General features: G+C 38.3%; 14 protein-coding genes and 1 long non-coding RNA gene across 27 annotated transcripts; 10 read left to right on the top strand and 5 right to left on the bottom strand.

The window, feature by feature from the left end:
* The first annotated feature begins 1,114 nt into the window (after positions 1-1,114).
* On the top strand, positions 1,115-9,820 carry LOC114881595. 3 transcript variants are annotated; one of them, XM_046289863.1, is made up of 5 exons: positions 1,115-1,458; positions 8,886-8,981; positions 9,066-9,356; positions 9,458-9,635; positions 9,708-9,820. In XM_046289863.1, exons 1-3 carry the CDS (start codon positions 1,242-1,244, stop codon positions 9,314-9,316), a joined length of 564 nt encoding a protein of 187 aa, XP_046145819.1. In that variant the 5' UTR covers positions 1,115-1,241; the 3' UTR covers positions 9,317-9,356; positions 9,458-9,635; positions 9,708-9,820. The 3 variants fall into 3 exon arrangements, 2 of the variants coding, with proteins under 2 accessions (XP_046145819.1, XP_046145820.1); XM_046289864.1 differs by having other exon boundaries at positions 9,066-9,242; XR_003790302.2 differs by lacking the exons at positions 9,458-9,635; positions 9,708-9,820 and adding exons at positions 1,540-1,741; positions 8,772-8,795 and having other exon boundaries at positions 1,368-1,458; positions 8,886-9,145.
* Positions 9,821-24,970: 15,150 nt separating this feature from the next.
* LOC114881957 lies at positions 24,971-29,804 on the top strand. Its single transcript, XM_046289984.1, has 4 exons — positions 24,971-25,033; positions 25,172-26,426; positions 28,443-28,467; positions 29,759-29,804. Exons 1-4 carry the CDS (start codon positions 24,971-24,973, stop codon positions 29,802-29,804), a joined length of 1,389 nt encoding a protein of 462 aa, XP_046145940.1.
* A 37,123-nt stretch (positions 29,805-66,927) lies between these two features.
* LOC114881224 lies at positions 66,928-74,499 on the top strand. 2 transcript variants are annotated; one of them, XM_029197931.2, is made up of 3 exons: positions 66,928-67,145; positions 74,215-74,375; positions 74,461-74,499. In XM_029197931.2, the coding sequence occupies exons 1-3, from the start codon at positions 67,016-67,018 to the stop codon at positions 74,473-74,475; spliced, it is 306 nt and encodes a 101-aa protein (XP_029053764.1). In that variant the 5' UTR covers positions 66,928-67,015; the 3' UTR covers positions 74,476-74,499. The 2 variants fall into 2 exon arrangements, with proteins under 2 accessions (XP_029053764.1, XP_029053766.1); XM_029197933.2 differs by lacking the exon at positions 66,928-67,145 and adding an exon at positions 73,562-74,141.
* A 7,221-nt stretch (positions 74,500-81,720) lies between these two features.
* On the top strand, positions 81,721-82,258 carry LOC123989185. Of its 2 annotated transcripts, none has more exons than XM_046289870.1 (3): positions 81,721-81,798; positions 81,872-82,043; positions 82,119-82,258. In XM_046289870.1, exons 1-3 carry the CDS (start codon positions 81,729-81,731, stop codon positions 82,222-82,224), a joined length of 348 nt encoding a protein of 115 aa, XP_046145826.1. In that variant the 5' UTR covers positions 81,721-81,728; the 3' UTR covers positions 82,225-82,258. The 2 variants fall into 2 exon arrangements, with proteins under 2 accessions (XP_046145826.1, XP_046145827.1); XM_046289871.1 differs by having other exon boundaries at positions 81,872-82,032.
* Positions 82,259-104,281: 22,023 nt separating this feature from the next.
* LOC114881257 (NK-tumor recognition protein) lies at positions 104,282-115,100 on the top strand. Its single transcript, XM_029197984.2, has 14 exons — positions 104,282-104,552; positions 104,633-104,876; positions 105,539-105,654; positions 105,715-105,829; positions 105,898-106,111; positions 106,208-106,435; positions 106,521-106,768; positions 106,853-106,981; positions 107,118-108,217; positions 112,028-112,393; positions 112,474-112,611; positions 112,789-112,980; positions 113,089-113,234; positions 113,861-115,100. The coding sequence occupies exons 2-14, from the start codon at positions 104,808-104,810 to the stop codon at positions 113,968-113,970; spliced, it is 3,171 nt and encodes a 1,056-aa protein (XP_029053817.2). The 5' UTR covers positions 104,282-104,552; positions 104,633-104,807; the 3' UTR covers positions 113,971-115,100.
* A 9,412-nt stretch (positions 115,101-124,512) lies between these two features.
* Positions 124,513-126,860, top strand: LOC123989181. 2 transcript variants are annotated; one of them, XM_046289858.1, is made up of 3 exons: positions 124,513-125,296; positions 125,400-125,755; positions 125,842-126,860. In XM_046289858.1, the coding sequence occupies exons 1-2, from the start codon at positions 124,729-124,731 to the stop codon at positions 125,414-125,416; spliced, it is 585 nt and encodes a 194-aa protein (XP_046145814.1). In that variant the 5' UTR covers positions 124,513-124,728; the 3' UTR covers positions 125,417-125,755; positions 125,842-126,860. The 2 variants fall into 2 exon arrangements, with proteins under 2 accessions (XP_046145814.1, XP_046145813.1); XM_046289857.1 differs by having other exon boundaries at positions 125,911-126,860.
* A 5,673-nt stretch (positions 126,861-132,533) lies between these two features.
* On the bottom strand, positions 132,534-133,907 carry LOC123989263. Its single transcript, XM_046289985.1, has 3 exons — positions 133,531-133,907; positions 133,081-133,178; positions 132,534-133,000 (listed from the first exon to the last, which is right to left on the bottom strand). The coding sequence occupies exons 1-3, from the start codon at positions 133,905-133,907 to the stop codon at positions 132,627-132,629; spliced, it is 849 nt and encodes a 282-aa protein (XP_046145941.1). The 3' UTR covers positions 132,534-132,626.
* Positions 133,908-134,938: 1,031 nt separating this feature from the next.
* Positions 134,939-475,107, top strand: LOC114882122. 8 transcript variants are annotated; one of them, XR_006830495.1, is made up of 6 exons: positions 134,939-135,470; positions 165,084-165,178; positions 257,071-257,261; positions 334,233-334,424; positions 340,376-340,562; positions 340,648-340,851. XR_006830495.1 is itself a non-coding variant. In XM_046289969.1 (5 exons), exons 1-5 carry the CDS (start codon positions 135,445-135,447, stop codon positions 474,623-474,625), a joined length of 963 nt encoding a protein of 320 aa, XP_046145925.1. In that variant the 5' UTR covers positions 134,939-135,444; the 3' UTR covers positions 474,626-475,107. The 8 variants fall into 8 exon arrangements, 3 of the variants coding, with proteins under 3 accessions (XP_046145925.1, XP_046145927.1, XP_046145926.1); XR_006830497.1 differs by lacking the exons at positions 257,071-257,261; positions 334,233-334,424; positions 340,376-340,562; positions 340,648-340,851 and adding exons at positions 152,101-152,230; positions 165,245-165,410; positions 165,476-165,699; XM_046289969.1 differs by lacking the exons at positions 340,376-340,562; positions 340,648-340,851 and adding an exon at positions 474,167-475,107.
* Positions 227,328-228,019, bottom strand: LOC123989251. Its single transcript, XM_046289972.1, has 2 exons — positions 227,673-228,019; positions 227,328-227,497 (listed from the first exon to the last, which is right to left on the bottom strand). Exons 1-2 carry the CDS (start codon positions 227,941-227,943, stop codon positions 227,442-227,444), a joined length of 327 nt encoding a protein of 108 aa, XP_046145928.1. The 5' UTR covers positions 227,944-228,019; the 3' UTR covers positions 227,328-227,441.
* On the top strand, positions 303,253-303,971 carry LOC114881480. The gene has a single exon (XM_029198287.2). The coding sequence runs from the start codon at positions 303,355-303,357 to the stop codon at positions 303,943-303,945; it is 591 nt and encodes a 196-aa protein (XP_029054120.2). The 5' UTR covers positions 303,253-303,354; the 3' UTR covers positions 303,946-303,971.
* LOC114882360 lies at positions 416,599-417,063 on the bottom strand. The gene has a single exon (XM_029199252.1). The coding sequence runs from the start codon at positions 417,061-417,063 to the stop codon at positions 416,599-416,601; it is 465 nt and encodes a 154-aa protein (XP_029055085.1).
* Positions 475,108-488,426: 13,319 nt separating the features above from the next.
* LOC123989264 (piggyBac transposable element-derived protein 4-like) lies at positions 488,427-489,398 on the top strand. Its single transcript, XM_046289986.1, has one exon. The coding sequence runs from the start codon at positions 488,427-488,429 to the stop codon at positions 489,396-489,398; it is 972 nt and encodes a 323-aa protein (XP_046145942.1).
* Positions 489,399-496,326: 6,928 nt separating this feature from the next.
* LOC114881915 lies at positions 496,327-497,720 on the bottom strand. The gene is made up of 3 exons (XM_029198795.2): positions 497,679-497,720; positions 496,867-497,467; positions 496,327-496,663 (listed from the first exon to the last, which is right to left on the bottom strand). Exons 2-3 carry the CDS (start codon positions 497,388-497,390, stop codon positions 496,441-496,443), a joined length of 747 nt encoding a protein of 248 aa, XP_029054628.1. The 5' UTR covers positions 497,391-497,467; positions 497,679-497,720; the 3' UTR covers positions 496,327-496,440.
* Positions 497,721-511,270: 13,550 nt separating this feature from the next.
* Positions 511,271-514,727, top strand: LOC123989252. The gene is made up of 3 exons (XR_006830500.1): positions 511,271-511,440; positions 514,376-514,569; positions 514,693-514,727. It is a non-coding gene; the product is annotated as an uncharacterized LOC123989252 (long non-coding RNA).
* An 11,500-nt stretch (positions 514,728-526,227) lies between these two features.
* LOC123989265 lies at positions 526,228-529,571 on the bottom strand. Its single transcript, XM_046289987.1, has 8 exons — positions 529,466-529,571; positions 529,116-529,363; positions 528,981-529,049; positions 528,801-528,887; positions 528,641-528,703; positions 528,495-528,551; positions 527,465-527,739; positions 526,228-527,026 (listed from the first exon to the last, which is right to left on the bottom strand). Exons 1-8 carry the CDS (start codon positions 529,495-529,497, stop codon positions 526,514-526,516), a joined length of 1,344 nt encoding a protein of 447 aa, XP_046145943.1. The 5' UTR covers positions 529,498-529,571; the 3' UTR covers positions 526,228-526,513.
* Between the last annotated feature and the right edge of the window lie 39,579 nt (positions 529,572-569,150).

Consider the following 569,150-nt stretch of genomic DNA (forward strand, 5'->3'; position numbering starts at 1 on the left):
ACCATTAAGTCAGATAGTTAATCGATTATGCGAATTAAGATCTGGAAACCATTTAAAACTAAAAAAAAATCGTATTTTTTCGAATTGTATAATAGACGATCGCACTGGACTATTTGCTTACAATGGATTTGAATATAAACTGATAGTGTCAATTAAAATAAATAATTATACTTTAAAATCAGTTCATCCTGACAACGTCATGTTATTAAAAAATTTTCAGGTTTTTGTTATTAAACAAATTATGAAGAGATATAATAGCAACGAAAGTGGGATGATCATAACTGAAGATTTTTTTATCCTCGGACATGAAATGGATAATCAACGTGAGGCTTTCAATTATCCGCTTTCATCAAAAGAACTCGGTGTTTTTTGCGGAAATGGATTTAGTGCAGTGGATAAATTGATATCAATTCAAACGATTAAACAAAAATGTGTTTTATTAAACATAGAAACTGAATTAAATGCTGTTGCTTTGCTGCATTTTTAATCAATCATAAAGTGTTAATTAAGTGTAAATAAGTGACTTAACGCAAAGTAACTTAACGCTATTTAACAGAAAAGACTATATGCTATTGAACTTTTTATACGAAAACTATATGTTATCTAATTAATGTGTTATATATAATTAATGCTGTTCCGCGCTGTCGTCAACTGAACTTTTGTTTCTTTACTCCGATTCTGACGCGTCCTGGACCCCTCGCGACCCCCCTACCGTTGGCCATGCATTTCGAGAATATTCGGGAACGTTGACCGATCGGCTATTATTTCCTACAATATATAATAAATAAGTGTAAATATTTATAAGCATATAAAAGTAAAAGTGAGAAAATAGACTGTGACGCGACCGACGATTGTCATTTCGCCGGAGAATCGGCTGTGGAGCGATCGACAATTATCATTTCGACGGAGACCGGTGGTGATGAGTGACGCCTATTGTGCAGTTTATAACGTGGAAGATTATTATTAGTGGTTTGAAGTCAAGGTAAGGATACAAAAACTATTCCGTTATGCATTTACAGTCAGTCAATAAAAATCGTATACCGCATTTATTGTTTTAATTTGTGTTAAAATTGGACTGTGCGAAAGTGATACTTTTGCAAAAAACATGAAGATATTCCTTCCATGTTGTAGAGAATCGGTTGTACAAAATTGTAAATGCGGTGTACAATTTTTACTGTGACTGACAATACATGAACTACGTATACTAAATAATTGTATTTTCAATTAAAGCTGATAAAAACATGGAACAATATGCGATCGTTCGTTTCAAAGAACAGGAAGAGAATAGTAAAATTCTTGATTTGGTCCCAATTTCGTGGGTGCGTGGAGATGAGAACAGCAGATACACATTATACCCGGAGCCATGCGATTACCACCACATTGAAAAGTGGTTATCATGTTCGAAAGAGCCGGAGGAAAACTGGAAATCTTTTGCAATAGAAGTCATTGCATATGCAGGTATGTAACGATGTATAGCAACAGTTCTTTTTTTTTTTACAAATTTGTGGTTGCTGCAATTCTTTTATTTTAATTAATTAGGTAATTTAAAACAAGGAAAATTTTCGTCTCAAGCGAGCCTTGAAAATGGAAAATTTTACGTTTACTGATGATGGTTGTAATGAGGAATTTCAACCTATCAGAATGTCTATAGATTCTGTCTCAAAAAAATTAAATGCAGTGAGGTCTTTCCAACATCACGACAAATGCTCTTCACCCTCAGTAAATTCCATGACCACTGTAGGTGTTGGAGTTTATATTGAAGGGATTTGGAGAGATTTATTGGTTCCTCTTGACCATGTTGTTGCCATCTGATTATCAGTCTTTGGGTGGCGCACATGGAGTTTTTCACTCACCGGAAATAGACGGTCTTAGACGTCATAAATTCTCTTTTAGGGTTGCAAGTGGCCGTTCTGCTTGCCACTTGAACTGTTTACGATGAGGACCCAAGTTCAGGTCAATTCTCAGAATTTTCTTGAGGCCTAACTTTCGCCCACCTAGACGATGCTCGTGTTCCCCTTCTATATTGGAAATTAACTGAGGGCGGTTGGAAGGGAGGGCACGAGCTCGGAGCAAATTTTAGAGAACACTCCACACTTCGGTTTCGTACCTTGTACAAGACGAATATCAGTTAGACACTCACGACAGATTGTATTTAATTCAAACACACACACACAGTTACACGTACACACATATAGACACTGCAATAGAAATAAACATTAATAGTGCATAAATGTGTGCAATCATTTTTCTCCCAACCTTCTTGATTGGGTGATCCTTCTCAAAATCAGACGGCACTTGGTGCAATATATCGAGGATTGTTCAGCAGTCCCTAACATTGGTCCTTCGAGCCGGATAGTGCAGCCCGAATATTGGTGACAGTCAGTGATCCATCAACTTGGGACTATTCGTCAAGACGAGAAAGTAGACACAGTGGAAATTGCTGTGGTGTGTTCGAACGATACATGTGATGTGTGTTAAGGGGTGCTAAGAAGTGTCGAGAACTCAGTCACGTAATAAGACGTGTTACGTTGTGGAGAATTTCACGACGCCAGTAGCAGCATTCAGGTTGCCGATACTCATCGTTGAAGATTCAGTCAAGGCTCAACGAGAACAGAAGCTGAGGATAGTTCTGGACGATCAGATCAGAATTCTGGACAATTAGGTGCAGCAGGCGTCGTCCAATTACAGTCCTCAAGTAGTAAGCTCATAAACTTTCCTTATTCTATCTGCGTCATTTACTATTAGAATGGAGTCAGAAATGAAAGCTTTGATTTCTGAACGTGGCCAAATAAAGTCGGCTTTAACGCGGTTTAAGAATTTCTTTAAAGAATCTGGGTCGTCTACACCTGTTAGAGCGCTCCAAAAAAGATTAGAGGCGAATACGGGTTTGCATGAGAAATTTAATACTATCCAATCAAAGATAGAGTTATTAGTAATGGGAACAGATTCAGAAGCAATACATATTGCAGAAAGAGAGAATTTTGAGAATTCATATTTTACTTTGATCGCACGAGTCGAGGAATATATTGAGGGAGCCTCCGGTGTACGACCTCGACCATTGGAGGCCGTTGCAGGCGGTTCAGTTACGCCATGTACAGTATCTGATATACAACCTGCTGTGAAGCTACCTACTATTCAGTTGCCGTCATTTGACGGAGATTATAATGATTGGGTCAGGTTTCGGGATACATTTATGTCTTTGATTGATTCAAATGATTCATTGACGAAGGTGCAGAAATTTTATTATTTAAATTCTGCTCTCAAGGGTTCAGCAGCTCGTGTGATTAGATCATTGGGAGTATCAGAAGCTAATTATAAATTGGCATGGGATGTACTTAAAGCGAGGTATGAGAACACGAGTGCTTTAAAGCGGCATCATGTTAATGCGTTGTTGGATTTACCAACGCCACAAAAGAATTCTCAGGCATCTGTGCGCGAATTTATTAATGATGCAACAAATCATTTGATAGCTTTGCGTGCATTGAAGGTTAGTGTAGATGCTTGGGACCCCCTGATTGTTCCGATCTTGTCCAGGAAATTGGACATAGCTTCTTCAAGGGAATGGGAAAAACGTGTAGCCTCAGTTTCGGGTGATACTACGTTTAAAATGTTCGCGGAATTTTTAGAGGAGAGATCAACTTATTTAGAAAGTGTTGCGGTCAATAATCAGGTAACGGGAAGTCGGGTAGAAACACAGCTACAAGGTTCGACCGTTCGTAAATCGCCGCGATTAACGTCGCATATAGTTAGTAAAACACCAAATTGTTCATGTTGTCAATCAGAGCACGCATTGGCTAATTGTGACAAATTCAAAAAGATGAGTGTTAGAGAAAGAACGAAGCATGTACAGGAATCGCAACATTGTTTTAATTGTTTGCAGCCAGGGCACAGAGTTCAAGGTTGCACGCGCAATCACTGCAAAATTTGTAAAAGGAAACATCATCCCTTATTGCATCGCGATGATCTCCATTCAGTACAGTTAGGTACAAGTAAAAAATCAGATGTAACAAAATTAGACGTGGCGACTTCAGAAGTGACGAAATCGGAAGTCACAAACCCGGAAGTAGTGTTATCATGCATATCAGATCAGAACGGGTCTTCACAGAATACAATTCTCGCCACGGCTGTAGTATCCGTTCAAGACAATAATGGGTACAACCATGAATGTCGGATACTTTTGGATTCGGGATCACAGGCTAATTTCATTACGGATGCATTCTGTAAGAGGTTAGGATTAAAACTATGTCCATTCGAAGCAGAGATAGCACTGTTAGGATCATTTGTCAAGTTGATTAAGGGAAGGTCCGAAATAAAGATACGTTCAAGGCACAATAATTTTCAAATTAGCGTTCCGTGTTATTCAGTTAAGAAAATTACAGATGACATGCCTAATTTTCCGATTCAGAGGGGCGCGATTTTGATACCCTCAAATATAACTTTAGCTGATTCAAAATTTGAGGAAAGTCGACAGATAGATATGCTTGTGGGTTCAGGAATATTTTGGAAATTACTATGTGTAGGACAACAAAGAGCGGGTCCCAGCTTAACATGGCAAAAGACTCATTTCGGATGGGTTCTCGGAGGAATTTTGACCTGGCCAACCAATAATACCCACACGACCAACAGATGTCATTTAGTGACGAACTGTGATTTACACGCGCAATTAGAGAGGTTCTGGAAGGTCGAAGAGCTAGATTCCTAGTTTAAGAATACAATGAATGAATGTGAGATACATTTTAAAGAAAGTACGCGTAGAGATTCTACCGGACGATATATAGTTAAGATACCATTTTTAGAAACTATAAACAATTTAGGAGATTCTCGTGAACAGGCGGAAAAGCGTTTGCGCGCATTGGAGAGACGGTTTGTGAAACAGCCAGAATTACGCGATCATTATATCAGCTTCTTGAGAGAATACGAAGAGTTAGAACATATGACTCAAATCAATGAGTCAAACGATGATAGGCCTGCATATTTCTTGCCGCACCATGCAGTCTCTAAGGAGACTAGCACAACTACAAAAATACGTGTTGTGTTCGATGGCTCGACAAAATCTACCACAGGTCTGTCATTGAATGATGTACAGAGGATAGGGCCAGTTGTCCAAAACGATTTAGTGACCATCCTTATTAGGTTCAGAACACATCGGTGTGTGTTGTCTGCTGACATCACTAAGATGTATAGGCAGATTTTAGTCGATTCAACGCACCGGAGATATCAGCGCATTCTATGGCGAGAAAACCCCGATCAGCCGATTAATGTATATGAGTTAAATACTGTTACTTACGGAACTGCATCTGCTCCGTTTTTATCAACGCGTGTTTTGCGTCAGGTCGGGTTAGATAACTTACAAAGGTACCCGAATGCAAGTAGGGTTATCATGGACGACTTCTATGTCGATGATTTATTGACAGGCGCGGAAACACCATCAGAAATACGACAATTAAAAAATGAATTGTCTAAGATACTAGGTCAGTCAGGTTTTCCATTGCGGAAGTGGGCCACAAATTGTCAATTTATTCTGGAAGAAGATTCAAATTTGGAAGTAAATAAGGAACTCGCGGCTGAAAAGGACCCAAAAACTCTTGGGTTAATATGGGCAACAAAGGCAGACACCTTACAGTGGTCGGTCTCACAGTCAGATACGAAACGCGTCACGAAACGTATTATATTGTCGGAAATTGCAAAGATCTTTGACCCATTAGGCTTAGTAGGACCTGTTATTATACAGGCAAAGATATTAATGCAACGATTATGGCAACTTCAGACAGGATGGGATGAATCAGTGTCCCAAGAGTTGTACTTAGAATGGTTACGATATCGTTTAGAATTAGAGCAATTAGTCAATATCAGAGTTCCACGATGCACTATAGTAAGTAAATACAATAGAATAGAATTACACGGGTTTTCAGATGCCTCTCAGGAGGCATACGGGGCATGTGTTTACCTGCGATCAGAAATAAACCCAGGCACGTGGGAGGTTCGACTATTATGTGCAAAATCCAGAGTTGCACCTCTGCGATCAGTGTCGATACCTAGATTAGAATTGTGCGGAGCATTGATTTTAGTCCGATTAATTAAGAAAGTGAAGGAATCACTTCCACTGACGATATTGGTTGAAAGGTATTGGACAGATTCAACCATTGTAATAGCTTGGATAAGTAGTCCACCTAATAAATGGAAGACCTTCGTTGCAAATAGAGTTGCAGAAATTCAGAGTATCACGTTAATTGATAATTGGAGTCATATTAGCTCATTAGACAATCCAGCAGATATTATATCTAGAGGAATGACTCCTAGTGCATTGGTGACGAGCACCCTTTGGTGGTCAGGGCCCACCTGGCTGTCTCGGGATGCACGTCACTGGCCGGTCTCAGGTAGCGGCACAACAGAGGTACCTGAGGCTCGAGTTGTAAAGGTTTCACTTGCTGTTTCAGACCTAAGTAAGTATTCCATTTTTGGAAAATATTCAGAGTATTCCAAGCTATTGCGGGTGGTTGCATTCTGTCTGAGATTTATTGATAGGATACGGAATAAGGCATCATTGACTGGAGAAGCAACTCAAAACAGATTATCATGTTTAGAGATAAATCGTGCAAGAGTAACGATAATCAAATTAGTTCAGAAGGGTGAAATGGTCTCAAAAAGGAGTTGTCTTTACTCACTTAGTCCATTCCTGGATGAGGGGGGATTAATCAGGGTGGGCGGCAGACTTGTGAACGCACCCGTTAAGTATGATAAGAGGCATCCAATTGTTTTGCCTGCTAAACACTCGTTCTCAGACCTCGTAATTAGATACGAACATATTAGATTATTACATGCCGGTTGTCAGCAGGTGTTGGCATCACTGCGAGAATCAGTCTGGCTCATAAATGCGCGAAATAATGTCAGACGGATAGTAAGATCGTGCGTCAGGTGCTTTCGGGTTAAGCCAAGCACTATAGAAACCTCAATGGGTCAGTTACCTGCTTCCAGGGTGACTCCGGCGCGACCGTTCATGACCTGCGGAGTTGATTATGCGGGTCCCTTTTTGACAAAGGAACGAACTAGAAGTAAGATATCTGTGAAGGCCTATGTATGTATTTTTGTATGCTTCGCTACAAAGGCAGCGCATATAGAGCTGGCAACAGATCTGAGCACCGAGGCATTCCTCAATTGTTTCCGTCGGTTTATAGCTCGACGCGGTAGATGTAAATGTATAGTTTCCGATAATGGTACTAACTTTGTTGGAGCAATAAATGAATTAAGGGAGTTGAAGATCCTACTTAAGAATAAGGATCACAATTCATACATTTCACGGTTTTTGTTAAATGAAGGGATAGAATGGAAATTAATTCCTCCACATGCACCTCACTTTGGTGGGCTTTGGGAGAGTGCCGTAAAGTCCGCAAAATATCATATCAAAAGAGTAATAGGTGATCAAAGGTTAACCTTTGAGGAGCTTTATACATTTTTGACGCAGGTAGAATCTTGTTTAAATTCCCGTCCAATTAGTCCTTTATCTATGGATCCACACGACACAAATCCGTTGACTCCAGGTCATTTTTTGATCGGCGACGCCCTGTGTGCATTGCCAGACACTGATTTGAGGGACGTTGCTGTGAATCGCCTGAATCGCTACCAGTTAATTCAGCAGATGTTTCAGCATTTCTGGCAGCGATGGCATAAGGAATACCTCCATCAAATGCAACAAAAATGGAAATGGCGTACTACCTCGCAGCAGCAACCAGCTGAAGGGACATTGGTCATCATCAAGGAAGACAATTCTCCCCCCTTACGATGGTGTCTTGGCCGAGTTGTGCAGACACTTAAAGGAAGGGATGGAGTGATACGCGTGGTCACTGTCAGGACCGCGGATGCTACATATAAACGACCAATAACGAAAATATGTGTATTGCCTATAGAGGACAATTTAAAACACAACCATGGACCAACTTAGAGGATAATTAAATCTAACGAACAAATTAGTTAGTTCATATTTGTACGCAGTAGCTTAGCATATTTCATGTGTTCTATGTATTATTTTGATATATTAGTTGTAATGTTAACCAATGCATATTTGATTTTGTGAATTTTTAATTTTAACTTAGTTTTTTGTGAAACAGATTAATTAGAACACGTTTATAGATTCATAAGAAATAGGTTGAACGAATACCCGTTCAAGGTGGGCGGAATGTTGGAGTTTATATTGAAGGGATTTGGAGAGATTTATTGGTTCCTCTTGACCATGTTGTTGCCATCTGATTATCAGTCTTTGGGTGGCGCACATGGAGTTTTTCACTCACCGGAAATAGACGGTCTTAGACGTCATAAATTCTCTTTTAGGGTTGCAAGTGGCCGTTCTGCTTGCCACTTGAACTGTTTACGATGAGGACCCAAGTTCAGGTCAATTCTCAGAATTTTCTTGAGGCCTAACTTTCGCCCACCTAGACGATGCTCGTGTTCCCCTTCTATATTGGAAATTAACTGAGGGCGGTTGGAAGGGAGGGCACGAGCTCGGAGCAAATTTTAGAGAACACTCCACACTTCGGTTTCGTACCTTGTACAAGACGAATATCAGTTAGACACTCACGACAGATTGTATTTAATTCAAACACACACACACAGTTACACGTACACACATATAGACACTGCAATAGAAATAAACATTAATAGTGCATAAATGTGTGCAATCATTTTTCTCCCAACCTTCTTGATTGGGTGATCCTTCTCAAAATCAGACGGCACTTGGTGCAATATATCGAGGATTGTTCAGCAGTCCCTAACAGTAGGACCAAAAACCAAAAACAATTCACGTATACTAATTAATTCCACCTTTATTCAACTGCCTGTTTTCTTTTATCCTGATATAAAGTACTTTGTGCATAATTATTTCGGTATTTTAGAAATGTGCTTGGGGAATGAAGAAAGGAATCTGGAGATAGCAGATATTCCTTTTTTAGAAGAAACTGCCGCTATAGAGATATCAAATCTATCACCGAGTAAATACGTGAAATTCTATTAAATATATATTGCTTTTAAAATCCAATTTTCATCTTAGCTCCAAATAATTCTTTTAATCTCAGATAATGATCCCGTTACGAAAGAATATATAAACCACAAGTTCAACGAATTACAAGAAGCAATATCGAGCCAAATAGCTTCTGCTAAAAGAAGCATTTTGTACGATTTGGAAAAAAATATAAATGATATTAAACATACACTTTTATTCAACAGTGCGACAGGGTCATCTACCTTACAAGGTAGTACAGAAAAAATAAAAAATGATTTAAACGTAATTTTCCATGGTAACCTTGGAAGATTTTTTACAATTTGAAGATGCATTAATGGATTCCCAAATCAAAAGAGAATCATTGGTAACTAATTTTAAATAAATAAATGTACAATAGGAAACCTTAAAGTAATATATCTTAACGTTATTTCTGAACATATTGTATAATTTTTAATTTTGTTTCAGACAGCATTATTCAGAATTTTAATAGCTGGCGATACAACCGTAAAAGACAGTATCGCTAAATGTCTAGGGTCAGTGATAGTTAAAGCAATTGAACTGGAATATTCGGGAACCGGAAAAGTGATTAACGGTCGAGGAAAAAGAAATTTTAGTGCAACAAATACATATGTGTGTTTAAGAGGTAAAATAAATTTCTTTTCATATCAATTTCGGTCCTATATAACTTGTTCTTATTATGTAATACTTTTTTTAGAAGCTTTGATCGAAAAACATAACACCCTCGACATAAAAAGATTACCAGGCCAGGTGGGCATGTGGCTGTCTCGAGCTGGTGATAGAGAAGGCGGCCGAAAAAAGCGATACAAAGCAAATATTATAGAATAAATACACTAAAAACTTAAATTTTAAACTAAAAACAACTTTGTATTTTTCTTTTTTGAATATTAATTGCATAATAAGAATGGCAATATAACTTTCCTATTGCCCCAAGCTTAATAGAATTTTCATTTTATTGCTCTGTTATATAAATACATTATTATAAATATATATTTATATAATAAAGCAACAAAAAAGTAATTAAGAACGCCATTATTGGCTGAATATTGGCATAATAGATCAGCCATTAATGGTTTAATATTGGCAAAATAAATTAACCGTTAATGGCCCATTCTTGGTTACCACTGTTGGCTGTAAACTGGTACCCTTTACTGGACCGAAGTTATCATTCCAGAGAAGTTCCACTGTTGGGCCAGTCATGGGCACCATTATTGCGCCAATATTAGTAATTTGGCAACCAGTTTTGGGCCACAATTGGGCCGTTAGTAAACTCCTATATGAGATTGCAGGAAGTTGCTCTATAGCTTCAGCAGGCGATAAATCCTTCGCCGATTCAGGACATTTTACTTCGACGATGGTATTATCGTCTACATTGCCGTTAGGTGTTGCACCTAAGTAAGGCACAACGGCATCGATGAAGAGGCCACATGGTCGAATATGAATTCTTAATTCGTCTTCTAATTGCCTCAAGGCGTTTGCCTCGTTCTCCCTTCCGTATTCGAGGGAACGTAAATTCGGTATTTGCGAATACATTATACTCTTTAAAGTATTTGCCCGCGGTGTATCTTTTCGTAATCTGCATATCTTGCCGAAATTTGATGCGGTTAATAATTTTCTCCTGTAAGCTATCCACTTTTCGCTTTTCGCTTGATCGCGAGTTTCTGCTTCAATGTTATGTCGCATCGTTTGCCACTGAAGGAGTGTAAGCATGTGCCTCTCACACTCAGAAGAGAATACTGCTTCTTCCATATCTGGTTTTTCTGCCGTGGGGCCGTAATCTTTGTCGCACGATTGCTTTTCGTATCGAGATGCTTTGGCTTTATCCTTATATTTCGCTGCCATTTGCGATGCATGCTTACGTCGTTGTTCCATATTTTGTACGATGGCTGTCGGTTCCTTGTTCATAGCAGTACTCAATCGGCTGAACGACTCTCCTGAATTGAAATGAAGAACAGCAGCAGAGACTCTACCCTGATACGAGCCCTTGCGTCCAAAGTTTATTCTTTTGCCACCGATAAATTTCGCAATTATGTTATTGAAACTTTCCACTGCATTATTATTTAATTCATATAACAAGCTTTCAGCTTGAGGAAAGAGCGGTTGCATCGCTTCTTCAATGCTTTGATAAATACCGCATTCTTTCAATTGTGGAACATAGTTCACTCTGTTCGCGTCAGAGTATTTGTTGCAGAAGTATGCTAGTCATTGACACTCCTGATGTTCACCGAAAACATGGCTCGCTACATTTTTCATATCTGTTTTTAAATTTTTTATTTGAGCAGCGTGTGTTACTTTCTCTTTGAATCGGTATTCTGCAGCTTTCTTCACACCAGTGCGCAAGCGAAGGGCATTCTCTTTTACAATAGCTCATAGTTCCTTGAAGCGGCCTTTTGTGGCGATCTCATTTATTTTTCTACTAAAGTTGCGTAGCAGGTGATTGGTACATTCAATTTTTCGTACATGCACCATATACTCTTTGTATGGATCATTGTCCAATATCTTTTTGTACACACTGCTATTTCCATCGGCAACTAATATTGAATATATCAGGCCGTGCATTTCTATGCTGCATTTAAATCCGTCTACAATAGCAGCACTTTCCATACCAGTTGAATTCTGGTTACGACCCCAATTTTTGAAGCAACGATGCTGCCGTGCCTCTTCCTTCTTCTTGGCAGCTGTTTGGCAAATTATACAAAATTTATTTTTTATATTGATGTTGTTAGAATACTTATATGTTAGGAATTAAATTAGCCAATTATATATTTATACTTATTTATTAATTAATTAAAGATAAAGAAAAGGTTTATATTAATGAATAAAAGGAAAACTATAATAAAGAACTAAATATGAAAATGAACAGAACACGTGCGTGGTGATCCATTGTTAGAACGTAACGGTCACTTATTCTTATACATTCAAAAGTACAAAAGAAGCCAAGGACACAAGAATCAGTCTGGCCACGCTCTGGCCCTTATTACCAACTATGCCATAATTAAATATCAAAATCACGTTTTACGAACAGATGTAAAGCACCTTTTTGGTATGGTATCCCACGATGGCTCCTACACCAGACAGAGAGTTGTAATCACCTCCACGGTATGATCTCTTCATCCAGCTGCCATCTGCGACAACTGGAATGCATGGTATATTACAGCCTGGAAGTATATCGCCTCTTGTTATGGCTAGCTCTTTTTCTAATTTCCCTGCGTCTTCTATTTCTCGTTGCGCAGCCAATTCGAACGCATCGATTATTTCATCTTGGCATTTTTCGTAAATTCTCTTGCTCATGCACGACACGTTCATGCCAGAAAGTATTTCTTCTAGTTGATTGTATCCGCCGCCTGTCATCATTGTACCGGAAACAGCGCTGCGGTTGATGTCCATTGTGTTATCACTGTTATGAAGGCACGATACGCACTCAACGTGATTACACATTTGGCATTTTACTTTATACTTTTTTCCAGTCCGTTTTGTTCACATCCAATTATTTGGAAGTGTTCGACGCCACAGCCGATACTTGACTGTTTTCTAAGCTGTATTATTTGCTTGAAAACATGTTGGAAATCGACGAAATCTATCCCGTTAGAAACTGGTTTTTCTTCTAACTGCGGTGGTTCTGCTGTTTCTATCAATGCGTAATCTTCTAAATCAGATTCAATTTCTTCCACGTTTTCTTGATACGCTTCAATTTCTTCCACGTTTTCTTCATACGCTTCAATTTCTTCCACATTTTCTTCATACGCTTCAATTTCTTCCACGTTTTCTTCATACGTTTCAATTTCTTCCACGTTTTCTTCATACGCTTCCACGGTAGAAAAATCATTCGCAGCAGGCAAGTGTGGCAGCATCTCATAAGAGGTGGAAGGTTCTTCAATCACAGAAAAATCGTCCGCAGTAGGCGAGTGTGGCAGCATTTCGGAAGAGCTGGTACCTGCATCGTCTACGGTACAGGTGCTCTGACCTACCGCGAGGTACGCTGCCTTCTTCAAACGTCGCCTAAGTAGAAATAACACACACACACATGCAGGTACCAAATACAAACAATTATCGAGTCATACAGGATTGCCTCGAAATAAGCAAGTGGCTCGGGACAGAACAGTTGCTTATTTCGAAGCAGGTATGCTATTCGACTTGACTTTGTTCTCGAAACGGGACGATAGAAAACGCGAGAAACTAGTGAGAGATCCGAGGTAGCGGCAAATCATAAAGTGATCGGCCGAGCAGCGATGTTATTTTTTGAACAAGGATAGAATATAGCATGCCCTCTCATTCTCGCACTATGCTTTATTTCGAAGCAAATATACCAGAGTAATGCTTCGAAATAAGCAAGTGGTCTCTGCTTCGAAATAAGTAACTCGCTATCCCCTCTTCTTTGTTTGAAGTCGCCCGCAAAGTGAGAGGTACGAGAAATGAGTGAAAGGTCCATGAAAGCGCGAAGCCGATGTTTAGGGTAATAAATTTCATGCTCGACTGAGCTGTGACATCGGTTAGTAGAAGAAGGATGGAATATATGTATATAATGCTTTCTATCCTTGTTCAAAAAATAACATCGCTGCTCGGCCGATCACTTTATGATTTGCCGCTACCTCGCGTTCTCTATCGTCCCGTTTCGAGAACAAAGTCAAGCCGAATAGCTACCTCCCTCGAAATAAGCAACGGTTCGGTCCCGAGCCACTTGCTTATTTCGTGGCAATACTACATGCCTTCGCAAACGCAGAGTGCGAGAACGAGAGGGCATGCTACATTCTATCCTTGTTCAAAAAATAACATCGCTGCTCGGCCGATCACTTTATGATTTGCCGCTACCTCGGATCTCTCACTCGTTTCTCGTGTTCTCTATCGTCCCGTTTCGAGAACAAAGTCAAGCCGAATAGCATACCTGCTTCGAAATAAGCAACGGTTCGGTCCCGAGCCACTTGCTTATTTCGAAGCATTACTGTATATATATTCCATCCTTCTTCTACTAACCGATGTCACTGCTCAGTCGAGCGTGAAATTTATTACCCTAAACATCGGCTTCGCGCTTTCATGGACCTCTCACTCATTTCTCGTACCTCTCACTTTGCGGGCGACTTCAAACAAAGAAGAGGGGATAGCGAGTTGCTTATTTCGAAGCAATACTTTATATCTTTCCCTTTCAAAACTTTATATATTTTCTTTCAAATTAATCACAATCCATCTACCATCGGCGAACCTTTAGATTACTTTATTATTATATTACTTGAAATCAACGTCGCTAAATCCGCCATAAAACGTTCGACAGATTTTTAAATTAGTTTAGTAATCATAAATCGCTCGCCCAAAATTAACGGTACCATTCCGGTACCAACGCCACCCTACATACCTGGAACATGGAAAAACAGCTACGTAGGCTTCGTACCTTCGCCCTTTCCACGCGACATTTTTCGCACACCCATCAACTTCCACCGTGTACCCTTACAGCCAATTAAACTCCACGATATTTTTCCTTTCCTACATTTTTACCCCCAGTTCTTTAACTCCTCCCTATTCTCGCATAATATAAGAAATTCCGTCATAGCAGCAACAGAACAACTGCAATCATTAAACAGAGTCATCGAACAGATTGATATATCTGACGAGCTCAACGTATACTTATATTTAAAATTAAAAATTCTATCTTCCGAGTCACATGTGTATCAGAATTAAAGACAACATATATACAACTCTTATAATTTGTTAATCGTTTGGGAGTTAATACCAATACCATTAAGCTACCCAACTTCGCGTTAAACTAAACGTGATGAATTAACAATAATATAAATAGTCATTAACGATTTATTACATTAATATATAAGCATCGACAAAACTCTAGGTCAGGAAATGAAGAATGTCAGCAATCCGAATATTTGATATATACAGATGGAAGTAAAAGCGCTAAATCTCCGTCAGTTGGTACAGCTTGCGTCTGTCCAAAGTTAGATGTTTCTATCAAAAGAAGCTTAGACAAAAACACTTCTATATACACCGCCGACTGTATTGCGATAAAAGACGTAGTTGATATTGCTCTTAACAATACCAGCTCTTGTAACTATATTTTCTCCGACTCTTTCAGCGCTCTTGAGTCTGTCATAATATTAAAACCAATCCTCATATACTCGATATTAAACAGAAATATCTCGAATATTTACGTAAAAAATCAGAGGCAGGCTGCATTAAATTTTACTGGATTCCGTCTCACCATGGAATTCATGGGAACGAACTTGCCGATTCTGTAGCTAAGACAGCGAGCAACTCTAACTCAAATACAATTAACTCGAACGAAATTCCATTCACAGATGCACGCGAATCATTCAAAAAGACCATGGTTTCGAACACAAGGAATTGCATAGCCGAGCTAGGAACAAGGAAGGGTATAAAATTCTTTCAAAACTTCCACAATGTAAGCTCGAGGTAAATATTTAGAATAAGGGAGTCACGGTGTTAATCACGATGGGATTGCGCTGGAAATAATTGGACACTTGCAGGTTCAATTTTCGACAATTAATTTATTTGGATCACGCATGAAATAAAACCATACAAATTAAGTCACACTATAAAAATGAACAAATGACACGAACAAATGAACCATACAATCATACAATTACAATGAACCACCTGAACTGTCACGAATTTACAATGACTAGCGTTGAATACTTGCAGTTTGGTGAGCAAGCGCCGTTAACTATATGAATTCGGCCCGCTATAGATGATCCGGTAGAGAGAGCGTGCGTGAGACGCGCGTGGTTGGCGGCTCACGTGCACGTTGAATTGACAATGTAAGGGAGCTGTACCTGTAGATCCTGTAGCATGCACGGTTGCTAGAGATCTTGAGCGGTGAGCTGGATGAATAAACTTTGATCTGATGCACTTAAACAAACTGTTTGGGTGAGCACGTGTGAACTAGTCGATTCGTCGTACGATAATGGCGTCGCCGAGGGCCTTGCGCCCGAACCGGCAAGAAGATCCCTGCTTACGCATTGATCTAGATGGTCGACTCCCGAGCGATAAATCGATCGATCGTGAGCGCCATCATGGCTGAGCGGATTTTCAAACAACACATAATATATATATCAGGATTGGGTCATCCGAATGTTTTCTAGGGTTTTTTACATTTTACAGTATTTTACGGTAAGATACGTTAAAAACGTATAAAACGTATAATACTAGATTTGCGCCGTTTGCGGTTAAACTCAAAATAAAGAAATAATCACACGATAGCCTTAATTTATCTAAAAAGATGTATTTATGTTACAGAATACAGAATATAGTCCCCAAAAAATGAACTCCTCTACTAATAAAAATACTTATGTACGTAATCGTTGTTCATTATTGGAAAAATGATTTTTTGAGAATATTTACTGACAGTATGTTAAATAAAATATACTTACAATTAGATTATATTTAGATATAATGAAATTTGTTAATAATAAGAGAAAATATGAAATATATTTTATTATTATTATTAATTTTGAATCAAGACATATTCGCAAAAACAACAATACGCAACTGTTTTCCCTTCCTCCTGTATTGGTAGAGAATTTTCAGTTTCCCAACATTTATGGCTAGGCCTGCCGCCAAAACTTCGTTTCATGGCTTTATTTTAACTAGAGGGTGAGATATAACTGCGAAACTCCCTGATTTTAATAATAAATATCGTAAATAAAGATCTATGGGTAACTACGTCTGTTTGGTATCTATAGTACATAACGTTATGTAGAGATGGCGCCACTTGGAGTATAAATGTGGCGGCACTCTCCCATCTATATAGAGTTGTAAGGTTGGCAGCAGCTCAGAACGCTATACACGCGGTTGCTGATCTCAGTGACATATATTCCAAGAAAGAATAGAAAAACGTACTAACGGCTACACAAAAAGTGTGTGCTAGCCAGTCACAGTACAAATAAAATATATTCGTTATACTACATGCAAAGACTAGTTTTCTTACCAGAACCATAAAGACTAACGGATCCGCTACATAATACATATAAAACTAAGTAGCGTAATATACTGTAGAATACCATGTATAATACATTGTATAATATCTCACGTATAATACGTGCCCAACCCTGATATATATATATTGTTGGGAATGGGTGGAAATCACTCAACACATGTCTATTCTGTACGAGCCTTTATTCCCGACACGCTTCGTGTCGCAACGTTCTTCTGTTTCTCTCGCCAAACTTTCCGCTAACCCTAGGCCCGCTGCCCGCGCCCTCTAGGGTAGTGCCATCGTGCAGAGACGATTTGTCCCTAGAGGAACTTTGTCCCCTACAATATTGTTGCGTGCGCCATCACAGCCGACTTTAGTACTAGCCGTGCTGAAGTAAAAATGGCAACACCGCGGGAGTCCGGTCTGAATATATCAACATCTAACCCTACTCTATCTGCCTCCCGGACTCCCAGACTCCCAGCCAATCAACGTCGTCGGATTCTCGGCTACTCTCTGGACTTCACATAACCTCTTTGGTTTCGTTCCAATAATTTCGCTTGTTTCAAGGTTTTTATTCACTTATATACACGTTTATCAATTCTTAAATGTTTCAATTTGATCCAAAGATGGTTTCATTTTGCTTCATACCTAAATTTTCTTGAAACCACTATAAATATTTCAAATGTCATGCTTCACAACACCAAACTACTTCGAGAGTACACAAAATTTATATCACATTTATAACAATTTTATACTACCACATCACTTCTACTTGCCATAGTTGCAACGTTTATGTATTGTTTATACATAATTAATACAAAATAGCGTATATTACTACAGCTTTTAATTAAAAAAGACGGTAATTACAATTCCGAGCACAGGACTCTGTTTTTGAAAATAGGACTCCCGATTGTCACGTGAGCGGTGTTGCCACGTTGTTCAGCATGGCTAGTACTAGAGTCGGCTGTGTGCGCGCCATTCCAGATTATGGGGATTTTGGGACGTGAGTAAGGTGCCCGTGGAGCGCTGAAGCGCTCTGCTCGCGGCGCGGCTTTTAATAAAACAAAACACTTTTGCGTAACAAATAAAAATTATAAGACTTCATTTTCTGATTATATCTTGACAAGAATGTATGCAGGCGGTTTGAAATTTGGAATCGATCTGAGCTTGGCGGTGAAGATCTTCGATCGATGTTGGTTGTCATCCCCTCCTCGCAGGATCCTGAATCCTCCCTCAGGATCATCCGTGGTCCAATGGTGGAGGAGCCCATCTATGTCCGGAGGCGGTCCCTCTCCCTGACTTCGGTCCACCCTTGAGCAAGTGAAAGATGGTGGTGCTCCGCCAAGTCTCGAGAACGATTCTGTGCACACGTGCTAAGAGAAAGCGTGGGATCCAGAGAAAACGGAAAATAAAAGGTCTCGCGCTAGCGAGCCGAGACAACCCTTGAGAGAGTCGAAGAGACTTCGACAGTTTCAAGAACCAAACATGATTTTCGTTAAGAGTATTGAATTAGATACAGCCCGCAATAAATTAGTCTCTTAGAAATTTCAAGTGGGGCAGTTCTATTTCTCTGAATTTCCAACTCTCTCTCCCAGCACGATCATCCGCGTTGAAAGTTTTACAATGTCTTATCTATTGCTTGTTTATTCTTTTGAAGTTTGGCTCCTAATTTATGAGCATTGATATAACATAACGCAGACATGCTGCAGTCATACTCTTATGGCATCGTCGCCATATTACATTTCATTCAACACTTGCGATTACAAGCTTGCAGCTAAATACACACGATATTGCACACATACATACAGGCGAGGTTTTTTTGTAAGTAGTAAATATTAAAACATAATGAAAGAGGGAAAAGTAGTACTGTTTTTTATACGCAACAAAATGACATATTCATTTTTGTTGTATTCATACTATTTTGATAGAAACGAAGGTGACCTCCAATTTTTTAAATGGAATGCTAATATTTTTTTATATCGTATGAAAGCGTGTGCCAAGACGAATATATCCATATACTACACAATGACCTTGAAGGTCATGCAAGGTCAGAAATGGAAGAAACAATTTGAATATTGCATATCAATGTATTTAAATGTATCCCTTATTGATACGAATCAGATGATGTCAATCACAGTCAGAGTGTTTACTTCTAATTTCCACTATAACGAGACAATTTCAGTATTACTTCCTAAACCGATCAGTAATATCGTATAGCAATGTATCGTTATTCGGTAGACGAGAAGACGGACATGCTACGCATTTATTATCAGTGCAATAGGAATAAAAGATAAAGTAAATTGAAATACCTAGAAGAATATCCGGAAAGAGTGTTACCAAATGAAAATCAGATTGTTTTGCTTGCAAACGTCTTTAGAAATTGTCTTATTATAGTGGAAATTAGAAGTAAACACTCTGATAGTGATTGATAACATCATCTGATTCGTATCAATAAGGAATACTTGTAAACACATTGCTACGCAATATTCAAATTGTTTCTTCTGTACACAAATTTTGTATTTGCCCCGCTTTAGATCGAGCCCGCGACACAGGTGGCGATGTGTGTACGGTAACCATCACCTATAGGATAAATAACGAGGACGATCGGTTCGAGACAGAGTATTGCGAGCGAGGCGCAAACACGAAGATTAAACGAAGTAAACACAGAGTGCTAAGACTTTTTCTATAACCACGCCTTGCAACCCGTCTTTTCCTATTCCTTTCGTATGAGTTTTATCCTTACGCTTTGATTTCTGCCCTTGTATTTGTGTAGTATATGGATGAATTTGTCTTGGCACACGCTTTCATATGTGTTTGAGAATCCGCTCAGCCATGATGGCGCTCACGATCGATCGATTTATCGAGCGGGAGTCGACCATCTAGGTTAACGCGTGAGCAGGGGTTTTCTCGCCGGTTCGCGCGCAACGCCGTCAATGACGCCATTACCGTTCATCGACTCATGCGACCCAGACGTGTTCAAAAAGTTTGATCAAGTGTCGAATCAAGTGCATCTCCTCATATCACTCATCAACTCAACACACTGCTCACGACCCCCCGCACCAGTGCAAGCGAAAGGATAACCAGGTATTATTCATTTACAAGCAAATTCAAAGTACACGTGCGCTGCCGACCATGTGTTGATCAAGCACACGTTCACGGGCACCATCAAAGCAGCGGGCTGATTTTATATAATTAACGGCGCTTTTGCTCGCTGCTAGCACTCGTGTAAAGTATTGTTCACTCGCGAGGGATCAAGATGAATATGATATTAAAAAATATTAGCATTCCATTTAAAAAATTGGAAGTCACCTCCGTTTCTATCAAAATAATATGAATATAACAAAAATGCATATGTCATTTTGTTGCGTATAAAAAATGTTCGGAAGTGTCACTCCTGTCAGAATCGAGCTGATTTTTTTTGTGTGATTTCTTATAGTTAAAAAATATCATATTTCAACAAAACAATGTCAATAAATATTTTTTTAAAGATTTTTATTCGTCGATCTTTCGAACTTTTTTTCAAGATTTCTAAAAGAAATATTCTGTTCTTTCAAAATACAATAAACATACAAACTATTTTGACAATTCTTTATTATATTATAAAATTGCTGAATAGCGTCGAAGATGGCATGTACGCGTTCACTGTGCGCGGTGAAAACTCGACGAAATAAAAAATCGGCAATATAACCAGCCATGTGGTAATCACGTCGTCCAAATTTTGGGATATTACCACGACAATTCCAGATGTAAACAAAAAACAAAACATTCCCCACGAGTTGAACAGTAACATATTAAATTCGTTTTGCTAACTGGGGGGCTGCGCCCCTCAGACCCTCCCTAATGGCTACGCTAACTAATACCGATAAATATGTTACTTTGTAAATTGTATTTATTATTTCCTTACATTAAAAATGGGTATCGGTATTAGTTAGTGTAGTGTTTAGGAGGGGTCTGGGGGGCTCAGCCCCCCAGTCAGCAAAACGAATTAAATATGTTACTGTTCAACTCGTGGAGGCTAAAAAAAATCTTTAAAAAAATATTTATTGACATTGTTTCTGTTGATGCGCTGCCATAATAATATTAAATATGATGTTTTTTAACTGTAAGAAACCACACAAAAAAAAATCAGCTCGATTTTGACAGGGGTGACACTTCCGAACATTTACCCTTTTCCCTCTGTGGCGACGGGCGCACCACATACGCCGCTGTCTTTTTCTTTTCCTTTTCCTTTTCCTTTTCCTTTTCCTTTTCCTTTTCCTTTTCCTTTTCCTTTTCCTTTTCCTTTTCCTTTTCCTTTTCCTTTTCCTTTTCCTTTTCCTTTTTCTTTTCCTTTTCCTTTTCCTTTTCCTTTTCCTTTTCCTTTTCCTTTTCCTTTTCTTTTTCTTTTTCTTTTTCTTTTTCTTTTTCTTTTTCTTTTTCTTTTTCGTTGTGCACGTCGGGCCTGATTAATTACGCATTTGGCGATGAGACCCGAGCGAGTCAAGATTTCTATTATCTCCTTTCATTGGGAAAGGGGGCGTTTACAGGTGATGGGACTCGCGGCTCGACTGTGGTCTGCCGTCACACGTTTCGTGGGGGAGAACGCACGGATGGGATACTTTAAGGTTGGGAATCTCTAGGCGGAAGGTTCGGAGGAAGTTCTTTACGTTAGGCGGTCGAGGATGGGACGAAATAAGAGAAATCTTGTCAGGTAAGAGAACGGGGGTACACGATCGCGGATTTACAATACACGGACGAGAAGGTGACCGTTGCCAGGAAATCAGACGTACAATTATAATACATGGACATATTGAAAATGCTTTATAATGATGGCTCGTTCGCATTGTAGATTTACAATAATTAGGCGACGGATAACGCTTACAGAGTTTTTGTGGATGCGTCGAAGGGCAACTTCTTCGGACAGTCAGTAGATATTCCTGTTCTGTTTGTCTTAACCATGCCATTGCGCTGGCTCGGTCTCTTCCTGGTGGATTCGTCCAATAATGGTAATACAATAAATTTAATGGTTATGATTTATTCTTCGACGTGCGTTATTCCGCGTCTCAGGCAGCTCTCTTGTTCTCACGCACATCACGCGAGGCCCCACACTCTAGGGACGGACGCGACATCTAGAAACGCTCGTTACAAAGTAAGGGACTCACCGGCGCGTCGATACACCACCCACACACAAACTCTTACGTGCTCGCTTCTACGCAAAATCTTTTTACTCAATAAATCGCTTTCGCTTTGACTCGCTAGTCGCTCTCTATAAGGCGTCAAGACGCTAATTGTTAATTAACGGCTCGTCGGCGCAGCAGCGTAGGGAGTTTTGGAGAGTGGATGAAGTACGGGAATTGGGTCATCTTTTGGGTTCGGGTGCTAATTGGGTATGGGATTGATCTATGATCGATTGGCAGGTAATCGGAATCGATGGGGGTGACGGAGGCTCGATGGTGGTGGGTGCGGGCTGATGGTCCTCGGGCTCGACGGTAGGTGGTTCCACGGTGACTCTTTTGGGTCGTATTCTCATCAATCCTTTCCTGACAGAGCGCTCCTTTCGTGAAGGGATGCCTCTTTCGTGGAGGGCTGGTGCTGTCGTCGGCCTCGGGACGGGTTTCCCACGTAGACGGGGTGGCAGCATTGTTGGGTGGCCTTCCACCGCCTCCATCGGCCCGATACCGGCGGGTGGGAAAAGGGGATAGGGTTAGGAAGGAGGGGATATTACGGGGACGGATGGGGGGGAGCGAGAGGTCGGTGAGCTCAGCGATTGTAACGGGGGGGCACATGTGGCACCACGTTACAATATATATATATTTATTTATTTATTTGTAAGTACAATAAATAAAAAAGATATATTTGTTAAGTACTTTTATAAATTATTAATTTATTTGTTTTATATTATAATATATAACATATGTAATTTTACAATTGACAAAATTTAAGTTGCATCCAATTATGTGAAAGAGAAGAAGAACATAATTCTACAATTACATACATTTAAAAAAAACTTACATTAACTTACATTATAACTTACATTCATTTAATCAATATCTTCTTCTAGATAAATAACATAATATTATAAGTATAAGACAGATAAATAAAATAATTTTTAACAAAAAAAAAATCCGACTTCGAAATGTACTAAAAAGTGTAAAATAATTTCTATTTGATTTATTCCAGTATTCCACAGCTATTAATAAAATCTACTTAATCGTTAAATAGGATACTAAATACGTTTCAACTTTTTCGGAGGCGGCGCAAAATTAAAAATATCCAAATATACGATGCTGCCAATAACGATTTGATTGCGGTATTGCAAACTTGGTAATTAATAAATCGTAAGAAAGAGAATTCGAAACGTTATAGATACGGCAGAAAACATTTGTAATTGTAACGATTGTATCAGAAGACGGTAGCAGTTCTGATGCGATTCCCCTCTACAGCTTGCTTCTTACTTTGCGATCATATAAATGGTGGACAGAAATATATGACGTACAATAACTGATAACCGATGATAGTATGGTAAAGATACAATGAAATTCCTATTATTTTTCAAAGAAAAAATTAGATGATCGCAAAATAAGAAGCAAGCTGTAGAGGGGAATCACACACGTTATTAAAAATGTCCCTAGACCTAGTGAGCTGCGTGAGTTAACTCCCACATAGCACAGAGACATCGTTAAAACATCTTAAAGATATCAGTTCCAGATATTGAGGATATCTTACGAATATCTGCAAAGTCCTGCGAATGCCTGAAATACGTCCTGTAAATATCCTATGTTAGAAAACAGGATGTCTTAAGGTGATGCGAGCGTCGAAAACTTTACCGACAGACACTAGAAAAATCCCTACACGCGAGTTTTCAAAATACGTCCTCATTTCTAAACAGAATACAACAAAATTGCAGGGACATGTCCAGGGGGCCCTAAAGAATGGTAGTCTGGTCCTTATATTATCCAAATCGTCAAAAAATTATAAAATATTGAAATTTATGTATGTCAACCGTCAAGAAAATGGCGGATCGGACTCACCTGCATCAGTTTATTCGTAATATTGACATTTCTGCCAATAGTTTCTCCAAATGGGTACCAGACTACCATTCTTTGGGTCGGATAGAACAAAACTAGCACCCAAGGGATGATGTACAAGTCTCCAGGAAGAAGTAATTTGAAAACTACGATTTCGTTGACTGTTCATTCGCGAAAGAATGAATTTTTATTATTATTATTTTGTTTTATATTTTTTAATTACATTTTGTTATATATATATATTTTTCTGTTACAATTATATAATATTTTCCGCTACTTATGTTGTAGTCATTTATTCCCCTATTCCTTATCCTGTGTACTGACGAAGTACATGGGTAGATTCACGATTTTCTTTAGATGGATAAACTAACCGGCATTCGATTTGTAGGAATTCGGAGTACAATATCGGGACATTATTTAAAAAAAAAAACTAACCTTAGGCATTCGATTTCTAGGAATTCAGAGTACAATTCTCATATTCCTTATCCTGTGTACTGCCGTCAATCAAATAAAATATTTTAATTTTTATTATATATTTTGTTTATAGTTATTTTACTACCCGTTCCTTTCCTATATCCCCCAAAAAAGGAAAAGTGTGAATTATGTATACATATATGTGTATATAGTGGAATTCACCAGAGTCTGTAACCGGAAACAGACGAGTTTTCGTTCATTCTTGCGCATGTTGGCTCTGATTGGCGAAATTTTCACTTCCATGCGCTTGCGCACAGCGTCGCTGTGGCGCCTCCACGCGGTGCATCAACGCGAAAGTGGAACATTTGGAGTGTATACCGGGTAGTGAAGAGGTGTTTTGTTCAAGTGTGTTGTATTATTTTTTTGGAGTGTATTTCTTTCTGTACTGTATTATTTTTGTGGATTGTATTTGTTTCTGTATTGTATTATTTTTGTGTAAGCATTTCTTTTATATTGTATATTTAATTTTATATTTTCTTTTATATTTCATATTTTTTATTTTTTATGTTATTGTATTTATTTTTTGTTTAAAAAGTGTGTGAAATGAAGGAAGGAGTACCGGGACCGTTTGGCGAATCTCCAAGAAAGAGAAATCCATCGGGAAAGGTAAGCTGGCGTTATGAAGATATATAATTTAAACAAATTTTTTAAATTTTCGCCATTTCAATATCATAACTGCGAAACATTTCTTTTTTCTGTACATAAAATATGTGTATTTGAAATCATACGTAATTGTTTTTGTAGTTCGTTGGATCTTCGCAAAGGATGATGATCGTAAACCTGTACGAAAATCTGAAGGTGGACCATCCGGAAATGAGATACAGACCTATGTTACAAATGATATCTAGACAGACTGGAACCGGTCAAGTAACAATTTCCAAGACTCTGTCTGAATATAAGGCTACAGGAAGCGTGACGTCCCCATATAAAAAGAGACCGCGGAAGAACATTTTGGAGAAGACGTCCGACGAAGATATACTGGCCATAAGGAGGAAGGTTCGTGAGTTTTGGTTGCGACGGGAAATTCCAAACGGTAAGAAAATATTGGAAGCTGTGAACCTGGATCCAGCGCTTCCAAATTTTAGCCGAACATCGCTATACCGCCTTTTAAAGCGAATGGATTTCAAATATATGGTTAGCGCGCGCAATAACGCGCTCATAGAGAACGAAAACATCATCGCCTGGAGGCAGGAATACATAGAAAATATCCAACAATATCGTGCTGAAGGACGGCCAATTTATTACCTCGACGAATCGTGGATAAACGCAGGAGATGTCCGAAAAAAACTTTGGGTGGACACTTCTGTTACCTGCCCCGCAAACGCAGAAGAAAGGGGCCTGTTCACGGGCATACGACCCCCCGCAAATAGAGGCAAACGCCTAATAATAGGACATGTCGGGTCAGCAGATGGGTTCGTACCCGGAACCCTCCTTTGTTTCCAATCGAAAAGAAATTGTGAAGACTACCACGGAGAAATGAATGGTGTTGTATTTTTCGAATGGTTTCGTACATTTTTGCCCATGCTACGGGATGGAGCTGTAATAGTGATGGACAATGCTCCATACCACAGCACCAAACTCGAAAAATTTCCCACCATGGGGTGGAAGAAAAATGATATTATCGAGTGGCTAATTAGGAAGGGGGAAATCGTTCAACCACAGTATGTCAAAACACGGCTGCTGCAATTGTCGTACAAGTACAGGCGCTATGAATACGTTATCGACGAATACGCCAAGCAGCACGGGCATACTGTGGTACGCCTACCCCCTTATCATTGCGAGTTAAACCCTATCGAGCTAGCCTGGGCTCAAATTAAAAATTACATAAAGACTCGAAATACCACGTACAAACTGGATGATGTACAGAGATTACTGTACGAAGACGTAGAAGATGTGACCGCTGAGTCGTGGCAAAATTTTATTCGCCATACTAGAGACGAAGAAAACAGATTCCTAGAAATAGACCACATAACAGACAATATGCTGGACCAAGAAAGTGGTGAGTGGGTGGATCAATCGGAGGACTCCGACGATGACGACGATACATAAATATTTTTTTTCTGTATTCACATTCTTTACATACTACATTTTCTTGTAAATATGTAAATAGCGCATGATCAATGTATATATGGATTTTTTTTTATAAATATTAAACGGACTCAACGTGTGGAGACGCGCACGGCTTTTTACTCACGTGTATCATTCTGTACTTTCCCTATTGCACCCTACTATTCTTTCACCCTGTATATTAAACTCGCGATTGAAGCGCCTACCGCAGTAGGAGTTCGATGCTCACTAACAATTCCCCCACTATATTCCAACCTGCGCGTTTCCAGTTACAGACTCTGGTGAACTCCACTGTACATTCATTTTTCACAATCAGATCATGACGAAGATTGTATATAAATGTACAGACTCTGGAGAACTCCACTGTACATTCATTTTTCACAATCAGATCATGACGAAGATTGTATATAAATGTACATATACTGGATACATGACAAATCTTTATGGTATCTTTTATTTTTTTTATTGAATAAAGTAAATGCATTATCAATTAATTGCAATTTATTAATTATCAACAATTTTATTTTATAATTTATCATTTTCTTTTTATTTCGTTCATAGTATTACAATTTATATCACATTTATCTATCACATTTCTATCACGTTCCTATCACATTTATATAGTTCTTATTCCTAAATATTCGTACTTCGGAAAAAGATTTGATACCACTTATATATATAGGAGTACCATATCGGGACATATTATTTAAAAAAAAAAACTAACCTTAGGCATTCGATTTGTAGGAATATTCTTCCCTTGGTTATGTTATATCACAAGAAATGTATATATAATATTTGGGTGAAGGAGTTATGTCATTCATACATTTCCTAGGTGATATATGGAGTATCGTATTTTATACTTTGGCGGTGGCAGACATAATATAGCTATCGTAGCATCCGTGTGTCATTTAGATGTATGCGAAAAGTGATGTAGAATAGCACGCCGTTAGTTGGATGCAATAACTGAGGTGGCGCTGAAATCAGTTTCTGTTCGGTCTAATTTTCGATGCAACGTTGACTGTTTTACCGACGCGGAATTCGAAGTTCGGCCTCGACGCTCGCATCACCTTAAAGATGTCGTACCGATATCCGACAGATGCTTTACCGGGTAATAGTAGCGCGTTGACATTACCGGCAAAAATGGGCATAAAGATGGGTTTACGCACTTCCGTTATTCGTCCCTGTATGAGAACATGTAGGGCTGGGTGAAAAATTAAAATACAATGCATACCGCTCAACTCATGTGTCAGTGGGATTATGTTGATGTTTAGTAATATAAGCGTCCAAAATAGAGGTAAATCGACAAAATGCATTCGCGGAATCGAAGCATTTTTAGGCCACTAAAAGAGTGCTGTGATTGAAATCATGAGTTGAGCGGTCTAGTCACAACCCTTACCTGTAAATTAAGATCTATTTTGTCTTCATTTGTTGCGAAATAAGGACGAATAACGGATGCCCGTAAAAGCATTCTCACAGACCAGTTCCGCCATTTTGTGGATAATACAGAGCAAGTCACGCGACAAATTTAGTTCTGCTAGTGGTTAGAAGGTGGCGTATAAGGAGAACGTCTGCTAACGTGTAATCATGGCAAAAGACAATATCTTTACAGTAAATTTGTAAAAAGTCAATAGCAAATAGATGAACAAACTTAGTTAATATGCACAAATATAATTAAATATAAATATTGTTCTTCTGTAAAAAAACGCGATAATATACTTCTTGCCAATTGAAAAAAAAGATTTGAATATGTATTTATTTTATTTATTTTACTTTATGTTTTTTATTAAATACACCTATATATTAAAAAATTATGTACTAATAATATTATATTTACTTATATTATAATTAGGGTATGGGTAGAATGAACAACAAAGAAACCATAGTATTTTTTTTCTTTTTTATTTAAAAATAATGGTTGGATTATTTTTTCCATAATTTTTCCATTTTCCTCCGCCTCTTCCTCTACCTCCTCCTCTAGCCCCTCGACTATATTTCAGTCGCTTCAGCTCTTTCTTTAGTTTGGTTTTATTTTAATCAGACGAACCTTACAATTACATTGGTAAAAGTTTCATTCAGCAAAAATGAAAAATAAAAATATTATTGTTGAATTAATATTGTATCACTCAAATGTTTTTTCTCAGGCCCTTTAATTCTCAGACCTCTTTCTCTTTCGCTATTTGTCCTTTTCTACGTTCGCCAGCATTGAAGAACTCGCTCCAGCCGTGTTGTTCTTCCAACATCACATTTTCGTTACCTATTCATCTAATATTTGGGCGTAACGCAAAATCAGGAGAGTCCAGCATAATATCACATTCTATGCTGAAAAAACATACTAACTTATCTGTCTAAAAAAATTTTAATAACTCTGGCAACAGATTTATTTTCGGGGTGCTTTTCATAAGTAATCAGTATTTCACCAAATTGTTCAGAATATCAATTTTTATAACATATCAAAAAATCATTAAAATCGGGAAAAACGTATTTGTTCTTCAGTTTCACTAAAGAAAAGAATAATAATAGCAACAAAAAATAATGGTAGTACGTCTTGTGACACATGGGTTGAAAATCGCTATCCTAGTCGATAGAACGATGCGTGAAAAAAAATTTACGCGTCGGAGTTCATCGCCTCTTCGAGACTCGAACTTCCCATTCTCCACGATACATTGTACCGTCGTCGACGGTCCGGTCGACGCACACATATTCACATATACGAGCTGCGAATAAGCGCGCGGTCGAGCGCAGAAAATGAACGAACTGCGCCCTACCGAAAAAACGAGGAACTAAATTTGTGGTCTGTTTTACCTTCTTGACGTCTTTCGCGAGTGAAAAATCAACGAAATCGTAGTTTTCTGTTTTTGTCTAAACGAAAGGTTGTACACCATCCCCTGAGTGCTCGTTTTGCTCTGTCCGACCCAAAGAATGGCGCTCTAGTCTCTATTTGGACATTCGTTTCGCAAAAATGTTTATATTACAAATAAATTAATGCAGGTGAGTCCGATCCGCCATTTTCTTGATTGTGGACAGACACAAATTTCAATATTTTATAACTTTTTGACGATTTGGGTAAAATAAGGACCAGAGCGCCATTCTGTAGGGCCTCCTGGACACGTCCCTCAAATTTTTTTGCATTCTGTTTGGAAATGACGACGAAAACCAAATACTCGCGTCTAGGGATTTTTCTAAGGACTATCGGTAAAGTTTTCGACGCTCGCATCGCCTTAAAGGTGTCTTATGAATGCCCTAAAGATATCTTACAAACGCCCTAAACATATCTTACATATACCCTACATATGTCATAATTGCTGTTTAATTTTTTTTATTTTTAAGGGCTGTTTAATTAAAATACAATCGTGTTTAGTATAATAATATTTTATTCAAAATACACAAAGTATTCATTCAAAATTTTTTCGCAATTATATTTTTTCTATCGAAAGCTCTTCTTAACCAATTTTGGATTGACACCTCCGTTGTTCTTTTACTATCGGCAAGGTTTGCCGTTTCAGCAGCAGCTAAAATAAGAATTTATACATGTTCAATTATACAGAAATCAATATTGGAAACATTATAAACAGAAACGGAATCTAAATTATTAAAAGAATCAATATTCTATGAAAGATTTTCAGAAGGTAATGAAAATATATTAAAAAATAATAACGAAATAATAATCACTTTATTTACTTACGCTCTTTTTGAATAATCAAAATCCAACAAACAGCTAATACTGCATGACACACAAAGCGAAATACAAACTTCAACGACTCGCAGGAAACTGACCTGACTTGTTCTGACCGTCTTCTTTATAACACCCCGACTTGGAGGACCTTTCCTTAAGAAGGGGAAACGTGCTGACAGAACGCATATGACCTGCCTCAAAACATTGTCCAAAAGAGTCTAGCCGGATAAGCATAGCGAATCCTGCTTTTCTCTATCTTAAGAGGCCAAGGCAATTGGTTAAACATTGTATATTTCTTCAGCTACACTCCCAAATGATTGAAAATTGTATTAAGAATCGTAATGGTATTAAGAAAAAAACGCGTTTACACATTACAATATTACCCTTCTTATGAAACTATGTTACATTCATATAAAAATTCTTCAGGGCTACCTGAACAACACGTACTGACCAGTCACAGTTATAAATAAATTAAGCATTCGTTCCATTGAAATTTGTTCCATTTAACAATGCGTTCGAATAATTAATACGTTCGTTTCGTACGTTATAAAGATGCCTTAAAGACATGAATTTCAGATGTCTTAACGACGTTCGGGACAAAATATCGTAAAGATGTCCAGATAAGGCCTTAAGACGTTCAGACCTAAAATGGTCGTAAAATGGATGTCTTTAAGACATCGTGCGCTATCTGGGTATGGTCTCCCGTGACCTGCAGTATAGTTAATCCGCAATGGGTATGTTGATTCCCGTTGAATATTGTTTACTTGAAATTATCAAATGGGTCATTTGTCATAGGTTGCCGGCGCCTGCATTAGGATCTTCCTAGTAGAAGAAAAGTTTTCAATTTTGCGCCGCCTCCGAAAACTTTGAAATGTATTTGGTATCGTATTTAACAATTAAGTAGATATTATTAATAGCCATGGAATATTGGTATAAATGAAATAGAAATTATTTGACACTTTTTAGTACATTTCGAAGTCGGATTTTTTTTGTTGTTAAAAATTATTTTATTTCACACTTTTTAGTGGAACGAGTAGTATCTGTAGGATGCCGTAAGGTGGTTTACCGTTCTTATTGGATAATTACAACAACAATAGTTATTAACAATAACGAATTCCATAAATGTTTGCAAGTGGGATCATCGTAGAAATATCTCCTATTAGATGTGAAAGGTGTTACGGGCAATGTGTTCAACGTGGGCATTTAGTAAAATGACCGGACATTGTGTAGATTGCACATTTTTTTGGACAATGTATATAATGGGCAGGTATTTCACAAATGGCCCGGACATTTTATATAATACCCACGGTTCGTTGACATTAAACTTATTATTATTATTATTATTATTAAAACCATACATAGATGTAGGAAAAAATGGAAAAAAGAGAAAAAAAAATATAAAGGGATATATACACAAGAAAAGAAAGTTTATTTAAATGAGATAATAATAATAAGAATGAATATTAGTTGTACGTGGGAAAAGATGCGCGTTATATTATCGTCTTTCGTCTTGGATCGCCAGAGTTCAACTGCTTCGTGACGCGTCGCAAGTCGCAACCGTCGCAACGACGATTTCTTTTGTTTTTGCCAATGGGCCCACCTTGACCAATCACGCGAAATTCGAACACCACATAGATGTGATAGGTTAGGATGGGCCACACACTTAAATCCGGCCGCCGTAAAGCGGCCGGTATCGCTTTTGTTATTATTTAAACAACGCTATTGTCTTAGGAAAGTGTTGCCGGCCGCCTTACGGTGCGCCGCGGCCGCGGCGGCCGGATTTACATAAACATGTAGCCTAATCAAACCTATCACATCTATGTAACAAGAGCGTTTTGATACATTAACCACCACCTTCTAGGTATTCTGTACAACTATCGGACATTTTATAGATTGACCGAAACTTGTTACGGACATTTTGCACAATGTCTTTTCTACACAATGCCAGTCATTTTTTACAAAATGCCCACGTTAAACACATTGCCGTTACAAACGGTTTCATCGCGATTGGTTCATTCCTTGCAAAGTAACACCAAGAAATAAGCTTTTTGCGATAACAATAGTTATTAACAATAATAAATTCCATACATTTTTGGAAGCGAGCTCATCACGAAAATATCTCCAATTAAATTGGAAAGCTTTCATCGCGAACGGCACATTCCTTGCAGAGTAACACCAGCGAATAAGTTTCTTGCTATAACAATAGTGATTAACAATAGTGATTAACAATAACAAATTCCACAAATTTTGACAATTGGGATCATCGCGAAAATATCTCCAATTAGATGTGAAAGGTTCCATAGCGATGGGTACATTCCTTGCAGAGTAGCGCTAAAGAATAGAAGTTTGCAATAACAATGGTTATTATATATGTACAGGTAGGTCTCGATTAGCGCGAGTAACAATTCCCAGAAATTGTTCGTATTATTTGAATTCGTACTATTCGAATATTTGGAATATAGGAATTGGTCCTTATCATACGTATATTATTCAATTATAATAGCATAAACATGTTTAGTATTTTAACAGTGTTGATTGCACTTTCTTCTGCTTTTTGATATCTCCGTATATGTGATGATAAACCCGCAGTATTTTATCCAAGTCTCTGTTAACTTGCATGCTTCGATCCATGTCTGGATCGAAAAAAGCCTCGCAAACCTCGCATTAACTGAATTTTTGTTCGCATTAAATGCGACCTGGTATCATTTTTAAATTTGCACTAAACCGAATATCGCACTATGTGAACTAGTATTAATCGAGACTTACCTGTATACTGGTTTTTAGTCGATGCGATATATGTATAGAAACAGTAGAGACAGGCGATTGCATTCTGATCCATACACCGCCAGAGTAGGCGGTGGAATACCCGTAGGCATGCGTAGAATTCATTATATGTAGTAGTAACAATAGTTTTTCGCCAATATCTCGAAAACTAAAACTTTCCGTTAATTGTGCATAATGAAAAAGATTTCAGAATCATGCCCCCGACAATATATTAAAGGATCATTGAAATCATTCTATGTTGAGATTAGAAACTTCCCGTTTTTTTACAATAAAAACCGTTCGGAATGAAAAAATGCAAAATGTTTTTTTAATGGGACCAATCGGAAGACATACTCTACAAGATGCAAAAGGTTTCGTTCCGATTGGTTCATTCATCTCGGAGTAATAGGCGAACAAAGCCAGAAAAAAAATATATGTATATATACTCGTATATATACTGATCGAATTGAGTATCCTCCTCCTTTTCGAAGTCGGATAAAAAATGATTATCGCTATCGTTAAATTACAATCACTGCAGAAGGGATCGGCAAGTTGATATCGACATATTGACTATTTAACTATGGGATTTAGTTTTGAAAATCTCTCGCGGGATATGTAATTAAAATCAAGCAATGACGAATATACACGTCGAATGCAGTTAACTGGTTATTAATAATCGTATCTGGTACTGCGTATCTGGTACATTATCGTGTGAGGTGGCCAAGTTGGGTGTAATTTAATTCAATCGCCATTTTCTTGAATAAGCGCACCCAATTTTTTCTGATTCTGATAGAGGAAGGTTCACTCTTTCCTGTAGTAATAATTAAACCCGTCGTAAATGGTTGCAACTTTTAAAAATCCTACACAAATTCAAGATTTTAGTTAAATGTACTTTATTTCAATCAGGTCTTATTGTTTAAAAAGTTGTTAACATTTTAACTTACTTAATGCACTGAATAGAATCTATACTAATCTAGTAAACTTCATAATTCATTTCATTTCAGTAAAGTTCTTTACAATGATACATTGAAGTTACGGATAATATCATCAGCGTTTTGTTCTGACGAATTTCTATTGACTTTGAGTGCGGACCACAGCAAAACAGAAACAAATATGAAAAAATGGATTACACTACGTTAAACAACAGTTTGTTGTCTATCGATGTACGCAAATAGTTTTTCAATTTTCGAATTCACGAAAATCGACTTTTGATCACCGAAAACCGTTTTGTCCCACTGTGCGCCGGTGTCTAGCAGGAGCTTTCCTCTTCTTTGCATTCCGGCCACTTGGCAGAGATGTGTCGTAGTCCTCCGAATATGCTTGATACTCGGGGTTCTCGTTTTTCTGGATCGTCTCGTCCTCCTCGTTGATGCTATTCACTGGTGGTAAGATTTTCGCTGACTGGGAAAATTTTTTCAGAAACACTGATTTTGAGTATGTCCTTTAGCACCACACTTTTAGCGCGTTAACTGCAATCTCTGTTATAATGGTACGGCGTGATTCGGTACCGTACTTTATTTTTCGTTCGATGATCGAATTTGTAGCGGAAATGATGTGAACGGCCGTCGGACAGGCGCTCAGATTTAAGGCGGCGGGATTTAAATATGTAACCTAAACTAACCTATCACATCTATACATGGTTTTAATAATAATAATAGTAATTTTCAAAAAGGTGCTAATTAAAACCGTCGCCACGCGGACCGCAGCCACATTAGAAGCCGGTCATCTCTACCAATCAACGCGCTTGACGTCATCACGAAGCGACGCCAACGGCTCATGCAGCCGAGAAGACAAATTCTCGGCCATTACTGTTCGACGATACGCAGCGAAAACATGTGTATAACGAATTGCTTAATTTCCTTGTATTATTGAATCTCGATCGCAAACTCGACGCTGTAAACGCGGAATTCGCGCCGACGGTCGATACTATTGCGTAAACGCAAGTGTTGATTCAACACGTGGTTTCAACACATCTCAATCTTAATCTCGACCACCGCGACGCGTCTGAGACTCCTTGACTCGTCTCGAACTCTTTTGTCACACTTGAATTGTAAATAGTGTATATAATTTTCAGTGTCTTGTAAATATACTGTGTTTGTTCACTCAACGAGTGTTAATTCGTCTCACCGCCATTCCTTGAAACCGAACCGGTATACTCGACTGAAAATCGCGGACAATTCCGAACTCGAACAAATAAGTTTAATATTTTATCTCCTACTCAACCCGAGGCGATTGGAGGTGGGTACATTAATCTAAATATTTACCAACGATAATAATTACTATAACATTTATTCATTTATATTTTCTGTTAAAGGATATATAATAGCCATTATTGCGAAAAATGCATCTAATCGATCATGAAAATCGTATGCTTTTTTAACATAAATTACGCTGAATAATGATTAAAATAGTACTGTTTACGAGTCGTAAAGCCCAAAAACCCCAAAAACTTCGGAAAAATGGCGATTTTGTATGGAAGAAGTCGCGGATCAGGATTCATGTTTTTTTTATAAGTGTGTATTATCAATACTATTATTCTCAATTTTTTTGAGAATTTTTGGTCAGGTGCGCCATAGTTAAAAAAATTAGAAACCGAGTTTTTCGCTGTTTTTTGTATGTCAGAGTTACTCTTGTACGGCGAATTTTCGTCTGTTCTTTTTCAAGTAGCTGTGTTATACAATGTTCAATGTTTCTACGTACAGTGAAACGGAATAAGAATTTAAAAAATTAAATAATTCAGAATTATTGAAAGTACTTTACGTGAGTTATATCTCAAAATATCGAAGGGTTTTGCAACGGTGTCGGTGGTCCAGCGGTTAAAGCGCCTTGATTTTTTTTCTGTAAAATACATATTTTTCAATTTCGTTCAGTGCAGAAACATTAAAAATCACATAAAGGTTCTTTTAAAAATTGAAAGTGTTTCTCATGTTATCGCACGAAATATGTTGAAAATATTGGCTTTTGATTTTTTTAAACACTGCGCACGAGACTGAAAAATCTGAAAAAAATTGAGGACACCGGTCATGCTAATATCTAACTACTCTAAAAGTAAAAATCTAGTATCTCGAAAGCTTCTACCCGAAATCTCAATTTTTCGACTTTTTCTTGCGCTTTTGATTTTCCACGCCTAGGATTTGTAATCGAAAAATCTGAAAGAATACTGAAATATTCTAGATATGTTTTTTTATGATTGTGAATTTTTTCAGATTTTTCGGTTGCAAATCCTAGGCGTGGAAAGTAAAAAACGCAAGAAAAAGTCGAAAAATTGAGATTTCGGGTAGAAGCTTTCGAGATACTAGATTTTTACTTTTACAGTAGTTAGATATTAGCATAACTGGTGTCCTCAATTTTCCTCAGATTTTTCAGTCTGGTGTTTAAAAAAATCAAAAACTGATATTTTCGATATATTTCGTGCGATATACATAGTAATTTCTCCGAGATTGCGACTATGGTCCCATTCCCACATTGCGACTGCGTCTGGTCCCGCGCCTATGCGTGCGTTATTCTTGTGCTTATGCTTTTCTCGCTCGAGCCAGTCAAGCAGTGTAACCCGATGCCCGCCGTGGTTCTTTTGATGCGAGTTGGCACCTTAGTAATTCGTAATATTGCAATATAATTTTCTAATTTCAACAATTTTTTGTCTGAAACTTTTTTTAACATACTTTTAAGATTCTTCCGATTAAAATGAGACCAAACACGATATAATTTGGAGCATGTTTGCTTTATTTTATGTACAAGGGAATACAGTATAGACTCGTTATAAGCTAAAAACACTGATATGTATACTATGGATTGGAGATGCTTGAAGCGATTTGAAGGTGGTCTCGTCTTTCGACAGCCTCTCGTCGGTGGCGGTGCTCAAAATCTTACCGCTGATTCGCTATTTCCTTTAATTCATCGGTCGTTGGTGGCGGCTTTGGCGAGTAAAGTCTCCTTCAATTCGCTTCAACCGCTGCTCTGTACTGTGCGTTGCAGCTAAGTTGCCGAGCACCTACAAACTGAACCGACAGAGGGGCAAGGGGACTGTGCGTTCGCTCCACCTAATCCCTTCCAGGAGCCCGTAACTTGAGAAGTGAGCGGCCAGATTGCATAGGCGTAATATTTCCATATTTGCGGAAGATACATTTAACTATATAAACATGCGATTTTTTCGGGATATTAATGGATTTTTTATAATACTTGTTCTTGACAACGGTTGTTATTATGCAAAATTTATGGAAATTACATTATGGAAAGTGTAAAAACTCTCCTGTTTTCTTAATAATGCAAACCCCGAATCTACCTCTACGCCAATGCATTCAACTTGCCGCTCGCTATCGCTTCATCTCATTCTGTTTCAATGTCTGTCCTTGGCGACGTTCGTCACGCGATAGATTTGTGGATGTAAGGGCCTCAGCCAATAAACATAATACGTGTGACTGGAGGCAGGTCAACGAATTTGATTGGACGGCAACTTAGCTGCAACACACAGTACTTATGGGCTTATGGGAATCTCGTATCCATAGTATACATATCAGTGGCTAAAAAGATCTCTACGCTATTTGCAAAGAAACCATCCCCACCACTGGGGGGTATACCCCTCGAGACGCCGTGAAGCTCGCTCGCCGAGTAACGTAATGCCGGGTCTACACTGCTGTTCGCGAATAGTTTGCGTACAGCTCGAGAACTGTTCGCGAACATTTCTATCCAGTGTAGACCCGGCATAACATGATCTGGGATCAGATATCGGTGAGGCAACACTAATGCAACAACCTAACTTTGTTATTTTTCATTTTTTTTTTTATAAAACTTTTTCCATCATATTTCTGACATTTTTCTCATTGAAATGGTACCAAACACGATATAATTCGGACCATATTTAGTTGAAACAACTTATTATGTATCATTATCATTTCTATTAAATTAGAAAAAAGTTTTATCTCAAGTATCTGTTCAATCAGCTACCGTATCACAATAACCAGTTTTTATTAGATTATATAAATATTTGCATTTCATTATAAAGTGATAGTTTCATTTTATTGGTAGTCTTATTAAGGGGGTAGACACGGGTAATGCAGCGAGGTGACATTACCGGCAAAAATGGGCCTAGAAAGGGGTTCGGGGTTTTCGCTCTTCGTCCTTATATGAGAATATTTGAGGCTGGGTGAGGGCTCATTCGAAAGAGGAAGGTTCAATGCAGCGCGCTCTGGTCATGATTGAACGAGATTTTGTTAATATCTAATAATATGAGTGTCCAAAGTACAGGAAAAATCGAGAAAATACATCCGCAGAATCCAAGGTATTTTTAGGTCACTAAAAGAGTTTTCTCTTTCGAATGAGCCCTCACCCAGCCTCAAATATTCTCATATAAGGACGAAAAGCGAAAAATCGCGATTGCATTCTCACAGACGAGTTCCGCCATTATCGGGATACTACAGAGCAAGTCACGTGACAAATTTAGTTCAGCTAGTAGTTATAAGGTTGCGTCTAAGTAGAAAGGCTGCCGATTTGGAATCGTAGTCAAAATCAAGCGTTAGCCTGATTACGTCACTCGAACTGTGCTGCGAAGGCAAGCGAAAAAGGCAACAACGCCCGAACGCTGAGTGAGACGCATTACAGTCATGCTATCTTTCTCTCATTCTGAATGTTGAGATTGTCCCTTTTCGCTAGGTTTTGACTATTGCCCGCCTGGATTTTTCACAGCTCCCCATAACAAACCTCGCTCAAAGAAAAAGTATAACAAGAGAAGAATATACCTCCTCTTTGCAATAATTCTGCAAATGTTTACATACATAAGTTGCATATGAGATATTTATTTATTTAAATTATTTGCATTCACTCAGAATATTGACTCCTTTGTATTTTTTATTAGTTTCGAAAAACAAAATTACTATAGGTTTCTAGAAATACTATACAAGCGTCACGCAATTGGGACGAAGTATATCTTTTTGGTAAGAGATAGGAAAAAGCTATTGATGTAAAAGTTGAATGGTATGGCTTATGAAAAATATAAAATATCCCACGAAATATTAGTTTTTTAAACATTGTATTGTTAGATATAGGTGATAGGTAATAGTGAGAGGGAATAGTAGCGAGGGGAGAGAAGGAGAGAAGGAGCCAAGGTCCCTCCATTTATCAGTTTTAATACTACTTTTTTATCCAGAATTTTCCAAGGAGTTGATACGAGTAAAGAAAGAAATGGAGTCATAGAAAAATAAACATTATCATACCACTGAACTTTTACATGAACAGTTTTTTCCTATCTCTTACCAAATTCAAGATATAAACCGTCTCAATTGCGTGACGCACGCTGTATGCTTTCATGAATTAAAAAACATTTATTTAAAGAAGCTAATAACTTTTTCTAAAAAAATTCTCAGATTGCACGTTCCTTCGGTTCTTCAGAGTAGGCATATATGTATATATTTTTCAGCAACGAGGCGTGCTACGGTGCGCTATATAAAATCCACGCGTTCAGTCAGTCAGAATTTACCGGAGCGGGACAATTCTATCATTTAGGTTCAAAGAAAGATAGCATGATCACCGTACATCTCACTCTAAACACGCGTCAATGTTTCCATTTTGTTCTTCAGCCGTATTGTGGCGATGCCTCTGGCGAGATGAGCGTTTGAATGTGTTCGTAAAAATACTTGAGGCGCTGTTGTCTTCCTAGATCGTTTTGCGCGCACGCTAGCTGAGAATTAAACCTTTCAAAATCGTAACAGACCACGCAAGTGGCTCCACCAGGCCGAACGAAAAAACTGCTGTAATACCGACGTCTCGAATCGGAGAGATCACGTGCCGTGTCTACCCCGTTAATACGCTGATAAATGTCCACTGGCGCACAGTGGGACAAAATCTGTAACTTCGGTTCTATTGGAAATATTTTAATCAAATTTTGGGAAATTTTTGTCTACATTATGGTACTTAAGTTGTATCAATATAAATCATATTGAACTACAGGTTGTCAAAATATTCACGTATAAAGTGTAGCGCGGTCAATATCCTTCACTTGTTAGACATATTTTATGTTATTTAACAAAAATTTGACTCAAAACTGTTAATAACTGTAAAAGAAACGGATTTAATAATTAAAAAATGATTATTGCGATCGTTAAATTACAATCACTGCAGAAGGGATCAGCAAATTAATATCGACATATTGACTATTTGACTATGGGATTTAGTTTTGAAAATCTCTCCCGGAATATCTAATTAAAATCAAGCAATGACGAATATACACGGCGAATGCAGTTAACTGATTAATAATCGTATCTGGTACTGCTTTTTCATCATTGTGCGCAACGGCCAAGATGGGTGTAATTTAATTCAATCGCCATTTTCTTGAATAAGTGCACCCAATTTTTTCTGATTCTGATAGAGGAAGGTTCACTCTTTCCTGTAGTAATAACTAAACCCGTCGTAAACGGTTGCAACTTTTTAAAATCTTACACAAATTCAAGATTTTAGTTAAATGTACTTTGTTTCAATCAGATCTTATTATTTAAAAAGTTGTTAACATTTTAACTTACTTTATGCACTGAATAGAATCTATACTAATCTAGTAAACTTTATAATTCATTTGAATTTTATCTTTCCGAGTAAAGTTCTTTAAAATCGTACATTGAAGTTACGGGTAATATCATCAGCGTTTCGTTCTGACGAATTCCTACTGACTTTGAGTGCGGACCACAGCAAAATGGAAGCAAATATGAAAAAACGGATTACACTACGTTAAACTACAGTTTATTCTCTATCTATGTACGCAAATAATTTTGCAATTTTCGAATTCACGAAAACCGACTTTTGTGGCGGTGGGGAAAGCATGATAATGTCTTTCACGCAACCAACAACCTCTACGTCTAACGTGATTAACACTGCATCGACTTTCATAGCCTCCGTAGTTATTCGCACATTGCGCAAAGAAGCCTCGACTTGTGCGAACTACACGGCGGGATAGGTCCGGAAGAAATCCAGAATCCACGCGTTGCGGCACGGCATTTGGATTCTGCAAATTCGCTAACTGTTGCTGCATCGCTCTCAATTGAGCTTCCAGCTCGCTAACCGCACTGTCAGTCTTGTTTTATTGAGCGGCTATGATGGTTGTGCATAGGGGGAACACGCAAAAAGCTAACACCTTACGCACAATACGTTTCACAGGCTGCCCTATCTCACACACGCAGGTGTGTTATAAATATTTGCGCTAAACGTTGAATCGAGTGAAGAAAATTCAGCACTTGTGAAAAAAAAAGGAATTGCAACGCTGTCACTTGTGATTGTTACGTCCCACCTTATGGGTGGTTCTTCTGCTAATATTATGATATACGGGTTCTGCCGATTAAAGCGCTAAAGCGCCCTTGACCTACCTTGCGGGTGATGTAGGGTATATGATGGGAGTGCAATGATTTGAGTATACGTGTATAGATATTCGAACATATGTATATTCTGGTTTTCTTATTACACACCCTTCGTTTTCTTCGGGTGTTGCTCGTACATCCTCATATCACACTCGTCGATCACTCACAGTTAAAGTCTCGCTTTTCGCTTACTGTCGCGGATCGCTACGGCACTAGACTCGCGGCGCGTGGCTACGACTCGACCTTGGAAGATACAAGCGGGTGGTGGTGGTCCTGCACAGCACATGGGTACACTCCTGGAGCTTGTGCAATTGTGGGTTTGGTATCTCAGACCACGGCGATACACTCGTGTTGAACCGTCGGCCGAGCACGTCGTTGATGATCTTCCTGGTTTCGAGTAGCCTAAGGCGCGGGTCTACTGCGATTCGCGAAGGGACAGCACTTCGTCTCTGCTTTACGCTATCACGGAACTGGCTATTTGCATTGCGCCGATAACTTATATTCCCAAAAGGGGCGTAGGTCACGCTCCTTGCTTGCAAAAACCTGCAAACAAGGGTTTTTCTCCATCGCGTTCCGCGAGTTCCCCGATTTCGTATCGGGGGCGTTGCCAAGCGAGAAAACACTGATATTTCACGGATTCCAGAGCGAGACCTCATTGGAATAGCGAAAGACGAAAATGGATTATAACTAGGGACGTAACACCCCCCACGCTAGACACAAAATACTCTCGAGAGGGCATTTTGTGCAAGATGTTTTCGTCGTTCGCTACCCCCATGCGCTCAATCATACATGCATTCACAGAGTATATATAATGGTGAAAAATGTGTACAATAAAAGTTGCTGTTGAAAATATAAAGGTAAAAAGGTGCCGAAGAGTATACAATGGTGCGCCACTGTTGAAAATATAAAGAAAAGAAATATATGTATAAGGTGTCGAAGATATGTACAGTTTTGTGTCGCAGTTTAACACATAAGGGGAAAATTTCTTTCGAGAAGTGGCCACAGCCCCCCCCCCCCCCCCCGCTAAACATTCGATAATTTTAAAATGGATGCCGAGAAAAAAAAAATATGTGAACAGAAAAAGCCTGGATTTGAAGCGCGGTGTCTACGGATACGCTGCATTAGACATTCCACGGTAGTTATTTGAAAATTGTCGATGTGGTTCTATTCGTTGCCATGCCCCTGGGGATTTTGCGGTATATATGTATACCGCTCGACCGACTGGTGCTGTCACTTTTAGAAAAGTATAATTTTTGAAATGAAGAAGTAGTACCAGCTGAAGATGTACAATTGTGTCGATCTGTTTCCTTCTATGCGCGAGTCATTCCTTGCCTTGGTAAGTGGTTTTGTAGTTTTTTTTTTTTTTTTTTTAGATATTCTAATATATATGGTGTGTTTTGTCATAGCGGACGGACAGGACTTATGAAATTTATCCCGGGCATATTAACGTCCGGTACCGAGAAGCAGTCTGGCAATGACGAAGGGAGTATCGCCAGTATCTGGACGACCTTTGGGACTGGGATGAGAACCACATGCTGGACATAGGTCCCCTTTTCCGATGATTTGTGTAATGAGCAGAAATAAATGTGATTGATTTGTTGGAATCCGTCTCTATTTTCTTTTTATTGTATTTCCTTATTTGTTTTAATCTTAATTCTTAGTAATAAAGGATTTCTTTGGGTTGGTAGCCGTGATTCGTTGTTCCGTTTTGTTGCTATGTTGTTGGAGTGATGATCGGACGGATCTGTAGCTCGATGTCTTCTGCCGTGAATTTGCGGCGTTGGGGCTGGTCATCGTTCCTGGTTCGTTTCCTGCAGTATCGATATCCTACTGCTGCTATTATCGCCATAATGACTATGGTTTTGGCTCATAGCGAACCGTAGGTGATGTAGGCGGTGTGCGTTTGGGCGCGGTAATACTGCGCTATGTCCTGCGCTTGGTCGTCTATTTCTTACAAGATTAATAGATTGGTTAGGTCCATTTTAATGGGTGTAAATTTTGGCTGGTTTTCTTGATGTTTTGTCAGGATTTGGATGTGATATGGGGTTAAATCTGGAATAAGGTTTGTTATATTGAGGCCGAAACTGCGTTTGAAGGTGTAGTTGAATTTTTGGGTTTTTATTCCGGAGGCCATTATTCTGGTGTGGTCGATTGTCGCTTCGCAGCTATAGTATTCCTGTGCCTTGGAGTTGTTCGTAGCCGGCTGACTTCTTGTTGCACCTGATTTGAAGCGTTTCCTTGTGTTGTATCGAAAATAGCCAGGTGTTGGGGGCTTCCAGCCTGGTGATTTGGATGTTGTTCGCTGGAGCTGCTTTGACGTTGGATTGTTTCCACTGTAGGTATTCCGGACGCAGGATGAGGTTGATTTCACAGACATGACTTTGCTCGTAGTTTTGAAGTGGGAGCGTGATTTCGCAGAGGAGTCTTTCGTTAGGGTTTTTACAGGTTGTGAGATAGGTTTTGTCAGGAGAGAAGAAGGTAGTAGTTGTTTGATCTATTGCAAGGAAGTCTGTTTGGGGTTGAATGATCAGAGGGGTGGAAGTGTTTGCAGTGAACTGCTGGAAGGAGGGGCAAAGGTACAGATGGAATAGTTCATATGAATTAGGTTCTAGGAGAGAAAAGTCTATTGTGATGATCACTCTTCCTTTTGCGTACATGGCACTCATAGTTGTCCTTCCCTGGAGTTGCTCCGATCTCAACTCTTCCATTGAGAGCGGGAATTCCGGATTTGTAGAAGTTTGGATGGTGTGACAAGCTGTGATTAGCTGGTCCGGTGATAGGATCATTGGATATAGGATTCTCAATTTTGCTAACATTATTGCATCGGTCAGGATGGTTAGCATTAATACATATTCATCTGTCTGACGAATCAAGCGGGCTCCCTAGGAGAACATGGCTAGTTCTAATTCTAATTGATCTTCTCGCCTATTAGTTTTTGATATTTTAGAGAGCATGTACTCGATCCTAGCGTTCATTGTGGTTGCCGATTGAGATAGAATGTTTAGCGTATCGTAGGTTTTTCGGAATTCGGACCTAATTACGTGAGTTTGGTTTTGAATTAAAGAAGTTATTTGTTTTTGATCGCTGTAAATTTTATCGATTTCGCGGTTGTAATATTCCGCGTCGCTTTTGTTGAAAACAGAGTTTTGCTGATTGAGCCGATGAATTCGAGCGGAGCTCGTCTTACTTTGACTGCATTCTTCCCAAGTGCATGCGCTAGCAGGTTTTCGTATCGCAATGCCTCCGCTAGCTTCTTATCCAATTCGTCTTTCAGGGGGTTCGCAGGGCAAGATGTTAAGTCTTGAGATGAGCACATGGTCTTTATACGATTTACAACGAAGGAGGTCTTTGGGCGGTTGGTTAGGATTTCCGTTACATCCAGAGCCGTGACTAGTCTCCACGTTGTCCGCAACGTGCGGATTAGGGGCTATTCTCTCGGGATACAGGCCGGGGTTGTTTCTCAGTCGTGTAACGGAATAGTCCGAGATTAAAGATTTTTCAAGCATCTTACTCATTTAGTTTAACTGGTGTTGATTGGTATTCAGTCTTTTAAACTTGTTTTATGAGCAGAAAATTCAAGAGCTTACATATTAGGACGGCAAATAATTCAGGAGACGTTTTGATGTCACGAAAAGACTAAAAATGGATAAGAGCACCATCCAAACTATAAGAGCAAGGTGCTTTAAAAAATTATTTACTTGTACATTATCATGTCAAAATGTTCCCTGAATTATTTGCTATTAAAATATTCGAGTTCTAAATTTTTTGTTTGCGAAATAAATTAAATATAGTCTAAAAAATTATCTAACCTTTTGTAACTTTGTAACAGTTGGAGCAAAAGAAATACTTTTCAATGTAAAATATAGCAAAAAAATAGCAAAAAATGTATGTGTTATTGATTTTTTGTTTTATTTTACTATATGCTATATTTTACAATGGCTAGATGGCTTAATATTAAGCTATCTAGCCTTTTGTAACTTTTTAATGGCTGGAGCAAAAAAATTACTTTTTACGGCAAAAAATAGCAAATAATTAGCAAAAAATTTTCATATACAGGGTGTCCGCGCTAAAGTGTGACAGACGTTTTATTTCGTTACTATTGATGGTATGAAAAATTGTTTATATGGAAATTGCACGGTACAAGGGGGCCCATGTTTTGGCGTGAACGAAAATTTATTTACATTATTAGTTTAAAAGATATGGTGGTCAAGTTTCGTTTTTTAAATGGAACTACATATATTTTTTCAGATCATGTGATAGTGCTTTTGAAGACGAATTCATTAAGCTTTAATGTATACACCCGATTTTAATTAGTTTTCAAGATATAACGTTTACAAATTTCCCGATTTTCAGTAGATACGTTTCGGTTTGAGTGGCAAGTCGTAAAAGTGGCCCTATTGTAGCGGTCAGTGCCTCAGCGGGGGTCTACGCTAGGAACGGCAGACCCAAAGAATAAGAAACCGCAACAACAGGGCCGCTTTTACGACTTGCCACTCAAACCGAAACGTATCTACTGAAAATCGGGAAATTTGTAAACGTTATATCTTGAAAACTAATTAAAATCGGGTGTATACATTAAAGCTTAATGAATTCGTCTTCAAAAGCACTATCACATGATCTGAAAAAATATATATAGTTCCGTTTAAAAAACGAAACTTGACCATCATATCTTTTAAACTAATAATGTAAATAAATTTTCGTTCACGCCAAAACATGGGCCCCCTTGTACCGTGCAATTTCCATATAAACAATTTTTCATACCATCAATAGTAACGAAATAAAACGTCTGTCACACTTTAGCGCGGACACCCTGTATGTTTTTTTATATTCTGATGATTTGGCTCAGATAGCTTAATAGATTTTTAACGGACGCCTTCCGCGACGCAAAAAGTCTCACAAGCTACTCCGCTAAAGATCCTGAAGAAGAAATGCTGCGGTGATGCTGAATCCGCAGCGGGATGTCCCCAGAAAAAGGCACCGGTATCGTTGGCTTCAAGCAAATACCCTCGCAGGGAAAAGCACCGGTGACGCTGAACAGCCTGTGGAAACGGACGGCTGAAGACTATCAGGCGGAGGAATCCGGGCTGCACCAGCGGCTGCGTAGACGAACGTGGGTAACCAACGACAAGAACCACGTGGTCACCGTGAAAAGTCTCGTTGTAACGAACAAAGACGAACGCCACATAGGAAAAACGCGTTCGTCACTGATCCACGCACTATTGTGCAGATCCGTCCAAAATACTGGAACGTAATAAAAATGTTTCCAAGGCAACGCGTAACACGGTTTCTCACTACTGCGTAAGTCCACCAATACTAAATTCAACGTCGGGGTCACCACTGTGAGGGCCAAGGGGGGTGAGATTGAACGCAGTAAAATTCGGTCTTCACTAATGAACGAACGGAAACGCACTACTACGTAGTTGCGGCCATGCTACGTCGATCTGCCTACTCAACCAACTGCGAACAGTAGGAGACGACTCCCTGCAACGTGTAGCGGATCGAGTCCCCAGGTTCGTAACCCGGATAGGGCACCACATTTACCTCACGATGAGGTAATAAACGAACGTGTCAAAGTGTTTAGTTTTTAATCTTTCCTTCCTTCTTCCTCTTCTTCAGGTTCGGCCTTACTGTCGCTGCGCTACTGTGTCCGACCTCGGGTATCCGTCGGGATCTCTCGAATTCCTCCTTGGTTCTAAGGGATTTGGCGATAAAGGTCTTCACCAGAGAACGTTGTCGAGGGTTCTTAAGGAGAACCATGAAATTCTCCATGGTGAAGGGAAGCCCGGTAGCATAGCTCAGGAACTCTCTGTCGGCAGCCCAGCGGTCGCGATAGAACAAAAAATGCGCTGGGTCGTCGGCCACACCGGGCAGAACCAGCATGTGTCGTCGTCCAGCTTCCGGATACGGCGAAGAAGAGTGAAAAAACATCCATGGCCCGTCAGAACCTGGGTAAGGTGAAAATCTAAAATGTTAGGACCCAAGCTGATCCAGCTTACGAAATGGACCTCTCCCATTCTTGTTGCCACCGAGCATGGATTTCCCTGCGTGCCTCTACCCTAATCGCCCTGTAGTTTGAGTTTTCTTTCCTTTCCTCGTTTTCTTTTAGGAGTATCTTTTCCCTTTCTTGTGCGATCATGTCAATTAGGGGGTGTCCAGTCAGAACACACAATGAGTCGAAGGACACACTACTATACGCCCTTGCAACCCTTAGGAGGGCAGTCTTCTGTGTGCTTTGCAGCAACTTGACGTTATGTTGATACATTAGTGCTCTGGCCCAGACAAGAGCAGCATATAAGAGCAGCATATAAGACTCCGCCACGCTGTAGTAGAGGCTATTTGCTTGTTGGCCGTCGCCGTAGCTGTTTGGCATTAGACGCGCAAGTATGTTCGTATATTTTAAAGCTTTCTTAAGTTGTCTCTTAAAAGGACAGCGTGATATAAAGTTTAAACACCATATTTGTTTCAAAGGTATTTGACCGACCTAGAGCTGGTTACAAGGGAGTCATCGAACTTGAAACTGAGGCCAGGTGAGAGTTTTCGGCCAGTTAATAGTATAGCCTCGGTCTTCTAATGAGCCAGGATCAACCTACACTCTTTCATTTTAAAATCACACCTTGTGATTTTCAGAATCATAATAGGATTGACAGATTTAAAGATATTCCCTCTTAAAGTTTCTTAAATTCGACCAATCAAAACACAATTACAAATGGAATACAGGAACGTACGCTCAACGATACATTTGTGTGTATCGATGGATATTTGAAATCGAATAAAAGATTGCGACATTCAGTTACTGATTTATTAGAAGCCACTTTTTACAAATCATGTTATTCCTTTACATACTCAATATTACCAAATCTCCTGACTACGAGTAACCAAAGCTCAAAGTGTGAAAAAGAAAATACAGTTATAAACCCAAAACTATTTAAAACAACACAGGGTGCTACGCAATGATCGACAGTGGACCATCAATGTATACCGAGGTATACATCAGCATCAGTTACATAGCTGTAGTCTCCGTAATCCAGCGCGACCAGGCCCGATACGCGCGGTTTTCCCAGAGGAGGAGGGGGATGCGACGACCGCCGCGTGTCATACTGCGTAGCGGGCCCTCACCGGGCCGGCATCCCCACCACCCCGCGCGCGGTTGTGACCTGACATTTTAATTTATTAATAAAGCGTATTCTTTATTTGAAAAGTACGATTGTTTCTATTTTAATATAAGGTACAAACATGAAGGTTATGAGCGGAACGCAATATCCGATAAATGGCCACTTTGTCCCTGTTTGCAAACGTTCATTCTTTTGTCGAAATTTTTAATAATATTTTGGCATAATTGAAGACTAATTTCGTTAATGATGCGTCCAAACCCCTCCTTTGAGCTCTGGAATGGTCTGTGAATCATTGGCATACACTTTCCCTTTCAAAAAACCCCAAAGAAAGAAGTTCAATGGCGTCAAATCGTACGATCTTGGTGACCAATTAACATCGCCGTGGCGCGAGATAACACGACCATGAAACTTATTCCTTCCATAAAATGTCGGTTATCGTGTTACGATAACGAACGCCATTGACGGTAACCGCATTTCCAGCAACATTCTCAAAAAAGTACGGCCCAATCACTCCTTCAACCCAAAATCCGCACCAAACAGTGACTCGTGGCGGATATATAGGTAGCTGTTGAATCACTTGTGGATTTTCGGACCCCTAATTCGATGGTTTTCGCCTCATCGCTGAAGATGATTTTCTTCGAAAAATCACCATCGCACAGTGGGGTATTTGGCCCAAAACACTGGACATAACTATTGTAAAATTGGCTCAATCTTTAAAGTTCCATAACTTCATCAATGTTTATCCAAAATTAATGAAACAACTACTATTTTAAAGTGAAACCTTCTACATTTTCATGCTGCAGGTGATTTTTATAAAATTATTGCTAAAGAGGCAAAATTTAATTCGAAAGTGCGGTGTGTAAACTGTAGAAATTTCTTAAGATTTGTCATGTTCTCTGAAGTGTAAATAGTATTTATTGCTATTTTTATGTATATAACTTAAATATAAACTGCACTAATTCACTTAAGCAAATACTGAATAAATAAATATATATACGTAATACTAGATATATAACTTACACTAAACTATACACAACACAAAACAAAACTTAAAGAAACAAAACAAAAGATAAAATAGTAAATAATATTTAAATATATAAAAGTTTCTTTGAAAAAAATGTTTCGAATATCTCTTGCTACACTGTCTACTCTGCAATGGAACTGTTTCAAATGAATGCAGTCAGAAGACAGAAAATTTAGTTGAAGGCTTATCTGCAGCATAACATAAACATTTCAAATGGCTATAATCTAAACATTTCTTTCAAAGGGGTTCCTAGCATTCAAGAGAAGGCCCATCAAAAACGAACGTGCACGGAGCACGAGCGCTGCATTTCTCAACAACCATTTCCAACTAAATTAACTATAAAACGTCAATCCGGACAAATCCGGAACCAATTCCTTTTAAATCGTAAGCACAAACTTTTGCCAAGTGTAATGATATCAAAACGAGCATTCTGACTCAACCTGTTATATACCAAAATCGTTAATGAAATCGGTAATTATGCAGATGATTGACGACCTCACCGATTTTGATGACCTTGAAATATGTTGTCAAGGTCACTATTCTGAACAACTTTTCCCTATACATGTTACCGCCGCTCGGCCTTCGTTTTCCAGATATTCGCAAAAATAATTTTATTGCCGTTATTCACCGACTGTCGGTTCAAAGCCATAACGTCAGACATTTTTTTTCCTGCAACAAAAAACAAGAATATGGAACTTCGTTCCATGAGCCTTGCGGAGCAAAAAATAAAACATCCCCCACGACTTGAACAGTAACATATTAAATTCGGTTTGCTGACTGAGGGGGGGGGGGGCTGCCCCCCCAGACCCTCCTTAGCGACTACACTAATTAATGCCGATACCCATTTTTAATATAATATAATTTAATATAATCGTTTAGCATGGAAAGTGTATGCGTGGAGATAATTATTTTTAAATAATTATCTTTGTACTTTAAGGGGGTAGACACGGCACGTGACCTCTCCGATTCGGGACGTCGCACAGTGGCGAATTTGCCCGAAATCGTGGCCAAAATTAATATTTTGGTATCTGAGGCAAGTTAATGAAATAATTTACAGTATTATGGTTCTAGAAGGACAACAATGTACTTTTTTAATAAAAAATATTGATTTCTTATACAGTATGACTTTAAAATCATGTTTAAATTATTAAATTGGATGGCATATCTTTTTTTTTACATAGATTGATGTTTTAGAACATTCTACATGAAAAAGTGTTAAATTTGAATATTAGAAAGAAAAAAAAATGTACAATATAATACATATGTACATTAATATACATGAAACAAATAATATTTACAGATAAACATATATATAAATTATTCTAAATTTAATTCTTGTTCTTCTTCTACTTCTTCTTCAAATTCATGATTATCAGGAATGTCGAAAAATTGAATAACATCCCGGGGATATCTTTGTCCTTTTTTAGGCCACATTTTCCTCATACTGGTTATGTATGGATCCGATGACACTAGTAAATTATTGTAGATATCTTCCATAGTTTTTACTCTTGAAAATTTTCTGGAATGATGTTCTCGAAATTTTTTGATATCTTTGTTGCGAGCCTCTTGAACCTCTTCACCCAATTGTCCTATTGGTAGGATTGCGTGTTTTTGTTATATCTGCCGAATGAAATAATACTTTATGGACTGTTATGGGCATGTTGTACCATGGATAATGCATTACAAATTTCTGTCCAGTGGCAATACAATAAGCTTTAAACGTTTCCACTTTAATTGGGTATGTACTGGAAATAGTGACTAGAATAACGTGAAAACGTTGTATAATTTCTTCTTCTAGTCCTGTAATCCTTGCAGACAATGTGAAATTTGCAAAAAATCGACGAGCGGTATTACCATCGTTGCTGGTACCAAATCCCGGTTTCGGTTTGTCCACAATCAAACCCATTTCAGTTTTGACACGCTCCTGAATTCGTTTCTTATTTTCTAATACCATTTTTTTATTTTCGTCCCCACGAGCTTGCCACTGACGAATAATTGACTTATACGATAGGTGCAGTAAACATTCAAAGAATCGAATCCATGCGTGCAATGGAGATATACCAAATTGAAGTGCTGATTCGTCCTTAACAGTTTGCTGCATGACTAAGTCTATATTATTAAAATCCTTGCTGGTTAATCCGCAGAGAAAACATCTTTGTGTCGCAGAATTTTCACACACTGCATTACACACTTTTCCGTCTATCATAGTAAATAATAATTTATATTGCACTGATACATTAATATTTTTCACTGCAATTATTGTGGGGTGTAATGTCTGTATCTCACTTTCAATTTTTTTTACTTCTTCCACTATAACATTTGTGGTTTCATGTATATAAGATAGACGAATTGGCCTGCAAAATCTCGGGGAGGAAGGTTGGTAATTTTGCCATAATATAATTTTTTCCTTCGAATTTACATCGCCGGAAACCAATTGAAGTGGAACAAACGATGATGCGAATATACTGCAGTCGGAAACAGTACTATCTTCAAATCTTTGTTTGTATTCAGTAATTCCCGATGTCCCATCACAGCCCCATTTTGCTATTAAATAAATATTAGTTAAATCACTAAGATTAATACTGTTTATAACGTCTTCTTGTAATAGAAACAATCTTTGAACTGTGTGGTCCAATAAATTTTGTAACGGTGCTTCTACATGAGATTCGCTAATTTTTATATTTTGTGGATAACACCTTTTTCTAGCTGCAGTTATTGCTTCTGTAACGACCCAGAGATAGGTACGTCACTGCACCGACTTATAGGGAGAGCGGTTCCCTTAGAAGGCGACTCGTATTAAGTATTAGGAATTATGGATTCGCGTGGTATGCGGTTGAGGAGTAAAATCCAAACATTAATGTGCTAGAATAATAGTTTATTCTAATGAGTAAGCACTTGATAATTGAATATGCTTTTTCTCAATATAATATAAAATAATAATGTTAACGTTGATAGTACAATAAGTGCGGGCTAGAATAGGAATACAATGAGAAATAGACAGCTTCTTAAAAAATCAACAAGTTTACTTTTACTAACAAGGGACATTACCCAATAGACACACGCCGATTTTGATGTCCTTTGAGTATGGTATAGAACGGAAAAAAATATTTGACACGTATTTTTTTTATCGGCAATCGTCCATGCTGAAGGGGTGAAAAAAATGACAAAAATAGATTATTTTTCAATATATTTTTTAAATAAATAAATTTATCAAAAAGGTGGCTACATAGAAAAATTTGCTGTTCAAAAACACACAAATTCTATTTTGAATTTTTCGCCTACACCTAATAGTTCCTGAGATATTCAAGACAATATGTTTTGCAACCCCAACTTTGAGGGCTATTTTCATCCCTTCAGCATGGACGATTGCCGATAAAAAAAAAATACGTGTGAAATATTTTTTTGTGTTCTATATTATACTCAAAGGGCATCAAAATCGGCGTGTGTCGATTGGGTAATGTCCCTTGTAAGTAAAACATATATTGATTGTGATGCTCCTGGTATCGGTTCCATGTTAATGTGAAATTTCACTTAAACAACGTACTCAAATAAGGACCGAATGATGTACTTATCAAAACTGTACTCTCAAGCTTGATGTGAATTCTACTGAATTTTAAAGATATCTGTCACTTCAGTTACCTTTGTCTATGTATTACAGTAACTTTGACTTTTTTCTATTGGTTGAATTAATGCTGTGAAGGTGGTGTACTAACGTTCTAATTGACTTATGGGGGTGTGTCTAATTTTCCTAACCCGAAAATTGCAGTGGAAGGAGAAAAAAGGGACTTTCTGTAAACAGGTACAAAAAGAAATGCTAAATGTGAAAAAGAACTCCAATGCCATAAATGTACCCTTCGTCATATTGCCAGAACTATGTAACCATAGGATTGAAGATAGAAACCAGGTAAAAGACTGTATCCGTCAGCCTGTGCTATAAACATACTACTCATCAAATTGCTAGGACCTTTTAACCGTAGGAATAAGAATATCGAGCAGGTAAAGCAGCGTACTGGCCATCCTATCCTATAAACGACCCGCTCCATGAACCGTGCGGCCGGTAAACAAATGATAATAACTCATTAGGTCGCAAAAAGTCGCAGGTAAATGAAGCAGATACTTGTTCAATAATCTTCAGAGTTTCATGTAAAAAAGAAATGACCGCTCGATCTCGATCGATGGACAACTATTTCATTAATCAAATAGAAAAACTGTATAGGTCTCGTATTTTTATCTATCATACCTTTAATAATTAAGAAAACGTAATAACACTGAAATGTATATTAACTAAGAACATGTTAGATTACACCAATACTGATAAACTAGCATCATAGCCCGATAATAAATCATAAAGCTACTTTTAATTATGGTCGAAAAAACTGATGTTACAAAAGTGCCAACTTTGAACTCGTATATCTCTAACAGAATTACATATAAAAGATTGTTAACAAATAAATTTGAAGAGAAAATTTTCTTTGAGCAATTGTGTTCTCCAAATTCATAGTTTGTGGTTTTATGAGTTAGATGAGTTTTACAATTTTAAGGTGAGTGTAATTACAATAATTTGTTAGTTGGTGTGAATTTGTTGCGCTGGGTAATTTTTTTGCTAGTACTTCTTTGCGTTTGCGAATCGGTGTATTACAAAGCGTAAATGGTTTTCGGGTGACCATTTACTTCCCTCCCCGCTGAGATTGAGGCGGTAGGGGTGCGTATGGGACTATAGTGCGTGTACTGAGTAATATTGTAGACCGACACTTCTGGGCTTCTTTATTAACTTTTAAATTCCGGGTTTGTAGAATGAAATTGGTAATTCTTAGATTCTCTATTGTGGCGGGTGTGCGCTGAGGCAGCGATGTCTTGCATGTGCTGGTTCCGAGTATTATTGAGTGCTTCATCGGTTTAATGTCCTGTATTTACTTGGAAATTTTGTGCACCTGGTGGGGTATTTGATATATATATCCGTTGATCGGGTAGTATCGTCACTTTGAAAAAAAAAATTGCTTCTGTTTGCACCACTAAGACGTTCATTAAATACACAAAGATGTACGCAAGGTACTTACGAGGTGATACCATGATGAACTTATCACGGCCGCGCAAGGGTCTGTTTGTTGCCTGGGTGAGTGGTGTTCTGTTTTGATTATTATTATTATTATTATTATTTGCTTTGTCTGTTTCCTTAGCGTACTGATGGCCGGTTCCTTGATTGTACGAGGGTGGTGGATATTGCCTATAGGAAGGCTGTCCGGCGGTTCCGCCAGGAGTTTCGAGAGTATCTGGAGGCCCTATTGTTGTGGGATGAGGACAGGATCCTCGATATTGCCCCCCTGTTCGAGCAGGAGTGAGCTGCCTAACTTTTTGCTTTTATTGTTGAATGAAGGTTCAATATAGTAATGAAGGTATTACTATTATTATTATTTTTTTGAATAAATCCTTTTATTATAACTTGTTGTTTACTGTGTCCTCCACTTCCTTTCCCTTTCCAATCGTATTTTGAGTTAATATTTATTGTAAGATTTTTATTGTATATTATTACTTTGTAAATCTTGCTACTTTTAATTTTTATTTTTGAATAAATTTTTATTTTATTTTAAGTTTGCGTGTGTTTATTTAGTTTCATGCTTCTAGCGTAAAGACTTGTATTCTTTCTTGCTTTATTGGTTGTGATGGTTTGATTGTAGGTGATCTGAGTGCAGGTGGTCGTTGTGGGATAGGCGGTGATATCCCCCATCTTGGGTTGTTTGGTTCTACCTTGATTTCGTTCAATTCGATATTTTCGTTTGCGGTTTGTCGTCTACCTCTTGGAAGTTTCTTGATGTTTTTATTGTTTTTTAACGTCACTAATAAGTATGTAATTGAACTAAAAATGGCCGCCAATAGGTGTAGGGACCAGCCACATAATGTATGTAGTGTGTATCCTCTTATGATTGTGTCGATTATTAGCTTGCAGGTGTGGATGATTATAAGGATCATTATTACTGCAGAGCTAATAGAGCCAAACTTGATGAGCTTTTCTATGAATTTATTCCATGTGTTTTCTGCAATATGAGATAGCGTATTTTCTGTGAAAAGATTATTTATCAGCCCTCCTTGTACGCTTTCCTCTCCTAGCATGCCCCTCGCTATTGTGTTCAGCAGGGCTGATTTTTCTAGGGGGAACATGATGTGTTGTTGCAATTCCTGGAGATCTTCCTCGGAGTAGATTCCGCTTGATGCTAGTGAATTTATTTCTTTGTATTCCCAGGAAATATTTGTGTTAGGTTTTAGAATTCCTGGGTTTTGCGCTTGTCTTGGTGTTGGTGTTAGTGCTATCCAATTGTTGTTTAATTTGTAATATTGTGGAATGATTGTGTTACATTCTATCTGGGTTCCTGACTTCATTAATATATGTGTTTTCGGTGTCAAGAATCGTGTTTGGTTTCCGGAGGTTACTGGTAACTGCGTATAGCATTTGTCTATGTGGAGTAATTGCACCTCTTTTGGCGTGCATTTTATGATGTGTACCACCTCCCCTGCAATCCTAGCAATGTATCCCGGTTTTTCCATTAAATTATACGCAAATTCGTCTGGTGAAATAGAGGCTATGGATAGAGAATTGTAGATTGTTTTTCTTTCTAGTTTGCATTTTTCACTTAAAATATGTATCTAGATATAAATGTATTTGAGCCCTGAAGTGTTTTTTCTACGTATACGAATTTTGAATTAGTGTAAGTGAGAATGTCTAAGTTTAATATTTCTTTTGATGGTTGCACGTCGTTATCGAATAGTATGTTGTTTTGTGATCTTTCGTATATAATTAATTTTGGGTGTTCGGTTTTTGTTAATATTCTATTACAAGTTTTGATGTCTCCTTTCGCTGCTAGCGCGAATGAGATGTCGGTTGTTTCTATTGTGTATAATGTTTCGCGATTTTTAGCTGTTAGTTTTGTTACCGGACCTCGGTATAATACGTCATACTTAGTTTTAAGGCAGTCTTCTCTCGGTAGCGCTGACCAGAAGGTATGTCCGCCTTTCATGTCGATACAATGTTCATCCGAAAATTTACAAATTGTTCCTGATGCTAAGCGTAATTTATCATTATTAAGGCAAACTTGCGCGGTGTATTCTATTAGTGTAATTTTTATAAGGCCCTGTACATATACTTTATTCCATGTTCCGTAGCTATCGGAATAGGACGCTCCTGTACACGAGCTCTCTATTGCATTTCCTGCAAGACTTATTCCTACGGATTTCGTAGAGTTTACTTTTAAATTCGCGATTGTATGAAAGTTGTCGTATCTAAATATTCCGGTATTGTGTATGGATTTACAATTTTCATGGCTTATATCTAGGAGGTATTCTTGCATCGCGTTTTCTACTGGTACTAAATGGCTGAACATCCCGCATCGAAAGATTATGCGTTGGATCTCTATTTTGCATTGTATGATTGGGGCCGTTCTGAATTCTGCTAATTGTAGGAGTCTTATTGTTGTGTTGGTTATGCAGACGTTAGCGTCTGCATGGTGGAAGTCGCATTCTCCGGTGTCCAGTAAGGAGTATGTCGATACGATCGGGTTCGTTGCGCCGCAATCAAACCCGATTATTGCTTGGCTAATTTTGAATGTGCTGATATAAATTAATAGAATTAACTTCATTGTCGGCTCTTTTCCTAGAAAGAAGGCTTATGTTATTTCCTGTGCTGCTAAATGCTTAATTTGTTCGCGTGAACTGTTTTTGGCTTTCCTTTGTAATTGATTGTTATGTTATTGTTATCACCTATTTTTAGTATTTCGTATGGCCCTAAATACCAATCTTTTTCTAATTTTCCCGGTTTAGGTTCTTTGAGTAACCATACTTTGTCTCCGATTTTAAATTCTACCGGTTTAATAAATCTATCGTAATATTCTTTTGATTTTATTTTTGAGTCTATTAGATTTTCGCGTGCCATACTAGCTATATCTCTCATGTTTTTTATTAGATTTTCCAAATAATCGTTATGTGTAGGTAGTTATTCTGATTTCATTAGAGGTTCGGTCGAAGGTAGCCTAGCTGGGTAAGCGAAAACCAGTTCATGCGGTGTGAATTTGTGACTGGAATGAATGCTTGTGTTGTGGTTGAATTGTGCTAGCTCTAGAAGTTCATCCCATTCACATTTTTTTGTTGAAAAATTTTTCTTCTGCGTTATGGCCTTCTTCGTTACAGATTGCACACATAATTAATTGAAAACCGCTGTTTTTCATTATTGGACAGTGTTTTATTGTGTGGCCCAATTTATTGCATAGTTGGCACATAGGTGTTGGACAATTTTTAGCTGTATGATACCTACTATTACAGAGTTCGCAAAGTTCTGTAATTTTTGCGAATGTTGTACAGATATTTGAGTCGTGACCACTTTCTTTGCATTTCCAACATATTACATATTTAATTATAAATGGGCATTGGCTAACTGTATGACCCATTACTTGGCAATATTGGCAATGATTTCCTTTTGATCTGTTCATTTTACATGCATCGATGGAATGTCCTTGGGTGTTACAATATTTGCAGATAAGTTCTATTTTATTTTTGACGAGTTTGCAGTTAAACGATACGTGGTCTTTGTTTTTGCAATATACACATGCCGCGTCGTTGCAAAATAAAGCTTCGTGATTTGGGTCTCGGCATATTTGACACATATACATTGCTGGGTTTGCACCGTATTTCCCGAGACTGCATAGTATGCTTTGCTTCTTTAACCTTGATTCTATGTCAATTACTTCCAGTATAAGGGCGTTTAAATCGTCTTTTTGTTTTAATTCTATTCTGATTTCTTGCTTTAGTCCGTTTCTAAAGCTTTTTACTGCATCGTTTTTAATTATCTTATCAAAATCCTGCATGGTTTGTTGATTTATACCTGTTTCCATTTCTTTTAGTTCTTTAATTTGAATTACTAGTTCTTGTAATCTGTTCCCATAGCTGAGTACTGTCTCGTCTGGTTTTTGCGTCAGTTCTGTTAATTTTGCATATAGGGTGTGTATATTTTCGGTAGATGGAAATAATAACCTTATTGCTTTAATAAAATCATTTATGTTATTTATTGGTGAGTTTATTAGTGCTTTATATACTTCTCCTTTTAGTTTTATTTTTAAAATGGAAATTAAGCTTGGTTCGTCTACTGGTGCTATGATATTTTTGACATGTTTTAGTTTTTCTATGTATTCTGTAACTGAAATATTTTTTCCATTGAACTCTGGTACTAAATTTACTACATATTTTAAAGGTAATCGAAGAGGTTGCATTTGATTTTGTTGATCCATCATTTTATTTCCCGGACTTCCCCAATCGAGTTTTAAACTTCCTTCGTTATTTTCTCCGTCCGGATTTCCTATTAGGCTTGGCTGTTCTGTAATCCCCTCGATTTCTAATAGAGATATGTCGTGTTCGAAACTACTGTTTATTGTTTCGTTTGGTGTGTCGGTTTTATTTCTGTTATTTTGGGGACTAACGCGGAGTGGTGATGATGCGAAAATTATTATCCGGTTATTATTACCGGCTGAATTACTCGGATTAATTGTAAATCCTATATTTTTATTCTGCCAACTGGCACTTCCGTTATCAGTTTGATTACTGTTCATTGTTAAATCTTTTATGTTCTTTATTCTGGGTATTGCACCTAACTCTGTATTCGCGTTTGATACCTCGGTTGTAACTTCTGGTGTGAAGTCGAATGCTCTCTGTTCTGTTGGTGAACGAGGTGTTTTACGACTTTGTGAGAAGACTGATGAATAATTACGATTTTCTACAATACTTTTAAGTTCAGGATTTTTTTGTGCCCTGCTGTTTGTTAATCTGTTTTCGTCCGTACTATTTTTGTTATCCGTTGGTTAAGATTTTTTATCATTCATTTGAAAGTTTCATTATTTGTAATTATGTAGGGAGTAAGTGAGTTCGTTTTATATTTAAGTGATTTTTATGTAAGCTTTGTAGCAGTATTTCAATTAATTGCTTATGTTATATGTATATAAAATTGGCTCGAAAGTAAATGACATGGATATTAAAGTTGCAGACAAAGATTTATATTCTGCAGCTAGATTTCTTTATGAATCTACCCTATATTGCAGGTTGTTAGTAACACCTATGTTTCTTAGCATTCGATTCGTATCGGAACCACTGTAACGTCGCGAGGGGTTTCTCTCTCACTGATCCTCGGCGTCGCTTATGTATTTTAGAATTGTTAGTTAGATAGAGGTTCTCACTTACCTTCCACTTGGCGAGTAGAACTTATCTGCGAATAGAACCTGTTGGGGTGAGTCGTCCAGGTATTGGAACGGTAGGGTAGATGGTTCGAGTGAAGATCACGCACTTCCAATCACAAGAATGTTTATTCACTACTGGTACAGTCTTTCGATTCGCTAGCGTTTTTACAATTGAAGTTTACGGAACCTTGCTCTGTCGAAGCACTGAGCTTTCGTAGCAGAGTCGTGTAGATTCTTGAGGATCAAACTCGGAACGGTACTTAGCAGATTATATTCGCGGAGTTTAGTACTTGTACCTAAATTGAATTTCGAACAGCGCGTGGCGTGAATTATTACTTTGAACTGCTAACTACGAACTAACGAACTAACAGCGCTCTCGGATATTATTGTTACTGCACGTTACGAACTAACTGCGAGCGTGTTCGATCGCGTTATTTTATATTGATGAAAAGAGGTTGCAACGTTTCATTTGTCAATTCGGGTGAACCACCTTCGTTCGGGTTGTCAGCATTCTCACAGTACGCCGACCCGAATGAACTGCTCACTCAGAATTGTGAAACGATGAATTTGGATGATGAAAAAGGAATTTAAAGAATGCGTCACAGGGCGTGACACCTGGCCGCCTAGATTGTTGCATATCGGTACGATATCAACGAATAAAGTAAGGATTTTATAGTGCAATTGTGTTATCCAAATTTATAGTTTATGCTAGTTAAAAATTTTACAATTTTTGAGATGAGTGTGATTACAATAATTTTTTGTTAGTTTATGTGATTTGTTGCGCTGAGTATTTTTTTTTTGTACTTTTGCTAATCGGTGTGTTATAAAGAGTAAATGGTTTTTTGGGTGACCATTTAACTTCCCTCCCCGCTGAGATTAAAGCGGTAGGGATGCGTGACGGAGTTATAGTGCGTGTATTGAGTAACTTTGTAGACTGACACTTCTGGGCTTCTTTTATTAAAGGGAAATTTTTAATTCAAAGATTTTAGAGTGGAAGACTGGTCTTGTTAGATCCTTTATTGCGGGAGGTATGCGCTGAGGTAGCGAGTACTTCGTGGGAGCCTTGGGTGTGCTGACTCCGAGTATTGTCAGGTGCTCCGTGGTTCGTGGTTACTTGAACCTTTTGTGCACCTGGTGGGGTGTTTGGTATGTATTCTTGTCTGGCGAGTGTTTTTTTTTTGTTTTTTATTTATTTCTTTATTCTTATGGTGTGTTTTGTTGTAGCGCACGAACGGGACGTATACAATCTATCCCGGTCACATCAACATACTGTATCGGTTGACCGTGCAACAGTGGCAGAAGGAGTTTCGCCAATACCTCCAGGACTTATGGGACTGAGACGAAGACCGTATTTTAAATATTGCACCACTCTTCATTCATTAGAAATTTTTTTTGAATAAATCCTCTTTTATTGTTATTTTCAATCTGTATGTTGTTATTTAATAAAATTTCCTTCCTATTTTGAATTTGTGTATTGTAATTGAATAAATTTTCCTTTTTGTTTTTGAATAAATTTTACTTTTTATTTTGAACTTGTGTGTGTTTATTTGTGCGTATTCCCTTGCGTTCCTTCCTGAATTGCGTATATTTAGTTTAATTTTTCTAGCGTGAAGACTGATATTTGTCTCTGCGTTGTTGGTTCTGGTTCGGGTGGTTTGATTGCAGGTGGTTGTACTGGAATAGTTGGTGATATCCTCCATTTTTGGCTGTTTGGTTGCTCTATTTTGATTTCATTTAGTTCGATGTCCTCGTTTGTAGTTGGACGTCTTCTTCTAGGAAGCTTTTTGATGTTTTTGTTGTTCCTTAACGTCATCAATAAATATGTAATTGAACTGAAAATGGCTCCCAGTAGGTGTAGGGACCATCCGTATAATGTATGTAATGTGTATCCTCGTATGATTGTGTCGATTATTAGTTTGCAGATGTGAATGATTACGAGGATCATTATTACTGCTGAACTAATTGAATCAAATTTGATGAATTTTTCCACAAACTTATTCCATGTATTTTCTACGATGTGGGATAGCGTGTTTTCCGTAAAAAGATTGTTTATTAGTCCTCCTTGTACCTTTACTTCTCCTAGCATGCCCCTCGCTATTGTGTTCAGCAGGGCTGATTTTTCCAGGGGGAACATGATATGCTGTTGGAGTTCTTGGAGGTCTTCCTGTGAATAAATTTCGCTCGATGCTAATGATTTTATTCCTTTGTACTCCCAGAAAATATTCGTGTTTGGTTTTAGGATTCCCGGGTTCTATGCTTTTCTCGGTGTTGATGTTTGCTACTTTCTAAGCTTGCGAATCTTTCCTATTTCATGGAGGCGCCTTGAAACAATTGCTTGATCGACTTCTAACTGTTCTGCAAGCTGTTCTTGCGTTTGTGATGGATCTTCTGTCAATAACGTTTCCAACTTATCAGTTTCCAACTTTTGGGGCGTGCCAGATCGTGGTTAGTCACTCATATCAAAATTATCGTCTTTAAAACGGCGAAACTAATATTTACACGTATTGTGAGATGTAGTACCTTCCTCAAGTAATGTACAAATTGATCGGCATGCTTCAGTGGCGTTTTTTCCTTGTTGGAACTCATATCGAATGCAGTGTCGAATATATAGCTTTTCGTCTATCATCGTGATCATTGTTGTTTTGTGAGGTTATAATTAACGATCGACTATGAAGTTGGCAATTCAGATAGATCAATACCAATACAACAAATACACAGAAAAGAGGGAAATTCTATTGATCACAAGTGATTATACGTGGACGCTTGAAAAAAAAACTACAACTTTTGCATACACCTAATAGTTGTAGCTTCAGTTTGTGGCCAAGGCAGTACAAATTGTAAGGCAATCCAATGCCTAGTGGATTATTCGAAGAGAAATGCCTTTCAGCAATCTGATGTATTGCAGCGTGATATTATTGTAATAGATGATAATTAAATCGTGCCGCTATTTGATCCTCCGCACTTATTAAAGTGTATGCGGAACAACCTATTGACTAAAGATTTGCAATTCAATTTAACGGATAATCTTTCACTCGTGGCTAAATGATCGCACGTGGAAAATTTATATTTTATTGATAACCTATTTTCAGTACGTCACATGTGAACTGACAATAATGACGCAATGTGATTTCTGCCCAACAGTGCTCTCAATGTCAACGTGAAGAAATTAAAAAAACTGCGGGTAAACGGCAGGAGTTATTCGTTATGTTCAACCCGCAAAGAAAGAAAACTACATCCATTGAACTAATTCTGTTTCCTCAAGAGCCATTAGCCAAGCTGACTCCAGCAGTTACTGGTGAGTTAGGAATTGCCGGTGTGGTCGCTCTCCCACCGCCTTCTCTTGAAAACAATAATTACCGTCCCTCAAGTTCAGCAGAGTCAAAAGGTCCAGAATTTCCTCGTCCGATATTCGGAATCCAGCCTAGGCCCAGGACTAGCTGGGTTGAAGAGATGGAAAGAGGAATAACCCGATCCCCATCACCGATACCACAATTCCTTCTTTCTCCTGACAAATTTTGTCCTATTAGAATTTCCTCAGAATCTCCTCCCAGCACCGCAAGCCGCTCTCCTGGAACACCAGACCAAAGGCGTTCTAATTAAAAGATTGGACAAGGATGGAGCACTTGGGATTTCTGCGAGTATCGGTCGGTAAATACATTAATTCAGCAAAATACTTCTTAAATCGAGACTTAAATATTCTACAATCCTCCATTGGGCCTCCAACCTGCTACTGAATCCTAGTCTGGAAACCCGAAATAAAGCAGCCAGAGCTATCCAAAATATTCCGGAAAGACTCTTTCATTGCTATAGTTTAACAGCTGACTCAGAATCATCTACCGACGATGACACTATGTCAAGTAAACTCACGAATAAGAAAAAAAAACAAACAGTTGCTCAAGCCGTCAAGGTATCTAGGCGCATAAAAATTGCGAACCAACAGCTTCGGCACCAAAATAGCACTGAAAAATAGCACTAGGCATATGTCTACATATCAAGGCAGCAAGAATAAAGAGACACGACGAAATAGTGAAAATTATTGCAGACAAAGTGTCAAAGAAGTCCGCGGTGTTCACCGAACCAACTGTTAATGTGATAGGAGAACTGAAAAAGCCAGCACAGGGAATCCTCCAACTACAATCATCCTATGCTCGCCACTGTAGCTCTTTAAGTTGAAGAGAAGAAGATGTTTAAAAGGGATGTTGCAATTCTTGATCTTTTTTTCTGCTTTTCTGCTAACTCTCTTTAGAATTAGTAGTAACTGATGTATTAATCTCTTCCAGACGGAAAAAAGCATCTGTCACAATGTTTCCATTACCTGATACATAAGTAATGTCTGTAGAAAATTATGAAATGAAATTTAATTGACGCTGCTAGCGAGGACAAATCTTTTCTGCGCGTTTGCTGAAAGCATAAATCAATGGCTTCTAATCAAATTAACGACCTTGCAGCATATGTCGGAAATGTCTGACTGAATTATAAATTGCTATAATGAACTGAAATTCTTCAAGTGGATACCAGTGATTGTTATCAAACTGTTCGACGACGGAGCGTCAGTTCTCAACTGCAGTAAAGCACAAGAAAAGGAATGAACAAGTCTGGTTGCTGAAGCTAAACTGCTTTTGCATTCTTCAAAAGCACGTTCCGCTTCAGGAGTCTATTGAATGAGAATCTTGTCTCCTTTTTTACTTTTTGTAAGAAATGAATACAGAGGAGCTTGAATGTATGCTGCATCTTTAACCAAACGACAATAGAAATTGATCAATGCAAGAAAACGACGGGGTTCCGCTACTGTAGATGGCTTTGAATAATTCTGAATAATCTTCACTTTGCCAGGTATTGATGGAGTTCATTTTGTATCGAAGATAAATAACTTCTTCCTTGCTGAAAACACTTTTTGCAACATTAATAGTTATGCCACTGAATTCTTTCAGTTGAAGTAAGATGCGAAGATGTATCCCATGTTCTTCCCAATTCCTAGAGGCTATAAGGATATCATCTAAATAACAATGAACAAAACCTAGTCCTCGAAGAGCAAAATCCATAAATCTTTCAAAAGTTTGAGCTGTGTTTCTTAATCCAAAAGGCACGGCAACGAATTCAAATGCAGCCTTCGGAATGACTTCTTCTGCAACAGGTATCTGATAATAAGCTTTAATTAAATCGATAGTAGTAAATATCTTTCGACCATGAAGACTTGACGAAAAATGTTGAATATGAGGCAAAGGGTAGTTATCACCCTTTTGGAGGAATAGTAATGTCATTGAGTCGACGATAATCTCCGCAAGGTCTCTAGTCGCCAGTTTTCTTCGGGAGCATGTGTAAAGAATTTACCAATGTTTGAAGCTCAGTTTTTAAGAAAAGGCTGACGGGGTGAATGCAGTTTCCAGTATCGGTATAACATGTAGTTGTATTTAATAGATAATAATACATTCCAGTTCGTTCTGTTGTACAGTAGGTAGAAGCCAAAGTTTATCGTTAAAAGCGTTCTTAAGCGTCTCCGGCAACGTGGTCTTAATTGACGCAATCGATCTTTACTCTCTCGTCTATTTCTCGGAATTTCTCTACTGTTCAATCATCGAATTCTGCTTTAGCAACATGGTATCTTTCAGGTGTCGGACGACGTGGACGTTTCACAGTAGGAGGGCCTTTAGTAACAATACGATGACTAACTTGATGTGCTGCTTGCGCAGTAACACGCCTCGGTGCAATTGCCTCAGGCAATTGTGAGAAGAGTTTGCCGAATGAATTGTTTTTCTCCACTGTAGATAAATTCGCTGCAATAAGAATAGGAATACCTGGTGAAGTAAGTTGAGTCAAAGGATCAAAGGAGTCACTATAGTCAACCATTACAATTTCAATGTACTTTTTCATGCCATTTACGAATATCATAATCATTTTTGCTGAAAATGAACGCTTCTCAAAGTATCGACTTTTTCGAAAAATTTTTACATTGAAGTCCATGGGAGACGCAAAGTTCAAATTTTTGCCTAAAGTCTATCTGCGCTTTTTCTAAAATAGTCAAATACCTAATCTAACCTAACCTAACCAACCAAACTTTCTTTTAACCGAAGGTTGGTTTGATTTAAGGGTCAAACTTCGTTTTATGGGACCAAAAATGAGTGGTTCCAAAATATCAAATCTTGTAGTTTTCGACCTAAAATATCCAAAAATGCAAACGAAAAGTTCAGGAAACCAATGATTTAAAAAGCACAATTGTGTAAAAATGTATGTATTTAGTAGCGTTTGACGCATACATTGATTCGCTGAAATGACTGTAATTTCCGTTTACCATATTTAAAAACATATTGTTCCTTGTTTGCTGTGATCAAAGAATCCATAAGATGTATTTGGTTAGTTTAACAAAACCTACGTCACAGAAATTCACACAGACGATCGGCAAAGTCTTCGTCGTGGAAGTGGCTCCTTCCACGCACCCAATCTTTTGCCAGTCGCCAGTTAGCTTCGATTTTCTGCGTATGAGTTCCATCGTGAGCTATAATTAAGGGATGTACAAAACATTTATTTAATATCACATTAACGTAACCGGCCGCCCTTCGGCGCGGCAGCCGGAAATTTTGTTGTGGCCTGACCAAACCGAGATATTTACCAACAAAGACGCTGTGATTAACCATCTTATGGATGTATCCTTTAGCAGCGAGAACCATGTAACTTTTAAATTAGACGGTATGGATCCTGCTGCGAGCTGCAACATTTTCTTTTATTAGAGGGATCAATGTTGCCGCCTCCCCATCTTGAACGACAACCATTCCGCAATCGTTGGTCGATGTGTCGACCATATCAAGCACCCAGTGGCCGAACTTGGCTACATCGATCTGAAATAATATTTAAAGTACAGTAGTAAAAGACAGGAATAATAACAAAATTAATTAAAAACCGTATAAAAATTACTTGTACAACGCCTGCATTTTGCAAGCGTGGTCCACTATCATCTGCGAACAATAGCAGTCTGTTCGTCGACAAAATATCCTCGTCTTCTCCCACGTCGGATACCTCATTTGCGGTATCCTCGTAGGAGAAGTCACGAGTGAAACAATACATTAGTCTTAAAAAAAAAACATATGCTAAAAAAACGATAAAAAATTTAATTGAAATTAATAATCATTTAAAATAAAAATTTACTTTATTGCCTTATGGCAGGCCTGTTCAAGTAGGGGAATCCACTCCTGGAACACATGTTTTTTTTCCCTTTCCACCGCTGCTCCTTCAAGTAAGATGGGACGGTTCCGACTACCGTCTCTCCGTCTTTCCTAGCGGCGGTATTGTCTCCTCGGAGAGATGGCAGTCGGCACCGTCCCACCTTACTTGAAGGAGCAACGTTGGAAGGGGACCAAAAACATGTATTCCAGGAGTAATTTTCCCTACTTGGACAGGCCTGCCTTATGCAATGGCAGACGGACTTCCTGGAAGTAGGAATCGACTGTTTCCACGTACTGTTTGCAGTTTCCGCGGCCAGCAGAACATCGGAAACGGCCAAGTCCGTGTTCCCCGCCTGCAAGAAGTTTCATGGGCCTTCGGTGTGTACTACAATTTTTCGTAGTTCTTAATAATCCTTTTTCCTTGTCCAATGAAACAGCCGATTCCTTCGAAGCGGGCAAGCTGCATAAATCATATTAAATAAAATTCGTAAATACACACAAAATATACAGAAAATTGTGTGAGGTTGGTTTTATTGATGAGTGTTAGGATGGTATGACTGACGTGAGTGAATGCTAGGAATAATGTGTATGAGTGGACTGGTAGGATGTATGCAACGGTTAAAAGTTTTGAATGTTCGTGTGCGTTGTAAGGGAATGAGTCTACTGAGATCGATGTACGTATTATTAAACGTAATATTATGAATAAATTCTTAAGCAAGAATAAGGTGTAGCTAATCATTACTGGAAAGTTTCCACAAATATGGTAGCAGAGCGTGGTTGGTAAGAGTTGAAGATAAAACATTGATAAAAAGAGTGTGTGCCACGTGTGGATAAAAAAAAAAGAGGAAAGGGGCATAATGGCAGACGGGTGGAATTTAGCGGGAATTGAACCGCATAATGACTGTAACTACTTCTTATGAAAAGAAAAAATAGAGGCAATACTAAGAGGAAAGAAATTGTGGAAAAAAGTGATTGGTGTTAAGGAACCGAAACAACCCGTCAACGGAAAAGGCAGGTACAAAGAAAGGATGAAAATGTGGAACGAGTGGGACGACGACAATCACACAGCAAGGGCGATTATAATAAATACGATGAGTAAGGTACAGTTACTGAGATATAACAATGAGAAAAATGCCGATAAATTGTGGAACTTGATTAAAAATAATATGGCAGCTGAATCAAACCAGACAAAAGCAAGATTATTGAGTGATTTGACAAATTTAAATGAGTTTATTAACAGAGTAGAAGCTCTTAGAAACCAGTGCATACAACTTGGAAAAAAAGTGGAACCATATGAGTTAAAAATGTACATATTAAGAGGATTAAAAGCTGAGTTTGATCAGAGACATAACTATAAATGATATAAGATATGCGTTGAAACAAGAAGAATCACGACAAGAAAGGAGAAAAGGTACAAGGATGTCGAATCAAGAAAGCGTTAGAAAGGCAAAGGAAAAAATGAGAGGCGAAATAAGCTGTTATAACTGTGGCAAGAAAGGCCATGTATCTAGTGAATGCTATAGTAAGAAAAAATGATTTAACTGCAATGGATTTGGGCATATTTCAACAGAGTGTAAAGATTCAAAAGGTTATAAGCCTTCAAGAGGAAGAGGTTACAGAGGCAGAGGATAATGGAATCATACAGAAAATGAAAGTGTACGTGAAAGAGGTAGAGGCGAGACTATGATGAGAATGGAAGACGAAGCTGTGATGAGTGTGTAAGATCGAATGAGTATTTATAGAATAAAGAAGAATAAGGAGGAGGATAATAATGGTTCAAATATCAAAGGTACAATGTGATTACTCGATTCGGGGTCTACTAGCCATATGACCTCAGACATGAGAATACTTAATATAATAAACGAAGAGGAAAGAGAGAGATCACTTTAGCTAACAAGGAGGGTAGATAAAATAATTTTTAACAAAAAAAAAATCCGACTTCGAAATGCACTAAAAAGTATAAAATAATTTCCATTTCATTTATATCTGTATTCCACAGCTATTCATACAATCTACTTAATCATTAAATAGGATACTAAATATATTTCAAAGTTTTCGGAGGCGGCGCAAAATTAAAAACTTTTCCTCTACTAGGAAGATCCTAGTTCAGGTGTCGGCAACCAGTGACAAATGACCCATTTGATAATTTCAAGTAAACAATATTCAATGGGAATCAATATACCCATTACGAATTAACTATACTGCAGTTCACGAGTGACCGCACTTAACTCGCGCAGCTAGTGACCTACAGAGGTCTAGGGAGATTTTTAATAGTGCGTGAGATTCCCCTTTACAGCTTGCTTCTTACTTTGCGTTCACATCATTTTTTTCCGGAAAATAATAGAATTTTCATTGCATCGTAAAACTTTACAATATCATCACCGGTTTTCAGTTATCGTACGTCATATATTTCTGCCCACCATTTATATGATCGCAAAGTATAATAAGAAGCAAGCTGGAGAGGGGAATAACACACGTCATTAAAAATCTCTCTAGACCTAGTGAGCGGCGCAAGTTAAGTATGGTCTCTTGTGAACTGCAGTATAGTGCATGTACATCAGGAGTGCTGCCAATTTCTCATACAATCGTTACAATTACAAATGTTTTCAGCCAGACCTATAATTTTTCTCTTACGACTTATTAATTACCAAGTTTGCCATACCGCAATCAAATCGTTATTGGCAGCATCGTTTGTTCGGGTATTTTTAATTTTGCGCCGCCTCCGAAAACTTTGAAATGTATTTGGTATCCTATTTAACGATTAAGTAGATATTATTAATAGCTATGGAATACAGATGTAAATGAAATAGAAATTATTTTATACTTTTTAGTGCATTTCGAAGTCGGATTCTTTTTTTTGTTAAAAATTATTTTATTTCACACTTTTTAGTGGAACGAGCAGTATTTGAAGGATAGCGTATTAGCAACCAATTGGTAAAGAAACTGACGAAGTTTACTTGCAGGGACAACTTTTAAAAATCGCGGTCGGTATATTCCTTGGAGGGTAACCCTAAAGAATAGGCTTTTTATTATAATAACAATAGTTATTAACAATAAGAAGTTACATAAATTTTGGGAAATGGAATCATCGTGGAATGATCTACGAAATGTGAAAACTTTTATCACAATCGGTGCATTCCTTGAACCAGAATGTATTTTGCAATAATGAATATCGTTAGGAATAAAAAAATCCAAAATATTTTTTTTACGGCACCAATGGGGAATTGTACTGTACAAGATGCAAAAGGTTTCATTCCGATTGGTCCATCCGTCTCAGAATAATCGGTGAACATACACCGCACGTACATGAAATAGTACGTTTTTTTGCAATAAAAACCGTTCGGAATAAAAAAATGCGAAATATTTTTATAACGGGACCAATCGGGAGACATACTTTAGAAGATGCAAACGGTTTCGTTCCAATTGGTCCATCCGTCTCGGAATAATCGGCGAACAAAGGCAGAAAAAATAATAATAGTTTTTCACGAATATCTCGAAAACTAAAGGTTTCCGTTAATTATGCATAATGAAAGAGATGTTCAGAATCATGCCCCCAACAATATATTAAAGGATCATTGAAGTCATTCTTTGTTGAGATTAGAAACTTCCCGTTTTTTTGCAATAAAAACCGTTCGAAATAAAAAAATGCGAAATGTTTTTATAACGGGACCAATCGGAAGACATATCCTACAAGACGCAGAAGATTTCATTCCGATTGGTCCATTCATCTCGGAGTAATCGGTGAACAAAGCCAGGAAAAAAAAAAATATACTGATCGAATTGAGTATCCTCCTCCTTTTCGAAGTCGGATAAAAATGATTATGATATTCGTAAATGGCATGCAAAACTGCGTCGAAATGATATATGGATGTACAGTTTTGCGACTTCCGCTATAAGGAACTGGATCCCAAAATTACCATTGGAAAACTCTACCATGTCTGAGGTCAACTATTTTAGTAATTACACTGTAAGTATCGATAACTGCATTGTTAGCTGCGTACAGTTTGTGATATGTTGGATGAATAGTTCTGCATTCTGTTTTAGGTAAGATACATCAGCACCTGTGTCCACTAGATATCATGTTCCAGAAGTGCGAACTATGATGAAAAGACGGCTTTTTATTACGGACCATTGCTTACCGTCTCTACAGGCGATGATCGTCGGAGTTTTCCAATCGTTGAATGAAATTACATGGTTGTTGACAATTACGATCCGCTTTACGAAATCTCTTAATTGAAAAGTATGAAAAGAATTTAACGTATTCGTATGAGTCCTTAACGCGGAAAACGAGAATTGCAATCTCCCGGCACTCTGCCTTTTACAAGGTCTTTACCGGGCAGCTAATCGCTACAATTTTTCACGCGAAAACTATTGCTCGACGCGAACACGGGCTCCCCGCCACGTACCTCACGATTTTTCGACGGAGTGATTTACCTCAGTCGAGCGATCGACGTCTCAGGGTTCGACCCGCGATCGGTACCCCAAAATGGGAACATCATTTGGCAAATCAGGGTACGTGTCGGAGGGGAAATCCCGTGCGTATTGGGTTAGCTAGCCGTGCGTCTTCGTTTCTCATCCCTTCTTGACCTTTAATGCTGCCTTTCTCTAACATTGTCTATTTTAACGCTACATGAATTTCGTGCGTCGCAATTCTAATACTTCTGGAATGTTCGAAATATATTACGACTTGGTTTTATTTAAATTCATTAGTCGAAGGGCTTCTATAAATAATGTTTCCAGTATCAAAGAAGGTTTAATCATGATAGATGTTTAATTTGTTGTATTGAATGATTATTAATTAAGTGACTATTAATTATTCCGTTCTTTATTCGCGTTTCGGCGGTTTACGTGATAAAAGACAATCGATGTTTTATCGTTATCGTTAAATCGCGGATATATGCGCATGTGTTTGGTGCATCTATTTAATACTAGACCCGCGTATATTAATTATTAACGATATACGTATATTCGAAACATTTTTACGTTAATGTTTACCAGATGTTCGTTGCTGATGTTTATTGCCCTGGTTGACCTTTGTCTCGAACGTTCTTAAACGTCGGTCGACGATTTCAAACTACAGTGGTTGTCACGCAAACCCTCGCATTTCATAATCATTCAAACAGTTTTATTCATTCTTCGCTGGAAGGACCGGCTCACGCATACCTTGCAGGTAGGAGAGGTATTTCGTTTGCAAGATAAAACAAAAATCGTATTTCCCTTGTTCTGCGCGGTTAAGCTGGGAAACTTCCAAGTGCGTCGCACTGCTTAACCGTACGGCGAAAGATGTTGATAATACCTCTCCTTAACCTTAGCGGTTTCGAATTTCTATGTCTTTATTGCTACGCCGTTTCGACGAGGCAATCGTCCTAAGGAAGGTTGACTTCTTATTATTTGAAAAGAACTAATTATAACCTCCTTTGTGTGCCTCGCCTGGGATTATCTCCAAGTGCTGCGCACTGACGAGGTACACAAATTCAGTATATTAAACGGTTAAACTATTCAAAACTATCAGAAAGAAAATGGAAATAGATCTTAGCCACGGTCGGACTATTGAAAATAATCCGGACGTAACACGGCGAACATTAAATGAAAGGGCTTCAACCATGCGACTCAATTCTTCAACTTTTCAGCTAATGAATCATTATTCGAATAAGAATTTGAAGAAACTGCTGTTGGATTAATTGCTGATATGCTATTTGAGTTAGTCATTTCGAAGATTTGATCTGCTTGAAGAGCTAATTTTAAAGGATCAACCATTTCGCTATTTATCGACTGTTAGTCCCAGGGGGTTGCTGGGGTGATTCTGAACAACTTTTTCCTTTACCATAAAATAATTTTTAACAAAAAATACAACTGACTTCAAAATGTGCTAAAAAGTGTAAAATAATTTATATTTTGTTTATACAACTACGTGACAATTATTAATAATCCCTCTTGCTGCATTAATAAAATGCGCTAAAAAGTATAAAATTTCATTTCAAAAGTATAATATTTCATTTATTTATACTAATACTCCACAGCTATTTATAAAACCTATTTAGTCGTAAAATAGTATACTAAATACATTTTAACCTTTTGTTTTTTTTAACGGGAAAAAACGCTTTTATGGGGACCAATCGGGAAACATACTCTACAAGATGCAAAAAATTTCGTTCCGATTGGTCCATCCGTCTCTGAGTAATCGACGAACATACATTAAAAAAAAAAATATTATACACTGATCGAAAAGAGTAACTTCCTTCTTTTTCGAAGTCGATTAGAAATGTTGGTTGAAATTTCGTTTTTGAATTATTAACGAAAACACTAGCCAATGAGAGCGCGCGCTCAATCACGAAAGCGTTAGATTTCAACCGCGCTCGGCCTTGATCGTGAACAAACACATTGGCACAGCGTGAGTATCGAGGGAATCATGCAACGAATGTTACATGGACTTAAATTAAGAACAATGTATGTAAAATTATTCGTTTCTAAGGAAAACGAATACGTGTGTGCCAATGCGTCTATTCACGACCACGATCGAGCGCAGTTGAAAGCCAGCGCTCTCTTCGTGGCTCTCATTGGCCATTGTTTTTCGTTAATAATCCAAAAACGAAGCTTCAACCTACATTTTGGTAAACGAAAAAGTTGTTCAGAATCACACCAACAACCTCCCATTTCCGGGTGTTGCGCAAGTTATGAGACACCCTGTATAAAAACTCGAATCAGATGATACAACGTTTATAGTATATCGCGGGTAAATAAAAAATAACCTCTACTAATGAAGGATGAAAATAATGGATGTATAATGACTGAGTTTGTCGGACTTTGATCGAAAATGTATGCTTTACGCGTAGAGGGCAAACGGGACACGAAAGAAACTACATACATTACTTGCACGATTGTTTAAAAGTGTATCGCGAACAAAGAAGTATTCGTTCAGAATTACACAATGTATATTCTGTATGCGAAGAGAAGAAGGTGCTTAGTTCCTACGACGATAAACGTTTAACAATTCCACGATCCACAAAATCATGCCCTGGGGGCATTATAAAATAATTATTTGTAAAAAAATGATTCAATATAATTTATTTTTTGCCCCACCAGTAAAATATTACTAATTTCCAAGTATCTTTATAAGCCTGTAGGATTCGAGTTTTTGTAAACCTTGCAATTTTATGTGATACACTCGGTGGATCTGGTTCCGAGTTCTTGCAGATCCTGCAGTTTCATAAGATGCTAGAAGTCGAGTGTCGGGTGAATTAGGGCTGGAGGGGGATTTTTTCTTGGTGCTTTATAAACGCGTTACCAATATGCTTTCATTATTTACAATGATGCCATCTAGACAAGTTCAAAGTTTGCAAGTGCTTGCCCTTAAAGCTTTTATTGACCACGAACGTGAGCAGTCGTCGATAATTACTCTCGGTATGTTAATTTTATTTATTTTTAACTAGTTGTGTTTTGTTAAAAGCCGCAGTCCTAACTTCGCTAGGCCTCGTATGGAAGCGGGATGTACCTAACGTGCGCCGGGAGCGGGTTGAGCGGCGCCGTGAACTGGCGCGTCTATGGGAGGGCGGTTCGACTGGTGTAGATATTTTTGATCTACGCTACCTGTTTGGAAAGGAAATTGATGTGAGTTGCCTGTCCGTTTTTATTTTTTAATTTACTACATTTTGCCTAATGTGTATTTATGTGAATTTTTTTGTGTGTGTTGCAGCCTGATTGCTGGTAGTTGTTTTTTTCTTTTCTTCTTTTGGAGGTTTTCTGGTTTTCAAATAAAAAAATATACAAAAGGTATCAATGTAATTTATTTTTTGCCCTACCCTTCCCCTTACTCCTTTCATTTACAAAATTATATCTAATTAAAAAAATCACATCTTATGCCTTCACGCGGCCGTTTCATCACTTTAATTTTCACCTAACAGTTTGCGTGGCATTTTCTTGTAATTGACATAGTAAAATAAACACAATATAAAACTGAAAAGTTATTTATTCATATAATTTTACAAACATTTTAAAATACAAATTATTATATTATAGAACATTGTTCGGTCCTATCTATAAATTGTGAGGAGAATTAAATCATAATCACTCAATGAAAACTGTATTTCCCTTTCGTTGTAGAAATTTCTGTGCTAAATAAACATCATGATTTTCTACTTTTTGCAGCTCGTACTCTTAAAATTCGCCGAGCAACGGTTATTTTTGCATATCTTGCAAAAGATATATTACAGGATGTTGAATTTTAATAATTGTGAAAATTTCAGTTGTTCAATTCGGTGTATAACCTTTTTTTTTACTTATTTATTGTTCAAATTGAGTTACATGTACATGTTTTGAGATCATTGAAAACTGTATTTCCCTTGGTCTGTAATATACTTATAGGATAGAAATGGTTTATTTTACACAGTTATATTGTTTTTCAGTTTTAACGTCCTATTTCAACGTTCTACATTACGCTGTGCATAGAGTAATGATTTATATCGTATTTTTTCATAACATTTCGAAATTCCGTATTACAAAATTCCTTTCTCTTATCTGTCTTCGGTTTTGTTCCATCATCCAAAACGTTTAAAAATGCATTAATAACTTTTTTCCATTTTTCGTTTTCACTGCTACGGCCCAAGCGTATTTAGATAAGACATCGATGACGGTGAGTATGTAATTGAGGGCCCGGATTCTACAATGAGATACGCGCGAATTTCGGCGCATAAGTATTGCAAAATGATTATGATATTCGTAAACAGCATGCAAAACTACGTCGAAATGATTCATGGATTTACGATTTTGTGGCTTCCGCTGAAAGGAACTGGATCCCAAAATTGCAATTGGAAAACTCTATCAAGTCCGAGGTCAACTATTTTAGTAATTACACCGTAAGTATCGATAACTGCATTGTTAGCAGCATACAGTTTGTGATATACTGGATGAAGAGTTCCTTTGCATTCTGGTTTAGGTAAGGTACATCAGCACCTGTGTCCACTAGATAACGAAAAAACGGCTTTTTGATTACACCGTCTAACAAATTTTAACTTTTTTCGTGTGTTCCGATCCCCACTAAGTAATTCTTATAGTGTTTTATACACTGATTACAAATCTGCAAACCGTTTTGCTCCTATACGTACAGTTTTTGAGAAATTTGATTTTGATAAAAAAACATATTTTTCAGATTTGAACAAATTTTCTGACGTAATTATAAAAGATATTGAAATTCTATTTATACTAAAAGATTCTGTAGGCTTTCCTGAATACAACGATACTTATCTTTAATACATTATAAATGTTTAAGTATGTTTAAACGATCATTAAACGCGGAGGGACCCTGATTTGGCACCAATTTTTTAGGATATTTTTCAATTTATCTGAAAATTTTATCTGAAAAATACCACGCGATAGAGCAAATCTGTATCTTGAAAAACCACCCGCAGAAAGTTGCAACATCGAATTTTTTATCAAGCCAAAAACCGAGATAGCTTTGCGGGAGACGAAGTACCGACAGTGGTGCTCCGCGTCCCGCCTATATTACCGCGATACAGTTGCTTTAAGCGCGCAATTATGTCAGCTTACTTCAATATGAAATTTATTATTATTATTATTATTATTATTATTTATTTCTATACTACTAGCATATTTGTTATTTATCCATAATTTTACAATATAAATGGATATTTATAAGTTAAAAAACATACCTAGAATTTTTTTCGTCCCGACTGACGTTTATGTGGTATATTTATATTCACGATTGATGTCCAACAATAGTCTGCAGGTATCGTGGCACTATCTTTTCCTAAATACCGATCCTCCATAACTGAAATGTCCTGATGAAATCTTTCACCGTGTTCGTTACTCACATCATCAAGATTGCACGGGAGAAAGTCTAAGTGGCAATTATAGAAAATGCATTTTGAGTGACATATTGCACCCTAGTTTAAAAAACGCATCTGTTAATTCTTTCACTACCTCAGTATAATTCGGTGAGCGATGTTTTCCTAGAAAATTCTGACATATATTTTCGAAAACTATCCAGGCTCTCTTTTCCGATGAAGTCATTATATTGAAAAATTCTTTATTTCCAATTAAAATTGTAATTTGTGGTCCTACAAAAATTCCTTCCTTTATTTTGGCTTCTGATAAACCAGGAAATTTCGTTCTTAAATATTCAAATGCTGGTTTATTTTGGTTTAAAACTTTAACAAATGCTTTTATCAATCCTAATTTTATGTGAAGCGGAGATAAATATATTTTATTTCAGTTTGCTAGTGGTTCAGATTTTATATTTTTCTGTCCTGGAATAAAATGTTGTCTTGTCGGCCATGTTTTGATTCTGTAATGTTCGGTTTTTGCTCTACTGTCCTACTCACATAAAAAACAGCAGTATTTTGTGTAACTACCTTGTAAACCCATCAGAATTGCAATTGCTTTTAAATCTGCGCATACATGCCGATTGTATTTATTATAATTTATTTTCTAGAGCAACAGTTTAAAAATATCATAGGTTTCCTTTAATTTGATACCATATGCAATGGGGATCGAAGGATAAATATTTCTAATATGAAGCAATAATGCTTTCAAACTTTTTTTCAACGAATTGATGAATAACCTCCATTCTTCAGGCCGATGTTAAAATTTTAATTCAGTATATAATGAATCTACGTCAGAGCATTAACACAGATCTCCACTCACTGAAAAATTTTTTTTTAATTTTTCACTTCGTTTCCGAAAATGTGATGTGGTCGTGGCTTGTTGAAGTAAATTCCATTGTTGGAACCTGAAGCCTCAAATTTCCGCCTTCTCCTTTGTTAAATTTAAATCTCTAACTAGATCATTCAATTATCCTTGAGTGATTAAGTGGATCTCTTCGTTTTTAAGAGATTCCGGAGCTTCATCATCAGATATACTTGCATTGGTATTCAAAACATCAAGTGTAGAAGTCACAGGTGGTGCGTGCATTTCACCTTCTCGAACAGGCCTTATGGCGGATGAAACATTCGGATAGTAAATTTTGCTTCTATCTTTTTTCCTGCATCCACTGATATTAGATAAACAAAAATAGCAATCTGTTGTGTGGTCAGATGGCTCTGACCAAATCATTGGTACAGTAAAAGGCATCCTTCTTTTTCGATTTTTTACAAATAAAAGTAGCGTTGTAGCACATCTTCGAGAACACACATGAAGAGTCCAATACTTGTCCTGGTCACCAAGTTTGATTCCAAAATATTGTTCGTAAGCAATCTTAATTGACGTCGTTGTATTTCGTCGCGCATTTTTTAGTACCATTTCACCAGACACATAACAAAACGAATTTGCATTATTTGTACAGTCACGCGACATTATAACTTAAAAGGATTAAATTAACTATAGCAAATTAAAAATATTTTTAAATTATAGAATATGATTAAAATATTTACACTAAAACACACACCAATTAGAAGAAACTAATTAAAATAATAGTAATTAAACAAAACAATTATGTAAAAGATAATAACACTAATTTTTGTAAAATTCTGCTGCAATGCTTCTTTTCTGTTTCAATGCTCTAACGACATTGAACGAAAACTGAAGTAACATGAGTTACATTGTTTAAACGTACAATGTCTGGTATTGGTTATTTGACATTTCATTTGTAAAAAATAAGAAGAAAAGGATACCTTTTACTGCGCCAAAATAAACCAACATTTGAATACTTAAGAACGAAATTTCCTGGTCTATCAGAAACCAAAATAAAGGAAGGAATCTTTGTAGGACCGCAAATTAGAACTTTAATTAGAAATAAAGAATATTTCAATACAATGACTTCACCGGAAAAGAGAGCCTGGATAGTTTTCGAAAATATATGTCAGAATTTTCTAGGAAAGCATCGCTCACCGAATTATACTGAGGTAGTAAAAGAACTAATAGATGCGTTTTATAAACTAGAGTGCAATATGTCATTCAAAATGCATTTTCTACATTGCCACTTAGACTTTTTTCCGTGCAATCTTGATGATGTGAGTGACGAACACGGTGAAAGATTTTATCAGAACATTTCAGTTATGGAGGATCGGTATTTAGGAAAAGATAGTGCCACGATCGTAGATATAAATACACCACATAAACGTCAGTCGAGACAAAAAAAATTCTAGGTATGTTTTTTAACTTATAATTTTCCATTTATATTGTAAAATTATGGATAAATAACAAATATGCTAGTAGTATAGCAATAAATAATAATAATAATAATAAATTTCATATTGAAGTAAGCTGACATAATTGCGCGCTTAAAGCAACTGCATCGCGGTAATATAGGCGGGACGCGGAGCACCACTGTCGGTACTTCGTCTCCCGCAAAGCTATTTCGCTTTCTGGCTTGACAAAAAATTCGATATTGCAACTTTCTCTGGGTGGTTTTTCAAGATAAAAATCTGCTCTATCGCGTGATATAATTCGATTTTACGCTGGACCTCTACTTTTTCAGATAAATTGAAAAAAATCCTAAAAAAAATTGGTGCCAAATCGGGGTCCCTCCGCGTTCAATGATCATTTAAACATACTTAAACATTTATAATGTATTAAAGATAGATATCGTTGCATTCAGGAAAGTGTACAGAATCTTTTAGTCTAAATAGAATTTCAATATCTTTTATAATTACGTCAGAAAATTTGTTCATATCTGAAAAATATGTTTTTTTTTCAAAATCAAATTTCTCATAAATGTACGTATAGGAACAACACTATAAGAATCACCTAGTTGGGATCGGAACACAAATTCACTGTTGGACAGTGTTACGGACCATTCTCTACCGTTTCTACAAGCGATGATCGTCGGAGTTTTCCTATCGTTGAATGAAATTACATGTTTACTGACATATGTGCCCATAATTATGAAAGTGGTCTAAGTCAAAATTAAAAAAAAAATGAATTTATCACTTATTTCACACGACATGATTTTAAACTAAATTTATTCAATGTAATTTTTAAAACAAGAAATATATGACTTAGATCACTTTCATAATTATGGGCACATATACGAGCTGCTTTACCAAATCTCTTATCAAAGTAACATATTTGATTACAATTCTGATTTCTGTTTGCAGAGAAACGCTTCCTTGAATTTGATCGATCTCGGCGATACTTAATAAATGGCATACCTCAAAATTTATTGCGGCGAACATTAAATGAAAGGGCTTCAACCATGCGACTCAATTCTTCGAATTTGTTCAGCTATTGAATCATTATTCGAATAAGAATTTGAAGAAGCTGGTGTTGGATTAATTCCTGTTATGCTATTTGAGTTAGTCATTTCGAGGATTTGATCTGCTTGAAGAGCTAGTTTTAAAGGATCAACCATTTCGCTAATGGCTAAGATAGAGCCATTATTTATCGACTGTTAGTACCTCGTCGGTATCGGTGCTGAACTGTATTGAATGATTATCATGAGATACGAGAAAATAACTCCTGCAACTCCCGGAAATGGGGGATTGCTGGGGTGATTCTGAACAACTTTTTCCTTTACCATAAAATAATTTTTAACAAAAAATACAACTGACTTCAGAATGTGCTAAAACGTGTAAAATAATTTATATTTCGTTTATACAACTACGTGACAATTATTAATAAACCCTCTTGCTGCATTAACAAAATACGCTAAAAAGTATAAAATTCCATTTCAAAAGTTTTCCAATACTCCACAGCTATTTATAAAACCTATTTAGTCGTAAAATAGTATACTAAATACATTTTAACCTTTTGTTTTTTTTAACGGGAAAAAATGCTTTTTATGGGGACCAATCGGGAAACATACTCTACAAGATGCAAAAAATTTCGTTCCGATTGGTCCATCCGTCTCGGAGTAATCGACGAACATACATTAAAAAAAATAATATTTTATTACTGATCGAATTGAGTAACTTCCTTCTTTTTCGAAGTCGATTAGAAATGTTGGTTGAAATTTCGTTTTTGAATTATTAACGAAAAACACTAGCCAATGAGAGCGCGCGCTCAATCACGAAAGCGTTGGCTCTCAACCGCACTCGGTCTTGGTCGAGAACAAACACATTGGCACAGCGTGAGTATCGAGGGAATCGTGCAATGAATGTTACACAATCTTAAATTAAGAACAATATGGAATTATTCGTTATTCATGTATAACGAATACGTTTGTGCCAATACGTTTGTTCACGACCACGATCGAGCGCGGTTAAAAGCCAACGCTCTACGCGCCCTCTCATTGGCCATTGCTTTTCGTTAATAATCCAAAAACGAAGCTTCAACCTACATTTTGGTAAACGAAAAAGTTGTTCAGAGTCACACCAACAACCCCCCATTTCCGGATGTTACTCAAGTTATGAGACACCCTGAATACAAACTCGAATGTGATGATATATACGGTGTGAACAACGTTTACAGTATATCGCGGGTAAATAAAAAATAACCTCTACTAATGTAGGATGGAAATAATGGATGTGTAATGACTGAGTTTGTCGGACTTCGATCTAAAATGTATGCTTCACGCGTAGAGGGTAAACGGGACAAAAGTGAAGGGTGTCAAAAATAACGTAGTTAGGACAACTATTTGCTTCGATGATTATATACGTTGCTTGCATGATCGTTTAGAAGTGCATCGCGAACAAGGATGTATTCGTTCAAAATTACACAATGTATATTCCATATGCGAAGGAAAGAAGGTGCTTAGTTCCTACGACTAACAATCCACAAAAACATTGCCCTGGGGGCATTATAAAATAATTATTTGTAAAAGAATTATTCAATATAATTTATTCTTTGCCCCACGAGTAAAATATTACTAACTTCCAAGTATCTTTATAAGCCTTCTTGTAAACCTTGCAATTTCATGTGATAGGACTTCAGTGGATCTGGTTCCGAGTTCTTGCAGATCCTGCAGTTTTATGAGATGTTGAAAGTCGAGTGCCGGATGTATTAGGGCTGGAGGGGGATGTTTTCTTGATGCTATATAAACGCGTTACCGATATACTTTCGTTATTTACAATGGATCTATCGAGACAACTTAAAAATTCGCGAGTCCTTAAGGCCCTTAAGGTTTTTATTGACAAAGAACGTGAGCAGTCTTCAATAATTAATCTTGGTGTGTTAATTTTATTTATTTCTAACTAGTTGTGTTTTGTTAAAAGCCGCAGTCCTAACTTCGCTAGGCCTCATGCGGAAGCAGGATATACCTAACGTGCGCCGAGAGCGGGTGGAGCGGCGCCGAGAACTGGTGCGTCTATGGGATGACGGCTCGACTGATGTAGATATTTTTGATCTACGCTACTTGTTTGCAGAGGAAATTGATGTGAGTTGCCTGTACGTTTTTGTTTTTTTAATTTACTACATTTTGCCTAATGTGTATTAATGTGAATTTTATTTTGTGTGTTGCAGCCTGATTGCTAGTAGCTGTTTTTTTCTTTTCTTTTTGGGGATTTTTTTTGGTATCTTATTAAATAATTTTCATCTAACAGTTTGCGTGACATTCTTTTGTAATTAGCGTAGTAAAATAAACACAATATAAAACTGAAAAATTATTTATTCATATAATCTTTATAATTTTACAAACATTTTAAAATACAAATTGTATTATAAAACATTGTTCGCTCCTATTCATGAATTGTGAGAAGAATCAAAGCGCAAGAAGAATCACTCTGCCATGATATTTACTACTTCGTACTGGCAGAAACATGTATACCGTTGTAGTTTCTAAGCTCCGTAGCAATTTGTTCGGCACTTATACGCAGATTTTGTTTAACTATCCGAATAATTATTCTTCGATCGTAGTCGTTTATTTTCCACGGACGTCCAGACCTTTTACTGTTTTAAACCGTTTTTCGTGATCCGACTCTGTCAATAATACTTTGAATAGGAGATCTTAGTCTATTCGCTATGCGAGCAATTTCACTAAGCGATTTGTACTGATTATGTAACCAGATAATAATTTTCTGTTGTTTCGGAGCCTTTACGACCCATGTTGAACAATAATTGAAATTTCTGTCTTAATTCTACAAGGGCTCTATACAAACTGACAAGTTTTATTGTTATTCGTTATATTCTGAAAGTCACATAGTGTTTACATTTCAACCAAACGGAAGAAACAAAAGATGTACGAATTTATTTGTTTTTGTTTATATTCTGATCACCGTTAAAGGGAATAAAATTTTATTTACACAAAATCTATTCTATAAACATTTAAGAATGTTTATTATTCATTTTCTCCCGATAAAATTCATAACTAACATGAATATACAAAGTTTTATTTCAAACTTGTCGCTGTACGAATACTTTCCATACCGACTGTATTCGCCGCGGCGATAACGACGTGCGTTAGCGAAACGCAGAAGGATCCGATGTTCCATAATGTAATACTTTCTTATTGTTTATTATAACCATTATTTAGGGAAACTTCCGAAAGGCCCTTCCACCCTAGATGCATGAGAGTCTATATGTATACAGTGGTACCTCGGTATACGTCTGCTTTTGAATACGTCCAATTCGGAATACATCCTGTTTGGACGTGACAAATTTTGCTCAGTATACGACATAAATTTTTTGTGTGAATTTTGCGTCATTTTAAAATAATTATCTCAGAGGAACAATTAAATTAATAATCAATTATATTCGGAGTTGATGTATTGTTAACTGACTGATCATACAAGAAGGATATTATATAACAAACTATAACCGCAAAATAGGAGGCAATAAAATTTATTCCATTTGGTTTGTTAATTTAGAATCTATCATTAGATTATATTTATATTTTACAAATTAATTATGTTAAATAAACTAGTAAATATTTTTTGTAAACTTCTAGGAAATCGTTTAAATGCTGTTCATGATATAAACAGTGTTTAAATTATTTTACAACCCCATTAATGTAGATATAATATCAATAAGAGTTTTTTTTTGCATGAGAACGGATTAATCATTTTTACATGACTTTTTATGGTATAGGTTGATTTGGTATACGTCCTATTCGGTGTAACTCCAAACATCAGGAACGGACCGAGGTACCACTGTATTTCATATATTTCAAGAACGGTTTATTTGCCGGACTTGAAAGTGGTCTCAATCGATTTCTCGTCCTTCAATTACTATAAATCCGAAGTTTGGCTGCCCTAGGGTGGAGGGGCCTTTCAGAAGTACACCCCTTTATTTATGTACTTTTCCACTAAATTTTATGAATATGGTATTTTCTAGAATTTTAACGGTTTCGTGACAATCAAAATATTTTTAAATGATGTTTTTATTCATGATATTGTACAAGAATAATTAGCAAATAATAAATAGCACAAGAATAAACTAGAAAGCGAATAGTTTATTTATTTACTATACATCATATTATACATATATACACATAAATATTTACAAATATATTGAATCATATTATACATTTAAAAATTCTTCGGATGAAACGGTAGGAGCTCGAAATATTTAGCTTGTTACGTTATATTTCCCCAAGAGCACAAGAAATGTGTAGGTACTAAATATTTCGAACTCCTAATGCATGAAAACGAAATTCATGATATTAGAATAATATTATATAGAATTAATTTTAAACGTATATGTAAATATTTATGTGTATATAAGTGCAGTTTAGTAAATAAATAAACTATTTGCTAACTTATTTGCTATTTATTCTTGTATCATGTATAAAAACACTTTTTAAACTTTTTTATTTCATGTACAAAAGAACCAAATTTAGTTATATATGTAGTCCAAATTTTTTTCGTCCATATAGTCCAAATTATGTCATATTTGGTCTCATTTTAATCAGAAAAATTGTACCAATATGTTAAAATAATTTGCATGCAGAAAAATCTAAAAATAAAAAAGTGAAACTGTTGTTAATTTCTTGTCGCCGGAGATCAAAGCAGTCGCCTTGGCTCCAGAAATAGTATCTGCTCTACCCGTATTGCTTCCTTTTCGCTTCCCAGCTTCCGAACAACGTGAGAGGCATCTGCATTCAATAACCTTGAAGATAAAGAAGAATCGATAAATATCGATAATTATCATTGCTATGATCGACGCTCTTATCGTTTATCGACGCTCCAACATAAACGTACCCTTAGCCGTCATTTTAAACAACTTTTCTCTATCCTGTCTTCGGCAAAGGGCAAAATCACACCAACAGTCATTCCGTTTGCTCCCTATCTCCTATATCTTCCATAATCAGTCATCCACATACTCATCCTGCTTTGCTTTCTACAATTAGTCACCTATAACCTTTGTCCTTTCCTTTCTTTGACCCTTCCACGCCGCCCTTTCCTTAAAGTATAAATACACGTAGAACTTAGTCCAAAAGCGTCATTTTTGCCTTTTTCGGGTAACACGTTAACCACCGTCTGAACTAATAAATAGTTTGCATAAAAGTATCCTTGTTGTACCGTGATTTCTACAATCCCGCCGTCTATCCTTAATTTCTGAGATATTTATAAAAAATTGTTGGCAATGCAGTAAATGTTGCCTACAAGTGTGTGTTCGTAACAGCGTCTATATCAGTAAGGTACTTACATATCACCGCTTATCGCCTCTTTCTGTGAACTTAACGCGATAATCGAGAACTAACAAGCATTACGGGTGAACTTAAAAATCAAACTTAACTAATTTCATTGATATTTCATATTACTTACTAACGTACAGCGTTAATTTAATATATTTCCGAAAGGCATTTAAAATTGGACCAAATTACGTGAGTGTACGATCGAAACTCTTCAACACGAACAGTTCCAATACTATTCTTTGTGATTACTACTTTGGGAAATTACGTATAAGATCTTACTTCGTCCGAGGTTCGAACAAGAGTGCCCGTCCTCTCAAAGTCAGTTCTCTTCGACCCGTTTCCCCCCTTTGATTTTAGATCTTTAGAGCGCTAACGAATTGAGAGCGATAAGGGCGAAGTTCTAGGAACGGACCGTGACTATCGAACGTTTCGAAAGGATGTTTGGGATTTGTCGACGCTGGTGTGGCAAATAATTATTCGGCATTAATAAATGGTAAAATAATAATTTATTCATGGATGCAAGGGAAAAAGCCCGAAGGCGTAAAAAACCCTTGAAGATGTTTGAGTAAAATAAGGGAAAAAGCCCGAAGGCGTAAAAAAACCCTTGAAGATTGAGTTGTGTGTGTGAATGTGTCGCGTGTAATATGATTGTTATGTGTGAATGATATGAACGTTCGACGTTCGTGTTTGCCGGCGGGACCTCAGGTTTGTGTTCAGGGACCAGTAAGGTCCCGGGCAATGTGTTTCAATTGTTGCCGCCGCGAGGTCTCGGGTTTACGAACCGGGTAAGGCCTCGGGCAGATGATTCGATTGTTGCCGACGGGACCCTGGGTTTGTAATCAGTGGACCCGGTAGGGCCCCGGGCGTTACGTGAGTTCTCTGTTGGCGCAACGAGGTCTCGGGTTTACGAACCGGGTAAGGCCTCGTGCACATTGTGTTTTTTAGTAAAAAACTGTATAATTGAATAAAAACACTCGATAGTAATAGAAACCGGTCGCGGCAAGACGCTATTGAATTCTGAACTGCGCATTTAAAAAAAAAAGAAAAAAGAAGAAACAAAACTGTTCGAACGTTCGCGACCGTTGTCCGTTGGTGACTGTTTTATGGCGGCAGGACGACGCCCCTTATTCTCAAGTGCTTCGACGCTATCTATTTCTTCGAACGAAATTTCGATCAACCCATATCGGGCACGTTTTCTAAATATTTAATAATTGACGCGCCAACAGTGAGGTTTCTCGAGAAACTATACAAATTAATTTACTAACGATAAGATACGTGCGTCTATCGTTTTAAAAAATTAAAATTTGTCGAAATCGGGAAAGAACTAGTAAAAGGCAATTTTTTAACTTTTTTGTCTGAGCCTGTAATGAAAATTTAAAATATGACATTTGTAAATTTAAGAATGTTATGTGTATGCTGAAAATTTCATCGAGATCGGTCAATGCACTTAGAAGTTACAAGTAATTAAAATTTCCGAAAATCACGACTTTTCATCTAACAACGTGACTAGTTATGTTCTTGATCGATCTTGATGAAATTTTCAGCATACACATAACTTATTTGAACCTACGAACGACATATTTTAAATTTTCATTATGGGCTCATATAAAAAAGATGAAAAATTACCCTTCAGTATGTTCTTTTACGATTTCAACAAATTATAATCTTTTAAAACGATAGAAGCACATATCTTACGTTAGTAAATTAATTTGTATATCTTCTCAAAAAAGTCCAATTTTAAATGAGGTATTCTGTTTTAAACGGTGTCCAAACACTTTTTACTCTCACGGTATATAAAAATTATTTTGTTTTCATTATCACCCTGCTTCCCAAAATCAACAACGATACATTAAAGTCTGTCTACTCAGACGTAAAAGCACATACGTGTTTACGAGTAAATGTTCGTCATTTTGAAAATTTAATCAAATGAATTTTAAGTCTGCCTTAATTCCTCTTTGACACTTGTATGTATTCGCTTCTTAAGAATTCCCTTTACTATATACATATGTAATTCGAAGACGTCGGTTTACTTTGGCTCCATAATAGCCACTTTAGACCAATTTTTTTTATACCGCATAATCAGATACTTCGTACCATTTAATTAAAAAAAAAAAGGTAAATCGATATCTGCTATAGTTTCCGAGATAATAGTTTGTAACACTTTATCTGACTCACCAGACATACATCATTTAAAATTTTTTGAAAATTCGAATAACCAGTATATGTATAAAGGTAACAGCAAAATTATAATACAAATTAATTAATAGATATTTAATAAGTAATGATATTTGTATTCAAGAGATGGTATCTATTTAACTCTTTGACTGTTGAGTACTCTAGGCCATGGGCGTAGTCAGGGGGTGGCAGGGACATGCGCTTGCCCCCCCCCTGCTCTAGAAGAAGAAAAATAGCATTTGCCCTACCGTAGAGGAAAATATTTGGATTTTGCTTCCCTCTCAAAAGAAACACATTAAATTACTTAATCTCGAATAAGAATCTAGTTTAATTCAATTTTGCGTTGTGATCAGCATAGAATGATTTGATCTGTATACGCCTGATTGTTGTGAGCGATGCTATCGATTATGTGATTATCTTTCAAATTTGGCGTGGAATGGCCCGTACATAAATGTGATGGCATTAAAATAAATTTTGATGACTGATAACCTGACTACGAAATAAGTACGAAATAAGAATCAAGTCAATACCTAACACTTATCACTTTTATTTGCATTTTATTTCATTTCTTGGTTTATTTTTTTCATTTTTCTTTTCTTTGTAGTGAGAGAAAGGATGTTTGAATGAGAATGAGATGCGCGCCGAATGAGTGAGAGCGAATGAGATCGAACGACAGGTGTAGGGTATGAATGATTGATTGAATGATGTGCGAAAGAGAAGCGGTAATAGTGTGAGCAAGATAGAGGTGTATATGTACTTCTACAGAGAGTGCGAGAAATAGAAGTGTGTGGTCCGAGAGTACGAAAGCGAATACGGAGAATTGTGTTAATAAAGACGTGGTTGTCTAATACAAAAGCTTGTTAGCTTTCCTTTTACCGCCCTAAGCACAATTTACATATTGCGACATCTTTTTCAGTGTTTTATCACATCATTATAATCTGATAACGTATGGTATGTTGATAATTTTTATTTGATTATGATTAGGATATACAAGAAACAAACTATGGATGCATATCTGCGTCCATAATCGGCACCGATAGCTTTCAATTAACGCATGCATGTCCATACCAGTCAAAGAGTTAACACGGTTCATTTAGCTTGAATAAATCTATTCTTATCAAAGAGAAGACGATATTTGATCCTCCGAGAGGAGATATGGACTTGCAACGCCAGATCAGAGCTGCATAAGCAAACGTTTCCTAGAATGAAAACAGATTACAGTGTGTGAACCTGAACGTTGTATCCTGATGATTTAATTTATGAGTTCTTATCTTGACCGAGTTGCAATTATTATCCTGGGTTCGAACGCGTTAACTATATTATTGTTTAACGCCGAAATTATCAAAGTGTTCATTACCTGCAATGAATTAGATCATCGAAAACTTCGAAAAAGGTGGTGGTTACACAATTCGATCAGTATATTTTTTTATGTATGTACACCGATTACTCCGAGACGGATGGACCAATCGGAACGAAACATTTTGCATCTTATAGAGCATGTTTCCCGGTTGGTCCTGTTAAAAAAACATTTTGCATTTTTTCATTCCTAACGACTTTTATTGCAAAAAACGTACTGCTTCATTTATATTTTTCGGCGTTTACTCTGCAAGGAATGTACCGACCGCGATGAAACCTTTCACATTTAGTAGGAGATGTATCCGCGATGATCCCACCTGCAAGAATGTATGGAATTTGATATTGTTAATAACTATTGCTATAGCAAAACACCAGTTCCTTGGTGTTACTCTGCAAGGAATGTACCGTTCGCTATGATACCTTTCATATTTAGTATGAGATATATTCGCGATGATCCCACATGCAAAAATTTATGGAATTTGTTGTTTATTAACTATCTGAATTCGGTCACGAAATTTTGTTCGATTTATGGTTATTAGCTGAGCAATAAAAACGCAAAATCACCTTATGGTATCCTACAAATACTGTACGTTCCACTAAAAAGTGTGAAATAAAATAATTTTTAACAAAAAGTACAACCGACTTCAAAATGCGCTAAAAAGTATAAAATAATTTCTATTTCAATTATACCAATGCTCCACAGCTAATAATAAAACCCATTTAATCGTTAAATAGTATACTAAATACATTTCAACCTTTTCGGAGACGGCGCAAAATTAAAAGTACCCGTATAAACGATGCTGCCAATAACAATTTGATTGCGGTATGGCGAACTTGGTAATTAATATGTAAGAAAAAATACGGAACTTTATAGATATGGCGGAAAATATTTGTAATTGTAATGATTGTATCAGAAGTTGGCAGCACTTCTGATTACACTACCGCTCATAAATGTTTAGGCACTCCTCTTTTCATGTATTATTGATACAGAATTATGTTTACTAAAAAACATTACAATACAATGAAATACTTATCTAAAACGCAGTTCAATTATATAGACACTCATTATACCCATATACAGAGTGATTCTCTCGGGACGCAACACAATAGCCGCCCCGCACAATGGAACCCTGCTGTGTTTGCGGGTAAAAAGACCCAGGGGCCATATCGCCGGACCCGAAACTGCTTTGTGTGTGTTTATGGCTGAGACGAAGACAAGAAACGGAACAGCAGTGATTCCATTATGCGGCACGGCTTTTGTGTTGCGTCCCGAGAGAATCACTCTGTAGTATTAGTTTTACTACCCTCTACGTCAGCTTGGCCGGGTTGTCATAAACTGTTTATTACGGTAGAGTTACAATAGTAATCTGTAGAAATTCCTGGGAATATTTTTCAGTCGGGTAGATTGTAGGTAATAATGTTTAAACTGACTTGTGAAAAGATTGTAGTAAAATGTGTAAGCTATGGTCAGTTGTAGATTGATATTCACATTGTTAACATCTTATGATTTCATCTTAACATTTTATGACTGTTCAGAAATTACTGAAGTTCAAATTCTTGACTGATAATAATGACGAAATCGTCGTGTATTGTAACGCTTAACTATAATTTTATAATTAATATTATTATTTGTTGCTATACTACTAGTATATTTGTCATTTATCAATAATTTTACAATATAAATGGAAAAAGCAGGATCGCAAACTGCGACTGTGAAAATATTTTAATTTAGCTCGACGAACACAAGATCTTCGTGTTAAGAATAAATTTTGTTATACAGGGTAAGTCATCAGAAGCGAACCACCTAAATAATTCTCTTAATTTTTTAGATAGAGAAGAATGTTTGAAACAAAAATTGTTTTGTTCAGAGCGGACTATTATGCGATGAAAACAATTTTTCATTCGGTAGACATATTTACAAGTTTTGAAGGTCACCTACATTTTTTAAAATGAAACCATGTATTTCTGAACACCTACGATTGTAGCCCTTCTCAAGCCGAATTCAAATTATTACGGTCACTTAGGGTTGCTCAAGGTTACGATTGTAACAATGCCTTCATAATGAAAATTCGTTGTGAATGTTCCTGGAAAAATATTTTTTCAGCTTTAGTGATGAAAGAAATCTTACAAATTTCTCGTAGTATAAACAGTAATGAGTACCTAATAAATAAATACCACAACAAATGTTCAAAATGCTGACCAGCCACGGAAATACAATCTCTGAAACATTTACCCACTGATTGTGTTACGCATTCAAGCGTTTCTTGCGTTACTGCAGCACGAGCACTCTGTATGCGTTCCTGCATGTTTTCTTTGGTAGTAGGTACTTCACGATAGATTTCTTCTTTTATTGTTCCCTATAAAAAAAAATCTAAGGGTGTAAGGTCCGGTGATCTTGGTGACCATTTGTATTGACCCGATCGTCCAATCCACCGATTCCGAAATTTTCTCTTTAAAATGTCTGTCACTGTCCGTGCAGAATGTGCCGGGCATCCATCACGTTGATACCATAAATTTTGCAGCACATTTAGCGAAACGTTTGTTAATAAATGAGGTAGTTCTTCCGTCAAAAATCTATTTGGTCTAACGTCCCATCAATGAAATATGGACCAATAATTTGATTATCCACGATGCCAGACCAGACACTAATTGACCAAGGTCTTCGTCTTTCAATTTCTCTTAAGGGGGGAACCTCATGTAAATGGTCTATTTTTCAAGAATTTTTTTTGGAAAATGTAATGCGCAGATTGATTTAAAATTTGAAGTGTCATTTATTAACGTTATAATGTAAACAGAAATATTTTTTATAAATTTTAATTCTTAATAACGATGGTGCAATGACGGCTTGAAAATGGCATCCTGTAAATTCGCCGTGCAGCGTACAATGCACAAAAATGATCTGGAACAAAAAAATCAAAATGGAATAGCTACTTTATGCAAAAACGCTCAGCATGACATTTTTCTTTTATTAAAATTTTCAAAATTGCGGAAATGGCAAAGTTTTGAAAAAAAAACCGGAGTTTCGGTTATGAAAAATTGTTAATAACAGTATTTTAAATAAAAAATAAAGAAATCGGAGCTCGTCATGCTAAGGCCAATTGTTTATAGAATATATATGCCAAGTTTCATAAAGATCGAGTAATTAGTTTTTGAGCTACGTTGCACGGCATGCGAAGTTTTGCGTTTCGAGAAAAATGCGTTTAAAACTTGAGTAACAGAAAATTCGCCCAATACAACCGTTCACTTGTTTTTGAAAATAACATACAAGAACATCTCTGATCACTTTCTAACTTTTTTTATCGCATTCCCGAGGAAATTTCCTATCGATTTAAGCGAAAAAAAAAATGCGAAAAAATTTCATTTTACATGAGGTTCCTCCCTTAAGAGAGTTATTGAGGTGGATCGCTTCTGCTGACTCACCCTGTATATGTGACATTACATGAATTTTTTTTAATAATCTGTAATTCTTTTACACAAAATGAAGTTTATCTATATCAGACAAATATTTCAAAGATATGTAAAATAGGTCACAAATAACAAATATACTAGTAATCTAGCAACAAATAATATAATAATAATAATAAAGTTCATATTGAAGTAAGCTGAAAATCGCGGTAATATGTATAACCGAGACACGGAGCACCACTGTCGGTACTTCGTCTCCCGCGAAACTATTTTGCTTTTTTGCTGGATAAAAAACTTTCTCTGAGTGTTTTTTCAAGATAAAAGTCTGCTCTATCGCGTAGTATGATTCGAATTTACGCTGGACATCTACTTTTTCAGATAAATTGAGAAATATCCTAAAAAATTGGTGCCAAATCGGGGTCCCTCCGCTTTCAATGACGTTTAAATATACTTAAACACATATAATGTATTAAAAATAGGTAGCGTTGTATTTAGAAAAAGTCTAACGAATCTTTTAGTGTAAATAGAATTTCAATATCTTTTATAATTACATCAGAAAATTTGTTTAAATCTGAAAGATATGTTACTTTTTTCAAAATCAAATTTCTCAAAAATTGTACGTATAGGAGCAAAACGGTTTACAGATTCGTAATCAGCGTACAAAAGACTATAAGAATCACCAATTGGGGATCGGAACGTCAAGAAGAAGTTAAAATTTGTTGAACAATGTAATCGGAAAAACTGGCAGAAGAAAAATTTTGACATTGGAGACAAACCCTGCAATAGCGAAGCAATTCTGAAATGGAGAAAAATATCAATTTTAGCTAACAAATACAACATGAACGAATCCAACATAAGGAGGATTAAATTAAATGCAGAAAAAGTTAAAAGTAAAGTTGTTTGTTCCACGCCATTATTATGTTAAATATTATTTGTTGAATAAAGACTTTGTTCTTTAATTTTTTTGCAATTTTTCTGATATCTGGAATCTAACCCTATAATTTTATGAAAAGTAGAGTTCACACTGCGCGGTTTCGGTTAGCGCGCTGTTTTTATAGAATGTATCTACAGTGCAGATGTTACTCTATAAGGTATTGAAAATTATATAAAGAACAGCATATGTGAACGCGACACTGTGCTTCATTAACAATAAACAATTGTTTAAGTATGAGTTTCGGTATTTTTTAAATAATTTTTCAGAATAACCTTGTATGAAAAAATGTTTCCAACATTTTCTATTCGTATTGAAATTATCTATAAAGTAAGATCTGGTAGATCATGATCGAAAGAAAAATAAAAGTTAAAGAATTGAAAATTGAAAATTAAAAATAAAATGTTTTTTGAATAATAAACAAGTAATATATTAAACTTAGAAGTTTATGACGGATATGCAAAATAACCCTTGTACTATGTGTAATAAATAGCCGGAGTTCGAATTTCATCGGTACTATATACCCCCCTTAAAACAGAAAATATTACTGTTTAGCACTTATGAAAAACATTAAATACATATTTCATGATTTGTGTATTGAATGCAAATATTTTTTGAGCAATATCTAATATACCAATTTGAACGATCTCAATGATTTTTTCCGTATGTTGTTATATGGAAATAGGGGTATGATTCTGAACAACTTTTTTCTTACACATTATTAGTCACAATTTTCGCTAATTTCAATTGCTTATAACTTTTAGACACGTTGACCGATCTCGATAAACTTTTCAACTGTTACGAGCCGGAGGGGGCGGCTGCGTAGCCGGGGCTTAATTTAGGTAAATGGTAATTGTTAATGGCTTGACCAGTGTTGTTATTAACACTGGGAGCCTAAGGAAGTAGACGTGGAGACGAACCTATGTATGGCTAACGTAGGGAGCTCCAGGAGGTTGGCTATGGTGGACGAACCTACGTATGGCTAACGTAGGGAGCCACAGGAAAGGTGTATAGTGGAGGACGAACCTACGTATGGCTAACGTAGGGAGCCTCAGGAGAGTGATATGCGGACGAACCTACGTATGGCTAACGTAGGGAGCCGCAGGAAGCGTTAGTATTAGGTCTCGTAACTTGATTGATGTACCTCGAGCGGTAAAGGTACACCTTAGTGGGTTTTTGGACAGTAAATATAATTGTACAATAGTATGTAAATTAAACTAGTATGAGTTTATTCTCTATTCCGGACCTTACAATTGTTGTGTGTAATTGTCGCGGTATTCAATGAATTGAACTCTAGGTTGCACGTTTGAAATGAGTTGAATAAATAAAGTTTAGTTTCGATTCCGCGAAGCAAGAATCTAATCCTTCTCGGTTTTCACGAACACGAGCAAACGGGGGCGGATTACAACGATTATAATAATGCTTAACAGCCGACAACGTACTGTATAGTTACTGTGAGTGCTTGAAAGGGACTTGAATACCCGATCTCGCAGAGTTTCCTCGTTGCAGAGATTATCCGAAAAAGAACGTACTGACGTGTATCGAACTGATTCTAGACTTCAACTAGACCCGAGGTGCCCTTGTCGCCACCCTTTTTATATTCAAAAACTAGAGTAAAAAGGGTGGTGGGGACTGACTCTACGTGACCCGTAGGACCGTGCCCTTGCTTTGCGTTGGTCTCGAATTTTCTAGAAGACGGTTGGTGTCGGGTGCACACATCCGATTCCATATAAGGAAATTTCTTGAGAAGGGTTTGTAACACCATATAAGGAAATTTCCGAGACGGATACGTAACACAGCATACGTACAGCTTACTTAATCGGGGACTGATACACTCCGATTTTGATGAAACTTTGCATAAATATTTATTAGACCTGTTTATGAAGATAGCTGTAATTCGTTGCTGCCTGTTTTTCACTTTGAGGGAGATATCAACCCTTTTATCCGAACCGCCCTTTCTATACAGGGTGTTCCGTAACTTGTGTAACTCTCGGAAACGGGGGGTTGCTCGGGTGATTCTGAACAACATTTTCCTTTACCAAAATGTTGTTTGAAGCTTCGTTTTTGAGTTATTAAAGAAAAACACTGGCCAATCAGAGCGCGCGCCGGGCGCGCGCTGAGCCGCGGGAGCGTTAGCTTTCAACGGCGCTCGGTCGTGGTCGTGAACAAATGTATTGGCACAGCGTAGGTATCAAGGGAAGAGTGCGATAAATGTTACATCGTCTTTGTTGTTCATGAATAACGAATGATTTCACATTGTTATTGATTTAAGACGATGTAACATTTGTCGCACTCTTCCCTTGATACCTACGCTGTGCCAATGCATTTGTTCACGACCACGACCGAGCGCCGTTAAAATCCAACGCTCCCGTGGCTCAGCGCGCGCTCTGATTGGCCAGTGTTTTTCTTTAATAACTCAAAAACGAAGCTTCAAACGACATTTTGGTAAAGGAAAATGTTGTTCAGAATCACCCGAGCAACCCCCTGTTTCCGAGAGTTACACAAGTTACGGAACACCCTGTATACGTGATTATAAATCGTAACCAACAAAAGATATCAAAAAATAGTTGAAATAAAAGTTATACCGTTTCTTGAGCTCTATAAAGCTGCGTGTACACTTTTTTTTAAATCATCCTTTTTGCAAAATTAAATTCCCCCTCCCCCTCCGTTTTGAAAAACTTTACTTTTTTTCAATCAATAAAAGCACCTATTTATTATGAATTCAACGATGTATTATAGTGTATAGTTGTTTTAATTATTCCGATGAAATTTTTGATTTAAGTTTTTTGATCTATCTGTATTGACCGCTAACTCGACTTATACTTGCGACGTTGATAAGATCTTTGATAAGAACCATTTTACCATCCGCTTTACATGTCATTTACATAATTGCAAGATTAATTTCATCATATTATGAAGTACATTTATTTTGTAGACTTTCTACAATATACAGAGTACTTCCGATGTAGTAGTACAATTGAAAAGACGGTTAATCTACATATAAGAATAAGCTGAAAATGTAGAGTAAGAGTTTTTGATACAGTAACACTCTCATTCATCCATACTGTGTTCGTTAAATCCGCTCCTATACATACTTCGCTTATTCCAACTTTAATTTTTATTATAATATAATATTATTGTACATGTATATAACAACCAATATTATTCGACATAGCTTTTACAGTAGTGAAATTTTTCAAAACAGTGTTTGAAACATATATTTTTTACACCATACACAACGAAGTATAACTAACTCTCCGTATATGTATATCGCACCGATGAGTTTTATGATATTGTTTCGTTGATGTAAAATAACGTCATGATTCAATAAAATGATCTGATCGGGAAAAGTTTTTACGAAATTTTTCCATATTCGAAAACCAAGAACATCAAGAGGCTGCAGTCTTCCTATCGTCTTTTTCGGTATCGTCAGAAATAGTACTCCTTTTCCTCCAGGAACAAGGTCTTGTAAAACATTTGGACAGTGTCCACTCCATGAATCTAGTAGGAGAACTCTTCGGGATCCCACGTTTGTTAAAAATATTTCAGTAAATCAAGTTTTAAAGTGCTCTGAAGTTAATTTGCCAGAGTTTGAAGCAGAAACATGAACATTTGGAGCATTGAATAAACTTTCTTTTACTCTTGGTCCGAACTGTCCGCTTGATTCCTTTAAGACTATGTAAAGCGGTGAAAGCAATTTTCCATTTGTAGATACAGTAGGTTGTATGGTATAACTATGAGTGGTTGATGATATGGGCTGTACGTCAGCTTCAATGGTTTTTGATCCCTTTGCAGCTAGCGTTCGAAAAACCACTTTCGTCCGAATTAAATACATTTTCAACAGCATAACTATTAATATTCGGTTTCACAACTTGAATAACTGTATCTATTTCTTCAGAATTTTCACGTTCCCGGTAAGTTACAAATTTTGTTATTTTACGCGAAACTATTCCATGCAGCTTTTAAATTTAAATATCCACCACTTTCCTGCTTTAAATGTTGGCAATTCAATGTTTTCTTTTGCTTCTAATACCCATTTTCGAATATCAATATCATGGACTATGGATCCTCTTTCAAGAGCATCACGAAACATTGAAAGAGTAAAATCCGAAATATACAATAACTAATCTCTTCGCGTTCCACCTGCTTCGACGTATTTTTTCCATCTGTACAACTGTTCATGTGTTCGAACCTTTCGAAAATTATGTTGTACTACTTTAACAGGTTTCCGTTTACCTGGTGTACTTTTCCAAAATTCTACCGCATTCTTCTTATATTCCAAGTCGACGTCATCTTTTTGTTCCTCTGGAATGCAGACTTCTTCTTCCTCTACAACTAAATCGATGAAGCAAAGACTGGCTATTTAAAGGATAAAGTTTACGCGAAAGATTCAACTACAGTAATTGATATAAAGCAGCGTATTATCGACGAATGTGGCAAAATATCAGTCGTTACATTAAATAACGTAGGCCAGTCCTTACTTCATCGATTTCAAAAATGTTGTAATGCAAATGGTCGTTATGTTGAACCATACCTGTAAATAAACGCTAATGTCAGTACGAATTTTAGAATTATTTAAATTGAAATATCTCCTAAACTACCAGCTTTTCGACATACATAGGTCAATACTTTTTTATAAACAATGTCTAGCTGTATCGTTTGATGCATAAAAAAGTTGACCTTCATATATCCTTGACGCGTCTACGTACGAAAAAACTAATAACACCAGAACATGCCCCACTCGATACATTTATCACTACGTGCCACAATACCAAGGAAATCAAGATGTCAAAATCGGCTGAGACACCCTGTATGTATAATATGTACGGTGTAAGTACGTATGTCAGTGCAGGGTATTATACCATTATAAGAAACTATTGTGAAGTACGCACGTCATTGCATGTTTTGAACGTGTTTTGGAAATAACATGTTTACCCTTTTAAAAAATATCATACCCCTACAATAAATGGCTTATTATTGCGATTTTATATAAACGTAAATATCTTGTAAAACTTACATAGAAATTGTTCTATCAACGTCGCAAGTTAAGTCGAGTTAGCAGTCAATACAGACAGATCGAAAATTTCATCGGAATAATTAAAACAACTATATACTATAATACATCGTTGAATTCATAATAAATAGGCGCTTTTATTGATTTAAAAAAAAAATTTACACGCAGCTTTATAGATCTCAAGAAACGGTATAACTTTTATTTCAACTATTTTTTGATATCTTTTGTTGTTTACGATTTATAAGCACGTATATAGAAAGGGCGGTTCGGATAAAAGGGTTGGTATCTCCCTCAAAGTAAAAAACGGGCACCAACGAATTACAGCTATCTTCATAAAATCGTTTAATAAATATTTATGCAAAGTTTCATCAAAATCGGAGTGTTTCAGTCCCCGATGTTCCCACAAAATGTATCTTTTGATTTTCATTACAGGCCCGAAAGAAACAATTATAAAAAGTGCCTTTCAGTATTTTTGTTGCGACTGCGACAAATTGTAACTTTATTAAAACAGCAAAAGCACATCATCTAGTACAGCTATTCTCAACCATCGGTCCGCGGAGAATTTTTACCTGTCCGCATTAAAAAATTTTCTTATTCAAAAAAAAAATAATAAAATTTTAGTTTATAAAATTACGAAAGAAAAATATTTTTAACTAATTTCAAATTTACGTAATTTATAATCAGCACGACACTGAAAACAAATTCCTGTAATGCAGTTATTCTCAACCGCCGCGGTCCGCGGGCCAAAGAAGATTGAGTATATTAATTTTTATAGCTCCTGAAAAAATCCCAAATCATTTGGACCAATTTTAAAAAAGTAATCTGTTTTAGAGAGTGTCCATATACTTTTGAGCGGCAGTGTATGTAAGATAACTTGAGTTCTGAAACGTTTAAAGAATTGGAATTCACCGGTCGTCAAGTGTAAAAAGTACAGGGTTGGTTTTACTATGTGTCTCTTTTTCCTTCTGCTTCTAGGACAGTTTTCACATCTTTTATAAAATCGCCCTATATGTATGTTAGAAAATTCGAAATAGACGAACGGTTGAGGTAGGTCATATGCGTTCTGTCAACGCGTTTCCCCTTCTGAAAGTCCTCCAACTTGGGGGTGCCATAAACAAAAGGACATACTGTCGAAGGCGTTCTCACAACCGAGGGTTTTTGGGACGGCAGAGTATTCTTGTTCTGACCGTCGACGTGTACGAGTGTTTGAATAAAGTATATTTTCTGTTGAAATACGTCCACAGTTTATTGAACAAACGATACTTTTTAATCACTAGCTCCGTATATCCTTTATATACGGTAGCCCAATTAGTGGGGATGACCGTATTTAATCTTAAGTTCGCAGCATGAAGCATCATAACGCTCGCAGTAGCCTCGGTAGGCACGTGTCCCTGATTTTGCACATTCTTTGACCGAGAGAATGTCGTCACTCTGCTGATCTTACGGTGTAACACTAAGTGCTTATAAGCTTGTAGGGTTTCGAGTTCTTCGAAGAGAGAGATACCAGAGAGATAAGCAAATCTAATTTCGTGGCTGTCATCCGGTACTGTCCCGTGGATTAATCTCAGAACGTACAGCGAGACCCTGGAAGTTGACTGTTGGGTATATTAAAGCTGGAGGAGATGTTTTCTCCGTGCTTTATAGACCCATTACCGATGGGTTTTCACTGTTTACGATGGACCAGTTCATACAACCCGTCAAAGAATTACAAATGTTGGCTTTATTGAACTTTCTTGAATCCGAACGTAAGTAGCCATTCAATAATTACTTTTTGATTGTTAAGTTCATTTAGTTGTTTTTAACTAGTTATTTGTTTGTTAGGTTTAGTACGCTTGAATGACATTATACGCGTACGTCGACGTCGCGTCGCCGGGAATCGCTTTAGCGGAATCATGGCAGGAGGGATGGCCGGTAAAATAAAGATAAATAAGATTAAAACAGAACAATAAAAAATTCTGAGACCAATAGGAATGGCTCCATGGATCGTCAACAATGAAGATGTAAGAAGAATTAAATATAACTACAATTAAAAAAGAAGTAAAATCGCTTATTGTTAGCATAAAGCATAAAAATAGAACAGATACACGCGTGAATAAAACTCTTGATACCTGTCATAGTAATACTGGCCGGCGACCAATACCGATCTGTTTTACCTCAAAACTCATTTCACCAATGGCGAGAAGAGCTAGTTGGTCTGCCTACTTGTCTTTTATTTTATTTAATTGAAATTAATGTGTATTTTATTTTATCTTTTTGTATAAAAGAAAAAATGTTAACCCACCCACGCCAGAAAAGAAAATGTATTAAGTAAAAATGAAATAAATAGTGAAACCATAGTGGAAGGAAGAAGGATTTTATTATTTGTAGTGTTTAATACCTATCTCCTATTCTGTGTCTCCGTGTCGTTTTATCTGTCTGTAGAATATTCGTCACAATTGTTATAACAAAGAAACTAAACAGTAGAAATTTACTAATAACCTAATATGTATTGTACTAAAATTGTCGCTTCTCCCCCGCGGTCGCACGGTTCGCTGTAGATTAGTATCACGACGGTCATTGTTAATTTTCATACAGTTGAAGTGAATTTTTGCAATATCTTTTCTATTAGGTAAGTATATTATTTGCTTAGTATCAACTATAACGTCTTTAAAAAAGTTTAGAGTTTTATCTATAATAACTTATTCTGATGATTTTTTTGTGTTTTTCGAACTTCGTAATAAATGAGTGGATAGTTTAAATTATTTAACGATGCGGGTCAAGTTGTCACAGCACATTTGGGGTTATTTGTCACATGTGACAACTAATTAACAAAATTCTTACTTTTTCAATTGAATCGATTTTTTCTTAATAAATTTGGTTATTTAAATGTGTGACAACCAACCCAAGCTCGTGGTACAATATTGTTTCCACATCAAAAAATACTATACATTAAGACGAACAACTTTTGCTTATGAACTTTTTTGATATCTCTAACGGTTACGAAGAAACAAAAAAGAAACGTAAAACGGTGGAAATTTTAAGGGCGATTTTCACCCCCTTTGACTATAAACGAGCCGCAAACGAAAATTGCATTTTATTCAGGAGGACATCCCCTACATTCCTTACCAGAAACTAATAAACACTGAAAGCTGAAATTCTGTATGTAAGAACCTCTCCTTTCCATTTACACCATCATCAAATTTTGTGTCGTTTCGCAACCGGTACCTTTCGAAACTACAGTTAATAATTGTGTAAACTTTCCTGAATAAAATGATACAAATAGATAGGTATTACTGTAGTAAACAAATTTTAATGTATTTAAAGGACAATTCATAAACTTTTACGGATATTTGTTTAAAACAAATTAAAAAACATTTCAAGTATCATTTTCATTTTGATTATTATTCAAATATACCGTTTTATTTGAGAGTTAATAGAATGAATTTATATTAAGAAGAATTAAACATCTTCAAAGTTGGAGATTTACATTTTTTTCAAAATCAAATTTCTCAAAAACTTGAATTTGCAGTTTAAAAAATGTGTGTTATATTTTTTCTATTTTTTTGTTTATTTCCAACAACGTTATGTGAGATTTTTGAAAATATTTGGTATTTATTTTTAAAAAAGTTTTTAATTTTTTAGTATGCATTAGTTTTACCCCCCCTCCTCAGTTGTACTACTGAACTAACGATAAGTCACTACATACTTAACATAAAATTAGAAACCGAAACAAAATCGTAGATTAGAGCAGAGATTTTTAACTGCTTGCTCATGAGCAATACTGTCCTTCTGATTGTGTGTTAACCCGTCAGTATGGAGCTCATTAATATCCGATACACTCTTTCTCTTTCTCCCTTTTTCTCTCCCTGTTTCCTGCTGTCACCCAACTAAACAAAATGCTCACGAGCAAACAGTTATGTAGCTCTGGATCAAAGTATAAATATGGATAGAAATTGCGAACGGTAAAATTCGCCAAACTAATTTTTTGTAATGCTAAATGAAATTCAAGAAAATAAAACTTTATGATTCTGATTACACAGTAACGAAAACATAACTGAAATGATGATGTATGCGGACTAAAAAAGGGAAAATGTGCGTTGGTTCAACATGGCAGTCAACCAAAAATTTAACAACCCATTCCTTATCAAATTAATTTTCAATAATTTTATTATACACTTAAATAATACTATTCTATAGTCATAGATTGTACTACATATACAGAGTGTCCCAGTTTGAACCGATCAAACTGAACCAGTATGTTCTATAAGTAAAAATAGGAAAAGAATGTTATATAAACATAGGTCTGTAAACGCTTTATAAAAAAGTTATAGCCTAAGCTTAATAGCGAGAATTGTTGCTACATCGGAATGTAACAGTAAGTCGAAGGCATTATGATTACTTTTATTTATGTTTATTATTGGAAATAGTTGAAGGTGATAATGCAGAGATCGAATTGGGTAAATATCTATACTGTTATGATGATTTATAGGCTAATTAAGCTTAGGCTATAACTTTTTTATAAAGCGTTTCATACCTATGTTTGTATAACATTCTTTTCCTATTTTTACTCATAGAACATACTGGTTCAGTTTGATCGGTTAAAACTGAGACACCCTGTATAAAAAAATTGACAACAGCTCAAAAGTAGATTTTATTACGTAGAAATGATAAAATTGCGTGTTAAGTTTGTAAACTCTACATCTTTTTGTAGCGAGCGATACCTACTGTGATTGTGAAGCTATAAATTTCAATTTAACCATATTTCTTATCTATTGTAGTGTACATATATACAGTGGGATCTGGTTATTATAACCGCGGACAATGTTATCAATCAGCTATTATTATCATAATCCATTGGTCCTAAAACATTGTGCACAAAATATTAGTTAAAAATAATTCGTCTATTGTTATCAATTGTGATAATAAGTACACTTGTGGATAAACGATACTTTTAAGCTTACTTTTAACCGAATTTTATCTTTACATGAGTGCACGATCAAAATTTTTTAAAAATATGTAAATAAATCTTTCCCTGAAACGTATCCATCATTTGTGAATAAATTGAGCTCAATAATAACAATTGCTTTTTCCTTTATTTAATGTTATCAAAAATTGCAAGTTTCAAAGTGATCATAATAAATGGATTACATTGTACGTACAAATTTTAATGAAAAAGATTTAACGTTTTATTAAAAAGATTTGCAAAGATATGCTAATTTTTTATGTATTTTTTAAACAAATAAAATTTTTGAAAGTCTACTTGCACGATAAAGTTTAATTAAATTATTGAGAAATTCAATAAACTGTATTTTACAACCCTAATTTAGAGAGTTGTTTTTACCCGTTCATGTACCACGAGCAGTTACCGATAAAAAATGTATGTGTGAAATATATCACCGAATTTCAAATCATATCAAAATTGCATAAAAATGAGCATGTATCAATTCAGTGATGTCCTTTGTAAATAGCTAAGTGAAATATATAAATTGATTAATTAATTTATTCAATTTGTCTAATAAAAAATGTAATTATATAAAGACTACATAAAAAAGCACATGTAGCATTCAAAGAAATTAGAAATAATCTTGAAATCTCAGAAAACAATAATCAAAACGAATTTATTTTTCCGTTACATTTGTCCCTGTGAATTAAATAATTTGTATATAAATTTTGAATTTGTCTAACAAATAATAAAATATAATCGTTTAAAACGAGTGTTGGATAAGAATATTAAAAATATTCATAGAAGATACCTACAAATCGTATTCCCATTTCGCATAGGCTAGGAAACGTAAGTATGTATGTACTTACATATGTACATATGTATGTTATGTACGTGTAATATTGAACACGTGCAACGTGTACACAATATAACAATTTTTCCTTTTATGTAAGTACATATATAATATTTGCATTATAACTGTATTTTATAGTATCTTATGTACAATTACATAAATTTATGTTACTTTCATTAATATATATGGATAATTATTAATTGATTAATATTATAACTGGCATATGGTCATACGGTTCTTATGTTGTGAACCGATAAAATTCTTAAAATAAATGCTTGATGATTTAGATCACGGTTTAAAGTAATCGAAGCATTTTTAACTGTTTTTTGATATTGTACAGAATTTCAAATTGTTTTGCAATAATAATTATTGGCATTTTTAGAGGCGTGGTATTCCCTTCATGCACTATGTGAATGGGATACTTTATACGCGCACCTAATACACGTGCACTTCTGAACGGTGTTATAATTCCACGCGTGAACAAACGTGAATCGTAACCTGAAACCTAAGCTTATAACATACAATTAAAGTTAAATCATAATCTAATATCAGAAGTGGTTTATAAAATTTTATTAAACTTATATTTCATTGGTATTATTACATTATTGAAGTGTGCCGACCGCTCTTCGTGTTTGTCGACTTGTTAACATTCTTATGTTTGTAAAGGGTAATGAACATTGATTTTATATTTTATATAATGTATAAGTGTATAAACATGTAATGTTTTGACACAAAATCAAATTTTAGGTTGTGTATTGACCAATATACATGCACAAAAATTCATGTGTAAAACATAACCTCAAATGAACGCGTGGTTGTTTGGACCAAATGTGTTGAGCATTTTGTTTATGCTATTTTTTAATATTTTAATTACAGGCTGGTGCTATAGAAAAAGTTTAAACATAGTATTTAAAATTGTGTCATGGAAACAGAATTCTTAAATTTTCATGATGAAGGACACTTTTCAGATTTTTCATTATCTTTGGAACAGGTAACAAACCTTTCATTTTTTATTATAGTTATTCAATTTTATGTTTTATTGTTAATGTTATTTTGAAGATAAAATATTTGTCTCTGTTGTATTTTTACAAAATTAAGGGCAATATTTAGTAGCAATATGTGCTATCGTAACCTATCCAATTATTTTCATAAAATTATTATTTCAGTAGCATCTACATCTGTATAAGTATGTTACAAATACTTGTTTATAATAATTTAATTAAATTATACATTTCTGGTTGTTTATGTCATATCCAGTTGATTTTAATAATTTTATTTTACTTTCTAATATTATCGTTGTCATATTGATAAATTTGATTGTAACAAATTAAATCTTGTTGAATGTATGTACGCTGGCTTCAAAAGAGGCATGTAGAATTAAAATTTTTGTTATTCTTGGTTCTTTAAAAGGAGTGAAATAGTTTATCTTTTATAATTTTATAATTTATTCAAAGGTGATAATAAGTAATAATAAGAATAACAATAATAATTCTTAAAAGATATATTTGAAAATATGTTTGTGTATGTTTTATCTTCAAAATAAATTGTAATAAGTGAGAAGTAAATTGACAAAGTAAAAAGTATAAAAATATAATATTTGTTTCTCAATTGTCTTGTATATTTAGTAGATTTTAATATATTGCTTTTCAATAGACTGTAGTAGAAAAACCTCAGGATTTGCTAATGCACATGGTTGAAAATGATTTCGATTATATGGAAACACATTACGATATTACAAATTCTGATGGCTTATGGAATAATCAACACGAGTAAGTATCAACGTTTTCCTATAATTTGAGATGGAAATCTCATATGTTATATGATTTTAGATGTGATGATGGTGTGGGTGAGACATCCATTTTGGAAAACTCTAAACTTGATAGCATTAAAGAAGATTTTGCCAAAGTTCTTACCGATTGGCAGGAACATATTGGTTACTTACAGGTTTTTATTAATCTTTATCTCAACTATTTATTATTTCTATTATTTAATTATTAATATTTTTTTCTTAGTCTTCAGATATGGATGAATACATGGATATTATAGGATTCAATATCAACACTATAGATAAAAAAAGTTTCTGTACTTCAGAAAATGTACTTCAAGATGAGTTAATACATACTGTAGAATCTGATTTTCTTGTGGCAAACAAAGAGGATTTAGAAAAGGAATCACATCAAATTTCTCACAATATATTGGATTTAGAAATCAGTGAAAATAAAACAGGTTTATTTAATTTAATCTAATCTTAATATTTTATTGTTTCATAAAGTCTGTAACAAAAAAAAAAAAACATATACAATAAAGTAGATGTTTTTACAGAAAATGATAATAAGCAAAAAGAGGTAGAAAGTGTGTCGCTATTAAAGGAACCGAAATGTGCAAAAGGTCAGAGTAAAATGAAGAAGAATGTATCTAAATATAAAAATATAGGAATTGACATTAATGCAACACAAAAGAAGAAAAGAAAAGAGAAACAGTTGCAATATAATAAAGATACACACAATAGTGATGACAACAATGATAAGTCTTCTATAAATCAATTACCAGGTATATTTAGCGTAATTATAAAACTTTTGTTTGATAAAACATAAACATCTATGAAACGATCATTCTTACTTCTTTTTCACTTCAGTTTTACAAGCTGGCGATGTTAAAAGTTTACTCGAACAATTTGAAGCTTCTGAAAATACGATGTCATTTTATTCATCGTCTAACATAAATACAGAACGTGATCAAGAGGTATGTGTGAAATCTAAGGAAACTCAACAGCACATGAAACAATCGCATAATTTTACTCCAAAGAAATCATTATCGCGAATTTCGAATTTGCATAAAAATATTAGAAGCGCTCTACCTAAAGAAATGGTTGAAAAAATAAAGGTAATTATTTCAATATTAAATTTAACAAAATATCACTATCAAGAATATAATTAAAGTGAAATTGATAATATTGTGTGATATTAGACATCTGCACATAAGAAAGGAATTTCAATAATATCAACAATACCTAATGCACAAAGTAATGGTCGCAGCAATGGAACACGTATGCAAGATGCTGCTGTGACACTTTTTCGAAACAAACTTTTAAAAGTAGTTGAGTATATGAATTAGAATAATATTTACATGTTTTTTTTTTTATTTAGTACTCAAATAAACAACTTTAAACTATTTGAAGTAAGAGAACTGGGTCTTGAGGTATATAAATTATACAATAATTATATTTTTCTAGGTGACAAATGATAATAAAAATAAATCTATTAATGGTGGACTAATCCAACTGGATCATGATTATTGCAGTACAAATTCCTCCATTAGTAGTTCAGATAGTAACAGTGAGTATGAAAGTCAATGTAGTGATAGTGAAAACGTGGTTTCGATAAAAGGTGATAGTCAGCAGTTATTTTATTGTTACACAGAGTACGAGAAACAATCATTTTCTTCGCATTTTAATAAAAATGTTAGAAAAAGTAAAGAGTGTTTAACTGAAAACAGTTTGAAGAAAGATAGTGGTTTGGAATCAGGTGAAGTAAGTGACAATAGTGAAGAACAATCAGTAATTACAATAGTTAATGGTGTTCAAACGAACGAGTCTGTAAAACAGATACAAAATAGAATAAAAGAGTGTCAGAAGGAAACATCATCGAAACAAGGAAATTATCAACACAGTGATACTTCAACTAATATATCAAACTTTGTTGTTAATAAAGTTCAGAGTAAATCTACAAATGTTCCAAAACATGAAATGAAAATTCAATCAGCTTTGGCAACAAGTATTTTGCAGTTAAATCAAGGTGTTTTAAGTAAAACAGAATCTGTAACAACAGGTAATCAAAGAATGAAACAGATGGTTTCTGTATTAAAGAAACCACCTAATGTCCAACAGTCACCAGTTTTAATAACTACTTCTAATGAAAGTGTAGTGACTACCACTAATAGTTTAAATGATCAAGTACAAAATATTATTGTTCAAACTGAGGAAAAGACATTTGTACAGCAGAATAACAAAAAACCTCCCCGTAAAAAATTAAATTTGGCAGAGTACAGAAGTAGAAGAGAACAGAATCGTAGTGATAATAGTAGAACAAATTCACCAGTGTCGCCTATGACATTAGTATATATTCATCATGCGTCTACCACAACGGAACCTATTAAAGATGATCCTCAAAATCCTGTTTGGTCAGAAAGAGAAATCGTATCGCTTTTAAAACCAAAGGCGGAAATAGATGAGAAAAAAGTGCTTCCAAAACCATCCACTTGTGATGTAGGAATTCAAACTTACGAAACAGTATTTGAATTTCCTCAGAACGCCTTAATTGGTATTGATGAAAGGTGAGAGAAATAGAGGTAAAAGTATAAAGAAATACACCTTCTAGAAGTGCTTAATTGTCACACAAAACACAGGGTGTATTTAAAGCAATAATATTTTATAGTTAATTTATAAAATAGATTAACTAGTATTTATTAAATTGTTCTTACTACTCTTTGTCTTAAGTAGGAGTTAATCATTGCATAATTATTTTGTGCAAAATGTGGTTTATGTTAAGAAGTCCTGTAAATTTTTATATTGTCGTTTCTAAAGATACAAAAAAATATCTTAAGAACTATTTCAAGACGTCTTTTAAGCTTACAAAATCATTAATATTTTTCTTGGTATGATGTTGTAGTTGACATTAAATAAATTTATAAATAACGATTTACAACTAATTGAATTTGTAATCAAATTATAGTATTCTCTCAGAACAAATTTGACTAAAATAGTTACATTTACAGAATCACATTATATTCAGACATAAATTAAAGTTATTTGAATACAGTTAGCTTTGTAATCATTTTCGTAGTAAGAATATCAATAATTATAGCGAATTAATTTTTTAACGCTTTAGATTTTCTTACTTTAATGACTCATTGATTCATTTATTGGTAGTTCATTGTAAATAATGAATGAAAATAGTGAACATGACAAAGCACATAACACTATTTAAGCGATATTTCATTTCGCTTTGTTAGAGACTACTGTAGTTTGAAAGTTTAAAAAAATATATATTTCCAAATATTAACTAAATCATTGAAAGTGTTTTATGTATTTTAAAATTTACCAATATGATGCTTGTAGTTATTTACTATTGCATTTAAAATAGCAATTTATATTAATGCGCTCCTTCTATATTAATTTTGTGCTCTCATTTTTTCACAGTATTAATTTTTCGAAGCTGCTAAATAAAACTAATCCGTTATTCTTATCAAAATGAATCAAGGAGCTATCAATATTTAAATTGTGAACATTACAATCAGAAGTATGTTTATTTATGATTAAAAAGAAAAACAATTTCAATGATTGAATCTACTACCACATTAAAGGAAACGTCAAATTAATTTGAACATAAATGCTATAGGATTATTGAAAGGTTACTTTTAATTGAATTTGCTTTGATGCTAGTTATAACATCGTATCAAGAGAACTACAGTGCCGTTTAACAAAACATTGCTGATTTTGAAAACTTTAGATTTATTTTCATGAAATTAACGAAATATTTGTTCACAAAATTCGAACACCTAAATATTCATCTTCTTCCATACAAAGCTATGAAAGTATGTTTCAGTGTACAGAAAATTCATTTTTATTTTTATTTTTTTTATTTTCAGAAAATTTTTAACTAAAAAATTATACAAGAAAAATAAAAGCCTTATTATTTGATTTAATCAAAATAATAGAAATAATGAATTTGTAAAACATTATTTTAATAAATAATTCATTTTCTATTAAATTATTAAAAAAGAAAAACTTACTAGAATGAAAGAATTCATTCTAGCTTACAGTTAAACAGTGTACTAATATTGAAAGCGATCATTTTAAACATCTGTTGTAATTTAATGGAATGCTAACTGTTTTCATGATTAAGAGATTTAAAAATGCATTACAGTTGGTCCCCGTATCCTTGGGATTACGTTTTAAAACTTACTACAGTTTTGTTATAACCGTAGGTAACACTGAACGCTAAGGTGCATAATGACATTCAAGTTTAGTTGATAAATTCAACTTTAATGTTGTACATTTATATTTTGTTCCTCTTTCTCTGCTGTTGTACAACCCTAAGAGAATATCACAGAAGTTCAGAGATACTGAATATCTCTGCGTCAGCGGATATAGGAGGCTGACCGTATTTTAATTACAATGTCTAGTAAGACTAAGGCTTCTATTTTCCCTCTGGAAACATGATTATTTGGATCAAAGTTTCCTTGAAGGTTAACATGTTTACATTGCGGAATTAATTTTTTTTTAATAACATTATGATAGCATAAATACGTTTACTCATTAAAGAAAACGTCAATGACTTTGATATCCAAAAATGATTAAAAAAAGGAATTTTCTGTCAATACATTTTGCTCATCAAATATGCAATGCGTTACTTGCCAAAACATACCTTTATAACTGTATATTTAGGAAGCTAAGTACTCAGATATTAACATTTTCGTAGACTACCCAATATACAGGATGATATATGAAACTGTTATATCGTAGTCCTTAAAAATGAATAATACTTTTGATATCAGTTCCTCAAACTGATCTTACAGAGCGTGTTTTAGGCTGAAGTAAAAAACCAATTTGTTTATTGATTCATGATAACAGTTATCCACTTATACCAGTAATACGTATGCAAAATGTTAGCTCAATCGGATAATATCTTCTGTTCTGAACTTGAATGTAAATTTCTTATATCTGAATCCAGCACATCAAAATGTTAGTTATGGTAAAAATACTTACAATTTCGTTTCTGTTGCGTTTTTAGCCATATGCCATTGTTCAGGAGCATTGTTGTATTTTTCAAATTAATTACCCAACTATATAGAACACATTGTAGGATGAATCTGAAGCATTGTCCTTTTTAATTGGGTTCTAGTTAATTAGATTTTGTTTCTAAATACTAGAAAGTTTCCTCTGATTCTAACGTTGATCATTGTGTATCACGATTCTCAGTTATATTTTGCAATTGATGCTTTCATTACCTGCTTAATTATATGTTCTACACCCAAGGCATGGTTACTTACAAAACTACAATTCTGTCACATCTTAATTTGATAGCATTTTTAAAAGCTTATCATTGAGTATCTTCTTCAAAATTGGAATATCAGACAGCTGCTGATCTTCAAATCAGTTTTATGTGGTTGGGTAGGATTTGAAAGGAACCTGAAGTGTAGTCATCTTCGTGTAGCAGATTCTGGATTACTTTGCATCAGACATAAAGTAAGCAGAAAGCTATATAATTACAGAAAGACTAGATCTATACGTGTCTCTTGTTATAATCAACATTATTAATGTTCATATTCAGAACAGAAGGTATAAAGATCAAGTTGAAATTTTATACACATACTTCTGGTACGAGTAGGTAAACTTTCCATACATACAGTAAACAAACATCAGTATTAGTATTTCTTGATAATTGGGGAGGTATAATCCAGAGCCTCGATCAATTAATAGGACAACATGTATTTATTTGGAAATACTTTATCACTATATAATGTACATTTGAATTGCACAAAATTAATTTGACCTCCTGACAAAGACTAAAAGAGCATCCGTATACCCATCGTGTATGGATTATTGATGAAAAGAAATACTTAATTAAAAATTAAACAGTATTTTTGTTATAAATGCATTTAACTGATTACTATTATGATGTATTTTTCGCATATTTTCCTTTTTTAACTTTAATTTGAATATGTTTTGTCTGATTTATTAGTTGTTTACTTTGTTAACAACTAAAAATATTAATGTTATTTTTACATTACGTTTAATTGATCGCAAATCAGGCTTTAAAGGGACAAATATGAGTGCATTTAAAAATTGTTTCAAAGATATTTAAAGTCTTATCTCGAAAACCGTGTAAGAATGTCTAATGAAGAAAGGGTGGCTTCCGTTTAAAAGTGTAAATAAATACTATTTTCAGAAGGCTTTTTTAAAATTATCGTTACGTCAAACAAATGGCAATACGATTTGTTCTGATTGATACCCTACAGCTTTAATTTAAAATATTTTTCATATTTTCCGAAATATTCAACTATTTTCCTCAAATTGTTGTATAGCAATAAAAATTTATTTAATTATGTTAAGAAAATATATTAACGTTTGATGATTTTCAGGGAAAGGTCGATACGAGAGAAAAGTCAACAACCTTGTAAGAAGCAGAGAATTAGTTCTAGCTCAAGCCGATCTAGATCGAGAAGTAATAGTAAAAGCAAAAGTAGAAGTAGGAGCAGAAGTAGCAGTAATCGAAGTAGATCATATAAACGTAATAATACACGTCATCGAAGAATAAGTCATCGCCGTAGCTCAGTTAGTTCAAGCAGTAGTTGGTCATCGCGTTCACGTTCACGTTCACGATCACGTTCACGTTCACGCTCAAACACAAGATCTTCTCTCAGCTCAGAGTCAAGCTACTCTCGGTCACGTTCTAGATTGTCTAGATCAAGATCTCGATCATCTTCCCGATATTCTAGTTGTTCTAGGTATATATTTATTAAATAGGTATTGTATATTATAAACCCACTTATTTAGATACATATTTACGCAAACAACGCATTTACAGGTCTTCATCTCACTCAAACTTTGGGAGAAATAGATGGTCAAGAAGGAAAAGAAGGCAAGGTAAAAAGTATCATAGAAGCTACGATAGGGATAGCCAACATTCAACAAACAGCTATCGTGATTATGGAGATTGGAGAAGGTGACTACATAAGAGAAAAATTACAACTAATTGAGATAACTTTCGGAAGCAGAGTGTACTCAAATTTTAAATATTTTTATTATTAAGTAGCTGATCTAGCGTGGTTAATCGATCCTTATAATTGAGTATAATTCTATTTATCAACTGTAGATTGATGTTTCCTGGTTTTTATTTCAGTAGATCGTCGTCGAGTTCCTATCGACGACCATACGATCATTGGTATGATCGAGAAAAACAAAGACAAGTGGAAGAGAGAAGAGTAATTTATGTTGGACGTTTAGAGGAAGGAATCACTAAAGCTGATCTGCGTAGAAGATTCGAAGTTTTCGGTCCTGTAGTAGATATCAGTGTGCATTTTCGTGAACATGGGTAAATTATCTGATATTCTATTGTACAATCTGAAATACCTCTTAAAATGTTAAATGTAAATTTAACTATAAAAAGTAAAATATCTGAACCTTTTATTTCATCTTTCAGTGATAATTATGGTTTTGTAACATTTGCTTACAAAAATGATGCATATGAAGCTGTAGAACATGGTAACGATAATCCCACTTTACCAAGATACGATTTATGTTTCGGTGGTCGCAGAGCATTTTGTAAAGTGAAATACGCAGATCTAGGTAAGGATATATTCATAACCTTATTACGTAACAAATATAATAAAGTCAAATAATTTTACATAACACTATTCAAAAAATTTTAACATTTTATTAGGCCACCCATATTCAGTAGCCATTTTTGATCAATTTTCGCGTGTTACAAACGAATCTGAAAACCGTTCCTCCTCAGTATTTCCAATTTTTTAAAATTCGTATTTAATACATAAAACAACGCCTATTGAATATTAGTGGCCCTAATATTTACGTGTTAATGTTTGTAGTTATAATGAATTTCTGCTCACTCTTTACCCTAATAATTAGATCAAAGTGTTAGGAGTATTGGGATGAGAAATGTTTAATTAAATAATAAAGTTTAACAATTTCATTATACAGTTTTATAAAGTATAAGAAATCAGGAAAGTTTTGAAAATCATTTATTGTGAAATTCCTGTAACAGTGGATAATATTGAAATGACATTTAAAATAATCGGGGGGGTAGTTATGTTTTTATTACTTTCAGCAGCAATAGAAATAATTCTGATGTTCAGCTTAAATGCAACACTTATTTTAACACTTAAACACAAGTTAATGTATTTCAAGAAGAATTGTACTGATTTTTTAAATAGACATGACATTATTTTTTACAGATGGCATACCCAGCGATTCATTTGGCAGTGAGCTTCAAAGTAATGAAGACAACACATTCGATCTATTACTAAAAGAAGCAAAAGCGAAATTACGTAAAAGGAAAGTTTGACATATGTACTACTTATTAGTTATAAAGGTAATTTAAATAATTAGTGTACATGTCGCAGTCGATAATATTCAAAGGAAAAGCTGGTGGAGTGGTACATACCAGTATAGAAGGTGTTTTAGAAAGATTGTACACTGTGAAAATTGTAGATTTTTCATATCAAAATAAATTGCATGGTTCTTTACCATTTTTGTAATCTGCTGCTCTATATTTCTGGTGTATCTTGTTTAAATCATAGTAGAAAACTTTAGTTTATTTTAACACGGCAAATCTACAGTGATCATGGTGTATAACTTTTAACAGACATCTTGTATGTACTAAAAACATACTGCATAGTACTTTCCACAAATAGAAATATAGTAAAAGTTACATAATTGTTATACAATATAATACTAAAATTTTACAATATACCATTCGAAAGATAGGTATGATTTGATAGATATATATTTTCCAAATTATCTAGAAATATCAATGCTGTAAAAAATATTTTGTTTCAATTTATTATATTATCTTCAGTTATAGTGAAAGTATTAAAGTTTAATTTATACAAAAGTCTGGTTAGTTAAGGATATATCATACGATTAATAGTTTATTTTGAAGATTTTCTTCCTTTTTATAAATAATTTATTAAAACCAATAATGCACTATTAATTACAAACTGATGAACATGCGAGAATTTGATTGAGTTAAGGAAACAGTATAATTTCAATGTGTTTTAACCTGGAAGATATGAATTACCATTACAATATGTATTACCTAAAGCTTGCATATAAAAGTAAATGTATTTTTGTCACTTTTAAAAATGCTAAAAACTAATTATAATATAATGTATTGCAAATAATATTTAAGAGCATACGTATTATACATAGTTCATTCATATGTATGCATGCAAAATTATATAATAACCCAAATGAAGTAATAATATATCTATTCTAAGCCCATGTTAACAAATTATTTACTATATTTTTTTTGAAGGGTTTATTTGTATCTGATCCTGAATACGTCTATTATCTTCTATTCAGCACATCTATTTTGCATTGGAACTCATTATTTAATTATGTATGGTATGTCATATAAATTCTTAAATGTATTACCATTTTTTATTTTTAAATAAAAATCACAAATTAATAATACTTTTTACTAATTCTGATTTGTTTAATCATGATTTTGCTAAATTAGGAGAATTTTTATTTTAAAGCATAGATTAACATGAAATTTAAAAGTGTATATTTTAATAATGTGTTTTATAAAATTAATGTTTAAGTCATATAATTTGTTTTTACAGTTCATTGAATATCAAGCTTCAAACATATTTTTAGGTAGTTACATCCAAGGGAAAAATATTTTATGAATTTTAAAAGTGATAAATAAAAGTGTATTTATTGTATTATTTTAATTAAATTTATACCATATTTTACAAATAAATTAAGATTCTAAGTAATAAATTTATAATTTTATAAGTAAGCTAATAATATGAACAGTGAATAATTAACAAAACGAAGTTAGAAATTCATAAGAATGAGATTGAGAATTCAGAGTTCCTATCATATAAAAAAGTAATACATATTTGCTTTTCCTTTTTACCCAGTGAAAAACATTATAACTTTCCTTTAATAAAAAATGTCGATTATTATTTTCAATTATGTATTTTGTACTGATTCCAATTAAATGTTTGATTTGCTCATGTTGACAAATACATATAATTATGTCAATTAATTCTAATGATGTAATTGTTTCTCTGTTATTTAATCTCACCACAAATCATTTGGAATTACCCCCTTTTTTATAATGTAATGTATAAAGCAGGTTTTGGTAATGTAGTTATTTAAGTAATATCATTATTATATTACACTACCCAATAACCAATTTGTGTTCCAATATACATTAAGTATTTCTTAAGAGTTTAACCGCGATACACAGTCATTAAAAGGTGAGAAAGTTGTAAAAATGAAATCAGAACAAATTTATTGGATATTTTTACTATTAATGTTATAACTATAATTATCGATTTTTAAAAATAATAGATTCTAACGTAAACATATGGTCAGCTTTCTTTTAATAAATTCAGAAGACGAGTATTACTTATTAGCGCGTGTTTTAAAAGTATTAACTAATTTTTAATATAGAAGTTATTGCAAGAAATATGTAATTTACTGTTACATAATTGTATTACAATAAAGTAGATAATAGAGAAGTTATTACTGAAATATTTCAATTATTTCAAAATATCCCAAGATCAAGTGCAATAAAGTATATTTATATGCATGCAAAGAACATTGGGTCCTTAATATACCTTCTCTGGAGAATGAAGGATCGAAAGTTTACAATCTTTTTAATTTCTTTTCATTATAAAAATTAATTGTTAAACATCGGTTTAGTTATAGAAATGATTTATATGTATACATGAAACATTGATGGTAATAAAGGGTACAGTAGGATAAGATGGTTAAAAGGGCCCTTGAGCCGATTTTATTGAGCTATGCACCATTTTATAGCGTACCAAAAAACGAAATGTCACGGACCACGTGGGGTGATTCTACACCTCTGGATCGGTGGAGATCTGTAAAAAAAAAGTGACCGCAAAATTGATCTTGACGCCTAATTTCAAAGTCAAATTTTTTTATTGGCTTATCGTATAGTGCTCGTCGAGGGGACAAAAAGTCTGAAAGCAACCATGTGCCGGAAATCAACCGTTCCTCTAGAAAAAAGCCGTCAAAGTTTCCTCATACGTTCCCCCTCTTTCCAGTGACCTCGGCGCGTCTGTCTCGCGTATCGCTCGAATTTGATGTTATAAGACAATTCTTAAATTTCAATCACAATGCCAGCATATAGGAAAGGTAAATTCTAAGAGAGCATATTTAAAAACACAAAATAGCTACTGCGTTCAAAAGAAAATGAAAATGAATTTAATTCACTGAAGTTTTGCACTTCGAATATAAACGCAAAATAAACATTTAGTTTTATCATTTCACAGTTCGTTAACACACCGCAGTTGCGCAGTTAATAAGGACTGCATCCAACATTCGAATCTCGTGAAATATATCGTTATTGTAGGAGAAAAAGGATAATATTCTTCGGTTGTAATAGGAATTGGGCGTCTTAAATAAACTCGTCTCTTCTTTGTCAGGATGCAAAAGTTTAATTATGTATCGAACACCGTAAGTCGTTAAATCGCGGATCGCGGAACCGGATCGTGCTGTTACAATATGTCGTTGACTCGGAATCTCTCTCTTATCTGCTTCAGACGCGTCACATATATGTATACATATGTATATATGTACATATATGTATGCTTAGTGGTGGGGAGACAAGGGAACTTCGAGAATATTCCCGTACGCTTACGCAGTTATACGCTTACATTATATTGATTATGGTTGCAATTTGCAAAAGACAACATAAATGAATTTTGTTCGCAGAAGTTTTGCATTTAGAATATAGATGCAAAGATTGTTAATCAAGGAACGAAAAATCGAATTACTCGTTGCACCATTTGTCAGGTCTCGAAAATGAGGTTTTAAGGGAACCGGATATTACAATTCAACTCGTTCTCTCCGAGAATGATGATAAAATTCTATTAGTTCTGGAAATTATTTTATTTATTAACGTGCGTATATTTTTTTGCAGTCGAATACAAGGTTGAAAGCATCGGCTCTATTTAGTAACAGGTCGTCACCCCAGCTTCCTCACTAAGCATTTTATTTTCTCGTTTTTCCACTTTTTCTTGCTGTCTGCTTGTTTCCTTTTTCCTTTCTTTCCGTTAATCTTCTCCTCGTTCTTGCTTTCTTTCTTTCCTACTTCCTTCTTTCTTACTTCCTTCATTCCTTCCTTCGTTTTTCCTCTCTGCCGCTCTTTATTTCTTTCCTTCTTTCTTTATGTTTGGAGGTCGAGCGACATAAAAAGTTTATCGGGGGGAAACTTCCGAAAGGCCCCATTACCCCAGGACAACCAAACTTCGGATTTATAGTAATTGAGGGATGAGAAATCGAATGAGACTATTTTCAGAACTGGCAAATAAACCGTTCTCGAGATATACAGGGTATTCTAAAAGTGCGGAAACCCCCTATTACCTCGATAAGAACGCATTTCCACGCAAAATGACTAACCCTAACCCTAACCCTAACCCTAACCTAGGTTACATTCTTTTACAGATTTTCACCGATCCAGAAGTGTAAAACCATCAAGTTTCAACCCTGTATCTCAACCGTGAGGGTAGTTAGAGTGTAAAGTGTAGAGGTCGAGAGGGTAAGAGGGTAGAAAAACTGGTTTTTGCCATATTTTCTCTATTTAGTGGTATTCAAAAAATCTGAAAAAATTCCCGAATATTCTAGACATGTTCGCGTCCAAGTGTAAATTTTTTCAGATTTTTTGGTGGCTAATGCTAGACGTGAAAATTTGAGAAATCAAGATTTCGGATACAACACTAGATTTTTACTTTTACAATAGTCAGATATTAGCATGATTGGTGTCAAGAGAGATTGATGTTAAGAGAATAAAAAACCGATATTTTCGACATATGTATTTCGTGCGATAACATGGGAAATACTTCCAATTTTTACATTTCCTTTACACACTTAAAGTATTATGTGATTTCTAACCTTTTTGCACTGGATGAAGCAAGATCTGAATGGAGAGAGCGAAGTTATTGTAAATAATTGAAAATTACGCATCTTATCTTTCAAAGGATTAGACACTTTTTTAACGTTGTCGGTACGGAGCTGCTGGAAACTTTTTTCTCATCCAATTTTTTTTTCATAAAATCATCTTTTTTTTAAATTATTAATTACATAAGAATACACAGTGGAAGGGTTTTTAGGTGTCCACATTCGAGTATTTTTATTTTTGGATATGTTTTAAAGGACCGGAAAATAAGGTATACGTATTTTTTTATTTTTGCCCATTTTCATATTAAGGGGGTGAAACGACCCCTTAAAGTTTCAGCTACAATAGGCTATCTGGGAAACTATAATAGATAGAAGAAAACTTTCGAAGGAAAAGTTTCATGGTTTTTTATGGACATATAACAGCTGGTCATAAATTTTATAAAAAATAATTTTCTTATAACAAAAAATTTGTTTATAACGTTATTGTAAAAATAAATAACAAGGTAAAAGATTATCACAGTGCATTCGCTCGGGCTCAATTGAATCGGCAAATTCTCTGCTTTAAAATGATCTGAAGACCATGATACTACGACTATCTTTTGCCGAGATTCAGCGAGTTAAAGATAAAATGGTAATTGATCGGTTTTGAAGCATGACGCTAAAAAGACCTGGTACATCAAAATATTCATCAAAATGAAAAAGCAAGAGACTCATCTTAAAGAGAAAAATGTGCTCTTTCTATTGCTTCTTTACCGACTGATGTACGATGATTTGATTGGTTTCTAGGAGCGGTTAAAGTCAGAAGGACGACTTTTACTTCAAAATTAAATAACTCAGCCAAAAAAAAATCGTACAACAACCAACAAATACTGATTTTACATAGGAAGGTAGTCGCTTTCGAATGGTACAAATGCAACTTACTAAAAAAATTTGTTAGTGCCATGCAATGTTACAAAGTTGAACAAAAATTTTAAGAAGTTTCGAAGTGCTACTTATATCACTATAACTTTTATAAAATTCAACATAGCTAAAATCTTAAAAGAGGATCTGAAAATAGAGATTTCACAGCTTCAAATGATCTTTCGGTGATATCGATTCGACCATTTTTCTCAAAGTTATAATCATCTGAATCTCGTCCTAGTTTTCGGGTTCGTAGAGGTGATCCCTTAATTGTTTTGCGGAGTGTAGGTCTTCAAACCATCATTCATGCACTTTGCACTTTCTTGAGAAGTTCTGCCACTCATGTACTCGAGTCACTTGATATTTTTGTACGCTTAACAATAGCAGTTTATCAAGTCATATTTTGCGAAGCTTCGCTACTTATACCCCGACAGTTGGTTAGTTCTTTAGTCAAATTAAAAACTTTTCTTCTACTAGGAAGATCCTAGTTCAGGCGTCGGCAACCTATCAAATCGTTATTGGCAGCATCGTATATTCGGGTATTTTTAATTTTGCGCCGCCTCCGAAAAGGTTGAAATGTATATATTTAGTATGTATACTATTTAACGAGTAAATAGGTTTTATTAATAGCTGTTGGGTATTTGTATAAATGAAATAGAAATTATTTCGTTAGGAAATAGCAATTATTTCATACTTTTTAGTGCATTTCGAAGTCGGTTGTATTTTTTGTTAAAAATTATTTTATTTCACACTTTTTAGTGGAACGAGCAGTATTTGTAGGATATCGTAAGGTGGTTTACCGTTCTTATTGGTTAATTGCAATAACGATAATTTCTAACGATAATAAGTTCCATACATTTTTGCAAGTGGGATCATCGCGGAAAAATGTATCTCTTATTAAATGCGAAAGGTTTCATCGCGATCGGTACATTCCGTGCAAAGTAACACCAAGGAATAGGGTTTTTGTTATAACAATAGTTATTAACAATAACAAATTGCCTAAATTTTTGCAAGTGAGATATCGCAGAAATATCTCCTATTAGATGTGAAAGGTTTCATCGCAATCGGTACATGCCTTGCAGGGTATATGTTACCGTCCTCCAGTAAATGTCAACATTCACCAAGTCGATTTATGTATGTCCGAAATATTTGCCAAATATCATTATTTTTCACTTACACCGATGAATGTCGACAATCAGTATGCACTGATGGCGAATGTCGGTTTTAATTCAAACAAAATAAAAATTTGTATGTTAGTGTCAGCACGCATGCAAGGGTCGACACGTGGCAGAGTCAATGCATTTGGGGCTTTGACCTGCTTTTCAAGGACTCTAACCGACTTCTCAGGGTTCTTTGGAATATCGATACCCCGAGCCATATATCTGTCATCGGACTTGGGCCGGCGGTAGTTGATACTTGAGGTGCGACGAGTCCGGATGTTTTGTAAATGGAACGGCGATAGAGAGTTCGATCGCCGAGCTTCCAAGAAACGCGCATGTGGCCGATGACACAAAGTCATGGTGCTGCATGGCGCGTGCAGAGAGATAAGAATTCGAAATAAAGGATCCCGCCACGGAGTGGGGAGGGTCCGGGGACCCTCTGGCAAGAGGACTGTGTCAAAAGACACGGCACTTACCCGAGAACCTCTGATCGATCGTGATCTCTGACATGTATATCATAATTTATTATAAAAAAAAAATAATAAGAGAAGGTTAGGGTAGGTTAGTGAAACTGACGAACATCAACAACACAACACACCTCGTGTTGCACTAGATGATGTCGCGACGCACAGTGGTCCAGGAACCGATTTTTCGTGGCCAAAATTCAATTTTTCAAGTTTAATGTTTTGCAAAAATTTTTTTATCTACAAAGGAAGAACACTTTGAAACTATGAAATCCAAAATAATTTTCATTTTGGACGATTGTGTAACCGTGTACAACATGCTGAAGTCAAAATTCCGAAATTCGAAATGAAACTAATTTTTGTAAGTATTCATTATAGATCATCAAATAATAGTGTTTGAGAACAACTTTATGCATATTAGTAGATCTATTTTGATTATTCAATTGCGTCGGAAGTGTTCTTTAACTTATGTATAAATAGTGCAATGTTTACAACAATTAAAACTTTGCGGATGGTTTTAAAAAAATGCTTAAAAGTGCTAGCTACCAGATTTGTTTTATAAGAAAGCTTAAACATTTCTTTAAATGTATATAAATTTTAAGTTCAACCTTCCTCAACTTTTAAATTTATACGAATTTCAATAAATGAACGCTCTAGATTCTACATATTCTAACGTTGCGGCCATCGCGGCAGCATATATACTATACGTATCGCTCGGGCCGAAGTGACTTCTGTCTATAGTCTATAGTAATACGAAACGTTTTCTTTGCGAGACTCTTATCTCTTGTTAGTATTAATTCTTATAAACACGAGATAATAATCATTTGGAGACGTATTTCAGCTTCACCGCCGTAGTCATCTTTTAGTCAACGTGCTAGGCGAAACATGAGTAATAAAAAGTGTAAATTTAATATAATTTTATTATAGTTATGCATATTAAACGTATTTTTTATTTTTAGTTTTTTGTTTATATATCAAAGTGTAATATAGTGTAGCGTGTAGTTTCCATTTATTATAATTTGTTATAAGTATTTGATCTAATTTATCACAAGATATAACGGTAATTATTGAGATTAGGTTACACCTCACCGATTTTGATGAAATTTAAATATATTGTAAAACTCAACATTTTGAACAACTTTTTCCTATACATATAACCGCCGCTCGGCCTTAGTTTTCGAGATATTTTCGAAAAACTGTTGAAACTAACACATTGAATTCTGGCCATCCGTGTGTGTCCGTAACAACGTACGCATTAGTATGTGATCGCCGCTTTTCTACTGTTTCTGCAGGCAACAGCACGGCGACCAATGACCAATATATACCTTGTGTACTTCTGCATTCATGATTTCAATGTATCGTAGCTATGATGGCACCTGGGGATTTAATATAGCCTAACCTAACCCAATCTACTCTTCCTAATCAGTGAATTAAGTTAGGTTAGGATAAAGTGATATTCTGGTCGCCTGACGGCGACCAGACACACATGCTGATTGTGAGATTCAAAATCATAAAAATTAGTTAAATTTAATTTTTAAGCCCACCCGTAATATATGTATATATATATGTATTGATGTCGGTCGCCGTGCTGCTGCCTGCAAAAACAGTAGAAAAGCGGCGATCCCATACTAATGCGTACGTTGTCACGGACACACACGGATGGCCAGAATTCAATGTATTAGTTTCGACAGTTTTTCGAAAATATCTCGAAAACTAAGGCCGAGCGGCGGTTATATGTATAGGAAAAAGTTGTTCAAAATGTCTAATTTTACAACATATTTAAATTTCATCAAAATCGGTGAGGTGTAACCTAATCTCAATAATAACCGATATAACTAGCGAAGAGGATTCAGATCAAGAACAGGACGAATCAATTTTACGTACATATTTAGATATTTAGATATTTAGATAATACGGTGAACTTGTAGAAAAGCTACTCCTCCTCCGATTTCGTTCATTTTGAAATATGTTGTAAAAGTCGATGTTTTAAGCAACTTTTTTCCTCTAAGCTATATGTCGAACTCAATTAATTTACGAGATATTCGTGAAAAACTATTAGTAATATTCCATTGAATTTCGCCTGCACGTATACGTCCACGGCAGTGTGTGCGTCGGCAAGCGACGGTCGCTTGGCTACTGTTTATGTCAACAGCACCACATGGCCCGGCTACCGCTCATATAAAGGGTGAGCTTAAAATTACATTTAACTAATATCAATGATTTTGACATTGGACTTGTGTGGCCTGCCGCCTAAAGGCGGTCGGAATATTATTATGGCCTAACCTAACCTAATCTGGACATGTAAACAACAGAAATCATTATATTCCATCCATACACACATACACACACATATACACACCTACATGTACACATACACTTGATGTGCAAAATCCGCCCAACAACCTCTTCGTGGTGCACATTGATTAAAAATAATGTTGGTGGTATTTTATTTTTCAGTTACTTGTACGTCTAGGTTAGGTTAGGTTAGACTATAACAAAATTCCGGCCGCCTCTCGGCGGCCGGCCACAGAAGCAAATGTTATAATTTGATTTCTCAGCTCACCCGTTGTATGAATAGGAACGGGACTACACGTTGTTGCCTATAGCAACGGTAGACAAGAGAGCCGGCACACACAATGCGACGGATGCATACGTATAGGCAGAATTCGCTATAGTAGTAACAATATTCTTTTCCGAATATCTCGTAAACTAATTGAGTCCGACATATAGCTTAGAGGAAAAAAGTTGCTTACAATATCGACTTTTACAACATATTTCAAAATGAACGAAATCAGAGGGGGAGTAGCTTTTCTACAAGTTCACCGACAATACTGAATTAGAATAAAAAAATTAAAAACAATTATATTTTTGCACTTGCTTAGTTATATTTTGGTTCTATTAATTATATTTAGTATATTTATATTCATTATATTTGGTCAAAAGTCGATTTAGAGGCGTTTTTAATTTTGACCACGAAAAGCGGGTTCCTGGACCACTGTGCGACGGGATAATCCTGTTCAGACGTGTCGTCCGACATTCACCAGAGCTCATCTATTGTATATTTGTCGACACCTGCCGGCGAAGGTCCGAATGTATAATAATATTGTGAAATATTCAGTCTTTCGCCGACGTATTTGGTATGTGTCGACATTCGCCGGAAAATGTTGACATTTACAAATTTCAATGTTTCACAGTAACATATGTATACTTACATGAAACAGTAGAGAATCGGCGACTGCATGCTGATTCATACACCGATAGAGACACGTAGGCATATGTACGTAGAATTCAATGTAGTAGTAACAATAGTTTTTCACGAATATCTCAGAAACTAAAGCATTCCGTTAATTATGCATAATGAAAAAGTTGTTCAGAATCATGCCCCCGACAACATATTAAAAGGTCATTGAAATCGTCCAATCTTGAGATTAAAAACTTCCTGTATTTTCCAATAACAATGAAAAAATGAACATTTTTTTTAATGGGACCAATCAGAAGACATACCTTACAAGATGCAAAAGGTTTCGTTCCGATTGGTCCATCCATCTCGGAGTAATCGGTGAACACACACAAAAAAAAAACATATATTATACTGATCGAATTAAGTAACCTACTCCTTTTCGAAGTCGGTTAAAAATGATTATGAATCCGATGAATGTGATTAATTTGTTATTAGCAACATTTCAAACGATGTACCTAATGGATACTCCTTTAACAAGAGAGGAAGTACAATTGAAAGAAGCCATTCAACAAATGTTGCTCGATAACATATTTGCATTTAATGAAATTGAAGTTTCTGAAGAATCGTCATTGGACTTTTTGGATCAATTTAAAGAATGTGAGGTTGAGTCTGTTGAAGAAGATGATGCAGACGAGAATTGGTCTGGGGAGACATATATTGGAGTTTGTTCACAGCGTGATGAAGACGTTGATGTTGATTACAAGCGGAAAGCAGTTGCGTTTTGGACAGAGGGAGAAAAAAGACGTAAACTTGCTACCGTTCAACATAATTTTAGACTTGTGTTTTCTGAACGGCAGTTACGAAGATGGGTTCATCAAATTGAAACAAGTGGAACTAAAAAAGAAAGATTAGCTCAAATTTCCGAGTTCGTGATAACAAATATGAAAAAAGCTATTGAATCCGGTTATATTTTGCATGATAGAGATATTCGACGATGGGCTTTGCAAGCATATAAAGAACAAGGTAACGATTATATGACATTTAAAGCTTTCAAAACATGGCTGTATAATTTACAAAAAACTCATCGTATTGTTTCGCGAAAAATAACAAAATTTGTAATACGAAGGCAATAGAAGACGATGAAGTATTTAAAGTTAAAGCTACGGACTTTGTCAATGAAGTAAACCCTTTGATTACGAGATACGGAGATGAAAATATGTACAATTCAACTAGAAATACATTCTGGACGAACTTTAGCGGTGAAAAGCCAAAAGAAAGTAGAGCGTGTTGTACAATCTGTATATTCAATAACGCATAGTTACACAATACAACCAACAATAACTGCTGATGGAAGATTATTGTCGCCCCTTTTTGTGGTTTTGCAAGAAGCAAATGGACAATTTGGACCAATAGTTCAAAAAACATTATTCAAACCGACTAATGTGTACGTGACTGCATCAAAATCTGGGAAACCCATTTCTGGTAACCAATACCTTCAAATTATTTTTGATTGATAACTACCAATACACATGTGTATAATTATTAAAGATTTCAATTTAATATTGTAGCTCATTTCAAAATCTGATTGGAAGAGGTCTTTTTTCCTAATACTAAAACAACGTCTGTGTTGTTATTAGACCCTTGGAGTGGACACTGTGAACAAGATATACATAATGCGAAACCAACGGGTAAAGAGATTATAATTAAGATGATACCAAAAGCTACCACTGGCCAAATCCAACCTCTAGATGTTTTTATTAGGCATTTCTCCGATGATGTGCTGTTACATGATTACGATGTTAATCTTCATTTAAGAAATAATATAATTAAGTTACAATCACTTGTACACAATGAACTGTCTTCACCAAGATATAAAAATCTATTCCAGTATGGTTGGTACAAAAGTGGATACACAGAAAAAAAATCAGGAGATTTTGTGAATCTTGTAGATTATGCTTTCGAACAGAACACAAAAATGAAATGTGCACTCTGTGATGAAATACCGATAATTAGATGCTCTTAGTGTAAAAAAGCATTTTGTTTAAAACATTTTTTTCATGAATATCACTTCTGCGACAAATGTGAATGTTAAGTGAACCATTTTGTAAACTGCATGTATCTTATAAAAGCTTCAGATTATAAATTTATATCACTTATGCATACCTAACATACACGTGAAATATAATTGCACCAATCATGTTACTAGTACCGGAAATTAATTTACATATCGCTTATTAATACGTAGATATGTACTAATATAATTTTTATTAATATTGTAAGCTTTAAATAACTGTATTAATGCCTAGTATACATGGTAAACGCTAGATATCGTAATGGATATTAACCGTACATCCATATCTGGTATGACCGCGACCCGGCGTATGTGAGCGATGCATATTTAATTTTAAAATATGCAAAAATGTAAAAGGCAAACATAGCATATAATATAGTACATCAATGGATTCAGAAACAAATTTATGTTTTTTTTTTTGTTATTATGTAAGTTGTGATTACTTTTAAAATAATGTTATAAACAAATTATTTTTTACAACATTTATGACTAGCAGTTATATGTTCATAAAAAACCATGAAAGTTTTTTTCTATCTATGATTGTTTCCAAGATAGCCTATTGTAGTCGAAACTTCAGGGGGTCATTTCACCCCCTAAATATGAAAACGGGCAAAAATAAAAAAATACGTATACCTTATTTTTCGGTCTTTTAAAACATATCCAAAAATCAAAACACTCGAATGTGGATACCTAAAAACCCTTCCTTGCTAGTATCGGACATTAGCTATATCTAAAAGAACTGAAACGTGACAAAATTGTTTCAACCGTCAAAACAAAGGAGAGGATAAAACAAACAACGTGCAACATTTACTCGCTTCTATCGCGTCTCTATAGGCAGTAAAATCAGTTAATCATTGACATTCAAATTCAAAGCAGTGCATTGTTTGAAATAAAGAGTGTTATATTTACCACAATTTTGTGAGTGAAAGATATCTGAGTAGTGTTATTGTAAATTCTTGTAAGTACTTTTTCATTTACTTTTTGTTTTTTGTATACGGTGGACTGGTTTTCAATGGGTTCATTGTCCCCTAGTATCGGACAGTAAGAATCTCTATATATATATCTAAATAAAAATATGGATATTACAAAGCAAAGTTTTTGGAATGAAGAAGATTTGAAAACTGCAATTAACAAAGTTATTGCAAGAAAAATGAGTTTGAGAGAAGCATCTTTAAAATACAGTATCCCAAAAAGCACATTATCTGATAAGATAACGGCTTTAAAGACTGGGAGAGAAATAATATTAAAACCTAAGCTAGGTGCATTTACCACAACTTTTCCAGTAGAATATGAAAATCAATTGGTAAATCATATAAAAGACGTAGGTAATCGGTGTTTGCCACTGACGAAAAGAGAATTTTTAAAGCTGGCATATGACTTAAAGAAAACCAAAGCAGTGAAACCGGAAGATATAAACGAAAAAACTCTTCCTGTGGTTTGTTTAGAGACGAATGACGAGAACTGGATACAATGCTTAAAGTGCCAAGAATGGGCTCACGAAGCTTGTACCGATATACATACCAGAATGTTCTGATGATTATACATGTGATCGTCGTAAATTATTTTAGTATTACCGTGCAATAATTTAAACATGTTTGATATATCCGATATTAGGTGCCACTCTCCATTTCATTCAAATCAGTAACCTAAATTAATGTTAATTTATTTTAAGTGTTATTATGACAATGTTACTTGTTTTGTTACTATATTTTAATATCTATTAATGTTAACTTGTACTTAATGCAAAAAAAAGTAAAAATATATCAATATTCGTTTTACTTATTTGATCCGGTACTAGGGGAACTCCCCCTATACATAAAAATAAATAAGTCTGCATAGTACCTACACATGATGTCGTACATGAGTTTGCAAACAAGTGACAGCACGTTGTGTACGGCCAGGAAAGCGCGTGTGACATTCACGCACGCACAGGGAATACTCATTTTCGAAAAGGTAAATGGATTTTTCATTTGATTTCGTACGAGGAATTTTCGGAAGAAGTTCCAAATACGACTGGTCGCCGATCAAGATGAAATTTTGAAGGGGAAGGGGGAGGGAGGAGGAAACCCCAAATACAAAAATATACGTATGTACATCAAAAATCATCAAATTTAAACAAGCGCCCAAAACCGCTTATGAAGGCACTGGTAGCCTTTCTCTTCAAAATATTCCACTGTGTGTGATGAACAAACACATCCTGTATATGTTTATGAATCTCGTGGCAGCAACGAAAAGAAACCGGACGCCACGCCGCGCCGGCTTGTTCAGCGTCGATGTTTAGGTTTTAGATAAGATGAAATACTTTCAGGGATCGCTACTTTAGCTACCGATACCAGAACTGCGGAACGCGGGACGTGGGACAAATTTTTACCCCTTCCACGACGCCCTACCAGCTCTCTCTAATATGCAGAGATTGTAAGTTGCCGTCGAATCAAATTCGTTGTTCTGCCTCCAGTCACACGTATTATGTATATTTATTGGCCAAGGTCGTCATATCCGCAAATCTATTGCGTGTTGAAACAGAACGAGATGAAGCGATAGCCAGCGACGATTTAAGTGCATTGACGTAGACGTACATTCGAGGTTTACATTATTACGATAAAATAATTTTTAACAAAAAAAAATTTGACTTCAACATGCACTAAAAAGTGTAAAATAATTTCTATATCATTTATACCAGTATTCCACAGCTATTAATAAAATCTACTTAATCGTTAACTAGGATACTAAATACATTTCAACCTTTTCGGAGGCGGCTCAAAATTAAAAACTTTTCTTCTACTAAGAAGATTCTAGTTCAGGGATTGGCAACCGATGTCACGCCGATTACCGAATGACCCATTTGATAATTTCAAGTTAACAATATTCAACGGGAATCAACATATCCATTCCGGATTAACTACATTTATATCAAAAGTGCTGCCAATTTCTAATACAATCGCTACAATTACAAATGTTTTCAGCCGTACCTATAACCTTTCCTCATTTTTTCTTGCGACTTATTAATTACCAAGTTTGCCATACCGCAATCAAATCGTAATTGGCAGCATCGTATATTCGGGTATTTTTAACTTTGCGTCGCCTCCGAAAACTTTGAAATGTATTTAGTATACTATTTAACGATTAAATAGATTTTATTAATAGCTGTGGAATATTGGTATAAATGAAATAGAAATTATTTCATACTTTTTAGCGCATTTTGAAGTCACCATTGACCACCACCCTCTAGGTATACTGTATAATGACCGGACATTTTATAGATTGACCGAAACTTGTTACGGACATTTTGCACAATGTCTTTTCGAACGGGCATTCTATACAATGTCCGGTCATTTTACAAAATGCTCACGTTAAACACATTGCCCGTAACAAAAGGTTACATCGCGATTGGTTCATTCCTTGCAGAGTAACACCAGCGAATACGTTTCTTGCTATAACAATAGTTATTATACATATGTACATATTTACATATATGCATACTGATTTTCGGTCGACGCGATTGTGTATAGAAACAGTAGAAAATCGGCGACTGCATATTGACCCATGCACTGCCAGAGTAGGCGGTAGAATACACGTAGGCATACGTTTAAAAATTCAATGTAGCAGTAACAATAGTTTTTCACAAATATCTCGGAAACTAAAGCTTTCCATCAATTATGCATAATGAAAAAGTTGTTCAAAATCATGCCCCAGACAACATATTAAAGGGTCATTGAAATTATCGAGGAAACTTCCAAAAGGCCCCCCCACCCCAGGACAATCAAACTTCGGATTTATAGTAATTGAGGGACGAGAAATCGAATGAGACCAATTACAGAGCTGGATCTCTAACTTTTTCAGAGATACAGGTACCTAATAGTTAGCCTGTAAACTAGTCGTAACTAGAGATAATTATCACAAATGACGTCATAAATTGATTCTCAGAGGCTACTCCACCTAATCTAACCAGTCCTAACCTCATCATTGTTTACTTGAGCCTTGGTGGGTTAGCAACTCGCTTTTGCGTTAAAGGGCGCAATTGCTCTAAATAAATCCACTCCCCACTAGCCGGCCACCCTCCAAGTGGCGCCGGGTATGGATAAACTATCCAGACACGGGTGTGCTAATTATCGTTTTCAAGTAAGGAAAACCCAACACCTGACCCGTTGTCGGCGTAAGGAATGTTGAATTAGGGACGAAAAAACTACCCTGAGTGGGTTAGCGACTGCACCCACCAGGCGCCTTACGCCTATCCTAACCCTAACCCTAACCTGCAAGGTTAAGTTCAAGGTCACTACAAGATAATACTTTACAACTCCTACAATTTTAGTTTTTGTCATTTTCCGCGGAAATGCGTTCTTATCAAGATAATAGGGGGGTCCCACACTTTTATAATACCCTGTATATCTCGGGAACGGTTTATTTGCCAGTTCTGAAAATGGTCTCATTCGATTTCTCGTCCCTCAATTACTATAAATCCGAAGTTTTGTTGTCCTAGGGTGGGGGGGCCTTTCGGAAGTATACCCAAATTATCCTATGTTGAGATTAGAAACTTCCTGTTTTTTGCAATAATAATTCTTAGCAATGAAAAAATGCAAAATGTATTTTTAACGGAATCAATCGGGAGACATACTCTACAAGATGCAAAAGGTTTCGTTCCGATTGGTCCATCCGTCTCAGAGTAATCGGCGAACATACATAAAAAAAAAGTCGTTATGAATGAAAAAATTCAAAATATTTTTTATACGGGACCAATGGGGAGTTATACTCTACAGAATGCAAAAAGTTTCGTTCCGATTGGTTTATCTGTCTCAGAGTAATCGATGAACATACGCCGAACGTACATGAAATAGTACGTTTGTTTGCAATAAAAATTGTTCGGAATGAAAAATTGAAAAATTTTTTTTTAACGGGACCAATCGAGGGACATACTCTACAAGATACAAAAGGTTTCGTTCCGATTGGACCATCCATCTCGGAGTATTCGGTGAACAAACACAGAAAAAAGAAAAAAAATATACTGATCGAATTGAGTAACCTCCTCCTTTTTCAAAGTCGGTTGAAAAGATACGTTCTCTCAGCACTCAAAAAGTGCGTCTTCGTTGGGATTGCCCAGTATCGAGGCAACGCTTCTATGAGTCGATCCGCCGCGCCGTAGCGAAAGGGATAATGTAATTTTCATACATTTTGTACAACAATTGTTGTCAAGAACTAGTACTATAAAAAATCCATTAACGTTCAGAAAAAATGGCATGTTTATATAGTCAAATATCCGCGGATATGGAAATTGTACATACGTTTATATGTACAGTGTGATCGCTGACACCTCAAGATGAGGGATCTTGGAAGGGATTAGATGGAGCGAACGGCCCAGTCTCTTTGCCCATGTGCTGTTCAATATTAACCCTTTGAGTGCTGAATACTTTCTGCCTATACGCTCCGTATGGCCGGCGCACGCCTAGCGCTGGCGATCGCTGTGGCCGGAATACTTTTTCACTAACATGAACTCTGATGATTCACTATTCAAGGCGTAACTAAGTCAAATAATAACAATAATAAGTTATTATTGTAATTTTTCTGCATGAAATTATTAATGGAAGAATGTTATTTTCGAGCATTAATTATTTATTAGAAACAGTAAAATTTACAATAACTTGAAAATAAGAAATAAAAACTAAACTCAATAAATACAACAAAAATAGGAAAAGCTTCAAACTTATATTTTAAACAATAAAATATTTACTTTTAAATCCTTAAGTTTATTTTGCTAAAAATAATACAATACTTTAAATTCACTAAAATTAATAGTTTATTTGTGTGTGATAAATTTCAAAACAATTATCAATACATAAACCGACATCACATTTTCTGCATTCATATCGCGTATCACTCCTTCTTTTATGTTCGTACAAACAACGCATTTTCTCCTTGATAATTCTGCTTTACTCTCTTGATAAGGACATTTTGATGGAAAATGTCTGTCAGTTAAACGAAACGGTAAATCTTCGGACTTTCTTTTTCCTTCTACTTTCTTGGTATTTGATTTACTTCTACTTTCTTGGTATTTTCGTAAAATATCTCTTATCAGTGCCAGTTGAAATTCATTAAATTTTTGTTTCGAACCAGTAGAATGTTGGTATAGAATATATGCATTATATATGGCTAAATCTAATAAGTGGAAAAAAAAACTTTTTATACCATTTTATAGTTTTTCTTACAGAATTAAGTGTACTTAAAATCATATCAACTCTATCTATAACGCCCATGTTAGAATTATAATCTACGATACACGATGGTTTTATCTTATTTAACCCTGTACGATAATCTTTTTTTCGGAGTTTCAATCAACCTTGCTGCGTGTACAGAAGACAATATCCAGACGTCCTTTTTGTCACGCCATTTCATTGCCAATAAAATATTGGTTGACCGGTAGCAAATTTCTCCTCTCTTCAGGTTTTCTTCCATATGGGGCATTTCACTTCTATTTTTACGAACAGTTCCAAATGCGTTGGTTTTGTGTTGATGTAATAAAGTAAATAAACGTGGGCTCTTATACCAATTATCCGTAATTAGTGTATGGCCCTTTTCCAGATCTGGTTGAAGAAGTGTCATTACAACATTTCCGGAAATCCCAATGGCTGTATTATTTTCATTAATATCTGTTTTTCTTCCAGTATAAATTATAAAATCCAATATATAATTAGTTTTACAGTCACAAAGGAGAAATGTCTTGATACCGAACCTACTTCTCTTAGAAGGTATAAACTGTTTAAAATAACATCTACCTTTGTATAGCAAAAGACTTTCGTCAATGCACAGATTTTCGTATGGCGTGAACGATTGTGAAAAGGATATCTTTAGTTTATCAACTACTGGTCGTATTTTTGTTAATGGATCGTCATTTGTTATATTATTGTCATTGAAGTGCAACATTTGTAATAATAACATGTATCTGTCTCGTGCCATTATTTGGCGAAAAATATTGGTTTTCAACATTTCATCGGTAGACCAATATTCTCTCAAAGACAGTTTCTTCATACGCGGCATTAGCATTGTAACACATAAAAATTGGAACATTTCAGAGATTGAAGCATCCCTCCACTTCTTACCACGGGAATTCATTTTATATGTTGTATGTTCTTGTACATATTTGCAATAATTGTTTGTCTGCGTGGTAATTTGTGAAACTAATTCCTCCGAAAAGAACATTTGAAAGGCATCTAAGGGTGTTGACTGTGCATTCAAATATCCTTTTACTCCTGAATTGTGTTCATCAAAAATATGTAGTGTAGGCGACAAATTATTTTTGGACCACAATAATCTTCCAGTCTGGTCACAGTTCTCGATATTTGGAGATAAATTTGAATCTTCTTCTTCTGAAGAGGTACTCAATAATCTGGGCCGTTTTCTATTTATACTTTTCCGTCCAGCTAATCGATTATTTATAATGTTGTCTGTATCTTCATCAGAATCCGACGATAAAGGAGCAAATTGGTACACATTATTCATTGATGCGCTTGAATCATAATCGTTTCCTATTTCACTGTCGTCCCTTGTAATATATTCTTCAGGATTACTCGACATTTTCGGGGATGTCATAAATCAAATGTAATATAATAAATTATACACTGCACTACTGTACCGCGTTTGCAACTGCTACAACCACAGCTTTCGTGACTGACAACAATTACGACTCTTCGCGAAAGAAACAGATAATTGTTATAACGCACCATAATTTGTTTCTGTTTATTGCCGTTACTAAGGAACATACACATGTTCATCTCACATAAAGCTAATTGTAATATTACTACGCGGAAGATCGAAAAAAATGACAAACGCATATATGCGCCCTTAGTCCATGCTGATAACTTTTACCAAGCGTATATATGCGCCCATAGTCCACACAAATAGCTTTCGCCGGACGCATATATGCGCCCATAGCACTCAAAGGGTTAAGAAAGAAAACACTTCATCTCTGTTTTTTTTAATTGCTTTGCAAATTGAGGTGTTTCAACGTTCTATTTCATTGAGAAGTTATAAGTTAAAATTAGAAAACAATTAAAAATAAAAATTGAAATCGTGGAACAGGATTCGAGATGAATCTCCTGACTTCTGAATGTTCCAAATAGATGAGATTATAAGGATATTACATATATGTATTATTTCGTCGACTTGTAGCGACTAACGTTGCAGGGCATTGACGCGCCATCTATAGGTTAAGATTAGTTTTAATTTCCTAGTCGTTTGGTTTAGTTTAGTATCTTTTAGTTTAAATAGTTGGTAAGCCTAATTTTAAGATGCGCACCCCCGATTTTTGTAAGAGTACGTTAGGAAGCATTGTGACACCAAAGAACACAGAAGGAAAAAATAAAGTGCAATAGTTCTGCGCAAAAAGTAATTTACAGACATTTAATTACCAAACTACATTTCCCGCGGCTCTTCTTGAACCGCTTCACTACAGACTCATCGATGCTGCTGCCATGAGCTTAGGTGGCTTCAGCGTTGAGTCCTGGAAATAGACGAAGGGAGTAGCGTTAGTTGCGCTAGTCGCGCCCATTTTCTCCCTAGAAACAAAAATAAAGGTGGCAGCCTTGCCTTACCGTGACGAGGGAAAAGAAGTGAAGAAGAAACGCTATTGTTGTTCAGACTACCGAAAGCGTCGGTTGATGCGTTCGAACCTCAGATAATAAAAAGAAGTTTATTTTGACAATACGTGTATGTACCTCATTCGCGACGTGGACGGTTCAAGGGTTTAGGCAGACAACCGTCTAACCACTTTCTTACAAAGGCACAGTGCACAGAACCACATGGAAGAAACATGCTTAATCATGTTAAATCTCAACTGAAATTGGAGGACCGGTAGGACGTCGTGCAGAGGGTAAAAATTTGTTTCCCACGTCCCACGGTTCTTTTATCACTGACTCCATACAGCAGTCAATCAAGTGCCATCGAATTGTGAACGATGTAAAGTGTAAAAACTAACTATGATGAGCTTAGTGAAATTGTGTTTGTACTGTGCTGTGATTTTAAACGACAAATTTGAAAAACAATGCATTAGCTCAACTTTCGAAAATGTCAACAGAATTAAAATGAAACTTGTTCGCTGATCGTTGATGCAGAAATGGCGGAATCGTTGCATCAATTCAGGTAAGGATTATTTCGAAATATTAAAATTTAAAACATTCCTAGGAAATGGACCGTTCACCGATTTTGACGTGTTATACATCGTTAAATTCGTCTTTTTGAGTACATTATTAAGGTGTTTGTCTTTTTTTGCGGAAATTCGTGTGTTTTTGTGATTTTTATACATTTATGAACAGAAACAAATGACTGTCGGTACATTCAGTCCACATACGCAGAGATTCTAACCAGTGCATAACCGGCACCGTAACCCAGGTTAATAAGTTACGATTACTGTAACCCGTGGTCACCACAAGAGAACGGGTTACAAATTACTAGATACAAACTGAAAAGGGACCGGCGAGAAATTTGATACTGTAAGCTGTAAGTACTCAACATGATTGTATGACGGTTAACGCGGTTAAAGTAAGTAGGTTACATATGTGTTTACTGATTTTGACGAAATATATGTCATTAAATTCGTTTTGTTGAGTACATTACGAATATGTACATCATTACTTGTGGAAATGCATTTTTTTTCATGTAAAATTGACCGTAAAGTTTCAATAAAAAAGTGAGGTTAAGTACAGTTCGACACATCTATGAGTATATAGAAATATTATCTTATTACATTAAAAGTATTTATTCTGAGTCTTCCAAATTTGGCATATATTCATTTTCTTTTGAATCAAATGAAATTTTCGCAATTTCTGACAAAATTTCATTGAATAAATCTAAATGTTTTTTTTTTTACATTTTTGGTGAATATATAATGACTCAAATATCCAATGAAGTTATCCTACTTGCTAGAATTAGAAAATACCAATAGTATTATATCTTATAAAAAGGATAACGAGTAAAAGGAAAAAATGAGTTAGGTTATAAATATTAACCGACAGTATTGAAATAAGAAACGTTTGGTGTGCCGCCAAGTACCTTCTATAGTATTGGTATGAGCAGCTGTTACAGGATCTTTAAAATTTACACTATGATTGACTTTTAGATGTTTACATACTTTACCATTCTCTCTCTCTATTCCCCCAAATACCCATTGCCCTTCAACAAAATGTCCTTTTTGATACTTTATTCTGCCAAATTTGGACTCGTTGATTTTAATAATTTTTTCTTTACCACCTATTATTTTGCAGGAGTGACATAGCCACTCTGTCATCACTTGCCGTACAAAATATGAGCATTGTGATACTGTATTTTTATTTAATTCTAATTCTCTAATAATATAATGTTGTTTGTAATTTACACAAACATATACGTTAATTTTAGTACCATTACATAATTCATTTTTGTTTTCGAAAACCACGTTTCTTTTTTTATTGATATTTTAACATTACAAATATTTTTTCTTTTAATGGGATTAGCAGTGGCTGGGATAGTCAGTCTGCAGCGCGAATATTTATCTACTAATTTCATTAAATTTCCACATTGTGGACAGTTCATTTCTTTTTTAATTAGCTCTTTATCCTGCAGGAATTTTAATCACAAATCTTGCTCGTTGCAAAATTTATGAATATTGATCAAATTCCTGCAGAATAAGATATTAATAAAGTAAGAAATGAATTGTGTACAATATACATAGCAGAGCTACAAAAATGAAAAATGAACACAGAATCTCTTGTACTTGTTGAAAGTAGAGATACTAATATTGCTATCATCAAAGTACTAATAATTTTAAATGAAATATTAATGTCAGCCAGCTGGCCATTACTATAACCTAACCTAACTTCACTTTTTATTGAAAGTTTATAATAAATTTCACAGGAAAAACAAATTTCCGCAAGTAATGATGTATACAATATTCATAATGTACTCAATAAGATGAATCCAACGATATATATTATGTCAAAATCGGTGAACGGTCCGTTTGCTAGAAATATACTGACAATTGCACTTAACATGATAAATATAATCAAGTAACATAACATTAAAGAAAACGTTCTTAATAGAATTATGAAATATATTATTACATATACATAGGGATACATACACATATACAACAAAATTATTAGATTATTAAATAGTAAACATAAATATTACCATAAATATTATAATCTTCCAAAACTGAAGTTCATTTCTTCATATAATTATGATATCATCTATCATATCATGATTTAAGCGAGATCGTTGGTCATTTAATATAAATTTCAGTTCTGAAAACAAGCGTTCTACTGACACTTAAGTAACTGGCACAGCGTATACAATTTGCGAAAGAATAAATAAATCGGGATAGGTATATTTTTCATGTTCCCAGTATTGCAAGAGATTTGTGCTTCTTTCTATTCTTGGGATTTTCGAAAAAGTATTTAGAGAATGCGTAATAAGAACTGAATGAATTACATCCTCTTTTAATTCTTCGTCTGCTTCAAAGAGCAGTTTGTCCATGTAATCAATATCTTGATTTTCAACAGAAACACTGACACCAGACGTTGAAGTAGAAGTGTCTAATGTTTTTAACTGATATGTTGTTTTATAATATTCCCATATGTTTACTAAATGTATTGCGACAATTTTTTTCTGTGCTTTTGACAGTTAATTTTTATATCTTGGATCAAGAAAAACCGATGCTAATAAAGGACCATTCTCGAGAAGTATTTTCCCTCGCGAATTAATTGGATTTATTAGCATCGTTGCATAATCATTTTTAATTTTTTTTATGTTCAATTTTAATTTGATCCATAATGCGTAAATGTAATCTCTTTGTAGCAATTTTTGCGGGTTTTAAAGTACATACTAATTCTTGTACGCTGGTCCATTCTTTATCTTCTAAACCGATTTCATTAATTTCGTTGAACAATTCTTTTAATTCCAAAAATTGTTTCAACATATTAAATGTTGAATTCCACCTTGTAACATAATCTAAAACTGGTTTGTTTAATTTCATTGTTCTTCAAGCGATTAACATTGAAGATATTCGATACTTTTTTACTAAGAGACGAATTTTTTGCAAAATACTGTCTACTGCACTCTCTTTAAGAACATCATTAATGGCCAATTGTAATGTATTTTGAAGTTATTGTGTTCTATTGCAAATAAATATTCTTCAGTTTCGATCCGCGTGCATTTCTCGTTGTGTTGGTGCTTTTACCACGTTTCTTTCTCGTTCTCTTCTCCATTTTCTTCCTGTTTCTTACACTCTTCACTTTCTTCCTCGTAGGGAGTCAAGGTTTCCCCCTTCTCGGCTTCTACATTACCGCACAAAATGAGCTATGTGAACCTGGCACCTGACTTTCAAAAAATTAACTTTTTTTTTTCATAAAACGGTAGTATATCGTTTGTAGTTGATTGTGGTAAAAATATTTTCGTTTGTAGTTGCATCAATTAATAAATAAACAAAATTGAAAAATTGACCAGCACCCGACATTGAGATATTTCAAATCGGTTTTTTGCATATGATAGAGAATCGTTTGTAGTTGATTGTAGTGAAAAAAGTTTCGTTTGTAGTTGAATAGTTTAAAAGTTATGAGCAATTGTTTATCCGCACAAGAGGTAACTTTCTCAATTTTTAATATTTTTCAAATCTGTTTTTTCCATCTGATAGGGAATCGTTTGTAGTTGTTTGTAGTGAAAAGAGTTTCGTTTGTAGTTGAATAGTTTAAAAGTTATAGGTGATTGTTTATACCCATCAGCCAACCCCGTCAATTTGTAATATTTTTCAAATCCGTTTTTTCCATGTGATAGGGAATCGTTTGTAGTTGTTTGTAGTGAATAGAGTTTCGTTTGTAGTTGAATAGTTTAAAAGTTACAGCCGATTGTTTATACTCCGAAGAGGTAACTTTCTCAATTTTTAATATTTTTCAAATCTGTTTTTTCCATCTGATAGGGAATCGTTTGTAGTTGTTTGTAGTGAAAAAAGTTTCGTGGGTACCCCATAGGTGTGGGTACTGGAATAATATATAAACTGACATAAAATAATTTGTAATGAAAATACAACCTAGTTCTAAATGCACTGAATAATATGAAATACTTTCTATTTTCTTATTGTAATAATTTCTATTACATTTATACCAACATTCCAGAACTGTTAATAATAAAAGCTATTTAATCGTTAAATAGTATACTAAATACATTTCAATCTTTTCGGAGGCGGTGCAAAATTAAACATAGTCGAATAAATGATGCTGCCAATAACGATTTGATCGCGGTATGGCGAACTTGGCAATTAATAATTATTTTATACTTTATTTTATTTTGTACTTTTTAGTGCATTTTGTTAATGTAGAACGAGGTTTTATTAGTAATTGTCACGTAATTGTGGAAACGAAATAGAAGTTATTTTATACTTTTTAGTGTATCTCGAAGTTGGTTGTAGTTTGTTGATAGAAATTATTTTATTTCACACTTTTTAGAGGAATGAACGGAATTGGTCGGATATCGCAAGGTGGTTTATTGTTATTATTGGTTAATTGATAAAAGAGAACAATGTGAATAATATTGTTTTTAATATTTTTATTTTTTGTTTAAGTTTGATAAGATGCAGGGTTGAAATAAAATGTGGATTATTTATGTACAGTGCACTGCCAAAGTATTCGTCCACCTTTGAAAACAGAATATGTACCTCGCTTAAAAGTGTAGCAAATGACTGAAGGTTTCTGAATAAGGTATAAAAATTAATTTACTAAGATATGTGTGTCTTTTCACTACAAACAACTACAACCGATTCCCTATCACATGGAAAAAACGGATTTGAAAAATATTACAAATTGACGGGGTTGGCTGATGGGTATAAACAATCACGTATAACTTTTAAACTATTTAACTACAAACGAATCTTTTTTCACTACAAACAACTACAAACGATTCCCTGTCAGATGGAAAAAATAGATTTCAAAAATATTAAAAATCACTTACAACTTATAAACTATTCAACTACAAACGAAACTTTTTTCACTACAATCAACTACAAACGATTCTCTATCATATGCAAAAAACCGATTTGAAATATCTCAATGTCGGGTGCTGGTCAATTTTTCAATTTTGTTTATTTATTAATTGATTCAACTACAAACGAAAATATTTTTACTACAATCAACTACAAACGATATACTACCGTTTTATGAAAAAAAAAGTTAATTTTTTGAAAGTCGGGTGCCAGGTTCACATAGCCTCCCCGAACGCCTGTTAGTCCTGGAAATGGTGGGTAGCTGCTGTGATTCTGAACAACATTTTCCTGTGCGAACATTTTTATTTTTTACTTTGAATTTATTGTTGCACGTTGTGGAAAACCTAAAAAGATATTTAAGAATGATTAGCATAACAAATTAATCGAGGGAAGTTCTGAGAATTGTTTCTATGAAGTGTGAGAACATGTTAATTATAGATTACACCAAAGATTACCTTTTCACCTAAGTTTTTATTAATATTATATATACATATATGAATTGGACGCATTTTCGTTAAGGTAGATTTAATGATTTAATATTCTCTTTCTTACTGAAACTCACACACATCTTGCGCATGCGCATTTTGTATCACACGAATCATAACGGTCTTTCAACATATTTTTTACATTTCTTATTTATAAATTTTTTAATAAAAATCACTAGAGTCTATTAATAATAAAAATAGAATAAATTTAACGAAACACAAGTTCTATTAATAATTAACTTACCATTGATAACACCAGATTTAGCATCTGCGGAAATATAGTGGTTTTTAAATTGAAATCCACATTTTATGTGCGTGGCTTCCCAAAATTTATTTGTTATCAAGTCTTGCCAATTGCCAGGTTGTAAAACTTTGCGCAAGCGATAATACGTCTTTCCTCTATTATTTATTCTACGTTTATAGATTTTTTCCGTCAAGAGGATTATAAATTCCTCTCTTAGTATGGAAATGACATAAAGATTCTCCATAGGGCCTTTATCTGATGAAATATTTATAGAACTTTCATTCCAATTTGTGTTACTTGTTACACTTTCATTTACAGGAGCATCCCCCTCATTGCACACTTTATTAAAAATAATATCCTTAACATTGTAACGATTGCACATGGTAAATACATATAAATTGTTTGTTGTCACTTTATGTTCTAGATCTTGCGCTATAACACTCCACACATTATGTGTTTTTGAAACAATATTAGTATCGTTTTTGACAATATCCTTATACTTTAATATTGTATTCTTTATTTTTTCGGGATTAACTTTTCCCGGTCTACCACGTATTGAAGCCATGATACAAACGATGTATTTCACTGCTAACTCTTAATAAATATTGATGAAGACTAAAGATCGAAATACGTCGATCTGTAACAGTTAAACAACGTGACGAAAAGTAACAGTTGAACAACGCGACCATTCCGACGAACTTCGGTTACAGATTAGCGCGAATATTCTTTCCTTTAATATTGTTTAGGCCTGCAATAGATTTTTCTCTGTACATACATATTGTATATTCATCTTATTCTCTATTTATCAATAACACCTTCGCCTGTCGTTTGATTTATTCATTTTTATTAATTTTAATATTTTCGGCCTCTAGCTTAACGTTAAACTCGCATCGTCCCGATTTCCTTGATAATGGTACTAGGTACAAAATTTCTTTTAGTGGTACAAATTAGTACAAATTCAGTACTAAACGTATCTGCTTTGATTTATTCATTGTTATTAATTTTAATATTTTCGGCCTCTACCTTAACGTTAAACTCGCATCGTCCCGATTTCCTTGATAATGGTACTAGGTACAAAATTTATTTTGGTGATACAAATTAGTACAAATTCAATACTAAATGTATCTGCTTTGATTTATTCATTTTTATTAATTTTGACGTTTGGTCCTGCTAGCTCAATATTAAGCTAGCAGCGCCACGATTTTTTTGAAAATGGTACGAGGTACAAAATTATTGTTTGTGGTACAAATTAGTACAAAATAAGTACTAAATATTCCACTAATTGCGATTTGATTCTGCTGGTTTGGTCCTGCCAGCTTAAGGGGGCCACCTCATGTAAATGGCCTGTTTTTCAAGAATTTTTTGTGGAAAATGTAATGCGCTGATTGATTTAAAATTTGGAGTGTCATTTATTCACGTTATGATCTAAACAGAAATATTTTTTATAAATGTTGATTGTTAATAAGGATGGTGCAATGACGGCTTGAAAATGGCATCTTGGAAAATCGCCGTGCAGTGTACAGTGCACAAAAATGATCTGAAGCAAAAAAATCAAAATGGAATAGCTACTTTATGCAAAAATGCTCAGCATGACATTTTTCTTTTTTTAAAATTTTCAAAATTGCGAAAATGGCAAGGTTTTGAAGAAAACACTGGAATTTCGGCTATGAAAAATTCTTAATAACAGTATTTTAAATAAAAAAAAAAAATCGGAGAATGTCATGCTGAGGCCAATTGTTTATAGAATATATATGCCAAGTTTCATAAAGATCGAGTAATTAGTTTTTGAGCTACGTTGCACAGCGCGAAAAATTTTGCGTTTCGAGAAAAACGCGTTTGAAAGTTGAGTATGTAACAGATACATCGCCCAATACAACCGTTCACTTGATTTTGAAAATAACATAGAAGGATATCTCGGATCACTTTCTAACTTTTTTTATCGCATTCCCGAGAAAATTTCCTATCGATTTCAGCAAAAAAAAAAAAAAAAAAAAAAATTCATTTTACATGAGGTGGCCTCCTTAAGAGGTGTATTTATCAGGATTTTTTGATGCCAGAATTTTATCTTCTTGTAATGCTTTTCTTGCTAATTCAGCATCTTGCAAGTGAACATCATGTCTTTGTACAAGAATCGTTTTTTCTTCGTCATCAGTTGTTGTCTTAATTTTCATGTTTAAGAAATCGCATTTCGCACAGGTATCTTTACGTGGCAAATGGAAGTGTAACTTGAAATCTCGTTTAAAGACTTTCCTGTACGTCCATTCATTAACTGAGCTCAAGTTATTTTCCTTGCATTTTTCTAAGTATAAATTATACATTTTTCTTATGTTTAATTCAGGATTTAAAAACATCCGTTCTAGATTTTGGGATCGAGTATAGTGACTTTCAAATGCGGGAAAGCTTTTTATGTGTTCTATGTATCACTGTATTCGTCACTAGCTCACTAGTTCTTCTGCAAGAGCCATCCATTTTTCCACGCATGTCTCTCGGAATATTTTCATGCGCTTTTAGGATACGATCAATTCGTCCAGTAGATATTTGGAAAGTATCAATGAAAAACTTCTTACATACTAAAATGTTTCCACCAGAAGTGACCAGGTAAAATTTATAAGCATATGCCCTCATAGTGCTCGAATTATTTCTAGGCCTTCTTCTATTGACAGTTTCATGTTGAACATTACAATAGAGAAATACATTTTGCTTATTAAAATCACCTATATTTCAGAACTTGTGTTTCATTAATACGTTCTATACATTTCTTCGAGCAATTACAATTTTTGGATTCAAATTTTTTTGCTGGAATGAATTTTCCTCTTTTTGTATAGTACTTTTATCCAGTATTTCGCTTAATTTTGTTTATTTGTTGCATATATTTTCCTTTATTTTGTTCTGTAGAATCTAAGTTCTCAGTAACAATATCCTCATCTGATGAAGATTCTACCTCTATTATTCTTCTTCTCTTTTTACGCTTCGTTAATTTGTTGTTCATAGCGGAATTATCTTCATCCTCTGAATCTAAGATTATTCTTCTGTTTACATATATTCATGGGCTTTATTTCTGTGTGAATTTATTTAAAATTAAATAAAATAAATATTTTCAATTGTCATAAAATAATATTGTTGACCATTTGTTCTTACCTATATCACTATCTGATGTTAATATGAAGTTATCCATTTTAGGAAAAAAATAGAATAAGTAACCTAAACTAGTAACTCTTGACACGTAGTATGACACGTAATATAAAACAAATGTAAAATAGGCTACTGATCGGCAACCATCTGCTACGCCACCTACCTCTGTCAATTAGACTTACACCACTTTCATAATCGATGATTATACAATTTCATTTACCGATCAATTTTAAATTGTACAAAACATGGGAATTTTTTAAGAAATTAAACACGGACTAGTTATACACAAAAATTTACATTAAATTAAGCAGGAATTACGTGATATTTCATTTTTTTCAAAAATGGACTTACATCACATTTAAAATAAACGGTCCATATATAGTTACATATTCAGCCGAAAGTGGTGTTACCTCTTCAGGTTGAAAACAACGCAGGGAAAATCTCTTGTAGCAGACAAAAAAAAAAGCTTCAAATATCGACAATAAGTTGGTCACAATTAATGCTGCAAGTTATGACATTGTTTACAAATGTGTAACGTCCCAGAAATAGGTACGTCACTGCACCGACGTATAGGGAGAGCGGTTCCCTCAGAAGGCGACTCGTATTGAGTATTAGGGATTATAGGTTCGTGTGGTGTGCGGTTGAGGAGTAAAATCCAAACATTAATGTGCTAAACTAAAGATTTATTCAAGTAAGTGAATATCTGATAACTGAATATGCTTGTTCTCAATATAATATAAAATAATAATGCTAGTATAACAATATGTGCGGGCTAGAATATGAAATACAATAAGAAATTATAATAAGTACGCCCTAGATGAGAAAATACAGTGGAAAATATATGATTAGTATATAAATTAGTATCGCGGCTTAAGGGGGTAGACTAGGGTAATGCAGCGAGGTGACATTACCGGCAAAAATGGGCCTAAAAAGGGGTTTACGGGAATACACTTTTCGTTAAAATTGTGTTGATATCTAATAATATGAGTGTCCAAAGTAGAGGAAAAATCGACAAAATACATCCGCAGATTCCAAGTATTTTTTAGGTCACTAAAACAGTTCTGTGACTCAAACCGTGACCAGACCGCGCTGCATTGAACCTTCCTCTTTCGAATGAACCCTTATTTAGATCAAAATCTTCTCATATAAGGACGAAAAGTGTATTCCCGTAAAAGCATTCCCAAAGACGAGTTCCGCCATTATCTGGATACTACAGAGCAAGTTACGTGACAAATTTAGTTCAGCTAGTAGTTATAAGGTGGCGTCTAAGTAGAAAGGCTGCCGATCTGGAATCGTAGCCAGAATCAAGCGTCAGCTTGATTACGTCACTTGAACTGTGCTGCGAAGGCAAGCGAAAAAGGCAACATCGCCCGAACGCTGAGTGAGACGCACTACAGTCATGCTGTCCTTCTCTCATTCTGCATGTTGAGATTGTCCCTTTTCTCTAAGATTTGACTGCCGTCCGCCTGGATTTGTCACAGCGCCCCATAACAAACCTCGCCTCATTCAAACTATATCGTGTTTGGTATCATTTTAATCAGAAAAATTTCACCAATGCGCTCGTAAAAATTTCATTTAAAAAAAGTCAAAAATAAAAAAGTTTTATAATTGAATTAATATTAGTCACATCGATATGTTTCGGCTCTTTCCTTTGATCATTGGACCTCTCGCTCTCTCCTCCACTGTCTGTCCCTTTCTACGTTCACGCTTGGCTGGCCATCGCATATAATCCGAGATTCGACACCTCGGCTGAATACATATATGAATTGTTGCACATATTCAACTTTTACTGTATAGACGCGAGGTCCCTCCATTTATTAGTTCTAATAGTACCATAGTACTTTTTTATGCAGAATATTTCAAGGAGTTGACACAAGTAAAAAAAAAAATGCAATCCATTTAAATAAAAAGTGGATTTGCATTTTTTGAGTGCATCGTTGCATTCACGAAGAAAATGAAATCACAGAAAAATATACATTATCATACCATGACGTATCCTGTATACTTTTATTAATTAAAAAACATTTATTTAAAAAAGTTAATAACTTCTTCTAAAAATAATTCTCAGATTGCCCGTTCCTTCGGAGCAGGCGTATACAGGGTGTCCCAGAACTGGGGTAGGAGCCAAAGAGGAATGATTGCTGAGATCATTCTAAACAACTTTTTCCTTTGTCAAAATGTTGTTTAAGGCTTCGTTTTCGAGTTATTAACGAAAAACACTGGCCAATCAGAGCGCGCCCTTAGCGCGGGCCGAACCACGAGAGTGTTGGGTATGCTCTGCGTTCAAACCGTGGTCGTGATCAAGTGCATCGGCACTACATCGGTGTAATAGGATTCGTTGTTCATGAGCAATCAATAATTCGATATTATTATTCCTTTCTTTTTTAATTCATTATTCGATACAACTTTTGCCCAACGAATCCTATTATATCGACGTAGTGCCGATGTACTTGTTCACGACCGCGCGGAGCATACCCAACACTCTCGTGATTCGGCCCGCACTAACGGCGCGCTCTGATTGGCCAGTGTTTTTCGTTAATAACTCGAAAACGAAGCCTTTACCAACATTTTGGCAAAGGAAAAGGTTGTTCAGAATGACCTTACCAATCATCCCTCTTCGGCTCCTACCCCAGTTCTGGGACACCCTGTATTTTTCAGCAGCGAGGAGTGCTACGGTGTGCTATGTAAAATCCACGCGTTTGGTCAGTCAGAATTTATCGGAGCGTGACAATTCTATCATTTGGGTTGAAAGAAAGATAGCATGATCACCGTACATCTCACTCTAAACGCGCGCCAATGTTTCGCTTTCGTTCTTCAGGCGTATCGTGGCGATGCCTCTGGCGAGATGAGCGTTTGAATGTGTTTGTAAAAATACTTGAGGCGCTGTTGCCTTCCTAGATCGTGTTGCGCGCACGCTAGCTGAGAATTAAACCTTTCAAGTTCGTAACAAAACACGCAAGTGGCTCCACCAGGCCCAACGAAAAAACTACTGTAATACCGACGTCCCGAATCGGTGACGTCACGTACTGTGTCTACCCCTTTAATCTATGGATACAGCCAACACTCTGTATAATCACCAACTACGCTAAGTATTGGAAACTACACTTCAATGGCTTGTACAGTACCCTCAGACACGAGTGGACTCTGGCCTACAGGTTGCAATCGGTTTCTGGTCTAGCCAGAGCTATGCTAGTCAAGGAGCTCCGCTCCTCGCTAGCTCTTTACACTTGAGTATTTGACTCACAAGGGGAGGCCACAACCTCCGTCCCCCCGATTTTGATCGCCTTCAACATATAGGTTGGGGGTCACCCAAAAGTCACTTGTGTGAAAGGGTTGAGGTCACTACGCCTTAGTTTTTTTTTAAATCGAGGTCAAAGGTCATAACGCTGGATCAGTTTTAGACCTAGAGGGATCGGTAGATTGTTCAAAAGCAAGCAAATTTTATTAATGTATACCCAGTCCGCAAATTAATAGTTTTCAAGTAATCGATGAATTAGTGATTTCAACGCGCGACTTACATATATGTATACCTAAAGGTATAACATTTGTTTCAACCGATGCGGTGGCGTAGTGGTTGAGGCTGTTTCATGCGGAACCTAATGTTGCGTGTTCGAGTCTCTCTTTACGTACTATTTTTTTTTATTCAAACGAATAAACTAAAATACTTTTAACAATAAAACTTCAAGAAAAATAAAATAATATTTGTATTTTTGATACTTACCACGTTTAGCACAACCACTCTTCAATTAATGTTCGATCTCTTCCCTTCTCTCTCTCTCTCGCTTTATTTCACTCACTTTCACTCACTGATTGTTGTAATTCGCCTTCACAATGCATCGGGTGATAATTGTCATAAAAACACTGAAAACAGATGAACTTCCTGCACCAAGCACATTGGATAAACGCCACCTTGGCGCATAAGCACTTCTCCCGCATAATAATATTAGGAAAACAAATTTGATTGACGTTCATGAATACACGTCTCGACGTAATCAGTTTTGATGCATACCATGCGTAGGATAGCATCGCCTGGAATATTGGTGCCGACAACTGATTATGTATTAAACTGTGAATTTTTATGGAATCAGTTCGGTTGTGAAGTTCTCGCTGTGTTTCGAGGAGTGTACTGCAATTTTGAAGTTTTGAAATAAAGTTCTTTACTTGACGGAAAAAATAAACGTCACACGGTTGGCACAAGGGTGTGCATTTCGGCGGTATAATTTTTACCGTGCAAGTCGGTTGGTTCTGGTCGTCTGTGAACATGGAGTCATAAATGGTCATGTCAGTCTGTCCGCCCCACGAATCAAATATTAAGCAGAATTTATTATTTTCTACATAAGGTTTCAAAACATGTTGAAGATACAATTTGTAAATGCCAGTTGTTAATTTCCCGGATTTCGAACACGTAACATACAAGTTTTTATACATATTTGTTAGCTGATTTACTTCTTCCGCCACTCTAGGACCGAATTTATTGGTGACTTCCTGTAAACATAAAAATACTTTCGGCAACAATTTGCCAGAAGCCGTTATTGAATATTGGGCCGTGTATGAATGTGTCACTTTATTAACACTACCGACCGCAACAAGCGTCTTTTTTTCTCCCTTGTAGGACAAGGTACGTCGAATGTTCATTCGATATTCACAACTTGTTTGATCCGTGTTGATCACATAATTAGGGTTAAATGCGCTGATAAGCGATGCCGTTTGTTTCTGGAAGAGATCAGCTGCTTCCAGCGTACCTTCCAATGTCGTTATATCTTTGAACGAGACGTATTTGGTGACGTGACGTTGCCGAATCCCATGTTTATGCTTAAAATTTTTCACCCACGACAACGATGCATTGAATTTAAAGTTAGTATCAGTTGTATACTGAAGTGCTGCACTTGCAGCCCACTGTTGTAGTACTCTCGTTGTCACGTGCTCATTACGTCGTCTAGCTTCAACGAATCGGTCGAATGTCCATTTATCTATGGTAGCGTACTTATCCCAATTTGTTCCTCCTTTTTCGATATCTTTCTCCCACTGTACCAAGTCTTTTTTGCGTTTCAGGGCACACGTGGCTCCTTTTTTTTGAAGTGTTCGAACATTCCATTTTGGATGTTCTGTCGCCAAAGTTACTGTAGGCGTTTAGTGGAGGGGAGAGAGTTTCGTCTCCCCGGACGCCTTGAGTTCGGGCCGGGGAGCACTAGGTGGCGACGAGATCGCGGGTGTTCTCTCGCAAGTGCTCTCCCGGCATGCCGTTCGGATATATAGAAGTTCCGAATAGCGGTACGATAGGTGTCTGGGGCAGGGATCGTCTGTTGTCAGCCCCACTGACGAGTCTGACAGACGATCCCGAGACGAAACGCCTTTCTCTCTCCTACATTACCGCCTTTATTTTGATATCAAGAGGTGTACCTGCGCAAGCTAATTTTTTTTTCCGGCTCATAATTGTCGTCAGAGAGCATTTCCATCTCCGAAACAGATACATCTATATCGGCGTCTTTTTCTTCTTCTTCTGCTTCATCTTCATGTTCTTCTCCGTGCAACAAATGTGGTACATCAGCAAACATCATTTCATGTTGCATTTCCCAAAACCGTTGCAAGATGCACTCGCCCATCAATTTCGAACGTATGGAAATACAATTGCTTGCTTCCGAATTTATAACACCCCCTTCTTTCAATGCGTTGACAAAAAAATGTACAGCATCGGTCACTTCTCTTTTTGTATCTTCTGTGAAAAACTCATTAAAATCTGCACACGCACCTGTTGAGGGGTGTTTCTCATCCGTGCTCACCGTGTCAATATTCATACTTTTAACACAAATATTACTCACTGAAGCTCACTATGGTAGCTGATAGCAAAACGTGTAGTATTCTACTAATGCCAAAGTATGCATATGTGAACAGAAGAATGCAGGAAGTTCATCTGTTTTCATTGTCAGTGTTTCTATGACAATTATTACCCGATGCATTGTGAAGGCGAATTACAACAATCAGTGAGTGAGAGTGAGTGAAATAAAGCGAGAGAGAGAGAGAGATAAGGGAAGAGATCGAACATTAATTGAAGAGTGGTTGTGCTAAACGTGGTAAGTATCAAAAATACAAATATTATTTTATTTTTCTTGAAGTTTTATTGTTAAAAGTATTTTAATTTATTCGTTTGAATAAAAAAAAATAGTACGTAAAGGGAGACTCGAACGGGCAACATTAGGTTCCGCATGAAACCGCCTCAACCACTACGCCACCGCATCGGTTGAAACAAATGTCATACCTTTAGGTATATAAGTCGCGCGTTGAAATCACTAATTCATCGATTACTTGAAAACTATTAATTTGCAGACTGGGTATACATTAATAAATTTGCTTGCTTTTGAACAATCTACCGATCCCTCTAGGTCTAAAACTGATCCAGCGTTATGACCTTTAACCTCGATTAAAAAAAAAACTAAGACGTAGTGACCTCAACCCTTTCACACAAGTGACTTTTGGGTGACCCCCAACCTATACGTTGACGGCGATCAAAATCGGTGGTACGGAGGTTGTGGCCTCCCCTTGTCAGTACTAGCACGTGTTCAACACGTTGCGCACCACGAGTAGGGTGTCCACAGATCCGAAGTCTCGCACGTCACCACTAAAAGAGAGGGATAAAGCTTACTCTTGCGCTCTATCGTTGCCTAAGCAAGTCAGCGCAGAACTTTCCTCTACTATCAGAGTGTTGTCTGCATTCGACCGAAGTCGGAGACGATCTGCTCTTACACTACGTGGAACGCCTCTATTTGTAGTCAGATTTTGCTGACTTAGCGTGTTTTTTCTGTATAGAATTCCTTTCGACTTCTGGAATTCCCCAGCACGTGTCTGCCGAGCACCCCTACTCCCTCATCTACGCGGTCTCCCTACTCTAGAATATCACTCCACCGCGAGATCATCGGGGTTGCGCTGGCGCATATGTATTTGCATGTCGATCATTTATCGATAATTTGAGTTACCGACCGACTTACCGACAATTCGTTTACCGACCCATTGACTAGACTGAATTATCCATTAATGAAAACTATTTTATTATTACAAATATATAATACAAATTAAACTAAACATTTTAACTGAGATTATAATAATTAAAATTAAATTAAACATTTTATACAAACTTAAACTAAAAAATTGATTATAATAATAAAAAGTAAAGCAAAAAGATGCTGGGTCATCTTAGCGGGACGTTACAAATGAGAGGAAAACCGTTCACCCGACTCCCTTTCCCGTTCAGGGGCACACGCGGTTGACGAAACTTCGTAGTCAGTTTACCTGAGAGTGCAGTCAAGAATGAGCGATTGTCATTCCACACTTCTCACTCACTTCTGCACAAAAAATCGTCTCCGTCCTGCTCGTATCCTGATTTTCATGACATTTTACATACATACATTGCATTCATCACACACACTGTATACATTACAAAATTCTGTATACATTCCACTCATTACACACACTGTATATAGAAGAAAATACTGTATACATTACATACATTCCATACATTGCACACATTACAATAAAATTACATTACTTACTTCCTGCTTATATGAAGAGCTCGTGTTATAAGTGGATCCGAAGACGCAGGCTCCTCGGATCCATTTATAACACGATTTACTCTTCCTATATAATTCTTGACAACATATATGATACATTGATGTATCACATGTGTTGTCAAAGATTTGCCATGTACGGAGCATGTCAATTTAAAATTCACATGTTCCGAAATGCATAATTTTAGAGTCGCAATGAGGTTCGGAGTGTGCGCTGTGTGTGGCATATTAGCGAGGCAAATAGATACATACTACCTGCGTTATTAATGATCTACACGCAGCATGCATGGATGAACCTTCAGAAACATTGCTTTCAAATACTAATGCCAAACAAAATTTGCAGGTGGTGTTCTTCTTCAGAACACCCCGTGAAACATACTGAACCACTGTTAATACAGTGGATTCAGCAGCTGGCGAAACATTGTAATTTAGAAAAATGGAAGAATTGTCGATCATCGATGTAGCTGGAGCAGGTGACAAATATTTTTTCAGACTAATTAAAAAGTTTGCGGATTTTTCAGATTCGCAGTTAGTATCCGCACTTACCAACTGCGAATAGGAATTTAAAAGCAATGTCCTATAATACCCGTGAAAGGCAGTACAGGTTGGATTAGTATTTCGCGTACCATGCTGTCTAATCTGACCGAAAAAATTTGAAATTGCGACTAATAAAGTGAGAAAATCCAAGATTGCCTAGAAGTGTTGTCAAAAATTTAAAATTTTGTAGCGTTCTAATCCAATTGTGTACTACCAGTGGACGTTCTTTATCCGCAAACTTTCTTTTGATAAATTTCATGCTTCGAAAAACATTAATGCCTACATCCCAGATATTGGGTTTTTCGCAGTTCATATCTACTACCGGAAGAGGACGACTGCTGTTGACACTGTCGAAAATATCATTCATAAAATGAATGAATCGATCAGTGTCAATACCTTCTAAAGGCATTTAATGCGTACCGCACACACTCTTAACTTGCGACTCATGAGTGTCATTACGGACCCAACCGATTGACTAAAAACCTGCGCGCAATACTTAACCTTCATTTTCCTAATTTTATCAACTACTACATGCTTTGCAGTAAGCTTCTTCAGAACTCGGTCCTGAGAAGAAGCATTACTGCTATCAATAAAATATAAATCTTCCACGTGTGACTATTTAGCCACACGTGGAAGATTAACCGCTGAACTGAATTGCAAATCTTTAGTCAAAAGGTTGTTCCGCATGCATTTTAATAGGTGCTGAGGATCGAAGAGCGGCACGATTTCATTTTCATCAATTACAATTATATCATGCGGCAATGGATTCGACTGCTGAAAGGCATTTCTTTTCGAATAATCTATTACGCATTGTATTGCTTTACAGTTCGTGCTGCCTTGGTCACAAACTGAGGCTACAACTACAATGCCGGCCTAACATGCACGGCGAACTAATTCTTTAATCATCCTAACGATGCTCTCCGCGGAAGAAGTACCCCTACAAAAAGTATATGCGACAGGTTGCTTCCACGGTTGCACTCCGTCTATGCCTTTCAACATCCACACTATGGCATGATCCGCGATATCTAAAGAACGCGAAAAACCGGAGTCTACAAATCCTTCAACTATGCCCATTGAAGGATTTTAGACCAGTGACGGCGATAACTTAATTTCGTTGAAAAGCAGAATAGCGTATTTGCTTTTCTCGTTTGTAAAGGACTCGGACCGTTCTTCGAGTTCATGGAATACGTTGTCGTAAATTTCAGCTCTTAGTGGAATGTGCGACAATAATTTCCGAAGCGTTTCGATACTTGGCAAAAGAAATAATTTTGACAAATATCGAAACGCTTTTGGATTTTGCTTATAAATACTTAAAGCTAGTACCTTTTCCTCTTCCGTGAAGCGTCTTCCGTGGATGGGTTTTCCCTCGTTGCGCATTTGGGCGGAAATCATCGCGTGCAGGGATGTAGGCAAGTTTTCCAAAACTTGGCATACACCCACCTGCACGAGATGCTCTATCTTCTTGATGCGGTCCTTCGTTGCCATCTGCCGCCGCTTGCACTGCCGCGCTGCCTTCAATACCGCTGCCACGGCGCTGTAGACTTGTTGCTGCAGGGGCTTCTTCACGATGTTGTCCTTCAGCATCTTCAGTATATTATCTACAGAAGGAAACATACAATATAATTACTCTGTAAAGGATATATCAAGTTATATAAAGTAGTATATAGTGGTATATACTTTACATGTGTATTACTGCCATACCGTATACACAGTGTAATTTACACATGCAAACGCATAATATCGACTGAAGGTGGCGCACTGAGCGCGACCTTAAATGGAGGATGTATAACTCTGATGCCGGCAGTACACGCTCGCCGAGGCGGTTCGAACGCGAGATCTCCCGAGGCGAGAGTCCCGAGACCTGAGATCCGAGAGCATCGTGTAGACTCTCGCGAGGGCTACCCGTGTACACCTAGTGTCGGCTTCGCTTCCTTTGACTCGTCCTGAAAGCTCGCGTCTAGGCCGAGCGCTCCGAGCACGAGGCGAGAGGACACGAGGCGAGGCGAGACCATCAAGTACATGCTCGTGCTCGCCTGGTCTCGGGTCGCCTCGGCGAGCGTGTACTGCAGGTATGAGAGTACCTCCAGTTACGAGGAAGTGGATCCGATTTGGAGTACATCAATCCGGGGTATATTATTTCCTTGTACTCGCTAGGAAAAAATACGTTAAATAATGCAGGTAAGAAATACATAAAGTAAAAATTTCAGTTGTATATGTTAGCAGCATTGTATGAAAATCAAGTATTGTATAGTATGCCTGGCGTTTTTGAGCAAAGGGTTACGTTGTGCGTGCGACGGCGCAACGTAAAAAGGAAGAGATGAAAATAAAGATGATTAGTTAGTTAATAAGAGGAATGAATTTCAATTAGATAGTTGGAATACAATCCCCTATTTCTTTCTCCCCTATTCTGGCGCGATGGTCGGTACATATTCGCTGCCACCAGTCTTGAGCGGGTTAGCGTTCTCGACAAATTAAAAGACGAAAGACGAAAGTTAACGAGATGTTAGATTGGGAAGTTTAGATTATTAGCCTTTCGTTGGGTTCGATCAGCGCTCTGGGTCCCGTACGGGTCCCTCCTGGAATCTGTATACGTTGGTAAGCGTGGTTTTAAACTGAAAAGTGTTGGATGTGTTCGAAATGAATTATAAACTGTTTTAGAAAATGAAACTGGTTTAATTTTGAAAAGCAATGAATAATTTATTTTATTTATTTTATTTATTTAATAGAACTTCGAACCTACATTCGGTTCATAAGTTTTGCATACAATGATTAGCTTAAAACTACATAAACTTAAACTAATATACATCAAGTAAATAATTACATGCCTTGCGATAACAAATTCCTATATGCTGGACAAAATATTACATAACTAAAATGTAAGTTGTGATTGTCTGACAGAATAATGCCTTATCTGTAAAATAGCAAGTGTTTGAGTTACGGTTAAATCTGAATCTTACTTTCACGCAAAAAAGTTGATATAATTTTTATTGCAGATAAATTCGGCCCTTGTAGGAAAGGTTCGATTGTCAGAGTTGGTTTCCACCCATATCTAGCTAGATCTTGAAGCATTTTGTTCCGTGCGTTCGATAGTAGAGGGCATTCCCATAGGATATGGTTAAGGTCTTGACAGGAACCCCACATTCACAGTTGCTGTCTGTAACTATTCAAACTCTTAAATTATAGTGGTTTACCCTATACCTGGTAACCCATGAAGTGATGAATCTGGGTAGGTGATAATTGTGGAACCAAGGCTTCTGCTTGGGTTCAAAATAAGAATCAAAATATTTGGAGCCTTTTCTGTGGGCTTCCGAAAGCCATGCCTCCTCGCTTTTTCTCCACATTTCTTGCTTAAACACATTCACTATGTCTGGATATGGTAGCTTTTCATCAGGATCCGGAAAGCATTCAGTTGCTTCCTTTGATGTAGTATCAGCCATTTCGTTGCCTGTTATTCCCCGGTGTGAGGGAACCCACACAAAAGTTATGGACAAATGTGGATGTTGGTGGAATGCTTGTGCTAGTTTGGATTTAATATTTCTAATGTATTGGTTGGTATTCCTATCAAAAATCTTCCCATCGATGGCTTGCAGGGCTGACAATGAATCTGTGCAGATGACGTAACTGTGATTGGAATTAAGCACAACCTGTTCCACTGCCATGGAGCGAGCTGCGCACTCTGCTGTAAATATAGATGCTTGGCTGCTTAAAAGCAATGAATAACAAAATAAGAAAATACCAAAATTTGAGTTAGATCTGAATTAATTTGGTAAATACGTTAATTTTGAAAGAAAACACCAGTTCATGCAAAATTATAACAAGGGTAAAGATGCTTACTATTAGTTAACAAAATATATTATATCGGTATATTATATCACCCTGAGATCACACTTGAAACGAGTTCGAATATTGTACCGTCGCGTAACGTGACTGCTATTTCGTTTCCCTTTTTAATTCAAGATTAGATTTAACGAGAAATAGGCGGTTCTCGACCGCGAGGGTGCACCCCAGCCAGAGGTACTCTCGTAACCCCGAAGGGACTAAGGTGCCCCTTTTTGAAACAGACAAAGAAATTGGTAAACGGAATAGTAACACCAAAAATAAATACAATCAATCGATACCTCGTGTGATGGAACGATCTGACCTGAGATACTCTCGTAACCCCCGGTAGGGTTGGACCAGATCGCCCGTTTTGCCAGTTGAAAAACGTCGTGTTCGAAAAATGTAATGGAATCGACTTACCGATACGCTGTTCTATACAATACAAGATTTATAAATTTCGCTTGTTAATTCTCTGTATGTTCGCTCGATGATCTGGAACACCAAAGATCGGTAAGATTTCTGATCACGCACTTGTCGCGGCGAAACCAAATTGTCGGACGAGGACGTCGACGAGAGACAGACACAACGAATTACAAGAATCGAACAATTAATTATTTCGCGGAATGAGTTTAATACGGAATTACGCGAACAACGATTTAAAAACAGAAAGAAAGGACAGAATAATAGGTAGGAGGAAAGTTTAACGTGCGCGTCTGAGTCCTTGCTTAGAATCGGATTATTTCAACTCCCACGGCACTCTGCCTCGCTACGCGGAGGTCTTTACCGCAGAGGAAAACTATCACGTCTGTCGAGCTAGCCCCCCCCACCTTGCAAAAATAAAAAAACACATACATGGCAGTTATGAGCTATTTATGAGCTCTCATATTTCGCAAATTAAAAATTTTGAGCTTCTCAAACTAAACAGGAATTTAAACATTTCGGGGGGGGGGCTGACGGGCTGACTCGACGTCGACGTCGACTCAGCCCCCCCCCCCCCCATTCCTTAATAATAAATATATTGAATCGTTTTTTGCGGCAAAATTAGGAGCTATTTATGAGCTTTTAAAATAATATAATTTCGATTTTTGAGCTCATCGTTTTAACCCTTTGCGGTCCGAACGCTTTTCACCGTTTCGTTTCAGCAGGTCGAGCCACACTCGACATCGGACGTGCTGAAACGAAAGGTGATGTCGAGTCACACTCGACATCGGACCGCAAAGGGTTAACCCTAAAACAATCCCTGAAATAATTTAACTCGAGAGAGAAATACACCTAAAATGAAAAAATGATTACATAAGTATTTATATATAAAATATTAATTTTAAATACTATATATTCATGCATACTTATATCCATACTTACATAGACACAGACACACACACGCGCGCGCGTTCTTAATTATAATACATAGAATTAAATAGTATACAACAGTAATTGTACATTTCCGTTGAAATTTGATGATACAGCAATTTCTGTCTTTTTTAAATCATCATATTGAATCCAGGAACCATCCCTCCTTTGATAAATAGCAGTGAAGTGTCCTATTGATTTTAGATCAGAACTGCGTGTTCCAGAAGATCTCAAATTAACCACTCCTCTTAATCGATACAATTGAGACGTAAAAGTAAATTTTAAAGTAGTTGGTATGTCAGAAAGTTTTACAGTTTTATTAATATTTTCTGTATCATAAGTAATGTACATATAATGAAATATAATGTATCAAAATATATGAAAGAAATTATTTAACAAAAAATGATGTTAATCTTTCTAATACTCAAACAATTGTTAATGTTTCTTACTATTCTTATACAAACATTTGTTTCCAAGCGTGTATACATGTTTATTTAACCTTACATTATTGTATTACGTACTTATCTGTTCGAATTTTTCTTTATTCAGAGGATCATGTACTGCAATATATAAATAGTAATAAAATAAATGATAATTATATTCATTATACCTGCTTCAGGTGGTGCAGTTGTTTCAATACCAATACAATTTGTTCTGCAACATTTACTTGCGCAGCTCAAAAGAAAATGTTGTTCAATTATGTTGCTAAATTGTTCTTCTATAAGAAATCCATGTTGGATTTGCAATGTTGGAAAACATTTTTTTCGTGGCGGACAGCCTTCGTCACATGAAGATGTTTCAGTCAATTTTGGCACGACTATAATAAGCATTTTTTTAAATTCCTTTTATTGATGTATCTAGTACCATTTGAAAAAATAAATTTTCTTGCGCCATTAATAATTGGAATATGCTGTCAAAAGCGCAAGTACAGTTTGTAACAAGAGCGTGGACGCGATATTTCTGGGAAAAAGATTTCTTTTTATGAAAAACTTTATATAGATGAAAAGTATATCTAAAAAACTATCCATTTGCGGTTATAGCTTCGCAACGTCTTGGCATGCTTTCGACTAATTTTTCTGCATACGAGACAGGCAGCGACCTCCATATTTTTCTAATTCGGTTTATTAGCGCTCTAAGTGTTGCACTGCGTCTTCCTTGAAGCTTCTGCTTCATAATAGCCCAAACATTTTCGATCGGGTTTGCGTCAGAGGACTGAGATGGCCAAGGCAGTACCATGATGCCGTTTCTCGCCTTCCATTCGGTACACACGCGGCTCCGATGTTTCGGATCATTGTCTTCTTGAATAAGCCATTTATCACCAGGTTGATTAAACCACCGTTTTGTTGATGTCAATAGCCCCCTCTGGTATAATTTGATCATTCTTTGGGCGTTTAAATTGCCTGTAAAAACGCACAAAGTCCCGAATCCGCGTGCATTAAAATATCCCCACACATGCACCTTTAATGGATGTTTTACAGTCCTTTGAATTACTGGATTGTCACGAATTGACCAGGCATGTTTGATGGGAGACCAGGCCCAAAAAGAAGCTTCATCGCTAAAAACAATATCACTCCAATTGCGATCAATATTTGAATGAGCCCACGCCAACGCATTTTCGACATGCGTCTCTGTTTCTCAGCGATACAAACGGAACTAAAAGACTTGTAGCAAGAGCGTACTAGGGAGGACCATATATGTTTAGATTATAACGGTCGCCACTTTACTACGCATCAACATTCGGAGATATAGCGTCCACGCTCTTGTGTTACAGACTGTATTTGGCAATGTCAATTTTCTTCCTTTGATATTTACAGCTTTTAATGTTAAGCAATTACCATTGTTTAGAATAGGAAGTTTCGAAAGTTTTTCGTGTAATATAAATTCATTTTGTTGAAAATTTTTGCGTAAATATCGCGATTTTGATTTTGACATCTTACTTGTGACACGAGGTGACATACGTTGACAAGATTTACAAATACGTTTTTGTCCAAATCCTTCATCTTCTTCTTCAATAGCTTTTGAACAGGAATCCAATGCATGAACATTTTGTTTGCATATGTGACATTTGTGAGCATCAGAGGGAAGATCATTATTTTTGCAAGCGGGACATTCTTTAATTTGTAGATTGTCATTTGTGATTATTGTGTTAGATTGTATATCAGAATCTTCTATGCCATCATTGTCGGTGTTTTGCGATACATTAGTTGGGATTTGCAACTCATTGTCAGTAATTTTTCCTGTCATAACGCTGTTTGCTAAATTAAGACGCCCTTTGAGATATTCGACATGCTTTATAATAAATAAATCTGCTCTCTAATTGCGCTTTTATTATATTAAATTCAGTTTCAACAGCTGCACTAGATGCAGGTACTCTTCCATATCCGAATTTATCTCGATACACAGCTGACCAGAGGGGAAACCATTTCATATCTTTTAATAACTTTAATTCTAATTGAGGAAGATAATGAGCGTTTTCTCTATCACCGTTGTTATTCAGATTTTTGTGGATACGCTTACTAATATTATTAGCCCATTTTTGCCAACGATTTACTGTATTATCTGAATTATTATTTATATTTATATTTAACTCTTCATCATTAAGCTCTTCATCATTGGTTGCATAACTTTCTGCATCGTTTAATATTTCGCTTGTCAATAAACATTTTAATTTCTGTTTTTTAATTTCGCAGCATTCTGTTTCATTAACAGCAATAGTTAAAATAGCAAATAATATATTTTCCGCTTCTTCTATATCACGCGCTAATATTAATTGACTGATACTTGCTAAGTAAAATGTTTTTACGCGTAAACGTGCAATTTTTAAAAAGTTTGCGTATTTTTTTATATAATGGGCAACATCTATACGGATGTAACAAAGAGGGAATTCTTTATCTTCGCATATATTATCAGCATAATCGTCAACGTTATTGTAATTGGTAAATGCTTTCACAGCAGCATTAAGCAAGGCTGTTGATGCATCGCAAGTTACCTCCCGCGGAAAAGGAGCACCGCTTTGAATCCATTGCATTAGCCACATCCAAATTGCTATTGTTGTATGTGATTCACTTATCATTTGCGTAACAGGGTACTTAATTTTGTGTGAATTTATTACGCAAGTATATAGAAATATATGTTTGGATTGTGATTTATCATGATAAGTTATTTTTTTTACAATACTGCCGGTAGCATCAATGGCTATAGAAGCCGGTTCTGTAAATGTGTATTGCTTGTAACTATCAAATTGATATTGTTACGTTGCGCGTGCGACGGCGCAACGTAAAAGGATATTATATATAAAGAAAAAGAGAGAGTGCTGTTTAAATTAGATGGTCGAAAGGCAATTCCCTATTCTTTCTACCCTATTCTGAGCGCGATGGTTGGTATGTATCGCTGCCACCAGTCTCGAGCGGGTTAACGCTCTCGACAAATTTATTAAGATGTTAGAATTTAGAATTTAACTTTTTAATCCTTCGTTTGGGTTCGTTCAACGCTTTAGGTCCCGTACGGGTCCCTCCTTGAATCTGTATATGATGGTAGGCGTGTATGACTGAAAAGTATGAGGTGTGTTTGAAATAAAATTTTGAAACTGTTTAACTGGTGAAACTGGTTTAATTATGAATAAGAATCAAGAAATTAACAAAATTTGAAATGCCAAAAATTGAGATATAATTAATTTTGAAAACTCGTTATTGAAAATACCAGTTCATGCGTATTGGTTAACAAGGGTAAAGCTGCTTAATGTAATTTAACAAAATATATATATATATATATTGTGACCCTTTCGGGGGTTCACTCTATACTATTCTATAATTCTCTATTACAAACGTTGGGCGCCAGCCACTCGCGGTGGCAATCAAAATTTGGACAAAGGGACAGAATGGGGGTCGTTACAGGGGATGGGACTCGTGGCACTTACGTCCTTACAATCTCGCGGGGGAGTACGCAAGGAGGATTTTCGGGGGTTAGGGAAGATCTCAGGGTGAGGGAGGTTTCTGGAAGTTCGTATACGTTACGCGTAGGAGAATGTTGTGGACGGGAGTAACAGGGGCTGGATAAAAGGGTTCGCAGAATAGTATAACGACGGATAACCGGCGCGATACGCGGGCACACAAGTTCGCAGTCGAAGATCGCCGTTGCCGAACTCACAAACTTCTACAATAGTAATACGAAATGGACTTACTCCAGACTCCTCACACGCACTTCTCGCAAACTCTCTCTCTATATATCGCTTTTCCAAAATCTCTATAACTCGCTCGCTTAGCTAGCCAAGGGCTCAATGACGGCTCGTCGTCGCTGCCGCGACGACGGGTCCGTCGCGGGATGATTTTTGGGGAGGGGATGGGGAATAGGAAGGGGGCCTTTTCTGGCAACGGAATAGATTGGTTATCGATTGTCGATCTGCCGGTGTTCGGGTTCGATGGGGCTGGCGGATCTCCGGCCGTGGCGGGTGGACTGAGGTCTTCGGGCTCGGCGACAGATGGCTCCAGGTGGACGTTTGTCTCAGCTGCTGGGCCGCTTCGTCTCTTTTTCCGACGTCCCGCGTTGCTTTTCCTCTCCTGGAGGGTGGGAGGTCTGTCGCCGGCCTCGTAGCTCCTTTTTGCGGGTGATCCCTGTTGTCTCTTTTCCGTCGCCTCCATCGGCCCGACACCGGCGGGCGGGGAAAAGGGGTGAGGTGTTAGAAGGGTTGAGGGTCATTTCTAGGTGGGATTTGAGGTGGGAGAAGCGCAGCGATTGTAACGGGGGGCACCGGTGTCACCACGTTACAATATATATATATATATATATATATATACAAACGCTCTGATATTACACTTGAAACTTCACGAATTATATGACGATCGCGGGAAATGATTGTTACTATTTCGCTCTCCTTTGAATTAACTAAAAATCGGCGTATTTCCGCCGCAAGGGTACACCCCAGCCTGAGATACTCTCGGCACCCTCAAAAGGGGTGGACTAAGGTGTCCCTTTTATATGATAGAAAAATAGAAAACGAAATCGTAATACGATAATAGTTGAAAGTATTACTCGATACCTCGTATGATGGAACGATCTGACCGGAGAAATTCTCGGCACCCCGAAAGGCTGAACCAGATCGCCCGTTTTGTCAATAGATAGTCGTCGTGTTCAAAAATGGTAATAGGATCGACTTACCGAAACGCTGTTTAGTATAAAACAAGATAATATGTTCGCTTGTTGTACGCAATGTATTCGCTTGATGATCTGGAACACCAAAGAACGGTAAGATATCGATCACTGCACTTGTCGCGGCGGGAAACGAATTATTACGGACGAGTACGTCGACGAGAGACAAACGAATACGAAAAATGAAAAAGGTATAAATATTAAATTACGCGGAATGAAGTTAATACGATGACTACGCGAGCAAACGATTTAAAATGAGAAAGAAAAGATAGAAAATTAGGTAGGAAGAAGGTTTAACGTGCGCGTCTATGAGTCCTTATTCAGAATTCCGATTACTTTAACCCGCACGGCACTCTGCCTCGCTACGCGGTGGTCCTTACCGCAGAGGAAAACTATCGCGATTTCCGAACAACTCTGTCTCTCGGACACACGGGCTCCCGATCACGTACCTCGACGATTGATCGATCAAGAGTGACGAATTTTGCGCGAGATCGACGGTCGAAGGGCCCGTCGCGCGATCATCGTCCTTGGAGGGGACGGTTTGACGAATCGCGGTACGTTTTCGGTAGTGTCTCGTGCCCGATGATTGGTTAAGACGCGCGAGCTAGACGAAGATCCTTCATCCCCTTTCTTTGGTGTTCCTTTTTCTTTCTATTTCGTTGCCATGATAGTTTTTCAACGGTTTTCTAGAAACTACGCAGTATTTCCTTTATATGTATAACTTCAAAATGTGGCTATTGATCTAGTTGATTATTAAATGATGAACTATTATTATTAAATGATACTATTAATTTGATTGAAATACGAATGATCTTGAAATTGAGATATATAATTTAACAAACGAAGCCGTCTTCCGTATAATTTTCCTTAACAGGATCAGAATTATTTACTTTCCTGATTTATAACAAGATTTTATCAGCGTGAAAGCGGACGATGCATTTACAATAATCGCAGTGCCGATTATGCGTTCATTTATAAGCAATTCGCATAATTATTTCGGTGGATTCGGCATTTGTTTTCTATGAATTTAAACATTCCTTCGAGAACGTTCCTTTGTTCAAAATTTGCCGTTGTCGCTAGGCAGTTAGTTTATTGCTTTACACGACCCTTGATTTTCGAACGGCGGTCGAACGTTCGCGACGTTAGACTTTATAAGGGTTCTCATTCATCTTAGTTTCATCGTTTAAATTCATATTCATCCATCCATCCTTTTCACACTATCATTCGATCAGGTAATAATGATCCTGGTCGGGCCGGCTGACGCTTTGTGCAAATGAGAGGGAGAGAGTTTCCTTAACAAAGAAGTTATTACGGTTTTCCCGTTTCTACGCAGTTACCAAGGGAAATTCCCGGAATGCGAAGCACTGGATAACTGCGTAGCGCTGGTGTTATACTAACGGCTCTCTCTCTCTCTTACGAGCTAACGCGAGTTTTTGTGCGCTACCCGATATTAAACTGTATTGTATTACTATGGTTGGCGACGATAGTTTCAAGGAGGGTCACGTAAACTATTGTAAAGAAGGAAACAGAAATAACCTTTCCTCGTGTACCTCGCATGAGAAATTCTCGGAACCCAAGGGCTTGACAAGATACACGATTCCAGGGTAGAGTAGAATAAAGAAGAGAAAGCAATAGGAGAAGTCAAAAATAGAAAAGAATTAAACTCAAACTCTTCCTTGTACACCCCTGCATGAGAAATCCTCGGAACCTCGAAAGGCTTGACAAGTATGTACAAGGTAGAGGAGGAATGAAAAGATTGGCGGAAAAGTGAAACACCCACCTCACGCCTCTTACATGAGATACTCTCGTAACCCAAAAGGGCTTGATAAGGGACGCAAGGCGGATAAATTTCAAATTTTCCGCCGGGGCGTAACAAAAGTATAAAATATCCCAATTATGTTAATATTATATCAACTTTGGATTGATATTACCTAGGCATTCTGTACAGTGTTTGCTTTTCATACATGGCCAGTAACATGTACAAATGATTAAAAAAAAATGAGTAGAATGTCAACAATTTCTTTTCAGTAAGAAAAAAAATTGTATACATTTCTCTCATTTTATGATATGAATGCGACAAGGAATGTTTAATGGAATTAATTGAATTGCACCGGTTTTAATTAATAACCTACTTTTTTTTTTTTAATTCAATATTCTTTGCAGTGTTATCCTGCACTTATCATTACTTAACCTAATACTTCTTTCGTACCTTTCTGGCCTTTCTGGGCTTGTGATCGCTGATGCTCTCTTCCAGGGACAGCATAATCTGTAATTGTAAAGAAGACTTAATAAAAGTTCCCTTTCAATGACTCATGCATATTTCATACTAATATCCAGTAATGTATAAACTCATACCTGCATTATGCAATGGCTTGTCTTTTTCTAGACTTAGTCTGTCTAAGTCGTTCCATGCCATACCAGTCTATAACTAAGAAAGATAGTAAAATCAAAAGTAATATTTTTTTATGGTAACAGACTATCCTCCGGATGGTCAAGGAAGTGCTGTGAAGTCCACGTGTCCCACGATGCCACTCTTACTGTCTATTCCCCTAGTGCAGTCAGGTTTGCCTGTAAGAACAAAATTAAATAACATTATAGATACATTTCATGCTAGAAGTATTATTATGTATTTTCAGTATACAGACATAACAGAAAACTTACATTCTTCTTCTTCTTCTTGTATTTCCATCCGGGTGTCTTGCTGCTCTATTTTAATAGAGGCAGCCCCTGACACTGTGTAATAAATATTTTCATTAACAATTATCTGCAAACGCAACACAAATTATGTAAGAGTATTACCTGGTAAGTTCAGTGTTGGAACTGCTGACGTTGTCAGCTTCTTCATCATTATATATTTTTGTTCGAAGTGGCTGCTGCAGATCACTCGGGATTTCAGCTGTTCAGGTGAAAGCAGTGACAAATTAGGGTTGTCACGTGCTTCCACCCACTGCACCATCCTCTTCATGTCTACAGAGGGAAAGTTGAATGTCTTCAGAAGTTCACTTCTGCATCCTCGAACACTGCATTTTTTCTTCTTCCTTCTTTAAAGATACATTTTAATAATTACAATCTTATCTTAGAAGGTGCTTAAATTAATTATTATAACACCAATGTAAACAGTTATTGTTTTCAATAACAATTTTAAAAAATTCTGTACTTAGTTAATTTCTATCTTCTTGTGCTGTTGCTGCATCTCATTGTCAGCAGAAATATTGAAAAAATCTGAAATAAACTAGAAGAAACCCGAAAAAAACCTAAAAATCTCTTTTTAATTAATAATAATAGTAATAATAATAACAATCAAAGTAACAATAATAATAACAATAATAACAGTATCAATAACAATAATAAATCGTATCAGTATGACTTGGTATCACTGTCCACGCTGTCGCTTTAGTGACCGTTTTCGTGGTTAATCGCCATATTTTTTTAGTCTCTTTAAATTTTGAAACAATTGAAAAACGCGGCGTTAAATTTCGCGGGAACATGACGTCACGATATCTTTAGTTGTGTATATTAGAATCAGTGATACAAGGCATGCATGTAGAGAAGCGACATCAGCGCCGCCTGGATTTTCTGCGCCGAGTTAAAATTTGCATCAAGTTCAGAACAGTGGAGCTTGGAGGACCTGATCAGGCCTCCGTCGTCGCTACATAACCACCACTACCCGTCTGTTGATTCTCTCCCTACTAACCACACGGTGTTCGGTTACCATGCTTTACCGCGTACGCCTCACGCCGCTGCAGAGTGGGCCGGAGTGGAGAAGTATGGGACATTTGTATATAACTCTTGGACTACATAAAATAATTTTTAACAAAAAATACAACCGACTTCGAAATGCACTAAAAAGTATGAAATAATTTCTACTGTAGGAGGAAGAAAGGCGTTTCGTCTCGGGATCGTCTGTCAGACTCGTCAGTGGGGCTGACAACAGACGATCCCTGCCCCAGACACCTATCGTACCTCCGTTCGGAACTTATATATATCCGAACGGCATGCCGGGAGAGCACTTGCGAGAGAACACCGATCTCGTCGCCACCTAGTGCTCCCCGGCCCGAACTCAGGGCGTCCGGGGAGACGAAACTCTCTCCCCTCCACTAAACGCCTACACTACTTCATTTATACAAATACCCAACAGCTATTAATAAAACCTATTTACTCGTTAAATAGTATACTAAATACATTTCAACCTTTTCGGAGGCGGCGCAAAATTTTAAACAGAGGAAACGGATCCAACAGTGCAGAGTAGACAAACCAAATTTATAATTGTCTTCATTACATTTCAATTGTTTTAACTTTTCTAAATCATTCATTTGTTTAGGGGTAGCTCCACAAATGTTGCATGACGTCGAAGATTTTTGATTTGTCAGAACGTTGCAAACTTTTCCGTCAATCATGGTGCACTGCAAATTGTGAGTGACTTTTATTGTTTTCTGATCTTGGATTACGATTGTAGATTTCAAATTATCAATTTCAGTTGTATAAAAATTGTACTCGCACAAAATATTGGATGACATCTCTTTAAAAAATTCAAATTTTATTGGTCTACAGTAGCGGACAGATGATGGTCGATCGTTTTTCCATAAGATATCATTATTAGATGACAAGACAAGAGGTACATACGATATTACAGTATCAATATCATCATTACGTTCATCATTTATAGACCATTGCTGTTTGAAATTTTGTTTCCCCACTTACCACACAGCACAAAATCATTATAATCTATTTTTTGAAAATCTTTTATTTCCGTAATTAATGAGATAATACGAGACACTGTATGATCAAGCAATGCTTGTAACTTTATTTCAGCTCCCTTTTCAGTTATTCTTTTATTACGCGGATAACAATCAATTTTAGCAGCTTGTATTTTTGCATAGGGAGGGCATTGCTTATTACCAAAATACCGTGCATTATATTTTCGAAGATGTTCATATTTTTCTCTTGTCATACTCATATCCATATCCAAGGCCAAAGTACCATTTATAAGATCTTTTGAAAATTTATTTCTCGATTTATTAAGATGTTGTTTTGTTTTCGGAAAGACAATAGCAGTAGTTAATTCTGCTTGACTATACTTTTTTTGAAGCTCCTTAGAACATCTTTTTTGGGTTTGGCGAGAACAATTTTCTAAGTTTTTCCGGGGACGACCACGTCCAGATGGGTTAGAATCTGACTGTAAATTGTTAGAAGCTATATCGTCGAAGCATAATGAATTTACTTTCTTAAATTCTATTGCGAAGTTACTTTTCATAAAAAGTTTTTTTTTTTTCTTCAAATTTGGATTGTGTTACGTGCGGCGCGCGCGCGTGTGATCGTGACGTTACTGTGTGGAAGTGTCAGCTGATATATGAATGTAAACGTATGAAATGTGGTAGTGTGTTAGTCGAGCAATGCAACTATCGATAACGTAACGCGCGTGTGACGCCGTAAAGCCGGAAAATTTATTAAATATTTTGTGAGTTCGGAGATACGCTAGTCCCATACGGTCCCTTTCATCAGATCGCTAATATAATAGGATTTATGAAGGAGGCTAATAGAAGGTTATGTCAAAGAAAATTAGATTTGATTAAAATGAATCAAATGGTATATTATGAAAATAAAAATGTTAAAGTATAATGGAATACATAAAATATTGAAATATATAAAATATTGGAATGTGAAGAGTATATATAATGTTGAAATATTATGTAGTATATAAAATATTGAAATATAATAATAATAGGTGTAAAATATTAAAATATAATGAAATATAATAATGCGAGTAAATATGAGAAAATGCAGATTTAACTCATGAACAATTTAGTTTTGAGACACACGATTATTGGCCGGAAATAGACAAATACATGCGATCAATTACAATTTAGAATAAGGAATTTCCAATTGGAGAGACTCTCAGAATCAAAATTGACTACGTCAATTTTGACTACTGGAAATTCCTTGACAAAATATTCATGTAACGACCGGAAGAGTAATGGAAACGACTCACCGGATTATGGGGAAAACTCCGTATAGTAATCCAAATTCTCTGCTGTTTCTCTGTTGGCTGGTTTCTGAAGGAAGGAGAGTAGAACGCACACACCTTCAACTATCGCACCGTTACACAATTTTGACGCGTGAACTACTGCAAAGTCTATTAAACTAAAACTGCATAAATATAAGTATTTATAAAGAAATAAAATTAAATTGAAGAATAAAAATAATGTGAAGAGATTTGCGTTTCCCGCCATGACGGGGACGCTGGTCCGCGCCTCGTTCGTAGCAGTTTGCTGCTACTTTCACTACGTATGATTATCCGCGCAAGATGCATATACACGCAGTTCTCTTTTCATACTCTAAACGTATAATACTTTCTACCGTTATATTATATATTAGTGTGTAAGGTTCATTTATATTATATTAGTGTGTAATTAAACTTATTCCTTTTATTTTACTTTACATAATGAATAAAATAATAATCGGAATAAATGAAAAAGTAAAATGAATACACGAAGATAGAGTCTTTTGCCCTATTCGCTACTTTCGAACAACTTAGAACAAAACTTGTCTCTGAATCACTTCGCGGACCCGCCGACACGCTGCTCGCGATTGTACGTCGAAGAGTGTCGCAATCTGCACCTCTCGGAGAAGACCAGAGTGGGCCTCGTCCGAAATTGTTTACATTGCGTTGTTGTGCGCCTAACGAATTAGGCGGCGGTGTCGATGCGTAAGGAGGCGGGATTTGCTTATCGGTGGTGCAGCAGGGATATGTGCGTTCCTTTCTCTGTTTCAATCTTTCTCTTTCTAATTCGCGAATATTCCTTTACTCTTCCTGTCATACTAAAGATTTCGCTATTCATTAAAATATAATAGGCTTTACAAAATTGTTTTGACCTTAATGTTATAGGAAGGAAACATGCTTCCCAAAATTATTACAGATTACTGAATTTGAACGAATGCTAAATAAAAATTTAAATTCGCAACTTGGACTGACCGGCGTGGTGGAAATACAATATTACAGTGTTTAGTGAATTAGTAGAAAATTCGAATTATTATAATGTATGTATAAGGAATTTCGATCATCTTCTCGGAACCGATAAGGAACGTTCTAGAGTGGTCAAGATTATCGGACCACACGAATGATGTTTCGGGTTTACATCCGGCGATACTCAGTACCAAGGACAACACGTGATTTTGAGTCGTGGGACCACGCTGATTTTGAGTCGTGGGACCACGCTGATTTCGAGGAAGGAATTTGTTACGCTAACAATCGGAATTATGTCTAGAAAAGATAGACTATCTCGAAATATCAAAGATCGTTTTGCGTTCAATCAGGGGAGGTCCAGAATGTAAAACAAGCTATCGATGTTCATAGTTTCCGTTCGCACCTCCAATCAAGGTCAAGGATATGATGGATCAGGATGATTGGAGCAGGCCCATCAAAAAGGAGGGGGGGGGGGGGACATGGCTTTTGCCTCGGACAGGACTGGAACTGACAGGATCCCAGTAAATACTGAGGACAATTCTATGATGGTAACATTAACGATACCGCCAGTTAGTACGGAGGACAATTCAATGGTGGTGGTGGCGGTTGGTTGGTTGGTTTGGGGGGGGGGGCACAAGGTGAATGTGTAAAAGTTTCTGTTCGGGACGTAACACTTGAAACAAATACGTTATCGTCATTTATTAAATTGGACTCTGTGTGGAGTATTTGCTTATATCTCTATTGTCCTGAGCTTCCATTACATCCTCACTTGCAAGTAAGAATTAATTCTGAATTATCCTCTAATCCAGTGGTTCCCAAACTTTTCCGAGTCGCGGCGCCTTTTCTCAATTGAAATTCTTCCATGGCGCCCTACCCTAAGTAAAATTATGACTAATCGTAAGTAAGAGATAGAAATAAATAAAACTCGTTTATCTTTATTAACACTTTTTATTTTATTAACATTAGATTAATAATTAATGTGATTGGTGAGCCTGCAAATCACTGCACATTTTCTCGAATCGTGGAATTAAACTTTATACGGCCACCCTCATCTCACTTTCCACGTTGATTTTTGCTCTATACTTGCTTTTTATTACAGCGACGGCCGAAAACCCAGCTTCGCACAAATACGACGTCGAAAATGGAATTAAAATCCGCTGAGCCTTATCACTTAAAAGGGGATATTCATCTTTTATTGAAATCCAAAATTCTGTCAATTCCATAATGCCAAATTTTGTTTTTAAACTGGTGTCGCAAGTAAACTCGATAAGATTCTCTTCTTCCGCATAAGTAAATTCAGACGGAGCACTAGCGTTAACTGGATTTTGAATCCATGCAAACCTATCGAAATTTTCATTTTGAAAGTATTTCTCAAATTGGATAATTAGCTGTGATAAGTGCGCTCCAAACATGGTTTTTATATCTTGAGAAAGATTAAGTTCGTTTGACGTCAAAAATTGCTGCAATATTAAAAAACAATCTTTGCCTGCATCTTCATTCAATTTTCTTCTCCATAGTTTGAGTTTTTTTATGAAAGCTGATATTTTGTCCGTTGACTTCAAAAGGTGCATGTTTTTTCCCTGCAGAGAAAGATTAAGGGAATTCAGCTTTTCAAAAATGTTTTATTAAAAAATCGGCATCGGCAAAATTTTCTGCATCTTTGTATCCTTCCTTTTTAAGGAAAATAAAAATTTCTTGCCGCAATTCAAAGATACGTGATAAAACATTACCACGAGAGAGCGATCGTGCACTGCTATAGTACAACAAAGACGAGTGTTTGGCTCCCATATCCTCACACAGTTTTTTAAAAAACCTTGCTTTCAATGGACGAAATTTTATCAAATTTACAACATTCACCATACATTCTAACACCTGATTCAGTGCAGGACTCAGATGCTTTGACGCAAGCGCTTCTCTATGAATAATGCAATGGGTCCACAGTGCATTTGGTGATTTGCTTCGAATAAGTGCCTGTAATCCTCCATAGCAGCCAGACATGGAGCGAGCTCCATCAGTACAGACACCAACGCACTTAGACCAATTCAAATTATTTTCAGATATGAATGTATCAAGTGTTCAGGAATGATGGAAATCCTGGATGGATTGCGCTGGGAAAGAATTTACACTTACTGGTTCGGGTTTCACAAATTGATTTATTTGAGTCAATGATAAAATTGCGTGAACACGATGAATTGACAAATAATGATTGAGCTTACAATGATCAGCTGTGAATCTTTGTGTACAAGAAAATGAATCGTCTGAATAATTTTAATTACAATTACAGTGATTCGTCGATGAAGAATGATCTTACTTGAGATGAGACATATAAATTATTGATTCGATCTGTCACCTGATCCGTTGAATTGACAATTGAATTGATCGGCAGTCGTGAACAATAAGCCCCGTTAATTATATTAATTCGGTCCGCTATGGTGATGGTGCCCGTGAGCGCGTGCGAGATTGACACGTGGTTGGCGGCTCACGTTTCAATGAATTATTTGTAAGTGAACATTACCTGGTGATCCTGGTCGCTAGCACTGTTGCGAGGGATCGTGAGCTGAAGATTTGACTCGTGAACTGGGGTGAATCGCACTTGAACACTTTTTTGAGACGCACGTGGTGATCGGTGTGAATCAGTGATCGATAATGGCGGCGTAGCGCGCGAGCCGGCGAGAAGACCCCTGCTCACGCGTTACCTAGATGGTCGACTCCCGATCGATAAATCGATCGACCGTGAGCGCCATCATGGCTGAGCGGATTCTCAAACATTTCCGCCCGCCATCAGCAACTCGTTGATGATGTTTCTGCAGAGGTGAGCTCAGCTTGATGGTGAACAGGCAGGATGACAAGCTTGGTGATCGGTCTGACGAGAGTCGTGGTTGCAGTCTTCACGGTTGCAACCCTGGTGAGGCATCCTTGCCGGGGTGAACTTCGGTCACTCTTGCGAGTGGCCACTTGCTCGGTGGAAGATGCTCGTTCGTGAGCAGCACCAACGAGCCTGTCTTGATGTCGTTCGATGGATGATGCCACTTTGAGATTGATTGAAGTCTCTGCAGGTAGTGTCGAGACCACTGAGACCAGAACTGTTGAACCCTCTGCTGGATCAGTTGCCATTTCGACAATCTACCTGGTGAGACGTCGAGCAGTGATGGTTCTGGTATCGTGTTGAGCGCTGAACCGATGAGGAAGTGTCCTGGGGTGAGCGCAGAGATGTCGTCGGGATCGTCACTGAGCGGCTCCAATGGTCTTGAGTTGAGCACCGCCTCGATCTGTGTGAGGAGAGTGGAAAACTCTTCGAATGTTAGTAAGAGCTCACCAATTGTTCTCCTGAGATGGTACTTGATTGATTTCACCACAGCTTCCCATTTTCCTCCCATGTGAGGAGCAGCTGGTGGGTTGAACATCCATTGAGTGCTGTCAGCTGACAGAATCGATGCGATCTGTCGGTGCTCCTGTGAACTTGACGTGAACAGGCGTTTGAGCTCTGCCTGTGCTCCAATGAAATTTGTACCACAGTCAGAGTACAAGTTGTGAGCGATCCCTCTTCGTGATGAGAATCTTCTGTAGGCTGCCAGAAATCCCTCGGTTGAGTAATCGCTGACAACCTCGAGGTGAACAGCTGATGAGGAGAAACATACGAACACGCAGATCCATCCTTTGATTGTTTTCGAGCCTCTTCCCTTTGGATTTTTCATTGTGATCGGTCCTGCATAATCGACACCGGTGTGAGCGAATGGTCGTGATGGTGTGACTCGACAGAGAGGTAGTTGACCCATCATCTGACGAGCACGAATCCCCCTCTGACGAGCACACACGACACATCGCAAAATGTGAGATTTTACAGCAGCTCTGCCACCGATGATCCAGTACCGTTGTCGAATGTATGCGAGCGTGAGCTGCGTTCCTCCGTGAAATGTTCGCTTGTGAGCATCTTCAATGATGATCTTCGACAGGTGAGCGTCCCGTGGGAGGATCGCTGGATGTTTTTCATCCCTGCTGAGCGCTGTGTTTGTGAGTCTTCCTCCTACTCGTATTGTTCCCTGCGAATCGATGAAGGTGGTGAGGCGACTGAAGGGGTGAGTTGCAGGCAGGGTTGAGCCTGAGTTGAGCGTCTTGATTTCGCTGGTGAAATACAAGTGTTGAGTCGCGTGAATCCAAAAGAGCTGCGCCTTCTCCATGTCGCAGGATGGTATGATGATCACAGGAGGAGTTTCGAGCTTTCTCTTAAGCCGTGAGGCAAACCTGAAACAAAGTGCAGTCAGTCTATACAGCTTAATGAGAGATGAATATTTGTAAATGAGATCCCAATGATAACTTAGCTTTTGAGCTGAAGCAAAGAGTGAGACATTGGGTCTCACTTCGAGCTCGCTGTTTAAAGTTGAGAATTCCTTTTGCTCTGGCCAATGATCTTGATTTCGAGCCATCCATGGAGGACCTTTCCACCAAAGCTCGAATCGTTGAAGTTGATCTGTCGAAATGCCTCGGGAAGCACAGTCGGCTGGATTAGAAGTACCAGGAACATGCCTCCAATGCGCATTTGGAGTGAGTTCTTGGATCTGAATGACTCTGTTCCGAACATAATCCTTCCAACGTGATGCTTGCGATTTGATCCATATGAGCGAAACTTGAGAGTCCGTCCACAGGTGCGTTGCATTGATCTTTACCTTGAGCGTTGATTGAACATATTTTGTGAGTTTTGCCAATAGGAGTGCTGCAGATAACTCCAATCTTGGTATTGTGAGCCTCTTCAGTGGTGCAACTTTTGTCTTGGAGCAGACAAGTGACGTCATTGAGTCGTTGGACGGAGAGCTAACGGTGATGTAAATCACCGCTGCCATGGCAAGTTGAGAAGCATCAGAGAATCCATGAATTTCTACAATTGAATTGCTCCATGTGTTGAACCATCTTGGGATCGATAGCTTGGCCAAGCTGTTGAGATATTCTCTGATGATGAACCATCGTGATACAATTTGAGACGGTAATGGATCGTCCCAATTGATTTTGTGTAGCCAGAGTTCTTGCAATAGTATCTTTGCTCGTACTATTACCGGTGAGACGAAACCTAATGGATCAAATATCCGAGCCACTTCGGACAATACGAGGCGTTTTGAGCACTTACTTGGTTGATCTATGATCGTGGATGTAAAGCCAAAATTGTCGGTTTGAGGCATCCATTGAATTCCGAGTAATTTGGTAGTGCAGTCGTCAAATGATATGGGAGCTGACGATTGTGTGGATGACGAAACAGCCCGTAGAAGATCTGGGTGAGTCGCATGCCATTTTGTGAGTGGAAATCCGCCCGCGTTGCACAATGCAATCAGCTGTTGAGCGACCTCCACAAGTTTCGAGATTGAGTCTGCTCCTCCAAAGATATTGTCCACATATCTGCCATGTGTGAGCGAGGGCGTTGCCAGAGGGAATCGATGACCCTCATCGTGAACAAGTTGCATGAGTGCTCGTGTCGCCAGGAAGGGAGCCGCCTTTGTACCATACGTGACAGTTGTGAGCTGGTAAGGGATGACATTGCGGTCTTCATCGATCCAAAGGATTCGCTGGAGATCCCAATCATCCTTGTGAACTGCTACCTGGCGATACATTTTTGTGATGTCTGTGGCAAAAATGTGGTAATAATGGCGAAGCCAAATTAGAACATCTGTAACATTCAAGAGCAAATTAGCACCAGTATGCATTAAATCGTTGACTGATTTGCCTGATGTCGTAGCTTTTGATCCGTTGAATACAACCCTGAGCTTCGTTGTTGAACTATCGAGACGTAGAACTCCATGGTGAGGCAAATAATATGGTTGAAGATGAGCAGAGGTCTGAGGTGTTGAACCGTCAGAAGAGACCCTCAACCCTCCTGATGCCGAAGCATCATGTGCCAAGGTCATCTCCCCATCAGGCCCAACGTTCTCAGCCTCTCTTGATGAAATTCTTTGGTGATCTGGAGCCTTTACCATGTGTCCTAATTCTTCGTACTCTTTCATGAACTCGACGTAGAGCTGGTTGTATGTTGAATCCTTGGAGAGTCGTCGCAACGTGCTTTGTAGACATCTTTGAGCAATTTTGTGTGAATTGCCTAAGAGCGATGCTGGTGCCTTGAGTGGAATGCGAACGATGTACCTTCCAGTGTGATCACGAGCGTGAGTCGCACAGAAATGTGATTCGCATTCTTCTTCCTCCGGAGTGAGCGTGCTTGGAATATCCATTGGTGATTCCTCTTGAACCCAGAATTTGGTGAGCAGCTCTTGCAGATTGCTCTGGTCGTCTTGAGCAACTGCAAAATGTGAATAATGAGTATTTGAATGTGATTCGTTGACTGGGCCAATGACGAGCCATCCAAAAATGGAAAGTTGAGCAATTGGTGTTGTTGGTGAGCCCTTGATGATATTTGGCTTGATGATCCTTCCGTAGAAATCCGCTCCAATGATTAAATTGACTGGTCGTGGTGTCAAGAAATCATTGTCCGCCAACCTCAATTTTCTAATGTGAGGCCAATCCGGAGTTCTCATTGAGAACGATGGCAGGATTGTCGATACGGCTGTGAGCACGTGAGTCTGGATGCAGACAGTCTGTGGTGAATGCATTGATTGGAGTGTGACAGTGACCACACCCTTTGTTTCAGTTGATTTTGTTTCACCAACACCAATTATTGTGATGGATGATCGGTGTCTCCGAAGGTTGAGCTGGCTGGTTAATTCTTCGGAGATGAAAGAGAGTTCTGATCCGGAGTCGATGAGCAGACGAACGTTGTGGAGTGTTGAGTCGGTCTTGAGGCGAGCCTGAGCCGTTGCGAGGAGCGTGAAATGAGCGGTTTTGGTGACGACTGCACCTGCATCTTATTCTGAGGCTTGAGCAGATGAGGAGGCCGATCTTGATGAGCCGGCTTGAGCTTGCGCTGCTTTCGGCTCGCCTTCGTGAATCATCGTATGATGTTTCTCCCCGCAGTGCTTACACTTTTGAGCTAACTTGCACGCTCGCACGCTGTGCCTGCCCAAGCAATTGTAACACAGGCGCTTGTCCTCAATGGTTTGAGCTCGCACTTTGGGCGTCATGCTCCTGAAGAGCGCGCATGCCACAATGTAGTGTTGCCCTCCGCAACAGTCGCAACACTCGAAGGGCGATGGCCGTTCTAGGTGGGGCCTTTCGGTGGTGCGAGGAGCTGACGGGCGAGCTTGAGCTGCAGGCCTTGCTGCGACTGCTGCGTGAGCTGGCTTGCTTGTGATCGTCTGCTGAGCCTTCGGTTGAGCGGGCTTACTTTGAGCGGTCTTGCTGGCCGACGCTCTCGCCTTATCATCGGCCAACTGCTCCAGTGTTCTGATGCGTGAGGTGATAAACTCCATTGCCTCCTGGAAAGATGGGTACTCGGTGGTGACTCCGAGGGTGGTCTCCCATCGCTCCTTTGTGGCGTGGTCCATCTTCCGGCACACCTGATGGACGAGCAGGCAATCACCGAGCTTACCTGGCTCGATCAGGTTCTGCACTGCGTGCCGAGTTCCATGGCGGTCGACATGAGCTGACTTAATGCCTTAGCGTGATCTTGATCCATCGGCAGTGAGACCAATTGATCAAGGTGAGCCTGGACGAGACGCCGCTTATTCTCATAGCGCTGCTTGAGCATTTCGAGAGCTGCGGAGAGTGATGAGCCGATGAGCGGTAGGCTGGCCACGATTTGAGCCGGTTCTCCTCGCAGGCAACCCTTTAAGTAGTAGAATTTCTCTACTTGATCGAGCTCAGGTTTTCCGCACACTACGGAAGTGAACAACTCCAGGAAGGACGGCCACTCCGTGTAGTTGCCCGTGAACCTTGGCAACGCGATGTCGGGCAGCTTCGACTTGGAATACGTCACCTTTCCAGATTGAGCGGACGGTTGAGCTGGCAGTTCCGCTGATCTCTTCGCTATGATCTTCTTTGCCTGAGTGCCGATCTGTTGCATTTGATAATGGCAGTCCTCCGTGAAGTACGGGTGATCCGCCTGGGACTTTGGCCACACCACCTCAAAGTGTGCATGTTCCTTGTTGAACACCTTGATGGCCTCGTCGAGCTGAGCCTTGGCGTCGTCCAGCTCCTCCTTGGAGAGACGCTCTGCTTCTTCCTTGAGGGAAGTCAGGATGTCGTGAGCATTGCGGAGCCGTCCCTTTTGAGTCCGCACTTTGAGCTGCAGCTCGATCGGCAATTGATCCGTGGCCGTTGAGCGCGTTGCATGTGAGTGCGGCGACGGTGTGCGGCGAGGTGGTTCCGTTGCCACCAGAGCGGGCGATGAGCGGCCTGATGCGCTCTTTTCTGGCACCTCCAGCGACTCCTTTGAGCTGTCCATTTCGCTCCATTTCTCTGAGCTTTTCCCTTGGTGAGCCATTGATGATCAGTGATGAGCGGGTTGATCAGACTTGGTGAGCGTTCGTTGAATCGATCCTCCTTATCGACTGCGGGTGATTCGTCTGAGCGCCACCTGGTGAGTGGCGAGAGTGTCAGTGAATTTGAATGGAAGAGAGATGCCAAGATGGCCGACCACCGAAACCGTTACGAACACGAGACAAAGACTTGAGACGAACAATGATCAATGAGCAATTTTTGTGAAAACCGAGTCCAGCAAGGGCGCAATCCGGCTCGAAGGACCAAATGTTCAGGAATGATGGAAATCCTGGATGGATTGCGCTGGGAAAGAATTTTACACTTACTGGTTCGGGTTTCACAAATTGATTTATTTGAGTCAATGATAAAATTGCGTGAACACGATGAATTGACAAATAATGATTGAGCTTACAATGATCAGCTGTGAATCTTTGTGTACAAGAAAATGAATCGTCTGAATAATTTTAATTACAATTACAGTGATTCGTCGATGAAGAATGATCTTACTTGAGATGAGACATATAAATTATTGATTCGATCTGTCACCTGATCCGTTGAATTGACAATTGAATTGATCGGCAGTCGTGAACAATAAGCCCCGTTAATTATATTAATTCGGTCCGCTATGGTGATGGTGCCCGTGAGCGCGTGCGAGATTGACACGTGGTTGGCGGCTCACGTTTCAATGAATTATTTGTAAGTGAACATTACCTGGTGATCCTGGTCGCTAGCACTGTTGCGAGGGATCGTGAGCTGAAGATTTGACTCGTGAACTGGGGCGAATCGCACTTGAACACTTTTTTGAGACGCACGTGGTGATCGGTGTGAATCAGTGATCGATAATGGCGGCGTAGCGCGCGAGCCGGCGAGAAGACCCCTGCTCACGCGTTACCTAGATGGTCGACTCCCGATCGATAAATCGATCGACCGTGAGCGCCATCATGGCTGAGCGGATTCTCAAACAATCAAGAATCTCGAACAGGTCCTGAGCCTTCGCTCCTGCAGTGATACTTTTACGAAACAGAAGGTCTTCTGTAATATTATTACAATCTATAAACCGTACATAGCATATCAAATGAGCATCCTTATTATTATCCGTAGCCTCATCTAGGTGCAATCCAAATTCCACTCCTTTAATTTTTTCAATTAATTGATAGTTGATATCCTCCGCCATATGCTGTATTCTTCGACTAATTGTGTTATTGGACAAAGGCACTTTTAAAAGCAGTTTCCCAGCAGACTCACCAACCATGATGGTCACCATGTCTACAACAGCCGGTAGAATAAGTTCTTCTGCGATAGTATGAGACTTCTTACATTTCGCGATTCTGTAAGCCACCTTGTAAGATGCTAGCAAAGCGTTGTTTGCTATTGATGCAGTCTTAAAAAATGTATTTTGGTGTTGTTTCAGTTCTTTTAACTTCCTGGCAAAAAAATCCCGAGGTTTGCCAACCATGCTGTGGTGATTAGATTCTAAATGACGCTTCAATTTACTTGGAAGCATACACTCCGCTGCAAAAACTTTCATACACAATACACATTGTGGTGTCTCTTCACCATTAATTTCTGTTGATGTAAAACCAAACTTTAAATAACCGTCATCGTATTTGCGATATTTTCGTTTCTTCACAGTCGTGTCACTGGTTGAAGCCATACTTTCTTTATCTGCACTATTACGTTTATTTCATTTGACTTAGCTTATAAACCGACTGACTGAATCTAGCCTGCAACGCTTGCTTATATGTGTTCCGCAAGATCTTCTAGAACAGTCCAAATCTGTCATTAAGGAATTCGCCGAAGAATATGTACAATATTGCCCCGAAATAAGCAACACTTTCGTGTCTTGAAATAAGCAAATCGCTATCGCCTCCTTTTTGTTTGAAGTCGCCCACCGAGTGGGAGATCCGAGAAGGAGTGAGAGCAACATGAAAGCCAGAGGCCATACATTGTCACGCTCGAGCGAACAGTTTATCATGCTTCTTTCATGCGGTTTTATGATATGTGCCACCTATTCGAGTTCGAGCTTAAGATCAAAGTCAAGCCGAATAGTATCCTTCCCTCGTAATAAGCAACTCGCCGGTCCCGAGCGAGTAAAAAATCTAGATATTTTTAATTTCTCACTTTGTTTTTTGTTTAGCTAAGCTAAATGTCTTGGTTCAATGAATTATGAAGCGTTTAAAATATTTCGCGGCGCCCCTGCGAAGAGGTCGCGGCGCCCCGGGGCCGGACAGTAGCAGTATTCGTGCTACTTTCTGAGAGAGACCTTTTGCGCTTTTCTAAGCTTGCTGTCTCCTCTGTTATAAATTGAGGCTCCCGAATGGGTACAGTAATGCTTCGAAATAAGCAAGTGGTCTCTGCTTCGAAATAAGCAACTCGCTATCCCCTCTTCTTTGTTTGAAGTCGCCCGCAAAGTGAGAGGTACGAGAAATGAGTGAGAGGTCCATGAAGGCGAGAAGCCGATGTTTAGGGTAATAAATTTCACGCTTGACTGAGCAGTGACATCGGTTAGTAGAAGAAGGATGGAATATATGTATATAATGCTTTCTATCCTTGTTCAAAAAATAACATCGCTGCTCGGCCGGTCACTTTATGATTTACCGCAACCTCGGATCTCTCATTCGTTTCTCGCGTTCTCTATTGCCCCGTTTCGAGAACAAAGTCAAGCCGAATAGCAACCTGCTTCGAAATAAGCAACTGTTCGGTCCCGAGCCACTTGCTTATTTCGAAGCATTACTGTATTCCTCTATTGTACCGGCTATATATGAATTCCGGTAACATGCACAATAAATAAAATTGAATTAATTTTGGCTCCATATTGTTTTGCCAAAAGTTATCGTCTCTATCGACTCTAATGTACTTTAACCCTTTTCGGGTCCAGATACAAAATAAGCAATATTTTCTACCTGTAACATGTAATTGTCCTTGTACCTGGTAGTAATAATAGTGGTTCTTGTTCAATGCATTTCCTTCTGCATCTGCAAATATGCGTCGAATAATTGCAACACTTCTGATTGCCTCCTCCGGCAATAAATTCGGACATTTGATTTCCACAATGCCCTCTTCGTCTATAAGTCCATCTGGCGAAGCTCCTAAGAAGGGGATGGCCCTATCAATAAATAAGCCACATTCTTTAATTTCAACACCAATGCACGCACTTAGTTCTTCACGTACGAATTCTTGTCCATATTGTACTGCAGGTGCACTAATTGGTCGTGGATACACAAACGACCTCACTGAATTTGCACAGAACGTGCCAATTCGACGACGGCATATTCTTCCAAAATTAGAGGCCGTCTATAATTTAGATTTGTAATTCAACCATCTCGGATTTTTCGCCTGACCGATGGTTTCTTCTTCAATGGCATCTCTTCTATTTTGCCAATTCTGTAACATTTCCATATGTTTTGTTTGCTCTAATTCATAAATATTGTTAGCCATATCCGGCTTTTCAGCGTTTGGTCCGTAATTGGAATCCTTTTCAGAACGGAATTGTTTCCGCACATGCTTTGTAATTTTTTTTTCCTTTCTCTTTTCACTGTATTTCTCATTTTCTTTCTTCCTTCTATTTTCTATTTTGCATAAAATAACGGGCGGTTTCTTGTTCATCGCCGTATTCAGACGCGACAACGCTTGTTTTGTGTTATATTGTAGGACAGCAGCAGCACATCTTCCCGTGTAAGATCCCCTCTCGCCGAAATTCAATCTTTTTCCTCCTGTGTATTTGGCGATGATTCCGTTGAAACTTTCGACGGCATTATTATTGCTGTTATATAGTAAACTCTCAGCATGCGCCAACAGAGGTCGAAGTATTTCTTTGATGTGTTCGTACACTCCCATCTTCATCAATTCGGGAACAATGTTCTTTTCATCTTTTTTACTCGTTCCATCGCAGAAGTATTGCAGTTTTGAACAATCTGCGTGTTCACCAAAAACGTGGCTAGGAACATTGTGTATGTCGGCATACAAATTCTTAATTTTCTCAGCGGTTGTTAGTTGCTGACTGTATCTGTACTCTGCGGCTTTTACTATGTCCGCACGCATTCGCCGAATGCTGCTTTCAACGATTCTTCTGAATGGACCAGGTGTTGTCATCTTTACAACTTCTTTCATTTTTCTGCAAAAGTTTCGCAACAAATGATTCGTGCATTCAATTTTTTTTACACGAATCTGTGCTTTATATGGATCTGCATCTATAATTTTTGTTATAAACGCTGCTGTCCCCATCAGCAATCAGTATTGAATAAATCAGCCCACGTTTTTCTACGCTGATCTTAAAGCCTTCGACTATAGCGTCACTTTCCATAGCCGTTGATGCTTGGCTTGCGCGCCAATTTTTGAAACAGGTGTGCTTTCGTGGCTTTTCATTCTTTTTCGCAGCACATCGACAAATCCTGCACACCTTGTTTCTCACACCGATAAATAAAACTTTTTTCGTGTGATATCCAATTATAACGTACGTTCCAGTCTGATATGATCGTTTCATCCAGCTTCCATCGGCCACAACGGGGATGTGAGGGATTCCACATCCGGAAACAATATCGCCTCTTTCAATGGCCAAGCGTTTTTCTTCCTCTGCCGCTGCTACCATCTCTTCTTCTGCAGCAACAATTAATGTTTTCACTATTTTATCGTGATGTTTTCTAAATTCTTTCTTTGACATGGAGGGTATGTTCATCGTTGCAAGGAACTCCTCCATGTGGGCATAACTGCCTCCATTCACAATTGTTCCAGCATCGGCACACTGGTTTGTTTCCATTTTATTGCTTTCGTCAGATTCACTGTGGATTTCACCTGTATATTTGCACATATCGCATATTACACTGAGGGTGGTCCTCAAGCTCGACCGTTTCATGCCGGTTATTTTCAGGTGTCTAATTCCACAGTCTTCCCTGTTTTTTAGCATGGTCACCTATTTTTTGAAATTCGGCAAAGATGTGCTGCATGTCCACGATACTCAAGCCACTTAGTAGACAGAATTGTTCTTCAAGCTCTTTCGTTACAGTTATCTCTAAGATCAATTCTTCATTTTCGGAAGTTGTACCTTCTATATTTAACCCATCTTCTGTATTGTCCGTTTCTTCAATTTGAAACAATTCTTCCGTCGTTTCTTCAAACATTTCTGTAGAATTTGCCGTTTCTGTTTCTTCATCCAATGGCAAGTAAATTTTCTCGGTAGTGTATTTTTGTCCATTGGATGTTGACGACTCGGAAATATTCTGAAGGGCTAAACGCCGACTTCTTTCGCGACATTCTCGTTTTTTTGACTATCTTTTCGTACTAATTGGTAATTTTGGCCGACGACTTTTATTTTTTATTAAACTCTGATCTTCATACTGATTTCTTATATTTTCAACCATGACAATATTTTCACTATCACTCATTGTCACTATCCCACAACAATATTCACCTCTCACTTCACTTCACACTTTCAAAGCTTTGAAATAAATTCAATGATGCAATCTATTCCTTGCTTCGAATGCAACTATCGTGAAAACTGTCGCGAAGACGTAAAACACAGTACCGAGAAACAGAGGGTACCGTGGCGGGGAGTGTTTCTAAGGACTACGAAAAATAAAGAATGACGTCGATATTCATTATAAAAAAAAAATCAGGAGCTTCAGAATATACTTTCATGTATATGTATATATATGTATATGTATATGTATATATACATATACAGTCAACCCTCCTATAACGCGGTGAGTGCGTACCACGTTATATGGAAACCGCGCTATAGGAAACTCGGATTTAACCGTACAAACCAGGCTAATTCGTACCGCGTTATATGGAGACCAATAAATACAAAAGACAAGATAAATTATAAATTATTTTTATTGAATTGAAGAGTTCATATAAGGAAATGATAAAAAAAAAATGAAACAAAAACTAAACTAAAAAACTGTTTTCCAACAAAAACAAGAAAGACTTTTGTAAAATTATGTAATCTTTCAGCACTCATCCTCGCTGTCAGATATGAGTCGCCTAACTCGCCTTCTTTTAATGGGCAAAATGTCTTCCTCACTTGGTTCATCTTCACATTGGTTTTCGATTGTAGCTTTTTTTTCTAACTCCACTAAAACCTCTCTATAGGGAGCTAAGCAATTTCTTAACTCTCTTTTAAACTTTGCGCTGCGCACCGTTGAATGATCAGTTTGAATGAAATGAAGTTCTAACTCTTTAGCCAAAATTAGCCCTTTTTTCACATCTTGTAAATCGAGATTTGGCACCCATTCGTTTTCCTTATTTTCGTTTACCAATGCATTTGAGGTGGGTGCATCAATTAATTCCATCAGTTCTTCCTCATCTAAAGTTTCTTCCCCGAGTACTAGTTCTCTTACATCCTGATGGTTTACTGCAAATTCTTCATCGCTTAAACGAGAAGCAATGTTTACTATTTCTGTAACTGGGAGTGAAATTGTAGAATCATCTTGTATTGCTTGAACCATTTGAGGTAAAAGAGGTTTCCAACACGCATTAAGCGTTGATGGTTTAATTTCCGCGCAAGCCGATGACACGGTTCTAATACAATCTAAAATAGAAAATTCCATCCACACTTGAGTAAGAGTTTTATTTTCACTATTTTCTAATCTGTCGAAAATGGTTTGGAAAAGTTGGCGTGTGTAGTACATTTTTAAAGTTTGAATGACTCCTTGGTCCAAAGGTTGTATTAATGACGTGCAGTTAGGAGGAAGGAAGACTAGTTGTGGCAACCAGCGTTATCAAGAACCAATAAAACTTTGAAATACAAATTTTTTTCCATTGTATAGGTTTCCACTGCCGGGATAAAACAATTATAAAACCAATCCTTAAATAAATCTTGAGTCATCCAAGCTTTCTTATTAGATCGCCAGAATACAGGCAATTAGGTCTTATTAATGTTTTTCATTACACAGGGAGTTGAAGAACGATTTACATATTATCATTGGTTTTATCATCAGGCTTCCTGATAGATTGCTGCACACATGAAGGGTGATACGTTCTTTTGAAGGTTTAAACCCCTGAGCACGCCTTTGATTTTTCGAAATGAAGGTCCTAGATGGTAGTTTTTTCCAATATAATGCCGTCTCATCGGTGTTAAAAATCTGATCAGGTGAATAACCTCCTTCATTGATAATTCTAGCTAGTTCCAGCTTATAATTTTCGGCAGCCTCAGCATTTGCTGATGCCTGTTCTCCTTGAAACTTAATATTGTGCAATGTGTACCTTTTTTTTAGTTTTTCAAACCATCCTTTACTCGCGACAAACGAATGATTTTCTAGCCCTGCATAAGAATGCCCAATATTCCTTAAATGTTCGTAGATTTTAAGTGCTTTCTGCTTGATAAGATTTCCACTGATAGGAATCTTTTTGGCTATACAGTCTTCCAACCAGATCATTAACGCCCGTTCCATTTTAACCATATTAGAATTTCGTGTGCGAGTAACACATTTCGCACCTAACGGACAGCCATCTGCCACAGTTTTCCTTATATTATCTGCATTTTTCTTTAAGGTTCGAATTGTAGATTCATTCAAATTTGTTGATTTTGCAACAGACGATATTTTTTCCCCGCCTTCTAAACGATTTAAAATTTGGGTTTTATCTTCAAGCGATATAAACTTTCTTTTTAATCCTTTCCTTGTTTCTTTTGTGTTTGACATGATGCAATTCTAGGGTTAATAATTACTTTATTATTATTATATTAGAACAAATGAAGAATATTACTTACAGTATTGTGTAATGTTGTCCAATTATAAACCACAAATTAAACAGCAAAAAGCTAAACGAATGTACGGTGCAGACAAAATCTTAGAAAGAATTGGTCACCAACGAGACGTACTGTGAAAGAGCTCTGAGACCATTGAAACCGATGCCGTAAACGGCTAAGAGATAAGCTTGAATGTTTATATAAACGTATTCAGTTAAAACCATTCATTGGGTGCACGGAAAGAACTGATGAGACGTTGTTGAACGGAAACCGCGCTGTAAGAGTACCGCGTTATAAGAGGGCTGTCGCAATTTCAGCTCCGCGTTGTATGGAAACCGCGTTCTGAGAGTACCGCGTTATAGGAGGGTTGACTGTATAGGCCTATTTTCGATTCTAGGAAATTTCAGTGTGTGCATGCATCCATGCAGAGTGGCGCCCCATGTACGAGTATGCTAGCCTACTCGATACGCACTCTTCCAGGCTTGATGCACACACTTAGTTCGAACTGTTTGTTGATTTATTTTTCACCTCGCCTGAACTCATCTAATGTCGACATACACTCACCAGTTTTGTATGGTTTTCCGCTTTCGGGTTTTACGGAGATTTCCTCACCATCTATCTCTATTTTGATCTCATCTTTATTGTGGAGCTTATCTAATTTAAACATCTCTGTTAATGTTTCCCACACGCCTGATAAGCTGGTGTCGGCTAAAAAATAATTATCATTGTACGTTTGTTTAAAAAACCCGTGTATGTGGGTGCGTGCACACTGTAAATTTAATTTGTCAATTTTTCTCGCCTCGCTCTGCAAGTACATTTTTCATGGTTTTACGTTGTTTTCGGAAAGATCTAGTGCGCAGTTGCAAGCACGTACTTTTGTATAAAGAGCGAGAGGCAAAGAGAATGCCACCACGCTCTGTCTTTGTCCCACCTGGGTTTACGCTCTCCTCGCGCACTGTGGCTATCTCTCCCCCCCTCATTTTCCTTTCTCTTTCTCGCCCTCGCTTGCGCGCACGTGCCTGTGCCGGCCGGCCTCTTACTACCCACCAGAAAGTTTCCGTTATTTCAAACAAAGGAATGTCCTTTCCAAACGCGTCTCACCCCGCACACCGCGATATTTCGCCATTTTCTTTCGTCCGATTTTAACACGTGTTTTTACACCTCACCATATTGGCTTTCCGCATTAATTTAATTAATTCACACCGTTAATTCTTACCGAGGAAGAACTTTAGAAAATTCGTTTCGCTTTCTAGGTCTCTTTTAAATATGAAGTTTCGTATACTTACATTCTTCCTCCATCTTTTGACTCTCCTTTATCAGCACTTGTTTTTCCTCACCCATAGTTTTCTTTTCTAAACCTTTTAATTGAAAGCACAGCTGAAAACGTGCTGGTGCCCGTAACCTGTTGCAATTCAGGGTGTCTAGCTGGTTTCGTAGAAATGATACACTACGGTATGCTTTATGAATGTATTTATATATATCTTTATTCGCTTGATAAACTACACACTTCCTTACTGCAGCAAGGCTAGTTCTGTAATGGACGGCTAGTCTGTCCCACCAGCGCACAGTGGTCCGGAAAGCCACTGTTTGTGGCCAAAATTCAAAAGTTTGTCCTAGCTTTCTGAAAGTTAATAATTTAAGGTTTTTGAGGTTGCTAATAACGAATCTGATGCTGAAAATTAAATATTCGAAACGACAAGACTAATGTGCCAATATGTACTGATTTTATAAAGATGTAAAAGAAAATTTGTAATACTTAGGTACCTATATTTCGTCCGTATCCAATTCAATGTTATCTAGATCCCTAAATACAGGCAATGTTTCAGCATTATCGTCATTATCTTCATCATCTTCATTGAAATCTTCCTCGTTATCTGTTGTTTCTTCTGTAGTTGCGGATGTCGTTGGCATTACTTCTGGTTCCGTAGATGGCGGGCATAATAATGACAAAACTTCTGCAGAGAGACTCAGTTTTTTCAATTTTTGTTATTGCATTCTATTTCTTAAACTTATACTCGATATCAGAGGATCTGAAGTTTCCATTGCCCTGTTAAATATATCCTTAAGATTATGGTTGCGGCTATCCTTTCTGGCATGGAATTGTCGGTCATATTTGTAAATTTTGTTTCTGGCTTCCGGACCTTCTTCTCCTAAACATCCAGGGGGTAAAACACTATGTTCTACTATTTGTCTTCCATGTATAAGCACTTTATGCACAGTTGGAGGCATAAGGTACCAAGAATAATTTTCTTTAAATATTTTAGCGGTTTCAAAACAAAACTGTTCAAATTTATTTAAATTTATTGGGAATTGGCATGATATGGTGATTAAAATGATTTTAAAATTGTTGATTAATGCAGCATTTATTTTTGTGATATCTGCCAATATTTCAGCTTGCTGAAATGCTCGACGAGCGGTGTTTCCGTCATTAGAGTTGCCGAATCCTCCTTGTTTAGGCTTATCTATATGCAATCCCAATTGTTCCCAACATAATTTTTGTACCTCTCTTTTACGGCGAAGGAAGTTTTCTTTATCTGGCTGCCTTTGTTACGTTGCGCGACGCGAGAGGCGAGCGCGCAACGTAAAAAGAATATAAACTTATAATTGATTAATTAAGATTGAAAATGCGATGAGAAAGGTCTCGCTGTCACCAGTCCCGACCGCGTTTGACGCGTTAACGTCCTCTACGGTCAGAACAATTTAAAAGACGGAAAGGGTCTAGCCGTATAAGCATAGTGAATCGGCCCCAGCAACAATTTCGCTTGATATTTATACCACATAATGCTTTTTGCCTAAACAACAATTGTATGCAATTTCAACCCCCTACCCCCTCTGATAAGGGAGATATGAGAGTAAACCCCCAAAACTTTACTATTTTTTTTCTCGGAAACTATTTAAGATATTTAAACACGTTAAAGTGCAAGTAGTAGGTATTCATTAACTGTATGTGAGAGCCCTAAATAACAGATTTATATCATGTCTTGAACAATGGCACTATGTTAAATGCCATTCGTTGTCCTTTTAATAGTCGAAGAAGGTATCACAGGTATAACTGCAATATCATTCTATTCAACGTTGTAAAAAACATAGACTTCTATAACTATTTCCGTCTTTGCCTTTTCATGTACGTATTACTTTTAATTAAATTATAGCTGGTACCTGTGAATAGTTGTAACTAAGGTCTTCCTCGTTTTAAGTATATGGGTGCTCTGAAAAGGGTTAATTATGTTATAAATTTTAACTATAATTTTTATGTTATAAAACACCTTAGTTGCATTTATATAAGGGGACCATTTGTAATGTACAACACAATCAGCTATTTTTAGGGCTTCCACATACTTAAAACGAGGAACACCGTGAAAACACGGACGTTAAAAGTTAAGATCAGAAAACTTAATTAAAAAATTTAAATTATTAATATATTATTTAAATAAATGACTGTTAACTAACACACGGTTTAGGGAAAGAAGAGTTCATACTTTTCTGAGAGCTGTTTCTGGTATGAGAAACGTGGCGGGTTGGCGCGGCATAGAAAGTTCTGGGATTGCAGGGACAGTCATATTAATATAGTGGCCCTGGACAATCCCACCACTCTTACACTCTGAAAAATTACAGACTTTATTCGTCAACGGCTAAATCGAGAATGATCTGTTTTACATCTTTTGTTAATAACATTCGTTGCTTTAGAAAGTTCTGGAATTGCAGGGACAGTCATATTAATATAGTGGCCCGCGGCGCAACGTATTCCCCGATAGGTCGGTTAGGTTGAGCGCCTCTAACGTTCAACCTGGCTTTGCCTTATGAAAGGGCGTTGCATTGGTTTTATTTTTTTTTAACTATGATGTACCAATCCGACACTCTTCAAACTTTTACAGATAATAGTTAAATAGTAAAGGATTATTCTTAATTTTTTCGGTGGGTGTCACTCAAGGGATTGTTTATAAAAATCACGTTCAAAAATTTATTTATTAATTTTCAACCTTTAATCATCGGATAAAAATTTTGAAAAAGAAGTATGAAATACAGTTAATGAATACCTACTATTTGCACTTTAATGTGTTCAAATATCTTAAATAGTTTCCGAGAAAAAAAATGGTAAAGTTTTATACCCTCATATCTCCCTTATCAGAGGGGGTAGAGGGGGTTGAAATTGCACACAATTGTTGTTTAGGCAAAAAGCATTATGTGGTATAAATATCAACCGAAATTGTTGCTGGGGTCGATTCAGTATGCTTATACGGCCAGACCCTTTAGATAGTATTTATTTCCGTTGGGTTCGTCAGTGTTCTGGGTCCCGTACGGGTCCCTCCTTGAAACGTTGTGTTGGCGTGCGTGGATTTTAAGTGTAAATGATACGAGAATGGTAATTGAAAGAAATGTTAATACTGTTTAGTGTACAAGAAAAGAATATAATTCAAAACTATTGATGCTAATACAGAACTGAAAATGACTATTGAATTTAATATTGTTAATTTCTGGTAATACTGATAATTACTATTAAATGAATTCAAATTAGAACAATACTGGTTTACAAGGGTAAAGATGCTTAACCTATTTTATAAAAGTGATTTGATCAGAAAGGTATTTTTCCTTTGATTTACAATGAGACTCTCGAATATAATTTTAACGGATTGTAGTTGAAATTTAATGTTAGACGATTTGCTCGACCAAATATAATAGAAAGATGGAAAATGGCGGTATCTATCCGCAAGGTAACGACCTGAATGGAGAGGTTCTCACAACCCCCGAAAGGGCTTTACAGGTCGTTCCTGATATAATATCGCAGTCGAACAATCGTCACACACAGAAAATCGCGATAGAACAAAATTTGGAATATTAATATATTAATATATATTCGGTACCTGGACGTGAAAACCAAGACGATCTAACATGGAGAAACTCTTATAACCCGTAGGCTTAATAGATCGCCCGTTTTGCCTTGTTGAAAACGTATTTCAAATGCCGTGCTCGAAGAATTAGAATTTGACAGGCTTACCGTGAAATGCAGGATATAATACACGATAAAATCGCTTTTTGAAAAAATTGCTGTTAGATCGTGGAATAATCGCTGTAGAATCTGGAACACCAACAGAGTTGAGAGGATGATGTCGCACCAATACTTGTCGCGCACCCGTTGCCCTTTTATTGCGAATAAGAAATTAAACTAGACATTACACAAGACGATTACAAATTTTTCGGAAAAATAGAATTATTAAACGCGAATGAATTTACTACGGAAAATACGCGATCAAACGGATTAAAAGAAAGAGAAAAGATAGAATTTTAATAGTGTGAAAGTTTAACGTGCGCGTTACTGAGTCCTTGCAATGTATTCAGAATTTCACCCTCGCGACACTCTGCCTAACATGTAGGACTTGCCGCGCAGCTAAATTACACGAAGTACAAATACAACTCTATCTCTAGACGCACGGGCTCCCGTCACGACTTACTCGATTGTTCGACGAAGAGTGATCAGAATCGATCGCGATCCTGGCTGGAAGGGCCCGTCGCGAGGACGATGTTCTGCGTGGGGACATTCCGGAATATTTAATGCAGTAAGGGTGTTAATGTACGTATTGGATAGAAAAGATAACTTAAATTCTATAACAATTTCAGCACATGTAATTAATTATTAATAAATGCAATGATTGTAGCACAGTTGTAATAGTTATTCAAAAAGAGACAAATTATCATTAAAAAGAAAAAAGAAAAAAAGGTTGGGAATCATGGACTTGAACCGTAGACAATTAGATTGCGAGTCAAGCGTTTTACCGCGGAGCTTAGCATTTGTATGTGTTAGTTTGTCATGCTTCTCAATGTAAGGAGTAACTAACTTTAATTGTTAATATCTTGTAAACAATTAGCCGTCTGCCCCCAAAAGGGGGTACATATAGGCGTGTTCAGGGCGACGAGCTCTACAAGGTGTCAAAGTTTCATTAATAAGTTTCATTAATAACACTTGGGTAGTTCCCCTCGTGAGCTCCTTCGATCCGGCGTTCGAAGGAGGGGATACGTGCACCTACCATGTGCTACCAGATAGCACATACCATCGCTATAGTTCCGATCTCCTAAGAAAAATCTATACTACTTTGTACTGTACTATGTAACTGTACAAATGTACGGTTACAGCATTTTCTTCTAATTGATGCTGTCTGCGAGCCAATCGAGCCTCTTTTGTAGCGTTGAGACTTTGACGCTCCTGACGCTTCAAGCGATCCTCGTCTCGTGTGATCGCGAGATCTCTGCATTGCCACCCAATGATTAAATCCAAATTTTGCATTATCAATAAAACGGCAGAAAAGCCTTCATTGAAAATGCATGCAGCTAAGTATGCCGAGATTTCAACGATTTCTAGCCCTGAATGTACAATAGATGCTTTGGAGCAAACCGCCAGATCGTTGAGTTGTAGCTCTCATTTGGATTTTGCGAGTGGCCGCCTAAGCATCTGATCAATAAATCCTCTTTTGACAAATCTTCGTAGATAGTTAAGATATGTTCTTGGACATCAGAATGAAGTGGGGGAGGATGATTACAATTGGTATTTTGAGCTTGAGCTACTTGCCACTTGCACCAGCTGTCTTCGCCCGTAGGACAATTTTCGTGTCTTGGGTTTTCATTCGTCGAGCACAAATGATAATAGGTTGCCATTATACATTTTTTCATTCCTTCCACAGAATTTTCATTCCTTTTAATGGCTAAACCATAATAATTAGTAAGGTCTTTTATTAATTTGTTTGTAAGTTTCCCTTTCCCACCTTATTTCTGTTCTTTTTTTACATTGCGAAGACGAGTGCCCATACGCTTTTTCACGTGACCAATGCATTCATTTTTGGTTACTTGGAATTTGTCACCGTACGGATTGACATTCAGAATTCCCTTGAACGTTTTTGAGTCGCCATCACCTATGTAATTTTGGTATCGAACTCCAAAACGTTCTTCGGATCTTTGAAACATTTCAACGACGGCATCAACCTCCATCTTACCAGCGGAACCTTCGTGATTTGCTGTTGTATACTCGTCTTCGTGTTCTACAATCCAGTCTTGGTATTCTTGTGTATTTTCCTTGTTTTTGTAAAACGTGCAGCCGTGACAATAACTACTTTTGACAACTAAGTCGATAACTTTACCAATGTGATAAGCGATAAAAGTAGTCACGCCATATAGAGAAGTGAAGCCTCGTTTCTTCCAGGAGCCATCACCTGACACTTTTAAATTGTTCAAATGTATTTCGCGTTTCTCGTTCTCCCTTTTCTCTTCTTCGATTTATTTCGTAGCCATTGTTAATTAGAGGCCCTGAATGAATATCTCTACGACCGCATTTGCACAACACAACAAGTTTAAAACCTAATCCACGATTTGGCGTCTCTTCGAATTTCACGTCTTTTTTACATTCACGACAAATAAGAATTTCGGATAGAAAGTTGAAAATAGTAAAAAATTCTATTATTCTATAGCCATGCGTTGGGTTGCAATGAACATCGTCATACGATGCACTAGATAACTTTTTTGCACTGGCGCTTCTTCCTAATGACTCAGCCTCTTTATTACTATACTGATTCCCATAAAATTTTCTTTTTCGCGGATAAGATCGGTGCGTATTCCCGTCTTTACTTCTTTTAGGGTATGAAGACATTTCGATAGACACAACAAATTACTTACGCTGACACGAGGACCGCTTGAACCGAAATTCGGAGTGCAACTGATGTTACAGATCAAACCTTCCAGGGCGAACGTTATTTGTAGCGTTACTTTTGTTTACTTTTGAATTTTAAACAAAAGCGTGTTGTAGAATAAAAATAAGGAAACAAGATGTGGGGCGGGGAGCTAGACAAGCGTCGCGAATGCGCTTGGTGTGCTCCGCGATCGGAGGTGCGTTGATTTATCAGGCTATAGTATCGACACAGAGTTGAATTTTGGTCTATAACTTTGAGAATACATTTTTGAAATGTTTTAGAAGCGATTTATGGAAAAAAATTTTTTTGACTTTTTGATAAATTTATAGGGTCTTCTTCCCTTAACCCTTTGCACTCGAGGCCTTTTTCGCTTGCGCGAACCAGCAACTCGAGACGATTTCGGCCAAATTAGGTAAACATTTTACAGGTACTTTAAAAACATTTATAAACAAACAAGCGTATACAAATAATAAAATTTCACCAGTTTATTCATTTATATGTCGAAAACAACAAATTTTGATAAATATTACACTCTGTAATTAGTTTTGGTGTGATATTTAGTGAAACAATACCCAAGATGCATCCTAGGTTTATCAGGACACCTATCATAGTAATACGAAATTTTCCGCCTACCTCCAGACGTGTTACGGTCAGAGCAAACCTTGCAGTCCCTTTTTGTCACTTTTAGTATTACGTGAAGCTTCCCGTTTAGTCAGATTTCATCAGAATGCGTCGTAGACGCTTGCTCTCGTTGCTGGCGATATGACCCTCTCAATTGTTCGACAAGTGTTTTCAGAAATCGCAAATGGCTCAGTGGCTTTTCCCCTCTTTTGGCTTTTTCTAGTTTATACAAAAGGTATGAATTGACCAGGGAAATTTCCATGCCCCCCAAAAAAGCTCGAGTTCACACTTGAAATCGGCCGGGCGCCGTATCGGCGCCGCTCGAGTGCAAAGGGTTAAGCTTGCTTGCGAACCAGACACGTGTGAGAACCGCTGCGAACCGGTAGTTGAGCGCTTCGCGTCTGTCGTGGAACCTTTGCCGCTTTGCCGACAAAAGAATCTATCTACGGAAACCTATGCGATAATCGTATCATAGATTCGTGTCGGACAACGATCAGAATCGAAGAAAGCTCGCTCTGCTCGGCACGCCCGTATTTATACCTGAAAACTGCTGACGTAGCAGTTTTTTTCTACATATACTTTTACTACCGGAAGTGTTTGGACTTTGACCTGTGCGTACGTGACTCCGCGTGTATCGCTATCTCTCTCTACGCTCTGTTGCTATCTCTTTCTACGCGCTGTTGCTATCTTTTTCTACGCGTTGTTGCTCTAACAAGGAACCATACCGAACTGTCCGTCTCCGATTTCAATGAAACTTGGTGGATATATTAAGCAGGTGAACACTCGATCTTTTTTAAATTTTTTTCCTGCCAATTGTCCTTCCTCCCTGCTTATCAAGCTCTTTGATGGAACAGCCTTCCAAAGCAGTGCCGTTTCGTCCATATTATATACATGAGACAAATTAATCCCCTCTTCTTCAATTCGTTTTGTAAAATCATTTACAAATCTTTCTGCACTTTCATCATCTGCGCTTGCCTTTTCTCCGTGAGCACGGACTAACCGAATTCCATATCGATTCTTAAAATTACGCAACCATCCTCTGCTTCCGGCAAACGACATTGCGCCGTGTTCATTACACAGTTCGATTGTCTTCTCTTGCAATAATAAATCCGTCAATGGATTCCCCATTGTTCGCTGCTCCAAGAACCATGCATATAATCGATTTTCGAGAATTTCATGCGAAGACGCTCTTCGATTCTTGTGCTGCAAAACACGGCCTCCTCGGTTTCCAAAACTAGACAATCGGGTGCACTCGCGACGAATGCGATATATTACATCCCGCGAAACTCTGTATTTTCGAGTTAAAAATGTCATTGTCACTCCTTGCTGTAACTGTTTCGCAATTGTCATTCTTTCTTGAATAGTTAGGAAAACCCTTTTCTTATTCTGGTTTTCTGCCATGATTAATGGAAACTCTAATCTCACTGTTCACACTGACTTTTCGCACTGTTCGCTCAACGGTTGTCAAAAGACTGACCAAACTGAGAATTGTAGGTACAAATTTTGTGTCCCGTTTCAGGTAAAGACCCCTCGGTTTTTCCGAAAAAGAAATGACGTGTCCACGTTAAAGGCCATGTCACTGTTGTTACAGGAAACTGTAAGGTCATAAACCCTGAGTTCTCCAAAAGGGTCCTCGACACAGGATGAAACGAACCGCGGTCAGTCACGCCACGGACCTCGGGCCCTGGAAAACGTTCCTGTGTTGCCAAATTTCGAAAAAAGACCATTCCCGCCAAATCGCACTACGCTTCGGAAAAGCGTGCTGCGCAACAGATATTTTTGAAACATGTTTTCCAGCATTACGTTTTCATTTATATTACCTACTTGAAACCAGTTGTTTATTTCAAATCAAAACTGTATCCTATGTATTATTTATAACTTATTAACTATAATACCAATAACAACACAATACATACATATGTGGGTATATGTTAATATTAAAATAATTGTCAATAAACTAATTTTTAACAAAAAATACAACCGACTTCGAAATGCACTAAAAAGTATGAAATAATTTCTACTTCATTTATACAAATACCCAACAGCTATTAATAAAACCTATTTACTCGTTAAATAGTATACTAAATACATTTCAACATTTTCGGAGGCAGCGCAAAATTAAAAACTTTTTTTATACTAGGAAGATTCAGGCGTCGACAACCTATCAAATCATTATTGACAGCATCGTATATTCGGGTATTTTTAATTTTACGCCGCCTCTGAAAAGGTTGAAATGTATTTAGTATACTATTTAACGAGTAAATAGGTTTTATTAATAGCTGTTGGGTATTTGTATAAATGAAGTAGAAATTATTTCATACTTCTTAGTGCATTTCGAAGTCGGTTGTATTTTTTGTTAAAAATTAGTTTATTTCACACTTTTTAGTGGAACGAGCAGTATTTGTAGGATGCCGTAAGGTGGTTTACCGTTCTTATTGGTTAATTGCAATAACGATAGTTTTTAGTGATAAGAAGTTCCATACAAGTTATAACAATAGTTAATTGCATAAATTTTTGCAAGTGAGATATGGCGGAAATGTGAAAGGTTTCATCGCAATCGGTTCATGCCTTGGACAGTATACATGTATACAAGAAACAGTAGAGAATCGGCGACTGCATGCTGACTCATACACCGGTAGAGACACGTAGGCATACGTAGAATTCAATATAGTAGTAACAATAGTTTTTTACGAATATCTCGGAAACTAAAGCCTTCCGTTAATTATGCATAATGAAAAAGTTGTTCAGAATCATATCCCCGACAACATATTAAAAGGTCATTGAAATTGTCCAATTTTGACATTAAAAAGTTCCTGTATTTTGCAATAACAATGAAAAAATGAAAAATTTTTTTTCAATGGGACCAACCGGAAGACATACCCTACAAGATGTAAAAGGTTTCGTTCCGATTGGTACATCCATCTCGGAGTAATCGGTGAACACACACACAAAAAAAAAAACATACATACTGATCGATTTGAGTAACCTCCTCCTTTTCGAAGTCGGTTAAAAAATAAGAGAAAATGTGACACGAATTAGGAAATGGAGCGTGTTCCATTCGTGCGATTTTACTACATATTCCATTCATCCGATTTTACTACTGCTAAAATAAGAAAGCATGTTATGTTCTATCCTTCTCCGAAGAATAACACCGCTGCTCGACCGAACACTTTATAGTTTGCCGCGACACCGAACCCCCCTGTTTTTTCTACGCGTTCCCCCTCGATGCGCTCGAGAACAAAGTCGAGCCGAATAGCCTACCTGATCCGTAATAAGCAACAGGCCAGACCCGAGCGTGTTGCTTATTACGAGGCAATCCTGTATTTCGTTTATACAGGGTGTCCCAGAACTGGGGTAGGAGCCAAAGAAGGATGATTGGTAAGGTCATTCTGAACAACTTTTTCCTTTGCCAAAATGTTGGTAAAGGCTTCGTTTTCGAGTTATTAGCGAAAAACACTGGCCAATCGGAGCGCGCCGTTAGTGCGGGCCGAATCACGAGAGTGTTGGGTATGCTCCGCGCGGTCGTGATCAAGTGCATCGGCACTACGTCGGTATAATAAGATTCGTTGGGCAAAAGTTGTATCGAATGATGAATTAAAAAAAGAAAGGAATAATAGTATCGAATTATTGATTGCTCATGAACAACGAATCCTATTACACCGATGTGGTGCCGATGCACTTGATTACGACCACGGTTTGAACGCAGAGCATACCCAACACTCTCGTGGTTCGGCCCGCGCTAAAGGCGCGCTCTGATTGGCCAGTGTTTTCCGTTAATAACTCGAAAACGAAGCCTTCAACATTTTGACAAAGGAAAAAGTTGTTTAGAATGATATCAGCAATCATCCCTCTTCGGCTTCTACCCCAGTTCTAGGACACCCTGTATGTATAACTTCTAAATGCGGCTATTGATTTAGTTGATTATTAAATGATTAACTATTAAATGCTATTGATTCGATCGAAATACAGAATGAGTTTGAGATTAAAATATATAATTTAATAGATGAAACCGTCATCCGTATGATTTCCCTTAACAGGATCAAAATTATTTACTTTCCTGATTTATAACAAGGATCTTATCAGTATAAAAGCGGACGATGCATTTACGATAATCGCAATGCCGTGGCGACTTATGAGTTCATTTAGAATCTATTCGCATAGTTATTTCGGTGGATTCGGCATTTCGTCAAACTTGGTCTTGGGGGACCAAAAATTAAGGGATCCTAAGTATCCCTTCTTGTAGATTTTGACCTGAAATATTCGAAAATGCAAGTTAAAAGTTTAGGAAACCAATAGTTTAAAAGATACAATTGTTTAAAAATGTACGGATTTGGTGATGTTTGAAAGGTTAGTACGACGCCATATTGCTTCTACCCATGTTCTGATTGGTTGGTTCGTTAAAATGACTATCGCTAACTTCCGCTTACCTTATTTGAAAACATACTGCTCCTTGATTGCTGCGATCAAGGAATCCATAAGATGTATTTTGTGGATTCTGCAGAATCTACGCCACAGAAACTCATATAGGCGATCGGCAAAGTCTTTGTCGTGGAAGCGGCCTCTTCCACGCATCCAATCTTTTGCCGGTCGCCAGTTAGCCTCGATTTGTCGCGTATGAGTTCCATCTAGAGCTGTAACCACAAAATGTACAAAACATTTAATTAATATCCCACCAATGTGACCGGCCGCCTTATGGCGGCCGGAAATTTTGTTATAGCCTGACCAAACCGAAATAATTATCAACAAATTCGACGCTATGATTCACCATCTTATGGATGAATCCTTCAGCAGCGAGACCCATGTAACTCCTAAATGAGTCGGTATGGATCTCGTCGCCTGCAGCAACATTTTCCTTTATTAGGGGGATCAATGTTGCCGCCTCCCGATCTTGGACGACAACCATCCTGCAATCGTTGGTCGATGTGACCGTCTACAATTCGGCCACAATTGTATTTTCATTTGCCAAATTTGGCTTCATCGATCTGAAATAATATTTAAAATACAGTAGTAAAAAAGAGGAATAATATCAAAATTTATTAGATTACGGGGTTCAAACTCAATAAAACTCACAATATTTAAATAAAAAAATATACTTTATTATAAGCTCGGAAGGACGTCTTTATCCATGAAAGCTAAGCTAAGAAGTGAGGCTTTCTACAAATGCAACGCCGAAAATCCGGCGCCCACTTTAGAAAGAAAAATAACGGCCTGGGTCTGCAACGTGTTTATTACTCAGGCCTATAAGTTTAGATACGGCCAGAGGCCCATTGACTCTGGTTACAAAGTTAGACCTTTTCCATACAATGCACCCAGTGTCCCTCAACTCCACAATTCATTTTTGCTAAGATAGAAAAGACAAATAATCTATCAGAATTAATTAAAAACAGTATAAAAATTACCTGCACAACGATTGCAGATCCTGCTTCATTGATCCCGCCTAATTTCGGCTTGCCCGCCTGCATTCTGCAACCGTGGTCCACTATCATCTCTCGACAATAGCGGAACCACGCTGCAATTGTGTTCGCTGACAATACATCCTCGCACTCTCCTACCGCAAATGAGGTATCCTCGTAGGAGAAGTCACGAGTGGAGCAATACATTAATCTTAAAAAAAAAATATGGTAAAAAAACGATTCAAAATGTAATTGAAATTAATAATTAAATCATTTAAAATAAGAACTTACTTTATTGTCTTATGCATTGGCAGACGGACGTCATGGAAGAAGGAATCGACTGTGGCCGCGTACTGTTTACATTTTCCGCGGTCAACAGGACATCGGAAACGGCCAGGTCCATGTTCCGTGCCTGTCAAAAGTTTCATGGGCCTTCGGTGTATATTACAACTTTTTGTTGTTCTTAACAAATCATGTTCTGTGGCCCATGAAACAGTCGATTCTTTCGAAGCGGGCAAGCTACATAAATCATATCAAATAAAATTCACAAATACACAGAAAATACACACAAAATATACAGAAAATTAAAATGCATAAATCATATTAAACAAAATAACACATAAAATTCAAATACCTGCATAAATTATATTTAATAGTACTCATTTTTAACTAAAAATACACAAAAGAACACAAAAATACACCCAAAAAAAAAAATATATATATATATACACAAAATGAAAAAAAGAAATTAAGAAAACATAAAATAACAAACAATACAGAAAAAATCAGACTGGTACAGAAGAAGATGCTTGGCGAAAGAGATTACGGTTTAATGAATAAACGAATATACAATTAACAAATGATACCTGAAATAAATGAACAGATTTCAAATTTATGTATGCGCGCAGTGCGAACCAATCAGTAGATGGGTAGAAGCACTATAGCGTCGTACTAACCTGTCAAACATCACTATATACGTACATTTTTAAACAATTATATCTTTTAAACTATTGGTTTCCTAAACGTTTAACTTGCATTTTCGAATGTTTCAGGTCAAAAACTATAAGATTTGACACTTTTCATTCAAAAATTTGTAGTTCCTCAAGACGAAGTTTGACCAAAAGGCTAAACTTCGCCTTAGGGGTCCAAAAATTTTTGGTTAAAAATGATCAAATCTTGTAGTTTTTGACCTGAAAAGCTCGAAAATGCAAGTTAAAGTTTAGGAAACCAATAGTTTAAAAGATACGAGTACTCTCCGTTCACGACAAGTTGGCGAGTCAAGGTCATGCTCTCACTCTATTCCACCCCTCTAGCTACCACACGCACGTTCCTTATTGGCTGAGGCCGGTGACAAAGGTTGACGACGAACATATCGGGACAGAGTGAAATAGAATGATTTCAGAGCACTGGCGTAGCCTCCCAATTAAAGTATCAGCTATAAAAAGATATAATTTCTTACTTTCTATCTATAGCCGCTAGAGTGCGGGTAACTAAGTTCGGCCGGATTCTTTAAATACAAAAATCAAATGCGATTTCGCACAGATCTTTCTTATAATTAATGTCGAGAAAACAACTTATTTACAACTAAATAGACTTCGTGCAATTTCAATTTACATAGCTGTAGGTCATGTTAAAATTGAAAGAAGTATAATTCTCATATTCTTTTTACCTTATCAATCATCCGAGAAAGAACTGTCTGAATTTTCTTCTGCTGTTTCTGTATCGCTGTTTCCATTTAAAGATAAATTGTCCATCAATGTTTCTAATACACTGTCTCGCTGCCAATATCGTTGTTTTATATTTTCCTTATGTTTGCAGTAGTTTTCCCATGATGTGGGTGAAATTTCTGGAATGATCTCTGTGATTGCTGTTTGTAATTCTGCATATGTTAGTGTAGATATGTTTCGTTGTCTAATTTTGTGTTTCATTTCAGCCCACACTAACTCGATCGGATTCAGATCACACATATGTATAAGGGGGTAATCGTAATATTGTGTGTCCAGATAGTTGAACTATTTGATCTATTTTAAACGTTTTCGGTGGTCGATTCCTATCTATTAATTCCAGCAACTCAAATTTTCTCATATCTTCTGAGCAGGGAATGCCATTGCTTGTTAGCCAATCCACCATATCTTTTTTTTTTGCTTGTGTTGAAGGTGGCTTGTTCAATTGGACTGAGTGATATGGGGCATTGTCCATTACTATCACCGTATTCGGCGGAATGTTAGGGATCAGCATTTCCTGCATCCATTTCTCAAAATTAATGGCATTCATTTGGCCATGGTAATCACCTCTCGTGCTGCCTGCTTTGAAAATTAAAGCTGCTCCGGGTACAAACCCAGTCTTGCCTCCCGCAAGCACAATTATCAATCGTACAGAGGAACTGGAAGTTTGTAAAATACCTGGCTCATTCTCGCTTTGCCAGCATTTACCGAAGGTAATTGTATTATCTACCCATGTTTCGTCTAGGTATATTATATTGCGTCCACCTCTTCGATAGCAGTCCAATGTTTTTAAATATTTTCCGCGCCAATTTACAATATGTGGCTTTTCAATCAGGACCGTCCGTATGTTTTGCGTTTTCTTCCATGCGAAACCCATTCTTTTCAACAAATAATACAGACTTGTTTTTTGCCATGGAAAATCAATTTTTTCTCGGATCGCAAATAAAAGCTTTCGCAAAGTTGGCACTTCTTTTCTCATGACATAAAAGTCGTGGATAATATCCTTGATCACTATTTTCTCCTCTTCAGAGCAATGGAACTTTTTCTCAATCATCTGCGGTCGCTTTTTTCCAGGCGATGACAATGAAGTTCCTTCTCCAGCTTCCGAACTTTCTTTCCTAATTCTGGTAACAGTGCGATTAGACAAACCGGCATAATCGGCAATACGATCATTTGCCTGATGTATTGGGTGTAGCAGATTCCCTGTCGCAGCTTCCTCGTCAAATTTCGTGATGAGGTTTCGCACAATGTTTCGTGCTTCACTGTGCACGGTTTGCCCTCGTTTACGCGAGTGCATAATATTATATTGAATACACTTAATTTAAACAAAAACTAGACTAATACTACAGCAATATAAGTAGACACAAAAAACGTAAAAAATAATAGTAAAAAAACGCAAAAAGACACACGAAAAAACGCTAAAAGACACACTAAAAAACGAAAAAAGACACACGAATAACTAAACTATGCAAAAAGAATAAAATAAAAGGAAGTATTAAATTAAATAATAAAAAATATAATATTATGTAAGAAAATCGCACTGTGTTTGCTGGAGAATCGCTCTGAGAAGACTAATGTTAAAAAATTCGAAATAGGCGAACGGTTGAGGCAGGCCATGTGCGTTTTGTCAACGCGTTTCCCCTTTTTAAGGAAAACTCCTTCAAATGGGGGTGTCATAAACAAAAGGGCATACTGTCGAAGGCGTTCTCATGACTGAGGATTTTTGGGATGGCAGGACATTCTTGGACATATTCAGTTCTTTTAAAACGGCCACAGTTTGTTGATTTGTTTCCAAATCAAAATTTATTTCCAATTTTACATTGCAGCTCGAAGCTGCATATTTACATCAAGCAGCAACATTTCCGGTACCAGATAAAGTCTGTGCGGTTTTTCCATACATTATGAAATTAAATTGCGAAATAAATTCGTTTTGCAGATTAATACTCCACAAGAAAGCTCCAGATCTTTACAAAGAAGGAATATATAACCTTATAGAACACTGGAAAATAGTTATAAAAATTAAAATAGATCATAACTATTTGTCTCACAAATAAAATTACTTTCCAAGGAAGTGTTCGATGTTTCAACATTGACTTAAAATTCGCGCGAACTTTTCCTGGTACCTAATACATTGTACATTCCATCCATAGATTCAGCGGTAATATGTGAAAAGTAAGAAAATCATTTTACCGACACTTGGATTTAGAGGCTACGCCAATGCTGCAAAGTTATCATTCTATTTCACTTTGTCCCGATATGCTCGTCGTCGTCCTTTGTCACTGGCCGCAGCCAATAACGACATAGCGCACGGGAGCGGGAGAGGTGGAATAGAGTGAGAAAGTAAACAATCTGCCTCGCCAACTTGTCGTGAACGGACAGTACATGGAAATGTGTGTACTGTATCCCGATGAGATGTTGCGGAGGTTAAGGAATGCGGGTACGATTGGTCAGAGGTTTCTAGTCACGCCTAATGCACACGCATTCTAGACCGTCGCGCGTTATTGGTCGAAACTCTCACACACACTAAGCACGCCGCTTGACAAAGAAGGAAAATGAAACGCTTCGAGAGTAAGTGAGAGGATGCGAAGCGTTGAACCATAGGCGTAGATCTATTCGTCGAGTAGTCTTCTGTCCTGTTGAGTGTCGACTGCAAACATAAAATAAAACTTTCAGTATTTTTCTTAGTATGCAATTATAATTATTTTTACATAAATATGAGGTGGCTGCTTACCTATTCTGCATCTTCTGAAAGGCTACTTTCAGTATCTGTATCTGAACTCTCCTCAGTTTCCAATTGTCCCATAATTTCATCTATTATATTATCTTTTCTCCAATATTCTTTTTCCAATTTTTCGACATGATCGCAACATTTTTTCCAGTTGTCTGTAGTAACTGAGTTAATTGCGTTCTCAGTAAATTTCTGCAATTCCGCGCTTGTTAATGTTGTAGGATTGTTTTTTCGTACCTGCCGTTTAATTTGAGCCCAAATCAATTCGATGGGGTTTAACTCGCACATATATGGTGGTAGTCGTAATGTGGTGTGACCATGTGCTTTTATGATTTCATCTATTTTAAACATTTTATTTTGTGGTTTGTTTTTCTCTATTAGTTCGTGCAATTCATATCTTCGCATTTGTTCGTTGCAAGGGATGTTATTTTTTATTAACCAATTCAGCATTGCCGTTTTCGTGGCATATTTGGTTGGGGGCTTATTTACTTGCACCGAATGGTAGGGTGCATTGTCCATGACAATGACGGTATTATCTGGAATGTTCGGCAGAACTTTTTCCTGTATCCACCTGTTAAAAATGTTCGTATTAGGAAAAAGTAGCAGAAGCAAATAAGATATCATATCAAACGTGTCATGTTAACATACCTTTCGAAATTATCCGCATTCGTCTAACCGTGGTAATCTCCACTTTCACTGCGCGCCACAAAATCTGATGCTCCACCCGCATGCACAATAATAAATCGATGGGATGATCTGTTATTTTTTATTACACCAAGCATTTCTTCGCTCTGCCAACACTTCCCAAAGCAAAGAGTATTATCCACCCATGTTTCATCAATATAGATGATATTTCCATTTTGAGTGCGATAAAATTGAATAGCTTTTAAATATTTTCCTCTCCACGCCACAATAGCCGGTCGCTCTATCAGCACTTTCCTTATATTGTTGCTTTTTTTCCACCGATATCCCATATTTTTTAATAATTTGTAGAGCGTGTCCACTTTCCAAGGAAAGTGTATCTTTTCTTTAATCGCAGCCAACAATTTCAGAGCACTGGGCACAATTTTTTTTCCGTGTAAAATTCTTGAATAATTCTGCGAATTACAACTCTGGCCTCTTCTGAGCAGTGAAATTTTTTATCTTCTCTCCTTGGTTGCTTCTTGCCGGGAGATAACAGTTGGTCCTCTGCGGATTGCGCAGCTTCTTTGCGGATCCGCGATATCGAAGCTACCGATACACCTGTGTAATCTGCAATTCGCGCATTGGATTGGTGCACTGCGTGGAGATACTGCCCATTCTTACATTCCTCGTCACACTTTTTAATCACACGCCGTATCACATTTCGGGCCCCGCTACGAATAGTTTGGCCTTTCTTACGAGCTTCCATGTCGTTTTTAAATATTTAATTTAATAATGGAAAGTAATAATAAAGTAATAATACGTAGAAACTATAAAAAACACTAACGCTAACACTATTCTAACACAAACACTATAAGTAAAAAAAGTAAAAAAGTGAAAAATGAACTAAAATTAAGAACAAAATACTTAAGTAAACTAATCAAAACTAATCTAAACTAAACTGTAAAACACTACACTAGTATAATAAAAAAAACTAATCAAAACTAATCTAAACTAAACTGTAAAACACAACACTAGTATAATAGAAAAAAAATATAAATTAAATAACTAAAAACGTTTTGGATATACTCGCTCGATGTGCACTGGTGGATTACTCTGAACAATGTGCTGGTCAGCGGAAAATTCATTTGTTAAACATTTGCCAATCATCCTCACAAATCAGTCCACGTGTTTAGGTTTCAGGACTGCCTTCAGGACCCATATAAATTTTACATAGGAAAAAATATTTTACAAACTACTACATCTGTCACTATTTTACATCTTCACTTTCCATTTTATGGATTTTCTGGGTAATTTCAAATCGTTATTAACAGACTCAATCACTATATTCATCAACAACAATTTATTAACAATCATTTTTAATACAGACAGATAATACGCTAAATGCAATCTATTAACAATACATTTAATTCCGTGGTGCGTGTGCATTAGGCGTGACTAATAAACTCCAACCAATCATACCCGCAACATCTCATTTCGCATTCCTGAAAAAGCATGCAAGAACAAATACGGAAATGGTACGCCTTTGCAACAGCGTGACAGTTGAAGTCAAGTGGTGTAGGTGCGTGACGACGCGACGTTGGGACTAGGCGGGACAGACCGAGGAGCCACTCCTTAGCCTCCGCAACATCTCATCGGTGCACAGTACCTTCCTGTGTTGTCACGAGAGTGAGTTGCACAGAAATGGGCTTCGCATTCTTCTTCCTCCGGTGTGAGCGTGCTTGGAACGTCCATCGGTGACTCTTCTTGAACCCAGAATTCTGTGAGCAGCTCTTGCAGATTGGTCTGATCGTCGTGAATTTGTATATGATTCGTTGACTGGGCCGATGACGAGCCATCCAAAAATGGAAAGTTGAGCAATTGGTGTTGTTGGTGAGCCCTTGATGATATTTGGCTTGGTGATCCTTCCGTAGAAATCCGCTCCAATGATTAAATCGACTGGTCTTGGTGTCAAAAAATCATTGTCCGCCAACCTCAATTTTCTAATGTGAGGCCAATCCGGAGTTCTCATTGAGAACGATGGCAGGATTGTCGATACGGCTGTGAGCACGTGAGCCTGGATGCAGGCAGTCTGTTGTGAATGCATCGATTGGAGTGTGACAGTGACCACACCCTTTGTTTCAGTTGATTTTGTTCCACCAACACCAATTATTGTGATGGATGATCGGTGTCTCCGAAGGTTGAGCTGGCTGGTTAATTCTTCGGAGATGAAAGAGAGTTCTGATCCGGAGTCGATGAGCAGACGAACGTTGTGGAGTGTTGAATCGGTCTTGAGGAGAGCCTGAGCCGTTGCGAGGAGCGTTAAATGAGCGGTTTTGTTGACGACTGCACCTGCATCTTATTCAGTGGTTTGAGCCGATGATGATGTTGTCTTTGATGAGCTGGCCGTGGACTGGTGAGTCGAGCGTCTCTGCTGTGCGGACACAGGTGGAGGTGGCAACGGCGGGGCGCCATGCAGCATGGTGTGGTGACGTGCTGAGCATTCCTTGCATTTTTGAGTCGACCTGCACGCCCTCACGCTGTGTCGGCCCAGACAGTTGAAGCAAAGCCGGTTGAGGTCGACACAGATGGCTCGATCTTTGAGGGCCATCCTTCGAAAGTGTTCGCACGAGACGATGTAGTGTCGTTCGCCACAACAGTCACATTGGTCGAACGGCGATGGTCTCTCGAAGGGATACGTGAGCTCTTGTTGAGCCGTCGCAGCTGTTAATGCTCGGGCCCCTTGAGCTGTTGATCTGGATGATCCTGGCAGCGGCTGAGTCATCGTTCTTGAGGTGGGCGGTTGAGCGACTGGCTTCGGTTGAGCTGGCTTGGCTGGAGCTGGCTTTGTGGGATCTGCTGCCAAACTCTCCAAAGTTCGCACTCGTGAGGTCACGAACTCCACGAGCCGATCAAAACTGGGGTACTCCGTGGAGGATCCCAGTGCTGACTCCCACCTCTCCTTTGTTGAGCGGTCGAGCTTACGGCACATTTGGTGCACAGGCATACATTCGCCGAGTGAGCTGGGCTCGATTATATTGAGCACTCCTTGCTTCGTTTCAAGGGCGGTGGAGACGAGCTGACTCAGTGACTTTGGGTCGTTTTGGTACACCGTCACCGAGGCGAGCTGGTCGAGATGGGCTTGTACTAATTGCCGCTTGTTCTCATAGCGCCCTTTGAGCTGGGCGATCGCAGCGTGCAGCGATGGGCCGGTGAGCGGGAGATTCGATACGCTTCGGAGCGGCTCTCCTTCCAGGCATCCCTTCAAATAATAAAACCGCTCCACATCGTCGAGGTGAGCCTTTTTGAGCACGATCGAGCTAAAGAGCTCGAAGAATGATGGCCATTGTATATAATCGCCAGAAAATTTTGGCAGTGAGATGTCCGGAAGGCGAGATTGTTGATTCGCCGCTTGAGTGGTCCCTGCTTCGGCTGGTTGATCTGGTCGTTGAGTCGCCAGTCTGGTCCTCTCTTGAACGATGAGCGACCTGAGAGCTGAGCTGGCACGCTGCATCTGGCGGAAATAATTTTCCTCAAAGTAGGGATGGTCGAGCTGCGTAGCGGGCCACACGATTTCAAAGTGGGCGTGCTCTTTGTGGAACGCCTTCTGAGCTTCGTCGATCTGGAACTTGAAGTCATCGAGCTCGTCCTTGGCGAGCTGCCCCTTCCGGTCTTGAGCGTCTTTGAGCAGGCGTTGAGCTGTGTCGATCCGCTCCAGCTGTGTCCTCACTTTGATCTGCAGCTCGCTGGCCAATGTGGAGACGGCCGTGTTCGCCCGTGTGGCGTGGGTGTGAGGCGATGGCGTTCGACGCGCGCTCTCTTGAGCTCCCGGCACTGGTGAGGTGCGGGCTGACGCCGTCTTTGTCGGCACCTCCAAGGACTCCTGTGAGCTGTCTTGCATCTCGCTCCACTTGTCTGTCGATTTTTGCGAGTGAGCCATCTTGAGGTGTGTTGAGCTGGTCTACGTTGGATGAAATGGTCTTGTGAGTCGTCTCTCTGCAGTTTTTTTTTTTTTTTTTTTATTATAAACACTCGAGGCCCCTCTCGGGCCTATGTGTGTCTCTCTTTATTATAAAACATACAAAAATTTTATAGATACAAGTATAAGTATTAATGGTTTATCTATGTTACTTTGTACATTCTAGGAACTTTCGTTTCTTGCTATTGCTCATAAATCTAATCCCTAAACTCTATCTTCTTACAAACTATATACAAGCTAATCGAGGTTTACATCTATGTACAATTATAACTTAGTCTTTGGATATGTAAATCACAATTTCAAACTGTTTTTAATTAAGAAAACTTCAATATTTTTTAAGGCCGAAATGTTTGGTGTTACTAGAAGAGTATCTATTGAGAATGGCGGTGACACTCCTTTTGCTCTGAGCTGTTGTAACATTTCTTTCCTGTATTCACGTGTCAGAGTGCAATCCCAGAGAATGTGGTCAATGTCTTCCATAGGGTAGCCACATTGACACCTAGTATCTTGAGCCATGCCAACCCTTGCCAAAGAGGCCTTAAGGTGAAAGTGGTTAGCTCTTGCCCTGTTTATCCAAACCGTTGTGTGTCTTGACAGATTTTTATTGTGGAACCAAGGCTGTGCCTTAGATTTTGCATAAAATTCCCTGAAGTATTTCGTCCCTTTGTATCTGCCTTGCCTTGTCAACTCAATATCAGCGCTATCCTTAATCTTTTGTTTAAGGAGGGGAAAAACGTCGGTATATGGGACCTGACTTCTCTCTGCAGTTGGTTGAGTTGATGCTCTGAGCGCCACCTGTTGTGGCGAGAGTGTCAGTGAAATTTGAATTGCTAAGGAGAGCAAGATGGCTGATCCCCGAAACCGTTACGCACACGCGACACAGAATTGAAACGCACAATGATCGAACCAGAATTTGCGACAACCGAGTCCAGCAAGGGCGCAATCCGGCTCGAAGGACCAAATGTTCAGGATTGATGGAAATCCTGGAAGGATTGCGCCGGAAATGAATGACTCTTGCTGGATGGGTTTTACAAATTTATTTGATGATGTCAAACAATAAAATTGCACTGATGATTCGTCTAGAGTGAACGCTGATTTGACAATGATTTGAGGAATTTTTGAGCGCACAATTACAAAGTTGAATCGTCTGCTTGAATTGAACAATTGAACACAACGGCGATGAATTTTGTCGTTGAATGAATTTACCTTGAACAGTGAATATTGAGCGCGCCAATTTCCGAGCTTTGACAGTGAACTAAGAGCGCTGTTAATTGTATGAATTCAGCCCGCTGCTGTGATATATCCCGTGAACATGTGCGTCGTCGACACGTGGTTGCCGGCTCGCTTGAATTATGAACTCAGTGTAATTGAGCTGTACCTGTTGCAATCCGGTCGCACGATGAGTTGCTGCGGATTCCGTGGGTCTTGTTGAGCCTTCTTGATCTTCGGTGATTGATGAGTTGCACTTGATCTTGCACTTGAACAATGAGCACGTGTTTTGTGGATCGATTCGTGATCTTCAATGGCGGCTTGGCGCGAGAGTTGTCGAGAAGACCCCTGCTCACGCGTTACCTAGATGGGCAACTCCCGATCGATAAATCGATCGACCGTGAGCGCCATCATGGCTGAGCGGATTCTCAAACAATAGCTGAATTTGAATATAAACAGTTATAATTTACAAGGGTAAAGATGCTTAACCTATTGTATAATAATGACTATAGTTTGACTGGAAAATCGTGTAAAATATATATAAACAGCCTTTGATTCGAATTGAGATCGATTATTATAAATTGTAAACGCTTGTATATTTTATTACCCAACGACTATCTCGACAAATCAGAAATTGGAAAAAATAGCGGATTCACTCCGCGAGGGAACGACTTGAATGAAGAGACTCTTATAACCCGAAGGCTTTGCAAGTTGTCCCTCGATTATACCTCGTAGTGGAGACAATCGTTTCAGAAAAACTGCGATTTGGAAAATACGGAAAATATATATATTTATCGGTACCTATCGGTATGAGAAACGAGACGATTTAAAATGAAGAGACTCTTATAACCCGTAGGCTTAATAGATCGCCCGTTTTGCCTTGTTGAAATATCGATAATAATGCCGTGCTCGACAAATTAGTAATAAACAGGCTTACCGTGGAAATGTAGAATATAATATAGGAAAAATCGCTTTGATGTTTGCTGTGAAATCGTTGAATAATCGCTGTTTAATCTGGAACACCAAGAGAGAGATGAGGAAACTCTCGCACTAACACTTGTCGCGCGCCCGATTGCCCTTTTATTGCGAATGAGAATTTAACTAGACAATAGACAAGACACGAGACGATTACGATTTTCGAAATAGTATAATTATAAACGCGAATGAATCTAATTCGGAAAAAATACGCGATCAAACGGGTTAAAGTAAAAGAGAAAAGATAGAGGTTTAATAGTAGGAAAAGGCTTTACGTGCGCGTCACTAAGTCTTTGCCGCGTATTCGCGAAATTCACCCTCGCGACACTCTGCCTAACGGGTAGGACTTGCCGCGCAGCTAATTTACACAAAGTACAAATCGGCAACTCTATCTCTAGACGCACGGGCTCCCGTCACGACTTACTCGATTGTTCGACGAAGAGTTTCAATATCAGATATAAAAGATTTGAACATGAATTATATCCGTCGGTCTATTATGTATATAAATAATTGATCAGTGATCGCGAGATTCTTTGATTAACAATTGGCGGTTTTGTAATTATTTGTTCGTAGGTCGCAACACGAATCGATGGTACGCTCGTTGTAAATTGTAAAGCATTCGGTGTTCGTATGAAATCTTTGATTATTTAGTATATTCATCGTCTTTGATTATTAAGTCGAAAATTCGTTATTACATTAGCAGCGTACACTGCGTATCAAAAGTTTAGACGGACCCTATTTTTTTTTACAAAAACGTACCTTCTGATGAATCTTTGATTGATTTTTTTTACCGTGTGTTTAGAATACCTTGAAAAATTATGATTAACACCAAAAGCATTCATATGTAGTACTACAGGGATGTGTTTCTAGCCTAAAGGTGAAAAACGGCTGTATCAGAAGTTTAGACGCACTTAATAAAAATTTATTATTTCAACAAAAACGGAACAAATATACATAACTAATATTTTGTATAACCACCGGAATTCTGTATGGTTGAAAAAATTCGATTTGGCATGCTTGCAATTAAATTTTGTATAGTTTCGTGCTTAATTCTCGCCCATGCTGCCGTAATGCCATTTTTCAGTTCTGAAACTGTGTTGTATTGCCGACAATCTGCATAAACATCTCGAACTAGAATTCCCCACAAATTCTCTATGGGATTTAGGTCCGGTGACCGAGATGGCCAGTCCATGACATTTGCGTTCTGCTCCTCCAGCCACTTTTTTGTGCTCCTACTTGTGTGTACGGCAGCATTATCTTGTTGGAACGTGAATTTAATGCTGGGGAAGCGGCGAATATACGGCAACAAATTATCCCGTAGTATTGTTTGATAGCCAATGCTATTCATTTTTGGAGGAACGAATGCAATAGCTGTGGTGCCGAACGCACTAAAGCCAGCCCAAATCATGCATGAACCGCCCCCAAAGTTGCGCTTCGAGAAATACTTCGGTTCTTTCCTCAAATCTCGCCAATATGAACTAAATCCATCTGGTCCATCCAGATTAAATTTTTTTTCATCACTCCAAATCACCTAGAACGAATGTACATACGTTCAAACATTTCTTACTAAGATGGAAAATGTAACTTGTAATATTACATTATCCCATTCGCGAGTTCACGTCATATGATTCTTCGCGAAAGCAAGGCGACAACTCTTATGTTCCTGCTTCAAATTTGGACAATTCACCATTTTTGCACGTACAATATTGGGGTCCCGATTAAGAACTCTCCAGATTGTCATTTTCGATACATTTAACCCTAAAGATGGCAGTAAAAGACCACAATGATTCGGAATAGGTATGAAGAATAACTCAAAATGTTCTTACCCAAAGTGTCATTAATCTTTTTGATACTTGTCGTAGAGTTAGAAGATTCTTTAATAATTGATCTCTTTTGGCGTGGTGACAGTTTAGGTGGTCGTCTTGACACTTTCGTCTTGCCATACGCTTCTGGATTCGCCAGAAAATTTCGTACGACATGATCTGATCGTTTTAGGGTTCTGGCTATTTTCCTTTTACTCTGCCCTGTAGAGAAAAGTGCCATTATTTGGCCTTTTTCAAAATCCGTCAACTTATTTGACTTTCCCATTGTAACCGTAATAACATTACACCAATAATAACAGTAAATAATAATGAATAAATAATCACAGACGTTAATCTCTAATTTTCTGCCAGTTAACCGTACTCTATTTACTCTCTGCTTCTGTTTTGGTTTCTTAGCAACGAATTTTACGATTATTTTCATACTGACTTACTTCACACTTAACCGCATTAATTCCTATAATAAATATAGCCACTGGTTTACAATATGAAGTTGTAAACAATAAAAAAAACAAGTGCGTCTAAACTTCTGATACGGCCATTTTGCACCTTTAGGCTAGAAACACATCCCTGTAGTACTACATATGAATGCTGTTGGTGTTAATCATAATTTTTCAAGGTATTCTAAACACATGGTAAAAAAAATCAATCAAAGATTCATCAGAAGGTACGTTTTTGTAAAAAAAATAGGGTGCGTCTAAACTTTTGATACGCAGTGTAGTTAGATCGAGAACGTTCTTGCTATTTGAAAATTACCGTTGGGTCTTGGTTTCAGGCAAATTCTCGGAATTCGATACAAAGACTTTTATTGCCCCGTTCGACCCTTCGCCCCTAAACAGTCTTCGAACGCTTGCTAACGCTTGCTTGCGAGGGTTCGCATTCCTCATTTATTCTTTCAACCAATTATTCAAATAGATAGATCAATCCGCGTTTCCATTCCAGCACTCATTTCACGCATACGATCGGATTAGGGACCGACTGGCGCCCACGCGTGCAAAAGAGGAGAGTATCGGTTGAAAATCCAAAAGATAAATTGATCTTTACGCTTTTGCGCAGTTAACCTGAGGAGACCCCTATAATGCGAAGCACTGGCTAACTGCGCAGCGAACGCTGTTTATGATACCTCTCCTCGGTCGAACCCGAGTTTTTGTCTAGTTCGAAATCTGTTACTACGCAGTTGAGCACGACGATAGTTTCAAGGAGGGGTAATAATTAAAGAAAAGAATTAAGAAATGTAAAGAGAATAAAGGATAGAAAAGATAAAATAGAATAATTATAAACTCAAACTCTTCCCTGTGCTTTTCCCACATGAAGAAGTTTCTTATAACCCGAAGGCTTGATGAGAAAACACAGAGTCGAGGAGAAAATTGAAAAAGGTGAAGCAGTAATTCGCCCTCCCCACGTCCCTTACATGAGGAGACTCCTATAACCCGAAGGCTTGATAAGGGAACGTGAGGCGGACTTTGTAAAATTTTCCAGACGTGACAATGCACTGTGGCTGGCATGTAGTATCACCCATAATGCTTGATGAATATTTCGGCAGTTTCTTTGGCATACAATCCAAATTTCTTAGGACATATTTCCTGACCCGGCGAGATTGCTTGTAAAATTACAACGTACCTCCTAATAACTTCTTCTTCGAGTCCAGTGATTTTTACAGTTGTTTCCGGATCTTTGAAAAACTTCCTCGCTATGTTACCGTCATTAAAACTACCAACCCCTTGCTTAACACGGTCAACAGGAAGGCCCAACTCAATATAAAACTTTTTTTGAATCTCTTTCTTCTTCTTTTGCGGTTGATCTTTATAGCTTTTAGTTGATGCGGACCATTTTTTGAAATCCAAATTGTAGCTCAAATGTAACAGACATTCGAAAAATCGAATTTTTACGTGTAATGAAGATATCCCGAATTTATAATAATCTTCGTTAGGAATTCTGATTGTTACTCTCTCCAAGTCATTCATTTGGGTAGGTGTAACGCCACAAATATAGCAACGCATGGAAGAACTAGTTTCGGTCACAACATTAATGGTTTTTTAATCGATCATAGTCATGTGAAGTTGATGACTTATAACGGACGCATCAATGTGTGTTCGACCTAGCAAAGCGATTTCCGATTCCACGCATTCGCATTCTTTTTTAATTACCTCCGGAGTTTCTTGACAGAACATGAACCTTAGAGGTCTGCCAAAATGAATCGATGAATGTTTTGGTCGCATTGCGAAGAAAAAGTTTGCTTATACACACTCTGACTGGATGATCCATCTAGTCCCCATCTAGAGATAAGCGTTAGGTTTTTCCCATTCGGTACGTGCTCCTTTACAGAGGGGGTTATAAGAGTGCTTGAAGGGAAATCTTTGCTTCTCTCTCAGTTATTTCCATACTAGCCTTGTTAAAATAGCATTCCGTCTGCCTTTGGAAATTTGATAATAGGATGGAAACATATGTGTTCCTCTTTCATTAACCCCTCAACGACGGATTTGTACTCGCGAAACCCTATTCTGTAGGACAGCTGGTTCTTCTCGAAAATCATACCGAAATGCCGGCTACTATTTATACATATTAGTCCTGTTGTACCTTTTGGAATTTTTAATAGTTCTATTGTTTTTCCTTCTGGAATTATATGACTCATCAATTTTTCGTCATATCCACTCCATGAATCAAATAACAGCACTGCACTGTCTGGTGTTTTAGGAAGAAATATATTTGTAAACCATGTCCTTAAAAGTTTTTTATTTAATTTCCCCGATGTTGATGCTTCAACGATGACGTTAGGGGCTTTGAATATTGTTTCTTGGTCCTAACTGTCCGCTTGCTTCTTTCAATACTACAAATAATAGAGATAGCAATTTGCCGTCTGCTGACGGTACGTCAGTACGTAACATAACTGTACGTAATTGCTGATTTTGATTGTACTATATTTTGTCTCTCTTTTTCGCCTTTCCATGATAAACTTCTGCCAGAGTGCATTTATAACTGAAATCTGCTCTGATCTGTATTAAAAATATTTTGCTGTTTATAGGATCCAAAAAATGTTTTGACATGTGAAATGTTACGTTGCGCGTGCGACGGCGCAACGTAAAAAGGAAAGAAAAGAATATAGTATGGTTATTAAAGGAATGGATTTCAATTAGATAGTTGAAACACAATTCCCTATTCTTTCTCCCCTATTCTGACGCGATGGTTGGTAATCGCTGCCACCAGTCTTGAGCGGGTTAGTGCTCTCGACAATTAAAAGACGAAAGACAAAGTTAGTGGGATGTTAGATTGAAATTTAGATTATTAGCCTTTCGTTGGGTTCGTTCAGCTCTTTGGGTCCCGTACGGGTCCCTCCTTGAATCTGTACGCGATGGTAGGCGTGTTTTAACTGAAAAGTGTTAGGTGTGTTTGAAATAAATTTTGAAAGTGTTTTAGAAAATGAAACTAGTTTAATGTTGAATGAAATTCGAATAGGTAACAAAATACAAAAATGCCAAGATTTGAGTTGACTCTGAATTAGTTAAGAAAATTCGTTAATCTGGAAAACACCAGTTCATGCAAATGTTAACAAGGGTAAAGTTGCTTAATACTAAATAACAAAAATATAATAATATGCCAACGCTCTGATATCACAATTGAAACTGTATGAGTAATATACCGGTCGCGTGAATGACGATTACTATTTCGCTTCTCCCTCGATTTTACGTGAAATCGGCGGTTTTCGCCCATGAGGGTGCACCCCAGCCTGAGGTACTCTCGTAACCCAGGAAAGGGCTGGACTAAGGTACCCCTTCCGAAATAATATAAAAAAAATGGAAAAACGAAATCGTAATAATCGAAAATAATAACACTGTCCAACATGAATTTTGTTTTCCAATAGCCACTGGGTGATCGTTGTAGAGCTTCTCGTCCTGAACACGAATCCGAAAACCAAAGTGCTCTATCACCCTCAGTTTTCGAAAAACACGAGTTTGGGGGGAAAATGACCTATTACGCGGAAACTAAAAAAGCTAGAACATTCGCATTGGTCTCATAAGATAGAGGAGAGTTTCCCGAATATATTGATGTATATAGTTATTATATTACATGGTTCTGAATAGATGTAAATGTCGATGAAAGTTTAAAAAATAGCCGGCGCACGTATTTCCTACGTATTACTTTTGTATTTTTAAGAAAAGCTTTTTATCTAGCGCGAATTCTCCATACAGTACCGAATTCTGTAGACATTTCCAAAGAAGAAACTATATGGGGTAAGTATTGGAGCAGTATGCAATTCGAGTAAATCGAAAAAATATCTGCCGGTGACGCATGCACGGCGTTTTGCCGCCAGGCGGCCATAGCTCGCTCTTGTTACGTTGCGTGTGCGACGGCGTGTGTGACTTCGGATAAGTCACCGGACTAATAGGCCCCATGACGTCTGAGTGCACAATTTGCAACTGTCTTTCAGCCCTATGTCTAACCGATTTGAATGGCAATTTCCTACTTTTCGAGATCGCGCACACTTCGCAGTTCAAGATCTCCTCGTCAAACTTCGCATCGCTCAGTTCCGCGTTCTCAGGGAACTGTTTCTGCAGGGCCTTCAGATATGCGATCGAGGCATGTCCCATTCTTACGTGCCACAGCATCGCTCTGTTATCCTTGGTGAATCTTCTCTGGCTTACAGCTCTGGGTACTTCGCTGTCCATCAGCTCAGTGCATGGCATCTCTTCAGGGTTTTCCAGTTTTCTGTCTCATGTGGACCTGTCAAAGCCAGGATATACCAGCTTGTCCTGTCTTGTGTTGTCTCTGTTCTGAACCTGTGTTTTCTCGTCGCTGGAGATTTTCTCATCCTTACCCATTTCCTTCTCCGTATCAATATTGCTTGTTCCTGCTTCTTCAATCTCCTCACTCTCTTTTTCTTCGCATCCTTCGCTCGCCCTTTCATTCGTCTCTCTTTCATCCTGTCTCATCTCATTCACACCATTCTGTCCTAGATTATTTTTCATCGTCACGCTTCTAGTCACGTATCTAGGCTCTCCGTCAGTGCATTCAGTCATCAGACAGGCGATCAGCCTGTTCTGCCTTTCTCTTTCATTCTCGTCAACCACACAACTCTTCGCATCAGTTTCCACTTCGATTACCCAATAAGGTTTTTCATAGATTCCCGATACAAACGGCTCGTTGGATATCGGATCATATATGTCTATTATTTTGTCGTCCAAATATGTATTCAGACCTCTTTCTACAAATTTTCTTAGCGACAAAAGGTTTTCTACCAATGAATCCGCGTAGATCACGTTATCTAAGACTAGTCTTTCATCATTACCTGTCAGCCCTGTCACCTCGCCTACACCTTTCGCTCTCAAATCCGCCGCAGAGTCCCTATTCGCGCATCTAACAACCTTATGTTCGTTTTCGTCAAGCTCACGGAAAATTAGCTTCGAATTCGCCAGATGCTCGGTCGCACCCGAGTCAACAAGAAATCTTACTATCGACCTCGAATCCCTGATACAGTCATCGTCTCGTGATTTCTCTACACAGTCACGGACAGTCTCGTCTACCGTCACCTCTTCTGTCATGAGCGTTGATATCTCACCTTTATTCAGTCCCCTGTTTTCCAGTCTGTGTTGAGATTTCTGACCAGTCAGGTTTTTATTTCCGACATTCTTGTTTCTCAATTTTCCCCGTCCAACATTCTCTCTCCTATTACAGAGTCGCCCATTGTTGCTATTTCTCTTGAACCTTTTCACACTCTCATCTATTTTCACATCTCTTATTTTTCTCTTATATCCCCTTTCAACGCTTCGAATTTTCGGGCCACCACGGGAAACTCTTACAACGGGGTTTTTGGAGACATACTGTTCTACATACCTCATCGCTCTCGTCCCTCCTCGTCCCGTGTAGGGATATGGACATTCCCTTGCCACGTGGTTTTCGAACCGTCCACACTTGTAACATTTTCTGGCCCCCGGCGGGATGGGGCAGTCCTTACCGATGTGACCGTTGTCGTCACAATTAAAACATCTTATCGGTTTCTTCATTGACTTCCCAACCGCCAGGGCCACTGGTTGGCTCGATCCGGCGGGCGCTCTTTCCGCTTCCGACTGAATCATATAATTTTTGAGTTCATCGTAGTTCATCTTTCTGCCGTGTTGCGTTCCAAAGATGAAGTTTACCGACTGCACCTGAGGGGTGCTGGTCACTACAGCATTATAAAACGCGTCTCTTTTCTCATCTTCCGAGATCGGTTGCTCATTGGGAATGCTTTCGTAATTTCTAAGTATCTCGTCAAACCTATCTAGAAACTCAGGCTATTTTTTCTTTGCTAGGGAAAAACTTGATGGCGTAGAGCTGCTGTCTTAAACTAACGGAGGTTAAATTTACTTCCCCTCGCTTCAATTCCCGTATCTTATTCAAAAGCTCAAGTGGATCTTTAATATTCACTACTTTCCTATGATACGTCGCGTCTATTCTATTAATTAAGATGTCCCTGGCTGTATGCTTATGTTTTTCTCTCGTCTCGTCATCGTACGTCGAACTCGGCTGTACACTTGGGTCTATTACGTATAGCAAGTCATTCGATCTTAATACCGACGCGAAGTAGTCCATAAAATGCTCTAGTCTAGTCTGATTAGTCAGTTTATAATCTCGCTTCGAGCCCGCGTCTCTATTCGTCACTTCCAACCTAATCGTTTCTCTCACCTTCTCATTTTTCCCCTTTTCCCGTCTCTCTAGCATCTGCTCTATCCCTAACTTCCTGAATTCCGAAGCAACCGCTCTCGCAATCTTGTCTCGATCAGCTAAACCCCCAGGCTCAGTCGACTCGCCTCGGTCTTTTCTATTTGTATTAAATCTACTAAGACACTCTATGTTATTACTTATCACATTCGCATCTATCTCACATCCAGCAGATAATCGTTCAACACGGTCAACATGTTTGTTCATAAATACCTCTGGTCTCCTCGTCGCACTCGTCTCTTTCTCTCGTCTCCATAAGTTTTTCTCTTCCCTCAGCTCCTCCTCTCTCTTCTCCAATTCTCTTCCTCTTCTCTCTAGGGACTCCTCGACCTTCCTTGTTAACTCGTCTCTCTCCTCGCGGTAGGCGTCCTGGTGATCTAACAGTCTACCGTTGAATATTCATACAATTGAGAAGTATCTTTCAACGAACTGCTCCTGTTTTTCCGCCAGTCCTTCCAGGCGTTCCAAAACCGTCGTGCGGTGATCTGCCTTTGACTCCTCGGCCTTCGCCAAGGTAGCGGCCATCTTTCTTACAGCGATGACCATGGTACCGCAGATCGCCGACACAGACTTTCTCATTTCCGCACTTTCTTTCTTATCTCCTCGTCCATCATCTCATCTCTCACTTCTCCGGCCATTGCTCCGTCCGTCCCATATGTGGGGCCGTCAAGCAGGAGCCTTCCCCCTGACTTCTCCACTCTGTCTATAGATTCCGTCACTATTTGCTCTTCTCTTTTGTCTAGGGTGCTCTTATCTGCTTTCATTTTGGCTTTCAATCTGCGACACCGAACTACAAGTATCGCTAGACTGGTGACAGGCCAGAGGCTGGATGCAGTGAATCTTCAAAACCGCATCCAATCTCGTATCCACTACTTCAGATGACAGAAGCACAACATTCGTCATCCTACTCATGGACAGACTACTTTGGGACACTGCGACTGGTTAGTTTATTGGACCCTTTCACACAAGCCTCATGGGGTCCCTTCAAAATCTTCTGGCTGAATAACCAGGCTCAGTCGCAGCGTCCAAGGATTCACAAAGTTTGTAACGTTACATTGGAGCGTTGTTAATTCTCTGTAGTGTTATGCTACGACTCTCTCTCTCTCGAGCTAAACCCGAGTTTTTGTGCGCTATATTAAACTGTATTGTGTTACTATGGTTGGCGACGATAGTTTCAAGGAGGGTCACGTAAACTATTGTAAAGAAGGAAATAGAAACGACCTTTCCTCGTGTACCTCGCATGAGAAATCCTCGTAACCTCGAAAGACTTGACAAGAATGTACAAGGTCGAGGAGGAATAGAAAGATTGGCGGAAAAGTGAAACACCCACCTCACGCCCCTCACATGAGATACTCTCGTAACCTAAAAGGGCTCGATAAGGCACGCAAGGCGGATAAATTCCAAATTTTCCGCCGGGGCGTAACAGAAACAAAGTTATTTGCTGATTCTTTCATCATTGAAAAATTTTCACTGTAATTACGCGTTATAAATTTTCTTGTTTTCCTTGAAACAATTCTGTGTTTATTTTTGAAGTTCCAGAGCCAATGAGACGATGCCCGAAACCCTTCCAAATTTAATTTTTGGTTTTCCTGCAGTGCCCACCTTCGAATATCATTGTCATGTATTAATATTTACCTGTTTCTTGCTTCTACGAACATTTACAACGTTCCCTTTGCAATTTGTTTTAATAAATCTCTACGAGCTTTAAACTCTTCACCCTTTCATATCTTTTTTTTACTGTTGCAAGTGATAGCCGCTTCCGGTTGACTTTTACCGAAAGGTTGGCGGTAAATCCGAATGGGTCATATGTCATTGGAAAGCCCTTGACGAGAGGAACACAATGGTGTGGGTGGGAGGTCATAAATATGTGACCTTGACCCGCTAGAGGTCAAAAACTAAAGTGCCCCTGATCCTAACCTTTTTTTTTCGTGGGGGATATCTTCCAGAGACGCCCCCAGCCCCCCTGGGAAGGGGCCGAAGGGAGTGCCGATTTTTACCGGTTAAAACCACCGCGGTGACCTGCACTGGGCGTTAGGAAGGGCCTCGGGACCACTAACGAACAACACCGGGACCCAACCACCCTTGGCGCATAGCGCCCCATCACGGGGAGGGTCTAACCTTGGACTCTTCCCCTTAGTGCCAACTCCGCCGACGCCGGGGGCCACACCCGACGCCGGGGGCCACACCCGACGCCGGCTACTCCTCGGGCCGCGTGCAATGGTGACCGGGACCCCAGCCCCGGCCACCTGCGGCCCAGCGACTCCGCAAGAAGCCGCCGATCTGCGATGGGGGAGAGGGGCAAGCCCTCCCCCCGTCCTATCACCCTGGGGGAGGCCGAAGCCTCCTCCCACTATATCTAACTGGGGGGGGGAGCTCCCCCCCCCATCCCATCACCCTCGGGGAGGTCGAAGCCTCCCCCTACTACAGCTACCCTGCAGGGGGGAAGCCGAAGCTCCCCCCCTCATCCTGTTGGCGGCGGTGGACAGAATTATCAAGGCCCACCGCCCCGTCTTTCTCAGCTAACTGTGCCGTCGGGGGGCCTCTCCCGACGGCGTTGTCTCCTGCGGGCAGGGTCGGCTTTCTCCCGACCCCGCTCGGCTTCCTCCTTCAAGGCGATGACCTCCTCACTGGGGCGGTGGTGCAACCCCACGCCGAGGCGAGTAAAACCACATCCCCTCGGTCTTGTGGGGTGCTACCTGCAGCCCCAGTCTCCGGACCGCAGCTGCGACGGCAGCCACACCAATCTCCACAAGACGACTGGTCCTGCTCCAGTTCCGGTCGGTGGCAAACACGTACGTTGTGGCGGCGTCGCGTCGTCACTTGCGCGTTTCCGCTTCCTGCGCTCTATTTTAAATTGTTTATTTAACTTTTATTCAGTTGTTCTGAATTTCTTTTGTTCTTCATCCTCCGGCATCGGAACACGTCGTTTTTAATCGGAGCTGTGTTAATTTCAGAATCGCATTCCTTGCTGAATTTTCTCTCGTGAGATTTCCTTTTCTTAAAGTGCATTTAGAGTTCCCTTGAACTTTAGTGTTATATTTGTATAGTTCCAAGTTAGTTGTGTTTCGCGTTTGAACGCCTTCGTCTTATTGATTGATTTATATTTTGTGACTCTTGTTATCGTTAAACATTTTGTGTTATTAAAACTCTTTAAGTTTGGTTTAAATTAGTTTATCTGTTCAGAGTTAATTGTGAATAAATCGAGACCAATGGTAATGTAGTTCGAGTGGGCGCCTCGAACAATCTACACGCAGAAAAACGAGAACAATTATATAAGTCTTTGTGCTGAAAAATTCTTGGCTTCACATGATGAGCGGCCGGTGTTGGCCGTAACTTTCGCATAAGTCGACGAAACTCTTCCACGAAAATCTGCGGGTCACTGTCTAGTTCTTCCGAATCAAAGAATTCTGCAAGAACCCTCAAAGTCGTGCCGGACACAAGCTCGGCAGGAGAGCTCTTCAAGTCTTCTTTATAAGCCCTCCTCAGACCCAGCAAGACAACTGGAAGAACTTCGTTCCAATCCTTGCTTGAATGACATGAAATGGCTACCTTAAGGGAACGATGCCATCTTTCCACGAGACCATTCGCTTGAGGGTGGTAGGCGGTGGTGCGACAGCGCCGGCCGCCGATGAGCTTCACCAGGGCAGCGAAAAGTGCAGCTTCAAACTGCGAACCTCGATCAGTGGTTATTAAACGAGGTGCACCAAACCTTGATATCCAGTGCGTGAGAATCGCTTTGGCAACCACATCAGCTGTCGCGCTCACGATCGGAACGGCTTCGGGCCAGCGAGAAAAACGATCGATCATAGTTAAAATGTACCTGTGACCCTGCGAAGGACGTAGAGGTCCAACAATGTCCACATGAATGTGTGCGAAACGATTGTCCGGAACCGAGACCGGCAAAACGCTGGCATCTAGAACAAGTACCACGTTCCACAAGTACCAATGCGTGACAGAGCAAACGCTGTTTCGACTTGAGAGAACCACAGCAACGGGTTCTCCTTCCAAAAAGGTGGCAGCTTCACCCTAGCCACTGCATTAACTTCTCCTGCTGCTGCTGAACTTGATTCTGACTTCTCCATCCTGGACGAGCCGGCGACAGGAAGATCGCTACCGGAAGCTGCGTGGTCCGAGACCCTGGTTGGCGAACGTGCAAGCGGCATCCGGTTGAAGTACACGTTGAAATGTCGGTAACTCTACTTCACCGACGATCGGGGTCACCAGTTGTGGGGTGATGGTAATGTAGTTTGAGTGTTCAGTAAGAATCCTCAGTCGGTAATGGCGTGCTCTTCTTACCTTCACCACACTTCTTGTATAAAATTGGTCTCGATTTATTCACAATTAACTCTGAACAGATAAACTAATTTAAACCAAACTTAAAGAGTTTTAATAACACAAAATGTTTAACGATAACAAGAGTCACAAAATATAAATCAATCAATAAGACGAAGGCGTTCAAACGGGAAACACAACTAACTTGGAACTATACAAATATAACACTAAAGTTCAAGGGAACTCTAAATGCACTTTAAAAGAAAAATCTCACGAGAGAAAATTCAGCAAGGAATGCGATTCTGAAATTAACACAGCTCCGATTATAAACGATGTGTTCCGATGCCGGAGGATGAAGAACAAAAGAAATTCAGGACAACTGAATAAAAGTTAAATAAACAATTTAAAATAGAGCGCAGGAAGCGGAAACGCGCAAGCGACGACGCGACGCCGCCACAATGTATCGTCCGCAAAGCACGTGATGCTGACACCGTCCGGGACCATGACCCGCAAAACTGGGTTGTACCCCACGTTCCACAATGGGGGCCCCAAGCGGGACCACTGGGGTACACCCTCATCGACGTCCCTCCGATAGATTCGTCCGACCCGGTCCACATACCTGATGGACCTACCCCGTAGGTAAGCTCCGATCATCCGTCTCAGTACTGGGGGCACTTCGTGATCTTCCAGCGCCCCCAGTATCTTCCCGTGGGGCAGGGTATTAAAGGCGTTCACTATGTCTAGCGAAAGGCCGATCGCCACCCCGCCCCGGGACGTGGCCGAGTCGCATTGGGAGCGCGGCGAATCGATCGCATCAATGGTGCTGCGCCCCCGCCCAAAGCCGTACTGCGACTCGGCCAGATCAGGGCCTACCCGGGATAGGTGCCCGGCGAGGCGGTCAGAACCCTAACCTAACCCTAACCTAAGGTGGCCAGGATACACTTTACGAATGTCGTCTACGAAGTATGCAAACTGTTGGGCAAACGATGTAATATGCCGCACAATGTTACGCCGATACAAAAATTCGCCGATGTCGGATGCTGCGGCAGGTTCGGACGTGTTTCTTTAATTCCCGCCACTGCCGTTCAATAGAATTTGTGTGAACAGCTATTTCCCGGACTAAGGTGGCGTCTGTGACCTCCCGTCCAAGACTTTCATGAATCCCTCTAACTTGCACCGTTCCCTCAACAAATCTATGACGATGATTAACGGTAGAGTGTCCTTTCATGTTAAGGCGCCTGTCACAACCGCGATAGGACCGGTGCTCATTAGAAATGATACATGATTGAGCTTGCACTCGTGTTGCAATAATTGGATCCAGAGTACTTCGCCCCTTGTCTTGGATCTTTTCGACCCACATATCACCTGTTAAGCGACTGAAAGCACCAAAAACCCATACCTCCTCGCGATTAATGCGGAGTACCCTGCCTCAACGACGTCTTGATTTCCACCGATTGGACGATAATCATAGTCTTGGGCGTCATCCATGACCTCTTGAAAGAAATTAAACCAATCAACGCAATTTTTCTCCGTGAGGCCAGTGGAGGAGGATGCGTACGTTAGACGATCTTTTACGAAAAAATGAAAAAGAAGACGCGCTACTGCCAAGGGGGAAATGTACGCATTATGAAAAAGAGTGTGCTGTTTACGAGACTTAATCCGGCACACCCTAGTACACGCCCACCTGAACCCAATACCATTTTCACCAGTACGATCCTCCCTCCTTTCTGCCTTCATCTTTCGGTCACAGGAGCACTTTCGCTCATCTGGAATGATTCCCCTCGCAAGAAAAGCGATCCATGCTTGATCGGGCGTTAAAATTGCCGCGCCATAGGTCCAAACACTTAACTGCCCCTGGAGGAGCATACGGTATGGCTCGTACGCTCAGATACGATTCTCCGCAGATGCGTTCACGATCTCTTACGGAGACATTTTAACTAATAACAATACTTATTTACACTAACTAAGTACACTAACTATTTTATCTAAACTATAGTAACTAATCTTAACCCGTAACCACTGTGACCCTATTTTAAATAGTTACATAGTTACTGTTAGTGGGTCAATTTGACCATATCTAAATATCTTTGTTTAATTACAATTGTTGTTGGTATAATAAAACAAAACAACACATATTACAAGAACATAAGTTTATTTAATGAACAATTACAATTTTTTGTTGGCATAATAAAACAAAACAACGCATATTACAAGAACATAAGTTTATTTAATGAAAAATTACAATCTTTTGTTGGTATAATAAAACAAAACAACGCATATAACAAAAATTACTCTAATTAGCACAATTTTTGCAAATTAATTGCAATTAATTGCGGTAGTTCGTCTTTGATTAGATTTATCTTCTTCCTTTTGATGGTCTTCTTCATGGCAATCTGTATTTTATCTGTAAGATCGTGTACAGCTTTTTCCAGTTCATCATTTGTATCTATTTTGTTATTGATTGTTATGTTTTGATCCAGTACATTTCTAAACTCTGGCCAGTCTGCATGTTTGTATGTGTAAACTGTTTTTGGTGGTAGTTTTCTTAGTGCGTTCCCTATTGTGAAAGTAATCGGTCTATGATCAGAGTTTAACTCATTTAGAGCTGCAGGTTGCGAAACTGAGAGTACATTTTTGTTTATTACAATATCTATTGTTGTGGGTGTCATGTTATTAGGTGGATAGTGTGTTGGTTCATCTGTGTATAATATAGAACAGTTGTTATCTTGCAGGTATTTATATAATACTCGTCCATTTTTATTATTAATATGACACCTCCATGCCTTGTGTCTTGCATTTAGATCTCCAACAATTAGCACTTTGTTTCCTGTTCTCATCAGTCTGTTTATATCTCTCTCTGTAAATATATTCCTTGGATTATCGTATACTGCTATAATCGTGATATTATTTTCGAGGGTGACTCCGATATACTCTATTGACGTTCCCAAATTTGGGGTAATAATCTTGTGAGGTATGATTTGTCTAATAAGCTGTGGGAAAGGTAGTGAATGAAATCGACTCCATCAACTCCGTTCGGTATTCTAGGTTTATTTCCGTGCTGACTCTGTCAACGTTTTTCTAAGACTCTCCTTGCGCTCGGCCATCCTCTCCGTTAAAAAGCATTCAGAGAAGGAAGGGAAAGAGAGGATGGAGAAAGAGAGAAAATAGAGAAAGAGCGAAAATAGAGAAAGAGAAAAAGGTCTAAATATTATAGTGAAGTGTCGATAAGGGCAGCAGAAAGAAATCATAAATATGTCGTGGTGAAACGGCTCGCCCGAACCTGAGAGCTGACACTACCCAGGCCCGGGCGAGGCCCTGAAACAAACATGAAAGGAGATAATAGAAATTTTGACTCGCTCGGGTCTGGTTACCAAATGCGTACTTGACCAGGCCCGACGTGCACGAAGAAAGGAAAAGAAAAATAAAAAGGAAAAGGAAAATGAAAAGACAGCGGCGTATGTGGTGCGCCGGTCACCACAAAGCATTGCCACACCTCCAGCCGAGTTATGCCTGCATCTTTTTATTGCCACATTTCTTATTCCATTAGCATTCCAGGTACAGGTTTTTAGATCGTCCATCGTTATTCAATTTTTTGACAAAATTGTACAAAATATTGAAACTTTTCAATATTATTGTTGCATGTTGCCAATTGTACATTTAATTGTTTAACTGATTCCAGCATTTTTGGTATGTTTATGAATTCATTTAACTTTTTTATTTCTGTTGTGAGCTGTACTAACTGTGTGATTTCTTCAACATTGGTCTCCCGCCTTGTCTGGTCCTGTACTGTTTTTGTTGGTTTATTAAACCATGCATTACTTGTGTCTACAGTCGTTGAATGTTGTGTTGTAGAAACTTTGTGCTGCCTTGTTGATGTGAGTTCTGGAAATTGATCCATGTTTTTTGCATTTGTTTCAAAGGTTTTAGCTTTATTATGATTGTTTAGTGCATCTGATTTCCCTTCTTTATTTGTTTTTGAGTTTTCTAACCAAGAGAGTTTATAAATATACGCTACACAAGTGGTCGCATTTGCTGGATGTCCTTCCCCGCAGTTTACACATTTGGCTGGTTCAGTTCTGGGCTTTGTGCAGTCCTTGGTGTGGTGTTTACCAGCGCATTTCAGGCAGGCTGGTTCAGCATAACAGTTTGTTGCAGAATGTCCCCACTCTTGGCATCTGTGACATTGCGTTAGTTTTTGCTTAGTTATATAATTACTCCATGTCACTTTAGTGTAGCATAAATATTTTATTTTGGTTTGTAGCGCTTTTAAATTTATTGAAGGTGGGACTGTAACCATATATAATGGTCTTGCTGTTCCCCTCATTCTGTTTACATTCATTATGTTGATGCCTGCTTCTTTGAGCTCATCTTGTACGTCTTCTGTTGTTACTTCATTATGTAAACCATTTAGCACGTAGACCCTTTTCTTCTCGTCCTTCCTTGTATAGGTATGGAAATTTATTCCCCTTTCCTTCCATATGCTTTTTAAATTTTCATAATCTAGCAGTGTCTGGAGATGAACACTGACACTGCCTTCACTATATTTAATATGAAACTTTTCTTTCACAATGGCTTTAATTAATGATATGAATTTCTTATGATCCTGAACATTACCGTGCATTATCAATGGGGGAAACTTTTTTATGTTATTTCTATTACTTGATGCACTAGTGGTATTTTGACTTCCACTACCTGTTTCTTCTGCTTCCATGTCTTCCAATACAGCAAACCTATTGGACGTTTCCACTGGTGTTCTAATAGCCTTTTTGCTTCCAGCCATTTCTTCTGTACTTGACCATTTACGTTTACGTGTAACAGCTATAACAGAATTGAATGTAGCATTATCATTATCCTCTAGAGCTATACTGTTATGACACTCAAGTATTTTGTTTGGAGTGTCGTGATTTGACGACACCACGTGGGTGTTGAGGTTATGTTTGTCCTTTATCTTTAATTTATTGCTCTTAACAGAAATTATTGTCTTTTTAATAACACTGTATTATTTTAATGTTTTATATAACTCAAACACGTGTATATGAACAACACTATGGTCTCTTTCCTTGATTTTGTATCAATCCTTCTTGAGGGTACCGGTATCCGGGACGAGTGCCGGACGAGGGCCGATTACGAGTCAGGCCCGTTACCAGCGCCTCTACTTTCTATTACGGTAACAAAACTTAAAGTACTTGTACTTCAATGCGTCTATACCTTTTTTTATAAATATTTATTTCGAAAACGATTGAGTGTTGGACCCAACATTGAAACATATGTTGGTGTACTACACCTACACCTATATGTCCCGGCCTCCCCTTGTTAGCTGAAAAGTCGCAATTTTCGGAGACTTCAATTACTTATAACTTTTAAATGCGGTGACCGATCTCGATGAATTTTTCAGGATACACATAACATTTAAATTTACAAATGTCATATTTTAAATTTTCGTTACAGGTTGAAATAAAAAAATTAATAAATTGTCTTTTATTATTTCTTTCCCGATTTCAGCAAATTTTAATTTTTTAAAACGACAAAGGCATATATCTTAGTGAATAAATTTTTGTAGCTTCTCGAGAATCCTTAAGTTATTTGGTCCAGTTTTAAGGGAGGTATTGTGTTTTAAAAGTTGGACGAATACTTTTGCGGTCCACTGTATATATGAAAAGGTAACTTACATAACTAAATAAAATTATAATACATACTAACAATCATTGTTTTTAAAAGAATTATTTATTAAGCAAATGAAATGTAGTATTTGTTCGGTGGGCCCCCCCTGCCGCCTCTGCCGCCTCTTCCTCCTCCCCTCGGGAATCTCCCGCGGTAGGGCTTCCTTCTGGTGCCTGCGGCTGTTCCTCTTTCTGTAATGTAAAATTTGAACAGTTATGTATTTTAGAATTAAAGTTTTATTTATGACGCAAATTGGTTAATTATTTGTTTGATGGGAACTCTGATACTTACTACGTGGCGCCTTTTCCTCCTCCTCCTGCTCCTTTCCGTTATTGCTGGATGAGGTTGTTGGCGAAGGTTCCACCCTTTGTTGCAGCTGCTGGTGCAGCCCCGCAATCTGGTGGTGCAGGACCTGCTGCTGCCTCTCTTGTTCTTGGCGCTCTCGCTCCCGCTGCTCCGGCAGCTGCTGCTGCAGTTGCAGCATCATGTTCATGATTGTTTGTTCTGAAAGAAAAAGGGGAAATATATACCTTACATCCATATTTTTGAATCATGCAGTATATTCATTTTCAATTAAAGTTGACATTATACTTACGGTTGTTGGTTTGGTCATCAAATTAAACATGAAGTGGCTCCAAAACGTTTGCGTACACCATTTAAAAGAGAATACCTCATTTCCAATTGGACCAAATGACTTGAGGGTTTTTGAGAAGCTATAAAAATTAATTTACTGAAATATGTGCTTTTGTCGTTTTAAAAAATTACAATTTGTTGAAATCGTGAAAGAAAAATATAGTGAAGGGTAATATTTCAATTTTTTTATGTGACCCTATAATGAAAATTTAAAATATGTCTTTCGTAGATTGTAATAAGTTATGTATGTGCTGAAAATTTCATCGAGATCGGTAAATGCAGTTAGAAGTTAGAAATAATTAAAATTCCCGAAAATTGCAACAAACGAAAGACATATTTTAAATTTTCATTACAGGTTCACATAAAAAAGTTGAAATATTACCCTTCACTATTTTCTTTCACGATTTCAACAAATTTTAATTTTTTAAAACGACATAAGCACATACAGCTTCTCGAAAAACGTCAAGTTATTTAGTCCAACTGTAAATTAGGTATTCTGTTTTAACACGTTGACTGCCGCAGTGAAAATGGGCATTTGGTACGAAGTTGTAATTATTAAGAATATGAATAATTAATTTTCAAATTTCAAATGTCAAGCTTTTAATTTTATACTTTAAATTATTAGTATAATAACAATACTATTGAAAATAATATTTTTCTATCTTTTTCTTTTACTTATTGGAGTGCCTGTAATTTGCGATGCCGGTCACTGGTAACCCCCTCGGCAGTGAACGTGTAAACTGTGTGCGCACACTTGTTGGATTCACTGTACGTTTAATTTTGTAACGCGTCGCCGCCATAAGAATTAGCAAATAATGATGTTGTTGAAAGAATTAGTTATTATTTCTCAAAAGCGTTGCTGGCTGCCTTACGATGCCCAAATAGTCCCCAACTTTTCACTATGATATTCGTAATCAGCGTATAAAACAAACGTAAGAATACTACAATATGTTTTAAAAAAAATCGAGGGTGAGTGGTTAACATAAGTACACATATTTCTGATAAAATAAAATTTTCACTTACGGTAAAATTGTTTTGGAACACTTCACAAGTTTAAAGTATTTTCTTCTGCGACTACTGACGCAGGAATGGTCTTCTGAATTTCCCTAAAAGCTGATCTGTTGAATTTCCACTACCCAGGCCCACTTTCCCCCCCACCACTCAGCGAGCTCAGCGCAATCAACGGAAAACGGATTTTCTGGAAACTTGCAGTCTTTGAAAATGACCTCTCCAAAGGGTATAGCCGGGTAAGGTAGGCAAAATGGCCCTTGAACCAAATTAAATTCAGAATGCGTCATTCGATAGCATATCAAAAGAAAATACTGTACATCAATTTTCAACCCCCTATTTTAACCAGGGGGGCAGTGATGGGGAGCAAAATAGATGCCAGATCATGCCCCATTGCCCCTATTTCATAACATCCAAAAATTCTGAAAAAATTCTGATACACTACAAACACGGTAGCGCAGTTTAGGGAATTTTTTCAGACTTTTTCATTGCAAATCGTATTTGGAAAAGATGAAAAACCGAACAAACAATCTGAAGAAACGCGATTTGTTACTGAAAATGTAAGAGCACTACTTTTATATTACTGTGGGAATAACATATTAATATAATTATTACTCTTGAATTTTTTCAGATTTTGTGTTGTGGTACAACGTAGTTAAAAAAATTAGAAACCAATTATTTCGCATGAAAAAGTAATTTCTACTTCGCATTTTTATTTCTTGTTTTTTTAGAATATGTATTAAGTACTTTGTGACCCTTTCGGGGGTTCACTCTATACAAAAAAGGGGAATGCCGCAGAGTACAAAATTTCGTTGGGCGCCAGCCACTGATTGTGGCAACCGAGAGCAAACCAAAAGGAAAGGGGTATGGGGCGTCTACACTGGAGGGTTCGCGAGCACTTGCGTCCGTACAATTTCGCGGGGGAGTGAGCAAGGAGGAGATAACTGGGGGCGGGAAGGTACAGGGTCAGGATGGGTTCTCGCAGAGGTCTCTACGTTACGCGTAACTTGAATAATAACAGGGGGTCCGAAACGAGAAGGGGTTCGCTGCCAAACTCAAACAATGTACTCGAAAAATGGTAGTCAGAGGGCTTACCCACACGCCTCACTCAAACTCTCACAACACTCTACACTCTCAAATCGCTTTGTTCTATCTCAATACTTTTCTATACGCTCTTTATGGTCGCTATCTGCTAATTGCCGGCTCGTCGTCGCCGCTGCGACGACGAGACCGTCGCGTGCCATTCTGGGGAGGGGATGGGGTTTTGGAAGGGAGCCTTTTTCGTCACGGGACTGATCGATTATCGATACTCGATACACCGGTGATCGGGGTCGATGGGGCTGACGGACTTCCTTCGGTGACGGGTGGGCTGGGGTCTTCGGGCTCGGCGACAGATGGCTCCGGGTGGACGTTTGCGTCAATCTGGGCCGCGTCATCTTAGTTTCTGGAATTCCTTGGGAGTCCCATGTTGCTCCGTTTGTTGGAGGGGTGGGCCTGTCGCCGGCCTCGAAGCTCCTGGTGAGGGTGATCCTTGATGACCTGTCCGTCGCCTCCATCGGTCCGACACCGGCGGGCGGGGGGAAAGGGGTAAGGTGAGGGAAGGGTTAGAGGTTATTATTAGGTGGGCGCATGGGTGGGGGAAAGCGCAGCGATTGTAACGGGGGGGCACGGGTGTCACCACGTTACAACTTTTAAATTGATTCAATATGTACTTAATACATATTCTACAAAAACAGCAAATAAAAATTCGAAGTAAAAGTTACTTTTTCATTCTAAATAATTGTTTTTTCATTTTTTTAACTACGTTGCACCACATCAAAAAATCTGAAAAAATTCAAGAGTAATAATTATGCTAATATGTTATTACCACAGTAATATAAAAGTAGTGCTCTTACATTTTCAGTAACAAATCGCCTTTCTTCAGATTCTTTGTTCGGTTTTTCATTTTTTACAATTACGATTTGCAATGAAAAAATCATTGCCCCCATTACTGCCCCCCTGGTTAACCCCCCAGGGGGATGAAAATTGGTGTACAGTATTTTCTTTTCATATGCTATCGAATGACGCATTCTGAATTGAATTTGGTTGAAGGTCCATTTTGCCTACCTTACCCGGCTATACCCTTTAATTTGGCAAAGCAGTAGCGTGCGCTTCTCAAGATTTTCCAAGAAAATTGCATTAAAATTGCATAATAATCGCTATACTCCGTTATAAACAGTTTGCGTTAAAAAATGAAGAACGCTCGAAATGGTGGACGGCGTAACGTGAAATAATGGTAATCGGTAGGTTGCTGGTTCTAGTGTCGCTATCGATATTTTTTTTTTCTTCTTTAATTGACCTGAATTTTTCGCCTAAAATTGATGAAATGTGTTCTCTCCTTAGCTTGATTAAAGCTGATTTCAGTAGACAAAGACAAAAAATTAATTCTATGTAAAGAAAGAAGACAGACGCACATGAAATAGATACCGCGACTGGACGAAGTAAACACGTAGTAAAGAAAATTTTATTTTCAGTCATTTTCGTCTTATCTTTATAATTGTAGCACTAATGGATACCTGACATTCTTCTGATGAAAATGTGTCCAAACACGATATAATTTGAACCATATTTACTGTACATAATTCATTATGGTTTACATTATGAGTTACTGTACGTGATTCATTATGTATTTATTAGATAACGTAAATATGATCCGATTTACGTCGTAAAAACGACGAAGAATCGGACCATCTTTGTACGATGCATCGTAGCGAAGTTACCAAACATATTTGCCGGTGGTGGTATGAAAGTCACCGCCTTCGACTAAGGTCGAATCGACCGACCGCATCAATTTTTCAAAACATGAAATTCTTTATTTTTCACCGCATCGGTATGAAAGTGGTACTAATGGATTGCTGGTGTTCTCCCGATTAAAATGATACCTCATATCACGTAAACCGGACTACTTTTAACGAAACTGGCTTTTAATTATGCATTGAGATTTTTCACGTAATTTGGTTCATTATTGTCCAACTTATGTCGCGTTTGGTATCATTTTGATCAGAAAAACATAAGGAATCGATTGACATCGCTTCCGCAAAGATGTGATAAAAAATGCGGAAGTTGGTATTTCTACAAGAGAAAGCCATTTCCTTTTTCGGACGGCATACGTGGTACAGGCACGGCCACAAACACAGAAATTCGGACCCTCGGTTGCATGAAAAGTTGTATAAGTTTATTGCATAGTCTGAACGCGGCCTAACGGTAGTCTCAGGTACCGATACTACCCCTGTGACGTCGAGGAAATTCCAGGTGGTTGCAAACTGACCGTGGCGGGCAATTAACTGAGTAAGCGTTTTGACTCTGACAAAACATATTGAGAATAAAGAACCCCAAAATGAAACATACTAATCCTGAGGCAATAGAAGTAGACAATCAACACGAAAATATTTCTAGGAAAGTAGTAAACTGGTCGATGGCTTCATAAACTTATTGTTACCACGGTTCAGTTCAGAATATTTGTATGCTGCGGAAGTATTGACTGCAAAATACGTGTTTTGTGATATTAGGAAAACCCCGTGATTTCCATAAACCCGGACAGTTTCTTCCTATTTGAAATCCTATTTGATCTTCCTATTGAAAATTAAAGTAATTTACAAGCTAACAATAATAAGAGAATGATAATAGAAGAAATAAACAATAATAATAGAATAAACAACATAGAATTGACACCTCGGCTACATATAAGGCAGCCCGTACACCAAAGATGCATTTAATACGCAACATACAACATGCGACGTAATGTACATGTCATATGTTGCTAAATCGTGTAAACCAGTGCAGCAAATCCATCCTGAAAAATTTAATGAATGTTATATGCACGGTCGCATGGACCGCGTCGCGTGTCACTTACCGCTGGATCCGAGTCCGATGACAGACATAGGGTTCCGACATCGACACCTTCGATACCCTTGAAAAGCAGGTCAAAGCCCCAAATGCATTGACCCTGACACGTGCCAATTATATATGTATATTATGTTATCCTTCTATAACGTTTACAGAAATCATCACACAGCCAATAACACTGTGCAACAGCCAAATGATTTCGTAACCGCCACTATGAAATTGTTATAGATTTTTGCAAGCTAGATACCAATCTGAAATCCGTTTCTCAAAAACTACGACCTAGAGAGAAACGGATTTCAGATTCGTATCCAGCTTGCAAAAATCTATAACAATTTTATAGTGGCAGTTACGAAATGAAAAGAATGTCAAAATTTGTTGTACAGTGTAATACATGTTATGTGAGCGGTCTGTAAAGTGTTAAACATTTTTTTTTTTTTCAATAATTATTTGCTATGAAACTTTTATCAACACATTTGTGATATTTTTTTGATTAAAATAACCCAAAACACGACGTTAATCGGATTAGTTTTGTTATTAATCTATTTCAATTGATCAAGTGAATGATTGGGCTCGAGAAAATTGGTGGTAGGGCAATGTCACACCATTTTTTCGGCCGGCGCAGAGAAAAGGAGGGATCCTTCGCACACAACGCCGATCACTTTATCTTACACGAGCCTAGTCAGTAGATGTAACTCCTTCGACCAATAAGACGTGTGAGGAAAGGCGGGGCACGACCAATGAGACGCACATTTTTTTCGACGGCCAAGTTACGGATAGCGAACAGCAGTCAGTTGGAATTCATACTTTGCGACGCTCTCTTCAATCGAATATCAGTATATTCCGTTGAAGAGTGCATAATACGTACAAGTAATTTCATAATTCCAATTTTATTTATTTATTTCTTTTTGTATACAAATTCCTGTTGTATACAAATAAGAAAAAGAAATTCAGCTTTGAGCGAATCAAAAATTCAGCTTTGAGCGAATCGAAACATTCAGCTTTGAGCGAATCGAAACATTCTGCTTTGAGCGAATCAAAAAATTCTGCTTTGAGCGAATCGAAAGATTCTGCTTTGAGCGAATCGAAAAATTCTGCTTTCAGCGAATAGAAACAAAGGGGTTTCATTTCAATCAGTTTCAACAAGAATATAAAAATGCCTAGATTGCCGACGAAATCGCCCAATGAAATTTATGATGCTCTAAAAGAGCTTTGGTTTATTGATAATGAAGGTAAACTTTTGTCATGGGATAATGACGTTTGGACAAAAGCGGTTAATGCATTAAAAGGTACAATGACAAAGGATTATATCTACCTTTATTTGTCGAAAAATAGAAGTAATGCTTTTGATCAAATACATAAAATCGAAACATTAGAATATGCCAAAGACGACAGTTTCGATACAACGGTATCAGACAATTTGAAAGACGATCCAAATTGGTCGATGGGTAAAACAAATTGCGTATTACCACCTCTGCGAACATCAATCACATTGTCGAAAAGCGAATGGGACAGTCTGAAATTAAATATCGCAAAATACAAAGATCGCGAATACGACTGTAATGTCGCGAAGTTCTCCCTCTCACTGAGTTCTCCGCGTACTTTTGTATGATTTGTATCTACGTTGCTAGCTAGGTAGAGGTTCTTACTTACCTTTCGCTGGGCGAGGATACCTGTAGAAATAAGTCGTCCTGGTGGATGTAGACAGTAGGGTAGACGTTTAATTGAAGTTCACACACTTCCGAGCACAACAAATGTTTATTGGTATTTCGTACAGTTCTTAACTTGCGCGTGTTTTACAATTGACGAGTTGCTCTGTCGGGTCTCTGGGTCCCGTAGCAGAGTCGTATTTTGCGGATTTTGTACGCGTGTTAGAATTAAATCCGGATTCGCGTTGACGAACTGGCCGATTCTGAACGAGTTTCACGGAAGTGATCGGGTCACGATGACTTTTGAGTCTGCACTATAATTGATCTGATACGGGTTCTGTACTATAATTGGTCTGAAGTATAATTTTTTTTGTCTGCACTGTTTCTGTAGTATAATTTTTGTCTGAACGCGGGCGGTTTGGTCTCGTTATTATATATTGATTAATGAGGTCGACTTTTGATTTGCCAATTCGGGTGAACCACCTCGTCCGGATCGTCAGCGTTCTTGCCGTACGACATCCCGGCTGAGTTGCTCACTCAGAATTTTTGCGGAGCGATGAATTTGGATGGTGCAATAGAAGTTCAAAGAATTTGTATCGCGAAATGTAAGTTTAAAGAATCTGTATGGCGAAATATAAGTTTAAAGAATTTAGGTCGCGAAATAGCGGCTTAAAGAGTTTGGGTGGCGAAATAGAAATTTTAAAGAATGCGTCACAGGACGTGACACGACATACTCGTCATTGGTTGGTCGGACGCGGTATACGACATTTTATGGAGTCATCTGAAATTGCCCTGTCCCTTCGCGTTTAAAAATGCAAAAATAAATCGAAATCCTGGCGAGATATTCTTGTCAATTAAAGGTAGTTGCTCGGAATGCAATTCCGAAATTCATATATATTGTAAAACCGAACCGACTGAAGATAGTCCGATTTTATATATTTCCACCTTCGATTCTCGCATGATCGTACATGAAAAGAAGCGGCAAGTTCGTGGTGATAGACGAATGCGCATTGGAAAAAAATTACAAGGTACATCTACTTACGCTTGGCGACGGAATGAAGCTAATAAATTAATGGATTTTGGAGATGTTGCACCGGCCAACCTACCATCGGAAGATGTTGCGCGTAAAATAAAACAGGAAACTCAAGATAAAGAGTTGGGATTGTTTAAAGTTAAAGCGGCTCTTACTTCACTGTGGGACATGAAGTATGGTGAAGAATTTAATGGCTGTATTTATGAGATTGGGCTGGATCATTTTTATATGATGTATTGGAGTCCCACACAGCTATTTCTGTATAAAAAATTTTAGAACGAAGATAATATTGGTAGTATTAGTATCGATGCAACTGGCGGACTAGTAAAACAGATTCCAAAACCTGACGGTTCGAAACGAGTCGTTTATCTTTACCAGGCCGTTTGTGGTTATCGCCAGAAGATTTTGCCTTTATTTCAGTTGATTTCCGAAAAGCACGATACCAACACATTAACGTATTGGATGCGAGAGTGGTTGCGTTCCGAAGGATCGATTCCGAAACAAGTAATCATAGATTACTTACCTGCACTTTTGAATGCAACTTGTTTAGCATTCAATAACAGAGATATTAAAACATACATCGAGAACTGTATTGTCTTCGATAACAGCTCATCATCAATGCGTGTCCAACATCCTCGATGTCTTATTCGCATTGACACTGCTTCCACTGTTATTGAATAACGGTGGTATTGCCGTATTTGTTGAATGTTGTTGTTGTAAAATATCAGATGGGGCAAAGTGGTGATCTAGGAAAATATGTCTGTTAACAGGCCAAATACCAGAGGCACGAAAGCCACTCTCAGCTATTGCCACAGTTGCCGCTCTGCCATATGCTTCATTTAGTAATTTAGAAATTTGAGTTTGAGATATTTTATCACCTTTATATTGACGAAGAAATGTTTCTTGCGCTTGGGTAAAATATTTCTGTAGTGAACCAAAAAAAGCAACATATAAGGGTTGCAAACGATGGGTAGTATGCCCAGGCAACTGCAATAATACTATTCCATTATCTCGAGCAAAGATACAAGCGTCTAAGTTTTTGCTATGTGTCGTGTGTCCGTCAAGTAGTAAAAGGACTTTCTTATTTTCATTGCAGTTTACATGATTTTTGAAATGATTCAGCCATTCAACAAACAATTGGGAATTTATGTAACCTGTGTCTGAAATAGTAACAATGCTTCCTGGGGGTGCCCCAATTTTAAGATCATTATTGAACTTTTTTCTTTTAAAAATTATCATAGGTGGAACATAAAACCCAGCAGCACTGACCGCGCATACCATAGTTGTAAGAACGCCACGCTCACCACTTGTTATGGCCCCTACTTGGCGTTTACCTTTACGAGCAACCACCTTTTGTAGAGATTTTTGTACCGTCGAAAACCCCGATTCATCGACGTTAAATATAGTGTTGGCAGTGAATTTAAACTCGTATACAGTTTTTTCTAAGATATCAAAGAAATGATCTACGTTCTCTCTATTGAAACCTCGTGCTCTTGCCATTGAGGTACCTTCAGGTTTTCGTACTGACAGCTGTGAATTTCGACGCATAAACGCGTAAAACCATTTTTTCCCTGCTATTTTCTTATCTTTATTAAAGGAATGTGGCAATGAGTATTTTTCAGCAACATCAAAAGCTAGTTTTTGTATTTCTCGGATGGTCAAACCAAAAAAGTATTCTTCAAGTTGAAGAATATATTCTGAAAGAATTTTCTCCATCTGTACGGAAAATACGGGTTGTTTACCTAATGCTTTTATTTCATTTCCAATAGCGTTTTTTTTATCAGCATGTCTCTTAATAGTTGCTTTAGGTACATTAAAAATACGGCTACACTCATTCAAACCAACAGCGCCATTCCTATAAGCCGCAACAGCCTTTAATAAATCACTTTCGGACCAACGTCCGTAATGTCCTCTTTTAGCCATATGAATCCTAGGAGAGATACAAATTTAATTGGACCAGTCCATTTTGGGCAACTACGATATGGTCCAACGTGAACAACTTCAGAGATTATGCCAAAATATTCTATATAACCCTACTTTTAACTTATACTGGTAAAACTATCATGATATTTTGTATATGAACAAATTATACTAAAACAGTTATATACCAGTTGCTTGATGTAGTTAACAAATGCTTTGAAAAATCCTATTTTCGCCAAAAATACAATAGAAGCGCTCCTAATGCTACATACTCGTCGAACTTTTCTTTCCATGTTCGTAACCTATGATGGTGCATTATTTTATCTGAGATATCCTGTAGTTTACTTAACATTTTTCCCATGTTTTGAATTTCCTTTGGGTTAACGTTTGTTTCCTGTATTAGGTTCCTTGGTATGTCAGTCTCTGAGATGTTAATTACTGGGTTTTGAATCCTAGCAAAGACTATTTGATAGAGATACGTTTTATCTTCGGATATAATATAACCAATGCGAATAACAGATACACCAAAACAAGCATTTGAAAAAGTCCAAATGGATATTGTCGGCCCATTACTTTTGACTAAAAAACAGAATCGTTATTTACTCACCTGTAACGACCCAGAGATAGGTACGTCACTGCACCGACGTACAGGGAGAGCGGTTCCCCGAGAAGGCGACTCGTATGAATGTATCAGGGATTATAGGTTGGCGTTGTAACGGGGTCGGTCGGTTCGGTGCGCATGGCATTGCGCACCGCGGTCGGTTTCCCCGTGTCAGGGTTCGCTTGGGAACAGGTTCGGTGAAATAACGAGTCCGGATTAAGTAAGAAAATATAAATATTTATTCAGAATATTGAGATATAAGAAGCTAGGGGGCTATAAGGCCGGTCGAGGTGGGCCGCCGGCTGCGGCCCCTGGTGCCGATGTCGCTGGTGGTGGCGGTATATGCTGCCGAGCTCGCTACAACAGAAGAAGCTAACGGTGAGCTGGCGATGGAGCCATGTTGCACTTAAGCCTAGATGTACACTGAGTTGCATTGAACTTGTCGCAGTGAAGTTGGCTACAAATTGGCTCACCAACGCTGCGTGAATGCGTTAGTGAATTTGTAGCCAAGTTCAATGCAACTCATTGTACATTGGCTTATGAACTACGGTCGGGACCCGGCCCGTCACAGAAGTTACGCGGTCTTACAAACTAGCGCGGGTCGTAGCTGTCGCTACGCGGTCTTACGGACTAACGCAGATCGTAGCGGTTGCTACGCTGTCTTACGGACTAACGGCGCGGAGTGAAGGTGCGGCGCAGTGGGCGAGCGCGAACGAGAGAGACGCGGTGTTCTTGTGTACCCGGGATACGCCGAGTCGTCGAAGACAAGAAGGGATGGCCCATTCGTGCCGTCGGTCTTTATTCAAATGTTGCGCTGCGGTGGAGTTGCTGCCCGCGTGCCTAACGCGGCTGTCTTCTCGTTCACCGTGGTCAAACCTAGCAGTGAACGAGGCGACGACCAATCCTGGCTCGCCCTGGGTCGAGCCTCGGAACGGGACGGAATCAATTGCCATAGGTCGGACGCGCTGCCGTGTAAGCTAGCGTTCGGGACCCCGCGGACAAACCGGCGGATGTCACGGACGCGCACTAGTTTCGTCATCCTGGGTCAAACCTCGGGGCTGACGAAGCTAGGCGCCTACGGCTGCTGGACCGATTGGGAGCTGCCAGCCCGTGACGTACGTCACGTTCCGACGGCCGGTGAGTTCTTCGCCTGAACAAACCGCGACGTCGAGCCTGCCGGTGCTCCGGTCCGACCTTCTAGGAGGTCTACTCAAGGCCGAGGCCCCGAGGCAACTCATCGATCCGCGTGTCGATCGATGCTACTTATAGCCTCGCTCGCGGGAGTGGGGAGGCCGCCGCGGTGGGGGCCCACGATGCGCGATGCCGATCTGCGGCTGTTGTCGCAACAATAACGAATACCATCGTAACCACGAATACCAAGTGGGATCATCGTAAAAATATCTCCTATTATACCGGCAGTACACGCTCGCCGAGGCGACCCGAGACCAGGCGAGTACGAGAATGTACTTGATGGTCTCGCCTCGCCTCGTGCCCTCTCGCCTCGTGCTCGGAGCGCTCGGCCTAGACGCGAGCTTTCAGGACGAGTCAAAGGAAACGAAGCCGACACTAGGAGTACACGGGTAGCCCCCGCGAGAGTGTACACGGTACTCTCGGATCTCGGGTCTCGGGACTCTCGTCTCAGGAGATCTCGCGTTCGAATCGCCTCGGCGAGCGTGTACTGCCGGCATTAGATGTGAAAGGTGTTACGGGCAATGTGTTCAACGTGAAAATTTTGTAAAATGACCGGACATTGTGTAGATTGCACATTCTTCTGGGCAATGTATACATATAATGGGCAGGTATTTCACAAGTGGCCCAGACATTTTATATAATACCCACGGTTCGTTGACGTTAAACTTATTATTATTATTATTATTATTATTGAAACCATACATAGCGGCCGGCATCGCTTTCGTTATTATTTAAACAACACTATTGTCTTAGGAAAGTGTTGCCGGCTGCCTTACGGCGCGCCGCGGCTGCGGCGGCTGGATTTATATATGTAGCCTAATTTAACCTATCACATCTATGTAACAAGAGCGTTTCGATACATTGACCACCACCCTCTAGATATTCTGTATAATGATCGGACATTTTATAGATTGACCGAAACTTATTACGGACATTTTGCACGTCTTTTCAACACAATACCGGGTCATTTTGTAAAAGGCCCAAGTTAAACACATTGCCCGTTACAAACGATTTTATCGCGATTGGTTCATTCCTTGCAAAGTAACACCAAGAAATAAGCTTTTTGCTATAACAATAGTTATTAACAATAATAAATTCCATACATTTTTGGAAGCGAGCTCATCACGAAAATATCTCCAATTAGATTGGAAAACTTTCATCGCGAACGGTACATTGTTTGCAGAGTAACACCAGCGAATAGGATTCTTGCTATAACAATAGTTATTAACAATTACAAATTCCACAAATGTTTACAATTGGGATCATCGCGAAAATATCTCCGATTATGATCCGTTTCCAATCATAGCGATCGGTACATTCCCTGCAGAGTAGCGCTAAAGAATAGAAGTTTGCAATAACAATAGTTATTATATATGTACAGGTAGGTCTCGATTAGTGTGAGTAATACTTCCCAGAAATTGTTTGCATTATTTGAATTCGTACTATTCGAATATTTGGAATATAGGAATTGGTCCTTATCATACGTATACTATTAAATTATAATAGCATAAACATGTTTAGTATTTTAACAGTGTTGTTTGCACTTTCTTCTGCTTTTTCATATCTCCGTATATGTGATGATAAACCCGCAGTATTTTATCCAAGTCTCTGTTAACTTGCATGCTTCGATCCATGTCTGGATCAAAAAAAGCCTCGCATTAACTGAATTTTTGTTCGCATTAAATGCGACCTGGTATCATTTTAAAATTCGCACTAAACCGAATATCGCACTATGTGAACTAGCATTAATCGAGACTTACCTGTATATTGGTTTCTGGTCGACGCGATATGTGTATAGAAACAGTAGAGACAGACGATTGCATTCTGACCCATACACCGCCAGAGTAGGCGGTTGAATACACGTAGGCATACGTAGAATTCAATGTAGTAGTAACAATAGTTTTTCACGAATATCTCGGAAACTAAAGCTTTCAGTTGATTATGCATAATAAAAAAGTTCTTCAGCATCATGCCTCCGACAACATATTAAAGGGTCATTGAAATCAACCTATGTTGAGATTAGAAACTTTCTGTTTTTTGCAATAATAATCCTTGGCAATGAAGAAATGCAAAATGTTTTTGTAACGGTAACAATCGGGAGACATACTCTACAAGATGCAAAAGGTTTCGTTCCAATTGATCCATCTGTCTCGGAGTAATCGGCGAACAAAGGCAGAAAAAATAAAAATAGTTTTTTACCAATATCTCGAAAACTAAAACTTTAGGTTAATTATGCATAATGAAAAAGATGTTCAGAATCATGCCTAAACTACTTGGCGTTACCTTTTTTTTACATATAATGTACTTTTTGTGGGATTGTAGAGTCGCAATAAGATTTGGAGTGTGCGCTATCTGTGGCATATTAGCGAGGCAAATAGATACTACCCGCGTTATTAATGATCTACACGCAGCATGCATCAATGAACCTAGATAAACATTGCTTTCAAATACTAAAGCCAAACAAAATCTACAGGTGATGTCCTTCTTCAGAACACCCCGTGAAACATACTGAACCACTGTTAATACAGTGAATTCAGCAGCTGTCGAAACATTATAATTTAGAAAAATGTTAGAATTTTCGATCATCGATGCAGCTGGAGCAGGTGACAAATATTTTTTCAGACTAATTAAAAAGTTTGCGGATTCTTCAGATTCGCAGTTAGTATCCGCTCTTACCAACTGCGCATAGGAATTTAAGAGCAATGTCCTATAATACCCGTGATGGCAGTACACGTTGGATTAGTATTTCGCGTACCATGCTGTCGAATCTGACCGAAAAAATTTTCTAAGGCATCTTGGTTAAAATTGCGACCAATAAAGTGTGAAAATCCAAGATTGCCTAGAAGTGTTGTCAAAAATTTAAAATTTTGTAGCGTTCTAATCCAATTGTGTACTACCAGTGGACGTTCTTTATCCGCAAACTTTCTTTTGATAAATTTCATGCTTCGAAAAACATTAATGCCTACATTCCAGATATTGGGTGTTTCGTAGTTCATATCTATTACCGGAAGAGGACGACTACGGTTGACACTGTCGATAATATAATTCATAAAATGAATGAATCGAGCAGTGTCAACACCTTCTAGAGGCATTTCACGCGTACCGCACACACTCTTAATTTTATTGCGACTCATAAGTGTCATTACGGACACTTTCCTAATTTTCTCTACTACTACATGTTTTGCAGTAAACTTCTTCAGAACTCGATCCTGAGAAGAAGCATTACTGCTATCAATAAAATATAAATCTTCCATGTGTGACCATTTAGCCACGCGTGGAAGATTATCCGCTAAATTGAATTGCAAATCTTTAGTCAAAAGGTTGTTCCGCATGCACTTTAATAGGTGCAGAGGATCGAAGAGCGTCACGATTTGATTATCATCTATTACAATAATATCATGTCGCAATATATCAGATTGTTGAAAGGCATTTCGCTTCGAACAATCTACTAGGCATTGGATTGCCTTACAATTCGTACTGCCTATATGCCTTGGTCGCAAACTGAGGCTACAACTACAATACCGGCCTGACATGCACGGCGAACTAATTCTTTAAACATCCTAACAATGATTTCCGCGGAAGAACTACCTCCACAAAAAGTATATGCGACAGGTTACTTCCAAGGTCGCACTCCGTCTATGCCTTTCAACATTCACACCATGGCATGATCCACGACATCCGAAGAACGCGAAAAACCGGAGTCTACAAATCCTTCAACTATGTCCAATGAAGGATTATAGACCAGTGACGGCGATAATTTAATTTCGTCGAAAAGCAGAATAGCGTATCTGCTTTTCTGGTTTGGAAAGGACTCGGACGGTTCTTCGAGTTTACGGAATACGTGGTCGCAAATTCCAGCTCTTAGTGGAATGTGCGACAATAATTTCCGAAGTGTTTCGATACTTGGCAAAAGAAATAATTTTGACAAATTTCGAAACGCTTTTGGGCTTTGCTTATAAATACTTAAAGCTAGTACGTTTTCCTCTTCCGTGAAGCGTCGTCCGTAGATGGGTTTTCCTTCGTTGCGCATCTGGGCGGAAATCATCGCGTGCAGGGGTACACTAATTCCTCCGAGATTGCGACTATGGTTTCATTCCCACATTGCGACTGGGTCTGGTCCCACGCCTTGCGTGCGTTATTCCTACGCTTATGCTTTTTTCGCTCGAGTTAGTCAAGCAGTGTAACCCGATGCCCGCCGCGGTTCTTTTGATGTGAGTTGGCACCTTAGCAATTCGTAATATTGCAATATAATTTTCTAATTTCAACGATTTTTTGTCTGAAACTTTTTTTAACATATTTTTGAGATTTTTTCGATTAAAATGAGACCAAACACGACATAATTGACATTATATTTATCCTACTTTCATTAAAAACGGGTTGCTCCAAAATATTACATAATACGATAATATTCTTCTTTACATCTAAATCGTGGTTTTCATTGTTCTCGCTTAAAAAATACGAAAGAATATATATACGTAAATAAAATTATTTTATAAAATTTTCAAATAATATAGATACAAGATACTAACCTTTCATTTAATTATCTCGACCCAAGAAAAATGTTTTTAATGACATCAGTATGTAGTGAATGTGTGCTGATGCTGTTGCAGTATAAAATGATAATCTCTCGAAGATATTTGTTAATTCGTTTCTTGCAGCCTCATCTCTGATATTTTCTTCATAGGGTTCATCTTGTATTTCCTCGGCTGCATTTTCTCCAATGAACTGTTCCCCATTTTCACTTTCCGCCTGTTCACAAGCTGATAAATAATCTAACACGCATTCCCGCGGACAATCATCTCCCGCAATTTGGCTGATTGTTTCCAGCAAATCTGAATTTTCGTCTTCGGTGAATGGTGGTATTGTCTCTTTGAAATAACTGATTCCACGAATTTCGAATATTACTTTCTGTTACATCCTGCCATGATGAATGTACAATTTCTATACAATCTTTAATTGTATACAGTAAAACCTGGATAAATGCAACCAACATTGGGACCCAGTGGTTGCATTTATCCAAGCGAGGTGTCGAATCTCGGATTACACGCGACGACCAGCCAAGCGTGAACGTAGAAAGAGACAGACAGTGGTGGAAAGAGAGAGGTCCGATGATCAAAGGAAAGAGCCGAAACGTATCGGTGTGACTAATACTAATTGAAGTATAAAACTTTTTTATTTTTGACTTTTTTTTATTGAAACTTTTACTAACGCATTGGTGAAATTTTTCTGATTACAATGGTACCAAACACGATATAGTTTCAATTATAATTACTTGCTAAAATTGATGTTAAAGGTTGGCAAAAAGCAACAGAGATCGACATCAAAACCAGTCGCGGTGTTGGCTCTGGTTTCAAAGGTTTCATTTATCCAAGCACGGTGGCGATTCTGGGCATTTAATGTTGCATTTATCCAAGCAAGGTGTCGATTCTGGGCATTTAATGTTGCATTTATCCAAGCGAGGTGTCGATTCTGGGTATTTAATGTTGCATTTATCCAAGCGAGGTGTCGATTCTGCGTCTGTACACATGTTTTCTATTCAACCGACATGCCGACTCTGTGTCCGTACACATGTTTTCTATTCAGCCGATATCATTTATGTTCAGTTGTGGTGTCAATTCTATGTTGTTTATTCGATTACTATTGTTTATAAATATAATTCAAACTATATCGTGTTTGGTGTCATTTTAATCAGAAAAATCTCACAAATGCGTTAGTAGAAGTTTAATTAAGAAAAAGTTAAAAATAAAAAAGTTTTATCGTTCAATTAGTATTAGTCACATCGATATTACGGTCGGATTATATTACACGGTTTCCTCGCCGAGCGGCTCGGTTCGGCTTAGGGGGATCCCCCCAAGTGGAGGGGATAGCGATGTTGCACTTATCCAAGCATTCTTTCGTTGCATTTATCCAGGTTTTACTGTACTCCTTATAAAATTCTTGTACCCCTCCTTCGTATGTTAGTACCCTCCTTAACATATAATGACGGAAGAATCTTTTGGTCTTCTCAATCACTCCTTGGTCCATTGGTTGCAGGATCGATGTAGTGTTTGGTGGTAAATAAATTATTTGGAAGCCGTCCTTATTTCCTATCTCCGATGGCATTTTATGGGCTTCGCAATTATCCACTAATAAAATAATCTTTATCCTTTATCTTGTTGGTGTTGCATTGCAGCTGGTTTGAAATAGTTTTCATATTGACATCTGGACTATTATATTATTTGGAGTAAAAGGCGAGCGGCGGAGATAGAGTCTTGCTGTCCAGTTATCAAATTTCGAGTCTCCTATACCGTCATTGCAACATTTCGATTCCGACCACAGTCGCAATATGGGAATGAGACCACAGTCGCAATGCCTCGGCTACAACAAAGCTGTTATGCTATCCTTCTCTTTTACGACCCTCTTTTACTACAAAGGCGAGCCGCGGCGACAGCGTCTTGCCGCCCAGTCATAGAATATCGAGTCCTCTCTACCGTCATTGCGACCTTTCGATTCCGACCACAGTCGCAATCTCGGAGGAATTACTGTATAGACAAGTTTTTCAAAACTTGCCATACACCTACCTACCCACGAGATGCTCTATCTTCTTGATGCGGTCCTTGGTTGCCATCTGCCGCCGCTTGCATTGCCGCGCTGCCTTCAATGCCGCTGCCACGGCGCTGTAGACTCGTTGCTGCAGGGGCTTCTCCACGATGTTGTCCTTCAGCATCTTCAGTCTATTACCTGCAGAAGGAAACATACAATATAATTACTCTGTAAAGGATATATAAAGTTATATAAAGTAGTATATAGTTTGCATGTGTATTACTGCCATGTATACAGTATACACAGTGTAATTTACACATGCAAACGAATAATATCAACTGAAGGTATGTACAAACTAGGGTGGCGCACTGAGCTCGACCCTACGTGGAGGATGTTTAGTACCTTTAGTTACGAGAAAGTGTATTCGATTTGGAGTACATCAATCTTTGGCGTCAAATAATGCATGTAAGAAATACATAAAGTAAAAATTTCAGTTGTATAGGATATCAGCATTGTATGAAAAGCAAGCATTGTGTAGAATGCCTGGCGTTTTTGAACAAACTATGAAATATCCGAATTATTTTAATATTATATCAACTTTGGATTGATATTGCCTGGGTATTCTGTACAGTGACTGCTTTTCATACATGGCTAGTAACATGTACAAATGATAAAAAAGAGTAGAATGTTAACAATTTCCTTTCAGTAAGAAAAAAAATTGTATACATTTCTCTCATTTTAGGATATGGATGCGACAAGGAATGTTTAATGGAAGTAATTGAATTGCACCGGTTTTAATTAAAAACTTTAATTATTCTTTTATTTATTCAATATTTTTTGCAGTGTTGTCCTGCACTTATGATTACTTAACCTAATATATTAATACTTATTTCGTACCTTTCTGGCCTTTCTGGGCTTGTGATCGCTGATGCTCTCTTCCAAGGACACTACAATCTGTAATTGTAAAAAAGACTTAATAAAAGTTCTCTTTAAATCACCATGCATAATATTTAATACTAACATCCAGTAATATATAAACTCATACCTGCGTTATGCAATGGCTTGTCTTCTTGTAGACTTAGTCTGCCTAGGTCTAGGATTGATCTGTTATCGATCGGCCGGTAATCGGGATCGATGGGACTGACGGAGACTCGACGATGACGGCTGTGTGCTGTGGTCTTCGGGCTCGGCGACAGATGGCTCCATTCGGCTGCTTTTCCGCCGTTGTTGGGCTGGTGGACCTTTGTCGTGGGTCCAGCGTTGCCTCTTTCTGGGGAGAGGTGCTGGGGCTGTCGCCGGCCTCGAAGCTCCTTTTTATGGTGGCAGCTTGCTGGGGTTCCCTCCGTCACCTCCATCGGCCCGTTACCGGCAGGTGGGAAAAGAGGTAAGGTGATGGAAGGGTTTTTCATAGCTTACGGTGTATCGGAGCGGGAGGTGGGGGAAAGCTCAGCGATTGTAACGGGGGGGCACAAAACTGGTTATTGTGATACGGTAGCTGATTGAACAAATACTTGAGATAAAACTTTTTTCTAATTTAATAGAAATGATGATACATAATAAGTTGTTTCAAGTAAATATGGTCCGAATTATATCGTGTTTGGTATCATTTTAATTAGAAAAATCTCCGAAATATCATGGGAAAAGTTTTATAAAAAAAAAATGAAAAATAACAAAGTTAGGTTGTTGCATTAGTATTGTCTTACCGATATAGAGCGGTTTGTTTACGCACCGTCCTCTTTTTCACTCGCTGTCCTTTTCTACGTTCGAAGCAGTCGGCAAATATCAAACAATGGTGGAACTACACGGTATAAGCAAAAGTCCGGTCCCGAGCGGTTTGCTTATACAGAGGTGCCCGCGTCCGCATTTTTGCCCACATAAAGGTGGGTACAGGCATGCAACAGAACACAGGAACGTATCTCCGCCGCGCAACACACTGTGCAACATTTGTCGTTGTGCGACGATGTTACGTTGTGGACGTACACAGAATCTCGTGGCGTATCATAAGTCCTATCAGTTCATGGTTTGTGTGCACGTCCGAACTTGCCTAGATGGGGTGTATCGTGAATGCGTAACATTTCTTTGATGTGACGGTGAAAAACCGACAATTGATGGGACGTTGCGATGTTACGATGTTACGCTGATACACTGTTACGGTGTGGCGTCCACACTTGATACACGACGGAGTTACGTTACTGTGTTCTGTTGCATGTCTGTACCCACCTTAAGAGTCCGTCGCTATCCCCACCAGTTTTTGGAAACAGAACCTCGGAGTGCATTTCGCGCGTACCGAGTGTTTGTCACCGATCTTCAATTGTTATGGTAGGAGTCAAAGGCTCATGACACTACATACTGGGTGTTACAATATTTTGCACCACAGTTTTAAGAAAAAACAATACATATTAAAAATTGTTTTATTTTCATAAATACATATTACATAATAAACATAAATAAGCAGAATAAATGATAGAATAAATAAAAATTATTTTGTATTATAGTAATTTATTATTTCTCTTGCTTGATTTGCAATTTCAGGTTCTCTAATTGTAATCATTTCCAAATAGTGGAGTAATTTATCAATTTCTTCTTGTTCTATTGGCACAGGCGAAAATTCTTCTTCCTCTTCTACATCATTTTCTCTTATTGTTTCCGTTTCTCCGCAGTGATTGATCCATTCTGTTACTTCTTCGCCAGAAATTGTTTCATATGCTGCATCGCATGAAGTAGTTGCTGACGACGAAGTGTGAAAATTGGTTAATCTTGTTTCACGGTTACAAATTTTATTCCAGGCATTAAAAATATTTGTTGCTGTGATATTGTCCCAACATTCAGAAACTAGATCTATGCAATCTTTTGTCATAATCTGCGTATAAATCTGACACTCCACCAGTATATTGCAATACTTGACGTAATAACTTGTGACGAAAATGTTTTTTAAATTTTGCTATTGCGCCCTGATCCATCGGTTGGATCAGAGAAGAGGTATTGGGCGGAAGAAACATTATTTGAAAATACCCATCGTCCATTTCTTCATCTGATAATTTATTCCCACTGAAATTGTCCAGTATTAATACAATCTTTCCGATACTGTTTTCTTGTAACTGACGTTTTTTTACGCGTGGCTTAAATTCATTCTCATACCATGACTGGAAAAGTACCCTGTTCATCCAGGAATTCTTGTGATGCATATATATTACAAGTAAATTGTTCTTACAGTGCTTTAACGCTCTTGGGTTCTCATATCTATTAATAAATAGCACTGGCAATTTATGGTTTCCACTTGCATTTGCACATAAAGCTAACGTAATTCTATCTTTTTTAATTTTTTTTCCTGGCATTCAGTTTTCGTTTGCACTTGCTAATGTTTTGTTTGGAAGCATCTTCCAAAATAAGCTCGTTTCATCCATGTTATATAAATTATCATCACTAATTTCATTAGTTTCTAATACATATTTGTGGAAATTGCTGAATAAACCTTTTTGCGGCACATTTATCGGCATCAGCACTTTCACCATGCATATTAATAAGTCGTAGATCATAAGATTTTTTGAATCGCCAAAGCCAACCTCGGCTTGGTGTAAAGTCTGAAGGGTCAACACCTTCTTCCTGAAATTCCTTTGCTTTTTCCAATAAAATATTATCAATTATTTTATCACCCAATAAACGACGCTGAACGAACCAGCTAGATTATTCAAGTCGTTACATGCTGGTGTACGAATTCGTGTTCACACCGAATGTTTGGAATCCTCCGCGAATTGCCGTATTGATAAGGCATTTTGTCGAATTCTTCTAATGCTTCTATCCGTTATATTATATTCGCATGCCAGATTTTTCATACTTACGCCAGCCTCTAATTTATTTAAAATATCCAGCTTTTGTGTTATACTAATTTGTTTACTTACCGAAGAACTGGTACTACTAGTATCAGCCATCGTGTATAATATAAAAATATACAGTGGATAACAAAAGTAAGTAAACACCTGGAGTTTGAAACAAAGAAACGTTGGTATCAAAGAAAATATTGAAATTTGAAAAACTAATTGTATATCTATTGATACTACATGAAATAAGCTTCATTACTATGCCGATAAAATGTTGATTAGTTTATGATTTCTTCGTAAAAAAAATTAAAAATTCACAATATGCAACGAATACGCGTTCCAGAAATAAGTAAACACGAGCTATGTTGCTTGATAACTTTTTAATCTTTCCGATTTTGTAATTTTTTTATAAATGTTTTTTATAGATTCTTTTATGTCGAATACAAATTCGTAAACTGTTTTTATGTAGCGTTCATAGTTTTTGAGAAAATTTCACTTAAAAAGTAATTGCAAATTTTAAACTTTGGAAACGTTTCGCGGTCTTATAGTTTCTTCTATTCAGTTCACTTTTACACCAAACTAACCTGCAGACTTTCCCGAATAAAATGATATGAATTTTTATTACATTTTGATTATTTAAATATGTTTAAACGTCGATTAAAGTGATGCAGATACCCAAGATGCGGCGATGTCTGTTGATATTTTTTAATTCACTTCAATTACTAATAAACTAGGGAAAATTCTAACCAGATCATATGAAAGAGAAAAATTTTTGTTAAAAAAAGGTTTCCAAGAAATCTATCAAATCATGTTCTGTTATGAGTGTACTTGTCAAATATTTGGAAAAATTATCGCAGCAGATTTGGTAAACGTTCGCAGGAGAAAGACGATCGTCAGCGATGAGTATCACTGCTAGCACTGCATATTCGCGCTATGCAATGAACAATACCATGTCGGTCACACGTTTAATCTTTTTAACAAACGTTCAACCGATTTTACATAAAACAGTGTAACGTTATGGCTTAAATTTTCAACAATAAAATAACAATAGTAATAACAATTACATATTTGCTGAAATAATTTATTATCATAAATAAGAATTGTGTAGAAAACAAAAATAATTATAGTATTAACGTTTATTATAAATATATTCACAGAATTAACTTTTTATTGGTATACAATGTTATAAAACACAAAAATAGTTAAACCAAAGACTTAATACCCGCAATGATGTCCTTTTCTTTGTGACATTTTACAAATTCTTTCTGGAGCAGATAAAGCATATTTTAAACATTCTTCTGGAGTAAATTCCTGCCAAGTTTCAGTTATACAGTTTTTCAATTCTGTAATATTTTTTGGTCTTTTTTCAGCTATTCTTAATTTAAGAATAGCCCACATATTCTCTATCGGCGACAAATCGGGACTTTGTGGTGGCCAATCCAATACATTAATATTATTATTTTTTATATAATTCATAATGATTTTGGCTTTGTGAATAGGTGCATTATCTTGCTGGAGGATAAAATCATTACCTATTAAACGCTTTCCTTCAGGTATTATTACTTCTTCTAATAATTTTAGGTAAATTTTTGAGTTTACTTTTCCAGATAACGGTACAATTTTTCCGATGCCATTTGCCGAAAAGCATCCCCAGACCATTATACCTTGATTCATATTTTTCAATGTGGGTTTCACACAATTATATGATAATTCATCATTATGTTTCCGCCACACGTACATCCTACCATGACTGTATTTCATACGAATCATAGAATCATCAGTCCATAATACCTTTCTCCAAAAGTCGTCTGATTGTAATACATGTGATTCATAAAATTGCATCCGCTTTTTCAAATTTATTTTATTTAAATATGGCAATTTTCTCGCAACACGTCCATACCTTTCCGCTGCATGTAACCTTCTTCTAATAGTTTGTACACACGGAACATTTATATCTTTTAACTGGGCTCGTATCTTTGATGCCGATAAAAATGGGGATGACACTGAAATATTTACAATTTTTGTATCTGTACGAGTTGTTGTAATTTTTGGACGACCTGATCTCTGTAATGCAGAAACTCGTCCGTCTTTCTTATATGCAGAAACTATTTTAAAAATAGCAGCTGGTGTTTTTCCAAAACATTTCGCTATTTTTCGGTACGAATCACCTTCGTTATGCATTCTTATAACAATTTTACGTTGTTCACTTGTAAGTTGAGAGAATTTTCTCATGTTTCTATAACAAAAGTTCTTCTGTTGTGAAATTAAATAAACAATAAACAAAACGATAAAATGCCCACGGTTTAAAATATATAATACAATATACAGACAGAAATTGTTATATATTACCTGAAGGAATTTGAAAAACCTTATTTTTAAATTCTAATATAATTTTAGTAATATTTTATATATATAATAGAAACTCCAAAAGATTAACACATGTAATGTCGACTCTTGTATGAATATATTAACAATCAATCAAAATGTAATAACTTCACATAGTAACAACAGTGGTACTCATCGCTGACGATCGTCTTTCTCCTGCGAACGTTTACCAAATCTGCTGCGATAATTTTTCCAAATATTTGACAAGTACACTCATAACAGAACATGATTTGATAGATTTCTTGGAAACCTTTTTTTAACAAAAATTTTTCTCTTTCATATGATCTGGTTAGAATTTTCCCTAGTTTATTAGTAATTGAAGTGAATTAAAAAATATCAACAGACATTGTCGCGTCTTGGGTATCTGCATCACTTTAATCGACGTTTAAACATATTTAAATAATCACAATGTAATAAAAATTCATATAATTTTATTCGGGAAAGTCTGCAGGTTAGTTTGGTGTAAAAGTGAACTGAATAGAAGAAACTATAAGAGCGCGAAACGTTTCCAAAGTTTAAAATTTGCAATTACTTTTTAAGTGAAATTTTCTCAAAAACTATGAACACTACATAAAAACAGTTTACGAATTTGTATTCGACATAAAAGAATCTATAAAAAACATTTATAAAAAAATTACAAAATCGGAAAGATTAAAAAGTTATCAAGCAACATAGCTCGTGTTTACTTATTTCTGGAACGCGTATTCGTTGCATATTGTGAATTTTTAATTTTTTTTACGAAGAAATCATAAACTAATCAACATTTTATCGGCATAGTAATGAAGCTTATTTCATGTAGTATCAATAGATATACAATTAGTTTTTCATCATCTTGATCCCTAATGAATTGTGCACTTTCCTTTGCAAAAATAAATTTTAGTGGTCTGCAAGAAAACGTGGAGGATGAGCGGGAATTGACCCACAATTCTTTTCCATCTCGTACATCTATTAATTTAAGCGGAACCATAGCTGTTACAAACAAAAATTCATCGGTATTATTTGTATTTTCAATAAATTTCTGTTTGTAAAGGCTGTGGCCCGAACTACCATCGAAACCCCACTTACATATAAGTTTCAGATTGCTACTTTCTTTAACTTCTATTAATTTTAAAATACTATGAATAGTAGTATTCAATACAGTTTGTATGTTAACTTCGGCGGATGTTTCCGTAACGGAGATAGGTGGTAAAAATGAATTTTTGATTTTTCTAAGGGTTTGTATGCAAGGGAAATAGTCTTTGTGTAACCTATTAATAAATGATCTTAATATTTCATATCTCCTTTCTGAAAGACTTAGATCGAAGTACAATGCTAAAAGCTCGTGTGGTAATATACCATTTCGGGAATGGGTCTTTTCATTTGATTTCCTCGGTTTCTTTGACAATGCAGCAAAATTCAACTCTTCATACGAATATGAAGATAACAGTGATTGCACACGGCGTTTTTTTGTTTTGTTTGATGACTCTTCAAAAGACTTCAGAGGTCTTCCTCGACTAGAATTTAATGCTGATTGAATCGTCTCTGACGTACTTGGAATATGTGAAATATTTATTTTCGTATCAAGCCACACACGGTGACGTTTAAATAAATAGAGCCGATTTCGGGAACAATCTTTCCATTTTTTCCCGAGTGCCATACAAAAAGCAATTATTTTCTGTTCTATTTCATTGGATGTCGTGTTCGCATTTAATATAGAACAAACCTTTTGTCTAACTTTCGAAATCTTGTCTGCATAAGATCGTTGAGAAATCCATTCTTCAACCAGATCACGATTACGAATGGATTTCTCTGAAAAAAGTTAAATAATATTTAGTGTAGCAATTAGTAGCAAAAACCAATTATATAGTAATATACTATAACATCATATTAATACAGAACAACCAAATTTACAGGATAGTTTAAACCGTTTTTGTTTAATTGCATTTTAAAGAAAAATATTAATTTGTTAACTTTTTAATTAAAATTATGCATACCTCTGTGTGAGTGATCCATATTAAAATATAAAAAACTCTATTAAACTAATAGCAACCAAAAAAACAACAACTGATTTACGAGTAAGCTCTTTAGTATTTAGCTTTTAGTTTTTAGGTTGTAATAAATAAATGACTGTTATTTATCCCCTAGCGATTTTTTCGGGTATTACTTTGTACATTTGAATTTTATACTTACCGGCTGATGATTTTATCGAACAATTAGATCAAGATTCAACCATAACTAATTTGATTTTTGTCCACTGAATACCGCACTGTGCGGTGATACGATACGGGCGTTTGATACCGGTGGATACCCGGCTTAATATGTTGCATGATGAGTATATAAGGAATAACACCGCTCAACATAGAGACCCAGAAACAAGCATTTGTACAGATATGATACCATTAGCTAGCGCAGGAGGTTTCGGCAATAGAGAAGGTTTTGAAGTACGCGACAAATTTCGACATTATTTCAATACGCTATCAGGATCCATATAATGGCAACAAACTTGTATTACAACAAATACGTAGTAATGTAATCGTTAATAAGAAATATTTACGCACTGTACATGTACATAAATAGAATCAAAAAGTACTTACGTGATCTTTGTAATTTATCCGCTATCTCCCTCCATATACTTTCTTTCACTACATGATTTTTATAATAAGAGATATTTCCGCGATGATCCCACTTACAAAAATGTATGGAACTTGTTATCGTTAAAAACTATAGTTATTGCAATTAACCAATAAGAACGGTAAACCACCTTACGACATCCTCCAAATACTGCTCGTTCCACTAAAAAGTGTGAAATAAAATAATTTTTAACAAAAAATACAACCGACTTCGAAATGCAATATAAAATATGAAATAATTTCTACTTCATTTATACAAATACCCAACAGCTATTAATAAAACCTATTTACTCGTTAAATAGTATACTAAATACATTTCAACTTTTTCGGAGGCGGCGCAAAAACGTCCAAATAATAATCTAAATTATAGCCAGAAGAAAAAGTATCAACAGCGCGTGTTCACCGACCATTAAACATGTTTGCCCTTCGCTAATCGCACGAGCGCGTGCAAAAACTCGCATACAATCGAAGACACGACTTGACGATGGCAACAAGTTTAATGAGCGAATCGCCTCTCCAAAGGCCGCTTGCGTCGCGTCGTTCAAAATCGAAAGTTTCCACCACCATCGTTGCGTCGCTGAGCTGAACCCCCTCCACCATACACGGACCCTTTGTCGTTCGTCGCCATTACAGAATCATTCCGAATACAACGGTCGAACGGTATGGGCGTGTTATAGTATACTCACTCGTGCGTTTCTTGGTTTAGAAAAATTAAGCTATGTTAACTTGTGTATAAACGTGTGTTAAGTCTAGCTAGTTATTCAGTGTTACTAACTAACTTTTTGTAATTATACTTTGAAATTGTATTAATTTCGGTTGTCGGTTTATTTCTGTAGCTGTTTGTTCGGGTATCGAGACAAGTTCTGAAGTTGCGAATTCAGTGCCCGTTTTTCGCGAAGAAGGCTTTATCGAAGAATCATCGTTTTTGGTCGACGTTTCTTTATGTGGAAACGAAAACTGCAGGCAAATCGAACTTGGAGAACGTTACTACCCTCCATCTGCAAACCACAGGCATCTTCGAATTCTGGTAAGTGATACAGTTTCTATTTCCTTTGACATTGTATCTTTGCATGAAAATTTTCATTCTGCGTTTAATAATGATTGCCGTCGGCAGAAGCGAATCAAGTAAAGGGGGCATTTTCCACGATACATAGGAAATAAGCCAATTTCAAGTTCCTTTTTCTCAGAATTTACTTTAGGCATCAATTTCAAATTACTAGAGCATCTAGAGTATCATACTAGATACGTACTTGAGCTACAGGGAATATTGAAATACGGAATAGAAAAAATTATACAAGCTTATAAATGTGTGGATTTATTTGTACTCTAACCTTCAACATAAAAGATGCTGCTAATCTTATTGTAAGCCGAATTTCAAAAAAATTTTTTCCTAAAATGCGTGTTACCCTTAGTAGTAAAGGCCCACCGAATTGTAACTAAATCGGCCGAATGATTACTGAGAAAAACGAACACAAGCATAATAAGAAATGAAAATAATTTAGAGCAGCTTTTGGAATTTTTTAGGAGGAAGATCAGAAACATCTATTTGCATATTGCACCGCGTCTTATGCGGCTTACTACGTGCAATATACAAATAGATGTTTCTGATCTTCGTCCTAAAAAATCTCAAAAGCTGCTCTAAATTATCTTCCTTTCTTATTTAATTTTGTTTCCGTTTAGTTAAGCTGGACGTCGCACAGTGGTTCGAACACTAGGGTGCTAGCTGGACAAAAATATTTTTTCATGCTTTTTGGCTTGTTTGGGGTTCTTACCCTTAGAAAATAATCCTGTTTTATGTTATAAGTTATTATTTCAATATAAACATTTGTTACATAAAAATATGACTAATTAACCCTTTGCACTCGAGGCCTTTTTCGCTTGCGCGAACCAGCAACTCGAGACGATTTCGGCCAAATTAGGTAAACATTTTACAGGTACTTTAAAAACATTTATAAACAAACAAGCGTATACAAATAATACAATTTCACCAGTTTATTCATTTATATGTCGAAAACAACAAATTTTGATAAATATTACACTCTGTAATTAGTTTTGGTGTGATATTTAGTGAAACAATACCCAAGATGCATCCTAGGTTTATCAGGACACCTATCATAGTAATACGAAATTTCCCGCCTACCTCCAGGCGCGTTACGGTCAGAGCAAACCTTGCAGTCCCTTTTTGTCCCTTTTAGTATTACGTGAAGCTTCCCGTTTAGTCGGATTTCATCGGAATGCGACGTAGACGATTGCTCTCGTTGCTGGCGATATGACCCTCTCAATTGTTCGACAAGTGTTTTCAGAAATCGCAAATGGCTCAGTGGCTTTTCCCCTCTTTTGGTCTTTTCTAGTTTATACAAAAGGTATGAATTGACCAGGAAAATTTCCATGCCCCCAAAAAAAGCTCCAGTTCACACCTGAGATCGGCCGGGCGCCGTATCGGCGCAGCTCGAGTGCAAAGGGTTAAAGGAAAAAAAATAAAATTACGGTCTTGCACTGTAACTATGAGATAAAAAAAATGTGAATATGAAAATACATAATAATGACTATTTAAACTATATTACAAACTAACTTACTCGCTACTTGAGTCATTAGCACCCGAAGAACATTCAGTCGATTCTGATTGTTCATCTTCATCAGCAGCAGTACTAACAATTCCTCTTTGAAAGTCACTTACAGTCTGTATCTGTTTCTAATAATTCAAATACTTCGGCGCTTAACAAGTTGAGTTTTTTTTTTGGTACTTCACGAAAAGTATTTATTAACGGGTCCGAGGTAACTAATAACATTGTTAACAAGTCCGGACTAGTGTCGAATCGTGTTGTTTTTCTGGTGTGTCTCTCTCTGAATCTGTGGCAATTTTTATGGCGTGCTTCTTGAGCCGCTTCCGACATTTGCCCAATAGGAACAATAAAAAATTGAATTATATCTTTTGCATGGTAAAACAGGATAATAATAACCACAATTAAAAACAACGAAACTGTGAATTATAAAAAAAGGACCACTAACTGACGAGCGTATCGGTTGTACCAATATATGTCACGGGCGTCAGCGTTAACTTCATTTTAACATTTAGCATACTTTTGCAAATTTTTGCAAGTCGAGTATGGTATTAACACTAGAACCACCAACAGTTGTTATATACCTATTTCTACCAAACCGGTCATTTTGACCGGTGTGATATTTAGTTGGCAAAATATAAAAATTCAAAGAAAAGTTTTAAAGAAAATAAAATATATTTTATTCTAATATTGCAAGCACATAATATATACATCTGTTCACGGATGTGTCGTGAAATTACCACAAAATTTCTAATGCTCTCGGTCGATAACGAACGAGAACGCCGTTAGCGACTTCACCAAAATTTTAAAGAGTAACAGTCGCAGCGGCGACTAGAGCGCCGCGATTACCGATTCCCACGTGGAGCAACCGCATCCGATTTAATAGTGCGAAAGCAATCAAGGCGATCAGAGCAACCGAACAGATCTATTAAAACCGAAAGAATTATTAAAATTCAGTATAAGCGAACAGCTTTGTTTCAATTAACAAGTATATTGACGAATTGTAAATTATACAAACGACGAGTAATATCTTTATTAAATACACGAATTACAAGTGATAGTGTTTTGAATTCCTCCTCGAAGTTCCAAATCAGTGATAGATTTTATCAGTGCCTTTCCACTACCAATTCAACCAAGATTCCCACTGAATCGCCTCCAACATCTGTTTACATAAAATTCCAAGCAAAGCGTAAAACTTTACTTGAGATAGATCCCATTTTTCACAAAGAACTCGGAAAGCTTCTAGTTTTGTGCATGTTCTAATATCATCTATCATTCGTCGATTGATTATCAAAAACAAAGCACAACTTACAGTGCCCTTCATTATGCTTCGTTTTGCATATGCTGTGGGTCCAATTACTGCTTTGAAAATGAGATTTATCGATCTCCTTTCTGGAGTGAATCCAGGATTTTATTTTTGTCCAGATAGTTCCATCAGCAGCAATTTCAGTTTGTTGACGGTCATTCTCATCCGAAGATGACGACAATCTCAAAAGTCTTCTTGGTCTACGTACATTCAGGATGTTCTCTTCTTCACTATCGCTCTCTGAGGAAATACACACTTCTTCTTCTGATTGTTCCTCTAAAATATCTGCTGGTCCAATTTCAGGATCAAAATCATCTTGGTCGATATCCGAAAAGTCTTCTCTTATATTTGTTATGTCCTCTAAAATTCTAGGTATTTTCGCACGTCTCAGCATTTTTAGGGTAAAGTTTCAAAACTGGATAAAAATATTCTAAATATATTTTCCCTTATTATAATAAAAATATTCATAATTTACTTATATTGCAAGCAACAATAACTGTAAATCGAAAGAAATATATTCAACACAATTGTCCACAATATTGTAAGTATTTCAACTGCACTTATTTCAACTGTATACAACTACCGCGCGAGCACTGTATTTCAACTGTTTACAACAATTGGCTAGCGTCGTAGTGGGGGATTGATAGTTCCTAAGAAGTTTTCGTATTAGGAACATTAAAAATACCGACCGGTCATTTTTCCGAACTTCCTTTTCTACCACTCATTTTTTAAATAAATAACTTTGAACCGATCACGTGTTTCAAAAAAATTTTTTCGTACATGTTGTGCTCTTCGAAGTTAAACCAAAACTAAAATAAGTTTCACTACATACATAATTACACAAATACTTTCCTAAATTTGTTTAAACTTGTCTACACTTGTATAAGTATTTATTTGTTCAGAAGGGTCTCAGGTATAAAGCCGACAGAGAACAATAGGCTCGACCTCCAAGCGCTCCGCTCAACGCTCCGAACACCTGTCCCTTCTAACTGCTGTATCTTTATAATGGCTTCGAATATCGAAAAATCACTTTACCTCCACATTCTAGACATATTAAGGAAACAATTTATGCAAAAAAAAAAAAAATTCGATTTTTTGAACCCATTAAACCAGAGGACTCCCATAATATACATTAAACAACCGATTAAATTTCTGCATGGCGCCTCATATTTCTCATCTGAATTTAATGCTACATAATCTAATTTACTTTGCATAGGAGTGCTTACCGGATTACACTCATTCATATTGAACTTCTCTAATACTGTTTTTATATAAGCAGTTTGATCTAAAGTTATTTTATTATTATCGCGTTCAATTCTTATTCCCAAAAAGAAACTAATATTGTTCAGATCCGTCATCCTAAATCTATTCATTAGGTATCTTTTGAAATTCGTCATAGTTTCAATGTTTGCAGTGGCAATCACAAGATCATCCACATATAATATTACATGTACAGGGTGGCCCACATAACTCTTAACAGCTCAATATCTTGAAAACTATGACATCGATTTTAAAGTTCTTCGTCTCAAATTGCATGGATCTGAAGGGCCTTTCTAACTACATAACTATGAAGTGGCCCACCCTTTTCCTTTAATAGGGGGCGGGGGTACCTTTATAATTTTAAATGGAACCCCCTATAAAACGTTACATATTTAGATTCTACAGGAAAAAACAAGTATATTTTGTCTGAAACATTTTTTGGTCAGATATTTCCATGATGAGATTATAACAGTTTAAAGTTTCGACTTGTAGGTACCTACTTGAAGCGCTCGGAAATACCATTATTGAATTGCGTCTGTGAAATTAGCACCTCATTTTCAAAAAACAAAACTTTTAGCAACAGTTCTATTTGCACCCGCAATAGTTCTATAGTTCCTGATAGGTTTCAGAAATAGTTCCGGCGAAATACCTGAAAAAATAGCATTTTGAAAATGAGGTGCCAACTTCGCATGGCACCGCATCATGCGAAAAATGTTATTTAAATCATCGTACTGACGATGAGAACGTTTTCATGGATAACTGAGTCAAATTCAAGAATTGTACCTACAAGGAAGTACCTACAAGTCGAAACTTCAAACTGTTATAATCTGATCATGGAAATAACTGACCAAAAAATGTTTCAGACAAAATATACTTGTTTTTTCCTGTAGAACCTAAATATGTAACGTTTTATAGGGGGTTCCATTTAAAATTATAAAGGTACCCCCGCCCCCCATTAAAGAAAAAGGGTGGGCCACTTCATGGTTATGTAGTTAGAAAGGCCCTTCAGATCCATGCAATTTGAGACCAAGAACTTTAAAATCGATGTCATAGTTTTCGAGATATTGAGTTGTTAAGAGTTATGTGGGCCACCCTGTATATTTTCTAATATATTTCCTCTATCTAACATATATATACACCGATCAACCGATGAGCTTTGGAAACCTCTCTCTACAAGACATCTCTCAAATGTCTCGAACCAACATCTCGCTGCCTGTTTTAAACCATATATGGCTTTATTTAATTTACAGACTTGATTTTCTTTGCTTTTCACACCTTGAGGAACTTTCATATAAATTTCCTCTTTTAACTCTCCATTTAAAAATGCTGTTTTTACATCCATATGATGTATCAACAAATTATGTTGATTTGCAAAAGCAATCACAAATCTAAAACTGGCTATCCTTGCAACCGGTGCAAATGTTTCATTATAGTCAGTCAAATATTTCTGACTAAAACCGCGAGCAACGAGACGTGCCTTGTATTTTGAAGGATTTCCATTCTCATCATGTTTAATTGTAAATACCCACTTGCAATCGACAATGTTTTTATCTTTTGGCTTCGATACCAAATTCCAAGTTTTATTAATGATTAATGAGTTTATTTCATCTGCAATAGCTTGTTCCCACTTAACTCTATCTACCATAGTTTTAATTTCATCAAACGATGCGGGAATTTTAAAAACCATCGACTGAGCACACAAAAGATAATCATTGTCATTATCAAGTTCATTATATATTATAGGAGGGCGTTGTTTAATCCTATCACTCCTTCTAGGTTCTATATTTTCTTTTAATTCTTCTACTTGATTTTTCTCCGGTCCCAACATTCCTGTTACATCTGTTCCAGTTACAGATTTACTATTCCTTTGATCTAACATTACTTTTACTCTCGGCTCTACCATATCTGATTCATTGTTATCAGATTTTCTCCTGTTTAACCCGTCTGATTTTTGACTATTAGATTTATTAAGCTCACACTGTATATCTACTGATTTCGGCACCTCTCGAGATGTATCAGTTTCACATAAGTCACGTTTTAAACCAGTTTCCTTTATTACAGGCCAAGATTCTAAGTAATTAATTTCATCTACTATCACATCTCTTACTGTCTCAAATTTCCCTTTTTCTACGTTCCACACTTTATAACCATTTGTTGTAAATCCTACCAATATACACTTATAAGACTTTTCGTCAAATTTTGATTCCCTAACTTTATTATGAACATATACTGTGGAACCAAAAACCTTTAAATATTTCAACTTGGGCTTTTTATTATGCCACAATTCAAGTGGAGTTTTATCAACAGTAAGAGCTTTCGATGGAGTTAAATTAATTAAATATGTAGCAGTTAAAACTGCTTCTCCCCAAAACTCTTTTCCTAAACCTGCGCCGTTTATCATTGTACGTGCTTTTTCGGTTATCGTCCTATTCATACGTTCTGCAACACCATTTAATTGTGGAGTTCGTGGGACCGTTAAGTGATAACTTATTCCTTTTTGTATACAAAAATCTTTCATTACGTTTGATAAATATTCTTTGCCATTATCACAATATAGATTGACAATTTTTAAATTAAAACGCGCCTCACTTTTTGCAACATAATCTTTAAAAATTGTGAATACATCCGATTTATTCTGAAGCAAATACGTCACACAATAATGCGTATATTCATCAATAAAAGTAATAAAATACTTTTTATCATTAATTGTAGAAGGAGTGATTGGACCACAAACATCTGTATGAACTATAAACAACGGCTGCATAATGTGATGTTTATCTTTTGCCTTTTCAAATGGCAATTGAGCTTGTTTCCCATTTATGCAGGCTTCACACAAACTATCATTAGGAATTACTTTTTCAAGGAACATCACATCTTCCACCATTTGTTTATTTTTCAGTTGTAAAAATTTCGTTTTTCCTATATGCCCTAATCGCCTATGCCATAATTCATAATGATTAAATATTCTATTTGACATATAAGAATTAACTGAATTTACCCTTTTTCCTGTAATATTAAAATCCATAGAAATTAAATTATTTAAGGGCTTACCATACATAATCGTTTTACCATCTCTCATGATTTCAACACCCCTCTCATCGAAGATAATACTCATCCCTTTCTTCTGCAATTTTCTTACGGACAGTAAATTGTACGGCGCGTCCGGGCAATACAATACTTCTTCTAAAATGCCGTTGACTCCCATGTTGGTAGTTACAGGTACCTGTCCTTTCTTCAAGGCCAATATAAACTCCCCATTCTTCGCTATTGATATCTTAATTGGTGGATCAAGTACTTGTACGCTTGAAAACACCTTTTCCTCGTTCACGATGTGATCCGACGCTCCCGAATCCAAAATGAATGACAATTTTTCATTTTTCAAATCTTGATAATTCCCAGTCATAAATGCAAAACCGGATACATTATCACTGGTAGTTGCCTGGATTGTTTGAACTGAATGCAAGTTTTGATTCTTATTTTGCTGTTCTACTCTATATTGCCGCCTCCTTTTATAATAGTAACACTCTCTAATCTTATGTCCTTTTCTCCCACATTGATGACATTTTCCAACGAACTGTTGCTTATTTCGTTTGAACACATTCATTCTTCTGGTGTTACCCCTTGCGGCTTCCTCTTCTGAAACGGGAACTCACAAAATTGTTTGGTCGGTGGTTTTGAACTTCAGTATGTAATACTTTTGCACTGGTATCTAACTTTTCATTTCTGATCTTTGTTTCATGATCAAAAAGTCTATTCTTCACTATATCCAGTGTGATATTTGTTTCTGTCATCATTGTTTCTATGACGGTTGACACAATATCATATGCTTCGGGTAAACCGGATAATAGAATTGAAATAACTTCATTTTCCCGCACTGTCACTCCCGCAGCTGACAAATCAGTTATCAAATCATCGAACACTTCAAAATGGTCTTTTAACAAACTGTCACTTTTCATTTTCAGTCTTAAAAGTCTCTTCCTAACAGACAATTCTGTAACAGTACTCTGACTTTCGTACACACTATCTAACTTTGATAAAATCGATTTCGCGTTACTTCCCGCAGTGTCATATTTCAAATGTGTGTCCGCCAAATATTGCACTATAGTATACTTGGCAATACGTTCTGCTTTAAACCATTCTTCGGTGAGCGGAAACGGTGGTTGCTCATCAACGACTTTTAAAACATCAAGTTCGTATAACAGATTGCGAACTCTATGTTTCCACGTGTTTGTATTTCGTACCACTAAATTGTGGAATGTTCCTCCTGTTTGACGCATCCATTGTCAAAGTATTTACACTTATTTTAAAGTATCTTACACTTAAACGATTAAAATACTATTCGATTAAACACTAGAGCAAACATACTTTTAACAAACACTTAATAAATACACTAAATTTTATATACAAAAGTAAATGAATAACTAACTTAATTAACCCACACAATACACTTAATAACTACACGTGTCCTGGGCCCATAACCTAATGGAAATAGGTATGGATTTTAGTTTTTAAAATAAATTTCACACAAGAAATACAAAACAACTTCGACTTTATTTCAAGTAAAATGCGGACGACGTCTGTACGGTTTGAGATTCAGAACTGAAGTGAAAATAAATGTGAAAAGAAAGCTAGGAGGAAAAACCCCTATTGAGCCCTCTTAAAGAAACATAGAGAAGTGCCCATGTGATGTTTATTACTCTGCCCTTTCCGGTGGGACAAACTGCAGACCTTTAATACTTGACCTGAGGACCGTTAAGTCATTCAAAGTACATTGTCACTATCCTTCGACACTCGACTTATTTTTGTAGCTAGATATTCCAACAATGAAAATGAAACTGATTTAATTTGGAAAAGAAATCGAATGAATAACAAAATACCAAAATTTGAGTTTAAATCTGAATTAATTTAGAAAATACGTTAATTTTGAAAAACACCAGTTCATGCAAAAATTGTAACAAGGGTAAAGATGCTTACTACTAGTTAACAAAAGTATAATTATTTCGGAACACCCTGAGATCACGTTTGAAACGTGTTCGAATAATTTACGGGTCACGTGAACGTGATTACTATTTCGCTTTTTTCCGTTTGAGACTTGGTTACTTGGAAAAATTGGCGGTTCTCAACCGCGAGGGTACACCTCAGCCTGAGGTACTCTCGTAACCCCTAAGGGCTGGACTAAGGTGCCCCTTTTGAAACAATACAAAATAATGATGAACGAAATAGTAACACCATAAATAATTATAATCAGTCAATACCTCGGTTGATGGAACGATCTGACCTGAGATACTCTCGTAACCCCGGAAGGGCTGGACCAGATCGCCCGTTTTGCCAGTTGAAATCGTCGTGTTCGAGAAAATGTAATAGGATCGACTTACCGATACACTGTTTTACAATACAAGAAATATATATGTATATGTCGCTTGCTAATTCGATATATGTTCGCTTGTTGATCTGGAACACCAAAGAACGGTAAGATTCTGATCACGCAGTTGTCGCGGCGAAACGATTTATCGGACGAGGACGTCGACGAGAGACAGACACAACGAATTACGAAATTAAACAATATATAATTCCGCGAAATGAATTTAATGCGAGAAATACGCGAGTAACGATTTAAAAAGAAAGAAAAGATAGAATATTAGGTAGAAGGAAAATTTAACGTGCGCGTCTATGAGTCCTTATTCAGAATCCCGATTATTTCAACTCGCACGGCACTCTGCCTCGCTACGCGGAGGACTTTACCGCAGAGGAAAATATCACGAACTTCCGCATAACTCTGTCTCTCGGACACACGGGCTTCCGATCACGTAAGTACTTACGATTGATTGATCAAGAGTGAGGAATTCTGCGCGAGATCGACGGTCGAACGGCCCGTCGCGCGATCATCGCCCTTAGAGGGGACTGTTTGGCGAATCGTAGTACGTTTTCGGCAGCGTCGCGTGCCCGGTGATTGGCTACGACGCGCGAGCTAAACGAAAATCTTTCATCCCTTTTCCTTGGTGTTCCTTTCTCTTTTCTATTTCGTCGCCATAATCGTTTCAACGGTTTCAGAAACTACGCAGTATTTCTATTTGAATTTATAATTATTGAATTATGGTAAAATCGCAACTATTAATCGGATTGAATCGGATCGGTTTTCCCGTTCCTACGCAGTTAACAGGGGAAATTCCCGAAATGCGAAGCACTGGCTAACTGCGTAGCGCTGGTGTTATGCTATGTCTCTATCTCTCTCGAGCTAAACCCGAGTTTTTGTGTAGTGCCATAAACTGTATTCGGTTACTAAAGGTTGAGCGACGATAGTTTCAAGGAGGGTCACGTAAACGATTGTAAAGAAGGAAATAGAAACGACCTTTCCTCGTGAACCTCGCATGAGAAATCCTCGCAACCCCGGAGGGCTTGACAAGATACACGAGTCCAGGGTAGAGCAGATAAAGAAGAGAAAGCGATAGAAGAAGTCAAAAATAGAAAAGCATTAAACTCAAACTGTCCCTTGTACATCTCTGCATGAGAAATCCTCGTAACCCCGAAAGGCTTGACAAGAATGCACAAGGTCGAAGATTTTGGCGGAAAAGTGAAACACCCACCTCACGCCCCTTACATGAGAAATCCTCGTAACCCAAAAGGGCTTGATAAGGGACGCAAGGCGTATAAATCTCAAATTTTCCGCCAAGGCGTAACAGAATAAACACATAATATATTTTTTAGAAAGGAATTAACGTTGGATTTCACTCCTTTACCGCGCACCACCCGAACCTATGATCCCTTCTTTAAAAAATTATTATTATTATACGAGTCGCCTTCTTATAGGGAACCGCTCTCCCTACGCGTCGGTGCAGTAGCGTACTCGTGATATTCTGGGACGTTACAATACTGTAACGTCTCAGAAATAGGTACGTCACTGCACCGACGTATAAGGAGAGCGGTTCCCTTAGAAGGCGACTCGTATTAAGTATTTGGGATTATAGGTTCGTGTGATACGCGGTTAAGGAGTAAAGTCCAAACATTAATGTTCTAAACTAATTGTTTATTCAAGTAAGTGGAAATTGTTAACTAAATATGCTTCTTCTTGATATAAAAGAAAATAGTAACGTTAATAATACAATGTGTGCAGGCTAGATAAGAAATACAATAAGAAATTATAATGAATACGCCCTAGAAGAGAATTACAGTGGAAAATATAGTATTAGTATTAATACGCGGCTTAACCCATGGATACAGCTAACACTCTGTATAATTACCAACTACGCTAAGTATTGGAAACGATATTCAGCAACTTGTACGGTATCCTCGGACACAAGCGGACTCAAGCCTACAGGACGCAATCGGTTTCTGGTCTAGTCAGAGCTATATTAGTACAGGCCTTTTCAAGGAGCTCCGCTCCTCGCTAGCTCTTTACACTTGAGTATTGACCTAGTACTAACACGTGGTTAACACGTTGCGCACCATGAGTAGGGTGTCCATAGATCCGAAGAGTATTGCACGTCGCTACTGAAAAGTAAGGTTTTATCTTACTCTTGTGCTCTATCGTTGCGAAAAATCTGCGAGCTGTGTTGCCATCATTGGTTGTTCCAAATCCAGGTTTCGGTATCAACCAAGAGACCCATCTTCTCTTTGAATGCTTGTTGCACTTTGCATTTAGTTTCTGCCAAAACTTTTTTAGCAGTTTCCCCTCTTACTTGCCAAGTTTTCAACGGGAGTCTATAAGCAATGTGTAACAAGCATTCAAAGGATCTTATCCAGCAATGAAGTGTAGATAACCCATATTTGTAGCACTCTACATTTGGTATAAGTGTATTAACTACATCTTCATTCATAATTTTGGGTGTGGCACCACATATATAACATACTTGCGTAGAATTAGTTCCACTTACAATATTACATATACTACCATCAATCATAGTAAATAGCATACGATACAAAATATTCCAATTATTACCATCGATTGTTATTGTGCGGGATATTAAATTTTGTATTATGTGTTCCATTCTTTTCTTTTCCGATTCAACAACTAGAGGCGTTTCTTTCGCGAATATGAATTTTATTGGACGACAGAATAATGTCGATGACGGTGTTCCATTCTCCCATAATATACAATCATTTTCATCTATTAAACGCAAGGGAACAAATACAATTAGAAATAAAAACTCATCTGTATTTTGTAAATTATGAAATTTCTGCTTATATCTGCTATGGCCCGAACTACCATCAAACCCCCACTTGCAAATTAATGTAGCTGTTTGAGGGTTTGAGTAAGATTTATTTTCAATAATTTTTATAATAGAAATTACCGTTTTTTCAAGTAATTCTTGGAAATCCGTCTCTGCATGGATTTCAGATGTAGAAATATCAGATGGTAGAAGCTGCTTTTCTGTATTTTTTAAGGCGTAGTAACTCGGTAATATTTTGGAACTGCTATGGTTAATGGTATTTCTCAATATATTATATTTCCGGAAACTAAGTCGCAAGTCTATGTACAATGCTAATGCACGAAGTGGGGATACTGTACAAGGTATAAATCATTCCTGTTTAAAAGTTATTTTTGCAGCAAATGCTAATTCATTAGGCGATCGCGTATGTACCAGATCTGACACCCTTCGTTTCTTCGTGGAAAGTGACGCTTCCTTAAATGGTACTTGTGGTCGTCCACGTTGATTTTCACTGTTTGATGAAACACTCAGAACTTCCTCTGGCAATTTGATACTTTTCATCAACCATACACCGTGCTTTTTCAAAAGATCTTTTGAAGTTTCAAAAAGATCATTATTACTTACAGATTCTAAAAAACAAAATATCTCAAGAAAGAGCACTCAGGAGCAAATAAAATTTATACCAAATTAAAGAGAATAAAAGGAATTTATTTTCCTGAACAAGAGAAAAAATCGATATGTTTCATTTTTTTTTAATTCGTTCAGAAACTTGGAAAAAGCAACAAGAAAAGTAATAAGGTTTAATTAACTGAAACTTACCCATACTTTTAAAAATTAAAATTTTTGAATATTAAAACTAAAACACAAAATTTCGAACTTACTTAAAAACGAAAAAGAAAATATATTACTTATGAATACAAACAGAAATTTAATTTTTAATTATACGTTATGCGCAATTACTGCTAGCCTGTGTGGTTTGGGTGAACTTCAAGTTTAATTACTAACCTCGGTTTGTTATTTATGTTGCTAAGATGCGATGTTTCTTTATCAGAAGATTGTTTTCTATCTGCTCCATGGAAAAACATATGAAATTTCATAATTTATTTTTTTTATTTTTGAACGCGTATTGTGACACTGTGCGCGGCGAGAACATCAGCGTAGGACTCCTGCAATCCAGTTGACTGGGGAACAACGGGAGGCAAAGGAAGGGGATCCATCATAGGATTTTTAAAAACAATGCCACGTTGCTTGGGTACATTGCTACTGCGAGCCGCAAGATATTCTGCCAACGACTTGCATTGCGAGTAATTAGCGGTATGATCACCACCGCAATTGAAGCATTTTGGAGGGGTATCCAAAGATTTCGAGCAGGCAGACGTGTGGTGATCCCCCGCGCATTTAACACATCGAGGTGGGAGATTGCAATTCGAAGCAGAATGACCGTACCTTTGACATCGGAAGTACAGTATTGCCTCGTAATAAGCAAGTGGTCTCGACTTCGAAATAAGCAAGTCGCTATCCCCTCTTCTTTGTTTGAAGTCGCCCGCAAAGTGAGAGGTACGAGAAATGAGTGAGAGGTCCATGAAAGCGCGAAGCCGATGTTTAGGGTAATAAATTTCACGCTTGACTGAGCAGTGACATCGGTTAGTAGAAGAAGGATGGAATATATGTATATAATGCTTTCTATCCTTGTTCAAAAAATAACATCGCTGCTCGGCCGATCACTTTATGATTTGCCGCTACCTCGCGTTCTCTATCGTCCCGTTTCGAGAACAAAGTCAAGCCGAATAGCTACCTCCCTCGAAATAAGCAACGGTTCGGTCCCGAGCCACTTGCTTATTTCGAGGCAATACTGTATTGAGTATGTTTCCGATTTGTAAAGAATTTTTCCCAGTAGACTCGAGTGCTGAATAGGAACCCGACTTTCTGAATCTCGCCAAAAGAGGTACCCGGAGGAAAATTGACACGGTATAAGGTGTGTCCAAAATTATTAGAATTTTGTTTAATAATGGAACAAGAAATCGGGCAAAGCCCGCAGAGCTTAATTTCCTCTAACAGTTCCTCTGGCAATACCTCTGGTAAGCCTTTCAGGACAAGACTGAGAGCCTTCTCGGAGTTTGGGGTGAAGGTGAAAAAGGGAACGTTCCCTTGTCGAAGTTCTTTTTTGACTTGATTATAGTGCTCAACTTTGTCAAATTGCAAGCGAATACGATTCCCAAGATATTTAATTTTAAATGTTTTACAATAAGTGGCTGTTAGCTCCTTATCGAATTTGGCAATACTCTACGAAAAATTAGAAACGTATAATGGAGGAGGCTTTACCGTAATACGTTTACTTGTGAGAATCTCAGAATTAACGACACGCGGCAGTGGTCTAGCATTAGCTGCTGACTTTGAACCAATGTTTTTATTTTGTTCATGAGGTTCGACCGAGTTTCGGAATGCGGCAAGAACTGAGAAGCAATTTGAAACCGGGACTTGTGGCAGAATGTCAACATCCATGTTTTTGTTGTGGTTCGCATGCGAGCTACCGGCAACCGGAGCCGATACAGCCTGCTCAACAGTAGCGTTAGATTTTAGTCACGTGATTTTCTAACTTTTGTGCCACTCACAACCGCACTTGCAGAATCCGAGGAGTCGACGCTACCCTCGTCACGCATTTCCACCGCAGGAGTCAAGTCAAGCTCAGGGACAGGCGTAGCCCGCGAGTTATTATCCATACTATTAGCAACACTTACCGACAATGATTGAGTGCCTAGGTGGCCTTCATTTACCACGCCACCCCGGGCAGCATCAGAAGACTCACCCTCGGTTAGCGTCTCAGCTAATCTTTGAATGTTAGCCGCAGATAATGCTGGACCAGAACGCTTAACGGGACTAGCCCGACCATAAAGGTCAATCCTCTTGATATTAGCACGTTTCCCCTTCTTCGAGAGTGCCAGACTCAATAAGGTGAATGAATAAGTGAAAAAATAATGTTAAACTAAATAGAAATTACTAATAAAGTAACAATTATTTAACTTAAATGATAATAAACAAGAACTGATAAGGAAAATATTAACAGAAGAGTAATTTGCTGAAGAGAAACAGAAAATAGAAACACAGAAGATAGCAACACAAACGCACAAACTCGAAACTCAAAGAGCAAATAAACAGTAATAAACACACCCGTCACCGACGAGCGTTGCGAGACAAATGAGAATCGAAGTGAGCTCGCTCTGCTCGGCACGCCTGTATTTATACAGTAAAACTTGGATATATGCAACAAACATTGGGACCCAGGCGTTGCATATATCCATTCGAGGTGTCGAATCTCGGGTTACACGCGACGAGCAGCCAAGCGTGAACGTAGAAAAGGACAGACAGTGGTGGAAAGAGAGAGGTCCGATGATCAAAGGAAAGAGCCGAAACGTATCGGTGTGACTAATACTAATTCAACTATAAAACTTTTTTATTTTTGACTTTTTTTTACTGAAATTTTTACTAACGCATTGGTGAAATTTTTCTGATTAAAATGATACCAAACACGATATAGTTTGAATTATAATTACTTGCTAAAATTGATGTTAAAAGTTGGCGAAAAGCAAAGGAGGATTGGAAATGAAAACCGGTTGCGGCGTCGACTCGGGTTTCAAACGTTGCATATATCCAAGCGAGGTGTCGATTCTGGGCATTTAAACGTTGCATATATCCAAGCGAGGTGTCGATTCTGGGCATTTAAACGTTGCATATATCCAAGCGAGGTGTCGATTCTGGGCATTTAAACGTTGCAAATATCCAAGCGAGGTGTCGATTCTGGGCATTTAATGTTGCATATATCCAAGCGAGGTGTCGATTTTGCGTCCGTACAAATCGTTTGTACCGTGCCGCGTTACCTATTCTACGTTCGTACACAACATGCGACGTGTTGCATGTTGCATGTTGCGTGTTTCATGTATCTTTGGTGTACGGCCTGCCTTATACATATGTAGCCAAATCATATCGTGTTTGGTACCATTTTAATCAGAAAAATCTCACCAATGCGTTAGTAAAAGTTTAATTAAGAAAAAGTTAAAAATAAAAAAGTTTTATCGTTCAATTAGTATTAGTCACACCGATATTACGGTCGGATCATATTACACGGTTTCCTCGCCGAGCGGCTCGGTCCGGCTTAGGGGGATCCCCCCAAGTGGAGGGGATAGCGATGTTGCATATATCCAGACAAACTTCTGTTGCATATATCCAAGTTTTACTGTACCTGGAGATTGCTGACGTAGCAGTTTTTTCTACACGTATTTTCGCTACCGGAAGTTTGTAGACTTTGACCTATGCGTACGTGACTCCGCGTGTATCTCTATCTCTTTCTACGCGCTGTTGCTATCTCTTTCTATTAACGCGTGCTCTAAGTCGATCTTTTATCGACGCGGTAGTGTTATCGACGCGACAATTTATCGATCTATTTTAGGAGTACAAATACAAGAATTTTTAACTATTAAATATGAATGTAATTGTTAGCGTAAATCAGAATAATACAAAAATAAATGAATGAATTGTTACAAAATTAATTATATAAAAACGAAAAAAAAGAAAATAAATGTTTTCATAAATAATAATAATTAATTTTTTTTTATTAATCTCCTTTTGTTGTTATTCCTCTTCTTGTGGGATGTTACAGCCTTCCCCCTGTGTTAGTCTCTTGTCCTCAAGAGACTTCTGTGTAGATCTTCGTTGGCAACAAATATAACATTGACATTTTTCTTCTTCGTTTCTAGGGGATGCGGCCAATCTTCCAAAATATTTGAGGATCCTTGCATGTTTCCTTTTTTGGTCAGTTTTGTTCAATTTTTTGAGAATTTTCCAGTCTGGCTCCGGAATCTCGATGAGGGTTAACCTCCATGGTATAGCTTCTTCTTTTTCGTGTTGTGTTGGAGCCTTTTGGAGAATATTCAGAATAATTAGCAAAATTATGGAATAAGGAAAAAATATATTTATACCTCGTTGAGTTGCTTAAGAGCTTTTCTCAAGCGCTTTAACTTCTGGTGTTTACCCGCACGACGAACCATTGTTGTAGTTACAATTTTTTAAAAACAAATATGACGTTTCCTTAGGTGGCGCTTTACGTCTTCTTTCTCTTTTTATCTTTCTTTCTCTGTCTTTCCTCTTCTAGGAAAGACCATAATGGCGTTTATGGACTTGTTGAATAAAACGCTTTTATAGAGATATGGATTATAGTTTATTACTTCCTTATTCTTCTTATTATTTTTTATAAATATATATATATGTATGATAATAGTGGTTATATTACTGATGCCCGAGAAGGTTATTTAGGTATAAAATATCGTTTTTCTCAGAAGGGAAGGGTGTGCCTTCTAAAAATATTTCCTTGTCGTCATTGTCCATATCTCTTATGGCCAGTTGACATTTGCCGCAGGCTATGGCGGGCTGGAAGTCCGCATATTCCCACCCGCACGCTATGCAGCGGGTTTGTTCTATGCCGAACTCTTTTACCACAAAGTGATGAGTCTCTTGATGAATCCATTGATTTCGGAGCTCTGGGCGTACTCGCCTTGTACAATGAAAGCATAGTCTCTTTACCGTAAAATGAAAAATGTTTTGAAATGCTATGCTTGAGTCGATAATGCATAGAGCATCGATTATGGCTGCTGGTGCACGCATTTTCCTCTTTCTATAAATTATCACGGTATTTTAATATTTATTTTTCTGAATTTTAAATTATTTAATGCTTACTTTTTTTATTTTCTTCTTTTTCTTCGGTTTTCACTATTTTGTTGAGTTTTCCTTTCTTTTCTTTTTGGAAAGAATGCTGGTTCCAACGGTTTTTTGGATTTTTCGTTAGTGCGCATGCGCGTGTTCATGAACTTTATGGATTTTTGCATCGATCTTCACGTCTGATCTATGATGTTGATTGGTAGATAGGTCCTCTTTAGCCTATCTTTGTGAACGATTCGCTTTTTATTGGGTCCTATTGCCAATTCTATGTTATTTGGTTCTATGTTTCGAAGTATAGAATAGGGTCCAGTGTATTCCTTTTCAAATTTGTTTCTTCTAGGCGGGTTTAATATGTAGTGTCTCGGGTAGCAAAAAAGGAACACAATTGTCTGAACAGTTTTAATAATATAACGTATAAAGGAAGTGTAACATAAAGCGCGCATAAAGACGCGTCCGGCATCACCTTGCCCTAACATAAGACTATCGCCGCCTGGTGGCTCGTGCGTCTTCGGGAAACCTCGTGCAGCCGATCGTGCACCGATCCACCACAGTTCGGCCATCCTGACGGATGATTGACCTCAATCATAACAGTATTAAACGAAATTGTACATAAAGTATTATAGGTAACATAATGAACAAATAATTTGTATGTAAGGTATCATAAGTAACATAATGGGTATAAGTAACATAATTATCATAAGTAACGTAACACAATAGCTAACATAAGATACACATATACTAAAAAAAACAATATATTAAACTAAACAATATTCTAAAAATAATAATATCATCCAAAATTAATAATATATCTAATTGTATTCTCCATAAATCTAACGTTTCATGTTTTCGGATGCGCAAACTCCTTCAAAAGGTATCTGTGTTAATTGATCATTTTCAGGGTCACAAACAACATATCTATCATTGTCTAAAACTCGTTTTACAATGTACGGTCCTCGAAATTTAGGTAAAAGTTTCTTATTTACACCAGGTGTAACATCTACATTTTTAATCACTACATATTCGCCTAACTCATATTTAGTAGGAACCTTATGTTTTTTATCATAATATTGTTTATTATACGCACTACTAGCTTGCGTTCGCGTAACAGCTTTTGCTCTTATTGCGTTTAAGTCTCTATCTACTCTGTATTGTTCTTCTAAAATGACTCTTAACTCATCATTAACACGTCCTGTTTGATTGGTACCAAAAAGGAATCGCGCAGGAGTATCTCCGGTCGAACGATTTACCGTATTATTAAGTGCAAATTCAACATCGACTAAGACGTTATTCCAATTACCCTGAGTTTGGGTTAGTTTCGCTAGCATAGGTGTCAACGATCTATTTATACGTTCGATTTGCCCATTCGCATGAGGCGTAGCTGTTGCTATTAAAATATGTCGAATTCCATATTGCGATAAAAACTCTTTAAACTTTAATGAGGTAAACGCGCTGCCTCTATCACTTACAATTTTCTTTGGTACGCTATATACAGTAAAGTAATTTTTCAAATGTTTGACCACTTCGTCGGCACGCGTAGACGTAACAGGATAAAATTTAACAAATTTTGTAAAAGCATCTATTATTTCGAGGATATACTACTGTGTCCAAGAAATAAGGTGACTTGTGTTATAAAATGAAGAATCTTTATTTATTCATTCAAATCAATTTCATCCCCTTCAAAATAATCCCCATTCGACATAATGCACTTATGCCAACGTTTTTTCCATTCCTCGAAACAGTCGAAAAAGTCCTCTTCCGGAATGCTCTTCAAAGCGCGTAGCGATTCACGTTGGATCTCTTCAATAGTCTCAAAACGATGTCCCCGGAGCGGTCTTTTGAGTTTATTGAATAGCCAGAAGTCGCACGGTGCTAAATCAGGCGAATACGCTGGCTGTGGAACGATATGAGTCGCATTTTTCGCAAAGTGATCACGAATAACCAATGCCGTATGGGACGGCGCATTATCGTGGTGCAAAAACCAAGAGTTGTTTCGCCATAATTCCGGTCTCTTCTTACGAATGGCTTCACGCAAACGACGCATAACATTTAAATAATATTCCTTGTTAACAGTTTGTCCCGGCGGCAGGAATTCATAGTGCACCACACCATGGTAATCGAAGAAAACTGTTAACATGACTTTGATCTTTGAACGGCTTTGGCGCGATTTTTTCGGTCTTTGTTCACCTTTAGCACGGTATTCGCTCGATTGGTCGGCTGTTTCCGGGTCGTAGGCATAGATCCAAGTCTCATCTCCCGTAATGATGCGTTTCATGACCGGTTCGTAGTCAGAAATCATCTCCTTGCAGATGTTAACGCGACGCTCTTTTTCGAACAAATTGAGTGTTTTCGGTACCAATCGAGACTTGACACGTTTCAAGCCCAAAATGTCTTTTAAAATGGTATTGACTGATCCTCTTGAAATGCCAACAGTATCAGAAACGTCTCTTATTGTCAGTCGACGATTTTTGAGCACCAATTTTTTTGTTTCCTCGATGTGGCTTTCATCAGTAGACGTTGATGGCCGTCCTTGGCGCTCTTTGTCTTCAACGCTTTCTCGGCCATCTTTGAACACTTTGTACCACTTATAAACATTTTTCTTCGACATAGCTTGGTCGCCGAAGGCTTTCCGCAACATTACCAACGTTTCCGCTGCAGAAATTTGATTCCGCAAACAAAATTTGATGCAAACTCTTTGCTCAACAAAGATATTCATTATGACAATCGCCGAATGTACTTTTATTGATCAGAATAAAAGAGCCTATCTCAAAAACAATTGAAGATAATGACCTGAAATTTGGAACAGACGACAGAAACAGAGCTACTAATCTGCCGAAAAAACATTTATCAATTTGGATAAAGCCGCGAAATTTAAATTGAAAAGTCACTTTACTTTTTGGACACAGTAATATTTTGACGATGTACTGTTCGCTCTAAGGGACCGTAATGATCGAGATGAATGCAATCAAATGGAAGATTACCTTTATCGGGACAATGTAGATTGCCCTCGATACGAGTTGGAGTAGAATAAGTTATACACTTAATACAATTTTCAATAAAATGTTGCACTTTCTGTTTCATACGTGGAAAGCAATATACGCGACTCAAATATTCGCAGGTCTTATTTATGCCTTGATGGCCAACTTGCTCGTGACTAGCTCGAATTACATTGTTCTCCATGGAAGATGGAACATAAAATAATAATTTACCTTGCATTTTTCTGTAAACTAATCCATTGCTAAGTTCAAAAAATTTATCCTCAGTTTGTTCTAACTTAGTTCTAATACTAACGATTTCTGGATCTAAATTTTGTAAAATGGATAGATTTCTTTCGAAACTGTTTTCCGTAATTACGAGTACAGAGTAATTCCGGCTTAAAGCATCCGCATGATGCATACGCTCGCTTGGACGATGTTCCAATGTGTAGTCATAATTTCGTAGTACTAAAGACCATCTCAATATACGAGGATTGACTTCTTTACGTTCTAATGTCAATTTTAGACTGTTACAATCGGTCACTATCTTGAATTTAATCCCCTGCAGATAAATTCTAAACCTTTCGAGCGAGTACACAATGGCTAATGCTTCAAGCTCAAAGCTGTGATAGCGCGATTCAGCTTGAGATGTTCGTTTATTAAAATATGAAATAGGGTGAAATTTCCCGTCCGATTGTTTTTGTAGCAACACAGATCCGTATCCGTGTATGCTAGCATCACAATGCAGTTCAGTTTCAGCTGAAACCGAATAAATAGATAAGGTAGGTTCACATGTGAGTAAACGTTTCAACTTTTCAAAAGCACTTAATGATTCGTCATTCCACTTAAAATCTGTCTTTGCCTTTAACAAATCATACACAGGCTTAGCTATAGTAGCAAAATTGCTAATAAATTTGCGGAAATATGAAGTCAAACCTAAGAAGCTCTGTACCTCTCTATAAGTTCTCGGAATAGGATAATCCGATATCGCGCTAATATTATCAGTACTAGGTCGTATACCCTGCTCACTTATTCTATATCCCAAATAGGTTATCTCGGTCAGCAAGAACGCGCATTTCGAAAATTTTAGTTCTAAGCAGTTATCAACCATAATTTGTAAGACTTTATCTAAAATTTTTAAATTGTCACTTATAGTTCCAGTGGCTATTAGTATATCGTCCAAATAAATAAGTATATACAATCCGAATGGCATATGCGTATACTCATACTGGCCCATAAACGTTACAAAAGAGGTATATTCAATAGACGATTCTTTTAATTTAATATGATGAAAGGCATCTTTTAAGTCAAGCTGAGTGAAAAATTTCTTACCGCGTAAACAATCTATTTGGTCTTCTATACGAGGAATTGGAAAATTATCCCGAAGCGTAATTTTATTCAACTCTCTATAGTCTATCGCCATTCTAATTTGTCCATTTTTCTTTCTGACCAATACAATTGGACTACTATATTGTGAGTTGCTCGGTCGAATAATTTTCCTATTTAATAAATCTTGTATAATTTCCGTTACCGCTATTTTTTCAGTGTAAGAAAGACGTCGCGGATTAAAGTAAAACGGACGATGGTTAGGCTTAAGTATCAGTTCCATTTCTAACTTAAGAATAGGCGAGTCTGGACGTGGCGAATTTTCATACCGATCCCGCATAACAGTTTTCACTTTATCCTGGGTTTCCCAATCTAATTGTTCATTTATCTTAAGGTCATTAGAATTATTTGTCGATTCATTATCGCTTACGTTTATATGTAATATTTCAAATATAGCAAAATCGGTTTCTGCACTATTTTTATTTTTACTAATTTTAACTGTTTTCCCAAATTGAACTTCAATACTGTCGTGGGGGAAACTTCCGAAAGGCCCCATCACCCCAGGACAACGAAACGTCGGATTTATAGTAATTGAGGGACGAGAAATCAAATGAGACCATTTTAAGAACTGGCAAATAAACCGTTCTCCAAATATACAGGGTATTCTAAAAGTGCGGAAACCCCCTATTATCTTGATAAGACCGCATTTCCACACAAAATGACTAACCTAACCCTAACCCTAACCCTAACCCTAACCTAGGTTAGGTTAGTCATTTTCCGTGCAAATGCGTTCTTATCGAGGTAATAGGGGGTTTCCACACTTTTAGAATACCCTGTATATCTCGAGAACGGTTTATTTGCCAGTTCTGAAAATGGTCTCATTTGATTTCTCGTCCCTCAATTACTATAAATCCGAAGTTTGATTGTCCTGAGGTGATGGGGCCTTTCGGAAGTATACCCCTGTCATGCGCGATAAAATCTCGTCCCAACAGACATTCGCAAGACATAGTCATTCGAGGTACTATAAGAAAATCGATAAAAACTTCGCAATCCTGTACCCTAACCTTTTGCTTTAACCGTCCCAAAATGTTAATCGGACTTTTATTGATTCCTTCAAATGTCGAATTACCCAAATAAGGATCTATAGTCATATTAGTCGGTATTTGCGCTTCGGCTAATAAGGAAACAGGACTGCCAGTATCTAACACCGCTATCATGTCGCCAATGTCTAAATTCACGGGTACTGTATAGGAAGGAACTAACGCGTCATTTATTTTGACTAAACGAGTCGTCCTGTCTTCGACTGTTGACGTAGGTCGTGGTTGTGTTGCAATCTTCCGGCGAGGACAAGACCGTTTCTGATGATCCGCCGCCCCACAGGTGTAACACGAACCTCTTTCGCGTTTTGGCTTCGGGCACGCTGACATCATATGGCCCGTCTCGTTACAATTATAGCAACGCAAAACACCACTGCGTACTGCGTCTCCTTTTGTTTCACCGATCGACGATGACGCTCGATTCGTGGATACTGCCTTACCCGCCGTTTCCGTACGACTCGATGGGTATCCTCCAGGTTGAGAACCCCCCACTCTAACTTTATCGAAGATTGCCAATTTGTCCCTTAATTCTTTTAGGTTACGAGCTTCGTAGAAAAAAGTCTTTCGATTCGGGTCATCCGTAACGCCGTCAATCACATACTGTATGAGAGCTGCTGTTTCAATTTTACCGCGAGAAGCCAGCTCTTTCATCGCTAAAAAGTATTCCTGTACGGATTCGTGACGTTTAATTTTACGTTTATAAAGTTTTTGATGCAACTCGGCACTGGTTATTTTCCGCGAAAACTCGCCCAGCAAACGCGATTTAAATTTCCTCCATGAGGTGAGATCACGTTCACCCTGTATGAATAACTTCGCAAGACCTGACAAAGATTTCATGGCAAATAATAGTTTTTGTATTTCAGTCCAGCCAAACAATATAGCATTGTCCTCAAAATCTGATAACCATGTTTCCACGGGATACTCATTGTCACCACTGAACGACCGTATGGTATCTTCTATATCGCGAAAACTTAGCGTAAATTTTGGCATCACTGGCACTTCCGATCGTTCCACGATTTGTTCCGGCACACTTTCTTCGTCTTCCTCTGTCTCATCTCCTCTCAGCACTTCATTTAGTAGTTCTAAATTCATTAAATGTTTACAAATTCTGTGTGCCACAGTATCTACATCACCGTTATAGTCTAATCTTAATATATTGCAAATCGCCGTTAAATCTCCAGCGGTAAATGTACTTTTCACCCACGTAACCTTTTCTTGATATTCATTAGAATCCACCGCGAATTCAAATCCCGAAAATTCTCTGAGGCGACTTCTGTTTTTTCGATCGCCCTCATTTCCAAAGACGAGCTTATATGGAAAACTTTGATCGCTTTCGTCAATGCCGCGGAAATATTTTCGTGCACTCCCGGAATTTCCCGTAAACTACTCATTTTGCAATGTTAATATTTCAATAAATGTCAAATACGAATCACGATAAATTTATATATCACCATCGACTTGAACGGGCACAATACACAAAACGAACTTTCGCGAATATTGCGTAATAGACTGTCCACGCTTCTCGAACAATCGAAATCTCTTTCATTAAATTTCCAATATCATTAGTCCGTGCGAATTCAGTAATCCCACTTCTGAAAACTGTAGTGTCTCGGGTAGCAAAAAAGGAACACAATTGTCTGAACAGTTTTAATAATATAACGTATAAAGGAAGTGTAACATAAAGCGCGCACAAAGACGCATCCGGCATCACCTTGCCCTAACATAAGACTATCGCCGCATGGTGGCTCGTGCGTCTTCGGGAAACCTCGTGCAGCCAATCGTGCACCGATCCACCACAAATAACATAACTTTTTCACCTGTTTCATAGTTTATTGGTCGAATTTTCCTATCGTAATAATGTTTTTGTCTGTCTTTTTCTTTTTCTAAGTTCGATTTTGCTATTTCTCGTAAATTGTGTAGTGCTTGAATCAGTTTTTCGATATAATCGGGGTATGTTTTTAAATTATCAATTGGTTTAATACTTGATGGCTGTCAAGCTTTCTTCCCGAAAACTAATTCGTAAGGTGTAAATTTGGTTCCTTCGTGGATGCTGGTGTTATAGGAAAACATTGCTTGTGGTAACCATTCATCCCAATGTTTTTCTTTTGAAATATAATGTTTTAAATATTCAATTAAAACATGATGGCTTCTTTCTAGTGATCCATTTGATTGTGGATGGAATGAGGATGTTCTGTATGTTTTCATCTGGAATGCTTTGGCTAATTTTTTCATTAATGATCCTGTGAAACATGTACCCTGATCTGTAAGTATGGCTTTTGGACTACCAAATTTGCATATAAAATGTTCTGTAAAAGCTCTTGCTACTTCTTAAGATGTGGTTGATACTAAGGGTATTGCAGCTGAATATTTGGTCAGGTTATCCTGGATGGTAAGTATATAACTGTTTCCTGTTGTAGTTATTGGTAATGGTCCTAATATATCTAAAGATACTTTATCAAATGCATCAATAGGGGTGTCAGTGATGACCATTGGTTCCTTGTTTTTCATCCTTACTAATTTCACTTTCTGACAGCTAATGCAAGTTTTAATGTAATCAGTGATTTCCTTTTTCATGTTCTTCCAATAATAGTTATTCCTGATTCTGTGGTAAGTTTTCTTGATTCCTTTATGTCCTCCTACTGGGCTTTCATGGTTCTCTTTAATGATGTGTCTTCTTTCTTCTTTAGGTGGTGTGATTATGGTTCCTTTACAGAGTGTGATGGAGATGTTTGAATCTGCAAAGATTACTTGTAGGAGTTTATGTAATCCTTTTAGTTCTGGTGTGGAACAATCTTGAATTTCTTTTTTATGGAATTCCTGGCAAAGTATTTTCAGTGTTTTAGGTAGGACTTCTTTTGAATGTGTTACTAAGCCAAATATTTCTTTATTTTTCTTTTTTAAATGTATAATGATTTCTTCTTGGTGAGGTATGTGTATTTTTATCTTTTCCTTTTGTAAAAATTCTCTTGATTGACTGTCTATTGCTTTCCCTTCTTCATTTAGGAATACAATCACAATTCCTTTTTTCATCCAGAGGTGGTAACTTGTTTCTATTATCTTGGACGTGGCTGGTAGGTTACTGATCACTCTTGGTTATGTTACTTTGTGTGTGGTAAGTTGATCCTCTTCTTTTATAATTTTAATGGGAGTTATTGATGCTGTTGATGTACTTTCTGAATCATGTTTTCCTTCCTTCTTCAGCTCTGAAAGTCCTTCTTTGGTTCCTGAAAGTGCCTTTTTTATTCCTGAAGATGCTTTTTTAGTTTCTGAAGATGCTTTTTTAGTTTCTGAGGATGCTTTTTTAGTTCCTGAAGATGAATCTATTTTGGGTGGTTCTCTATATGTGTTTGGGTAGAGTTATTCCCTCTTCGAAATCTTCAATTTCATCACCAATTACACTGTCCAACAAATTTAAACTTTTTTTCTGTTCTGCAACATCCGTTGGGTGATCCTTGGAGAGCTTCTCGTCCTGAACACGAATCCGAAAACCGAATTGCTCTATCTCCCTCAGTTTTCGAAAAACAGGGGTTTTTGTAAAAACATGTGTTTTGGGGGAAAAATGAACTATTACGCGGAAACTAAAAGCGCTAGAACATTCGTATTGGTCTTAAAAGATAGGGGAGAGTTTCCCGAATATATTGATATATATAGTTATTATATTACGTGATTCTGAATAGATGTAAATGTCGATGAAAGTTCAAAAAGCAGCCGACACACGCATTTCCTACGTATTACTTTTGTATTTTTAAGAAAAGTTCTTTATCTAGCGCGAATTCTCTTAACGCGAAATATAATTTGTTGCTTTATGATTTCCCAGAAAATTGTGTGTTGTATTTTTAAAAGCAAGTCACACTGCTTTTTTTAACTTATTTAATTGTGTCGTAAAATTTGTGTCTTCCATCAATGTTCTAATTTGAGGGCCAACAAATATACCTTTTTTTATTTCTGCTTTGGATATATTCGGAAATTTTGTTTTTAAATATGTAAATCCAGGACCCGATTTATCCATTGCTTTTACAAAATTTTTCATAATTCCTAATTTTATATGTAACGGTGGCAAGTATACATTTTGAGGATCAATAAGGTTATTATATTTTATATTTTTTTCTCCAGGAATGAATCGTTGCCGTGGAGTCCAATCTTTTTTAATATAATGGAGATCCCTTGCCCTGCTGTCCCACTCATAAAGGAAACAACAGTACTTCGTATAGCCTGTTTACAGACCGAGCAATATGGCTATTACTTTTAAGTCACCACAGATCTTCCATTTGTGTTCTTCATACCGAATCCTGAATAACAGTTGTTTGAAGGTGTCGTACGATTCTGTCAGTTTCGTAGCATAAGCAATTGGGATGGAAGGATATATATTCCCAATATGCAATAACACTGCTTTTAAACTAAGTTTGGACGAATCGATAAATAGCCGCCATTCAGGAGGGTCATGTACGAAACTTAAAGTTCTTATTAAGGAATTGATGTCTGTGCAAACATGCAGTTCCTCATATGTCGAGAAGTGTTTTTGTAATGTATGGTTCCGAGTCCTGAAATGAGTTATTTTGGTTGTGTTTTCAAGCAAATTCCATTGTTGCAGCCGAGATCCTAAAAGTTCTGCTTGCTCTTTCGTCAACTGTAAATCGCGTACAAGATCATTCATATCGGACTGTGTTATTAAATGTGGCTTTTCGCATGGGGAGGGAGTTCATCTTTTACAATCTTCTGTTTCTTCGGTTTCTGATTCTGTAACATCTTCCAATATGTTTGGTTTAGTTGATGGTGGTACTGGTACAGATAATTCCTCAGAATGTGGAACAGGTCTGATAGCAGAAGGTATACTTGGGTATTGTATCTTTTTTCGTCCTTTCTTGTTGAACCCGGAAATCTTGTTTAAGCAAAAATAGCAGTCTGTGGTGTGATTCGTCGGTTCCCTCCATATCATTGGAATTGCGAATGGCATACCTTTTCTATCTCCTCTTACCCAAGCTAAAAGACTTGCTGCACAACGTTGGCAACAATCGTGTGGAGCCCACCACTTATCTTGATCACCGAGTTTGCATCCAAAGTAATGTTCGTACGCAAATTTGATTAATGATGTTATATTCCTACGCTTGGACTTCAAAACCATATCCCCACAAACATAACAGAACAAATTTGGTAGATTTATACAAAACTAAATTTTCTAAACAAAACTAAACTCAGACTTCAACAGTGCGTAGCAACTCAGAGGATTTCAAGATATTTATTATTCCTTCTGTAACGACCCGCTAACAAGACTCAGCACTTTTTTCGTTTCTACTATTTATTATTATAATCAATTTTTAGTTTAAGTTTCATACAAAATGTTTAATTTAATTTTCATTATTAATATTTAGTATTTAGTTTAATTTGTATTATATATTTCTTGTAATAAATAATTTTCATTAATCGATAACTCAGTCTAATGAATAAGTCGGTAAACGATATGTCGGTAAGTCAGCCGATAAGATAGATCATCGATAAATTATCAATGTGCGACCACGTGTGCGCCAGCGCAATCATAGAGACATATGAAAATATAGACGGAGCATAAACTGCTACTTTAGGTAAGGGGGGCTCTGGTAATCGGGGCGAGGAGGGGACTCGTCTGACATCGACTTATTCCCGCAAGACTCGGTAGTATTCGGCTCACTGAGTTGCACTGAACTTGTCGCAGTGAAGTTGGCCACGCATTCACTCATCGACGCGGCGTGAATGCGTAGTGAATTTGTAGCCAACTTCACTGCGACAAGTTCAATGCAACTCATCGTACGGATGCGAAAAGCCGAACATACCCGAGTCTGCGCTTACGAAAATAGTCGAAGTCAGATGAGTTCCCCCCTTACCGCGATTATCAGTTACCCCTCGTAGAAAGGCTCCGTCTATATTTCATATGTCTATGAGCGCAACCCCGATGATCTCGCGGTGGGGTGAGAACCTAGAGTAGGGAGATCGCGTAGATTAAGGAGCAGGGGTGTTCGGCCGTCACGTGATGGGGAATTCCAGAAATCGAAAGGAATCCTATAATGAAAAAAAGCGCTAAGTCAGCAGAATTTGACTATAAATAGAGGCGTTCTACGCGGTATCAGATCAGATCTTCTCTGACTTCGGTCAAATACAGACAGCACTTTGGAAGTAGAGGAAAGCTTGCGCTGAATTGCTTAGGCAACTATAGAGCGCGAGAGTAGCTTTGTCCTTCTCTTTCAGTGCTAGCGTACGAGACTTCGGATCTGTGGACACCCTACTCATGGTACGCAACGTGTTAACCAGGTGTTTCTACTAAGCCAATACTCAAGAAGAAAGAGCTAGCGAGGAGCGGAGCTCCTTGAAACGGCCTGTATTTAACACAGCTTTGGCCAGTCCAGAAACCGATTGCGACCTGTAGGCAAAGTCCGCTCGTACAAGCCACTGGAGTATAGTTTCCAATACTTAGCGTAGTTGGCAATTGTACAGAGTGTTGGCTGTATCCATAGATTAAGCCGCGATATTATTTCATATACTAATTACTAATCATATACTTTTCACTGATTTTATTATCTAGGGCGTACTCATAATTTCTTACTGTATTCCACATTCTAGCCCGCACTTATTGTTATACCAGCATTATTATGGTAATTATTGAGATTAGGTTACACCTCACCGATTTTGATGAAATTTAAACATATTGTAAAACTCAACATTTTGAACAACTTTTTCCTATACATATAACCGCCGCTCGGCCTTAGTTTTCGAGATATTTTCGAAAAACTGTCGAAACTAACACATTGAATTCTGGCTATCTGTGAGCGTCCGTGACAGCGTACGCATTAGTATGGGATCGCCGCTTTTCTACTGTTTCTGCAGGCAACAGATTAATGTTTGTCTAGCACATTAATGTTTGGATTTTACTCCTTAACCGCACACCACGCGAACCTATAATCCTCATTTCATTCATACGAGTCGCCTTCTTAGGGAACCGCTCTCCCTATACGTCGGTGCAGTGACGCACCTACCTCTGGGTCGTTACACTTCGATTGTATCGAGTGTTCGAAACAAACGTCAAGTGGTTCTTATATTTAGAAAGAGCGCTACATTGTATTACATTTTCATCTCGAAAAGGCTTTCAATACTATTGAATTTGCAAGAAACCTTTTTATAATTTTCTTAAAAATCATAGAGTAGACAATTATATTTCCATGATAAATAAACTTCCATATTTTTAAATTGGTTCACTGCAGTGTAATTCTTTATCTTATACATTTTATTTTTGTTATATTATAAACAAATTTCAAAACTGTCTTCAATCGGGTGTCGATTGATACAGTCGTAATGCTCATCAATCGATTTTTTAATTTTGAATTAAAGTATTTTATCATTTTATTGTTGGTACCTAAAAATAATAATGAATAATAACGAAAGAAAAATAATAATTATGAAATAATAATAATAACAAGAAAAAATCAAACATTATAAATATAGAATGTGAATGTATATTAAACCCCACCATTGGTGTTGATTACGCGTAGCTACGGCACTGACTAGCGGAGGAGAGCGAGCTATGGCCGTCTAGCGGCAACACGCCGTGCATACGTCACCGGCAGATATTTTTTCGATTTACTCGAATTGCATACTGTACATAAGGAATCGCGCTACATAAAGAACTTTTCTTAAAAATACAAAAGTAATACGTAGGGAATGCGTGTGTCGGCTGCTTTTTGAACTTTCATCGACATTTACATCTATTCAGAATCACGTAATATAATAACTATATATATATCAATATATTCGGGAAACTCTCTCCTATCTTTTAAGACCAGTGCGAATGTTCTAGCGCTTTTAGTTTCCGCATAATAGTTTATTTTTACCCCCAAACACATGTTTTTACAAAAACCCGTGTTTTTCGAAAACTGAGGGTGATAGAGCAATTCGGTTTTCGGATTCGTGTTCAGGACGAGAAGCTCTACAAGGATCACCCAACGGATGTTGCAGAACAAAATTCGTGTTGGACAGTGTTATTATTGGTTCATGTTTCCTTTTAAGTGGTTTAGGAGGTTCAGAAATTAGTTGTTTTCTAGGTGGTTGATGAATTTCTACAGTAATTTTTTTTTCATTTTGTCTTCTCTTTTTAAATTGTTTATTTGCCGAGCTTGATGTTTCTCTTCTTCTCTTCTTATGTTGTTGGTCTTGAAATTCATCAGTATCACAATATTCTGATTCACTGGAGGTAGTATTTTTTTTAAGATGTTTTTTATTTGTTTGATGTAGACTGCTACTTGTTTCATGTGGTCTTTTGTAGTGTTGTGTAATTTTTCCTTTTTTAATTTCTCTCTCAGAATCAGATGAAGTATCTCGCTGGCGTGTAGAATACTGATGTGTGGTTTTTTCTTCTTATAGTACTTATTTCAGATTCGGAGGAATTATCTCTTTGTCGTGTAGTGTGTTGGTGTGACTGTTTTTTCTTTGTTTGATTCTAAAGATATGTCTTGGCGTCTTGTTGCATATTGATGGGTTTCTTTCTTTTTCTTGATTTCTCTGGAGCTTGATGATGTTGCTGGTCTAGGTTTCGTAGGATGTTGATGGGTTTCCTTTCCTTTTTCGTTATTTGTTTAGATCCTGTGGTTGATGTAGTGCTTCTCGGACGAGTTGGATACTGATGCCATTGTTTTTTCTTTTTAAATTCTCTTGATTCTATTGTTGAAGTAGTTGCTCTAGGTCTAGTAGCATACTGGTGCCATTGTTTCTTCTTTTTAACTTCTTTTGAATCCGTGGTAGAGTGTTTCCGTTTTGCCAGAATTGGTAATGTTCCCATAGGATTTCGGGATAGTGCATCAGCGTTTATACAGGGTGTACAATGACTACGTGTTCAACGTTTAAGGGATGATTGACAATGTGATTCTAAACAACTTTTTCCTTTGCCAAAATGTTGGCAGACGCTTCGTTTTGGAGTTATTAACAAAAAACACTGGCCAATCAGAGCGCGCCTTTAACGCGGGCCGAACCACGAGAGTGTTGGGTTTGTTCTGCGTTTAAGCCGTGATCAAGTGCATCGGCACCACGTCGCAGTCGGTATAGTAGGACTCGTCGGGCAAAAGTTGTATGGAATAATGAATGAAAAAAAGAAAAGAATAATATAATCGAATTATTGGTTGCTCATGAACAACGAATAAAGTAATGAATAGGTGTCATGTAGAATAAATAAATTGATACTATTATTTTTTTCTTTTTTTTTTAAATAAGTTTTCAAATAATAAAAAAAGGATTAAAATGCAATAACTAATAAACATGTGAATTATAACCTACGTTAAATTTGAAAAAATGCAAGAATAATGTAAATGAAACTTACCCATTTGTCGGTGAATGACCCACTGTCATAAGAATGGTTGGCTGTCACTGGGTCATTGTGCCGATCCTTTGCATTCGAGAAGACAACACATTACGCTGAACAGCTGATTTCCAAGCGGGATCATTGAACTCACTGAATGGTCGCTATCACTTTTCACAGAAGTTTTCACTATCACTTTTTCACATTGTTATTTAGTTGTTTCAGATGTTTTCCGTAGTTCTTCCTACGTTTAAATAATGGGTGCACCCGAAAGGGGCCGATTGTTTCAAGTTCTTATAAAAGAGGTTCGATATACCCCCCTTCTGCCGCCACACATGCAGTCATGCGTTTTTTTACACTTTGTTGCACTGCGCGTAAATGTACATCACATTATAATAATCCGCACTGGTCTTTAACATTTTTCTTCTGGTCTTCTTATCGATCTGACTTGAAATGGGACTGCTAGTTTTCGCGTTTGCGAAGTGGGTCCTATTTTCATTAGAGAGGGGATTTTTGTAGAAACTAACAAAGTAAAAATACGCTTGACTTGGCTTTTGTTCCTACGTTTTGCAGTTTTATTGCTCTGTCACAGAGCAACTGACCTTTTCTACGGATCTGATTTATTTCACCCGTACATTGTTAATGTCGCCAAAAACAGATGGTTCCGCTCATGAGCCTAAAGGACCACAATAAAATTTTAAATTCCTGAAACTGGTACATTTTTGTTAATTTCCGCTATTAATTCACGGTGCAGGTATAACACTTACCTGCGGTACGCGTACTGTCATAAAGCAGTGTAAAAGGTAAAGCAGCTTGACGAGCTCACCGATATGTTTTTCCGGATCCTTTAATTCTCCGATCGCGGGCCGAACGTAGAAAAGGACAAAGAATAATGGATCCGGAAAAACATATCGGTGAGCTCGTCAAGCTGCTTTACCTTTTACACTGCTTTATGACAGTACGCGTACCGCAGGTAAGTGTTATACCTGCACCGTGAATTAATAGCGCAAATTAACAAAAATGTACCAGTTTCAGGAATTTAAAATTTTATTGTGGTCCTTTAGGCTCATGAGCGGAACCATCTGTTTTTGGCGACATTAACAATGTACGGGTGAAATAAATCAGATCCGTAGAAAAGGTCAGTTGCTCTGTGACAGAGCAATAAAACTGCAAAACGTAGGAACAAAAGCCAAGTCAAGCGTATTTTTACTTTGTTAGTTTCTACGAAAATCCCCTCTCTAATGAAAATAGGACCCACTTCGCAAACGCGAAAACTAGCAGTCCCATTTCAAGTCAGACCGTCAAGAACACAAGAAGGAACATGTTAAGAACCAGTGCGGAATACTACAATATGATGTATGTTTACGCGCAGTGTAACAGCAACGCGAACGCTGCCGTGCGAAAATATCGCGAAATTCATGGGGAAACAAACGTGCCAAGTGCACATAGTTTTCGCCAAATGGCATCGCGATTGTACAATACCGGTTCAACAATGCCACAGAGACGTGAAGTGGTTCGCGACACTAGATCACAAGACCGCAACACAGATGCTGTTTTAAGCGCATTTGAACGTGATCCTACGATGAGCATTCGAGAAGCCAGTAAGCGTTTAGAGTAAGTTCTAATATGTATAAAAGAAATCAAAATTTTATAATGAATTGTTTCATTGTTTTAATTATGTGATTTTTGTATTTTATTTTAGTATCAAGCTAACTACAGTCCACAAGATGTTGAAGGACAGTAGAATGCACCCGTACAAGTATGTGCGAGTGCACCAAATGAATCCGCAAGATTATATCCAGCGGATTCAGTATTCCAGGTGGTTGTTGGGCGAAATCGCCCAGAATCCATCGTTCTCCAAGTGCGTCTTGTGGACTGATGAAGCCCTCTTCACCAGGGATGGGTGTTTCAATGCCCACAATTCGCACGTGTGGAGCGATGCGAATCCGTTGGCGATTCGAACACGAGCAGGACAAGTGCGCTGGTCGTTCAATGTATGGGCCGGAATTTGCGGCGATTTTATCGTTGGGCCGTATCTTCTACCTGATAGATTGGACGGCCCATCATACAGAGTGTTCTTAGAACATATCCTTCCGGATCTCGTGGAGGTAATTCCTCCCGAAATTCGGAGGGGTATGTTCTACCAACACGATGGTGCACCTGCACATTACGCCACAAATGTCCGGGCCTATTTAGATGAAGCCTTTCAGGACAGGTGGATTGGCCGCGGCGGTCCTGTTGCGTGGCCCCCACGATCGCCGGATATGAATCCGCTGGATTTTTTTTTCTGGGGATTTTTAAAAGTACGTATGCTATTACAATTTTTAAGTTTAAAAATATTTCTTGAGATGTACGTAACCTTACTCACCATTTCGTATTTTTATTAACTATTTCAGAGCCACGTGTACAAAGTTGCAATTTCCACGCCGGACGAACTACTGGCCAGAATACATGGCGCGGTGGCATTAATCACGCCAGAAATGTTACAAGGCGTGCAACGCAACATAAAAAAACGAGTGACTGCATGTGTGGCGGCAGAAGGGGGGTATATCGAACCTTTTTTATAAGAACTTGAATCAATCGGCCCCTTTCGGGTCCACCCATTATTTAAACGTAGGAAGAACTACGGAAAACATCTGAAACAACTAAATAACGATGTGAAAATGTGATAGTGAAAACTTCTGTGAAAAGTGATAGCGACCATTCAGTGAATTCAATGATCCCGCTTGGAAATCAGCTGTTCAGCGTAATGTGTTGTCTTCTCGAATGCAAAGGATCGGCACAATGACCCAGTGACAGCCAACCATTCTTATGACAGAGGGTCATTCACCGACAAATGGGTAAGTTTCATTTACATTATTCTTGCATTTTTTCAAATTTAACGTAGGTTATAATTCACATGTTTATTAGTTATTGCATTTTAATCCTTTTTTTATTATTTAGAAACTTATTTAAAAAAAAAAGAAAAAAATAATAGTATCAATTTATTTATTCTACATGACACCTATTCATTACTTTATTCGTTGTTCATGAGCAACCAATAATTCGATTATATTATTCTTTTCTTTTTTTCATTCATTATTCCATACAACTTTTGCCCGACGAGTCCTACTATACCGACCGCGACGTGGTGCCGATGCACTTGATCACGGCTTAAACGCAGAACAAACCCAACACTCTCGTGGTTCGGCCCGCGTTAAAGGCGCGCTCTGATTGGCCAGTGTATTTTGTTAATAACTCGAAAACGAAGCGTCTGCCAACATTTTGGCAAAGGAAAAAGTTGTTTAGAACCACATTGTCAATCATCCCTTAAACGTTGAACACGTAGTCATTGTACACTGAGTTGCAATGAACTTGTCGCAGTGAAGTTGGCTCCAGATTTACTGACACATTCACGCCGCGTCGGTGAGTCGATCTCGCCCATCGTCTCACCGACGCGGCGTGAATGTGTCAGTAAATCTGGAGCCAACTTCACTGCGACAAGTTCATTGCAACTCAGTGTACACCCTGTATTTTGTTTCCCGGGTTCAGGAGACTTGGTAGAGTCTCCATGCCAAGTAGTTCAGGCCGAAGGCTGGTCTGCCAGCGACAGCGAGACTCTACCGAGTATATTATCCCGAAGCAGAGCGTTTTGAGCGTTATGCAAAAAATAATTTGCTGTTGCAGAAAAAGTACGCAACTGAACTTCATTCTAATAACACAATCTGCTTCGGCTTGTCTCTCTCTTTCTTTTGAGCCCAATAACACCTCAATCGGTGCATTTATTTATGAGATATTAATTGTTTCTTCATCGATAAATTTCGATTAGTTTCATTAACACCTACGTCATGCCTACGTCAGCGTGGATTACACATTTTTGCTGCTAGAGGCGCTGTTAGCGCCGTGGGTTACGTTACGCACATGCGCCGTTACTGATATTCGCGTTGGTTCAACATCATGGCGTGCGATACTGTTGAGGATAATTATTTTTCTTATTGATAATGTCATTACTTATGTTTTATGTTGGTCACCTTGTCTAGTAATTCTTTGTTTTTTTTTGTCTTTTGGCGCGTCGTTATCTACTCTCTACTGTCGAGACGACGCCATGCGAGGCAAGGCAACGCAATAAATCTGTCTTCTTTAGTTTCTCTTTTATATACTCGTCATGCATATATACATATATCATTATTCTTTTGTAGCAATATGTCAATTAGTATTAAGTTAGTGCATAGTGTCGTTTGTATCAAAAATTGTTCCTTTATTAAAAATTCTAATATTGAAAAGCAACAGATACTCTGACGCGTTAAGATCGTATTGCGACGGCGCGCAGCATCAGCCCCGTCAAGGCGGCGCGTACAAAATTCAAAACGGTAGTACATCGGTCGCCTATGCATCTACATATGTATTTAACGATGCTGGGTGATCATCAAAACTGCGACAGAAATGACAATACTTTTTCAAATTATTTTGAATAAAATATTTTCTTCACTTACTTACAAATTATAATCTTTATAAGTAATCTTCTTTATTTCATGGGAACAAAAGAGCAGTAACAATTTATTTTACTTTAAATAATGTAAATGTTAATTACCACAAATTATCACAAGATTATTTCAAACAATATCCAACTCTGATCATACCTTATGAAAATAATCAACAGTCCGTCTGTTTACTTTACACGCGTATCATAACCCAAGATCATCTTACTATTACACATGTAAAATACTTTCTGTAAGCACGACCTCTTTTCGTTGCTTGCCATAACTTTAGGAGTATTGCTGAGAAATTACATATACAGTGTAAAAATATTTTTTAACCAAAAACAAATCCGACTTCGAAATGCACTAAAAACTGTAAAATAATTTCTATTTCATTTACACCAATATTCCATAGCTATTAATAACATCTACTTAATCATTGAATAGGATATCAAATACATTTCAAAGATTTCGGAGGCGGCGCAAAATTAAAAATACCCGAACAAACGATGCTGCCAATAACGATTTGATTGCAGTTGTTACGTGCGGCGCGTGTGACTGTGACGCTACTGTGTGGAAGTGTCAGCTGATATATGAATGTAAAAGTATGAAATGTAGTAGTGTGTTAGTCGAGCGATGCAACTATCGATAACGTAACGGGCGTGTGACGCCGTAAAGCCGGAAAATCTATTAAATATTTGTGAGTTCGGATATACGCTAGTCCCATACGGGCCCTTTCATCAGATCGCTAATATAATAGGATTTATGAAGGAGGCTAATAAAAGGTTATGTCGAAGAAAATTAGATTTGATTAAAATGAATCAAATGGTATATTATAAAATACAAATGTTAAAATATAATGCAATACATATAATATTGAAAGGTATAAAATATATAAAATATTGGAATGTGAAAAGTATATAAAATATTGAAATATTATGAAGTATATAAAATATTGAAATATAATAATAATAGGTGTAAAATATTAAAATATAATGAAATATAATAATGCGATTAAATATAAGAAAATGCAGATTTAGTTCGTGAGCAATTTACATTTGAGACACAATTATTGGCCGGAAATAGACAAATACATGTGATGAATTACAATTTAGAATTAGGAATTTCCAATTGAAGAGACTCTTACGATCAAAATTGACTACGTCAATTTTGACTACTGGAAATTCCTTGATAAAATATTCATGAAACGACCGGAAGAGTAATGGAAACGACTCACCGGATTATGGGGAAAAATTCCGTACAGTGATCCAAATTCTATCGCTGCTATTTCCTTGTCGCTAAATTTCTGGAGGAAGGAGAGTAGAACACACACACCCCGAACTGTTGCACCGATACACAATTTTGACGCGTGAACTACTGTGAAGTCTATTAAACTAAAACTACGTAAATGTATGTATTTATAAAGAAATAAAATAAAATTGAAGAATAAAAATAATGAATAAAATAATAATCGGAATAAACGAAAAATAAAATGAATACACGAAGATAGAGTCTTTTGCCCTATTTGCTACTTTCGAACAACTTAGAACAAAACTCGTCTCTGAACCACTTCGCGGACCCGCCGACACGCTGTTCGCGATTGTACGTCGAAGAGTGTCGCAATCTGCACCTCCCGGAGAAGACCAGAGCGGGCCTCGTCCGAAATTGTTTACATTGCGTTGTTGTGCGCCTAACGAATTAGGCGGCAGTGTCGATGCGTAAGGAGGCGGGATTCGCTTATCGGTGGTGCAGTAGGGATATGTGCGTTCCTCTCTCTGTTTTAATCTTTCTCTTTCTAATTCGCGAATATTCCTTCACTCTTCCTGTCATACTAAAGATTTCGTTATTCATTAAAATATAATAAATTTTACAAAATTGTTTTGATCTTAACGTTATAGGAAGGAAACATGCTTTTCAAAATCATTACAGATTACTGAATTTGAACGAATGCTAAATAAAAATTTAGATTCGCAACTTGGACTGACCGGCGTGGTGGAAATACAATATTACAGTGTTTAGTGAATTAGTAAAAAAATTCGAATTATTATAATGTATGTATAAGGAATTTCGATCATCTTCGCGGAACCCATAAGGAACGTTCTAGAGTGGTCAAGATTATCGGACCACACGAATGATGTATCGGGTTTACATCCGGCGATACTCAGTACCAAGGACAACACGTGATTTTGAGTCGTGGGACCACGCTGATTTCGAGGAAGGAATTTGTTACGCTAACAATCGGAATTATGTCTGGAAAAGATAGACTATCTCGTAATATCAAAGATCGTTTTGCGTTCAATCAGGGGAGGTCCAGAATGTAAAACAAGCTATCGATGTTCATGGTTTCCGTTCGCACCTCCGACCAAGGTCGAGGGTACGACGGATCAAGATGATGGGAGCAGGCCCATCAAAAGGGACAGAAAGGGGGGGGGGGGGGGGGGGGGGAACACACATGGCTTTCGCCTAGACAACAAATCCCAAAATGAGGGAGACCACTTTCGAGAAGGCGGCGAGGGGGAGACAGACATGGCTTTCGCCTAGACAGAACTCGAATTGACAGGATCCCAGTAAATACTGAGGACAATTCTATGATGGTAACATTAACGATACCGCCAGTCAATACGGAGGACAATTCAATGATGGGGGGGGGGGGGGGGGAGAACACAAGGTGAATGTGTAAAAATTTCTGTTCGGAACGTAACACTCGATTCTTGAACATCTCATCTACCTCTCTGTTGGCGAAATCTAGACCATTGTCTGTGCGCAACTTCCTTATGTGTCTTCCAAACAGATTGTGAGTAATCATAAGAAAATCCTTAATTCGAGCAGCCGACTCACTTTTGAATTTCAGAAGGTAGACAGTTCTGAATCGTGAGTAATCATCTTTAAACAGTAGAAAATAGCGTGAACCATTTATAGAATTCTCCTGAAGAGGGCCACATAAGTCTGCGTGTATCAGTTTACCAGGAGATTGAGAGTTACAACTTCCTGCTTTGTTCTTTGGAAAAGGCAAACGGTGCATCTTACCAAGGGCACACCCCCTACAGAAGAAGTCTCGGTCATCGACAGGAATTCCCTCAGCCCTCAGATACTTCTTCACATAGCCCACATTTTGATGGCCTAATTTTTCATGCCATGACTGGAGGCTGCTTTTTGCCGCGACGTTTGCTTCAATGCTGACGCTGGTGGGCTCGAGCACTTGGAACTTCATTTTACAAAGCTTGTGTTTCCGGACTCCCACCACAACAATAGTCCCGTCCTTTTTAAACCGGCATCCCTCAGCAGTCGATATTTGGAGCAGGCCCTTATCTAACGCAGACCCAGCTGAAAACAGGTTGTGTCTGAGTTTGGGAACACAGAGAACTTGAGAAAGATGTTTCTCGACCCAGCTGCTTCTATTGTAGGCCAAGATATTTATGTCTCCTCTTCCCAGAGCATGTACAAAAGCATCCCTCTTCCCCACGTTTACAGGGCGAGGCTTATCGAAAGGTCTAAAATTAACAAACCATGCCTTCCGATTTGCCATATGGTCGGTGGCCCCGGAATCCAGATACCAGACATCACCTTCGTGGCTAGCCGAACACAGAGATGCCTCCGTAACCAAGGCTTGGCCTTTGTGTTTTCTATCACAGCTCTCGTCTTGCTGTATGTTCGCATAGCAGTCACGTGCCCAGTGGCCATACCTCTTGCACCTATGACACTGTCTGGAGCTTTCGCCAGTCTTTGCAGTATTGCCACTTTTCTTCCATTTTGGCTTTGTTAGTAACCTTCATCGCTGCTAAGGCTTCATTGAGATCCTTATCCTAGGTTGAATATCTACTCTCCTCTGCAAGTAGTCTCTCTACCAGATTCTCTAAATTACGCTGAGTCTGAGGCGTCGATTCCCAGGCTGTGACAAAATGATTGTAAGAAGTGGGCAACGTCATGAGAATCTTGGTCATAATCATGGACTCAGCCATTGGTTCGCCCAGAGCTTGCAAGCGGTGAGCAACACCCTTTAACCTAGTTATGTACAATGCTACTTTCTCTTTCGGATCCATTAACATGCTACAGTAAAACTTGGATATATGCAACAGAAGTTTGTCTGGATATATGCAACATCGCTATCCCCTCCACTTGGGGGGATCCCCCTAAGCCGGACCGAGCCGCTCGGCGAGGAAACCGTGTAATATGATCCGACCGTAATATCGGTGTGACTAATACTAATTGAACGATAAAACTTTTTTATTTTTAACTTTTTCTTAATGAAACTTTTACTAACGCATTGGTGAGATTTTTCTGATTAAAATGGTACCAAACACGATATGATTTGGCTACATATGTATAAGGCAGGCCGTACACCAAAGATACATGAAACACGCAACATGCAACATGCAACACGTCGCAAGTTGTGTACGAACGTAGAATAGGTAACGCGGCACGGTACAAACGATTTGTACGGACGCCGAATCGGCACCTCGCTTGGGTATATGCAACATTAAATGCCCAGAATCGACACCTCGCTTGGATATATGCAACGTTTAAATGCCCAGAATCGACACCTCGCTTGGATATATGCAACGTTTAAATGCCCAGAATCGACACCTCGCTTGGATATATGCAACGTTTAAATGCCCAGAATCGACACCTCGCTTGGATATATGCAACGTTTGAAACCCGAGTCGACGCCGCAACCGGTTTTCATTTCCAATCCTCCTTTGCTTTTCGCCAACTTTTAACATCAATTTTAGCAAGTAATTATAATTCAAACTATATCGTGTTTGGTATCATTTTAATCAGAAAAATTTCACCAATGCGTTAGTAAAAGTTTCAGTAAAAAAAAGTCAAAAATAAAAAAGTTTTATAGTTGAATTAGTATTAGTCACACCGATACGTTTCGGCTCTTTCCTTTGATCATCGGACCTCTCTCTTTCCACCACTGTCTGTCCTTTTCTACGTTCACGCTTGGCTGCTCGTCGCGTGTAACCCGAGATTCGACACCTCGACTGGATATATGCAACGCCTGGGTCCCAATGTTTGTTGCATATATCCAAGTTTTACTGTATACCCTTCTTGTTGAAGCATGTGAATAGAAGTCTCTGACTTCTGCTCATATAAATTATGTAAGGCTTGCCACATATCTCTTGAGTCGGTGTAATTCATAATGTGAATCAACTGCGAGTCCGCCACGGTGGTTGCAATTATCTTTTGTGCGACGTTATCCACCTTGAGCCAGTTTGCTAACTCGTTCTTTTGCAGCGTTGAAACGTTCTCCGTGGGAAGTACAGGTTTTTCAAGATCACCATTTACTATTTGCAACGCATCTTTGTCTCGTAATAGAACGGACACTTGGAACTTCCACTGTGCCCAGTTCTCAGCATTTTTAAGTTTTGTTATTCTGGTCGCTTCCAATTCCATGTTGGGCTATTTCCACTATTTGCACGTGGCCTGGGTTAACCTCAAAAATGGAATCACCAAACTTTCCTTTTAGAATAGTAACTTCATCTATCTATTTGAAGATACACTTTACTTCGCGTTATCTAGGCCTATAAACTGTTTTGGGTCATGAATTGACAACACGATTATTTAAGATGGAAAAATATATATTTGATACAAAAGAAAACAGAAAATGCGTCTTCGTTGCACATCGAAAAGATTGAGATTGACCATTAAAGAAAAAACAAAAGGAATTAGATCTTGCCGCGGCCTGATTTGCACAGGGGGCGTTTTCGAAAGAAGCTCAAAAATAAAACTTTTCAACATTTCCAATTTTTGAAATTATCGGATGATAATTGAGGATATACTTGGGCTGTATTCATCTTGAAATTTTATTCACTACAAGCTCTATCTTACCCACGTGGTTTTCTATAACCTTCTTTTTATCTACTTCTTAATCTTCGATCAACTCAATTATCTCTCCTATTTTTACTTTAATACGAGCCTGGGCCCGTAACCTCTTAGATTTACTAAATTATTTATTATAATATTGAACGAATACATATTTAATGAATACAAAATAAATTCTTCATCTTTTACATCTTTTAACGAACTCAGAATCTACGCAGCGAATAACGAACATTTTTAAAAAAGGGGGAAAGTGAGCAGTGCCAATCATTTAGTAACTAAGAACGAAAAATAACCATTTTTTGGTTATCAAAACCTAACAGAATAAAATCAAAAACAAATTCCATGGAAAAAATTATTTTAAGGGGGCAACCTCATGTAAAATGAAATTTTTTCGCATTTTTTTTTTTCGCTGAAATCAATAGGAAATTTCCTCGGGAACGCGATAAAAAAAGTTAGAAAGTGATCAGAGATGTTCTTGTATGTTATTTTCAAAAACAAGTGAACGGTTGTATTGGGCGATTTATCTGTTACTCAAGTTTTAAACGCGTTTTTCTCGAAACGCAAAATTTCGCACGCCATGCAACGTAGCTCAAAAACTAATTACTCGATCTTTATGAAACTTGGCATATATATTTTATAAACAATTGGCCTCAGCATGACATGCTCCGATTTTTTTTTTTTTTTATTTAAAATACTGTTATTAAGAATTTTTCATAACCGTAACTCCGTTTTTTTTTTCAAAACTTTGCCATTTTCGCAATTTTGAACATTTTAATAAAAGAAAAATGTCAAGCTGAGCGCTTTTGCATAAAGTAGCTATTCCATTTTGATTTTTTTTGTTCCAGATCATTTTTGTGCACTGTACACTGCACAGCGAATTTACAAGATGCCATTTTCAGGCCGCCATTGCACCATCGTTATTAAGAATCAAAATTTATAAAAAATATTTCTGTTTACATTATAACGTAAATTAATGACACTTCAAATTTTAAATCAATCGGCGCATTACATTTTCCACAAAAAATTCTTGAAAAACAGACCATTTACATGAGGTTGCCCCCTTAAAGAAAGAAAAATGTCAACCTCCAAAAGAGATTTTGAACGCGCAACCTCCAGGCTTCCAGTCCGTTACTTATTTTTTTTTTTTTTTTTTAGACAGTATTTTTATTTATGCGAGATACATATCACGGTATACACGGTATAAAAATATGAGTAAAAAACCTAACACTAGAACTTCTTTGGATGTTTGGCATTTCGTTTGCACTCACTTCCGTCATATCACATATATTTGAATTAACATTCCTCTCGCTTATTATCTAGGACTTAAACAGGTGCTGTCTATCAAGAGACTCGCTGTTAGGCCGAAGGCTGGTCCGCCGGCGACAGCGAGACTCTACCGAGTATATTATCCTGAAGCAGAGCGTTTTGAGCGTTATGCAAAAAATAATTTACTGTTACAGAAAAAGTACGCAACTGAACTTCATTCTAATAACACAATCTGCTTCGGCTTGTCTTTCTCTTTCTTTTGAGCCCAATAACACCTCAATCTGTGCATTTATTTATGAGATATTAATTGTTTTGTATCGATAAATTTCGATCAGTTTCATTATCACCTACGTCATGCCACGTCAGCGTGGATTACACAGTTTTGTTGCTGGAGGCGCTGTTAAGGCTGGTTCAGACACGGCTAGTAGTTTAGTCGAGTGGGGAGTAGCTACTTACTACTAAACCGTTTAGTGTATAGAAAAGTGTCCGGACTAGTACAGTTGAGCTTTGAAAATCCAGAAGATAAGACATATCAGCGAGAGAAATGAAGAGACAACGCCATCGTGCGGCACTAAATAGAGTCATCACGAAATTGTTAAGGTAATAATTTGTAATGATATTTAACCTTAAAATCATATTTAATCGGAGATACCGACGAAATTATTCACTGTTATCATTGTTTAGGTCATAGCAGAAGTGGTTGAAGAAGAAGCGACAAATGAACGCGTGTGGGTTAGACCCTGGATAAACCGAAGAGATTCATTGGGAATGTCCAGTTCTCTTTTGAAAGAGTTGGCTGTAGAGGATAAAGCCGAATATTTTAATACTCTTCGAATGAGCGAAGAGTCATTTAATGTATTATTACAAAAAGTCTGCGAAAAAATACAACGAAAGGACACGCATATCAGAAGTGCAATTCCCGGAGAAACAAAATTACAAACAGTTCTGTATTTCTTGGCAACGGGATGCAGTTTAAGGACGCTGCAACATCTTTTTAGACTTGGAAAGTCCACCATTTCCGAATTTATTCCGGAAGTGTGTGAAGCTGTTTCTGAGTCACTAAAAGATTTTATTAAGGTAAGAAAATAAATTCAATTGTTCATTATATGGATAAATATTTATTTTTCATAATTGCAAAATGTTCTTAATAATGCCGTGCTTATAATATCGTTGGATATGACTTGGACCTGGTTCGTCTGCCTCTGAGAGGCAATGTTCTCCCGTCGAGTTTGTGTCAAATAAGATTGTATTTGTTGTTGAGCTTTCAACGCTTGTTCTGTTGGCATATTCTGTAGCTGTAAGCCAACATTCCTTCCGAATACCTCAAATTCGTTTTCTTCCACAGGCTCATTAATCACTTCTGTGATGCTTTTAAGCTCCTCCACAATATCTCGGATGCTTTCCTTCCTCTTTCGCTTTCTCACAGGAGTTGCAGTTGCATCCTCCTGTGAAGTGCATGGCTGTGTATTTTCAAAACTTCCTTCCACGCTTGTGATTGGTATCTGAAAAAGTCCCAGATATGAAACATGACATTTTTATTCTTCATTGCTAATTTAAATAAACACAACATTGCTAAACAAAACAATATAAAACAAACAGAAATGTGCAATAGCAAAACCAAACACAACCCAAAGCATTGCAAAAAATATAGATTATTGTGCTTTTCAAGTCCCAGATGAAAACGAGTGGAAACACATTCAGGATGGATTTAGAAGAGAATGGAACTTCCCTGGATGTTGCGGAGCAATTGATGGGAAACATGTAGCCATTAAAGCACCTGCTGATTGCGGGAGTTTATACTATAACTACAAGCAGAGTAATAGTATTGTTTTGATGGCTGTAGTAGACCATAATTACTGCTTTAAATACATAGATGTAGGATGCAATGGGAGGATTTCGGATGGAGGGGTGTTCCGTCACTGCAATCTATACCAGGCATTAGAAAATGGCATGCTACCAACCAACAGCTGCTTCTGGTTGGCGACAATGCCTTCCCAATGAAAGATTATTTATTGAAGCCTTTCCCTGATTGCCGCCTGACTATGAAGCAAAGAGTATTCAATTATCGCCTGTCACGTGCAAGAAGAGTCGTAGAAAATGCATTTGGAATATTAGCAGCAAGATTTCGAATATTCGAAAAACCAATGCCTTTTTCAATGCCAGATAAAGTAAGCATAATGGTCAGAACATGCTGTACTTTACACAACTGGTTGAGAGTAACTGCACCGCAGCACGTACATTCGGTCGATGCTGAAAATTTCGAATCCGGTGGATTAATTGAAGGCAGTTGGAGGTCTTCGCAACCACCGCTTGGACTACTTCCATTGTGTAGGACGTTAGCGAACCATCCCACTCGGCGTTCGCAAGATCTCCGTGAAAGACTCGCTGAATATTTTGTAGGAGAAGGGTCGGTCCCGTGGCAATTAAGGATGATCATGTTAAAATCTGTTTCACATTTTATAATTTTGTAATTAGAATAAAAATACTTACCAAATTACATTCGCTGCTTCTTACTACTTCCACATTAATATTTTTTAGAGTATCGTGCAGTATAGAAAACCACTTTAAATTTGGAGTGTAAAGATTGTCCACACTGCAACCTGATCTTGTTGAATCTTTCAGTTTTTTTATTTCCTGGGAGTAGGTACTCCGAATATTTTTTATTTTTTGCCTAATTTCTTTTTCCGTAAATCCCGGCAATTGCATCAATTGTTGTAATTTCTCATACGCCAGTTGCCTAGATGATCTGTTTCTATATATATTGGATTTTACGTTCCATAATGCCTCGTGTTTAATATATTCCGAAACGAATTTGTAGGTTACTTCTTCACTCCAACGCGACATTCTGAATTCTTTGTACTCTTGACTAAAGAAATGCGTCCGGACAGGTCTGTCCCGAAGGCTAGTTAGTGGTGGGGCAAGCCTAGTTAGTGGTGGGGGAAGCCTACTCGACCAGCAAAATCCAATGAAACGGATCGACTTGACTAAACCGTTTTACTAAACTACTCGACTACACTCTAGTGTCCATACACTAAACTACTCGCCACTCGACTAAACTACTAGCCGTGTCTGAACCATAGACATAAGAAGTATAGACGGAGCCTTTCTACGAGGGGTAGGTGATAATCGCGGTAAGGGGGGAACTCATCTGACTTCGACTATTTTCGTAAGCGCAGACTCGGGTATGTTCTTCTTTTCGCAGTTGCATATTACAATCACTGATTTTAAATTTGTTTTTTTCTAAAAATTTAGAACTATTCAAACAATGTTGCATTCAAAATATTAAATTTGTAAAGGATTATTTATTTAAATTATTATATAGTAAATTTTATTTGATATTATTTGTAATATACCGTTGTTACATACATATCTGCTATTAAGAGCATGTATTTCTGTCATTCTTTTATTTAATAATTAATGTAAATGTTTTCTAAAAAGGACACATGAATATAATGTGAGGAATGTGAAGGAAAATAAAAGAATTTATATACAATATATATGTTTTTTTTAATGCCCTTTAAATAATATTAATTTATTAAATTTATGTCTATCGCTTATTTCAGCTTGTTGTATACAATGTGTTAATCTAGTTTTTGTATATAACTGTATTACAGCACGTAGTAACTGATTGTAGTGATTGTTGAAAAACGTCTGATTATTTATGTGGTCTTTTAATTCTTCAAAGATATTCTTATCGATAAAGAAAATCGTCATTTCGCATATAAACCTATTCATATTAAATCCCTGCAATGTTTTATTGATATGTAGATACATGGTTAATCCATTTTCGATTTTTTTACAAACATATACAAGTGATTGTGAAGGATACAGTAATGACCCCCTGTTTTTAATATTTATTAAGTTGCAATTTACTGCTGTATTATCTTTCATTAATACCTCAATGCACTCCGAACAGTGCAAGATTTTCCTAAGTTTTTTTAATATGTACCCAGCTATGTATGTAATAACTTCATTTTTATATTCAGTAAAAAATGGATATTGAATATGTAAATTATAATCATGATCACTTGGTGTTGTATCAAAAACACTAAGCCAATTTTGATGGGAATTTGCACTTGTACTTGCATTTATAATACTAACAGGATCGCGTGTAGATGGTGTATGCAGTATCGGAATAGATTCTAAAGGTATACAGTTACCAGTTCCTGTGTCTTTTATGTCAACATGTACTATTAATTTTTGAAAATGGATTTGAACTGTTTAACAGTGGGATTGTTATTATATCCTCCATGTATACGTATATTACTAAATAATAATTCTAAATGGTCTTGGCTAATTTTGTATGTTGGAATATATATCAATAGATTATTTTCAACGCAATGAAGTTTGTACATATTTCGTAGACTTGTAATATTTATTAAAAATCCAATGAAACCTGTTTTCACTTTTGAATTGAGTACTTTTTTGGATTCTTTTGCAAGTGTTAGTTTTTTAATGTAATCTTCACATTCTTCGAGTTTTGTATTTAATTCAGAATAATTAAAAGTACCTATTGGTTTTTGAAGCCACGTTGTCTTACATTTTTCGAATTAAAAATGTCAAATAAATCATTAAAAATTGAGGTAAATTTTATAGTTGCTGAACAATCTTGAAACTGTGGTAGTTGTAACGAATTTTTGCATAATTCTAATGCGTTTGCAACTGATGTACTTAATAATTGGCTGGCTAATTTGACCTTCATTTTATTCTTATAAAAATCTATATGCTTTCTTCTAAGTTTGTTACCAAGATGTAATTCTTCTTTTTCTTGCAGTTCATGTAACTGTTCAAAATGTTTCCATTTAATTGTTTGATTATTATTGTCCAAAAGTTCTTTTGCTGAGCCAAGAGTATTTCGTACCAACTTCAACATGTGGCATGGATCAAGATATACATTGACTGGACAGTGATTTGCTGGATGTGTGAACCATGTCTGCAAATTATCAGGATCATTAAATTTGCAACCTAAACTTTGTAGTACTCTTAAATTAGTTGATAAACCATCACACGTTAAAGATACTACCAACATTCCAGTTTCATGCAAGGCCGTTAAACATTGTATTATTATATTCTGCTTTTGATCTGCAGTTATTCCGTTTATTAAATAGTAAGCAATTGGTAATTTCCATGCTTGATTAATACATACAACACAAAACACTAAAGCTTCTTTGGCAACTTTTGTTGTATCGCATTCCACATTAACGCCACAATCTACGTAACCGACGAATCTATCTTTACAATAATCCACATGTTACCGTATCGCCATTTCGTCAAACATTAACGCACCTAACAATCTATACGAAACAGAATGTGCGCGTCGTTTAATAGATTCTATAGCCTCGGTATTAATACCAGGTTCTCCGTGAAATGAATAATACCATTTTCCTAATGTTTTGGATGCGGCAACATATTATAAAATTATGTCTATGGTCTGAACCAGCCTTTAGCGCTGTGGGTTACATTACGCACATGCGCCGTTACTGATATTCGCGTTTGTTTAACATCATGGCGTACGATACTCTAACACGTTAAGATCGTATTGCGACGGCGCGCGGCATCAGCCGCGTCAAGGCGGCGCACAGTGGTTCAAACTAGCCATTTTGCGGAAAAAATTGGATAGCATCAATATGACAACTTCAATTTGCGTCAAAATTGGTATGTCGATGTGTTTGAGGTCGCTGATTATGAATCTGAAGTCAAAATTTCAAAAAACAAAATGGCTTATTCAAAATGAAGTAATAATTTGTTTTAAAAATCGAAAAATTAAGAAATATTTTTCTCGTTGCAAACATTATGATACATTTATAGTACAAATGAAATAGTAATGGAATAATAATGCATATGAAACGAATCGTTTTGCGATTTGTAAAAAAAAGTACGTTTCAAATAAAAAAATAAAATAAGGATAGCTATACATATATAATTATTATGTTGTAATTACTTAATCATTGTCCTTTGCGAGTAAAGCCTTCACATTGTCATTCACTTCCAAGATTTGTTTTTTTTGGCACTTATCTTAAATTGTTTATATATGGGTCGGAAGAAGCTAGAAGCATATGCATCGTATCTTCATTGATACATATCCGAGAACATTTCCTGGAGTGATTCAACCGATACTGCCTATAATCTTTATTCCTTGCTTCTTGGGCTTCCTCGGTTAACATTCCTATTGGTAACATGGCAGCTGTTATTATTTTGCTGCCATGTAAAAGAATTTTATGTACTGTATTCGGCATATTATACCAGCTGTATAAATCTACGTACAAATCGGCAGTTTCTTTGCAATAAATGCCAAACTTTTCTGAATTTATTGCATAACCACTATTTATTGTTTGCAATATTACAGCGAACCGATGAATTAAATTTTCGTCCACTCCTGTTATTTCGGCTGTTAATTTTGGATTACCAAAAAATCTTCTGGAGGTATTTCCATCATTGCTGGTACCCATTCCCTGTTTTACAACATCCACTTTCAGTCCCATTTTTTTAATAAATTTTTCTTGTATTATTTTTGTGTTTTCAGTTTTTTGTGGTTTTGTCTGTATATTTGTTCTCCAACTTTTAAATGGTATATTATATGCGATGTGAAGAATGCATTCCATGAATTTGATCCTTGCATGTAGAGGTGATAATCCGAAGTTAAGGGCATTTGCGGCTTCACGTTTATTTCTTATAGCTGTTAAATTGTTCATTTCTGATGGTTTCGCTTTATATATATAACATACTGCCATGGATGGTGTATCAGTTATCGTCTGTGCAATTTTACCATCGATCATGGTAAATAGCAGTTTGTGGTTTATTTGAAATGTCTTACCGTCTATTGTAACTACACTCTCATTAATATTTTTAATTGCTGTCTCCATCCTTGCAACTTCATTTTGTATATTTGCTGATGTTTCTGAGGCAAACTGAAATTGAATTGGTCTACAGAACCGCGTAGAGGAAGGTCTCGTATTTTTCCAAATTACTACAGAATTATTTCCTTTTTCATGTAGGTGCAAGGGAACGAGGGATGTAAGAAACATACTTGCATCAGTGATGTTTTCTTCATCAAAAGCCTGCTTATATTCACTGTGACCGGACGAACCATCACACCCCCATTTGGAAACAAGTGTCATTTCACTTCCTATTCTTCCAAGTTGCTCGCTTTTGCTTTTCAAAATTCTTGACATGGTATGATCTAGTAATGTCTGTACATTGACAGTCGCACAACTTTCACTTATTTCGACATTCGATGGATAACACTTTTCTTTCTCATTTAATAATTTGTAGTAGGGTGGGAAAATATCACAACCAATCTCTTCAGTTGCTTTCCTAAGGATTTCATATTGGTACTTCGACAACGAAGCATCGAGAACTAAAGCTAATGCCTTTTCTGTGCTGAATGTAGTAGGTCCTGACAAATTTTCAATTGCACGCCCAGCCATAACAATTAATTCCTCAGAATAGTTTTCACGCAACTGTTTAACTTTCGATCGTTTAGATCGATCACAGCATTCATCAAAACTTTTTTTTGGACGTCCTCTTCTATAATGTTGGGAAGAGCTTAGATCAGTATTCACTGCAACGGTTTCCAAAGTAGCTGAGAAGGTTTGATTCAACTATTCCTTATTCATCTTCATAAAGCTATTTTTGTTTCGTGATGCAGATTGCCATCTGTTTGAAAAATTTGGTAAAAAGCTTTTCATTAATTTTTTATGAATCTCTTTTAACATGTTTTCTGTAATGTCTGGACATTGAACTCTAATAGTTTCAACAATTTCACGATTGCTTAACAACACAATGTCCACCAATTCACTGTAACCCATCTTGAAAGTTTCCATGTTGTAAAACAAACAAAAATTAAATACTATGAACTAAAGTTTCAAGTTAAATACTGTTGACGCATCGAACGTGTGTTCGCCAACACGTTTTGTTTTAAAAAATTAATTTTAAAACTGTTGAAGGGTTATGTGAAACAAAGACTCGCGTAGAGTAGAGTAAATAATTATGTTTAAGAAACGGTGAAAAGATGGTGTTTGTGATGTCTACAAAACGGGCAAACAATTAGAACTGCCTACAAAACGAGCGATTGGAAGAAAACAAGTGATTGATCATTTGCTGTCGTCCGGACGAAAGAAAAAATGCTCCCAAAACCAGATTCGCAGATGTTCGCAGCTGAAATCTCTTTGGATATAAACTTAAAGATATACTGTACAATTTGCATTAAGTCTGATCTTGACGCTAATTGACGCAAAAAAGTTATGTCTAATTATACTTCAACTCTATTCTTAAAAATACCATATTATTCAACATATGTTCTATTGAAACAAATGAGATTGTCATTACCTTTATTCATATCATTTACTTCCTTAATATGAACATAATCAAATTACAAAATTGTTTCTACTCTTAAATGCTTCAGATACTTGTACCAGCATTTATTTGTGGATCCGTTTGTAGAGCAAAATTGGCGATTCCCTGCTTACCAATTTTCATGTTATAATATCTTTGTAATCAAGTGAGTATTTACAGAAAGTTTTCTGGATTATGAAGCTCCAAACATCCTTCTTTGAAATTATAATAAAAAGAACCTAGGTATCTAACATTTCCAAAATCGATTTTTTTCCGCGTTTGAACCACTGTGCGGCGCGTACAATATTTAAAACGGTAGTACATCGGTCGCCTATGCATCTATATATGTGTTTAACGATGCTGGATAATCAGCAAAACTGCGACAGAAATGACAACACTTTTTCAAATTATTTTGAATCAAATATTTTCTTCACTTACTTACAAATTATAATCTTTATAAGTAATCTTCTTTATTTCATGGGAACAGAAGAGCAGGAACAATTTATTTTACTTCAAATAATGTAAATGTTAATTTACACCACAAATTACACGGTACAACACGATTTTTGATCTGCAATATTCATTACGTGATTCTTATAGGCTTTTGTTCACTGATTACGAATCTGCAAACCGTTTTGCTCCTATACGTACAGTTTTTGAGAAACAGGCATTTTTGTGAAAATGTGTGGTTGTGGGAAAAAATGCCGTGTTACATGAAAACTAAAAATGCGAGGAAGTTCAGGTTTATGTCAAAAGATAGAGGAGACTTTCATCTATACGTCTGTATGAACAATTATATTTTTTGATGATTTTTAATATTTGTAAGTGTTTGTCAAAGTTTGAAAAAGAGGTGCCGTAGGTAGTTTGTACGCGCTATTTTTGTATTTTTATGAAAAATCTTTTATCTAGCAGAAATTTACTATACAGGATTGCATTCTATAAACATTTCTGATGAAGAAACCATTCACAGAAAGTATCGGTATGGTTTGGTGTTGGAACAAATAAAGAAAATATCCATCGACAACGTGACTACGACGCATTGCCGCCAGGCGGCCATTGTATGCCTACCTCGCCGCGTCAGTGCCGTAACTACGCGTTCAGGCGTCGGCAACCCGTGACAAATGACCCATTTGATAATTTCAAGTAAACAATATTCAACGGGAATCATCATACCCATTGCCGATTAACTACACTGCAGTTCATGAGAGACCATACTTAACTCGCGCAGGTTACTAGGTCTAGGGACATTTTTAATAACGTGTGATTCCCCTATACAGCTTGCTTCTTTCTTGAGGATCATATAATTTTTTTCTTTGAAAAATAACAAGAATTTCATTGCATCGTGTATCTTTACCATGTCATCATCGCTTATCAGTTATCGTACGTCATATATTTCTGTCCACCATTTATATGATGGGAAAGTACGAAGCAAGCTGTAGAGGGGAATCACACACGTTACTAAAAATCTCCCTACACCTAGTGAGCTGCGCAAGTTAAGCATGGTCTCTCGTGAAATGCAGTATACATGTACATCAGAAGTGCTACCAACTACTGATATAATCGTTACAATTACAAATGTTTTCTGCCGTATCTATAACTATCATTCAGAGAAAGCGTTGCCGGCCGCCCTACGGGCGGATTTATATATATAACCTAACCTAACTTATCACCTCTATGTATGGTTTCAATAATAATAACAAATTTAATATTTTATCTCCTACTCAACCCGAGGCGATTGGAGGTGGGTACGTTAATCTAATTATTTACCAACGATAATAATTACTATAACATTTATTCATTTATATTTTCCGTTAAAGAGTGCATAATAGACATTATTTCAAAAAATGCATCCAACCGTTCGTGGAAATTGTATGCTTTTTTAAATATAAATTCTGCTAAATAATAGTGAAAATGGTATTCTCTACGACCATATTGTGGAATACCTCCGCGAATATCTCTCCATAAGCGTTCTGTTTTGGGTATGGATACCCGTATTTGGATCAACAAAATTTTCAGAATGGTTGACTACGCTATGTTGATATATTTTTTTGTCGATTTTCTTATAAGCTTTCCAACAATCGCTGTAGATTATCGACCCAGGAGCAATGTATTTTTCGATTAAGGGTAGTAGCACTTCTGCACTACGAGATACAACTGGCACGACAAACATATGTTTCGTGCCCCGTTCTATATCACCAAAGAGCCATTGTCCTGTGATCAATCGTCCACGATGGTATTTTCGACGTCCGAATTTAGCTTCATCAATTTTGACGATGATTCCATTTCCACCAATTGGATTTTGTTTGCACATCAACCATTTATTCATGAGCTAAAATGCCACATTGTTGGATTCAAATATTATATATGTAGATTTACGAATAAAATCATTAGGAAATAAATTAATTACCTCTCGGCAAAAGTTCACCCAATCAACTGCTGTACATGATGAAATATTCAACTCCTTTTCCAGAAATCTTTGTCGAGGGCAATTCATCATCATGACAGCATATTAATTGACAACTTACTTTGCGCAAACCATGTCCCGGTTAAAGCGCTTATTTTAAAATTACCAATTACTCTCCTGCGCTTGCGTCCTTTCACTTGTTTATAATAATGTTGTGTACAATGTATAATTAATGACTGATCACCTGTCAATTCTACAACATTATTGCAACGCGGACACTTCACTTTTCCGCGAATATCATTTTTCGTGCATAAATACTTTAACAATTCATTAAAATTTGTTGTTAATGCGAGAAATTCGTAAAATTTCATTTCCAGATAGTTAAACAAGTTACTTGTACAATAACCTATCGTATACTGGCTCATTCTCGAAGCGTATAATTGAAATTTATAAGAAATATCAACAACAATAAGGAGGATATTCAACGGCTCACTTTCGAAGAGTACAGTTTGAAATTTGTAAGAAACATGAACAACAGTAAGAATGATATTCGAAGATAACTTACGAATCTGCACACAATTAGTGAGGAATGTAATAGGGGTGGTGTAAACTTCGCTTTGCATGAAAATACGTTAGTCGTTTATGCGTTTTAATACTCAAAATAACTGCTATATTTTCGAAACTTTATTGGTTATAACTTTCAAAAAACGAACGACGGCTAAAACCTTCTGAAGGTCACTCAGGGGGTGACCTTGACAACATATGTCAAGGTCAAGTTCATCGGAGGGTGGTCCCTATCTCTAAATAATTACCCTAATAAGTCGTTTAGAAATAAAGTGTTTTATCATTTATGAAAAAAATGTTTTTTTTTTAACAGCACGTTTCCAGGTAGATAAATTGTTTTAATAAGAATATTCTTTTCATAAATGTTACATTGTCTTAAATTAACAACAATGTAAAATTGGTAATTATTGAGATTAGGTTATACCTCACCCATTTTTATGAAATTTAAATATGTTGTAAAATTAGATATTTTGAACAACTTTTTCCTATACATATAACCGCCGCTCGGCCTTAGTTTTCGAGATATTTTCGAAAAACTGTTGAAACTAACACATTGAATTCTGGCCATCCGTGTATGTCGGTGACAACGTACGCATTAGTATGGGATCGCCGCTTTTCTACTGTTTTTGCAGGCAGCAGCACGGCGACCGACATCAATATATATATACATATACTAGCTGGTTGCCCGGGCTTCGCCCCGGAGTGCATGTGGGGCAAATAGGTGATAGCGTATATTGCATTTAACGGCAATAGATTTCCGCATCATCCTTGAGGTTCTATTGTGAATGCATTTTTTTTAGTGGTTTCCCCAGTAGGCATATTCCACTATAATGAAAAATTGCTTAATACTCGTGCTTTTCTCCGGTATTTAATTGCTTTAAATCCATTTTGTCTACAATGAACTTCAGTTGTATTGCGTGCCTATTTTTTGAGATCATATGATAGATGTTTAATGTTATTTATGGTTTTGTGATATAATAGTACAGTGCTACGCAAAGATGTTTGCAAAAGTAAATGAAAACTAATAAAAAAAGACTATATACAGATTTGAATAAAACAAAGCATGTTGATGTGGAAAGAAACGGTGAAGTGAAATTCGAAATATTTGGTAAAGAAATAAAAAAGGGAAGATCGTAGTGAAACAAATTACGCAAAAAATATCTACGACCTTTTTTTCTACTTGAGGACCTCTTTATAGACCACATTTGTGGTTCTCCTATCACCTATTTGCCCTACAAATACTCCGGGGCGAAACCAGGGTAACCAGCTAGTGTAGATAGGCTTTCTATCTGCATGGATAACGACTTCGAACTTTTGGCAGGTCGGAAGTACCTTGTCTAAAGTGGTCTTCAGGTCTTTTATGTAGCTGTTGACATCGTGTAGCATTCTCTGCAGTTCTTTATACGCTGAGATTCCAAATTATTAAAATTAGTTAAATTTGATTTTTAAGCCCACCCGTTATGTATGTGTGTACATATATGTCGCCGTGTTACTGCATGCAGAAACAGTAGAAAAGCGGCGATCCCATACTAATGCGTACGTTGTCACGATCGCATACGAATAGGCAGAATTCAATGCGATAGTTTCGACAGTTTTTCGGAAATATCGCAAAAACTAAGGCCGAGCGGCTGTTATATGTATAGGAAAAAGTAGTCCAAAATGTTGATTTCTACAACATATTTAAAAATTATCGAAATCGGCGAGACCGTCTGTAATCCAAATAATTACCTTCACCCCAGAATCTAGATTTTCGCCTTCAGAGGTTGATTAGAACAAAATCCTGAAATATGTTTTAATCAATGGTATGGGTGACCTTCGTAAGCAAAAACCAAGTCGATATCTCATCGGGCCTAAGAGATATTGAAGAAATCCGTGTAAATAGATTTTAACCCTTTTTACACGCTTAGGGTCGAGACACACTATCGGTCCGGTCTCGGTCCGGTCTCGGTCCGGTAAAATTTTACCGTACGACTAGATGCACACTGTTCGGTCACGGTCCGGTCTCGGTCTCAGTCCTGCCAGATGTCGAGGACTCTTCAGTCTGGAATCGTTCGTACTCCAAGTCGGGTCGAATCGAATAAGAAACATGCCGTGTAATTTTTCAAAGAAAGAATTAGCTATTATAGCTATTGTGTTAGATGAAGAAGAAAAAAACAGAAGAAATCGAAACAAAATAAATAGAAAAATGTGGGTGCATCCAAGTTTACTAACGAGAAAAAGTGAAGGCGAATATTATACGTTGTATCGTCATCTAATGAAAGATGAAGAAAAATTTATTAAGTACTTTAGAATGAATTTTCGTACATTTGAAATGGTACTTACGAAAATTGAGAAGAAAATTAGGAAGAAAAATACCACGTTTCGAGAAGCTATTTCTCCGAGACAAAAATTAATGGTGTGTCTAAAGTGAGTAATTGTTTTTATTATATTATAAATTATTTTTTATATTTTATATTACAAAAAATTGTTTTTATTATAAACTATATGTATACATAAACTTATTGATCAAAATTATTAAAATTACTATGAGCTGATGGAGGTGTAGATGGATAAGGTACTGTTGACGGTAGTGGGTCAATGAAATGGGAGGTATGTGGTTGGTATGGTGGGGAGGAAAAGGGTGGAGAAGGGGAACTGTATAAATATTTCTCTTCTATTTCGCTAACTAAATTAAAAACTCTATTTTTTACAATAAGTTGATCTCTTGGCGAGAAAGTTTTAACTGTCGTAGACATTAAGGAAAAAAAGGTGTCAATCGGGTGATTCGGTTCACTTTCCTTTTCATGTAATAAATATTTCATAAGCGTGGATGAGGCGCTCTCCTCTTCTGAACTACCCTTGGCTGGTTTTTTTTTTTGAAAAATGGTTAGAAACAGCTAATGAAATGTGGAGTATGTGGAATTTTCCAAATTGTCTAGGAGCCCTAGATGGCAAACATGTGACGATACAGGCGCCTGCAAATAGTGGATCCTTATATTTTAATTATAAGAAATCTTTTTCAATAGTGCTTTTGGCATTGGTAGATGCCAATTATAAATTTATTGCTGTGGATGTAGGGTCGTATGGCAAAAATAGTGATGGTGGTATTTTTGCGAATTCTGCTTTTAGCAAAAAATTAGAAACTGGCGAATTGAATGTTCCTGACGATTCTCCACTGCCAGGAACAAATACAGTTGCACCGTATGTAATATTGGGAGATGAGGCATTCCCATTAAAAAAATATTTAATGCGGCCGTATCCAGGTACACAAAGTACCGAAGATAATGAACAAAGAATATTTAATTACCGACTATGTAGAGGAAGGAGGTTAGTGGAATGTGCATTCGGAATATTGTCGCAAACATTTAAAATATATTCTCGAAGAATGATAGCTGAACCCCAAAATCCTGCCACAATTGTTTTAGCAACGTGCATTTTTCATAATATTATTAGAAATAGTCGAGGTATAAACTGCGAACAAAATTTAGAATATACTGAAGCAACTAATGTAAATAACCTACGGAGACAAGGTGGAAATGCACAGAATGAAGCGTTTCTAACAAGGGAAATTTTTAAAAACTTTTTTAATTCACCTGTAGGCTCAGTGCCGTGGCAACAGGACAAAATAATGTAATGTAATGAGTATTATTAATAAGTATTTTCAAAATGTTTATAAAGATATATTTATATTGAATTTGTCACTTTACTTACCAGACTGACCTATCGTTTTCCCAATTTCGTTCCACGCTTGTTTTTTAAAATGAGCGTCACTATACTGACTTGTTTGTAAATCATATAGACCCGGTTTGCTCTTCACCAATTCAATTAACATTTCATCTGAAAATTACACATTAAAAATACATTTTTAATTCAAATAACAATGTATTAAAATAAAACAAATTTCACAGTAATAACTATGTACGTATGTAATTACCTTTTTCAAAACTCCATGACTTATCGGATTCCATAATGCACTTTTCCACAAGACTTTTCGTTTAACGATGACTGGACGTTCGATGTATTAAAATTGATCTGTATCTTTTCGCTGTCGTGCCGTTGTATTTATTGTGTAGTTTACAGAAATCGTGAATGCTGATTCGTTGTTAGAAAAAGGAGGGGGTACCGTCGAAAATTAATGGGGTTGAAACTATTTTCTATAAGTAGAGTCTTCATTCCTTCCCAACGGTCATACGACATTACCGCCCGTACCCTTGAGTAACCCACGCAGGGGTATGAAGGATCCTATTAATGACCGTAGCAAGTAATAAACCCAAGAAGCACCTCGATAGATTAAAGTAACGGCAACTTGTAGTACAAAGCAGTGTATTGTTTTTGGTACCTGAGTTTGAAACCCTACGATTCCCAGGCCCCGAAAACGTACGCTTTGTAACGCGAAAAGTACAGTCGAAAGTACAGCACAAATTGCAAAAAGAATTTCGAATACATTGAAACTGATACGTGTTTGTCGCAAGAACGATCGGGATCTAGACAGTACGTTACTTCTTTGTTTTTATGTAATCATTATATCTTAACTAGTAAGAGTATATATTTTATAACTTTTCATATAATAAATATATTTAGTTTAAACCCAACAGAAACAAATCATGTAAACAATCTATCTAGACAAGGTGGAAATGTACAAGCTGAAGCATTTCAAACGAGGGAGCACAGTCCCGCTCCAAGAAAGTATTCTTCGTGAGGAATCGAGACGAGCCGAGACTGGAGCGTGATCGGACCGGAGCTGGACAGTGTGCATACGCCCATAAGAAATACATTATATTATATTTTACCGGACCGAGAACGGTCGTAAAGCGAACCGAAGGAAGGTCGTTGAGTGGCCCAAGTGACTATTGTTCGCAAGGGTTTTGGGACCGGACTGGGATCGAAGCAATATCGAAGCGAGACTGGACTGTGAACGGACCGGAGCTGGACAGTGTGCATACGCCCATAAGAAATACATTGTACTATATTTTACCGGACCGAGACCGGACCGGGACCGGACCGATAGTGTGTCTCGACCCTTAACCCTTTGCGGTCCGAACGCCTTTCACCGTTTCGTTTCAGCAGGTCCGCGCAGATTTCAGCAGTCGCTTGTCCGCTTGGTAGCGTTTATTGTGGAAAGCATGCATGATCTTACTGACGTAACGGACTTATGAATTAATGCATGTATAAAATAAAATTGTAAAATTTTTAAACATTGTTTTATTGTTTACAGCTTATAATTAACCATTGTGTGGTACCGTTTGAAGCATTGTCCAACATGCAATCCTGGTTTTCTGTCGCAGGTTTCGCATATATATGACGTTTCCTTTCTACCACCTGGAACTTTTCGGTTAGAACAAACTGCACAATCCTTGTGTTTATTCTGGGGATGCAGTGTAATTATGTGTAGTTTTCCATCTAGTCGCTGTTCCTTATCGCTGGATGATGGTTCTCCACTTTTTACTGTTACACGAATGTTTTCTAGAAGATCAAGCACCAGCTTTTCTCTAAATTGCTTGTGAGAAAGCTTTTTAGTAGTATTAGGACATGCTTTGTACAAAACATAAGCATTGATAATAGATACTTCCAAACCCCAGAAAAACAGTTTCCTCCACCATTTTAGGGTTTTGCGGAGGAAGCAGTATGTTGAAGTATACTGGTCGGCTAAATCGACGCCGCCCATGTTTTTATTGTATTCTGCTATTATACTGGGCTTCAAAACTGGCCGCGCTCTATTATTCCCAGCTCTTCTATTTCCAACAATTTGATATCTTGACATGCCACCCGTTGATAGCATGGACACGACACGTTTATCGCGCCATGCAAGCAATAATGTTTCTTCTTTGCGATAAGCAACTGTCTCCCCAATCCTTAATTTCGGTGATTTCATTGACAAGGGTATTCCTTTTCTATTCGTCATTACCGTGCCCGTTAAATGGCATTGCAAATTAAGTAATCTTTCGCCAAGTATGATGCTGGTATAGAGTCTGTCGGTATAGATATGGTATCCTTTAGCTCCAGGTATTGACTGCTGTAGATTATTATACAGGTGTAAAACAATCCGGCTTGTGATTGGTAAATCAGGGTCAATTAGTGCGTTTGTCGTTTGTTTTCCAAAATATGGTAAAAATGTGTATACATAACCAGACAATGAGTCTGCTAATACATATAGACGAAGTCCCCATTTGTTTGGTTTTTTGGGGTTGTACGTTTTGAAAGAAACTCTTCCTTTGAATCCAACTGTAGATTCATCTACAGCAATATTCTGTGCTGGTACGAAATGTTGTCTGAATTTTTTGTCCAAATAGTTAAGTAAATGGGCAACTTTATCCACAGAAATTCTTTCCGTATTGCCCGTTTGTGGCGTGGTTTCTAAATGCAATGCCCAAAATATTTGTAGAAATCGTTGGCGTTTAAAAATTTTATTATAAAACGGAATGTATGCGTTAAATTTTTTACTCCAATAATCTTTGATATCATGAACAGGCATCAATCCCATATTGATAATTACACCAAGAAATGCTCTCATTTCAACAGCAGTAACTTCATACCAATTATGCCACAATGAATGCATAGAGACTTCACGGCCGCTAATTATTTATTGAGCATATAAATTTGTTTCTGTCGTTATTTTGCTAATAAGCTCATTCGTAAAAAATAATGAGAAAAACTGCAGAGGTGTGATGCAATCAGTCGGAACTTGGGGCCCTTGTACCTTGTCTCCATTTCATTATTGCTCTCTGATGTATCACAAATTCTGTTTATACGTCTGCTCTGTCTGAATGTAACTCCATTCTCTGAACCTTCACTACTTTCGATTCCAAGTGCACATGTTCTCTGAAATTCTTCTTCTATGTCGCTCAAACAAACACTATCATCACTTTCAAATACAGTATTACGCACTGTTGTACGTTGCCGACCCTGTTGTTTAGCCATATTCTTTATAAAAAAAAGTTATTTTGTAAAAATATAGGATTTGAAAATGCTTTCTTGGTGTGCTACGACTTCGAGCTGTACACCACGGGCTGTTTGGAAAGACTAAAACCAAGACGTGAAGTTCAAGATGCATGACGTATTTTAGATTTTCTTTCCCGTAGCTCTTGTCTTCTCGTATTTAGTCTAAAATTGGCATATAGTGAAACATAAAAACCGATGAAATTTGATACAGGACGCGAAAGAAAACAAAGCGATGCCGAGCCACGCTCGACATTGGACGTGCTGAAACGAAAGGCGATGTCGAGTCATACTCGACATCGGACGGGCTGAAACGAAAGGCGATGTCGAGTCACACTCGACATCGGACCGCAAAGGGTTAAGGGTCGAATTTCTAAAAACCACTCCTTAGTGGGTGCTTACGTCATGAGAGGAATACACTACCCGAATTTCATGTTTCTAGGTTCAGGGGTTTGGGCTGGGCGTTGATGAGTCAGGCCATTTGTCTTTATATATATAGATTACGGGTGGGCTTAAAAATTAAATTTAACTAATTTTCATGATTTTAAATCTCAGTATGTGTGTCTGGTCGCCTAACGGCGACCAAAATATCACTTTACCTTAATCTAACTTAATTCACTGATTAGATAGAGTAGACTGGGTTAGGTTAGGCTATATTAGGTGCCATCATACCTACGATACATTGAAATCATGAATGCAGAAGTACACAAGGTATATATTGGTCATTAGGCGCCGTGCTGTTGCAGGTTAGACATGCAACAGCAGGTTGTGTGCATAACATAGTTAGAAAAATCATTTTTTTAAAACATTTTATCCACCAGGAAACGTGCTGTTAAAAAAAAACCATTTGTTTCATAAATGATAAAACACTTTACTTCTAAACGACTTATTAGTTTATGTGTTATTCATGAATAACGAATAATTTTACATTGTTGTTAATTTAAGACGATGTAACATTTATGAAAAGAATATTCTTTTTAAAACAATTTATCCACTTGGAACTTTTCTTGGATTGAAAGTTCTATTCCGCGAGGCATTCTTGCTCAACAATTATATTCTTGCTTTCAATAACACAATTAACAAGTGACGACGAGAAACAAAGGAATTAATAATTACAATGTTATCAAAAGCATAAAAACGCTGTAGGTTGGTATATTTATGAAACGCTTTAAAAATGATCTTTCCTTGTTTTCTTTATCAAAGATTACTTCTTCCACTAAATTCTTTCTTTTTCTTTACGTAAACTATTTTGCATATCAGCCAGAAATAGCATATTTACATAATCTTTCTCTAAAGTACCAAACATTCAATAATGGGGGGGGGGGGTATATTTATGACACGCACTGTATTTAGTTACAAATCGTATATCTATAATAAATCTATAAAGTACAAAACTCGTCTTAATATTGCTCCGCGGACCCGCCGACACGGTGCTTGCGATTGTATGTCGAAGAGTGTCGCAATCTGTACCTCTCAGAGAAGACCAGAGCGGGCCTCGTCCGAAATTGTTTACATTGCGTTGTTGTGCGCCTAACGAATTAGGCGGAGGTGTTGATGCATAAGGAGGCGGGATTCGCTTATCGGTGGTGCAGTAAGGATATGTGCGCTCCTCTCTCTGTTTTAATCTTTTTCTTTCTAATTCGAGTATGTTCCTTTACTCTTCCTGCCATACTAAAGATTTTGATATTCATTCAAATATAATACATTTTACAAGATTGTTTTGATGTTAACATTACAGGAAGAAAAATATGCTTCCCAAAATCAGTACCAATTACTGAATTTAAACGAATGCTAAATAAAAGTTTGAATTCGTATCCTGGACTGATCGGCATGGAGGAAATACAATATTACCGTATTTAATGAATTAATAGAAAATTCGGATTCTTATAATGTATGTGTAAGGAATTTCGATCATCTTCGCGGAGCCGATAAGGAACGTTCTAGAGTGGTCAAGATTATCGGACCACACGAATGATGTTTCGAGTTTACATCCAGCGATACTCAGAACCAATGACATGTTTGACAAGATAGGAAAGGGATCTATGTTAATGAAACTGCTGAATTTACTATTTTAAAAGAATGACTTTATTTCTTTTTTTTTACGTTGTGCGCCGGAAAAACGACTGGCGCTCTTTTCCTTATGCGGCCCTGGCCCACGTTGACCCATAATACCCCAGCGTACCAGGGTGGGGGTGTCAACGGACGAAGACCAGGCGCGGCTCCTTCGTTGACACCATGGTCATCTCGAAATTTCCTTAACGCCTTACATTTGCCTATCCTGTTCCTCGTGCTCGTCCCTGAGCACGCATCCTACGTCGTTTTCTAAACCATACAAAGAAACACACATCGTTAAAGCGTAGACCTCTTGGTTAGCAAGAGTTAGCCCTTAGAGGCACCATCGCACGACGCTCAACTGAATGGTCAAGGCTCCTCCCCTGTCCCATCATTAGAAGTTCCGAGACAAAATGGAAATCTAACTTTACTCCGTGATTAGGTAGAGCCTATTCTTTGTCGCTATGGATTCCCACCGACCTCATTGCACCGATCGACCTTTAAACAACGTCACTGTGTCCCTGACACACATCAAAGCCGGTAGTCTCTTCCAGAGATGATAAGCCACTCCTACCACCTCTGTCAATTTCCACAGGAACGATAAGCCACTCTTATCATTTCTGTCAAACCCCGGACACAGTTCCCAGTGTCCGTCGCTACAGAGACGACAAACCATTTTCGTCGTTTCTGTCAAATTACAGATACAGCCTTCAGTATCCGTCTATGCTCATTGTGGTGTGACCTCCATCACACACACAATAGCCAACTTCACACCTTGCCGTAACATTGTCTCCGCTACCTGCTGCCGAACTCGTGCCTGTATACCTGGAATACTTCGAACTCTCGCCAAACGAGTCCGTCCGTTGTAACTGATATCCGCACCAGTTGACCGCCAAATTCTGTAGCCTGTGGCCTCGTCACTCAATAGCGGCCACCCACGGCTTCATACGTTCGGCCGCTACAACCGTCTTCACCCGACGACCCCCTTCTCTCAGATCCTCGACTTCATAACGATCGTTATACAACACAGCGACGACTTTAAACGGGCCCTTGAACTGCGCATGAAGTTTCCGGCTGTCTCCAGTCGGCTGATCCGCGGTAATTTCGACCATGACGACATCTCCTTCCTGATATTTCTTAGCCGCTCGTCGTTGTCGATCGTACCTCTCCTTCTGCTTACGCTGATCCTCCGTAATATATTCCGATATCTTCTTTCGGAGCTCATTAAGATCCATCCACTGGATCTCACCCTGCACCTCTTGCAAGATCTATCCTTCCGCCGGATACCGCACCTTGCATCCGATCAAGGCTTCCATTGGCGTCATCCCAATACCCTTATTATGTGTTGTGTTAAGGGTGTATTGAACCCGTTTTACTTCCTGTTCCCAACACTCAGGATCCCTTCCCGCCATTGTAGCAGCCAAAGACGCAACTATACCTTTCGCACTGTCCATTCGCTCGAGGAATAGCTACAGCATTCAACACATGATGAATACCATACTCCTCGCAGAATGCCTGGAATGATCGAGCTGTAAATGCGGTTCCTCTATCACTAAAGATACGGTGGGGTGCTCCAAAAAGATGCACCAGATCTATGAGTATTTTCGCCGCCCGCTTAGCCTTTGTGTCTTTTACCGGTTCGACGATCGTAAATTTCGTGAAACCATCCACGATGACAAGCAGGTACCGATTCCCCTTTTTACTCTTCACAAATGACCCGACATGGTCAACGTGTAGAGTATGGAAGGGCGTCGGCGTCTTCTCGATAGGATACAGCTCTCCTCGTTTCTGCCCTGCGATTCGCTTGTAATATGTGCAGTTCAAGCACGCTTTCACGTACTTCGTTACAAACGCATTCATTTCCGGAAACCAATAATTCTCACGAATGCGTCGAAGCGTCTTCTCAAGTCCCAAATGTCCTGCGTCGTCGTGACACAGCCTACAAATTTGGAAACGGGCCGCACGTGGCACCCATGGCGTTTGTCCGTCCCCAAGTCGCCTGCAAACTCTCCCTTTCTTCAAAACATAGTTCGTAAAATATTGTTTCGTCTCACTATTACGAACGTTGTCCATCAAAATTTTCCGTACACGTTTCAACTGCTCGTCTTGCATTTGCGCTGCCAACACCCAATCAACTTCTGTAATGTCCACGGGATACACATCGATCGTTTGTATCGGATTGCGGCTCAATGCATCCACATGTTGCATCGCCGAGCCCGGCCGATACTCGATATCAAATTTAAAGTCTTGGACCTTCAACCACCATCGTCCAACCCTTGGAATCAAGTCCATTTTAGTAAATGTTGTGCGCAGCGTGTTACAATCCGTAACAACCGTAAAGCGTATCCCAAGCAGGTAGACTCGAAAATACCGTAACGCGAGCACCACCGCCATAGTTTCGAGTTCATACGAATGATATTTCTGCTGGTCGACCGTCGTTTGCTTACTAAAGTACGCGACTACCTGATGCGTTCCATCGGTTGAGTATTGAAGTAATATCGCCCCTAATCCCAAGGAGCTGGTATCTGTATGCAATTCCGTTCGCTTTGTGCTGTCGAAAATAACCAGAATCGGTCTCGTCGTTAAAATTTGTTTTACCGCCTGCACAACATTTTTTTGTTCCTTTCCCCAGGTCCACGGCACATGTTTCTTTGTCAACACCGTTAACGGAGTGACCAGGCTTGCGTACCCCTTAATAAATTTTCTAAAGTACCCTGCAAGACCCAAGAACTGACGTACCTCTCTGACGTTTTTGGGTTCTGGCATCTTGAGCACAGCAGCGATTTTATATTCTCCAGGCCTAACTCCCGCAGTGCTTATTTCTCTCCCTAAGTAATTTATTTGCGTTTTCAAGAACGAACACTTACTCAACTTTACCGTCAAGTTCGCTTCACGCAACTTGTTTAAAACGAGACGGAGACGTTCTAACTCCTGAGCAAGAGTCTTCGACGGAATAATTATATCATCGATATATGGAAAAGCAATCTTATTCCGTAACGACCCTAGCGCTGTATTTATGAGGTGTTGGAAAACAGCTGGCGCATTAGTAAGCCCAAAAGGCATTCGCAAAAACTCGTAGTGACCGTCGGGAGTAACGAAGGCCATCTTCGGTATTGCATCTTCACTCATGGCTACCTGGTAGTATCCTGAGGCCAGGTCAATAGCCGTGAAATAACAATAACCTCCCAACCGATCTATCTGGTCCTCGATCAACGGGAGAGGATATTGATCCCTAATAGTGACCGCATTCAGTCGCCTATAATCCACGCAAAGACGATACTCGCCTGTTTTCTTCCTTACCAGAGTAATAGGGCTCGCATACGATGATGTTGATTCCTGCACGATTCCGTTCTCCAGTAATTCCTCAACAATCTCCCGCGCTGCCGCGCGTTCCGTTTCGGCCATTCGATACGGATGGTATACAATCGGCACGTCAGTTGTGCATTTTATGTCCATTTTCACGATACTCGTTTTGCCTAATGTACGCATTGACGTCGTGACTCAATCTTTATACTCCTCAATTAATTTTACACATAAGACGCGATCCCTTTCCGATATATCACCACAATCCAACGCGCTGATATCAATGCTAGCTTCCATCGCGCACACATCCATTATAAGTCGCTGCTCGCTCTCAATATTTGACAGCTCCCGTAAAATGACTTGATCGCGCACCTTAATCAGTACTACGTGGTCCTGATCAATAAAATCCCGCCCGACAATTATTTCATGTACAGATACTTCATGGTACAGACTCATATAACCTCGCATTTTTATGAAGGGTCCCTTGACCATTCTAAAGCTATGTACAGACAGTGCGAGGCAGACTCGCGAGGCTGCCTCGCGAGGCGTGCCTCGCGATGTGTATACTTGCCTCGGTTTGAGGCTGCTTCGCTCCGAAGCTGCCGCGCAATGAGCCGATGATCGTCGGTTTTTTTGGCAAGATCAAACATGCCTCGCAGTTCGTTGCACGCTTCGTGTGGACACGTACAAAAAATGAATAGTGAGCAGTGCCTGTTTCTAATCGAAACGTACAAAGAGTATCGAACATTATGGGACCCGAAAGATAAAAATTATTACAACAATATTATCAGAGAAGATAATTAGAGAACAATAAGTGCAATTGTAGGCAGACCTGTAGCCGAAATTAAAGCCATTTTATATAATTCTTTGATCCACCATCGTCGCTGTCGTTTCTCTGTCCTTTTATTTCTTAAAATTCGATGAATCACCATAAATGAAAACGCTGCAGTAGCCGATGTTGATTCCATGGTTGCCTCGCAGTTACTGTTGGCTCACCATGCCTCGCGAGATTGCCTCACATACTCTACTTAAAGTCGCGAGGCGACTCGATCGAGGCAGCTAACGGTTGAGGCAGCCTCACGAGTCAGCCTCGCACTGTCTGTACATAGCTTTACGCCTAATCGGGTCGCCGTCGACTTTCGAATAAGGGTGTGCGTACTACCTGAGTCCAGAAGGCACCGCACCTTCCGCCCATTCACCTCAGCATACACCACCCATTTACTTGGACTAGAACTAACCTGAAGCGTGTTTACTATCGCTTTTGCCCTGTAGCAAAACTTTTCCAGGTGTCCTTCCTTCTTACACGTCGAACACACGTGTTTACTCTTTGGACACACCCTCACTATGTGTCCTTCTTCTCCGCAATTGAAACATGCCGTCCTGGACGAAGTTTTCTTCTCATCCCTTAACGGCTTCTTCCTGCTCACGTTCGGCTGTGTCCCCGATGATCCTGACGCAACCGCTAATGTATGTGCCGCAGACCGCGGTGTCTTTGACGCCGGGTTTCCTCCTGTCACCGGCATCGCCCCCATCTCTCTCATCGCAACATAGAGATCATCGACGTTGATATATTTATTTGAACGGATTGTCCGCTCAATGGCTTCGTCGCCGATGCTCCCAATTACTGCATCCTTCAAATACTTGTCCGGGATGGTGATCTTAAGAGCGTGTAATTTTGTCAGCTTGGCGAAATAATAGTCGCCCAATTTCTGCCCTGGTCTGGCTGTATACGAAGCGGCCTCCTTTAACATCTGATTAAAAGGCAACGGCTTCTTAAATCGGGCAATCAACGCCGTCTTTAACGTTTTCCACGTCGGACCCCGCCGTTGTTCCTCGTCAAACAATTGACGCGCATGTCCCCGTAGTTGGTGCGCGATATTACAAATAATGTGGTCATCGCTCCAGCCACCTCGTCGCGCGATACGGTCGACATCACGAACCCATAATTCAATATCCGCCTTGTCCTCTGCTGGATCGAACTTCGGCACCAAATGCTCCTGCAAGGTTGTTGGCCGGTAACGTGCAGCCGTCAATTCCTCCTTGAGCTTTTCCACCGTTAAACGCAACGCATCCACTGTGGCACTCTCTCCTGTCAGCGATCTCCGCGATTCAGGAGACGAGCGTGACCGAATTCGAGACGAATCCCGTGAATATTCGCGCCTCCGCCCTCGCGACCCGTCACGCGAACGTCTTCGCGGTTGCCGGCCTTTTCCGTCTCCGCGTCGCGACTCACCACAAGAGTCCTTGAATAGCCTTTTCGTTCGGTCCCGCAAACTACCCCGCGCATCTTTACTCAGACGCTCATCCGATTCCTCGCGTGAACGCATACGACTCAAACTGCGAGCATCGTCGTCCCTCGGGAGCGTATATCGCGAACTTCGCGAATTGTCCCGCGATTCTCCACGACGGGGACTACGCTCACGTCTCCTAATTCCGTTCATTTCAAATTGCAGAATACTATGCACAAAAGTCACTCACACAGTCAAGAATCTCACAGGGACGATGCACGTACGGCTTGGAAAAGTCTCGCACTTCAGTTTCTCAGCACTCGTACACTGTATCTGGTGTCACTAACACTCATAGGCAACCACGAATCAGAAAGTCAGTGACCCGCGCAATTGACCTTCGTGTAATTAAAACACGTGGCTATCCCACTTCTGATATGTTAGACAAGATAGGAAAAGGATCTGTGTTAATGAAACTGCTGAATTTACTATTTTAAAAGAATGACTTTATTTCTGTATTTTCCGTTGTGCGCCGGAAAAACGACTGGCGCTCATTTCCTTATGCGGGCCTGGCCCACGTTGACCCATAATACCCCAGCGTACCAGGGTGGGGGTGTCAACGGACGAAGACCAGGCGCGGCTCCTTCGTTGACACCATGGTCCTCTCGAAATTTCCTTAACGCCTTACAGACAACACGTGATTTTGAGCCGTGGGATCACGCTGATTTCGAGGAAGGAATTTGTTACGCTAACAATCGGAATTATATCTGGAAAAGATAGTGTTCGGGATTAAGCGCGCGTCAATTTAAAATAGGCAAAGTTATGCCAAACGCCGAAAACCCTTCGGCGTTGTCATCGCGCTAACGATCATAAAAACCGCGACGCGGCGACGATCGGCCTACTTGTTCGCTCTTCACGGCGAAAACCAGTTTATTACAAAGATTCTAAGCTCGCGACTAATTCGCCTTGTACTTCAATTGAAAGTACCTTTACATAAAACCGTTTGCATTCAATAATTAAAGGTCTTACAGTGTGAAGTGACTCAACACTATCCTTTTTTGTTGATTAAATTATATTACGTACATTAAAAGTGTTTTCTATAAACGTTATTAAACTCCTTCCTTCCTTACTAAAATTACACTGTCCAACAAATTTTAACTTTTTTTTTGTGTTCCGATCTCCACTAGGTGATTCTTATAGTGTTTTGCACGCTGATTACGAATCTGCAAACCGTATTGCCCCTATACGTACAGTGTTTGAGAAATTTGATTTTGAAAAAAAAAACATATTTTTCAGATTTAAACAAATTTTCTGACGTAATTATAAAAGATATTGAAATTCTATTTACACTGAAAGATTCTGTAGACTTTCCTGAATACAACGATTCCTATCTTTAATACATTATATATGTTTAAGTATGTTTAAACGATCATTGAACGCGGAGGGACCCCGATTTGGCACCAATTTGTTAGGATATTTTTCAATTTATCTGAAAAAGTAGAGGTCCAGCGTAAAATCGAATTATACCACGCGATAGAGCAGATTTTTATCTTGAAAAACTACCCAGAGAAAGTTGCAACATCTATTTTTTTATCAAGCCAGAAAGCGTAATAGCTTCGCGGGACACGAAGTACCGACAGTGGCGCTCCGCGTCAGGACTTAAAGCAACAGCATTAGGCGGGACGCTGAGGAACCGTCCTGACGCGGAGCGCCACTGTTGGTACTTCGTCTCCCGCAAAGCTATTTCGCTTTCTGGCTTGATAAAAAAATAGATGTTGCAACTTTCTCTGGGTAGTTTTTCAAGATAAAAATCTGCTCTATCGCGTGGTATAATTCGATTTTACGCTGGACCTCTACTTTTTCAGATAAATTGAAAAATATCCTAAAAAATTGGTGCCAAATCGGGGTCCCTCCGCGTTCAATGATCGTTTAAACATACTTAAACATTTACAATCTATTAAAGATAGGTATCGTTGTATTCAGGAAAGTCTACAGAATCTTTTAGTATAAATAGAATTTCAATATCTTTTATAATTACGTCAGAAAATTTGTTTAAATCTGAAAAATATGATTTTTTTTCAAAATCAAATTTCTCAAAAACTGTACGTTTAGGGGCAAAACGGTTTGCAGATTTGTAACCAGCATGCAAAGCACTATAAGAATCACCTAGTGGAGATCGGAACACAAATTCACTGTTGGACAGTGTTACCGGAATTTTGCCCAGAGAAAAAATTTATTCTCTGTCCGCAACAGATAGACTATCTCGAAATATCAAAGATCGTTTCTGCGTTCAATCAGGGGAGGTCCAGAATGCAAAACAATCTATCGATGTTCATGGTTATCGTTTATACCTCTAACCAAAGTCAAAGGTATAACGGATCAAGATGATGGGGGTAGACCTATCAAAAAGCGGACAGAGGGGGGGGGGAACAAAAGGGAAATGTGTAAACATTTCTGTCCGGAACGTAACAACCGATTGCGGTGAAACCTTTCGCATTTAATAAAAGATATTTCCGCGATGATCCCACTTGCAATAAAATAATTTTTAACAAAAAACAAATCCAACTTCAAAATGCACTAAAAAGTATAAAATAATTTCCATTTCATTTATATCTGTATTCCACAGCTATTAATAATATCTACTTAATCGTTAAATAGGATACCAAATACATTGCAAAGTTTTCGGAGGCGGCTCAAAATTAAAAACTTTACCTCTACTAGGAAGATCCTAACTCGGGCCTCGGCAACCTATGATAAATGACCCATTTGATAATTTCAAGTAAACCATATTCAACGGGAATCAACATACCCATTGCGAATTAACTATACTGCAGTTCACGAGTGACCGCACTTATCTCGCGCAGCTCACTAGGTCTAGGGACATTTTTAATAGCGTGTGTGATTCCCCTTTGCAGCTTGCTCCTTACTTTGCGTTCACATCATTTTTTTTGCGAAAAATAATAGGAATTTCATTGTATCGTGAAACTTTACAATATCATCACCGGTTATCGTACGTCATATATTTCTGCCCATCATTTATATATAAAGCATAACAAGAAGCAAGCTGTAGAGGAGACTAACACACGTTACTAAAAGTCTCTTTAGACCTAGTGAGCTGTGCGAGTTAAGTATGGTCTCTCGTGAACTGCAGTATAGTGCATGTACATCAGGAGTGCTGCCAATTTCTGACATAATCGTTACAATTACAAATGTTTTCAGCCGGACCTATAACGTTCCGCTCTTCCTCTTACGATTTATTAATTACCAAATTTGCCATATCATAATCAAATCGTTATTGGCAGCATCGTTTGTTCGAGTATTTTTAATTTTGCGCCGCCTCCGAAAACTTTGCAATGTATTTGGTATCCTATTTAACGATTAAGTAGATATTATTAATAGTTATGGAATATTGGTATAAATGAAATAGAAATTATTTGACACTTTTTAGTGCATTTCGAAGTCGGATTTGTTTTTTGTTAAAAATTATTTTATTTCGCACTTTTTAGTGGAACTTGTAGTATTTGTAGGATAGTGTAAGGTGATTTTGGGTTTTTGTTGCTTAGCTAATAACCATGAACCGAAAAAAAACAGACCGAATTTAAATGGTTAATAAACAACAAATTTCATAAATTTTTGCAAGTGGGATCATCACGGATATACAGGGTGTCACGCGACTACCTCGACTGCCGAAGAGGGATGATTACTAAGGTGATTCTAAACTTTTTCCTTTGCCAAAATGTTGGTTCATTTTCGAGTTATTAACAAAAAACACCGACCAATCCGAGCGCGTACAGCGCGCGGGTTCAAGGACTGCAATGTCGGCTACGAAAACCGGGCCTGACGTAGGTCGTGAACGAACGGCTTGGCACCCCGTTGGCATAGCACAATAAAAAAACTGAACTGGTAGAACATCTTTAGTCGTTTAAAATGAATATGGAACCTAATCTCTTGTCGCCTGTCATAATGTAAAAAAGGAAATTCTAAGCATTCTAAACAACAAATAAAAATGATTGAAATGGAATCATTAATAAACATTTGAAATGGAGGTTACGTTAATGATGAAAAACCTGAAAACAATTTAAATGAAACTTACCCATTCATTTCTAAATTAACCTGCTACGCTGAAAGCATGTGAAAGCAAGTGAAAGCAAGTTATTAACTCAAAAACCAAGCTGTAACCAACAAGTTGGCAAAGGAAAGAGTTGTTTAGAATCGCCATAGCAATCATCCCGCTTCGGCTGTCGAGGAAGTCGCGTGACACCCTGTATATCCTACTAAATTTGAAAGATTTCACCGCGAACGATACATTCCTTGCAGAGTAACATGAAGAAATGGATTTTTTGCTATAACAGTAGTTATTAACAAATTCCATAAATTTTTGCAAGTGAGATCATCCGGATATACCTCCTACTATATGTGAAAGGTTTCATCGCTATCGGTACATTCCCTGCAGCATAAACGCCGGAAGATATAAATGAAGTATTACGTATTTTGCGATAAAAGTCGTTAGGAATGAAAAAATGCAAAATATTTTTTTAATGGGACCAATCGGGAGACATACTCTATAACACGCAAAAAGTTTCATTCCGATTGGTCCATCCGTCTCGCAGTAATCGGCGACCGTACGCCGTACTTATATGAAATAGTACGTTTTTTTGCAATAAAAAGCATTCGGAGTGAAAAAATATAAAATGTTTTTATAACGGGACCAATCGGGAGACATACTCTACCAGATGCAAAAGGTTTCGTTTCGATTGGTTCATCCGTCTCGCCGTAATCGGTGAACATACATAAAAAAAAAATATACACATCGAATTGAGTATCCTCCTCCTTTTCGAAGTCGGATAAAAATGTATGAAACTTGTTATCGTTAAAAACTATCGTTATTGCAATTAACCAATGAGAACGGTAAACCACCTTACGACATCCTACAAATACTGCTCGTTCCACTAAAAAGTGTGAAATAAAATAATTTTTAACAAAAAATACAACCGACTTCGAAATGCACTAAAAAATATGAAGTAATTTCTACTTCATTTATACAAATACCCAACAGCTATTAATAAAACCTATTTACTCGTTAAATAATATACTAAATACATTTCAACCTTTTCGGAGGCGGCGCAAAATTAAAAACTTTTCTTTTACAAGGAAGATTCTAGTTCAGGCGTCGGCAACCTATCAAATCGTTATTGGCAGCATCGTATATTCGGGTATTTTTAATTTTTCGCCGTCTCCGAAAAGGTTGAAATGTATTCAGTATACTATTTAACGAGTAAATAGGTTTTATTAATAGCTGTTGGGTATTTGTATAAATGAAGTAGAAATTATTTCATATTTTTTAATGCATTTCGAAGTCGGTTGTATTTTTGGTCAAAAATTATTAAAACATCTTTTTCATAATGCTGAGATCTTTAGATTATAACATTAAATCGATTTTCAATTATATTATAAAATGAAGTGATTATTCGTCCAAATAACAATTTAAATTATAGCCAGAAGAAAAAGTATCAACAGCGCGTGTTCACCGACCGTTAAACATGTTTGCCCTTCGCTAATCGCACGAGGGCATGCAAAAACTCGCACACAATCGAAGACTTGACGATGGCAACAAGTTCAAAGAGCGAATCGTCCCCCCCCCCAAAGTCCGCTTGCGTCGCGTCGTTCAAAATCGAAAGTTTCTACCACCATCGTTGCGTCGTTGAGCTGAACCCCCTCCACCATACATGGGCCCTTCGTCGTTCGTCGCCATTACAGAATCATTCCGAATACAGTAAAACCTGGATAAATGCAACCAACATTGGGACCCAGTGGTTGCATTTATCCAAGCGAGGTGTCGAATCTCGGTTTACACGCGACGACCAGCCAAGCGTGAACGTAGAAAGAGACAGACAGTGGCGGAAAGAGAGAGGTCCGATGATCAAAGGAAAGAGCCGAAACGTATCGGTGTGACTAATACTAATTGAAGTATAAAACTTTTTTATTTTTGACTTTTTTTTATTGAAACTTTTACTAACGCATTGGTGAAATTTTTCTGATTAAAATGGTACCAAACACGATATAGTTTCAATTATAATTACTTGCTAAAATTGATGTTAAAGGTTGGCGAAAAGCAACAGAGATCGAAATCAAAACCAGTCGCGGTGTTGTCTCTGGTTTCAAAGGTTTCATTTATCCAAGCACGGTGGCGATTCTGGGCATTTAATGTTGCATTTATCCAAGCGAGGTGTCGATTCTGGGCATTTAATGTTGCATTTATCCAAGCGAGGTGTCGATTCCGGGCATTTAATGTTGCATTTATCCAAGCGAGGTGTCGATTCTGCGTCTGTACACATGTTTTCTATTCAGCCGACATGCCGACTCTGTGTCCGTACACATGTTTTCTATTCAGCCGACATGCCCATTCTGTGTCCGTACACATCTTTTGTATTCAGCCGACATCATTTATATTCAGTCGTGGTGTCAATTCTATGTTGTTTATTCTATTACTATTGTTTATAAATATAATTCAAACTATATCATGTTTGGTGTCATTTTAATCAGAAAAATCTCACAAATGCGTTAGTAAAAGTTTCATTAAGAAAAAGTTAAAAATAAAAAAGTTTTATCGTTCAATTAGTATTAGTCACACCGATATTACGGTCGGATCATATTACACGATTTCCTCGTCGAGCGGCTCGGTTCGCCTAGGGGGATCCCCCCAAGTGGAGGGGATAGCGATGTTGCACTTATCCAAGCATTCTTTCGTTGCATTTATCCAGGTTTTACTGTACAACGGTCGAACGGTATGGACGTGTTATAATGTACTCACTCGTGCGTTTCTTGGCTTAGAAAAATTAACCTATGTTAACTTGTGTATAAACGTGTGTTAGGTCTAGCTAGTTATTCAGTTTTACTAACTAACTTTTTGTAATTATACTTTGAAATTGTATTAATTTCGGTTGTCGGTTTTTTTCTGTAGCTGTTTGTTCGAGTATCGAGACAAGTTCTGAAGTTGCGAATTCGGTGCCCGTTTTTTCGCGAAGAAGGCTTTATCGAAGAATCATCGTTTTTGGTCGACGTTTCTTTATGTGGAAACGAAAACTGTAAGCAAATCGAACTTGGAGAACGTTACTACCCTCAAGCTGCAGACCACGGGCATCTTCGAATTCTGGTAAGTGATACAGTTTCTATTCCCTTTGATATTGTATTTTTGCATGAAAATTTTCATTCTGCGTTTAATAATGATTGGCGTCGGCAGAAGCGAATCAAGTATGTAAAGGGGGCATTTTCCACGATACATAGAAAATAAGCCAATTTCAAGTTACTTTTTCTCAGAATTTACTTTAGGCATCAACTTCAAATTACTAGAGCATCTAGTGTATCATACTAGATGCGTACTTGAGCTACAGGGAATATTGAAATACGGAATAGAAAAAATTTATACAAGCTTTTAAATGTGTGGATTTATTTGAACTGTAACCTTTAACATAAGAGATGCTGTTAATCTTATTGTAAGCCGAATTTCAAAAAACTCTTTTCCTAAAATATGTACAGTATAGACTCGTTATAAGCAAAACGCTCGGGACCGGACTTTTGCTTGTAACGTGTAGTTCCACTATTGTTTGATGTTTGCCGACTGCTTCGAACGTAGAAAAGGACCTTGAGTGAAAAAGAGGACGGAGCGAAAACAAACCGTTCTATGTCAGACGTTCGAAGCAGTCGGCAAACATCAAACAATAGTGGAACTACACGTTATAAGCAAAAGTCCTGTCCTGAACGTTTTGCTTATAACGAGTCTACACGGTAAGTATGGTCCGAATTATATTGTGTTTGGTATCATTTTAATTAGAAAAATGTCAGAAACATCATGGAAAAAGTATTATAAAAAAAAATGAAAAATAACAAAGTTAGGTTGTTAAATTAGTGTTGTCTCACTGATATCTGATCCCAGATCATGTTACGCTACTCGGCGAGCGAGCTTCGCGGCGCCTCGAGGGGTATACCCCCAGTGGTGGGGATGGTTTCTTTGCAAATAGCGTAGAGATCTTTTTAGCTTATAACGAGTCTATACTGTATTACCCTTAGTAGTAAAAGCCCACAGAATTATAACTAAATGGGCCAAATACTGAGAACAACGAACACAAGTGCAGAAAAACGTGTGATTTTATAAAGGCAGCATTTTTCTAAAATTTTATAACTCACGCTCAACTTTGTGAACAATTCTCAAAAATGGTTTATTATTAAATAAAGAAATAAAAGAATTCGATTTTCGGTAAATGTTCGGAAGTGTAGCTCCTGTCAGAATCGAGCTGATTTTTTTTTGTGTGGTTTCTTACAGTTGAAAAAATACAGTTGAATATTTATCAATAAATATTTTTTTAAAGATTTTTATTCGTCGATCTTTCGAACTTTTTTTCACGGTTTCTAAAAGAAATATTCTGTTCTTTCAAAATACAATAGACATACAAACTATTTTGACAATTCTTCATTATAAAATTGCTGTATAGCATCTAAGATGGCATGTACGCCTTCACTGTGCGCGGTGAAAATTCGACGAAATAGAAAATCCGCAATATAACCAGCCATGTGGTAATCACGTCGTTAAAATTTTTGGATATTACCACGACCATCGCGCCATATTCTTTCAATATTTTGTGTATATGTTCCCGAATCTGGATCGACGAAATTTAATGAATGATTCACCTTTAGGTGCTGAAATCCTGGCATAAATCAAATACATCAGTAGCAAATATGAAAGCATAAAAAAGTATGATAATTTTGCAATCTACCTTCTTCGTTAAGACAATTGTAGGCCTTCCAACAATCAGACATGATTGTCGTTCCCGGCTTAATACGACGTTTTATAATTTCTAATAATGTCGCTGATGTTCGATCATTGACCTTTTCCATGAATACTTGTTTGGATTCACGTTCGAATCCACCGAAAATCCACTGCCCTTCAACAATTCTTCCGCAATTATATTTTTGTTTCCCGAATGTCGCTTCGTCGCGTCGATTTCAACGATTTTTCCAGGTCCACCCAGTTAGTCGGAAGAATTGAATAACAGCCAGTGTTCGAACGCCTCTCGGATGTAGCTCCTCCAGTTACATACATACTGTTTCCGAATTCATTTTCAATTCTTCCATCAGAAATATTTGATGCGGTGGATTCAGAATTATATACAGGGACACAAACAAGCAACAGTTGTCAGGAGATAAATGTGAATCGTGTAGCCAAGTGTCTGTTTTTATCGATTGTGTGAAATTACACTTTTTCCTTATTATTTTTTTGTTCTATTTCACTTTTTTAACCCGTTGGCATCGTCACTGCAAGGTTTTTTTCATTTAACGCAGCACTCTCTCCACACTGCGAACATTTTATTTCGCGTGAAAGTATTCCGTGTTTCCGCAAGAATTCTATACTATCGGTACAATTTTTAAATAAAGTGCATGCGTCTACAAGACTTATTGTACAACCAGTACACTCCATTGTGAAATATAAACTGAATATTTTCGAAAATTTTCTTACCTAAGTCTCGATGGATATTAGTGTGTTTACTTTTGTGTTGCCCAGTATATTGGTGACCTTTTCGCACATTGTATTTGCATGTTTACATTTTATCTACATCTAACGAATCTGCTAAGGCTTCTTCATGGACAATTCCAGATGTAAACAAAAAACAAAACATCCCCCTCAAGTTGAACAGTAACATATTAAATTCGTTTTGCTGACTGGGGGGCCCTGCCCCCCAGAGCCCCCCTAAATACTACACTAACTAATACCGATACCCATTTTTAATATAAGAAAATAATAAACACAATTTACAAAGTAACATATTTATTGGTATTAGTTAGTGTAGTTATTAGGGGGGTCTGGGGGGCACAGCCCTCCAGTCAGCAAAACGAATTTAATATGTTACTGTTCAACCGAATATTTTCTACTTCGTCGAATTTTTACCGTGCACAGTGAACGCGTACATAAAATGTTTAACAAAATATTTATTGACATCGTTTTTGTTGATGCGCTGCCATAATAATATTAAATATGATGTTTTTTAACTGTATGAAACCACACAAAAAAAAATCAGCTCGATTCTGACAGGAGTTACACTTCCGAACATTTACCCGATTTTCGGACTTCCAAAATGCCCACTTTTTTAAAGATTTCTGGTGCTCCGGGATTATCAAACTTTCGTGGGCCCCCATAGTTGATAAATTTAGTTCGAAAATTGCAAATAATTCGAAGTGCTATATGGGATCGATAATTTCTCGCATTTAACCCTTTGCGGACGGGACACTTTGACGCGCGAGTGTCGGCCTGGACGGGGAGTCTTGGGAGTATTTCGTGGGAAAGTAGTATACGCATGAAATTCATTTGTAACACTTATATATTTTGTGCTATAAACAAACATTTGCTAAATGATTGACAAGCTTTTAATAAGTGACTTTTTATTGATAATTTCAATTTTTGGTTTTAAAATTTTGTAAAGTGTGATATTTTTCAAAACAGTCACCTATGTGCATAAATGGTTTTTATCGGACACGTGTGACAGTAGCAGCGTGTTTGTTTTCTTCCTCCTTTCATTTTCCTATTTGAGCATACAAGACAGTCCCTGCAGTTTTCATGGTCATCATGACGAATGATGTGTAAGCGACCATCCAATCTGTGTAACCCACTAGAGGTAGACGGTTCCGTATTCCTTTGACATTGGCGTCAGATTGTTCTTCTGTACACATTTGTACATTATGTATGCATTTACTGCACACATTTCGAGACCCCAAAAAAATAATTTTCTCCACCACTTATTCGATTTTCGCATAAAGTATATAAAATGGTTGGGCTGCTGTCCGCAGACACGCGTCCAGAACAGTAAAAATGCTTGGGCTGCCGTCAGCAGACAACCGTCCGCAAAGGGTTAAGACTCTAGAAGAGACTTGGAAACATCAAAAGGATTCGCATTTTAATAATTTAATGATTTGAAAAGTTTAAAAGGAGAGGATTAATTTTGTTGACAATTGGATTCAAAATTTGCAAAATTATAGTTATAGATTATAGTTATATTTATAGATTTATAGATTTTAAATCATCATATAATGATATAAGAATTAAAAGGAGAGGATATATTTTTTAGCAATTGGATCAAAAATGTATAAAATTGCAGTAGATTTTAAAGTTTGAAATTTTGTAATGTATTATGTAATAATGGCGATAAATAAGCATTAATTCTTTGCACACAAGCTTCTTATTAGCGTTGGATTAAGGAGAAATCTAAGGGGGATTAAATAAACAATTATTTATAAATTTTTTTTCTGATTTATTATCTGCAAATGTTTCATTTCGTATTCCTAGTTATTAGATATCTTTATTGGTCCCCTTCCGGGCTTGCATGGCGCTTTTGTATTGTAAGAAGCGTGCCCCAACCTTGCTTACAAAATTGATTCTTTTATATGTGCCTTTCCTTTCCTTTTCATTTTTTTTCATACTTTTCTAGTTTTCTATTATCTTCTCCCTCTAGCTTCTCCTTTTCCTTTTATTACTCTCTTTAGGCCTATATCTGTCACCATCTTTTTTCCTGATTCCCCTCCTCTATAGCGCATACCAAAACTAAAATCGGAACCTTTAAACCCTTACATATAAATATTACTACAAACTAATAAAAAATGAAAAATATATAAAAAGTGATGAAAAATAGTAAATAATAAATTCTATTAGTTTGATGAACAGTTACACTAGCTTAAGTTAAATTAAATTTCTCTTTTTGCTCATACTAATATTAATTTCTTCTTGAAGCTGTTTGTCCTTCTCTTCGAGCTCTTCGTATCCCATCTCTCCGCTACCTTGTTTCCAACTAATCATCTAGTCCAGGCGACCTTTTTGGTCCCAGTGGCGTTATCTGAAGTCTCTTCCTCTTCTCTCTCCTGTTGCCACATCCTCTGTCGGTACCGTTTCTCCCTCTCCTTCCGACCGTCTCTGTCTTTCCCTCATTGCTCTTTCTTTCTCTACTTCTTTCATCCAATGTTCTCCTCCTCCGTCTTCTCCCAGGAGTTCTTTGATTTTTTCTTGCCATCTTTCTTTTCTCTCTTTGTTTGCTCCGCATCCTTCTCACACATGCTTCCACGATTCTTGCTCCCATCCGCATATTCTGCATTTCCTTTTCTCTTCATTTTCTCAGTATCTTGCCTCGTTTATCTCGTTTCCCATCCTAAATTTGGCTACTCTTTTCCACCTTTCTTCTTTCCAGCCTTTTTCTAGGTACTTAGGCGTTTCCACTTTAATCTCTTTATACCATTTGTTGTAACTTGTTGCCAGTATCTTGTTCCATCTCTCGTTTTCTTGCATCCGTATGTCTGCCTCTTCTATCTCTTCGAATCCCATTTCCTCTTCCCTCCTTTTTGCTTCTAGAGTTGCTTGTTTCACCCCTCTTTCTTCGAAGAATTTTTTCCTCTCCTCTTCCCATTTACTTTTAGGCCTCTCGCTTTGTTCCCTGTATATCATCTCCGCCCAACATTTCCTTGCCAGTTCTCCTCCTCTCCCCTCCCACATCCTTCTTTCAAATCCCCAGGCCAACCTTCCCGCTTTTAGTCTCACCTTCGAACTTTGCGTCTCTTCTCTTATCATGTATCCCGGTGTGCATCAGTCCACCCCTAGCGTCCATTTTAAAATTCTCTCCTGCACCCCTTCCATTTCTCTTCTCTCCTTCCATCCCCAGACTTCGGTCCCGTACGCCATTATCGACCACACCAACCTGTCCCATAGCCATAGCCTCCTCTTCCAGTCTTTTCCGAATCTTCTTTTCCCGATCCCCCAGACTTGTCTCGTCGGTGCACTCGCTCTGTTCACCCTATCTTTTATGTACAGTTCATTTCCTCCATTCCCTTTGAAGACGAATCCTAGGTATTTGAAGCTCTTCACCTCTTCCATTTTCTTTCTTTTCCATAGCCAGTCCCTCTTTTTCCACCTTCCCCCCTCGTATTCCTAGTTAATATAGAGGGTTGCTAAATGGAAAAACTTGAAAAGCTCGGTTTTTAACCTACCACTTACTATGTTAATAAATGTTGAACAATCTTTTCCTTACTGTTGCCTCTCCTTTATGATATTTAATTTGATTTATCTTTATCTAGAATAAATCGCAACTCCTGAACCATGTTTATCAATCATCCGGGCCCAAGAAATCTAATTCAGTTCTGCTTCTTATTGAAAATATCAATATACGTTAATACATTTATTAACATTATATCTGACGAGATAATCCCGATTGGAATGTCCGTTACAACTTTGGATTATTCGAAGCAGTTCTAACATAAGCAGGTACGGCAAAAATGGCCTGAGTGTTCACATTCCTTTCCTCGAACTCGAGCCATTGGCTCGATGTTTAAATAATTTTTGCACACAGATTTTCTTATATCGTACTGTTCGTTGCTGGTAATTTGCCGTCCAGTCAAATTCGTTGACCTACCTCCAGTCACACGTATTATTGGCCGAGGCTCTTGCATCCACAAATCTATCGCGTGACGAACGTCGCTAAGAACAGACATTGAAACGGAATGAGATGAAGCGATAGCCAGCAACGATTCGGACGCATTGATGTAGACGTAGATTCGGGGTTTACATTATTAAGAAAACAGCAGAGTTTTTTCACTTTCCATAAATTTTGTATAATAATAACTGTTGCCAAGAACGAGTATTATAAATAAAATAATTTTTAACAAAAAACAAATCCGACTTCAAAATGCACTAAATAGTGTAAAATAATTTCTATTTCATTTATACCAATATTCCATAGCTATTAATAATATCTACTTAATCGTTAACTAGGATACCAAATACATTTCAAAGTTTTCGGAATACATTTCATTGCTTTCAGCGTAGCAGGTTAATTTAGAAACGAATGGGCAAGTTTCATTTAAATTGTTTTCAAATTTTTCATCATTAACGTAGCCTCCAATTCAAATGTTTATTAATGATTCCATTTCAATCATTTTTATTTGTTGTTTAGAATGCTTAGAATTTCCTTTTTTACATTATGACAGGCGACAAGAGATTAGGTTCCGTATTCATTTTAAACGACTAAAGATGTTCTACCAGTTCAGTTTTTTTATTGTGCTATGCCAACGGGGTGCCAAGCCGTTCGTTCGTGACCTACGTCAGGCCCGGTTTTCGTACCAGTCAGTGCAGTCCGTGGGACTGCGCGCTAGGGATGTTCGATTCACCGGAAAGAATCGATTCTTGAATCGATTTTGAATCGGAATGAGAGAAACGATTCTTTTAAAAAATCGAAACCAAAGAATCGATTCTGCAAGAATCGATTTGAAAACAATTGACTTGTTTTGTTTTCTTTTTTATTTTCATTTTTGTAAACAGACTATATCATACGAGTCTTCTATGCGGCATCGATTATTGTAAAGAATCGATCTTTTATTTTTTTATATTTCGTACTCTTACACCAAAAGCAGGCGCTCCACATTGTTTATATTTTAATCACTATTCTTATACTTTTTTCAGGAGTGAATGTGTTTTTATGGATCAGAAAAATCGATTCTTCTAAAAATTTGAAACCAGAAAGTCGATATAAAATAAAAGAGAATTTATAAGAATCACCACATATACCGCGTTCAGCGAGAGACCATACTTTACTCGTGCAGCTCACTAGGTCTAGGGATTTTTAATAACGTGTGTGATTCCCCTCTACAGCTTGCTTCTTACTTTGGTTCTTGTATATGGTACAAGATACAATGAGATTTCTATTATTTTTCAAAAATTTACTGAATTAAACGATAAATACAGAAAACAAGAGATGTAATAAAAGGAAGATGAATGGAACTGTAAAGTGCAGTGTAGGGACATTGTATTGAAGAAAAGAAATATTTTGCTGTTTATTTTAAACATTTTATTAATCATGTAACTGCCATTTTTTCATGGAAAGTGAGTTTAAGAACAGTAATTGCTGTAAATGTTCCAGAGTTAATCTATTTCTATGCTCACTTAAAATATTCCCAGCTTTGGAAAATACACGTTCTGCTGGCACAGATGTTGTCACAATCGCTAAATATTTTTTTGCTATTGTACTTAAATTTGGGTAAATTGTTTCGTACTGAAACCAATAATTTATTGGATCTGCTTTGCGATCCAACAGCGGTTGATTCAAATAATGTTTTAAATCCGTTGGTATCTCATCCCTGGATTGTTCTGTTCTAATATTTGATGTTTTCATCAAGTTATCATGGAATGACCACAAATCATCATTATCTGGTTCTTCAGCCTCTTCTACACGAGATTCATCAAGTACATCTGATGTTTCGTGGTCTACTTCTCTCATCCACCTGGCAATGCGATTAACTGCATTAGAATAACTAATTGCTTGGTTAAAATGGATCTTTTTGAACCGTGGGTCGAGAATGGTCGAAGTCGCCATTACAGAATTATTTTCAATTTGGCTAAACCTAGACATCAAGGAATCATTTAAACGATCCACTAATGTAGCTGCTGTAGACGTTTTTATGTTATGTTTTAAGCTTTGCATCTTTTTTTTCAAGCAGTTAATAAGTGGAATAACTTTGCTTGCCGTAACGTAATGTTCCGCGCATAATTCTTTCGTAACCTTTTCCAACGGCTGTAATATTTCAATGATTTCATTCGCCAATTGAATTTCCACTGCTGTCAGCATCAGCGGCGAGTCAGACTTATTTAATAAAATTGCACCAATTTCTTTCGACATTTTAACGAACCGTTGTAACATCTCAAATGTCGAATTCCAACGAGTGTCTATTGCCTGTATTAGCTTTAAGTCACTAACTTTTCTTAGCTCATCAGCAGCTATAACTGAGTGTTTAAAAAAAGTTACAATTTTTTTTATTCTTAAGGATAATTCCATTGCCTCTGGAAAATTCAGAGAGTCGTGTGCTACCAAATTACATAATGGTATGAGCAAAACACGAAATATGTTTACTTGCTCCAAAACAATCCTTCACTGCTTTTTTTTATATTTGCACCATTATCTGTGACAAACACTACAACCTTATTCTCATCAATATTCCACTCGTTTAGTATCGTTCTAATCCAAGTGCCTATACCGTCTTTCCTAGCGGCGGTATTGTCTCCTCGGAGAGATGGCAGTCGGAACCGTCCCACCTTACTCGAAGGAGCAGCGTTGGAAGGGGACCAAAAACATGTGTTCCAGGAGTAATTTCCCCTACTTGGACAGGCCTGCTTTAGAAGATCCAAAAGGTTTCGTTCCGATTAGTTCATCTGTCTCGGAATAATCGGCGAACATACATAAAAAAAAAATTTTTTAAAATCACATCGAATTGAGTATCCTCCTCCTTTTCGAAGTCGGATAAAAAATCCATTAATATCCTGAAAAAATCGTATGTTTATATAGTTAAATGTATCTTCCGTCAATATGAAAATTTTACGTCTATGCAATGTGACTGCTGACTTCTCAAGTTACGGGTTCCTGGAGGGGATTAGGTGGAACGAACGCACAGTCCCCTTGCCCCTCCGTCGGATCAGTTTGTCGGTGCTCGGCAACTTACCAGCAACGAACAGTACATTTATTGGCGTGCTTATTCGGTGCGTAACTGTCACCTGACACCGCGACCGTTACTCTGTTGAGGTTATTCTTTTCTATTTCACACTAACGGCCGTCGGCATAACTCCTCAAGGTGATCGAATGTGCGTTATACCAAATTCGAATCTAACGACAATTCTGCTAACTTCACAGAACATAATCACAAAATTAACGATAACATCTTAACCGTTGAAAATAATTAAAAATTTCATTAGAATTATTCGCAGAACTCTTGGGGTGCTATTTAGTATTCCAATCAGCGAAGCAAAATTCTAAAAAGATTCTCACCCTCCAAGAAGGGTGACAAATTTTTTGGGAATTTTGATTGTTTCACTACAGTTCTGAGTAGCACCTCAAGAGTTCTAACGATCTTCATTACGGTTTGAAGCCGTCAGAACAATATTTTAAAAGTTCTCGCGATTTTTCGTGCCACCGTTTGAGATTTTTCTGTTCTGACGAATGAAAAAATTTACAGACGCAATTCAATAACGCTATTTCCGAGCGTTTCAAGTAGGTACCTACAAGTCGAAACTTCAAACTGTTATAATCTCATCATGGAAATATCTGACAAAAAAATGTTTCAGACAAAATTTACTTGTTTTTTCCTGTAAAATTTAAATACAGAGTGATTCTCTCGGGACGCAACACAATAGCCGCCCCGCACAATGGAACCCTGCTGTGTTTGCGGGTAAAAAGACCCAGGGGCCATATCGCCGGACCCGAAACTGCTTTGTGTGTGTTTATGGCTGAGACGAAGACAAGAAACGGAACAGCAGGGGTTCCATTATGCGGCACGGCTTTTGTGTTGCGTCCCGAGAGAATCACTCTGTATGTAACGTTTTAAAGGGGGTTCCATTTAAAATTATAAAGGTACCCCCGCCCCCCATTAAAGAAGAAGGGTGGGCAATTTTATGTTTATGTAGTTAGAAAGGCCCTTCAGATCCATGCAATTTAAGACCAAGAACTTTAAAATCGATGTCATAGTTTTCGAGATATTGAGCTGTTAAGAGTTATGTGGGCCACCCTGTATATACAGGGTGGGGCATTTTAAACAAGTCACCTGAATAACTCGCTTGTTTTTGAAGATAGAGGAAAACGCATTAGACCAAACTTGCTTGGTATCGAGGGGCTCATAATCTGATGTTATTAATTTTTCTGTAGGTGAAGGCGCCAAGGAGATATGAAGATCAATTCTGGTTTTTTTTTAATGGAATGGTATGGTTTTTTATTTACAATCAGGTAAAGTGTTTCAAGACGAATACAATGACCTATTATGAAGGTCATTCCAGGTCAACTGCAATAGAAAATAAATTGTCTCAGACCACACTCCGAATACTTACACGATTTACATTGTTACGTTGCGCGTGCGACGGCGCAACGTAAAAAAAGGATAAATGAAAAGACTAGGAAAGAAAGACTGCTGTTTCAACTAGAAAATTGAAAGGCAATTTCCTATACTTTTTACCCTATTCTGAGCGCGATGGTTGGTATCGCTGCCACCAGTCTCGAGCGGGTTAGCGCTCTCGACAAATTAAAAGACGAAAGATAATTATTAAGATGTTAGAACTTAGAGTGTGAACTTTTTAATCTTTCGTTTGGGTTCGTTCAGCGCTTTAGGTCCCGTACGGGTCCCTCCTTGAATCTGTATGAAATGGTAGGCGTGTATAACTGAAAGAAATGTGTTTGGTGTGTTTGAAATAAATTTGAAACTGTTTAACTAGTGAAACTGGTTTAATTATGAATAATAATCAAGAAATTAACAGAACAAAGAAAGCCAAAAATTGAAGATGTTCTAATTTTGGAACTTGTTATTGAGGATACCAGTTTTATACGTATTTGTTAACAAGGGTAAAGATGATTCGTAAAAATAACAAAAATATAATATATAAAAATATAAAAATATAATGATATGCGCGCGCTGAGATCACACTTGGAGGTTTACGATTTTCGACGGTCGCGGGAAAAAATGATTGTTACTATTTCGTTTTCGCTCGAATTAACTCGAAATTCGGCGTATTTCGCCGTAAGGGTACACCCCAGCCTGAGATACTCTCGGCACCCTCGAAAGGGCAGGACTAGGATGTCCCTTTGATTTAATAAAAGAAATGACAGAAATTATAGAAAACGAAATCGCAGCACGATAATAATTGAACGTTTTTATCGATACCTCAACGTTGGAACGATCTGACCGGAGGAATTCTCGGAACCCAAGAAGGGCTGGACAGATCGCCCGTTTTGCCAGTAAATTGTCGTCGTGTTCAAAAATGGTACAGAATCGACTTACCGAAACGCTGTTTAGTTATTACAAGATAATAAATTTGCTTGTAGATTTCTATGTAGTATTCGCTGGTTAATCTGGAACACCAAAGAACGGTAAAATATCGATCACTGCACTTGTCGCGTCGGAAAATGAATTAAACGGACGAGTACGTCGACGAGAGACAAGCGATTACGAACAGGAAAAGAGCAAATAAATATTTAATTACGCGGCATGAAGCTAATACGATTGATTACGCGAGCAAACGATTTAAAACGAGAAAGAAAGATAGAAATTTAGGTAGAAGGAAAATTTAACGTGCGCGTCTATGAGTCCTTATTCAGAATTCTGATTATTTTAACTCGCACGGCACTCTGCCTCGCTACGCGGAGGACTTTACCGCAGAGAAAATATCGCGAAGTTCCGAATAACTCTGTCTCTCGGACACACGGGCTCAAGATCACGTACCTCGACGATTGATCGATCAAGAGTGTCGAAATTTGCGCGAGATCGACGGGCGAAGGGCCCGTCGCGCGATCATCGTCCTTGGAGGGGACGGATTGACGAATCGTGGCACGTGCTCGGAAGTGTCGCGTGCCCGGTGATTGGCTAAGACGCGCGAGCTAGACGAAGATTCTTCATCCCCTTTCTTTGGTGTTCCTTTTTCTTTCTAATACGTCGCCATGATAGTTTCAACGGTTTTCTAGAAACTACGCAGTATTTCCTTTAAATGTACTATTGCCAATTTACAGCTATTGATTTGATTTGATCATGCAAACATTGAACGGTTAAATGATACTATTAATTTGACTGAACATGAATGATCTTGAAATCGGTATAAATATAATCTAACAATTGTAACCGTGATCCGTTCACTTTCCCTTAACAGTATCAGAGTTATCTGTCTTTCCTGATTAATAAAGATTTTATCAGTGTAAAAGCGGACGATGCATTCGAGATAGTCGCAATGCCGATTATGCATTCATTTACAATCTTTCGCATAATTACTTCGGTGGAACCGGCATTTCGTTAGCGATGAACTTAAACATTTCTACCAGAACATTCCTTTGTTCAAAATTCGTCGTTGTCGCTAGGTAGTTCTTAGAATTTCGAACACAATGATGTTTATTGCTTCGAACGACCCTTGATTTTCGAACAGCGGTCGAACGTTCGCGACGTTAGGCTTTGTAAAGGTTCTCATTTACCGCAGTTTCATCGTTCAAATTCATATTCATCCATCCATTCCTTTCACACTATCATTCGGTCAGGTAATAATGATCCTGATTGGACCGGCTGACGCTTTGTGCAAATGAGAGGGAAAGAGTTTCCTCGACAAAGAAGTTATTACGGTTTTCCCGTTTCTACGCAGTTACCAAGGGAAATTCCCGGAATGCGAAGCACTGGATAACTGCGTAGCGCTGGTGTTGTGCTAACGGCTCTCTCTCTCTCTTACGAGCTAACGCGAGTTTTTGTGCGTTACCCGATCGTAAACTGTCTTATATATCTATGGTTGGCGACGATAGTTTCAAGGAGGGTCACGTAAACTATTGTAAAGAAGGAAACAGAAATAACCTTTCCTCGTGTACCTCGCATGAGAAATTCTCGGAACCCAAGGGCTTGACAAGATACACGATTCCAGGGTAGAATAGAATAAAGAAGAGAAAGCAATAGAAGAAGTCAAAAATAGAAAGGAATTAAACTCAAACTCTTCCTGGCACACCCCTGCATGAGAAATCCTCGGAACCTCGAAAGGCTTGTCAAGGATGTACAAGGTAGAGGAGGAATAAAAAGATTGGCGGAAAAGTGAAACACCCACCTCACGACCCTCACATGAGAAATTCTCGGAACCCCAAAGGGCTTGATAAGGGACGCAGGCGGATAAATTTCAAAATTTCCGCCGGGGCGTAACAACATGCAATTATGTTATTTACATACTCACTGCTAGTACAAGTGTTCAAAATGACGACCTTGAACATGGCTACATAGTCTAAAACGTTGCGATACTGATGACACTGCCTGACAAATTTCATTTGTATCTATTTCACAGCAAGCTCTTTTTATACGTTCTTGCTTGTCAAATTTGGTTGTTGGTTTTTTCGCGGTACACTTCCTCCTTTAACTTTCCCCACAAATAAAAATCTAGAGGTGTCAGGTCTGGGGATCGTTCCAAATTTTCTGTTTAGAAATTCTGTAACATTTCGTGCTGAATGAGCAGGACATCCGTCTTGTTGGAACCACATGGATTGCCGTATGTCCTCGAATAAATCTGGCAAAACGTCTTCTAAGATTTTCTCGTATTTACGACTGTTTAGCGTGCCATCAATAAAATATGGACCAATTATTTTATTATGACCAAGGTCTCTGTTTCTCCACTTCTCTCAGCCATCGTGGATTATCTACTGACCAGTAGTGCATGTTGTGACGGTTAACTGCTCCGTGGTTTGTAAATGTGGCCTCATCCGTAAACAAAATTTTATTCAAGAACATTTCATCATCTTGCAGTTTTTGTAAGCCCCATTCACAAAATTGTAAACGTCGTTGAAAATCAATTTCACTTAATTGTTGATGAAGTGAAATGTGGAACGGATGAAATCTATTGACGTGAAGTATTCGCAAAATATTTCGACGACTGAGGCCACTCTCACGTTCAAGTTGTCTAGTACTGACGCGTGGATCTCGTATTACAGCTGCTACAATGTTTATTGAGTTTCCATCATCAGTTACTCTTTTGGCTCGATTGCGTGGCTTATTATCCACATTTCCGGTTTCTTGGAACGTTTTTATAATGTTTGCAAAGACAGAAAGTGAAGGTCTTCTACGATCGGGAAATCTTTCATCATACACACGCACCGCTTCCCTCATAATTCTATGACATCCACCATAAACAATAACCATTTCGGTAATTATTTAGAAGTTGGTCCTCCTCACCGATTTTCGTGACCATGAAATATGTTGTCAAGGTCATCATTCTGAACAACTTTTCCCTATACATGTTACCGCCGCTCGGCCTTAGTTTCCGAGATATTTGTAAAAAACTGCAGTTATACTTATGTCATCAGTACACTGTATTCCGGGAAAAATGGAGACTGAATAGTGATTGAAAGAGTGATTGAAGTGGTTTGAGGTTAGGGTTAGGGTTAGGTTAGGTTTAGGTTAGGTTTAGGTTTAGAGGGTACATGGCGTGATACGAGAGCTAATATTCCTCGTTATGGAACTCGTACGTCTCATTACGTGGGATATACATATAGCTGAGTTTTTATTGCGACGTCAACATGATGTTAATGGGCGTATAATGGCATTTTTCGACATGATGGGCGAAATGTTTCCGATTTCTGACAAAACACAAAATGAATAATAGGTATACAATATATAAAAAGTGAAAGAAAGAGTAATTATAACGTGAAAAAATCAAAAACAAAACTGTAAGGGGGGCCGCAAAATTAATGACACAGAATAAAATAAAGATAAGTGTTTATTCTTCGACGTCCGCCGATGATCTGCCGTTTTTCGCGTTCCTTCGCGGACGCGTCGCTCGCTTGTTTTTGTTGCTACGGCGTACGGTACAGTCTCATGTGAAAAATATAATGGATATGTATACAGTAAAACCTGGATAAATGCAACGAAAGAATGCTTGGATAAGTGCAACATCGCTATCCCCTCCACTTGGGGGATCCCCCTAAGCCGAACCGAGCCGCTCGGCGAGGAAACCGTGTAATATGATCCGACCGTAATATCGATGTGACTAATACTAATTGAACGATAAAACTTTTTTATTTTTAACTTTTTTCTTAATTAAACTTCTACTAACGCATTTGTGAGATTTTACTGATTAAAAAGACACCAAACACGATATAGTTTGAATTATATTTATAAACAATAGTAATCGAATAAACAACATAGAATTGACACCACAACTGAACATAAATGATATCGGCTGAATACAAAAGATGTGTACGGACTCAGAATCGGCATGTCGGCTGAATAGAAAACATGTGTACGGACACAGAATCGGCATGTCGGCTGAATACAAAACATGTGTACGGACACAGAGTCGGCATGTCGGCTGAATAGAAAACATGTGTACAGACGCAGAATCGACACCTCGCTTGGATAAATGCAACATTAAATACCCAGAATCGACACCTCGCTTGGATAAATGCAACATTAAATGCCCAGAATCGACACCTTGCTTGGATAAATGCAACATTAAATGCCCAGAATCGCCACCGTGCTTGGATAAATGAAACCTTTGAAACCAGAGCCAACACCGCGACTGGTTTTGATGTCGATCTCTGTTGCTTTTTGCCAACCTTTAACATCAATTTTAGCAAGTAATTATAATTGAAACTATATCGTGTTTGGTACCATTGTAATCAGAAAAATTTCATCGATGCGTTAGTAAAAGTTTCAATAAAAAAAGTCAAAAATAAAAAAGTTTTATACTTCAATTAGTATTAGTCACACCGATACGTTTCGGCTCTTTCCTTTGATCATCGGACCTCTCTCTTTCCACCACTGTCTGTCTCTTTCTACGTTCACGCTTGGCTGGTCGTCGCGTGTAATCCGAGATTCGACACCTCGCTTGGATAAATGCAACCACTGGGTCCCAATGTTGGTTGCATTTATCCAGGTTTTACTGTAGTACAATCTCGTACAATCTCTTACAAAACCCTAACCCTAACCCTAACCTCAAACCACTTCGATCACTCTTTCAATCACCATTCAGTCTCCATTTTTCCCGGAATACAGTGTACTCGTAATCTAAGTTTCACTAAAGATTTTTGCAAATATTTCGGAAACTAAGGCCGAGCCGCGATAATATGAATAGGGAAAAATTGTTCAGAATGATGACCTTGACAACATATTTCAAGGTCACGAAAATCGATGAGGCCCAACTTCTAAATAATTATCACCATTTCTTCTTTCTCTGCTATCGTGTAACGCATTTTAGAAAATTGATCACCCAGATTGAATATTTATCACCGCGCTGTACTCTAGTCCAGGCATCGCATTTCACTACTTTTTTTTGTCACGCCTCCTTTTCCCCGCCGACATCTGTAAATCGGCCGAAAAGAGCAGTTAATTCCGATGCCTGCTCTATAAGCGTACAGTGTGATTGAATGTTTGATTACTTTCTGCGACTGTAAGCGAGTTGCATGGTCAGCGTAGTCAGAAATAGAACACGCCTGCGTAACGATCACGAACAAATTATATTTAGAAAGAAAGAAAGTATTTACAGTTAAAGAAATGCGTGGTCAGCGTCTGTACAACTATTTACACTTATTGAACTAATTACACTAATTTTATATATGTAAAGCACACGCGTGGACTGAATCTAACGATACAATGAAGCGTGGGCAGAAACTAGGAGACTTGTAAAGATCGGCGAGGACTGCGAAACACGTGTTCTCACGTCGAACGTCGAAGAACAAGAATCGATCATGGAGTCGATCGTGCCGGTTCCGCGTGGACAAAGTGGGCCCGGGAGATGCTGCCGCTATCGGTAACGATGCACCAACGAAGTATTTTCGTTGCCAACTTCGCCGTTCGGCGTAGACTTGGGGAATTTCGCCAACAGCGACCCTTATCAGTATTTACAAGAGCGGTACGCCAACAATCAGTGAAGATACAAAAGTATTCGAAGTGTGGTCTGAGACAATTTATTTTCTATTGCAGTTGACCTTGAATGACCTTCATAATAGGTCATTGTATTCGTCTTGAAACACTTTATCTGTTGTATGGTAAATAAAAAACCATACCATTCCATTAAAAAAAAACCAGAATTGATCTTCATATCTCCTTGGCGCCTTCACCTACAGAAAAATTAATAACATCAGATTATGAGCCCTCGATACCAAGCAAGTTTGGTTTAATACATTTTCCTCTATCTTCAAAAAGAAGCGAGTTATTCAGGTGACCTGTTTAAAATGCCCCACCCTGTATGTATTTCATTTATTCTGTATTTCAAATAGCTCGTACTTCCTGTTAACCAAACCATTTTATTGTTATGCTTTCTTTTCCTGAAATTATACCTTTTGTTACACATAACTAGTTTCAAATTCATTTTTCGTTTCAAACGCACTTCCTTCCTACACGTTCACGCCTACCATCTTCGCACAAATTTGCACGAGGGGCCCGTATGGGACCAGAGCATTGACGAACTCAATTAATTTACCAATTAATCGTTTTAACTTTTCTTTATATTGATTTAATCGTAAGTGATTTAACATCGTCAAAAGCGATTAGGACTGGTGGCAGCGTTATCGTTCTCAACCGCGCATTAACCACTCAGAAAGTAAGAGAAATAATAATTAAATAAATTTTCCTTTTCTTTTTATTTTTGTACGTCGCGCGCCGTATCTCGCTCGCGATGTAACAACATAAGTAACATGTGTATAATTCCGAGTAAAATAATTACAACAAAATGGTTTGATTAACAAAATGTGCGAGCTGTATGAAATATATGGATAAAGAAAATTATAATATGTTAGAACGGGTATTAAATCAGAACGAATATGTGTAATATAAATGTGGTGAACTTCTAACAGAAACTGACAGGAAAACGATATTATTATTAGAAATCGTGATTCGAACTTCGGTGGTTTATTTTATTTGATTTTGATCAATTAACGATCGGAAAAGAAGACGGTCCCAGTGGAACTTCCAAGACTAACGGTCTCGTGGGCCGTCTTCGCGCGCGTGTAATCGGAAATTTTTAATAATTCTTTTGATACCTCGAACTTTGCGCTGAAAACGGAACGATCTAGTAGGATACTTCCACGACTAGCAGTCTCGTAGATCGCCGTTTTGCCCTCACTCGACACCAGACTCGTTGTGTTAACTAAGATATAGAATGAGCGACTCACCAATTCGATGTACAATAATATATTTGGATACGATTATCTTTATACGATTTGCAGTGGTGATGGTCTAGAAATGTGGAAAATCGAAAAGAGGATGAGAACTAAATGCACACGCACTACGCGTTTGCGTTTGATCCTTCGTTACGGCGCACAGTGGAGTATTTGACCCGAAAACCTGACCAAAATTATTTTGTCTGTTTTTCTGCTATCTTTACTTGGGAGTGGTGTAATGCAATTATTTTATACAATCAAAAAAAGAAATGCACCGGAGAAAAATTTACAAATAAGCAAATTTATATACATGCTTTATTTTTATTACAGTATTCTCTTATGTCATTGCAAAGTATCTTCACACCGTCGCAACAATATGTACATATTAAAGATTATATTCCTCTGGAATTAAAAGTTCCAAAGTCCCTGACGAGAATGGCTTACTTTTTTGATTAAGTATATTCTGTAATTTAATTTCAGCAGAACATTCTGAGATATGTATAGATTCTGCTTTTGGATAACATTCCTCTTTAGCTTTTTTTAAAATTGAATAACAGGGATAGATTTTCTTGTTGGCAGCCTGAATGATTTCGTATTGTTTCCTAGATAGATTTGCTTCAATAAATACGGCTATGGCCTGTGGTGGCATGTGTTTTTGTACTATAACATCTGTTTCTGAATATTCAAATACTTTTCGAAATTTGACTGCCGCTTTTGGTGTTTCAGTTATGTTTTTCATGACTACTGCAATATCAACATTTCCTTCAGCTCGATGATTCATCTGAGCTGCATACGTTAACTCATGAGCGGATACATTTTCTCTCAAATGTGCTGTTTTTCGCCTTTTGCTTCTATCGCTTAACTGCTCAAAATCTTTTACTGGGCGACCTGCATTTCCTTTGGTTTCCATACGCAACTCAATTGAACCATTAAGCCAATCTTTATTGTTTTCTCAAAACACTTTGTCCGTTCTCTTTGCGGATGACCATCTGCGTTTAAATTGAGACTTAATGTGAGATAATTTATGTTTTAGAACCTTTCGTTGTTTTTCTGTATAATTATGTTGAGTTAGCAATAAATTTTCTAAATAATCAAGTTTCTTATTACAATCATTACTCGTGCATTGCTGCATGATTTCAAATAACTGTCTCCGTGTCTTTAATTCGATCCCGGATGTTCCTAATAATAAACAAATTGTAGGAGGCCAAGACCGGGTCGCGGGAAATAAATGAGCCGTTTTACCGGGGAAGAGAAATAGTTTATGATACGAACAATAGCGAAGACGAGATCGAACTGGTTACTAACTGACGCGTCGCGATTTCCGTCTTTCTTTTATATGGATTGCCCCACCGCGGGGCTGCGATCCTCTTTTTTTTCTTCTCGAAGGATCTAGAGTATTCTGGAGACGTCTCGACAAAACCGTTGAATCGTCGTTACACTTTTTTCTTCTCGAAGGATCTAGAGTATTCTGGAGACGCCTCGACAAACCCGTTAAATCGTTGTTACATACATCGCGTCTACAAAATATACGGCTATAATAAATTTAATTCAACACTATAGTAACTTTTAATAGTAATTTCTATTATTTCAAGTATTAAGTTACTGCAAGAGTATAACACACTTGAACAGATCTCCAAAACGTTCAAAGATGTAACACATACCTGCTACAGAAGATTCCATAATGTCACAATAATATCATTTCAATCTGTCAACTACAATTTAACTACGTGATCTTTAACGCGTTTCCTAGAGTACTAGCTTTTTTTTAGAAGATACATGCATTTATTTGGAATGGAAAGAGGAGGTGTGTCGCAAAGGCCTGTTTTGTTTTCGGCTATAATTGTTGGAACGCGAACATTGGAACAACGCGACCGTGATGCGAAAAACTGTGTAAAAGACTGTATAGGCACGAGTTGGCAGCTAATTCTTTTTGTATCATAAACGGGAAACTGTACTAATTGTAATCACATCAAAACAAGCAATTGGGCTCACTTGGAAGCATAACAAAATCATTCATGAAATGTTTCAACCATAATATACCTCACCGAATTATTGATCATTTACAAACATCAATAATTATAAAACCGAAAACAAACAAAAAAATTAATATAATTTCTTTACGATATATAAAAATCACTAATAAATGAACACTATTCCAGAGAGTGAGTAAGAGAGAAATGTGTATGTAGTACAAAAACTCTCCACTTTTAATAAAGTATAACGCTTTATGAGTGAATAAATGAAGAAAACAACACTGTCACATTGTTTTTCAGATATTCAACTATTCCAGAAAAAAATACTTAGCCGTTTTGACACAATTTTTGAAATTGAATTTTGACCAGATTTTCGGGTCAAATACTCCACTGTGCGGCGTTACGGATGCGAGATACAATTACGAAACAGTACACGGAAACAACGCGACGCGGAAAAAGAATATAATTAATTAGCGGTCGATTTAAAAACGAAAGAGAAAAAGATAGGAATTGAAAAATATGAAAAGATTTTACGTATTCGTTTGAGTCCTTGACACGAGAACCGCGAATCGAAACACTCTCGACACTCTGCCTCGTTACACGGAGGAACTTTGCCGAGCAATCTAATTACACGATCCCGTAGACAACTATGTCTCTACGCGAACACGGGCTCCCTGTCACGTACCTTATGATTTTTCGACGAAGGGTGATTTGCCTCAGTCAAGCGATCGTGTCTCAAGGTTCGACCCGCGATCATGGGCCCAAAGTGGGGACATCATTTGGCAAATCAGGGTACGTGTCGAAGGGGAAGGCCCGCGCGTATTGGTTTTGTCTAGGCGCGTTTCCGAAGTTCTCATCCCTTCTTGACCTTCCTTCCGACTCTGTCTTTTGTAGACTATCTTTCTCTTTTTACTCCTCTTACGCTATGCGAATTCCATGCGTCGCAATTATAAACTTCTGGAATATTCGAAATCTATTACGACTTTATTTGTTCGAATTTACTAGTCAAAGAGGCTCTCATAAATGATATTTTCGGTATCGAAGAAGATCTAGCTTTCTTAATGGATGTTTAACTTGTTGTATTGAACAACTAGTAAATGAATAATATCAAATTATTCCGTTCTTATTGGTGTTTCGGCGGTTTACGAAAAAGGCAATAGATGCAAATATGTTGCTGCATTTATTTGTCATTAGTTCCGCGTACATCAATTTTTAACGATTTACGTATTTTCTAAACGTTCTACGTTTAACGTTTAGCTGTAGTTCGTTGTCGATGTTTATTGCCTTGGTCGACCTTCGTCTCGAACGTTCTTGAACGTCGGTCGACAAATTTCAAATGTCGGTGGTTGTCACGCAAACCTTCGCATTCGATAGTCATTCAAACAGTTTCATTCCGTTCCATACTAATTGTTTCATTCTTAATTGCACTCATTCCTTGTGGAAAGGTCGACTGACTCATGTCTTGCAGGTAGGAGAGGTATCTCGTTAGTAGGGTAGAACAAGAATTTTCTTTGTACGGCGCGGTTAGCTGGGAAATTTCCAAGTGCGTCGCACTGCTTAACCGCGCGGCGAAGAATATTTATGATACCTCTCCCTTAACAGTTTTGACTTTCTATGTTTTCGACTAGGCAATCATCCCAAGGAAATTTTGACTTGTATTATTTGAAAGAGCTATTATTTCCAAGTGCTACGCACTGGCGAGGTACACAAACTTGGTATATTAACGGTTGAACTATTGAAACTAATAGGAGAAAAGAAAAAGAAGAATTATTATTTTAATCTCAAACCCCTTTCTTTGTGCTCCTCGTGTGGAATATTTTCAAGTGCAGCGCACTCAAGGAGGGGACACAAGTTAGGGGGAGCGCGAATAGGATAACGAAAATGAGAAAAGTCAAGAAAATGCCCTTCCTTGCGCTTCCCGTAGGGGAATTCCTTCCAAGTGCGGCGCACAGGACGGGAAACGCAAGGTCGGGTTATGAAAATTTAACCCGGACGTAACAATAGGAGGAGGATCATGTTAATTCTAACCCATTTCCAAAAAAGCTAGAAACATGAAAATTTGAAATCAGGTGTCTTTTATATCCAAACCAACGGGAAAAATTGAAAAACCCGAAAAAAATTCCTTAAAGCACTTAAAATGTTCTCGCTTAATCACTTAATAACTTAAGTGGTTTAAGGAATTTTTTTCGGGTTTTTCGGTTTTTCCCGTTGGTTTGGATATAAATTATTGTCATTATTATATTATTTTTTTTTTATTTATTATTTATTATTTATTGTTTATTGTTTATTATTTATATTTTGACTTGCATGAAAAGAATGCATATCCGGATTCCCAAATGCTCTAGTGCTCTACTGCCAGCGCCGACGCCAAGTTCCCTACGTTGTAAAGTTTGAATTTGGTAAGCGCAACAATCATTGGCCTTTAGGAATTGGTCCTTCCCGATATCACAGCCCTTATAGGCAAGAGGAACTTGATCCATCCATCGTATCACAACTTTGATTGGCGAGAGGAACTTGGTCCAACCTTCATATCACTGATGGGAACTTGGTCAACATTTACACGAAGTGTTTTGGTTTGGATTGAATATATATTTATATACGTTAACATATTCTGGGAATTTATTCCAGAGTATTTCTTGTAACCGCTTGGCAGTTTTTGTTGCCTATTCGTGACAATACGCGTTTATGATGCCCGTCGACCGTTGTCTCGAACGTTCCTGAACGTTCGTCGACGTTTTTGAATTCCCAGTGGTTGTCACGCAAGCCTCGCTTTCCATTCTTATTCAGATCGTTTCATATCATTCAAACAAATCACTTTCATTCTTTATTGCACTCATTCTCCCGTGGAAGGACCGGCTGACGCATGTTCTACAGGTATGAGAGGTATCTGCTTCTAAAGTTAAGCAAAAATCGCATTTTCTTTATTCTGCGCAGTTAAGCTGGGATACCTCCAAGTGCGCCGCACTGCTTAACCTCTCCTTGACCTTAACATTTCTATACATTTCTAATACGTACTTCCAATGGCAATTGTCCCAAGAAAGATTAATTTGTATCATTTGAAAGAGCCAAATATAGCCTTGTTTGTGTTCCTCGCCTGAGATACTTCCAAGTACGTCGCACCGACGAGGCACACAAATTAGGTATATTGGACGGTAACTATTGAGAATAAAATAAAAAGAAAAAGAAAAGGTCATTTTGAATCTCAAACTCCTTTCTCGTGTTCCCGTGTGGAGTACCTTCAAGTGCACGCGCACCCGACGAAGAAGCACGAGATCGGAGGAGCGCGAATGGAAAACGGAAAATTAAGAAAATATAAGGCCCTTCTTTGCGCCCCTCACGTGGAGTACCTTCAAGTGCTGCGCACCCGATGAGGAACGTAAGGTCGGGTTGATGAAAACTCAACCCAAACGTAACAATATCAATAGTAATACGAGGGCAATCCAGAAAGTAAGTTCCGTTAAGCAATTAAACAAAAGGAAACCATTATTAGAAAATCACTTTTATTGCATAATGAAGTACAATGCCTAGGTTATTTTTGAACATAGAGTTGCCACCATTGTTGAAGCATTTATCATAGCGGGATACGAGCGTTTGTATGCCCTCGTTATAGAAAGGTGCCGCCTGCGGTGTCAACCGTATGGTAACAGCGTTTTTCACCTCATCGTGAACTGCTTGCCAGAAATAAACGATTTAAGGTGCTGGAAAAGATGATAGTCACTTGGTGCTAGATCGGGGCGGGGACAGACTTTTCCCAGCGGAAGTCCGTAAGGAGATGTTCGTCACAATCAATTTGACCCCCCCCCCCATCTAGCACCAAGTGACCATCATCTTTTCCAGCACCTTAAATCGTTCCTTTCTGGCAAGCAATTCACGGTAGACGAAGAGGTGAAAAACGCTATCACCATATGGCTGGCATCGCCGGCGGCATCTTTCCACGACGAGGGCATACAAAAGCTCAACAATGGTGGCAACTATGTTGAAAAACAATCTAAGCATTGTACTTCATTATGCAATAAAAGCGTTTTTCTAATAATGGTTTCCTTCTGTTTAATTGCTTAACGGAACTTACTTTCTGGATTGCCCTTGTTACGTCGCGAGCGAGTGATACGGCGCGCGACGTACAAAATATAAAAGGAAAAAGAAAGAAAAAAAAAGAAAAAGAAAGAAAGAAAGAAAGAAGAAGATTTATTGAATTAGAAAATTTGATGATTGATACGGATCAGGACGGTATTTTCGCTGCCACCAGTCCCGATCGCGCTCGACGATGTTAGGTCGTTAACGATCGGAACAATTAAAAAGAATCGTTTAAGTTTTATAATAAGATTCAGAAGTTGTTGTATTGAGTTCGTCAATGCTCTAGTCCCATACGGGCCCCTCGTGTGAATTCGTGCAGGAAGGTAGACGTATTAATAAGGAAATGTTAGGGGTGTTTGAATGCGAATGATTAAAAATTTAAATATGGGTAAGATGTGTATAATTGTAAGAAAAATAATTACAACAAAAATAGTTATTTTACAATGTGTACGAGCTGTATGAAATATATGAATAGAGAATTAGAAAATAACAGGTTAGAATGAATATTAGATCAATGTAGTTACTTGAAATGAAGCTTTAACAGAAAATTGACAAAACTGTTGACTTTAAAAATCACGATTCGAACTTCGGTGTTTTGTTTATATTTTTCTACGATCCGAAAAAGGACGGTCCCAGTAGGATACTTCCAGGACTAACAGTCTCGTGGGCCGTCTTCACGCTCGTGTAAACGAAAAATGATTTATTGATTACCTCGTATTTTGAACGGAACAATCTAGTTGGATACTTCCGCGACTAACTGTCCCTCAGATTGCCGTTTTGCCCTCACTCGACACCAGATTCGTTGTGTTAACGAAGATATAAAATGTGCAACTCACCAATTCGATGTAATACAATATTTGCAATAAGTTTGGGTTTTTAATACTCTGATGATGGTCTGAAATCTGGAAAATCGAAGAGAGGATGAGAACCAATTGCACACGCACTACGCGTTCGCGTTTGAGCCTTCGTTACGGCGTTACGGATTACGAAATACGATTGACAGAAAACAATACGGCGCGGAAAAGGAATATAATTAATTTTCGGACGATTTAAAATGAAAGAGAAAAGATAGATAATTGAAAAGTGTGAAAAGATTTTACGTATCCGTATGAGTCTTTGACACGATAACCGCGAATTGAAACTCTCCCGACACTCTGCCTCGTTACACGGAGGAACTTTGCCGAGCAATCAGATTTCGCGATACCGTAGACAACTCTGTCTCTACGCGGACACGGGCTCCCCGTCACACACCTTGCGATTCTTCGACGAAGAGTGATTTGCCTCAGTCAAGCGATCGTATCTCAGGGTTCGACCCGCGATCATGGGCCCAAAGTGGGGACATCATTTGGCAAATCGGGGTACGTGTCGAAGGGGAGAGCCCGCGCGTATTGGTTTCGTCTAGGCGCGTTTCCCGAGTTCTCATCCCTCCCTGACCTTCCTCTGACTCTGTCTAATAGTTGACCATCTTTCTCTTTTACCCCTACAGCGCTTCATGAATTTAGTGCGTCGCAATTTCTATGTCTTCTAGAATCTTCCAAATGCTTTAATTTAATCTTATTCGCTTTCAATTAATTAACGAAGTCGGTACAAACGAATCTCTGGTGTCGATTAACATTTTATTTATGTCAATTACTATAATATTCGCAATAATATTCGTAATAATAGTATTAGGGCTTTTTGATTCATTCGAGGTATTTTTATAATCGATGTTTGTTTTATTACACGCGTTTCCCGGCTTCCGTGACAAAGAGATTGATGTTTTAATTTCAATTAGTTTCGCGAACATTTTATTCGCGTTTTCATAAGCTCACGCATATCGAATAATATACATATATCCGTTAACATGTTCTTGGAATTCGTTCCAGAACATTGCTTGGCAGTTTTTGTTGCCTATTTGTGACAATACGCGTTTACGATCCCCGTCGACCGTTGTCTCGAACGTTCCTAAACGTTCGTCGACGTTTCAACCTCTCAGTGGTTGTCACGCAAACCTCGCTTTTCATTCCATTCAGATCATTTTATAACATTTCAAACAAATCACTCTCATCCTTTATGACACTCATTTTCCCATGGAAGGGACGGCTGACGCATGCTTTACAGGTATGAGAGGTATCCGCTTGTAAAATGGGGCGAAAATCGCGTTTTCTTTATTCTGCGCAGTTAAGCTGGGATTCCTCCATGTGCGTCGCACTGCTTAACCGCGCGGTGAAGGATGTTTATGATACCTCTCCTTGACCTCAACGGTTTCGAATTTCGGTACATTTTCAACGTAGTTCCAACGGCAATCGTCCCAAGGAAGATTAGTTTATATTATTTGAAAGAGCCAAATATAGCCTTCTTTGTGTTCCTCGCCTGGGATACTTCCAAGTGCGTCGCACTGCCGAGGCACACAAATTAGGTATACTGGAAAGTAGCTATTGAAATGAAATAAAAGAGTAAAAAGGAAAAGAAAGGTCAATTTAAATCTCAAACTCCTCTCTCGTGTTCTCGTGTGGAATACCTTCACGTGCATACGCACCCGACGAAGAAGCACGAGATCGGAGGAGCGCGAACAGAAACGGAAAATTTAGAAAAATCAGACCCTTCCTTGCATCCCTCACGTGGAATACTTTCAAGTGCTACGCACCCGATGAGGAACGCAAGGTCGGGTTGGTGAAAATCCAGCCCGGACGTAACAATACCCCCCCCTTAGAATCATTGCCGTCCCCGGCAATGTGGGGGTGCGTACGCGTGGTGGTAACGCGACGCGTCCGCCCTCCCGCGTTTACGCTAAAATAGGCTGATACGCCCGATCGAAGAAAACCCGAAGCAATAGGGATTGTCGGACCCTCGCGAATCGATCAGCGCCCGTTTCGCCCACCCACAAGCTCAACACAGCGGATCTTCCTTCTCGGCGTACTATTTCGGTAGCGCCTACAACGGTTTGTTGCGTCACCCCCTGGCAACCTTCGACGTTAAGGCGCGTAAGAGCCGGGCAACCCCTTACCACTTGGCACACATCTTCATCGGTTATTCCAGAGGAGTCCCTACACTGGACCTCCTGCAAGGTCCTTATTGACCCTAGGGGTTGAATGCCTACCGAAGGGTGCAGATTGCACAAATGTATTTCCCTCAGTTTATGTAACGTCGCCAGTTCTTCCAGGGCGAACTGCCCGCGTATATTAGAGCAACCTGACAGATCCAATCGCTCAAGTTCTTTCAAGTGTTCCCCAATTTGGACTAGTAGGGAATTCGACACCCAACCGCAGAAACGCAGATGCAGGGTATGGAGACGAGTGAACGCCTCCGCTAACGAAGTTCCCGCATTCGCTGGTCCTATGTTCAGCTCTACGTACGGTGCTTGTAGGTCTTCCGGCACCTCGATATCCTCTAGCTCCGGATCTAACATAATAGGATCGAAACTTATTCCAATGATCCTTAGGTCCTCCAAGGTGGTGTGGAGAGCCTGATTTGCAACAAGCTGATGCAATGGCTCTTCTGATGTCAGTCCGTCGCAGTGGGAGAGCTCGAGAGCGGCGAGAGCGCTTAATCGACCTAATGCGCCTGCTAACGGCGTCGGAAGCACCGACGGACACTGGCAGAGCCGCAAGGTCCTGAGTGCCGGGGTCACCTGAAGCAACGACTTCCCCCGGAACTCCGTTGCTTTCGCCTCGAAATCCAGGAGCTGCGTCGCCGCTCCAAGCAACCCCGTCAACTCCGGATCCAAGCGTCCATGACAGGGTCCCAAAGAAATCCTTCGCAAGTTCGCGGCTATCGGAATTAAGTCGCGTATCGCGGGAGGACGGATCGTTGCTCCGGATAAATCGACGTTTGTTAAGAAGGGGCAACCTCTTACAGCGATAGCAAGTGCCTGGGGGCTAAGGTTGCCAGTCACCGCTCGATCGAATAGGCGTAGGCTGTCGATATAGGGGCCCATCCTTTTGATAGCCCAATAGAAGGTGTCGGTCGTCATTCGCCTACCAAATTGATATTCGGGCCAGCGCCAATCCTGCAGGTCAAAATCGTGGATGGTCGAATACGAGGCGAGAGCTCCTGCTCTCCAACCCCGGCACACACACTCCATGCGTGCACGATCCTTGAACTGGAGGAAGCGAGCGATGCGGGTTACTACCTCCGTCGGCAACGGAGGGGAGTAAGGGCGCTCCCAACCCGGAAACGGATCTGGCCGCGGCCTTGGCTGCAGCAAGTTCGCTTCGTGCCATGGATCTGCCTCCTTCACCGTCAGTTTCCGCTTATGCAGCGTCGGGCAGGTATCCTTAGCCCATCGGATGGCCGCCATAGCTTCCTCGCAGGATGGGAAGGTCACAAACGCCATCGTTCCGGTCGGCTTACGGATAATAACCGCATGCTCCGGATGATAGTCCTTGAAAATCCTCATCAGCAGGTTTTTTCGCGTAAACGGGGCCAAGTTGGCCACGAAAACGCGCCTTCCCTGGTTTTCCTCCTTCCTGGCTCGATATGTCGTCATCGTGTTCGGCTATAAAGGACGCAAGATACATAGATAATATTCGCGAAATTAACATGAAGGAAACGAAAAATCATTAACGCTGGTACATTGATTATTCGAGCCGCTCCTGTAAAGAAAATGTACAAATAAATCGCAATGCATCAGTCGACCCTTCCACGGAGTCTTGGTTGTCCCTTCGTCGAATCATCTGGTTCTAAATTTCGAGCAGAAAGCCGACTGTGCATAGTTTCAAGTCTTTCCTGTCTTCCAGAATTTTAATTTATCTAAATGCCTAGAAAAAAAGTTGCCCATTTTATCCTTTAACACAACGTTATTCTTTGGTGTAATTTCTATTATCTCGTAGGGACCGTGGTACCGTTTGCCAAACTTCCCTACCCTTGGCTCAACCAGGACATATGCCATGTCCCCAACTTGACCTTTGAATGGATGCGCTCTTGCATCATAATATGATTTCGATTTGATCTTTGCTCGATGTAAGTTACTTCCTGCGATTTCCTGCATTTCGCTCAAACGGTCATTTAAGTCGCGTATATATCCGTCGTAAGTCGGAAGGTCGTCATTTGCAGAAAATGCTGTAGGACATCGTGCACGTTTTCCATAAATTAGCTCGAAGGGGGTAAACTTCGTACCCTCGTGCACGGAGGTGTTATATGCAAACATTGCGAAAGGGACTAATCTATCCCAGTCATCGAAATCACCAAGATAGTGGGTAATATAATCTACTAGTACCGCATGGCTACGTTCTAGGGCACCATTAGTTTGAGGTCGATAACCGGAAGTGGTTATGTGTTGAATGCCAAACATTCTCGCCATGGTAGAAAATACTTTGTTCAGGAAACTGGTACCTCTGTCAGATAAAATGACTTTTGGTGTACCGAATTGTAAAATAAGATGAGTTACTAATGCGTGAGCTATGGTATCTGCCCTAACATTAGGCACCGGAACTGCTATACAAAATTTTGTGAGGCTGTCTTGCATTGTGAGGATGTGCCTGTTTCCATCAGGTGTAGTCGGAAGAGGCCCGACAGTGTCTATTGCTACCTTCGCGAACGGTTCTACGGGTGTATCAGTAATAACCATAGGTTCGCGTGTTTTGTTCCTCGAAATCTTTTGCGTTTGACAACTCGTGCATTGTCGTATGTACTCTTCTATTTGAGCACGCATATTCGGCCAGTAGAATCTTTCGCGTACTCGTTGATAGGTTTTCGTTAACCCCTTATGACCGCCTACGAGGCTCCCGTGCATTTCCGCGATGATTTCATTTCGGATCTCGCTAGGTGGTAATTGCACGCGCCCGTAGCAAAGGGTAATCTTTACGTCGGAATCTTTAAAAATTTTCCTTAGTATTCCGGGTAATACGTCCTGCGGTAACGCATCGGTAAGGTCGTCGAATCGCGAAATCCTGAAAGTATTCAAGTTCAAATCGGATAACTTTAACTTGAGCTTCCGTATGACTGATTCCAATGTCGCGACCGAAGGATTGTCACTAGAGTTCTTCTGTAATACGATGCTAAAAATTTTATTTTTACCGCGGTCTGTTACTATTATACTGCCCGGTTCCAATTCCGATTTTCTTAGCGTTTCGAGGTCTATTACGCCGATATCAACGAGCAATTCGCCTACTGGTGCGAGTCGTAAATCACTACTAAGAAAATGCACGTAATTGTCCCTGTAATAGGTCAAGTTTTCTGAAGCAAAAGTTACTGTTTTTGGAACTTCTATTTTTCGAGGCGGATCCGAGTATAGATCCTCTGAATCCATAAATATATTCGCGGAGGGAGCGTGTGGTAACACGTCGGTTTGCACTAGAGTGTTTTCATCCTGGGTCGGTGGATTTGGTTTTGAGATTGTTTTATTTCGTGGTGTTGATACGGCTATTGGCGGTAAGGATGGAGGAGTAGCAGGTAATTGTGATCGGTGTTGAGGTCTGTATATTATAGTGTCCTGTGTAACGTCATGCGTCTGTTGCGTTAAGTCGTCTAAGTGTTTGTGTAAGTTGTCAACGTCAGTCTCTGCGTCTGTATTTTTAGCGACTTGCGTAGATAGATTTTCTTTGTCGGGTGAAAAGTCAAAGAATTCATGATCGCTATCTGAATAAGGTGTTTTAAAAAGTTCTTTATCAGAGTCGACATTGGCAAGGTCCGGCTCGAGTCCTGAGGTCGGGGGTACTCCCAGTGCTCTCGGGCATGACCCCAAGCTCGGTAGGACGCTCCTACGGCGAACGAAAATCGGTGGTTCGGACGCATCTGAATCGACGTCGGATGTATCACTGTCTGAAGCTACGTCTGTTGAAGTATCTGAAGTAATTGTAATGGCAGGTTTCGGTAATGAGAGAGGTGTAGTGGATGAAGGTTGAGCCATTGGTTTGTCTGAAGATCTGAGCCGAGTTCGAGTGGAGATGGCTTCCGGATCATGAGTAGGTGGAGGTCTCGGTTTTGTTTTTGATCCTAGCGGTCTTCCTACCCTCCGTTTGACAATCGCAGGCTCTAATTCGGAACCGGATGTTTCAGGTGAATCCGTAACCGGTAAAACGACTTTGGGCTTAGTAGCACGACGCGCGTTGTTTGATTTGACAAGAGCATTCGTACGTAAGAATCCCTTAATCGCTTTAATAACCGAGGGCGCTTCACTCTTTTCCGTGAGGGAGGCAGCCTGGAGGGATTCTTCCATGCCCGAGAGGCTCGCAGGCTGCCCCTCATCTGAAGAGGAATCAAGCGAGAAATCGTCTGAGGTGTTTAATTCATCTACGACAACGGGGTTTCGCGACAGGGCATCAGCGTTAGTATTGAATTTCCCTGGTTTGTGCGCGAAGTCATATTCGTAATCCCGTAATTTCAATCTCCAACGTACTAAACGTTGACCGGGATCCTTAATTGAATTTATCCACCTCAACGGCTCGTGGTCACTCACTAATTTAAATTTCCTACCGTAAAGATACGGTCGAAAATGTAATACCGCGTATAAAACGGCTAAACATTCCTTTTCGGTAGTAAAATAATTCCGTTCCGGTTTAGTTAAAGTGCGAGAAAGGTATGCTACCGGTAAATCATGGCCCTCTTTCTCTTGACTCAAAACGGCTCCTATTGCAAAATCTGAAGCGTCTGTAGTTAAAGTGAATGGTTTATCAAAATTGGGATATTGTAAAATCGGCGCGCGACACAGTGCTTTTCTTAACGCGACGAAACTCTTTTTCTGTTCCTTTCCCCAAATAAAAGGTACGTTCTTTTTCAACAGATCGGAAAGAGGTTTTGACTTTTCCGCAAAATTCTCGATGAAGCGTCTATAATAACCCGCCAAGCCTAGGAATTGTCTAATATTTTTCGCGTTCTTTGGCCGCGGAAAATTTTTAACGGCAACGATCTTTTTAGGATCAGGTCGGACTCCACGTTTACTAATAACATGTCCTAAGTACGCGACTTCGGTCTTAAGAAATTCGCACTTATCGGGTTGCAAAGTTAATCCGGCTTCGGCTAGACGTGTGAATAAACGTCGAACTTTCTTCCCGTGTTGTTCTAAATTTTTCGCATAAACGACTATATCGTCCAAGTATACGAAAACCTCGATCCCTTGTAACCCGCGCAAAACCTGGTCCATAAGCCGTTGGAATGTGGCTGGCGCGTTTTTCAAACCTTCGGGCATACGAATGTATTCGTAATGCCCATTTGGTGTACTGAAGGCTGTTTTATGGCGATCCTTGGGATCCATTTCGATCTGCTGAAACCCGCTAGCTAAATCGAAAACAGAAAAGTACTGTGCGTCTCCGATGTGATCTAATATTTCTGTAATGTTCGGTAAAGGATATGCGTCACCTATTGTCTTCTCATTTAGTTTACGAAAATCTATTACCATTCTCCAACGTGGGTTTCCCTTCGAATCTGGTTTCTTGGGTACTATCCACAGAGGAGAGTTGTAGGGTGAATTTGAAGGAGTAATAATGTCGTTTGATAATTTAGTCAGGATCTGTCGTTCTATTTCTTGTTTGTGTATAGGCGGGAATCTGTATTGTCGAGTGTTTAGTGGTATGTCGTCTATTGTCGGTATATTATGTTTTATGTAGTTAGTAGCCTGTAATTTATCGGATGGAAGATGAAAACGTTCAGGAAATTCCTCAACTAGCATTTCTACATGCTCGCGCTCTTCATCGTTTAAATGGTCTAGACGCAGTTTACTTAAAATTTCGGTAACTCTATCAGTCGCTACATTAGGTTTGCTATCGGTATCGGAATCGTCTTGTTCTTCCGGAAAGCAATGATAATCGAAAGGTATCAGTTCCTGTGCAGGTACTGTAAGTTCAAGGTCTTGGTTGAGCGAGTTTATTGCTAATACATGGCACACGCCCTGGTTGTTAACCGAAACAGCAGCTTCGCCGACATACAGGCCGTCAATTGTCGTTAAACGCGGCAAATAACCTTCTTTTAATTTATCATTAACGACATCGATCGCGATAGGTTGTCTTGTACGAGCCTTTATAAAATATGTACGCGGTTCTAGTTTACGCCTTTCGCGATAATCTAGTGAACGTTGATCGACGAATCTAATTGGACGAACCGGGTCTGTGCTCGTGACTAATGTATTGTTCGCGAACGAAATTTCGGCTTGCTCCTGGCGAAGATATTCCTGCCCTAAGATTCCGTTAGTGTTTAGTGGAAAATCTGAGCGTATAACGTGAAAACGAACTGGTTTTCCCTGTAAATGGATTGTCGCGGTCCCGATTGTTCTGTCTTTTTGTGGGGTAATTCCCGTTATTATCGTAGCCTCATGCGTAGCTATTGGAACGTTCATAAGCAACGTATCTAATTTTATCAGATTGATTTCTGCACCGGTATCTATCAAGAAATGCGCCTCTTTCATTCGAAAATCTTTAGATGACAATTTTACTATCGGAGTGTCGCGTTTCGTTTCTATTGCGAGTACGGTCTCTACTGGAATTTCACCTGTGGACGACGCTCCGGAGATTGACGGCTCGTCGTCGCGTCGGTACGACGAGTCGTGTTCAAGTTTAAAGACCCTCTTACTTCCGGTGACGGTGACCTTCGGCCCGATGGTCCGGCCGTCGGCTCGCGCGGAGGTGATGTACGCGGTCTCGAATCACGCATTCCTACAGGTGAATTTTCTCGTCTATCGTCTGCTTGCATGCTCGATCTCGTATGCATGCGCTGAGGATGCGCGCAACACGGGCACGTTCGTTCCTCTGCGGTCAACTCTCTCCTGTGCAATATCCGAACAGGACTCGGTGTTCTATCTCGCGAATACGAGATGTTACGCGACGTTTCCGGTGCTCGTATCGGCGAGCTGTATCTAGGATACGCGTAGCTTCGATTTCTATCCGGGCTGTCATAGTAACGAGATCGGTAATCATAATCATCACTACGTTCATGGGATGGACGGTAGTAATCATACAATGTGGACGGTCCATCTTTTAAGCGTGTTTCTTCTCTTAAGGCGATATCTAGCGCGTCTACTAACCTTTTCGGGTCTCGCGCTCGCGCGGCTCGGCCTATTTCGTCCGGTAACCCGCGAAGAAATGCATTAAGCGCGGTAGCCGTTACGGGTTCCATAATATCAGCTGCTCGGCCTTTATATTCGATCTTAATAAAATCTTCTATCCCGACCAATAAAGCTCGAATACGGTCGTAGAACGCGTAGACGGATTCGTCTCGATACATACGAACGGTGGCGATTTTAAAGTAATAATCGTTATACGTTCTATCCGAGGTAAAACGACGTTTTAAGTGTTTCACCAGTTCTGAAACGGTCTCGAATTTTAATCCGTGGACGCTATCGCGAGCTTCTCCTCTTAATTTAGAGACTACGAGTCGTACAAAACCACGCATTGCTGATATCGGGAGACTTTCCGCGTTAAATTCTACTTCAGCAAGAAAATCCCTTAATCGGATATTTTTCCCGTCAAAAACCGGCACATGTTGAACGGCCTGCTGAACGGCGAAACTTTCTATTACCGAAGCTGTGAAAATTGACTCGTTACCCTCCCCGGTATTAGTTCCTTCTAATAAACTAGAAATACCCGTACTTCTACTAGGACCTGCGATAGCCGTGCTTTTGGCAGGGCCTACCTCTTTAGAATTCGGCATTTTTGTAAAAAAAATATATCAGAGAAATATACAAAAGAAATATACACAAAATATATGTATGAAAAATAACACAGAAATCAATATGAGATATAATATTCAATTTACGTGATAACTGCTCACTAATCAGACGAATATATAGTTAATAAGATGTAATTGATAATAAATCGACAAAAATTGTGTTGATAAATCCAAAAAAAAAACCAGTAATTTTGAAAATGAACCTCTAACAGAAAACACCAAGTAGAAAAACAGAAACAGAAAAATAAATAAATAAATAAATATAAATAAATATAAATAAATAGATAAATGTGACAAAATACGGTTAATCAGAAATATTAGTATCGGATCAGATTCAATTATAAATTCAATAATGAGCAATTATCACACATAACACACATAAATGAAATACACAATATACAAATTGTAACACAAAATATAACACCGCAAATATATATAAATTTATTGGCACAATGCGTAGTGAAGTGTGGCAAAAGGGGGTATCTATATCAGTTTTCCCGTAATTACCGCACTCGAAGTTCGAATCGGTCAGAAATAACTTTCAAAAATATTGACACTTTAAAAATTCAAACACCTAATTGCACAAATTCCAACGAACGAGCATTGAAAAGTATCCCACCGCTGCCACCAAAAATTTTGTTACGTCGCGAGCGAGTGATACGGCGCGCGACGTACAAAATATAAAAGGAAAAAGAAAGAAAAAAAAAGAAAAAGAAAGAAAGAAAGAAAGAAGAAGATTTATTGAATTAGAAAATTTGATGATTGATACGGATCAGGACGGTATTTTCGCTGCCACCAGTCCCGATCGCGCTCGACGATGTTAGGTCGTTAACGATCGGAACAATTAAAAAGAATCGTTTAAGTTTTATAATAAGATTCAGAAGTTGTTGTATTGAGTTCGTCAATGCTCTAGTCCCATACGGGCCCCTCGTGTGAATTCGTGCAGGAAGGTAGACGTATTAATAAGGAAATGTTAGGGGTGTTTGAATGCGAATGATTAAAAATTTAAATATGGGTAAGATGTGTATAATTGTAAGAAAAATAATTACAACAAAAATAGTTATTTTACAATGTGTACGAGCTGTATGAAATATATGAATAGAGAATTAGAAAATAACAGGTTAGAATGAATATTAGATCAATGTAGTTACTTGAAATGAAGCTTTAACAGAAAATTGACAAAACTGTTGACTTTAAAAATCACGATTCGAACTTCGGTGTTTTGTTTATATTTTTCTACGATCCGAAAAAGGACGGTCCCAGTAGGATACTTCCAGGACTAACAGTCTCGTGGGCCGTCTTCACGCTCGTGTAAACGAAAAATGATTTTATTGATTACCTCGTATTTTGAACGGAACAATCTAGTTGGATACTTCCGCGACTAACTGTCCCTCAGATTGCCGTTTTGCCCTCACTCGACACCAGATTCGTTGTGTTAACGAAGATATAAAATGTGCAACTCACCAATTCGATGTAATACAATATTTGCAATAAGTTTGGGTTTTTAATACTCTGATGATGGTCTGAAATCTGGAAAATCGAAGAGAGGATGAGAACCAATTGCACACGCACTACGCGTTCGCGTTTGAGCCTTCGTTACGGCGTTACGGATTACGAAATACGATTGACAGAAAACAATACGGCGCGGAAAAGGAATATAATTAATTTTCGGACGATTTAAAATGAAAGAGAAAAGATAGATAATTGAAAAGTGTGAAAAGATTTTACGTATCCGTATGAGTCTTTGACACGATAACCGCGAATTGAAACTCTCCCGACACTCTGCCTCGTTACACGGAGGAACTTTGCCGAGCAATCAGATTTCGCGATACCGTAGACAACTCTGTCTCTACGCGGACACGGGCTCCCCGTCACACACCTTGCGATTCTTCGACGAAGAGTAATTTGCCTCAGTCAAGCGATCGTATCTCAGGGTTCGACCCGCGATCATGGGCCCAAAGTGGGGACATCATTTGGCAAATCGGGGTACGTGTCGAAGGGGAGAGCCCGCGCGTATTGGTTTCGTCTAGGCGCGTTTCCCGAGTTCTCATCCCTCCCTGACCTTCCTCTGACTCTGTCTAATAGTTGACTATCTTTCTCTTTTACCCCTACAGCGCTTCATGAATTTAGTGCGTCGCAATTTCTATGTCTTCTAGAATCTTCCAAATGCTTTAATTTAATCTTATTCGCTTTCAATTAATTAACGAAGTCGGTACAAACGAATCTCTGGTGTCGATTAACATTTTATTTATGTCAATTACTATAATATTCGCAATAATATTCGTAATAATAGTATTAGGGCTTTTTGATTCATTCGAGGTATTTTTATAATCGATGTTTGTTTTATTACACGCGTTTCCCGGCTTCCGTGACAAAGAGATTGATGTTTTAATTTCAATTAGTTTCGCGAACATTTTATTCGCGTTTTCATAAGCTCACGCATATCGAATAATATACATATATCCGTTAACATGTTCTTGGAATTCGTTCCAGAACATTGCTTGGCAGTTTTTGTTGCCTATTTGTGACAATACGCGTTTACGATCCCCGTCGACCGTTGTCTCGAACGTTCCTAAACGTTCGTCGACGTTTCAACCTCTCAGTGGTTGTCACGCAAACCTCGCTTTTCATTCCATTCAGATCATTTTATGACATTTCAAACAAATCACTCTCATCCTTTATGACACTCATTTTCCCATGGAAGGGACGGCTGACGCATGCTTTACAGGTATGAGAGGTATCCGCTTGTAAAATGGGGCGAAAATCGCGTTTTCTTTATTCTGCGCAGTTAAGCTGGGATTCCTCCATGTGCGTCGCACTGCTTAACCGCGCGGTGAAGGATGTTTATGATACCTCTCCTTGACCTCAACGGTTTCGAATTTCGGTACATTTTCAACGTAGTTCCAACGGCAATCGTCCCAAGGAAGATTAGTTTATATTATTTGAAAGAGCCAAATATAGCCTTCTTTGTGTTCCTCGCCTGGGATACTTCCAAGTGCGTCGCACTGCCGAGGCACACAAATTAGGTATACTGGAAAGTAGCTATTGAAATGAAATAAAAGAGTAAAAAGGAAAAGAAAGGTCAATTTAAATCTCAAACTCCTCTCTCGTGTTCTCGTGTGGAATACCTTCACGTGCATACGCACCCGACGAAGAAGCACGAGATCGGAGGAGCGCGAACAGAAACGGAAAATTTAGAAAAATCAGACCCTTCCTTGCATCCCTCACGTGGAATACTTTCAAGTGCTACGCACCCGATGAGGAACGCAAGGTCGGGTTGGTGAAAATCCAGCCCGGACGTAACACCCTCGTATTAATAAGAATTAATAATAATAATAGTAGTAGCACTAATGGTAATACAAAAATAGTAATAATAATAATAATAATAATAAAATAATCTTCATAACTAAATAAATACATTAATATATAATAAGCACTGTTGCGTGCAGTGCGCGCAAACATTTTTTTCGATAGCCTCGCACTTTTCGAATTTTAAGTTTTTCGTTTTTGTGCTGAATTGTGCCGCAAACGAGAGATCGATAACATCAATAACAATTAAGAAAAAAAATACAAACATAATTATATTAGGTAAAACTTCGTCTTAGGGGACCAAAAATTAAGGGGTCCCAAATATTTGGTTTTGTAGTTTTTGACCTGAAATTTTAGAAAATACAAGTTAAAAGTCCAGGAAACCAATAGTTTAAGAAATAGAAGTTGTGACGGGTTACCACCAGGGGCTTGCCGACTCAGCCGGTAAGTCCGGGGTTCAGGCGAACGAATGAATCAAGTCGGTGGAGTATGGGTGAAAAGAATAGGTTTATTTCTATTATTTACAGTTTGACTTAAGACTACGGCGCTAGGAGTCCTATCACTCTAAGGTAACTTATATCTACGGCGGCTTAGAACTATCGAGCGGTTGCGGTCGCGGCGCGGTGCTTAAAACTAACGGTCGTGGAGCGGTCACGGTTACGGCGCGGTACTTACGAGCTAACGGTCGCGAGAGGTCGCGAAGCGGTCACGGTTACGGCGCAGCCCTGTCGCGGTCGCGAGACGGGATGTTGGCCGTCCTTTAGCGCAACGTTTCGGTGCGGCGGAGGTAGTGGGATGGTCGGGAGCAGCGGTTAGATGCCTTCATGGGCGGACGGCCGTAGACACATCCCGTCCTTTACCCAGGCAGTAAGAAGGTTTACGGACCATTCATCGAAAGACAGTTCACCGAAGACAATTCACCGAATGGACAATTTATCGAAAGACATTTCATCGAACACAAATCACCGAATGCTAATTCACCGAAAGATATGATTCATCGAATGCCAGTTCATCGAAGGGACAGTTTACCGATTGGGACAATTCACCGAAAACAATTCCCCGAATTGACAGTTCATCGAAAATTGGTAATACGCTTAAAACCATACATAGATGTGATAGGTTAGGTTAGGACACATAATTAAATACGGCCGCCGTCAGGCGGCCGGCAACGCTTTCGTTATTACTTAAAAGATCACAATTTGTAGAAACCGGGAAGACAAAATAAGATCAAAAACATTCGATGAATTGTTTCATTCGGTGAAGTGGCATTTGGTGAATCGGTATACGGTGAAATGTCCATTTGATGAATTGTACATTCGATAAATTGTCCATTCGGTGAATTGTCTTCGGTGAACTGTCTTTCGATGAATTGTCTTTCGATGAACGGTCCGTAAACGGACGTATCTTCCATTCCATTTGACATCAATACTTTTACTGTACCTGTTGCGCTTGCCACGGTCGAAACATGATTCGCCAAATTTATCCTGTCACGAAACGTATCTGAAATTTCATTAAATAGATTTCGATCGTTACATAGATGGCTCGAACAGCCACTATCCAAACACCAATCATTACATGTTTTACTATTAATCACACTCAACGCAACATTATTTGAACCGCAATCAGTCAAAAAGGAATCTTCCGCTACATAATCTTTCGACTCGGTGTTATTCATTTTTATCGGACAATCAGAACCTTTATGACCTATTCGCTTACATTTATAACAGCGATATTTGAAAAACGGTTTTTGTTTCTGCTGACCTTTATTAGGTTTATATGACTTTTGTCTCGCTAGTAGCGCGCCCGATGTTTCACTTGTCGGCCTATTTTGTTTTCGCGACTCGCTTTCCTCCAAAATTTTAACTTTTAGAATATCCGGATCAGGCAGAGTATCGCGTGTCTCTATCGCGCATCGGAAGTTCTCGAATGACGCTGGGAGGCTATAGAGCAACAGAATTGCCAACAATTCTTTGTTTATGCTTATCTCCATAGCCTCAAGTTTATCGACAGCATCAAAAAACTTCATCAAATGATCGCGCACATTACTTTCATCATCCAGTTTTTGGAGTAATAGCTGCTTCGTCAAAGTAGCCTTATGCGCCGGGCCTTTGGACGCATATTCGTTCTTCAACTTTTCCCCTACCTCACGTGCAGTAGTACAGCCTTTTAAATGTTGGAGCTCCGAAGGGCTTATGGCAAGAATTAAATCAAATTTCACCTTTTGATCTCCGTTTGCCCATGCAATTTGTGCAGCCGTTGACTTGGCCTCACCGGCTTTTGCAGTGGCCCAGGGCTTACTCCAATCGATGTACCCCCACTCATCATGTTTGATAAGAAGTGCTTCGGCATGCACGCACCATGTATCGTAATTGTCCTTATTGAGGGTTTCAATTCTTATTGAACCTGCTCCAGTCATTACGTAACACGCACTTATTTAACAGCCTGTGTAAAATTCTCGTGCGACCAGCACGTGTTCGAATTTTGAGGTTAAACTAACCTCAGCGGCACTTCGACGAACAATTTGCTCACTGATGCGCACCTGGGCCCATAACCTGTTGGATCATGGATGCGGTTGGTGGGCACAAGAGATAAACTTCGGGTTTTGTTTTAGTGAACAAAAGAGCTTTATGTATTATTAAAGAAAAAAAGATTACATTACGTTCAGACGCGAGACCTTCTCTTTGTCGAGAGATAGTTAATTATTGTGCCCGCCGACCGAGGGCGACAAGGCCCCGCAGATATAAGGTATCGACCGTGATCGATGCCCGCGAAAATACGACATCCGTAAATCGCATTGAACACATATTTCATCAACATAATAATTTATCTTCATTATAAAAGTGTTCTATATAAGACCCTGAGGTCTTTTTGTTTGCCCAGTGGAATTCATACTTTAACATATTATTTCGGATAGATTTCATTAAATGTGGAGGATCAAAAATATAAAATAATTCCAAACCCCCTAATAAAATTTTACTATTATTTTCGGTGACGCCTAAAATTGTGACTAAGTTCTACAAAATTTGATCCCATATCTGTTACCAGGCTAATTACTTGCAACCCAATTTCATTAAATTTCTCAATAAAATTGTCTAAATGTGTCTTTAAATTCTGTGCATTTATACAAGATGAGATAAATATGTACCCTAACGGGTGCTTCCAACTTTCTTTTATGCCTCTAGCCATTATGACAGTAACATAATTTGCCGGACTACTACTTCGCAAAATGCCGTCGTCTTCAAATCCGATAACTAAATCATAACCGTAATCGTAATATACGTTACACTTTAGTGACATTTCATCAACACATATTGAGCAATATTTATCTGAATCATGCATGTTCTCTACTTTTAATTTTAAAATAGCCAATAAATTATTATTAAAACCTGCAGAAAATTGCACTTTTTCTAAATACCTCTGTAACACCCTCGTCGATGGAAGAGCAAATGTGGCCTGCAACTGCCGACAACATTTTGGCGCAACAAAATACAATGATATCGTGAATTTTTTAAAAACTTCCGTATAATGCCTACCGTGAATATTTCTATTATTTTGAATAACTTGCATATTAACGAAATTAATTATTTTGGGGGATAAAAATTTTTTGCATAAACCCTGAAATGTACTGTGACCCTCTCAGGGGTTCACTCTATAATAGCTTTTCTCAGTACAATGCTTCTTTATTTTCGTTGGGCGCCAGCCACGTTCCGTGGCAAAGGAATTGGGAGACAGTAGGGGTCAATACAGGGGACGGGTTTCGTGGCACTCTCTGGATGTCCGTACAATATTTCGCGGGAAAATGCGAGGAGGATTGTTGGGGAAGGGAGGTCTCAAGGTTGGGAAAGGTTCACAGGAAGTTCTTTTACGTTACGCGTCGAGGAGATGTCGAAAAAGGGGAATTTTAAAAAGGGATCGGAAAAGGGATGGTACAACGAGATGGCGGAGTGTAACGCGCGGACGAAGAAGGTAGCCGTTGCCGGAACTCAGACGGAACTGCACGGAAATAATGCCGTGCTTGACGAATTAGTAATTGACAGGCTTACCGTGAAAATGTAGTATATAATATATGATAATAAATCGCTTGGAAATCGGTGGTAGCTCGTTGAATAATCGCTGGTTAGTCTGGAACACCAAGAGAGAGATGAGGAAACTGTTGCACTAACACTGATCGCGCGCCCGATTGCCCTTTATTGCGTATCAAAAATTCAACTAAGACGATCACAAGACGATTACGATTTTTTTGGAAAATAGAATAATTAACGCGATTGAATTTAATACGCAAAAACGGGATCAAACGGAATAAAAATGAAAGAGAAAAGATAGAGGTATAATAGTATGAAAATGGCTTTACGTGCGCGTCACTGAGTCCTTGTAATGTATTTCCGAATTTTACCCTCGCGACACTCTGCCTACGGATAGGACTTGCCGCGGAGCTAAATCACGTGAAAGTACAAATTACAACTCTACATCTCTAGACGCACGGGCTCCCGTCACGACTTACTCGATTGTTCGACGAAGAGTGATCAGAATCGATCGCGATCCTGGCCGGAAAGGCCCGTCGCGAGGATGATGTCCTGCGTGGGGACATTCCAACAAATCATAGCGCGTGACGACAGCGTCGCGTGCGTCGCTATTGGTCGAAGACGCGTGCTAGCTAAATTCCTCTAGACTATGTTCTTTCTCTCTTTTGGTGTTCCATCTTTGTCTAACGGCTTTTGGTGTTTCTACGCCGTAGAATTTTTCTGGAATATTCCATTTCTCGCTTATAGTTTCAATATCAGATATAAACGAACATCAGCAATTATTTAAATCTGAACTAATGTTTAAATCAGAACTAATAAACAATAAAAAGCGAATAATTATGAATAAAAGTTATATCCATTATACTATTATGTATTAATAATTAATCGATCGGCAATCATACGATTTTTGACTAGCAGTCGGCGTAATTGATTAGCGTTATCCGTAATTATTTGTTCGTAAATCGCAACGCGAATTTCGCTGGTACGCATGTTGTAAAGCATTCGGTGTTTGAATGAAATCCTCGATTATTTAACATATTCTTTGATTATTAAATCGAATATTCGCTATTACATTAGCAGCGTAGTTAGTTCTAGAACGTTCTTACTATTCGAAAATTACCGTTGGGTCTTGGTTTCAGGCAAATTCTCGGAATTCGATACAAAGACTTTTATTGCCCCGTTCGACCCTTCGCCCCTAAACAATCTTCGAACGCTTGCTAACGCTTGACTGCGAGGGTTCTCATTCCTCATTTATTCTATCAACTAAATGTTCAAATAGATAGATCAATCCGCGTTTCCATTCCAGCACTCATTTCACGCATACGATCGGATTAGGGACCGACTGGCGCCCACGCGTGCAAAAGAGGAGAGTATCGGTTGAAAATCCAAAAGATAAATTGATCTTTACGCTTTTGCGCAGTTAACCTGAGGAGACCCCTATAATGCGAAGCACTGGCTAACTGCGCAGCGAACGCTGTTTATGATATCTCTCCTCGGTCGAACCCGAGTTTTTGTTTAGTTCGAAATCTGTTACTACGCAGTTGAGCACGACGATAGTTTCAAGGAGGGGTAATAATTAAAGAAGAGAATTGAGAAATATAAAGAGAATAAAGGATAGAAAAGACAAAATAGAACAATTATAAACTCAAACTCTTCCCTGTGCTTTTCCCACGTGAAGAAGTCTCTTATAACCCGAAGGCTTGATGAGAAAACACAGAGTCGAGGAGAAAATTGAAAAAGATGAAGCAGTAATTCGCCCTCCTCACGTCCCTTACATGAGGAGACTCCTATAACCCGAAGGCTTGATAAGGAAACGTGAGGCGGACAAATTTGTAAAATTTTCCAGACGTGACAATACAATAATACATAATACAATAATATATTATATACAATTTGCTGGGAGGTGGAGGCTATAACAGACAAAATAAAACCCGCATTAGGTAAAATCTAATAAATTAAAAACATAAACGGACTGGCAACTCACATCAATCTCCTCCAACCGACATCGGATTGCATTTATTGACCACTTAAATTTTCCGTATATGGTAAACATGGTGATACACATCAATATCTCCCCAAATAGGGCCCTCATCTATTTCCTCTCCAAACAGAGCCCTCAAATCGTATAAGCCTTCATGATTCGGATTCCAGCCTTCGTTCCACACCAACATCAGGCTGAGCCGATGGTCCGATCGCTTCCGGCGCACTTCGATGAATCTTTTTATTGGCACTACTCCAAACTTTTTAGCTTTTAACAAACAACTAGTTAAAAATAAAATTAACACGCCAAGAGTAATCGTTGAAGACTACTTACAATGCTGTTCAATAAGTGCCTTAAAGACAAGTAGGTCAGGTCGCGGAACGGTAGCCATCGTAAACTGAGTAACGCGAAATGAGCAGCGGATAACGAAATGAATAGTGGATAATGAAAACTCATCGGTTTATAAAGCACCGAGAAAATATCCCCTCCAATCTTAATACATCCAAACACTAGACTTTCAGCATCTCGCGAAATTGCAAATTTGCAAGAACTCCGAGTCGGGCGCCTCTCTCTCTCATGAAATTGCAAGGTTCGCAAGAAATTGAACATTGCAAAGAATAACGATTGAATAATTTTATTTTCATATCGCATTAACGGTTTTACAATTTTATTTTCATATTTTTACATTAATGAAGTAGGGGGAAGGGTGAGGTAAGGAATAAATTACAGTAATAACGATTATATAACTTTACCATATTATTTATTTTATTATATTGTTACAAGAAGTACGGGGAAGGGTGTGGCAAAAATAAATTACATTGATAATGGTTATATACTTTTATTTTATCTTTATAACTTTACTATATTATTAAAAGAAGTATGGGGAAGGGTGTGGCAAAAAAATACTTTTATTTTATCTTTACTGTATATTTATTTTCTCTCCGATATTTTATTACTTATTAAAGGAAGTATGGGAAAGGGTGTGGTAAAATTAAATTACATCGATAACGGTTATATACTTATAATTTATTATATTCTTATCTTATTCTTATTTTATATTACTATCTCTAGGGTTGATGGTCACCAATCCGGCTATAACAGATAAAATAAAATATCGATTAATACATAGTAAAAAATCTAATAAAACAAAATACGGACAAGTAACTCACATCCAACTACTCCCGGTACAACTGCCGCAAATTGAAATCGGCTTCCGCCCATATTTTTTCCGTATTACGTCGCCTCTCCACCCGCTCCCGTCGAATATTTGGGAAATTTTTTTTATGAACATAGCCCATTGATCGCAGGGCAGCGGCTGTTAACAAAAAACGAATTAAAAACAAATAAAATCTACACACTAAAAGTAATTATCGAAAAACTACTTACGCTGAGAGGCAATGAACGCCTCTAATGCAAGGATTTGCAAATTGGTCAACTTCTCCACGGTAAATAACGAAAACATCGCGTTGATGCGTTTATAAAGCAAAGAGGAATCATCTCCCTCCATTTCTAACAATGAAAACAGCCGACACATTCTGAGAATAATCTGCCAGATATCTTACATGTTTGTAACAACTCGGAATCGACATGAAATTAAAAGGTTTGCAAGAACTCGAAACCCTGCATGCGTATAAAGATACTTAGAAAACACATGATCAGCGAACACGTACGAGTTAGTAAATACAAAGCCTTCATGTATTCGCAGCTTCACCCGCTCTCATAAATGAAATCTTCGAGAATTTGAATCCAGATTTGCGCCATATTTCTAGGTTCGGGGGTTTGGGCTGGGCGTTGACGAGTCAGTCAGGACATGTCCTTATAGATTATATTATTGGGAAGGGTCAGGCAAAATAAATTACATTAATAACGGTTATATAATTTTATTTGCATAGATTATATTATTGGGAAGGGTCGGGCAAAATAAATTACATTAATGAAGTATGGGGAAGGGTGAGGTAAAGAATCAATTACACTAATAACGGTTATATAATTGTATATGTGTTATAAACTAATATGCGCTATAAACTAAGAGTATAAACTAGGAATATACACTGCGTATCAAAAGTTTAGACGCACCCTATTTTTTTTACAAAAACGTACCTTCTGATGAATCTTTGATTGATTTTTTTTACCGTGTGTTTAGAATACCTTGAAAAATTATGATTAACACCAAAAGCATTCATATGTAGTACTACAGGGATGTGTTTCTAGCCTAAAGGTGAAAAACGGCCGTATCAGAAGTTTAGATGCACTTAATAAAAATTTATTATTTCAACAAAAGCGGAACAAATATACACAACTAATATTTTGTATAACCACCGGAATTCTGTATGGTTGAAAAAATTCGATTTGGCATACTTGCAATTAAATTTTGTATAGTTTCGTGCTTAATTCTCGCCCATGCTGCCGTAATGCCATTTTTCAGTTCTGAAACTGTGTTGTATTGCCGACAATCTGCATAAACATCTCGAACTAGAATTCCCCACAAATTCTCTATGGGATTTAGGTCCGGTGACTGAGATGGCCAGTCCATGACATTTGCGTTCTGCTCCTCCAGCCACTTTTTTGTGCTCCTACTTGTGTGTACGGCAGCATTATCTTGTTGGAACGTGAATTTAATGCTGGGGAAGCGGCGAATATACGGCAACAAATTATCCCGTAGTATTGTTTGATAGCCAATGCTATTCATTTTTGGAGGAACGAATGCAATAGCTGTGGTGCTGAACGCACTAAAGCCAGCCCAAATCATGCATGAACCGCCCCCAAAGTTGCGCTTCGAGAAATACTTCGGTTCTTTCCTCAAATCTCGCCAATATGAACTAAATCCATCTGGTCCATCCAGATTAAATTTTTTTTCATCACTCCAAATCACCTAGAACGAATGTACATACGTTCAAACATTTCTTACTAAGATGGAAAATGTAACTTGTAATATTACATTATCCCATTCGCGAGTTCACGTCATATGATTCTTCGCGAAAGCAAGGCGACAACTCTTATGTTCCTGCTTCAAATTTGGACAATTCACCATTTTTGCACGTACAATATTGGGGTCCCGATTAAGAACTCTCCAGATTGTCATTTTCGATACATTTAACCCTAAAGATGGCAGTAAAAGACCACAATGATTCGGAATAGGTATGAAGAATAACTCAAAATGTTCTTACCCAAAGTGTCATTAATCTTTTTGATACTTGTCGTAGAGTTAGAAGATTCTTTAATAATTGATCTCTTTTGGCGTGGTGACAGTTTAGGTGGTCGTCTTGACACTTTCGTCTTGCCATACGCTTCTGGATTCGCCAGAAAATTTCGTACGACATGATCTGATCGTTTTAGGGTTCTGGCTATTTTCCATTTACTCTGCCCTGTAGAGAAAAGTGCCATTATTTGGCCTTTTTCAAAATCCGTCAACTTATTTGACTTTCCCATTGTAACAGTAATAACAATACACCAATAATAACAGTAAATAATAATGAATAAATAATCACAGACGTTAATCTCTAATTTTCTGCCAGTTAACCGTACTCCATTTACTCTCTGCTTCTGTTTTGGTTTCTTAGCAACGAATTTTACGATTATTTTCATACTGACTTACTTCACACTTAACCGCATTAATTCCTATAATAAATATAGCCACTGGTTTACAATATGAAGTTGTAAACAATAAAAAAAACAAGTGCGTCTAAACTTCTGATACGGCCATTTTGCACCTTTAGGCTAGAAACACATCCCTGTAGTACTACATATGAATGCTTTTGGTGTTAATCATAATTTTTCAAGGTATTTTAAACACATGGTAAAAAAAATCAATCAAAGATTCATCAGAAGGTACGTTTTTGTAAAAAAAATAGGGTGCGTCTAAACTTTTGATACGCAGTGTATATGTGTTATAAACTAATATGCGTTATAAACTAGGATAGTGGCGGGGGAATAGCTACCACCAGTCCGCCTATAACAAATAAAATACACATTAATACACAGTAAAATCTAATAAATCAAAAATAAAAACGGATTGGCAACCCACATCGATTTCCTCCCCAAACAAATAACGGAGGTCGAATAAATCGACCTCCGTCCACGTTGCCGCCCAACGAGATTTATATTCGCGGCGCCGCTCTTGCCGCTCCCTGCATTTTACGCGCAGCGCCGCGACCTCCTATCACCGCACTAATTTAAATTGCGGTATGATTATGGCTGTTAGGACGAAAAACAACTAGTTAAAAATAAATAAAATTTACACACTAAGGGTAATTGTTGAGGACTACTTACGATTATATTTAGTGATGGCCATAAATGCAAGATTCTCCAATCGTGGCACGTCCATTGTTATAAGAAAATAATGAATAGTAAAACGAACACGCGTCGGTTTATAAAGCACTGAGAAAACATCCCCCTCCAAACTCTAAGACCTGAGATGAGTAAGAACTCCGGTCTCTCTCTCTCATGAAATTGCAAGGTTTGCATGAGCTCGAAACCCTACAGGCTTATAAAGATACTTGGAAATTAATAATATTTTACTCGTGGAGCAAAGAATAAATTGTGTTTTTACGAATAATTATTTATTTTATAATGTTCCCAAGGCAATGTTCTTGTGGATTGTGGAATTATGAATCGTTTATCATCGTAAGGACTAAGCACCTTCTTTTCTTCACATATAGAATATACATTGTGCAATTTTGAACGAATACATCTCTGTTCACGATGCACTTCTAAACGATCATACAAGCAACGTATGTAATCATCGAAGGAAATAGTTTGCCTAATTACGTTACTTTTGATACCCTTCACTTTTTTCGTGTCCCGTTTGCCCTCTACGCGCAAAGCATACATTTTCGACCGAAGTCCGACAAACTCAGTCATTATACACCCATTATTTTCATCCTTCATTAATCCCGGTACTTTTTTATTTACTCGTGTGTAACGACCCAGAGTGAGTACGTCACTGCACCGACTTGTAGGGAGAGCGGTTCCCTTAGAAGGCGACTCGTAATCAACGTATCAGGGATTATAGGTTCGTGTGGTGTGCGGTTAAGGAGTAAAATCCAAACACTAATGTGCTAGAACTAATTGTAACTTGTTTATTCAATGAGGTAAGTGAGTATTAATTGAATATAATATAAAATAAAATCGCTAGTATGACAATAAGTACGGCTAGAATAAGAATACAATGAGAAATTATAATGAATTCGCCCTAGATTGGGAATACAGTGAAAAATATATGATCAGTAGTAGAAATTAATAATTAGTAGTAAATTATAATAATTAGTAGTAAACTATAATAATGCTAACGTGAACGTGGCTTAGTCTTCTACTAAAGTCAATACTCTGTTTAATTTGCCAATTACTTTGGAAACTAATTCCCAAAGGTTTGTACAGCACTTTTGGATGCGAGCGGATTTTTCCTACGGGTCGCAATCGGTTTCTGGCCTGCCAGAGCTGTGTTAGATACAGGCTGTCTCAAGGAGCTCGGCTCCTCGCTAGCTCTTTACACTTGAGTGTTGACTTAGCTTAACACCTGGTTAACACGTTGCGTACCGTGAGTAGGAAGTCCACTTATCCGTAGTATTGTACGCCACCAATAGAAGAGAAGGATGAAGTTACTACTCGCGCTCTATTGCTGCCTAAACAGCTCAACGCAAGCTTTCCTCTACTTTTCAGAGTAATGCCTGCTTCTGACCGTGGTCAGAGAAGATCTGCCCTGCTACCGTGTGGAACGCCTCTATTTATAGTCAAATTATGCTGACTCGGCGCTTTTTTTCCACATAGAATTCCTTGGGGTAGCTGGAATTCCCCATCTAGTGACGGTCTAGCATCCCTGCTCCTTAATCTACGAAGGTATGATTCCGCTTACATACTCGACTTATTCACGCATCCTTAGATCACAATCTCTTCTTTTACAGGTTTTCGTGTTTCCACTCATTCACGGGGGGGGGACAGCTCAGGGGCCCCCATATACATCTAACTTTTGGAACATTGTTATTTAACAGTTCCGTGACCGGTCCGTCCGAACCGGCCCTCGCCATTTCCATGAGGTCTATGTTCTTCCTAAAAATTTTAACAACGTAAGCCCATTTGTTTTCCAGTATTTCATTGAAACCCTCCCAGGCTTTATAAAACCACTCGACAAACGCCCCTCTACCGCTTCCCAACTTTTTGATCAGATATTTTCCCGTTAAAAGTTCTATTCTATTCCTGAGTGACATTGTCCCTGTTTCTACGTGCATTACGTTGGTCGGAGTCGAAATTCTGTAACCTATCGCTATTCTGAGCCCGGCATTCTGCACTTTGTTCATCCTGTCAATGTTATTAATGCTACCATCCATGTATACCATGGCCCCGTATTCTACTACAGATCTCACCAGTGCCTTGTATAACATGAGCATGATCCGTTTCTCCACCCCCCTCGCGATATGCGCAATATATCTAAGCATATTCAGTCGATCCCTAGTTATTACTTCTACGTTTTTCGTGTGTTCCCTGAAATAACATTTTTTATCGAACATAATCCCTAGGAATTTAGCCCCGTTTGACTCTACTATTGTGGTTCCCCCCACTCTCACTTCTACAGGTTGACTCACTCTCTGTCCAGATCTCCTCCCTCTTCGCCATCGGGAGAAGTTTACTATTATCGTCTTTTCTACCGATAATCCCAAACCTATTTTTCTCAGATTTTCTATTATTTTATCTAGAGCCTGTTCTAGTATCTCTACATTACCCCTCGTACGGTCTTCTGTCGAGACATACACTCCAATATCATCCGCGAATTGGAGTTTTACAAGATTTTCCTCTTCTATACCGTCCATCAAATCGTTAGTATATATATTATTATTACCCTCTTTTGATCATGCCCTCCACCTCGGGTTCGAATCTCCTTATTACCGTGGCTGTTCTCTCCTCTAAACAGCTCTTGATGAATTTAAATAATTTCGTCGGGCATTTCTTTTTTATCAATATTGTTAACAATTTGCCATGGTCTACTCTGTCATAGGCCGATTTGACGTCTAAGAATGCCGCGAGTGTGGCCTTGCCCTTGTTGTAACCGCTCTGCACATCTGTTCTTATTCTTACAAGGTTATCTATGGTCGACCTACCTCTTCTAAATCCGTTCTGCCATTCGTGCATGATTCCCTTTTCCTCCGCCCATTTAACCAGTCTGCTATTGACAATTCTTTCCATTGTCTTTCCCATGCAATTGGTTAAGGCTATTGGTCTCACCGCCTTTTTGCTTGGTTTGTCCAAGAGGATCACAGCAGCCGTTTTCCAGTTCCTCGGCACCTTACCTCTCTCCCATATCCTGTTAAACAGTCTCAGCATTACGTTTAGAAAGCTTTGTGGTAGCATACCTATTGCCTTGTTGTCTACACCATCTATCCCTGGGGCTGATTTTTATTTGCTTTTTCAGTCGCATTTAGGATTTCTTTCGCGTTCAGCGGTTGATCGTACTCATTAGTGGTGTCGCACACATAGTTGTCTTTTTGTTCTTCCGTGGCGATTTCGGTGTCAGCTGATGTCAGCACACTGTCGTCGAATAGTTTATCCGCTTCCGCTTGTTCAAGTTCGCTTCTTTCCTCTATGGTCATGAGGTTTTGCTGGTGTTTTCTTCCCTTTTGCAATCTCTTGATTTTTTCCCAAAGGGATTTGCAATCCGAGCTGTGATTGATGCTTTCTGCAAACTTCTCCCAAGATTCTCTCTTCTTTTTAGTTATTGTCGCCTTCATTGTTTTAATGCTGGTCTGGTACGTTTCCCATGTATTCTCATTTGGGTTTCTGTTGAATGCACTTAGGGCTCTCCTCTCTTCTTCTCTTGTGTCGACGCACTCGTCGTCCCACCATCTTTGCCTATTTTTGCCCTTTTTGCTGTCAACCATCGCATTCGGTCTCCTTTGTCTTTTTTTAATCTCAGTTGCACCAGCTGTTTCCAGGCCTCTACGGATTACCTCTCTGAGTTTGAGCTCTACTTCGTCCTCATTTTCTGTACTCAGTTGTTCGCGAAGCAACTCCTCAGCCTCGGTTTCCATTTTTATCTTAAATATGTTCCAGTCAATTTTTTCATATTTGTATTTTCTGGTGGAGAATTTTCTGCCCTCTATACTCGGTGGCACCTCCATCTCGACTTTCAGATTTATTATCTGGTGGTCGGATCCCAGTGTGAGCCCAGAATTCTCTGCGTACATTATCTGTAACATATCAAAATTTGTTATTGCTAGGTCTATGTTTGACTCCCTGCGGGGGCCGGAAACCGGGCGCGACAGAGTGTTTCTATTGACAACGAATAGGTCCTTCTCCTCCAAGACGCTGTCGAGTTTAGAGCCCTGGGAATCATTTTCCGCACAGTTCCATCCTGTGTTTTTCGCGTTCATGTCCCCGATTATCACCGTTTTAGTGTTTCCTTCCGCTTTCTCCATTATGTTCTCCCACTGTGTTCTTGTGGTGTTTGCTGCTGGGTTTCTATACACCAGGATCAGGTCCAAACTTTGTGTTTCATTTTCCACCGCTATTGCCAGTGTTTCCACATCAATGATATTCCTCAGTATTTTCATTGTCGTTTTAAACTGCTCTCTGACAATGAAGCATAGGCCTCCCTGAACCGAGCCCCTTCTGTTGCCTCTGCTGCCATCGTCATCTGCGTCTTTTCTAATCACCCTGTATCCTTTAAATTGCAGGTCAAATTCCGGGTGCAGCCACGTCTCCGTCACCGCCAGGATATCATACTCATCTATAAGCGCTCTAATTTCTGCAACCTTGTTTCTAACACTTCTTGCATTCCAAACTCCTATTAGCATTAGTATAGCTTGATAGCATTTATATTATTGGATTTTTGATTATTATAGTTTTCTTAGAGTATTCAATTTATAAGCTAGGTTAAATGAGTGTCAATATATTCTAATTTGTACACCTTAAGATTAGTACTAAATTTTCTTTTTGGTTTTTCTTTTTATTATTTTTTTTTTCTTTTTTTATTATAAACTCTGGTTAAATATATGATATATGATATAAACTTATTTAATTGTACGATTATATATACTAAGATATGTAATATTGTAACTAGTTACCTTATGCTAGCTGTATTTAATGTTTAATTATTTTATCTTACATGTTACTCGTATGTACATTTAAGCCTCTGAGCTTCTGTTTTCCTCAGTTCCTTCTCCGTTTGTGTTGTCATTTTCAATGACAACTTCGACCGTGTCTATTTCTCTCTCAAGGGCTGGTGGTGGTGGGGGGGGGGAGTTCCTGCTCTTTTACTCGCCTCCACTTCCATTTCTTCCTCATTTACTTTTTCTCCCTTTCCTTTGTTCTCATTCAGTCTTCTGATTTGTTCATCCCTCTCCCTTTGCCTCGCGAATCTGTTCGCCTGTTTTTCCGGGATGTACGTTTGGTAGTGTCTACCACTTCCCCACCAATCTTCGTTGGGATCCACCGGGACTGTATTCTCTTCTCTGTGCCTTTCCTTCTTTATCTTTTCCTCAAAATTATTGAAGAGATTTCTCTCCTTTATCAACATTATAATTTGTTCTAGGATCTCATCATCCGTTTTGTCCTTGATTTCTTCCAGGAGTTTGTAGTTCTCCCCTCTGATACGGCTAGTCGCCTTTTTCCTTCTCGTTTCTTCTTCGTGGTTGTATTCATCATATACGTTTACTTTTTGTGGGTTATTCACCCATGGTCTCACTCTATCATGAGGTACTCTACTCATAGTTTTCAATTTCCCTTCTCTTTGGGCTCTTCTCATGTCCCTTTCTTCATTTAGGTCCCTGTATCTAAACGACCCTACAGGTTCTTCCCTAATTCTTCTTCTTTCTCCTTCACTTTCGTCACTGGAATATCTCTCCTGGTTCCTTTTAAACGTTACATTTCTGTTATTATTGTTGTTATTACCTCTCCATGCGTTGTATTCTCTTGTATTTGATGGGACATTCATTTTCTCCCATTTTTTCCCTTCTTTCATATTTTTCGGTCCTCAATCTTGGAAATTCCTTCTCACTTTCTATGTCGAGGTCGTACCTCCTTCCCACATATTTATCCCTTATAATTTCCCTCGCTTGGGAGTAGGATACGTTCTTGTAAGCCATCGTCTTTTTGAGTTCGCTCTCCCGTTGAAAAATAAGGCATTCACGTGCATTTGCCCTGTGGGCTTCTCCACAATTTACACATTTCTGTTGTCTGTCGCACTCCCCATGGAATTGCTCGCTGCAAATCATGCATCTCCTCGCCTTGGCCTTACAAACGGCTTGGAGGTGTCCAAAGCGGAAACATCTAAAGCATTGTTTCACCGATTCGATGAAGGGCTCAACTTTGAGCCATACATGCCCCTGGCCGATATAGAGTCTGGTGGGGAGGGAATCCCCCTTGAATGTGAATAATATGGCATCACTGTCCTCCCACACAGCTTTCCCATCCCGTAACCTCCTTCTTTTGAGTCTTTTGGCGTCAAACTCGCCCTGCCCTATCATTAAACATTCCTTCAGCTCGTCCAGGGTACCTTCCCATTCCTTGGTAACCCCGCGTCTGGTACGCTTCCTTTTAGGTATATACGCATTAAATCCTGCGTCTTTCCTCCTACCGTATTCTATGACCCTATTGGCGTCCCTTCTCGACCCCATGGTTATCTCTGCCCTCGAGAATCCTATCATCCTTATCTCTTTCAATTTGGTTCCTAAAATATTGACAATGTTATAAATCTTGACCAGATTATATTTTCGCTTGGTCGACAATTTATCCTTATTAAGATTTATACAAACAGTGTATTCCCCGCTCTCCAGTTCATCTTTATAGATCTCCTCGTTTTCATCCATTACTTTATTATAGTCATGTTCTCTTACCTTATTATTTTCAGTTTTATTTTCCTCTGCAGGTTTTACCAATTTTTGTGAGACTTCCTTTTCGCCTTCACTATTCTTAACTGATTCCACGATTTTATATTTATTAGTGATTCCAGTCGATTCTATTATTCTTACTTTGTTCGCTTTGCTCTCCCTTTTAGCTTCCTTGCCTTTGTTAACTTCCTTTGTTTGCAAGTTCGAATTCTTTCCGTTGGTTCCCTTACCAACATAATTCTTACTTACCGTACTCTCTCCTGATTGGCTGGCGGCCTTCACAGCGTCTTTCCTGATTGGGTCAGCCATGCTACCAATTGCTTTTTTCCCCGTCATGTTACCAGTTTCTTCCTCTTCCGAGGACTCTTCCTTGTATTTTCGTTTCGGGAATTTTCCTGGGTTGCTATCCTGGAAAGTTTTCATTCCTTTAATTTCCTTACCCTTACCTATTTCATTTCCTTCTGTCTTGCTGTCCAGCTCATCATATCGGGTTAGAGGAGGAGCCTTCTCATAACCCCTTTCTTCTCCTCTAACTCCTTCTTCCACCTTCTTTTCCTCTCGTTGTTTTTGCTCCTCTTTTATTTATTTCTCCTTACTTTCTCCTTGGTTTGGTTAAATAAAACGATTTCTAATGTTTAGAGTTGTTTATTTATTAGTCAATTCTCTCTCACTGTCTCCAAGCGGCCGTCCACCTCGACGGCCAAACCAGTAGTTGAGTAGTAGTAATAAACATTTACCCTTATTTGTTCTTCGGGGGTGCGTTAGCAAAGGGTCGGCGCTTTTGGGGACTTTTCCGTCCCCGTATTGCCCACCGAAAATTCTCGGTCACGCGCCTAGGGAGATGGGTTGGCAGAACTCAGCCAACCCCAAGCTCCCGCGCTTTTTCAAATTGTTTATTTTCTTATCTTTGCGCTTTCTCGTGCTTTATACATATTCGACTTTTCTTTACAATCGTTATATACTTATACATTGTTATACATTCCTCCATACTTTTATATCTATTTTTGTTTTTATCTTTTATCATTTATTTCTTTATTTCTTCTCAGAGCGCAATACTTTTATATCCTTTCTTCTTCCTTAACATAGTCCTATTTTTGTTGCATTCTTTGGTATTATACCAGCGAATTCCCATAAGTTTACAAAGCTTTTCTTTGCCTTTTTACAATTAATCCTTATTCTATTCGTATTCAGTTTTGATCTGATCACAATGATTTCTGAATCTGCACTGTTTCTATACTGTTTGCTATACTGGTTCTGGTCGCGAGCGGGCTCGGTCGCGTTATTTTATATTGATGAGCGAGGTCGAACCACCTCGTTCGGATTGTCAGCGTTCTTACGATACGTCGGCCCGAATGAGTTGCCCACTCCGACTTTGCGGAACGATGAATTCGGATAATGAAATAGGAGTTTAAAGAATGTGGATGGCGAAATAAAAGTTCCAAGAATGCGTCACAGGACGTGACAATCCTGTTACGTTGCGCGTGCGACGGCGCAACGTAAAAAAAAAGGATAAATAATTAACAATGAGTGAATCTACTTTTCCAACTAAAAGATTGAAAGGCAATTCACTATCCTTTTACCCTATTCAGAGCGCGATGGTTGGTATCGCTGCCACCAGTCTCGAGCGGGTTAACGCTCTCGACAAATTAAAAGACGAAAGATAATTATTAAGATGTTAGAATTTAGAGTTTGAACCTTTTAAATCTTTCGTTTGGGTTCGTTCAGCGCTTTAGGTCCCGTACGGGTCCCTCCTTGAATCTGTATGTAATGGTAGGCGTGTATAACTAAAAGAAATGTGTTTGGTGTGTTTGAAATAAATTTGAAACTGTTTAACTAGTGAAACTGGTTTAATTATGAATAATAATCAAGAAATTAACAGAACATGGAAAGCCAAAAATTGAAGATGTTCTAATTTTGAAACTCGTTATTGAGGATACCAGTTTTATACGTATTTGTTAACAAGGGTAAAGATGATTCGTAAAAGTAACAAAAATATAATATATAAAAATATAAAAATATAATGATATGCGCGCGCTGAGATCACACTTGGAGGTTTACGATTTTCGACGGTCGCGGGAAAAATGATTGTTACTATTTCGTTTTCGCTTGAATTAACTCGAAATTCGGCGTAATTTCGCCGTAAGGGTACACCCCAGCCTGAGATACTCTCGGCACCCTCGAAAGGGCAGGACTAGGATGTCCCTTTGATTTAATAAAAGAAATGACAGAAATTATAGAAAACGAAATCGCAGCACGATAATAATTGAACGTTTTTATCGATACCTCAAACGTTGGAACGATCTGACCGGAGGAATTCTCGGAACCCAAGAAGGGCTGGACAGATCGCCCGTTTTGCCAGTAAATTGTCGTCGTGTTCAAAAATGGTACAGAATCGACTTACCGAAACGCTGTTTAGTTATTACAAGATAATAAATTTGCTTGTAGATTCCTATATAGTATTCGCTGGTTAATCTGGAACACCAAAGAACGGTAAAATATCGATCACTGCACTTGTCGCGTCGGAAAATGAATTAAACGGACGAGTACGTCGACGAGAGACAAGCGATTACGAACAGGAAAAGAGCAAATAAATATTTAATTACGCGGCATGAAGCTAATACGATTGATTACGCGAGCAAACGATTTAAAACGAGAAAGAAAGATAGAAATTTAGGTAGAAGGAAAATTTAACGTGCGCGTCTATGAGTCCTTATTCAGAATTCTGATTATTTTAACTCGCACGGCACTCTGCCTCGCTACGCGGAGGACTTTACCGCAGAGAAAATATCGCGAAGTTCCGAATAACTCTGTCTCTCGGACACACGGGCTCAAGATCACGTACCTCGACGATTGATCGATCAAGAGTATCGAAATTTGCGCGAGATCGACGGGCGAAGGGCCCGTCGCGCGATCATCGTCCTTGGAGGGGACGGATTGACGAATCGTGGCACGTGCTCGGAAGTGTCGCGTGCCCGGTGATTGGCTAAGACGCGCGAGCTAGACGAAGATTCTTCATCCCCTTTCTTTGGTGTTCCTTTTTCTTTCTAATACGTCGCCATGATAGTTTCAACGGTTTTCTAGAAACTACGCAGTATTTCCTTTAAATGTACTATTGCCAATTTACAGCTATTGATTTGATTTGATCATGCAAACATTGAACTGTTAAATGATACTATTAATTTGACTGAACATGAATGGTCTTGAAATCGGTATAAATATAATCTAACAATTGTAACCGTGATCCGTTCACTTTCCCTTAACAGGATCAGAATTATCTGTCTTTCCTGATTAATAAAGATTTTATCAGTGTAAAAGCGGACGATGCATTCGAGATAGTCGCAATGCCGATTATGCATTCATTTACAATCTTTCGCATAATTACTTCGGTGGAACCGGCATTTCGTTAGCGATGAACTTAAACATTTCTACCAGAACATTCCTTTGTTCAAAATTCGTCGTTGTCGCTAGGTAGTTCTTAGAATTTCGAACACAATGATGTTTATTGCTTCGAACGACCCTTGATTTTCGAACAGCGGTCGAACGTTCGCGACGTTAGGCTTTGTAAAGGTTCTCATTTACTGTAGTTTCATCGTTCAAATTCATATTCATCCATCCATTCCTTTCACACTATCATTCGGTCAGGTAATAATGATCCTGATTGGACCGGCTGACGCTTTGTGCAAATGAGAGGGAAAGAGTTTCCTCGACAAAGAAGTTATTACGGTTTCCCGTTTCTACGCAGTTACCAAGGGAAATTCCCGGAATGCGAAGCACTGGATAACTGCGTAGCGCTGGTGTTGTGCTAACGGCTCTCTCTCTCTCTTACGAGCTAACGCGAGTTTTTGTGCGTTACCCGATTGTAAACTGTCTTATATATCTATGGTTGGCGACGATAGTTTCAAGGAGGGTCACGTAAACTATTGTAAAGAAGGAAACAGAAATAACCTTTCCTCGTGTACCTCGCATGAGAAATTCTCGGAACCCCAAAGGGCTTGACAAGATACACGATTCCAGGGTAGAATAGAATAAAGAAGAGAAAGCAATAGAAGAAGTCAAAAATAGAAAAGAATTAAACTCAAACTCTTCCTTGCACACCCCTGCATGAGAAATCCTCGGAACCTCGAAAGGCTTGTCAAGGATGTACAAGGTAGAGGAGGAATAAAAAGATTGGCGGAAAAGTGAAACACCCACCTCACGACCCTTACATGAGAAATCCTCGGAACCCCAAAGGGCTTGATAAGGGACGCAAGGCGGATAAATTTCAAAATTTCCGCCGGGGCGTAACAATCCCATCCAGATGAGGAGGCCGAAAAGTTTTTTTATCTTACATTTGTTAGTGGGAATCCATTTATTCAGACGACATGACCGTGTCTGAGCCAATGTTTGCATCGCATAGATATTAGTCTGTTCTGCTATATCTTCGAACATTTCTTCGGTAACAAATAATAGGTAAAAATCGTTTTCTTTCGCCAAATAATCCGCTAATGTTATTCCAGGTGTACCCGCGAATTGTATAAGTGAAGGTTGATTCCCACTGCATTTTTTCTTGCTGTTTCTTTAAAGATACATTTTGATAATTACAATCTTATCTTAGAAACGTTACGTAAAAAGAAACTGCTTAAATTAAAGCAAACAATATATTATTAAAACACCAATGTATAAACAGTTATTGGTTACAATAACAATTTTAAAAAATTCTGTACTTACTTAATTTCTATCTTCTTCTGCTGTTGCTGCATCTATATAAGTAAAAATATTGGAAGAATCTAAAAAAAGCTAGAAAAAACTTTAAAAAAACTTATAAAATATCTTTTTAAAAAATAACAATAGTAGGAATAGTAATAATGTTACGTCCCACCTTAAGGGTGGTTATTTTACTGTTAATACGTTCCTCGGGTTCTGCCGATTAAAACGCTAAGGCATACCTTGACCTTCCTTGCAGGTAGTTTAGGATACAGGATGGGCGTTCAGTAATTGTAATACACGTATATGGTTCTTCAATATCGGTATATATATATATTCTGTCTTGGTCGTTACATACCCTTCGCTGACTTCAGGCGTTGTGCGTCACTCGTTCGTTCTCGTATCACTCGCTGGTCATTCAAACTAGAGGTCTTGTTTTACACTTACTACGCGTTTCGGACGTAACACTAGACTCGCGGCGTGTGGCTACGATTCGACCTTGGAGATACAAGCGATTGCTGGTGGTCCTGCACAGCACATGGGTGCACTCCTGGAAACTGGTCGGCCGAGCACGTCGTCGATGATCTTCCTGGTTTCGAGTAGACTTACACGCGGGTCTATTGCGGGTCACGGACGGGCAGAACTTCGTCTCTGCTATACGCTATCACGGAACTGGCGTACCTGCGTTGCACCGATAACTTATATTCCCAAAAGGGGAGTAGGTCACGCTTCTTGCTTGCGAAAACCTGCAAGCAAAGGGTTTTCGCCATCGCATTCCGCGAGTTCCCCGATTTCGTATCGCGGGCGTCGCTGAGCGAGAAAACGCTGATGTTTCGCGGATTCCAGAGCAAGACCTCCTTGGAATGGCGAAAGACGAAAATGGGTTATAACTAGGGACGTAACAATAATAACAATAATAGTAGTAACAATGATATACAATCTAATTGAAAACTCAGTATCAGTGTATTTTTCGACTTCCAATCTTTCTTTGTCGCACCTGCTAAAATTTTGACACTTGGTGAAAAAATGATAATTGCAAAGTCTCAGCATGATTGAAAAATAGGAACCCGCCGCAATCGAGTTGAAGTTTTAAAATTTATACGATTTCGCGTTGACATCGAATGTATTTGTGTCATTTTGTTTTATAAATAGTAGCAAATATTTTGTACTGTAGCCATAGCTAAATTGAAGTACAAGGAAATCTGTTGAAAGACAGGATTTATTCGGATTAGGTGAGGTTACAAGGTGTAGGATACAGTTTTCTTGTTTATTTATTCGTACAAAACATTCTATGACGAGCGCCATGTTTATACTCTTCCCGTTCGATAGTCGTCCAGGTATTATCGCCGAACTCTCCATATCGAACGGGCGTTTAGAAGACTAACTTTACTAGGGCGTCCAGGAGATGCTCTATACTCTATCGACCGACAGGCGTCCGGGTATTATCGCCGTACTCTCCGTGCCGGTCGAGCGTCCAGGAACAGGTCTCCCGTACTCTCCCTTCTTCCGGTAGGCGTCCAGGTATTGTCGCCGAACTCTCCTACCGGGATCTCTCTCTCTCTCTCTCTTCTCCGGCAGGCGTCCAGGTATTGTTGCCGTACTCTCCTGCCGGAGTCCCTAACCTGCTGACCAAGAGCGGCCGATGGTCTTACCTCGTCCTTTCTTTCTGTTTAACAGCAGGAGAAATAGACCGAGGCAGTCGCGAGCCCTTAATTTATATCCGCTCGTTGCTATCCGCGGTCGCCGAAATCAACGATCTCGTCGTCAGGAATGAATTTGGCGTTTTCCGCGCTCGCGTTCCGCGACTTTGCTCGCGCCTCGCGTCTCTGCCTCCCGCGATGCTCTATCATCGACTTTTTCGAAATTGTCTGGACGTTTCCAGACTGCGTCGCTTTCGCGAAGCTTCTTTTTACTGGTGTTACAGTACTAAAAATATAATTTTTTACATGTATAATTTTATCGTTTGTGTACGATTTTCAAAAATATACTAAAAATTACTGAATCTTGTTAGCGCTAAAGTTAATATGAGTCTTATTGCGTAGTTGCGGAAGCGGCTATCTCAAATACGAAAACCAATCTCCTATTCAGCTAGCCTTTAGAGTTCTTATATAAAATAAACCAAATTAGACAATATATTCTGATATTAAAAAAATGTATAGTAGAAGCTCTGCATGATAGACATACAAAAAGGTTCCCGGCAATGGTGAATATTACCACGTTTTACCTGATCAAGGGATCCTAAGATTTTTGGGTTTTCCCAGCAGAATATATTAGAAGCAATCGCGTTATATCGTTCGAGGGTGTTTTATGATATTACCTGGTAAAGTCTCTAATGACTAAATGTATCTACTGTTAGTCACAGCGGTCATTTTTCATTATGTTTTGTGAGTTCGAAGTGTTCGTATCGTGAATTTAGTTTGAGAGTATAGTGGAATTGAAAAGATGGAAACCAGAAGCGCTAACAGAATATTTTTGTTGGGGCATGATGAAAGCCAAATTATTGGCTCCAAATTACCAAGCAATGGACAAGTTTTGCGTGTTCTGTTTTATAATGTGCGTATAGTTAAACTGGAGCTCCGTCCAAGCGCAGCTATAGTGATAAAGGAAGCCGAAGTTTTCTGGACTAAAGCACGTATACCTATAAGAACCTATAACCTATAGCATTGATAAGTTGTTAAAATTGCATAATAATTGGGGTTTGTTGCAACCATCTCGAAAACGCCGAAATGAGATACAAAAAAGAAAAGAAAGAGAGTTTCTTGATCCGTTGGATGACCTTTTTGACATCGCTCACTCTGACGCTTTAAATATTATTAAAATCGAAGAAGATAAACTTTTTCTACCAAATCAGCGAAAAAAAGGACGACCTTTTTTGGAAATGCTTGGTGCTGGCAAAAATATAATGGTGAAGGAAAAGCGACAAGCAGTTCGGCTCCAGCAAGAAGAGTTCCGAAAAGAACGATTTGAAACCATGATGGAAGTGTAAGGTATGACATATTTTTAATAAAGTTTTTCTGTTGTTCTATGCATTCTATATCTTATTTATGTATCTGCATTATAGAAGAAACAGAACTAGTCTTCATCAAGTAGTGGGACACAAAATATTGTACACGATACTACAGATATTTCATTTGTGTCTGAATCACTTACAATACAATCAAGATTATTAGAAAATTTACCAACTGTTGAACAAATTGTATACAGCTTGCAGTTGCCCAACAGTCACATTATCCGGTGGCTCAAACGCTACGTTACATATCAAGTTTAACGCTAAAATTTAATAATTTTGTGTATATTGTTAAAAGCCGAATACACATGCCAGTTTTACACGTGTAAAAAATTATATTTTTATTACATAATAGTCACTGATACTTTCAAAATAAAGGGCCCCAAACATATCCGATGTTAATCTGAAATCTTACAAATTTTAAAACTTCAACTCGATTGCGGCACGGGTTCCTGGTATTCAATCATGCTGAAATTTTGCAATTATCATTTTTTCATCAAGTGTTAAAATTCTGGGGGATGCGACCATGAAAAAGTCTAAAAAAAATTTGGAGCTCTATAACTAAGGGCCACCCTACTGCCCACGCAGTCGCTTTAATAACCGTTAATCTGTAGTCTCTTTAAATTTTGAAACAATTGAAAAACGCGGCGACAAATTTCACGGGAACATTGGTTGTGTATGTTAAAATCAGTGATACAAGCTGTGCATGTAGAAAAGCGACATCAGCGCCGCCTGGATCATCTACGATTACTGGTTTTTCGATTTCTCTCTGCTAATTCCGTCTTTGAATTACAGTTGTTTTATTTGCGGCTATTCCATGTTGATAATAGTTACACATTCTTTTTCTGTGATTTTTTCTCTCTGTATGCTAATAATAATACTTCCCGATTTCGGAAATACTTATATTCGCCCACTTGTAATTTCTGTTTGAGATACGGTGGAATATATTTTCTGTTGCTGCGTATTGTACCGGTTAAAAATATGTGTTTCTCAAACAGAGATCTTGCTAATGTAATGCTTGTAAAAAAATTGTCGGCCACTATGTGCTATCCCTTCATCAAGTAATTACCCATGTTCAGTAATTTGTGTATTACAACATGAGCAAGGCCTTTTCCTTTTATTTCTACTTTGTCACGTTGATCCTTGGTTCCCCGATAGCAATAAAATGAAAGGCAATAATGACAGGTCGCATCGGTTAGCATAAAAAATTTGACACCACATCTATGGTGCTTTTTATTCGGCAAATACTGTGTCAGTGCTGATCTACTTTTTGTGCCTACTAATGACTCGTCTATGCTCAAATGGTGACTAGGTAAACAGTGAAATTTGAATTTCCTATTTGCATGAGCAACAACAAGTTCAAATTTCGCTGCTAGGTCATATTCGTGGCTATCCCGTGTTGGTAAGGTGCTGTTGTCCACAATGTGAAAAAACTTCCAAAGCATTTAAAATTTATTCCGGTTGAACATTTGCCCAAACCATGGAATATATCTATGAATTGTTGACCAGTAACTAAAAAGTGTAGGTCTACGGGTAATTCTCATTTCAAGCAGAACGGCTATAAAAGCTCTCAATTCTGGGATTGTGGTTTTCTTCGAGTCTAGTACTCTGGAATTCATCTGGTACTCTGGTATTTTCGAAAAACAGTCTTATTATTTATTTATTTATTTTAATTAAAGTCGCATTGACAGCGAGGGTCATTAGCGACTTAATGTTAAGTTTCATTCTTTCTGGATTGTATTTATCACATTTAGTGATAATGTGATCGATCGAAAGCGGCACGTTGCATACTTCGCATACCATACGCGATCCGTTATTCAAAATGCACATATGTGTCAATCGGGTGTGCCCAGATCTGATCCGTGTAATTGCCACTTGTTGTTTCCTGTTAAACTCTGTATTAATTTCGAGATCATAAAAGTGAACGAAGTCGGATAAAAACAGTCTTGTGTAGCGATTTGTTTCAATTTTTAATGTGTCCAGAAATTCATTAGTAAAAAATAAATTGAAATAATCTATACGTTTAGAATTGTTCGGTGGCATATGTTTAGGACCCGTGGTTTCCGAAAATAATGGGCGCAGATTATATTGTCTCACTTCTTCAAAAAATCCTCAGTATCACTATCGTTCTTTTCATCTTGCGATACTTCTTCGCTAGTTTCACACTAGTTTATAACGTTTTATAAATTTATTTTGAGATAGAGTTTTCTCGCAATGCGAATAGTAAGACGCCATCCGATACGCGACGATACATCGTCGTTGGCACTTTTAGCAAGTGTTGCGAACAACGATATAAAGTCATAATATTCGGCTGGAACGAAAGTTCGTAACATTTTTTACATGAAATTCAAAGACAACATTTAGATATTTATTATCCGACTTCGAAAAGGAGGAGGATACTCAATTCGATGTGCATGTATTTTTTTTTTTTTTCTTTTTAATGTATGTTCACCGATAACTCCGACACGTATGGATCAATCGGGACGAAACATTTTGCGTCTTATAGAGTATAACTCCGCATTGGTCCCGCCAGAAAGGCATTTTGTATTTTCTCATTCCTAACGACTTTTATCGCAAAATACGTAATACTTCATTTATGTCTTCCGGCGTTTATGCTACAGGGAATGTACCGATTGCGATGAAACCTTTCACATTTAGTAGGAGGTATATCTGCGATGATCCCACTCGCAAAAATTTACGAAATTTATTGTTTATTAACCATTTAAATTCGGTAAATTTTTTTCAGTTTATGGTTATTAACTAAGCAACAGAAACCTAAAATCACCTTACACCTTCCTACAAATACTACTGGTTCCACTAAAAAGTGTGAAATAAAATAATTTTTAACAAAAAACAAATCCGACTTCGAAATGCACTAAAAAGTGTCAAATAATTACTGTTTCATTTATACCAATATTCCATAGCTATTCATAATATCTACTTAATCGCTGAATAGGATAGCAAATACATTTCAAAGTTTTCGGAGGCGGTACAAAATTAAAAATACCCGAACAAACGATGCAGCCAATAACGATTTGATTGCGGTAAGGCAAACTTGGTAATTAATAAGTCGTAAGAGAAAAAGCGGAACGTTATAGGTCCGGCTGAAAACATTTGTAATTGTAACGATTATATCAGAAATTGGCAGCACTCCTGATGTACATACATGCACTATACTGCAGTTCACGAGAGACCATAGTTAACTCGCGCAGCTCACTAGGTCTCGAGAGATTTTTAAAAACGTGTGTTATTCCCCTCTACATCTTGCTTCTTATTATACATTGCGATCATATAAATGGTGGGCAGAAATATATGACGTACGATAACTGATAAGCGGTGATGATATTGTAAAGTTTCACGATACAATGAAATACCTATTATTTGTCGCAAAAAAAATGATGTGAACGCAAAGTAAGAAGCAAGCTGTAAAGGGGAATCACACTCGCTATTAAAAATCTCCCTAAACCTAGTGAGCTGCGCGATTTAAGTGCGGTCACTCGTGAACTGTAGTATAGTTAATTCGCAATGGCTATGTTGATTCCCGTTGAATATTGTTTAGTTGAAATTATCAAATGGGTCATTTATCATAAGTTGCCGACGCCCGGGTTAGGATCTTCCTAGTAGAGGAAAAGTTTTTAATTTTGCGCCGCCTCCGAAAACTTTGAAATGTATTTGGTATCCTATTTAACGATTAAGTAGATATTATTAATAGCTATGGAATATTGGTATAAATGAAACAGTAATTATTTGACACTTTTTAGTGCATTTCGAAGTCGGATTTGTTTTTTGTTAAAACTTATTTTATGAATAAATTTATTCAAACACATATGTGCCATTTTGTTTTACCACATTTTGCCATTTTTGATGTAGCTTCAGAATTCCATCTTCACAGAAGCTGGCATTTGTCTGGGCGATGAACTGGTCTAGGAAGTTTTATTAGGCTTCTAAAAGAATTGAACTTCTTTTCTTTAAGAAAATTTTGTAAGGATCGGAATAAGTGGAAATCCGAAGGTGCAAGGTCGGGCGAGTATGGTAGGTGAAGTAGGACGAGTCTGCAAGGAGGTGTGAGGTCTGGCGTTGTCCTGATGAAAGATAACACCCTTCCGATTTAAATTTATTCAATTAATTTTTTGTTTCAATACAAGAATACTAAAATGTCTGTAATTTCTAAGAAAGAACATGTTTTTACTGAAGAAGATTCTTAGTTCTAATGATAACCGGTATCATGAAAATTATTGCCAGCATCTTTTATCATTGGGAAAGATCCAATTTAATTATTATAACTTAGCAAAACTTGTATATACATTATTTTATCGATCTGTAATAATCACAGAGCAGTTTTGTGGGATGACTTTTGTTGTGTTCTGTTCAATATATGTGGGGATAATTACTTCATCTTAACACATTAGCATCGGGAAACGAGAGTTCTCGTTTTTTTTAAATAAATGTTGTCGCCAGCAAACGAGAATTCTCGTTTTGCGACACGTGTGCGCTTTCTTGATAAATTCATTGTGAAAAATAGCCCAATACAAATGTGTTAAGATAAATTTTATAGTTTATATGCGAAGGTTCGTGCTTCAAATCATCATATCTTAGATCAGAGATTATTCATAAAATGATAAATCACTAACACAAAAATGTAATGTTGTTTTCATTATATTGGTCATTTATTAATGGTAGTAACAGTTGATAATGACTACGTTTATTATATGTTTGATATGTTGTTGGCGTGACTCTTTTATTTTTACATTGATTTGCTTTTCAATGTACAAGTAGTGAATTCAGTTCTGACTGGTTAGTGCAGTTCTACCATTAATTAGCCATGGTTTTAAAAGATATTTCAAATGTAAAAACCGAAAAGTCGGGTGTGGAAGTACATAACTCATATTGGAGAAAAATATGTTATTGGAACAACTGGTTATTACATAGACATGTACAAGTAATACATGACCTGAAGTTCACAAATGATCGAGAACGACACTTGTAATTCACAACTAGCAGTGAATGTGACATGACAACGAATGTAGAAGAAAATCATAAAAATACGAGTGCGAAAACTTCAGAAGAACCAAGGAGACAAAACGAAGCATTTGCTATGTTAATAGCATTAAATCAGCTTCTTTCATTCAAGTCTCGGTTTTAAAAGTTTTATGAATTTTCCTAAATCTAATTATAAAATTTCTAAAGTACAAATAACCAAAAGGAAATTATTGTTTTGAAGACAACCGTTGACGGAAACATCAAGAAATACCTGAAAGCTGCTGAACAGATAGCATGTACGACAGATTGTTAGTTTTTTCTACCTAAGACATATACATTACGATAAATTATTTTATCGTATGATACATACATTACAGACTAATTGCACTTAAAATGGAAGGACTTGATCCTTCGGGAAATCTCGTTAAATAAATTGCGAAATACGCTGTATATGGAGGGGAAAATAATTGACATAATTGTTACTGTGGATACATATGGTGCTCGAAATATTGGGTCATCCCATTCCGTGCCCAGATTTATGAATACAGAGCGATAAGAGACCAATACACTTCAATTTAGGTGTTTGGTAACAGTTTAAAAGAGACATTCATAGCCATAAAGTCGTGAAATAGTAACAGCTGCCACAAATTACATATGTGCTGTTTGCGGAGGAAGTGCTCTTTCATCTCGTAACGTGTAATCAGTATGTAATTCAAATGCTTGAGAGAAGATGATTTTTGTTTAGAAGACAAGAAACGTTCCGGACACGCTTCTCAAACAAGCGAAGACAAAGTTGAGAATATGCAAACAAATTTTAGAAACACCTACGACAGCAGTCCATTGATATTCAAAAATTAGACGTTTGGGTGGCTCACGAATTCTCGGAATGGAACCGTTTTGAGCAGTATGCATATCCTTACTTGCACGCAACAAATATGAACCAATACTTAAATAACTGGTAATTGGGCACGAAAAAGGAAGCGAAGCTGATCCCAACGAAACCAATCACTTCAACGATGTGAGAAACCAGATTTACACGACCGTAAGATTATAAAGGAAATTTATGCTTTGAACTTTTTCCAAACGGTGATACCATTAATTCGCATAAATGTTTCACCCAATTACAAGGATTCAAACAAGCAAGTACCAAAAAGCGCCTGGATTTAGTAAATAGAAGCAAGGTGGCGAGGATAATATAAAAAGAAAACCATGAATTGGGTTGTTAAATTTTACCACGCCCTTTATATTCTTTGGACATTGCCCCATCAGACTGTCATTTGTTCTGTGCACTACGACACTTTAATAAGTAAAAAGTTTGAAAATACTGGCATCCTTTCTTATACAATTGTGTTGAAGAAAAGTCAGAGAAGTTTTACCACGTTGAAACAGTGGCTCTAACAAATAAGTGGGAAGAAATTGCAGAATGAAAGGATGATTACGGTTTTTCAACACGAACTTATGTGCAATCTTCTTAATAAGCGAAGGAGCAAAAATTTAAAGCATTACATGTGTAGCTTATACCATGTAGTTTACACTAAATAAAATCATGGAAGAGAGTGTAGGATATCTGATTCGTCAGTACAGTAAAATATCTAGTGATTTAAAACATTTCACTGTGGCGCAAACAGGATCTCAATTAAAACAACATGGTAAAAATGACGCTACTACAATGTTGTATCAACTGATGGAACTGCACTTTTCTTATACTCGATCGTTTGTACACAATAGATGTAATAAATTTAAGGGCAGCGGAAAGTAAATAACGGAGAATCAGTGGAAGGAATAGAGTATTTATCGCTGATAAATATTTTAAAACTACTCCAAATTATAAGAACGCTCTTTTTTGGAGAAAAGCACTCACCAACATCAGTTGAAGTTATAAAAAAATTATGAAATTATTCATATATCTAAGCAAACTATAATTTATGAAATTATACAACATTTTGAAATGAAAACAGCATTATACCGTTGAATCATATTTTTTTTGCTTCTTTAATCCCAGATACAAGGATCTGGAACATGAACCGTTGCATATAAGGATAGAAATGGTGTTAAAGTAAAAATTTAATTAATGTCTTGCCCCGGTAAACATTAAACGGAACAAAACAACAATCATCCGATGAGTATAACAACGAAATTGACGAAAATGACAATTTAAATTTAAAATTAGCAACTTATCTAACTCAATCATATGTACGATCTGATCTATACTCTTTTAAGTGGTAGAATGTGCGGGCAATCAGACATCAAACAATTGCAGAACTCACAATTAAATATAATATTTACATATCTCTAAAAATAAACAGTATTTTTCAACTGGTAGAGATACTGTTACACGAAAAATAACGCATTTGCTATTTTCAAAGTAAATACCTTAGTATTGTTGTATTAAAACACAAAATTATTAGATTATGTTTTATTATGAAAAACTGTTTTAATTATTGTTATCTTCAACCTACATTTTTTTTGCAAATTAAACTGAGGAATATATTTAAGTACTCCTGTATCTGGTGATAACGGCGCGGCAGTGGGATGGCATATTCCACCAGCCCAAGATCCAATTCAACGAAATCCCCCTCTTCTATGTCTTGTAGATTCATTTCTACCTCAAGTGATGGCTCCGTGCATGTACAGTAATGAAACTTGATTGTGTGTAATGTATTAAGTAAGTGACTATTGTTAAAGAGGACCTGTAAAATTGTGTGATTAGTTAGTGATAGACATGCGTTTATGTCTATGGTTTCTAGAGTTTGTAAATTCGATATGGCAGCAGCCAGAAATAATGAATTTAACTTGTTACATTCTTGTAAAATCAAATGTTGTAATTTTGAATTGATATTTATGAGTGCTTTTCCAGTCATCGCAGTCTTTATGGCCTTTAGGGTGGTCAAGGCTGTGACCGTTTCGAATAGTGCCTGTAATTCTGATTCTATTACGCCCTCACATCTCCCTAAACCTAGGCTGGTGAGTTTCGCTCCTACCTCTTTTAAATTTCTAATTGCTAAAGGTCTGATTATTGCGGATGTTAAATCGATTTCGATTAGATTCGAACAGTGCTTAATGGCAATTGCAATTACTTGTGGTTTTAAATTTTCTGCTATAAATACTTTTGTTATTTTACATGATTTAAGGTATATTCCTGCTCTTTTAATTAACCACTAAAATGTTTCCGTGGTCACCCTTTTCCCTTCCCATCTGCGCGGTCAACACCAATCGTTGAAATCCAGATGTCGGATATCGGTATAGGAAGCGAGACTTCCAAGTCGCCACCACCTTGACATTAATTCCAGTCTGTATCGATCCTCGAAGGGTAGGTACTGAGATATTTTCGCCATCATTTCTAATAGTAACAGGTTCCTCTATGATAGATTGACCTCCGGAAGGGAATGCACGGCAGGCAGTGGTGATATAAGTTTTGCTTCATGCCAAGGATCCGCTGGAGAAACCTTGAGTCTTCTTCCTTGACATACAATGCCAAGGCTTCCTGCTTCCAATGCATGGCCCGCACCCTCCTTAGTCCGGAACATAATGAAAGTCTGGTACCCTGTTGATCTTCGCAGAACCACTGCATGTTCCGCCTTATACGGTAGGAAGATCTCCAGAAGTTTCTTTTTCTTCGTATGCGGTGCCAGTTTTCTCACGAAAACTCGGCGACCCACCTTGTTCTCCTTGCGCCCTTGATGTGTTTGATGTGTCACCATTATTTACCTACAGTATCAAACACAGTGGTATAAGCTATAGGAAACCAACCGACCAGTTATGGCAAGGGCCACGTCGGAACATTCTCGTGGTTTGGTGTTCCATAAGACTGTAAGATAAATTGGAGAAAGTATATAATTCAAGGACTGCCATAACTATTAATTCACTATTATTCTCGGAGGAGGTAATGGATGTGTAACAACGGTTGCGGATTCTTCTAAGGGAATCGCTGTTGATCCGGCTGTAGGAGTTGGTCGTCTATTTCTTCCGCAGAGACGGGTTACCCAAAATAAGGTGTTCGTTGATCTCCAAAAATAAAAGAGTATTATTCCCAGTATTATTGTTGCTTGAACTGCTATGGTTCTGTAGGTTAGGCCAAAATGAAATCTCTTTTCGCGGTGATGTACTTCCAATCTTCCCAGTTCGTTTTCTATGTCATGTAGGGAGCCTATTGTGTTTTCTGCATCCTGTGCAGAGTCGCCTGCTTGATAACTGTGTAGTGATTCTACTAGATGGTTTCGCCCAACATTGGGGAAGACTTCACTAATGTTTAAAAGTAAATGGGGATTATAGAAAAATTGTTCCGTATTTATAAAAGTTTGTGTTCCAATCAGAGTGGTAGATCTGGTTTTTGCTACGCAATCTGGACGTATTTCTATTATTCCTGTTCCTTGTATTGTTTTTAATATATCTGCTTGGTTTTTGCATAAAATTTGTAAGGATTCGGATTCCTTTGTTGAGTATAACCATCCTCTTGTATGCTTCAGACGATGCCACTGAGATTCACGAAACGTAGTAATCCTGATATCACAGAATTTCAAACTCCTCTTGTGTGATTCCGTTACTGATGCCTCATACAAAGGTACCTCCAAGTCATACAAATGCATGTACCAAGTTTGTTTACATGAATTTAAAAATGTCCCTGTTGCGCCAAAATAAGTGCTATGATCGTTACTTAAGCCTAGATATGGATATTGAGGTAATATAGACGCCCAAACATTAGTGCTGTCACTGATATTTTGCAGAATCGGCAGACTGTGAAGTTGGTATAGCTGATATCCTATGCGATTTACCAATAGTATGTGTATGGTTACTGGTATCCTCCCTGAACGATGTTCCAAGGTTACCTGGCTTATTTTAACTATTTCTTCCACTTTTAAGTGGTTTCGCGGAATAGGTACCTCGTAATGTGTGGCTAAGTTATGGATTTTATCTATGATGGCTCTGAATTTGCAACTAGTTAGTCATGACGGGTGCAATTTCCCATCTTTAGCTGTGAGTAACATGGACATAAAATTTCGTGCTGCCAAAATGTAATGATTCAATGAATTTTCAATGGAACTCGCGTACTGACTTAATTTTTACTCTATTGTCTTTAACGTTGTTCATTAATACTGCGATCAAATTATGTATACTATGTAGGTCACTCATTACCAGATGGGTTTAATTTTTTAACTAGCTGAGTAATTTTCTTCTGATCCGTGTACAATTTATCTATTTGCGAATCGAAAAAATTTGCATCATCCATGTCGAGTATTCCGAATAGTGTTCGCCTAAGAGTTCCGACAAATCCAAATGGTGCGCTGCGACGAACTATTGTTTTTGGTGGAGCGTCCCTCTCATTTATTGAAAGACCAATTTCCGAGAGCATTGTTTTGACTTCTGCATGTTTTTCCAGGGCTTCCTTTATCCTTTCGTTCAAGTAATGTGTTCGCAATACTGAGCTGCATTCCAATTTAACGGGAAATTTCAGACATCTGTATTCTTCCGGAAATTCGTTCTCCAATTTAGCCGTATCTATTACTAACGCTATCCGCCAATCAGCCCTTCGAAAGCGAATATTATGTGCCTTTTCGAAGTACAATTCCGGATTTGTGTCGATGCGTGTCACCCGATATGGGTCCTGAGCGTGAGTAATGAGTACAAGGAATAGTAGTGCCAGTTGTGTGTGTGCCATTCTTTCTTCCCAATTTAGAGTAATTTCAGTTTGTCAACATGTTTCGCGAATCGTTTTCCATCTACATCTTCCAGGAAAACATTGTTCTTTTCCAGAATTCTGACTATCCTATATGGTCCATGATAACGTTTACTGAATTTACCTTTTCGTGGTTCAACCATGATGTGTACCATGTCCCCTATTTTACCGTTAAATGGTCCTGATTTTTCATCGTATTAACGTTTGACCTTTGTTTTGCCTCAATTAAATTCTTCCTTGCTATTGTTTGCATTTCAGAAAGACGAGTTGTGAGATCACGTAAATAAGAGTTATATGTGGGTAATTCGTCGTTGCTATTTTGCGAAATACTAACTCAAATGGTGTAAAATTTGTAGCTTCATGTACTGATGTGTTGTAAGAAAACATCGCGAAAGGTACTAAACGATCCGAATCATCAAAATTATTTATGTAATGACTGATGTATTCAGTTAAAACAATGTGGCTTCTTTCCAACGCGCCATTCGTTTGTGTTCGGTATCCGGAAGTAGTAACGTGTTGAATTTTGAAGGTTTTAGTTAAATGCTGGATTATGATTATTGTATTAAAATCATTTCTAATAATTCTGTATAGCTTTCCGAATTCATTTTATGATTTATGTGGCAAATTGGAGTTCTTCTATCTGCTTTAAACGGTGCCCATATCATTAAGGAACCACCGCCGAAATTACGACTCATTGCCACGCTTTTCTCATTCTTCAGATCGTGCCAATAATATTTACAGCCATCTGGGCCGTCCAAATTAAACTTTTTCTCATCTGACAATGAGCAGATGACAGATTCCCATTCTTTGCTCCAACACATGTGTGCCTGTGCGAATTCAAGACGGGGCTGTTTATGTGCATCTTTAAGGCCTCGTTAACGTTGCATTTTTGTCCAGTTTCGTTGTTACTGGGAGGTCTAATTTGACACGTAGTTGTGCTGCATTTTTCTTTTCCTTGGCCGCAGACCTCATTAATAATGATCGTTGTCTGTTCGACAATTTTTTATTACGACCTTTAAATTGATTTTTTCCATAACTTTCACGTAAATTCACGTAGTTATTAATTACTGTATATGATCGGTTAATTTTTTTTGCGATCATGCGATTAGAACAGCCCATATCCTTATAAGCATCGATCGATACCTTTTCTTTCCTTGTTAATACTGTTCCTCTCGGCATTTCGATGCACGTGAATTAAATTATTAAAAATACAATTTCTATGAATTCTAAAACTAGTACTTTCAGAATATTTGTATTTTTCAGCAGTTATCCGCTTCGAATGCAAATAAAAACTAACTGACTTTATAGAAACTTCGAACTTGTTTCCTGCTTAACGCAGACAACAATAAAAACAAAAGAGGAATATAAACATACCACAGCAATCAGTACATTTTCTGCATCCGAATGTCAACAAAACATAACAATAGATACGATAAAGCAACAAAATTGGTAGTATTTTTGAAATATATATGGAAATGTAGGTGACATTATAGTAATTTCGGCTACTGTATATACATATACACACAAGGCATTCTATTGAACGCAAAATGCTGTCGAAAATTTATGTAGCTTTAAGATAACTATTTTCTCAAATATCACGAATACTAAAAGAGTCCGACTGTCATTCATTGTTTAGAATGACGACCTTGACAACATATTTCAAGGTGATCAAAATCGGAGGTGGTTCCCATATTCTAAATATTTACCAAAATCTCGCTGAATCGCAGTATCGCCATCACTTCAAAAATGTGTGCGTTGTCTTGACTTTCACGCCTTTATACCTATCTCGCTCACGTTCGTTCTCTCATTCGCTCTTTCTCTCTCACTCGTACATACTTTCTTTGTTTCCTCGCATCGACACTTTGCATTCGCGCTATCGCACTCGCACCTGTCTAACGACAATAGACGATGGTTTGTTTACTTCGCGGTGTTTTTGGAGACGCGCTCGAACCTGTAACGTCCCAGAGTGGATACGTCACTGCACCGACGCACAGTGGGATAAAACTGCTTTTGGCGATCAAAATTCTGTAACTTCGCTTCTATTGGAAATATTTTAATGAAATTTTTGGAAGTTTTTGCCTACATTATGATGCTTAAGTTGTATTAATATAAATAATATTGAACTACAGGGTGTCAAGATATTCACGTATAAACTGAAGCGCGTTCAATATCCTTCACTTGTTAGACATATTTTATGTTATTTAACAAAAATTTGGCTTAAAAATGTTAATAACTGTAAGAGAAATGGATATAATAATTAAAAAATGACAAGACATGTGTTTTTATAATATATTTATTTATATTTCTTATGATCTATACCACAGCGATGTATCAAGTTCCATCCACGTCCAATGTAGGTAGACCAGTGAAAAGTTTGGAGGATTGTTCAGAAGTGACCAGAAGACAGAAATTAAGAGAACATAATCAAAATATGTCTACTGATTTGATTAACCAAGGGCTGTGTCAACGATACAAATCAGAACGACAATACGAAAAGGCATCCATTGTTGAAGCTGTCGACGAAGTTGGTCCAGATCTTCTTAATGAAATGAAGAACACGATTCGGACTGCAAACCACGCACCACGAAAATTTACAGCGGAAGAAGCATTATCTTTGTTTTTGGATCTAGGACTTTCCAAAGATAAGTATACTGTGCTTCGAAACGAGTTGAAGAAGAGGAATCACAACGCATTACCGAGTTATAACGAAATTATTCAAGCCAGAAGCAAATGCTTGCCCGAAATTGACGAAGTTACTAGCGTTTCTGCTAAAGTATCGCTTCAAAAGTTACTCGATTCTACAGTCAATGGAATTATACAATTAAAAACTGAGAGTGAAATTGAAGCCTTAAATGACACCAACCTACTTTTAACGAGCAAATGGGGATGTGATGGTTCATCAGGTCAAAGCGAATATAAGCAAAAGTTAGGTGATAATGTCAATTCAATCGTGACGGACAGTAATATGTTTATGGTATCTATAGTACCCCTTCGATTGCAATGCACCGAAACGAAGGAATTGATTAAGACAGAAGTTGAATGTATGAGAAATGAAATTAATTCATTATCGCCTACGAAATGCGTAGTTCACGGAAGAGAAGTAATAGATCAATTTATATACAGTCGTCTGTATGTAGTAAATCGATCATTTCTGCGGGGTAGATTTTCGCTGCATCTTTTTTCCCTCTAACCCTTCGGAACGATGAGATGTACGGGTCCGAAGATACAAGTAACATCGTCATCAGATCCTGATTCTGTTCTTTCCGGGAAATTTTTCGGGTGTTGTGATACCTGTAATATTAAGAATATATATACATATTCATATATATATATGCAGTTACAGTTAAATAATAAATATATTATATACATATTCGAACAAAATGAAAATATTGGTTTTACCTATAATACTTGTAGTCCTTATTTTTAGCTTCCTGTGCCTCCTCTGACAGCTCTCCGATTGGCATTATATGGTGTAATATAATATTTTTCCCGTGTCTTAACACTTTATGTACCGTTGCTGTTAATCTTCTCCATGGGTACTTCTCAGTCATTAGCTGCTCTGTTTCTGCAGCATATACCCCAAATTTGTTAGCGTCCACAGACGCATCACACGATAGAACATTCAATATTGTTTTAAATCTTTCTAAAATTCCAACATCTATTCCAGTGATTGCTGACGTCATGCATGGATATTCAAAAAATCTCCGTGCGGTATTTCCATCGTTACTGCTTCCAAATCCTTGCTTGGGTGTATCGATAATTAATCCCAGTTCATTTCTGAATTTCATTTGAACTTGTAATTTTGCCTCTTGCCTCTTCTGTTTGTTTTCGGGATTATTCCTAATTCCTTCGCCCTTGAAGCTCAAGTCGTAACTTAGGTGCAAAACAAATTCCATGAATCGAATTCTTGCATGTAACGGTGAAAGGCCATATTCATAGTTTTCTTGCACATCTTCCCCGCTCGCGGTACCAAAATCTTTCGGGTTCTTTTGGCAGATAATACACGTGGAACTTGATATCGTGTCTGTTAAATATTGCGCAACTTTTCCGTCTAGCATTGTCAAATGCAGTTTATGAAACACTAACACTTCTCTTCCGTGAACTACGCATTTCGTAGGCGATAATGAATTAATTTCATTTCTCATACATTCAACTTCTGTCTTAATCAATTCCTTCGTTTCTTTCAAATACTGAAATTTAACGGGTCTGCAAAAGTGTGCAGATGAGGGCCGAGGATTTTTCCACAGCAGACTATCAGTATCGGTACATTGCAATCGAAGGGGTACCATAGATACCATAAACATATTACTGTCCGTCACGATTGAATTGACATTATCACCTAACTTTTGCTTATATTCGCTTTGACCTGATGAACCATCACATCCCCATTTGCTCGTTAAAAGTAGGTTGGTGTCATTTAAGGCTTCAATTTCTTCTGATTTGTATCGTTGGCACAGCCCCTGGTTAATCAAATCAGTAGACATATTTTGATTATGTTCTCTTAATTTCCGTCTTCTGGTCACTTCTGAACAATCCTCCAAACTTTTCACTGGTCTACCTACATTGGACGTGGATGGAACTTGATACATCGCGGTGGCACCTGCTTCTTCAATTCTTAAAATCAGGCGGCTACTTAGCCATAACTGATTCCGCTCTTCGAATCTTGCTGCCATCCTACAAGCACTGTTCCACTTTTGTTTGAAGAGTCTGAAATAATGTCGGATCGGTGCCCTGTCAATAATTTCTACATTGTACGTCCTTGCAATATGTAATGATAAATTTTCACAATTGTCGAAACGGTTTTCCCGAATTGTTTGGTATAGATCGCGATGTGAAATTTCCATGCTGATGTTTCACTCACTGAACACTTATTAAATCTATTTTTCTTTTTCCTGCGTATCGGTTTAAGTACCCTTCATTTACGGGAAATGACGGGGGTGAGGCTCGAGGATTGGTTGACGATGAATTTTCAAAAGTCGCGGTGGAGTAAGAAGGTCGTTTTCGATTATTAAACAAAAATGTCTGGTGGAAATGAAGGTAAAGAACCCGCCCCATAATCACTGATCACCCCCAGGTACCGAGCGTACCCTCAGGTGAACTACTTGAGGCATTCCGCGTGCAGGTAAGAACTTTATGAACCCTTTGTTCTCACTAAAAGATGGTAAACATATTGTTTCGTGAATGAAAAGATATAATCCGAAAAAAGGGCAAGGGCTTAAATCTACGAAAACGTTTATAGAAGGTAATTGATGGCCGACAAGTCGAAATAATTATTATTGCCGTAGAGCAGTTTCGACTGTCTTAGAATATTGAAAGTTTGCTTACAACAATAAAATAAATTAGGTTGGTTTATGATATGGTAATTGTGCACAACTGGTACTTAATAGGTTAGCTGGTAGATGCTTGAAGATTATCGCGATCGTTAAATTATAATCACTGTACAGGGGATAGAAAAGTTAATATTGGCCTATTGACTATTTGACTGTGGGATTTAGTTTCGAAAATTTTTAACTGGATATGTAATAAAAATCAGGCAATGACAAGTATACACGTCGAATGCAAGGCAAATACTCCTATCATAATTTTTACGAAAAAGTTAAAGAAAAACAAGAAAGGATCACATTTGTATTGATCAGTGAACACTTTTATTGAACCGAAATAAAGTTTTGGATAACAAATATACACGTTGCAATAATTAATAATAATAGTTAATAAGGCAGTTAACTGGTTAATAATCGTATCTGTTACTGCTTTTCCATCCTCGTGCGCAGCGGCCGAGATGGGTGTAATTTCATTGAATCGACATTTTCTTGAAAAGGTGCAAACATGTGCAACCAATTTTTTCAGATTCTAATAGAGGAAGGTTCACTCTTTCCTGTAGTAATAATTAAACACGTCGCAAGTTGTAACATTTTTTTTAAATCAAACTCAAAGTTGAGATTTTAGTTAGATGTAGGTACTTCGTTTCAATCAGATCCTATTATTTATAACTAATCGTTATATTGAACACTTTTATTGAACCGAAATAAAGTTTTGGATAAGAAATATACACGTTGCAATAATTAATAATAATAGTTAATAAGGCAGTTAACTGGTTAATAATCGTATCTGTTACTGCTTTTCCATCCTCGTGCGCAGCGGCCGAGATGGGTGTAATTTCATTCAATCGACATTTTCTTGAAAAGGTGCAAACATGTGCAACCAATTTTTTCAGATTCTAATAGAGGAAGGTTCACTCTTTTCTGTAGTAATAATTAAACACGTCGCAAGTTGTAGCATTTTTTTAAAATCAAACTCAAAGTTGAGATTTTAGTTAAATGTACTTCGTTTCAATCAGATCCTATTATTTAAAAAGTTGTTAACATTTTAACTTACTTTATGCACTGAATAGAATCTATACTATCCTAGTAAACTTTATCATTCATTTGAATTGTATCTTTCCGAGTAAAATTCATTAGAATCGTACATTGAAGTTACGGGTAATATTATCAGCGTTTCGTCTTGACGAATTTCTACTGACTTTGAGTGCGAACCACGGCAAAACGGAAGCAAATATGAAAAAACGAATTATACTACGTTAAACTACAGTGTATTCTCTATCGATGTATGTAATTAGTTTTTCAATTTTCGATTTCACGAAAATCGAATTTTGATCGCCAAAAGCCGTTTTGTCCCACTGTGCGACGTACTGTACGCGTCTACTAATTGTCAGTGTACATACTCCAAGCGAGAAACAATCGCCGCGCGGCCTCCTGTCGCCAGCTAATGGTGGGGGATGCGCAGATCGGTCGAAAATTGGTAGAAATGAAAAGTCATTTGTTTAACAACTTTTCTAATTATTTTCATAATCAGAATTTTTGGGAAGGCATTATACATGCCAAAAACTACACGCAAACTATTTCATAATAAACAGAACTATCGAAATACGACCAGCATATCATATCTATATTCAAAAATACGAGATTTCCGAGTAAAATAATTGTTTAAAAAATTTTCTAATTGTTCTTATCATCAGAACTCTTTGGAAATGTAATGTACGTCACCAGAACTACACGAGAACTCGATTACAATTAACAGAACTATCGAGAATCGACTAGCATATCACCTGTATATACGAAAATCTAAGTTTTTTGGGCAAAATAACTATCACCTCTGCTCTGCTGCTAATTTTTGGATAAAATCAGTAGAACTATCACTAAAAACTATCAGGAATTATAGAACTCGACTGCATCCAAAAAGAATTCCCTTTAATTTGTGATCTGCCGGAAAATGATCTGCTACGGGAAGTTAGCAGATCATTTTTTCGATCGGTGTTTTTTTGGATAAAATCAGCAGAACTATCACTAAAAACTATTAGGAACTATCGAACTCGACTGCATGCGAAAAGAACTCCCTTTAATTTTTGATCTGCTGGAAAATGATATGCCAACTTCACAGACATAATGTTTTCCGTGCTGCAGATGCATCGTTCACTGCCTTGGCGATACTTGCTGCACCGCCAGCCACCGTACCCAACGCTGAAAGGCCTGTAAAAATAGGTACGAGTGCTGGAAGAAATCTCCCTCGTTTTGCAACTGAAAGTATGCGCGACTTTGTCTTCTTCTTCTTCTTGTTACTTTTCCGCGGTGCCATTACTTTCTTCCTCTTTGGCTAACAATATTCCAGCAACGCGCGCAAACAAAAGTATTTTCCAATCTGGTACGAATTCTTTTTGTGCTAATTCGAAGATCAAATGTGCATATGCACATCGTACTACTATCGCATAGGAACTGAAATTTTATTGGGTTTATATAGGTAGAGAGAGAATACATTATTATGATTTATTAAAGTATAATTTGTAACATAATTCATTTTACTTTCTCTGTTAAGATGCTGTTGATGCAGCTGTTATTATTGTCTGAATACCTAAAGCTACTAATTTGCCATCGATAATTGAATTTCGATCGTAAATGTGACTTTCTTTAAGGGGCTATACCAGTGTGACCGCTCTAAAATTAGGTGATTTTCGGGAATTTTTTTTTTGAAGAAATATTACATCAAATGTTTTTAAACTTTAGGGATGTATTTAATTGCAAGTCGTATATCTATAATAATTTTATGGTACAAAAATAATAAATAACTAGCGACTTATACGCTATCTTCCAGGGCTCCAAAGAAAAAAGTTGCTCCACCGCTGCAGTGATTGCCGCCGTCTGAGTGCTTAAAATGAAAAATGACAAACACGCTGTTAAACTAGAATGTATTCTCCGTACCGTGAACTATGATTTTTGAAAAATATCAAAATCTGACAAAATGGCGAAGTTTTGAAGAAAAGTTTGGAATTTAGCCTAAAAAAATCGTAGTTTTTTTAATGCCAAATTGGCATTTTTCATCCAATCAAAAAAATCCTAGTTCATGGCATGGCAAAACATGTACTGAACACGCTATAAAAGTTTCAAGTCGATGCAATAATTTGTATTCGAGTTAGAGCTGCAGCAAATTTGAAAAATACTGTTTTGAGAAAAACGCGTTTAAAGTTAAAGTACTGATTTCTTTGTGATAAAGCGATATTTACCATACGATAAAAAGTTAATCTGCTATTCCGGGCCCATATAATGGACCTTCCTCTTCCTTATAAAGTAGCTGCTGGGCCGCTGTAGCTATCCTCCGAGCTGTTCGACTCTCTTTTGAAGCCGCCTGATATCGTAACTCCGCTTGATAAATTCGGTTCTCATCTCTCTCGTCGGCATATTCCTTTGCAATGGGACCAATAATAACTCCCATTATTCGGAAAATTTTCATAATGGATTGAAAACCATCATTAAAAATCCCAACAGCAAGGAAATTGGCAAGTTCGATGGTTTTTAAGCCATTGTGGAGGTGCTTTGGAGCAAGGTGCCAAAGCAAACCATTATAACTTTCGTTATTATTTTGGGTATTTCCACCCTTGCATCTGTCTAATAATTCGCGTCTGCTTGGGTCCGTGTAAATTGGCTTCAGAGTTTGTTCAACCTGTGGGTCTACAGGAAGATAATCGTGTTGAAATTTTGACATGTCTAATCCTTGAGCCTCCGCGCGGCGATATGTGCACCAGCTCTCCGCACCTGCTGGGCAGTTACCATGTTTCGGATTCTTATCAGTCGAACACAAATGAAAAAATATGGCCCAAATTTCGTTATACATTTCTTTAACATTATCTTGATGTCTGGTGATTGCTAACTCATAGTATTTTTGAAGTGTGTTGATTAATTTTTCAGTTAGTTTTACTGAATTCCGTGGCGCTGCTAGCTTAATATTGAGCTAGCAGGAGCAAACGTCAAAATTAATGAAAATGAATCAAACAAAGCAGATACATTTAGTGCTGAATTTGTACTAATTTGTACCACCAAAAGAAATTTTGTACCTAGTACCATTTTCAAAAAAATCGTGGCGCTGCACCTACCTGAACCTGGCACCCGACTTTGAAAAAATCAATTTTTTCCAATTGCATTGTATTCTCCTTCGTTTGTACCCGTTTGTACCACTTTTCTTTTCGTTTGTACCCTAAGCGGTGAAAAGATATGAAGGAGTGAACATAGCCTAGCACCCCACTTTAACATTTTTTATTTCTTTCAACGCCAATTGAAAAAGAAACGTGTGCACCTGTTTGTACCACCTTCACTTTCGTTTGTACCCCAAGGGCTTCGTTTGTACCGTCTTTTGAAAAAACCTGCAAGGGGTAACTTCGCCATTTTTTAAGATCTTTCAAATCTTTTTACGGATGCTGTTTCCTAATCGTTTGTACCACCTTCACTTTCGTTTGTACCTGAACGGGTTCGTTTGTACCGATTTTTGAAAAAACCCCCAAGGGGCAACTTTGGCATTGTTGAAAATTTTTCAAATCTCCTTGTGGGTGCTGTTTTCTAATTGTTTAAGCATTAACGCGTATATTTGTTCTAAATATTAAGTACCTTTAAATATTTTCTAATGACTACCTGTTCAAGATTGTCTATTATATCGATCACTACATATACAAGGTGGCCCACATAACTCTTAACAGCTCAATATCTCGAAAACTATGACATCGATTTTAAAGTTCTTAGTCTTAAATTGCATGGATCTGAAGGGCCTTTCTAACTACATAAACATGAAGTGGCCCCCCCTTCTTCTTTAATGGGGGGCGGGGGTACCTTTATAATTTTAAATGGAACCCCTTATAAAACGATACATATTTAGATTCTATAGGAAAAAGCAAGTAAATTTTGTCTGAAACATTTTTTTGTCAGATATTTCCATGATGAGATTTTAACAGTTTAAAGTTTCGACTTGTAGGTACCTACTTGAAGCGCTCATTTGAAATTAGCACCTCATTTCCAAAAAACAAAACTTTTAGCAACAGTTCTATTTGCACCCGCAATAGTTCTACTGTTCCTAAAAGGTTTCAGAAATATGTAGTTCCGGCGAAATACCTGAAAAAATTGCATTTTAAAAATATGAGGTGCCAACTTCGCATGGCACCGCATCATGCGAAAAATGTTATTTAAATCATCGTACTGACGATGAGAACGTTTTCATGGATAACTGAGTCAAATTCAAGAATTGTACCTACAAGGAAGTACCTACAAATCGAAACTTCAAACTGTTATAATCTCATTATGGAAATATCTGACCGAAAAATGTTTCAGACAAAATATACTTGTTTTTATCCGACTTCGAAAAGGAGGAGGATACTCAATTCGATCAGTATATATTTTTTTTTTTTTCTGGCTTTGTTCACCGATTACGCCGAGACGGATGGACCAATTGAAACGAAACATTTTGCATCTTCTAAAGTATGTCTCCCCATTGGTCCCGTTAAAAAAACATTCTATAGTTTTTCATTCCGAACGATTTTTATTGCAAAAAACGCACTATTTCATGTACGTGCGGTGTATGTTCACCGATTATTCTGAGACGGATGGACCAATCGGAATGAAACTTTTTGCATCTTGTACAGTACAATTCCCCATTGGTCCCGTAAAAAAAATATTTTGCATTTTGGACAAACTCCAGGCTAGGAGTGCCAAACACTACGTCATCTCCTTGGGCATAGAAATGCCTCACAATATTGTCAATTCCTGTAATCGCGTTCGCCACCCTACACATAGCCCTGAAGCTACATATATTGAGGATAGTATCCAGAACAGCTGTCCACCTCCAGCCCGATGGAAGGCCATTCACCCAGGGGAAACGTTTATCCCCGACGTGCACGACAGCGTCCAGCTCAAAGAGTGACCGCCACAACGCGTCAAACACCTTCTCGAAATCAGTACCCGGCACCCGCTCGGCAATATGGGCTCCAACCTCAGCCAGCACCACCCTTATAGATTCCTTACTCTGGTGCTGGTCGAATCCACCCTGATCGAGCGGCACCTTCCACAACACGTCACACCTGACGGCTTCAATCAGGTCGTAGCCTATTCTCTCATTCCCGTCCTCGCCTGCAAACAAAGTACTCAGGGGTGAACCGTGCAACCCATCCTCCAAAAAGGTCGACAGATAGTTCATCTTCCTGTTGACCTCGTTGCCCGTTTTGACCACTGGGCGGATCTTCGAACCTTCACTTTTCTGCATCACATGCATCTCTTCCTTCTTGGCAGTAACCAATTCAACTTCAATTAGCTCATCTGGCTTATAGTACCCATCGACACCTTTCCCCCTGGCCCTCTGCGCCTTCCTACCTTCTACATCAACCTTGAGACTCTGTCCAGTACCGGACTTCCCCTCCATCCACTTACACGTACGCACCCAGTCTGATATACTGACCAGCTTCTTTGGCACTCTCCACTCGCTGGCCATAAACTTGCGGACCTCCTCGGCCAGAATGCTCATATACGCGTGCTCACCCAGGGGACCGCCCAACTCCAATTCTTCACCCAACCACTTCTTTGCCTCAGGAAAGAGTTCATCCACGTCCTTGTACGGCACGAACCCATACCCAAGCTCCCAATAGCAGAACTCTCGCCAATACGGCGTGACCGACATTCCCCCATCTTGTACAAGCCTGTCTCCTTCTTCAACACGCCCTGCAACCCATGCATGCATGCATTAGGGAATTGTGTTTTAAGCTGAGCTGCTCGTGCCAACACGGCCCTCCCAACCCTCGGGTACGCAGCCCGGAATAAGAGGTGTAGATGATCCTCAAAAACACCCTCCCCCAATGAGCATCCGTCGCACCTCCTGTGACGGGTCTCTGATTTCCTGAGATTAAGAAGAAACTCATTATATTCCATCTTCCATGCAGGGTTACCACACCCACAGTTTAGTTCGTATCCAAGCTTCCCCCTCAATTCACCCACCGCGACCTCTCTCATGCGATCGAAAAGAGCGGGCGACCATTGGTCCTCAGGTATGATCCTCATGTCGCCACGCCATTCCCGCTCGTCCAAGTACTCTAACGCCGTGCGGCCGCAAGGGCATCTTGGGCCTCCTTGCCTCCATGCTCTTCGAGAACCTCGGGCCTCGCAACAACACGCTGGACAACTTCGCGCTGTCGAACGCCCCTCTGATTCTCCCTCTCCTCTAGAGTTGGAGGGTCCAACCCCTTCTCCGTGCCGATGTTTCGAGCTCCCTCCTTCTCCCAACCCAGTGGTCCGGCATCCTCGAAGTTTACAGTAATCCTCTCCTCTGCTGTCCGAGCCAGTGTCGCTTCCTCCACCTGTCTCTGAAGACTTAGAATCTTCTCCTCTTGTGGGCTGACCCCGGGCACATGGGCAGCCCCTTCCCCGTTTCCCTCCTTGTTAGATTTAGCCCCCCTAGCTACTAGTTTTGAGGCATTAAGCCCCATCGGCCTATCGACATAGTTAGACTGTAAACCTGTCGCCTTCTCATCAATGTCGCCGCGGAACAGGATGGTCCCGTCAGAATATTGGCTTCCTGTGGCTATACTCGCCGTACCCCTCGGGATTACCAACGTCTTGATTGTCTCGTTGGTATAGTCTTTAACCCTCACCGCCACTCCCCACCCCCAAGTATCAGGGGGGGGGAGCGCTACTCCCTTTATCCTCCCATCCCAACACGCGAGCCAAGTCACCACCGTAAGACTCGTCGACGGCCCACACCACGCCGTCCATCGGCGTTCCATGTGGGTGCATCTTGTATGACAACCCCCAGTTCCGTTCGGCGAACTGATTCATGTCCAGCCGCATAAGGACGTCTTCTAACTGAGCATCGTCCTCACCCTGCCCGAACTGAGCGTAACACATAGCGGTCCATGACTGCCTGGAGGTATCAAAAGCATATGCTTCTCCTCCCGGTCTCCCGCTACCCTGGATACAGAAACCGCTCCATTCCGTGTTAGTTATGCTACGCCAATAAGAACTGGGAGTGCGGATCCCGGTGAAAGTACCACCGTCACCCTGGGCATGCTGGTTTATAGCCCACGAATAGTTCGCATAGTCAGTGATAAAATAGCCGGCGAACCAGCTGGTCGTGGTGCCGACCCCATGGATGGGATCCTTGATCAAACAACTCCAGTATTTCTCAGTATGTGCGTCCCCCGCCGGGAAGGCGATCCTATCTTGTTGTGCACTCGAACGTTTAAATAATTCGAAACCCCGGCGCAGAAGCCTCCCCCGGCTCAGTCTGTCCAGTCCAGCACTCCTACATCTGGCGGCTATCTGTATATCATTCTCGACGTTATGCGTGTCATAGTATGCGTATCCCGTCCCCAGAGCAAGTGATGCCATATTATCCCATGCTCCAATCCTGACCACAGGGTACCGCCGGGCGCGCTGTCGTCTCGCCACACGCTGATCCATCCCCAGGACCGCGGACCATCCCCCGTACGCCCGGTAACTATCGTCAGCCACCGCATCTGCCGGCGCGAGCCCCATAGTCTCAAGGACCCCCCTGGGTGCACCGTAAAACACGGATTCACCACCATCACCCAAATTCATCCCCTCGATTTTCTGGTGCCACCTAACCGTCAGAGAAACGGTTATGGAGTTGATCTCCAACCAGTTGATACCCTTGGGAAAATACCCTGATGCATAATCCGAAAAACCAGCCCGCAGTGACTTAGTTGTTGTCAGCAGCCGCCGGACCACGGTGTCGAGGGATCCATTAACATTGTGGGCGACTATGACACGGTCACGCGGGAGTTCGCCCCTGTGGTCACAACTCTGCACGTCATATACGACACCGCCCAATGAAATTGAGGAGGTCGTTTTTGTCGGTATGACGAATATGATTTTTGAGTCCCGGTCCGCGATGTCTACCAAGCCTGCTGTCCTTATGAATGTCTCACGTCGTGTCCTCTGACCGTCACCCTTGCCCATGTCACCCACCATTGCCATGTCATACACGTCGAACACCTGTGCTAGGGGATATGTGAGCTGGGACACTATCCACGCATCCCTCCCAACGCAGTCAGGCTGCCCATTGTCAGCGACCGGTATGACCCGCACCGTATCCTGACGGACATTCCACACCTCCCCCCCTCTTCCTCCTACAAGCAAGTCACCCCCGCTCCTGAGCATGGCCTCAAGCACATCGGCGGTGATAAAAACCGCCTGATAGTCCCAGTCCCCAGTCATACGCGTCGATACAATGTGCTTCTCAGGTTCCTCAGCCGTAGCCCAAGCGTAACCCACACCCGATGGCTGGACCATGCGTCTTTCTCTAAGCTCATCGTACAAGTCGACCTTAATAGCGAGACTCCGGTAGTCTGCCTTGCTGCTACCGATATATGAGTCAAGCCCGGCCGCCAACAAGGGGGTGTTGCTCATGTAACCATATGTGTACAGGCCCTTCGCCGGATTAATGACCCCGGGACAAGACGGAGCCGGGTTGGTCGCCGCCTCTATGACCGTTGCTGCAGTCTCTGTTCGCTGTAGTTTGCCATGCTTGAGCCTAGGATCAATGCCCACCCCCACCCACTTGAGCCGCCTCCACGAGTCTTCCCCGCCAATCAGGTTCACCGGACGGGGACCCAGCCCCTCGTTCACACGGGGCGGTGGATCCATCACTACGGCCACTCCATCACGCATTGTTTTGTCCATCAACGCCTGTTCCCCTCTTGGGCCCAACAACAATTGTTCTACCCTCAGTGGAGCCGCTTCCACGTTAGCAGCCCCGCCGACTGCGCCCTCGGGTTCAACCTCATCTTCGTCTGCCTCCTCCTCCTCCGGGACGAAATCCCCATCTTCCGTCATTACGCGGATCTGTTCGTCCTCTATGAAGCCACCATCCACCGCACGGACGCCCGGGCAAAAATATTGATGAAGAGTGCCTGCGTTCGTGAGCGCCCTACTAGACCGATCAGGTCCACGAGCATAGTATACGACAGGATTAGCCAGCAATGTCTCATATGTGGTGCCCTCGTTAGGCCCATCCTCGTGAGTCATTTCACACGCTTGATCCCAGAACAGGTCCCTTAGCATACCGAAGCGCCCCTCCCGCGACGCTGCACCTAGCGCCACACTATCTATGTTACCATTCAGTGTGTGCATTTCTTTATTGTGCGCCTCCGCGGCTGCGTTGACCCACTGGGCCCCCATCTCGCCGTGTGTTAGTCTGTCAATCGTGGTCCAGGTCCTCTTACCCCCCTGTCTGACAATGCCCACGTCCCGACATGCCTTACCCCCTAGCTCAAAGAAGGTGCAGAATGGACACACCCTCTCTCCTCTAAGTGAGCCTACGGTACTATTAACCGCTAGTATATACGAAAAAGCGTATGCGGCCTCATCGTCCTCGGCCTCGCTGCGTTGTAAAGCCGCCTCCATCTCCGCCTTCTCGGCATTTAACTTACTGATGGTGGCGCTATCCGTCTTGTCCACTGCCTCCAGCACATCATCGATGCACTCCGCCCGTTCTTCAGTGCGCACATCGGGATTGTTAAGGGCCCATAAATCCACAGCCTTCTTTACTACGAGTGACCCTACTTGAGGCTTGTCCTCAAGACTACCAACGATCTGCGTCCTCCACTCTCTGAGTGTTCCCTCCCCAATTCCTATCTTTCGGAGAGCCTGAGCGACAGCTGCTGCCCACCTACGGTTTGAACCTCCGTTTCCTAAGATCCCCATGATGCGGGCGGGGTCCCCCTTTACCTGCTGAGCAACCTCGGCCGCTCGTACACTAAGAAGCTTCTTCGAAGTCTTCTTTTTTGCCGGTAGACCTTTGTCAGGAGCAGGGCGCTGGTCACCTTCCCTGCGTGATGTGTACACCTTTCTCCCGCTGTCGACGGCTTCGTCGTTCCCTAAGGCCAGTCGGGACGCCCTAGTTTCGTATTGCGTACGTACCCTCCTATTCACGGCAGATGGAGGCGGAGCACCCGCCCCCACAAATGTCGACCAGATCGTCAGTCTGTCGTACTCAGTCCCACTCCCACGCTCTCACGGCGATTTGCCCCCGTATACGCCTGGGCGTAAGCCCGTGCGTCGCCGACCTAGCGGCCTGCCGATCGGTATTTAGAGGGAGGCACTTTGAAAGCAACACGCCGTTGGAACTTTGAAAAATTTCGATGCCTCGACAAAGTTCGATTTTTTGGCTAAATGGAGCGTAGATGTACATTTGTCTAAGAGAAATCCTATGTAAATGAGGTGTCCTAAAGCTCTCAGATAAATGGCAACAAAACAAAACTGTTAAATATGGCTAAATCGAATTAATATAACACAATAGTTGCAGAGATGCACACCCATTGGGCGAAAGGGAATCCGGTTCCTATTCCGGAACCCGGCAGCGGAACCGCATACCATTCGGGCCCTCGTAAGAGTGTTCGTCGGGGTAACCCAAAATGACCTGGAGACGCCGTCGGGAGATCTGGGAAGAATTTTCTTTTCTGTATAAGCGTTCGAGTTCCCTGGAAACCTCTAGCAGGGAGATAGGGTTTGGAACGCGAAGAGCACCGCAGTTGCGGCGGTGTCTGGATCTTCCCCTCGGACCTTGAAAATCCAGGAGAGGGCCACGTGGAGGTGTCGCGCCGGTTCGTACCCATATCCGCAGCAGGTCTCCAAGGTGAAGAGCCTCTAGTCGATAGATTAATGTAGGTAAGGGAAGTCGGCAAATTGGATCCGTAACTTCGGAATAAGGATTGGCTCTGAGGAGCGGGGCGTGTCGGGCTTGGTCGGGAAGCGGGTCTGGCTGACGTGCCGGGCCTGGGCGAGGTGAACGGTTAGCGACTTCGGTCGCGTCCCGGGATCCGAGCTCGGTCCCGTGCCTTGGCCTCCCGCGGATCTTCCTTGCTGCGAGGCTTCCGTGGCGGTTACGCCGTCGTGGTCGCTTCTTCGGCCGCCATTCAACGCTTAGCTCAGAACTGGCACGGACTAGGGGAATCCGACTGTCTAATTAAAACAAAGCATTGCGATGGCCCTCACGGGTGATGACGCAATGTGATTTCTGCCCAGTGCTCTGAATGTCAACGTGAAGAAATTCAAAAAAGCGCGGGTAAACGGCGGGAGTAACTATGACTCTCTTCTCGGTGCCCCCGCAGAATTCCCCGGTGAGGCCTGTCGGCTCTTTCTTATTTTCAGTCATTTTCTTTATTTCATCCGGATTTAAGCGCACCGGGAATCTTCATCGCATTACTGCGGAATATCTACCATCACCCCCGCATCTACTTCTTTATGTAGTAGTTACGTTCTATGAAGTTGGATATAGCATTTATCCTACTTCCTGCGGGACCATGGGATACAAACATTGCTTCCCTCAACTGCTGGTAATCGAGGTGCAACATTGGGGCGAACAAACCATCCATCGCAAAATTATTGTTACAGGTGGCAGCCCATCCACCAGGTGCGTTGCCATTTGCGGTCAAGTAGCACAGACCTCTGGCCATCGCGTTGCCGATAGTTATTCTACGGCGATGGAAACATTCGATGTTGGCTTGATTCGCAGTAGACGAACCTTGAGCTCCAAAACTATATACGTTGACAGTTCTTGCGTATAATGGATTTAATGCGTCATTTACAGGGCCTGACGATTCGACGAATGTTAGATTAGTATTGGTGATTTTCTTCCTAATCTGAGTCATAACATTTAGGCCACTCGCATTATGCTCTCGTCTTTTCTTTTGGTAAACGGCAGGCCACACACTGTTTACCCCTAAAACTGCCGGTGGAGCTGCCCAATCCCACAACTGTGGGTAACGGATGCCGCCGGTAGTAATGAGGTGTGGTAGATGTTCACTTAAGTGGCATCGGCGGTGACCCATCGAACGCTACCGGGGAAGCCCGGTTCTCATGGGTATGTTAAACATGCTGCGGGTAAGCGGTGGAGCCGTCGTTTGAGGTGTCGGGGCTTTACCCTAGTATCCGAGACGAGTCTCCAGGGCAGGCCACACGCCGCTTACTCCTAAAACCATTGGTGGAGCTACCCAATCCCACATCTGTGGGTAACAGAAGCCGCCGGTGGAAAAGAGGTGTGGTAGATGAATCACGTAGGTGGTCATCGACGGTTACCCATCAAACGTAGTTGGAGAAGTCCGACTGACATGGGTGCTACGGGAGGGTGGAGCTCCACTGGTCCAGGCTGCCAGTGCCACCCGAATGGTGTCGGCTTCGTAGTTGGCAGTATTACGTAGATAGGGACAGCAAAGATAAGGCAATGCGTTCATGCGCGCATGGGCCTTATCTCGGGGGGGTGCTTGCACCCTATCCCGGCCGTCGGTATGTAGCCAACGTAAGGGTTCTCTAACCCGAAGGCTACAGCCTCAGTTCGGCGCCCAGGGGACCAGCGACGGTTCTCGTCGCCCTCTGGATGCGCCGGCTGGGGTTCACCGACGGTCCCTGCTACCTGGGGATTCAGGTATAATTGAGTGTCATGGGCGGTGCGTGAGCTTCCTACGTTTGAAGGATGGGATTGTCCGGGTGTACGTAACCTTCGGGTATGGGCACTGTAAGTCGGAAATGGCCGGTTTCCATCCTGATTCTAGCGTAATAAGCGCATCGCGTACCGCAGCCGACACCCCCCGGGGCGTGAAAGTGTTTTGGGGGGTCTAACCGACCCCCCAAGCCCCCCGGTGGCGGTCGTTCCTATGACTCTCTTAAGGTGCCCCCGCAGAATTCCCCGGTGAGGCCTGTCGGCTCTTTCTTATTTTCAGTCGGAGGGTTTTCCGACTCCCCCCTGAGGGGTGGTAGCTGTACAGGCGGTGGCGCTACTCACCGGACTTACGTCGTACTGCCCTTTAAGCATCCTTAACGGATGGCCGCCTAAGCGGAAGAACCTCCTCTACCTCATCTTTCATAACTCCTTGTCTCTCCTCTCAAACCATTACTGTGCTAACAATGCCCAGGTACCTAAGTCCCTCAACATTGATGTCATATGTTTTTCGATCCATAATAGGTTAGTTTGAAGTCGCTCTAAACCGATATCCCTACTTCCTAGTGCTCGTCGTAAACAAAAATCAGCCCATTTCTTTATGGCGCCGCCGTATCTTGGCCCCACTCTCTCGGTTAATGGAGCGGGATGTTCCCACTCCCCGCACAGATATCCCGTGTACACCCGGATACTCATCCTTTTGCGTAAGGTACTTAAAAAAACTCTCCCAACCCGGCTTCATTCCCTCCGCTTCCCGTCTCTCTCTAACCAATTTGCGCTTATAGTTGCCACGTATCTGGACTGGCACATGTTCTAAATCCCATAGATCGCTCACTCGTGGTACTAAGACCTCCCCCCTCGGCGGTACCATCGGTACCGGGGCTACCTCCACGAAGTCAGAGTGAGCATCACCCACCAAGGTGGACTCCCTCAAACCCCATGTTGCAGCCAGTTGGCTAAGCATTAAGTTGCGTTCGCCCTCCGTCAGTTCCCACCCTAGACGATCAAACCTACCCCGCCAGGCCCCAAGATCACGCTTGACTAGCCTCATTTCCTTCCGTGTCTCTACGGTGTACAATTTCTTGTCGCTCCGCTCCCACAGCCACACTCCCATCCTACTCATTCTGTCGATTCCGCACCCTCCCAATGCGTTAGGTGTTACAGCATAGGAGGCCGCTTTCTCTGCCGATAATCCCTGTGCTTCGGCATACTCGAGGTACAATCCCGCACACCTTTCAGGACTGGCGACCCTCAAGGATAGCAAATGCCACTGGCTGAGGTTGGAGTACAACCTTTCACCGGGTGTAAGTGGTGATGCCTGTACCGAGTTCCGGAACCTTATATTTACGAAGCTCCGCGCCAAGTAGCCCGTCACCCCCACCGGCTCATAACTCCTCCTCAAGAACTCCGCTCTAGTCCGCGATATGTATGTCTTCAGTGGATGTACCTCGTAACCCACCTTACCATAGCAATCGATGAGTATTTGGACAAACTCCAGGCTAGGAGTGCCAAACACTACGTCATCTCCTTGGGCATAGAAATGCCTCACAATATTGTCAATTCCTGTAATCGCGTTCGCCACCCTACACATAGCCCTGAAGCTACATATATTGAGGATAGTATCCAGAACAGCTGTCCACCTCCAGCCCGATGGAAGGCCATTCACCCAGGGGAAACGTTTATCCCCGACGTGCACGACAGCGCCCAGCTCAAAGAGTGACCGCCACAACGCGTCAAACACCTTCTCGAAATCAGTACCCGGCACCCGCTCGGCAATATGGGCTCCAACCTCAGCCAGCACCACCCTTATAGATTCCTTACTCTGGTGCTGGTCGAATCCACCCTGATCGAGCGGCACCTTCCACAACACGTCACACCTGACGGCTTCAATCAGGTCGTAGTCTATTCTCTCATTCCCGTCCTCGCCTGCAAACAAAGTACTCAGGGGTGAACCGTGCAACCCATCCTCCAAAAAGGTCGACAGATAGTTCATCTTCCTGTTGACCTCGTTGCCCGTTTTGACCACTGGGCGGATCTTCGAACCTTCACTTTTCTGCATCACATGCATCTCTTCCTTCTTGGCAGTAACCAATTCAACTTCAATTAGCTCATCTGGCTTATAGTACCCATCGACACCTTTCCCCCTGGCCCTCTGCGCCTTCCTACCTTCTACATCAACCTTGAGACTCTGTCCAGTACCGGACTTCCCCTCCATCCACTTACACGTACGCACCCAGTCTGATATACTGACCAGCTTCTTTGGCACTCTCCACTCGCTGGCCATAAACTTGCGGACCTCCTCGGCCAGAATGCTCATATACGCGTGCTCACCCAGGGGACCGCCCAACTCCAATTCTTCACCCAACCACTTCTTTGCCTCAGGAAAGAGTTCATCCACGTCCTTGTACGGCACGAACCCATACCCAAGCTCCCAATAGCAGAACTCTCGCCAATACGGCGTGACCGACATTCCCCCCATCTTGTACAAGCCTGTCTCCTTCTTCAACACGCCCTGCAACCCATGCATGCATGCATTAGGGAATTGTGTTTTAAGCTGAGCTGCTCGTGCCAACACGGCCCTCCCAACCCTCGGGTACGCAGCCCGGAATAAGAGGTGTAGATGATCCTCAAAAACACCCTCCCCCAATGAGCATCCGTCGCACCTCCTGTGACGGGTCTCTGATTTCCTGAGATTAAGAAGAAACTCATTATATTCCATCTTCCATGCAGGGTTACCACACCCACAGTTTAGTTCGTATCCAAGCTTCCCCCTCAATTCACCCACCGCGACCTCTCTCATGCGATCGAAAAGAGCGGGCGACCATTGGTCCTCAGGTATGATCCTCATGTCGCCACGCCATTCCCGCTCGTCCAAGTACTCTAACGCCGTGCGGCCGCAAGGGCATCTTGGGCCTCCTTGCCTCCATGCTCTTCGAGAACCTCGGGCCTCGCAACAACACGCTGGACAACTTCGCGCTGTCGAACGCCCCTCTGATTCTCCCTCTCCTCTAGAGTTGGAGGGTCCAACCCCTTCTCCGTGCCGATGTTTCGAGCTCCCTCCTTCTCCCAACCCAGTGGTCCGGCATCCTCGAAGTTTACAGTAATCCTCTCCTCTGCTGTCCGAGCCAGTGTCGCTTCCTCCACCTGTCTCTGAAGACTTAGAATCTTCTCCTCTTGTGGGCTGACCCCGGGCACATGGGCAGCCCCTTCCCCGTTTCCCTCCTTGTTAGATTTAGCCCCCCTAGCTACTAGTTTTGAGGCATTAAGCCCCATCGGCCTATCGACATAGTTAGACTGTAAACCTGTCGCCTTCTCATCAATGTCGCCGCGGAACAGGATGGTCCCGTCAGAATATTGGCTTCCTGTGGCTATACTCGCCGTACCCCTCGGGATTACCAACGTCTTGATTGTCTCGTTGGTATAGTCTTTAACCCTCACCGCCACTCCCCACCCCCAAGTATCAGGGGGGGGGAGCGCTACTCCCTTTATCCTCCCATCCCAACACGCGAGCCAAGTCACCACCGTAAGACTCGTCGACGGCCCACACCACGCCGTCCATCTGCGTTCCATGTGGGTGCATCTTGTATGACAACCCCCAGTTCCGTTCGGCGAACTGATTCATGTCCAGCCGCATAAGGACGTCTTCTAACTGAGCATCGTCCTCACCCTGCCCGAACTGAGCGTAACACATAGCGGTCCATGACTGCCTGGAGGTATCAAAAGCATATGCTTCTCCTCCCGGTCTCCCGCTACCCTGGATACAGAAACCGCTCCATTCCGTGTTAGTTATGCTACGCCAATAAGAACTGGGAGTGCGGATCCCGGTGAAAGTACCACCGTCACCCTGGGCATGCTGGTTTATAGCCCACGAATAGTTCGCATAGTCAGTGATAAAATAGCCGGCGAACCAGCTGGTCGTGGTGCCGACCCCATGGATGGGATCCTTGATCAAACAACTCCAGTATTTCTCAGTATGTGCGTCCCCCGCCGGGAAGGCGATCCTATCTTGTTGTGCACTCGAACGTTTAAATAATTCGAAACCCCGGCGCAGAAGCCTCCCCCGGCTCAGTCTGTCCAGTCCAGCACTCCTACATCTGGCGGCTATCTGTATATCATCCTCGACATTATGCGTATCATAATACGCATATCCAGTGTATAAACAATCTTCATTTGAACCCAATGAAGAATTTATTGGCAATATTGAAAAATGTAATGTACATAAGAAAACCTGTAAACAAAAAAATGAGCTTCGTGAAGCAAATAAGAGAACGTGAGTTATAAAATCATAACGATATGAATGTACGAATTAGTGCCAAGATGCATAAAAAGACGCGCGGAAATGTAATTGAATATTAAGTAATGCAAATTTTAATTAAATTGCAAGTATTTGTGAATTTATGTTATATTAGATCCATTTAACATTGCCATGAGTTTTGTACGCATATCGCATTGCTTTATTTTCCACTTATCACACAATGTAACGGAATTCTACTATAAGTTTGCCTATTATTGCGATTGTAACGACCCGCTGAGAAACCACAGCACTTTTTTCGTTCCATTTTCTATTGTAATTAATTTTTCGTTCCATACAAAATGTTTTATTTAATTTTTATTGTTAATACTTAGTTTAATTATGTATAATAATCTTTGTAATAAATACTTTCTATTTTTGTCGATAACCGAGTCTATTAAATTAGTCGATAAACGTAGAGTCGGTAAGTCAGACAATAAAACAGATTATCGATAAATTATCGACGTCTGACCGCGTGTGCACCAGCGCAACCCCAATGATCACGCGGTGGGGTGAAGTTCTAGAGCGGGGATGCTGGACCGTCACGTGATGGGGAATTCCAGCTACCCCAAGGAATTCTATGTGAAAAAAAAACGCCAAGTCAGCATAATCTGACTATAAATAGAGGCGTTCCACACCGTAGCAGCGCAGATCTTCTCTGACCACGGTCAGAAGCAGGCAATACTCTGATAAGTAGAGGAGAGCTTGCGCTGAGCTGTTTAGGCAGCAATAGAGCGCGAGAGGCAGCTTTATTCCTTCTCTTCCATTGGTGGCGTGCAATACTACGGATCAGTAGACTTCCTACTCACGGTACGCAACGTGTTAAACAGGTGTTAAGCTAAGCCAACACTCAAGTGTAAAGTGCTAGCGAGGAGCCGAGCTCCTTGAGACGGCCTGCATCTAACACAGCTCTGGTTATCCCAAAAACCGATTGCGACCCGTAGGAAAAGTTCACTCGATTCCAAAAGTGTTGCACAAACCTTTGGGAATTAGTTTCCAAAGTTATTGGTGAAATTAAAAAGAGTATTGACTGTGGTAGAAGATACAAAATACATACATAATATATATTAAGCGAACATCAAGATGCCTAACGGGACAGCCGATCTACCAGCCAGCGCATCAGCCAGCGGATCAGCCAACGGATCGACTGAAGGAAGCCGACCGATCAGCATTCGTGATGCAGCGGACATCGTACCAGCGTTCAACGGCCGCAACATACCAGTCTACCAATTTGCAAAGAGCTGTTTTAAGGCGAGGAATATAATCTCTCCGAATGCTGAGTACGGTTTGGTACAGCTGATTAAAAACAAGTTCTACGGGCAAGCAGCAAGAGTAGTACAAAACGGGGACTATGATACAATTGAATAACTAATTACCGTAATAAAGTCTCGTTTCGCCCCGCTCTTCACTTCGATGCAGCTATGCGGCGACATGGCAAGGATGGTACAAGCACCAACCGAGGCAGTCGTAGACTAAAGCAGCCGCGTCTCAGGACTCTTCTTACAGATTAAGAGCTGTAATGAAATAGAGTTCCCGGATCAGGTAGGAAAATACAACCGATCTTCGGAGACAAATACACTAAGAGCTTTCCTCACCGGTTTAAAACAGGAAGTATACAACCGGATGAGAAATCAAAATTTCAACAGTCTCGACGAAGCAATAAGCGCGGCAATTTTAGCCGAGGGAGAAAGTATAGAGAACCTGACACAGGTTAAATTATCGCAAGGATTCGCTACGACCGAACAATGCGAAAACTGCTGTGGATATGGGCACAATGCCAGTGTATGCTGCAGTCAGCGGTTGCAAAGACAATCAACGTCGAGGGCCCGCTGACCAGCAAAGCACTGTCAACACTACCAAAGGTCCGGGCACACTTTGGAGACCTGCTGGTTTAAAGACCAGCAAGGAAGACCAGGGGTCCCTCAGGACTTTGTGCAGTCAACTCAAGCCTATAGAAACCAGCCTATGCAAAGACAAGGTCGAAATTGGACACAGAACAGACCTCCAATTTGCGAATTCTGCCAGAACATCGGCCATACGATTCAAGAGTGTCGAAAAAAGGCATATCAAGAGCGTATCAAGAGCCAGAGACTCCAGCAGACTCCTCAAGTGCAACAGGTACGTAAGAAAGCAAACTTGTACCTAAATTTAGGAGAAATAAATAAGTCTCCCAGTGTCGAGCTATTAAGCGAAAGTTTCAAGAATCAACAAGCATTATTCATGGTCGACACAGGATCAGAAATTAATATAATTAAAAAACAAGCAATTTCAAATGAAATAATTATAAATACAGATATAATATTCCAACTAAATGGGATAACTAAGAGCTCTATTTATACTACAGGATACGTCAAAATAAAAATACTGGAGACAGAATCCATATTCCACATCATTGAGGAGTTACCAATAGAACAAGACGGAATTTTGGGCACAGAATATTTTAAAACCAGTGGAGCCAGCATTAATTATGCCAAATCAATATTGATAGTGAACAACAACATAATACCATTCAAGCAATCAGCAGTGGTAATACCATCTAGGACAAAAACCATGATACCTATAAGAGTATCAAACACTGAAATCAAGACTGGTTTTGTCCCAAAACTGCAGCTTCACCCACAACTATATCTGGGGAACGCTGTAGTTACAAATCGTGATGGTATAGCATTTCTGTATGCGATCAATGTTGGAGCAGAAGATATCGAAATTGAAATGCCAGCAGTTGAATTACAGCAATATGAAGAGGCACTATTGGATGACGATATAGCTCACCAAAAACCTCAACGAGCTCAGCAAATTCTGAAAATATTACAAACAGATCATATAAATCAAAAAGAGTTCGCCAACGTAGAGGATATAGTACAAGAGCACGCTGATAGATTCTATGTAGATGGAGACAGACTCCCAGCAACAAATAAAATCTACCACAGAATCATCACAACGGATGAGATGCCTGTGAATGTAAAACAATACAGGTATCCTCATGCATTAAAGGATGAAATCAATCACCAAGTAAATTATCTCCTTGAAAAAGGAATCATTAAACACTCATCGTCACCATTTATGGTGTCCTAGACGGATTACAAGGACTAGAATTATTCGTGTTCATTGACGATATCGTGATTTAAGCGAGCTCATTAAAAGAACACGAAATAAAAGTCAATAGGATGATGGCAAAGCTTAGAGAAGCAAACTTGTGCTTGCAACCTGATAAATGCCAATTTCTGAAGAAAGAAGTGGCGTACCTGGGTCACATAATTACGGAAGGCGAAGTAAAACCTGACCCAGCAAAGGTCGAAGCAGTCCAAAGGTTTCCTGTTCCGAAAACTGTCAAAAATATTAGACAGTTTCTCGGACTATGTGGATACTATAGACGCTTTATTAAAGACTTCTCTAAATTAGCTAAACCATTATCCGACCTGACTAAAAAAGAACAAAAATTCGAGTGGTCCAGCCAGCAACAGCAAGCCTTCGAATTCTTAAGGAACGTGCTATGCGAAGAGCCAATCCTACAATATCCTGACTTCAAGAGACCATTTAATATAACCACTGATGCATCTGAGTCAAGGAGAAATAGGAAAAGATCGACCAGTAGCGTACGCTTCAAGAGTAATGAATAAGCCGGAAACACAATATTCCGCAACTGAGAGGGAACTACTTGCTGTAATATTTGCAGTAAACCATTTTAGACCATATATTTTTGGCAGAAAATTTTATCTAATCACAGATCACAAACCTTTGATCTGGCTAAACAGTCTCTCAGATCCTACATCGAGACTTATGAGATGGAAACTAAGATTGAGCGAATATGATTACGAAATTAAATACAAACCAGGCAGACAAAATATAAACGCTGATGCTCTATCTAGAAATCCTGTCGAAGATATAAACACGCTGCAAGTACACGCAAGAAGGCTGCATTCATCCACGTCTGGGTCGAAAAAGAAGCGAAAGAAAAGGAAAGAGTGGCACCAATACCCCCCTCGCCCCAGACAAACGACGACCACCTCGGAATCGGGCAAACATAAAAAGAAAAAGGAGTGGCATCAATATCCCACTCGTCCAAGACAAACTACAACTACATCAGAATCTAGAGGAAAAAAAAGGAAGCACACCAATATCTAACCAGACCCAGACCAACAACTACAACCGAGTCTGAAGAACAGAAAAAAAAGAAAGAATGGCATCAATATCCAAGAAGACCAAGGCCAACAACCTCGTCAAGTTCACGAGATATTAAGAAGAGAAAAATCAGCCACAAACATTTAACACGACCACGAGATGACTCCACAGACGTCGAAGCAAGAAAAAGATACCGAAGAGATAAGGTACGAGAAAGAAGCCCGTCTCAAGAAGGTAAAACAGCAAGAAAAAGAATAAAGGAAGATTATACAAGCTCTGATGAATCCCAATATTATGAAACTGATGTATCTGAAGAACCACCAAAACCAAGAAAAAGAACAAACGCAAATCCAAAAATATACTCCTCTGAAGAGATCAGGAAGAAGAGAAAACTCAACGAACAGCAAGTCACTATAGAAGTACATCAACCTCCACAAGATAAAAAGTACATCATCCCGCAGAAACGACTTGTTGAAAGAGAACCAGTAATAATTGGAGACGAAATCGAGGAATATAACGAAGAAGCAATTATACCAAAACATATTTTTAGAGAACCACCCAGAATTGATTCTTCCTCAGGAACAAGAGAAAAATCTCCAATAATAAAAAGAAAAATAGAAAAAGAAACCTCAAGTGATACATTGTCAGCTCCCATCACACCTATCAAGATTAAAAAACAAAAGACTCAACCACTAGAAATTAAACAGATTAAACCAAAAATAATTAGTAATAAACCAGTCACATTCAAAATTGAAGAAACCGAAGATCATCTATGGATGAAAAAAGGCACAGCAATAATATTTCTTAACAAGGAAGGACAACCAGAAGATAACCAATCAAGACAGTTAATAGAAAATGAAAAGAGAAAAATTTCTAAACCACAAAACAACATTACAGAATATCAAACTAAAAATAAACTAATTTTTGGAATATTAATTGAATCTAAAGAAAATTTACCACAGAAAGTTAAAGCTCTTCATCACGTATTACTTCAAAAAGGAATCCAGGAGTGCAGCATGCCAGATAAGCAGGGATTAAAAACAATTCTCCATATAATCTTTGCAGACTCAAATATCAATATCATCATCTGCAAAGGAACAATCCAAATTCCACCTAAGGATGAAAGGAAAAACATAATTAAAGAAAATCATGAAAGTACAATTGCTGTACATAAAGGCATCAGAAAAACTTACCTAAGGATCAGGAACAAGTATTATTGGAGAAATATGAAAAGAGAAATTACCGACTATATTAGATCCTGTATCAGCTGCCAGCGAACTAAACTAGTAAGGATGAAAAACAAGGAGCCAATGGTCATCACAGACACTCCTTCAGACGCATTCGATAAGGTGTCCCTAGACATACTTGGACCCTTACCGATGACGCAAAAAGGATACAGTTACATCCTTACCATACAGGACAACTTAACCAAGTACTCCGTCGCAGTTCCACTTGTGCCAGCCACATCAGAGGACGTCGCAAGAGCATTCACCAATTCATTCATATGCCAATTCGGTAGTCCTAAAGCTATCCTCACTGACCAGGGAACATGCTTCACATCCTCACTAATCAAAAAGTTAGCCAAAATCTTCCACATCCAGACGTACCGTACATCATCCTTCCATCCTCAGTCAAACGGTTCCCTGGAAAGAAGCCATCACGTTCTGGTTGAATATTTAAAGCACTACATCTCTAAACAAGAATACTGGGACGAATGGCTACAACAAGCAATGTTCTCATATAACACAAGCGTTCATGAGGGAACAAAATTCACACCTCATGAACTAATATACGGAAGAAAAGCGAGATTACCATCAAAATTTACACCAACTGACAGATTAGATTCATATCCAGACTACGTAGATAAACTATTACAAAATTTACACAAAATTAGACAAACAGCAAGAACAAATCTAGAGCAATCAAAATTTAGACAAAAATACTACTATGATAGAAAGATACGTCCAGTTAATCACGAAACAGGAGAAGAAGTAATGTTATTAAACTCACCAAGAAGAAGTAAATTACAAAAAGAATACACAGGGCTATACAAAGTTTTAAGAAACATAGAAAAAAACAACATAGAATTACAAGTAGGTCCCAAAAAGACTAGGATAGTTCCTAATGATAGACTAAAGAGGGCCTGCAGACCGATCTACAGCACGGATCAAAAATAAAAATCGATATGACAATCTATATAACTTTCGAAACATGCGCATGCGCACAAACAAAATTTCAAACGCGCCGCCATATTACGCAAAGAACGCAAAGTGCAAGCACACGAAAAAGACGCTGCAAAAAAAATTATAGAAAAATAGAGAGAGAAAGAAAGAAAGAAAGGAAGGAAAAGATTGATAAAAAGAAGAGTAAGCATAGACACTGAAATTTACAATTTTTAATATCTTACAGTAAAGCTATAATTCTCATTTGCAGTACAATGGTCCAACAACCAGAAGAAATAATCAATGCTTTATGCATAAAGGATAATACTATTGTTTTTGAATACGTAATAAATCTAAAGATGGGACGTATGTGTCCAAATTGCGTACAATTCGTAGATCCTACGTTGAGAAAATATTGGTTATACGTAGGAAAGCATCACGTAATATAAAGAGACGGGGGTTTAAAACAATTAGCCTGTGTATCTTGTGGGATACAATTTGCTGAGCTACAATCGGCTTTAGCCTGCTCAACCTGCCTACAGAATATTGCCGATATGGATCAAGATACGAAGGAAATCTTCAAAGAAGGCTATATAATACCAGCGGAGGGCCAACCAACATTTAGCTTAGAAACATTTATGAATAGTCTTCAATCTGTTTAATTTGTTAATTTTTTTTTTATTATTCCAAAATTATTTCATTATTTCCTTTTTATTAATCCATTTATATTTTCTTCCTTATGTTATCTGTTATGAATAAATTCCTTTCTTTTTAAATCTAATAAGAATATTTAATTCCAAAACCCTACAAACCATTTTCAATTCATTCAATCTAATAATGCGCAGAATCGCAAGTCCGCCATATTATATAGAAATAAAATAATTTTTAACAAAAAAAAAATCCGACTTCAAAATGCACTAAACAGTATAAAAAAATGCACTAAAAAGTATAAAATAATTTCTATTTCATTTATATCTGTATTCCACAGCTATTAATACAATCTACTTAATCATTAAATAGAATACCAAATACATTTCAAAGTTTTCGGAGGCGGCGCAAAATTAAAAACTTTTCCTCTACTCGCCAGATCCTAACTCGTGCGTCGGCATCCTATGATAAATGACCCAGTTGATAATTTCAAGTAAACAATATTCAACGGGAATCATCATACCTATTGCGAATTAACTATACTGCAGTTCAGGAGTGACCGCACTTAACTCGCGCAGCTCATTAGGTCTAGGGAGATTTGCAAATGCGTGTGTGATTCCCCTATACAGCATGCTTCTTATTTTGCGTTCACATCATTTTTTCTCGGAAAATAATAGAAATTTCATTGTATCGTGAAACTTTACAATATCATCACCGGTTATCAGTTATCGTACGTCATATATTTCTGCCCACCATTTATATGATCGCAAAGTATAATAAGAATCAAGCTGTAGAGAGTAATAACACACGTTATTAAAAATCTCTCTAGACCTAGTAAGCTGCGCGGGTTAACTATGGTCTCTCGTGAACTGCAATATAGTGCATGTACATCAGGGGAGCTGCCAATTTCTGATACAATCGTTACAATTACAAATGTTTTCAGCCAGACTTATAATTTTTCTCTTACTACTTATTAATTACCAAGTTTGCCATACCGCAGTCAAATCGTTATTGACAGCATCGGTTGTTCGGGTATTTTTAATTTTGCGCCGCCTCCGACAACTTTGAAATGTATTTGGTATTCTATTTAATGATTAAGTAGATTGTATTAATAGCTGTGGAATACAGATATAAATGAAATAGAAATTATTTTATACTTTTTAGTGCATTTTTTTATACTTTTTAGTGCATTTTGAAGTCGGATTTTTTTTTTTGTTAAAAATTATTTTATTTCACACTTTTTAGTGGAATTAGAGAAACGAACAATATTTGTAGGATGCCGTAAGGTGATATTTCGTTCTCAATGGTTAAGTAAGGATCAAATACAGGTGATTAATTAATAATAAAAAGGAAGTACAACGAATACCATTTTTTTGTATAAATGACTTTAATTTTATTTTTTATTATTTTATGTATATAAAAACAAATATGCATTTTTATTAATAGAAACTGAATTGAACAATCTTATCCCCCCCCCCCCCCCCTTCCCGTTCCCCTTCCCCCTATTCCCGTACCCTCCTTCCCCTACCGCCCCGGTACCCCCTAAGGCGCCGCGACCTGCCAGCCGCTACTCCTCTTTCTGTAATGTAAAATTGAAATTATTAGATCTGTATTTATTTTTATTAAAATATTATTATTATAAATGTTTGCCCTTATATTGAACAACAAAGATGTTCTGATAAGGGCAATATTGTATTCCTCTGTACGAGGCAAGAATTCATAGTATAGTAAAGAGTAATCTGTAATACATACTTTGCGGAGGCCTCGCCGCCTTCTTCTGCTCCTGAGGGAGGAGCTCCTCCCTCAGTTGTAGCAGTTGCTGCTCTTGCTGTTGCTGCAGCAACTGCATCTGCCGATGGTGTTGCTCATTTTGCTGCTGCAGCAACAGCTGCACATCTCGCACTAGTTTTTGATCTAAAAGGGAAACAAAAATAAATAGAAATGTATATATATATATATTGTGACCCGCTCGGGGGTTCACTCTATACGATTCTACAACTCTATATTACAAACGTTGGGCGCCAGCCACTCGCGGTGGCAATCGAAAATTGGAAAAGGGACAGAATGGGGGTCGTTACAGGGGATGGGACTCGTGGCACTTACGTCCTTACAATCTCACGGGGGAGTACGCAAGGAGGATTTGTCGCGGGTTAGGGAAGATCTCAGGGTGAGGGAGGTTTCTGGAAGTTTGTTTACGTTACGCGTGAGGATGCTTTTGGACGGGAATGTTGGGGGCTGGACAAAAGGGTTTCAAGAAATATAACGGGGGATGACCGGCGCGATACGCGGACGCACAAGTTCGCAATCGAAGATCGCCGTTGCCGAAACTCACACTCTTACGTTAGTAACGGAAAAGGCTTACCAAAATCGCTGTACAGCACTCACACACACCCGTTCTCACTTCGCAAATCGCTTTCTCAAAATCTACTCAAAATCGCTCTGTGTACAATGATAGCCTAAGGCTCAATGACGGCTCGTCGTCGCTGCCGCGACGACGGGTCCGTCGCGGGATGATTTTTGGGGAGGGGATGGGGAATAGGAAGGGGGCCTTTTCTGGCAACGGAATAGATTGGTTATCGATTATCGATCTGCCGGTGTTCGGGTTCGATGGGGCTGACGGATCTCCGGCCGTGGCGGGTGGACTGAGGTCTTCGGGCTCGGCGACAGATGGCTCCAGGTGGACGTTTGTCTCAGCTGCTGGGCCGCTTCGTCTCTTTTTCCGAAGTCCCGCGTTGCTTTTCCTCTCCTGGAGGGTGGGAGGTCTGTCGTCGGCCTCGTAGCTCCTTCTTGCGGGTGATCCCTGTTGTTTCTTGTCCGTCGCCTCCATCGGTCCGACACCGGCGGGCGGGGAAAGGGGTGAGGTGTTAGAAGGGTTAAGGGTCATTTCTAGGTGGGATTTGAGGTGGGAGAAGCGCAGCGATTGTAACGGGGGGGCACAGGTGTCACCACGTTACAGTTAAAAGAAAATTCTAAGTACTTAAAACATTTTTTATTTTTTATACACATTTTTTGTTTTAAGTTTTTACATATATGCACATTTTCGCGTTTATTTCTGTATCATCCTTAACATGTACCGATTTTTTACATAAGTCATCAAATTGCATCCACTCATCATTGTTTTTTACGAATGCAGTGTAGTGTCCTACGGATGTCATTGTTGTACCTCCTCCATAATTTATTGCTCCTGCCAACTCGTACTGTGCTTTATTTAGTACTAAATTATTTTTAAAGTTGTGTAATTTAGTTTTATAATCCGTTCCATCTGTAGTTTCAATAAATATTATATTTCCATATTCTATGCTAACATTAACATTACTGCTACATTTTGTACAATTATTCTTCGACGTGTAAACATATTCATCTATTGCAGTTTGTAATTTCTCATGTCCAAACTTTTTTAGGATATCAATATTTATTGGTAAAATGGTTCCTTTACGTTCAGTGACATTCTCACATTTTATGCAAGTTATTTTCAAATAGTAACTAAAGTCTTCCTTAAATAATTGTTCGCAAAGATAAGATATGTTTGAAACTGCATCGATAACTATGACGCCAGGTACATTTTCGCATACAAAATGTTTGATTTCACATAATAATTCTGCTCTTTTTCTATAAGTTATTTTACTGGAACCAGTTTTTAAGAACAATTTTAAAAATTCGAAGGCTTTTGTAGAACTCGATTCGATTACTTGACGGAACGAATTGTGTGTACTAGCAGAAGCTAAAATTTGAAAAATGCTGTCGAATCCACATGTATTTTGTATAATATATTTAAAATTTTTTTTTGCAATTGAGGGACATAAGTTTCCATTTTCGAGCATACTTATACCAATTACATTTTTTTTACTAAGTTCCGTAATATTCCAATCCGGTCGAACACTGAGATAGGTACGTTTAATTTTTTTTGTAGCATTTTTGTTTCGCCAATTTTGCTCGAACAACAAATCACAAGATTCATCAAATGAAGAATTCGACATTTCTAAATTGGATATACTTTTCATATCGTTCATATTTTCTTTATTTTCGTTAGAAGTATTTTTATTGAAATTAAAATTCTCAACTTGAAATGAAATGTTTGATATGTTATTAATGTTAGTCTCACAACCGTTTTCTTTTTCTTCTACTTCCAAAATTACTTGTTCTTTATTCAAATCAAGTTCTTTTTTTGCTACAGCTAATTTTGCTTTCTCTGAAAATGATTTCAAATGTATACTTAAAAATTTATCAATACGCATCGGTCGACATTCATTTCTTAATATACGATTCTTCAGATCATTAAATTCTGATTCTACGGCAGCTGAACTTATATGTATTTTTTCGAGTTTAAACGCATTTATCATAGTATTTGTATACAGTGGAAAATAATGTAATAGATTTTTTATTTTAGAGGTGATAGCAGGAGCAAAGTATGAATTAATTGCCTCACCTTGAGGAGCATAAGTAACTTTATTTTTGCAATCTTCGATCAAAACGTTTACCCAATTATAAGTAGTATTTTTTTCAAAACTTCGAGGATCATTATTGTCATTAAAGAGTAATACCTCTGCTGCTGAACTATCTTTATCAATGTTTTCGTGTTCTATTATATTATTTAGATCTGTATTACCTTTAATTATATTATGCAAGTATTTTAAAGCTTGTTCAACTAAACTATCTGATTCATTTTGATTTAATCCACAGCCTTCGCTATTACAAAGTATTATAACAGCTCTAATGATATTTTCAAATTCCTTAAAATCAATTACTTTTGTTAAGTATCCCATAATTAACATATAAAATGTTTTTACTCGTGGATGTAAATTTTTAAATTCGTTCCACCGGGAAATTAAATGTATATAATGCGAGATATCTAAACGAATGAGGCATGACGGTAAACTATGAGGTAATTCAGTAAGATAACAAAAACATTGTTGCAGATAATCTTTTAAACTCTTACATCTTCCAAACGATTTTGCTACAGCACCCATTAGTGCTTTGTCAAAGTCGCAAACTATCTGATTTGGATACGGAAAATTTTGTTTATGAGTACAACCTATTCTAATGACTTCGTTAAACCAATACATGATTGCATTCGTATTTTGGATTGTACTTAACATTTGAAATACGGGCATTTTTGCTGTTGTTGTTTCTACCATTATTTGGTATAAATATATGTGCGAAGATAAATCATTTGTTGGTAACTTTAATTTTTTGACTAACGATCCCGTCGCATCAACACAAATAAAATTTGAATGGTAACAGATATTCCTAAATCTATATTGCGCCTTTGTTCTTTAGCTTTACGTAAAACGTTAAGATTTGGTAGATGAGCTGGCTCGTCGTCACCAAAACTCATAAGTTTGTCGGCTTCCTTTCTACGCCACATACACGACAAAATATTTGCGTCGACCATTTCTTTGGAAACTTTAATTCTCCTTTCACCTTTCAATTGTCGTTTTTTCTTATGTGTAATTGAATCATCGAAATTTTCAATTACACATTCCATTGTTATATCAGTCTGCGTTAAAGGTTTGTTAATAACACAACCTTTGAAAATGCAATCACATTCTGGACATTGACCTGATATAGTTAAAAAGATACCAGTTCCAGATATTTTACAACGTTTAAAAGTTAAAGGACATGGCAGTTTCGTTAAGGCATATATTTCTGCATATAACTCGTCAGTCCATACCTTACGTAATAAAACATTATATCTTCTTTCTTTTAAAACATTATCCGCATAGAATACTTCTTCGGGAGCTATTTTCAACCAAAGTTTGTAAGATAAATTTAAGTTGAAAGTGATAAGATCATTATTAGTTTTATTTAAACTAATATCTTGATCTGATTCGATAATTGTTGAATTAATCTCAAAATTAAAAAACTTTAAAATTTTATCCCAAATGCCAAATCTATTTTTCTGTAATATTACGTAAATATACTTTGGCTTTAAGTGCTTATTACTAGTGCTCTCAGGATTTTGGAAACCATTTAAAGCAGGCATGGGCAGCTAGTAGTAAATTGAGCCGGAGCGCTCTCCGGCGCTCCGGAGCTTGTCGGCGAGCTCAAAGCGGAGCGTGAACCGAACCGAGCGGCGCACAGTGGGACAAAACGGCTTTTGGCGATCAAAATTCGATTTTCGTGAAATCGAAAATTGAAAAACTAATTACATACATCGATAGAGAATAAACTGTAGTTTAACGTAGTATAATTCGTTTTTTCATATTTGCTTCCGTTTTGCCGTGGTTCGCACTCAAAGTCAGTAGAAATTCGTCAAGACGAAACGCTGATAATATTACCCGTAACTTCAATGTACGATTCTAATGAATTTTACTCGGAAAGATACAATTCAAATGAATGATAAAGTTTACTAGGATAGTATAGATTCTATTCAGTGCATAAAGTAAGTTAAAATGTTAACAACTTTTTAAATAATAGGATCTGATTGAAACGAAGTACATTTAACTAAAATCTCAACTTTGAGTTTGATTTTAAAAAAATGCTACAACTTGCGACGTGTTTAATTATTACTACAGGAAAGAGTGAACCTTCCTCTATTAGAATCTGAAAAAATTGGTTGCACATGTTTGCACCTTTTCAAGAAAATGTCGATTGAATGAAATTACACCCATCTCGGCCGCTGCGCACGAGGATGGAAAAGCAGTAACAGATACGATTATTAACCAGTTAACTGCCTTATTAACTATTATTATTAATTATTGCAACGTGTATATTTCTTATCCAAAACTTTATTTCGGTTCAATAAAAGTGTTCAATATAACGATTAGTTATAAATAATAGGATCTGATTGAAACGAAGTACCTACATCTAACTAAAATCTCAACTTTGAGTTTGATTTTAAAAAAATGCTACAACTTGCGACGTGTTTAATTATTACTACAGGAAAGAGTGAACCTTCCTCTATTAGAATCTGAAAAAATTGGTTGCACATGTTTGCACCTTTTCAAGAAAATGTCGATTCAATGAAATTACACCCATCTCGACCGCTGCGCACGAGGATGGAAAAGCAGTAACAGATACGATTATTAACCAGTTAACTGCCTTATTAACTATTATTATTAATTATTGCAACGTGTATATTTGTTATCCAAAACTTTATTTCGGTTCAATAAAAGTGTTCACTGATCAATACAAATGTGATCCTTTCTTGTTTTTCTTTAACTTTTTCGTAAAAATTATGATAGGAGTATTTGCCTTGCATTCGACGTGTATACTTGTCATTGCCTGATTTTTATTACATATCCCGTTAAAAATTTTCGAAACTAAATCCCACAGTCAAATAGTCAATAGGCCAATATTAACTTTTCTATCCCCTGTACAGTGATTATAATTTAACGATCGCGATAATCTTCAAGCATCTACCAGCTAACCTATTAAGTACCAGTTGTGCACAATTACCATATCATAAACCAACCTAATTTATTTTATTGTTGTAAGCAAACTTTCAATATTCTAAGACAGTCGAAACTGCTCTACGGCAATAATAATTATTTCGACTTGTCGGCCATCAATTACCTTCTATAAACGTTTTCGTAGATTTAAGCCCTTGCCCTTTTTTCGGATTATATCTTTTCATTCACGAAACAATATGTTTACCATCTTTTAGTGAGAACAAAGGGTTCATAAAGTTCTTACCTGCACGCGGAATGCCTCAAGTAGTTCACCTGAGGGTACGCTCGGTACCATAGATACCATAAACATATTACTGTCCGTCACGATTGAATTGACATTATCACCTAACTTTTGCTTATATTCGCTTTGACCTGATGAACCATCACATCCCCATTTGCTCGTTAAAAGTAGGTTGGTGTCATTTAAGGCTTCAATTTCACTCTCAGTTTTTAATTGTATAATTCCATTGACTGTAGAATCGAGTAACTTTTGAAGCGATACTTTAGCAGAAACGCTAGTAACTTCGTCAATTTCGGGCAAGCATTTGCTTCTGGCTTGAATAATTTCGTTATAACTCGGTAATGCGTTGTGATTCCTCTTCTTCAACTCGTTTCGAAGCACAGTATACTTATCTTTGGAAAGTCCTAGATCCAAAAACAAAGATAATGCTTCTTCCGCTGTAAATTTTCGTGGTGCGTGGTTTGCAGTCCGAATCGTGTTCTTCATTTCATTAAGAAGATCTGGACCAACTTCGTCGACAGCTTCAACAATGGATGCCTTTTCGTATTGTCGTTCTGATTTGTATCGTTGACACAGCCCTTGGTTAATCAAATCAGTAGACATATTTTGATTATGTTCTCTTAATTTCTGTCTTCTGGTCACTTCTGAACAATCCTCCAAACTTTTCACTGGTCTACCTACATTGGACGTGGATGGAACTTGATACATCGCTGTGGTATAGATCATAAGAAATATAAATAAATATATTATAAAAACACATGTCTTGTCATTTTTTAATTATTATATCCATTTCTCTTACAGTTATTAACATTTTTAAGCCAAATTTTTGTTAAATAACATAAAATATGTCTAACAAGTGAAGGATATTGAACGCGCTTCAGTTTATACGTGAATATCTTGACACCCTGTAGTTCAATATTATTTATATTAATACAACCTAAGCATCATAATGTAGGCAAAAACTTCCCAAAATTTCATTAAAATATTTCCAATAGAAGCGAAGTTACAGAATTTTGATCGCCAAAAGCCGTTTTGTCCCACTGTGCGGCGTCGGGCCCTGCGGACTGACACTTCGTTATTTGTTTAGGCCACGTCAGCCCCTGCGGACCGACTACAGTATAGACTCGTTATAAGCAAAACGCTCGGGACCGTACTTTTGCTTATAACGTGTAGTTCCACCATTGTTTGATATTTGCCGACTGCCTCGAACGTAGAAAAGGACACCGAGTGAAAAAGAGGACGGAGCGAAAACAAACCGTTCTATGTCAGTGAGGCAACACTAATGCAACAACGTAACTTTGTTATTTTCCATTTTTTTTTTATAAAACTTTTTCCATGATATTTCTGACATTTTTCTCATTAAAATGATACCAAACACGATATAATTCGGACCATATTTACCTTGTATATTTGTTCGATCCGATGCGAAACACAATATGCGAGGATTTCGAAAGACAGTTTATGACGGTTTATGACAATTTATGGTCTTGCTGACCGGTGGTGCCTGGGACAGAGCGCAAGACGGTTCAGAGCCCCCGTTAGGGTTGGTGGTGACTCGCCGACACGTACACAGCAGGGGGCTTGTCTGAGATACAGAGGAGTAAGTCATGAGTAAACGCGAAGCGAACCCAACGAGAAGGTTTGGGCGTTTGTTTAGACCGGCTAAGACTCGTATAGAAAAATATGAGAAGAGCCCGTAAAAGATCGTAAATCGCTTGTCGCGAGCTTGTAGGCAATCCGAATATCCGAAATGAACGTTCTGAATTTACGGGCACTCACCTTCAGAAAGTCTATTTAATGTTGAACCTTTTTGAGTTTTTCGATATTTTCACTATTGCCGGCAATAGTCATTTACCTTTTTCACACAATGCATTTAGAATTTCTAATTTCGTTTCGTTCTCAATAGCTAAAAACATGTCATAAACGGTATTTCCGAAGGGTAAATTCGACAGCGGTCGATCAACGGTACTTGGCCTTCGAGGGTCAACCTAGATGGAAAAACGCCGACTTTCGAGGTCTTCGCGTATCCTTAGGTAGCCCCCCACCCTCTCCAAGGAAAAATCACGTTAAGGGCGCAAGGAAGGGTGGGTGGCAAAAATCGGGGAAGTGGACGACCACGGTTCGTCAGACTTGACACTTCTTCTTGAACCATCGCCGCGAGTTAGAAGTACAATTAAGATACAATTCTGTGAGTGTTACAACTTAGCGTGCAGTGTGAACTAATCTGATAAAAACTCTTTCGAGCCCTTATTTATAAGAACAATTAGACTTAGCTTTTTTTTTACTTTTTGATTAGTTGTAATTTATATTTAGTGTTAGTGTAAGCTATAGTGATGGCAGGTGTAAAAAGAGTGTCGTTAACGATGCAACAGCGACTGGACGTTCTCAAGGATCTAGAGACATCTTCCATCGCAACTGTCGCTGCAAAATATAATGTGCACTACACCACGGTTCGTCGTATAAAACAAAAAGCGGCGGTGATTGGTGAATTTGAAGACCAAGATTCGAAGGCAAAGCGACGACAGAGGGTCAGAAAACCAAAGTTCGAGGAATTGGAGGAACGCCTGTTGAAATGTAAGTGGCCATAAAATGAAAAAAGAAAGACTCACGATAGGACTGTGCGCCAATGCAACCGGAACACATAAACTTATGCCCTTTTTAATTTATAAATATAAACAGCCAAGAGCATTAAAAAATTTTATGAATCGACGTCCGGTAGTGTTTCGGGCTCAAGCTAATGCATGGATGAGCCAAAGTTTATTCTTAGATTGGGTGGATAATTGTTTTAAACAATCTGTTAGACAATATCAGTTAGAAAATGGATTATGCGGAAAAGTTGTGTTAATAATTGACAATTGTGCGAGTCATAAACTACTAATCAATTACGTGCAGGATGACCATTTTTTAATCAAATATTTAGCACCTAACACCACATCTTTGATCCAACCAATGGACCAAGGAATTATTGCTAAATTCAAACGCAGTTTCCGCCATAAATTAACACAGCGGCTTGTCACTTACGGAAGTGGTGCAGAACAATTTTTTAAAACATACACAATAAAAGATTGCATAGACATGATTAGTGAAGCTTGGAGCGAAGTGACATGCAGTAATATCAGAAATTGTTGGAACAAAATCATTTCAAAAACAGATGAAGAAGAAGAACAAGAAGAGGAAGAAAACCTTGTACCGGAAATGCAACAACTTTTGACGAGCATTTCGGAGCATAATGTAACCTCCGAAGAAGTTGAAGAATATTTGAATGAGTGTAGTGAGGAGGAAGAAACATATTCAAGAAAAATTGATGATACGGACGAAAGCAGAGACAAAGACAAGGATGAAGAAAGGGTTGAAGACAAGGATGAAGAAAGAGAAGAACCATGGGAAGAAGACCAGGAAGAAGAAAGCAACGAAAGTGACAGAACACAAGAACGTGGGATCCCAGTAAACAGAGAAGAAAGACAGGAATTGGAAGATATTTTCAGACGTTTGGAGCGTTATAAAAACCGCATCCCACGTTCGTCTGAATTGCTTTTAGAAGCAATGAAATTATTATTCTTAGGTAAGACAACTTATTCAAAAAATTAAGTATTATTAATACGCCATGTTGTTCTAAACATAATCCAAAGTTCATTTCTTTTAGGCGAGACAACTTCAAACACCTAAATAACAGGACATTAGAGGAACAGAAAACAGATGTACAACATTTATCAAAACATTGTAACAAATCTAAGAATAAAATGAGTGCTATTAATAAGACGACCAATAAAATGAAACTATCATTTTATAATGAAATGCAAATATTTATATACTCTAATAAAAACTAGTTATTGTGATATTGTAGCTGATTGAACAGATACTTGAGATTAAACTTTTTTCTAATTTAATAGAAATGATAATGATACATAATAAGTTGTTTCAAGTAAATATGGTCCGAATTATATCGTGTTTGGTATCATTTTAATGAGAAAAATGTCAGAAATATCATGGAGAAAGTTTTATAAAAAAAAAATGAAAAATAACAAAGTTCACTTGCCTTATCGACATAGAACAGTTTGTTTTCGCTCCGTCCTCTTTTTCACTCAAGGTCCTTTTCTACGTTCGAAGCAGTCGGCTAACATCAAACAATAGTGGAACTACACGTTATAGGCAAAAGTCCGGTCCCGTGCGTTAAGTTGTAATTAGTTTACACGGTAAATATGGTCCGAATTATATCGTGTTTGGTATCATTTTAATTAGAAAAATGTCAGAAATATCATGGAAAAAGTTTTATAAAAAAAAAATGGAAAATAACAAAGTTAGGTACTTGCATTAGTGTTGCCTCACCGATATCTGATCCCAGATCATGTTACGCTACTCGGCGAGCGAGCTTCGAGGCGTCTCGAGGGGTATACAGTATTGCCTCGTAATAAGCAAGTGGTCTCGACTTCGAAATAAGCAAGTCGCTATCCCCTCTTCTTTGTTTGAAGTCGCCCGCAAAGTGAGAGGTACGAGAAATGAGTGAGAGGTCCATGAAAGCGCGAAGCCGATGTTTAGGGTAATAAATTTCACGCTTGACTGAGCAGTGACATCGGTTAGTAGAAGAAGGATGGAATATATGTATATAATGCTTTCTATCCTTGTTCAAAAAATAACATCGCTGCTCGGCCGATCACTTTATGATTTGCCGCTACCTGGCGTTCTCTATCGTCCCGTTTCGAGAACAAAGTCAAGCCGAATAGCTACCTCCCTCGAAATAAGCAACGGTTCGGTCCCGAGCCACTTGCTTATTTCGAGGCAATACTGTACCCCCCAGTGGTGGGGATAGTTTCTTTGCAATTAACGTAGAGATCTTTTTAGCTTATAACGAGTCTATACTGTATATCGAATAAAACAATCCAACATCGAAACAGTAATAAAGGAATCTCTCCATAGTCTAAAGATAAAGTGAAATAGAATCTCTATTACATTAAACGGGCGCATTATGTTTTGTTTGCAGTCAAACATTCGCGGAGCACTCTCCGCCGGCCAAACGGAAAGCATATAAAATTTAGCTCCGTCTCGAATGTGTTAAGGGTATTTATGCCGACTGACGGAAAATGTTATATTTTCAAGATGGCCGCCGGTTTTGGCGCCACATTCAAATTTATATTTTATTCTTATGGAATGCGCGTGTTTCGTATTTTTTTAAGGACTGTCCTTATTTTTATCCGACTTCGAAAAGGAGGAGGATACTCAATTCGATGTGTATATATATATATATTTTTTTTTTTATGTATGTCCACCGATTACGCCGAGACAGATAGACCAATCGGAACGAAACCTTTTGCATCTGGTAGAGTATGTCTCCCGATTGGTCCCGTTAAAAAAACATTTTATATTTTTTCACTCCGAACACTTTTTATTGCAAAAAAACGTACTATTTCATGTACAGTGGATAACAAAAGTAAGTAAACACCTGGAGTTTGAAACAAAGAAACGTTTGTACCAAAGAAAATATTGAAATTTGAAAAACTAATTGTATATCTACTGATACTACATGAAATAAGCTTCATTACTATGCCGATAAAATGTTGATTAGTTTATGATTTCTTCGTAAAAAAAATAAAAAATTCACAATATGCAACGAATACGCGTTCCAGAAATAAGTAAACACGACGTATGTTGCTTGATAACTTTTTAATCTTTTCGATTTTGTCATTTTTTTATAAATGTTTTTTATAGATTCTTTTATGTCGAATACAAATTCGTAAACTGTTTTTATGTAGTGTTCATAGTTTTTGAGAAAATTTCACTTAAAAAGTAATTGCAAATTTTCAACTTTGGAAACGTTTTGCGGTCTTATAGTTTCTTCTATTCAGTTCACTTTTACACCAAACTAACCTGCAGACTTTCCCAAATAAAATGATATGAATTTTTATTACATTGTGATTATTTAAATATGTTTAAACGTCGATTAAAGTGATGCAGATACCCAAGACGCGGCGATGTCTGCTGATATTTTTTAATTCACTTCAATTACTAATAAACTAGGGAAAATTCTAACCAGATCATATGAAAGAGAAAAATTTTTGTTAAAAAAAGGTTTCCAAGAAATCTATCAAATCATGTTCTGTTATGAGTGTACTTGTCAAATATTTGGAAAAATTATCGCAGCAGATTCGGTAAACGTTCGCAGGAGAAAGACGATCGTCAGCGATGAGTATCACTGTTGTTACTATGTGAAGTTATTACATTTTGATTGATTGTTAATATATTCATACAAGAGTCGACATTACATGTGTTAATCTTTTGGAGTTTCTATTATATTTATAAAATATTACTAAAATTATATTAAAATTTAAAAATAAGGTTTTTCAAATTCCCTCAGGTAATATATAACAATTTCTGTCTGTATATTGTATTATATATTTTAAACCGTGGGCATTTTATCGTTTTGTTTATTGTTTATTTAATTTCACAACAGAAGAACTTTTGTTATAGAAACATGAGAAAATTCTTTCAACTTACAAGTGAACAACGTAAAATTGTTATAAGAATGCATAACGAAGGTGATTCGTACCGAAAAATAGCGAAATGTTTTGGAAAAACACCAGCTGCTATTTTTAAAATAGTTTCTGCATATAAGAAAGACGGACGAGTTTCTGCATTACAGAGATCAGGACGTCCAAAAATTACAACAACTCGTATAGATACAAAAATTGTAAATATTTCAGTGTCATCCCCATTTTTATCGGCATCAAAGATACGAGCCCAGTTAAAAGATATAAATGTTCCTTGTGTACAAACTATTAGAAGAAGGTTACATGCAGCGGAAAGGTATGGACGTGTTGCGAGAAGATTGCCATATTTAAATAAAATAAATTTGAAAAAGCGGATGCAATTTTATGAATCACATGTATTGTAATCAGACGACTTTTGGAGAAAGGTATTATGGACTGATGAATCTATGATTCGTATGAAATACAGTCATGGTAGGATGTACGTGTGGCGGAAACATAATGATGAATTATCATATAATTGTGTGAAACCCACATTGAAAAATATGAATCAAGGTATAATGGTCTGGGGATGCTTTTCGGCAAATGGCATTGGAAAAATTGTAGTTTTGCGACCTAAATATTTTGTATGATCAATATCAGTTATATATCAGTTCAACATAGTGTATGTGTAAAAATAACTTCTTTTAGCTTTCTGGTACAACTACTCTACCATAACCACGATATTACAAGGGTTTTCAATAATTAAAAAAAAATATTTCGAACAAAAGTTTAACAGTATTTAGACTTCTACAAATTTTAATATATGAAGTTTCGAAAAAAAATTTTTATACAGAAAAGCAAGGCTACCTTGATTTTTTAAATATTATAGCCCATTTTTTATTTCACGATGTTGTAGCTGACATTAACACGCATTCAACGATCTACTATAATATGATCTTGAACCTATAAATAACGTTAAAGCAGTTTTTTCCGCGTTTTCGGGTCAAATACCCCACTGTGCGTCGCCTGCAAATTAAAACGAATGTAGGACAATTCACACAAGTTACTGAAATGTACATATAAATTGTTAGCACTTACAGTTTTCTATAAGCTTTTTTGAGGGAGAGACTTCTCCTGGTATTTTTTTTATTTCCCATTTGTGGTTATTTATTTCACAAATGCTTGGAAATTTTATCAATAATATATATGTATGACTTCTATGCGAAGACGTCTTATATATATATGTATTGTCACGTCCTGTGACGCATTCTCTAAAATTTCTATTTCGCCACCCAAACTCTTTAAGCCGCTATTTCGCGACCTAAATTCTTTAAACTTATATTTCGCTATACAGATTCTTTAAACTTACATTACGCGATACAAATTCTGTGAACTTCTATTGCACCATCCAAATTCATCGCTCCGCAAAAATTCTGAGTGAGCAACTCAGCCGGGATGTCGTACGGCAAGAACGCTGACGATCCGGACGAGGTGGTTCACCCGAATTGGCAAATCAAAAGTCGACCTCATTAATCAATATATAATAACGAGACCAAACCGCCCGCGAGCAGACAAAAATTATACTACAGACCAATTATAGTACAGAACCCGTATCAGATCAAATTCAGTGTAGAACCAGTAGCAGACAAATTATACTACAGAAACAACACAGACCAACTATAGTACAGAACTCGTATCAGATCAAATTTAGTGCAGACTCAAAAGTCATCGCGACCCGATCACTTCCGTGAAACTCGTTCAGAATCGGCCAGTCCGTTTAACGCGATTCCGGGATTCAATTCAAATACGCGTACAGAAATCCACAAAGTACGACTCTGCTACGGGACTCAGAGACCCGACAGAGCAAATCGTCATCTGTAAAGAGCGCGCAAGTTAAGGATTGTATTTAAACCCAATAAACATTTGTTGTGATCGGAAGTGTGTGATCTTGACTCGAACATCTACCCTACCGTCTACATCCACCAGGACGACCTATTTCTACAGGTATCCTCGCCCAGCGAAAGGTAAGTAAGAACCTCTACCTAGCTAACAACGTAGATACAAATCATACAAAAGTACGCGGAGATCTCAGTGAGAGGGAGAACTTCGCGACATTACAGTGGTTCCGATACGAATCGAACGCCAACAGGCACTACTAACGTGTAATATAGGGTAGACTCATAAAAAAATCTAACTCGAGAATATAAATCTTTGTCTGCAACTTTAACAAAAATTCAAGAAATTCACTTTCGAATCAATTTCAATATACAACATTATCAATTCATTGAGATACTGCTACAAAGTAGACATAAAATTCACCTAAACATAAAATTAACTCATTTATTCACTAAATATTTACAAATAATGAAACTTTCAAATGAATAATAAGAATTTTAAGCCAACGGATAACAAAAACATTAAAGACGAAAATAGATTAACAAGAAGCAGGACACAAGAAAATCCTGAACTCAAAAGTATTGTAGAAGATCGTAATCACGCATCAGCCTTTTTACAAAGCCGTAAAACACCACGTTCACCAACAGAACGAAGAACATTTGACTTCACACCAAAAGCTACAACCGAGGTATCAAACGCGAATACAGAATTAGGTGCAATACCCAGAACAAAAAACGTAAAGAATCTAACCATAAACACTAACCAAACCGATAACGGAGGTGCCAGTTGGCAAGATAAAGACATAGGATTTACAATCAATCCAAGTAATTCAGCTAATAAAAACAAACAAACAGGAATCAGCGAAAACTCGAGCGACATTGACAATGCAAACCAAGACCTTCCGCAACCGGATAATATGACAGGAGACTCAGACGATAGCTTCAATAACGATATACTACATTTATTAAACATAGTGGACAAATTAAATAACGAACCAAGTAACGTAACAATAAATACGGAACAGACGACGTCAGCAAATCTCGAAGAACATTTAAGAACGGACAACAAATACGCAGGACAGATAATAAACAGTATAAATACAGTACTCGACAGCCACGAAGGAAAGTGCGAAATAGAGTCGTACGACTATACAACATTTCTAACAAAAGTAGATGAAAACACAAGCATCAAATTCAAAAACGAAACTGACCTTTTAGAAAACAAATATAACTATGCAGCATACGATGTAGAAGACATATTGGAAGGATTTCAGGAAACAGGAAACCTACCAGAAATAGACGAAAGCGAAATATTAGAAGTAGGAAAAATCAGTTTTACAGAAAACAAGGAAAATGGTACTGTGACGAAAAGCAAAGAAACGGAAAATCGGCGGGATAAACTTTTAGGAAAAATTCGGCTAGGAAACCTATCCGAAGATAAGAAAGCCATAATGAGAGAATTGATCGAAGAAAATAATGACATATTTTGGTTAGAAGGAGATAAAATAGAGTCCTACAATACGGAACAACATGAAATTAACCTAACGGACGAGAAACCCGTATATGTAAAACAATTTCCCCTGCCACATAAATTAAAAGAAACTGCGGTACAAGAAACGGAAAAATTAATCGCAAACGGTTTTGTCAGACACTCAAAAAGTGCTTTTAACGCCCCAACTTGGGTAGTCAAAAAGAAGGAAACAGCCGAGGGAAAGAAAAGATGGAGACTGGTAATAGACTACAGAAAATTAAACGAAAAAACGATCCCAGACCCATATCTACTCCCAAATATAACTGAAATCTTCGACCAATTAGGACAGGCAAAACTATATCACGTAGTAGATTTAAAATCAGGCTTCCATCAAATCAAGATGAACCCAAGAGACATACATAAGACAGCTTTCAGCATACATCCATTGGGACGATTTGAATTCAATGTCTTACCTTTCGGATTAAGAAACTCGCCACGAACCTTTCAGAGGGTAATAAACACAGCATTAGGTGATTCAATTGGAAAAATTTGCTTTGTTTTCATCGATGACATCATAATATTTGGAGGAAATTTAGAGGAACTCAACACGAGATTTAACACAGTCGCACAAAAATTAAGAGACGTAAAATTAAAACTTGAGCCCGAAAAATGCGAATTCCTTAAATCGGAAGTATGCTTTCTAGGACACATACTAAGTGGGAAAGGTATAAAACCCGACCCAGCAAAAACAGAAGCTGTACAAAAATTTCCAACTCCTAAGAACGTCAAGAACATAAGAGAATTCTTAGGACTCGCAGGCTACTACAGACGATTCGTAGATAATTTCGCAAAAATTGCAAAACCTTTAACAAGTTTATTGCAAAAAGACACAAAATTTTCCTGGAACACGGAACAGCAAAACGCTTTCATAAAACTCAAGGAAATATTATGCAACGCACCTATACTACAGTACCCCAAATTCGATGAACCATACGTTATCACTCCAGACACATATATTCTACTCCATGCGAGGACAAGCTATTCCATCAGAATTTCTAAGAAATGAAAACGCGAGAAATGCTTGGATTGATCTTGCAGATCCTCTGGTGGATTACATAGCACTTGATAATATCAACTTTGACATTATAGACGATATTACACCAGTTTGGCTGCAGATGAGCGAAGGCTCGATGTTAGGATATTTGGAAGCAAGAGCTATACAAAACATAGACAGATGCCGATCTCTCATTGCAGGGGCTACATTTGTCTATATAGTATCTATGACTAAGGAGCATAATTTGACAGCAAGTTGGATAAGCAGACGAAAGCAACAGTTTCAATCACGACTTCCAGGATTAAACTTAGATGCCTACATAACGGAGGGAATAGTGAGGCAGTATCCCCGGTTCTATGCAATGAAAGATCCTACATGGGAAAACATCTACAATCAACTTGCAATGTGTTGGTCAATGCTACAAAGTAATGAAGGGCTGTCACTAGCATGGGTTATTGAACAATCCACCAGTTCTAATGTTACATGCTTAATTACCATAGCAGATGTAGTTTCTAGGTTACAGTATTTTGATGTGGAACTCTTGATAAGAAAAGGAATTCCAGAGAGCAACTTTGTGAATGCATGTAGAATGGCACTAGATCTGCTAAGAAATCCCTTTTGCTCAATTGTGCGTCCTACTGTTAACCTAAGACAATATGCGGACCTTGCATATCTCTGTACTCATATTAAACGTGAACTTATGAAGGATATAGTATTCGGTGGATATAGAGGATCAGCAGGGGGAATGTGTGTTGTTGCAGAATCAGAGTTGCGCATTCTGGCAGCAGGTGTGTTCAATATATCCAAGGCAAAGACTGAGACAGAGCTAACGTTGTTTGACCAATATAATAAAACAGTTCAGGGTTACACAGTGAGAGAGATTGGAAATGAAGTGTTTAAAATTCCGATTGTACCAAGAGAACAAGTAGATGCAGAAGCCGCAGACAGAGTGAGGGAACTAGATAGGCAATCTAGGGCAGGCTGGCCCAGACAAGCCCGCGATTTACCACATGGTACCGTGATGGTAACATCTGAGGAAATGGTCACAGAGTTGGAAGCGCATCAATCTCAGCGGTCAAAATCTTTCAAAATAATAATGGCTAACCTCTACAGTGTTCAAACGCAAGTTCCACTGAATGTTATCCCTGCAAATACCTTAGATAAACCATCTCCTTTAAGAGCTATATCAGATGCTATATCTAATGCTCTCACAGACTGGAATATTGAAACTCCTGCAGAATGGAAAGTTGCTATACCTGCTTTCATACCTCGAGATAATATAGGACAAGTATCCACTAACATTGCTAGATGCCCACTGAGAGTAAATGTAAACGCTAGAATGCCTGTGTTCCCCCCTGCTCCTGCTGGACGACCTGAAGCACCGGGTCCAAATGATCAAAACAATGAAAATTAAGATGTTTTGTAAGCCTTTCATATCACATATATCTTCACTATTATCTTATGAATTTATTATTTACCTATCTACAACAATAATCAGTCTTGAAAGACAATATTACTTTAAAAAATAACACATTTATTCTTTTACTTGATATTGTGCCTCTATATCTTACACTTATCATGGCACGTAGGCAACCACATCGATCAGGTTTGTCAGAGGTTAACTACTTATCTGATCATTGCAATGAAGCTCCTATAAAATGGTTAATCGATAGTGTACAATTATTTGTACGAATAAAAAACCACTGGTTTTTTCAGGGAGCAAATCTTGCATTTACATGGTATCGAGATAATGTCCATATCTACTTATTACCATTTTATGATTATCATATGGTAAGACTAATCTACAATGTTATAATCAGGGGTTATCCTGATTATATCTAGTGTTATTTGATGTTCATTTCTTGTTGAAATCATTTGTGTTCAAGAGTATATATACTTTAAAAAAAAAAAAAAATAAAAGAGAGAACAAACATATGCGAGTGAAATCTTTTTTTTTATGAATCTTCACTCGAGGGCGAATAAGGGGGCGATATCCAATATGCGATCTTCGTCCCACTCGTACAGTTCCTCGAGGTACCGGCGGAAGTTACGACGATACTCCCGTACCGTACGCTTGTATGCCAGATTGATCATGCCATGGCACCAGATAAAACGGCCATCAGTACGCTGAAGAAGGAGAAACAAATAAAAGCACACAATGAATAACACAAAAAAAAAAAAAAAAAAAAAAAAAAAGAGGGTCAATAACAACAATAATGAATAAACAAAATAAAGACCACTTACCCATGACGCAAACACCTCCTTCCTGGGCTTGGATAGATCCATAAAAACGGGAAACGGGATAAACGTCATAGTGACTGTTATCGCAGCGTTCGGATAGAAATAACAAGCAGAACAAAAATTTTTTTTTTTCGCTCAAGTGACGATACTACCCGATCGAACGGATATATATATCAATTACCCCACCAGGTGCACAAAATTTCCAAGTAAAACACAGGACATTAACCGATGAAGCGCTCAATAATACTCGGAACCAGCGCATGCAAAACACCGCTGTCTCAGCGCATACCAGCCACAATAGAGGACCTAAGAATTACCAATTTCATTTTAGAAACATTGAATTTAAAAGTTAATAAAGAAGCCCAGAAGTGTTGGTCTACAATATTATTCACTACACGCACTATATGTAATTCCGCTACGCACCCCTACCGCCTCAATCTCAGCGGGGAGGGAAGTAAATGGCCATCCGAAAACCATTTACTCTTTGTAACATACCAATTCGTAAACGCAAAGAAATATTAGCAAAAAAGAAAAATTTTACCCAGCGCAACAAATTCACACCAACTAACAAATATTGTAATTACACTCACCTTAAAATTGTAAAACTCATTTAACTCATAAAACCGCAAACTATGAATTTGGATAACACAATCGCTTAAAGAAAATTTTCTTTCCAGATTTATTTGTTGATATCGTACCGATATGCAACAATCTAGGCGGCCAGGTGTCACGTCCTGTGACGCATTCTCTAAAATTTCTATTTCGCCACCCAAACTCTTTAAGCCGCTATTTCGCGACCTAAATTCTTTAAACTTATATTTCGCTATACAGATTCTTTAAACTTACATTACGCGATACAAATTCTGTGAACTTCTATTGCACCATCCAAATTCATCGCTCCGCAAAAATTCTGAGTGAGCAACTCAGCCGGGATGTCGTACGGCAAGAACGCTGACGATCCGGACGAGGTGGTTCACCCGAATTGCCAAATCAAAAGTCGACCTCATTAATCAATATATAATAACGAGACCAAACCGCCCGCGAGCAGACAAAAATTATACTACAGACCAATTATAGTACAGAACCCGTATCAGATCAAATTCAGTGTAGAACCAGTAGCAGACAAATTATACTACAGAAACAACACAGACCAACTATAGTACAGAACTCGTATCAGATCAAATTTAGTGCAGACTCAAAAGTCATCGCGACCCGATCACTTCCGTGAAACTCGTTCAGAATCGGCCAGTCCGTTTAACGCGATTCCGGGATTCAATTCAAATACGCGTACAGAAATCCACAAAGTACGACTCTGCTACGGGACTCAGAGACCCGATAGAGCAAATCGTCATCTGTAAAGAGCGCGCAAGTTAAGGATTGTATTTAAACCCAATAAACATTTGTTGTGATCGGAAGTGTGTGATCTTGACTCGAACATCTACCCTACCGTCTACATCCACCAGGACGACCTATTTCTACAGGTATCCTCGCCCAGCGAAAGGTAAGTAAGAACCTCTACCTAGCTAACAACGTAGATACAAATCATACAAAAGTACGCGGAGATCTCAGTGAGAGGGAGAACTTCGCGACGTTACAGTATGTCTTCTATGCGAAGATGTCTTATATATATGTATGTCTTCTATGCGAAGATGCCTTATTGTTAGAAAGAAATAAATACCAACGACAGCCATGGCAACGCTCTAAAAAGAAACGAAACACCAACGCGCTCTCCTTTTCCAATTTCACTGGCGTCGTTGAACTTGCAGCGTGCAGAAGGTTTCGGAGAAAAATGGAAAAAGGCGACAGTAAGTGTTTCTTGTTTTCTTTACTTCGCGAGTGTCATTGACAATTATAATAAGGTGACCATTTGTAACAAAAATATTTTTTGCTTTGTCTCATATACAGTGGGTTTATGTGAGCCTATAATGAAAATTTAAAATATGTCTTTCGTAGATTAAAATGAGTTATGTGCATGCTTAAAATTTCGACAAACATAACAGACGATTATTCCAACAATTATTGCAAGAATTCTTGCAGAAACCGTTGCAATAGTCGTCTGTTTCATTGTCTCTTGGACACGCGTCTAGAAAAGGTAATTTTCTAACTTTTTCATTTCAGCCTGTGATGAAAATTTAAAATATGACACTTGGAAAAAATATGTTATGAGGACGCTAAAAATTTAATCGAGATAGGTCAATTAAAATTTCCGAGAATTGCGGCTTCTTAGATGAAAAGTCACGATTTTCAGAAATAAATTACTTGTAACTTCTCAGTGCATTGATCGATCTCGATGAAATTTTTAGCATACACATAACTTTTTTTACAAATGTCATATTTTAAACTTTCATCACAGGCTGAAATCAAAAAGTTAGAAAATTGCCTTTTCTAGACGCGTGTCCAAGAAACAATGAAACAGACGACTATTGCAATGGTTTCTGCAAGAATTCTTGCATTAGAACAGAGCCCGGCAAGATTTGCACTTTCCAGCCGATTTTCAGCTGGCTCCGCCTACCGCTATTCCCCTTGCCCCGACGTTCAGCGCGCAGCCTACGAATCGTTCGAGGCTCAGGAGCGTATCACTTGTATACGTATGCTGGCAATAGCTTTCCACATCACCCGCGAGGTACTATTGTCGATGCGTTTTTTTTAAAGTGGTATCCCCAGTAGGCCTAATCCACTGATGATAATCCACTAAACGGAAACAAAATTAAATAAGAAATTATAAGAGCTTTTGGGACTCTTTAGGAGGAAGATTAGAAATATCTATTTGCATATTGCACGTAGCAAGCCGTATAAGACGCGGTAAAGAATCATCGCTTGATGAAGAACGTTTTTCATTTTTTATAAATTTCATTTGTGAAAATGAAGTTTCACACAAATATGTGGATCCAAACATTTCGCTGCTTTAATTGACCTGCGAATCCTATCTTCAAACCCGTCATATTTCTTGCGCCATCAGTTGTAATCGAAGAACATTTCAATTAAGAATAAAAATGTTTAACTTTCTCACTACGATCGTACTTTGATATGTTGCCTGGACAACAGCTTGTTATATCGTGCTTTGATATAACAGGCTGTTGTCCAGGCAACATTTACTATTACCAATTGTTTTCCAAACAATTATGAAGCAGTCGTAGCAAACACAGCAGATCGAGGCAGTGTTTAATCGTAGTGAGAAAGTTGAACATTTTTATTCTTCTTTTAACGAATCAACCTAGAGTAGAGGATGAATAATAAAAGGTATGTCCAAGATTTCGATCAATCTTGGGAAGTTAATTATTTCTTCAGTTTTATTTCCAATCAAACGATTTGTCTACTCTGTGGTTTTAAACCTTTGGTAGTAAAGAAGTTTATAATAGAGAGACATTTCAGAACTCGTCATTTGCTCGAATATTCCAATTATTCAAATACCGAAAAATTGAACATAATCGAAGGATTAAAGCTGGTTTACCAAGAAGGTGCACTACCACCTTCTATCAATTCTTCTTCTCAAAAATCTGTATTAGCTTCTTATGCCATTTCTTTACTTATAGCACAGAATGCAAAACCATTTAGTGAAGGTGTTTTTGTGAAGAATTGTATTATCGAAGCGGTAAAAGCTTTCGGTAATTCTTTAACACTTGAGGAAGCAATGAGCATTCCCCTTAGTTCAAAAACGGTAACTTCAAGAGTTACTGATGTCAGTGCTTCTATTACGGAAAAATTAAAAAATCTTTTGCAGTCGTGTACATATTTTTCTTTATGTATCGATGAGAGCACTGATATTCGACACACGAGTCAATTAAGTATTTTTACTCGAATCGTGCAGAACGATTTCTCATGTGTCGAAGAATTGTTAGACTTCGTCCCTTTACATGGCACAACAACGGGACTTGATATATTTTTAGCAGTTCAAAAATCACTTCAAAAATTTGGTGTAGATCTTAATAAATGTTCTTCGATTACAACTGATGACGCAAGAAATATGACGGGTTTGAAGATAGGATTCGCAGGTCAATTAAAGCAGCGAAACAGTAACATTCCTGTTATACAATGTATAATTCATCAGGAAGCATTAAGTGGCAAAGTTGTACAATTATCAACAATTATGGCCACTGTGTCTAAAATAATAAACCTAATTAAAGGTGGACACAAATTCCTGACTCATAGGAAATTTCAATTATGTCTGCAGGAACATAATGCTGTTCATACAGATGTTCCGCTCCATTGCCCAGTACGTTGGCTTAGTGCTGCAAAATGTTTGGAAACATTTTTTTCGATAAGAAAAGAGATTTTACTTTTTTTACAAGAGGGAAACAACCCACAATATCAGGAATACATATCTCATTTGGAAGATATTACATTTCTTTCCGAACTTGCCTTTATTACAGATATAACTAATCAACTTAGGCTTCTCAATTTAAAGTTACAAAGAACAAATCAAAGTATTTCGCAATTAGTTAGTCATGTTGATTCTTTCCGAAGAAAATTACAGTTATTCAAATTTCATTTAAATAATGATGTTTTTCGTTTTTTTTCCGTCATGCGAGATTCTTCTCAAAGAATACGGCAATAGCTGCAATTTTAAGGAATATATTCATTTCGTAGATTGTCTCATAGAAGAATTCGATACACGTTTTATTTGCTTCGAAAAACTTAGAACCGAATTAATTCTTTTCGAGAATCCCCTTACAGCGCCAATCGAAGAACAGCATCTTGACTTGCAGGATGAATTATGCGATTTACAATGTGACATTTCTCTTAAAATGGTTAAAGAAACCGGTCCTGATTTTTATAAAATATTGTCACAAACATCATACCTTAAGCTTCGTGATTTTGGACTTAGAATTTTTTCAATGTTTGGATCCACATATTTGTGTGAAACTTCATTTTCACAAATGAAATTTATAAAGAATGAAAAACGTTCTTCATTAAGCGATGATTCTTTACCGCATCTTATGCGGCTTGCTACGTGCAATATGCAAATAGATATTTCTAATCTTCCTCCTAAAAAGTCCCAAAAGCTCTTATAATTTCTTATTTAATTTTGTTCCCGTTTAGTGGATTATCATCAGTGGATTATCATCTGTGGATTAGGCCTACTGGGGATACCACTTTAAAAAAAACGCATCGACAATAGTACCTCGCGGGTGATGTGGAAAGCTATTGCCAGCATACGTATACAAGTGATACGCTCCTGAGCCTCGAACGATTCGTAGGCTGCGCGCTGAACGTCGGGGCAAGGGGAATAGCGGTAGGCGGAGCCAGCTGAAAATCGGCTGGAAAGTGCAAATCTTGCCGGGCTCTGCATTAGAATAATCGTCTGTTATATTTGTCGCAGTGAAGTTGGCCACACATACATTCACTAACACATTCATGCTTTTGTCTTACGGAGTATCACCCATGTTATTCAATTTTTTTTAGATGCTAAGGGAACGCTTATAAAATAAATTTCAAATCATTATATCCTAGTAATTTTAATCGGCAAAAGGTTTCCCTTGTCGATAATATTTTCGATCATTCTACAATAGCAGGTTTGAAAGCTTTTTTATCCGACTTCGAAAAGGAGGAGGATACTCAATTCGATGTGTTTTTTTTTCTTCTTTTTTTACGTTCGCCGATTACTCCGAGGCGGATGGACCAATCGGAATGAAACTTTTTGCGTCTTATAGAGTATAACTCCCTATTGGTCCCATAAAAAAAATATTTTGCATTTTTTCATTCCTAATGACTTTTTCTTTCTAAATGTGTGTTCGCCGGTTACTCCGAGACGGATGGACCAATCGGAACGAAACCTTTTGTATCTTCTAACGTATGTCTCCGGATTGGTTTTGTTAAGAAAACATTTTGCATTTTTTCATTTCTGTCAATTTTTATTGCAAAAAACGTACTGCTTCATTTATATTTTTTCGGCGTTTATTCTACAGGGAATATACCGATTGTGACTTTTCAACAATATCCGTGAAATGAAAAAAAAAATAGACTTCGTCGTTTTCTCTATCAGTTGGTCGCTAAAAGAAGGGTTGGTTTCCTTCTTCACGTATCAGTCGCTGGAAGCTGATTTGGACTGTTTCTTTGCAAAAGTAACCGTCGTAATCTTTACATTTCTGCGAGTGCTCTTTCATGCGGTTTAACGAGGACTTTGTTTGGTGCTAAATCAGATAGAGCTAAACCATCTAAACTTTTGACACGACTAAGAGCGACGTAAATTTGGCCTTTTGCAAAATTCTTTTTGCCAAGATCAATTACAGCTTTGTTTAATGTAGTCCCTTGTAATTTATGCACCGTTACTGCCCAACTTAGAATAAGTGGTAACATTCTGCGCTCGACGTCCCCATAACCTTTCGTCGCTTGAAACGTTGCTACAACTGGAGATATTGGGATGTAACCGTCGATATCTTTAAATCTATTTCCAATGGACTCGTCGTCAAATTTTATAAATACCGCGTCCGGCAACTCTCCCTGTTCTAGTTGATCTCTTCGAAGTGGCGGCCATGTAAATTTCTTCACTATTCCCATTGCGCCGTTTATCAAACCATCAGAAATTGATATATTTCGTCGCAGCATGATTCACGATCCTTCAGTTAACGTTATTGTATGTAACAGTCCGCCACAATTATTTACATTTGCAGGTATGACATTTTCTGGTGGCCTTTTTCCATATGTAGCTGCCTCACGGGATTCGTCTATTGCATCAATGACGTACATTCGATGTGATTTTGCTAATTCATCAGTCATTTTTGAATTATATTCATCCACTAATTTTATCGTTGGGAATATTCTTACTGCTGCACCATCCTCGAACTCTCCGGTTAGAGGAACCCTTCTTCGTTCGCATAATATTTCCAGTTGAGAAGTTGTCACTTCCCCAAACCGAAGGTTATTCAATAAATCGATAAACTCAACGTCATCTCTTTGTCGCATATTAATGGTGAGTTCGCAGAATGAAAATTGATGCCATAAATTAATTTCTGCAGTACACCAATGTGGCTGTACAAAACACCAGTGTCCTTTTACTGGGGGCAACTGCATGACATCGACAAAGAGAAGTACATTTACGCCACCAAATAGTTTATCATTTGCTTTGAATTCTTGCAATCTTAAATGAATTATTCGCAAATTCTCATAAGATACCATTGATATCTCGTCGATAATTAACCACCTTGTATGACGCCACTTTCGTCTCTCCTGTTCGAGCCTCTGTCCTGTCAGTCGTCGATAGGTCATTGCAGTACCTTTTTCAATAGGCAACGAGAACAAGGAATGCAGAGTTTTTCCGAATATTTGACGGGCAGCGACGCCAGTCAAAGAAGCTACTTCAATGAAAGATGGTTTTATCATCATATCAACTGTAGGATTATAGCAGCGTTTAACGTGTTCAACAAGTAATTTTAAACTAAACGATTTGCCACTACCAGCTCCTCCGGTAATAAAAAGCAACATTTGTTCCGTATTTTCATCATCATTTTTTTTAATATCTTTCTCAATTACTGCGGAAACATTTTAATAAGTCTTTCTGTTGAATATTAAGACTTCGAATACTATTAAGGAACACATCTTCTGGCATTGCAATTGTTTCTTGCTGTTGATCTTCATATAAATCACCTTGATCATAATATATTGTTTCGTCGACATGAATTCCGACTCGATCTCTTAAATGTTCATTAGTTTCTTCTTCGTGTACAACATTCAAAGCAACAACCTGGGCGAGCGCCGCTTCAATAATTTGCTCTGCGTGAGTAAATTGTTCGACGATTGCGTTACCCAACATAGGTTTCAACTCGTGTTGCCGTCGAAGAAAACATTGTTCCGAAGATTCGTTTTCGGACATAAGTGTACTTTCATCACGAAATGGAATGTGACACACTATTAAGTTGTAGAAGTATCCTTCTCTATTACTGTTCAGGGTATAATATCGGTGGCGGAGTATAGCTGGTTTATTTCTTATTCGCATTCGGGTATTGTCCTTCAATTTTATAAACTTCGATCTCGTAATTTCTTCATCGTCAGTTCTAAGTTCTGCGTCGCCATCCTCTTCTGTCCATATTTCACTTGAAACTGTTTCATATCGGACAGCAAATTCGGCTAAACTCAAGTTCTCTAGGTTGTCTGGCCTCTTTACGTAACGATCGAATATGTTATTGAAAAATGATGTTCCATTTTCTTCAAATCGCAGAATTCTATATCTCTGCTCAGGCCGACAGCTGTTTATAAATACAGCTTTTCGCGAGCTCATTTTAAGAGGCAGATGGCATAATCGATAAGCACATTCTATAGCATTGACCATACGTTGAGATAGAATTGCCATAGATACCGAAAATAATTGATTTCGGATGGTATCGTTTCGGCGTTTCGCTCGTAAAACGGCTTCTTTAATAATATTTCCTGTGTCCTGCGGCTCGCATTTACTTGCGTATTTAGCAATATAATATGCGATGGCTGTAACATTTCCGCATGGTTGAATACCCACGTTATACTTTCCAAAGCTTTAAAAGAGTTGGGTTGTAATTATTCACCATAACTTCATCTGCGATTCTCTTAAGTACGCAGAAACGCCCGTTGTTGGCAAGTGTGTCATCTGGGCCTAAGCACATCGTTCTTTCACTTATCAGTCTGGGGAATCCAAATCGACAAGAACGATTATTACGATCTTTGTAACATGTATGAGAATGTTTATGAATTTGGACTTTTTGAACTATATCGTTCATATCGTGATTTTCGACGTCCAATAATGAACAAGATACAGTTTTCTCAATAACATTTTGGCCTTCGTTAGTAAGAAAATCAGGTACGTTTGCGCAGCAAATAAGCATGTGCAAATGTGGACTTCCCCTATTTTGAAATTCAATTCTATACCAAAAATCGGTAACAACGCCGCCTAAGCATTGCGAGTTTTTTATATACTGCATTAACGCGTTTACGCGTAACGTAAATTGTCTTGCGATAACTACCGGGTGTCTCTGAACCAATTGTAGTCGATCTGCAAACGTTAGGTTTTCAAGTTCGGTCGTTGATTGACCTTCGGATAGTAGTAATGCCTTGAACATATCTGGCCAATTCAGATCATTACAAGAGAACGTAGCAAACCATGTGGGCGGTCCAAGACTTCGAACCATGGCGATTAATTCCGAACAGCATCGTTTCCAGTATGATGCCGATCCTCTTATGTTTCTCATTGTGAGATGTATGTTGTCTACTAATCCCTCTGGAGTATATTCACCTTGGCGCATTCTACATGACACTGAAATGCTAGCTTTTGCGCGGTAATATTCAACCACTGATAATGCGAAGAACAGATAATCTGTTCGTTGGAACCGTTTGTCATTGCTCAGCATACGTGCTTGGAAGTAATCTAATGGTGTTATTGGGATGTCACGATGCTCTCTGAATCCATTTTTTCCATCTGGAAACAGGAAGTACCAACACAGTTCTTCAATTCTGCTCTCCCTCTCTAGGTTCAAAGGAGGCGCTGTTTTTCTATGTATATTAGCCAGTTGTATCGGGTCATTTTCGGCGTTATTATTAATATTATTATGATTATTGTTGTTGATACAGACGATATTATCGATGTTGGGAATACCTTCGTCAATCGAACGTAGCATGCTTGTTTCGAAAATAATTCGTGTTCCGTTGGATTCATTTCGTGGGGTCGCAACCGATAGATGTTGCATTCTTTCTACCAGTGAAGATCTATTTCTCTCGGATGCAATTGTTACAGGTGTTAATGAGTAGATATTTAATACATTACTGTTGCCATCTTTCGCATACAAATTACGATGCAAGGTGGCGTGTAAAGCATCAATAGTAGTAAATTTCATACAGCATGAGGCGCCCCGTAACGGTGCTTTATATCCTTTTGGACCTCTTGCATGGGAATCAAACAACCAATAGCAGGTGGTCTCCGATTGGTTGCTACATGATACAGCTATTGATGTAAGATTCGCGGTAAGAATTCCGTACATATACCGTTGAAAAAATGTAATCAAACCATTTTTTAAATTTGGAAATCCATCAACACCGTTATCAATATCAATGTGACCATTTACTGACATTTCATAGTCAACGTTGATATTGACTCGCCTATTATTATATGTTACGTGTGGCAATAATTCAGTTGCGGCTAAATAGTCTACATTGATTTCGTTGGGGTTAGGAATACTTCGCGCTTCAATGCAATCACGATAATATTTATCTCCTATTATAACCACATAATCGACATCACTAGTACACCACGTACTAGGATCTAGGGAATGAAACGCAACACATGCAATTGCAGCTATGCCAGTACATTGCTTACCACGAGATTCGATACCGAAGCGATCGCTAGCTTGATGAAACGTGCCTCGTAAAATAGCTACATTTCGACCAACGTCTACAAATCTACTGTTTAGTTCAGTATTTCTTTGTGCAACTTCAATTTCCTCTGTTACAATAGCCGGCTGTTCAATGACATGAGCTATTTCGAAAATATTACTGGTAATGTTTGAAAAACATGGTTGTACGTCTTTGTACAAAGCATTATTTTGTAATAGCCATTGTAAGGCTACCCGAAGCTTTCCGACATCAATTTTTAATTGTCGCTGTCACTCCAAATTTTCGTAACTTTCAACTACAATTGTTCAACCCTCGACGTTTTATTTGTGTCAAGACCGAAGGTAGTTTATGACTTCAAGTGGCTCGGTGCGTAGACCACCATATATCGAAATACGAACCGAGGCAGGGTCTTTGTTTAGTTCTTGCTAGGATCGGTCCTAACGTAAGCACGGCCAAGTCGTAAATTATCCAACGGTTTGTCATCGCCATTCCCGATAAGTTAGAGAGCAAGCGAGAACGGAAATTAGCTCTTCGTTGACCTTTTTTTAATACGTAGATTCTCGGGCGATCGACGATTATTAGGCAGTCTAAAAGGAAGCTCGTGACAGTTCGGACCGCGATCGACGACATGGTTCGTTCACGAGTGCAAGTTTAAAGAATATTAATAAGAACGCATATTATGGTCGTGACGACGACCGGTAGAGTTGGTTAAGCATGTACCTCTCTAATTTTACATTCTCACCTGGTATCATGTAAGCTGTCGAGCGTCGACCTGCCGGGTTGGGGACTATATGGAACCACCCGGACCCGTATTTGCTTACATGGTCAGGGATTATAATCGAATACCATAACATTTATTGCATGCATTTCCACCGGTCGTTAATATAATCAAATCGTAGTAATAAGTAATACAAGGGGTTTTTTATGCCTACGGGCTTTTTCCCCATAAGCATGCAGAGCCAATAAACGATTATTAATATTTAGGCTCAAAAGTCGTCTGAATTCATTTATTAAGATACCCTCCTCCTCACACATATTATTTCCTATTTTTGAAACACGGGATCTCTCCATGTTGGAGAGATTTCGACGATACAACAATCATTATACCGATTTGGTTTAATTGGACTGGAAGTTGCTCGGCTACTTCGAACACATCGCGAGCAAATAGGACTACCTGACCTTTGCACCAATCCTGACTGAAGCGATTATGAATTTTCATGATTTTAAGAAACGGCACTATTCTGCACAACATTTGTTTCTCCATTTCCGATAAATCTGCTATTTCCTGAGGTACAGACATTAGTTCCATTTTATTCCAAAATGCCTGTGATGGAACTTTGTGTTTTTTAAGATGATTTAGACAACGAGAACATGTTGTTATCTTCTCTGATTCCATTAGATTTGCAGGAATTAGACCAGACAAAGGCTGCGTGTGTAAAGTGTAACGTTGCTGCGGATATAAAGTCTTGCAACACACTGCACAGGGTACATCAGCAAAAATATTAATAGCCGATTCAAAGTAATCTTCCAGGTGGAAACGTTCTTCCCTTCGGTTTTTAGCTAGTTCGCGCATATCTCTTACGTGTGGTTTTTGATTCAGTACTTTCCCTTAAAATTACTTTACGATTACGATTTTTCATGAGCATTAGACGATGTGAACGTTCTTCAATACATTGATTGCATAAACGTCTATGGATTAATCTCAATCTACGTGATCGTTCCTCAGCAGATTCGTTTGCTAAGCGTCTGTGGATTAATCTCACTCTACGTGATCGTTCCTCAGCAGATTCGTTCGCTAAGCGTCTATGGATTAATCTCAATCTACGTGATCGTTCTTTAGCAGATTCGTTCGCTAAACGTCTATGGATTAATCTCAATCTACGTGACCGTTCCTCAGCAGTTTCGTTTGCTAGGCGCCTACTGATTAATCTAAGCCTATGTGATCGTTCTTCGACAGATTCGTTCTTTAAACGATTATAAATTATGGTTAGGCGACGTGTCTTCTCCTCTATCGTTTCACGCAATAATTTTGAACGCATATATTTTCGCATTGCAGATAATCTCAAATGGCGTTCGTTAATAGTTTCATGACATCGTTTCTCTGTATTTCTTTTGCAATTTTTGTACAGACGTAATTGCGTGGCGTCGTTTGATTCATTCGCACGATACTTCCTCATACGAGATGCATGTTTTGTAGGTCTACCCATCGCTTCAAGCAAACGTGGTTGGTTTTTTTTTTTTTTGGAAACAATTGGTCGCTCCAAGCAGACGCGGTTGTTTTATTTTTATATTACAAACAATTATTGGTCGCTCCAAGCAGACGCGGTTGGTTTGTTTTAAAAACAATTATTGGTCGCTCCACGCAGACGCGGTTGGTTTTGGATTTTATAAAAAATATAATAAAATAATAGAAATTAAAACGACTACCTTTGCAGCACTTTTCAAAATATTCAATTAATTATTACAACAGGTATCAATCAATTGAACACCTAACGTTGCCAGGTTTTCGTTTCAACTGACTACGCGATCTGTCTATGGGCTGTAGCTATGTTTGTTTGTATTGTGAGGACGATCGCAATAATAGGCAAACTTATAGTAGAATTCCGTTACATTGTGCGATAAGTGGAAAATAAAGCAATGCGATATTCGTACAAAACTCACGGCAATGTTAAATGGATCTAATATAACATAAATTTACAAATACTTGCAATTTAATTAAAATTTGCATTACTTAATATTCAATTACATTTCCACGCGTCTTTTCATGCATCTTGGCACTGATTCGTATATTTGTTACAGTGAAACACCGAAATCTGGAGAATGTCGACTTTCACCGGTGAATGTCAACATTTACATAGTCGCTTGGTGTATGTCCGAAATATTTGCTAAATACCCTTATTTCTGACTTACACCGGTAAATGTTGACATTCACCATGCACTAATGGTGAATGTTGAACATGTTGGAGATTTATATTTTCTTCTCCGTAATTCAGTCGCTATAAAACGTCACAAGGGGGACGTAACTTTTTCGCCTCTCTTTCTGAAAGGAATGACCAAGAATTTAAAATACACAGCACCCTAACCCTAACCTAACCTAACCTAACCTAACCTAACCCTAACCACTTCAGAAAGTATTTTAGAATACTTTTCTTGAGAAAAATAAAAACAATTGTCTTCTCGTTTACCCGCAATTAATGCATTTAACTTTTCAAGAAAAAGATCACGATTTACTGCAGTATCCATTTAGTATAAATTAGGGTATCGGAAAAAAAATTAAGAAAACGTTGCTCGCGTTATCAAAGCTTGCATAAGACTGACAAAGCTGATTGACTCCGAGAAGAACAAAGGATTTGGCGGGAGAGAGCCAGTCGCTTGTTTTTTGACTCTTCTGTTTTGGACCTCCACCAGAGCATATCTGTGATTGTCGACACACACCGGACAGGGTCAGAATGTACAACAATGTAATAAAATATTCGATCTTTCACCGACGTATTTGGTATCTGTTGACATTCACCGGTGAATGTCGACATTCTCCAATTTCGGTCATTCACGGTAACATATTCATATCGTTATGATTTTATATCTCACGTTCTCTTATTTGCTTCACGAAGCTCATTTTTTTGTTTACAGGTTTTTGTTTTTATGTACATTACATTTTTCAATATTGCCAATAAATTCTTCATTGGGTTCAAATGAAGATTGTTTAATGCCCAGTGTATAATTTTATAATTATTACATTATTCTTCGAACTGATTAATATTCAACTTTTTTATCACAGTCAGATTGTAAAAGTACATTGCGACAAATTGCGTTGGATCGAAAAACGTATTTCGACAGGTTGTATACTGAGTGTAATAAAACAGTGTGCGGTTACCGTTTGAAACAGATTACCTCATTTAAAATTCGACCAAATGACTTGAGGTTTTTTGAGAAGTTATACACATTCATTTACTAAGATATGTGCTTTAGTCGTTTTAAAAAATTGTAATTTGTTGAAATCGTGAAAGAAAATAGTAGAAATCAATTTTTTCACGATTTCAACAAATTGTAATTTTTTTAAACGACTAAAGCACGTATCAGAATAAATAAATTTGTACCTTCTCATTAAAAAAAACCTCCAGTTATTTGGTCCAATTTTAAATGAGGTATGTATTCTGTTTTAAACGTTGACTAGACACTTTTTATTACACTGATTGTACTTATACTTTCTACATTTCATGGCTATATTAAGAGGGTATGAATATTTCTATCATTGAATATACGCCGTTTGGTTTTTGCGCATTTGTGGCGAATAGAATATTTACAAATATTTACGTTCAATATAAACTACTACGCGCATACCAACAGGAATGTAAACAGAGAATAATTTGTGCGATCTTGGAATGTGCCCCACCAACTCTCTCCCTTTGGAAGTCAGAGATTCCTGCTCAGTTTCATACGAATAGCGATTCGACCAAGTGGTAAGTACTTACGAAACGTGCAATATTTCATTTCTGTCTACGTTGTATATAATAATATATATTAATATTTCTTAATGGCTGGTGGTACGGTTCATTTAGTTGGTGTATTATTATAGTCACTTTGAACAAAACTATTTTTATTACATCAAAGTATAACTTATTATTTTTATCATTATTTAACTTTAGATCTGGAATTGTTAACAAATTTTTATTACAATTATTATAATAATTTCTTTTTTTTTGTTATCAATAAAACCTTTTATTTCTATTTATTCGGGTGTTAAACAACGAACGAAATTAAATGGGGGAACAAACGAATAATTTTATTAATTTATACTAGTCGACACCAAACTTGGTATGAAATCGCATATGCATATAATTAGAATTTCTTCTACAACTTGAATTTCAAAAAAAATATTTGAGTACTGCTACATTTCGAATGTCATTTTTATCACTTTTATCGATGTTTAAACATACGTAGTTGATAATATTTTATATATTTCGCAGTAAAAATAATCAAAAATTTTAATTACTGGCGAAAAATAGTTTCCGGATTCGTATTCAGTGAATATAATAAAAGTATACAAGAAGTACATATTGAATGATGTGTATAAAGTTAGCCCCCCATTTTTTAATTTTAAATGTTTTTTTAGTTGTTCCAGGTTGTTCTATGTTTGGCGGTGGTTGAGCAGGTTTGCCCCGAGAAAACGGAGTTATGTAAAAGCATTTCACTGTCGCGGCGAACATTAACGCGACGAGTAGAAATGATGGCCGAGGACAGCTGCAAACAGCTGAGGGATCGTTGCAGAAACTTCATTGCTTTTTCATTAGCAATAGATGAGAGCGTGGACATCACGGGAACACCCCAAACAGCAGTGTTTGTTCGAGGCTTAGACGCTACGCTACAACTTACGGAGGAATTATTAGATTTAGTACCAATGACAGAAGGAGTTACAGGGGAAACAATGTTTTCCTGCATAGATCGTATGATACAGGCAAATAGTTTAGATTTTAATAAATTAGTGTCAGTAGCGACCGATGGAGCCCCTGTTATGGCAGGTGAACTGAATGGTTTTGTCGGTCGTATAAAAAGAAAAATTAGGGAAGTGTAGGATGTAAGTTGAGAATGTTTGGGCCGAGCGATAGTTGGACTGACCGAAGTGTGAACGAAGAGTGTTTGGACCGTTTGACAGTTGGATCGAGTGAAGTGTGAAGAAAGAGTGTTTGGACCGAGTGACAGTTTCTACGAATCGAGATGCATGCATGGTAAGAATGATATCTTGACCAAAAGTCAGCGCGTGACAAGAGTGTGTGAATGCGTGTACGAATCGATGATCGAATGTGACCGTGTGTAAGGAGGTATGAAAGACGGGAGCGAGGCGGAATCAGGGCTTTTGCTTTTCTCTTCCCTGTAAGAGCGAATGTCAAGGAGTAAAATAATAAAGAAATAGTACATAGCAGAATAAAAGAACTACTTATATAATATCCCCTACAAATTGGGGGCTCGTCCGGGATATTAGTAACAATAGTAGTCAAGGATTAGTGAGCTAAATCCATTTTGCTAGAAAGTAATCGCGTTTAAGTTGGAAAGTGTTTAAAAGTTGTGTTTCAAGAAAGCAAAGTAACGTGTCGCGTAAAGTGATATCGCGCGCGTTATACGTTGTTTATTCGCTAAAGTTGTTGCGCGAATTGAAAGTGAAAAGTTGTGATTTTGAAGCAAAACAGTGAAGATGAATCCAAACGACGCTACTGTGGTAGAATTAAAAGATAAGTTGAAAGAGTTTGGGTGTACTACGACAGGGAATAAAGCAGAATTAATCCAACGATTGATGGAAGTAGATCCGTCGGGCGGATGGGTCCATGATGTCGTGAGGGCTCGTGGAGTTGCACGTGTCATCAGTGAGGGAAGCGCTGCAAATGCAAACGTTAGCGAAGCGGCAGTCTCAGGTGCATCGGTTGAAGAAAGTGACGGACGAAGCAGAGAATTAGCCGAACGAGAACTGGAACTCGTTCGACGGGAGCTGGAATTAGTGAGAAGTCTTCGCGGTTTGAACGTACCAAATGAGAGGCAAGCTGAAAATTTGGTGAGAACACCAGTGTACACCGACGAAAGGCAGAGAAAAATCAACATCACGACTGTGGCTGAGCTATTAAGCAGTTATCAAGGAGACGTGGGAGCTTATGAAAATTGGGAAAAACAATTGAAGATGATCAGGGTAACGTATAAGCTGGATGATGAGCAAGTCAAAATGTTGATTGGCATGCGACTTAAAGGAAAAGCCCTTGAATGGTTTTATTCAAGGCCCGAACATATCGGTATGTCTATCGAGGAGCTATTAGTGGAACTGAGGGGAATGTTTCACCATCGGCAGAATAAAATAGTGCTGCGAAAGTCGTTTGAAGAACGAGTGTGGAGGAAAAGTGAAACCTTCCACGAGTATGTGCACGATAAAGTTATAATGGGCAATAAAGTGCCAATACCTGAAGACGAGATCCTCGACTACATAGTCGATGGCATACCTGATGTGAGTTTAAGGGATCAGGCACGAATACAAAGGTTTTATACAAAGGCAGACCTTCTTGAAGCATTCGAGAAAATAACTTTACGGGACAGAAGCCAGGTCAACGCAACGAGGGGTACGAGACACGGAAACGAGGGGTACGGCCGGCAGGCGTTCGGGAGGATCGAGAGGACCGACAGGAGGCAAGAATTCCGCAGCGGGAAACGTTTCTGCTATACCTGTGGTTCGCCGGAGCACATGAGTGACAAGTGTCCTACAAAGAGCGAAGGTATGAAGTGTTTTAAGTGCAATGAGCGAGGACACATTGCGACTAGGTGCCCTAAAGGACAGGCTGCAGCAGCGGTGAGTTGCGTTGTATCTCAAGTATCACGGAAAAAATGTATAAAAGATGTAAAGGTAAATGGGCATCATATTGAAGCACTGATTGACACGGGGAGTGATTTTTGTTTAATGCGCGCTGATCAGTATATGGGGTTGGGATCTCCTCGATTGCAACCGAAAGAAATCAAATTTGCCGGAGTAGGTTCCACAAATACAACGTTAGGTGAATTTTATGCAGAACTAGTGGTTGATAGCAATTCTTATATAATTCTTGTACGCGTGGTTTCAGAAACACTAATGAATCATAAATTAATAATAGGAACTGATTTTCTCGATACAGTCGAACTTTCTGTTAAGAATGGCAATATTACTATTGTTCCACTTAAAAAAGAAGTACTCGTTAATGATTCTAACCTTCCGGAAATATATCAAATAAATTTGACTGAAGAGATCGAAAAAGTAGACGTGTCACATGTACCGAATGTTGAACACCGAGTAGAGATCCAAGAACTGGTCGAGAATTACAAGCCTGAGAAAATTAAAGAAATAGGTGTTGAAATGTCACTTGTGCTTAAGGATGAGGAGCCCATTTACCAAAGAGCGAGGCGATTATCGCCCTTAGAACGAGAAATTGTGAATATTCAAGTACAGGAATGGATTGATGAAGGCATAGTACAACCATCGCTATCGGAGTATGCGAGTCCGGTAGTATTAGTGAAAAAGAAAAATGGTTCTATGAGATTGTGTGTAGATTATAGACAGATAAATAAAAAGATTATTAAGGATCGGTATCCATTGCCGCTAATAGAAGATCAGTTAGACTCGTTACAAGGTGCAAATTATTTTAGTACGCTAGATTTAAAGAATGGTTTTTTCCATGTTCCAGTAGAACAAAAGAGTCAAAAATATACTGCATTTATAGTTCCTGATGGACATTTTGAATTTCTTAGAGTTCCCTTTGGTTTGTGTAATTCTCCCGCAATATTTCAAAAATACATAAACGCCGTTTTTAAAGACTTGATTCGCAGAAAGATAGTTTTAGTATATCTAGATGATCTGATAATACCAGCGATTGATTATGAAGACGGATTGAAAAACCTTCGAATTGTTTTGAATACGGCCAGCGAAGCAGGATTACAAATAAATTGGAAAAAATGTAGTTTATTGCAGAATAAAGTTGAATTTTTGGGACATATAATAGAAAACGGACAACTACGTCCATCCGAACATAAAACAGAAGCAGTTAAGAGATTTCCGGAACCTACAAATACGCGGCAGGTACAGAGTTTTCTTGGTTTGAGTGGATATTTTAGAAAGTTTATTCGTTATTACTCACTCATAGCGAGACCATTGTCTAATTTATTAAAAGCAGATGCAAAGTTCGTGTTCGGTGAGGAACAAAAAAATGCCTTCATCCATCTGAAAGAAATATTAAGTGATAAACCTGTATTAAGTCTGTATCGAGTGGGCGCTGAAACGCAATTGCATACGGATGCGTGTATGTATGGGTATGGAGCAATTCTGTTGCAAAAGAATGATAAAGACAATGCGCTACACCCCGTGTATTACGCGAGTGGTAAAACTACACCAGCAGAAAAGAATTATACCAGCTACGAACTGGAGGTACTCGCGATAGTTAAAGCTCTCAAAAAGTTTAGAGTATATTTATTAGGAATACCATTCAAAATCGTAACAGACTGTCGTGCTTTTACTTTGACGATGAAGAAAAGGGATCTGTGTGTGCGTGTGGCCAGATGGGCTCTTCTTTTGGAGGAATTCGAGTACACAATAGAACACCGACCAGGAAAAAGCATGATGCATGTGGATGCGTTGAGTCGCTACCCGTTGCCTTCGTGTATGGTAGTAGAAGAATTAAAGGATGGTTTAACGATGCGTTTGAAGCGGGCACAGCGCAATGATACTGATTTGCTGAAAATTATAGATCTGGTAGAACAGAATAAAATCAAAGGTTATGAAATTAGGGGCGGTTTACTTTTTAAAGATGTTGACGATGATCCAAAGTTAGTAGTTCCGAAACAGATGTCATCGCAGATAATTCGACAAGCACATGAAAGGGGTCATTTTTCTGTAAGTAAAACTGAGGCACTTCTTAGAAAAGATTATTGGATTCCAAGCGTAAAAACAAAAATAGAGAACGTCATTCAAAATTGTGTTGCATGTATTCTAGCCGAAAAGAAGCGCGGTAAGCAGGAGGGATACTTGAATCCCATAGACAAAGGTGAAGTACCACTCGACACATTTCATGTAGACCATTTAGGACCGTTACCGTCGACTAAAAAAAGTTACAGACATATATTTGTAGTTATTGATTCATTCTCGAAATTTGTATGGTTGTATGCGACGAAAAGTACAAGTACAGCAGAAGTGTTGGCGAGACTTCAGAAGCAGGCTGCGATTTTTGGAAATCCGCGACGTATTGTCTCCGATAGAGGAACCGCGTTTACATCGAAGGAATTCGCGGATTACTGTGCTAAAGAGAACATTCGCCATTCTCTTACAACGACTGGCATTCCGAGATCTAATGGCCAGGTAGAACGTGTCAATCGCACGTTGATACCGCTTTTGACAAAGTTGTCCAACCCAGAGAAAGGAGAGTGGTATCGTCATTTAGACAGGGCGCAGCAATTTTTAAATATTACAGTGCAGCGAAGTATCGGTATCTCGCCATTTGAGTTGTTATTCGGAACGCGAGCGCGTTTTAGAGACGATCCGCAAGTGAAAGAGATGTTGGAAAATGAGTGGGTCGATATGTTTGAGAGTGATCGAGGTGAATTGAGAGATCGCGCGAAAGAAAATATTGCTAAGATACAGGCGGAGAATAGAAAAACATATAATAAAAAAAGGACGGATGCAAGAATTTACCGCGAGGGTGACTTAGTAGCGATTCAGCGTGTACAACAAGGACCAGGGTTGAAATTTGCAAGTAAATATTTCGGACCTTATGAGGTTGTAAAAGTAATGCGCAATAATAGATATATTGTACAGCGAGTTGGCGAGCATGAGGGACCGTCACAAACGTCAACGGCGGCCGATTATATGAAACCATGGATGAATGAAGAGAGTGATATGTCGGAATGTGAAAATGATGATTTTTGAGGACATTCGGGGGCAAATGTCAGTGCAGGATGGCCGAGTGTAGGATGTAAGTTGAGAATGTTTGGGCCGAGCGATAGTTGGACTGACCGAAGTGTGAACGAAGAGTGTTTGGACCGTTTGACAGTTGGATCGAGTGAAGTGTGAAGAAAGAGTGTTTGGACCGAGTGACAGTTTCTACGAATCGAGATGCATGCATGGTAAGAATGATATCTTGACCAAAAGTCAGCGCGTGACAAGAGTGTGTGAATGCGTGTACGAATCTATGATCGAATGTGACCGTGTGTAAGGAGGTATGAAAGACGGGAGCGAGGCGGAATCAGGGCTTTTGCTTTTCTCTTCCCTGTAAGAGCGAATGTCAAGGAGTAAAATAATAAAGAAATAGTACATAGCAGAATAAAAGAACTACTTATATAATATCCCCTACAGAAGTAAATGGTTCTAATGTAATTGCTGTACATTGCATTGTACATCAGGAAAATTTATGTGCAAGAAGTTTAATTCTGACAAATGTAATGTCCGTGATTGTCAAAATTACGAACTATATTCGCAACCACGGACAAAAACGCCGTCAGTTTAAAGAATTCTTACAAGAATTAGATTCTGAATACGGTGATCTTCCGTATTACACGGAAATTAGGTGGTTGAGTCGGGGAAAATTATTGGACAGATTTTTTACTCTTCGCCAAGAAATAGCTATCTTCATGGAAATGATGGATAATCCGGTGCCAGAATTACAGGATGAACAGTGGCTGCTGGATTTTGCATTCTTAAATGACATAGTATTTCATTTAAATGTGCTGAATAAAGCATTACAAGGTAATAGAAAAATAATAGTCGATTTATATACACAGATTCGAACATTCGAAAAAAAATTAGAATTATTCAGCAGACAATTACTGGTGGGAAACACTTGCCATTTCCCTTCAGTACAGACTATCGCGAGAGAGGGTACAACATTTAATAAATTTGTAGACATTTTAGCAAATCTATCTACAGAATTTAAAAGCAGATTTCAGGATCTACGGGCGTTGGAATCCGATTTCAATATCTTCGCAACGCCATTCTCAGTAGAAGTTGATTCTGTTCCGCCGGAGGTGCAGTTGGAGCTTTTAGAGCTGCAGTGTAATTTCGTATTAAAAAATAAGTTCAATGAGGCAGAAACATTGGCAGCATTTTATGAAAATATTTCCCAGGCTAATTTCCCCGTACTGTTCAACAGGGCTGCAAAAATGTTATGCATGTTTGGATCTACGTATGTGTGTGAACAACTGTTCTCACACATGAAGAACGTGAAATCGGCGCACAGAACAAGGTTAACTGACTATAATTTAAAATGCTTATTAATGTTGAAGTGCAGGCAATCGATTGTTCCAAGCATTACCAATTTAATCGAGAATTTAAAATCGTGCAGGCAAACAAATGCCGAGGAGATACCAGAAGGAGAGTGAATGTCAATGCTTGGAACATTCAATTGCCATGCACATTCTTTGTCCCTTGTTCTGTGCGTCGATTTTATTGTCCGATCCGAAACATGCATAACATTTATTGCAGCCAACATTACACGTTTTCATTGACGAACAGTGGCGTTGAGAAGATATTAAAATTCACATAAGTCTGTTGAATACATTCCGTTTCTGCTTCGAATCTTCGGATACTATTGCACATTGCAAAACTATTTCCTTGTACATTGTTCTGTAATTTTGGGACAAAGGGTTATGCATCATTTCCGTGTCTACCGTTTTGACACATCATAAAATTATTAATATTTATAACATTGACATCATCATTAAATTGATAAATAGGTTGTTTGTTGCACTTGTACAGCATTTATAGTTCAAAAGATGTACAAATACTTCTTTGAACTTTTGTAAATAAATAAACATTCTAACAAAGTATTAGTACTACCATATTTATCCTACTTCCAAAAAAATCCTTTCCACGTTTATTAAATTGTACGATATTTCAATTTGAATTTCCTCAATGTCGTGTCGCGCCGTGCCACACTACGCTGAAGCATTCGACAGAGAACGTCACACATGCATACTTCGACTGCGTACCCTAAAGATACTACGGAGTGGGGATATTTCTCCGCCGCACAGTGGGACAAAACGGCTTTTGGCGATCAAAATTCTGTAACTTCGCTTCTATTGGAAATATTTTAATGAAATTTTGGGAAGTTTTTGCCTACATTATGATGCTTAAGTTGTATTAATATAAATAATATTCAACTACAGGGTGTCAAGATATTCACGTATAAACTGAAGCGCGTTCAATATCCTTCACTTGTTAGACATATTTTATGTTATTTAACAAAAATTTGGCTTAAAAATGTTAATAACTGTAAGAGAAATGGATATAATAATTAAAAAATGACAAGACATGTGTTTTTATAATATATTTATTTATATTTCTTATGATCTATACCACAGCGATGTATCAAGTTCCATCCACGTCCAATGTAGGTAGACCAGTGAAAAGTTTGGAGGATTGTTCAGAAGTGACCAGAAGACAGAAATTAAGAGAACATAATCAAAATATGTCTACTGATTTGATTAACCAAGGGCTGTGTCAACGATACAAATCAGAACGACAATACGAAAAGGCATCCATTGTTGAAGCTGTCGACGAAGTTGGTCCAGATCTTCTTAATGAAATGAAGAACACGATTCGGACTGCAAACCACGCACCACGAAAATTTACAGCGGAAGAAGCATTATCTTTGTTTTTGGATCTAGGACTTTCCAAAGATAAGTATACTGTGCTTCGAAACGAGTTGAAGAAGAGGAATCACAACGCATTACCGAGTTATAACGAAATTATTCAAGCCAGAAGCAAATGCTTGCCCGAAATTGACGAAGTTACTAGCGTTTCTGCTAAAGTATCGCTTCAAAAGTTACTCGATTCTACAGTCAATGGAATTATACAATTAAAAACTGAGAGTGAAATTGAAGCCTTAAATGACACCAACCTACTTTTAACGAGCAAATGGGGATGTGATGGTTCATCAGGTCAAAGCGAATATAAGCAAAAGTTAGGTGATAATGTCAATTCAATCGTGACGGACAGTAATATGTTTATGGTATCTATGGTACCGAGCGTACCCTCAGGTGAACTACTTGAGGCATTCCGCGTGCAGGTAAGAACTTTATGAACCCTTTGTTCTCACTAAAAGATGGTAAACATATTGTTTCGTGAATGAAAAGATATAATCCGAAAAAAGGGCAAGGGCTTAAATCTACGAAAACGTTTATAGAAGGTAATTGATGGCCGACAAGTCGAAATAATTATTATTGCCGTAGAGCAGTTTCGACTGTCTTAGAATATTGAAAGTTTGCTTACAACAATAAAATAAATTAGGTTGGTTTATGATATGGTAATTGTGCACAACTGGTACTTAATAGGTTAGCTGGTAGATGCTTGAAGATTATCGCGATCGTTAAATTATAATCACTGTACAGGGGATAGAAAAGTTAATATTGGCCTATTGACTATTTGACTGTGGGATTTAGTTTCGAAAATTTTTAACGGGATATGTAATAAAAATCAGGCAATGACAAGTATACACGTCGAATGCAAGGCAAATACTCCTATCATAATTTTTACGAAAAAGTTAAAGAAAAACAAGAAAGGATCACATTTGTATTGATCAGTGAACACTTTTATTGAACCGAAATAAAGTTTTGGATAACAAATATACACGTTGCAATAATTAATAATAATAGTTAATAAGGCAGTTAACTGGTTAATAATCGTATCTGTTACTGCTTTTCCATCCTCGTGCGCAGCGGTCGAGATGGGTGTAATTTCATTGAATCGACATTTTCTTGAAAAGGTGCAAACATGTGCAACCAATTTTTTCAGATTCTAATAGAGGAAGGTTCACTCTTTCCTGTAGTAATAATTAAACACGTCGCAAGTTGTAGCATTTTTTTAAAATCAAACTCAAAGTTGAGATTTTAGTTAGATGTAGGTACTTCGTTTCAATCAGATCCTATTATTTATAACTAATCGTTATATTGAACACTTTTATTGAACCGAAATAAAGTTTTGGATAAGAAATATACACGTTGCAATAATTAATAATAATAGTTAATTAGGCAGTTAACTGGTTAATAATCGTATCTGTTACTGCTTTTCCATCCTCGTGCGCAGCGGCCGAGATGGGTGTAATTTCATTCAATCGACATTTTCTTGAAAAGGTGCAAACATGTGCAACCAATTTTTTCAGATTCTAATAGAGGAAGGTTCACTCTTTCCTGTAGTAATAATTAAACACGTCGCAAGTTGTAGCATTTTTTTAAAATCAAACTCAAAGTTGAGATTTTAGTTAAATGTACTTCGTTTCAATCAGATCCTATTATTTAAAAAGTTGTTAACATTTTAACTTACTTTATGCACTGAATAGAATCTATACTATCCTAGTAAACTTTATCATTCATTTGAATTGTATCTTTCCGAGTAAAATTCATTAGAATCGTACATTGAAGTTACGGGTAATATTATCAGCGTTTCGTCTTGACGAATTTCTACTGACTTTGAGTGCGAACCACGGCAAAACGGAAGCAAATATGAAAAAACGAATTATACTACGTTAAACTACAGTTTATTCTCTATCGATGTATGTAATTAGTTTTTCAATTTTCGATTTCACGAAAATCGAATTTTGATCGCCAAAAGCCGTTTTGTCCCACTGTGCGCCGGCTAAACGGAAAGTGTCAGTCCCCAGGGACCGACATCGTCTCGAAAGTGTTAATACCCCCCATTATCATTTTTTTCGCTATCGCCTATGATAAGTGAGAAAAACGTGTGGGGAGACCATCCTGGTCCTCCCTGTATACTCATTGTCAGGGTCCGATTCATCAGTATCAATGAGACATTCATCCGTTATTATTTTATATTCATCCAGCATGTCGATAATATTTTCAACAATCCTTTTACCTATTGCCATTGCCGAATTGGAAATGACTGTGGATGATTCATTAGCAATCAGATCTGCATTGCGAAGATACTCTTCTGCATATGTTAAAGCATCCTTTAATTGTTGCTTCTCACAATTACAATTATAAAATTCACTATCACTCGCGACGGAAATATTAACTGATGAAGTAGATTCTTGTACATTCATTTTCACTTCTTACTATGGTTCTGGACTGACTTTTGTTTGTGGGCAATGGAATAGACAACACAGGTTGCTTATAAAACATTTAATTCCTTATATAAAAAAAACGTGGTACACGTGCATTGCACCAACGAGCACTTAATAGCGTCGCAAGAAAAAAGGCGGGAGAGCCGAACAAAAAAAACTGTAGGCAGTGCCAACTTGAAAACAAAAAATTACAAACAAGATATTGAATAAACATTATAAACGTCTTAAACATTAACAACTTTGACTGACTAAAGAATTCATTTCGATGCATGCAAGCTGCCTTATCGGTTCTAACAATAACATAAACAGTCACCATAAGCGTGTAACGACCCAGAGTGAATACGTCACTGCACCGACTTGTAGGGAGAGCGGTTCCCTTAGAAGGTGACTCGTATTCTGTGTTATAGGGATTATAGGTTCGTGTGGTTTGCGGTTAAGGAGTGAAATCCAAACACTAATGTGCTAGATACCGAATGAAAATATGTTTATTCAAAAATTATAAGGTAAGTGAATTGAAATATAATATAAAAGAAAATCGCTAGTATCACAATAAGTGCGGCTAGAAATAGGAATACAGTAAGAAATTATAATTAGTTCGCCCTAGATTGGGAATACAATTAAAAATATGTAATTAGTAATTAATATATGTAAGTAGAAATTAATAATTGTAATAATCGATAGCGCTAACGCGAATGCGGCGTGGTCTTCCTGTACAGTCAATACTCTGTTTGTTTTCAACAATGATTATGGAAACTAAATTCCAGAGGTTTGTGCTAGACCGCTTAAAATCCAGTTAACCTTTCCTATGGGTCGCAATCGGTTTCTGGTTATACCAGAGCTGTGTTAATTGCAGGCCGTTCAAGGAGCTCCGCTCCTCGCTAGCTCTTTACACTTAAACGTAGGCTTAGCGTAACACCTGGGTAACACGTTGCGAACCGCGGATAGGAGGTCCACTGATCTACGGTACTGCACTCCACCAGTGGAAGAGTAGGAAATAGCTGTAGCTCGCGCTCTATCGCTGCCTAAACAGTTCAGCGCAAGCTTTTCTCTACTGTTCAGAGTATTGTCTGCTTCAGGTCGAGGCCTGAGAAGATCTGCATCGAAACTGTGCGGAACGCCTCTATTTATACTCAGATCTTGCTGAGTCGGCACCTTTTTTCCGCATAGAGTTCTTGGGGTAGCTGGGTTTTTCCCATCACGTGATAGTCCAGCATCCCCACTCTAGAATACTACCCCACCGTATGCTTACTGGGGTTGCGCTGGCGCGTGCGCGGTCAGACGTCGATAATTTATCGATAACTGTTTTACCGTCTGACTTATCGACCAAACTTTTACCGACGAATTTAATAGACTTGGTTATCGACGAAAATGAAAACTATTTATTACAAAAATTATTATATACATTAAACTAAATATTAACAATAGAAATTAAATTAGACACTTTATATGAAATATAATAAAGAAAAATGAAATAAAAAGGTATTGTGCTTCTTATTGGGTCGTTACAAGCGTAAGACGAGAAGTTCGACGAAGCAAAGATATAACGCACAAAGTTTCTGTGGAGAATAGATGGTATGAGCCCAAAGAAGAAAAACATCATTCGACTATTTCCAATATAGTCCATGGAAATACAAAAAAGTAAATGTTCATGCAACAATACTGCATTTGTTCGATGTGCAAAATGCTTTTGTACACTATGCTTCCCGTGCTTTTACGACAAGTACCACTGTTGTAAACAACAAGTAATTGTGCAATTCAATTAACTGGAACAAAAAAAAATTCATACTCACACCACGCAGGATTTGAACCCTGGACCGTTAATGTACAAGCCTGATACGTTACCACTCCGCCACAGTTACACTTGGTAGTCGCCGCAACTAAAATCTACTTTATGGTAATAATAAAACTTTAATTATAAATATCTCAAAAACTACTGAGTATCTGCCCCTATAATGGTATATACTCGTAAACAGGAGAACGAGATCTATAAGTGTGCAAAGTTTCAACGAAATCGGTGAGACGAAGGCCTTGCACTCTCCTTGTCAGTCGAAAAAATGGCAGGTAGCCCTGGACACTTGAATAAAATGCAAAAAAACACATAGAATCAATCAATTTTAATCACATTTCTCTTTCATGTAATAAATATAGGGTCTATCTGATTCATTATATCATAAAAAAACATATTTCTTAAATAACTTTAAGACAACCAGCAATAAACTGGAACCTCTGTTTTTACTCATTCGAAAAAAGGCGAGTAGCCCCGGATATCATTTATTTTCACATATTCTTACAAATATTACAACAATAGTATAAATCGGATTCATTAATACTTGCACATTGTTCATGTGCCCAATCTTTACAGTGATAGCATTGTATTCAATCTTCTTCGAATGTCTCTCCACAAAGGATGCATCGGGTCTCCTCTTGATTTTCTTGATTGAAAACATTTATTTTTCGTTTTGCTTTGCTTTGATTATTTTTTATAATTCTCCTACATTTCGCAATAGTTTCATCCTTATAGGGAGACGATGTCAAAATTTCACTTCGCTGTGTTCTTCGTGAACGAGATGCGAAGCGTTTTTTGGAAGCATCAGGCAATGGTGAAATCAATTGAATTGCTTCTGTTACATTGCGCGTTGAGGCTGTAGGTTCAGAAGAAGATTCTGTGGAAGCCGTCCTTGTAGAAAACTGATTGACGAATTCTGATTCTTGAATTGTTACATCAGTCATGGAAGCAGGTAAAAAATCGAGATCACTGAAAATGTTACGATCGAAGAGATAAATTCCTGTGCACCGAAATCCGTTCTGTGCTATTTCAAGTCTAGCTGCTTTACTAAATGCAACGTCAACAATTCTTGCTCCAGGATTTCTTCGCTCCATACAGCACTTGCCGACGCATATGATGTTTTAACACGTTGAGTGCGGCGCCGATTTCGCTAGACTTTCCGCTCAGCCGGCAGCGCACGGCGCGGTGTCGCCTAATCGCGTGAGCACTTGATGTCAAGCGCTGCCGCCTTACTACTTCGCGTGACGCGGAAGGTCAACACTTCACTGGACCGAAAAGTATAAACGATCAGTCGGAAAAAGCCACGGGAGTATAAAGGTTCAGTGCAGCAGAGAGAATTCAGTTTTATATTTTTTGAAAAAGTTTTGTTACCCATCAACTAAAAATGTTGAGAGAACAAAGCGATAGTGACTCGTCGAGTTCGATATTAGTACCACGCAAACGTGGGCATGCAGTACCATTGCCTTCTTCAGGTAGTGACAGTAAATCCGATAGTTCACTAAGGGATATCGGAACTAGTGATCCAAACGAGTGGTTTGAACCGCGAGGCAACCAACCAAATATTATATCTTTCACAAGTCCCCATGGTGCCAAACTTTTTAATGAACAAGTGCGACATTGTAGAAAAGTGGAAGATTTTTATGGGCTTTATGTGACGGAGACCATGTTTGAACATATAGCAGAAGAAACAAATATTTATGCCACACAAAGCAGAGTGTACTCCGAACGTTGCAATAAATGGGTGCCAACAGATAAAAATGAAATAAAGCGGTTTTTTTGGACTGATTTTGTGGATGGGATTAGTAAAACTCCCATCTTTGAGTCTATATTGGTCCCAGGATCCAATGTTTGGTCACACATTTCCACAAAAAATAATGTGTAGAGACCGCTTTCAAATTCTCTTGAGAATGTTGCATTTTGCTGACAACACAAAAGTTGATGCTTCCAACCGTCTGTCAAAGGTTGAATTTGTTCTTAACGAACTGAACTCAAATTTTAAAAAATATTATGATCCCACCGAAATGTTATGCATCGACGAGTCGATAATACCATTCCGTGGACGGATCGCATTTAGACAGTACATGAAACAAAAGAGGCACAGGTATGGGATTAAAATATTTAAATTGTGCTGCACTAATAATTACACCTACAGTTATCGCGTCTACACTGGCAAAACATTGGACAAAGAAAATACAACACCCACAAATGTTGTTCTGAATTTGTGTGAAGATTTGTTTGAAAAAGGCCATACTTTATGTACAGATAATTATTATACGAGTGTAGATTTAGCAAACAAATTAATATCAAAGAATATGCATTTGATTGGTACCCTTCGGCCAAATCGGAAAGAAAATCCAAAGGCAGTTGTGACAGCCAAACTGCGGCGGGGAGAAGTTATTGCACAAGAAAACAGGAACGGAATTACCGTCATGAAGTGGAAAGACAAGAGGGATGTTTTAGTTCTTTCGACCAAACATTCAAACGAAATGGAAAACGTAACAACTAGAACAGGGGTTTCCTATAAACCAAAAATAATTATTGATTATAATAAAGGAAAAACGCCGATTGATCTATCCGATCAGATGAGTTCCTACAGCAGTCCACTTAGAAGAGCATTGAAGTGGTACAGAAAATTAGCCTTCGATCTTCTTTTGAATACTGCCGTTGTGAATGCGTTACATATGTATGAAAGTGTATCGGAGACAAAGATATCCATTACAATGTTCCGGAAACAATTAGTAGCTGCTCTCACACAACATTCACACGAGCAAACTCCAGTTGAGGCCGGTACAAGTAGACGTATCCACAAACTTCGGGAAAAAGAAGGAAAGGCTCATAAAGTGCGAAAATACTGTGCTGAATGTTATAGCACGAATGCAAAAATGCTCGGGAGCGACATAGCGAAGAAAAACACGAAAAAAGTAGTTACCTACTGTGATATGTGCAAATCTCAGCCACATTTTTGTTTACAATGTTTTAATAAACTTCATTAAATTTTAACTTAAATTTTTTATTGTCATTTATAATTTAACCCTTGACAATGCAGGTCTCATGCACCGATGTCGATCAAACGAGAATTTCGCAGTCAGTCCCTAGAATCCACGCCGCTTAAACGAAAAATCGATTGCCGGTCCCCAGGGACCGGCGCCGGCTGAACGGAAAGTCCACCTCCGGTCCCTAGGGACCGGCGTAGCACTCAACGTGTTAAAAGGCTTGAAAAACGTACTATTCAAGCCATCTTCGTGATTCCACATGCCTTCGGAAACGCATAGTGCGAGAATGAGAGGGCATGCTATATTCTATCCTTGTTCAAAAAATAACATCGCTGCTCGGCCGATCACTTTATGATTTGCCGCTACCTCGGATCTCTCACTCGCTTCTCGCGTTCTCTATCGTCCCGTTTCTAGAACAAAGTCAAGCCGAATAGCATGCCTGCTTCGAAATAAGCAACTGTTCGGTCCCGAGCCACTTGCTTATTTCGAGGCAATCCTGTACATAGCGACTTAAGCATTGCTTATTCGAATAAGACGATCTTACAAGGAGGCCTCACAGCAGTTGGGTCATTGATTTTGATATAACTTTTTCTGGTGAATCTTGATGAAAAATAAGTTGACCCGTGTTTGGCCGTTTTCGTCAATACTCAATATTTAAAGAGATATTTAATATTTTAATTCTCTGATATCCTTAAGTATTAAATTGGTAAAACGCTTATCCACAGCTGTGTTAGGGAAACGGGTAAAGTAGTAGGCTCGTTGAACTACGCCGTCGTGAGTTCAAATCCTTTGAGGCTAATTCATTTTTTTTCTACATTTTTTTAGTTTCTACTTTTTTGTTCTGTTTTCTTGTTTTTTGATTTTAATTTATTAAATTTTGTCATATGTATTATTTACAATTTATGGGGCGGTATACATCGCAAAAATTCAGTCAAATTTTGTAACTTTTATATCCGATAGATCAGTTTTTTTGAATGTTAACCAAGTATGTTTTCCGGATAGTGTAAGAAAAGCAAAGAGCTCTTGCAATGCATCAGCTTTTATTAAATGTTCATATTGTCGAAAACACTTATGTTTTTCGTGTTTCTACGTTATGTATCAACCCATAAACTGTAAATAATACATATGACAAAATTATAATAAATTAAAAACAAAAAACAAGAAAATAGAACAAAAAAAAACAAGAAAGGCAAAAAGAACACAAAAAAGCAGAAACAAAAAGAATGGAGAGAAAAAATGAACTAGCCCCCGCTGGGATTTGAACTCGCGACGGCGTAGTTCAACGAGCCTACTACTTTATCCATTTTTTTAAATCGTTTTATTGTTTTTGTTAACAATTGTACATAGATCAGTCCTAAGGCTACGAGAATACAAAAACTAAACGAAAAAAAGAATTCAGTACAATCTTTGGGGAATCACAGCCTGCTTGCCCGTTACAGGACGGGACTCGGAGGCTAACACTAAATAGTAGCAATCACATGGTCAACTTATAAACTAACGTATTGCCAGAGTATACAGGGTGTTCGACAACAGGTGGGCAATATTTTAAGGGGTGATTCTAGGGATCAAAATAAGACGAAAATCAAGAATAACGAAATAGCGTTTATGCTTTTGTTTTCCAGTTATTAACGTTTAAAAATTCGAGTAAAAAGTGCTAGAAACCTGCAATCCGCTCAGCACCGACGACCGAACGTCAGGTCAGCAGGGGTCGGTACAGTCATAACCAAGAATCGAAGCCGAATGCTGCAGTACCGAGAAACAGAATAGCACGAGGTAAGTTTCTACTATTCAACGATTCTTGGTTATGACTGTACCGACCCCTGCTGACCTGACGTTCGGTCGTCGGTGCTTAGCGGATTGCAGGTTTCTGGCGCTTTTTACTCGAATTTTTAAACGTTAATAACTGGAAAACAAAGCCGTAAACGCTATTTCGTCTTATTTTGATCCCTAGAATCACCCCTTAAAATATTGCCCACCTGTTGTCGAACACCCTGTATAACGATATACTCCAAAAAATAACAAAGAAAAACCACACGAATCAGTCTTGAGTATGTCTCACATTTACTTGGGTTCAAACGCAAGTTCCAGGTAGCGAAGTACGAATTAATTTTATTGACCGTAAGTTCGAGGGTAGTCTGAACAGCGGAAGCCTTATTGCATGCAAAATAAACGATCGCATCATCCGCAAAAAGAAGAAGATACGGGAAACCGGGCTGATTAAGATCGAAAAGCTTGGGAAGGTCGCTAATAAAGATGGAGAAGAGTATGGGGGAATTGACAGTTCCTTGCTGTAGTCCTTCGTGTATGTAGTAAGCTGCAGTTGATAGCAGAACACCGTCCGTAGTACGGAAAGACTTGTTTCTAATCATGTCCCAGATAATATGGACGAGCCATCGGGGAAAACCCTTCTTAATAAGCTTGAAGATCAAGCCATCGATCCATACAGAATCGAACGCCTTTTCCAGATCAAGGAGAGTGGCCCCCACGAAGCTGCTATTACCGACCTTAGTGTTAAGGTCCGAGACTAATTTATGGGTAGCATGCGTCGTGGAGTGCTGGTGTCTAAATCCGAATTGACAATCCGGAATGACATTGAGCGCTTTGCAGTAGGAGGCTATTAATGAATTGATATGCGCTTCATAAACTTTGCTAATAGCCGGCGTGAGGCTCATAGGGCGATAACTAGCAGGGTCGTTAGGGTCCTTGCCTTTTTTGAGGATAGGGACAACCTTTGCACATTTCCAGGCGGAAGGAAAGTAATTGTGGTTGAGACAGTTATTGAAAATGATAGTAAGGGCCAAAATGAGATTACCAGGTAAGTGTTTAAGAACAATAGGCGGAATATTGTCCAACCCATGCGAAGTTTTGTTTGGAAGCTTTTTCAGAATATCACCAAGGGAGAACGGGTTACAGAAAGGGTGTGGCCCCGCATCGTCTAAGAGGGGAGAGCCGGCTCTACTAGTATCAGAGAAGGAGGTGTAGGTGGCTTATAAGTAGCAGCTTCGGATTTGAAAGCACCAGCAACCGAATCTACAATTTCCTTGAGAGGGGTGTTAAGATTAAGATACCTAGGCGAATTGACAGCTTCAAAGTGAACCCCGAGAATATTTAATTAGTCCTGGGATGATGAGAAAACATATTTATTGTCAATAGCCGGGACACTATCTGTGCAACAGCTGCTTCGCTCAATAAGTCGCGAGTTATTCTTGTCCACGTGTAGGTCACCAACTGTCAACGGTTGCTTAGGTCGTAATAATGCATTAATCTTTGGAAAGAACGAATCCGAGCTCCTGTGGTCAATAGCCTTAAAAATTTTGCTCCAGTACCTTTCTGAGGTTTTCTGAAGCTCAAGATGAATCTCCCTCTTAGTTGAGGCTAGCAGGGATTTAAGGAACCTAGTTAGTGTCTTGCGTGAGGTAGGGTCAGAGATATGCAGTTTATGGAGAGACGAAACAATTTTCCTCTTCTTACGCTGCAATTTAGAAACTTTACTATTTATATATTTAATTAAATTAGGGGCACGGCTGGTTGGGAAACAAGGTACCGTCTCCTGAATGGTGTTTATAATGCAGTTATTGATGACAAGCAGCTCACTGTCAATTTCGGAAATTGACAGGTTACGATTGTCCGGAATTGAAGCGGAATAGTTAACGCCCAACCTCTCAGTGAAGGCTTCCCAATTGGTGGCTTTATAATTGAATCGCTGGGGCAGCGGATTAGTACATCCAAGGAGGATAGTCATTCCCAATCTCAAAGGAAAGAGAGATTGCAGCGTGGTCGCTATCATATGGGAGCGTAATCGGTTTATTAGTGAGTCCGTGGCGATTCGTGTGAGTTAGCCGAGAGTCAGCTAAGCAAATATCCAGGAAGGTGTGTGCTGGTTTGAAAGTGGGGGAGTGTGGAGTAATCACATTAATCTTAAATTCCTGTTCACATGTTTCAGTCCATCGATTAAAAAAACGACCCCGCTGATTATTCGCACGATCGCCCCACTGTTTACATCTAACGTTAAAGTCACCAGCCATAATAAAATAATTCTCATCTCTATGAAGCTCGAGAGCACGGAAAAGGACAGAGAGCTCTTCAACAAATAATGCCCTGTTATCATTGCGGGCATAAATACTGACTAGAAATAAATTCTTATTGTGAAGTGAGGGGAGCTTTAAAATAGTACCCTCGATAATTCGAAATTCCCGCATTATCGGGAGATTAATGGTTTCGAACTGGAGGTTCTTCCTGACCAGAATAGCAGTTCCTCCGCCATGACTAGAAGCATGTCTGTCGTTCCTAATAAAAATATAATTAGGGAAGGAAACTTTGTGGTTGGCATTTAGCTTGGTTTCCGATATAAAGATGGCGTCGTGACCATACCTGCGTGCAAAGTCTAACAGCTCAAGCCTTCTATAGTTAGCACATAACGAATTAACGTTAATCGCCGCTATCTTAATGTTACTAACAGGAACGGAGATATTAGCCATTATGAGGGCTGAACAAAGAATTAAAAATAAACTCGATTTTCTCAGAGTTGGCCGTGATCTGCGCAGACAGCGATTTAAGCTGCTGTGAAACTAGCAGAGAAATATCCGCTTTGAGTTCGTTCAACCAACCAGGGGTTTCGGAGGGTTGTGGAGGGGGAGGTGGCCGCGACGGCGCTTGAGTTACAGCAAGCTTGCCGGGCAGGGTGTAGCTGGTCTGCTGCAACTCCACAGTAGGTGGCGCTGGGGGGTCCTCTCTCCGGTTAAGACCCAACGCTTGGGCGAAGCTCATGCCCCTTTTCACCAAGCTCTGCCGTGCACTAAAACCACGCAGCTTCTGGTTGGCCTGGTTAGCCGTTTGCGACTTCCTTCTCTGCATCGCAAATTTAATAAATGGGCAACCTCTGTAAGAAGCCGGATGCCTCTCCTGTCCACAGTTCGCGCACTTGAGCGCCGATTTCTCGGAAGCCTCCGAGATGAGACAGCTGCCCGGAGTGTGCGTTTGCGCACACTTAACACAGCAGAACGGCAGGTTGCAGTTCTTACTAGCATGGCCCAGGCGCTGGCACTTCTTGCATTGGTATATCGCGGGCTTCTTAAGGTGCTCCCATTTCACCTTCTGGAAGGCAAGGGACTTAATCTTGAATAGCTCGGCCGTCTGGCTACCACTAGATACTTGTAGTATGTGGTAGAATCTAGCTGGGTCCCTCTTATTGAAATGGAACTTACTGAGGCTAATAATCTCCACATTAGCCAGTTGTAGGTCCTGTATCTCGGCCCTGATATCGTCACAGGGAAAATCGCCGCTGATCCCTTTAATGATCAGCGATTTCGGTTTCTGGCCTTTAGGGGTATATGTGTAAAAATGAACGTTGGTTTCTGAGAGCTTGTTCTTGAATAGCTCAAAATGCTCTAGCCGATTAAAGTAAATTGTGTGGCTGCCCGCCACGACTTCTTTGATTGTGAAGTCTCCGTTAGCCAGATTCACATTCTTCGCCAGATGAATGAGCGCCTGCAATGACGTGTCAACAGAGTAGATTGGCGGGGGTCTATGAACTTTTGCTGCTTTTGGTTGCCCAGCTCCGTCGGCCGGGTCGTCAATGCCATCGGCATCCATCTCAGCACAATCAGCTGAGAGTGTACTGAATCTGTTGCAGCCTCCACTTGAACCGCCCTGTGGCGGGGCTACGGGTTCGTTGGCCGTAATTTTGGCCGTCTTCTTCGGGATTTGCCAGCCGCTAGTACCTGGCTTCTGCGCATGCGCACTGTCCAAGGTGGTGGTGGTGGACGTTAAGCACCTGGGTGGGTGAATTATACCACTCAGGTAAGCTTGATAAAGTAGACGCGTCCTATAGCAAAATTCCTTACACCAACAAAGAGTCAAGTGTTGGATCTTCCGTACCCGATAACGATGATTTGAAAAATATGAGTTTGACAATTCTTCCAATCGCCGACACCTGGGTGGTGGTGGCTGCTGGGGAGTGGATAGTTAAGTTGCATATACCCGATCGGGTGAGGTGGCATATCCGCGCTTGTCTTCGGACGGCCGGATTCACAATAAACTGTCCAAGGTGGCGGCGCCAGAGGGTAGCGTGGTGGCCGCGCGCAACCTAGCCGTATTCAGGTTGAGCGCCATATTGCACGGCTTAGGTTTACTCTCACTCATGACTTGTTTATACAGTTTATCGAGTTGTAGGGAATGTAACCTAGGCGTTTTAGCTTCCCTAAGTCGGATGGAATGCTCAAGCGACGAAGCATGTCTGTCCGTGTCACTAGGCGAAGCCCCACGCTTTACCTTATGCGTGGTTGGGGACGCCATTGCAAAATGGGCCTTACGGGCCCAGCCCGCCACAGCGCTATAGAAACCACTATCACGGACGAGTGTAGCAGACACGTAACACACAGCAAAAATACATGAGGGCTAAGGAACAAATAAGCCACCGAACACAGGAACACAGCAACGAGGACAAAAATACTCCTGACCACGGGTGCTATCGCTACACAAAGATTAATAACTGAGGAACTACCCTTGAGCAGCGGTCACGCACGTCCGTTCACCTTCACGGTCGCCGTGAGACCCCACCGACATCGTTGGAACAGCTTTCGATTTCTTGTTATATACTGCACATAAAGTACTTTCAATAATTCTGGTTTATTTAGTTTTTTGTTTTATATATTTTTATTGCGTTTCACTGTACGTAAAAACATTGAACATTGTATAACACACTTACTTCATAAAGAGCAGACGAAAATTCGCCGTACAAGTAACTCTGACACCTGACCAAAAATTCTCAAAAAAAATTGAGAATAGTAGTATCGATAATATACATTTATAGAAAAAATATGAATCCAGATCCGCGACTCCTTCCATATAAAATCGCCATTTTTCAGCATTTTTTGACGTTTTTGATTTTTCACGGCTTCAGTTTTCAATCTAAAAATCTGAAAAAAAATTCTGTAATATGTGCCTTACAAATAGAAATGTCTCTGATATTTTTCAGAATTTTCGAATGTCATTAAATAGGAGACATTGGCCAAAAACTTCGCGATTACATTTTTACCCGTAACTACCCTCCCAGATGAGATACAGGGTTGAAACTTGGCACAGACTGGTTTTTTTTATCGCCTATCGAATGGTTTATAGCAAGTCGAATTTGGTTTGGGGGCACTTTTGACCATCTTATCCGGCTATACCCTTTAATGGGTCTACAAAACCATGATGACGATGGACAAGGATTAATCCATATGTTTTTTGAAGTTATTTTGTTATGTAATTTTAGTGGAACCAAACTGGAAACAAAAATACTATCCTCGTTCATTTCATGTGTTTGTATCTGTTTATATCTTTGCTGTCCTGCAGCTCCATCACAGTCCCACTTACAAGTCAGAATTAATTCGGAATTTTCTGTTAAATTTTCTACATTTTTCAATATTCTACTTGCGGTATGATCTAATAAACTTTGTAGGTTTACATTAGCATGGCTTTCACCTACCTGGATGGTATTCTTTGGTGGGTAACAATTTTTTTTTCTGCCTGTATCATGAAATATGAAGGCCACGAGTTTTTATTTATTTTAATGGATTCATTTCTAATGACTGCATACTGATGTTTTGAAAGATCTGCAGAGACAAATATACTTAAGGCTTTTTCTGTTGGAAACATATTCCTTTTTGAAGTTTTGTTTTTGAAAATAGTTTGTACACTTATATTTTGTAATAGACACTGTAAAACACGTGATTGTTTATGCATTCCATGTTTCCGGAGGCTCATTTTTGCTGCACTGAGTAATTCTTCCAAAGAAAAATTATTTACTAAACAGTTTGTTCTTCGAATTTTTTCCCTCTTACTACACTGAGAATATAATTTTTTTCCTTTGTAAATGTGAACAACCGACGATTTTTCTACTACTGTTTCCGGTTTTTGTGAACCTGTTAAAATTTGCGTTAATATGTCACTTGGATACATAAAATTCTTTTCCAGCCAGTTCTTATTTCGTTTCAAAAATTGTAGTTGCATGTAATGCGATCGCACCCACTTTATTTTCAACTTCGACGTAAATTTTTTTATACTTTTCTTCAACACGTTCGAAGTCTCTGCAGAAATATTTACATTTTTACATACTTTTTCATACAAAAATTTGTAATCATTTATATTGTAACGTGGTGGCACGAGTGCCCCCCGTTACAATAATCCAGATTTTCGTCCACCACGCGCTTGACCCTTAATACCCCTTTCCTAACCCCCGTACTTACTGTAATACTAGCAATTTTGTTTTATATTATATTTCAATTAATTTTCACTTACCTTACATTCTTGAATAAACAAACTTCCATTAGTTCTAGCACATTAGTGTTTGGATTTCACTCCTTAGCCGCACACCACACGAACCTATAATCCCCAACACACTGATTACGAGTCGCCTTCTAAGGGAACCGCTCTCCCTACAAATCGGTGCAGTGACGTACTCACTCTGGGTCGTTACACGTAAATAGAGTTAATTTTTGGTGACAGCGGTGGGATTGTTCGAGTGGTAAAGAGAAATCATATCTCTGCGAACATTAATGGTTAGCCTAGAAACAGACAAAGACAAATAAAAGATAAAGATAGATACAAAATACATACATAATACATATTAAGTTAATTAATAAGCAAACATCAAGATGCCTAACGGGACAGCCGATCTACCAGCCAGCGCATCAGCCAGCGGATCAGCCAACGGATCGACTGAAGGAAGCCGACCGATCAGTATTCGCGATGCAGCAGACATCGTACCAGCATTCAACGGCCGCAATATACCAGTCTACGAATTTGCAAAGAGCTGTTTCAAAGCGAAGAATATAATCTCTCCTAATGCTGAGTACGGGTTGGTACAACTAATCAAAGCAAGCAGCAAGAGTGGTACAGAACGGAGACTACGACACCATTGAAGAACTAATTGCTGTAATAAAGTCTCGTTTTGCTCCGCTTTTTACTTCGATGCAACTATGCGGCGATATGGCAAGGATGGTACAGGCACCACCCGAAGCAGTCGTGGACTACGGCAGCCGCGTCTCAGGACTTTTATTACAAATTAAAAGCTGCAACGAAATGGAGTTCCCGGATCAGGTAGGAAAATACAACCGATCTTCGGAAATAAATACCGTAGGAGCTTTCCTGACCGGTTTAAAACAGGAGGTGTACAACCGAATGAAAAATCAAAATTTCGATAGTCTCGACGACGCAATAAGCGCGGCAATTTTAGCCGAAGCAGAAAGTATAGAAAACCTAACAAAGGTTAAATTATCGCAAGGATTCGCTACGGCCGAACAATGCGACAACTGCTATGGATATGGGCACAATGCCAGTGTATGCTGCAGTCAGCGGTTCCAAAGACAATCAACGTCGAGGGCCCGCTGGCCAGCAAAACACTGCCAACACTGCCAAAGGTCCGGGCACACCTTGGAAACCTGCTGGTTTAAGGACCAGCAAGCAAGACCAGGGGTCCCTCAGGACTTTGTGCAGCCAGCTCAAACCTATCGAAACCAGCCTATGCAAAGACAAGGTCGAAATTGGACACAGAACAGACCTCCAATTTGCGAATTCTGCCAAAACATCGGCCATACGATTCAAGAGTGTCGGAAAAAGGCATATCAAGAACGAATCAGAAATCAAAGACTCCAACAAACTCCTCAAGTGCAACAGGTACGTAAGAAGGCAAACTTGTACCTAAATTTAAGAGAAATAAATAAGTCTCCCAGTGTCGAACTATTAAGCAAAGATTTTGAGAATCAAAAAGCTTTATTCATGGTCGACACAGGATCAGACATTAATATAATTAAAAAACAAGCACTATCAAGCAAAATCATTATAAATACAGATATAATTTTTCAATTAAACGGAATAACTAAAAGCTCTATTTATACAACAGGATACATAAAAATAAAAATACTGGAGACAGAATCCATATTCCACATCATCGAGGAGTTACCAATAGAACAAGACGGAATTTTAGGAACAGAATACTTTAAAACCAGTGGAGCCAGCATTAATTATGCCAAATCAATATTGATAGTAAACAATAATATAATACCATTCAAACAATCAGCAGTGATAATACCATCTAGGACAAAAACCATGATACCTATAAGAGTAACAAACACTGAAATCAAAACTGGTTTTGTCCCAAAATTACAGCTTCACCCACAACTATATATGGGAAACGCTGTGGTTACACATCGAGATGGTATAGCATTCCTATACGCAATTAACGTTGGAGCAGAGGACATCGAAATCGAAATGCCAGCAGTTGAATTGCAACAATATGAAGAGGCACCACAGGGTGAAGAAACAGCTCACCAAAAACCTCAACGAGCCCAGCAAATTCTAGAAATATTACAAACAGATCATCTAAATCAACAAGAACTTGCCAATGTAGAGGATTTAGTACAAGAGCACGCTGACAGATTTTTTATAGACGGAGATAAACTTCCAGCAACAAATAAAATCTACCATAGAATCATCACGACGGATGAGATGCCTGTAAACGTAAAACAATACAGGTATCCTCATGCATTAAAAGATGAAATCAATCACCAAGTAAATGATCTCCTTGAAAAAGGAATCATTAAACATTCATCATCACCATTTAACTCCCCATTGTGGATAGTACCCAAAAAACAGGACTTACAGGGAAATAAATTATGGAGATTAGTGATTGATTTCCGAAAGCTAAACGAAAAAACAATCAACGATGCCTATCCACTACCAAATATCACGGATATCCTGGATCAAGTGGGAAGCGCAAAATACTTCTCCGTGTTTGATTTGAAGTCCAGTTTTCATCAGACACCGATGCATCCAGACGATAAGCATAAGACAGCATTTTCAACACCATTCGGGCATTTCGAATTCAATAGAATGCCTTTTGGTTTAAAGAATGCTGCAGCTACGTTCCAGCGCCTGATGAACAACGTCCTAGACGGATTATAATGACTGCAATTATTCGTGTTCATCGATGACATCGTAATTTATGCAAGCTCATTAAGAGAGCACGAAATAAAGGTCAATAGGATGATGGCAAAGCTTAGAGAAGCAAACTTGTGTTTGCAACCGGATAAATGTCAATTCCTTAAGAAAGAAGTGGCATACCTAGGTCATATAATTACGGAAGATGGTGTAAAACCTGACCCAGCAAAGGTCGAAGCAGTCCAAAGGTTTCCTGTTCCGAAGACTGTCAAAAATATCAGACAATTTCTGGGATTGTGTGGATACTACAGACGTTTCATTAAAAACTTCTCTAAAATAGCTAAACCATTATCCGACCTGACTAAAAAAGAACAAAAGTTCGAGTGGTCCAGCCAGAAACAGCAAGCCTTCGAATTCCTAAGAAACGTGCTATGCGAAGAGCCAATCCTGCAATATCCTGACTTTGAGAGACCATTTAATATAACCACTGACGCATCCCGAACAGCAGTGAGAGCGGTCCTAAGTCAAGGAGAGATAGGAAAGGTTCAGCCAGTAGCATACGCGTCAAGAGTGATGAATAAGCCGGAAACACAATATTCCGCAACAGAAAGAGAACTACTTGCTGTAATATTTGCAGTAAACCATTTTAGACCATATATTTTCGGCAGAAAATTCTACTTGATCACAGATCACAAACCTTTAATCTGGCTAAACAGTTTCTCAGATCCTACATCGAGACTTATGAGATGGAAATTAAGATTAAGCGAATATGATTACGAAATTAAATACAAACCAGGCAGACAAAATATAAACGCTGATGCTCTATCAAGGAATCCTGTCGAAGATATAAACACGCTGCAAGTACATGCAAAAAGGCTGTATTCATCCAGGTCTGGGTCAAAGAAGAAGCGTAAGAAAAGGAAAGAGTGGCACCAATATCCCACTCGCCCCAGACAAACAACTACAACCGAGTCTGAAGAACATAAAAAGAAGAAAGAATGGCATCAATATCCAAGAAGACCAAGGCCAACAACTTCGTCAAGTTCACGAGATATTAAAAAGAGAAAAATCAGCCACAAACATTTAACACGACCACGAGATGACTCCACAGATGTCGAAGTAAGAAAAAGACACCGAAAAGATAAGGTACGAGAGAGAAGCCCATCTCAAGCAGACAACACATCAAGAAAAAGAATAAAAGAAGATTACACAAGCTCTGACGAATCTCAATATTACGAAACTGATGTATCTGAAGAATCACCAAGATCAAGAAAGAGAACGAATCCGAATCTGAAGATATATTCCTCTGAAGAAATCAAAAAGAAGAGAAAGCCTAATGAAAAACAGATTACAGTAGAAGTGCATCAACCACCGCAAGAAAAGAAATACATTATTCCGCAAAAGCGATCTATAGAAAAAGAACAAATAGTAATTGGAGACGAAATAGAAGATTACAATGTAGAAACAATATTACCAAAACATATCTTCAGAGAACCACCCAGAATTGATTCTTCCTCAGGAACAAGAGAAAAATCTCCTATAATAAAAAGAAAGATAGAAAAAGAAACCTCAAGTGACACATTATCAGCACCTATCACACCTATCAAAATTAAAAAAGAAAAGACTAAACAATAGACCAGTCACATTTAAAATTGAAGAAACTGAAGACCATCTATGGATGAAAAGAGGTACAGCAGTGGTATTCATTAACAAGGAAGGACAACCTGAAGATAACCAATCAAGACAATTAATAGAAAATGAAAAAATTAATATTTCTAAACCACAAAATAACATTACAGAATGTAAAACTAAAAATAAACTAATTTTTGGAATATTAATAGATCATAAAGAAAATTTACCACACAAAATTAAAGCTCTTCATCATATATTAATTCAAAAAGGAATCCAGGAGTGCAGCATACCAGATAAGCAAGGATTAAAAGCAATTCTTCAAATAATCTTTACAGACTCAAATATCAATATCATCATCTGCAAAGGAACAATCCAAACTCCACCTAAGGATGAAAGAAGAAACATAATTAAAGAAAATCATGAAAGCACAGTTGCTGGACATAATGGAATCAGAAAAACTTACCTCAGGATCAGGAATAAATATTATTGGAGAAACATGAAAAGAGAAATTACCGATTATATTAGATCATGCATTAGCTGCCAAAGAACTAAGTTAGTAAGGATGAAAAATAAGGAGCCTATGGTTATCACAGACACTCCTTTAAATGCATTCGATAAGGTGTCCCTAGACATTCTTGGACCCTTACCTAAGATGCAAAAAGGATACAGTTACATCCTCACCATACAGGACAACTTAACCAAGTACTCCATCGCAGTTCCACTTGTGTCAGCCACATCAGAGGACGTCGCAAGAGCATTCACCAACTCATTCATATGCCAGTTCGGTAGTCCTAAAGCTATCCTCACTGATCAAGGAACATGCTTCACATCCTCGCTAATAAAAAAATTAGCTAAGATATTCCATATCCAGACGTACCGTACATCATCCTTCCATCCTCAGTCAAACGGGTCCCTGGAAAGAAGCCATCACGTTCTGATTGAGTATTTAAAACACTACATCTCTAAACAAGAACACTGGGACGAATGGTTACAACAAGCAATGTTCTCATATAACACAAGCGTTCATGAGGGAACAAAATTCATACCTCATGAACTGGTATATGGAAGAAAAGCAAGACTACCATCGAAATTTACACCAACTGACACATTAGACACATATCCAGATTATGTAGATAAACTATTACAAAATTTACACAAAATTAGGCAAACAGCAAGATTAAATCTAGAGCAATCAAAGTATAGACAAAAATACTACTATGATAAAAAGATACGTCCAATTAATTACGAAACGGGAGAAGAAGTAATGTTATTAAACCCACCAAGAAGAAGCAAATTACAAAAAGAATACACAGGACCATACAAAGTTTTCAGAAACATAGAAAAAAACAACATAGAATTGCAAATAGGTCCCAGAAAGACTAGGATAGTTCACAAAGATAGACTAAAGAGGGCCTACCGGCCAATCTATAGCACTGATCAAAAATGAAAATCGATATGGCAGTCTATGTAATTTTCGTAACATACGCATGCGCACATACAAAATTTCGAACCTGCCGCCATATTGTGCAAAGTACACTAAAGACAAGAGTACGCAAAAGTGACGCTACATAATTTAATATAAAGAAAGAAAAGAATAAGGAGAAAATTAATAAAACAGAGTAAGCATAGATGATACAATTTAAGGTTTTCAATATCTTATAACAAAAATAACTTCAGTTACAGAAAAATGACACACCAAACTCCAAATATCGCAGATGCATTATGTGTAAGACACAATACAATTGCATTCGACTATATATTTAACTCAAGAATGGGACGTTTATGTACCGAATGTGCATTAAAAACAGTACAACAAGCAGCAAAACATTGGATTCATATAGGAGTTCACCATTTTATTAAAACAGAGGAGGGTATGAGACAAACAACATGTGTTTCATGTAGGCAAATGATTGCTAGCCTACGACCAGCAATAGCCTGCAGCAATTGTCGCAATGCAATTGCAAATATGGATGAAGAATTGACAGAAACGTACAACGAAGGGTGCATGCTACCTGCCCAAAATCTATGGACAAAATCTATGAATAAATTAAAAACCTACTGTAATATAAAATTTTTTTTTTTAAATATATATAATCATTTTGTTCCATAGACAAGTGAATTTATTTCAAATCCTACGAAACATTTTTATTTTGTTCGATATATTAATGCGCAGACTCACAAGTCCGCCATATTGATAAAAGAAAAGATAGAAAGAGACAAAAACTAAGAGCGAGAGAGAGAGCAATAGAAAGCGACGCTGCGCACGCACCACTATATTCAATTCATAGAGAACGAAAATAGTGCGACGCGCAGGACGCCGAGAGAGATTGAAAAGGCTAAGAAGAGCCTTAAAACAATTCAGAGAGGTAGAGTTATATCATCAACGATTTATTTCATTTATTAATTATTTCTTTTGTACAAAATTTCAAAGATGATGGTGTAAGAAGAAATTGACATACAAGAAGAAGTAACACAACCACCACCACCACCACCATCACCACCGCAGTGGAAGTTAATTATAATCGACGTTCCAGAATTTGACTGGGAAGCATACAGACGCTTACAAAAAGAGGACCCCAAGAGGGAACAAGGAAAAATTATTCGATATTTCGGGATCCTATCAGCCTCCCCGAGGCACAGCGAAGAAAAATGCCGCTGCGCTCTATGCCATCTTAAAAGACAAAATCACTGTCTCTTGAGGACAAGAGACAAACGCACGGGGGAAGCTGTAACGACCCGATAACAAACACAATACCTTTTTCATTTCATTTCTTTATTATAATTAATTTTTATATTTCATACAAAGTATTTTATTTAATTTTTATTGTTAATATTTAGTTTAATGTGTACAAAAATTTTTGTAATAAATATTTTCATTTTCGTCGATAACTGAGTTTGTTAAATTCGTCGATAAAAGTTTAGTCGATAAGTCAGACGGTAAAACAGTTTATCGATAAATTATCAACGTCTGACCGCGCATGCGCCAGCGCAACCCCAATAAACATATGGTGGGGTGAAATTCTGGAGTGGGGATGCTGGACCGTCACGTGATGGGGAAAACCCAGCTACCCCAAGAAACTCTATGTGGAAAGAAGTGCCGACTCAGCAAAATCTGAGTATACTATAAATAGAGGCGTTCCACACGGTTTTAGGGCAGATCTTCTCTGACCACGGTCAGGAACAGTTAATACTCTGAACAGTAGAAAAAAGCTTGCGCTGAGCTGTTTAGGCAGCAATAGAGCACGAGTTGTAGCTAATTCCTATTCTTCCACTGGTGACGTGCAGTACTACGGATCAGTGGACCTCCTATCCACGGTACGCAACGAGTTACACAGGTGTTACGCTAAGCCAACACTCAAGTGTAAAGAGCTAGCGAGGAGCCGAGCTCCTTGAGACGGCCTGCGTCTAACACAGCTCTGGTATTACCAGAAACCGATTGCGACCTATAGGAAAGGTTAACTTGAATCCAATAGTTTTGCACAAACCTTTGGAATTTAGTTTCCATAGTCATTAATGAAATTAAACAGAGTATTGACTGTAATAGAAGACTAAGCCACGTTCGCGTCAGCGCTATCAATTATTATCGTTAATTCTTACAATTTATTACTAATACTAATCATTAGTTTCTATTTACATATATTAACTACTAATTACATATTTCTTATTGTATTCCCAATCTAGGGCGAACAAATTATAATTTCTTATTGTATTCCTATTTCTAGCCGTACTTACTGTAATACTAGCAATTTTGTTTTATATTATATTTCAATTAATTTTCACTTACCTTACATTCTTGAATAAACAAATTTCCATTAGTTCTAGCACATTAGTGTTTCGATTTCACTCCTTAGCCGCACACCACACGAACCTATAATCCCTAACACACTGATTACGAGTCGCCTTCTAAAGGAACCGCTCTCCCTACAAGTCGGTGCAGTGACGTACTCACTCTGGGTCGTTACATTACTGACAGAGACGATACTATCGATGTTGGGAACATCTTCTTCAGTCGAACGTAACATGCTTGTGGCGAAAATAATTTCTGTTGCGCCGGATTCTCTACGAGCGGTCGCAACAGATCGTTATGTATCCTTTCTATTTCAGGAGATCTATTCCTTTCGGGTGCTATTGTTACAGATGTTAGTGAATAGATATTTAGCACATTGCTATTGCCTCCTTTAGCATATAAATTACGACGCAAGATGATGTGTAAATCATCAATATTAGTACATTTCATACAGCATGAGACGCCCCGTGACAATGCTTTATATCCTTTTGGACCTCTTGCATGGGAATCATACAACCAATAGTAGGTACTCTCCGACTGGTTACCGCATGATACAGCTACTGATGTAAAATTGGCAGTAAGAATTCCGTATGTATACTGTTGGAAAAGCGTAATCAAAGCGTTCTTTAAATTTGGAAATCCTTCATCGCCGTTATTAATATCAATATGACCATTTACAGCCATTTCATAGCCAATGTTAATATTGACTCTGTTGTTATTAAATGATATGTGTGGCAATAATTCGGTAACGGCTAAATAGTCGACATTCACTTCTCTGGGGTCAGGATTACTTCGCGCTTCAATGCAATCACGGTAATATTTATCTCCTACTAAAAGTACATAATCGACATCACTAGTACACCACGTACTAGGGTCGAGCAAATGAAACGCAACACAAGCAACTGCAGCTATGCCAGTACATTGCTTACCGCGAGATTCAATACTGAAGCGATCGCTAGCTTGATGGCACGAGCCTCGTAAAATAGCTACATTCTGTCCAACATTCACAAATCTACTGTTTGATTCAGTATTTCTTTCTGTAACTTCCATTTCGTTTCTTACAATACAAGGCTCTTCAACGACATCAGCTATTTCCAAAATGTTATTGGTAATATTAGAAAAACATGGTCGCACATCGTTGTATAAAGCATTATTTTGCAGTAGCCATTGTAAAGCTACTCGAAGTTTGCCGACGTCTATTTCAAATTGTCTTTGTCGCTCCAAATTTTCGAGGCTTTCCACTACAATCATTATATCGGTTTCGTTTAATCTAAGTGGAAGTTGCTTGGCTACTTCGAACACATCGCGGGCAAATAGGACTACCTGACCTTTGCACCAATCCTGACTGAAGCGATTTTGAATTTTCATGATTTTAAGAAACGGTACTATTCTGCACAACATTTGTTTCTCGATTTCCGATAAATCTGCTATCTCCTGAGGTACAGACATTAGTTCCATTTTATTCCAGAATGCCTGAGATGGAACTTTGCATTTTTTAAGATGATGTAGGCAACGGGAACATGTTGTTATCTTCTCCGATTGTATTAGATTTGCAGGAATTAGACCAGACAAAGGCTGCGTGTGCAAAGCGTAACGTTGCTACGGATATAAAGTCTTGTAACACACTGCACATGATACATCAGCAAAAATATTAATAGTCGATTTAAAGTTGTCTACCTGAAGGAGAAGTTCTTTTCTGCGATTTTTCGCTAGTTCACGCATATTCTTTAAATGCGTATTTCGTGATTCGGTACGTTCACTTAGTAGTACTTCTCGCGTACGATTTCTCATAACCATTAGACGTTGCGAACATTCCTCAGTAGATTCGTTCGTTAAACGTCTGCGGATTAATCGGAAACGGCGTGATCGTTCCTCGGCAGATTCGTTAGCTAAACGCCTACGGATTAATCGGAATCGGCGTGATCGTTCCTCCGCAGATTCGTTCGCTAAACGTCTGCGGATTAATCGGAATCGACGTGACCATGCCTCGACAGATTCGTTCGCTAAACGTCTGCGGATTAATCGGAATCGGCGTGATCGTGCCCCTGCAGATTCGTTCGCTAAACATCTGCGGATTAATCGGAAACGGCGTGATCGTTCCTCCGCAGTTTCGTTCGCTAAACGTCTGTGGATTAATCGGAATCGACGTGACCGTTGCTCGGCAGATTCGTTCTTTAAACGATGAGAAATTAGGCTTAGCCGACGTTTTTTTTCAGCGACCGTTTCACGCGATAATTTCGAATGAGCATATTTCCGCTTTGCAGACAATCTCGCACGGCGTTCATCAATACTTTCTTGACGCCGTGCCTCTGCGGTTCTTTTACGTTTTTTAGAAAGACGTAATTGTTTGGCATCATGTGATTCATTTGCACGACTCTGTCTCATACGGCATGCACTTTTTGTACGTCTACCCATACTTTCATATACCAGACCTACCTGGTTTCAGTGAAGATGAAGGATTCAAAAAAAGGATTTGCCGCGCTTGTTTTATTTTCACAATCAGTCGCTTAAAGCAGACCTGTTTTATCAATCAGTCGCGTACAGCAGACTTGTTTTATCGATCAGTCGCTTAAAGCAGACTTGTTTTATCAGTCAGTCGCTTAAAGCAGACTTCTTTTAACAATCAGTCGCTTAAAGCAGACTTGTTTTAACAATCAGTCGCTTTAAGCAGACTTCTTTTATAAATAAGTCGCTTCAAGCTGACTTCTTTTATGCTCGCTTATAGCAGACTTCTTTTAACAATTAGTCGCTTCAAGCACACTTCTTTTAGAAATAAGTCGCTTAAAGCAGACTTGGTCCGTTTCTTTTCAACTACAATTACTTACTGAAAACAAAATTGGACCCTCTTCTTTATTTATCAATTATTATAAAATACATTTAAAAAAAAAAAATAATAATAATAATTGTTACAATTTACCTCACAACACAATATATTGAAAAAAAATTCAATGGAAAGCAGCGTTGCAAGGTGTTAATTGAAACTGACTGCTGTTCGCCGTTCGTAACTTGGCCGTCGCCAAAAATTTGGGTAGGATTGGTCGTGCCCCGCCTTTGCTCACACGACTTGCAGCCGTAATATATTATTGGTCGAAACACTTACATCTACTGACTTGGCTCGTGTAAACAATTAAGAAAACGGCGGTGTGTGCAACGGATCCCTTATTTCCCTACGCTGGCCGATAAAATTGCGTGACATTGCCCTACTGCCAATTTCCTGGAACCCAGCAGAGCTTCGAATCCGTCATAAAAAAGGAAAGAGAATACGTATTACGAGAGAAAACGAGATAGATGCATTCCAAACGGATGCCGCGAGTAAAACAAATCACCATCCAGTAAAGAACATTACATTTACAATAATTTTTGTCTTATCTTCCAAAAAATAGTATGAATGGATTGTTCAGGTTATTCCGATTAAAATGAGTACCAACACGACAGAAATCGGTTTAATTTGACTTTCATTGGCTAGTAATGTTTGACCTCATCAATTTAAAGTGATTAATAAAAAAACTAGTCCGATTTACTTCCGGTTTGGTCTTATTTTCATCAGAAAAATATCACAAATCTGTTGATAACACTTTTAAACCAAAAGAATTATTAATAAAAACTTTTCGTCGTTGCATTAGTATTGTTCTACACACATACAGTCGATTGTTTTCGCTCCGTCCTCTTTTTCAATCGCTGCCCTTCTTTACGTTCCAAGCAGTCGGCAAACTTCAAATAATGTAGGAAATAGATGATATTTGTGCATCTATACGACGCACAGCGAAAATTGTTTGTGTATGCGATCATGGAATGTGCCCCACCAACTGTCTTCCTTTAGAAGACACAGATTTTGTTCATTTTCAATCCGAACGAGCTGCTGTTCAGACGTAAGTACCAAATAACAAGCAATATTTCATTTCTTTATATAATATATATTATACATATAACATATATTAATTTCATCGTCAATGGTTCCTGGTTTAGTTGGGTGTAGTTCGAAAAACCACTCACCCCCCTTTTTTTGGATTAAAAAAAAAGTATTCTTACGTTTGTTGATACACTGATTACGAATATCATAACGAAAAATTGGCGACTATTGGGCCATCGTAAGGCGGCCGGCACCGATTACGCGCAAAAATAAGAAATTCTTTCAACAACATTATTACTTCCAAATTCTTGTGGCGGCGACGCGACAAGAAAAACGTACATCCGTTTATTCAATTACTTCAGGATATTAGGATTTCCTATTTTGCGGAATGCAAATCAAGTTGTCGCCAAATTTCACTACGATATTCATTCAATATCATATATCCAAAACTTCCATGTAACCGTTAACAGCTCGTAAAGACAGTTGGATAGCATTGTCTACGATATTCGAAACTTCTTTTTTTCTCATAGAAATATGAAAGACATAACGGTTGAAACAAATGAACGTAAGTATAATTCCAACTTCAGTGAAAAAGTAATATGATTCAAAAACATGCATGTTACATACCTCCTTTTTCTTTCAGAAAACGAAATTATGAACGCGTTGCTGCAGCTGCAGCACATGCAGACGCGGTAGCAAGAGAGGGACCGCGAGGTTGCGTTACTGCAGCAACAAACACCGCCGCAGCAGCGACAACCGCCGCACCACAAACAAGAACAGCCGGAAGAAAGTGAGGCGGATGTGAAGCCGCAGCGAAGTGAGTTTCACAGATATCATCGAAAAAATAATTAACACATTTCCGTCTGAAGTAATAAACAAAATTAATTGTAAAATGGGTGAACGATATTAACATTAAACATTTAACGTTACAGAAAGAGGAACGGCTGCTGGCAGAAAGCGCCGTGCCTACCGCGGAAGATGGCCGCGGGGTGGGAGGGATGGCGATAGGGGCAGCGGTAGGGTGGCGTCAGGGGCGCCAACAATAAATATTATTTCACATTATTTTAATTTTAAGTTTTATAATCTTTTTTAATTTTTCATATTATTTGTAATATTGTTGCGACGGTGAGAAGTTCCCGCTCTTTCGACGCATTGACCGCATCTTGATATATCGAAAGAGCCATCGACTGCCCCGTCCGAAGCTGTCGTCGAATCATAACGTGAAGCTATCCCTTGTTTCGAGCGGAAACACGTCACCGGATGTTTGAAGTCTCTTATTGTTAGACAACCGCGCGTCTTTTGAATATCAGATTGTATCGGGAAGCCGACCTGTACGGATCTATTGCTAAACCAATTGTGTAACTGAAATATAGACAGTCTAGTTTGCTCCTGGTGAATTCATTTAACTATGGAAAGCGCGAGCTCCACTCCCCGGCGCAACAATATCTTATATCATTTCTTATATTTCTATTTTTCTTTCTTTTATAATATTTAAAATACAAAAAATACAAAAAATATTATTCATATTGTTTTCTTTTAGTTTTTCCTTACGATATCCTACAAATATTAAATATACCACTTTGTTTGAGAATCCGCTCAGCCATGATGGCGCTCACGGTCGATCGATTTATCGATCGGGAGTCGACCATCTAGGTAACGCGTGAGCAGGGGTCTTCTCGCCGGCTCGCGCGCAACGACGCCATTATTGATCATCGATCACCGCGAATCACACGTGCAAATCTGTTTCCGCTCAACTCAAATTGTTCAAGTGCAGTTCATCTGTGAAAATCACCAACCACGCTCAGTGAAGAGATCACGATCCACAGCACCTGTGCAAGCTACTGGATCAATAGGTATTGTTCCTTTACACATAATTCATTGTACACGTGAGCCGCCAACCACGTGCCGATCACGCACACGCTCATGGGCATTATCACAGCAGCGGGCTGAATTAATATAATTAACGGCGCTGAGAAGCTCGCTGTTCGCAATTTGTAAAAGCATTGTTCAATTACCACAGACCAGGTGACAGATCAAAAATAATAATCTATATGTCTCGACTCATGTAAAATCATTATTCACGACGAATCATTGTAATTTGAAACTCATTCAGACGGTTCATTTTCTCACGTGTAAAATTCAAAGCGGATCATCGCAACGATCACACATTTGTATTGTTTGCTCAAACACTAATTGTCAGATCAGCGTGTTCATTTCATTTTATCAGTGACTCAAATAAATCAATTTGTGAAACCGACCCAGCAAGTGAAATTCTTTCCCAGCGCAATCCTTCCAGGAATTCCATCAATCCTGAACACACTTAAAAGTTCAGAAATGAAATATTTTTTAACACAAATTTTACGTGTGCAGTAGTAAGATAATATAGCGGGGCGGGAGGGGTGGCGGTACGAGCGGCGCCGTGAATATATATTATTTTAGTTTATTTCCAATTTCATTCTTTATTTATTATACTTTCTTTTATTTTCATTTCATTTATTATTTATATTCTGATTCTTTTTAATTTTTTAGTTTCATTTTATCATCATTTTCATTTTTTTTATAATTGTCATTTTCATTTTATATTCTAATTTTTTTTTTACTTCTTTTTTTATCAAAGATTTTAAAAAGAAAAACAAATAAACATATATTTCACACTGTTTTCTTTTTTTTCCTTACGACATCCTACAAATACTAAACGTACCACTAAAAACTGTTAAATAAAATATTTTTCAACAAAAGAAAAACCGACTTCGAAATGCACTAAAAAGTGTAAAATAATTTCTATATCATTTATACCAGTATTCCACAGCTATTCATAAAATCTACTTCATCATTAAATAGGATACTCAATACATTTCAACCTTTTCGGAGGCGGCGCAAAATTAAAAATGTTTCTTTTATTACGAAGATCATAGTTCATGCGTCGGCAACCTTTAACAAATGACCCGTTTGATAATTTAAAGTAAACAATATTGAACGGGAATCAACATACCCATTGCAGAATAACTATACTGCATTTGAGTATAGACCATACTTAACTCGCGCAGGTTACTAGGTGTAGGGACATTTGTAATAACGTGTGTGATTCTCCTGTACACCTTGCTTCTTACTTTACGATCATATAATTGTTTCTTTGAAAAAATAATAGTAATTTCATTGTATCGTGTATCTGTACCATATCATCATCGGTTATTACCTTTCGTACCTAATATATTTCTGTCCGCCATTTATATGATTGCAAAGTAAGAAGCAAGCTGTAAAGGGTAATCACACACGTTATTAAAAATCTCTCTAGACCTATTGAGCGAGTAAAGTGTGGTCTGTCGTGAATTGCAGTAGGCATGTATGTACATCAGAAGTGGTAGCAACTTCTGATACAATCGTTAGAATTACAAATGTTTTGTGCCGTGTCTATAACGTTTCGAATTTTATTTCTTACGACTGATGAATTACCAACTTTGCCATACCGCAATGGAATCGTTATTAGCAGGATCGTATATTCTGGTATTTTTAATTTTGCGCCGCCTCCGAAAAGGTTGAAATGTATTAAGTATCCTATTTAATGATGAAGTAGATTTTATGAATGTCGCAATTTAGTAATTCGTCGCGATCTCACGTCCTGCGACCCGAATAGTAAAAAGAAACTCCTGATGTTTATAATTATGCCCGTTTATTCGGTTACAGTTTCTCGCGTTGTTCATTCGCACTCTCGCTTTTCGCTCTTTTTCTCATTCTCGCTACTCTTGCCCTTCTACCTGCGTACATATACATACTCTCTACTCACTCGCTCTCGTTTCGCTCCTCTTTCACACATCATTCAACCAATCATCCATACCTTGTACCTGTCATTCCGTTCCCATTCGCTCTCACTGACTCGGCGCGCATTCCATTCCCATTCAAACATCCTATTTATTACTACATGAATAGCTGTGGAATACTGGTATAAATGATATAGAAATTATTTTACACTTTTTAGTGCATTTCGAAGTCGGTTTTTGTTTGTTGAAAAATATTTTTTAGTATGTAAGATCGCAAAATGACCAGGTCGGGGATGGAGAAGTCGTTAATAGATTGTAAACCTCAAGAGGGGGAGCACAAATAAAATTGTATACTACCTACCTACGAACACACTAACTATTATATACTATCCTATATTGATTGTAACGAATAATCAAAAATGAATTTAAGATTCTTTTATTAGAAGTCTTCGGAGACGTTGCTTCTGAGAACCGTAAGAGCGATAAGGGCTCTAACGTAAACATTCTTCTAAAATCTTATGCGCGTCAAGCAGGATCGTTTTCAGTTCAGTTCGAACGAAGCCTTTGAAACCAAAGCATCGCTTCTTATAGCCTTCAACAGTTTTTCTAATAATTAAATATTTTTCTTTATATAAAACTTTAACATTGTTTTATTGCTTCCACCCATAAATCCTAATATACTATACTATACTTACGTGGAATCTCTCTAAAATTATATGAAAAATTGACGTACGTATAATTGATCTTGTAAGTCCTAAATCCTTAAAGCTTCTCTTATTACCCTTCTTTCCAGTCCAGCTAAAATATTGCGCAAAATCATCTGTGAAAACTTTCTTTAAAATACTGCGTAACATTATGTAGGCGGTATTTCCACCCACAAGTTTAAACGTATTAATCTGAAAAAATAAAATATTATACATACAAGGATATGAAAAAATGTGATTATTAAAAAATATTATTTTATACATATCTACACTCGTGTCTCTCTTTCTCTTTCTTTAAACAGTATTTTCTTTTCTTTTTTTAACAGTATTCTCTCCATAAATGTGAAGAAGATCTCTACCGTAAAAGTTAAAGTTTTATCCCCACTACCAGGGGGATCCTCCTTGGAACCAGTCAAGCGTTAAACACCCTGGACATCGAGTCAGCGAGGTGTCAAGTATCGATGAGACTGTTGCGCGTGGATTTCAGGTGTCTAGGGATTTTTGGATGCTTACAACGTGGGTAAGGTGCCCGTGGAGCGCTAAAGCACTCTGCTCGCGGCGCGGGTTTTAATAAAATACACTTTGTATTTAAGGAAAAATAATAGTTTGAATTTCTTTATTCTTTCCAACAATTTGACTCAAGTCGGGTTGAAGCTTTGAATCGTTCTGAGCTTGGCGGTGAAGATCCTCGATCGAAGTTGGCTGCCATCCCCTCCTCGCTGGATCCTGAATCCTCCCTCAGGATCATCCCTGGTCCAATCGTGGAGGGGCCCATCCCTGTCCGGAGGCGGTCCCTCTCCCTGGCTTCGGTCCACCTTTGGGCGAGCGGAAGATGGTGGTGCTCCGCCAAGACTCGAGAACGATTCTGTGCACACGTGCTAAGAGAAAGCGTGGGATCCAGAGAAAACGTAAGATAACAAAAGGTCTCGCGCTAGCGAGCCAAGGCAACCCTTAAGAGAATTTACGACCCTCTGTAAATAAACAGGATGTCGAAGAGACTTCGACAGTTTCAAGAACCAACATGATTTTCGTTACTAGTAACGAATTAGATACGGCCCGTAATAAATTAGTTTCTTAGAAATTTCAAGTGTGACAGTCTTATTTCTCCGGATTTCCAACTCTCTCCCAACACGATTACCCGTGTTGAAAGTTTTACAATGTCTTATCTATTGCTTGTTTATTCCTTTGAATTTTGGCTCCTAATTTATGAGCATTGATATAACATAATGCAGACATGCTGCAGTCATACTCTTATGGCATCGTCGCCATATTACATTTCATTCAGCGCTTGTGATTACAAGCTTGCGGCTAAATTCACACGATATCATACACATACATACAAGCGAGGTTCGCAACAAGACACACACTGACGCAAGTGAATCAATAGATTGCAACTTCTCTTACTTTTAATTCTTTTTTTATTTATCAAACTTTTATCATTGTATTCGCCTCTTTTTCTTGATTAAAATGACACCAAACATAGTATAATTAAGATCATAATTACTTGTGTAATAAGCGGTTAAATTTTCGCACGTGAAAGAGGACGGCGAATGGAAAAAAAAGAGACGTTGAGAGTCGAAGCGTTCGGAAAAGATGAAAGAGTGGCGTGAGCTCAGACTTTTAAATTAAAAATTACACTTTTTTATTTTTGGTTTTCCGCTAATGAAACTTTTACCATCGTATTCGTCTCGTTTTTCTGATTAAAATGATATCAAACATGACATAATTATTTGTGTAACAAGCTATTAAAATTTCGTACTTCACATTCCTGTTTCTATCGTAAATATGAAGTCTAAAACTCCAACCACTTGTTACACAAATAATTATGTCGTGCTTGATATCATTTTAAACGGAAAAACGAGACGCAAACGATGGTAAAAGTTTTAGTGACGAAAAACCAAAAATAAGGAATTTTGATTTTTGAATTCAAAAGGCTGAGCTCGCACGAGTCCTTTAATGTTTGCCGAACGCCTCGAACCTCAGTCCCTCTTTCTTCTTGAGTCACTGTCCTTCTCTACGTTCGGAACACTACAAAGAATGTTGTTCGAGCGAACGGTCCAGAACTTTCGGGAACCCAGAACCTTCGCGCATTCTGACTTTAACGGCGCTCCGAAAGTTCTGGAACCCTTTGACTTCCAGACCTTTCGGAGCCCGCTAGTATATTTACCGCGGGGACAAACCGTTTGTATTCATTACCGGCTGATCGCTACGCAAGTAACAACACTCTCGCCTCGTCTCGAACGTCGAGCTTCGCTCCGCTACGGTCTAATTATCGAACCGACGCTTCGGCATAATTACTTATAATCTTATTTGTTAACCGGATTTGTAAACCAGACGACGACAATATACATTGTGCGACACGCTAAATTTCGGTTTTTCATTCACTCACGCCCTACCCGATCCGACGCCCGGTTTTCTCTCACGGCGTATTTCAAGTTGGCGGAGATCGCTCAACCAAATCGCGAAAACAAATGTAGTACCTCTTATCTACAGGGTCTACCATTTATCTCGCAACCCATGCGCGCGCAAATTGATGAAAATGGCAACAGCGCTAAAATTCGAGAGATGTAAAAACCGTACAGTTAAGTTGGTAATCAACTGAACTGTGGTCCGAGATTCGATTCAGGATACAAGTACATTGGATTTCATCGATCTTGTCGCGGCATGTGACTCTAACACATATTCACGACGGCAGTCAATTGGCTGCAATCCCTCCTTTGTGTGCCCTTCGCCAATCGGCTCTCCGGCGTGAATATGTGTTTCGATGAAACTCGGTGTACTCGTATCCCGAATCAATTACCAACTTAACTGTACGGATTTTTACATCTCTAGCATGGTACATTTACATCGCGCATGGGTTGCGAGATAAATGGTAGACCCTGTATAAATGTGATTTTGCCGACCCGAAGTTTTCACATTTACGGAGAGAATACTGTATGTATGAGGGAACAAAAGACGTACGTGGACGTACGTGGCAGGGGAACGATCGGCAGAATCGTCGAAGAAGTTAGTCGTAAAAGCGATCGATGAAGAGAACGTGTCGTAGCGACCGATCCTACATTTGGGGACTTAGCGGAGCAAACCAGAAACGATTTTGGAAATAAGAAAAGTAATTAAAAGTGAATTGAAGGTGTCCGTGCTACGCGGACACCCTCAAGTGAAAGTGATACACAGTGTTATCAGGTATACAACAAAATGAGGGAGAAGACAGAAAGAGAAGTATCGCTACGAGAGAAAACTAAGATCCCTCGTTGCAGCACATGCGGAACATGATGCATAAAAACTGCCAGGATAAAGGAAAAGAACCTAAGTAAGTGCTTCAAGTACAACAACTTTGGACACATAGCTAACAAGTGCCATTAACTAAAATAAAACTGCGAGTGTAAATTGTGTTTCACATCCAAAGACAACGTATCTGGTTAAAGTGAACAAAATAACATGCTGCGTGTTAATCGATTCAGGAAGTGATATTTCCCTGATGAGGAAAGACCAACACGAATAGAGTCCCTCTCTAATAGAGATGGCAATGAGTATCGTGGGTGCCGACAACAAAACGACAAAGGCCATCGGAACCTTTGAAGCCAATTTACACGTAAATAGCTGAAAACATATACAGTGTCCAATTTTTCATGATTCCATCATGCTTTGTCTCATACAACATTATTCTGGAACAGGATTTCTTGAAAAACGTCGAAATACATATAGAAAAAGGTAAAATAGTCGTAATAAAGCACTGACAGCCACAGCCAACAAAATGCAACCCCGACGCCGACAGCAACAAGGACAACGAATACATAAAGAAGAAGGCGCTACAAACAGTACCGACGCGACGTAGCGGTTAAAGAATTAGGAAAAAGTATGTGTGCCGAAGAAGGCGTGCGTGAACGAGTGAGTAAGGGGCGATGGCGGGAAACGATCGGCTGAATCGCCGAAATTAGTCGCAAAAAAGATCGTTGAAAAGAACGCGTTATGGCGACCGATCCTACATATATATAATTAAATTCATATAAATTATATAAACTAAAATAAAATTTTATTTTCAAAAACTTAATTTTAAATTCTATGAAATTTTTTTCATGTAAATTATCATATATAAATTAATATATTGTAACGTGGTGACACCCGTGCCGCCCCGTTACAATCGCTGCGCTTCCCCCACCCATACCCCCACCTAACGCTAACCTCTAACCCTTCCCTCACCTTACCCCTTTCTCCCTGCCCACCGGTGTCGGGCCGATGGAGGCGACGGACAGACCATCGAGGATCACCCTCACCAGGAGCTTCGAGGCCGGCGACAGACCCACCCCTCCAACAAACACGGAGCAACGTGGGACTCCCCAGAAATTTTGATGAAGCGGCCCAAATTGACGCAAACGTCCACCCGGAGCCATCTGTCGCCGAGCCCAAAGACCTCAGCCCACCCGTCACAGCAGGAAGTCCGTCAGCCCATCGACCCCGATCACCGGTGTATCGAAGATCGATAATCGATCAGTCCCGTGCCGGAAGAGGCCCCGCTTCCAAAACCCCATCCCCTCCCAAGAATATCCCGCGACGGTCTCGTCGTCGCAGCGGCGACGACGAGCCGCCAATGAGCCTGAGGCTATCGTTGCGTAAAGAGTATGTAACTGTTTCCTTTTCACTTTTTCTACTTCACGGGTTGGTTTTGGGTTGCGGAGAATTTGGAGGTTGTCTGATAAGAAACGGAGATGATTAGCTGGTAAAATCTACTTATATATTCTGATTATCAGTGATACAACTCAGGTAATAAGTACGCTGTTATAACTGCGATATTCTTTCGATTTACAAAACGCGGTACGCCACTCCTGGCTCGCTATCTACTTCCCATAGACGCGATGATTTTAACTTTACAAAACGCGGTACGCCACTCCTGGCTCGTTGATCTTCCTAATTCTTCCAGCTCCTATTAGATGTTATATATATTGTCTGCTACAGTCGTTGTCAAAACGTTGCCCTTGCGGGATAGAGTCCCATATCGCTGACCCACACTAAGCACCATACGAGCAGTGATGTCCAGGAAACGTCCAGAGACACGTTAGTGGTCTCTTAGAAGTTTCCGGAATCAGTCATTCGTGTGGGGCCGTGTTCGCCTCCCACACAACCAAATCCTGAACAATTTTGTAACGTAGGAGTTGAAAGAATCAACTAGATGACTTGTTTCGTTAGGCGAGAAATGTTACAAATTGAATTAACTGGACACTATCCCTTAGAACGACTAGGAGGGTTCGGCAGAGCACAGTATTGTGATCTTGACGTTATCTCCGTCACTAATGGATAGTAGCAGTTACTTTAATAATATATTAATATTGAAAAGAAACTATTTTGGATTTACAAAACGCGGAGTATGAATCTTGTGCACCACAAACCCAGGAGTCACAAACTGAGTCGCGGCACTGCTTCACGGAATTTATTTCACTGGTGTTGATGTGAACGAAAATAACTGTAACTGAGAATTTGGATGGAATTAATTCTGTAAATTGACTACTACGACGAAACCTTGGTTATTCGCGAACGGGTATCCCTTGAAGCAGTGCTGCGGCTCAGCTTGTGCACGCGACTCCTCGGTTTGAGGCGCATACACGAAGATAGTAGATCGGCAGTTTGACGATTGTACTAAGACGGTTTGACTCTTCTTCGTGTATCGTTTCTCGCCCAACGGACCCTCGTATTTCGCGTGTTAACGCTAGCGCGTTCGAACCAGGCCCTCCAAACTCCCGTATTTAATGCTGTAACTAAAATTAGTGTTACGCCTCACTACCAGGATCGCTGGTGTCGCTACAAACACATATAAATGATATCGGTGAGGTACATGCACACAAGCACATGGTCCCTATATACGTGTGGATGGTCTTATTCAGTCTTATTCAAAACGGTGAAAAATAAAAATAATGATAGGGAAAAAATTACAACAATATATAAAGGGAAATGGTAATATATTCAATTTGTAGTACAATATATATATATGTATATTATATAAAAGTATTATAAAAAATAGAATTATAACTCATAAAGTAATATAAAGTAATATAATTATAATTGTAATTATAAATAATATCAAAAGTAGAAGTATACAATAAATCATACATTCTACTCGCAGATTACATTATTATACATTAATTTACATACATTTAATACAAAACATACATTGAGTATAAAACATACATTTCATACAAAACATACATTCAATATAAAACATACATTTCATACAAAACACACATTCAATATAAAGCATACATTTCATACAAAACATACATACATCTCCGTCTACAAGTATGCGGACACCCTTGAAAACAGAATGTTCTTTTAAAACATGAACCAAATGAGATTTCTTGAGGAGTTGTACAAAATGAATCTACTAGATGATGTGCCTGGTCGTTTTAAAAAATTACAATTTGTTGAAATCGTTAAAAAAAATAGTGAAGGATAATTTTTGAACTTTTATATGCAAGCCTATAATGAAAATTACAAACATAGATTTTGTAGATGAAAGCTACAGTGACTTACGAAATTGATCACATCGTACCAATGTTCCTAGTTTTCTTGAAATACAACTTTCTTAGAAATTTAAAATTTAGTAATTTAAATTATTGATTAAATACATTTCCAAAGATCTATAATTTGTCATTACATTTTCATGAAATAAAAAGTAGAACAATGGAAACTATTTGATCAGTTTTGTGAGTCATATGCATGCATATGCATACTGAAAATTTAATCGAGATCCGTCAACGTGTATAAAAGTTATAAGCAATTGAAATTAGTGACAATCGTGACTAGTCGTGGATAATTTTCACTAATTTCAATTGCTTATAACTGTTAGACGCGTTGACATTTTCAACATGCATATAGCTTACTTACATGTACAACATGTATGTTTTTAATTTGCATTACCGGCCCAAAAGAAGCAATTATAAGAAGTGTCCTTCAGTATTTTTATCGCGATTGTGACAAACGTTTCGTTTTATTAAAACGAAAAAAGCACATCATCTAGTAGATTAATTGTTACAGCTCCTCAAAAAATCTCAAGTTGTTTGGTGCAATTTTAAGAAGAGCATTATTGATGAAATTTGGCAGTGAAAAGTTGCGCGGAATAAACACCACACTTAGAAGTTCAAAGCAGTTTTAATATCTGAACTTAACTTAAACGTACAAAAGGGACGCTTACTAACACGTGAGCTTACATGCATAGAACAGAACGATGGCGCGAAAAAAAAAAAAGTAGACAAAAGAGCGCAGGCAACGCGCACGTGTTGCCAACACAAGATTTTACCATTACTCTTCAACAATTATGTTTTAGAGAGTATCTGCATACTCATAGACGGAGGTGTATGTACATCACACGCATACAGAATGTCTCGAAAATCACGATAGAAACAGGAAGGAGGCAATTTCTCGTGCAAAAGTGAGTTCGATGTGTAGGATGACAATCTCTCATTGAAGAGTGCGCTCTCAGGGAAAGTGACTACGAAGCTCCGTCAAGCACGTGTGCATCTGAACAGGTAAAAGGGGAGTCGGTTGAACGGCGTTCCTCGCATTCAATGTCATGACTTGCAGCACTGAATTGTGACCAAAAAATTGCCGATATTTGAAGCTTCTACAGGGTGATTCTCTCGCTACGCTACCCGAAATGAAGTGCTGCCACAATAGAATGTACAGGGTGATCCTCTCGCAGCCGGACACAAAGAAATTGACGACAATGAACCCCTTGACCTCACCATGAAGACACACAGAGTCGTCTCGGACCGGGTGAGTCTCCACTGGTACGTGATAATGCGGACCTCTTTATGGTGCGGTCAAGGGGTTCATTGTCGCCAGTGTTCCTTTGTATCTGGCTGCGAGCGGATCACCCTGTAGAAGTCTACATCCCATTTCTGTCATCGCTTACTTGTCGGAGGTGGTCCCTGCAGCGAAGACGGCTGTGTGCGTGAAAATGTGTTCAGCCTCGTACTCACTACAGCATTCGTGCTCCGCAAGCATTCGTTCGGGCAAAAATGCTCAACTGAGTACGAGGCTTTAAGGAAATATTCTGTTTTCCGCACCGTTTAAATGGGACTCTTCGCTGTAGGGGTCAACTAAACGATGACAGAAATGGGATGTCGACTTCTACATTCTGTTGTGGCGGCACTTCTTTTCAGGTAGCGTAGCGAGAGGATCACCCTGTACTGTTGTCTGCTACAAGCCATATTTCTTTTTATGTTTACAAATAGAAATGTCGTTACAGATATACAAAAATTTCTTTCATAAATTTGAAAATTGGGGTGTCCCCCTTGAAATGATCCATACAAAATTACTGTACGTTTTTTACTTCAGTTTGAATGAACAATGTGTCGTCAACATTACAATAATCCTAAGTACATCAGGAAGAAATTGCATGGCCGTCTTATACCTGGTGTGTGTTGTGCGTTTTTAAAAACGTGTATTACCACCCTGCTGCCTTATTACTTATAGGCTTGTGAGAGTTCTTTTGACACTCCTCAATGTACGGCCTAGCGGCCTAGAGTATCCCATACGGGATTTACTGATGGGTGGTAAATATATGGTATCCGACCATGCTAAACGAGGACTGTATTCTCGTTATTGTAATTCTTGGTTATTGTAATGTCAATTGTAAGAAATGGTATAAAACAGTATAAAATAGTAACTTTTCAAGGATCATCTCAAGAGGGATATCCAATCCTCAAATTCATGGCAAATTTAACACGTTGAGTACCACGCGAATTTATAAGGAAATCCTCGTCAGGCCACGCGCGCTGCTTAGAAGTGTGGTGGTATTGTGGTATAGCAATGACAAGCGCACTTCTAAAATTGAAACTTACAATGTACAATAATTAACACTTAAACGACCGCTCACGAGATTTCTCGTGTTTCAATGCTCAGATGTCGGTCATTTAAGTGTTAAAACAATGTCCTTTTTTTAATTTTATATCGTATTTTACACTGTCAGTCACCGATGACATATGTGGCACTCAACGTGTTAATGTTGAAATAAATTTTTGTATGTCTGTAGCGACATTTCTATTTTTAACTCGTTCGCTACCAGCCGTCACATATGTTTTAAAATTTATCATACAAAATAATATATATCATATATAAATGTACTTCACTTTGCAAAATTGTATTTATTTACTTTTTGTATTCCAACTCTATTCATTTCCTTCTAATTTGATATGTCACACATACGTGACGCATGGGCTACAACGGATAGTTTTTATATAGCCCAACGACACATGTGTGCCAGTTTCAAAGAATCTTTCTTTTACTTTTTTAGAATGTTGTTAATATAAATACTATTTATATAAAGTCTGTTCTTCTAAACGTCATTGGACATATTTCCCATGAGACTCTGGTAGCGAACGAGTTAATGGGTTATACATAGTCAGGAAGCTGAAAAAAGCGATTTTTCAAATACTTTTTTTTGGAAAGACGTTTGCATTTATTGTAATGAATCTTTTTATATTCAATTAAGTTGATCTTCACGTATACACTCAATCTGAAATCACAAAGCAATTAAGATTTAGTTTATATAAGGTGAAATCTTGTCTTTAGTGGAAGGTTTATAAGCAATTTAAAACATTTTTTTTTTCAAAAATGACATTTTGTTTTGAACAGCCGCCATTTTGTTCAAACGTGATCTTTTTCTGATTCCTTCTATTAAAGACAAGATTTTACCTTATATTATCTAAATCTTCATTGCTTGTTGATTTCAGATGATCCACTCCAGAGATATCTTGTTCACCACTAGACGCCTTTTTTTGGAGGTGCTCTTGGAGATCGGCCCTAGCAGCTCGACAAATCAATATTTCACACAAAAAAAAATGAGTGTATACGTGACGATTAACTTAATTCAATGTAATCGCTTTTTTTCAGCTTCATGACTATGTATAACCCCTTAAAGGGTAACACCGCTTTGATCGCTTCAATTAACACGTTCGCGACGGGATGATCTACCGGTGGTACATTCTTGTTTGTTCCATGGGATGGGATGATCCACCGGTGGTACATTCTTGTCTATCCCATGGGATGGGATGATCCACCGGTGGTACATTCTTGTCTATCCCATGGGATCAGATGAGCCACCGGTGGTACATTAACTATTGTCGCGTCATAGCATTGAAATAACTGATTACTGTAATTAACAAATTTATTTACATCCCGCCCCACGGCAGGGACACGAAATTCAGGCCCCGTCGCGAACGTGTTAATGCAGAAGGATTACTTTATGAGCCGCCATTTTTCATATAACAAAAAAAAACTTTCTATTTCAATATTGCATTTCTGAACCCTTTCGGTACGAGCGCTCTGTCCGCGATCAGTCCCATTTTGTATGAAGATTTTCATACATCAAGATTTTCAACATAAAACAATGTTTCTTCTAACAAGTATTGTTATATATAGTTACAGGCTATCACATAGATGCCGGATATATCCGGCGCAGGTACACACAGGTCATCAAATGGATGCCGGATATATCCGGCACTCGTACCGAAAGGGTTAAAAAAAAATTCTCGAAAAAGCCTTAAATTTTGAAGCGGTCAAAGTGGTGTTACCTCTTCAATTTGAAAACATCGCAGAGAAAATGGCTTGTAGCAGACAAAAAAGAAGCTTAAAATATCGACAATAAGTTGGTCACAATTAATGCTGCAAGTTATGACATTGTTTACAAATGCGAGGAAAACTGTTCACCCGACTCCCTTTCCCGTTCAGGGGCACACGCGGTTGACGAAACTTCGTAGTCAATTTACCTGAGAGTGCAGTCAAGAATGAGGGATTGTCATTCCACACTTCTCACTCACTTCTACACGAAAATTCGTCTCCATCCTGCTCGTATCGTGATTTTCATGACATTTTACATACATACATACATTGCATTCATCACACACACTGTATACATTACAAAATTCTGTATACATTGCACTCATCACACACACTGTATACATTACAAAATTCTGTATACATTGCACTCATTACACACACTGTATACATTACAAAACACTGTATACATTGCATTCATTCCACGCGCTGTATACATTACAAAATACTGTATACATTACATACATTCCATACATTGCACACATTCCATACATAACTTACTTCCTACTTATATGAAGAGCTCGTGTTATAAGTGGATCCGAAGACGCAGGCTCCTCAGATCCATTTATAACACGATTTACTCTTCCTATATAATTCTTGACAACATATATGATACATTGATGTATCACATATGTTGTCAAAGAATTGCCATGTTCGGAGCATGTCAATTTAAAATCCACATGCTCCGAAATGCATAATTTAAGAGTCGCAATAAGGTTAGGAGTGTGCGCTATCTGTGGCATATTACCGAGGCAAATAGACACTACCTGCGTTATTAAGGATCTGCACGCAGCACGCATCGATGAACCTTCATAAACATTCATTTCAAAAACTAATGCCGAACAAAATTTGCAGGTGGTGTTCTTCTTCAGAACACCCCGTGAAACATACCGAACCACTGTCAATACAGTGGATTCAGCAGCTGCCGAAACGTTGTAATTTAGAAAAATATTGGAATTGTCGATCATCGATGCAGCTGGAGCAGGTGACAAATATTTTTTTAGACTAATTAAAAAGTTTGCGGATTCTTCAGATTCGCAATTAGTATCCGCACTTACCAACTGCGAATAGGAATTTAAGAGCAATGTCCTATAATACCCGTGAAAGGCAGTACACGTTGGATTAGTATTTCGCGTACCATGCTGTCTAATCTGTCCAAAAAAGTTTTCTAAGGCATCTTGGTTAAAATTACGACCAATAAAGTGCGAAAATCCAAGATTGCCTAGAAGTGTTGTTAAAAATTTAAAATTTTGTAGCGTTTTAATCCAATTGTGTACTACCAGTGGACGCTCTTTATCCGCAAACTTTCTTTTGATAAACGTCATGCTTCGAAAAACATTAATTCCTACATCCCAGATATTGGGTCTATCACAGTTCGTATCTACTACCGGAAGAGGACGACTACTGTTGACACTGTCGAAAATATCATTTATAAAATGAATGAATCGAGCAGTGTCAACACCTTCTAAAGACATTTCACGCGTACCGCACACACTCTTAACTTTATTGCGACTCATGAGTGTCATGATGGACCCAACCGATTGACTAAACACCTGTGCGCAATACTTCACCTTCATTTTCCTAATTTTATCTACTACTACATGCTTTGCAGTAAGCTTCTTCAGAACTCGGTCCTGAGAAGAAGCATTACTGCTATCAATAAAATATAAATCTTCCACGTGTGACCATTTAGCCACACGTGGAACATTATCCGCTAAATGGAATTGCAAATCTTTAGTCAAAAGATTGTTCCGCATGCACTTTAATAGGTGCGGAGGATCGAAGAGCGGCACGATTTGATTTTCATCAATAACAATTATATCATGCCGCAATGGATTGGACTGCTGAAAGGCATTTCATTTCGAATAATCTATTAGGCATTGTATTGCCTTACAATTCGTGCTGCCTTGGTCACAAACTGAGGCTACAACTACAATGCCGGCCTGACATGCACGGCGAACTAATTCTTTAAACATCCTAACGATGCTCTCCGCGGAAGATGTACCCCTACAAAAAGTATATGCCACAGGTTGCTTCCAAGGTCGCACTCCGTGTATGCCTTTCAACATCCACACCATGGCATGATCCGCGATATCTAGTGAACGCGAAAAACCGGAGTCTACAAATCCTTCAACTATGTCCATTGAAGGATTGTAGACCAGTGACGGCGATAATTTAATTTCGTCGAAAAGCAGAATAGCGTATCTGCTTTTCTGGTTTGGAAAGGACTCGGACGGCTCTTCGAGTTCACGGAATACGTTGTCGCAAATTCCAGCTCTTAGTGGAATGTGCGACAATAATTTCCGAAGCGTTTCGATACTTGGCAAAAGAAATAATTTTGACAAATATCGAAACGCTTTTGGACTTTGCTTATAAATACAGTATTGCCTCGTAATAAGCAAGTGGTCTCGACTTCGAAATAAGCAACTCGCTATCCCCTCTTCTTTGTTTGAAGTCGCCCGCAAAGTGAGAGGTACGAGAAATGAGTGAGAGGTCCATGAAAGCGCGAAGCCGATGTTTAGGGTAATAAATTTCACGCTCGACTGAGCAGTGACATCGGTTAGTAGAAGAAGGATGGAATATATGTATATAATGCTTTCTATCCTTGTTCAAAAAATAACATCGCTGCTCGGCCGATCACTATATGATTTGCCGCTACCTCGGATCTCTCACTCGTTTCTCGCGTTCTCTATCGTCCCGTTTCGAGAACAAAGTCAAGCCGAATAGCTACCTCCCTCGAAATAAGCAACGGTTCGGTCCCGAGCCACTTGCTTATTTCGAGGCAATACTGTACTTAGTGCTAGTACCTTCTCCTCTTCCGTGAAGCGTCGTCCGTAGATGGGTCTTCCCTCGTTGCGCATTTGGGCGGAAATCATCGCGTGCAGGGGTGTTGGCAAGTTTTCCAAAACTTGGCATACACCTACCTGCACGAGACGCTCTATCTTCTTGATGCGGTCCTTCGTTGCCATCTGCCGCCGCTTGCATTGCCGCGCCGTCTTCAGTACCGCTGCCACGGCGCTGTAGACTCGTTGCTGCAGGGGCTTCTCCACGATGTTGTCCCTGAGCATCTTCAGTATATTACCTGCAGAAGGAAACATACAATAAAATTACTCTGTAAAGGATATACAAAGTTATATAAAGTACAATACAGTTTACATGTGTATTACTGCCATGTATACCGTATACACAGTGTAATTTACACATGCAAACGCATAATATCGACTGAAGGTATGTACAAACTAGGGTGGCGCACTGAGCGAGACCTTAAATGGAGGATGTATAACTCAGTATAACTCTGAGAGTACCTCCAGTTACGAGGAAGTTTATCCGATTTGGAGTACATCAATCTGGGGTATATTATTTCCTTGTACTTGCAAAGAAAAAATACGTCAAATAATGCACGTAAGAAATACATAAAATAAAAATTTAAGTTGTATATGTTACCAGCATTGTATGAAAAGCAAGCATTGTATAGAATGCCTGGCGTTTTTGAGCAAAGTATAAAATATCCCAATTATTTTAATATTATATCAACTTTGGATTCATATTGCCTAGGTATTCTGTACAGTGTTTGCTTTTGATACATGGCCAGTAACATGTACAAATGATAAAAAAAAGGAGTAGAATATCAACAATTTCCTTTCGGTAAGAAATAAAATTGTATACATTTCTCCAATTTAATGATATGGATGCAACAAGGAATGTTTCATGGAATTAATTAAATTGTACCGCTTTGAGTTAATAACTTCAAATATTTTTTTATTTATTCTATATTGTTTGCAGTGTTGTCCTGCACTTATGATTACTTAACCTAATATTTGAATACTTATTTCATACCTTTCTGGCCTTTCTGGGCTTGTGATCGCTGATGCTCTCTTCCAGGGACAGCACAATCTGTAATTGTATAAAAGACTAAATAAAAGTTCCCTTCAAATGACTCATGCATATTTAATACTAATATCCAGTAATATAGGAACTCATACCTGCATTATGCAATGGCTTCTCTTCTTTTAGACTTAGTCTGTCTAAGTCGTTGCATTGGATTTCTACAACCAACAGAAGAATATTTGTTAAACATACCAGTCTACAACTAACAAAGATAGTAAAACCAAAAGTAATATTCGTTTATGGTAACAGACTAACCTCTGGATGGTCCAGGAACTGCTGTGTATTCCACATGTCCCACGATGCCACTCTTATCGTCCACTCCCCCGGTGCAGTCAGGTTTGCCTGTCAGAACAAAATTAAATAACATTATACATACATTTCATGCTAGAAGTATTATTATGTATTTTCATTATACAGGTATAAGTGAAAACTTACATTCTTCTTCTTCTTCTGGTATTTCCATCCGGGTGTCTTGCTCTATTTTGATAGAGGCAGCCTCTGACACTGTGTAATAAATATTTTCATTAACAATTATGTACATATGCTATACAAATTATGTAAGAGTATTACCTGGTAAGTACAGTGTTGGAACTGCGGATGTAGTCAGCCTCTTTGTCATGAAGTATTTTTCTTCAAAGTGGCTGCTACATATCACCCGGAACTTCAGTTTTTCGGGTGGAAGCATTAACGAATTTGGATTGTCACATGCTTCCACCCACTGCATCATCCTCTTCTTATCCTTCTTCTCCTGGGGGAAGGTGAACATCCTCAGGTAGCGCTGGGTGCAGCCTCTAACGCTGCATACTTTCATCCGCTTCCTTTAAAGACACATTTTAGTAATTAAAATTAAATATATTAATGAAACACCAAGGTAAACAGTTACTGTTTTCAGTAACAAGTCTAAAAAATTCTGTACTTACTTCATTTCCATCTTCACCTGCTGTTGCTGCATCTCAGCAGAAATGATGAAAAATCTCGAAAAAACCTGAAAAAAACCTTACAAAATATGTAGTTAAAGAATAGGAATAATAATAATAAAAATAATAATAGTAAAAATAATAATAGTAAAAATTATAAAAGTAATAAAAATAATAAAAATAATAATAAAAATAACAATAGGAATAATAAAAATAATAATAATAATAATATTGTTGCAAATAAAATAAAAGTGTGATAAGTCTTAGCCTTTTACTGCCCACGCTATTGCTGTCAATGACCGTTAATCATCGACATGTGCGCCACATTCTTCAGTTTCTATAATTTTTGAAACAATTGAACATTGCCGCGACAAATTTCGCGGGAACATGACGTCACGATATCTTTAGTTGTGTATGTTACAATCAGTGATACAAGGTATACATGTGGAGAAGCGACATCAGCACCTCCGGGTAGTGAGGCGTAAACCTAAAATTTGCATCAACTTCACAAGAGTGGAGCTTGGAGGGCCTGGTTCGAACGTAGAGTGCCCGATCATCGATCCCGCATCGACCTCCTTCGATCGATCCTAGGTAGGGATCGATATCGCGTGGGGATCGATGCGCACGCATCTCGGGCGAGTGGGAATCTTTGTCGTTTAAGGGGTATGCCCCTACTGACCCGACTGTATCAATATGTAACATAATGTATGGTTACAAGTATATAGAGAGAGTTTAGAGATTTTTAGAAAGCGATTTTCGAAGCGTGAGTTTGTGTGTGGCGCGAGTGCGTGTAAGGCGTTTGGTAAGCCCCTTTGATTACCATTTCTCCGATCATATTATATTGTCCGAGTTTTGGCAACGGTTACTCCGTTCTCGTTTCGACCCCGTATACTACGCGTAACGTAGATAGCCCCGCGAGAACCCATCCCGACTCTGCACCTTCCTGTCCTCCACTATTTCCTCCTTGCGCACTCCCCCGCGAAGCTGTGCGGACGAAAGTGCCCGAAAAGCCCTCCAGTGTGAACGCCCCATACCCCTTCCCCTTTTTTGTTTGCTTTCGGTTGCCACAATAAGTGGCTGGCGCCCAACAAAAGTTTGTATTTCGCGACCCCCCTCTGTATAGAGTAAACCCCCAAAGGGTCACAATATATAAAAAATGTTTTCATCAATAATCAGTATATAAAATTAAATTCATATAAATAATATAAATTAAAATAAAATTTTATTTTAAATTATATCTTTCTTTCATGTAAATTATCATATAAATCAATATATATATATATATGTACTATATCATTTAAATTTGGAACATTAGAAATATTCAAAGTGATAAAAGTAATATATTTTTAAAATACTATACCGCTTCGTCTTTAAAAATAACTTCTTTTAATTGCTCTTCAAAAAATGTTAACTCCTCAAATGTTGTTATAGGCAATGGTATAACAATTTCTTCTTGGCTGGAATAATTGGAACGTTGCATTTTGTCTTCTAGTATGTCCATTCTGTTTTCAATATTATTAAGTTTATATAAAAGCTTATTTAGCTTTCCTAAAACTAGTTTCTGGAATTCTAAAAAAATATATTTAATTATATAATATTTATAAAATTGATACTATACTTATTAGTAAGAATAATATTATAAAAAAGAATACATCTGCTTGGACTGCTTTCACGACCAAATGATCCGAATTAAAATAATCGTGTGGTATTGATTGGATTTGATCAATTACAGCGCACGGTCATTTTAATCTACATCATTTTCCTTCTGTCGCGAAAGCAGCCCTATACAGGGTGTCCCACCACAAGTGCTACAGAGCTGTTATTGCAAAGTCCGGCAAGCCAGCCAGCCCCCTACTCTCTTGGTGTACTATTTCTAAGCAGAATTAATAAATATGATATTCTTTTTATTGATCTTGAACGTACAGAAAGCGGTCCTTTTGTCCATAAAAGTATATAGTCTAGAGGCGTGTTCGTTATAGGTAAAAAATTTGGAATATTATTTACAATGGAGTAACCTGTCTGAAAATTCTTGTAACCATATATAGCAAATATATCGTCGGTTCTTAAAGAGTATTGTGAATTTGGAAAACAAACTCTGTCATTTAAATATTTTCCTTTTATTGTACATTTTGTACAGCTGTAGAATCCAGTATGACCTTTTGTACATAAAATAAAGGATTTTGCCGATGCATCACAAATCAAACCAAATAATTTAATGTTTATCACGTTGTTATCATAAATGTAACCATTACTTAGAGAAATTAAATCATTAACCAAAGGTTGAAGAAAAATATTGGAATCTTGTGGTTTTTTTTCTCCAAAATATGCACCAACAAGATATACATCTTCATTTATTGTATTCGAACATAAAATAGGCCATAATGAAGACTGTGATGATTTCGATATAGGAAGACCATCTACATTTATTAGCAAATTTATATATTTCTCTTTAGATTTTAGAAACATTTTCTTAATTACATTATTCAAACCCGCATAAAAATATTGTCCACCACATGCATTTATTACATTAACTTGTCGTGGAGTTTGTAATAATGTTCTTACATCTTTTGTCAAGTTACATGATGTATATTGCCGTAAAATTTTTAACAATGTATTACATGCATTGTGATTAATATTATATGATAAAGCCCATACACTTAAATCATTTTTAAATTTATTATCATTATCAACATTATTTTCTGTGGTGGTATTGTCAATATCACCATCATTATCAACATTGTTTTCTGTGGTGGTATTGTTAATATCACCATCATGATCATAGTTCATTTGCATCAGTATTATTATCATTTATATTTTGGCATTGTTGATAATGATTTGTATTTTCACAGATTTCAATTTCAGGATTAAGTGTTTCATTACTGATAATTATTTCATTATTTTTATGTAAAACCGAACAATTAAAAGATCTATCGGTATTGGATAATGACTGTTTAATTTGCGTACATGATCCTGCTATATCAACATCAGTTTGATCTTGAATAATTCCTCTCACATGACGTTTTGAAACAGCTACCTTATATTTTGATGCGTTAGACACATTTTTTATTATTATGTAATTATATTAATATTATATTTAACATACCTCAATAAATAAATTAACCAAATAAATAAATAAATAAATAAATATTGAAAATAAAATATGTATTTTAAGTAAATCTGTAAAAGTAATGTATAATTTACACGTTTGAATAAATTATTAAGATAAAAGGACAAGCCGAATATACAGGGTGTCCACGCTTATGTGTTACAGTTGCGTTATTCCATAACTATTGATGGCAAGAAAAATTGTTTATATAGAAACTGGACGATAAATTTGAATCTATGTTTTGACGCAAACGAAAATTTTTGTATACTATTATTAATTTAAAAGATGTGATGGTCAAGTTTTGTTACACATAAGCATGGACACCTTGCATAGCTAGGTAAAGATGCTTACCTGTTAATTGAATACGAATACTATTATATATAAAAATATATAGTATACTATATGGTGATATTCTCTGAAATAATATAGTAAAAGTATTTTAAATAAATATTTAATAAATACTTTAAATTCAGAACAAAAATATTAATATAACATATTTCAAAAATCAAAATCGGAGGTGCCGCCCCCTTTCTGAATGCTTACTTTTTTATCACATAAAATTTTAATCTGTAAAGTAAAATAATTATTATTTTTAATATCGTTATAATATAATAATAAAAAATTGATTTTATTCTATATTTATTTGTTTTATGTGTTAATTGTTGTTAATTGTTTGAGGTTATACATGTATAATCTTATTGTTAGTTCAGGGTGTATGTACGTAAATGTATTTCCCTTCCGGCATAAAAAAAGCAAAAAATATTATTAATCTTAAAACATAATTTAATTAATTCATACATCATTTTAATAGTATATAGGTCGCTATAATAAATTTGCAATTTGCAACATTGCAATGCTACTGCAATGTTATTGCAATGAACTGTGCTGTATGGGAGGAAACTTCCGAAAGCCCCCCCCCAGGACAACCAAACTTCGGATTTATAGTAATTGAGGGACGAGAAATCGAATGAGACCAATTACAGAGCTGGATCTCTAACTTTTTCAGAGATACAGGTACCTAATAGTTAGCCTGTAAACAAATCGTAACTAGAGATAATTATCACAAATGACGTCATAAATTGATTCTCAGAGGCTACTCCACCTAATCTAACCAGTCCTAACCTCATAATTGTTTACTTGAACCTTGGTGGGTTAGCAACTCGCATTTGCGTTAAAGGGCGCAATTGCTCTAAATAAATCCACCCCCCACTAGCCGGCCACCCTCCAAGTGGCGCAGGCTATGGATAAACTATCCAGACACGGGCGTGCTAATTATCGTTTTCGGGTAAGGAAAACCCAACACCTGACCCGTTGTCGGCGTAAGGAATGTTGAATTAGGGACGAAAAAGCTACCCTAAGTGGATTAGCGACTACACCCACCAGACGCCTTACGCCTAACCTAACCCTAACCCTAACCTGCAAGGTTAAGTTCAAGGTCACTACAAAATAATACTTTACGACCCCTGCAACTTTTGTTTTAGTCATTTCCCGTAGAAATGCGTTCTTTTCGAGATAATAGGAGGGTCACACACTTTTAGAATACCTTGTATATCTCGAGAACGGTTTATTTGCCAGTTCTGAAAATGGTTTCATTCGATTTCTCGTCCCTCAATTACTATAAATCCGAAGTTTGGTTGTCCTAGGGTGGGGGGGCCTTTCGGAAGTATACCCAAATTATCCTATGTTGAGATTAGAAACTTCCTATTTTTTGCAATAATATTCCTTAGCAATGAAAAAATGCAAAATGTTTTTTTAACGGAATCAATCGGGACACATACTCTACAAGATGCAAAAGGTTTCGTTCCGATTGGTCCATCCATCTCGGAGTAATCGGTGAACGAACACAGAAAAAAGAAAAAAAAATATACTGATCGAATTGAGTAACCTCTTCCTTTTTCAAAGTCGGTTGAAAAGATACGTTCTCTCAGTACTCAAATTTAATGTAATTGGATAATGTAATTTTCATACATTTTGTACAACAATTGTTGTCAAGAACTAGTACTATAAAAAATCCATTAACGTTCAGAAAAAATTGCATGTTTATAGTCATATGTATCCTCCGCGAGTACGGAAATTGTACATACGTCTATACATATGTACAGTAGGGTGGCCCTTATTTTTTGACTTCCAATTTTTTTTAGTCGCACCCGCTAAAATTTTGACACTTGGTGAAAAAATGATAATTGCAAAGTCTCAGTATGATTGAACAACAGGAACCCGTGCCGCAATCGAGTTGAAGTTTTAAAATTTATACGAATTCACGTTGACATCGGACGTATTCGTGTCATTTTGTTTTATAAATAGTAGCAAATATTTTGTACTAAAAATATAATTTTTTACATGTATAATTTTTGTTAAGGGGGGTAAGAATCCAACTACACAGTTTATTATGACACTCGCGTGTTTATTAAGAGTAAATAACTTGTTTGAACATATATATATATAATGTAACTTATAAGAAGAAAATAAACGTGGCATCGACGCATGGCGCGTACATCACGGATACAAAAAAAACATAAGGAAACATGTAGCGTCACTTCCGCCAAAGCTAGGGACAAAACAAAAATATAACATGTACTTTTATGCTACTAAGCAGGGGAGCAAACCGTACTTCAATCCCCCACTTTTGCTACCTCTAATTTCAATTTCTGAATACAATTTTTATGCGCTACGCTTTTAAGCGGTTTTGTCATGATATCCGCTAAGTTCTCGTTTGATGAAATGTAAGACAAGCTGATCGTTCCCTTTTCTAACTCCTCTCGGACAATGTGATAAGATATATCTATATGTTTTGTTCGGGTATTCTCTATTCGGCTTTTCGAAAAATCTATCGCGGATCTGTTATCGCAAAACATTTCGCAATTTTCTGACAAGTGTTCGTACAAGCCTAGTTCGGTCAATAACGTGCGTAACCAAATCGCTTCCTTTACTCCGGATGCCAGGGCTACGTACTCAGCCTCCATAGTGGAGGTGGATAAACTCTTTTGCTTTGACGACGTCCAGTGCACAATATTGGAGCCTACTGTCACGATCATGCCTGAATACGAGTGCCGGTCGTCTAAATCCCCTGCCCAATCGGCATCACAGAAGATTTTTATCTTTGGATTTTTAGTAGTCTTGTAAATTATTTTATAGTCTCTGGTTCTACGCAAATAACGTAAGATATGTTTGCACTGAATCCAGTGAACTTCACACGGGCGTGAATTGTATTGGGACAATTTCGTCGCGGCATGCAATATGTCGGGTCTAGTTCGCAAAGCTGTATACATTAAACATCCTATTAGTTCCCGATATGCCGCTTTCCCTTTTTCATTCAGGGGATCCGACGGTACACTTCTCGACACTTTCAGGCTCGGATCTAATGGTGTCGAAGCGCTTTTGCATTCTAACATGTTATATTTCGTTAGTAAGGATACAATGTAAGCTCTTTGATCCAAGGTAATTTCGGCACCATTTCTATTTATCTTAACACCTAGCGCGTCGCTAATCTCGCCCAAGTCCCTGGTTTCGTATCTCTCACCAATGGCCTTGACAAAATCATCAGCTGAGGTTGAGTCATTCGAAAACAGGAAAATATCGTCGACGTATATTACCGCAACGATCCAATGCCCTTTTCTATAGACACAACTGGACGAATTCAATCTTATAAATCCATGCATGACAAGGAAGTTGTTCAGCTCAGTATTCCAATTCCGACCGGCTTGCTTCAGTCCGTAAATTGGTCGCTTTAATTTAACCAGGCTTTCTCTTCCATCCCTGCAATGAGGGGCCAATCTCATATATATTTCTTCCTGGAGCTCGCCATAAAGATATGCACATTTTATGTCCAGCTGCCTGGTATACCAGCTAAAAATTCCTGCAATAGCTATTAATAGACGTATTATACAAAAATTTGCGACGGGTGAGTACGTCTCATTGTAATCGATACCCTTTTGTTGGGAGAAACCTCGTGCCACTAACCTTGCCTTGTATTTGGTTATATTACCTTCGCAATCCTTTTTCAATCTGAATACCCATTTGCTGTCAATGCATCTTCGTGCTGGCGGCAAATGATCTATGTTCACCCAAGTCGTTCGCTGGATTAGGCTGGTCATCTCATCATGTATGGCCTGTTCCCACTCGTTTGCCTGTGGTGAGGATAATGCTTCCTCTAGGGTGCTCGGCTCCATGACTTCCACGAAGTTCAATTCCATGTTTTGGCTTCGTTCTTCATCTGATGATCCAGTATCCTAATTTCTATTTTCCGGCTTCCCCTTCCTGCCGTACGGATTTCGGACCTTTTTCTTTGCCCTTCCAACTTTTCTTTTCGACCTGGTGATTTCCTCCCCCACTGTCTCGTTGGAGGTTCCTTTATCTTTTGTCGGTGTGGAATCGTCGGTTTCCTCCATTTCCCTGGCTTCCGGTACGAATTCCTGTTTTTCCTCTTCGTCTGACCAGACATTGGTGCACGGGTAGTCGCACCTTGGATTTCGGTTTACTAACCAATCATATCCCATCTTATCTTCTGAAAAACGTACGTGTTTCGTTACGATCACGTCTCCTTTCTCGGGACACCATAATCGGTAGCCTCGCGTTTGGGTACTGTAACCCACTAATATACACGGGATAGCCCTATCATCCAGTTTCCTCTGTCCTTGTCTTGTTAGGTGCGCATAGGCGAGCGATCCATACGCCTTTAGGTGTCGCACACTGGGTATTTTCCCTGACCAAATAGTAAATGGCACTTGATTATTTATAGATGTATGGCACACGCGATTTTTCACGTATGCGGCCGTGGCGACTGCTTCGGCCCAAAATCTCTTGGGTAATTGAGCCGACTTGAGCATTGATCGCACAAGGTCTAGCAGCGTTCTATTTACGCGTTCCGCAATCCCATTCATCTGGGGAGTCTCCACATTTGACGTTTCGTGTTTGATACCTTTCTCCTCAAAGTATGCTTTCAGGTCTCTATTGCAGTACTCGGTACCATTGTCCGAACGGAATCTTTTTATTCTTTTTCCTGTTTGCAATTCTGCGTTTGCTATGTATCTCTTGATGTGGTCCTTCACCTCGTCCTTGGATTTGATAAAAGCCACAGTAGTATGCCTAGAGTAATCGTCTGTAAATGTAATGAAATATAGCTTATCGCTTAATGATTTCGACGGCATAGGTCCGCAAACGTCGGAGTGTATCAGCTCGCAGATCTCTTTGGATTGTCGATCCTTTACTCTACGACAAGCAGCCTTTGTGGATTTTCCTATGCAGCAATCACCGCACGTGCTTTCCTCGATTTTAATATCTTCTAATCCGCGGACACATTTAAGTTCTGCTGTCCTATCAATTGTGCTTCGACCTATATGGCATAATCTCTGATGCCATAAGGTACTGTTTTTTATGTTTATATTATGAGATTCTAACCTCTCTTCTGTATTTGCAATGGTCTGCGCTCTAACTATGTACAGATCATTTACCCTGTCTGCAATGCACATAAGTTGGTTATTTTTCATATTGTAGATTTCTGCTTTTCCTTTGCGTATAAGGATCTCTTTTGATCTTTGTTCTATTTGTGATGCGGACAAGAGATTCTTCCTTATGTGAGGCACATAATATACATTGTGTAAAGTTATATATCGTACCTGTCTGCCAACAAATGTTTTAATTTCAATATCTCCAACGCCTTTGGCTTCAAGTTGGGTACTTGATTGTCCATGAAGCTCGGCTGCAGTGTTGATTGGCTCTAGTTTTACTACTTTGAATGTTTTGAACCAATCTCTTCTTTTGCAGACGTGGTGCGTGCACCCACTGTCCAGCAGCCATGAATCACCCATGTCCATATTATTTAGTGAGACAAGGAATCCTTCGTCGCTCTCTTTTCTCTTGTGGTTAACATTTGAATTATGATTTTGAGTTCTCATTCGATTCTTTGTCCAGCAGTTCTTTACATCATGCCCTTGCTTTTTGCAGTACGTGCAAAATGCAGATTTTGGTTTATTTGTAGCTGTTGTGTTTGGGCGGACGTGCTTTGGCTTCCTTCCTATTTGGAGTGCCTCTTTCTGACTCTCATTTTCCTCTGGATGTCTGGATCTGCGTCTGTCATATTCTGACAAAAGTGCTTTACTAATTTCTGCTGTAGTAAAGCTGCCCTCTGGTAGATTTGCCAGTGACATATTTAAGGTTTCGTATGGTTCTGGTAATCCAGCCAGTAAGATGTATGCCAAATCTTCATCTTGCACCTCCGCACCTGCTTCTCTTAGATTATTTGATATGACTTTAATGCTGGATATGTAGGATGACATAGAGTCTCCCTCTTTCATTTTAGTTTCATATAACTGCTTTTTCAATTGCATGATTCTTACCCTTGACCTCGGCTGATGGACTTGTTCCAACGCTTTCCATGCCTCCTCAGCGGTATTGCATTCTTCTATATGTATTTGCTGGTTCGGTTCCACATGGAGTCCTATTGACGCAATGGCTTTGTCATCATTCATCTGAAATACCTTCTTTTGCTCTGGTGTGGCTGTGTCTTCTAGTTTGATTTTTCCAGTCACATAATCTAGCAAGCCTTTGCTTTTCAGGTACCATTTCATTTCAATTTTCCAAGTTTGGTAGTTATTATCTGACAGTTTGTTAATGTGTACCTCTGTTCTCGAGCTTTCTGCCATTTTTTTTTTGTTGCATCTAATTAACTTTGGGTACGAACCACGTGGCACGAGGCTAGGTTATGTTTGATCAGTATGGCATGTTTAGTGTGCCTGGGCCCATAACCGTTGTTAAGGGGGGTAAGAATCCAACTACACGGTTTATTATGACACTCGCGTGTTTATTAAGAGTAAATAACTTGTTTGAACATATATATATATAATGTAACTTATAAGAAGAAAATAAACGTGGCTTCGACGCATGGCGCGTACATCACGGATACAAAAAAAACATAAGGAAACATGTAGCGTCACTTCCGCCAAAGCTAGGGACAAAACAAAAATATAACATGTACTTTTACGCTACTAAGCAGGGGAGCAAACCGTACTTCAATTTTATCGTTTGTGTACGATTTTCAAAAATATACTAAAAATTACTGAATCTTATTGCGTAGTTGCGGAAGCAGCTATCTCAAATACAAAAACCAATCTCCTATTCAGCTAGTTCTTAAAGTTCTTATATAAAATAAACCAAATTAGACAATATATTCTGATATTAAAAAAATGTATAGTACGAGCTCTGCATCATAGATATACAAAAAGGTTCTCGGCAGTGGTGAATATTACCACGTTTTACCTGATCAAGGGATCACAGATTTTTTGGTTTTTCCAACAGAATATTTTAGAAGCGATCGCGTTATATCGTTCGAGGGTGTTTTATGATATTACCTGGTAAAGTCTTTAATGATTAAATGTATCTACTGTTAGTCACAGCGGTCATTTTTCATTCTGTTTTGTGAGTTCGAAGTATTCGTATCGTGAATTGAGTTTGAGAGTATAGTGGAATTGAAAAAATGGAAACCAGAAGCGCTGACAGAATATTTTTGTTGGGGCATGATGAAAGCCAAATTATTGGCTCCAAATTATCAAGCAATGGACAAGTTTTGCGTGTTCTGTTTTATAATATGCATAAAGTTTAACTGGAGCTCCGCCCAAGCGCAGCTATAGTGATAAAGGAAGCGGAAGTTTTCTGGGCTGAAGCTCGTACACCTACAACAACAACGTACCATAGCATCGATAAGTTGTTAAAATTGCATAATAATTGGCGTTTGTTGCAAAAATCTCGAAAACGCCGAAATGAGATACAAGAAAGAACGGAAAGAGAGTTTCTTGATTCGTTGGATGACCTTTTCGACATCGCTCACTCTGACGCTTTAAATATTATTAAAATCGAAAAAGATAAACTTTTTCTAGTAAATCAGCGAAAAAAAGGACGACCTTTTTTGGAAATGCTTGGTGCTGGCAAAAATATAATGGCGAAGGAAAAGCGACAAGCAGTTCGGATCCAGCAAGAAGAGTTCCGAAAAGAACGATTTGAAACCATGATGGAAGTGCAAGGTATGACATACTTTTAATAAAGTTTTTCTGTTGGTCTATGCATTCTATATTTTATTTATGTATCTGCATTATAGAAGAAACAGAACTAGTCTTCATCAAGTAGTGGGACACAAAATATTGTACACGATACTACAGATATTTCATTTGTGTTTGAATCTCTTACAATACAATCAAGACTTTTAGAAAATTTACCAACTGTTGAACAAATTGTATACAGCTCCCAGTTGCCCAGCAGTTGCATTATCCGGTGGTTCAAACGCTACGTTACATATCAAGTGTAACGCTAAAATTTAATAATTTTGTGTATATTGTTAAAAGCCGAATACACATGCTAGTATTACACATGTACAAAATTATATTTTTGTTACAAAATAGTCACTGATACTTTCAAAATAAAGGGCCCCAAACATATCCGATGTTAATTTGAAATCTTACAAATTTTAAAACTTGAATTCACTTCAAAACTTCAATTTTGACTTCAACTGTCAAAATTTTTGGGGGTGCGACTATGAAAAAGTCGCAAAAAAATTTGGAGCTCTATAACTAAGGGCCACCCTAATGTATAGTGTGATCGCTGACACCTCAAGATGAGGGATCTTGGAAGGGATTAGATGGAGCGAACGGCCCAGTCTCTTTGCCCCTGTGCTGTTCAATATTAAGAAAGAAAACACTTCATCTCTGTTTTTTTTTAATTGCTTTGCAAATTGAGGTGTTTCAACGTTCTATTTCATTGAGAAGTTATAAGTTAAAATTACAAAACAATTAACAATAAAAATTGAAATCGTGGAATCAGGATTCGAGATGAATCTCCTGACTTCTGACTGTTCCAAATAGATGAGATTATAAGGATATATTACATACTAGCATCCCCGTTGCGGCTTCGCCCGCTCTCATAAATAGAAAATTCGAGAATTTGAAGTAATAATTGTTGTATTATTTTTTGGTGATCAATCTCTAGTATTTCAGAAAAGTAGGTATTGCTGCCTGCAGAAACAGTAGAAAAGCGGCGACCTCATACTACATAACGCGTACGTTGACACGATCACACACGGATAGGCAGAATTCAATGTGATAGTTTCCACAGTTTATTAAAATAATATAGCCTATGCCACTCCAGAGAAGGCAAGGAAGCTACTGTTAAAATTTGGTATCAATCGGGTAAGTAGTTTTTGAAATTTTTCTGTACATACAAACAAAGGCTGTCTCTTTATATAATAGTATGATCTGTATTATTTCGTCGACTTGTAGCGACTACAGTTGCAGGGCATTGACGCGCCATCTATAGGTTAAGATTAGTTTTAATTTCCTAGTCGTTTGGTTTAGTTTAGTATCTTTTAGTTTAAGTAGTTGGTGAGCCTAGTTTTAAGATACGCACCCCCGATTTTTGTAAGGGTACGTTTGAAAGCATTGTGACGCCAAAGAACACAGAAGGAAAAAATAAAGTGCAATAGTTCTGTGCAAAAAGTAATTTACAGACATTTAATTACCAAACCACATTTCCCGCGGCTCTCCTTGAACCGCTTCACTACAGACTCATCGATGCTGCTACCATGAGCTTAGGTGGCTTCAGCGTCGAGTCGTGGAAACAGACGAAAGTGTAGGGAGTAACGTTAGTAGCGCTAGTCGCGCCCATTTTCTCCCTAGAAACAAAAATAAAGGTGGCAGCCATGCTTTACCGAGGCGAGGGAAAAGAAGTGAAGAAGAAACGCCATTGTTGTTCAGACTACCGAAAGCGTCGGTTGATACGTTCGTACCTCAGATAATAAAAAGTTTATTTTGACAATACGTGTATCTACCTCATTCGCGACGTGGACGGTTCAAGGGTTTAGGCAGACGACCGTCTAACCACTTATTTACAAAGGTACAGTGCACAGAACCACATGGAAGAAACATGCTTAATCATGTTAAATTTCAACTGAAGTTGGGGAACCGGTGGGGCGTCGTGCAGAGGGTAAAAATTTGTTTCCCACGTTCCACGGTTCTTGTATCTCTGGCTCCATTCAGCAGTCAATCAAGTGCCATCGAATTGTGAACGGTGTAAAGTGTAAAAACTAACTATGATGAGCTTAGTGAAATTGTGTTTGTACTGTGCTGTGATTTTAAACGACAAATTTGAAAAACAATGCATTAACTCAACTTTCGAAAATGTCAACAGAATTAAAATAAAACTTGTTCGCTGATCGTTGATGCAGAAATGGCGGAATCGTTGCATCAATTCAGGTAAGGATTATTTCGAAATATTAAAATTTGAAACATTCCTAGGAAATGGACCGTTCACCGATTTTGACGTGTTATACATCGTTAAATTCGTCTTTTTGAGTACATTATTAAGGTGTTTGACTTTTTTTGCGGAAATTCGTGTGTTTTTGTGATTTTTATACATTTATGAACAGAAACAAATGACTGTCGGTACATTCAGTCCACATACGCAGAGATTCTAACCAGTGCATAACCAGCACCGTAACCCAGGTTAATAAGTTACGATTACTGTAACCCGTGGTCACCACAAGAGAACGGGTTACAAATTACTAGATACAAACTGAAAAGGGACCGGCGAGAAATTTGATACTGTAAGTTGTAAGTACTCAACATGATTGTGAGACGGTTAACGCGGTTAAAGTAAGTAGGTTACATATGTCAGTAAATTCGTTTTGTTGAGTACATTACGAATTGTATGTACATCATTACTTGCGGAAATGTATTTTTTTTTCATGTAAAATTGACCGTAAAGTTTCAATAAAAAAGTGAGGTTAAGTACAGTTCGACACATCTATGAGTATATAGAAATATTATCTTATTACATTAAAAGTATTTATTCTGAGTCTTCCAAATTGGGCATATATTCATTTTCTTTTGAATCAAATGAAATTTTCGCAATTTCTGACAAAATTTCATTGAATAAATCTAAATGTTCTTTTTTTACATTTTTGGTGAATATATAATGACTCAAATATCCAATGAAGTTATCCTTCTTGCTAGAAATAGAAAATACCAATAGTATTATATCCTATAAAAAGGATAACGAGTAAAATGAAAAAATGAGTTAAGTTATAAATATTAACCGACAGTATTGAAGTAAGAAATGTTTGGTGTGCTGCCAAGTACCTTCTATAGTATTGGTATGAGCAGCTGTTACAGGATCTTTAAAATTTACACTATGATTGACTTTTAGATGTTTACATACTTTACCATTCTCTCTCTCTATTCCCCCAAACACCCGCCTATTAGAAGTTAGCCCCCCACTTGTAAAATAATTAAAATTTGACAATTGTGCTGACTTGTGCTAGGTTTGTGCTACATTGTGCTCGAATATTAAAATCGTAATATGAAAAATACGATGGAAAAATGAAAAAAAAACATTTTTTAGGCCAGCCCCCCACTTTCCATGTATTTCAATTTTTCCAATTGTGCTAAGTTGTGCTAAGTTGTGCTAACATTGTGCTAAAACACCGCTCTCAAAAAATGATTTAAAAAAATCTTACGATAAAAAAGACATTTCTAGTAAGTTGGAACATATTTAATATTATTATCCGTATGCTTTGTCTGATAAATACAATATTGTATATTTGAGTTGTGCTAGATTAGCACAACCTAGCACAACTTTCAATTCCTCCGGAACATCGATATAAATGGCACTTTACTCTTGTTCGCGATGCGTCGCGCTACAGTTTTCCATCCAAAATATGCATTTGCAATCATCTGAGAGACATAATATTGTATAATTTGTAATATATGTAATCAATTGACTTACCTGATATTAATCATTTAGAAGATATTTCTTCTTTATGTGCTTGTTTTGTGCATATGCGCTGTTCCACTGCGACGTGCTGGAAGTCATTGAATCGGTTTCTTGTTTTTCTTTACTTTTTATTTTTTTTACTTTTTTGGTCTTTTTGTATCTATTTATTTATATTACTTTAAAAGTATAAATTATGTAAATGAAGGTGAAATTAATGTATAATGTCAAATGAAATAAGGTTATTATATATATTATTTACATTATTATCCTCTTTTACATTTTTTTTGTATATAACTTGTAAGCGTAGAAACCGCGATATGGAATCTTCTCGAAGATTCGGGGATATCCCCACCACCGAAATAGGCAATAGGCATATATAGGTAACGGTCCGCGGACTAGAGACAGAGATTAGTCGCAGATTAAAACGAGATTAGACCGAGACAACCGATTTAGATAAACGGCGTGGTTTCGCGACTGTGATATAATAAAGTTAATTATATTATTAAAACGCCCAGTTAACGAACATTACGGTGAGAGCATTTATTTTATTTTTCTCTCGCCTACAAACTTGTAATTTTTAAAAGTTTTACAATTTTAGTTTTTAATTTATTTTTGTATATAAACAAACTGCTGGATTTATGATGGTGTCTTCATTAACAGATCTACATTTTTTCAATAAATCATCGAAAAGCATCCATTTGTCAGTATACAGAGCATAAGCCGTGTAATGTCCAGCGGAATTTTTATTGCGTCCTCCGTTATAATGTATAACACCAGTCAAAGAAAATGTTGAATTATGAAGCATGAGCATTTTCGGAAAAATTTTTAACGCTACTTTGCTGTCTTCGTCTCCAATGCATTCAATAAGTAAGTGCGAATGATAGTTTTTCCTTATTTCTACGTTTTCGCCACATTCTTTACATTTTTTATGATTATGAGTTATATAATCTTGAATAGCCTGGGCAACAGCGACGTATCCACGTGATTGAATTATTTGAAAATCGAGATTTATAAGGATCACGTTCCTAGTTATTACTTTTTTACATTTAGTACATTCCTTTTGTAAAGTACAACTTGGCTCTTCTTTGAAAAGATATTCGCATAAATTGGAAACATTTGAAAGCGCATTTATAGTAATGACATCAAACTCATTTTTGCTAACGAAATATTCGATACTGCGTAATATTGTTGCGCGTTGTCTATAAATTGATTTGATTGGACCTTTATGAATAAAATTTTTAATAAATTGGAATATGTTAGATGTAGCGTTTATTAGAATATCATAAAATTCTTCATGTATGCATGCAGCAGCAAACAGCTGAACAATACTATCAAATCCACATGTGTTTATAACGATTAGTCTATCTTTTCCATCTTTTAATGATTCGCAAAGATTTCCATTTTGTAACATAACTATATCAACTTTTTTTCTTTTGCAAACTCTTACAAAATCAGGTCGCGGTTGGAGGTATGTCCTTTTAACTGCTTTTGTCTCATTTTTGTTTCGCCAATTGTGCTCTTTGCTTAAATCGGAGTACTCATTTTCTGATTTCTCACTTGATACAGTATCACTTTCGTAATTTCCTTTTTTGTTAGTATTTATTTGTGCAGTCTGTGAAGTTTCGCTATACGTTACATTAATAGTGTCACTGTTCATCATAGGATTTTCATTACACAAATTTTGTTGTGGATGTAGTATAAATGATTCAATAAAATTTGTTTCCTTTTCTCTAATCTTGCTGTCTGATTTATTTTCTATATTTGTGAACACACTTTCAGTTTCAGATATCTGTTCCGCTATTGCAAGTTTTGCACGGCCAGAAAATGATTGCAAGTGCAAAGTTACGAATTTATCAACACGCATCGGACGTGAAACATTTTTTAACAATCGGTGTTTGCAATCATTAAATTCAGCCTCCACTGCGGAAGATGTTGCAGTTGAAGATCCATAACTAAAAATAGGCACCATTACGTTTGAATATATTGGAAAATATAATAATAAAGATATTATTCGCTTCCCTATTTCTATCGAATAATACGGGTTTATACTGCATCCTGGATTTTTCATAGCACTATCTTTAGCCATTGCTATATATTTAGCAGAGAATGTTGCAAACCATGTAGTAATATCAGATTTATTTTGCGTCATCATTTCTTTCATTTCTGCATCAAATTCATTAACGTCAGTTACATGTATCATTTCATCGTTTTCGCCATCATCTTCTTCGTCAATAATTTCGGATGTAACAGTATTCTGCGTAACAATTGTATGTAATTTTTTAAAACACTGTTCTGCATAAGATGAAATATTATCTTTCGTATTCCCAAACATTTCACTATTTGTTAAAATAATGGCACATTTTGCTATTTCTTGAAATTCTTCAAAATTTGATACTTTTGTGAGAAATGCCATAATCGTTATGTAAAATAAACGTACATGAGGATGAATAGTTTTAAATTCTTTCCATCTTGAAACCATGTGGATAAAATGTGATATATCCAAACGCAAAAATGTAGGTGGCAAATTTTTCGATTTTTTATTCAAGTATATAAAGCACTGAGATAAGTAATCTTGTAAATTTTTACATTGACAAAATGCTCGAACAATAGCTCCTATTAAAGCCCTGTCAAAATCACAAACTACTTGTTTCGGCAAAGGAAAATTTGGCTTGTGTTTCATACCAATTCGTATTATTTCTACCAACCAAAAATATATCGTATTTGTATTTTGGGATGCGCTCAACATTTGAAACACTGGCATGTGAGATGTATTAGTTTTTGTAACAATTTGATACAAATAAATATGAGATGATAATTCGCCTGACGGTGTTTTTAATTTTTTTACTAAAGATCCTGTTCCGTCTATGCAGATAAATTCTGAATGTTGTATGAAAATAGCTACTTGTTCTGGTGTCCAGTAATGTACATAAAATGGATCTAAACCAATTGCATGTATTTGTCCTGCATGTTGATTGTATTTCAAACACTGCAAATTTTGAAGTGGATCGGAATTAGTCAGTGCTAAATTGATTTTGTCGCGTTCTTGTTTGCTTTTGAAAGTATCTGATTCTTGGGTAAATGCGCGGGTTCTGGATCACCAAATTCCATTATTTTATTTGCTTCATTTCGGCGCCAAATGGATGGTAAAATATTTCCCCCTAACATTTTATTTGAAATTTCTATTCTTCGGTTTCCCTTTAAATGTCGCTTTTTGTTATGTATTATGGAAGCATTAAAATTCTCAATACTGCATTCCATAATAACATCTTGTCCTAATATCGGTTTATTTGCAATCATTCCCGAAAAGATACAATTACATTCCGAACAAGTAGCAACTATCTTCAAAAAAATTCCAGATTCGGACATTTTGTATCGTTTGAACGATAAAGCACATGGCATACGTATTTGCTGCCACAACTGTTCGAATAAAACGTCAGTCCAAATTTTTCGAAACAATACATTGTAAGATCTTTTTGACCGTAGTTTGTCTGTATATTCTACTTTCTCAAAACCCATTGCTAGCCATGTCTTGAATGGCAAGATCAATTGTAATTCAATTTTCTGTTCATTGCGAGAGTCATCTAAAGTACTTGTTGAAATATCTAACATAGGAATGAGAGATTTTTTAATATCATGATATTTAAGAAATTTATCCCAAAGATCATATCTATTTCCTTTTAAAATCGTATAAATGTACTTTGGCGACAGATTTCTCCCAGTTACATTTTCAAAAACAATACTGATTGTTTCATATACCTTGGAACTCGGCGCAATAGGCTCTCCGGAAGAGTCCGAAAGAATCTTATATTCTTCTGCTAAAATTATGTTTAACAATTCCAACGCGTGTTGAGCCATAACTATATATTGAAAAACAATATATCACAAAAAGTAAAAACGTTCCCAACTAAAACAACTAGGTTCCGTTCGTAGGTACGTACATAAAGCATTAGCTGAAAACGAACGAACAAAAGCCGATCGTAGATTGTCGTATGTCGCGAAACTCGCGTGAAAGAAGGAGGGATTCGTAACATCGACGCATCGCGAACAAGAGTAAAGTGCCATTTATATCGATGTTCCGGAGGAATTGAAAGCTGTGCTAGGTTGTGCTAACCTAGCACAACTCAAATATACAATATTATGTCCCTCAGATGATTGCAAATGCATATTTTGGATGGAAAACTGTAGCGCGACGCATCGCGAACAAGAGTAAAGTGCCATTTATATCGATGTTCCGGAGGAATTGAAAGTTGTGCTAGGTTGCGCTAATCTAGCACAACTCAAATATACAATATTATGTCCCTCAGATGATTGCAAATGCATATTTTGGATGGAAAACTGTAGCGCGACGCATCGCGAACAAGAGTAAAGTGCCATTTATATCGATGTTCCGGAGGAATTGAAAGTTGTGCTAGGTTGTGCTAATCTAGCACAACTCAAATATACAATATTGTATTTATCAGACAAAGCATACGGATAATAATATTAAATATGTTCCAACTTACTAGAAATGTCTTTTTTATCGTAAGATTTTTTTAAATCATTTTTTGAGAGCGGTGTTTTAGCACAATGTTAGCACAACTTAGCACAACTTAGCACAATTGGAAAAATTGAAATACATGGAAAGTGGGGGGCTGGCCTAAAAAATGGTTTTTTTCATTTTTCCATCGTATTTTTCATATTACGATTTTAATATTCGAGCACAATGTAGCACAAACCTAGCACAAGTCAGCACAATTGTCAAATTTTAATTATTTTACAAGTGGGGGGCTAACTTCTAGTAGGTTAAATATATGGTTATTATATAGACGATATGCGTTTCGCAAAGCAGCCCCTGTCTATCCTTATTCTCGATTTAGACGAGAGGACAACACGCATGGACGATCGTCGGCGACGACACGGACCCCTCTTGCCGAATACGATACGTAGTATAATTTGCGGTCCATCGAACTGCGGTAAAACGAACGTCGTAATTAGTCTGATCGAGAGCCCGATCGGTGTAAAATTCAATAACGTATATGTATACTCAAAGTCATTGCAACAACCAAAGTACAAATATCTCGAACGAATTTTGACAAACGTTCCTGAAATCGGATACTTTTCATTTTCAAATAATGCCGAAGTCGCACCACCGAACGAGGCGCTGCCCGATTCGGTGTTTATATTCGATGACGTTGCGTGCGACAAGCAAGACGTGATAAGAGAATATTTCGCTATGGGTAGGCACTCGCGCGTGGACTGTTTTTATCTCTGTCAGACTTACGCGAGAATACCGAAACACCTAATTCGCGACAATGCCAACCTTTTGATCGTGTTCAAACAAGATGGCACGAATCTACACCACATTTATAACGATCATGTAAATACAGACATGTCGTACGAAAACTTTTGTAAATTGTGCGCACAGTGTTGGGAACAGAAATATGGTTTCGTAATAATCGACAAGGACAGCTCGATGGAACATGGCCGTTACAGAAAAGGATTTAACGAATTTGCCGTTTTCTGAAACATTTAGTACATCGATAGAATGCTTAGCGAGTAGACGTCCTCTCTTTGCAATGGATAATAGTAATATTAAAGAATCGAGTAAAGTTGCGAATGCTATAGCTAAAACAAGCGATGCTATACGCAAAAAACGCAGAGCTCTCAAATCGGAGAGCATCGACGAAGAGAGAGTCATCGAAAAAACGATTGAGACCCGTGGTAGAACCGCTGGAACGAATTATCGAGAATATGTCAGCGGTATCGCCACATTCAGACACGATCAATATAAAATCCGAGTCGACATTCCCAACTTTGAATATTAAAGAACTGCAAAAATTGACGTCAACTCCTTTTCTTAACCCTAAAAGCACACAAACTACAAGAGCACGCATTTATTCCGAACCTGGTACATCTTCGAGTGAACAGACGGTGGATGTGACGAAAGATCGTCCCGATTTTCATCGTGAAGAATCGATACATGCCGTTGAAACGTACGGCGACAGCGACGAGAATCTTAATGTTTCTATGCAGCGAATTTTGGACAACCCTGGCGAAAACATACGTAGCCATTTCACGGAAAATTTAGGGCCGTTGGCAGCTAAATACATTCAATTACTCTTTACCGATCGTGAGAAGAAAATACATGACGTGTATGGAGTATACGTACAACGCAACAAATTAATGCTTGGAAGTTCAGTTTTCGACGTAACCAAAAACGACGATGTGATTATTAATGGGGTGAAGTACAGAGGAACAACTGGTTTGTACGAATTACTATTCATGAGAATGCCTGATGACACCTTGTTCAACGATGCTGATTTACACAAATACGCGGAAATATTAAAGTCGTCGAACGCTCATAGACGCAGCCATATCTCGTCAGGGCTTGTGAAAAGTAACAAGGGTTACAAGTATAAATATATCATTGCAAAATTGCTTAAGAACGAGCGGCGTGGAGGTAATCTGATACCGTTCGATATGGTGGCTAACGATAACGCGGTGGACTACGTGCACTGGAATGACCCAAACGAGCTCGTCGATAGATTACGTCTTCTCATATCCTCGAAATCCGCAGGACATACGGGACATGACAACGAGATCGTTTCTATAATCGAAGAACTTCGAGAAGCCGGGTTGATTATAAATTGACACGTTCGTAAAGCATGATGTTAGTTTACAAACATGAAGAAGGTGAAGAGCAATCATATCATGGGCGAGAAGATACAGCTGGTCAACGAGTTGCACGCGCCGGCGAGACGTAACTTTAGACGTAGACGAGTCATTGTACGGGGTTACGATGATCTCTGGCAAGCGGATCTCGTAGAGATGCGACAGTATGCGCGAATCAACAATGGCCACAATTACATACTCACCGTCATCGATGTCTTATCTAAATACGCTTGGGCCGTAGCAGTGAAAGCGAAAAATGGAAAAAACGTTACGGATGCATTTTTAAACGTTTTGAATGATGGAAGAAAACCAAAAAATCATCAAACGGATAAAGGAAAGGAATTTTATAATGCAGAATTCCGAAATCTTATGAAAGAATACGATATAAATCGTTACTCTACGCACAGTGTAATGAAAGCATCGATAATAGAACGTTGGAATAGGACGTTGAAAAACGAAATGTGGAAAAAGTTCACGCTTAATGGAAGCTATGCGTGGACAACCGTCTTACCGACGCTGCTCTCAGAATATAACAATAGAAGGCATCGTACGATTAGAATGCGTCCCGTCGACGTAACACCGGAACACGCGAACAAACTCTTATCGTCCGTATATTCTAACATAAAGACTGCAGCTCCGGCCAAGTACAAGGTCGGTGATCACGTGCGAGTTAATAAATACAAAACCTTATTCGCAAAGGGATATACACCGAATTGGACAACTGAATTTTCACAATTATTAAAATTCAACAAACAAATCCTGTAACGTATCTCTTGCAAGATATGCAAAAACAACCGTTGGTTGGCAGGTTCTACGAATATGAGCTACAAAAAGTAAAAAATCATGATGTATATTTAGTGGAGAAGGTTCTACAACGAAGGGGAAATAAAGTTTTCGTCAAATGATTGGGGTTTGATTCTACGCACAATTCATGGATAGGAGCGAACAATATTTTGTAATCTATATTTAAAAATGTTTGTAATTATACAGATTATATGAATAAATAATTTTTCGGCTTTATTTTGTGTTTACTTTTATTACAGGCGAGTGTTATTTTATAAATGAAGGGAGGTTGGTCTAAGAATAAATTATATTGATAATTTTGAATACTTTTTAATACAATAAATGTAATACAATAATACATTATATACAATTCGCTGGGAGGTGGAGGCTACAACAGACAAAATAAAACCCGCATTAGGTAAAATCTAATAAATTAAAAACATAAACGGACGGGCAATTCACATCAATCTCCTCCAACCGGCACCGAATTGCATTTATTGACCACTTAAATTTTCCGTGTATGGTAAACATGGTGATACACATCAATATCTCCCCAAATAGGGCCCTCATCTATTTCCTCTTCAAACAGCGCCCTCAAATCGAATAAACCTTCATGATTCGGATTCCAACCTTCGGCCCACATTAACATCTGGCTGAACCGATGGTCTGCTCGCTTCCGGCGCACTTCGATGATTCTTTTTATTGGCACTAATCCTAACCTTTCAGCTTTTAACAAACAACTAGTTAAAAATAAAATTAACACAGCAAGACAAGTAATCGTTAAAGACTACTTACAATACTGTTCAATAAGTGCCCTAAAGGCAAGTAGTTCAAGTCGTGGAACGGTAGCCATCGTAAACTGATTAATGCGAAATGAATAGCGGACTGAATAGCGGATAATGAAAACTCATCGGTTTATAAAGCACCGAGAAAATATCCCCTCCAATCCTAATACATCCAAACACTAGACTTTCAGCATCTCGCGAAATTGCAAATTTGCAAGAACTCCGAATCGGGCACCTCTCTCTCTCTCATGAAATTGCAAGGTTCGCAAAAATTTGAACATTGCAAAGAATAACGATTGAATAATTTTATTGTCATATCGCATTAACGGTTTTACAATTTTATTTTCATATTACATTAATGAAGTAGGGGGAAGGGCGAGGTAAGGAATAAATTACTGTAATAACGATTATATAAGTTTACCATATATTGTTACAAGAAGTACGGGGAAGGGTGTGGCAAAAAGAAATTTCATTCGTAATGGTTATATACTTGTATTTTATTATATTATTCTTATTATATTGGCGTTGGGAAAGGGTGTGGCAAAAAAATACTTTTATTTCATCTTTACTATATATTTATTATTTCTCTCCGATATTTTATTACTTATTAAGGGAAGTATGGGAAAGGGTGTGGCAAAACTAAATTACATTGTTAGCGGTTATATACTTGTATTTTATTATATCATTCTTATTTTATTATATTATATTATTTTATTATATTGGGGTTGAAGGCTACCACCATTCCGACTATGACAGATAAAATAAAATATACATTAATACATACTAAAACAAAAACGAGCAAGTAACTCACATCAAGCTCCTCGCGGAACAACTGCCGCAAATCAAACGCGGCTTCCGCCCATATCCGTTCCATATTTCGCCGCCTCTCCGCCCGCTCCCGTCGAATATTTGGGAGGTCTTTCTTTCGAATATACCCCAAAGACCTTAAGGTAGCGGCTGTTAACAAAAACGAATTAAAAATAAATAAAATTTACGCACTAAAAGTAATTATTGAAAAACTACTTACGCTGAGAGGCGATGAACGCCTGCAAAGCAAGGATTTGCTGGTTTGTAAAGTTCATTTTAAATAACGAAAACGCTGCGCTGATGCGCTTATAAAGCAAACAGGGGAAACATCTCCCTCCATTTCTAACAATGAAAACCGCCGACACAATCTGAGATTAATCTGCCGGATATCTTACATGTTGTAACAACTCGGAATCGGCATGAAATTAAAAGGTTTGCAAGAACTCGAAACCCTGCATGCGTATAAAGATACTTGGAAATGCATGGCCAGCGAACACGTGCGAGTCAGTAAATACAAAGCCTTCATGTATTCGCAGCTTCGCCCGCTCTCATAAATAAAAACTTCGAGAATTTGAAGTAATAATTGTTGTATTATTTTTTGGTGATCAATCTCTAGTATTTCAGAAAAGTAGGTATTGCTGCCTGCAGAAACAGTAGAAAAGCGACGACCCCATACTACATAATGCGTACGTTATCACGATCGCACACGAATAAGCAGAATTCAATGCGATAGTTTCCACAGTTTATTAAAATAATATAGCCCATGTCACTCCAGAGAAGGCATGGAAGCTACTGTTAAAATTTGGCAAGTAGTTTTTGAAATTTTTCTGTACATACAAACGCTGTCTCTTTATATATGATAGTACTAGCTGCGTTACCCGGCTCTGCCCGGGAATTTTAATCAACTATTATTATCCCTACTTCCTTATTCCTATCCCTATTTCCCTGCCCTTATCCCTACTACGCACAGAAGAAATATATAAGGATATGAAGTATGATTATTGGGAAGGGTCGGGCAAAATAAATTACATTAATAACGATTATATAATTTTTATTTTCATATTATATTACATTAATGGAGTATGGGGAAGGGTGTGGTAAAGAATAAATTACACTAATAACGGTTATAGATATTTTATATTTTAAGTAAAATAATATATAATATAATATAATTATAATAAAATATAATAAGTAAAAAAACAAAAAATATAAATGTAAACGGCTACCACCAGTCCGGCTATAACAGATAAAATACACATTAATACGCAGTAAAAATCTAATAAATCAAATAAAAACGGACAGGCAACTTACATCGATTTCCTCCCCGAACAAATATCGGAGGTCGAACAGATCGACCTCCGTCCACGTTGCCGCTCACCGCGCTTCGTACTCACGCCGCCGCTCCTGCCGCTCGCGGCACTTTACCGGCAACCGCGCAGCTTCCTCCGCCGGTGCAAATTCAAACACCGGCATAACTATGGCTGTTAAGACGAAAACAATTAGTTAAAAATAAATAAAATTTACGCGCTAAGGGTAATTGTTGAAGATTACTTACGATAATGCTTGACGATTGTCAAGAATGCCAAGGATTCTAATCTTGGGACGGTCATGTTGAACAGAAAATAATGAATAAAACGAACACGCTTGAGTTTATAAAGCACTGAGAAAACATCTCCCTCCAAACTCTAAGACCTGAGATAAGTAAAAACTCCGGTCTCTTTCTCTCTCATGAAGTTGCAAGGTTTGCATAAACTCGAAACCCTACAGGCTTATAAAGATACTTGGAAATTAATATTTTACTCGTGGAGCAAAGAATAAATTATGTTTTTAGGAATAAATATTTATTTTATAATGTCCCCAAGGCAATGTTCTTGTGGAATGTGGAATTATGAATCGTTTATCATCGTAAGGACTAAGCACCTTCTTTTCTTCACATATAGAATATACATTGTGCAATTTTGAACGAATACATCTCTGTTCACGATGCACTTCTAAACGTTCATACAAGCAACGTATATAATCATCGAAGGAAATAGTTTTCCTAACTACGTTACTTTTGACACCCTTCACTTTTTTCGTGTCCCGTTTGCCCTCTACGCGCAAAGAATACATTTTCGACCAAAGTCCGACAAACTCAGTCATTATACACCCATTATTTTCATCCTTCATTAATCCCGGTACTTTTTTATTTACTCGTGGCATACTGTAAACATTGTCCTCGGTATAGTCGCTCGTATCAAACCGATGTATATCGCGTTTCATTACATCGTATATGTCATCACATTCCAGTTCGTATATAAGACTGTCTGAGTCTGTGTATAATATTTTACAAAGATGTTTAAATTTCGGCCAAATATAATCATGATGGAATTCGTACAAACATGTTTTTGATATATCCAGAATACACATACCAACATAAATGGGTTTTGCAAATTTAATGTCCAACTTTCGCATCTCTATTGCGACCAAATATTCCGAAAATATTAATCTGCTATGAAAATCTGGTTTTGATATAAGGGCCTCGGCCCCGTATCTACCATCCCATTTTGTAACTAATTTAACGTCTACATGATTTCTAACGTTTTCCATAGTTTTGCCAAAGACTGCATTATTCATTAATTTAAATAAATTCTTTTCAAAATCATTTTTAGCTGCAGTTCTAAGTTGCGTGTTTAATTTAATGTATTCGCGAAGCCATGGAGATTGTTTAAATTCTAAAACGCGATGAATTACAGAAACTTTTAAACCATGATTTAAGCATTGTTGAAGATTGCGGTGATGTCGAAGAATGGATGATGTAACGTTGCTTATCCTGAACTGTAGCGAGTAGTTTCTCATGTTTGGCATTAGGAGGCTTCTCGCGTATTGGACAAAAAGGGAAATCTGCATGCTTATCGTGTAATTCTAGCGGGTATTTCAAATCGACTTCCAAAATATATCCAATGTTCGAATTTTCGGATATCGCATGAATGTTAAAAGTTTTAATTTCATTATCGTCTAACCACTTAAACTCGCCGTAAGGCAGATACTGCGACATTGTCCATCCATACAAATTATTAACATCGAAATAAACTAAATATCGCGATGGTTCTTCGGAAAAGTACGAATCCATGTATTTATTATTGGCCTTTGCGTATCGATTAGAACATTGACTTAAGCCACCACGTATGCCGCGCTCTATGAAAAGTAGCATATCGATATCTGTCAATAATTCTAATTCGATACGCGTGTGCTTCATCATTGCATTCCACGTAAAACCGGGTAAAGTATAGTAATATGCAGGATCCAATTTGTAACTTCTCAAACAGCTGCCACGAAAATTTTCAAAAATGTCGGCCAATAATAAAACGTCTGTTTTTAGATATAAATCGCTGTATTCGCCAAGTGTTTTTATGTTAAAACTGTGCCAGACTTTTATCGCGTGGTCATAATCCTGCTGTGAAACGGCACAGTCGCTTAGTTGATTATAAAATTTGTCACATGTCGGCAATGTCGTCTCGCTCAGTTTCATGTAGTCGGTAACATAATCGTATGGAAAGATGCCTTTTCGTGTAAGCAAATCGAATCTTATCTCGTTCAAAAAATTAAATTGTGACCGTAAAATCGTCATATCGTCTTTCCCTAGATACGAACTCAATTTATCTAAACTTGAATTTAAAAATTTGAATGAATCTATAAATCGAAGCGAAATTTTGTAACATTTTAGATTCGTTGAAAATGAAATATATTTTTCTTTTGTAATTGGCAAGACTGATGTCGAGCCTTCGATAATCGTTACCAATTCTTTTATTACAAAATGGGCATCGTATCCCGATAAGTTATGAAACACTATTGGTATAAAACGTTTATTTTATAATTTAAATTACATCCCTGATGAGCAGGTCCTCGGTAACGACCAGTGAAATGGCAATGATCTCGAACTTTTGTTTCGTCGATGTCGGACGGTTTTTCGCAAATATAACAATGCGTTGCATTCATATAATTTTCTCTTTCATCACCCGTCAAATTTGTCATGGGCACAATCGTATTAAATAATGGTGCAATTTTTCTTACAAGGTTCTCAAGTTCATTCACGAACCATTCAGCACAGTCAGGACCCCGATACGCACGATACTCGCACACCGATGCGTTGTATGAACAGTGAAAATAATATCCCACACTGTATGCTTCGTGTTGCTGGTATGCATTGCAGTGTCCTTGATTGCTGTTAACCTTCTTAAGCATGCATTCGAAATCGGCGTACACGATGAATGGATGACGTTCTCGGTGACAAAAATTATCAAACTTTATTATTTTATCTTCACTCGATGGTAGAATGATTGCGCAATCGTTCATCTTCATGCAGTCCTTCGTATGTTTCAATAACTTTTCTTCCGCATATAAGTAGTGAAGGCATCTGCATATAAACAAAGTAACTGCATTAGTACAAAAAGAACAAACGCATACACTAAAATAGATCGTAATGGCATGATACACACCTGTCACAAATATAAGTTTTACTCTTATGTGCACTGAGCTGGTTTGAAACAAGCCGGGAAAGATTTTAATCCATGCAAACTGACGCACATTACGGTTGAGCGATTGTTTCAGCCTTTATATTCGGAACCGGTACCGCAATACAAAATTTTGTTAAACTATCCTGGATTGTTAAAATGTGTCTATTGCCTTCAGGAGTGGTAGGAAGAGGACCTACCGTGTCGATTGAAACCTTCGCGAAAGGTTCCGCCGGTGTGTCTGTAATCATCATTGGTTCGCGAGTCTTGTGTCTCGAAATTTTTCGCGTTTGGCAACTCGGACAATTTCCTATGTACATTTCGATGTCTTTCTTCATATTCGGCCAATAAAATCTTTCGCGGATACGGCGGTAAGTTTTCGTTACCCCCTTATGTCCCCCAATTAGGCTATCGTGTAGTTCCGCAATAATTTTCGCTCTTAATTCCGCGGGTGGTATTTGTACACGGCCGTAACATAAGGTAATCTGAATATCGGTGTCCCGGAATGTTTCCCGTAAGGTTCTAGATAGTGTGTGCCGCGGTAACGTTTCAGTTAGATCGTCTACCCTCGAAATTCGGAATGATTTTACCTTTAATTCGAGTAATTTCTGTTTTAATTTTTGCAAGACAGCAAGTAACCTGTTAGTTGGCAGGTCATCGGTTGCATTGTCCTTTGCAACAATACTGAAAACCCGATATTTACCGCATTCGCAAACGAGAATATTCCCCAATTTCAATTCCGCATCCGTGAATTTAGTAAGATCAATTACACCGAGATCCGTTAGTAACTTACTCGTTGGCGTAAGAAATCTATCCCTACTTATGAAATGTATATAGTTGTCCCGATAGTAAGTGAGGTTTTCGGGCGCGAAATGTACAACCTTCGCAGGTTTGATTTCCCGGTCTTCGGAAACGTCTATGCTGGATGTATCAGTTAAAACATCGAAATCAATCGTGATTGGTGGTGTTAGCTTTGACACAGAAGGTTTCTCTGGTACTATTTCAGGGTTTGGATTAATCATGGATGGTCTGCGCGGTGTCGACAATGCTATGGGTGGAGTAGACGGTAAACTAGTAGGTAATTGGGATTGGTGAATTGGTTTGTAGACAACAGTATCAGAAAAATTCTTTGTTAGTTTGCTTAATCCATCTAACTTTTGATGCAAATCATCATCGTCGGTAGCCTCGTCTTCTCCGGTTTGACCCTGTTCTTCACGGTCGGATTGAATGTCAAAATACTCTTGACTCGCATTACTCGAGAATGGTGTTCTAAATACCTCTTCATCCGGCGGGGAGCCTCCGAGACCTGGGGTCTGAGGAGCTCCTATAACTCGGCTACCCGAGCTGAGTCCCAAGCTCGGAAGGACACTCCGCCTACGGATGAAGATCGGCGGTTCCGACTCTACGCTGGAATCCGAACTTGACGAGCCAATTGAGCTATTAGACGAAGCCGACGTAGGTGTATTAGATGTAATTACAATAGATGGTTTCTGTAACGATTGTGATAAGGTCACCGGTTGATCAGTTGATCGTTGCCTAGTTCGCGTCGCGATAGCATCCGGATCTACTATTCTCGGTTTTGGATTCGATTTAGTCCCCGGTGGACGACCTCGCCCCCTGCGAACGACGTCTGCCGGTAGTTCGGAGTCGGACGAGCGCGGTGACCCGGTTACAGGCATCAAATTTGCCGCTCGTGCCGTACGACGCGTTCTCCTAGTTTTTATCGATTCAGAAACGCGCAAAAATCGTTCTATTAGTTTTATCACAGAGCACGGTTCGCGCTGCGTTTCATCGTCCGAAGATGTTAACGTGAAGTCATCCGAACTATTTGCATTCGCTTCGATGACCGGATTTCGCGACAAAGCATCCGCGTTGACATTAAGTTTTCCGGCTTTATGTACGAAATCATATTCGTAATCCCGAAGCTTTAATCGCCACCGGACCAAACGCTGTCCAGGATCTTTAATAGAGTTAATCCAACGCAATGGCTCATGGTCGCTGACCAAGGTGAACTTTCGGCCATACAAATACGGTCTGAAATGTAGGATGGAATATAAAACTGCGAGACATTCTTTTTCCGTCGTGAAATAATTCCGTTCCGGTTTCGTCAATGTGCGCGAGAGATAAGCGACAGGTAAATCATGTCCGTCGACTTGTTGACTCAAAACTGCTCCGATAGCATAATCTGACGCGTCGGTGGTAAGCGTAAACGGTTTTTCGAAATTTGGATACTGCAAAACTGGAGCTTTGCACAATGCTTTTCTTAACGCGACAAAACTACGCTTTTGCTCTTTACCCCAGATAAATTCAGCATTTTTCTTTAACAGATCGGACAAGGGTTTTGATAATTCCGCGAAGTTACGAATAAATCGGCGATAGTAACCGGCTAGGCCCAAGAATTGGCGTATGTGTTTCGCGTTCCTCGGTCGCGGGAAGTTCTTAACCGCGCTTATTTTCTTCGGATCAGGGCGTACTCCTTTCCGACCTATAATGTGCCCGAGGTACGCGACTTCCGTTCTTAGGAATTCGCATTTGTCCGGCTGGAGAGTCAATCCTGCATCGGCCAGGCGCGTAAAAAGACGCCGAACCTTTTTGCCATGCTCCTCCAGCGTACGCGCGAAAATGACGATATCATCAAGATATACGAACAATTCTGTACCTTGTAAACCGCGAAGTGTACTATTCATCAACCGTTGGAAAGTTGCCGGTGCATTTTTCAACCCTTCGGGCATCCGTATATACTCATAATGCCCGGTCGGCGTGCTGAAGGCCGTTTTGTGCCGATCTTTCGGGTCGGTTTCAATTTGTTGGAAACCGCTAGCGAGATCAAAAACTGAAAAATATTGGGCACTGCCAATGAGATCTAAGATCTCGGTCATATTTGGCAGTGGATATGCATCACCTACTGTTTTCTCGTTTAGCTTTCGAAAATCGATAACCATTCTCCACCTGGGATTGCCCTTAGAATCTGGTTTCTTAGGGACAATCCACAGGGGAGAATTATACGGAGAGTTAGATGGAACAATGATGCCGCTCTCTAATTTCGTTAATATTTGGCGCTCGATTTCTTCTTTATGTATGGGTGGAAACCGATACTGACGCGTGTTTATCGGGATTTCATCTACCGTAGGTATGTTATGCTTAATAAACGTTGTAGCTTCTAATTTATCCGTAGGAAGATGAAATCGTTCCGGATATTCTTCAACAATTTCCTCGACATGTCTACGTTCTTCTGAGTTTAAATGATCTAACCGTAATTTGTCCATTACCACCGAGACTCGATCTAAAGAATTCGCGTTTGGTGTTCCGCGATCCGAACCCGACGACTCGTCCGACTCCTCAGGAAAGCAATGATAGTCGAACGGTACCAGTTCTTGTGGAGGTACCACTAGCTCGAGGTCGCGTTCTAGTGTGTTAATAGCTAAAACGTGGCACACGCCCTGGTCGTTCACCGATACGGCAGCCTCGCCGACAAACATTCCGCCCACGGTCTCCAATAAGGGCAGGTACCCTTCTTTCAGGACGTTATTAACCACGTCGATCGCGATCGGTTGTTTAGAACGCGCCTTGATGGTATAAGTTCGCGGTTCTAGCATTTTACGATCAGAGAAATCCAAAGATTTTCCGTCTACAAATCGATACGGTCTAATTGGGTCAGTTCGAGTGACCAAGGTATTGTGGGCGAACGAGATTTCTGCCTGTTCTTGACGCAGGTATTCTTGACCGAGGATACCGTCCGTTCTTAGCGGAAAATTTGATCTTACTACATGGAAGCGCACGGGTTTCCCCTGTATATGCAAAACAGAAGTACCCATAGTCTGATCTTTTTGCGGGGTTATCCCAGATATTATTGTCGCTTCATGCGTTGCAATTTGTACGTTATTACGTAATAAGTTAAACTTGATTAAATTAATTTCCGCGCCCGTATCAACGAGGAAGTTAGCGAACCCATCCTCTAAGTCTTCCGACGGAATTTTAACGATCGGGGTGTCGCGTTTCGTCTCGATTGCTAGAATTTTTCCTGAAATTTTACTTTCGCGTTTAAGTGACGCTCGGCCGGCTTTTGACTCGTCGTCGCGTCGGCACGGCGAGTCCTGTCGAAGTTTAAACGTTCCTCCATCGCAATTGAGGGTGGAGACGGAGATCGACGGGACGAGGTGGAAGGTCCCGCTACTAGCCGCTCCAAAGATGGAGAGCGCGGTCTATAATCGCCTCGAGTTCGCGAAGCTTCAACCCGTGGTATTTCCGGACTCGGCGAACGCGACGGAACGTTTGGTCGCGTGTACGATGGACTCCTACAAGTGCAACTTTTACAATGGATTGACTGGCGTGGAGACGCATCTCGCGATTCGGTCTCAAAAGCTCTGACAGGGCTCGGAGCCCGATTAATTTCCCTAGTCGGAGGTCTCATTGGCGAATACGATCCCGACGGATGGGACTCGTTTCTTACCGGAGAGTAAGAATCGAACCGTGGATAGCGTCTAGCAAAACTTCTATCAGGGCTATAATGCTCATATCGTGGTCTATATTCGCGATCATATTCGCGATGATAACCCGATTCGTATTCCGACAGCCGCGAGTCGCGTGACGGTCCAGGTCTGTTCCGATACCGATGTTGTATTTGATCCGCGATCTCTACCGCTTCTGACAACGTTTTTGGTACTCGAGCATCTACCGCTTTCGCGAGTTCATCCGGTAGCCCCCAGATAAAGGATTCCAAGGCCGTGGCTCGGATTGGGTCCATCAGATGAGCGTAATTGCTACCGGACCTGACTTTAATTAAATCCTCGATTCCGACGAGCAGAGCCCTAATTCTATCGTGAAACGCGTAAGCCGACTCATCGCGTTTCATACGGATGTTCACGATCTGTTGATAATAATCGTTAAAGGTTTTCTCGGGCGTAAATCGTTTTTTCAGGTGTTTGATTAAATCTGCGAGTACGAGAAATCTCATTCCTTGAAGGCTATCGCGCGCCTCCCCCCTTAATCTCGAAATCACGAGGCGAAGGAAGACCGATCTACTCGCCATTGGTAAACTCTCAGAGTGATATTGTATTTCCGAGATGAAATCCCTCAAACGAATGTTACGACCATCAAAAATTGGTACATAGTGGGCGGCCTGCTGTACAGCGAAGCTTTCGAGTACCGTAGTCGAAAGATCGCCGTCGTCATCGCGAACCGTCTGTGAGGTGCTTCCGCTAGCACCCGCGTTAGTCGGCGTATCAGGCATATTGCGAATTTCAAATTTCAAATTTCAAAATATATCGAACAAATAAATGCACACAAGTAATATCATAAATTGTACACAATAATCAAATAGTAAGGGCACAACGTATTCAAAACGAAAATATGCGATAATTGTTCGTTCCGATAAGCAGATAGAAAATCACAAAATAAATTAATAGAAACACAAAAATGAATAACAAAACACAAAATAAATAAAAATAAATAAATAATTTAAATAATAAATGAAACTATAATTGACAGAATTTAGCGGATTACCAATTTTAGATCAATTTTGAAGGCGAACAATTATCGCAACACACAAAAATATAAGTACATATATCAAACACAATAAATATTCGCAATTTGCAATAATATGTTAATTTTCGGCGCAATAAGCGACAAATGTGGCAAAAGGGGTGTCCAATATACGAAAAATATCCCGATTTCGCCTCAATTGCAAATCAAAGGTTATTAAGAAATTTGATAAGATAATATTTTTTAATAATGAAAAATACAACCAACACGCAAATTTCACTGATCGAACACTGAAGTATCCCACCGCTGCCACCAAAAATTTGTTACGTTGCGCGACGCGAGGCGAGCGCGCAACGTAAAATCGATTAAAGAGGGAAGAAAATGGAAATAATCGATTGTTAATTTTCTTGATTTAATTAATCTTTGCGATGAGAAAGGTCTCGCTGCCACCAGTTCTGACCGCGTATGACGCGTTAACGTCCTCTACGATCAGAACAATTTTAAAAGACGGAAATTTTTAGATAGAATTTATTTCCGTTGGGTTCGTCAGTGTTCTAGGTCCCGTACGGGTCCCTCCTTGAAACGTTGTGTTGGCGTGCGTGGATTTGAAGCGTAAAATGATATGAGAATGGTAATTGAAAAGAAATGTTAATACTGTTTAGTGTGCAAGAAAATAATATAATTCAAAAACTATTGAATCTAATACAAACTGAAAGTGACTATTGAATTTCTGATAATACTGATAATTACTATTAGATGAATTCAATTTAAAACAATACTGGTTTACAAGGGTAAAGATGCTTAACCTATTGTATAATAATGACTATTGTTTGACCGGAAAATCGTGTAGTATATATATATAAACAGCCTTTGATTCGAATTGAGATCGTTTTTCTTTTTATAAATTGTAACTTGTATAAAATTATATTCTTTTACTATCAAACGACTATCTCGACAATCTAGAATCTTGGAAAAATAGCGGATTCAATCCGCGAGGGTTCGACTTGAATGAAGAGACTCTTATAACCCGAAGGCTTTGCAAGTCATCCCTCGATTATACCTCGTAGTCGAGACAATCGTTACTGGAAATCCGCGATTCGGTAAATACGGAAAATTATATATTTTTATCGGTACCTGTGTATGGGAAACGAGACGATCTAAAATGAAGACACTCTTATAACCCGAAGGCTTAATAGATCGCCCGTTTTGCCTTGTTGAAAATCAATGATAATGCCGTGCTCGACGAATTAGTAATTGACAGGCTTACCGTGAAGATGTAGAATATAATGTACGAAAATCGCTTGAAATATCGCTATGAGGTCGCTGAATAATCGTTGTTAAATCTGGAACACCAAGAGAGAGATGAGGAGGTTGTCGCACTAACACTTGTCGCGCGCCCGATTGCCCTTTATTGCGTATCAAAATTTAATTAAGACGAACACAAGACGATTACGATTTTGAAAAATAGAATAATTAACGCGAATGAGTTTAATTCGATATTACGCGATCAAACGGATTAAAATAAAGAGAAAAAGATAGAGGTTTAATAGTATGAAAGCTTAACGTGCGCGTCTCTGAGTCTTTGCCGCGTATTCGTGAAATTCACCCTCACGACACTCTGCCTAACGGGTAGGACTTGCCGCGCAGCTAATTTACACAAAGTACAAATCGGCAACTCTATCTCTAGACGCACGGGCTCCCGTCACGACTTACTCGATTGTTCGACGAAGAGTGATCGGAATCGATCGCGATCCTGGCCGGAAGGGCCCGTCGCGAGGATGATGTCCTGCGTGGGGACATTCCGACAAATCATAGCGCGTGACGACAGCGTCGCGCGCGTCGCTATTGGTCGAAGACGCGCGCTAGCTAAATTCCTCTAGACTATGTTCTTTCTCTCTTGGTGTTTCATCTCTGTCTAACGGCTTTTCGGTGTTCCTACGCCGTAGATTTTTCTGGAATATTCCATTTCTCGCTTTCGATAATCAGATATGACGAATATCGGCAATTATTTAAATCTGAATTAAGGTTTAAACCAGAACCATTCAACAATGAAGCGAATAACTATGAATAAAATTCATATCCATCATACCATTATGTATTAATAATTCGATCGATTGGCAATCGCACGATTTAGACTAGCAGTCGGCGTAATTAATTAACATTATCGGTAATTGTTTGTTCATGAATCGCAACGTGAGTTTCGCCGGCGCGCATGTTGTAAAACATTCGATGTTTGGATGAAATTCTCGATTAGCCAACATATTCCTTGATTATTAAATCGAATATAAGTTATTTCATTAGCAGCGTAGCTAGTTCTAGAACGTTCTTGCTATTTGAAAATTACCGTTGGGTCTTGGTTTCAGGCAAATTCTCGGAATTCGATACAAAGACTTTTATTGCCCCGTTCGACCCTTCGCCCCTAAACAGTCGTCGAACGCTTGCTAACGCTTGACTGCGAGGGTTCTCATTCCTCGTTCATTTCATCAACCAAATATTCAAATAGATAGATTAATCCGCGCTTTCATTCCAGCACTCATCTCACGCATACGATCGAATTAGGGGCCGACTGGCGCCCACGCGTGGAAAAGAGGAGAGATTCGGTTGAAATTCGAATGATAAATTGATCTTTACGCTTTTGCGCAGTTAACCTGAGGAGACCCCTATAATGCGAAGCACTGGCTAACTGCGCAGCGAACGCTGTTTATGATACCTCTCCTCTGTCGAACCCGAGTTTTTGTATAGTTCGAAATCTGTTACTACGCAGTTGAGCACGACGATAGTTTCAAGGAGGGGTAATAATTAGGGAAAAGAATTGAGAAATATAAAGAGAATAAAGGATAGAAAAGACAAAATAGAATAATTATACACTCAAACTCTTCCCTGTGCCTTTCCCACATGAAGAAGACTCTCATAACCCGAAGGCTTGATGAGAAAAACACAGAGTCGAGGAGAAAATTGAAAAAGATGAAGTAGTAATTCGCCCTCCCCACGTCCCTTACATGAGGAGACTCCTATAACCCGAAGGCTTGATAAGGGAACGTGAGGCGGACAAATTTGCAAAATTTTCCAGACGTAACACCAGCGTTTAGTATTAACTCTCTTCTTTCAAAGTATCTTTTCATTCTGTTTATCATTTCCTTTAAGTCCTGCGGATGTGTTGCTAATAGTACGATGTCATCTGCGTACGACAGTGACCAAAACTTCTCTTTTCCGATCACCATTCCTCCTGCTTGTCCTTCTCTCAATTTATCTTCAAGGTCCGCCGTGTATAACGAGAATAGGGTAGGGCTTAGTGGACATCCTTGCCTTAATCCTTTCGTTGTCCAAAACTTTTCAGATACTTTCCCATTAACTCTTATCCTATTCTCTGTTTCTTTGTAAATTTCGTTAATTCTCGTTCTTAGAGTGTTACTTATTCTTTTTTCCTCCATAACCTTGCTCAGTTTTTCTCTGTTTACTTTATCGAAAGTCGCTGTTAGATCTGCGAAGAAAGCATATAGCTTTCCTCCCTTTTCTTTGATTTCTCTGTTTACCACGTAGTTCAGAATAAAAATGTTGTCCATTGTGCTTCTTCCTTTTCTGAAGCCTGCTTGCGTCTCTGGTATGATTTTCTTTTCCTCTAGTTCTGCACTTAATCTGTTCTCCAGAATCATCGCGTATATCTTGTATGCCGTATTTAATAGCGTTATCCCTCTGTAATTCTTTACATCATCCCTGTCTCCCTTCTTAAATATAGGGCTAATTATACCTACTTTCCATCTCCTTGGCATTCCTTCTCCCTTCCATACTTTGTTTATCAGTGTTGTGATTCTGGTGAGTACCTTTCTTCCTCCATGTATCCAGACCTCGTTTTCTAGGCCGTCTTCCCCTGCTGCTTTCCTTTTTTTTCAATTTCTTAATTTGCCTCATCACTTCTTGCTCCGTTATAATTTCATTTGTATCCTGTTGTTCCTCTGTGTCCTCTAATCTCTCTTCTTCTTGATCCTTTTGTTCTTTTCCTTCTAATAATTCTATGAAATATCTTCTCCAGCCCTGTATACTTACTTTGTTTGTTGTTCCTATTCTTTTTTTCCTTTCCCGTCTGATATATTTCCATATTTCATTTGTGTTTTTAATTTGTTCTATTTCTTCTTCTTCTTTCTTCTGTTGTTGGTCCTTCTTCTTCTCGCAGAGTTTCTTGAATTCTCTCCTTTTCTGAATGTATGTCACCTTTTCCCCTTTGCCTCTTCTCCATTTTCTCAGCTCTTTTCTCGTTTCCCTTTTTCTCTCTGTACATTCTTTATCCCACCATTTCTTGTACCCTGGTTTCAATTCCATTACCTTTACCACTTTCTTGAGTACCGTCCCGTTGATCTTATGTACCATTTCTTCCATCATTTCGTTTGAATCCTCCTTTTCGAATTCAATTTGTTCCACTTCCTCCTGGTAGTGTCTCTTTCCTTCCTCCGTCCAAAGCCGTCTCTCCTTCCATATCTCTTCTTCTTGCTTCTCTACACTGGTTTCTCCATAAATTTCTAATTTCAGCGGTAAATGATCTGACTCTATCCTCTCTTCTATCCTGAAACTTCTGATATCTTCTTTAATTGCTGGGTCAACTAATACATAATCGATTACTGTGTTTCCTTTGCCCCCTATGAAAGTATATTCACCTTCTTCGTCTCCTTCAAAATTACCGTTCATAATTTCCCATCCGTTGTCTTCTACCATTTCTATTAGCCTGGTTCCTTCTATGTTTTTTATCTTGTCTCTCGATTTTCTCGTTTCTTTGTCTTTCCTATCCTCATTGCTAAATGATCCTTCTAAACCTATTCTTGCATTGAAATCCCCACCGATTATAAGTCTTTCTTCTTTCATACCTCCGATTGCCTCTTCTATATTCTCTCTCGTCTTTTTCATATCTCTGCTGTATACCGTGATTATTCTCCATATGTTACCTTGTATCTCAATCTTCCTTTCTTGTATGTCCGAATTTTCCTCCTGTGTATCTCTTTCTGCTATCCTTTTCTTCACTCCCGTTATGATGCCTCCGCTCGCTCTTCCTTTGTTCTTCTCTTTTTTTGCCAGTTGGCATTTCCAGTTGAAACTGTTCGGCAACCTGTTCTGTAACCCATTCCATTGTTTCTCGTCTACCCAAGTTTCAGTTAGTCCTACAAAATCGTATGTCTCCACGTATTCCCAAAATTGCTTATCTTTATTGTACAGACCTGCGACGTTCCAGAAACCTATCGATAATGTCTTATTCTTTACCTGCTGCTTGTCATGTACCTTCTGTTTTCTTTTCTCGTTCTTTTCATTGTTGTAATTTCCCTCTCCTCCCCTGTTCGTCTTTTCAGACGCGGGAGGAGTGGTACTTAGCGCCTTATCTTCTGTCGCGGTCCCGTTTCGCTCGGTGTCTCTCTCTGAACTTAGAGAGTCACCGAACTTTGTCGGCTCCAAAATTTTGCCTCTTCAAGTCCTACTCCCTCTTTCCATTTGAAAATCCTGTCGTTTATCCTTACCTTTCTGTATCCTATTTTCACGTGTGCTCCCTGCTCTCTCTCCGCTTTCGCAATTCCTAAGATTGCCTTCTGAGTTTCTCTTTCGTTTTTTGTTAAATCATTATCAATGTATATTTTCTTACCTTTCAGTTAACTTTGCTATCAAAATACTCCCTCTCTCTCCCTTTCTCGTCCAGAAAGCATCCTCTATTTCCACCTCCACCTGCAAATTTGCTGATATTACCTTTACTGCCGTCTCTTTCGGTGTTTCGCCTCTTGGTAGATCTTCTCCTTTCAGTGTGATATTGTTTCGTTTCTCCCTTTTTTCTCTTGCCTCCTCTTTTCGCTCTA

Source organism: Osmia bicornis, unplaced genomic scaffold (genome assembly GCF_907164935.1).
Source record: "Osmia bicornis bicornis unplaced genomic scaffold, iOsmBic2.1, whole genome shotgun sequence".
In the NCBI taxonomy this organism is placed as follows: domain Eukaryota; kingdom Metazoa; phylum Arthropoda; class Insecta; order Hymenoptera; family Megachilidae; genus Osmia; species Osmia bicornis.

Coding starts and splice junctions, on each gene's coding strand:
- LOC114882122 (XM_046289969.1), top strand. CDS start 135,445: ATGGCGGAATCGTTGCATCAATTCAG. Junction 135,471..165,083: donor GAATCGTTGCATCAATTCAG/GTAAGGATTATT, acceptor TTATGGTAACAG/ACTATCCTCCGGATGGTCAA. Junction 165,179..257,070: donor TAGTGCAGTCAGGTTTGCCT/GTAAGAACAAAA, acceptor TTATTTCTGTAG/CTGTTTGTTCGGGTATCGAG.
- LOC114881480 (XM_029198287.2), top strand. CDS start 303,355: ATGCAATGGGAGGATTTCGGATGGAGGGGTGTTCCGTCACTGCAATCT.
- LOC114882360 (XM_029199252.1), bottom strand. CDS start 417,063: ATGTCAAAATTTCAACACGATTATCTTCCTGTAGACCCACAGGTTGAA.
- LOC123989181 (XM_046289857.1), top strand. CDS start 125,482: ATGAAAATATGTACAATTCAACTAGAAATACATTCTGGACGAACTTTA. Junction 125,756..125,910: donor ATCTGGGAAACCCATTTCTG/GTAACCAATACC, acceptor TGTTGTTATTAG/ACCCTTGGAGTGGACACTGT.
- LOC114881915 (XM_029198795.2), bottom strand. CDS start 497,390: ATGCAACTACAATTTTTGAAACGAAATAAGAACTGGCTGGAAAAGAAT. Junction 496,664..496,866: donor CACCAAAGAATACCATCCAG/GTAGGTGAAAGC, acceptor TTTTGTTTCCAG/TTTGGTTCCACTAAAATTAC.
- LOC123989264 (XM_046289986.1), top strand. CDS start 488,427: ATGTTATGCATCGACGAGTCGATAATACCATTCCGTGGACGGATCGCA.
- LOC123989265 (XM_046289987.1), bottom strand. CDS start 529,497: ATGCAGCAACAGCAGGTGAAGATGGAAATGAA. Junction 529,050..529,115: donor TCCAACACTGTACTTACCAG/GTAATACTCTTA, acceptor TTTATTACACAG/TGTCAGAGGCTGCCTCTATC. Junction 528,552..528,640: donor GAAGCCATTGCATAATGCAG/GTATGAGTTCCT, acceptor ATACAATTACAG/ATTGTGCTGTCCCTGGAAGA.
- LOC123989185 (XM_046289870.1), top strand. CDS start 81,729: ATGGATCTATCGAGACAACTTAAAAATTCGCGAGTCCTTAAGGCCCTT. Junction 81,799..81,871: donor GGTTTTTATTGACAAAGAAC/GTGAGCAGTCTT, acceptor TTTTGTTAAAAG/CCGCAGTCCTAACTTCGCTA. Junction 82,044..82,118: donor GAAATTGATGTGAGTTGCCT/GTACGTTTTTGT, acceptor TGTGTGTTGCAG/CCTGATTGCTAGTAGCTGTT.
- LOC114881224 (XM_029197931.2), top strand. CDS start 67,016: ATGGCAGACGGACTTCCTGGAAGTAGGAATCGACTGTTTCCACGTACT. Junction 67,146..74,214: donor AGAAGTTTCATGGGCCTTCG/GTGTGTACTACA, acceptor TTTTGTTAAAAG/CCGCAGTCCTAACTTCGCTA.
- LOC114881257 (XM_029197984.2), top strand. CDS start 104,808: ATGGAAACAGAATTCTTAAATTTTCATGATGAAGGACACTTTTCAGAT. Junction 106,112..106,207: donor AATCAGTGAAAATAAAACAG/GTTTATTTAATT, acceptor ATGTTTTTACAG/AAAATGATAATAAGCAAAAA. Junction 113,235..113,860: donor AGTGAAATACGCAGATCTAG/GTAAGGATATAT, acceptor TATTTTTTACAG/ATGGCATACCCAGCGATTCA.
- LOC123989263 (XM_046289985.1), bottom strand. CDS start 133,907: ATGTCGAGTAATCCTGAAGAATATATTACAAGGGACGACAGTGAAATA. Junction 133,179..133,530: donor CCCTTAGATGCCTTTCAAAT/GTTCTTTTCGGA, acceptor GATAAACTAAAG/ATATCCTTTTCACAATCGTT. Junction 133,001..133,080: donor TATTTTAAACAGTTTATACC/TTCTAAGAGAAG, acceptor ATTTTATAATTT/ATACTGGAAGAAAAACAGAT.
- LOC114881595 (XM_046289863.1), top strand. CDS start 1,242: ATGGAACAATATGCGATCGTTCGTTTCAAAGAACAGGAAGAGAATAGT. Junction 1,459..8,885: donor AGAAGTCATTGCATATGCAG/GTATGTAACGAT, acceptor TCGGTATTTTAG/AAATGTGCTTGGGGAATGAA. Junction 8,982..9,065: donor GATATCAAATCTATCACCGA/GTAAATACGTGA, acceptor TTTTAATCTCAG/ATAATGATCCCGTTACGAAA.
- LOC123989251 (XM_046289972.1), bottom strand. CDS start 227,943: ATGCACGGTAATGTTCAGGATCATAAGAAATTCATATCATTAATTAAA. Junction 227,498..227,672: donor AGATGAGCTCAAAGAAGCAG/GCATCAACATAA, acceptor GCAATGTCACAG/ATGCCAAGAGTGGGGACATT.
- LOC114881957 (XM_046289984.1), top strand. CDS start 24,971: ATGAAGGAAGGAGTACCGGGACCGTTTGGCGAATCTCCAAGAAAGAGA. Junction 25,034..25,171: donor AGAGAAATCCATCGGGAAAG/GTAAGCTGGCGT, acceptor TTGTTTTTGTAG/TTCGTTGGATCTTCGCAAAG. Junction 28,468..29,758: donor CCTCTTCCTCTACCTCCTCC/TCTAGCCCCTCG, acceptor TACAAACGCCCT/AAACATATCTTACATATACC.